The 534,495-nt window shown below is 44.2% G+C and overlaps 2 protein-coding genes and 1 pseudogene across 4 annotated transcripts in view; 1 reads left to right on the forward strand and 2 right to left on the reverse strand.

The window, feature by feature from the left end:
- LOC122907188 (translation initiation factor IF-2-like) overlaps nt 1-3,856 on the forward strand; it is a 5,635-nt gene extending 1,779 nt beyond the window's left edge. The window contains exon 3 of the transcript XR_006384699.1: nt 1,649-3,856. The gene's annotated coding sequence lies outside the window, so the exon portion shown is untranslated. The remainder of the gene's footprint in view (nt 1-1,648) is intronic.
- A 239,543-nt stretch (nt 3,857-243,399) lies between these two features.
- ABCC4 (ATP binding cassette subfamily C member 4) lies at nt 243,400-487,366 on the reverse strand. Of its 3 annotated transcripts, none has more exons than XM_044249963.1 (31): nt 487,220-487,366; nt 448,382-448,492; nt 447,698-447,818; nt 437,184-437,408; nt 418,227-418,316; nt 416,114-416,277; nt 414,873-414,998; nt 413,656-413,905; nt 404,383-404,484; nt 399,061-399,150; nt 397,720-397,911; nt 388,509-388,603; nt 388,198-388,284; nt 382,477-382,573; nt 379,017-379,226; nt 377,877-378,017; nt 377,459-377,496; nt 376,798-376,892; nt 374,872-375,018; nt 332,779-332,858; nt 303,771-303,921; nt 297,249-297,368; nt 295,935-296,045; nt 294,887-294,987; nt 293,587-293,778; nt 284,444-284,599; nt 274,009-274,098; nt 266,532-266,704; nt 265,973-266,078; nt 256,979-257,113; nt 243,400-245,159 (listed from the first exon to the last, which is right to left on the reverse strand). In XM_044249963.1, exons 1-31 carry the CDS (start codon nt 487,291-487,293, stop codon nt 245,052-245,054), a joined length of 3,978 nt encoding a protein of 1,325 aa, XP_044105898.1. In that variant the 5' UTR covers nt 487,294-487,366; the 3' UTR covers nt 243,400-245,051. The 3 variants fall into 3 exon arrangements, with proteins under 3 accessions (XP_044105898.1, XP_044105897.1, XP_044105899.1); XM_044249962.1 differs by lacking the exon at nt 487,220-487,366 and adding an exon at nt 453,885-454,069; XM_044249964.1 differs by lacking the exon at nt 487,220-487,366 and adding an exon at nt 452,904-452,963.
- A 17,565-nt stretch (nt 487,367-504,931) lies between these two features.
- LOC122907968 lies at nt 504,932-505,051 on the reverse strand (annotated as a pseudogene).
- Nucleotides 505,052-534,495: the final 29,444 nt, after the last annotated feature.

Raw genomic sequence — 534,495 nt, forward strand, 5'->3', positions numbered from 1 at the left:
AAAAACTGTTTGGGGCCATCAGATATATTTAAAAGTTAGGCTTGTTTTAGTACTCATTTTAAAAATAATGATGATTGCTTTCATTTTAGTTGCTGTGACATACAGAAATGTGAGCCAACAGTGGAATGTATAGGAGTCTGTATTTTTCTTACAGTATCTTACTTTGTATGTTTACATTTTATGTCCTTGTATTGCTGTTTTGCTGAAACAATTGGGCTGATTTCTGTAGAACCATTTTCCTTTACAAGCCCTATAAAGCCACCAGGTCATTCACAGACTCTGGGTGGAGTAACTTTAAAACACTAGCAGGTGTAATTACATAGACTAGAATATTAAATATACTGTTTTGTGATGATAAACTACAAAATTATCATCCCCGAGCTTTCAACCCAACTTGTATAGTAGGTTTGAGACAAAAATATTATACACTGTCATATGAAGAACATATGCGTAGGGATGCAAAATTTGAAAAACTGTTATTCACTAAACATTGTGGATAAAGTCGAATCTAATGAAAGTTATCTTAACATATACAGATAAGGACTGAGAAAAGGTATTTATATTGGTGAGTTAAACTATAATCTGCTCTTTGCAAATTTACATTAAAAAATCTATTGTAATAAATTATTACCATGGGGGGAAAAATGTTCATACATGGAACTGAAATGTGTGCTTATATGTTAGAACATCTTAGAGAAAGTAAAATACATAAGCTTCCTTGGATATAGTTTTATAAATCATGCAGTATTGCCTGTTTAGTGATATTAAGTGACCCAAATTTGAAAGTTTTTAAGTCCAAGAAGGCTGAACTGTAGAAAACAAAGGTGCTTTCCATACCTGAAAAGAAAATAGTTTCTGTGTGTTTGTTTGCCTAGTCACCAAATTAAATTTCACACATGTCAAAAGAGGAGAGATTTGGTTTTCAATTTCGGTTTTCAGAGGGTGAATAGCCTTGGCCTACGACCTTCCCAGCCAAGGCAGGGCCCTCGCAGTAAGCTGGAGTGAAAGGCAGGCAAGGCAGCACTGGTCGTATGAACCAGCCTTCACACCTTTCCTCTGAATCTGACTGAGCTTTTCACAAAGTTTTTATGCCATCTTCTCTCTTACGTGCCAAAATGTAAATTCAGTTTTAAAGTCCACAGATCGTATGCTCGAATTGAGATGAGGTTATATTTTTGTTCTTTTTTTTTAACCTAAAGATGAAAAATACCAACATATAGGAAATAGTGTGTGTGAGTGAAAAGTGAAGGTGAAATATACTGAATGAGAATTATAAGTTCAGCGGGCTTTATATGGTTTGCTCTTGAGTGGGATCAACCAAAGAAGCCTGTATCTTGAGCAGTAGAGGCGGCGTGGGCTCTGCATTTTCCTTGTGGCCGCTTCATACCCGCGATCACAAATCTGTCTCGCCAGAAACTGAGAGGCAAATTCTGTCCAAAAAAGTTTGTGAGTCTGTATAAATTCAGTTTCTATTTTCCCCCCTGAAGTCCTCCCCAGTCAATGGTCTTTTTTCTGTTCTAAAGCTTTCACTAGGAGGCAGCAATGAGGTTGTTGGGAAATTAAAACAAAACAAAACAAAACCAAAAAACAGCAAAACCTTGGCAGCACCAGACCGACTGGCTTTCTTTCTCTTTCTCTTCCATGAAAGAAGAGAGAATATCTTGTTCCCAAAGGAAGACAAGGGATCAGAATGAACTAAATCATTTTCCTCCATCCTTTCTGTCCCCACTCCCACACTGGATTTTCACAGAGCCGGCTCACCAACACATTTTCCTAGAACCACGGAGTTGGTGAACCACAGCGAAGAAAGTCCAGTAGTGGGGGGACCAAGAGGTGAGCAGAAGAAAGTGACTGAGCAGTAAAGGTGCCGCCTTTACTGGAAGTTAGAGATGAAGTCTTTGCACCTGGGAACATTAGCAGCCACAGTGGAAGAACTTTGTGGTTCTGGTCTGAAGCAAGTGTAATGAAAGAATTCATAAGGTTTCAGACCTGCATAAAAAGGTAATACAGCCTGTTTGTCCGGTTAAGGAAGAAATGAGCAAACTGTGACAAAAGCTACCTCATTTGGGCTCTTGTCACAGTCCTCAGGCTCCCTAGCTCTTGTCCCATCAGCCCCCCAACGGGGGCAAACCCCAAGTCTGGAGTCCACAGAAAGCCAAGGAGATGAAAGAGGCCTTGGATCAGGCACAGCAGGGGCCAACAGCCGCGCAAGTGGCCTTTCACTGGCTCCTGCTACATTTTCATCTTTTTGAGATGTCTGTCCCTTTCTTCTCACCGCTCCTGCCATACCTGGAAACTGGGACTAGACAAGTCAATTAGGGAGACACCTTTCCTCATCCTTAGCAGTGCTGCGGCAGGCTAGCATTTTCCAAAAGGAGCTTCAGCTAGATGACAGAGCAAGAAAAACAAAACCAAAACCAGCACACCCTCCCACTCCCCTGCACCCCGCCAAAAAACACCCAAGGGGGGGAAAAGACAATGCAAATAATCCAAGACAGACAACTTCACAAAGTATTGATTTCAGATCCCAAGACATTCTTCAAAGCAAAGAGAGAATTACCCCTCTAAGGACGAGAGCTTCTTGAAATATGAAGGAGACAGCGGGCTACAAACCCAGAAATGAATGAGGCCATTCAGGCAGACCCTGCGGCCTGTGTAATGAAATCTCGTCCCAACCCATTTGCAAGCGAGGAGACTGCCGTCAGGTGTGGTGGGGCTACTTGTAAACTTCATCACCCCAAGGGCTTTGGTTGTTTTCCAGAAGGAACAAAGCTGAGAGAGGGAGTACCCCTTAAGTGTTCCAGAGGCGTGGTGAAGAAGCCATGCTTCGGGCTTTCCAAACTCGCCGTCTTACTGTCCTCCCTTCCAACGTGCTCCCTGAGTGTTCCTGCCCCTGAGACTGTCTCCTGTCTAAGGATGGGTCTGCTTTCGAGCTCACTTTTTTAGGAGAGCTCTATAAGGTAAGACCTACCGACCGCCATTTGCAATTGCGGAACTGAGCCTCAGAGCAGATGAATCACCTGCCCAAAGTCCCACGACCCAACACAGAGGAATGGCCTTTGAATTAAGCCCATGTCCCTCACCACCAGCACCATCAATCTGAGACCCGGCGTGAGACTCAGCCCCCTCCTGGCACAGAATCCTAATTCCACCTCCTTCCTCAGACCTTCTGTGACTCCCTCCATGACCCACCGCCCCTCTGAGGGAGTGCCCAGTGGCATTTTCCCCAGGAAGACTTCCAAATCCACCTCAGAGGTCATCTCCCCAGGTGTCTTGCTGGCTCCTCTCGGCACAGATTGGGTCTCAGCTGCGATCCACCTTCCCCCCTCTTTGGGCTTCCCACCACAAGCACCCCTCAGTTGCCAGCCCAGAAAGACCCCTACCCTCTCTCTGACGGCCGGCTCAGGATTGCTATATGAGAGTCCCTACCAGTGACCTCTAATCTCAGTCTTTCTGTTCCTCAACACAAGAGATGTTCCTTGTCCATCCTACCTCTCTCCTTCCCTCTTTTCTTCCCTTATCCCTCTCGACCTGGCTTTTGTGAACTCCAAGTACACAAAGTTGGTATAATCGCAATTCCCACCAGATTTTTGACATGCTTGCCCGATTGCTCCCTCAATGGTCTGTTTGTTTTATAAGGTAACAATGAATCCACCACTCAAAATAAAATCTGCCTGTAAACCTATATCAAACCAAATGATCTCCCCAGTGAACTATGTACTTGCCTCCCCAAACCCAATGTAACGATTTTCATTCATTTGTTTTTTTAAATTTAGCTATATAGCTTTTCATTTATTTATATGTATCCTTTAAAATTCATCAATACGTATCCATTAAAAGAACATTTTAATTTTAATTTTTAATATAATATCTATTAATGAACTGTTTTCATTTAATCATATTGTATGGATTCAATAGTACTGGATATCATTGAGTTTATTCATCTTAGATGCAATATTCAATGATATAAATATACCACAGTGTATTTGCTTATACTCTCCTGTTGATGAGCATGCGGGTCGTTTCCGGTTTTTAACCATGGGAACAGGTTGCCAGAGGCATTCTTGTTCTTGTGTATTATACACATGCAAGAAATGTTACAGGCACAAAGCTGTGAAAATGGGAAATACCTGGTGCTGTACCCCTCTTCCAAGTGTGTCCCTTTGTGTTTGTTTGCCTTTGATTTTTTTTTCCTACGCATTCAGAGAAGTTGTCCTTTATATTTTGTCTAAAGTTCATGATTATTATCTATGGGCAGGTAGGTCTTATAGGAGCTCTTTCTCCATTTCCAGAATCCATCTGAAATTGAGATGAGGTTTGGTTCCCCCCCCCCATTAGGATACTCAATTTTCTAGAATCATTAATTGAAAAGACTGCTTTTCTATACTGCTCATTAGGGCCACGTTTGCCATCGGATGTGTGTCAGTTTCTGAGCTCTTTATTTTGCTTCATATTATTCACTTTTTCTATTTTTTCACAATATTGCACTATCCTAATTCTGGCAGAACAATTCTTCTCATCTTGTTCTTACTCAAAATTAACTTGTCTACTCTTGGCCTTTGCATTTCCATATAAATTTTAGAACAGATTGTTTGTTAGGTTCCAAATATTCTTTAAAAACCTCAAATTTTAAAATTATTTTTACTTTTAACTTAAGGTATAATTGGCATATAACATTGTATTAGTTTTAGGTGTACACTGTAATGGTTTGGTGTTTGTATGCATTATGAAATGATCACCACAATACATCTAATTTACATCTCTCATCATAAGTAATTGCAAAAACTTTTTTCTTTTGATGAGAACTTTTAAGATGTACTAAAACCCAAACATTTAAAAAATATTTTATTTATTTATTTGAGAGAGACAGAGAGAAAAAGAGCACCCATGGGGGAAAGGGCCAGTGGGGAGAGCAAACACACTCCCCCCTGAGCAGGGATCATGACCTGAGATGAAGGCAGATGCTTAGTCAACTAAGCCACCCGCCCAACCCAAACCAGCAAAAACATTTTTTAAAAGCCTTTTAGTTAAGATTGCTGTGATTCTTGGGGTTGATATAGGGAGAATGGACATCTTTACAATTTTAACACTTAGAATCCATGAGCCTAGATTCCTTCCCTTAAGTTTGTTCTTCTTTAATAGTCTATTATCTTAAAATTTTCTAGTAGAATTCTTATTCATCTATTATTCCTATGTTTTTAAAACTATTTTTGATGTTATTACAAATAGCACATTTTAAAGATATCTTTTTAAAAAGGTATCTTTTAAATGATTTCATATTCTATTGTTGGTATACAGAAATACCATAGATTTTTGTATATTGACTCTAAGCGGCAACCTTGTAAAACCATTTTTTAAAAAGATTTGATTTATTTATTTGACAGAGAGAGATCACAAGTAGGCAGAGCAGGAGGCAGAGAGAGAGGGAGAAGCAGACTCCCTACTGAGCAGAGAACTTGATGTGGGGCTCAATCCCAGGACCCTGAAATCGTGATCTGAGCTGAAGGCAGAAGCTTAACCCACTAGGCCACCTAGGTGCCCTGTAAAACCATTTTAAATTCAAGAAATTTATTTGTGGGTTCTTTTGGATTTTCTACCTACAAAATCATCATCTATAAATAATGAGAGTTTTCTTTCTTCCTTTCCAATCTTGTACACTTTATTTCCTTTTTCTTGTCTTATTGCACTGTCTACACTCCTCAGTTCATTGTTGAACAGAAGTTGTGATAGTGGGCATCTTCACGTTTTTCCTGACCCACATGTGCATGGCATAGTGAGGGGAGGGAGTCATGGTACTCTTTAGAGGTTTTGGCTGTCAGTGATCTACTTCAGTTCTGGTCCCACTGTCACCCAATCATACACCCAAACCATTTTCCTGGGATTCTACTTGGTTACGCTTTTCTGACTTAGACAGTTTGTTCAACCATCCAGTCTTTATCTCTAAAACAACAGCAAGCCCACCTGGTTGGGTCCATGAACTCTGCACACTGGAAGAATATCTCCACTGGTATAAATTCCTGCATCTTCCATTCCTCCATCAGCTTGGCGGAGGTATTCACCAAATATTGTTGCTCATCCCTGCGTGATTTTCTTGTTAGATCGTTTGCTCTGACCTGTCTGAATGCCACTTTGCTATCTTCACCTTGCATTAGGAGCTGTACCCTCTATGCCTGCACCATTAGGGGCTAGGTGGTGGGCCTGGTTTTCTCTAGTTTCTTGTACCCCCTATGGAGAAGGTCACTACTTGTCCCAGCCTCAGTGCTCGGTGTATTGAGGACAAGACAAGTCCTCCATTCACTCCACATGGTCCATGCCAAAATCAGGATGTTTGTTTCCCCGGCAGCATACTGTTCCCTTTCCTTCTTCTAGAAGCACAGCAAGATAATCCACAAGCAAGCAAATGACCTAAATCCTTCTAATTTTTGCAACTTCAGTGTACTAAGGAGGATACAAGGCAGCAATCCAGAAGCATTAGGGAATGATGGTTAGTCTGAGAGCAGTCTGCTCCTAATCATTCCAGCTGCCTGAGAAGTTGACTCATGACCTCAGTGCACTTATCGCCCCCCTGGTATTTGGAGAGCTGCATTGTATTGTAACGCTTTGTTTGTGCACTAAAGTGTTTCTATACACTAACTTCCTAGTTGACGTGTCCTTTTGTTCATAATCAGCCTCCAATTTCACATTCCAGCCAGTTGTCAGGAGTGGCCAGACGCTGCGATCATAGGCATGCCCGCAGCGTGGATTTCAAGGCACTTTAAAAACAGTATTTGACATTTATGCGTGTACATTGTCTCCTAGCAAATACATCTATTGCTGTCAAACAAAGCCTGGTATTTGATAAAATTTGTCTTTGTTTATTTACTTGAGGCAAAGGGCTCTTTCATTGTGTCCCAGGGCTTGCTTTTTAAGAAAATACTGCCTTTACTCTTTGGACCCAGGAGAGTGAGTTAGGAGGCTGGCAACAACCTGATAAGAAAGTCAGATCAGATTGATTCATTAATAATAATTTGGAGTTGCTTCTTTTATAAGCATAACGTCAAGAGGCTGCGTTCACTGCTCTCTGCTTTACATCTCTTCATGCCCAGCCCAACAGTTTTTTCAGTGCCCGCACCTCTTTTTTTTTTTTTTTAAAGATTTTATTTATTTATTTGACAGACAGAGATCACAAGTAGGCAGAGAGACAGGTGGAGGCAGGCTCCCCGCTGAGCAAAGAGCCCGATGTGGGCCTCAATACCAGGACCCTGAGACCATGACCTGAGCCAAAGGCAGAGGCTTAACCCACTGAGCCACCCAGACACCCCCAGTGCCTGCACCTCTTGATTTCAACTATTAACTTACTATGTATTTCCTGACTTCACTTTAAATATCCTAAGGGCAGAGACCGTATCTTACTGATCTTTGTATCTCAGTGCCTAATGAGGCCCTGGGCATTGAGTAGGCATGAAATAAATTGCTGAATGAATGAATTCATTCAATGAATGAATTCGCCCCCACGCTGAAGGTCTGTGCACACACCACCAAGGGGGGTTGAGGACCAAACCTTATGATTCAGGCACCGGATGACGAAGGTAATCTTGATCAGTTATTTAATTAATTAGTCTTAATGACGTCTAGAGGCATGCCGGAAATGAGGAGACCTTGGTAACGTCTCTGATCCCCCAGTAGAACTCCCTCATTCTTGCCTTCTGTAGCCGGAGGACTTGGTCATTATTAGAGTTCTTCATCTTACATTGCAACCAAGGACACATCTGTAACAAGGACACCAGCTTTTAGAGCGTTCAACTGGAGAAGGTATTTCACCTCTGGTTTTTTGAAGATCCCGGAAAATTTACAGCTGGATTAAATCACCATATAACTCTTCCACCCCCCCCATAAAATGAAGAAAATACTTAAAACACTTAAAGGTGATTGCAAATCTCACTGGTTACATGCTGAACACCACAAGCTTCTTCTGGGCTTTTGCCATGAATGATGGAGTGTTTACTCTGAAAGCCCAAGGCAGTGAACCCTCAGCCCTTTTTTCCAGTGTGTTAGACTCACAGGTGTGCCAAGATTTGCCTTTTTCCAAAAGCTGCCTTTGAGTCACAAAAGCTACATGTGAATCTTGGGAAGAGAGCAGGTCAAGGGGGACTTAAATATTTTGTTCTGAACTTCTGCTATGGGCTGAGTTTGTGACCCTCACCCCCAAATTCATATGTTGAAGACCTAACCCCCAGTGTGACTGTATTTGAAGGTGGGGCCTATACAGAAGTCCAAAAAAAGGTCACAAGGATGGGGCCCTGATCCAACAGGGGTGGTGTCCTTGGAAGAAGAGACAACAGTGACCGAGCTCACCCTGCGTGCACTCAGAAGAAAGGCCACGGAGGACAAAGCCACTGACTGCAAGCCAAGGAGAGAGAACCTGCTGGAATCTTGATCTCGGACTTTCTAGCCTCTAGAACTATTAAGAAAAAAAAATTATGTTGTTTAAGGCACTCAGTCTGAGGCATTTTATTATGACAACCTGAGCTGACTCAGGAACATTAGAACTGTATTGTTCGATATTTTACATCAAAAAATGTATTTTTGTATTTTTTTGTCACAATAGAAAGCTAATAAATATAACCCTCATCCTCTGACAACTTCACTCAACTTCACCCCAGAAATGAAATAAATCATTCTGGGGTAGATAACATCCTTCCTTATTTCCAAAGCATGATGGTTCCACATATAAGTACAGAATAGTTCAATGGCACAAACTATGAAAAATTGTTAATATTATCTTTGCTCGTAGACCAACGGTGGTCTGGGATTCCAAGTTGGGATTAGGGACCTCTATCCACAAGTCTGAGGCAGGGGTCTTTGAGACAGGATGGGTGACTCTGCACTGCTTGGGGTGATGATTCCAGAGGCAAAACTTGTGAGGGTGGGTGAGGAAAGTTACCTGGAGCATTCACACTGCTCTGCTTTTAAGGAATTACTGCAATTAAGTCTATGGGAGGTTGGGATGGCAGACTGAGGGTTAAGGGTATGAATCTTTCACTGTGTTCACTGTGTTGCCATAGAAATGGAAAGGACTGCTTCTCCCGCCCCCCGCCCCGCCCTGTGCTCAATGACGACAGACTTTATGGGAGATGACGGATTGAGGCAAATTCTCTGTTACTCCCTTGGGGAGAGAGAGGTGAAGAAGTAGTAACACAACCAGTGAATCTGGGCTTGTCTTAGTGTTTGGTTTGACCACAGAGCACAGCGGAATTGTTATAGTGGGACTTCTAAGAAACCTTGCAACTTTCACCTGGGTCTCTTGGTCTCTAGGAATCCTGAGCTTCCATGTGAAAATTCCAACTACCCTGAGACCCTCTATTTAGAGATATGCTTTCATAGGACAGTTTGACTCAAGCCTTCACTGCCGAGGTGATGACAGTGACGTTGTTTTGGATCCTCCAGAGTGGCTCATCCACCCACAGAATCCCACCCCGTGACCTTAGTCATGCCATATGCGACAGAAGAGTTGCCCAGCTGAGCCCTGCCCCTGCACCTGACCTACAGAATCGTGAAATATAATACAATGCCTGTATCACACCCCTTAGTTTAAGGAAAGCTTGTGATGCAGCAATAGAAAACCAGAACAGCCTTCATCTGGGACATCAAGGTCAAGGGTATAATAATGAACTAACCAAATCAATCTACTACTTTACAAGTGGCTTCTGTTGAGGATTCCTTCATTCTCTTGACCTGGAGAAGTCAGATGTAATCTATCAAGTGAAGGAGGAAAACAGAGGTGGTAAAGCCTGTAGGGGGAGACTTTCTCTCAGTGCAAAGGGAATGACTTAACAGCTGGAGAAATTCTGTATCTGACAGCCTCCTCCCCACCAATCTTACATTAAATACGGTTTTGCAGGGAGGATGGAGAAGTTAGGAGTTCCTATGCAGAGCTGAGACTACTCTGTTGTAATCTCATCTCATTCCCGGGAATGGGCCTTAATTTTCAAACCTGAAAACAAGTTAGTCTTTTTTTTTTTTTTTTTCAGTCCTTGCTCAGAAAATTAAGTTTTCTCTTCCAGATTTTCTGGGAATAGCCAGTCAACAATATACCCTTTACTCTCCACAAGAGAGAGACAAACTTTATGTGATCACATATGCCACTTTTCATCTGTACAATTATGTTGTTGTTGTTGTTGTTGTTGTTTTAAAGATTTTTATTTATTTGAGAGAAAGAGAGACACAGCGAAAGAGGGAGCACAAGCAGGGGGAGGGGGAGAGGGAGAAGCAGGCTTCTTGCTGAGCAGGGACCCTGATGCGCAGCTTGATCTCAGGACCCCAGGATCATGCCCTGAGCCAAAGGAGGACGCTTAATGACTGAGCCACCCAGGCACCCTAGGAAATTCTGTAAAAAACCAATGCATCAAATCTAGAGTATTAGAAGATCTCAGTTAAAAAGATAAATACAGGGACTCCAAATATTTAATATTCCTTGTTAATATTTGCCTGGTATTGGGGAGGTTCTAGGGTCCCAAAATGTAGTCCTTGCTTTAGAGATTATATTCAGGATTACATTTCTTTTTCCTTTTAGACTCTAAATTTGGGGTTTTATTATTTTGAAATAAATGTGAATAAATTATCTTCTTTGGTCTGAGAAAGTAATCTGTTACTTAATGAGAGCAAACTGCACATCTAACAATGATACTGTTGAAACAAAACAAAACTGAGTAGCAACAGAAGACCTCCCTAGAAGACACAAGAGATTTACTGAAAAATTAACATGTAACAAAGGACTTCGATGACCTTCATCTGGGGGTGGTTCCACCTCTTTTGCTTTAGCGATGAGCTTTTCACTTTCATCTCTTTGGGGGGATGTGTTGCTTAAGGAAAATATTAGTAATGTCTGCAAAGACAGATTAATAAATTCCATAGCCGACTGGACTCCTACTCAGCTTGATGAATCAGTGGTTTTGTGGTTTCTGACATCAGCAGAGCCCATCAATTAAAATACACACTGCAATGAATGAGTTTTTAATTATAAACACGCTGAATAGCACACTATCATGGAGAATAAACAATATGTATTAAAAGGCAGGTAGGAGCAGCACAACATAAGGAACAGTAAACCAGAAATCACACGCTCTGTGTTTGAGTTCCTTCTCTGCTTGGTTTCCAGCTAATTTTTGGAGCCTCGGTCTTATCATCTGCAAAATAGTCCCCCCGTCCTAACTCACTTGTGAAGTGAATTGAATAAAATGAGGCAATGCAGATGAGTGGTAAGTTGTTATTTTTCAGAAAAAAATCTGTTAACTGGGCAAGCCAAGGGTAGAGACAGAGGTGTGTCTCGTTTCCTGGAGAGTGCAGGCAAGATGGCTGCTCATTAGGTCTAGTGCAGAGACACCTCCAGAGCCCCTCAGAGGTTGAACTAGCTGGAACTGTTCATGCTATCTTCCCCCACAGGATGTTTTCCATGTTAAGGCACATTAGAAGGCTGGTTTACTCTGCCTCCTCTGTAAGCTCTTTGATGCTCAACACCCTTCTTCATCCCTCCCAGGACTCCGTCATCAGAGCAAGCATTCGTGTCGTACTGTACTTCTTTAAAGCTTCCTTATTAGGATATATTCACCACACAATTCACTCATTAAAAGTGTACAAGTCGATGTTTTTAGAGTAGGCCATTTTTATCACTAAAAGAAACGTCATTTAAAGGAAGGAAGGAAGAGAGAAAGAAAGAAAAGAAAAGAAGGCAAGAAGAGAGAAAGAAAGGAGGAAGGAAGGAAGGTTATATTCATTAGCAGGCAAACCGTGTTGTACCTCAGCTGCCTCATCCCCCCTGAGCCCCAACAGCCCCGAGCAACCACTAACCTGCCTTCTGTCTCTATAGATTTGCCCATTGTGGACATGTCACATAATCATGTAATATGTGGTCTTTTGCGGAGGACATCGTTCATTAAGCACCATGCTTTCAAGGTTCATCTATGTTGTAGCATATATCAATGGTTTATTCAGTTTTATTGTCGAATAATAGTCTTTTGTATGGCTGTACTCCATTTTATTTATCCATTGATCAGTTGATGGACATTGAGGTTGTCTCTATAATGTAGCTATTATGAATACCATTGTCATGAACATTTATATAGAAGTTGTTCTGTGAACATAGGCTTTTACTTTTCTTGTACATGCCCAGGAGTGGAATTATTAGTGATAAGGAAACTGTGTTTGACCTTCAGATGAACTCCTTGTCTCTAGAATGATAATGTAATAAGGGTCTGAGCTAACTGTTTAGCTATTTTCCAAAGCAACTGTACATCTGTAAATCCCTATTAGCAGCCTAAGGGTGCCAATTTTTCCACATCCTGGCCAACCCTTGTTATTATCTGTCTTTTTGGTTCCAGCCACCGTAGTTGGTAGAAATGGCATTTCCTGTGGTTTGATTTGCCTTTACTGGCTAGCTAATAGGTTTGAGTTTCTTTTTAATGCGTTTTGATCAATTATATATCATTTTTTGGAAAGATGTCTGTTCATATTCTTGTTCAATTTTAATTGGGCTGTCTTCTTAAATATTGAGTTGTAAGAGCTCTTTTTGAAATAGGGGAGTGTGAATCCTTCAACCTTGTTCTTTTTCAAGATTGTTTGGTTGTCTAGAGTTCTTTGTATTTAAATACTAATTTCAGGATCAGTTTGTTGATATCTACCAAAAAGTCCAGCTGGGATTTCTGTGTTTATTGTGTTGAATCTACATATCGATTTACAGAGTTTTACCATCTTATGTATTAAACCCTTGGGAACATGAGCATGGTATGCCTTTTCATTTATTAAGATCTTTGTTTCAACAGTGTTTTGTGTTTTTTAGTGCACAAGTGCAACTTGTTAAATTTATTCCCACATACTTTTTGGTTTATGATACTATTGTAAATTAAATTGCTTACTTAATTTTCAGATTGTGTGATAATCGTGTATAGAAATATGATTGGGGCGCCTGGGTGGCTCAGTGGGTTGAGCTCTGCCTTCGGCTCATATCATGATCTCAGGGTCCTGGGATCGAGCCCCGCATCAGGCTCTCGGCTCAGTGGAGAGCCTGTTACCCCTCTCTCTCTGCCTTCTTCTCTGCCTACTTGCGGTCTCTCTCTCTCTTTGTCATAAATAAATAAATAAATAAATTTTTAAAAAGAAAGCATGATTGATTTTTGTATATTGGTCTTATGTCCTGCAATCTTTCTAAAACTCATTTTTTAGTTCTGATATTTTTTGTGAATTCCTTAGAAGTATCAATATACAAGTTCATATGACCTTCAAATAGAGAAAGTTTCTTTCTTTCTAATTTGGATACCTCTAATTTTTTTTTAATGACTATATGTCCTGGGTAGGACCTCCAGGGTACTGCTGAACAAATCTAGAGTGTTTTTAATCTTTCACTGTTAAGTATAATCTTAGCTCTGAGGCATTTTATCAGGTTGAGGAAGTTTCTTTCTATTTGTAGTTTATTGAACCTTTTATTTTTTAAACATGAGGAGGTGTGGAATATTGTCAAATACTTTTTCTTCTCTATTGAGAGGATCAGATGCCTTTGTCCTTTCTTTTATTCACACAGAGTATGACATTGATGGTGGAACCTTTGCTTTCCTGGGATACATACCACTTTGTAATGATGAATAATCTTTTATATACGTTGCTGGGTTCAATTTCTTAGCATTTTATTGAGGAATTTTGTGTTTATATTCATAAGAGATACTGAACTATAGTTTCCTTTTCTGATGATATCTCTCTCTGGTTTTAATATTAGAGTAATATCAGCCTCACAGAACGAGTTGGAAAGTGTTTCCTCCTCTTCAATTTTTTGAAAGAGTTTGTGAAGAATTGGTATTAATTCTTTAAATGTTTGGTAGAAGTCTGCTGTGAGGCATCTAGGCCAGGGGCTTTTTTTCATGGGGAGTTTTAAGATTATTAGTTCACTCATTCTTGTTAAAGGTTCAACCCAGATTTTCTATTTCTTCCTAGATTTTGTCTTTCTAAGACTTCTTGTGTCTTTCTATTTTTTTTTCTTGTGTCTTTCTAATTTTTTTTTACATTTAATCTAATTTGTTGGCATACAGTTGTTTATAATATTCTCTTACAATCTTTTTAGACTTTATAATCCATTACTACGATTAGGCTGAAAGTCATGTTCCTCTTTTATAACTGATGTTAATAATTTTAGTCTTCTCTCTCTTTTTCTTGGTCAGTTTAGATAAAGTTTTGATAATTTTGTTGATCTTTTTAAAGAAACAACTTTTGATTTTGTTGATACTGTCAATTTCTATCCCGTATTTCACTAATTTCCATTCTAATCTATTGTTTTATTCCTTGTTGTTGCTTTAGGATTAGGTTGCTCTTGCTTTCTCTAGTATCTTAAGGTGGAAAGTTAGGTTACTGATTCGAGATTTTCCTTCTTTCTTAATACATGGTTTATGGCTATCCATTTCCCTCTAAACACTGCTTTAGCAGTAAGCCATACTTAGTTATATCCTGTTTATATTTAGTGCCTAATAAATTTTAGTGAATTGGTGGTTTCTTAAATAGGAATATATTATTGAGTTTATGCATGTTTGTGAATTCTCCAATTTTCTTTCAGTTAGTGATTTCTAATTTTACTCCATCGTGGTCTGAGAATATACTTTGTATGATTTCAATTCTTTTAAATCTACTGTAGAATATGTTTTGACCTAACATATGGTACGCTGGAGAATATTCCATATGCTCTTGAAAGGCGTATGCATTCTGGGGGCCTGGGAGCTCGGTCAGTTGAGCATCTGACTCTTGGTTTCAGCTCAGTCATGATCTCAGGGTCCTGAGATAGAGCCCCACCCCAGGGTTCATGCTCAGAGGTCTGCTCGAGGTTCTGTAACTCTCCCTTTCCATCTGTCCTTTGCCCCCACTATCTCTCTCTAAAATAAATAAATCTTCAAAAAAAAAAAAAAAAGGAAAGCATATGCATTCTCCTGTCATTGAGTGGAGTGTTGCATAGATGTCTGTTTGGTTTAGTTAATTTATGGTGTTTTTCAAGTCCTCTGTTTCCTCGTTGATTTTCTAGTTGTTCTACTGTTTATTGAGAGTGGGATATTATAGTTTCCAAATATTATTATTGAATTGTCTACCTTTTCCTTGAATTCGTTAAGTTTTTGCTTTACATATTTTGGGCTTTTGGGTTTAGGTACATATATATTTATAATTGATTTATCTTCCTGATTAACTCTTATCACTACCTAATGTCTATATTTCTATTAACCCTTTTTCCTTTTAAAAATATTTTGCCTGGGGTGCCTGGGTGGCTCAGTGAGTTAAAGCCTCTGCCTTCAGGTCAGGTCATGGTCTCAGGGTCCCAGGATTGAGCCCCAAATCAGGCTCTCTGCTCAGCAGGGAGCCTGCTTCCCCCTTTCTCTCTGCCTGCCTCTCTGCCTACTTCTGATCTCTCTCTCTCTTTTTGTCAAATAAATAAATAAAATCGTGAAAAAGAAATATTTTGCCTGATATTACTATAGCCACTCCAGCTTTCTTATGATTGTCATTTGCATAATGTATCTTTTTCATCACTTTTACTTTCTGCCTATTTGAATTTTCGGATTTGAAATGTCTCTATATACAAGATACACCTGGGTCTTGGTTTTTTACTTTTTTTTTTTAACCCAGTCTGACATCCTCTCTCTTTTGATTGTATTGTTTAACCAATTCAAATTCAATGTTATTAGGGATATACTTGGATTTATGTCCATCAGTTTGCTTTTTAATTTCTATGTCTCAAGTCTTTTTGTTCCTCTCTCTTTAACTATTTTCTTTTTGCACTAAGTGAATATTTTCTAGTCTAGTGTTTTAATTGCTTAAATTAATTGCCAGCTGGAATGGGGCTCAGAAAGGGTGGTATATATGTATAAACCTATTACTGCTATTGGGTGAATATTCAAGGATTTATTGTCAATGGGGAGGGAGATATTATTAGATAAAAGAGAAATAAGAGTAAGCACTGTTCCCATGGCTAGAAAGAATGTGGAGAGGAAATACAGACCTTATTATATGAGACAGGATATTCTGCTTAAAGATTAAAAATATTATGATTGAATATATCGAGAATTAACTTAAGAAGGAATATTTGTCTGTGAAAAGCTGACATATAATTTATAAAAGCTACAAGAGCCCAAATTATTAGTTGATGCAATTATTTTCTTAGAGCTAGTGTAATTTATCAATGTCCATGGAATTTTAAGGAATCTATGAGGATAATATTTCAAATTCAGGGGTAGATTCTAGATCTACTTCTGCCATTATTCCCTTCCTCATTTATTTACTCATTATGCTTAAAACACTTTTTTAACTGTGAGAAACTATGGGACTTTTCTTAGACAAACTATTTAAGTCCTTTTGTCATACGATAAAAGGATTGGATTCTGTAATATCTAAGGATATTTCTCCTACTCTAAAATCTCATGATTCTAAATGGTATAGTTGAAACAATCATTCCTTCATTATTCAGCAAATATTTATTGATCTACTAGGGGTGATCCATTGTTTTAGGAATGATGAGCAAAGTAGACATAACTGCTGCCTTCATGAAACCATCAGGCATTGAAAAAAGTAAGTCACAATTTTTCTAACTAACCCTGGTGGGACAGATGATCTTTCAAAGGTTTTCCTGAGGAAGTGGATTTGATGCTGGCATTTGAAGGATGAGTAAGAGTTAACAGAAAAGCACGGTTCAAAGGGCATGATATGAGAAGAAAGTTCTAGAAAGTGGTGAGAACATGTTCAAAGCCCAGGGACTAGAGAAAGCCTACGGGGTTTGAGGAACTCTTAAAAGTCAAGTATGTCAGAATTCAAGACAGGAAATGAATAGAAATGAGGCTGGAAGGAGAGGAAAAGAGATCACAGAGCCTTAAGTCAGCCACTTAAAGTGATTGGTCCTTCACCTGTGGACAGTAGCGGACTATCCAAGTGAAATCAGATGCATGTTAAAAAAGATGACTCTGTCTGTGAAGCACGGGGGAAACTGGAGGTCTCTGAGGTATCTGGATGGTCTGCTCTAGGGTGCGTGTGAGGATGGAATGAAGTGAATGGTTTGAAAGATACACAGAAAATTAAGTGTTTAATAGTTGCTAATAGACTGGATGGGGAAGCTAATTAAATGGCTAATAAATTAAAACTTAACTCTGTGTCTTAAATGATTTAATACAATTTACAAAGATGCTTACAACTTAGCCGGGCAAAATATATTTACATGCTTTCTAAAATGAAGACAAGGGAAAATAAGAATAATAAAAAGTTAATAGCCCAGAGGAAGATCAGTTCCTGAAATGAAACCCCTAAAGTCCTATTCCTTTAGAAATGGATCTCCAAAATAGATAAATATGTGGGCGTATTTATGATTATCTTGAGAAGTGAGAGGCAAGAAAATGTGTTTGTCTGAAGAGGTGATTTTTGATAATAGTATAGTGGGTGCTAATCTCAATTTGTATTCTTGGATGTGTGAGAAATACCACTCCTTTCTGTCTTCTGTAAATGAACTTGTTCTAGGTTTTCGGGCAGCCAGCATGATAGAACAGTTACTGCTAGTTGTTATGGGCATCCCTTCAAATTCCTGGGGTTTATGCAGTGTCATTTGACCCTTCAGTTCCACCGGTCCTCATGGTTCCCCTGCTGTGGCCAAGACTCAGGAATCTGAGTGAGAGACCTGAATGACAGTGAGGTCCCATCAGGGAAACAGAAACCACACCAGGTTTTTTCAAATACAAAGCACTTGATCTGGAATCTGTTACACAAGAGATGAAAAACTGAAAGAGCAAACAGGGATCACTGAGTAACAGAGATACTGACACAGGAAGCCATTGCCACCTGTAAGACTAGACAAATGAAAGGAATTTGGGGATTACCAGAATCTAGGAGTGCAGGACAGGTCCTGTGGGATTGGTTCTCGGACCCTGAGTAGGGGGTCCCACCTGTCTGCTGCTGGTATCTCTGAAATGGTGGGGCTTGTTCTGGTTGCATAAAAAGAAGATGGAAGCTGAAGCCAACTGCTGTTGCTGGGGTCATGCTGATGAGAACCCCCCCCCCCAAAAAAAAAACAAGGAGTATTTTTTTCCCTCCTTCCATCTTCCAATCTGCCTCAGAGCCTTCCTTTGGCAGAACATGGCAAGGAGGCCAGGTGACAAAGGAGTCTGGGAAAGGAAATTTACAAAGCTCTAGTTTCAGCATCACAGGTAGAATATAGAAAGGTAGATCAGAGTTGAGATGTGCCAGGTAAAGAACGGGCTCACTAGGGGAACACGTTCCAGGAAGCATTGCTACTCCAGACTCACAGGTCTCTCTCCTTCCTGGAGCTCACTCTCTCCCCCTAACCTGCAGGCATTCCTTTCTGTGTCTGCCTTTTAAGAGTCTTTCAAATCCTGCTCTGTCCTCCCCAGGAGCGTTCACAATAAATGTTGGTGTCCGATAGAATCCAAGCCCAAAATGATTAACAATCAAACGACTAGTTCTTCTTATCTTGAGGGCAGATCTTCCAGGAGGCAAGGGTAAATGTTTCCATTCTCTCCTTACAAAGAAAAGAAAAACAAGGAAAACAAAGAGGTTACCTTCCGTAAGAGAGCCGAACAGCCACCAGCGGCCACAGTCACCACGCAGTGTGACGTGGGCTGAGTCATGGCCCACAGTGATGTCCAAAACCTAATCCCTGGGACCTGTGGAGATGTGATTAAGGGGATTTGCAGATGTGATTAAGGTAAGGACTCGGAGGTGGGGAGGTTATCCTGGCTTCTCAGGGTGCGCCCAGTGTCATCCCAGCAGGAGGAAGCAGGAAGGTGGGAGTCAGAGAAGGACACGTGACCGTGACCGTAACCGCAAGAGCAGAAGCCGGAATGACATGGGGCCTCGAGTCAAGGAATGCGGGTGACCTCAGGAAGCTGGAAAAGTCCAGAAAGCAGACCCTTGCTTAGAGCCACAAAGGAATACAGCCCCACTGGCCCCACAGAGGGGAATCCTGTAAGAAAGACTCACTTCAGACCTCTGCCCCCCAGAACAGTAGGATGATAAAGTTGGGTGGTTGGTGGCAATTTGTCACAGCAGACATAGGAAACTCATGTGCCAACCACCTACTGTGGGGCTACAACTGAGCCTCGGGCTGGAATTTGTGCAAACACCAGTTATGTTTAATTCACTCAGCCACTTGATGAGGTGGAAGATGATCATTCTCATTTCACAGATGAGAAAAATGACTTAGAGAGAAAACGGATAGACCGTGTATCCCGCCTGATAGATGCGGCTGGCATGTGGAGACCTTGGGTGTGCCCCCCACCAAAGCCTGTAGGTCTGATCACCAGAGAACTGCTTTCTCCCTGGAACCCACAACTAGAACATCAGGAAGAAGTCCTCTTACATCCTTAAAGGACTATTAAAGGCAAACAGTTCTGCGTGTCTTTAGACATTTTTACATATTAGCGATTAAAGCAGCAAAATGCTAAACATCTTGGTTGAAATGGCACCTTGAAGTTTTATTGATGGTATTAATTTTTGAAGATCTCTCTTTTTTTCATTTCAATTCAATTAATTAACATATAACATATTATTTGTTTCAGGGAAACAGGTCTGTGATTCATCAGTCTTAACACAATTCACGGCACTCCCCATAGCACATACCCTCCCTAGTGTCCATCACCCAGCCACCCCTCCCTCCCATTCCACACCCCTCCAGCAACCCTTACTTTGTTTCATATGATTAGGAGTCTCTTAGGGTTTGTCTCCCTCTCTGGTTTTGTCTTATTTCATTTTTCCCCCTCTTTTCCCCTGCCTTGTTTCTCAAATTCCACATATCAGTGAGATCATGTGATAGTTGATTTTCTCTGATTGACTTGTTTCACTTAGCATAATACCCTCTAGTTCCATCCACGTCATTGCAAATGGAAGATCTCTTTGGAAAAAAAAAAAAAGGTGGCTGCAGGGGTACACTTTAAGCAGTATGGATTGATCTATAAACTCAAGAAAGTCAATAAACTCAAAAAAAGCAGAATCAGGCCTATAAACACAGGGCCTGTCAACTCTAATAAAGCAACTCCATTTTTATAGACTGACATCATACATATTTGGAATACAAGTCTATGTGGAATATTATTTCTTTAAAACTGATAGGAAATTGAAAGATTGCTATAAATCAGGAGATTGATAAAGATTTTTTGAGGATTATAGCCCTTAAAAAACTCTGTTTTAAGCCAAAAGCATGTGGGTATTTAGAAAACGTAGACAAAAAACAAGAAGAAAACAAGTATTAATTTCTTATAAGTGTATGTTCCAAAATTAATACAAGATGAAAGATTTTGAGATTTGTGACAGGAACGGGAATTTGCTTACTCCACAACATAGATGTACATAAAAAATATAGTTTCTTTATTTTGTTTAAAATCAGTCTCGTTTTCCTAATGAGCTCTCACCTCCTGGGATGCCTAAAACCATTTAGACATTTGCCTAAACTAGTAATTCAAACAATTTCTTTAAATAATGCTTGCTTTTCTGAGACAACTACATAATGTTCTCACTTCCTCTCCTTGTCTCTAGAACAGCATCTCGTTATACTGGGAAGCAGGGCTCATATGATCTTATAAAAGCCAAATGAAAGGCTTCTTGGATCTAGATAGTGTTTTTCTTCACTTGACCAAAAACTGGGGAAACACTTGAGAAAAGAGAAAAACAAAAGGCCAATATACATATGAAAAAGTCCTCAAAATCAGCAAGCAAACCTTTAGGACTACACCAAAATAAAAGCCTTTGTACAGTGAAGGAAACCATCAACAAAACAGGCAACCAACTGAATGGGAAAAGATATTTGCCAATGATATATCTAATATATAAAGAACTTATACAACTCAACACCAAAAAATCCCCCAAACAATCTGATTACAAAATGGGCAGAGGACCTGAATAGATATTTATCCAAAGAAGACACACAGACGGCCAACAGATGCATGAAATGGTTCTCGATTTCTCATCATCAGAGAAATGAAAATCTGAACTACAATGAGATATCACCTTACATGTGTCAGAATGACCAAATTAAAAAAGACAAAAATTAACAGCGTTAAAGAGGATGTGGAGAAAAAGGAATTCTTGACTGTTGGTAGGAATGCAAATTGGTGCAACCACTGTGGAAAATAGTATAGATGTTCCTCAAAAAATTAAAAAGGAAAATACCAGATGATCCCATAATTCTATTACCAGGTATTTACCCAGAGAATATGAAAGCACTAATTTGATTTGATATGTTTATTGCAGCATTATTTAAACCTGCCAAGATATGAAAGCCACCTAAGCGTTCATCCACAGACAAATGGATAAGGAAGATATGGTACACATACACACACACACACACACACACACACACTGGAATATTACACAACCATAATAAGAATGAAATTGTGCCATTTGTGACAACATAGATGGACCTAAGGGGTATCCTGTGTAGTGAACGAAGTCAGACAGAGAAAGGCAAATACCATATGATTTCACTCATAGGTGGAATTTAAAAATAAAACAAATGAATAAGCCAACAAAAAGCAGAATCAGGCCAAAAAACACAGAGAAAAAAGTTGATGGTCGCCAGGAGGGAGGAGGCGGGTAGGGCGAACAATGTGGGAAGGAGAATGGGAGATACACCCTCCCAATCACGGAACGAGTAAGTCACAGGGTTAAAAGGCACAGCACAGGGAATACAGTCAATGATATCGGAAAGGGTTGTATGGTGACAGATGGTAGCTACCTCGTGGCGAGCGTAGCACAATGCATAGAGAAGGTGAATCACTACGGTATACACCTGAAACTAATGTGAGATTTTGTGTCAACTATACGCAAATGAAAACATTTAGAAAAAAAAATGCTCAAAGTCACTCGCACTCAGGGAACTACACATTAAAAATGACACTGCGCACCTATGACAAATGCTGAAATGTAAAAGACTGATTGCTATGAAGTATTGGAGAAGACATGAAATTCTGGAATTTTCATTCATCCTGGTGGGAGATTAAATGAATTCAACCACTTCCAAATTTTTTGAAAGAATCCATTAAACTAAACATATAGGATTTTTTTTGCTTTTGGCTCTGCTTGGACTTTTGATTCTCATCTATGTTTACAATAATAATATCTACTCGTTAGGGACTGAATATTCCTGTCCCCCTGCCCCCTATCCCGGGGACCAGATTCATAGGTTGAAGTCCCAAGCTGCAATGAGCTGACATCTGGAGGGGTGTGCTATTGGTAGATAATTGGGTTTAGATGAAGTCATAAGGGTGAGGCCACATAACGGGATTAGTGCCCTTATAAGAAGAGGAACAGATAAGAGTTGACTCTCTCTGCCTTGTGTGAACAGAGCAAGAAGGTGTCCATCTACAAGCCACACGCAGAATCTGCTGGCGCTTTGGTCTTCAATTTCCCAGCCTCTGGAACTGTGAAAAATAATGTCTGTTAAGTCACCCAATTTACGGTATTTTTCTTTTATAGCAGCCCAAGCAGACTAATACACTATAATATCATATACTGATCTGTAAGGGGAATTCATCATAAACTCAGCTAAGCCATGCACACAAAAGGCCAGGCAAATCAAGGGTGAGGAGAAAGAATTTCTTCAAATGCTCAGCAGGATCCACCCCCCCCAAATTCTAAGGATTGTCCCACCTTCAGTTTTGAGCAACGGCTCTAAGCAGATTTTTGTAATTCTCAATGACTTTTCTCATGCACCAAAACTCAACATTTTCCCCAGTACTGCTGTTTTGACTCAGATAAGGATGATTTTCCTGCAATAAGAAGATAATTTCACTTATTAACGATCAACCAGACATTAAAATGTATTTCTGTTTATTTTAGGGCATGTATATTCTGCCCCTACCTCCTCTGCCTCTTCTTCCTTCTTCATTGAGAGCTACGTATTGAGATCTATGCCAAAAGCTGCCCCTGAATGAGCTGTTTTAATACTCACCACTACTCTAGGAAATATGTACTCTTTCATTTCACAGGGACCCCAGACTCTGAGGGTTTAGCAGAAAGTCTGAAAGCTGAGAAGAAAAGCCCGGTTCCTACGATTTACAGATGACTGCCCTGTGTTCGCCCAAAGTCTCCAAAGTTGGATGGTTAGCCACAGCCTTTGTTCTTTTCTGACTGTTTTGGTGGAACTGCTGACCAGGGTGTGGCCAGACAGGCAAGCAAATTGTCTTGGCACAAACCAACCAGTCCCTGGAGATGTCATCCTTCCTGCAAAACAACAGAAAACAAAAAATCATGAGCCAGGTGGCCTAAACAACAGACATTCATTTCTCCCAGTTCCAGAGGCTGGACACTGAAGATCAAAGTGCCAGAGATGTCTCCGCGAAGGTGGTCCTGGGTATTAGATAGGAAACCCCAGATGCGTGATTCAGAGCAAACGCACACAGGATCCCAGACAGGGAAGGTATCATTGTCCGTATTCACCATCGCACGGTGAACCTGACAGTTTTCTTTAGCTCAGCGCATGGCAGCCAGACTTTCTAACTTCAGAGACAAGGATACACTCTAAGCGCTGTGATGCCCGTAGATGGACAGTAAGACCATACATATGGGGAGTATGGACCCCGAGAGTGAGGGTTAGTAGGCACGGGACAGGGTGATCTCAGTCTCACATTCTGTTCACAAGGATCCCAGGAGGTTCACAGATGTCCCAAGGGTCAGCATGTGTAGGAGGGAGGGCTGCAGGTATGAACACTTGATTCAGGTGTTAACTCTCACAGCATGCTTAGTTCCATTTCTCCAGGCTCATTGAACTGTTGACTCTAGGGCACCTGGGTGGCTCAGTGGGTTAAGCATCTGCCTTCGGCTCAGATCGTGATCCTGGGGTCCTGGAGTGGAGCTCTGCATGGGGCTCCCTGCTCAGTGGGGAGTCTGCTTCTCTCTCTCTTTATGCCTGCTGCTCTGCCTACTTGTGTTCTCTCTGTGTGTCAAATAAATAAAATCCTAAAAAAAAAAAAAAAAAAGAACTATTGGGTCCATTACCAACAGCTTACCTGGGGAGAGTTTTAACCATTTGCAAGCTGAGCGGCTTGGTCCTGGAGCTGGCGGAATACTGGAGACGTAGCCCATGGTGAGACCAGTGGGCGAAGACGCTGAGCCCTGGCATTCAGGAACAGCACCCCTCGGCCTTTGCATTTCTGTTCCCCAGTAGCTGACCTGGAAATAATCCCCACCCACCCTACCTTCCCTAATGGCATCACTGGATTCCACTGGAATTCCACTGAATTCTTCTGGCCTAGATGACCCTCAAGAGTTTGGGCTATTGTTTCTCTCTCATATCTAATATAAAAACCTTCCTGGAGCGCCTGGGTGGCGCCATCGATTAAGCATCTGCCTTTGCCCCTCGCAGGACTCCTACTCAGTGGGGGGTTTGGCCTCCCCCTTCCTTTCCGCTCATGCTTGCTCTCTCTCCTCTCTCTCCCTTTCTCTCTCTCTCTATCCCAAATAAATAAAATCTTAAAAAAAAAAAACTCTTCCAACAGAAACCAAAGTAGATAGAATAGCACGTGGAGCTCATTGCCCAGTTTCTATAATTCCCAATGTTTTCCAGTTTTTTCATCTTAGTTGTTTCGCATCTCTTTTCTGCCATAGTATTTTCCAGCAAATCCAAGAGCTCACTTAGGCTCGCATGCAGAGCTGCAGGGTATCTCTTCATCAAGTCTGGGCTTTCTTTTTCTCCCAGTAGAACTACACCGTCTTAGCACAATCGACAAAATTAGCAAGTACTATTCAAATAGCCAGTCAATATTCATTTTTTGGGAATGGGTGATTTGCTCAAATTAGAATCCAAACAAGACCCGTGTGTCGCATATGATGGCTACGCCTCTCTAGTTTCTTTTTTCTTCCCGAACAGCATCCCTCCTTCTTGTTTTCATGGTGTTTATTTCTTGGGTGGTTTGTTTGAGAATGTGGGATGGGAGACAAGAACCAAGCAACTTTCTGAAATATCTGAGTTCTTTTCCCATTTTTAATTTTACATTTCATATCCTTAAATATCTGGTAAATAAAGTTACTTTGCCGCCCTATAATACTAATACATTATGATATATTAGTAATATTATATTAATAATAATATATTATAAATTATATTATATTAAATATATGTTATATTATATATAATCATATATAAATTATATATAAATACTAATATAATTATATATTATCTAATATAATACTAATATAGTATAATATAATTATATTATTATAATATAATATTATGTACTTTGCCACCAGGTAGCTATTTCAATGGGGCTTCAACTAGTATTGCTTTATTATTTTTGAGGCCCAATAACAGCTACTTGAAAGGGTTTTTTTTCCACATTATACAGCTCAGTGTTGGTAAGGTGATTTCAGTACGTTACCACATCTTGAGCTTATAACCTTTTTTTTTCAATCATCACACAGGTATTCAGATATTTTTTAAAACATTAATTATACAGTTTATTCATGTTATTCTTTACAGATCCAAATTCAATCCAAAATGACTCGATGTATCAGTTGTCACTGTTTTATGTATTTTTTAAAAAATTTGATAACACTGGATTCTCTCTCTAGATTGCTCAGAAGAAAGGTGATCTCAGATATACACACAGATCTAAAGATAGCCATCAGTGCTCCTGCTAAACCGATGGCATGTTTGGTATAGAGAGATTGGAATGTGCCTGGAGTTCCTTGTATACCGACATAGAACATGACCTTGTTCTGCAGAGACCAAGATCCTTACCCAGCGCCGCCATAAACATGTGACCTCATTCCGAAGTGGACTGTGTATGTCAACTCCCACGTTCAAAGCCAGAATCAATTTCTGATGCACATAGCATGTATGATTTTATTTCACTTGAGAAGTTTTTAGACCATGAACTTTTCCTTCTGGGAGACATAGTAACATTATCCAGGGAAGAAAACAAACCAACATAGCAACTGGGATGTTTGACTTCCACGCAATTAATTGGGTTTCATCAGGCACAGCATTATGGATCAAGTAAGTACGGCAGATACACTATGTGTGTGTTACCGGCAACACACGTGTGAAACACACCGGAGCATCCTCATTTGAGAAGGGGATCACAGCAAAGCAAGGACGTGCTCTTCTGAAGCTGACTTCTCTCTGGGGCTCTCCTCTACCCTCTCTCTGCTCGTGTGGGTACAGAGGCCTAACCCCCAGTGCTGTTGAAAGCTGATGGGCCCTCATTCAGATATGGGGTGGAAGCAGGGTTTAAGGAAGAAAGAGAAAATGGAAAGTTTATAAAGAAAAGATGAGGAGGGCCAAGAGAGACTATAGGTCATGAGAAAACCAGTGGGGACAAGGAACACGAGGCGTATCAAGTCCTATTAGCCTGGAACTGCATTCAGGAAGAGTCACTCAAAAGCTTATTAACCAAAGTTGGTTAGTTGGAAATGTTGGGTTTAATTAAAAGATAATCCTTGCTAAAATCATAGCAGACTTTTCTCTTTATCTTACTCTCCGATTTTAAAGTCTCACTGTATTTGTGAGCTCAGCTTTCCTTTATTCTTAAAAAAAAAAGGTCAAATAGTATTTTCATTGGTTATAAGGTTATTTTGTTTTGTAGATATCATTTTATAAATGTGACCGTGGCTTTTATAACAGCAACCTTTTGTTGCTGTTTTTCATATCAAATAATAAAAAAATTTAAATGGTGGCTTTTTATTATTTCATGTTGATTCATTCATCTCTGTGTTTTGTTAGACAGACGTACGTAGGTGCGCAGACCCTTAAAGATGCACAAATTCACCTTGCTCACTCTAAGCACCTGGCCTGGCACTATTTTTAAATACTTAGCTTATTATTTATACATAATCTCTTCTTGAGGTATATTCCATGACTTCTTCTTTATGCAAAAATTAGATAATAATTTCTATAAAGTCTAAGTTAAAATTAAACATTTTTAACTGAGCCACGACTGTACAGTTCAGTTTATGCATTCTTGAGCTATGCCTAAGCCAGTTTTCAATACTCTTGTGTTATGGAAGGATTAAATTATAGCTTTGCAGTAGATTAACTTTCTTTGTATTATTGTATTTATACATCTGGTTGGTCTATTACGCACTTTCTCCATACTATCTTATAAACTGATTAGGACATAATTCCTTTTCTATTGTATTCATAAGAGCCCACCATAGCATGGATTTAAAAAGCAAAATTAAATACCCAGTATCTCTGGCTTAGAAAATCACGGGTTCTCAATTGCTGTATTGTAATTCTGTCTATAGATCTACCTAACTACATTGAGCTTTAAAAAGAAAATGCAATTAAAGACACAGATTGCTGTGAACGAGGAATTTTATTCCACCAAAAGTAATGAGTAAATTTTCCCCAATCCTGACCCCAGGATGGGACATCTCCGAGATTTGCTATAGAAAGACTTAGGTGATGCTCTTATGTCTTAATACAATACATAATATATAAGAATGTTCCCAGATCAGTTGGCATTTCTTTTGGCTGGAAGAAGCTGAGCCTTTGTGTCCTAAAATTATAGGCACATAATCCTTGAATCTGCTGTGCGGCCAAAAAAAAAAAAAAAAAAAAACCAAGAAAGAAAAGAAAACAAAGGAGGAAAAAAAAATTCAAGCACACTCTTTTTGTTTACTGAACACTCAATACCCAATATGAAAGCAAAATGCTTAGTATTTTACTAAGGAATAAAATGTCATTCAAGTGATAATACCCTCCACAACTTAGCAGTTTCTGGCTTTCGTGTTTAAGAAAAACCGACTAGATGGACTGGTTAAATCCAACCAAAGGTCAAGGGCTTTGAAAGTTCTTCCTTATGATGTGGGGGATGGGCTGGCCCTGATGTGCCCCGTTGAGAGCGGCAGGTTGGGCAGAAAGAAACAGGCACTGGTGAAGGTGTGGGTGTGTCAGCATATATGCGTGGAAGTGGCCGGTGTGTTAAATCTGGTGGCATTTTCATTTGAAACAATGAGCCATGTTAGCTTAAGGTGTTTCTGGTGTCTCTCCCCGGGGTTCTCATAGTAGCCAGAGCTTCTTGCTCCTTTGTAATTTGATCCTTACTTGCCTCTCTGCCCGGGTCCTCTGTGAACTCCTTTCGGGCAGGGACCCAGTTCACAAGTTCACATGGCCCAGTCTGTACAGGTGGCTGGCCCAGGGCCAGGCACTTAGTAGGTGCTTATGAACTGTTGGCTGAAGCAAATGAGTGACTACAACAAGCTTCTTTTTTTGAAATTTTAATTCCATTAGCCAACATATAGTACAGCATTAGCTTTTGATGTAGTGTTCAATGAGTCATCGGTTGTGTACAACACCCAGTGCTCATCAATCACGTGCCCTCCTTAATGCTCATCACCCAGTTACCCCATCCCCGACCCACGATCTTCTTTGGAAATACTCTTTCACTCCTGTCTGAGAGCTCCATGCACCAAGCCTTTCACTGGGTCTAGCACATCGTAAATACTCGTAAGTTTGTTGCCCCATGGACTGAGACGAGCCTTCAGAAGCATTCCAATTTGTAGACTGGAAACTAAAAGTGACTGCTAACTTACATTAAACATGCTTTTTCTTTCTATGACTTTGGCTATTTAAATAATAATTGTTCCCAAGGCCTTTTAGAGCACCCACTTCCGTTCTTTGGGAGAACACGTAAATTTTAGGGTCCAAAATGTGGCTTCTATTAGCTCATATTGCTTTCCTTAGCTGCACTGAAAAGTCTAGAAAATTGTAATTGGTGTTGAGAGGTATAAAACGAGGCTTGCAGGTTTAGTAAGAAATCACCCACAGTATTTCATTTCATCTCTTCCTCTTCCTTCCTCTTTTGTCCCTCGTTTCCTTTTCGATAACCTCTCTTCCCACCCTATCTCTTGTCTGCCTTTGACTGCAGGAGCTTCTCTCCCTATGAAAATGTGCATTGGACCGTGACCTGTACAGTCCGTGGAATTGTTCTCAGGGTGAAAAACCTTCATGACTATTAGAAACAATTACCATTTCCATTTACAACCAGACCAAAGCTTTATGAGTGGCAGAGATGTAAATTTATTTTAGCCTTAAATCTAAAGTATGATTCTTGTGTATAGGAAACCAGGAGTAGGAGACCAGTGTGATTGGGAGATACATTTCAATTAATTCTTCCACCAACACCTTATCTCTTCTGCATCAGAACCTTTTATAGTGTTAAAATTAACAATTATGCAGCTGATGGTTGGCTAAACCCACCAGGGGACCTGGAGAGAGCCTCAGATAACACGACACATATAAATCATTCAGGAGGACAATTCATGAAAGAAAAGTTATCTGTGTTTGGGATGACATTGGAAGAACTAAATAGGAGTCAATTTGAAGAAGGGACATTTTGTCCCATTGTCCAGCTTGCCTTTTTCTTTTTTTTTTTTTCTTTTTCTAATTGTGTCATAATATACATTTTTAAAATTAATTATCCATTTGGTGGCAAGATAAAGGTCTCTTCTTGCGCTCAGGAAACAGTGGCCTCTGTGGTGAAAGATGATTTCACATGAGTAGCACTCGTCAAGAAAGCTGTTACCAGATAAGGTGGCAAGTCTTCTTTGAAGAAGCACAATGAAAGGTGACAGACAAGTCCATGTTTACCAAACTGAATAGAGAGGCCTGGAGATTTCAGCCTCCTGATCGGTTACATAAGCAGAGAGGACCAGGTCTGAAATGATGTTACACCGTCTCTGTGGTTACAGAGAGCACCAAGCAGTAAGCACTTAACAATATGACAACCTATGAAACTGGGTCCTAGAGAGCCCCAAGCACTGCTTTCGGGATCTCTCCCTGCAAATATTTGGCAAGTACCTCTAGAACTGGCTTCACGCTTAGACCTTCCTCACCCTAAAAGAGGTCGATTGCGGGGCTTTTAATCATGTTTATAATTAAAACATTATTATTTTTTTAAAGTAGCCCAGCACGGAGCCCAACATGGGGCTTGAACTCCTGATCCCGAGATCAAGACCTGAGCTGAGATCAAGAGTCAGATGCTTACCCGACTGAACCACCCAGAAGCCCCTAAAACATTTGATGATGCTTATGTATTGTTCTTGATGCAGGGAAAATAAATATGCACACATATATTCTGGAATAACCTGAAATTTAATAGGACCAATTGCCAGATACTACAATCTTGCGAGTGATCTGTTTTGTGTATTTATATTTTTATTTAAAATTTCTCTTTTTTGTATCATTTATCCCACTGATACTTTTAAAAAAATCATATCTGCATGGTCTTGATTCATCCCTCTCGGCTTCTGGTTTGGATTTTTAAATTTCACTCATCGTCAACAGAAATATTCAACCTGCCGTTTGCACATCTGGAATAGTAACGAGCCTCAAAGCTTTAATAACCACAGGGGTGACAAAACTGTCTTATAATTTTCATTTCCTTAAAGTAATTTATTCTTTTCCCCTCACTCCCACACCTTGCTACTAACATGCTGAAGAAATAAAAGTCATGAGAGGAGAAAAAAAAAGATATGGGTTTTTGACAAGGTTCAATAACTATGTCACAGTTTGGTGAACATTTTACTATTCATTATTCTTTAGTGAAGTATGAATCAGAGTTGCCTTAATATTTATTTGCATCCAAAATACCTGGATAAAATTTATTGTTTTGTTTTGGTAGTCCATTAAATTGTGCCTTAAAGTATTTATGATGACACACGATGTTTTTAATTATTTGCTCTGATGAGCATATCAATTATAATTTCATTCTGGTATTTAGTTCTTTGGGAAGACATAAATGTTTGTGATCAAATGTTAACAATCAATAATGGTGCAAAGATGTCATTGATTTGTTTAACACCCTCATTAAAGTGTGGAAAATAATGGTGAGGATATAGACATAACCATTCCAGAGCAAATGTCATGAAGACATGAACAGCGTCACATAGGAGAGGACTGACAGAAACAGAAGACAAATCCAGACTGTTCTATACCAGAAACTGTTCCTTCATCAGGCATTTTCGTGGAGAGAAACACCAAGATCAAGGTAAACATCAGAATCCACTCGTAATTTTTAGACACCCTGACATTTTCAGGTACTAAGAATAGGGCAGATAAGACAATATTTTGTAGGTAATAAAATATATTTGGCCCTCATTACATACATCGCACTCTGAGTCATTTGCTGCTGATGAATCCTTTTGTCATTCCTATAATTTCAAGGCTAAAAAACTAAGGACTGAAGGCTAAAAAGGCTTTAAAAGGCTTTAAAAAGGCTAAAAAACTAACTCTTTTTTCTCGAAAGGATAGTTGGACTGGGTAGAGACTGGCCAACTTCTCCCCTCTGTCCCAAAAGAGCTCTAGCACATGGGGCTTTTTCATTCCTACTCTATTCAAAGATGATAATTAAAATTAAAAAGAAACTAGACATAATGCACATATCATAAAATTCACGCATTTAGAGTGTGTATTTCTGTGGCTTTTGCGTATCCAGAAAGTTGTGTGGCCGCCATCAATATCTCATTCCAGAACGAGTTCTTCTGGCCAAACAAAAACAAAAACAAAAACAAAAACAAAACCCCTTACACCCTTACCCATTAATAGTTACTCTATACTTCCCCCAACTCCCAAGCTGCCAACCCCTCACCTTTTCTCTATCTTGGTAGATTTGCCTATTCTGGACATTTTACATACGTAGAATTCTAGGATATGTGGCTTTTTGCATCTGGCTTCCTTCGCACAGCACTATTCCCTGACACAGAGAAAAAAGATTTTTCTGCCCTCACGGAGGTCGTAGTATTGTAGGACAATCCAGCTGGGTTAATACACACCAATCACAGAATGGACAATGCATTTTCCTCTTGACCCTGTCTTCAGTTTCTTTGGTGTACGATGTATCAGTACAAAACAATGACCCCCATGATGCTGTTGCCGGGGTGACAAGGCCTGCAGAATTGGGATCCCCTTTATCTTCAACTCTACCTTCAACTTTATGCTCAGTTTTTACACTCAATTCTCTTTATTTCTGAGCCGAGGACCGAGAGACTATACAGACCCAGGGTGGACTCATGGATCACTTTCAAGCCGCCTTTCATACAAGGGCAGACTCTCCCTGCTTTTGCTTCCCTGTTCACCGTTTCATTCCACATCCACTCATTACGCTGCCGTATTGGGTACCATATTGGGTGCTGGACTCAAGATGCATCCTTGAGCATCCACTCAAGATGTTGCCATATTGGGTGCGGGACTAACCCACAGAAAAACGCAGCATCCTGGAGTGCCAGGCTTGTACGATGTGAAAGACGATATTCTGATTTGTCTGACCTAAAGCTGTCCCTTAAAAATCCACACAGCAGCCCCAAATCCTCCCTTACTGCCTTTAAAATGTTCTGTGAACATCTTTAACTCAAGTCAATAAAACCACTTTTTTACTCACACGCGTCGTAAAAATTTTCTGTAGGAGACTTGAAAGATAAACTCTACAGAAGACGGTGAGAATCACCCATAACCTCGGCAGGCAATAAGCTGATGTTGACAACTTACATTTACTTCTCTCTGTTTGGGGGCACCTATATTCTTTCAAATTCAATAAAAATGACTGAATACCTTTTATGGACAAGTGGGAAATAGGAAGTAGATAAGAACAAATCTCTTGGAGTTCATCAATGTTTGAAAATAAGGATCACCAGGGCGCCTGGGTGGTTCAGTTGGTTAAGCTGCTGACTCCTGATTTTGGCTCAGGTCATGATCTCTGGGTCATGAGATCAAACTCCCCGTTGTGCTCCGAGCTGAGTGTGGAACCTGCTTGGGATTCTCTTTCTTCTTCTGTCCCTCCTGCCACATGCTCTCCCTTTCTCCCTCTCAAAAAAAAAAAAAAAAAGAAGAAGAAGAAGAAGGAAAGAAAAAAAAAATAGTATTACCCCTCCCTCTGCCCAACGATAAACAAGTATATTTTCCCATTCCTTGGGATATTCAAAAAACATACTCACACCTGCATGTGAATGAGCCATTTCCAGACCGATTCATTTATGTTGTTTTCTATTTTTTAACCATTAAAAAGAATGCTATGTTAAAATCATGTTGGATAATCTTTTACATAAAAAAAGCATTCGTAATTAAATTCTGAGAACAGACCGTCAATGGCATTGCTAAATCAAAGGGTATTTTTGTTTATCTTTCAGCATATTTATGGATATTATTAAATTATCTCTAACCTATTATGCCAATTTATACTCATACTGGTTTTGACTAATAGTGTTCCTTTTTCAATCTCCTGGACAAAACTGACATTATAATTGTAAACATCCTTACCTACTTATATAGGCAAAATGTTATCTTTAATTATTGATAAAGTTGAACATTTTTATATGCTTATTGGCTACTTTTGTGCATATATTATGTATGATTTGACTATTCTTGTCTCTGCCTCTTTTTTTAGGTTGCAGTATTTGTTTTTTTGTTTTTTTTTTTTTTTTTTGCAGTATTTGTTTTTATTGGTTAATAAATGCTCTTTATATAACAAAATGATCTGTCAGATATTACATAATCTAGTCTTTGCGGGTTGGCTCAGTCAGTAGAGATGGTGACTCATGATCCAGCCTCCGCTGGATGTAGAGATTACAAAAACAAAATTTAGAATTAAAAAAAGAAAAAATATAGAAGTTTTAAATGTTTTCATAAACTACATTTATTAATATTTTTCTTCATAGTTTTCTGCCTTTGATTTCATGTTTGATTGTCCTTTTCCAATGTAAAGTAAAAAAAAAATTCATAATTTTTTTTCCAGTTGCTATGTTTTTAATATTTAAATCTTTACTCTATTTGCAATGTATTTTGTCATATGGAGATGTAGGCATTCAACTTTACTTTTTCTCTGATAACTCTCCAATTGCACATTTATTGAATAAATCTTCTTTTTGCAAGTGACTTAAAAAGTCTCCATGAAACACTAAGCTCCTACATACACTAGAACGCATTAGTACTTTCTTTCCTGGGTACACTGAAATTGTATGTATTTTGCTATTCTTGTCAACTGTTCCAGGAAAAGCCAGGCACAAATCTCACTGTGAAAAGAGAGTAAAATCTGCCTCTCCAGATTCTAATTTTCTCTATTTCTTCTTTGAAAAGAAAAAAATGTGACCACTTTTTGGCTTCTTCTGTGTAATGTCTGATACAGAGCCATGCTTCATCTATGTCTGTTGAGTACTTGAATGAGCAGACTCCCGGGAAAGCATCTGTGCACATGACATCACGGCGGTCAGAGGTGTGCACTGGGCAATCTTCAGAAGTCACACAGAGCCCAGCAGTGAGGTCGTGAGACCCGAGCACACAATCTGCTTCCCACAAGGCAATCACACAGCTCACTCTTAAGTTGTACTGTCTTCATCGAAACAATTCCCTTCATTCTTTGATCCCAATGTTCGTGACATTCCAGAACTTTTTTTTTCATCTTCGAGAAAAGTCCTAGCAGGAATATCTCCACTGCATGGCTTCAGACATCGTCTTATGGAACTTTTTTTTCTCTCTCGAGTCCAACTCAACTTCTTTTCTCCTTCCTGTCCTTTTTCTTCTATGTGCCGAGGGACTGGATCCCTTGAAAACTTTCTTTGCCATAAAAATGAAGTTTGACAAATTTTTAATAGGCTAAATTTTAAATTTTTGTCTAGTTATTATACCAAAAATGAACAATTTTCTGGGCCCCTGACAAATTTCCCAACTTTTGAGAAATTGGCTTCAGCTGCTACGGTGTGTGAAATAACATAGGCAGTCCTTAGCACAAATGTACTTCAAAAATAGGAGTCTCTTTTCAACCTTTCCTACGTGAAAATGCATCTTTTTCTCCCATGAGACCATATTCTCATTGGCAGAGATGATTTATTACCTGACTTTTAAAATCCAGTATCTAGCCCAGGGCCTGGTACAGAGTCAAACTTTAAAAAAGTATATGATGATTGAATAACTGAAAATTCAATAAATTTTTATGAAATTATTAGAAATTATTGTTCAATGAATAAACAATAAATGAATGATAGAATTAGAAAAGATAGTATCAGTCCCATTTTTTTCAACCCTAATTACTATTTTCAACAAAGTCCACTAATTCTGCTAGCCCACATTTCTGTCATTATGTTCCAGACTATTCATTTCTGTACCAAACTGCATATGCTTAATTCCATTCTCCTTCAGATTGATGCTTCAAAAGTTACCTTTCCTTTACTCCCAGTTCTATTACCATTTTCCAAGATGGAAATGCAATTCATTTCCATCAATGTGTGTGTGTGTGTGTGTGTCTGTGTCAGTGTGTGGGTGTTTGTGACTGTGTGTGCTTGCGTGTGTGTCTATGTGTCCTAAGCAAGACCTGACCTAGGGAAGGTGCTCAAGTAAGAGCTATTGAATTTGAAGTCTGATTCTTTTCTCCTCCCCAATCTTATTAATGATCCTGTATCTTCTGCACTTGAACTTAGGTATTAACAGCTACATTTAAATAGCTTCATTACCTTCATTTCTTATACTAGAGCTTACATTGTTGTCTTTCTAGTACTTAGACTTATCTCTAGTTTTTTCGACATAATTTTTATGTAATATTAACATTAAGATGGAGCATGCCTTTATTCTTATAAAAGTTATTCTTTTACCATATTTTGTGATTCCAAAAAGCTCTCAAAATTCTTCTGTCTTCTTAAAATAACTTGGGTGTTGTACTTCCTCCTGACCACAGGGGTGCTCTTTCCTGTATTCTTCCTTCTTCTGGGGCTCAGATGCAACTAGACCTGCTTCTTATCTTCTTTGGTCATTCCATTTATTGATGTCCTCCTCCCTTCTTCTCCCCTTCTCCCCCTTCTCCTCCTTTTAGCTTTGCTTTCTCTTTTTTTTCCTTTTTCCTTTCTGTTTTGGGACACTTCAAATAAAGCTCTCCCTTCGAAGGAAGTGTTTTGGTTTTCTTTTTTTTTTTTTAAGATTTTATTTATTTATTAGAGAGAGAACATGAGCACTGAGCAAGGGGAGGGGCAGAGGGAGAAGCAGACCCCCGGCTGAGCAGGGAGCCCCATGCAAGGCCAATCCAGAAACTCCAGGATCATGACCTGAGCGGAAGACAGACGCTTAACCGACTAAGCCACCCAGGTTCCCCCTAAGGAAGAGTTTTATATCTTATTCTCGATAATATTTAGGTAACTTCCATCTCTGTTTTTTTTTACTGGTTTCCAAAGGATCATTGTTTCACTTTCTCCCGTGTTCCTTCATGAAATCTCTTTTATTAACCTTTCCCCACTATGCCACGCCATCTGCATTCTCTTCTCCCGTTTCCCTCTCTCACACCCAGGAAACAGGCTTACGTTACCTGTTTGGGTTTTTCCTTGGGATTTTCGTTGTGGGCCCTTAGAACTAGTCCAGCAAACCTGCCTGGGCTTAGCAACAGACCTGTGTCTGTTTTTATTACAAAGAGGAGACACAGCCCCACAGCAAAGACTTGCTGGTGGAGGAATTTTGAATGTGTGGTTTTCTGTATCAACTTTAATCTTTTGCTGACTCTTCAGACCGAACTGAATCAAACAAAACCACAAGACAACAACAACAACAAAAACCTGACAATCTTTTTAACAGTAATTTTCTTGATCCATTCAATTTTATTTTGTATCTGTATTCCCTTGCTCCAAAGGTTTATTGTTTGTTTTTACTGAAATCCTTAATACAACCAAAATATCTTTCTATTGTGGTCACAATGCTTCCCATACCCAGAATTTTATTCTCCAAGAGACTGAATCGCATTCTGAATTACCAAGACTGTCTTCCCAAAGTACTTACCCGTTTCTCCTAATGCCGTATCCAAAGTAAATGCTTGTATTTTTTTCCTGGTAATATGAATCACCCATCAAACGCGTTGTTTTCTGGGATTTGAACCAAAAAGTTTCTTGCATCAAGAGAAACCTCAGTAAATTTTTGTTGGATGAATGGGTGAACCTTGATTTATGTCATGCCAGTTGTAATAATAATTAATATCTTCATCTCCATCAATATTACAACATTTTTACTGCAACAGTTAGCATTTACCTGCTTTGGGCCAAGAACATAAAACATGTCAGAGGTGTTATCTAGTCATAGTAGCTGTGTGTAACTTGGTTTTTCTTTAGAATTATTTAGATTTCAGGATCCCCTTCTATAGGATTGTAGATACTTTCCCCTTCTATAGGATTGTAGATACTTCAGGGTTCCCCTTTTCCTGAGGTCATTTCTAAATACTAAAGTTGTAATGGACACTGTTCTTAACCAATGTAACTCCCCCACCCTCCTTGTTAACAAAATACTGATCTAAGGGCAGCAGAGTGCCCAGCTTAGTCTCTGTTTCTCTGCATCCTCTACAGCTGGGGTAACTAATTGTGGCCAGTGAACATAAGAGGAAGTCAGCTGGAACTTTCTAGGAAAGCTTTTGCATCCACATGACCTGATGCTGGCACTACCTCTCTCCTCCTTGATCTCAGATGTGATGCCTGGAGCTATGGCATCTTGTGACCATGCCAGCCAGGCCCTAAGTCGCAAATACATTACTGAACTGTAGAACCAATTTGAGTATTCCTCTGTTTTCTGAACCCTGCCATTTTTTATTTTCTGTTCTAGTTTTTGCTGTGATGGTATTGGTGGTGGCAGCAAGGGTATCATGTGTTTTGGTGCCTCTCTGGGGTATGAGGATATTTGCAGAACTAGTCATAGCTCTGCTGGGCTATTGTAATGGTGGCTCCCATTTAGCCCCATAGGCATTCTTGCTCTGTGTAGACCCTTTCTGCATTGACTCTAGGCTTGGTCTCATGACTTGCATCTGCCAACAGGACATGAGCAAGCATAGTGCAAGTAGATGGTCAATACGCCATGTGTGTGGGCCTTGTCTGCTTGGAATGTTCCCAGCCATGATGGTCTGAGAATCCTGGCCCCAAAGAGAGGCCAATGGAAAAGAAGGGAGGCACTCATTCGACCCTCAGCAGAGCAACCAACCAATAGCGGGCACAAGCTGACGGCCATGCGAATGAGCCACCCTGGCTAGTCCGATCCAGGTGAGCCTCCCGCTGAACCACATAGAGCAGAAGACTTGCCTAACTGAGCCCAGGCAACCCACAGCATCATGAGAGATCATAAAATGCCTGTTGATGTAAGCACTAAGGTTTGGGATGGTTGGTTACATAGTAACAGAAAACAGGAAATGTTCCCTTCTTCCTAGATATGCCATGAGTTAAAGAACTGCGGTATCCTACAGACTAGCACAGCTGTAAAATTAGGAAAAGAGAAGTATTTGCTTTTGCATTTTTGCTGCAAGTCCTAGATATAATTTCTGTGTCTAGGGGAACACGAGAAGCCTGATACATTATGAACCAATTCAAAACACTACGTTTTCTATTTAATTCTACTTAGCATTTATATAGCGCTCATTATCACAGAAAAGAGGGGCTTTACGATGTTATTATTTAGCATTTATATAACACTTTTTGCTTTTAGCGTATATTATAAATTATTTTAATTTTTATATTTGCAAAGTACGTTAGGGTCATTTAAATTTTAAGATTATTTCATAACACTCTTTGTGAAAGAGAAAATTTATAAACAATATTGAGCACAATTTATATCTTCCCTGGGACTGTGCATACTTTGGCTATATAGAAAGCTGGGTGCAGGGGCACCTGGGTGGCTCAGTTGGTTAAGCGTCTGCCTTTGGCTCGAGTCATGATCCCAGGGTCTGGGATTGAGCCCCACATCGGACTCCCTGCTCAGCAGGGAGCCTGTTTCTCCCTCTCTCTCTGCCTGCCACTCTGCCTACTTGTGCTCTCTTTCTATCTCTTTGTCAAATAAGTAAATAAAATCTTAAAACAAAAAAAAAGAAAGAAAAAAGGAAGCTGGGTAGCAAGGAATAGAAGTAAGGAATAGAAATGTAGCATTGATACAACTGCAACAAAGGCCATACCAGAACAATCGGCATTGAAAAAATGAGTTCCAGCCAATTGATCCCTTCAAGCAATATTTGATACAAATATCCCAGAAGCCATAAATATCTTCATATAGCAATTCAAGTGGGAGGCATTGCACTGTGGTAGATCAGAGCAAGGCTCTGGAATGCCACAAAGAAGGTCTTCAACCTTTCTGATGATTAGCTTTTCATCCATAAAATGCATATCATTGGGTGACTGTGAGCATTAATTGAGCTCACATGAATAAAAACACTTTATGTAGGCCTGATCTGCTGAAAGTGCCTAAAAATTAGAGCTAGACCATTAAGATGGTATTAAGATTATTGCTAAGATCTTCTTACTTAGATCTTACTACTAAGATCTAATTACTCACTAAGATTATGTACTAATGGAGAATTCATTTCTTTATTGTCACAATGTTGTCTTGGCTTGAAGTTTGAAGAAATGTCTTAGCCCTTTCAGCTCAGCGCATGACCATGCCATCCAGGAACTTACCACTTCTCTTATACTCTCCGTAAATGATCACCGAGAGGGAGTCCGTCACAAGGTTTATGACTCCTGTGGTCCTCCTTGTCAGCTGGAGAGAGTGTCTGTTTCCCTCCTGCTAAAGCAGCTCTTCCTAGTGGAGGAGGGTGGGGGGGATGGGCTAGATGCGTGACGGGCATTAAGGAGGGCACATGATGTGATAAGCGCTGGGTATTATATCCAATTGATGAATTATTGAACTCTACATCTGAAACTAATGATGTACTATATATTGGCTAATTGAATTTAAATTAAAAAAATAAAGTGCACTCTTCTTTATTGTTATGAAAGGACATGTGGTTTAGGAATTCTCCACAGAGCTCAGAAGCAGAGGTCATCAGGTAGTTCTGGTGAATGGGGACTACCATGCTATTCCCTGGGAAGGATGGAGTTTTCTTACTTAATGGCAGGGGTACCCACACAATATCTCCCTCTTCTTAACAATGCCGTCAGTGACCTTGGCCATTAAGATTTCCTATTGCCCCAAGAGAGCATTTGGCTGGTGCCTTCCAGGGTTGAGGAGGACAATGGGGCCATGTTCCTTTGTTTCCCCCAAAAAGGAAGTTGAGGAATGTCTGCTAGAAGGCTAGTTATATCTTAGTGGCAGAGTTATAATTTGAACTCAGTCTTGTGTTCTAGAAATGCATGTTCTTTACAGAGCTGCAGAAAGAGTTTTCCTATATAGTCTTACAGTTTGAAATTATACCGTTATCTATATGCGTGCGTTACCAAATGATCAGTCTGATTCCTCAAACTTTCAACTCAATTTGCTTGGGCCCCAGAATTTAGGGGCTTGGTTTCCTAAGAGAAATTCCTATTTTCAGCTTGTTTTCACACAGAGCAAGGGAGATACCTGGGTTTTAAAACTGGTTTGTGCTTCTGAATGCTTTCACACTTAAAAAAAAAACAAAAAAAAAAACCAAAAAAACACAAAACTTCAAAACCAGAAGTTAAATAGAATGTCAAGGTAGAAACTATCATGCTATCTTTTTTTTTTTTCTTTTCTTTTTGAGATTGTTAACCAAGGGTAGACAATTTTCTAAAATTCATGTATACTTTCAAAAGAAAACATAAGGGGCACCTGGGGTGGCTCAGTCAGTTGGGCGGCGGCTGCCTTCGGCTCAGGTCATGATCCCAGGATCCTGGGATCGAACCCCACATTGCGTTCCCTGCTCAGCAGGGAGCCTGCTTCTCCCTCTCCCTCTGCTAGCTGCTCCCCCTGCTTGTGTTCTCTGTCAAAAAAATAAATTTTAAAAAAATTTTTTAAAAAATTAAAAAAAAAAGAAAACATAAAATACCGGGTCCACGCATCTGTTTCAGAAAGACTGGCCGTCTTTAGAAGGAACTTTTTTTTTTAGTTGCTCTCATAGTTCTGTCTGTTTTGAAATGTGTTGGCCCTGAAGAGCTGCGGAAACACTTAAGTTGAATAGTTTGTCGATTCTTATACAGGTAACAGGTAAAACCACCAACTTTTCTGAGGTATTCTCGAATTATTAGATTTACTCATTCTCAGGCATTTTCAAATCCCATTACTTAAGGATTTGGCCCTAGCATCCTTCTTATCTTAGTTCCCCCCTACAACACAAGCACGTTGGAGAAAAACCACGCAGGGGTAAAAGTGAACAAAAACATGAAACTTGAGCTGTGCTGTGGGCATAGATGTAAAATGTCAACAAAAGGCAACGGTCAAGCTTGCTGCTCCTGTCGTGCTTTCCTGTGGTTCTAAAGGCTGATTCCTGACCAAGTAGGACAGCAGAACCTGGATAACTTGGGGGATGTTCTTGTAAGAAGCCCATTAACCACAGTCACTGAAACACAATGAAAAGAGGAAGAGTTGGGGCACCTGGGCAGCTCAGTGGGTTAAAGCCTTTGCCTTCGGCTCAGGTCATGATCCCAGGGTCCTGGGATCGAGCCCCACATCGGGCTCCCTGCTCAAAGGGGAGCCTGCTTCCTCCTCTCTCTCTGCCTGCCTCTCTGTCTACTTGTGATCTCTGTCTGTCAAGTAAATAAATAAAATCTAAAAAAAAAGAAAAGAGGAAGAGTTGGAATTCATGAACCACTAATAAGAAATATTAAGAAGAAGAAAAGATGATAGGAAAAATGTTCAAAGTGAAAAAGAAATTGATACTTGAATATGATGCATACAAGAAGGGGGGGAAGAAAAAAAGCCCACAAAAGAGGTTCTTAAAGAAAAGTGAAAAAGTCCTGGAGATGAAATGTTATATAAATATCGTTAGTCAGTTACAATCAGCCACGGCAAAGCCACATGTTTTGTAATTGAAAGAACTGACAAAAGTGAAATGACCAGGTCAGCATTGGAAGAAGGGAACTGGGGGAAACAGTGCTTACTAACTGCACCAAAAAGAAAAAAAAAAGGAGGGAGCTGGTATTGAGGACAGCAACAAACTTTCCCTTGGCATTATGATGGCATTCAATAAGAGCTAATGATCATAAACAATTATAGCCAAATCCAACAAGAGGGAGAAAAAGAACCCACTGACATATGAGATCCAAAGAATGGAATTTGTGGCAGGTGGAGGAACACGGATCAAATTCTTCATAGCATTCTTACCAGGTCAGTCTGCTGGTAAACCCCTTAGTGCCCCCCCACTGCTTGCTGATGAACCCACCGCCTCAAGGCATCGGTCCTACAACATCTGGTTCTGCTTCAGTCTTCAGGAAAACCCTCCAAAGCAGTAGAACCTTGCTCAGAGCTCTTGCCTTCTCCTCTCCAGGATCTGCCCCTCCACCTCTAACTAATGTCCCCCCTTCATTTCAGCCTTTCTAGGTCATATATCAAATATACCGCAGATCCCCTTCTCCACTATTCATCTGTTCAGGAAATACTCACTGACCACCAACTATTACCTGGAACTTTTTCTAAGACTCTGGATATTGCAGCGAAATAACAGATAGAAATCCTGGTCCTTGGGGAGCATATTTCAGTGAGGGGTGGGGAAGGGACATGGCCAGTGAATAAATAAACAAGCAACAGAATATTTATAAAACCTCTCCCCGTCTCTCCTGTATTGGTTTCCCATGGCTACGGTAACAAATTACCAAGAACTCAGTGACATTGGACAACAGAGATGCGCTCTCTCATGGCTCTGGCTGGTCAGGCCCCACCTCCTCTGGAAGGCTCTGGGACAGAACCCTTCTGGATTCTTCCAGCTTCTGGTGGTGGCCCGCAGTCCTTGGGGCCACATCACCCCAGTCTCTGCCTTGGTGGGCACACGGCATGCTCATCTTGTCTGCGCGGGCCCCCTCCCCCTGCCCTGTCCTCTCTCTCAGGAAGCCACTTCTCCTTGGTTCTAGGGTCTTCTCTAAATGAAATCCAACATGATCTCATTTCAAGATCCTTAATTAACTCTACAAAGACTCTTTTCAGTAACCAAATAAGGTCCCTTTCCACATTCCAGGCATTTGTGTCCGTTATCTTTTAAGGGGCCATTGTTTTGGATGTAGCACACTCCCAGGTCCATGTAGATAAAATTTCTAATATGTTTTGAAATCACGCAACCCACTCATTTTGTTGTTTTATTTTTTGAAGAAAAAAAAAAAAAAAAAAAACCTTGGGCGCCTGGGTGGCTCAGTGGGTTAAGCCGCTGCCTTCGGCTCAGGTCATGATCTCAGGGTCCTGGGATCGAGTCCCGCATCGGGCTCTCTGCTCAGCAGGGAGCCTGCTTCCTCCTCTCTCTCTGCCTGCCTCTCTGTCTACTTGTGATTTCTCTCTGTCAAAATGAATAAATAAAATCTTAAAAAAAAAAAAAAAAAAAAAAACCTTGTATTTTGTATAATGGCCATCTTTGGGCTTGTTTTTTCTACCCTTTGCGGCTCCCACTGCAGCAGCTCCGTTGAAAGTAGATGGCAATTGCTTTTTGTCGTTCTCCACTGCTTTCCTTCTGGTCCAAACATGTGTTTTTGCGGTAGCCTCCTCTCTGTCCCCTCCCCACCTCGTGCACCCCACCCCTCCACAGGTGGGGCTCCTCCCAGCAGGAGCAGAGCCCTTCTAAAAGCAGACCAGAGCCTCTGTAGTTCTCTCTGACAAATGTCACCTGCTCAGAATGCTTTCCAGGATGATCCTAGCTAACATTCAATGTACAGTGATCAGTGTGATTACGTATTTGTGGAGTATAGGTTTCTTATCTGTCTCCCTGCCCTGCTCTGGGATGTAAGTGTTCTCTGAGCTCGCTCTTTCTTTCTTTCTTTCTTTTTTTTTTTGGAGGTTAAGATGGACCTCAGGCCTGTAGGATTTTAGGACGCCTGGGCGGCTCAATCAGTTAAGCGTCTGTCTTTGGCTCAGTTCTGGTTCTCCAGAACTGGAGAGAAGGAGCAAGGATGCTTCCAAGACAGTCTGGCAAAGGGTTTTTTGGATTCAAAGGACAACAGAAAATATGGATCATTTAATAGGGTTGAAACAGAAACGACAGTCAGATAAGTTAGGTAGGACACCAAGTTTGACCAAAAGCATTATTTTATTCTTGTTTTTGTTTGAGTCTAGACATGATTATGGAGTGACAATCTTGTCTTTAGATTTGATCTATCACGGTCACTAGACAAACTTGTCCTGTGAAATTGCTTATGTTTAATGGGGAACCCTCTGGCCTCACTGTGAGTGTCAGGCCCACTCATAATGATGCCGGGACCTAACTGGGCAGTTCTAGGCTTCCCCCCATTGGCGGGGCTTCTTTCCCCTTTCTGATTATGAGTTCTCCCCAGATGCTAGTAGTTCACTGTTACTCAATAACTAGTGATATGTGTTTATTTATTCAACTGACTTTTATTGAGCAATTTTTATGTTCTGGGAATATAATGATGGTCAAAGCAGACATGGAATCTTTTGGAAATTAGAGCCACAGTGGGTAGAAGAGAGATGGAAACACATTAATTAAAGAAAAAATGTATTTAATTACAAGCTGTGATAGCTATTATGAAGGAAAAGTGCAGAGTTGTCAGAAGGTATAACCACAGAGCTAACCTAGCCTATAGAGTCAGAAATTGATGTTTGAGCAGAAATTGAAAGCATAAGTGGGAATTAGCTGGGTGAAGAAGGTGGAGATGGATGGTGGGAAGGGTATTCTGGGTAGACTGAATATCATTTGCAAAGGCCCTGGGGCAGAGAGAATTTGGAGAAACCACAACAAGGTCCATCTGAAAGCTATTTCCAAGTTTTCTCTTGGATCAAACAATATTTGTCACAATATTCAGCATTCCAAATAATGAATTCAAAAACTCAATGGGCTGTTTAGAAGCCAGTTGGCTTTAGCAGAAGAAAGCTGCCATATAGTTTGTAAGAGTTGATGCCGTAACGGTTTATAAGAAGCAATGGTCTCATTATCTGGGAATTCGTCAAAATCTCACTGTTCTCATTTGAACCTAGAACGTTGGTGCTTTCACACTGAATGCTTGGTCGGTTCCATCTTCTCACCCCTCATTTCTTAATTACTTTCTTGTATTCTGTGTCTCTCATTAAATCCCTAGCCCCTCTGAGGATAAGGGTCTCTCCTATTCATCTTCACAGATCCCCTAGCACCTTGGTGTTTAGTGGATTTCACTGGTGTCACTAACATTTCTTGAGCCATATGCCCAGTGGTGTTCCACACGAGGATACAAAATCTAAAACAATGACTCTCCATCCTCAGGGAGTTTAGAGTTGCTGAAGGAGTCTGAGCCACCATTTTAAAACATAAAACATTTTTGGGCTACTTTAACAAATAACTCAACGTAAATTTCAACAGTCACTTCTCCTGCGATAAAATAATCTTTATACTTCAGAGGCTAAGAAGCTAATTTTAATACTATTTTCGTTTTTCCAAATAAAGTTGGAAGATTACAAGATGGTATTACGGTTGTTAAAATCAAATGACTTAATTGTGATCCCATTTATAATTGATGCTTTCACCTTGAGGTATTTGAAAATGAGGTGCAATTCCTTTTATCTTTCCAATGGCAGCCCCCTGTAATGCTTGTGGGAGCCCAAGATGGAGAATTAGGAGCTCTTCATTCGGCCCCTGACTCACCAGGTTACCCAACTTAACCTCACCATTTCCTCATCTGTAAAATGGGGATAATAGTACTTACCTCTCTCGCTGGGGTGTCATGAGTATTAATTAATGTTTGTCAAGTGCTTTGAGATCTTCAGATGAAAGGCCCCGTGGAAACCCAGTCTAAAGTCTTATTATTTAAAGCTCCTCACCTCCCACTTTCACTGAGCAGTGATTACCAATTATAGCCAACTCTAAGTGGCAGTAATGGTGCATTGAGACACGACAAGGCAAGTTTTATTGGTCCATTAGGACATGCCTATTTGGGTGAATTAGTTTTGTGAAGATGGTTACTATGCCAAGGACTTTTATTTTAGGCAGTTGTTGGTCTTAATAGTTGAGAGTTAAATATTAAGCCATTTGGAAAGGCTGGTTTCGTGTTTCAATTGGGAAGATAGGCCTTCGGGGACCGTTCCATTTACATCTAAAGAAGCTTAGGTATATAGTGGGGTAGAACTTCCCTCTCATAAAATGAAGTTATATTTATATGGAAGGCTGACTTCAGTTTCTGAGAAACCAGCTGAATAACGAAGACAATACTACCCACTTAATTAGGAAAGGAAGAAGTATCTCCCACACATAATTTTCTGGATTCCAATTTCAAAGGATTCATAACTTGTGAAAAAAATTAATTTTCTCATTAGAACCATATTTAATACATGGCAGCAAGTTAAATCAATTCTTGGTACCTTTTTTTTTTTTTTTTTTTAAGCTCTTTTGTGGATCTGTATTGATGACCCAGTATTTGAGAATTAGCGGTCTGGTGTTTGACTTCAGAAAGGGGGCACATTCTTACAGGTGATTGCCGGATCAAAATAACGTATGTTCTTTAAAGAATTAAAGCACCATTAATTTGTCTTGTTTCAGGTTTATTTGTTTTTTGATCTAAAAATGCTTAGCATATTCCTGGTTCAATAGTAACAGCTAATTTCTTCTTCAGGAAGCAGGGTATTAGCTAGATAAGGCTGGTTCAAATGCTATCTGAGTTGTGAACACGATGATCTTATCTAGACCTGAGATGACACACGCATATTTTCACGACCACAAGTTTCTTTTTAAAAACACACACACAAAAACAATTCCATAAAAGCCAGGATGCCTCAATTGTGGCAGAATCGTGTGTTTTTCATTTATCTACAAGGCAAGACAGAAAAGGACGAGGTAAAAGGATTTTACCAAGTTTTTTTTTTTTATGTAGAAAATAATAAACTGTCTTCCTATCATGTAGATCACAAGGTAACGTTTCATCATGAATTCATAGCGTGTTTATAAACACTAGATGATCTCATTTAGATTCATTCTTAATTCGCGATAATTTGAGTGAGAAGAGATGTAAAAACACCATTGTTCTTCCCGTGAAAACAGAGTTCCTTGAACAAATTCATTGTGTAAACAAGGGAAACACTTTCTTTACTTAAGAGTGAGGCCTAACGTTGTCTAGGGCCTGAGAAACCAGCTAGTGGCATTGTTGGCATACAAAGAACATGCCAATTATGACTGATTCTTATCTACCTATTAACAGACTTAGCAGTCACTCCTTAACACTTAGAGCCCATTATCCTCACCATAATTTTGCTGTTTGCTTACTAAAATACACACACACACACACACACACACACATCTTTTTTTTTTTTTAATTTATTTATTTTACAGAGATCACAAGTAGGCAGAGAGGCAGGCAGAGAGAGAGAGAGAGGAGGAAGCAGGCTCCCCGCTTGAGCAGAGAGCCCCATGCGAGGCTCGATTCCAGGACCCCGAGATCATGACCCGAGCCGAAGACAGAGGCTTCAAACCACTGAGCCACCCAGGTGCCCCCCCACACACATCTTTTAAAAAAAATCACAGATTTAAGTGATCTAATGAGTGTTCGTCTATGTCTATTTCACTATTTAAAAAAGCTTTCCTTTAAAAATCATGAAATTCCTGAAAATCACGTATTCACTCATTCAACAAACCACACCACTGAGAATGCCGTCACCCCTGAACTGGAAGGGGGAGGGGATAAAAGACTACTACAAAAAATTGTTGTGTAGTGTGACATAGGAGAAGAATCTTATTTATTCTGGTGAATTCTGGGGAGGACAGTAGAAAGGGTGCTACCAGACTTCATTTTTTTCTGGAAAAATGGTGTGGAGTTGTGGGAAGGACCTGGTAGGAGGCAGGAAGGAAGAGAGTGCAATCAAATGCAGGTGCAGCTGAAATGCCGAGAGGGCTCGGGTCAGACAGAGCCTGGCTCATGCCAACTAGGTTTGATCCCCAAGGTGACTGGATGTGGTTGGAGGGATTTAGCAGGGTGGTGTGTTCGGATGCAAGTTTAGAAAGTTCTCTCGGGTGGCCCTGCTCAGGGCCTTCCAGACCTGGCTCATCAGTGGAAGGACTAAATGACACAAAGTGAAGGCAAAAACACCATTTATTCTATTTGCTTTCGTCAGGTTAAACATTGAACATTAAAAGCAAAAGCATCGGGGCACCTGGGTGGCTCAGTGGGTTAAGGCCTCTGCCTTCCGCTCAGGTCATGATCTCAGGGTCCTGGGATCGAGCCCCGCATCGGGCTCTCTGCTCGGCAGGGAGCCTGCTTCCTCTCTCTCTCTCTCTGCCTACTTGTGATCTCTGTCTGTCAAATAAATAAATAAAAATCTAAAAAAAAAATTTTAAATCAAAAGCATTTGAAAAGATGAACTAGCCCCATTTTCTTTCACACCCTCAGTAACAAAAAAAGCAAACAAACAAAAAATTACTTCCACTTATGTTTATGTCTCCCTTTCTGTCTTTCATGAAATCCAAACAAATATGAATATGAATTCCTTTGTTCCCTTTCTTCGCCCAAGGGTAGAAGATTATAGTCACTATTCCGCACCTTGCTTTTGGTTATTGTTTTGGGGGAGGTTTGTTTTTAGGGTTTTTTGTTTTATCTTTGGTTTGTTTGTTTGTTTGTTTGAGATTTCATTTAGAAGGAGCAAGCTTGGGAATCTATATTTTTATAAGGCTCCTCACTAATGCTGATAATCAGAAACCACCAACCTATGGGATGGTTGAGAAGCATATCAGTTTGGAAGCAAGAAGCCAGGTTGGAAGCAGTGGGAATGGAAAGGAAGGTACACCTTCGGAGGTACATGGGATCCTTAGTATGGGAAATTCATACTGCATCAGGATAATATTTCAAAAATATTTGTCCTAGGTGTATTCTATTCCTAGCAAGTTGGGTTTCACAATTACAGCCTCAAACATGGGTCAAGGGGATGGTATTGCTAAGGGAAGGAGTTGGACATGGGGCAGGGAAACGTTGGCTAGGTGGAGAAGGTTCAGGCAGAGTGGAGCCTTGGCTGTATTCCCTCCAGGGTGGCAGAGGAGGGCCTGGGTTTGGTCCTGAGGGTGTCTCTTAGTAAACTATTGTATGGGGACAGAGAAGGCACCCCAGATTCTCCAGAAGCTTGTGGAACGGTACATATGTTGGCTGTTGGACCACCTGCAAGCTTCATATATAATTACTGCACTGGGGAGATGGGTCCCTGATCTTGAGGTCTCCCATGGGGATCACCCACAACAGAGACCAAAGGGTGTCACAGCCTTATCTTGAGACTGCCGCAGTACCCAGGGGGCTGAGATGGGTTCCTTGAGAGGAAAGGAGGGCTTTCCTGCCAATGGAATGGACATGGGGTTAGGAAAGGACCAGCACTGATAGATCCAAGCCCCCAGTTTACCTTGATGTACACACAGAGCTGCTATCTTGGATGGGAGGAGAGGGGAGGAGAGGAAATTTGGAAAAGTGAGCACCTACCCTCAGGAAACCAAGTTACCTTAAACAGATGCTTAAGTTAGTGGGTCCAGCTGAGTTTACTCGTATTGTCAACAATGAAGAGCAGATCAGTGATAGAGGGGGAAAAAAGAAGTGATTTTTTTTTCTTTGCACATCTAGCTAATATAAGTGCTTTTGCAATGCCCCTATGACACCATTCACATTTTTTATAGTACATGGGATTTCATACTTTCCCCAAGACCAGAGCATTCAAAGATGGCTAAGAAGAGAGTTTTGCCCAAGGCTGAGAAAAGTGCTAGGAAAATATGCAGGTCAAACAATAATTGAGTTGATTACAGGTACGTTTATTAGCCTTATTTTTTTGAAGGTGGGAATTAAGAAAGCTCTCACAGAGTTACAAGGGCAATTATATGGGACTAGTTCTGGAGCTCTGCTCGTGAACTTGGGCTTTCATTCCTTAAGACCATTCTACTCCTATGGATCATTTTGGCAGTGTCTTTAGTCTACTTTAGTATTTTACTATGAAAACTCAGAGGAAGTTAGTTCGTCAATGCAGCTTTCCTGGGTCCCTAAATTCTAGAGGCAATGAAAATTGGCATCAACGTGGCCTGCCTGGAGGATTTGCTGCATTGCCGATGACTGATGGTTGATTTTTTTTTTTTTTTATAAACATACAATGTATTTTTATCCCCAGGGGTATGGGTCTGTGAATTGCCAGGTTTACACACTTCACAGCACTCACCATAGCACATACCCTCCCCAATGTCCATAACCCCACCCCCCTCTCTCGACCCCCCTCCCCCCAGCAACCCTCAGTTTGTTTTGTGAGATTAAGAGTCACTTAGGTTTGTCTCCATCCCAATCCCAACTTGTTTCATTTATTCTTCTCTTACCCCCAAAACCATTTTTTAAACAAACTATGGACTACTCTCTTTGATTGGCCTATTAGAGAAGTCGTTGGCCCTTTAAGGGACAATCACTGCTGTCAACAAAGATAGGATTCTTTGGTAGAAAAAAATTGACCCCAGAGAAAATGTACCTTTCAGCATAGCTGGTTTCCTATATCCACTCTCTTCTTTTGAGTGTGAGAGCAATGGTTCCAGATCAAGGTCCGAAAACCCATTTACCTACCATTAAAAAAAAAAAAAAAAAATTTCAGCTCTGCATTGCCCCTAACCCCTGACAGCTCATTCTGTTAATTGAGGTACAAGAGATATTATGAAGAACAGACCCAAAAAACCCAAATTGTTCCTGCTCTAAAATGTTTAAGTGGTCCAGAATCTGTCAGTAGATGAGGTGTGCCACATAAAGAGTTTGAAATAAGTTATTTGATCACAAGGTTCATGTGGTTCAGGCAAATGGCTTAATTGTACAGTATTTTTTATTAGGTATAGTTGTTAGATTTTGCATTATATAATTTGGTTGCTGTTGCTCTTCAATAAAGACCTTTAATAGTAATATAAGCCATAAGTACACGGTGATGCTGACCTTGAACCATCAGATGTAAAGATTATTGAACCAATAAAACATGCCCCTAATTTCTCCTGTTACAGACGTTACTTTTTTAAGGAAAAATTATTCTAAGAAAAAATGGAAAAATAAAAACTATTTGAAGGAATATTCTTATTAGAGGACCAGTAATTCAGAGGAAAAGTAAGAGAGAGTTACCAATTAAAACACAAGTCAAGAATTTGCTACAGAGAAAAAAGATATTTAAAAAAGATGGCTGGGGGCGCCTTGGTGGCTCAGTGGGTTAAAGCCTCTGTCTTCGGCTCAGGTCATGGTCCCAGGATCCTGGGATTGAGTCCCACATCGGGCTCTCTGCTCAGCGGGGAGCCTGCTTCCTCCTCTCTCTCTGCCTGCCTCTCTGCCTATTTGTGATCTCTGTCTATGAAATAAATAAATTTAAAAAAATAGTTTAAAAAAATAAATAAATAAATAAAAAAGATGGACTGGATATTATTACATACAATTGTTGAATTTTAATGTCGCTCTTTACATATAGGTGCTTTTCGGTTCAGTTCTCTTTTGGAAAAATGTGTTTTGTTTCATAATTTCTCTCAGCCTGGGATCTCCTTCTACCTTCGCTTCAAACTTTCCTCCCGTTTCTCAAAAGCAAAGCTCTCACAGAGGCCAAGTTTGCATTTTCAATTTGTTTCCTGGTAAAAGAAAAACAAACAAAATTTTAGGTGTTTAAAATGAGTGAAAGTGGGGCGCCTGGGTGGTTCCGTCGGTTCAGCGTTTGCTTTCGGCTCAGGTGATGATCCCAGGGTCCTGGGATCAAGTCCACATGGGGATCCTTGCTCAACGGGGAGCCTGCTCTCCCTCTGCCTGCCGTTCCCTCTGCTTGTGTTCTAACAAGCAAATAAATAAAATCTTTTTTAAAAAAGATAGATAAAATAAGTAAAAGTTGCCCACACGCTCAGAAAATTGTCTGGGTACTAATTAGGGGAAATTTTACACAGGTAGCATTTCAGAGACTTCTCTTAGCTTGTGGGTTTTCCCGATGGATTCTTCCTTTTCAATCCACTTTCAGAATTCCTCCTATTTCAGGAGATAGGGGGAAGCTGAGCTCCTCATCAAAACAGTTTCCTCGGAGAGAAAATGGTGTTTGGGGAATCTCTGCTCCTGGGCGAGTTTCTACAAGTTGGGCAGAGCCCCCCCACCCTCCCATCATGCAAGGAAATGGACAGAGTACTTGCCCAACGTCTTTGGGGGAGCTGATACTATAAATGATAAATATTATAACTAATATTTATTGTCTATTATTTCCCAGATCTTTCGTGAGCGCTGGGGCAGTGAGCACAGAACGGTGCTTGTGAAGTCCACGTTCAATGAATAGAAAATCAGGCTTTAAGTCGGAAGTATCGACTCTCCCCTAATTTGGGGGAGGGGGGAGGAAATGTGGCTTCTTTTTTAAAACATAATTTCTAAGACGTCCGCATTTCCATCTTCTTCTCTAGCTCATGCGTGCAGCTGGGTGATCGTGGGAGAACTATTTATTTCCTTTGGGCTTTGGTTTCCTCATCGAAACTTAGGGAATTTGTTGGAACAGGCGATCTCCAAGGGGGCCTCAAACTCCTATAAATCAGAGTCACTGGACGGCTTGATGAAGCACATCCGGCTGGGCCCCCACCGGCAGTTCTCATTCTGATTCTAAGAGCATATGAAAGTCACCTTCATTTCTATCCAGGCCTTATTTAATTCACTATGAAGCGATAAGGCAGCTCCCCTCAGCCAAAACTTTCAGTCCGCCTCCTCCCCTATTTCTTCCCTCCTCTTGGCAGATCTGACGTCTTTGGGGAGAGGAGGGGGAGACCGTCTCCCTGGCGCAAGTCAGGCAGGGATGTTGGTGAGCGGTTGGGCTCCTGAAATTCTGGCCCGGTTGTTGAGTTTGTATATAAACTCACGGGTTGTCAGAGTCTATCTGAGGCCTCCCTATACAGATGTTTTGATATCTCTGTGGAGGAGGCCACCTCTGGAATGAATCTTTACCCATGCCACATGTGGTGAGAAATGAGTGAAATCGTTGTGATCGAGTCTATGTCCTCTGGCTTCTTGTTTTGTTCTGTGGTTTCTGTCCTCGCGTACATTTCCTGTACCCCGTCATCACCGCCTTGGTCAGCACCTGACACAAAAAGCCTTGGCTTTCCCCACAGGACACCCAGGGGAATCTTGAACTCTGAGAAAGTGGAAGTGGCTTGTTCTTGGTCTCCTGGATCAGGTCCCTCGGGCTGTCTTAGACTGTGGGTGAGGTGATAGCGGATGGGGTCTCCTCATGGCACCCCTACACCCAAAGCTGCCGTAGGTCCCCAGTCAGCCCACGGCTGGCTGCATTGTCACTCTCAATTTTATACTTTATCTTCCTAAATCTTCATCAGGGCATGTATCTACCAACCGCAGTATACATGATCCTGATTATCCTATTTCATCTCACTATGCTGCTTTTCAACAGGGAGGGACCATGGGATCCTGAGTTTGGAAATTATATATTTGGGTCATTTTCAACTATATCTGAGAGCACTACAGTGAAGAGGGTACTTTGGGGCTGCCAAGGATATTAAGAGAGCAGAGTGGACAGATCTCTCACTGAGCTCACCTCTGTCTGTCTTGGGTATTCAAGTTCTACATAGGCTTTTGTTTTTAAAAAGTTAAGTAGCCTTTAAAAACAGCAGTTTGAAAACAACTGCCACTAATTTGGTGTAAGATCTCATCGCACAGTTGGGAAACCAGACTCAGAAATTAGCCCAAGGTGACACAATTACAGCACAGTGGCCTCTACAAGTTCAGGTAATTTGCTCTTCCTAAGTCTGGCCTCCGGACCCAGGTTGTGTGACTAGCATTTATTTGCAGATTCTTTATTATTTCTTATTCACGTAGGATTCCCATAAAATGAACATTTTCGAGTGTCTGATCCAGGGGCATCTACTACACCTGCAATGTTGTGCAACCATCTCTTCTGTCTGGTTCCAGCATATTCTAATCACCCCAAAAGGAAACCCCGAGCCCGTTAATCACTTTGTTCCCATTCCCCTGCCCACCCCTGCCCCTGATGATCACAGATCTGCTTTCCATCTCTGTCATCTTCCCTGTTCTGGACATTTCATAAGACTGAAATCATACAATATGTGGATTCACTCACCAAACAGGGCTCACGGCAACATAGTGCTTTATGGACCAGCACTTTAGGATTGTTGATGGCTGAGTAATATCCCACTGTGTGGATCGCGCACACTTTTGTCTGTCGTAGTTTCTTTATTGTTATTTTCTCTTCGAAGACACCCTCTTCTCGTTCGTGGGGATATGTTGCCAGCAACCCTGCTCCCCTGGGAAGGAGACAAATAAAGGTAACAGCTAAATTACCACACTCAAGGCCTTGTCCTCAGTTGCCCAGTGGCGACTTCTGGTCCCTTTAGCATCCAGCTGGCACTGACCTTGAATCAGCGCTTGATCGCCCTGTGCCTCAATTCCCTCCACTAATGAGGGAGGGAAACGAGATGAGATGACTCCTCGTGACATTCTCCACAGGTAATAATGAGTTAACCCTCATTAAAGGCTTTGAGGTCCTCAGACTTGAGGCGCCATATGTCATATGTAAATACGAAGTAGCCATGTAATAAGCATCCACCAGGAGCTCGGTGGGTCTCTTCTAGCTCCCTTTTTATAAAATGACAAGCACTAGTGAACTTTCTCAGGCACGCTGTGTGTGCTCTTCCTCTTTGCTAGGCAGAGTGGGGTACCTTCAAGCGCCTCCAGCCCATCAGATGCTCATCAATCCTTGAAAGAACTGCAACATGTCGAAAGCTACCGAGCACCACCATTTGCTAAATGTAAGACATTCAGTTCTATAATCTCCTTCGAGCTTCACTGCGCCTCTTGGGATATAGATGTTATACAATTTGAATAGGAGACACGAGAGGCTCAGTGAAATTATGTGACTTGTGCAGAGTCCCAAATTTCAAAGCCAGGAACCGGTGGAAGTAGGACCCATTTCTAGTTGTGTGAAGCCTTTACGCTCTGCTTCATCCCCTGAGTTGACTGGTTCCTGTCCCGAGAAGGTCTGAACAGCCACGCTGGTCTGCAAAGCCTGGGAGAAAATTGTAGAACTGAATGGAAGAAACAAACTGTACTGAGTTGAAGAGGGTCCCTCCTTTCCCAAATTCACATCCAACTAGGACCTCAGAACATGACCTTATTTGGAAAAAAGGTCTTGGCAAATGTAATTAAGATGGGGCATACTGGTTTAGGTTGAGCCCTAAACCAAGTGGTTGGTTATTTGATGAGAGAAAGGAGAGAGGGATTCGTATACAGAGGCCCACAGAGGGAAGATGGCGGGTGATGTCAGGCAGAGACTGGAGTGGCGTAGCTATAAGCCAAGTGACACAGGAAGTTGCTGGCAATCGCTAGATATTAGGAACAGGCAAGCAATGATTCTTCTCTAGAGTCTTTCAGAGTCTTCTGCTGAAAACTTGATTTCAGACTCCCAGCCTGCAGAACCATGAGCCAGTAAGTTTCTAGTGTTTAAAGTCAAATTTATGGTAATGTTACAGCAGCTTTTGGAACCCAGGGTACAAACCTTTCTCCATGAGTTCATGTGTGGATTCTTTCAATGGACTATTAACCTCATGGAGTTATAATCGAATGAAAAGGTCCTCTGAACCAAATTGCCCAGATGGCCAAATTAATGGAAAATTGAAATTTTTTGGAAAAAAATTCATTGTACACGCATATCCTTTAGCTACACGGCTATGATGTTTTTTAGGAAATGTTGGTGTAGGGGTACCTGGGTGTCTCAGTTGGTGAAGCACCTGCTTTCCGCTCAGGTCATGATCTCAGGGTCCTGGGATGGAGTCCCACAATGGGCTCCATGCATGGCAGAGAATCTGCTTCTTCCTTTCCTTCTGCTGTTCTCTCTCTCTGTGTCAAATAAACAAATAAAACCTTTAAAAAGAGAGAGAGAGAGAGAATTGTTGACGTAAGCAGGAAAAAAAGAAAGGACTAAAATGACATATATTCATAACTAATGGTATTAAAGTGATAGGCTAGAAACAATAGATTTGTTTGGAGGGAAGTGAGAATTACTAGTGATGGAAACAGTCTATACAATTAAGGAGGAGAATGAGGTGGAAACAAAATACTCAAGGGATATATTGAAGAACAAGGAAATGTAAAAACTTGTCGGAACTTAATGTCTTGATTACTACATATTTATCAGGATGAGTTTCCTGGTTAATGAATCTGGAAATAGAAGGTGAACTGGATTTTTCCACTTTGGGACAATTTTATATAGATTAATTAAAGGCAAATATAATTCCTTTTCATAATATAGATTGGCTATGGGGACTTTTTGGCTGATCTGTACTTGTATTGCTTTTTATTAATGGCTTCATCCTACTCTTTACTGCTGAAGCCTATGGCTGGAAAAAAACCTAATTTCCAAGCTAAGGGTTGGGTAGCTGGCCATGATTTTCATTCGCCAGAGCAGAGGATGGTGACCTGAAGGTCTGATTTCTGTTCCAAATTCTCATCAACTAGTCTGTGGTCTCCAGTAAGACCCCAGTCTCCCCAAGTCCCAATTTTCTCTACGTGCATATGCTAAAATGCCCCTTCCAGGCAAATGAAGAAGCCAAGAATGATAAAGTTGTTACAGAACACATAAGGGTTGGAGTAGGGGCCAGACCAAAGGGTATGGGTGAATGTATTCTTCATTCTAAATGGAATTAAGGATTTAAGATGAAGTTTCGTGAAAGCCTAAGAATATCCAGCAAATGAATTCTTGCCATTAACTTGATACTCCATTTGCTGTTGTACATACAAGTCCAAAAGATGTATCACATCCCCGTGATAGCTACCCTATATTAGAAGAAACTGACGTGGGGTGCCTGGGTGGCTCAGTGGGTTAAAGCCTCTGCCTTCGGCTCAGGTCATGATCCCAGGGTCCTGGGATCAAGCCCCGAGTCAGGCTCTCTGCTCAGCAGGGAGCCTGCTTCCCTTCCTCTCTCTGCCTGCCTCTTTGCCTCCTTGTGATCTCTGTCTATCAAATAAAAAAGTAAAATCTTAAAAAAAAAAAAAAAGAAGAAGAAACTGGCATGGATAAAAATGACACTCTCAAGGAAACAGATTAATGCATTGATATGTTGTACCAAAACATCTGACCTAAAAAAAAAAAAACAAAAAAAAAAAACCCTGCAGTCCAAAAAAGTGAGAAAAGAACCAGACCCACCAAGCAAGAAAGGAGGTTATTATTATAACCTTCTGTGCATAGATACATGCATATAGAACTTCCAAAATGCCTTGCTTTTGGTAGATGCTCAAAAAAGATTGCTTGGATGAATAAATACTTGTCCCTTCATGATACCATTTCCCCCTCCTCTTCCATTTTCAGTTTGCTTTCATTTTGATTTCATTGGGTTTTGCTTTGTGTTGTGTTTTAGACTTAAGAGCAGCAACTTAAGAAATGGATTGCCCAAATACTTTCTTGCTCCTTCCTTGATAGTTCCAGACCCACCCATTCAGCCAAGCTTTTGAAGAACCACATGAAACTCTTCATTAACCATTCATGAGACTTCATTTTAAAAATAAAAGCATGTCTGTTCATCCCAAATGCAAACCAAGAAAAAAACCAACCAATTCAATTTTTCCTTTAGGCCAAACCAACACTGAAAATCATTTGCCAGGGCTACATTTTGGTCATATTGAAAGTTGAGGGGCACCTGGGTGGCTCAGTTGGTAGAATGTCCGACTCTTGGATTTTAGCACAGGTCGTGATCTTGGAGTCCTGGATCAAACCATGGGTCGGAATCCCTGCTGAGCAGGGAGTCTGCTTGTCTCCCCCTCTCCCTTCCCCTGCTCACGTGCTTGCTCTCTTTCTCTCTCAAATAAATAAATCTTAAAAAACAAACAAACAAACAAAAAAAAAACGTTGAGGAAGATGAAGTACAGGTTGCATTGGGGCCAGAAAGGACAAAGTTTCATTTTCTCTGCAGAACTGCTTTTATGGGAAACTCCTATAGCTGGAATTTCTTTAGCAATCGCACCTAACATAATTCTTGAATTGCATAGAAATGCTATCCTTTGTCCTTATGGACTCACAGTATCCTGGCAATCACAGGCCGTTCAGTGTAATGGAAAACAGAGTTTAGAGTTAGAATTTGGTAGGAGAACTAGAGCTTGTCATTTATCCTTTTTGTACCATTGTATCTTACACCTGTTGGAGTATTGTCATCATTGACAGTAGTTCTGTCCCTTTTCTGGACACAGTGACTATTCAGTCCATGAGAATGTTCATCATAATAATTACAAAAGGAGCTTTCAGATCTGTGGATGAAAGGCATGGGGTAAATACAGAGGCGTTGTGATTATCAATCATGATTGTTGTTATTATTACGATCGCTGGCTGTTATTATAGTTTTATTAGAACCTCTCAGGAGTAATGGCCATGCTGGTGATCTTGAAGTCTTTTAAGAACAGGATTCTTTGCTCCTTTATCAGTTTTAGTTGATCTAGATCTTCGTTTAATCTATTAAGGATTTAAGTTAATTGAATTATTGGAGCTCAGTGAAAATAGCTCCAGCACAGTTAGAGGGTAAATCATATCAGTTTTTGTGAACCAGATGAAAGATAACTTTCAAAAAAGAAGTGAAAAGTTCTATTTATGCTTTTCCTATCACTTGCTGGGACAGAACATTTTCACTCGTGGAAATCAAGCATATTATAAGGAGCATAATTTGGCAAAAATACATTGTTGATGGTTTATAGATGTTGATTCTAGGTTATCTATATTATATATATCCAATTCAATGAACCACTTTCATGGAAATTATCCATTTCTCCATGTTTCTGTATTTCCAGATTATTTATCACTCTACAGAATGATGGTTAATGTACAACTACTTTCTACCCTCAGTAATTCATAGTCTAGATGGACAGAAGACAAATAAGTCAACAATTCTAATACCCTGTGCTATGTACTATGATAGAAATATACATAGCACACTAATGGAATTCAGAGGAAAATCACCTAGACCATGGGGTGGGGTGCCCGGTGCAAGGAGATGGTGGGAATGGAAGAGGGAGAGGCAGAAGTTCACAGAGTAGATGGACCAACTAATGAAAGATGGGTAAAAGTTAGCTGGGGAAAGAAGAATGATAAATTTTATGATATATTTGGAGAAACTTGGTGTGTCTGGAGGATAAAGAGACTTTGGGGAAATGAAAGTGAAACTGATCAGCTGATATGGACCAGAACACAAGAGCTTTATATGTCACGCCAAGGAGTTTGGATTTTGTCTTAGAGGTAGTAACGATCCTTAAGCTATTTTAAGTGGAGGCTTAGAGAACATTGTTTGGGAAAGACCATCTCAAAAGCAAAGCATGGACCAAAGAGGGTGGGAATGGAGAGAGATTGAGAGATACATATAGAGATATTTGGGGGAGTAAAATCAATAGAACTTGGTGATTAATTGGAGATGGAAGTTGAGGGTAAGGGAAGACCTAAGATGACTAGCAGATTTTTGGCTTGTGTGATCCCAGGCATGATGGCGCCCCTCACTGAAATGGAGACTACCTGAGAAGGTGCAGGGTTCAGGGAAGATGAATCCTATTTTTTTAAACGTTGAGGTGGTAGTGTGGCAACTGATTTCTTGGTTCATTTCCTCCACTCACTGCAGTGAGGATGGTGGGAGAGAGGAAGGAGAGACAACTGTAGAAATCTTTACTAAGAAATAAAGATCATTTGATTCCTTTTTTTTTTTCCACTAAAAAGATTGTTATTCAAGGCTGAGTAGATACTGTTGTCCTGTCTCAAAGATTTATCTTGACAAGTAAGAGCTATGTCAACAAACTTGAATTGAGAAAAGGAAAGAAAAAGAATCAATACAAAAATTAAATTATACTGAGTTTCAAGATACAAATACAAGTGCTATAAGCCCTTAGAAACCCATGGTGGGTGGCAGTTTCTGAACTCAAGATGCCTGTCGTATGTGGCAGTATCATGGCAGGCTGTGAAAAGAATGATGGGAAACACAGGCTGCAAGTTTCAGCTCTGTCACTGACAATTTGCATGATTTAAAGTAAGGAAAGCTGGGGGCCCTTGGGTGGCTGGGTCAGTAAAGGGTCTGCCTTCAGCTCAGGTCATGATCTTGGGATCCTGGGATGGAGGCTGAGTAGGAATTCCTGCTCAGCAGGGAGTCTGCCTCTCTCTACCCCTCTGCCTCCTCCCCACCCCCATTCTGTTCTCTCTCTCTCTCTCAGATGAATAAATAAATAACATCTTTTAAAAAAAATTAAAAATAAGGCACACTAATAACCTTCTTCCATATCTATACTTAATAATTTTATAGCTTTTCCAAAATGCAAGCTTCTGTAAAAGTTAACAAGCACCTACAGCCTAAATTCAAATCCTGGCTTTACCACTTTCCAGCTACACAACTTGCACAAGTCATTTAACTTCTTGTATCGTAGTTTCCTCATCTGGGAAACTGACATCAAAAAAGTGATTACCTCATCAGATTGTTGTGAGAATTGAATCACTTAAATGTATATAAAGCTCTGAGCACAACACCTGGCACATTTTAAGTTTATGTAAGTGTTAACTGTGATTGTTACCATCATAAACCATTATCTCTTCTGAGGAGCCCACACTAATTGGCTGAGTATTTAAAAACTTAAGAAGGTAAAACAGCATTTTTTTTCAGTCAAAAAATAGTTGTAGCTTTTAAATGATTAGAAAAACATAATAAAATTTCACAAAAGACCAAGACGTAATTATTTGTGAAGTCTGTGCCTTACCCTAATATCAAACAGGGTTGCCTATGAATGTCTTGAGGGAAGAACGCAGACTTGAGGGGAAAATCTGTTACTGTCTAAAATGTATTTAAAAGAGAAATCTTTGGCAAAGTACCTGTGAAAAAATGGTGAGGGACCGGGACACATGTGAAGGTCTACTTCCTTAGAAGAATATCACAAAACATGGCTAAGGAAGAGAAATGGGAGTTTTGAAAGAGAAAATAAAGCCAAGGGAGAGATTTTCATTGGAGTTTTGGAGGCAAGGATTCCTTTCCTTAGATACCTAAAGGATTTAGGAAATGACACAAGCTTTGGAAGACAAAAATAAAAAATGAGTAGAAGGATCACTAATTCCTATATTATCCCTCTAACATTGTTTTATGAATCTTTGTATTAATTGCTAACAATCATGTGAGGTAGAGTAGTCCTTATTTAATACACAAGAAAACTTAAATTGTATAGATATGCAGAGTTGGTTTGAATGTTTAATGGTAATAACTTAGACATGACTTAATAAAAATGATAGAAGTGATTATGGGAGATTGAAAAGGTTTTTATTAAAGACTTTAATTTATTTGAAAGAGAGAGCATGAGCAGGGGGAGAGGGAGAGGGACAAGCAGACTTGGTGCTGAGCATGGAACCAGATGTGGGACTCTAGCCAAGGACCCTGAGATCATGAACTGAGCTGAAGTCAGAGGCTTAACTGACTGTGCCACTCAGGTGTCCTGAGAAGCAGAGTATTAATGAACAGTTGTGTAAGTATTTTCATAGTATAGTTAAGAAGGATAATGTACCTTTAAAATGCAGGCCCAGAAAATGTCTAACATATCCAGTCACCAGTTAGAATGTTTAAGAGTTGTTTTTATCTTCCCCCTCTACCTTGGGTGCCCTCTCCACCCCTATGTTTAAATCCATATAGTCATGCTCTGGGACAGTTACGAACTAAACATGGCAGGGATGGTTATTGGTGTCCCAAAATGTATGTTCTCCATCCAATAGGATAGAGTTGCACTGGAAAATGGCTGCCTTGCTGGGGACTACATTTCCCAGATGGCCTTGCAGGTAGATGGAGTCATATCACCAATTCTCACTAATGGCAGGTGAATGGAAATGATGTGTATCTCATTTTAGGATATTATTCTTCACCCACATGCCTGCTCCTTTCACTGAGCAGATGCCGATGACAAGGCCCTAGGGTTTGGTGGATTCACAGGTTGGAATAAGACCAGGTCCCTGAATTACTGTTTGGAGCAAAGTCATCAGAAACGCTCCCCTGGGTCTGTGTGTGAACAACAAATAAATTTGTGTCATGTTAAGACACTGATATTTTGGGGTTTATTTGTTTCAGCCATCAGAGTTCCTCCAAAGATAACAGTAAATATGATTTTCTTTTTAGTGATTATTTATTTTGCAAAAACATTTTTTTAAAGGGCCTATCACTGAATTTGTATTCTCAGCTGCTCTTGTGTATACTTGTGAAATCACTTGGCCTGGCAAGCTTAATTTGCTCATTTTCCAAAGATGAATGAAGATAAAATTGTGTCTATTAAAGTGCCTTCAAACTATGAAGGGCAGGAAATGTGAAATATTATTAAGATTACAATAGTGTTTCATACTTCTGTGACATCACACATGCTTTCCTTTTGGAATGCCCTTGTCCCCTATCTCTTTCTATTGCTCACACAACTGTATTCTTCAATTTCAAAAGTTCGAGTTGTCTTCTCATTGAATACTTTTTCAACACCACATAGTCTCCCTTTTCACTCCTTTTCTCTCTTTTTGTTCTAGCCAGTGGCTAACTGTTCCCTTCTCTTAAGCATTGTACACGTTATGATTAATGAACTCAACAAATACTTACTTATCATCTATTATGTGTCAGAAAGTATTCTAGGGTGGGATAGCAATGGATAAGGGAAACAAAGTCCTAGCGTTTGTAGTTTATAATCTAGTAGGAGAAGGTAGAGAATCAACCAGTAAATACATTAAAAAATTTTTTTGAGATAGGGACAAGTGCTGTGAAAAAGATATAGAAACAGTATGAGAGAATCACAGGGAGGAAGGGAGCTGCTTTCCACTGTGTGGTCTTAAATGGCCTTACCAAGAAGGGGATGTTTGGGTTGAGCAAAATTACCAGAAGGAAGGAGCTATGAAGAGCTCAGGGGAAGTGTTTCAGGCAAAAGGAGACATAAATGCAAAGATACATACACTTCATGGGCAAGGAACATGGAGATGAGGGTGTTCTAAGTAGAGAGCATGGGGTCAGTGGTCCAAAGCTGGGGTCAGAGAGGTAAGCAGAAACTGGTTCTTGGGGTTGTGAACTCTATGGGACTATGAACCATATGAACCATACCTTATAAGGTAAGCCATGGGAAGAGTATAGGTTTTATCCTGGTTCCAGTGGGAAGTCACTGTAGATTTTCAAGCAGAGGGAAGAGTAAGGTCATATACATTTGGGAATGGTTACTCCAGTTAGTGATAGGATGGTAGTGGGCAAGAGTGGAAAAGGTTAAGGGGCAAGTGCAAAAGCGTGAGAAAGAGATGATGTGGCCTTAGACCAAGGTGATACAGAGGGGACAGAGAACACTGACTGTCAACGTCATCAGTTAAACAAGCAAATCTTGACTCGGGCCCATCAGGCTGTGTGACTCTGGAGAAAGGGCTCGATGTTGAAGACTGTCCACATCTGTAATACCTATCTCAACAAGATGGTAAGTCTTAGAGAAGATAATTTATATGTGACCATTATATATTGTTGTTACAGACTGAATTGGGTCCCCCACCACCAACACCTCCGGTTCATATATTGAAGCCCTAATCCCCAGTGTGACTGTATTTGGAGATAGGCCTTTGTGGGGGTAACTAAAATTAAATGAGGTCATCAGGGTGGCACTCTAACACAAGAGGAATGGTGTCCTTATAAGAAGGAGCAGAAACACCAGAGTGTACTTGCTCTCGTTCTCCCTCTGCGAGAACACAGAGAAAAGACAATACAGGGCAAAGATCCCATCTGCAAGCTGAGGAGAAGTCTCGCCAAAAACCAATCTCACGGGCACCTTGATCTTGGACTTCCAGGAACCACAACTCTGGGAAAATAAATTTGCATGTGTAAGCCACTCAGTCTCTTGTATTTTGTTACTGTCCCCTGAATGGACTAATACAGTAATAATGATTTGTTCAGAAACCTTCTCCCACACAACCTTATGAGCTTCTTCAAGGATATCATGGTGTCTTTGCTCCACTGCACCCCCAAGAGCCCAGTTCATGGCTGCCAGCCACTAGGGCAGAGTGACTGACTCCATGTATCTGTTTGCTGTGGAAATTTCTGTCCATGTGGATTTCAATGTGGAATCCAAGCTTTAGATATTGCCATTTAGGCCCCAGCTTAAAAAATTTTTAAATTGCATTCTTTAAAAAATGAATTTAAAAAATTATAAAACTCTTAAAAGAAAACTTAGGCCTAAATCTTTGTGTCCTTGGATTAGCTATAACACATAAAACACAAATAACTAATATATATATTTTTATACCTCATTAAAATAGAAAACTTTTCTAATATGAAAGGATATGATCAAGAAAAGGAAACAACAATCCACAGAATGGAAGAAAATATTTGTAAATCATGTATCTGATAAGGGTCTAGCATCAAGGATACCTAAGGAACTCTTTCAACTCAACCAGAGAAAGAGAAATAATCTAGCTTAAAAATGGGCAAAGGATTTGAATGGCATGAATAGACATGTCTCCAAAGAAGAATGGCCAATAAACACATGCAAAAATAGTCAATATCGTTAGTCATTAAAGAAATACCAATCAAACCACAATTAGATACCACTTCATACCCACTAGAATAGCTATTTAAAAAGGGGGTGCCTGGGTGGCTCAGTCAGGTAAGCCTCTGCCTTCTGCTCAGGTGGTGATCCCTGGGGTCCTGGGATCAAGCCCCACATTAGGTTCCCTGCTCAGCTGGGAGCCTGCTTCTCCCTCTGCTCTGCTGTTACCCCTGCTGTGCTTTCTCTTGTGCTCTGACTCTCTCTCAAGTAAACAAATAAATTTTTTTAAAAAATTTAAAAAATTTTATTTATTTTTATTTAAAAATATTTAATTTATTTATTTGACAGAGAGAGATCACAGGTAAGCAGAGAGGCAGGCAGAGAGAGAGAGAAAGAGGGAAGCAGGCTCCCTGCTGAGCAGAGAGCCCGATGCGGGACTCGATCCCAGGACCCTGAGATCATGACCTGAGCCGAAGGCAGCAGCTTAACCCACTGAGCCACCCAGGCGCCCCTAAAAATTTTTAAAAAGAGACAACGATCAGTGTTAGCAAGCATGTGGTGACATTGGAGATCTAGAACATTCCTAGTGGGAATATAAATGGTGCAGCCGCTGTAGAAAATAATTTGGTGTTTCCTTAAAAAAAAAAAAAAAAATTGAAAATAGAATTGCCAAATCATCCAGTAAGACTACTTTTGGAGACATACCCAAAAGGATTGAAAGCAGGGTCTCAAGAAGATATTTATACACTCATGTTCATGGAAACATTATTCACAATAATCAAGAATTGGAAGCAATGCAAGTGTCCATTGACAGACAAATGGATAAACAAAACAAGTATATACATACAATGGAATATTCTTCCGTCTTATGAAGGAAGGAAATTCTGACAAATGTTATAACATGGATAAACCTTGAGATCATTATGTTGAGTGAATGAGTCAATCACAAAGAACAAATACTGTACAATTCCGTGTACATGAGGCACCTGGAACGATCAAATTCATAGAAATTGACAGCAGAGTGAGGGTTCCTAGGGGCGGGGCGAGAAGGCGAACACAGAAATTATTCAATGAGTACAGAGTTCAATTTTGCAAGAGGAAAGAGTTTTGAGATTGATTGCACAGCAATGTGAATGTATTTAATGTTACTGAACTGTACAACTTGATTTGGTACATTTTATTTTGTGTGTATTTTATCACCATTTAAAACAATTTAAAAGGTCCTTGACCATCTCATGCGTGCGTTCACACGTCACACAAACATGTCTACACACACACTTCCTCTCCCTTGATTTCATTCATCCTCATTGTGAGGCTCAGGGTCGTTCCAAGTGAAACAGAAATGTACTCACAAAATTAATCCAAATTTATTCGCAGGAGAAAGGCCAGACTTACCCTGCTTTAGATGACAGAAGGACCACGGTTAAAACTCTACAACTTTTGCACAGGCTATTTTGTCTTAAAACCCTGGACAGAAACTATCCTCCAGAAGCAGGATTTTCCTTCCCGGTAATGGATTGTCTTCGGCCTGTCTTTTGCTGTAATCAAAGTTCGACTCAATAGTAACAAATGGCTCTGAGTGTTCTGAGGCTCTACTTGACAGGCTATAATTAGAAACACTTTACTTGACCTTTTATAAGCCATGATCCCCCAACAAAATGCTGCCAAATCACATTTAAAAAATGCTCTCGCATCTTTTGTGAGTGCGGGCAAGATTACAGGATACTTTTATTTTAGAATAATTACACAGTGACCTTCAGAGTTATTTGCAAAGGTCATATTCTCTTCACATACCCTTGATTTCCTTTCAGTGTTTCCTTTTGTCCCACCAGACATAAATTTAGCGAAGGCAGAAGAAAGACAGAGAGTATTTTTTTTTTCCTGCGGATGAAAACTGAGGAAGATAGTTCAAAGTCCCCATAGGCGCGCAGAGGGCTGTGGGCTATGATAGGCTATTTTCTACCATTTAGCTCCTGCATTATCACTGCTCCTTTTTCTTCATTATTCCCCACTTATCACATGCAGCATCACTGCAGAGCCCAAATAGAGAGTTGTAATTACCCCGCTGCCACCTGATAGCGCCCCTTCTATCATCTTTATCTCACGAGGCCTTGCTGTTTCATCATTGGATAAGACTTGCCCATGGCAATGCCTGCGATAGTGCATCTCACAGATACATTTAACGTTTACTCATTTATCGCAGAAAAACGCTGAACCCGGGCCATTATGAGACGCACTTGCCAGTTTATTTGTTCCGGGAGGTTCCTGTTACTCCCTTCCGCAGCAGCCATTTTTCCCTTTTCTTCTCGGAAACACCCAGGCGGCAACTGGCTACGGAGATGAAATTTTAATGAAATCGTCCGGCGGACCGGAGCACCGAGCCTGCCTCTGGGTGCGGGTGGGTGCGTGGCCACGGGAGCGCACGCGGACACCCACGCGCCGGGCCGGGAGCTCGGGCAGCCGTCCAGCAGGTGCACCTGCCCAGGGCGGCGGGCCGCTAGGAAGGGGGCGCTGGGGGCGCGGGCAAAGTTGCTGTGTACACACATTTGCGGTAAATCGCCTTTGGTAAGGGGTTGGCCTGCCGTTGATTGTAAAACTCGGAGCCAACGTTGATTTCTAAAAAAATATATAGGTACATGGGATGGGTACCTCTTTGACAAATTCCTTGACCTTTTCCCCTGGGGAAATGTCCTTGGGGAATTGAGCCCAAGGGCAGGTTTCAAGAATAAGTAATGTGTGCACGCACACACACGCATGCACGCCCGTGTGCAGACACGCTCACGTGTACTCCCATTCTGGTTAGTGCAGTTAGAGGGATATGCTTATATACATATATTTATTTATTTATTTATTTATTTATTTTTTGATTTTTTTTTTTAAGATTTTATTCATTCACTTGACAGAGAGAGATCACAAGTAGGCAGAGAGGCAGGCAGAGAGAGAGAGGAGGAAGCAGGCTCCCTGCTGAGCAGAGAGCCCGATGCGGGACTCGATCCCAGGACCCTGAGATCATGACCTGAGCCGAAGGCAGCAGCTTAACCCACTGAGCCACCCAGGCGCCCCCATATATCTATTTAAATGGGATAATTTGCTCACCTGATGGCCACTGCCTTTAAAGTATGTTGGAAATTCACAAGAGTATTTTTAAAAATATTTTATTTCAATTCAATTCAATTAGGACATACAGTATTATTAGTTTCAGAGGTAGAATTTAGTGATTCATCAGTCCTGTATAACACCCAGTGTTCATTACATCAAGTGACCTTCTTAATGCCCACCACCCAATGGTCACCTCCCTCACCCACCTCCTCTCTAGCAACCTGTAGTTTCCTAGAGTTAAGTCCCTTAAGATTTGCCTTCTTTTCCATGTTCATCTTACTTTATTTTTCCTTCTCCTCCTCTATGTTCATCTGTTTTGTTTCGAAAGGGCAATTTTAAAAGATTATATTTATTTATATTTGTTAGAGAGAGAGTAGAAGCAGGGGAAGTGGGATGCAGAGGGAGAAGAAGGCCCCCCCAATCCCCACCCCTGCTGAGCAAGAGCTGGATGCAGGACTCCATCCCAGTACCCTGGAATCATGACCTGAGCCGAAGGCAGACCTTTAACTGAGCCAGCCAAGTCTCCCCCAAAGGGCATTTTTAACAGCTTTGTTGAAGTACAGTTGATGTACCAAAACAACAACAACAACAACAAAAAACAAACAAAAAACAAAACTCTGCATATTTAATACACAGTTTGATGAATTTAGACATGCACACACCTGTTAATACCACCACAATCGAGGTAATAATCATAGCTCCCGCCTCCCAAAGTTTCCTTGTGTCCCCCTTTTGTGTTGTTTGTGGGAAGAAAGCTTAATATGAGACCTACCGTCTTAACAAATTTGTAAGTGCTCAGCACGTCTGGTTAATTACAGGCACTACAACCCCGCAACTCTCCAGAACTCACTCCTCTTGCATAACTGAGACTCTCTACCCACTGAAACACAAAAGGTTCTTTTTCACTCTGGCAGAAAGGCCTATTAGGGAGAAAAAGAAATTTTAGGGTTAATTTTCATAACACTCTTATAAATATTGAGATTGGTAGTCGTGAGTCTAGTTAATATTAATTGACCTTAAATTAACAAGTGAGAAATGAAATGAGCAAAAAATAGTTAACATTCATTTTAACAATGGAAGTTTCATTTAAGTGGACTTTAAAAAACACTCAGTGAAAGTTCATTTTAATAAATAACAGCTTGAAAAATCTTCCTTTTGCTTGTCAGACAACATTGCAGACAACCCTGCCCATTATGGGAAAGGCAGATTTGTGTGTGTGGTTGGACATCGGTGAGAGAGAAAATGTGTTGCTCTCCATACTAACAAAAGGTGCACATTTCCCAAGGGTCGGATTTAAAATGTGGTTTCACAGATGTGGTTTTTAAAATTACATCCTTCATGAATATTTAATCTGGCTTGATTAATTTACTTTATGGGATGATCTATTTAAAACAACAAACAGTAATTCCTCTTAATAACCACTACCTGTCAGCTCACCATGAATGCCTTCGCACACACGCTGATAGCAAGGTATCTGGACACAATTTCCCAGCTTGTTGAAAAGCTCTTCTGTGCTCGTGTTTGATTTCTTTGAGATATCGAGATAAATTAGAATTGTGCCTTGCACTTCTGTAAAACCATTCTTTCACGGAGTAGTTCTGAAGGGAATAGGTGTGAGACAAGTTTGGGCTGTCCTTGAGAAATAAAACCCTACTGCAGAATGCATAGGGTTTTATTATTTAATTTAATTTTTTTTTTTAACTGTTTTTTGTGGACATAAGAGTTGGCTACATGGGGCACCTGGGTGGCTCAGTGGTTAAGCCTCTGCCTTCAGCTCAGGTCATGATCTCAGGGTCCTGGGATCAAGCCCGCAGCATTGGGCTCTCTGCTCATCAGGGAGCCTGCTTCCCCCCACCTCTCTCTGCCTGCCTCTCTGCCTACTTGTGGTCTCTCTCTCTGTGTCAAATAAATAAATAAAATCTTAAAAAAAAAAAAAAGAATTAGCTACGAATAAAGTTAAGGAGATGATCAGAGTTGGCCCTCTACGAAAAGAAGGGGCCCCAGGTTTTTAAAAAGGAAGAAAAATAATTGGATTCTGAGGCTCATCTAGAATAAGGATGAATTTTATTAAGTCCCATTTTCCTGGTATTTTACCCTTTATTTTTATTTTCTGTTTGAGGAACTTACTCTGTGTGTTTTTTAATTTACAATAACAATTTATAATTGTTCTGGGGAAAAAAAAAGACTTCAGATTATACGTCCTCAGTTCAAATACAGTTTAATCAATGAGAAGACCGTTTATTTATTTACTATGACTTCAAATGTATCCCCTGCAAAGAGTAGAAGAGCACAGTAAAACCTTCCAGAGGGCATCCAAAACATGACTGTAGGTTGCGATTTCTATTTCTGTCTTTCACCAAGCAGACTTAGAAATTGACACCAGGTCCTGGAGGACGGCCCCACCCTCATGTTGATGGTTTTCCATTGGCTCCAGGGGAAGAACAACTCAGTGCCTCCACCAATCGCCTGCGTGAGCCATGAAAGTTGTTCATCTCCTTTGACTAAATGCCTTGGCAATGGTGTCTGAGCACAGGTACATCATATAACCTCGCTTACCGATGTGGAGCCTTGAGCAAGTTACTCCCAATGCCTGTTCTGTCATCTGTAGAATAGGCACAATCACCCCACCTACCTTACAGGGAAGGCGACAGACTGAGTACATGCACTGAGGTACACACACAGTGAGTGCTGGGCCACTGATGACTCTTAGCTGTTTTCATCGGGTATTAAAATGGTGCCCTGGGTTGAAGGAGGAGTAAGTATTGGGCCAGTGGAGCCAATGGGCAAGACATTGCTCTGCCCTTAATCATTGTCTGGTGTCCATGGGTGAGGCGGGTTTTCCCGGAGCATACTTTATTTACTGAATGGCCAGGGTTGTTTGGCTCACGTTGAGTCACAGAAGCAAAGTCATAAGGTGATTAAGTCACGCATGGTTGTGCGTCTGACCAGTAAGAAGAACCTCCTGGAGGCCCATTTGTCCCGGGGAAGCAGAGTTTTGTTGCATAGTGTATATTTATACAGAGAAGGGAACATAGGCTTTTAGATAGTGAGAAGCCAGACCAACACCGGGTGTTAGCATCAGGAACCTGACTGCATGTTGGGTTTCAGATTCAACCAAAAAAGGTTATATTAAAATTAAAAGGTTTCTTTTTAATCTAAAACTTCCTCTAGAAAAGCTGTTTTCAGTGACTAAACAGAATCCTCTTTAGAATCATATGCTCTTTCTTTTTTTTACTGCCCGGGATGGCTATTGGACTCAGGGCAAGAGAATTCAGGCCTCAGGATGAAGTGTGTTATGGCCGTTGCCCAAAGATGAGGTAGGAGAGAAATTTCCCAAATACACGGGACTTCCTCCCAGAGTCAGGATAAAATCTAGGTGAAGCAACACCTGGCGTACTGACCAGCCAGATAGTTATGAACTCGCTACTCTAAGCTATGGCTTACAAATGAAATGCCTTTCAGATTTAATATATTTCTACAGTAACTTAAAAGACCTGTCCTTTTTCCTCATTGAATGCCATCAAAGATCACTTGGAGGGGATCTTAATTGGAGGTCTATAGGGTTTTGGAGAATCTGTGGATCTGAGAATTTCTGCCCCGTTTTGAGTCTTATGCTCATTTTTCTCTGAGACAGTACATGCTTTGGATCAGATTTTTCAAAAGCATTTGTGTCCCAAGAAGAGGTGAAGAACCAATCTTTTGCAACAAACTTTCCAGAAAAGGGAAGAACAGAAAATCCAAGAGGAGAAAGAAATCTGATAAAAGCGCATACAAAAGGAAAGGAAGAATGGGATACAGGTTTTCAGAGAGTGGAAAAGCCCGTGCAATCTCGTCTCTCCTTTTGTGCTACCTTGTCATACTCCTTCACTGGCCTTGGCCAAGCCCTTTGGCCATGATTCAGGAAGCCTAACGCTCGGGTGCTCACCCTGTTCTGGAGCGGCATGAAGAGGTTTCATGTAAACCCCCGCCCACTTGAGAAACAAGAGCCAGGTCATTAGTTTGAATTGGCCCGGATTTTTCTTTCTGTTTCAAAGAGCTATGATTTGTGTTACGTGCACTCTGACACAAAATGGCGTGTTGGGTCATGCATGTCTTAACTCCAGCTTTGTGGAGCTCCTGTGTGTCATCCCTCCTGACTACCTTTTACCACTTTGAATAAAAGTATAGGTGTTATTATGGCAGCTCCTAAAAGCAAGTCTATTGATCTATTAAAAGAAGCACTTTTAATTAAGCAATAATATGTGGTTGATTCAAGATGCCAAGTAGTAAATTTCTATGAATGACTGCCAGGGGAGAGCATTGCAGAAACTTATTTGAGTGATTTGCCAGATTTGAAAGCTCTTCTTCCAAGAAAACCTCTCTCCCTCACTGGAAAGCCAATATATCTGTAATTTTTACATTGCTATGTCTTAAGGACATCAAGGCTGAAATCAGCTGCATTTCAAAATGGATGATCTTATTTACCTTCTCCTGGGACCTCGCCTTACAGATAAGAGTTCGTGCTTCATTTAGAGAGTTATTTCTCTCTCGGGGAGCATTTGTCCCTGTTCCCATCCTGAACAGGGAAAAGGTTAATAAAAGAACAATTATCATAATTTTATGTTGATGCTATTTTAAAATTTCAAAATCCTACATGGTTCGAAGGTCAGAGGTGGAGGTGGGTATCAGATAAAGCTCGGGTCAAGTCTCAGAATCATTGGTTCTTCCCTCATTGCTGATCCTGTACTAGCCTGAGTGTCCCTGTCTATAAATTCAGTTTATTTAATGCCTTCCTGACAAGGCTTTTCTCAGTCATAGCTCCCTGCCTCATCTTGTCATCACCTCCCCAGCTGGTAGATTCTCCAGTCTCTCCAGCTATCCAGATTTCAGCCACACTGAAGCACCAGCTCAAACCTGCCTCCTTCACCAGGCTTCCCCCAAGACTTTCAGCCCACAGTGATTTTCGTTTCTTGCTGAACTTACTCATGGCACAGATCTGTCTCTGTTATGTATAGTTTTATGTCACCATTGTCCCACAAATGTTCTTTTTATGTTTTGAAGCAGATTGAAAACTCCCTGTGGGAGTCCATCTGGAATGTTTCCCAGCACAGTACTGTGTGGGAAACATAGTAGATGCTCACTAAATAATAGTGATAAGAGGAATAGCCACTTTATTTTCTTGATGTGATGATCTGACATTGTGAGTTGGAGAAAATTAGTGAGGCAGGTTTCAGCCTGTGCTTGGGAATTTCCTTCTATATTTGGTTTCCTGTCATGGCTTTTTAAAAAAGGAGAAAAAAAAGAGAAATCAAGATTATACTAAGGTTTAGACATATAGATAATTTAGTTGAATCACAACAGATTCCACTGGAACTGGATTCCAGATTCCACTGGAAAGGGGCTCCTGGGTGGCTCAGTGGGTTAAGCCTCTGCCTTCAGCTCAGGTCATGATCTCAGGGTCCTACAATCGAGCCCCAAGTCGGGCTCTCTGCTCAGCAGGGAGCCTGCTTCCCCCTCTCTCTCTGCCTGCCTCCCTGCCTACTTGTGATCTCTCTCGCTATCAAATAAATAAATAAAATCTTAAAAAAAAAAAAAGAACTGGAAAGGTTGCAAATAATTCAAGTAAGCACACAGGTGTCATACTGGGATGCTGCCATCTGTTAAAAATCAAACCTGTGTTGGGCACAGGGGTAATCAGTTTCATACATGCCTCTTGCCTTTCACCATTTCCCCACCCGTGAGGTGTATTATTATCTACATGTTACAGATGAAAAAATGAACAGAAGGATGTACCTGACTTGCCCATGATCACCTAGTTAAAACATCTTGATGTTGGGATTATAAATCGGGTATCTGACTTCAAGGTCCATGATTTTTTTTTACATTATTTATTTCCCTCCTAACTTTACTGAAGAGTAATTGGCAAATATATCTAATACGATACATGTTGAAAGTATACACTGTGATGTTTTAATATATATCATGGAATGATTACCAAGGTCAAGATAATGAACACATGCATCACTTCATGTGGTTAACTCTTTTAAATTGTGTGTGTGGTAAGCTTAAGATCTACTCTCAGCAACTTTCAAGTATACGATACTGAATAATAACTATGGTCGTGATGCTGTATATTAGATTCTCAGAACTTGTTCTCCTTATAACCAAAAGTCTGTAATTTGACCTGTATCTCCACAAACCCGACCCCCACAACCCCAGGCAAGCACCACTCTTTCTCTGTTTCTATGAAATTGGCTTCTTAAAAAATTATTATAGTTCCACACATAAGTGATATCATGCAGGACTTTTCTTTCTCTGTCTGGCTTATTTCATTTAGCATAATACCCTGTAGGTTCACTTATGTCATCACAAATGGCAAGATTTTCTTCTTTTTTATAATTGAATAATATTCCTCTGTGTGTGTGTGTGTGTATCACCTTTCTTTGTCCAGTCACCTGTGGAAATGATTTCTTGCTACTTCTTACAAAATACTCTATTATTGTTTACTTGATATGAGAGTCATATATATACATAAACATTTTTCCTAATGGTCAACACAAAATTAAGCACTACTGCCTTTATTCATTTATTCAGCAAATATTATCTGAGTATTTTCTAAGTCCCACGCTTGGCTTTCAGGATGGGGTGTTGAACAAGACCTTCCTTCCTAAAGTGTATATACTTTAGAAATCAGAGAGACACACACACAAAACAATGAGCTAAAATGTGATAAATGCTGTGAATGAAGGATGCAATGAGAGCCTAATTATGAAAATGATTACTGTCATCTGGGAGAGTACGTGAAGAGGTGGTAGAGAGGGAGGGTGGGAAATGGGCCAAGATATAGATCAAAACCAGACTGGGACAGAAGTTATATGCCACATAAAATTTTAGGATTATGTTCATAGGAAGGCACGTAGGTAATTAAGCATAGGAATGACATGGTTACATCTGTAATTGGGAAAAATAGCTGGAGGCAGTGAAGAAGGTGAACTGAAAGTGGAAGGTATGGAGGCAGATGCAATTAAGAGGTTACTGGAGTGGTCAGGCACAGAGATCACCAAAGGTGTTTGAGTCTGTCTGAGTATCTGAGTGTGTCACGGACAAGGTGGGGGGGGCAGGTGGGAGATGGATTCCAGAGCCATTTCGGTTAAGTTAGAGGATTTCTGCATAGGGCTGTACTTGAGGCTAAGGACAAAGGACCTTGGTTATTTTAGAGGTTTCTGGCTTCTGTGACATGTGGAGGGTCGTGCCCTTCAGTAAGATAAGATAGAAAATGTGTTTTGTTTTAGTTTGAGTTGGAAATGTGAATCAGGGGCTGTGAGAGAGGCAATGGCTGGAGAAATGAATTGGAAATCATTTCCAACGAGGTGGTATTCAAAAGTGTGGAAGTGGACAAAAGCATCTACCCTGGCTTTGATCATGGAACATTCCAATATGGAAGGCTAATTGGCCAAAGGTGGCCCTGGTTTGAGCAGAATGCATGAGTCTGCCATATTATTCCCAATTCCTTAAAGGACTAACTTCCAGTGGAGAAAGCCAGGTATATTTTCCCATCACGCTCTCGGTTGACTTTTCTTACAAGCTGTATGTTGCAGCCCAAGCAGCCTCAAACAGGTGGTCCAGTTTCAATTCTGAGCTGCTGCACAGTGAGGATCTAGACTTCAACAAAGGCAGGGAGAAGCAAGAGCTGATCCAGAAGTTTGCATTCCACCCAAGTCAGACCTAAAGCTCAGAGCTCAACTTCTAAGAATTAACCAACTTACTACATGTCAAGTTGTGAAGGCGGTTTAGCAGCAGTCCTTCTGGGCCATGGTTGAATCAGGGACCCACCATCAGGTTCTGGGTTTTAGGACAATTTCCTTTGGGTCGTCACCAGACAGAAAAGCCTGTGGCCACTTCAGGTACCTTGAAACCTGTTTTATATGCTTAGTAGATGGCATCTATGCAACTATGGCATCTCCCCAGCCTGTAGGTCATGCCTTCAAAGACGGTCTTTTCAAATATTAGGTATGGGTGAAGGTTGACTTACGCTAGCCCCAATAGCAGAGGTGGCTGGGCAGAGGCATTAGGAGACTAGACTTTCTAAATCCTGGCCCCATTAATTACTGTCTCTGGGTTTCAGGCAAATTGCTTACCTGCTCTGTGCCCACATTTGCCCTATATGAAATCGGGGCACCAAATGCACTTGATCCAGGCTTAAATCAGACAATCTGTGTGAAGTGCTTAGAATAATACCTATCACATTGTTCACACAATATTAGCTACCATTATTTTTTATACGAAGTTTGAATTGATTCACTGAGTAAAATAGCCAGGCATGCCGGGTTTTCAGAGTATTCTTTCTGTGGATTTCAAGATTTCTGTGACTCGGACCCCTGTCCACTGCCTTCAAAATTTCAGTACCGTGGCGCCCATAGGGCAAGTAGGACCTTGGCTAGTGAGGACTTTGAAATGACAGGTCATTGTACTCATTTTTCCAAAGCACTTTAGTTTGGCAATTCCTCTATCACTAAAAAAAGATTAACACTTGACATGATAAGAAAGTTAGGTCAACAAAAACCTTTGATCCAGGAGATAGGATAAGATAGAAAGTCACAGACTTCTATGGGCTGGACATATAGCAAGGCTGACTTCTAGGAAAATGCCTGCTGATGACTCAGTTTATCTGTAAAAGACAAATCTAGTGGAGACTAATCATGAAAGAAATGAATTAATAGTGTTAAAGATGAGATAGGAAGGAGGCATTAAAGGGAGAGATTGTCATGGTCAATAAGAATGAGGAAGAGAATGACCCCAGCCTGAGTAATCTCATCCCATCATTTGGTTGATGTGCTGCTGCTGATGGAAAAACATTGAAAAGCAAAGAAAAAGAAGTCAAAGGACAGACAAGTCTCCACCTGTCTGGCTTTCAGTCTTTCCTTGGCAAACGTGGGGGTTGAACAAAATGACCTCTGTGGCTTCTTCCTGCATTGTCATTGTATGATTGTACAGTTCCAGTGTAGAGAAAAAGAGAGAAATGAAGGACTGGAGTTACTGTATATGCACACACACACACACACAGCCACCTAATCATGCACAAACATCACCACTACTTAATATTTTCTCAATTATTAAATTTTAATTTCGTACCCTTTGTGTGTTGGGGACTGTTTAGCCCTGTTCTTTCTCAGCAGTTGTGATTTTAATCAGCTCAGAGCCGTAAACTAGGAGACCTTTCCCACACTTGCTCTTTTTGTCATTCTGTCTTTGTTTCAGAAGGGAAATCCTACAAATGAAATGAGCCCGTGTGCTTGTCTTTTTCCTAGCTCAGAGGCAGGAAGCATGGGAAGACCGGTTACCCTGCCATCAGCTTGGGGGAACCCACTCTATGGGAAGGCAGGATGGGGCTGTTAGTAAGAGGAGAAGAAAGCAAGCTCTATCCAAGGATTGAAGGGTTTAAAAAGGAAAGAAAACAGCACAGGGCATGGACCACTGGTCTGGTCTACAGCAGGGTCCTGGAGACAAGACCTGTATGTAATGCCATATTATAAGAGAGTCCTTTGCTAGCTTTAAAAATATCTTAGGAAAAATTACCTTGGACAGTTTTGAGAAACAACCACTTGCCAGAGACAGATGTTCTTGGACTTATTTTTGCTTTGTTTCATGTCAGACACATTCAGAAGTTTTAGCTTCACTTGGTCATGGATCAACCAGTTAAGCACTGGATGCTGGAAATGGTCCTTTCCTAGTTTTCTACTATTTTGAATGTGTTTGTTGCGTAAAGCTTTCCATTTCTTCTAAAAAGCTGAGGTAGATATGAGATAAATTATCTGTACACAGTAAGCCTCTCAAAAACTAAAAAGTCAGAGTATTAGTTTCCTATTGTTGCTGCAACACAGTGCCACAAAGGAGTGGCTTCAACAGTGGAAATCTATGATCTTACAAGTCTGGAGGTTCGAAGTTGGACTTGGGTCTCACTTGAGCTGATGTCAATGTCAGCAAGGCTGCCTTCCTTTCTGGAGACTTCACGGGAGAATTGGTTTCCACACCTTTCCCAGTTTCTGTTGGCTACCTGGATTCTCTGGCTTGTTCTTCCATACCCCCACCCTTCAAATCAGAAGCACTGCTTCTCAGACCACATCACTCTCTGCCCACAGCCAGGAAAATTCTCCAGTTTTAAGGTCTCATGCGATAAGATTGTGTCTCACGAATAACCCAGGGTGATCTCCCTATCTCAAGGCCTTTAAATGAATCACACCTGCAATGGATATTTCCAGGGGCAGGTGGGGCATTATGGTGAGTCTCTAACTAATGCAGAGTTGGGGATTTTTTTTGTTCAATGAGGCCCATGGGTTGTGAGATGCGCTGTACTAAGTTTCTACCTAGAATCCAAAATGTTGCTTCTTATAGTCATTCTCAATATATAGTACACCTATGTCATCATTCCTCCTTAAGTTATTATTTACCCTTGGGTTATACAGTTGGACAATTTTCATTTTCCTTGTGTGAACACATACATACATACACACACACAATATCACAATATAGGCTTCCCCAACTGAAGAGCACATTTTATTTATTTATTTATTTAATTAACATATAATGTATTATTTGCTTCAGGGATATAGGTCTGTGATTCATCAATCTTACACAGTTCACAGCACTCACCACAGCACATACCCTCCCCAGGGTCCATCACCCAGCCACCCTATCCCTCCCCCCATCCCCCTCCAGCAACCCTCAGTTTGTTTCCTGAGATTAAGAGTCTCTTATGGTTTGTGAAGAGCACATTTCTTATAATCCAACACAGTGTCCAAAAGTCTTTCCGCAAGAATTGTAACTGCTAAGATTGTTTGTTTTGCTTCTTAAATTCCACATGTGAGTGAAATCATATGACATTTGTCTTTCTTTGACTGACTGATTTCACTTAGCATTGTACTCTAGCTCCATCCATGTTGTTGCAAATGACAAAATTGCATTCTTCTTTATGGCTGAATAATATTCCATTGCGTGTGCTCGTGAATGCGTGCGTGCACATGTGTGTACCCCAACTTCTTTTATCTGCTCATCAGTCAATGAACATTGGGTTCTTCCCAAAATTTGGTTATTGTTGATAAGGATAGCCCTGGCTTTGGAGAGCACCAGGGATTGTGTGGAAGTGTTGAATCACTACAAGGTATACTTGAAACTAATATTACACTGTTTGCTAACCAACTGGAATTTAAATAAAAACTTTAAAAAAATACCCAAGAAGAAATACAAACAACTGGAAGTTAACAGCAGTCTGATTTATCGTTCACTGTTCTGTGTCCCATGATCTTGAACATAGTATGTACTTTAAAGAATTTACTTGAACAGTACAGTGGTTACTCTAGAGAAATTTGGTAGACATAAAGATCTCTCAAAATCTGGAAGACCTGGAAGGTAGAACAATTGATTGTCTTATACATAACCATCTGGGAAAAGGGCTTGGAATATGTCAATCCCAAATAGTTTCCTTGTATAATCCATATTTTTCTCTTAAAAATCTGTTAATAAAAAAAGTTTAACATGATATTCACAATCTTTCTATTTTCAAAATCAAAAAAATATATTTTTCATTGATAAAAATATCTATAAAGAAAATGTGCAACCACAAACTATTCCTTACTAAATTGCTAATGAACATTATATCTCTCTTTGCATACAGACTCAATTCTATGTACACAACACAATGCAGATTTTGCTTCTATTGTTAACTTCAAATAAAATGTTTTGGAGTTTTTTTTTATGTCAGTGAATATCAGATGGTCTTTAACTTATGGCGGTTCAACTTACAAGTTTTTGACGTGATGATGCTATAAGAGTGTTTGCTATACATTCAGTAGAAACCACTTTGAATTTTGATTTTGATCTTTCTTGAACTAGCGATATATGACACGATGTTCTCTCATGATGCTGTTTATTAGCACTTTATATTGCGTGTTTACAAAAGTGGTATTGATCTGTACTTTCCCTTTATAAAGCTGATTTTATCATTATTAGCTTCACAAAGAGAACTTAGAAACTGTCTTTTTTCATTTTCTGAAAAGCTTAATAAGGGCACCATGAAGATTTGAAATTATTCAACTCTGAAACAAGCGATTCCTAACACATTTTGGTGTGTAGGGAGGAAATAATTCTTTGGTATCTTCTATTTCTTCCACGTTTATTGATTTGTTTATTAGGGCTTGGGTCTCATTTTTGTTCATTTATGTTTTCATAGAAATCAATGTATTGGACACAAATTTAATAAATTTGCATGACTTTTTAAAAAGTATTTTGCCATAATTCTCCCATCTTGTCAGCGTCAGAAGTGATTCACCCATTCTTATTCCTAATTTGGTTATTTGTGTCTTTTCTCTATTATTTATCAGACTAGCTAGTGAGCTTTTTATTTATTCTCAGCTATCTGGAGATATTATTGACATATAATGCATAAAAATTTAAGGTTTACAATGTGATGATTAAATACATGTATATATTGTAAAAAGATGACCACAATGTTAGGTTACATAGCTAGTGATTTTTTTTTAAGATTTTTTTTATTTATTTGACAGAGAGAGGTCACACGTAGTCAGAGAGGCAGGCAGAGAGAGAGGAGGAAGCAGGCTCTCTGCTGAGTGGAGAGCCGATGGGGGGCTTGATCCCAGGACCCTGAGATCATGACCCGAGCCGAAGGCAGAAGCCTTAACCCACTGAGCCACCCAGGTGTCCCCATAGCTAGTGATTTATTAACCTTCTCTTTTTTTTCTAATATAAGTAATTATTTGACTTCTTGTATAAAAGATACAACATGATGATATCCAGTCAGATTTACACTGATGATTAGAAGGAGTCTTAGCAACTGGTTAGATTAGGAAACTAAACAATCCAAGACACTGGTTTGGCTCCAATGGCCCCACTGAGAAAGAAGGCACCAGAGTTCAGCTACTTTCTCCAAAAGACAAGTGTGTAAGGAAATGAGGATGTCTGGTTTGGAACAGAGTATGGAGTTGTAGCTGCTCATGGAATATACATACAAGATTCACTTAGAAATCTAATTTTTTTAACCTTTTTTCCCTCTGATTCTCTTCCTTGTCTCATCTCTTCATTTTCTCTGGCCATGCCATTCACCTTTTTCATGTATCGGTTGGAGCTACCAGAAAAGTTTGTAATCAGCTACTTTTTAGAATGCCTAGGTCCTGCTAAAACACATTCAACCTGAAGATTCTGTATAACTGGGGATGAAAGGGAGAACTTTTAACAAAATGCACAGTGGGTGGGTGTAAGAACAGGGAAACTGATTGTTTCTGCTGTGGGTTTTCATCATCTGTTCTGAAAGTCGGAAGGCAACCATCTACTTTTCATCTGGCCTCCAGGAGGCAGTGAGCCTCACTCCCAGGGCTAGTGTTAAAAGTAAAGGGGGTGAGAGACTGTGGACTCTGAGAAACAATCTGAGGGGTTTGAAGTGGCGGGGGGGGGGGGTGGGAGGTTGGGGTACCAGGTGGTGGGTATTATAGAGGGCACGGCTTGCATGGAGCACTGGGTGTGGTGAAAAAATAATGAATAATGTTTTTCTGAAAATAAATAAATTGAAAAAAAAAAAAGTAAAGGGGGTGACAAGTGGGAGTGGGGGGGGGCTCCCTGTGAGGGAGAAACCAGTAGTTACCACTTGAAAATATTGTGAGGTCACAAATACAATATCTCATCTAGTTCTTATACCAACTGAGCCACGTAGATATTGCCATGTTTGTGGATAAGAAAATGGGAATAACCTGTGTGATTAAGGGAGTCAAATAGGTAGCAGAACCGGAAGATGATCCCAAGTGCTGCTGACTTCGAAGTTTTTCCTTTTTTTTGTTGTGCTGTGTAGTCTTTCTCCTTGTGACCCAGAAAGGATGGGTGTCATCATTAGAGTCATGTAGATAAGGGCCACCAGCAGAGTCTCTGCAAATCCCATGGACTATTATCAATACCCTGTTGTTTGTTGTTGCTCAGATAAACTCAGCCTTATAAACATGACCCATGTGTGTGTGATTCAGAAATTGCAACTATCCCATAAGAATCTATAGACACAGGGAAATTGCTCGTGATGTCACTCCCCTTTGGCCACCAGTTTGCTTCACCACAAGCCAGATGGAAGGCCCTCTTCTCTCACACAGAACTGTCACATTTTATCATATAATCTTTGGTGCCATTGACTTTAATTCTCCCTAGAGTAGTGGCAACTAGTACTTCCTGTGCTGGATCTCCAGCATTTTGCATAATTTCTGGCCCATTTGTAACTTAGATATATTTGGATAGATTGACTATTTCTTTTACAGGTTCTAACGACTCTTTGGAATAAAATGGGAAAGTCTTAAATTTAGCTTTCTATTTCATGTATTCTATTAAAAAAATTACTGAAAGTAATCCTTTCACACTAGAGACATTTATGATCCTTTGTAAACAATAAACGATTAAGCAGAAATGCCATAATCACTTTTAATTTGATAAATCCAATCTGCAAAGGAAGACTAACTCAATATGACATGAACTCAAGTCTTGGCCAGCCTGAGACTATTTTCCATCCACATTGTTAGAGCAAATAAGGAATGACCAACCCAAAAGCTTCTACCAGTTTAGTAAGACCATAGGAAGCCTCAGACAGTGTAAGAGCTGTTGAGAGTTTTGTACTGCATTTGCATATCTGCAAGATCTGTGAATGATACCAAACTGATCATCTTTTCCCCCACGGCTATGAAATGCCATCTTCTCATATACTAATGTGCCACAGGTTTTTGCATCTCTTTCTGGACTTTCCATTGCTTTGCTTATTACTACTGATTACAGTAGCTTGAGTGTAGATGTTAAAATCTGGTAGGACTTGTCTCTCTCCCTTCTTCTTCTTTTAAACATTTTCTTCAGTATTTTTAAGTGTTTACTTTCTATATGATATTTTTAAAATCTTGCTGGCCCTTTAAGTGGAATTATGGCAACTTTATAGGTATTATGGATTAAGGAGGACGGTTTTATTTAGAATAATGACTCTTTCAGTGAACCCGTAGAAGGTGTGTCTTCCTGTGTTTTCAAAACTTCTTCACAATTCTCAGAAGAAATTCAAAGGATATCTATTTTACACACACATGCACACACTCACACATACATCCTTGAATTCACCTCATTTTATTGTAATTTTTCTCTTTATTCATTATTTTCCTTTAAAAGATTGTCAGTTCTTGAAGGGCAGCTCTTTCTTATTAGTAATTGTAACCCAGAACCATGGGCAGTGCTAACAGGCAGGGAATGCTCAAGAACTAAATGGGGGAAGTAACTACATTAATAAGGAAATGTCTTTGACCATTTAAGTGACTGACGGTGAATGTGAGGAGGTGGAGGATAGAGGCTCCTGGTCTCAAAATCAAATTAAGACAAGTGACACTTACTTCTCTATTTAAGTAAAAAAATTCAAAGGTACCAGAATGGACTCTCCATTAATATTCCCTTTTCTCTAAGGGACAGAAGCAAGAGAAGGGCTCTTTAGGATACAAATTCTTTATAGCAAAGGCACAGATTCTTAACAAAGTCCTCAGCTCTCTCCTCTTTTGTCTGTGGTGATCGAATAGGGATTCTGTGCTCAAACAGCTCTTTCAGGGAAAACATAAACACTCCAAAACTTAAACTGCACAGAGCTGCATTGAAATTAATGAAAGCTGGAGTTGTCGCTGTGCTCAGGATGCCTGGCTATTGTGGACAATACCTTCTCAAGCACCTTTGGCAGCCAGTCTCTTGCACAGAGCAGTCCGGGGAGTACCTCTGCCCTCTCAGCCATGGAGTCCATATCCTGGGGGGCCAGTGGGGTCAGTAGTGAGGGGGGCGAGAAGTGCCTGCAAGGGTTCTCCAAAAAGCGAAATCTCTTGAGTATCTGCCTTTGGAAGTGCTCGCTGCAGTAGAAGAGTGAACATTGACCCTTGGTCCTGCTGAGAAAAAAAAAAAAAAAACCAGAAGGGATGACCACTTATTCCAACTTGACCAAAGTGGGAACGGGTCCCTCCAGAGGTGTTGGGCTGACCATACCTGCATGAGGAGATTTTGCAGATACTTTGGATATTTGAAACCAGGTGTTGGTAAGTACATATATAGTTGTTCAGTCTCTTTAGTTTGTATATCAAGAAGCTGAGACCCAGAGAATCTGAATGACTCATTAGTACTTACCTAGGTAGTTAGAGACAGAGCTGGAATGAGAGCAAACAGCCCAATGTTCTTTCCATTCTGTTGCTCTGCCTCTATAGAATGCCAATCCACCTTCTATTTGAATACATTTTTAATTCAAAATTATTTGCTGTTAGACTAGGCAGAAATAAATCTGGGCTTCCAAGTTTTTACCATAAATCTACTTTTAGAAAAATTAGCACTTCCCTGGAATGTTTTTCAAAATGTGTTTTAACATACTTTTTCAGCTTCAAGTATTTTTGGTCAGGGTCAAGAGAGGTAGCAACTGTTGGTCAACGTTATCACTATCTGAGAGAAATTTAACTCTCACCTGGTGCTGAGCAAGGCATACAGTTAGAAAAATCACCACTTTGAACTTTCTTAAAAATCACAAAACATGTGAAAAAAAAAAGGTTTCTTTTTAGCACTTTGGATGGTTATAAAACATCTTTCCTCTCAACCACATGTATGAAAATTTTGACAAATTTAGGATAGTTTGGCAGTTCCTTTCGAAGCTATTAGTACGAGAATCATAGAAGATTTGATCGTGGGATCTAAAATCATATTGTAAAATGTTATGTAATGATCTTGTTTGCAACAAATCAGCTTCAGTTTGCCTTTCCCAAGTTGGAAATACTGAACTTAATAATGGATACAAATATAAAGGGCCGGTTTTGTATCAGTTTCATTTACACATTCAAGAACAATCTATTTGTGATTTAATTATGCAATTATTCACTTCAACGTGTCCAATTCTGTACTAAGGATAAGGATGAATAAAACAGACATGATCTCTACCTTCAGGAAGTTTAGAGTATGTAACCTTGAGAACTGTTACAAGAGAAAGGATTGTAATGCATGTTGGGAAAGTATGACAGGGACTGAGAAGACAGAGCCCTTTAAGACCTACAGGATGATAAGGAAACAGAGGATGAGACATAAGAGAGGGCGAAACAGGGGGAAAAGTGAAAACTGTGTTTCCTCTCTCTCTTTGAAGGGACTTCCATTTCCTCCCACCCAGGACTACGGCCAAGTTGTCTCTGCTGGAGGCAAACACGGATGGTCCTTCCATTCCCCCAGTCCATTCTGCTGCCTCTGGAAGGTGATGTTCAGTCCATCATGCCCTTCATGCTTCCAGCTCAGTGAATTTCGTTTCGTGGACCTCTTAGAGGCACCATGTTCTTTCTCCTCCCCTCTTCCTCCTCTTCCTGCTCCTTCTTCTTTCCTTCCTTCCTACTACAAATACAAGTAATAATTCACACAATGGGGTGAAGTGTTAACATGATTATTGAAAATGAAATTATGTAAAATTAGATTTAAAAATATAAATGATATTAAAAAGTATTTTTACCATCCATCACCTCTCACCCCTTTTCTGAGGTAATCTTTTCCCCTTCAGCGTAATACGCAATATGTATGAAAGTATATGCATGATGCAAATCTGTGCTATGAAGGACAAATAAACAAAATAAAAACAAAACAAAGATCAAATAAACAAAATAAACACCTGTGAAATCCATCATGCAACACAAGAAATGGACTTCTGACCATATTCCTCTTCCTTGTCCAGAGGCAATCACAAGTCTGAGTTTTGCATCATTCTCTTGTTTGTCTATATTGGTATGAGTCCATAAAGAATATGCTTTGGAATTTTTGTGGTGTTTGAGATTTGGATAGTGGTATCAAATTGTGTTATCTTCTCTACTTGGTTTTATCCTCACCATTATATTTCTAAGATTCCATTCATAGTTGCAGCTTATTCAACTTCCCTGTGGTATAGTAGCCCATCATGGGAATATATCCCAATTTGTTTTCTCTTCAATGAACATTGTATGTTCTCTCTCTTTTCATCCACTCACCTCTCTGTGTATAGGTTTTTCTATCCATTCCTCCAACCAAAATTTTTTAAAATTCTCCTTCAGCTTTATTGAGATACAATTGATGCACAACACCATGTTAAGTTTAAGGTTTACAGCATAATGACTTGATGTAGATGTATTGTGAAACGATTATCATGGTAAGTCTAGTAAACATCCCTTACCTCATTTAGTTACAAAACTATGGTTTTTTTCCATGTAATGAGAATATTTAGGATTTACTTTCTTATCAGCTTTGAAGTATACAATACAGAAAAAGAGATCAGATTTTGCGATTATCAGAGGTGTGGGGAAGAGGGTGGGGAACTGGATGAAGGTGGTCAGAGGAACTTCGACCTTAATTTTTTTAATATATATATAATTTTTATTTATCACCTTAATTATGAATAAGTACTGGGTATGTAATGTAAACATGATGGCTCCAGTTAATACTGTTATATTGTATACTCCTCCATCTATCTTTACAAACAAGGCTGCTATGAACATTCTTGCATATTTCTCCAGAAGCATATATTTCCTCTGCATATTTTTTCTTAGAGCATAAACTTAAGATTAGAACTGAGCCAGAAAGCACATGCCTGGTCAACCTTACAAAAATAATACTAACTCATTTTCCAAAAAGCTTTTTTGAATCTTTACAGTCTTTCACATCACTCCACTTCCTCGCCAATGTCAGGCATTGTCAACTCACTTATTTTTGCCAACCCAACAGTTATAAAATAGTATCTCATTGGGTTCTTAATTCGTATTTCCTTTATTACAAGTAAGGGTAAGTAGTTTTTTGTCCTTATTCAACATTTTAAAAGTTCTTTATATATTCCAGATATTAATTCCTTTTCCTGATAAATATGCTGCAAATAGTTGCCTTCCCCCTACTCTCTAGTTAGTGGCTTCTGTTTTCACTTTCTGTGTAATTAAGTAACCAGAACTTAATTTAAAAGTAACCCAATTTATAAATCTTTTTCTATTCTTTATGCTTTTCCTTTCTTTCAGAACAAATTATTCTGTTCCTTAAGGTCATAAAGGTATTTTATATTTTATTCTGAAAACATTAAAGTTTTATATTTTATGTCCAATCCATATAAAGTTGATTTTTGTGCATGGCACAAAAATATATATATTCATATATATATATTCATATATATGAAAACAAGATGGTACCACATCTTGTTTTCATATATATGAGGCTATATCTGGACTCTTTATTCAGTTGCATTGGTAATTTTTTCTATCTCTGTTCTTTTCGATTATGGACTTAATTGCTCTAATTTTATGATAAGTCTTGATAAGTCTGGTAGGGAAATCTTCCCTCACTCTTCTGCAGAAGTGTCTCAGTTGTTTTTGGCTCTTTATTATTCTGTATATATTTTAGAATCAGTTTGCCAAATTCCTCTAATAATTCTTTTGGAGTTTTGGTGGAGATTACTTTGAATTTATAGATTAACCTAAAGAGAATTGGTATCTTTATAATCTCAAATTCTTCCTATCCTTGAGTATAATTAATATATTTTACCATTTGTTTAGGTTTTATATATCTTTTAATAGATTTGTTTTATTTCTTATTATTGTAAATGATGTGGCATTTTAAAAAATTAGGCTTTCTAATTAGAGCTACTAAGTTATTAAAAGGCACTTAAAAATATTTGATCTTATATACAGCCCCTCTGTAAATGCTCTTATTCTAGCAATTTGTAGACTCTTTTGAGTTTTCTATATATACAATCATATCATTAGTGAATGAGAGTTTTATTTCTTCTCTTTCAGTCCTTTTTAACTTTTATTTTTCTTGTCTCACATCTCTGGTTAGGACCTCTAGTAAATGTTGAACATTGAGTTGAAATAGTGATAATACTTTCTTTGTATTTTTTTCCAATTTTAAAGCTGGTTTAAATATTTTGCCTTTATGAAAAATGTTCACAGTAGATTTTTAGTAGAGACCTCTTATAAGGGTCTCTTTGTAAGATATAGAAAGTTTTCTTATAAATCATATTTGACTAAGATTTTTTCCCCACCCTTTAGCATGAATAAACATTTGGTTATATTCAAAGCTATAATGGGAATAATTTCAATAATGAAATTTCTTTGTTAAAACAATTCCACACTTAGGGGTAAATTTAGTTTGTTCATGATATATTTTCACTGTGTAGGATTTTCATCTGTGTTTATAAGTGAGACAAGTTAGTGATTTTCATTTTTTATTCTCATCTTACCTAGTTTTTAATTTAAAGTTTACTAGCCTAACCAGATAAATTGGGCAATAGTTCCTCTTTCCCTTTCCCTGGAAAAATTGTCTAAAGGTGGAATGACCTGTTACTTGAAAGTCTGGTGAAACTCAATTCAAAAAAAATAATCTGGACTTGATGTTTCCTATGTGGGAAAAATTTTTAAGTTCCTATTCACATTCTTTAATAATTACAGGACAATTTGCACTTTCTAGTCTTCTTGAGTCAGATATTCTAAGTTACAATTCTGGAAGATGTATACAGTTACATCCAAGTTTTCAAATATGTTGATGAAATTATTCTTAGTGCTCTCTTATTTTCTTCGAAATGTCTTCTTTTATCTATACTTATGCCCCCTATTCAGTGCTAATATTTTTTATTTGTAACTTCTTTCTCTTTTCCTTGAATAAGTTTATCATAGGTCTGTTAATTTTATTAGTCTTTCCAAAGAACCAAATTTTGGCTTTTTTTTATCATGTTTGCATTAATATTTGCTATTACTTCTACTATATACTTTCTTCTACTTTGAGGAAGGATAATTTTACTGTTATTTTTCTAACTTAAGTTGGATTCTTATGCCTTTAATTCTCAACTTTTGTTCTTTCTAATACAAGCATTTAAAACTATACCTGATAGAAAACATATCTTTTCACCAGCACTATCTTTCCACAGACTAAAAGTGTGTGTGTCTTCTATGGCTACCATTTTATTCCTTAAGAAAAACGTTGTTTATGGGAGATTTTAAACTTATTAAAGAGTAGATAATGCAAGCACTAGTGAAAAGTAGATAATGAATTACTTGATCACTGATTTGCTGACCCCTACTCTAGACTAGAGGCTGCCAATAGCTGCAGGGAATATTTTGCTTGTGCCCAAGTGTATAGAGAAGAAGAAATTAGGAGCCAGATGGAAATAATTAAAGCAAAGTCTGGAAGGGAGATGGTCTATCCATTACCCTCCAACAGGAAAACCCAGGAATTGAAAACTACTGATGACCACCATTCCCTCTTAAGGCTATAGTTATACTCAGTAACAGAAAACTTGGGGTGCCCCCTCCTTGCAAAGCATTACAGTCGCTAAGGTTATAAACTGAAGTTCTTTCTTCTGAGAATGATGATGAAGATGACAACAATGGCAAAAAGTCAGAGAGACAGAACTGAAAAATCTCTCAGTGAGGATCCAAAGCATGAACAGAATCCCATTCCCCACTCGTTATTCCCCCAACTCTGTACATTTTTGTATTTTCTGTCATTGGTTAAAAAGTGTATTAATATACACAAAAAATTCTCTGATGAATGACATACTTCTTACACTTTTTCTCTACTCTGTTTTTCTTTTTTTTTAAAGATTTTATTTATTTATTTCACAGACAGAGATCACAAGTAGGCAGAGACGCAGGCAGAGAGAGAGAGGGAGAAGCAGGTTCCCCGCCGAGCAGAAAGCCCGATGTGGGCTCAATCCCAGGACCCTGGGATCATGACTTGAGCCAAAGGCAGAGGCTTTAACCCACTGAGCCACCCAGGCGCCCCGCCATTTTTCTTTTTAACCTCAACAGTATATCCTACCAATCACCCCACAGTGGTATATAGAAATGTCGTTTATTCCATTTTAATATCCAGCTATTAGGGCATGGTTTATTTGAACAGCCCATCATTGACAGACATTGGCCATCACAAACAGTCTGCTTATCACAGCATAGCCATTCTTGGTCCATGCTGCATACTTTACATGTATCATCCCATTTAATTCTTCTAGCTATCTTATAAGAAGAGGTTATGATCTCCCCTTTACAGGTGAAGAAACTGAGGTCTGCAGAGGTTAAACAATGTGCCAAGGGTCAAGTAACTGTAAGAACCAGAACAGGAATGCCTAACATCGTGACTATGCTCCTGGGCCTGCCTCCTTCTCCTGATTCAGGACCATGTTGCAGAGGAGACCAGGATCCTCCTTCTCTGATCCCCGCAAGCTTCATGGCACCAACTCACATTTTTTGGCAAATGGATCAAAACCCAGCTTTCTACCTCTTCCAGCTTCCAGCCCTCAGGAGGGAGTGGATCTGTTAAGCAGCTGCACAAGGTTTGGAAAGTTGCCCAGGATGCACACACCCCTCTCCCCTCCCCACACACATGAAGAGAGTTTTCCTGCCTCACCTGCATTCTCCCTGGGTCTCCAAGAACCGCCCTGCTTGAGAATCTCTCTCTGCCTGAGGCTGTGTTTCCCCGGGGCACCCTCTGGGGAGAGCAGAGGGGTGCATGGCTGAGCTAGCCTCTCCCTTTTGAAGTCAGGGGCCCACAGGACTTTCAAGGCTCTGCTGCCTCTCCCTTCTTGTGTCTATCCTGAAATGACCCGATGCCCCGCTAGCTAATCAGGGACAAAAGGATGAGTTTAGCACTGGAAGCTCTTCCCTGGCCCTGTAGGCTGGCCTGAGTGTGGGTAGAGCCAAGACATCAGAGAATATCAGTCCAGGGGGCCCCCAAAGTCCTGGCAGTTGTAAGGGGTCAAATGACAGCTGCATCTGGGTCCAGGTTACAAAGGCCAAGGCAGAAACTGTCCAGGACCTCAGCATGGCCTTTCCGGGAGGCTGCTGAGGCTGCCCATCTCTGTGCTCAAAGCAGGACTGTGCCTTATGGTACCAGGGAAAGAAACCATATGTCCATCCTAGGTGGTAACTCTTTGTAATAAGAGAGGTAGCAAGGAGGCTGGGAGAAGCTACGTATTTTGGAAGCACATGGTTGGCCTTAAACACTGGGTCAAACTGACATTGTATTTTTGAAACAAACAAAACAAGTGATAGCTTATATTCACCAAGGGCGTAGGCACCTACCTGCGGCCATTTAGTTAATTCTTATGATAATCCCGAAGACACAATTCCCGGTTTACAGCAGTGAAAATGGCAGCTCAAAGAGCTTAAGTGATTTGCCTGAGTTCCCAAAGTCAGTCAGCAGGGGAGTCCTGATTCAAACTTGGTTCCGCCAACTGCAGAGTCTAGGTACTTGGCCATGTTCCTACGCTGGGGTCTCTTCATTCAGTCACTCAAAAAATGTTTTTTCAATATCTACTCTGTACTAAACACATGTTATCATGGGAATATGATAGTCAATGAGACAGACATCCTCGCTTCTGTGGTATTTCTCTTCTAATAGAGGAAAAAAAATAAACAAGTGAATAAGTAAACAGATTACAGTTCACAGATTCTGATAAATGCTATGGCTCCCATCTAATATTTGAGATTGCTTTAAAATGAACTCTTTTTAAATATCTTCTAATCAACAGACAGGAAAGGGTCTACGTAAACTCTCTTTCCACTGCATTTGTCCATGCAATGTATAGTATTTTACCACTTAGCCAATTCTTCTAATCTGAGCTCCTCCCAGGTTGAACCCAAACCAGTTTCATTATTATGTGCATTTTTTAATATTCTGGATTCAGAGTTTCAAAGGATCTGAGTTTATACACTCTAACTCCGTGAAATGGTTAGAGGCATGTCCTCAAGAAAATTAAAATTATGTGCCAGGAGGAATGTTGGGAGGAACTACAGGAGGTTTTTCAGCAAGAGGGGATGGCTCTCTCCCACAGGACATAGCCATTTTCTCTCTTCCACGGTGGAACTGTGTGAAAATCTCTCACGAACAAAGACAGGATAGGAATGCAACCTATAATTTGAAAGACAAGTATATCAGATGAAAAGTGATCTAAACAGTATTATTATATTCTACTATTATCATTGTTCTTCCGTGTCATTGGAAGATTTAAATCAAGGCTATCTTTTGTTCTTTAGGTTCACAAATACCTAGGGGGGAGGGAGGGAGGTAATAGGTGTTAGCATTCCCATCATTTCCTAAACAGCATCTGAATTAAAAATATCTGCCCCCTCCTTGTCTGACAGGGACCTGGAGTTTAATTAGATTAACATCTCTAAATTGCCTTAGGTTTCCCAGAGATAGGCATTAGATAAACATAAGGTATTATTATTATTATTAGCATAGTGTCATTATGTTATTGTAATTGTGCGGGTTCTCCCATAAAGCTTCACAGGATGGGATCCTGCCCTGGACCATTATTCATCTAGGGCTCTGAGCCTAGGTGAAAGGCACACCCGTGCTGCCCTGTGTTAGCGTGGTCGTTGGGATTACAGGTAGTATGTACGATTATTGAACAAAGAGCCAGTATTCAAGCTTGTCACAACAATCGTTCAATTGTTTTTGATGTTTCCTATGTGATTACAATCGTGTGCTCTTCTTTATCTGTTTGATGGCTTGGGGCAAGACATCACTTGGGGCCAAGGAGAGACAGGCAGGGTCTCCTAGGATGCTGGAGTGTATCCCTGTTGGGCAAGAGCCCCAGCTTGGAGGGGACCGGGGGCAAGTCTCTCGACAGCCTCTGTCACCTAAGCCATTCTGGCCAAAACCAACTTTGAGGGGCTCCTCCGTCACATTTGCCACCTTTAAGAGCCACGGACGGCTGTTCTGGAAAAGATGAAGGTGGGATCCATTTGGAAAAGAGGAAGGAAGAAGAGATGGAGAGCCAAACAGCACACGGGAGAACCACTTTCCAAGATTTCAGTAGTCGATGCATCGCTAAATGGACCAGCTGGTAAAGGCGTAGGGTCTCTCTGAGGAGGGTATTAATAAATCCAACGATTGATGTTATCGGTGATGAAAATTGTAGTTTGAAGTTTGTGAGTTTGGGACCTGCTTTATTTTATCTTGCTGTGCTCTGACAATGTCACACTCAAAGGTCATTGTCATCCTGTTGCATTGTTTTTCCCCCAGGGACTTTTACTGTTATTCGTCCCCATGCTACTGTGGTGACAGATGTGGCCACAATTACTTACCTGAAATCCTTGCCCTTAAGGTCAGGATTCTTTTTCCTTCTCCTCCACGGAAGGGTCAATGTTTTGAAAACTTGAGAAACTAACTTCTAGATGTGAGGTGGTAGATCCCTGTATCTACTTCCCATCCCATAGTTCTTTGCAGGGCTCAATAGTATCACTTTTAAATGAAGGGAAAACCTCCTGACTGGTGCATCAGTGGTTCGTTGAAAATTTTCTGTCTATTTGGGCCTAAGACTAACGTGGCTCTGGGATTTACTAAACACGTTTGTAATGACAGCGTTACCCTTACTCTCTCTTACTATTTAATGAGTGGATCTTGGCGGCTGTTTCATGAGGGGGTGAGACTGTCCTAGAAGGGAAGTTATTCTGTTCTTGTGTGAGGAGCAGCCCCCACTGCTGGCTCTGCCTGGGGAAAGGCAAGGCTGTCCCAGGGTGCTGAGGAGACGGGAGGCAGGGTTGCGCACAGACACCGGTTTCAGAGGCAAAGGATTGAATAAATCAGCCACCGGGACTTGAACTGCTATTTCTCACAGAATTTGCAGGAGCATTTCATGTGTGACTACAGGGTGCAGCTGGCCTGGCCCCGGTTTTGTGCAGCTGAGTGCTTAGGCCGACACTTTATTATCAGAACAGAACAAATCTCGCCGATGCGCGTGGTATAAAGATTCCCGGGGAGTCTCGGCACCTCATTCTCCCGCCATTCTCTCCAGTTTTTCTGCTGTTGCACTCCGGATAATTGCAGTTTAATTGGGTGACATGAAATGAAAACTGTGTCCACATTATCCAGGATTATCTCTTTTTCCTGAAGCCTGCCACCGGTCGAAAGGGACCCATTTATCAGACCAAAGAGCTGCACTCGGCTGCTTTTACAAGCAGGGAAGAGTGTGGGAACAGGCTGGGAAAGAGAGAAAGGGAGCTGACAGCTAAGAAAAATTATTTCAGTTGTTTATCACGAGGAAACTTTATCTGATTCTTTACAAAATGATACGGAGGCCGGCGTGTCGAGCCATGAGTAATGAACATTGACCAAGTTGGCTTCCTCAACGGGTCGGACCCAGCACTGCCTCTCCTTTGTGTGGGCGCAGATCAACTTTAAAAGCCTCTTTCAAGCGGCATGAATGCACTTCATTTTACCAAAAAGAACTTTGTATTGATAGCTAGAAAAAAGGAAGGTTGTTTAAAAAGGAAGGGTAGACAATCGGGACAAAATGAGGAGCTTTTAGCTTCTATTATGAGCACGCCGTCCATTCTTCTCATTTGTTTATACATCTCCCCCCCCACCACTGTGCAATAATGTCTCTTTGCAGTTATATCCTTCCTCTTTTATACCATTCATATTGAAAAAGCCCTCACATCATGACCACGGTAATAAATACCATAGAAATGTGGGTATAATGTCAATTTGCATTCTGTGAGAAGATCAAGGTAAACCTGAGGGCCGGAGGAATATTCTGCTAATACTCATTCATCATTCTCCAGATCCAGGTAAAAGAAGGACCTTGTCACTACACTGCAAACCCCTTCTGTTGCTATTGCGTTTGTGTGAACATTTTAGCCTAATGCATCAATTGTTAAGTAGAAAGAGCAGTCTTTGAAATTGTCTATTGCACTCAAATCCCTAGCTGTACAAGGTCTGGGCAGGAGGCGTTCCTATTCAGAAGGAAATAGAAGGCTTTAGTTCAGTAAGCACAGTGTGGTTGAAGGTTACGGAGGATAGTGTACATTTTTTAAATGAAAGTATTCGAATGGGGGACCCTCATTGTCTCTGAAGGCAACAGTGAACATGAAGTCAGCGTCTGGCGAAACACTGTGATATGCAGCTCAGGTCCTTGTGTTTGGAGTTAGTCCTCAATGGCTGGTGGGCATCAGGATGCCCTACGTGCGTAAGGTGGAGAGTCTCTTATGTTACAGAAATAAACACTTCATCGCACCGCGAGATGTACGTTGTGTCATTGCGCACACGGACTGGGTATTCTCTGTAACGCCTGGTGTTCAATTTGGTATTGACCTTCAAAAATAAGGAGTGGCAAGACTGGAAGTTAATGTGAAAGGCCAAAATTAGAGATTCTACACATATTATGAATAGATGGTTCATTCTATTTATTGATTATTGAGGTCATATGTATACTGAGGTCATATAACTCAGCGACCTCTAGAACTCTGGGCTTCCTCTTCTCTCAAAACAGATGCCCAAGTGTCAGTAATACTCCCAAAGCAATGACTTCCTGTCGGATTTAGATGCTCTCTTTCTGTTTTCCATGTTGATCAGAGAGTATATAAGTTTGAAGAAGCAGGCCCTTGGAAGACAGCCGTAATTCCCCTAAGGCTATCTTTCTCTACTATCTTTAAAAAAAAATTATTAGATAAAGCTATCTTTTTATGCAATAATTTATAACATTGTTGAACAAGGGGTGTGATTCATAAAATTCCTATGATAATCTGTTATGCTTATTCTAGTCCACCCGCTTAAAGAACTTTAAACACAGATCTTTTTTTCTTGTGATTTGTTTCCCTTTCTCCTGCATCTGTGCTGTCTGTAATTAAATATATTCCCAAGGGCCTCTCTCTCCTTTCACCCATTTTTCTTTCCATTTGAATTATCATCTTTTTAATGTCTACTTTAAATAATGTGTGATTTATTCAGAAAGAAAAAGTCATATGTCAATTACATTTCATCAAAGGAAAAAAAATCACATTTAATTTTTGCAAAAAAGCATGAGCACAGACTAACTCCACGGAAATCTCCAAATCTTACCGTATGGAGAAAAAAAACTCGAATAAAATGAGATTTTGATACAGCTTCTCCCTGGGCTAAGAGGACCGATCCACCACATATTATTATCATCTTAATTTAAAATTCTAGTTTTAAATTCTGGCTCTTAAAAAGGATCTACTGGTCCATACGCCACATTTATAGCCATAACCCAAAGCAAGAAAATTTGACAAGGGGTTATTTTAAAAGGGCTCCTTCACTTCTTTCCAAATACCGAAGAAATCACCTCCCTTGACTTGTTTTTCCTCCTCTGGCACAAATGACAAATACACACACAGGCAGACAGAACTTCATGTCAGACTGATTTATAAAAGCCTGAAGATGAGTGTTGTGTGATGGGAAACCTATTTGTCAAATAGCCACGCCTACTTCTCTTGCCTTCCTGCCGGTCAGCACAGAAGACGTCTTGGATTAGGCTTATAACAAACACTGGAATGTTTTTCTTTATGTTAGATATCGGAACTCTGGATGTATGCGCAAATATACTCATCCTCTGGAAAAGAGGCAGGTACGGAAATTACAAAAAAGGAGGGAGATCACACAAAGACTGACTGCAGGGGTGCCATTACTGTCCATCAAGGCAGGGAAAAAAAAAAAAAATCACATACATTGGGAGCCCCGACCTGGATTCCATCCTTCTATATGCTACCACATGGGAAGGATATAGAAAAAGAAAAAAATGACTCATAACAAAGCAAGATATAACAGAGCAAAGCAGACAATTGAACAGACCCAGAGATTCTAGAAAACCCAAAGGCTGTGTGAGAGGGCCCTGCCTCTCTCCTACCCACTCACTCGTGTGTGGTTTTAGCCAAATACCAAGTGGATTTTTTCACTATTTTTAGGCAGTTCCCCATTTAAAGCTCAATTAGGAGTAGAATACAAAGATCATCTTTTGAATCTGGATAAGGAGACCCCCCCCAAAAAAAAAGCCGTATGTTTTCATGCAACTGCAAGGTAATTATCAAAGAAATCATTTGAGGGTCTAGGAAGTCACTCCAGATGGTCCCCTAGGGATATGGACCCATGTAGTGTTTCATTGAAATAAATCCAAGGGGACCCTTTAGAAGGACTGAAAATGAAACAAAAACCACGATCATGTTGACAGCTAACATTTACTGAATGCTTACTACGTTAAGAAAGCACTTTACCTGCCTTACCTCACAACAAACCCAAGTCATGGGTATTAGAAATTCAGGCATTGGGAGGTAAAATAATTTATCTAAGCTAACACAGTGTCACATGTTGGATTGTCTCTTCCTCAACCCCATCCCAGTCCCGCTAATTCATCTGTTGACCATCTAACCCCCAGTACCACAGAATGTAACATTATTAGGAAATCGAGTCTTTGCTGATGTAGTTAATGAAGATGACGTCATAACTGGAGTAAAGTAGGCCCTCACTCCCGTAAGACCATGTTCTTATAAAAGGGGGAAATTTGGACAGACACACACACACACGCGCACACACACACACACACACAAGAAAACAACATAGGAACATGAAGGCAGGGATGGGGCAACACCTGTACAAAGCAAGGAATGCTGAAAATTGCAAGCCACCAGAAGCTAGTGGAGAGACATGAACAGATCCCTCCTTCCCGCCCTCTGAGAAACCAATCCTACAGACAGCCTGATCTCAGACTTCCAGCCTCCAGACATGTGACACAATATATTTCTGTTTAAGCCACTCCGTTGTGGTATTTTGTTGTAGCAAACAAATGCACAGAATTGACAGTTGGTGGCATTGGAACTTAAACCCAGGTCCTCTGGCTCAGGTTGTAGGGCTGGGATCACTGTGCCCTATCACCGCTTCTCTGGAACCTTGCCTGCAATTCGGAGCTCCCTTGCTAAGTAAGCTCTAGTAAAAGCCCAGGGCATTTCTACATTAATCCCATGTGATACTTGTTCTCCAGAGCAAAGAAAGATTTCCCTATTATTATTTGAGATCATAGGATGTTAGATCGAGAAGGGACCTCAAAAACATATTCTAGGTCATGCCTGGGGGGTGCCTTAGGGCCGCCCACAATGTCAAAGGAGGAGAGCAGGCAGGCAACTTCCAGGACCCCCAGTCTTATTTCCCTGCAGTCTTGTGTTTTTCTACGCTTTGTCCTTGGGGCTTCCACATAGGATTCTGTTTGAATAAAGGGTTTGTAGCTTAACAGATGAAAACCACTGATCTAGTTCAAGTCCATGATTTTATTGATGAAGACATAGAGGTCCAAAAAGACTGCATGAAACTCTCAAGGATGTGAGTGAGCTTGGCAGAACTAACACTGGAAGTCACTTCCATTCTGCGAAAACTTACTGCTCATTATCATAGGGAAAAGAGTGGGTGTTCCCTGAAAATGGTGGATCCCGGGGGGGGGGTGTGGCTGACCTTGGAATCTGTCTGATTTGGGGGCTGGTCTTCAGCCACTTTAATAGAAAAAAAAAGAGCCTCGGTATGTACCTTGGTTCCCAGGAGAGAGCACCTGACACCATCCCTCATGACACAGAGAAAAATAGTAGCTCCGATACGGAAATTCATGCACAGGTTAAGATTCTAGACATTTCCCTGTTCATAGCCCAGATGGGAGCACTTTATATAATAAAGCTCTTACTGTCTGGCTACTAGTGGGCTCTCCTGGTATCTGAAAGTTGCTTTACGATTCATCTATCCCACAGAGTCAGGGAAAATTGGTAATACACAAATGATAACAAGAGGAAGAATAAATGATGTCTGGAGAAAGAGAACTTCGAGCCTAAGGTACCTGTATGTGACCCCGCCTTCTCTCAGAATCTGTTTACTTTTACTGGCTTACACGGGTTAAGAAAGTAGCTTTGGGAGGGGGACACACTTGAACCCCACATGTAGTTAGTGGTTAGACATATCAACACTGATGGTTTGGGAGAAGGAAATTGGGCAGAAGCTAGTTTCTGCGCAAGAGGAAGGAGAGGCACAGAATGAGCTGAATGAAGCAACAGGCTCTAAGAATTGAGGAGGGGTTGGAATTCCTATATGTGTGGCTGCCGTGAATTGACTGTTGTTCCTATGAACTGGGAGAATTGCTTCATTAAAGCCTTTCGTGCCTTGGGTCCAAGTTTCCACACTGTGGTCCCAACCCCCCTCCTAACCCTCCCTCTCTGCCCTCTCCCCTCATAGGAGACTGCTCAGCTGTCCCAGCATTACAAGATCAAGAACATCATCAGCCAAATGTGGAATCTTAAAGCAAATCAGCACCAAGATGGCAGCCTATGCTAACGGAGAAGATCCTCTATTGGCTTATGATAGAGAAAATAGCTGTTCCCCGAAAAGTCTCTTAAAATTCTAAGGTTAAAGTAGTGCTGCTGTGAGAGAGACTCTTTTTAATTGAGAATAGCAGAGAAGGAAGGGATGTTTGCTTTCTGACTTCACAAGATCCTTGCCGGCCAACATGAATTGGCAGGTGTCCCCTCTAAGAGGTGGTGGAATGCCAGCTCCGTTGGCACTGGGGCCAGAGCCGCTCAGCCAGGAGGGTCTGAATTCCAGCACAAGAGCCCCCGAGGTAGCAGGGGTGTTGCTTGGTCAAGGCCAGCAGAAGCCGAGCCCTGGTTTGGCAGAAAATAACTACACTGATTCAAGAAAACATGTAACATGCCTCTTGCAAATTAGTGGAAATGTTTGGAGGAGGGTGAACGCCAAGGAATTGGGTTCTCCCACATGTGCAGGTCAGGGTTTCGACCTTCCTGAATGTGGATATTCATGCTGAGATGACCATATTTTCCACGCAGAGGCCAGCAAAGCCTGGGCCACTTGGGGTACCCGTTGCTACTACTGTCCAGTGGGTATGATTACAGAACAATTTGCTCCTTAAATACTAGTTTTCAAGACCCCAGTGAGTAAAGTGAAATCCTAATTCCTTCTCTGCATGAAGTCTCTGCATTGCTGAAAATGAGTTCTGCCTTTGGCACACCAGCCAGCCACTAAATGTAAATGCTTACTCTCCTTTCTTCCCAAATACCATTGTGATGACAACAAAAAAGAACAAGAGGGAACAAGGGAACTCGAGGGAAACGGGAAAAGAAACATTAGACCAGAAAGAATGATGAATTTCCGGAAACAGGAAGCAGAAGTGAGACAGTGAGGGGCCACGGGAATAAGCAAAAAACACTGCACACTTGGGGCATCTCCTGCCCCTACTACTGCTGAACCAAGCTCCTTGCGGAGTAGAAGCAGGACGAGGCCAGGAAGTGGCCCCAGGTACCAGCCAGACTTACAACAGACGACCCTGGCTCTGAAAAGCACCAATGAGCAGCCTGAGTTGCTTTCCAGCCAATCAGGATAAGGGAATTTTCTCTATAAAAGCAGGCCCGGCCCCTCCGTTCTGGGAGGGCGGGGTAGGTGTATCCCATGATGGCGTTGGAGTTCCTTCAGCTGGAGCTCTAGCAGAACCCTCCCTGTGCCTTTGAGTTCTAGGTTCGAGGTCGCTCTTACCATTATCAGGGCCAAGAACCCGACTAGGGTAACAGAAAGAGTCGAGTGACGTTCTGGAGCTGGACAGTTGAATAGTTCCTGAAAGAGTGGTGGGCATGTGAGGCATGAACCAGAGGGGTGAGCCAGAAAGGGGCTCCAAGCACAAAGGTGGCGACAGACGGCAGGAGTGAGTGAAAAAATGATAGTCACAGAAGTGTTTTGCAGAAGGAATGGTTCTGGAACGTTTGCACAAATGCACCCTTCCTCCTCCATCTCCACTCCCCACGCATGTGGGGAGGACTTACAACTCGGATTAAAATCAGATGGTTGCTCTCTAAAGAAAACAATGCTTGGGGAGGTCTAGGAAACGGAGAGGAGCTGTGGATACCCAGAATTAAGACGCTTTGTTTTGGCATAATAGAGAGAGATTTCGCTCCCTCCCTGCCAAGACACCCTAAAGAGAGCCTGCCAGGCCACATACCCTAAAGGCACACACATTTCTTACAGTCAGTCTTTTCTTCTGGGGGGGAAGGGCTGGAGGGAGAACAGGAGTACTCACACCCAGAAGCTACCCAATCCAGGAGATGGGTAACATTCGTTGGTGGCTGGAGAAACATCAAAGTTCACTTCACTGTCTAGCAACCATCCAGTCAGAGGATGGCTTTTCTTCTGAGTCATTCCGGGAGAGCAGCTCGGCCATCATTAACCCATAGTGTCTGGGGTCTTTCCAGCCTGCAGAAAGAGGTAAAGAGGTCTTGGAGGAGACCTGCTTATGCTCTTAAAGCACTCACCCAAGATGGGCTCATGACCTTAGACTAAACCCGTAGCCATAAGCACACCTGGGAAATAAAGTCTCACCTGGAACCAGGAAGAAGCAGAGCAGATTTTGTTGGACAGACCCGTACAGCAAAGGACAACCAGACGATGAACAATAAACATTCAGTGTTACGGCACAAGACGGAACAAGACAGAAAAAAGACAACAATCAACCTCAGAACTGATTCAACAAATGTAAGAGACATGTCGGAAGTTCTATTTTTTTTTAAGGTTTTTGTTTATTTATTTGACAGAGAGAGATCACAAGTAGGCAGAAGAGCAGGCAGAGAGAGAGAGAGGAGGAGGAAGCAGGCTCCCTGCCAAGCAGAGAGCCCGATGCAGGACTCAATCCCAGGACCCTGAGATCATGACCTGAGCCAAAGGCAGATACTTAACCCACTGAGCCATCCAGGTGCCCTCGGAAGTTCTATTTAAAGTTTTGAAGAAACACTGCATCCATTTAACTAAAAAATTAGGCTGCTTGGTAAAAAAAAGAAAAGAAAAAGAACAGAAAAGAATCATTAAAGTGTGATGACTAAAATCCTAAATTCAGTAGATGGGTAGATGATAAATGTGGTTGTTGGTGTTTTGTTTTGTTTTGTTTTTTAATTTATGTATTTGACAGAGAGAGATCACAAGTAGGCAGAGAGGCAGGCAGAGAGAGAGAGAGGAGGAAGCAGGCTCCCCGCTGAGCAGAGAGCCCGATGCGGGACTCGATCCCAGTACCCCGAGATCATGACCTGAGCCGAAGGCAGCGGCTTAACCCACTGAGCCACCCAGGCGCCCGGTTTTGGTTTTTTTTTTTTTTAATTTAAATTCAAGTAGCCAACATATAGTACATCATTAGTTCCATAAGTAGTATTCTATAATTTATCAGTTGCGTGTAACACTCAGGGCTCATCATATCACGTGCCCTCCTTAATGCCCATCACGCCTACCCACTCCCCCTCCAACAACCCTCAGTTTGTTTCCTAGAGTTACGAGCCTCTCATGGTTTTTCTCCCTCTCTGATGACCTCCCATTCAGTTTTCCCTCCCTTCCCCTATGTTGGTTTTGAATTTGTCAAATAAACGAAAGGAAAAACGGGGCTTAATTATAATTAAATAACAGGATATAAAAGTCATGGAAGTTGGAGATACAGAGGCAGAAATGTGGAGGGGACAGGTAAGGGCTCAAATTTCCTCAGATCACATGATAGGAGGTCAAGCCATACAGACTGAAGCTAGTGGGTCAAACAAATAGAGGAATAAGTAGATCATTTTCATTGATAAAATTAACCAATAGAACTAAAAATAAATGTGACGTTGGGAGGGAATAGAGAAAGAGCAAGAAAGTAGTTCAAGTGAGTTCAAAGCTCTCAGCCACTTAGTACACCTTCAAGCTGACAAGTCAAGTAAGAAAAGAGGGCACAAAATATCTGGATATATGGAGGTAACTGCTGGGAGAAATATAAAAGAAATAGAAAATACATATATAATTTATATTTTATATAAATATAAAAGAAATATAAAAAATAAAAAAGAAGTACAAAAAAATACAAAAATATAAAAGCTTAAAGTGGTTGCCTTTAGCAGAGGGAACTAAACTACAAAGGGGGGAAGGGTTTGCTTTTCTCTTGTATCCTCAGATATTTTAAATTTCATTATCCTATTTTTTCTTGTATTAAATAAGTTTGGGAAGGACACAAGCCCCCAGGAGTGGCTGTGGTGAGTAGGGGTGAGGGTAGGAAATTTTAACTTCTCTTCCTTCTTTATTTAACCATATTGCATTTTTTACAGTAACAACCATTACTCAGTATTTAAACCCCTTATTAAAATGTTGACTATCACCATCCCCCATACTTCAGGGGGTTATGAGAGGAACAGGCCCCTCCCTACTATAAAGGGCAACAGGCACAAATCACAAAATCAAAATTGTGCAGTCGGGGTTCTGAATTTCACCATGAACCGCATCTATTTTTGTAAGAAACAGATTCTCGGAGGATGCTGGATCTAGCTTCCTATGGGCACACTTTACAACTTTAATTGATTCGTTGTGCCAATAAACCTCATTGCGTTATGACGCTGTTTAAAAAGCTCTCTAGAGGTGCACACTTTTCTTTTTGGGTGCTATCACCCAAGGACATTCGGTACAAAATTTTAAAAAATTTATATTTAAAGCACAAGATTCCTAATTTTTCAATACTGTTAACTCTTTAACAATTTATTTCAGGCTGTGATGTGTATGAGCAAAATCGAATGCCAGAGGGCTAGCTTTTATGGTTCTTGTTTTAATAATCGCATGGTAATGTTTTTTTATTAATACAGTTTTGTAACCCAAGCCGTGACTTTGACTGATTTAGTTTAATGACCATATAACTTCCACAGATATCAGGACCTACCTTAGGCCAGAAAAGACTGGAAGGTTCCGAAAGGAGAAACTGCAGGAAGCGAAAACCCATTCTGTTCACTTAACAGTGTTTCTCGCTTGATAGCAAATAAATATTATTTCTATATTATAGATGTCAGAAGTTGCGTGAGTGTTCACTTCACTACACGGGGAGTCCTCGGAGGACAATCCGGGGTGGGACCAGGGGGCTGCCGATCTCCCGTGCTGGCACTGTGAACCTTCGAGAAATATGTGTTGAATGAATATACATATATTTGAGTTAGTGGATGGATGAATAGATAGACTTAGGTAGACTTCAGTTTTCAGAGTCTCTCTCTGGTTCTTTTATAGAAACCCACACCACCTCTCTCCTATCATGGTCACGAGATTACCAAAGTGAAATCTGAAAAGTTTAAGGCCTCCAACAGCCAAGACTGACCCCTCCAGACTTACTTTCCAGTTTTGATCAAACGGAGCCATAGGGACTGGCTCACTTCCTCCGTGAGTGGCATTTATGCCAAATAGAGTTCATAGGCTAGACAGTCCATTCTTAAGTGGGTGAATTTATTTCAAAGTTTAGACTGTAAATAGGGCACCATGGAAACCATAAAAGTGAAGGTGCGGTGATTTACAGGAAGATACGTGTTTAAATCAGAATATCTCCTTGGGTGAAAACATATCACCACCCAAACAGATTTTATCAAGGGGCAGATTCAGAGGTAATGATGGGCTGACGTGTGAGAGATAAACCTGAATAATGGCTGGCCGATCTATTGAATTTGGACGTTCTGAGGATTTCCTTCCAGCAATTCCTTCTAGAACATGCCCCAAAGGGAAAAACTGCTCTCCCGGCATGATATCTGTGAACCTGTGCAGCTTTGCAATGAAGTCTTTAAGAGAGCAGTACTGAAATAAACTCAACTCTCCAGCCTGCTTTTCCCCCAACAGCATCACAGTCCTCTCCTGCTGGGGATGGAAATGGGAATTATTTATCCCAGGGCTCTGGAAAGCCACGACGGAACGGGAGACGCTTTCCCACGGATGCCCTGTCGTTTCTTCATTTGTGGGAGCCTCACACTTCTCACTGGGCTCCTTCTTTAGGTCTCCCATGAGGTCATGGCAACATGGGCCTTGCCAAGGGCCCCTTCCTTGGCTGGCCTACCATCACCTGGGAGCCCCTTGGGGATGTATCTCAGAGAGAAGTACTGGATCTGAAACAAGCGATTTCAGTTTTGTTATAGGGTTACGCCCCTTTCTCTCCCTCCCATCCCCCAGTTAATCTGCTAGGGGATTGGTGGCGGTTGGGGATCTGACAAGTTTACCTTGACACAAAGTCTCCTTGGCATGGCTCCAAATGATACAGGAGGCCACGCCCTTAAATATAATGTAGTCCAAGTGCTATTAAGCTAATTATAGCATTCATTATAGAACTATTTACAAGGCAAAGTCATGCAACGTAAAACATTAAAGCAGCCTAATTACACGACCATGGAGGGGAGAAGGCAGGCTATCCCTTATGAGGCCCTTGATTAATCAGCTGGCTCTGAGAATGGGTTAGTGGGTCCTATCCAGAGGAGCCCAAAGCTGGAAATGACCTTTTGGGGAGAAGACAGGTGTCTTGGGCTCTAGGGTCTTGCTAGTTCTTTACTTTCTCTTCATTTCGATGATGAGAAAATACGTATTGTTTTTTTCCTTGAAGCATGAGAGCCTTCACAGAGAAGCACTGCCCTTGTCAGTCACAGGTATCTCTCCAAATCAAGATGAAGGAAATCACTAAGGGTTCGCAAGTGTGATGGTATCTCTATGCATAGAGTAGATACCAATCTTGTTGTCCTTCAGCTTAACGGAAACGCCACCGGCTACATTGTGGTATTTCCTGAATGCTGCTTCCAAGGATTTGCAGGGTTTGTTTAGAAGGGTGAGGGCTCTGGTTGAACCTTCCCTCCTCTTCATGTTCCATATGACTCAGGACATGGCGTGTAGACTTTATCAATTCAATCCACTCACAGAGGGACTATTGTCTCCCTTGGTTTTTAAAGTGTTTCCGGTGTGTCTCCAATTCAGCATTCTCCTTCCTATTTTTGATCCCATTCCGTCATTCATCCAAAGGACAGCAACTCTATTCTTCGGATTGCTCGACCCAAAAATCAGAAGTCCTCCAGACTGCCCCTTTTATGCACATCCCACATCCAATTCCTCTAAAAGGCTGTTGGGTCTTCCTCCAGAAGATATCCAAAAATAGGTGGGTAAGTCACTTAATTTCTCAGAGCCTCTGTTTTCCCATCTGTAGTATGGGGATGTCCACTCCCAAAGATCTGTTGGAAAGATTAAATGACATAGAAATAAGGCAAAGTGTCAGGTAGCTGAGAAATGTTTCTTAAGCATTAACGTCACTGTTACTAGGCATACACGGCAACTCAAATTTTATTACCTGGGTCCTACTTCTGTGAAATGATGAAGGATTCAGAGGAATAGCAAGAAAGAGGCACCAATCAAGTATCAGGTAATGAAAGAAATGTCAATTTGGTAAAGGACCTGAAAATATATGCAATTCTATTAAAAGTTTGGAAACTATAATTAGTCAAGAGAAGTACATAGATACTCTTAAAAAGACAAATGAACAGAAATAATTGGCAACCGGGTATTAGCATGTTGAAGCCAGGAACTTTCATGGAAGAGGGGGAAAAAAAAAAAACTTAGACATTTGAACAAACTATTATATATATATATATATTTTTTAAATCCCAAATATGAATACCTTTCATATGTCTGTTTATGAGTTATTATTAGAAAATTCAACTTCTTCACCTTTTCTGGATTTTCCATGAAGAATACATGTAATTTCATAATCAGAAAAACATTCTTAAAAACCATTTGCTTTGATAGAAACATAATGGCAACCCCCTATTTTGTAGTTAACAGAGATTCTAATAAAAGAATAAAAAACTCTAGGTTTCACCTGGTTTGCATTTATTATGTTCAGATATGAAATTTTCAAAGGTTAAAGGCTGAGCCAGTTTCCACTCAAGAAAATCAAACCTTGATTTACTCATAATTGGAAAGTAAGTGAAAAATGTCAACATTTAGGGGCTAGTAATTTGCATTCTAAAAAAGTGAAACATATCCATACATATTCACGGTGTTCTATCAGTTTCCGGGGGGAGAGGGCTGTTTTTATAGTGTTTAGTTGTTTGGTTTCGGCTTGTTAAGTTATAATATTAAATGTGTTTATAAAAGTTTGGGGTATATAAAACTAATAAAAATGATCTTCAGTGTGGCTTTTCCCATAGGCTTGCCTTTGAAGTGCAGTACTGTGGTTTAAATAGTTTCAAGGCTATATTTATTCTATAATTTTAAAATATAAAAGTTAATAACTTAATAGTAGCATCTTGAACTATAATTTTAATTGTGAAACTGTTCTTCCTCTTGACCTCGCAGTTCAATATAGTTAGGGTTTGAAAATCAGACTGCAAAAAAGGGTAAATGCACCCAGATTTTATTCTCAGAATTTACTTTATGACACATGACTGTCATATCTTTTGGTCGTTGCCCTGAGAGGTATATTGGCAGCCTGAACTTGCTGGCAAATATCCCAGTGAACCAGCCAGCCTCGGTCCTGCGCATACACTATGTTGGGTGCTTGCAAATGTGTTGGGATGAGAGAAGAAATAAGCATTCTCAAAGTTTTTCTTTCAAAAAAATACTCATAGCACTCCCACTCTGTGCCTGGAGCTGTGCTGGCTCTTTCTATCCATGTTACCTCATTTAATTCCTGTGAATGTAAAATCCGGAAGTGAGGCGTGAAGGCCGCCATCTTCCATGGAGGGACAAAGGAAGTGGTAAGACCAGGACGGGAACCGCAATCATCTAAGTCTCCTGAACACCTTTCAAACTTGAGTGAAAATGAATTTAGAAAGAGGAGACGGTGTGGCCAAAATATAAGCCACATTCCAACAGAACACACAACGGAGTAGGATAGCCTACCGTTCTGAAGATAGCAAAGCAAAATAAAATGGAGGTCTCGCAGACTCATCTGTAGGGACGCCATGCCTTATTCCACGAGGCTGTGTGAGTCCCAGCCCTCTCGGTTGTCAGGGTTACCAGCAGGGCAACGAGACGACAGTATCAGGGAATGGAGTCCTCCTCTGTGGACAACGACTCACCCCCATTACAAGGCCCACCGCGGAGAAGGGAAGGGGCACATATCAGGCCCCAAAGCCTTGTGCACCCCCGTGGGTGGCAGGGAGGGCAGGGAGGCCCACCGCCTTGGTGTCCCAAGCATCCTGGTGAGTTCCTGAGCAAGATCTGGCTGGAGGGAGCAGAAAATGTAAGGGCCGTTGTTTGTTTTCAGGGTGTTAGAACCCATTCCATTCCCCTCTTTCTAACAGGAATCTTGGTGCTGCCACTTTCTTGGCAGAACTGTGATCCATAGAAAATGGCCTTATAGTTGATCACTAAATAAAAGATCGTGATGAGGTTCACGCTGTCCCTATTGTGAGGATATCGGTGAAGATATCGTCTATTACACTGCGCAGGAAACAGCTTTCCTAGGTAGAATTGTTTCTCCCTGGTCTTAGTATCCGAAATGGTTGGTTTTTGCTGTGGACACTGTGAGTTGTCCGCAGTCAGGATTAGAGCCAAATTTAGGGTCCCCATTAGAGAATGCACAGAATTTTAAAATAAGCGTTTTCATGTTAGCCTTATTCCTAGCTCCAATTTTTTTTTTTTTTAATTTCTTACCTAAACACGTTTTGTTACATTTTTGGAATAATCCCCCTTAACTTGCCTAGGAGGCCTCTGGAAACAGGGGAAGATAAAAGACACCCCCACCGAGGCATCCAGGCGACCAAGCTGCTGGTCAGAGAGAGTCCGTGGGAGGGAGTGGGGATGATCCCAGGATCTTGCCTTCCCTCACAGGTGTCCCCCCTAAAGGACCCTCTACAACTAAGCATCTGCATGTGGCTTTGTGAGCCCCTCATGGAAGGTGGAAGCTGCTGGGGGAACTTGAGAAATTACAGAGAGGCTGTAGAGGAAAGCTCCCACCTCGCTGTGACTGAGCCCCTGTGAATCTTGGCTCCCCGGTGCAGGAGCATGACCTCAGGGAAATGCCTTCCCCTCTGCTAGTGTCCACATTTCTAAAATAAGAACGTGGGGCACCTGGGTGGCTCAGTGGGTTGAGAACCGCTGGACTCTTGGTTTCAGCTCAGGTCATGGTCTCAGGGTCCCGAGATCCAGCCTCGAGTGCAGCTTTGTGCTCATCAGAGAGTCTGTTCCTTCTTCCTCTCCGTCTCCTCCTCCCTCCATTTGTGTACTCTTGCTTTCTCTCAAATAAATAAATCTAAAAATAAACAAACCAATAAAAATAAGATAAGAACAATAGCAGTGGAGAAAAATGAGATATTTATAAACTACTCACCCATTGCCTAGTTCATAGAAAGTAATAAGTATATGTTAACATTTATTTTTTATACCATCATCATCATTATCATCCCAGACAAGAAAAATTGTTTGCAGAGTCCTAATGACTTCGTGTGATGTATGTGCGCGCACACACAGATCTCAACTGTCTATTACAATAGAAAGATCATCTCTGGCCTCAAGGGTCTCACAGTGATTCGAGGAAACAGATAGGTGAACAGGTGCGCTCCCATCAAACAGGTATGAATGCATATCCTGGGAAAATTGTTAGGGACGAAAGCCTGAGGGAGCTGGGCTGGGAGTAATTTGCTGAGGCAGAAACAGAGGAGTCAGCTTACTTTTTCAGGTAAGATTTAATTAAAAGTGTGACCATTTACATATCTTTGAGACCTGCAAGGAGAGAACCAGTGAAGGGGGCCTTCCCACTAATTCTCCGCAAGGTCTGGCCCAGGTGAAAGAGGACCCCACTTCTTCCAGCAGCCTGCTACCCGATTCTCATTCCTAACAAATCCCAAAGATAGGAGAGGCTTGGCAGCCAGACAGAGAACCCCAGCCCAGCTAGCCTGGTTGTCTGCTCCCCAGCCTCCTGGGGGACATCTTTGTGACGGCACCCCTGAAGCTCCTTGAGAATAGAAAGCAATGAATATGTATTTTCTCGCATCAGGTGCACACCTTCCAGAACCTTCTTCCCATGCATCTTGTCATGGGAAGTAGGACCCTCCCCCCACTCGTTTCCTACCCCGTGTCCTCCAATCCTTCCCTCAAACACATACGTAAGTCACAACAAAATTACTGTACGGTGTCTCATCCCTGCTGCTCTCTCCATTGCATTAAAATAAGTAGACATTAGTTAGCTCATTCGTGACATGCTGGAGAAATTCTTCATCTATTGCTTAAAATCTAACTCTCAAGGGCATTTCTTCCTGTTTCATGATGCTCAGAAATAGAGAACCGTTCTCCACTTTCGTTTGCTGAAGAGCTCTTAGAATGTGGCCACACTGATTTTAACAAGACTTTGGAACCTGGAGTTCTTTGAAGAAAAAATTACTACTTGACACAAGATATTCTAAGTTTACCTAAAGTGGAGCAGTTTGAGATGTCTGATGAGTCTGTGTTTTACACACTTTCAAACATGTAAGGCATATACACACTTGTAACTGGACAGATGCTTCTAATGCTATCATTGGATTAGGGAGTTTGAATGGGAATTTAGAGAAAATGGCTGTAAGAATCCATCTTACCTAGGTGGTTTAAAAAATGTGAACTTTTGCTTCTTATATTTCCTAGAGAAACTTTACAATCTATGAAATTTAAAAAGTTGAGACCAAAATGGGCTAGAAAATACTGGAAGGAAACCAACAATTTAAAAGTCATTGGTAGGAAGATAATTAAGAGTATCATTATGCAGATATTGCAGTAAAAGAATATTTGCCTTGGTGACTCATAATAGCGTTAGGCATTTGAAATGAAACCAGTGAAATGTTATGTGATGAGAAAACAATTGATCTCAGTTTTTATGTACACATTCTCATTGCCTGGAGTTTCTTCTTGTTAAATAAAGTTCTTTACACTTTTTAAATAGTTTGCTAGGCAAAGTCTTCGATTAAAAGATTATTCCTATCACAAATGTAACAGGGCTCTATGGAATATTTCTATGCAATTTTATAATGATAATATAATACAGAATTTGTATTTATAATAACAAAATGTGATGATATATTTATAAATACATAAGAATCATAAGTGAATTTTTTATAACTGTTGGACTGTGTTAGACTTCTTAAACTGATTTATTGCAAACATGATTTTCTTCCTTTTTCTTATGGGTTTGAAGAGCTCTCTCAGTTTTTATTCTGTGTGACTCAACTCCATTTTTAGCAAGTTGCTATGTATTAGAGATCATAGAATTTTGTGGTTATGAAAGGACTTGGTCATTGTAACATGGGGACTGAGGTTGAGTTTGCATAAAGACTAGAAGCCAGATCTCTTTCTTTTAATAACTAAATTGCGCATATCCAAAATTCTTACCCATGGCTTTTTAAATGCTTATGGAAATCTCTATCATCAAACTGCTACAGAAAGCTAGGTGATATCCTAAAGGAGCAAAATAATATATCAGTGACAATTTGAGAAAAGACATGTTGCTTCTGCATTCTTATGGGTGTCTGTAAAAATACTACTGTAACAAAATTTGGAGTGATTTCCTGCAACTAGTGGCTAATAATTTATCAGAAATAACTTTTATAGAATATCTTTTTTCCATATTAAAAAAACAGTATAATTAACTTAAAGTTTGATTACGACCCCAGATCTCAACCCAGAGTTTAGCTGCCTCGAACACTAATGTATGACAGAATAGTGGAGCCTGATTAGCCAACATTTTTTGATGGAACAGACAAAAGAAATTGTTCTAGAAACTGGTTAAGTCTGATGGACCACACTTCTGTAGTCAAAGGAAATGGAAAAGTTAGGTTGTTTTTCTAAGCAATTTAAGCAAAAGTGATTGTGGATCAGGAGGAAAGAGGACACAAGAGAGAAGAGCAGAGTGCCGAGAGAAGGTAAAGTAATCTGAATGATTTATTCGACCATTCCTGGTGCTTTAGCTTTGGAAACCTGGCTCTAATATGGCAAATGGGCAGCATGTTAAATATCCTTTTGGACTCTCGGTCCATTTCAGTTTCTATCAAATTCCACAGCCTTCGGGGAAAGCCCATTCATTCAGAGGGTTCAACCAATCTATTCAATGGGCGCCATTATCCACGCCCATTCATTCTCGATTCATGACTGGGAGATACTCCATCAATATCCGCTCAGTATCCTTTCAGTTATGCAGTGTGAGCGATATCAGAAAATCGTTAAGCCAGGCACAGTTCATCTTAGACAATTTTCATAGCACTTCTTACTGTCTGTCTATTAACAGTAGAAGAGACATTGTTCTGGCCTGATCAGTGTATTGATCACAAGTGAATGCCCATTGTCTAACTCAGTGCCAGACGCATGAAAGGATCCTGATACATATTTGTTGAAGGAATGAAAAAATAACTATCTCACACACACACACTCACACACACACACTCACACACACACACCCGTTTCCTCATTCTCCTTCCTCTCAGTGCCTGACAGGCAGCAGCAGGGGACGGTGTCTGTTTGGGGACACATCTTTTGGGGTGAAGTTTAGACATGAAATTAGACCAGACACCCATCTTGGGCCCATTGTCCCTGGACCCCAAGTCTATGATGGCAGCTCTTTGCTCAGATGACTGAATTCATGTTCACTTCCTATGGGTGATAATGCTCTACTCTATTTCCCCTTCAGTCATGCCCACCATAATAACAGTGACTTAATTCAAGGCGGTACTGAGAAGCCACTCAGAACTAGCTGCTTTCTCTACTGAGTTCACAGAATGGTCGTTATTCTTCTGCACAACCGTCTTTGCCACTTCCATTGGAAACCCGTGAAGAAGACGTTGTTGTTGTTGTTTTACAGTTATGTTTTCATCAGGTACATAAACTCCTAACACAGTTCATGGTCTACCAGGAAATAATCTTAAGGAAGCATTTCCTGAAAGGTTATGAGGCACCTGGCATATCACTTCCACTCTCCAATCCAGGCAACGGTACTCCCAAGAAGATGTTAGGACCCTCATTTCCAGATTGGACAACTAAGACTCTGAAGGTTTAAGTAAGTTCCCCAGGGTCAAATAAATGTAAGAGCCAGGACTAGAATCCAGATACTCCAAACCCATACTAGAATTCCATACTAACTCCAAAGCTCCTGCTTTTCCCACTGCGAGGCACAGCCGTCCCCATAGCATGGATGCCTCCCTGCTGACTGTTTTTATGACATGGTACATCCTAGGTACTTAGAGAGCAAAGGAGCATTAAATGTAGTTGTCGTCAGAGAACCTGTATCTTGGCCATCATTGGCATGCTCTGTGATTGGACACTTAAGAAGTAGACCAATGCTTATGACAATATAAGGACTCAATAAATATTATACTGTTTCATGAAATCCTAATTAATTACTGGAGACAGCAGCTGTATCAGGAATCTGAGCATAATCAGATCTATCTGGATAGAATTATATTTTGATAAGGAAGCTGTGGGCCGTGGTTCAAATAGACCTCTATCTCAGGATGACTGTGGGGAGAAGCCAGCTCTGTGTTACTGTTATCATCACCACAGGGTTTCTTAATCGCAGCTGCTGAATGGAGATCACGATGGTGATTATGCGATGCAGTGGGAACATTGCCCCAAACCAATGATCCCACAAGTCCAAGGCTTTAATTTCATACCCCATCTTAAGATCTGATCATCATTTCCTGTATGGGGGAGTCAAACACTTGTTCTTTGCTTGCAACTTCTGTGAACGAGCATCCTTCATTGGGGAAGAAAAGAAACCTTAGAAATAGATGACTATCCAACTTTAACTTCAAGGCTTTTTATTGAGGAACAAGCACAAAAACCACAGACAAATTTGTACCCAGATGATGGCTCAATTCTCGTGACCTCTTTTTTTTTTTTTAAGATTTTATTTGTTTATTTGACACAGAGAGAATATAAGCAGGAGGAGCAGTAGGCAGAGGGAGAGGGTGAAGCAGGCTCCCTGCTGAGCAAGGAGCTGGATGTGGGACTCGATCCCAGAACCCTGGGATCACGACCTGAGCTAAAGGCAGATGCCCAACCAACTGAGCCACCCAGGTACCCCTCACATGACTTCTTTTAGAGGCAGAACTTTTAAACCAATCTTTAGTTTTAGAATAGTCCTAGACTTACAGAAAGGTTGCAGATAGAATACAAAGAATTCCCATCCACCCCTCACCCAGCTTCCTCTGATGTTAACCTCTTACGTTTCTGTGGTTCATTTGTGACAGCTATGGAAGCATTTTCCACCTGGTAACAAAAATCTGTGCAAATGATGGGCTAACACATGGCCAGTGACTGACAGAGCCTCTTCCAGGCAGTTTAAAAGAAAGGCAGAAAGGAAAGAGTTCAAAATAGGAGTGACTGGGGAGTGGACCAGGTGGGAAGGAAAGCCACAAAGCAAAGAAGCCAAGGGTAAGCAGCATTCAAGTTGACTGAAGAGCTGCACGGAAAAATGAACTCTTGACAGTGACCTCGCACTATACACACGAAGTCCACTCCGGCTGACTTTAGATACAAATGAAGAAAGAAAATAAAACTAAAAAATTGCTAGAAACTAGCCTAGAAGTTTCTCTATTTTGGAAAAGTACAGGTTATGTATGTATGTATGTATGTATGTATTTTAGAAAGAATACACAAGCAGGGGAGAGAGGGAGAGAGAGAGAGAATCCCAAGCGGGCTCCACACCAAATGCTGAGCACTGTGTAGGGCTCCATTTCAAACCCTAGAATCATGACCTAAGCCAAAATCAAGAGTCTCAGATGCTCAACCAACTGAGCCACCCAGGCACCCCAAGGTATAAATTTCTTAAATGAAACATTAAAAATATTAATAATTTGGACCTTGTTGAAATTAAGAACTATTGTTTATCTGAAGACACCAATTCTAAGAATGGAGAGGAAACATTCCCAGTTCATATATTTGACAGAAAACTTATATTCAGAATATACAGAGAGCTCTTGCAAATCTGTGAGGAAAAGGCAAGTCAAGTTTCTACAATATGGACAAAAGACTTCTGTAAGCATTACACAAAATAAAGAGAGCCACGTGGCTAAAATAAGCATCTCAATGCTCAATCTCATTATTCATCAAGGAAATAAAAATTAAAAACACAGCATGATACTCTATATATCTCCCCAGAATGACAAACTGTCTCGAAACTGAGAATTTGGAATGTGGAGCAACTGGAACTCCCATGCACTTCTGGGAGAAAATGTAAATTGTTATAATACTTCAGGAAACTGTTAGATTGTAACTCCTAAAGCTGGTTGTACACACAATCTATGATCCAGCAATCCCATGCCTAGGGATATGCGTAACAGAAATGTGCACGTGAGTATACAGAAAGAAAGCTATGTAAGGGGCATGCAACACAATTCCTAAAGTCAAAAATAAACTCAAATTGGAAATAAGCCAAGCTTTCATCAACAGTAAAATGCATGAATAAGTTGTGGTTTATTAGCACAATTAGTGAAAATAAACCACAGCTACATAGCATGATATGAATGAATCTCACAAACTTAGGGCTGAGGGAAAAAAAGTCAAACAGAAAAAAAGGATATCTTGTATGATTCCATTTACCTTAAGTAATGTGCAAGACCAATGTATTTTGGTGGTAGTAGCCAGAGTAGTGGGTGCTTTGGGCAAGTAATGACTGAGAGGACATGAGATTCTAGTAATACTCTATTTTTTTTATCTAATGGTTACTTGGGTGTTTTTACTTTGTACAAATCCATCAAGCTGGACACTCAAGATCTGTGTGCTTTTCTGTGTGTGTATTTGTAGAACCTGAATGCTAGGGTCAGAATATGATGATAATTTTAAACTTTTTTGATGTTTTAGAAATGATTGAAGCATTATTATATGATGTTCTCAGAAAGGATATTTTGATCAGAATTACAACCCAGCAAGGATAAAATGGAAGGAGGGGCTCATATTTGCATGAAAGCTGTAATTCCAGGGAGAAGACCATTTTAATCATTAATTAAACTATTCTTTATGCCTGGACAGTGACCACCAGCATCTCTTTGATGGACTACAATGAGTCTCTTAAGTAGTTCACAGGAGGTTTTCACCTGGCTTGCTAAGATTGTGATGGATATTTTAAAATTCACCTTACAGGGAAAAGTTGATTCATGCAATTTTCTGTTTGCCCATAATTTCAGGGTTCTGCAATTTATCTGAGAACTCAGAGAATTTGCAGAAATACAAGAAAACAGTAACCCAAATTGCAGTGTGCAATTTACTTGCCCATAGAAGTCTCTTTTTGTAAGACCATTTGCTTTTGCATTTCGGTTGGAGAGAATATGGACAACTGTTTCTTCTCAGAAATGTATAAAACAAGCCTCAAGAGGAGTTGGCAGTTTCCCAAGTAACTTACCTGTAGAATACACTCCTAATGGAAAAGCTCGCAAAACCACTTTTTAGAGTCCTACCCCCTGGGACTGTCTAGCCAATGTATTAAGCTTTATGGAAAAGGGTACAGGGCAATCAAGGCCGTAACAGCCTACGTGACAGTGAGAAAGGGGCTCTGGTGTGCTTGTGGTTGGAGAGGAAGGGCTGCTGCTTCCCTAACCGCCCACTCCAGAGCTCTGTGATAAATGCTTCATGTGGTCTCATCCCATGTGGAGCCCCCAAAATTCTTTCATCCTGGGTGTTAAATGGAAGAACAGATTGGGGCAGGGAGCAAGTCCCAGAAAACAGGGGTTAGTGCTTCTTCTTCGGCCCCGTTTTCCTGTAGGAAATGGCTCTTTTCTTCCAACCACCACGCCTATAGAAGGACCATGACGTTGAAGGCTTGAACGTTGCATAGGTACGTGGAGGGAGGCCCAGAAAGTTCTCTTCCCAGTTCCACAAGCAGCAGCAATCCCACCAAAGCCTTGGAGAACAGGAGTACTTCACAAGCCAGATTTTAAACATAAAAATTTGTCAGTTGTTATCTTCTCAAGAAACACATGTATACACATGCCTGTTGTCTACCATCATTGGAGTGATTCGTTTGCTATACACAGGGTTACCCCATGCCCTGAAGAGTTTGCAGCTATCTTTGGGGTGTGATTTGAACACTGAGAAGGGCATCCAGTCACAGTTCCAGAAATAACCCCCGTTAATGGTTTCTAGTGGGAAGGTTGGCTCCAGAGACCCTTCTCCAGGGGTAAGCGGGCTAGCCAGATGGAGGAGGTAGCACTTACTCATCACCACTACCTTCACCGTTAACACAAGGGATTGTCGCAGCTTAGCTCGCTGTCACTCAGCATGAGGAAGGACAGGCAACTCCTCCTGGAGCAGCGACAGACCCTGTAGGGGCACCAGAAACTGGAAAACCCTTGGGAAAACTATATAGGACAGAAGTCTCCTTAATGATGTTCTGTGGGCCGATTCCAGATATCCATTTTTTTTAAGATTTTTTTTTTTAAATTTGACAGACAGAGATCACAAGTAGGCAGAGAGGTGGGCAGAGACAGAGAGAGGGGGAAGCAGGCTCCCCACTGAGCAGAGAGCCCCATGTGGGGCTCAATCCCAGGACCTCGGGATCATGACCCGAGCCGAAGGCAGAGGCTTTAACCCACTGAGCCACCCAGGCGCCCCCAGATATCCATTTTAAGTCCATTGAGTAAAGAAGAAATAATCCTGAAATACACTCTTAAATGCTGAGTATGAAAAGGTAGAATCCATCATCTTTGTGTTTAATGCAAGTGAATTAGCCAGAAGCCTTTGGGATCTGTTCAAGCCTGGCAGGGCTGGGTCCCTGGCTAGTTTATAGGATTGTAGGGTGCCTCTGCTCTTCTGTTTTATGTTCCCAACCCCATCCAACAGAGATACACGTCTTGTGTCCGAAGCCCTTCAGCACCTTTATCCTATGACGCAAACATACAAATACGGTCCACTCCCTGTTCCGCATTTCCAGCCCACAGCCCGTCCCACCGGGCTCCTGCCATCAGCGTCCCAGCTCTTGGTGGAAGAGATAGGCTGCACAGAGGAAGACCAAGGGACTCTGGGCTTGACCCTATGGACACACTCGGGCACCCCATTTGCCCCGGACATAGTCATTAGCAGGTGGACACTCCTGAACGAAATTGAGGACCATTGCTGAATGCAACAAAGGACGCCAGCATTCCCGTCCACCCACATTTCATTTTTATTCTTCATCTCAGGCTGCCTTTGCCCGTCGGCCAGGAAGCTTCTGAGTTACCACTGATCTCCCTTCTGGGCCAACATCATGGCAGAGGGAGGCCAGAGTAGTTGAAAAACAATATAATTCTAAAAATGAAAAAAAAATCAAGGTCAGTAATACACATTTAAAAAACAAGCTAAAGCAGTCTTCTGTTACATAGCCTAGCTTGACAGCCCATTAATGTCAGTTTCTAAAAACAATGAAGGGGGGCACCTGCGTGGCTCAGTGGGTTAAAGCCTCTGCCTTTGGCTCAGGTCATGGTCTCAGGGTCCTGGGATAGAGACCCACATCAGGGAACCTGCTTCCCCCTCTCTCTCTGCATGCCTCTCTGCCTACTTGTGACCCCTCTCTCTCTGTGTGTCAAATAAAATTTAAAAATCTTTAAAAAAATTTTTTTAAATACATTTAAAAAATAAAAACAATGAAGGGCAAGATTGGATGAAGCCCATGGATTTTAAATATTTTCCACTTCAAGTTTTGTTTGGCTCTTATTTTGCCGACGGGTCAGCTGATACCGAAATAGGGTAGTGTGTAGACACTGTGGGCAAGTTAAAAAAAAAAAGTAATCTGTATTCATTGGTTCAAAAATGATTTCTGGACTCGCTCTTACAGGGCGGGTGCCCAGGGAGGGCCTGCCTTGGTGAGAGCTGCAGGTTCAGCCTCTGGTACAGTCTCCAGCATTTGGGGAGGTATTAAAATCCCTCCTGAAAAATTAGCGCTGCGCTAGGTGATGAAGTAGTAGGTGTTCTTGCAACGTTGAGTCTACAGGCAGAGAAATACTCTGAGCTAAATTTCCAGGCTTTTCCTCCAGGAAAGAATAAATAAATAAATACACAAATCATGAGGATAGGGAGTCTTGGATGCCAAAGTGCCACAGACCAGTGTTGTGCCTTCTGACCCTGTTGGTGAGAAGGGTCTGCTTTTCCCTTCTGAAAAGTAAGAGTGTGCTTGTGCAGATGAACCCAAAGAGCCCAGCTGAGCTGTTCTGACTGCAAGGAGGAAGGTGGGTCCCCAGGATATTCAGTGGCTTTCCCGCTGTCTGTAGCATCTGGACCGCTTCGCAGGATGGGGCTGATGGATGCGATGCGAGCCTGGGGGCCCACGCACACGTGTCCCCTGGCCAGGCCGTTCAGGGGCTGCGGGACTGCTGTCCCCGTGGCCTGAGGAAGCCCCTGGCAGGAAGGAGTTATGTAAGCGCTCTGCGGAAATGTTGCTGGGGTGAGATGTTTTCGTCCTCCTGCAGCTCCGCGTTGCTGGGCAGCCATGGGCTGGCTGTCCTGGCAGTTAACGTGGAGGACAAGTCCCAGACTGTCCACTTCAGCGGCAGCTGCGACTAGGAGGACCGTTTGCAGCCCCTGGGTCGCTGGAGCCAGCCCAGGGCTGTTCCGAAGGTGGGGGGAGGAATGCATTTCCCCACCTGCACTGTCTTCTCCGCAGCTTCCCTTTGCCGCTGCCCCTGGAGAGGAGGCCCCTGCAGAGACACAAAACACCAGCGAGGGGAGGGTGGCAAGGCCCCTGCTGTCCCCAAAAGGCAGTCTAGGAAGGGAGGAGACCCGTGCCTTGCCTCCCATTAGCATCAGATCACTCTAACCTAATTGAAAATAAAATAGAGTTTGCCATCCTTGTACCTCTGCCCGACAAATGCCCCATAAAGCTGCATATGCAAGGCAGATTCCAAAAGTGATGGCACTGTGCTTATTAGGAAGTCAGCCCTTAATTTTTCAGTGGAATGCTGTGTGTGCCCCATCGTCTGATGCCTAGCACCTCACTTCCAAAATTGAATTTTGTCCCAGCTTGCCAAACGAGCCCATTAGTGAGAGCATCAGGAAGTCCTGAAATCTCCTGGTTGCTGGAGAGGGTTCGTTAAACAAACAGAACAGATCAGGATGATGTCTGGATTTGATTCCTGGCAGGGATTTTTTACTGCTCAGTTTCCCCATTGGTGAAATTATGACCAACATCCCTCCAAAACCAAAGCAGGAACCTGTCACAGATGCAGCAGTTTCAGACGTGGTGTCTTTCCAGCCGTCGTGAAACCCATGAAGGGACACTGAATTTTCATCCAGACAAGAGTTAGGGCTAGCCATGTCATCACTCGGAGCCATCCCTTCGGTTCCCCTACAGGACTCATGGGCGATGGTTGCAGAAATATTCGAAAAGAGCCCCAGAATTAGAGCTAAACACACAGACGCACCCCTCACATCAGCACACGCACCACGGAGTGCTAAACCTATAGCAGAACAGACAAGGAACTGGAGACGTGGCAAAGCAAGAACCAGATCGAAAAATCTCCAGTTCAAGCTGAGCGTCACACGCCCAGGTCAGATGTGGAACAAAGGTTGGGTGAACTCACTTCCGTCCTGGAAGAAAGGAGTGTGACTTGAGTTGTTTTGTGTCACATTTAATGATACGTGATGCAGATTTCCACATGACACAACCCCTGTTTTGTTGTTGTTGTTGTAGGCTCCACACCCAGTGTGGAGCCCAGCGAGGGCTTGGACTCACGACCCTGAGATCAGAACCAGAAATCAAGAGTCGATGCTTAACGGACGGAGCCACCCAGGTGCCCCCAACTTTTAAGAAAAGACAGCCACAGTGCTAGTTTGGATAGCCATCGTCACAAATAAGGGGCAGGGAAGTCAGAAAATGTGGGCTCAAATTTATGGGCCAGTTCTGGAGTTCATCCACAGAACATCCTGCTGACTCCGGCCAGCGGGCTCCACGGCGTGTGTGGAAACAGCTCCGCCGAAACGACGCAACGGACCTTGACTTAACACTTCCCAAGACTTGAACACTGAAAAATTTGCCTGGCTCTTCCTATTCTTCTTTGTGACTGTCATCTGCTGTTTTACCACGTTTTGTTTTATGTATAGCCGACTTAACACACATCCAGATAGGTCCAGATGGAGGGACGCAGAGAAAAAGAAGAAAAGGAGGAGGGAAAGAGAGACAGAGACAGAGACAGAAAGAACAAGTCTTTTCTCTTTCTCCATTTTTGTTTTGATTTTTCTGGAAAGCCACCTTTCTTTTTTATAACAAATCTGCCTACTTCTATTCAGGGATGATTGGCACTAGAAATAAAAAGTTAAATGTCTTGCATAATTGGAGACGACTTCAAAAAATAATTTATACTTGTTCTAATGTCAGCGGCCACCAAAGAGAAAGGAGGATCATTTGCAAAAAAAAAAAAAAAGTCACAGGTCTAAGGCTTCTAACGGTGTTGAGCAGAGTGCACGTTCTGTGTGCTTTTCCCAGCGGGCGAGGAACCTTGTGAATGGTTGTGTTCAGAATATGCGGTTGCACTGTCAAGTTCAAGGGCAGGCAGACGGGAGTGGTGTTTGGAAAAGTGAAAGCAATCACTTGAAAATTATTTTGATCATTATATCAGAGTACCACTGCAGGGCAAACATGGTAGGGTCTAAGACTCATTTTATAATACATATAAGATGGCTCCCAACTTTGTGTATTTTCAAAATAATTCCTCTCTTTGCTCAGTAATTATTATTAAAGATTTAGTTATGAGAAGCCATCTTCCAACAGCAATGTCTGAGTCACTTCGATGGGCACGCCCTCTGATCTGTTTTCTCAGTGGGACAGTATGAAAAAGCAGAAACTAAACACGGTTAATATGTATGTTTCCCAAATCAGTGATTTTTATGATATTTGAATACTGGACTTTATAGGTTGGAAATAATACATATGCTACTTATTTTATACATGGCACTACAAAATTAGCCAGTCAGCATGCTTTGTAAAAAATGCGTAACATGAAACAGGAAGGCCTCTGGGACATGGGGCAGAAGTAGAAACAGACCCTGCCCTTTATACTCAATGTGAAAATATTTTATTTGTGCCGACAAAGCATTACTCAGAAGATGGTTTCAGAGCTGTCACATTTGAGATAAATCTCACATTTTGTCCCCACCTTGCATTTTCCCTCAAGGTGCAATAATGTAAGAACGAACGTCCAGAAAACATTATAGCTATTCAGAGTGGTCGTGAGATGAGGTCTTAGGAGTGACAACCGCTGGATTTTCCTTGATATGCCTGATTTTCTTCCCCAGTCTTAACAAATTATTATTCTGAAAACTTCACATTAGGAAAAGTTAACGGGCATGAAAAGTGTCACAAAAAGAGAACTTGGCCATTGACAGAAAGCGATCGAGAAGGTTCCTGGTGAGACAAGAACAGGGGAAGAGAGGGTCTTCTAGCTCTCTGAGCACATTTGTTGGTTCTCTGTACAGCAGCTAGTCTCCATCCCAGGCTACTGGGGATAAGGGCTCCTTGTTTCCGGGAAAGATGGCTGCCTTGAGCCCCATCCCTCCAAGCTCCGGTCAGGACCAACTTAGAGGTGGCCAAGCACCACGAACTCAGTGGACACTGGCTCACCAGGCAGACTAGCTTCCTTGTTTCTCCTCCAAAGACGACTTCTCTTGCAGCATCACATAGAGAACTGCTCTAAACTCCCAGCTCTGCTGCTCTACTGTCTCTCTTGCCATAGGACTATGTTCACATAGTGACCTGTGGTCACAATCCGGGTTCATAGCAACGACCGCTGGAGAAGACAGCTTGCTGCTTTGCCCACCTGAGGTGGCTGAAGTTTGGATGTCCGGGTGTATTTGCAGCAAGGGTTTGCGACAGTAGCTGCTCAGGTGTGCCCCGTCGTCTCCTGCATGTCCTGTGTGTCAGACCCCAAGAGCAGAAGGACAGAGAAGTTAGACCAGAAGTTTGTTTGATGTTAGGGCTCTTTGTTTACTTGCCGTTGCTGTTCTGTTTAAAACCCACAGGCAGAATTTATTTCATTAGTGGTGGGCGAATATGTTCTTCAAGTAGGTTTTTAATTTTCAGGTGATTTCTCAGACTTTGTATCAAATAAAATGAAGAATAAGCTTTAGAATACCTTTTAGTAGACCTAATTTCTGAATCATTAATGAATTTCTAAGTCATTAATGGACTGTTGCTATAAAAGGAGACAGGAAATCAAGAAGGCGTTCCTTGTTATTGATTTGCTGACTCCCGATGGTTGCTATAAAGTCTGCCTGTTATGTTCACCCATGCACATACACACTACGTGGGAAAGGTCAAGTTCTGTCATATGGCATTATACCTTCCGCCTTCAAAATGTTCCCTGATTCCTAGAAAGAGAAGAACGTACAACCCAGCTTCTGAAGCTTTGGGTCCAGCTGTCTGACTTTATTTCCCACTCAGTCTATGGATTGTAAATTGCAAAGAAAATTGGCAACACTGTTAAAAATTACAATGATTCTGTTACCGCAAAGATTCCTGACTTTGAGAAATAGTCTTTTGCGGAAGGGACAAAACAAAACAAAACAATAAAATCATTTTCTCGTCCAATCTACGCAGCCTTCGAATGTAATTGATACACCACTTACATTTCACCCAAAAATGCTCTACAAACAATTTATCTAAATGTGGCCCCTTCGTTTAATGCCATCTGCATCTTTTTAAATCACTCAGGAATACTCTCCAAGATAGTTAACCTCTGCTGTCCTGGCATTTTTCAATTATCGAGCTGAAGCCCAAGAACATATTTATAGAGTGTATGGTTATTACAGGGTTAAGGCAGAAAATGTCTGAAGAAAATCAGCTTAAATATGTTGTACAACAAAACATGTTATTGCGGGTATGGGAGTTAGGCTATGATAATGAATTTCAGACTCAAGTATTTTCTTTGATTGTCACAGAAATATGTGAGGAGCCTAGGGTTTGCATTCAGGGTTTGGCATGGAGTTGGTTGCATTTCATTACCAGAGGCTAATTGTCTGAAAACTGTATTCACATCCAGAAATCCTGATATGGCAAAAGAGGGTTGGGGGCGGGGGAGGGAGACTCCTGGGGACCCAGACGCACTCTGTGGGTGATTTCTTAAAAGAGGAAGGATTAATAGTAGCCATTGGTGTTTCAATACTTTTTGAAGGGGGGGGCTCAGATTATTTCGGGTCCCCAAATCAAACCCATTTGCAGTTAATTCCCTACCCGTGGACCCCTCGCTTCCAATGATCTCGATAGCCTTTTCCAGAAGGATACGGAGATCTCTCCGGAGGTCCATGAGCATTCTCTGTTAGATCATTAAGTATGTCGATAATGTTCAACAATCAAACCGGAAGAAAATACGCTATTAATCCACTCCTTCCCGAGTGTTTGTTAATTGTACTCATTCATCACCATAAGTCTGAGCACTGACTTATATATATATTTTTTTAAATTGGCCGAGATGCTGTGCCTTGGTTAAATACCCCACAGTACATGAACGCGACAAACCTAAGAGAAAGATGGGCATGTTGCCTGATAAAGAATTACAGTAGAAGTGAAAGGCTGACCTACAGTCAGGAAATGTTAATCATTTTTACACCAAAGAGAGTGTAACGTTTCTATAGGGAAATTACTTCAATCTGGTCAGTGCAAGGAGCAGTTTGTATAATCGGATTGCAAATAAGGTTTGATCACATTCCAGCTTAATCTACTCTCTGAGCACCATTTACGGCACTAAATCAAACCCAGGGAAGCTGCCGGCGTGGTTTTCCAGTCATTACACCCAAGGGGCAGGGACTCGGTAATAAACAGCAAATAAATTGAAGCGCTGAGTTGCCTGCTACAGGGCATTTCTAATTATCCTCTAGTTTAGCTGGAAATTGTCATGCTCTCATCACAGCCTATTTTAACTGCTGCTAAATAAGAGTGATACTTTTAGGCTGAATTAATTGAGAATATGAGGAAATGCAGATTGCGCCTCTGTTGCCCCCCCTCCCCCGCTTCTCCTCCCCCGCCAGCCCACCCCCCCATCCCTGCCCACTTATTGTAGGCATTTAAGAAGACCTGAGCAAACTGTTTCTTCTGCCTTCATCAGTGTCCCTCCACTTTGAAGGAATCAGAAATGTAATGTAACAACGGCACGCCTCGTTTATTTCAATTACAACCCTGAGGAGCCACCAGAAAGGACAGCACTAATAAAGATGACTTGGAAGTCCTCCCAAATGGGCTGGCAAAGTAACGATGGCGGGTTCTGTCCCCCGAGCTGCCGGGTTGCAAATGGAGTTACCGATCTATGGCCTCACAAGGCAGAATCGGCTTGGGTCAGAAGAGGTGACTCAGCTAGCGGGGTCCCGGGGTGGCCTCCTATCTACCTACTATGGACTCTCCCCGCTGTCCTGGGAGCAGGTTCAGTGAGGCTGCGGTCCCGATGATCTTAGCAGCTTGAGCAAGCTGCTCGGTGGGTTTTGAGCACCTTAAGAAATACCCACTTGGGTAAATTCTGTTGGGAGGTGAGCACTGGGAAGGGTTCGGATCCTATGATTCATTTGAAAGGTAAGGTATGGGGGCACCTGGGTGGCTCAGTGGGTTACAGTCTCTGCCTTCAGCTCAAGTCATGATCCCAGGGTCCTGGGATGGAACCCCGCATAGGGCTCTCTGCTCAGCAGGGAGCCTGCTTCCTGCCCTCTCTCTCTGCCTGCCTCTCTGCCTACTTGTGATCTCTGCCTGTCAAATAAATAAATAAAACCTTAAAAGAAAAAAAAAAGAAGAAAGGAAGAAAGGTAAGGCATGGAAGCCATGCTTTTTGCAAAATAATAAGAGATTTTGGAAATTTAAGATTTAAGAGAATCTCTCCTCCTTCAAGTTCAAAGACTGTGACTCTAAAGTAAGGCACATTGAAATGCTGTTCTTGGTTTCCAGGCAAACTTAGCAGTGCCTAGGCAGTCTTCCCAAGTGGGAATGGACTTATTATTCTTTCTGACTGAGCTTCTAAAGTGAGATGAGAATAGAGAACATGACCTCATGGGGAAAACAGAAGGTTCTAAGCTACTCGTTCTGCTTCTGGCTTCCGCTCTCCCAACAACTTCTGCCTATCTTCCTGCCGTTAAAGTGATTTTACCAGCTCCCCTGGGGATCTCAGGATTGAGGGTGAATAACGTCCTATATTCAGGAAACTCTCTGACTTCGTTTCATATCAGGCAGCACAGCTTACCCCTTCCAGCAGAGCAGAATACAGCCACCTGTGTGCGGGTGCTGTGGGGGGGTCGGGGTTCTCTCTCTGCCCTCAGACCAGCGAAACATGGGAACAGGAGGAAGTTCTCAACCACTAAGGCAGAGGTTTGCACAGCAGTCCCTGTGCAATCTAAAATGGTCTTCCACTCACAGATTTCAAAGCACCGTTCATCATGTTTGTATGCTTTCCAGAATGTGGACAGGCAAAGCATATAGGTATTTTATTATCTGATGCTTTTAACAGTAAAGATTTTCTCCATGATGCATTCATTGCAGCTGGTAAGAAAACAATGTGTCCTACAGCTTCTCTCTTTGGGGACTCGGAGGCACGATCATGACTCCTGGCCTCCCTGCCTCCTAGCCCCGCCCCCCACCAGCCCTGCAACAAAAGGTGAGTTGATTACTGGAGCGTTGTCACGATGGGGCACCAGTTAGGAGGGAGTCCTTGTTCTAAGTTCTTGTTCTTGAGGGTTGTCACGGAGGCCTTCGGCAGTACTAACAAAACTCCTGGTGACATGTGGGAGGGAAATAGAAGAATTCTCCCGGGGAAGCACAGAACTACCATATTTTAAGAAAGGCTGCAGAATTTGCAAGCCCACTGGTGGTATTAGGCAAGCTGACCTCAATTTAAGCAAATTAGGACCACCTGAACCTAGACAAAGAGGAAAAGTTCTACTCAACTAAAAAGTTTTTCTCCATAGAAAGGTTATCCACAGAATTTCTTTAAATAGGCACTTCCGTTGGTAGATCACCGTTACGTTGCCTGCTGCGGCCACACCACAGCCCAAGTCCCCTCGGACAGGTTTGTCGACTGGCTTTCCTTATCTCTAAAGTCCAGAGCTGAGAATGCTCACTTCACGGGGTTACTATGAGCAATAACATTTTTTTGATACCAATCAAAACCACAACAAGATACCACCTCACTCCCACCAGGATGGCTATTAACGAAGGACGTGGAAAAACCAAAACCTCCAAGCATTGCTGGCGGTGTAATTTGCAAGTGCTGTGAACAACCATTTGGTGGTTCCTCCGAAAACAAAACATAGAATTACCAGATGATCTGGCAATTCCACTCCTAAGTTCTCCAAAAGAACTGAAAGCAAAAGTTCAGGACAGATGGATACGTACACACCCATGTCCGTAGTAACATTATTCACAGTAACCAAAAGGAGGCAATTCAAATGTGTATCAGAGAATGCATGAACAAACAACATCGTCTACATGCACAGAGGAATATTATTCTGCCCGAAAGAGGAATGCAGGGCTTACTCATGCTACGACAGGAATGCACCTTGAGGACGTTATGCTAAGTGAACAAAGCCAGACACAAAAGGACGTGTGTTGTATGATTCCACTATGAGAGGTACCTAGAATGATCGAATTCACAGAGACAGAAAGTACGGTGCTGGTCACCAGGGGCTGCGGGGAGGAAGGGATGGGGAGTTACTGTTTTGTGGGTACAGAGTTTCTGAGTGGGATGATGAAAAAAATCTGGAAATGGATAGTGGTGATGGTTGCAAAGCATTGAGAATGTTCTCAACGCCACGAAATTGTACACTTAAAAGTGGTTATTAAAGGGCTGAATCTGGGACACCTGGGTGGCTCAGTAGGTTAAGCTTCTGCCTTCAGCTCAGGTCATGAATCCAGGGTCCTGGGATCGAGCCCCGCATCAGGCTCTCTGCTTGGTGGGGAGCCTGCTTCCTCCTCTCTCTCTGCCTGCTGCTCTTCCTACTTGTGATTTCTCTCTTGGTCAAGTAAATAAATAAAATCTTAAAAAAAAATAAAGGGCTGGGGCGCCTGGGTGGCTCAGTGGGTTAAGCCGCTGCCTTCGGCTCAGGTCATGATCTCAGGGTCCTGGGATCGAGTCCCGCATCAGGCTCTCTGCTCAGCAGGGAGTCTGCTTCCCTCTCTCTCTCTCTCTCTGCCTGCCTATCTACTTGTGATTTCTCTCTGTCAAATAAATAAAATCTTTAAAAAAAAAAATAATAAAGGGCTGAATCTTACATCTATTTTACCACAATAAAAAAGAACAAAAAGTGCTAAATCAATTTTTAAAATAACCTCTGGGACTGATGTTCCATATATGCTATTTGATTCTAAATCCTTTGACTTCTACAAAATAACGGCTTGCCCAAAGGTTCAAGACCTCCCCTTGGGACACGCATCTTGAGTGGATGTCACCCCTGGGGACACATCAGAACCTCCCGGGGCATTTTTTAAATATATTGCCTCCTGGGCCTCAGCCCTGAGGATGGCCCAAGAGAGGTATCATCTGTTTACCCCAGGGCACTGAGCCAGTATTTCCACCTTGCGCGTCTGTCGTCATGTACAAATGTGCAGAAGGATTGCCCAGGTGAAGTCCTCTTCTGTGATGGGCAGGGACAGGCCTTCAGCTGCCTGGGTGCTGGTGAGCCTCTGAGGGCTAACCTCGGAAAATAATACTGATGGAGTGTTTATAATCTACCCACTGAATGTTCTAGGAATCCCATTTACCAGAGGAAGAAACTGAGACTCAGAGAGACTAAGTCGCCGGCCCACGTTACTTGATACACGAGCACATGGGTTCACCTGAATTCAGGTCTGGGTCTGAGCCAAGGTCTTCTTTGGTTTTCCTGCCCCAGTCTTCCTGAGCTTTCTTGTCCCCTGGCCCGAGCACTTATGTCGGGGCAATATGGACTAGAACCAGATCGCAAATCCTGGCCAGGCCAGCGCGCAGCCTCCCCACTTCTCCCTTCCAAGGCCCGTGTGCTATTTCTCGTGTCTGGGTCACGGGAATAAGACTCCATCCTAAGCCAGTGCTACCCCACCCTGTTGCCCTTCCCTAAGATAACTAGAACTCGATCACCCTGGAAAGTGAACCTGCATGTCCCCAAGACGCCGTGAGCTCTAAACTCTCAGCTGTTTTCCCTGATACATCCCATCGGGCTCCCTTTACTGCCAGGTGGTCTAGAGAATATGTTTACTTACCTCTGGGTTAATGATCCTTTCTCCTTTGCTGACATCACACACAATTGCCATTCATTTAACCAAGTCTTAGTTGCATACTGTCCTGGAGCAGCCTGGACAAGGACGTGGCATTTCAGTCCGAGAATTTAGTCCAACATACTGCTTAGGGCAGGATGATAGATGTACCTCGCACAACTAACTCCACATCCACCCCGATTTCGTGCCGTCCTTTCCTGGAGGTCAATTTTATCTGATTTGGCAGAAACCCAGGAGGAAGTCTGCAAAAAGGTATGTTGTACCCCCGAACAGGAGAGAGCTAATAAGCCATCAAGATGAAACTCACCCACCCAACTCTCCCCGGCACGGAAGCATCTGTTGCAATGGCCATGCTCATTGGGCAATGGGCCCAAAACAGCCTTAGAAAAAGTCACCTTTGAGAGCTAAAGTTCCCAGGACACTTTTGTCTCAAGTACTTGACTGAAGCTCTACAAACTCTGGGTCTGACCAGGTCATTGCACCCTTGGACTGCTAGCTGAGTTCATGTTCTCATCCCCAGGTACGTGTTCAAGCCACAGCATTCACCAGAAGATGCTCTTGAGCTGCTCCAGAGGTCTGTCTCCTCAAGAACACAGACGGTGAACACAGTCTCCTGGGCTGAGCGGGGAATCATACAGCATCAGCATGAGTAATAATCTCACTTTTTACCTGGACATCCAGAGAACGTCTGTTGTGGGATCCATTGTGCCCCCACCAAAAGATGTGTTGAGGTCTGAACGTGGCTGGGGATGTGACTTCATTGGGAAATAGGGTCTGTGCAGAAGTCATCGAATTAAGATTTGGTCATTAGCATGACTGATGTCACCTAATGACACTTAGCCAATATGACTGGTATTTCCCCAAGAGGAGGAAAAGGCCACGTGAAGGCGGGGACACACAGGGACAAGGCCATGTGACCGTGGAGGCAGAGCTTGAGGGATGGGAAGTCAAGTCAAAGAATGCCAAGGACCGGCAGCCCCATCAGAAGCCAGAGGAGGCGAGGAGGGCTTCTGCCCCAACACTCAGAGAGAGTGTGGCCCGGGCTGCACGGTGCTTTGGGAATCTGGCCTCCAGAGCCGGGAAGGAATCATCTGTGTGGTTTGAAGGCCCTCCCAGGCTGGTGTGCCTGCTTGCAACAGCCCTAGCAAAGTGCTACCCTACCCTTTTCTTCAGAGTCCATTTGGTTTGGTATCTGCATTTAAAGTGTCTACATGTTGTCGATACGCTGTTCCATATTGTGCTCTTTCTTTTGGTTTTGAGGCAAATTAATTAACATGATACAGAGAGGGGAGAATACAGATGCTGAAGCCCTCACTTTAGCCCTCATATTCCTTTGTGCTCCATTATTGCACCAAATTATTTAATTGGGTCTCTCTGATTGTGCTCAGACACAGAAAAGAACACAGCCTATTGTGAGACGCCCTGCAACCATAATGCAATATCAAATTCAATTCCCATCCAAGGGCTCGCTGCTGAAAGCCTGTTCTGTAGCTGCAGATTAATGAAGATCTGCATTGAGCAAAGTGGTGGTCGTAGAGACATTATTTTCCTCCAATAGAAGGCCTATTCTCGAAGAACAATAAAAGCATAGAGAAGCGTTAGTCTGCTTACGGATAGAAATAAATCAAAATGAATAAGAGGGTTGATGGAAATAGTCTGAAAGCAGCAGAGTGCAATTCTGAAAATACTGTTTTTGTTTTCTGAGGACATTTTCCTTCCTCCCCCCTCACCGCCCCCCACGCCCAGACCCTTGTAAAATGCTGCTGGGTGCGGGATCAAAAGCTGCGGAGTGAAGGACAAATCTGAAAATTTAAAAGCCAGTTATAGATAATCAACATTTTATAAATGCAATCCAGGCCAGCTTTGCCATTTCTACTCACAATGGGGAGGCAGAGGGAGGGGGCTTTGGTGTAAATTTGGGTTGGGGGGGTAGGGAGGAGCCACACCCAAAGAGGGGACCATTGTAAGGATGGCCAGCCGTAGTGTGTGGATTTTAGCAATTACACACCAGGTGGGTTCTTGGTCCTTTTTGCTCCCTTTCTTCTTAAACAGTGGGGCTTTCTACTCGTCCCTTCTTCCCTCTATCCCAATATCCCCAAAGGCCTTTGCCTTGAGATGGCCCCTTCTCCCCTCCCTGCCCCCATCCTAATTTCCATAAAGAATTTCCCAACTTGATGCCATCAGCCTTCATTAATCTCCACCTGTTCCTAATTTCCTAAGATCCATATTACCCATACTGCACCTGTGGCACAGGTGTGTCTTACACCACATGCACCCGAGCCATCCAATATGGTAGCCACCGGCCACGTGTGGCTACTGAGCACCTGAAATGCAGCTAGTCCAAATTGAGATGTGCTGTGAGCATAAAATGCATACCGATTTCTAAGAGACAGTACACAAAATTGGGAACGAAATACCTCAATAATTTTTTAGAGTTGGATTACGTGTTGAAATGATACTTGGTTATACTGGGTCAAATAGAATATATTATCAAGATTAACGTCCCCTCTTTCATTTTACTTTTTTAAATGTATCTGCTAGAACATTTTAAATGGCGTAGGTGTTCCCCTATGGGCCTTGAATTCTATTTCTATTGGATAGCGCTACCATGTACAACTGAGGTTGTAGACCGTCTCTGGCCATCTAAAGTAGAGGCCATCTAAGCCAGGACTGGAAGTCCAAGGCACTGACCTTGGCATTCCAATAAGATATCCAGCTCTCCAAAGTCAAGTCCTGAGCATCCTTGCACTCACCTCTCCATGGCTCCTCCTCTTCCCCAGCCCAGCAAAGACTGCTTTTCCAGGCCAACCAAGTGGGCCCGACGTCACACTGCCCTGCACACCTGCTGCATCTCTTTCCTTCTTGGGAGGCATTCGCCCCTCGTCTGTCCTTTCCTGCCCAGCATGCTCTTGTGCTGTTCCATGGCCTCCTATCACTGATCTATCCGCAGCCAGTGCAGGTGATCGATTATGTTTAATGACTGATTACAGGCAGCCTTCCTCAGCACACTGTCTCTTTAGCAAAGGCAGAAGCCTCTGTGTTGGCTTAAGGCAAACGGAGCTCTGAGTGAATGCCCACATGCAGCAGGAAGCTGATGAGGGAGACCCAGTGTTAAACATGAAATGGGGGGGAAGCCCTGAAACCCCCCACTCTCCATTCTCCTCACGGTCTGTGCACTGAACGGAGGAGAACCTCCACAAAGGGCGCCTATGGGCACTCCTGCCGGCATCCGCTCTCTGACCAGATGCTGCTCTAGTGTGGGATTCTATCACCATTGCTCCCCACTGTCTTCTCTCTGTCCACTTGTCACAGTCACTATCGGTCTTTGAGACAAGTCCTGTCCACCTGGATGACCTCAGCCCTGGCTCATCTTCGTCTCCTGTCCTCCGCTTGCTTCCTCATAGGTGACATCATCCTCCTTGCTGAGAAGCCATCTTTCCAACACGTGGGCATTGTGCTGTTTCCCCATTGCAACTCCACAAACCCTCCCCTCCAAACGGTTTCCGATTCTCATGGTGTTACCACAAGGATAACCTTGACTCATGTGGCTTTGCTTCATCTCCAAGATTTTGACCTCAGGGCTTCCCCTTCGTCTCCACAATCTGGTACCTCTATCTTGTCTACCGAGTCCCCCCATCCCTCTCTCTTCTGCCAGAATGCCCGTTTTCCTTGGCTTTACCCCCAAGGCCTACCCTGTTGGACTTTCTGATTAGTCCCTGCAAGGGACTCCTTTTCACCCCCGAAACCTCCTTCACCTTTGACCTTCTGTTTGGCAGGTCTTATTTCCAGCCTGATGTTGTCCAGGCTGTTGAGGTTTTTAGATAAGACAATGTGATCTATATAATGTCACCTACCACTAATACTGCTATTAATACTTCTACTCTCATTTTTTATTGTATATACTTAAAGTGTACAACTTGGTGGTTTGATACATGTGCACGTTGTGAAATAATCATGACCGTTGGGCTGATTACCATCGCCATCACCTCACACAGTTGCCATTTGTCGTTTTATGAAATGAGGACGCAGGATTCACCCTCTGAGCAAATTTCAAGTACATAGTATGATGCCGTAACCAGTCGTCACCACGCTCTCCATCAGATTCCAGATCTGATGTACCTGGTTCATTCCTCTGTGTGACTGAAATTCTGTGCCCCCTGACCAACATTCCCCGCTCCTCCGCCACACAGCCCCTGGCGGCCATTATTCTGCTCTCTGCTTCTGTAAGTTTGACTATATAGATTCCACCTATAAATGGGATCATACTGTATTTGTCTTTCTGTGGCTGATTTATCTCACCATAATGTCCTCCAGGTCCATCCACATTGTCACGAATGGCAGGATCGCCTTCTTTTTCAAGGCTGAGTGCTATTCTGTTGTACATATGTGTCACACTTTCTATATCCATTCACCTTGGCTTGGTGGCTGACAACCCCTTTGAACTCTCCTTTTAATTAGCTTCCAATTACATTCCTATCCAAGGCATTTCTCTGATCTTAAAATTCACCTCACGATTCTTTCTGCATAAATTCACCTCTTGTGGAGGGCCTGGGTGGCTCAGTTGGGTAAGCAACTGCCTTCGCTCAGGTCACGATCCTAGAGTCCCAGGATCTAGTCCCACATCCGGCTCCCTGCTCGGCAGGGAACTTTTCCCTGCCTTCTCCCTTCTGCGTCTCCCTCTGACCTCTCCCCTCGCATGCTCTCTCCTCTCATTCTCTCTCTCAAATAAAGAAATAAAATCTTTAAAAAAATAATCACCTCTTGTAGAGGAAATCAAGACCACTCAATACTAAGTGTCTTAACTTCCCTCATCTCTACCTCTGTCTTTCTGTCCCCATCATCAGAAATGCTTCATTCACTCTCCTCTTTTCTGAGGAAGAAGTGCCCTTCCTCCCTTAGAACACGACACACCTCCTGCCACCTCCAGAGATTTTCTTTATCAACTTGGCATTCTCTTTTGCTTGCATCTCCAACCTCTGCCTTTTCCCTGCCTACTCTCCTCCTTTTCCCTGCCTACTCGAGTCCCAAAATCTTTTTTCCCGACACTTCCAACCTCTTTCAATTCTACTTCCACTGTGAAATATCTTTAAAAGGTATCTTATATTTGCAACTTTGCCACTGGGCTTTATCCCTCAAGACCATCTCATGAAGATTACCTCCTATTCAGATGACTAAGTCCTCATATTATCTATCTTCATGTTGCTCTATCCCCGGGCAGCCTTTGACATCACCGGCCTCTTACTCTTTCCTTCCTTGTTTTTAGGTTTTACCTATAGTACACTTTCCTGGGTCCCCCTTTAAGATTCTAAATTCCCTCCTACTAAAGATTTATATGACTCTGCTTTCTTTGCTCAACCCCTAAATCTGGGTGTCCCAAATTCTATGTGAAGCTCTCTACTTACACATTTACTCCTGTTATTCAACTGTCAACTTAGCATGGATAACTCCTACACACTCGTGCGTGCATGCACACACACACACACACACACAAACCCACACACTGATGAGATCTCACTCCCAATCTGTAGGCCTGATGGTGGCATGGCCCATGGCATGTCCCCCAAACTTTTGATGAAGAATCTGCATTCTCCAAATCTTCTCGTCCTTCTGACTTCCCATGTCTCTCTTCCAGCCACTGGTACTTGGAATCACAGAGTCCTCTTCCACTCCTGCTTTCACGTCCCATCCTACCCTGTTGATTCTGTCCCAGCGGTGTTCTCTCTGGGGCTATGTGCTTCCATTTTCGCAATGTCACTGACATTAACCTTAATAATGTCTTCCTTGGATTGATACCAAAGAGCACCAGAGCTGGCTTTGTATATATCCCATTGATCAAACACAATTTTGTATCAGGAAAGAGGTTTCTGAAGTAAAGAGTCAATCAACAGCAGCTTCACTCTAATCGACACATTTTTTTGTTCAGTCCATCAACGACAGTCTCACTGGAGTATCCATACTCCCCCAGCTAAAGGTCAAACAATTCCTAAACACCCCCATTTTGGGAAAATCACTAAACATCTTCACTCTTCTCCCAAATCCTGTATAAGACCAGGTATCAGTCATGAATGGATTTTCTCAAAAAAAGAAAAAAATTCACAATAAATATGAATCTCTCATGTGTTTCCTTGTATTTCTATCAGTTTCTGACTTACATGTTTGGATGTTGTATCATTTGATAGAAAAAAAGATTTAAGTTCATCTCATCTTTTGGTTGATTGTACTTATGCCATATGAAACATACTTCTTTGTTCCATTAAATGGTGACTTCAATTTGATCTCATATATTGTTACACTCTTTTATTTTTCTTCCTATTTGTCTATTATATATTTTTCACAAAATTTGCTTTTAAATTCTCTATTGTTTAGAAGATGCACTTTTTATAAATAAGGCAGTAAGTCTTAAATTCCCTTTCAAGTAACAGAGAAATTTAATTCTTCCATGTTTATTGTGATTTCTGATATATTTGGGCTTCCTTGTGCCATCTTATTTTATGTATTCTACTAAGTATGTTGTTGCTGTTGTTTTAATTTAAGTAATCTCTACACCCAACATGGGGCTTTAACTCAGGACCTTGAGGTCAAGAGTCACATGCTCCTCTACTAAGTATGTTTTATTGCTATATTTCCCCTTTTTCTGCTGCTCATTTTCTCATTTGATTGAGTTTTATTTTCTTATTGTTGTTTGTTTCTTTTTTCTGGCCCCCACAGTGGTTTGGAAGTTCTTGAGAGAGTAAGGGAAGGAGACTGACTTGGGGTTTTTATGGTAGTTTGGGGAAGGGGCAAGGGTTCCACATGTAATTTGAACTTCCTGCTAACACCAAAGGGGAGTGCACCCATACTGTCATATCAGCTTTTCCAGATGTGGGAAAGAGGGAAAGAAGAAGGAGTGAGGTTTAAAAGCTGCCAGCACTCAGACAAAACAGAGTCAGATTCTGTTACATTGGTGTTGCTCACTTTCTGGGCATATTCCTTGGGATCAAGGCACTTAATGCTATCACCAAACTCTAGCAAGGCTTAATTAACACTTACCTTCTCCTTTTCTCATCTACAGACCAAACTGTGTCTGACCAGGGAGTCTATAGCCTCCTTAGTATTCTTGCAAACTCCATCTCAGAACAGTTCCTTGGAAGTGAGTTCCAAGAGCCTGCATTTTTGCTGCTCTCCCACTCTTCTTCACTGCAGTGCCATTGTTCAAATGACTTGGCTCTAATTCTAGCATTTGTAACCAATCCTCAGTGCAGATGGTTACGTACTGTACAGGGATCCTCAGCAATCCCGGACGAGCCCTGACATGTATCAGGATGACTCAGTCCACAAACTTAGGAATGCAGCACATTGAATTTTATTTCTTCTATAAGCTTCATTTCTATTTTAAGTCTCCATTTCATGCAAGGGGTAGAAATCTAATTCCAGCCAACTGAGGTCTCATCCCCTTCTCAAGAGCTACCCTAAGCTCTCAGAGGCTTACATTGTACCCACCCATTGGGTTTTAATGACGTATGCTTCAATATACTGAGCAAAACGATTGTTAAAACATTATTTAGCATCCTTTATGTAATAACTAATATTCACCCATGCTTTCATATCATATGCATTCTTTCACTTAATATTCTTTTTCTAAAGATTTATTTAGTTATTTTAGAGAGGGAAGGAGAGAGAGATCTCAAGCAGTCTCCCTGCTGAGCACAGAGCCCCACAAGAGGCTTAATGACCCTAAGATCATGACCTGAATCAAAATCAGGAGTCAGATACTCAACTGGCTGAGCTACCCAGGTGCCCCTCTCTTAATCTTATTGATGTACATGGCTAGGAGGAATAGAATTTTGTCCCAAACATTTTATCACATTAAATGGAAACAACTTATTCTAAAGTGTTGTCCTTTTTCTTTGTATTTTGAAATTTCCAAACCAAATTTGCCATTCAATTAGTGAAATAATTTTATTCCATTAGGATGTAATGTCCATGTGATCAGGCTCATATCACCGTTGTGTCCCTGATGCCAAGCACATTGCCTGGAATGTAAGTGATCAATAAATAAATATTTCTAGAATAAATGGATATATTTCCTGGTTGTGGTATGGAGTCTTACTCATACACCTTCTGTTTTTCATTATTTATGATTTATTGTGCAACACTTCAAAATCACTTTTGGAATGAGATGGGAAACAGGAAGAAGGGAGAAGAGAAAACAATGGGAGGGGGGCAGTAGGGAATGGAAAGGTAATGTGAAAATGTTATCTAGGCAACTCCACTAGCTGACAACCTAACACTTCTCTTTTCTTCTCCCTCCTCCCTCCCCACAGACCTTTTTAGCTATACCTTTTTCTATTAGAGCATTTTCTAAAGAACCAATGCATTGAGTATTTGAGATACACAAAACAAATAACAAACAGATCCAGACAGAACAAGGGATTTATCTATCCACCCATAAATTATTAACTGGCCTACTATCACCAAGTGATACCAAAGTGATATTCAAAGGGAAATATATCATGAGGGGATCTGGAAATGAAGACCCTCCCGAGTGCTTACTTGGTGGGATAAATGTATAAGCAACATGGTGACAGATGTATGACTGGGGTGTAGAGAGCACATGAAAGGATGGTGACAAAGAGGTTAGGTGAGCTGAATCCTGAAATATTAGTAGGTGCTTGCCAAGAAGTGAAGGCTAAAGAGCTGTTAGGAAGAGAATTCTGGGGAAAATTATGTTTCTTCCCCCATTCTTCTAAAGCAAAGAATATTTGCAAATTTTAAACTCAAACTCAAGGCTGATTGCCTTAAAACAAGAACTACTTAAATTTAATTTAGTTTTGTGTTACCTAAAGGTGTACTTAGATTAGAGGAGACCAATTCATTCAGCCAACAGATTTGCTTCTGAAACACCATGTACACAAGACCCAAACATCCAGAGAAATGGTTTCCTTTTGGAAAATCTCTAGATTGTACTCCAAGTGCCTTGTATTCAACTAACAATGAGAAATATCCTTTTTAAAACAAAGTCATTAAAAGTTGGATCGTGCTACTATTGAAAAATATTCTTCATGAAGAAGTTGATTTCTTTGATATAATATTCATTTCCCTTAGGGAAACACCCTCAATCAATGAAAATATTTTTATAGCAAATAATCTATTGCTTTAAATTCATTTAAATTGATGTGATAATCTGTTTCAATTCCTGTGGCAAATTTCTATATGGAAAGAATTTTAATTAAAATAAAAGTAATATATGCATATGACTTAAAAAAAAATCCTAACAGTAGAAAGAGCTTCTAGTGGAAAAATAGCTCCTTCTCCAACCCTCTTCATCCCCAGCTACCTCCCAGAGTGATGGGGGATCACCGAATTCCTACTTTCAGTCCTTCTAGTGGTTACCTACATACCTGTAAGTGGTATACTTCACCCTCATTTCTTTACCTCTCAAGCAGATTTGGCTTCACTTAGACCCCTCATCTCCATGTTTTACTATCACCATATTTTACTTCTTCTATCTGTTTACCTTTGTAAATTAACAAATATGCTTCAACTTATACTTCTCATTCTGCCAACTGGAGATAGTACATCTTAACACTCAAGTTTGTAAGGTGAGAATATTAACTCCTCTGTCTTTCTCGCCTGCTCTCCTCCCCAACTATCACCTCATACCCAATTTCTGCTGACCGTACAGTGTTTTTCAAAATAAAAATTGCCAAAAACAAGGTCAATACATAAACAGTGTTCACCACAGATTCAAGTGTTGTGGTACGGTTGTATTTCCTTCTCTAGAGTACTGAAATGATTACCCTAATTCCATTGTTAAAATGGACTCATCTTTATTAAATTCCATCACTTACCGAAAAGTTTCCTACAATTTTGTTTGCTTTGGAACCACATCAGGCTTTGCAAAACTTTTCGATTTTCCACGAGATTCTCACTTGGCTCTTCCAGTTGAGAGAAGAATCACATGCATTCATACAGTATCCTTAATATCTTTCAAGCTTCTTACGCATTCTATTACTTGAAGTCAATTTCAGTAATTTTTTTAAATAATATCTACTGATTTTTTTTGCTAACCAGAAACCAATTGCTTCAAATTTGGGCCATCACTTTCTTATATTTTTTTTTCCTCCCATGAAGTTTTTACTGTCATTTTATCTCTTGAATTCTGTACCTTTAGTAAATCCTCAAGGTCTTCTAACATCGCAGTTTTTCCGCTGTCTGATGGAATCACTCCACTCCTTAGACCTTCCTCAGGAAACCCTTCATCCACTCGCATGAGCCTGGATTGGTTTATTTTCTAAACCCCTTGCATAACTGTCTTCCTGGCACTTCCCTTCTTTGCTTTTCTGGATTATTCTACAGTTCCCTGCACCTCCTCTTCCCTCTTTTGGGTTTACTCTCTCATTTTACTGGAGTATATCCTCAAATGATTCCCCAAAGAAAAGTGTATGACTAGTAAACTTCATGAGTTTTCATGGGTCTGAAAGTGTATTTATTTTGCTCTCCTCCTTGATGAGTACTCTGGCTAAATATAGAAATCCATTAAAATGCATTCTTTCTTTGAAGGCACTGCCCATTGCCTCTTAGCATCCAGATTGCTGATAAGTTTGATGCTACTTTAATTGTTGGTTTTTTATTAGTGGTCTATTTTTTTTCCTCAGTAGAACGTTTAAATATATGCTATTATTCTTGCCATCCTGCAATTCTATGATGATTGTCTGAGTGTGGGAATTCTTTCAAGCAACCTAGTTAGTACACAGTAGTCCCCTTCAATTTGAAGATTTGCACCCCTATTAGCTCTAGGAAAATTTCTATGTTTTGTTGTTATTATCGTTTTGCTAATTTTCTCATCTCCAATCTGTACTTCCTTTTTTGGGGGCACTCTTATTAACTGTATTTTGACTCATCTAAATTAGTGCTCTGGGGTGCCTGGGTGGTTCAGTGGGTTAAGCCTCTGCCTTCAGCTCAGGTCATGATCTCAGGGTCCTGGGATCAAGCCCCATATCGGGCTCTCTTCTCAGCAGGGAGCTGCTCCCCCCCACCCCCTGCCTGCCTCTCTACCTACTCAGGATCTTTCTCTGTCAAATAAATAAATAAAATCTTTTTTAAAAATAGTGCTCTATGTCCTTATTCTTTCTCTCCTATTCCTTGTTTCAGAATTTGTGTTTTACCTTTTTTCTTCAATTTTTTCATTCTTCAAATGTCTTTCAAACATCCAATCAGTATTTTCATTTCAACAACCAAAAGTTTAATTTTCAAGAGTTCTCCATTTCTTTTTATGACATATTGTTCAATTTTCTGAATGTATTTTCTTCTGATCAGTTTTTCTGTTGATATTTTGCTGGTTAAACTTCTTTCAAATATCTAGTGATTCTTGACTGACTTCATTTTTTAAAATGAGGTCCCAGGAAGATGTGTAGGAACTCAATGTGGATGGATAGTGTTGGTCAGCTGGGAGACTTCTTGAGTAAAGTGAATATATACCAATAATTAATTCCTTGTAAGTCACCCCTCTCACAACAGCCCTAGTAGAATTGCCTCATTCAGGTGTGATGTCTCCCCAAGATTCTACCAGGTTGCTTCCTTCTCTTCCTGCTATTGTGCCCTCCATATTTATTATGGACAGCAGCCGTCTCCATGTTACATCTCCATCAGTATTTTCCACTCACTCTCTTTCACCCAGAAATATCCTTCCCTCACGTAGGAACTCCATCAGTTTCTCTTCAGTGCATGGGATTACACTTTGAAAAAACGTCTTTACTTTCATTTTACTAGAATCTGGGAATGGGAAGAGAAATACATGAGCTAAGTTCAAAATCTACTACTAAAATTATCAAAAATTTTTACTGATGTGGGTCACCTGGGTGGTTCAGGCCACTGGGTCTCTGACTCTTGGTTTTGGCTCAGGTCCTGATCTCGTGATTGTGGGATTGAGCCCTGCATCAGGCTCTGTGCTCAGTGCAGAGTCTACTTCAGATTCTTGCTCCCTCTCATTCACTTTCTCTCTCTCTCTCTCAAATTAAAAAAAAAAATCTTAAAATTTTTTTTTCATGGATGCATATATTGGATGTGAAATGATTTCAAAAAGGAATTTGGGGTTCTTTTCATATTTGCTTCATTAGTTTCAGAGTATGTCAGTTAGAAATGTCTGACTATAAGTAACAAAAATCCAGATAACAGTAGCTTAAACAAGTAAAGGGCTATTTTTGTCTGTAAAAAAAAATTCGGGGAGTAGATAATTTAGGGTGTTCGCTCATCTTCTAAATGATGCTATGAGGAAAGGATTCTATGCCTTTTTATTTCACCCTCTCTAGGATGGTGGGTTTTGTCCTCATGCTTGTCACCTCAGGCAATGGCTCCTGCCATTCCAGATACCACATTAACATCTGAAGCAGGAAAAAACTAGACTTCTCACTCTTTCCCCCATCTTTCCCCCACTCACTTCTCATTGGACAAAACTGTGTCACATGGCCACTCTTATCTTCCTGGGACCTAGAAAATGGAAAACTATCCTTGATTGGTCATGTGATTCCAAACAAAATTGGAATTAACAAGGAAGCAAAGATAGATATCCAATAGATATTGAATAAGCAGCCCTTAGTGTCTAAAACAGAAAGCAAAATACAATTTCTTTTTAATTTTATTCTTTCTAAGATTTTATTCACTTGTTTGAAAGAGAGGGAGAGAGAGCAAGCACAAGTAGGGGACAGAAGCAGAGGGAGAGGGAGAAGCAGACTCCCACTGAGCAGGGAACAAGACGTGGCCTTAACCCCAGAACCCCAAGAGCATGACCTGAGCAAAGGCAGACCTTAATCAACTGAGCCACTGAGGCACCCTGTGATTTGTTTTTAAATAAAATTTTGGAAAAAAAACCCTGTACAATCAAATGCAAAAATACAAAATGTAAGTGATCACCATTAAAATTCTAAGAGTTCACATGCAAAAATATATTACACAATTTCAAGCATTTTTAAAGTTTTTCAGTCAAGTTTCTCATATTGTTGAAAACATCTGGTAGTCCAAAGTACAGTACGAATATTTGCAATTAACATGTATCAGGGTCACGATCAAATTGCATGATGGAGGGCACCTGGGCGGCTCAGTGGGTTAAGCCTCTGCCTTCGGCTCAGGTCATGATCTCAGGGTCCTGGGATCGAGCCCCGCGTCAGGCTCTCTGCTCAGCAAGGAGCCTGCTTCCCTCCCTCTCTCTGCTTGTCTCTCTGCCTACTTGTGATCTCTCTCTGTCAAGTAAATAAATAAAATCTTTAAAAAAAAATTGCATGATGGTCATTGGTCGATCATATTATTCTTCCACCTCTTTACAAGATCAAAATGAATATCTTCTATAAGAAATTAATTTTTTACAGAAAGTAATTTTCTGTTTGTCTTAATGCTTGCTTCCCCTTTCAGCCTGATACTCATTGTACAGGGTAGGATACCACCCCATGAATGCAGGGCTCCTGGCCATCAAAATTCTTTTTTAAAGGAAGTGAAGGTTAAAAGGAAACCCAGGACTTCTTGACTTACAAATGCCTGGCATGTTAAATATTTTTTATGTATTAATATATAAATGGCCATCTCAGCCAAGGTCTTATCTTTTGAAATATCTGCCACAATGGGTATGCCTAGGACTCCAAGGCCCTCTCCAGCAAGCTGCTTTTCCACTTAAAGAATTCTAGAGGGCATTTAATTTCAAAAGGGTTTTGCTGCATGTGATCTAAACCCAGAATAACAGTGGTGTACACAAAATAAAATTTTATTTCTCCAATATGAGAGAACTCCAGAGTTAGGAAGTCCAGGGCTAGTAAATCAGTTTTATAAAGTTGTCATGGTCCCAGGCTCCTTTTATGTACTGCTTTACTCAACCTGTTGCTTTCCCCCTGATGTCCAAAATGGCTGCTTGAGCTCCAGCCATTATAGCCACATTCCAGATCGCAGAAAGGAGTAAGAGACACTTTAAAAACACTTCTGGTAAGTGACACTTCCTATAAGCCATTGGCTCAACACATGACCACACTTAGATGCAAAGGAAGTGGGGAAATTTTTTCCTGATTCCATGTGGCCCATTAAAAAGCAGGTATTCCTTGTTCAAGGAAGAACACTGGGGGCAACAAGCCGTCTTTGTCACAATAGGAAAATGACCACTTAGCAAGGCTTTCTACGACTCTGTTACACATAATGTGCCAGGCCCTGTCCTGAGCGCTCAGCATACTCACTGATTCTCATAACACCTCTGAGAAGTAAGTGCTGCTATGTCTGCTTTACAGCTGACAAAATGAGATGTACAGAGATTCTTTTATTTGTCTGATACCTTGTACACAGCCTCACGCAGCACCTCTTACCCTGAAGTATTTAATTAAGGCTTTTTGGTGATCTTGACTGACAGTGAAAATGCCCAGGTTTATAAGAGGCTGATTTAAAACCCATTACTTTGGGTAATTATGTTTGCAAAGGGTTCTAAATTATTGATATTTATTTTCTAAGACTCTGTGCCAAGGAACAAGCATTACAAAGCTGGGTGCTAGAAGGAAGAGCCCTCATGATTAGACTTGTTGGCTAAATATCCCCCAAAGGACTGGAGTCTCCAGCTGGTGATTTAAATTCTGGCCCCAGGGCAGGGTCAGGGGGACAGCATGTCCCTACTTCGTGTGCTGTTGCACGGTGAGTGGTCTTTAAGACCTTGGGCAGTGGCTCTAGAACCAGGAAAGAGCCAGATGTGGAGTCGGGGGATCCCTAGGGACCACACATGCCAAGGGCATCTGGAGGAAGACTGGCTTGCAGTCATCTTTTTTACATCAGTGTTTTCCTGTTATTTCCTAGGTGGGGTGGGGTCCTTTAAAGTCCTGGAAATATAATATGACAAAGGGCCTTTCATCACGACAGCTGTCTGATCCAGAAACACAGGAGCAGAATCGCCATTCCCCAAAAGCACCATCATCTATGTTCATCCATTTTCTAATTGCCTTTTCCAAGGTTTCTGCTTGTTACAGCTTTCACGGTACACAATGATGACAGGTCGTGAAGCTTTTCAGATTATTTTGCAGTGAGTTTTTTAATATTTCATGTAAACCGTAGACTGTAACGTTTATGACCGTTTCCTCATCCTGCGCGACGCCTGCCAAATAAAATAGCAGGAAGGAAAAGTCTGTAAGATTTTTATGTGCGGACCCTTTCTGTATCTTTCCTTAAAATATATTTCCTCTCCTTGCAACAAAGGAACTTTCGCTGCAGGAAGCTCGGTGCTGTGTTATAACTTTCATATTACCCGGTCCACAGCCATTTTTCGTTGGCTGCATTGGTGTCTATCATTCATTGCAAGTTTACTTCATTCCCCTGGATTCATAGCCGATGCTCTGTGGACCATAAAATTTCAGCTGCAAAACCAGAACATCTCATTATTTCTGAAATATCAAGCTTGTATCTTCTTGATAAATAATTCCTACTAGTATAATGTATCAGACTAAAACATATTTTCTGAGGCCAGTGAGGTTAAAGCGGCAATCTCACCTTTTTTAATTTTTTTGCCCTGAAGACAGTGATTTCCATATATAGAGTGACCCCGGTTTGTGTTGAACATGAGGAATGAGGATGAAGCATGAAACGACATATATTGCTGTCAGAGATTTGAAATGAGGCCTGCTAACCTGTAGGCAGCCTTCCAAACTAATCAGCCCCTCGCAGTGCCAATGCATTCAGAGGGCTGCATACCTTAGCCAGCAACCGGCTGGGAAGTTCCCCCTTGCTTCCTTCTTCTCCCCCTCCTTTTTTTTTTTTTTTTTTTTTTAATCACAGCCATTGACAAACATGACATTTTAATGCAATTCTTCCTTCCTTCTCAGGACTCCACAGGCAGAAGGAGAGAAAGTATCCATCCCCAACCAGCTCTGGGACACACTGGTCTCATCTGGTTTCCCAGGTGCTGGAGGAGTGGGTGTGACTGTTGGGATTTGCTTCTGAATGCCCGTCAGTCATCGGGGCTTACCAGGTGATAACATTTTCACTCTTTCGGTTGACAACAGTCAACGCTCTGGAATTCAGCCACTGACTGAAGTTGGCTGCCCCGTCTAGCGCGAGAAAGTTGTTTAAAGGAAATCACGTCACCCCTCTAGGTTTTGTTTGTTGTTCATTACATGGTAGTAACACTGGGAAGGGGAAGAGGTTTTTTTTCTTTTTTTAAGTGAATAATTTGTTTTCTGCTTCCTGAAGTCCTCTCTTTTAGTGTCTGCTTCATAAATAAGGAAATCTGCCAGAGCCTTGCCAAAAAAAAAAAATCTGTGTCCCAGGTCTGCCACTGAATGATGGTAGAATTTACAATGTATTATTAATTTATTAAATCAATAAACTATTGATAATAATAGCAATATTAATATTTAAAATAGTAATAATACTATTAAAAATAAACTATTGATTTATTAAATTTATTTATTTACATGTGTTGATTTAACATATGTGTACATTCGATATATGTATGTAATGTACACACACGTCTACACATACATATATACAGGCACAACTCAGGTGACTTAAAATAAGTCATTTCAATGGTCAATTATTCCCCTATCTCTCTATTGGGGCTGCCCTTCTGGGAGCTGTTAACAATGCTGCGAAGCCCTGGGATTGTCTGCTCTGGTGAGCCGTGGGCCCTTGGTAGACCATGACTTACTTCAGGTAGTCTTTGCATCCGTATGTTCACCAACCCTTCTCCGAAGACTGAATCCGCAACATTCACACGTACAAGGGCTGTTTCCACACAGCCCACATAGTGGCTACCTTGATCCGTAAGGCTAGAGGTGCTGCCTGCAGGAAGCAGGGGCTAGAACCAGAGGACAATTACAACCAGCTGACAAAAACTTACTTTGACTTTAGACTCCTGGGGCCTCCGTGGAGTGAAGGTCACATCACATATATCCCTTAATAGAGCCAAAATGTCACGTGACCAAATCATCCAATAAGCATCCCCTTCTTGTAGCCAGAACCTAGGCAGCCATGTTTTCTTGACTGACTTTGTCATTGTACGTGTCAACAAAAATACAGCAGCTTGTTGAAGAGGAATTTAGATTATTACTTTGAGAAGCACTAGCGAAATACTCTTTAAGAAGTGCTAATGAAGAGACTTCTTCTAAGGGGAAAACTACATCATTAATGGCTGACTTCCAATTTGGATTAATAATGTTACTTTAAAATATGTGAGCATAAAACGTGGTATAACTTCCCGATGCTCACAGTCTCGTGATAAATCAAACATAAAAAATTTAAAATTCCAATTAGCAGCATGAAAGTACAGTGTCATTTTGCTGAAAATACTATCGCAAACTTATAATATGTCAGGTGGGCTGATAGCCACAATACAGACTCTTTTTTAAAGTCTGGCCTACCATGTGGTGTGTGAGAATTCAATTCTTCTACCATTTTTCTCTTTCTAAGCTATTTTTAGAGTACTTTTGGTTATCATTCAAAAGAAAACGGCAGACTAGGAGATTGTTACAGAGTGTGCCCAACAGCAATGAAGGAAATGGCAGAGGCAGCATTTTCAGCAAACAGTTTAGGCAGAATGTCATTCAACATAGGAATATATCCTTAAAAAAAAAAAAAAAAACACTGTTGGGGTACTGTGACAGAGTTCAGTATCAACACCTAGAAGTAAGTCAGAGCAAATCAAGCTTCAAAATAAAGTGGACGGGGCGCCTGGGTGGCTCAGTTGGTCAAGCGTCTGAGTTCTGCTCAGGTCATAATCTCTGGGTCCTGGATAGAGCCTGCAATGGCTCCCCGTTCAGATGGGAGTCGCTTCTCCCCCTCTCCTAACCACCCTCTCCCCGGCGCCAGGCCACAACCTCGGCCCCTCCCCCTCCCGCACTCTCCCTCTCAAATAAATAGATAAAAGTTCTAAAATAAATAAATAAATAAAGATGACAAGAGGACATCTTTTTCCTCTTAGGATTTAGGAATTTGTGAAATTTGGTGAAACATTTTTCTGAACAATAACTTTTCATATTTACCAGATGCTCAGACTTCTTGCCTTTTTTTAAAATTTTTTTTAATTTGAGAGTTAGAAACAAAGGTATCGCAAGAGAATATTTGAGTTGCCTCCTTTTATACCCACGAAGCCGCTTCCTTTCTAAATTGTGAAAAGCTCACTGCAAAGTGTCTCTCCTTTATTCAAACCGCCTCACAGGGGGTTGCCGACCCAGGGAGATTCGCCCCTGGGGTGTTAGGCAGTCACTTCGCCCACTGGAAGCTGTAGCAGTTTACTTCTTGCCCAGATTTGGGGTGATTTGACGTGAATGAGGTCCACATGCTGCCAAGGATTTCTACATTAACAGTTTTACACTCCCAGAGAACTGCTTGCCAGACGCTGCTCTCTGAATTGCCCCATATTCGTGGAAGTGGCTTTTGACTTTGACAGCCCTTCATTTGATTTGCTTGTCACTTGGGAAATTTTTGGTGGATGCTTTCAGTCACAATTTCTAACTCAAGTGTGCAAGTACAGGGTTTTCTTTTTTCTTCCCCACCCCCCCGTAGGGTTTTTTTACCCCTCTCCTGGAGCTTTACTGGTATTCTTCTAGAATTAATTCCACAAAGGATTAATCCCAAGGATCCACAATCACAGCCATAAAAGATGTGGAGTCTTTTTCTTATTAAGAAGTGTTATTTAAGAACATGATCCAATTGGCATTTTATTCTAACAAATTGAGTCATTGTATTAATAATCTAGAAGGCATGATGAGCATACAAGTAAACAACCAATTTATACATATTTACGATAACTGGGCGAACTTTGTAAAATTGTGTTCCTACAAAAAATGTGTTCAGCATTTTGCATATTTTAATTCTAATTCTACCCCCAAGAAAGATTTTTGTAAGTATTTTTAAGAAGAGAAAGCACACTCCAAAAGACAGCTTTGTTTGGTTTAGGATTTTTCTTAAGTTGCTGAGCCAAAATTCAAACTCAAGCCAGGTTCCCAGAGTGTTCCCCCTGAATCTGACAGAAAATGGATAATCAGCTCAGGGGATTCTGATGCTCTGACCAAAGGGGCAAATAGAAAGGTACAAATGGAAAAGAATGAACTATGTTGTGACTTTGCATTGATTTCTTCAACAAATATTTACTATACATATAGACTATCCTATAGAATATCCTAATCGCCGCAATTAAAGGAGAAATTTTTGCTGAACCACAAATCAAATCTTGGAAAATTTCAAAGCATTGATGTATATCGAACACAGAGAGGAGAGCTAAAACCCGTAAGAAGTTAACTACAAAATCCCGAAATATGGAAATTAAGAAACATACTTCGTAAAAGTCACAGCATAGGGAATATAAGTCGATAATACTGTAACAGTGTTGTTTGGTGATGGATGGTAGCTACACTTATGCGGAGCTATCCTTATGGAACTACATAGGGAGCTACCCTTATGGGGAACACATATGGCATATGGTAAATTCATGCTTTGTACCTGAAACCAAGGCAACATGTGTGTCAACTTAAATGAACAAAAATTTTAAAAATAAAAATAAATACATTTCAGTTGGATATTCAGGTGAATGTCCTAATCATTTCCTTTGCCCAATTTCTAATATTTCCATAGTCTGTTTTATTAACATCAATTCATGCAAGTTCTTTATATAGTCAGCATATTAATTATTTTGCCTTATACATATGTTGAAAATCATTTATCTCAGTGTCTGACTTTTCTTGTGACTTTTTGTCAGTTTAAAGTTCTAACTTCTATATAGTCAGCTTTGTCATATTTCTCTCATGATTTTTGTTTTCGTATCTTATTTAATAAATCCTGTTCTTTCTTGAGGTCATAAAATTATTTTTCTGCAGTTTAATATGTAACTTTTTTCAGAATCAGATTATTAATATGTCTGAGGTTTGGGGGTTTTTTTTGTTTTTTTTTTTAAAGATTTTATTTATTTATTTGACACTCAGAGATCACAAGTTGACAGAGAGGCAGCCAGAGAGAGGAAGGGAAGCAGGGTCCCTGCTGAGCAGAGAGAGAGATGCAGGGCTCGATCCCAGGACCCTGGGATCATGACCTGAGCCAAAAGCAGAGGCTTTAACCCACTGAGCCACTCAGGCGCCCCTGAGGTTTTTAATGTTTGGAGTGAAATAGGACCCAGAGTTTATGTTCTTTCATGTCGAAAACCAACTGTCTCAAGACGCCATTGTAAAGCCCTTCATTTACTTCTCTGCTTCCTTTCCACAGATTCATTTATCCAGGCTTACACTAACCTTTCCTCCTTTTAATTTCTAGAATTTTATAATAAGACTTAATAGCCAGTGGCATAAGTCTTGCCCTGTATCAGAATTGCCCCCGGTGTGGTGGTCAGATGTGGGGAAGAGGGAAAGTATTCTATAAGTTTAATGATTAATCTCAGACTTTTAAGAGGACTGGGACTCTGGGTTATGACCTTCACAAGTGTTTCTCGGCTTCCCCCCCGTCCCCACAAGTTAGACAAAAAGTGTAAAGGGTGGTGGAATGGGAGGAATGGCCTCCCTCAGCTGGGAGAAGGCTCTGGGAGAATCTTTTACTCTGAGAGTACAGCGGGCCCCCCTCATTCACAGGAGACACGTCCCAGACTCCCAGACATGCCTGAAACTGTAAATAACACCAAACCCTAGAGATGCTGTGTTTTTTCCCATACATACATTCCTATGCTTAAGTTTAATTTATCAGTTAGTCACAGTGAGGGATGAACAATAGCTAATAATAAAATAGAACAATTACAACAATATACTGAAAAAAAAAGTTATGTGAATATGGTCTCTTTCTATCTTATTGTACTATACTCGCCCTTCTTCTTGTGTTGAGGTTAAATGATAAAAATGCCTCCTGGAAGAGATGACGTGAGGTGACTGATACAGGATGGCAAAGTAGCATTAAGCTGTCATTGACCTTCTTTAGGTCTGAAGGAGGATGGTCTGGTACTGAACCAAGGTTGGGTGTGGGTAACAGCAACCAAGAAAAGCAAAACCACAAAGAAGGGGGAACTACTGTATTTTGCCACGATTACTCTTCCTCTCCCCTGCCAGAGCCATGAGATCTTTCTAGATCTTTACTGTAAGATATTGATAGAGTTCCTGGACGGAATAAAAATGTTTGCCACCCTCCACCCCCACCCTAAGATACAGCCCCAGGAATTTCTCATTCTCATACCAACCCACACTCAGCTTCCAGAAGTTTGCCAAAATTGTTTCAAGTGGAGAAATCACCAAAAATAAGACATGAAGGGACAAGGAGATGAAAAATAAAAAAGAGAATCTAAAGGATGAAGAAGGTAGATTTTAAAACTCCAACACACATCTAACCCAAGTTCTAGAAGGAAAAGAATTTTTAGAATTGAAGAAAGATATGAGTCTTTTCACTGAAAGAGCTCCCCATGGATTCCAAGGTAATCCCAATAACATGAGGGTTTAAATAATTAAAAGACATAAATAATTCTTTAAAGATATATGAGAGACCAGTCCCATCTTGAGAGAGACAAACTATAAGAGACTCTTAATCTCAGGAAACAAACTGAGGGTTGCTGGAGGGTGGGAGGGGGAGCGTTAGGGAGGTTGGGTTATGGACTTTGGGGAGGGTATGTGCTATAGTGAGTGCTGTGAATTGTGTAAGACTGATGATTCACAGACCTGTACCCTTGAAGCAAATAATGCATTATATTTTAATAAATAAAAAAATTTTAAAAATAATAATAAAATAAAGATATACAGGGGAAAAGGAATAGATAATACAAGCCAAAAAAGTAAGAAACATCAACAATTGGTGGAGACTGTAAGAAGACAATGGAACCAAGGAAAGTTTGAGTTAAGACTACCAAGAAATTTAAGATCAAAGAAGTCTAATGTGCACAAAATTTTAATCTGAAGCAAACAAAACATCAAGTGTTATAGAGCATGAGAAGAACCTTAGAACTGAGAAAATGCCATGAAATTTGCCAAGAAGTAGGTCATTTGTGATTTTAAAATCAGTCATTTCCATACAATGATAATGGCAGCAGGCATACTGTAGAATATGAAGGAAATGAGTAGAAAGAGATCTAAGAATTCTAATCATATATTATTGAGATCCTGGTAGTATAAGTATATCAACCTCTGCTCTGTTAATGTGAAAAAAAGTTGTTTCTTCTATGAATTTAGTTATCAACCTCTGCTCTGTTAATGTGAAAAAAAGTTGTTTCTTCTATGAATTTAGTAATACTTATGTATGTATATAGATCTCATCCTTTTCTGTATATAACCACTGAATTTAACTGAAGCGGAAAAAGGCAGAAGTGATAACGGAAACATTGCCCTGGAAATGAGGAGACTGGCCATCTAGTTCTGGTTTATCTGAGAGTGACACCCCAGGCAGGACCACATTGAGAGGAGGGAGAGAAGGGGAGTTTAGACTGAGTGGTTCACAGTTACCGGCAGAGGCACCTTGGCATGCTGCCAAATTTCAACTGATGTTAACATTGAACTTTGGTGACAATTTACATTTTGTACCATCTTTTACATGGCATGTTGTGCTGAATGGGCCATATGATGAAATAGAGAGTAGGGTTCCACTTACTGCCAAGTAACTGGTAAACACATGACATAACATCAAGCCACCAACAAAGAAAATCATGTGTTTTTTCAGTTTGTGAGAACACTGTCTCGTGCATTTCGAGGATATCTTGGTCAGGATGGGATATGGCTCTTTTCAGTCACTAACCCAGGAATGAAAGGGGACCATACGTATGGATCTCTTTACACACTCTCTAAGACACGAATACTCTGTAGCTGAAATTATGGTTAAATTACAACTAGTGCTGTCTTCTTTAGTATATTTAACTGACTCAATTCCCTTAAGTATAATAACCATAAGTCTGTATTTGAAAATGTGTTATGAACACAAAATGATGGCTTAATCATCACTGAGATCCCTTCCAGCCAGAATAGTCAATCATTTTAAGACAAGGTATACTAGTTTTGATGTCCATTAGAAACCAATCTATTTCAAGGAATGGAGACTGATCTTTGAAAACTTTTTTTTTTTACCTTGATGAATTTAGACCATCAAAAAAGTCTACCCCAAGAATAATTTTTGGCTCAGGATCAATGACATTTTCATTTGATCAAAAGCGAATTGTTTCTTTCCCCCACTTTTACTCTTGCCTTGTGTTTTTGTTCTTTGGAGACATGCCAGCACAGGTAAATAGCTATGTTAGATTACTAATATTACCACCCTGTTTGAGAAAATGGTTCGTTATTTGAAGAACACCTCACCAAAGATGTAGGCAAATTTAAACCTCAATGAGCTACCACTGCACCTCTTTTAGAATGACTAAAAATTTTAATGTATCATGCCAGAGTTCCCAATAATGTGGAGGAGGTGGGATTCTCACACAGTGCTGCTGAGAACATAAAATCGTGCAATCATTTAGGCAAACACTTAGAAAGTTTCTTAAAAAGTTAAACATATACTTATCATCTGTTGCAGCCATGCTGCTACTCCCAGGAATTTATGCAAGAGAGATAGAGGCGTATATCCTTAGAAAAAAATCATACCCCAATATTCAAGGCAAGGTTACTTATAATAATCAAAACTGGAAATGATCCAAATGTCCATCAGCAGGCAGAGGAGCAAATTGTGGAATACCTAAACAACAGGCTAATCCTCAGCTACCCAAAGAATGACTTTTTATACACGCTGCAACATGGAGAGTTATAATTTAATTATCCCAAGCAAAAGAAGCTGAATAAAAAGAATGCAAAGGGTATAATTCAATTTATGTAAAATTCTAGAACATGCAAACTAATACATAGTGACACAAAGCAGATCGGTGGTAGGGGGTCAGAGAGGGACAAAAGGGAGAATCTTTATTTATTTATGTTCTCAAATGGGAGGGACCAGAGTTGTTCATGGTATTCTTTTATGATCCTTGATGTAGAGGGAGAATGTTTAAAAGGCACAAGAAAATTTTGGGAATGGGGTGATGAATATGGTCACTATCTTGATGGCAACGATGGCTTTGCAAGTATATACAAAAGTCAAAATTCATCAAAATTATATACACTTTATTTTATGCATTTTTTTGTGTGCGCATTATACCTCTAAAGATCTGTTTAAAGAAAAAGAGGAGTGAAAACCTTGAGGCCTGTTACAATTAAATGGGTTGATACTGACATGCAGCGAAATCCTGAGTAAATGTTAGCTAGTATTATTATTATTATCAGCCAAATGGGGACCAGATCAGTTTCCCCCTCACTGGATCAAGGGTAGGACAGAGTGGGTCAGCGCAGGTAGAATGCCCGACCCCTGCACTAAGCTCTTTCCCAGGTGTTCTCAGGAGACGGGGGTGGGGGGGGTAGAGAGTGTCTGCTCTTACTATTATTATTTGCTTGTCATAATATTTAACAGCCCCTTTACCTTCCAGGAACTTTGATGAATATTAGCATGGTCTAGCTTCCCACTAGCCCCGGGAAGTAGGTCTAGATAGGCCAGACATTACCGTTAGGGGACCCTAGGGCTGCCGCTGACAATTTAGTTCCCCAGCTGTGGCCGCTCCTTATGATGAGAAGGGAGTTCTCCTCCTGTTGGAAGTACTTACTAAAGAGCTCCTGTGTCTGGGTGCCATGGAGTACTGACGGGTAGAGTCTCATTCCAGTCTTTAAGAAAATAGACTCAGGGCGCCTGGGTGGCTCAGTCGGTTAAGCATCTGTCTTGGGCTTAGGTCATGATCCCAGGTCCTGGGATGGAGCCCTGCATCAGGCTCCCTGCTCAGTGGGGAGCCTGCTTCTCCCTCTGCCCCTCCTCCTGGTGGCTTGCTTGCTCTCTCCCTCTCAACTAAATAAATACATAAATAATCCTAAAAAGAAAAAAAAAAGAAAGAAAAATGTAGCCTCACCACGATGGGGCATGCAGTTCGATATCAGTGACATTTACCAAGGTTTACCGCCGCCAGGCACAAGGTCACCCCCTTTGTAACCATTTCTCACTTAATCGACCCTACACGTAGGTATGATTACTATTATATGATTATTATTTTACAGGATGGGATTTTAAACCTTAAAAAGTTCCAAATCTTAATCCTAAAGTCCTTCTACTCGACACCCTGTCCATTGTCTCTTACCAGTTTCTTCCCTGTAAGAAGTTATCAGTTCAGGTTTCCAACCAATCAGAGCCTTGGAGAGAACTGTTTCAGAGCGTTTGTCTTTGAAAGGCTCTGGTGGGGAGAATGGAACCGTGTACAGCAGAGTCTCAGGGTGGTGGCCGAGCGTCTTTGGGCGGGATGGACAGAGCTTCGGAGAGGAAAGGGACAGGCTCTTCCCGGCGAGGACCCGGCTCCAGCTCCTGGGGAAGAGCCATCCCAGAGGCCTGTGGGGGTGGGTGGCAGTGCTGGGAGAAGGGGACACTCGGGTGGGCTGGGGACTATCACAGGCCCTTTTTGTGAGGGTCTGTTGCCAGTTAGCGATGGGTCTTCTGAGGGCCAGGGAAGAGAATAGCAGCAAATCCGGTCCAATTTCCTCTGTGCAAGGGGAGCTTGTGAGTTTTGTCTTTTGGCCCCACTCGGGTTAAATTTCAAACCCCTCAATGTCCTCACACCTTTAGGTGGTTCTGATCATTATGAAGTGTTCATTTCGGTTTATAACTTTTATTTATTACAACACGTTCATGTTTAGCATCTGATATAACCGAGGGGAAAATCCATGTGGTTAATCTCTCACAGAGGATTCTGGCAAACGTAGGTGCTCCAAGCCCTGACCAGGAAGTCAGAAGTGAAGCTCTGTGTGAGCAACACAATGGAAAGTCCGATTTCCAAACATGCACCTTGACAGGTTGAAAAATTGTTTAAAACAAAAGAATTCTGTGCTGGCTTAATGCTTCTCTTAACACGAGAAACTGCTCGCCTTGGAGAGTTGCAGTAACATCTTTTTGCCCACGTAAGTGAAGGCACCTTGTCTCAGTTCTCGGGTCTCATCTGCAGAATGGGACGGATTTCATCTCCAGCGCCTACTTTGCAGGGAAGTCATGAGGAACTAAGGAGATCGTGCCCATGGGAGTGCTTTAAAAAATAAGAAATAAGGGGTGCCTGGGTAGCTCATTGGGTTAAGCCTCTGTCTTCGGCTCAGGTCATGATCCCAGGGTCCTGGGATCAAGCCCCACATCAGGCTCTCTGCTCAGAGAGGAGCCTGCTTCCCTCTCTCTCTGCCTGCCTCTCTGCCTACTTGTGATCTCTCTCTGTCAAATAAATAAATAAAGTCTTCTTAAAAAATAATAAATAAGATAGAAAAATAACATGGCATTCTTGCTGACGTGAAGAACGATGGTAAAAATGATCTCATCTTTTGTTTCAAGGGGAACAATTTGCCTTACATCCTATCTGCTGCAGGAATACTGACCATCATCATTGGAGCACGATTTCTTCCCTTTAATGCTTTTAGCTTTGATTTAAACATGATCTTGAGGGGCGGTGGGTTACGCAGCTGTCTTCAGCTCAGGTCATGATTTCGGGGTCCTGGAATCGAGCCCCACCTTGGGCTCCCAACTCAGCAGGGAGTCTGGTTCTCCCTCCCCCTCTGCCCCCTCCCCCTCCTCCTCCCTATCTCCTCCTCTCTCTCCCCTTGCTCATGCACACTCTTTCAAACAAATAAGCAAAATCTTAAAAAAAACAAAAACATAATCTTGAGCAGCTGGTCAGATTTAATTTTATCGTAACCGTTTATATCTCTGCAAGGATGAAATGCGGACGGGACTTAACCATTCCACTTTCCTTTCTGAACTCTGGGGAATCATGAGTAAGAGGAGAAGATGGCATGAAGCCCAATGTCATCAGAATCTAGATTTTAATTTAGGTGACTTGATGCATAGAGTAAAATCTTCAAAAAAACTTATTCTTGGTAGGGCTCTGTTTTCTCTCTCAGTTACAGCAAGAGAGTAGGTGTGATGTTCCAAATTTCTAAAAATTCTAGCCTTTCATCACAGTAATTTGCCAGGTAATAATCACAACACCTATCAAAGAACGTTTTCTTCCCTCCATTTGCAAACAGGGAAGCAGGTAAGGGGAGCCAAGTGATTTGCCCGAAGTTCACAGAGAACTATCAGGTGCCAAAGCCAAGTCTCTGTCTTTTGGTTTCTCTGGAGGGTAGAATGAGTCCACCATGTCCGCCCGGATGGCTTAACCTATAGCAAGTCCGTGGTGTCTGTCAAGCCATAGCTCTCACCCACGCATATTAGACTCCCCACGCTTTTTAAAAAATACAAAACCGTAGTGACATGCCACCCACACGCATTAAGATGGCTAAACAAAGAAACAGAAAATGACAAGTGTTGGCGAAAACGTGGAGAAATCGGATCCCTCGTGCCCTGTGGGTGGGAAGACAACATGGAGCAGCTTCTACGGAACACAGTACGGTGGCTCTTCCCCAGCAAAATTAAGCTGGGAGTTCCCGGAATTCCACTTTGAGCTATGGAAACAGAAGGGGTGAGAGCAGGGAGTCAGAGAGCTAAGCGTTCATCCGTGTTTACTGCAGCGTATTCACCGTGTCCAAAAGGTGGGAGTAACCTAAGAGTCCATCAGCAGACAAGTGGATAAACGAATCGTGCTCCATCCACACGACTGAACAGCACTCAGCCTTCAAAGCAAAGGGACACCTGCTGACACCTGCTACAGCATGGGGGGAACCTTGGGAACATGACGAGAAATGAAACAAGCCAGACACAAAAGGATGGAGACTATTCGATTCTACTGATATGAGGCACCAGGGGAGCCAAATGCCCAGAGACAGCCCAGGGGCCAGGCAGAGAGGTGAAAGAGACATTACTGCTTAACGGGAAGCGAGCCTCAGTTTTGCAAGGTGAGTTTTTGGAAATGCGCGTGCTTGTGACTGCCCAGCCACGGGAATGTACTTAAAGCCTCTGAACTGAACTCTTAAAAATGGCCAATGTGGTCGATTTTCTTTTATGTGTATTTTATCACAATTCAAACTTTTTTTTTTTTTTTTTTTTTTTTTTAAGACTAATGCCAGGGCCGGACTCCCGGAATCAGACTGTCTGATGGTGGGGTCAGGACTCTGGCCTCGTGCAAAACCTCACTTTCGGCTGCACAGTGAGTCCTGAGAAGTTTCGCTCTAGAACCCCAGGTCTCCGCCACGACCGAATGCCTTGGAAACCCTCATCCTTGAGACCAAAATGGCATTGGCTAGTTTAAGCCAAAATAAAAACCCAAATCACTGGCGTCGCCTCCTGCGCATATTCTCTTGAGCGTATTCTTGGAGAAAAGAAAAAAGCTTCTGTCTTGGGTTTGCCGACAAGAAAGAGTCTTCTGTGAGCTTATTCTCTTCTGAAACAAACCTCACTCTGAATTCTCTGACCCAGAGAAAGAAGCTGTGGTATCTGCAGAAAGCAAACGGATCCCCGGCTCCAATCAAGGGAAGAATGCCTGGGGAGTCAGAAGAACATTCCGGTGTTGTATAAATTTCTGGTGAGGTTTCAGCCTGCAGCATTGTCCTGAATTCTATGCAAAACACCAGGGATGCTGGTGAATTGGGAGGTGACTCGGATAATCACGGGCCTCGGGCCTTACTGCGATGATGAAGTTAGAAAAAAAAAAAAAAAAGAATAGGTTTACAGTCAGGAAGAGAGGAAATGAAGGAAGAGGGGGTTTATGGAGTGTGCCAGAAGACGGAGGAGAGAGCATGTTGCAGAGCCCTAAAAGAACGATGCTACACTCTAAAGCCATTAAGTGTGCGTTCCCTTCTGCAAAGATGTGGCAAGGAATCTGGTTTAGATCTGGGGGAGGGAAGGACCGATGAGGACCTGTCGACCCTTAAAGTCTTTTATCTTTGTTACCAGTGTGGGAGCTGTGTGTCTCATTCTCATTCTGGTTACTACTATCGTCACCCCAGTGAGCTGGTGTCTTGTTTGGGTCATTACCATCCCAGAGAATTTTCTGCTCTGATGGGAATGTTCCAGGGGTGTATGGGAGCTGATTTTTATTGGCTGGGCGGAGTGGGTTGTTTTATTTTCGGGAATTTTATGAGCTGGTTGTTAAGCATCATCATGATTTAAAAATTGAATTCCATAAATATATTAAGTATTATCTGAAAAATAAAGGTAATAAATACCCCAAACTCATTATCCCTTAATTATTTCGCTCTTATGTATACACTGAGGTTTGCACTATCCAGTATGGCATCCACCAGCCATACAGGCCCATGGAGTGCTTGAAACTGACTACTGTGACTGAAGGAGGGAGTTTAACGTCTTATGTAAGTTAAATTAATTTATATTTAAATAGCCACGTGTGGCTAGTAATGGAGTGTGCCAGGCCTGGGGGGTTTGCACAAAGCTACCTATCCCATTGACGACTGTTGGAAGAGCATTTATTTCAGTTGCTAAATGAATATCTTTCTCTTTCATGTCAATGAATTTGGTTTGTATTGTCGTTGGGATCTGACCTCAAGTTATTTGGGGGGAGCAGTGGTGAAGGGAGTGGCAGACAGCGAGGGAGACAGAAAATTCCTTCTCAATTGAATTCTTGGTGCTTTGGGAGTTTGCATGCTAATGCCAGCAGGAAATGGTTTAGCCTGCCGTCCTGCTGTCCCATGAGCCAACACACAGCATGGCTGCCTGGTCCAGAGCTGACGTGAGATGCCTGGTGACACGGGCAGGCATTTCTGGGGTTTCCTTAAACTTTAGGAACAATGGCAGCCTCCTCAGATGCACAGGGGACTCCATCCGGGATCCCCTATTCCAAAACCACCAGCTTGACTCTGTTTGCAAGGAAGTGAGCAGGGCTCTGGCTGCCTAAGGTCAAGTCCGGTCAAGGTCAGCCGTCTGGGAAAGGGTAGGACAATTAACACCTGAAGGTACTGCTTCAGATGTGCTCATCCTCTGTCCCAGGCCCATTTCCCCCCCAGGTAGCTAGCTCCCTGCTTTAATTTCCCTGCAGGTTTCAGAAAGGATGCATTAAATTATCATCACTAGCTGTTTTGTGAGCAGCCTTTTGTGGCCAATAATGAGTGTAATGAGAGAAAAGAAAAAGGAAAAATGGGGTGATTGAAGCTCACCAGGCTGCTTTTGCTGAGCTGTTTGTAAAGCAACACAGACAGACAATCGGGGTCCTTTTTTGCCCATTAATTTGTATCTGTGTTTTCATTTGTCGCTGAAAGGTGAGCCTGTTTATTAGGCATCTGCTAGACAACAGAGACCCTTTTACTTAACCTAAGGTGGGAGCACAGAGCCCGTGAGTCACGTGACTCTGCCTTCTGCTGCATTGCCTTTGCAATCTTGTTTCTAAATGAGTCAGCTCAGTGCGCCCTGCGATGTGATTAAAGGAAAACTACAGCTGGGACTCTTCCCATTAAACCTTTGACATCCTAATAAAGCTGCCCCTCCTTCCTAGCCCCAGAGCTGTGGGTCCTTTGTGCTCATCTGGACCACGGAAACAGCCCCTAATGTCTTCCTAAAAAGGCAGTGATCTAATCTTAATACTCCCATGGTCTAAAATCTTCAGTGGTTCCCCCACTATCTGTGAGCAGCTAACAAGGGCCTTTGTGGGGCTGACTTCACATAACTGTGTCATTAGATGGTAAGGTCTCTGAGAGCAGGGAACCTGTATCTTGCTCAGCTTTTTTTTTTTTTTGTAAGATTTTATTTATTTGTGCAAAAGAGGGGTGGGGGTGGGGAGCAGAGGCAGAGGGACAAGCGGACTCCATGGGGAGCTCCATGGGGGGCTCGATCCCAAGACCCTGAGACCAAGAGTCAGAACTCAACTGATGTAGCCACCCAGGCACCTCTCTTGATCAGCTTTTTTTTTTTTTTTTAAGATTTTATTTATTTATTTGACAGAGAGAGAAAGAGATCACAAGTAGGCAGAGAGGCAGGCACAGGGGAAGCAGGCTCCCCGCTGAGCAGAGTGTCTGATCCCAGGACGCTGAGATCAGGACCTGAGCCAAAGGCAGAGGTTCAACCCACTGAGCCACCCAGGCGCCCCTCTTGCTCAGCTTTTTAGTCCGAAGAGCTTGTAGCAAAGAGCCTTGTCCTTAAGAGCTGCATGAGTCTGTTGGGCTGGACGGAATCGAAAGCAAGCAAATAAACACAAACCAGAAATTCCAATCTTTTCATGAGGTGCTGTTACTTGGATATGCAGACTTTAAAAAAAAAAAAAAAAAAAAAGTTGGTACTTTTTCCTAGAGGAATCATTTTCAATTTTTTTCTAATAGCAAAAACCTTATACATTTCTGATGCCTGCTGTCAAAAGTTCTATGTCAGAAATTCTCTATACTGGCCCAGCCCGTGCCCGGGTTCCCGAGGCCGATCGGAGACCACGCTGAGGACAGCCGGAGAGCTTCCGCTGTGAAAACACTCCGAGTAAGGAAGAGACCTGGGCGGGAAGTTAGACGACCCGCCTCTGTGCCTGTTTTGCATTTACTGCCTGGAAGAACTGGCTGTAAGAGCTTAGACAAGCTCTGTGTTTCTCTGTTGAGAAATGGAAATGGGGCTGAATGGTCACCAGTGCTTCTCAGCTCTCATGTATCGTCCATGATTTTAAAGGGTGCTGTACATTTTCCAAGGACATGAGACCCTGCATCCACTTCTTTCCATTTTGGGGCCTGTGAATCTTACATATTAAAGGCTTTAATTTAGCACAAATTCTATCAGGGTTCATTCAAGAGACACCTGCCCATTGCCGAAGCCGTAGACTTGAAGAGCGCACCTGGGTTATTGCTGACTCCGCTAACTTCCAGGGGACACCTGCTCTTTGTCCGGGGCGTTCAAGCCCCTCTGTGGAATGATACTAAGGAAGTTGCTCAGACAAACCTCCTGTCCATCCTTTTTCCACCCCAAAATACAATCCAATGCTAACTGTATTTGGAAGGCAGCTATGCTCACCACTATACCACCAATGCATTAACTCTATTTTGGGGTTAATTCTGAAGAATATGTGTTCTTGCTCCCGCAGCAGACTCTGTGGTTCATCGCCGGGCCCCCTCTTTAGAAATAACACATGCAACCCCCTGTCTCTGGGAGGATCGGCGGCTGAGGACCTACAGCAGCAGCCATCACTGCAGAGCCCCCAGGGTCCCCGGGGACTCACCACAACCAAGGTTGTGTCTAGAATTAAACATGGAGACAAATCCTTTGTTACCACCCCCCAGTGAGAGGTGGGGGTGAATCCCACCATCCAGCCACCTGGACTAAACCATCACAACCTCCACGGCCCACAATGATTTCCGGAACCTACTTCTCTTGCCTCCTGTCACCATTGCTTACGAAGCACCTAGGCTAGACTGGGTGCCATATAAATTCCTAGCAAAGGGACCGGAGAGTAAATGGCCCTAAATCAGCAGGGCTGCCTTGAGGCCACAGACTCTCCATCTCCTTCTCCTTTTTTTTTCCTCCTACAGTTTCACAGTTCTCAAAATGTCAACAACTGAAGACTAGAAAAATGCCTAGAAATAAAAGTAAAACTTAAAAGTGATGCTGTCTTTCCACTCGGTTATTTTCCCCATAGTTTCCAGGATGCATATTGGGTCCTCGTGTGATGGAAAATGCATGTAAGACATAAGTTTTGCGTCTTACATTGAGGGAGAGATGGTAAGAAAATAAGTCTTTGAAGAGTGGCTGAAGCTTCACCTTCTGGGGCCCCCAGCGCCTGGGGTAACGCGGGACCTCAAAACTGGGAAGTTGGGTGGGGTTGGGGAGTGGAAGGCTCAGCACACCTGGGAAAGTGCGTCTGTCCCAAGAGCTAACTCCAAAGTAGCAATTTCCACAGTTTCGGATGATGACTGTCGCTGTCCTGGCTGCTCCCATCCTGCCTATGACCTCTGGTGAAAGTTATTTTAGTATGAATCCTGAGCTGGGGTTTCTGCCTTGGTTGGAGGCTAGTTCTTGGTTCAGAGATGATCAGAATTCATGTCAGCCATGCCCACACTTCCCTCGGTGACACAAGCAGGGCAAACATGGGGCAGAATTCAGGGTGGTTCCCCACAGCTAAGGGGCCGTGGGCTCCTTCTCTCTGAGCACCCTCTTGTTCAAGGATGTTGAGTTTCCATAACGGGCATCAAGAGTTATGACTCCCAGAAACCCTGCGATAACGGGATGCTTTTGCAGGCATCCTGAGATTCCAGAAAGTGTGTCTCCCCCTAAACACCTTTGAAAAGACACAAGCTCACTGGAGCTCCAAGGTAGGGTTTTCCAGTCCTCCCTCTGTGACCTCTCTGGGTGTACCTCAATTTACCCCCCCCCAAAAAAAAAGTTCTATGTAGGTTTCAAAGCTAAGGTGACTTTTATTCCCTTGAATTTTTATAAATACACATATATCCAATAAAGCAATCCAGGGAAGGTATGGCCTGATAGATCAAACACGTAACCGATGTCATGGGCTCTCTGTCCTCTCCTCTGCTCTCCTTAACCCCTTAATCCTAGTTTTCTAGAACACAAAGGAAGAGGCTGGAAACAGGTTTTGGGGGTGGGAGAATCAAATGCCTAGGAGAGGACCACAGGTGTTTTTCTCCAGAATAAGGAGCGTTGATCAAACCAGGCCAATCCCTGGGTGGGAAGAAGTGTTGCCACTTCTTTGCAGAATCCTTGACATGTACCCATACACACCTGGGCTCTGGGGTAACTGCAGGCTTTCTTGGAGAACAAAGGACTACCTTTCAAGGCTGTGTATGCTCCACATGGCCTTCCTGCTCGGAGAAAGGTCCCAACAAGCAGCTGGGCACCACCTGGGAGCTCGTGGAAAATCTCAGCTGCCACTCCCGCGCCCTCATTAAAGATCTGCATTTTTCACATGTGCCCTCATTGAATCTTTGGCACATCAAGGTCTGAAAACTGCAGGCATGTAGGCTCCCTCCTTACCAGTGTTAAAGGATCTTAACAGCCCGCAGGACCTCCCACTATTGCCTGTATTTTCTGCCCTCCATGCGGGGTGAGGCACCCGTCCCCAGGGTTCCATACTGATGCCTGGGTCGCGCGATCTCACTGCATCCCATACTGGTTTACAGTGGTCTGTCTCTGCCAGGACTCTGCCAAGACCCTGGACTAGGGATATGGTGCAGCAGAGTGACGAGAGTGGACTCTGGAGCTAGCCATCTGGGGTCATGTCCCAGCTCTGCCACTAACTAGTTGTGCCGCGTTGGACAAGTTACTTAACCTCTCTGTGCATCAGTTTCACCATCTGTTAAGAAGGAATCATTGGAGGTCTCTACTTAATGAGATCATTGTGAAGATGAAATTAGTTGGTAAGCCACATATGCTATGATATTGACTGATAAAATGCATTAGTGTTTGGGTTTTGTCTTATTAGATCAAGCAAACCCAGTACGTCTGTGATGTCTGTAAGCTTTGCATTTTTAGCCCTAGGTAATCAGTGGGGAAGAGGTCTGGGGAGGTTCCCTTGCCTAAGACCTCACAATAAATTCAAAGTTGTGGCAGGACCAGAACTAGAACTCTTTTTGGCTGATCATTTGTGCAGGATTAATATCTTAATATTGCTGCTGTTAAATCTGTCCAATGGGAGCACAGTGAATTTTTAAGTGGGCTTCTAGGGGCGCCTGGTGGTTCAGTCATTTAAATATCCACCTTCTGCTCAGGTCATGATCTTAGGGTCCTGGGATGTAGCCCCGGGTTGGGCTCCCTGCTCAGAGGAAAATCTGCTTGTTTTTGTTTTTGTTTTTGTTTTTTTAAGTAAGCTCCATGCCCAAAGTGAGGCTTGAACTCACAACCCTGAGATCAAGAATCCCATGTTCTACCCAACTGAGCCAGCCAGGCACCCCAAGTCATAAAAACTTGTACCCTATGTTTCTTGCCAGAGACCAGTGACATTACCTGCACTCTTGAAGAGTAATGGGTCACCCCATCTTATCACCCAGAAGACTCTTCTGCCATCCCAAATTCCATCCCAATTTTATGGCGTTTGGCATACAAAATCCTTAGGATACACGAGCTAACTTGATGATTATTTATTAAAATACTGGGAATTTTTTTAAAAAATACACCATAGACTGATAAAAACTGCCCTTTCTAAATATTCATAGGGTGTATTTTCAATATTGCAAAGAAAATTCTCATAGCACTATGACCAAAATAACCCAGACCTCCTTATTAATTTATTTGCCTTAAAATCATTTTCGTTCTGAGTATGAAAATGAACACCCATATAGTACAACAGTAGTAAATACTTTGTTTTGTTTTTAACTGAAAGGGAAAAAAATGAATTTTAATTTGAATACTAAACCATCCAGAATATCTAGCTGAAAACATGTTTTTATTATTTGCATTCTTAGGTCTGGCTTGTTACGCTTTTAGCATATCTACTGATATCACTCACAATATTTTTTCATTTCATATATTAATATTTAATATTCTTTAAACATTGTTCAACCTTAATGGTTGTCTAATTTCTGTTTTTCATCCACAGAGAAGCTATTAATTTATGAGCATATAGGGCAGTAAGTAATAATTTGCATGAATGCCCTGACTAGATATGCTTCCCTAGGCCGCCCAGAGCATAGACTCTGGAAGGAGTGATACCATCTATTGGCCAAGCTCCAATGAACATTGCTTTACAAGAAGACGAAAAAAAAAAGTTTTTTAATCCATAAAGAAGTCTGCTAAGTGAAAAATCAACAGAGATGACAGGACCAGTTTGTTTCTATTCCTTTCTTCCTTTTGTGTGTGCTCCGCGGTTTTCTGTCGGGAGAGATTTCTGCAAATGGCAAAGCGGAAAGGAGCCAGAGCGCTTTGAAGAACTGGAGACCAGCTCACCTTTCTCTGTGTCCAGAACCTCGTCTCCCCCCACCCACCGTTACTCTGTGGCCGAGCTCCGTGTCCACGTGCCACAGCTGAGCTCACCCAAAATAACGTCAGCTGGGTCAAAAAATCCACTGAGGAGTCAGTCCAACCAGCATTTTACCTCTATCTAGATGTCTGAAATCTACTCCACGCCCCTTCCCACTGGTAAAGATACTGTGCCTTGTGTAGATTTGAAAAATGGTTTGGGTCAGCACAGTAGTGCCCGTGTTAGATGTTAATCTTGCATTTGGAGGAACAATTGCACAGTCAGAGGTGAGAGAACACTTTATATTTGAAAAGGAATTAGTTTAATTGCCCTCAAAGCAATTTCAATACTTCCCTGCTCCCAAAAGGTGTGGGGTTCTTTCTTTCCCCTTGGGCGAGGAAGTCAACGATGAAGTCAATCACTGTTCCCATAAATCCTGGCCACGGAATTACCCTCCCTAGTGCTAATGCATTCTAGAGTTACCTTTCCTAAAATCTGGGATTTATAGCCACCTCGGGACAGACGCCACACTGGCACCCTGAGGTAGATAATTAAGGCAGTTACCCAGACAATTTAGAACAGACGAAATAATTTTTCCTCAATTATGTGCGTATTACTGTTTGTCTTTCCTTTTCAAGTAGCTATGTGATTGTTATAATTCTCTTTTTTTCATTTTTTTCCCCATGTTGAACAAGCCTTATAGGTAACAGTAGAAGCTTAATATGGTTTAAAATTAGTGCCCATGCTAATAAAAGCTCATCTCAGAATCCAGTATTTTGACATTCCAAAAGCATATTTAGCAGAAACAACAATTTTCCCAGCCATTCAGGGAAGTTAAACTACCTTTCCCAGTGCTGGGGAAAGTCAAGACGCCGAGCTTTACGCCAGGCTCTGGAAAGTCATGACGGCACTTCAATTCTCTTTTGCTGAATTTATGTAATGGCTAGACTTTCTGGATGTGTTTCTCCTTATCAAAATACTGAAACAAAATTAGGACAAATTAGTACACAAAATAAGTGCTTAAATTCGAAGCATACATTTTTAGGGTCACATTATTTTGGACGGGGGGGAGATGATTTCTGTTGTTTAATTGTTTTTGACTAGAATTTTTATGCACCAAAAAAGCATATTTGGATATAAATTTATCCATAGATGAACGGTATTCTGCTGAATATTCGGTAAACTGTAATGCTACTTCCTCTATCCATTGTCCGTTTATTAATAGAAGAGTTCTGCCACTTGCCATTATGTAACAGAAATAGCTTAGTTTAAGACTTATTAAAGATTTAGGGCTCTATTATTGAAACCATTATTATTAGCATATGATAATAATTTGGGATAATTTATATAAACAATGTTTTACTTTTCCTATAAATTATAAACATTTAAAGTAGCTTCTCTTATATCACGAGCTTTGAATGCGACTCAAGCTGCCCTTACGACGCTTAGCCAGCAAGAGAAGCCACGGGACTAAAGGGACTGCCTTTGAAATAAGCTCATTTGTCACTGTTTTCACTCAGGATGGTAGCATCTGAGGCTTTGCTTCTTAAGGGTAGGGGTTATCAGGCAGAGTCATGACATACCACAGAGTTGAGGTCAGTGTTGTTGTTAAATAATAACAAACATCTGTAAAGGTTTTTTTTTCTGGGTTTTTGGGGGATGTGGGGGGATAAAGGGAGGGTGCTGGTCATCAAAGCAGAAGCCAGACCAGTCCATAATAGCTTCACTGTCTCTCTCCAACAGCCTGAAAGGGCTGTCTTGAACGGCATCCCTGCTAAGTGCCCAGGGACTTGCAAAGGGTACAAGGAATGACACGGAGCCTGCAGGCAAGGTCACCCTGTCACAGGCCAGAGAGCCAGGCCTCGGGGGGAGGGGGTGCGGTCAGTGGTCGGGGCTCCTGCTTATGGCTGTGTTGGCTGCGTGGCCTGATTTCAAAATTACCTCCGTGTTCTTTTCATTTTACTGATGGATAACATTTTAATAAGGAAGAAGCCCAAGACAGATGAAAAGAAACAAATAGTGTATCTACACTGTGCTATGATAAAGAGGCCATGGACATTTCTCTTGGTCCCGAAGGCAACAAAATAATCTAAATTGAGTTTTTAACTATTCTGAGTATTAATAAAAACCCATGAGAACAATAAATTCTGTGTGCTATTTTAGCAATTAAATATAAATTATCTGTGCTTATTTTCCAATAGTATTTGCCACATGCCTTATTAACATTACCTGGAGAGGGAAGGTCTAAAAGAAAGAAACAATCAAGATTCCTTTTACAGGGGCACCTGGGTGGCTCAGTTGGTTGGGCTTCTGCCTTCAGCTTGGGTCGTGATCCCCGGGTTCCTGGAATGGAGCCCCAAGCAGGGCATCCTGCTCAAGGGGAGCCTGCTTCTCCCTCTCCTACCCACTTGTGTGTTCTCTCTTGCTATCTCTGTCTCTCTCTCTCTCTCAAATAAATAAATAATTTTTTTAAAAGATTCCTTTTATGGGGTGCCTGGGTGGCTCAGTGGATTAAAGCCTCTGCCTTTGGCTCAGGTCATGATCCCTGGGTCCTGAGATCGAGCCCCACATCTGGCTCTCTGCTCAGTAGGGAGCCTGCTTCCTCCTCTCTGTCTGCCTCTCTGCCTACTTGTGATCTCTGTCAAATAAATATAATCTAAAAAAAAAAAAGACTCCTTTTATAAAATAAAGATCAACATTTTAAAATGTTGGCTAGTGTATGTATTTTAGTACTTCTTTAGTACTAAAATAGTACTTCTTTAGTACTTCTTTAGTATCTCATTAAGTGACAGGTTTGGGTTTGGTTTTGTTTTGGGTTTTTTTTTTTTTCCTTTTGAGATATTAAAACTGGTTAACTATGACAAATGCTTTTATAAAAAGTAGGTCAGGGAAAATGCTGTGGCTCTATTTGGCAATTTCAACTTCTGGATGCCCGTCAAGAAGCATAAGCAAGAACTGTCCTCCAGGTACAAGTGCAAAACTGTTCAAGGATCCCAATCTAGGGCACCTGGGTGGAATTAGAATCAAGATCCCTGATTCCATGGGGTCAGCCTAGTTCCTCTGCAGGTTTCCAAAAAATCAGACTTGCCAATTGTGGTAAGAAACAAAGTAACAAGTCAGAAGTATAAGTAAGAAGTAAGTAACAAAGTAACTCTATGCAGTTATTTGTATAGGAGTTACTTTGTTACTTACTTCTTACTTATACTTCTGACTTGTTACTTTGTAACAAGTGTCAAGCATGTTATCTGCATTAAGGCATTTGCTCCTCAGAGCAGTATTATTAATATTTCCATTCTTTTACATAAAGAAACTTGTCCAAGATCATACAGATGGGAAAAGGCAGAGCTGAAATTCAAACTTGGACTCTCTGGCATCAGCCCGTTTGCTTCTAATGGAGGCATCCCATTCTGTCTGGTTCAGCAGCCCAGGTAACTTAAGGTCAGTGGCTGACAAATCATCGTCATGGGCCAAGTACAGCCTACTGCTCATTTTTGCATGGCCAAGAGCTAAGAACTTTTTACATTAAAAAAAAAAAATTTTTTTTTTTAACCAAAAGGAGTATAAGACTCTGTGTTGTGTCAACATTACCTGGTATGTAAGTTTCAGTGTCCATAAAGCTTTATTGGAACACAAGCCTCTTCCATTCCTTTATACATTATTGAAAGGTGCTTTTGCACTGAAATGACAGAATTGAGTAGTTGCAAGAGAAACTATATGGCCCACAAAGCCAAAAATATTTACTGTTTGTTCTTTTAAGACAAAATTTGCCTGAAGTCAACAACTGAGCCCATAAGGAGGGAGGCAGAAACAACATGGGAGTTTGTCAGAATAAGTCAGATCAGAAATTGGGACACCAAGTTCATCAGTCTACCTCAAACACAGATGTAGAGGTTGCCAGTTAAAGCTTTGTCGAAAGTTGGTCTGTTGGAGTGTTCCAGGGCATTCTGGAATTCCAGAATCCTCCACAGCAGTTTCTTTCTTACAAGAAGGATAAGAAATGATACGTTGAGGATGGGACAAAATGGTGAGTAGGTGAGTTCATGTAATGCTTTTTTTTTTTTTAAAAGATTTTATTTATTTATTTATTTATTTGACAGAGAGAGATCACAAGTAGGCAGAGAGGCAGGCAGAGAGAGAGGGGGAAGCAGGCTCCCTACTTAGCAGAGAGCCCGATGTGGGGCTCGATCCCAGGACCCTGAGATCATGACCTGAGCCAAAAGCAGAGGCTTTAACTCACTGAGCCACCCAGGCGCCCCCATGTAATGCTTTTAATTACTTAATAAAATTCATTTTTATAATAAACCCAGTTTCAGAGGGGGAGAAAATAACCCACCAAGGTCATTGCAATAACATTCCTACCTGATGATGGTTCAAGGCAGGATGGTGTTCTCTGGAAAAGTTAAGATTTCTAAATCAAATTCTTTTAAAAACAGAATAAAACTCTCAAAATGAACAAGAGTGTTCCATGATTAAATGTTTTCTTAGCAGTAATAAAACTTCACTAAGTTGTACTTACTGAAAATAAAATCAGACTAGTTTACTTTTTTTGATCAAACAGCTTTTTGAACGAAGCTAATTATTTTCAGATATAATATTTCGAATTAATTAAATATTGGCTCAAAGGCACCAAATGTTAAAAAAAATAGATATCCATATGGGGCACCTGGGTGGCTCAGTGGGTTAAAGCCTCTGCCTTTGGCTCAGGTCATGATCTCAGGGTCCTGGGATGGAGCCCCGCATTGGGCTCTCTGCTCAGCAGGGAACCTGCTTCCTCCTCTTTCTGCCTGCCTCTCTGCCTATTGTGATCTCTGTCTGTCAAATAAATAAATAAAATCTAAAAAACAAACAAACAAACAAACAAAATAGATATCCATGCCTTTTTTTGGAACTAAGAATGAATAAAACCATTTATTCTCTAATATATTTCAAATACTTGCTCTGGATAATGGTTGCACTATTATTTCACATAATCTCTATATAATGGATTTGTTCAGTAGAGAGGAACTGGAAGCTAACTTATACCCAATCAGAATTAGTGATTTTTAAACGTTTCCGCAACCAATGGTACATCCATCACCCAAAGGAAATGGCATGTTTCAGGAAATGTCTATGTGGACCTGGATTTTATAGCTCAGAATTGAGATGTGCAGAAGAGCAAATAAAGGAGGAGAGTAAGTATTCCACACTGTTCCACTAACATTTGTCGATTCCTTCGCTCTGATCGCCACGCTCTCCGTTAGATTCTGGAGCTACAAGGATGACAGGGACGCTTTTGTCCCCCTTACCTGGACTCTCAACTCCACTTTTCACACCTTTTCTACCTCTCTACTTCTGGAGAGGTTTTTCTCCACTGTTCCCATTAAGCTATTCCACCATTTCTGTAGTCTCTCCCTCTGACGGTCTTACCTTCCCAGGAGGATTTTTAGGGCATCATCTAGACATCCTACCTGGTCTCTGGATAGAAATGTGCATCCTGTCAACATAGCAGCCTGCCAGACAGTTACCTGTTGCCACAATAATGCTATGCAGCAAACAATCATAACACTTCACTAGATTATAACAATATGCATTTATTCAGCTTCTGAGTCTCTCAGGTTCCATTGCTCTGACCACACTCAGCTGGAGCTGGACTGCCGGAAGGTGCGTAAATTTGCTGGTTTGGTCTGGGCTCACTTATATGTGCAGAGGTCAACTGGCTGTTGGCCAATCCAAGGTGGCCAAGTTCATCAACCTGCAGGCTAGCCAACAGGTAGGTCCTTCTCATGGACATGACACAGGGCAAGAGTAAGCAAGTCAAATCCTGCAAAGTGTCTTTCACGTACATATGTCATATGTTAGCCCTAAGCTCAGGACAGACTGCGTAATTTGCAATCCTAACGCAAAAAGAAAATGTAAGAATTTCAAATCAGCAACTCTAGAGCATTAAACTAAGTGCCAGCACCTTCTAACTAAATGGTAAGTCACATGTGCATGAAACCAGCCCAGCCTCTTGGTAAAAAGAAGAGGATCATCTTTGGGCACCTGTCATGGGTCAGAAAATTACTCACAACCAGCCCTGCTCTCCAAAAGCGGCAGCAGAAATTAAGACCCTTAAAAACTAACGTTAGAAAAGGGGGCCCACAAATTCTACCTATTGATTTCAATTTTATTTTTCTAGAAGCTTCTAAGAATCACTTAATTTCAATACCCAGACGTTCACTTCGAGGCTGGAGCTTCGCAGTCAGCCAGGGCCAGGCCACAAAGCAGCAGTACTTCCCGGCTTGTCATAATTAATTTCTTGGCAGTCATTGCCAAGGGAGAGAAAAGCTACTGAGAATGAGAGAGGCATACAGTCTCCCCAGTTAGCACGAACACACAGTTCAGAGGTGACTTCAGGAAGCCTGAGTCGAGCCCGGCTTCCCCACGCTCCATGTAACTTACTAACCTTAAGCAATGAGACAGCCTCAAGAGTGAGAAAGGAATTTAAATGAACAATGGGAAGTCATCTTTCCTAAGTACTTGCAATTAGCGGCGACCCTCAGAATTTCACGATACGAAAATGGACATTTTGAGAAACCCGGCTTTATAGCACTCAGCACTTTAGTAATCAGAGGAAGTTCCCTTAAGCTTGTGGTGATATATGAAGTGAGCAGTTGGCCTTTTCACCTCTTATTGCTGTCATCAGATTTCTTCCCTTTAAAAAGTTCTCAGTAATTTAAAAAAAAAAAAAAAAGCATAACCAGCAGCACAATCAGAACCTGAGTGATTTCTTCTTGATTCTGCAAATTACATTAATGACATAATAACTTTAATATAAAAACCATGGCTGTCAGATGCTCACATCACCCAATCAATGGAAACAAATCATTTTCTCTTATGTTTAATGATTCTCTCGAGGAGTAAATCTAAGAAAACAGAACAGTCAATCAATGAGGAGGTTGCATACATTGTCTCTCATCAGTAGAATTGAAAACAAAGGTTTCCTTTATTGTGTGAATTTCAACTAGCGGAAATCAATGTTTGCACACAGAGGGAGGGGGATCTATGGGGTGGACATTAAGATCTGACTTTGGTATTGTAAAGTCCCAGCAGAACAATTATTGCAGACCATGGCTTTTTGTGACTGTCCCAATACGCTGCAAATCAAGGCTCACTTAGCCGTTTCGGGAAAACTTACTCTGTAAACCATGCCATGTACAATAGGATGCTTTGAGAGTCTACGGTCCTGCCCTAACTTTGTCATGTGTTGGGTTTTGGGAAACAGAGATGTCCTTCTAGATAAGGGCAAGCAGTGCCATTGAAGACATGATGTTTGCAAAACACAGACCCATGTGTCCCACATGGGACCACACAGACCCACTGCAGAGCTGTGCAAAGCTTCTTTGAACTTGGAGCTGCCCAAAAAGAGCATGAAATGGAACCATTGAGTTAGCTCTGGCTGCTTGTTTTAGATGCAGCTTTGGCACAAATGTTGTAATGTCACCTGCTGTGTTGCCACCAACTTAGGGGAGGTCAGAAGAGCAAGACAGGAAAAGACAGAAGCAGGAACATCTTAAATACGAGGTCACATCCCATGTTAACTCCTTAAAAACATGGAATTCCTTCCTAACTTCCTCTTCACTTTAAGCTCAGTTTCAGCTTCTAACGTGTCCTTATGACTATTTAGGGTATGAGGACCAAGCCCAAAACTCTGTCCTAACTTTTTCCATTTGTGGTATCATTGATTTTTTGCCATTCCTTCAATCCCCTGTCACTCTGAGATAAAACTTTCATTGCCTCCGTGCTGGTTTCCAGGTCCCAGCTCCCCCTACACCACACACCACTTACCACAGCCAGGGTCATCCTGAAGCACAGCCACCCATATCCCGTTTCTCCCTCAAACATCCCAGAATGCTCCCATGATCAACTGTTCAATTTTCCACATCGCTGCTGCCCTTTTCCTCTTTCCAGTCCCCAGGGGAGCCTGGATTGAGGGTCAGGAGCTCAGCTTTGCATTTTTAGGGATTTGATTTTTATCAGATCACCCCGGGGGTTTTTCACACCAACCAAGCTCCTGAGACTGAGTTGTAGCCAAAATAAGTTTCAAGGAACACACGATCACTTGATAGCTAGAACATGTCACCAGCTGCTCAGTGTTTTCTTTCAAAAGAACAAGAAGGACTCTGGGTGGTCAGAGAGGAGAGCATGAGGAGCTGATCAATCTTCCTGAACAACGTAGTCATGTGATGATAGCTAGCATCTGTCAGGAAGTATTTATCGCGTGTGTACCAATTGTCAAGTTCCAGGCCCTTGGGGGTTCATCAGTGAATCAAAATGACAAAAAAAAAAAAAATTATTTGTAGAGCTTATATCCTATGGGAAAGCAGTAAACTCTAGAAATAACAGATGAAAAGCAAACATGTATAGAGCACTTACTGTGTGATTGGTTCTGTTTTAAAGGACTCATTTATTTCTCTTGACATTCCAATTAGCAGATACTATTATTATCCCAAGTTCCCAGAGAAGGGCACTGACATACTCAAGGTCACATGTCTGACAAGGGGTTAAATCCTATCCATCCTCTACAACTTTTCTATTTCCTTCTACCTTATGGGAATATATTTGTAGGATAAAATCCTAGAAGTAAAGCTGTTGGATCAAAGAGTAAGTGCATTTGAAATCTTGGTTGGTAAGTTCAAATTGCTTTCCACAGGGGTGGTACCAGTTTACAATTTATAATATGAGAGCGCTTTTCTCCATGTGCCTTTACAGCATTGCAAACAATGCTGTTATCAAGCTGATAGATGAAGAGTGGCAACTCATCTAGTGTTTTAACTTCCAACTCCTTAATTGTGAGACTGACCATTTCTTTCTGTGTTAATTGGCCACATGTGCATGTGTTTATGTGAGTGAACTGCCTGTTCTTGACCTTTGCCCATTTTCTTTTGGGTTATTCTTTTTTTATTAACACATATGAACTCTTTATACATTAATGAAATTAATCCTTTGTTGTTGATGTTCCTAATAATTGCCCCAGTTTTCTACTTGTCTTTTGCCTTTAAGATTTTTTTCTATGTGAACATTTAACATATTGCTCATTTTTTCATTTTACAGTTTCTGTTTTTACTGATTTGCTTGCTGAGAATTCCAAAGACCCTTTCTCTGCATCAGGGTACAATGAACTAAAAATCTCAATTTACATTTCCAAGAGAATTTTATTCCAACTGAATTGAATATTTTGACTTCCAAAATAACACTATTTCAAAAATACCATTCATGATATATCTGTGGTCAAGTAGGATGAATGACAATGGTTTGGTAGATTCACAGTTGATTAAAATATTTTATTCTATTAACATTAATTGGGATCAATACAGCCTAAAAGAAGATGCTACCTAGTGGCATAACACTAGTCTCTGTGTTTAGTCCCATTCTGTTTGGCATTTTGATTAAATATTTGAATTAGAATAAAACGGATATCCTTGCTAGATTTAGTAATGGCACAAAGTTGGATGGATGTTAATATACCAGATGTCAGATACATATTCAAATTGATTTTGACAGCTCGGAACAATCAGCAAAACTAATAAGATGAAATTTAATAGGGAAAAATGTAAAGTTCTGCAATGAGGTTAAAAAAAAATGTTGGACCAATTATAAGATGAGAGACACCTGAGCCATTGGCAATTCAAATAAAATTGTTTAGGGGGTTTCATTTAATGAAAATTGCAATACTGGCCAATAGACAGAATTGCCAGAAGAGCTAATGAGATCTTGAATTATGTTAATAGAAATACTTCACCCAGAATAAAAACAGTAATAGCCCCAGATGTATGTTTTGCTGGTGTGCCCGTGCTCAGAGAACTATTTCAATTCCGAGTGTCATATTTGAAGAGATACATTGAAAAAATGAAGTTCCTCCAAGAACAGAAACCATATCATTGGGATATTTAAGCCAGAAAAAGAAATCTGTTAGTGGGGAACAAATAATCATCTTTAGATATTTAAAGGACTGTGATGTGAAGGCATGATTATACTTACCCTATGTAATCAGAGAGAGAGGGACTGAGACAGTGCAGTCATAGAAAGGGAAACTCCTCCTCTGTTTAAGAAAGTTTTCTACTCTTCAGAGATGTCCACAAATTGAATGATCGCCTGATGAGAGAGTGAGCTTTACATCGTCACGGATATTCAAGTGAGGTTCAGGGGCATCGTAAGAGAAGTCAAGCACTGGCTGAGATCAGACACAAAATCACAGGGAATCTGTTATGTATAGTTTTAAAAGGGCCAGGTTTGCAGCTCCAGTGTTAGCCCTATAATAATGTCACTTTCAATTAGTAGCATCCCATTAAGCATTATTGAATTGGAAAGAGAACAGGGTTTCAAGCTCTCTCTCTCTCTCTTTAAAAAAAAAAAAAAGATTTGTTTATTTATTTGAGAGAGAGAGCACGTGCGTGCACGCTCGTGAGAGGTGGGAGGGGCAGAGGACAAGAATCCTTCAAGCAGACTCCCTGATGAGTGCAGAGCCCCCATGGTGCTCCATTCCACAACCCATGAGATCATGGTCTGACACCCAAGTGTCCGACACTTAACCAACTAAGCCACCCAGGTGCCCCCAAGCTCTCTTATATGTGCTGCAGCCAATAATATGTGGCACCCTTGGAAGTATGTCTTGCTAAAGAACATATATCGTGTCAACTTCTGGTCCAATGCTCTTTAAAACCTCCTCCAATGTGGGGCACCTGGGTGGCTCAGTCATTAAGCATCTGCCTTCAGCTCAGATCTTGATCCCAGGGTCCTAGAATCGAGTCCCACATCGGCCTCCCTGCTCAGTGGGGAGCCTGCTTCTCCCTCTCCCTCTGTCCCTGCTTGTGTGCTCTCTGTTTCTCTCTCTCTCCATCTCAAATAAGTAAATAAAATCTTAAAAAAAAAAAAAGTTCTTCCAATTCTGGGGGCACCTGGGTGGTGTCGTTGGTTGAGTACTGGACTCTCGGTTTGGACTCAGGTCATGGTCTCATGGTGGTGAGATCTGGCTCCGCGCTCAGTGTGGAACCTGCTTGAGATTCTCTCTGCTCCTCCCACTCGTGCTCTCCCTCTCTCTATAGTAAGTAAATAAATCTTTTAAAAAAGTAACTTTGATTCTGGAAAATCAAAGATTGTGCATCCGGGACAGCAGGTGTAGCTTCGGTTAGAAGAAGGTGGTGGAAGACAGTTGGAAGAGGTTTAGGAAAGAAGTAGCTGCACCTGAAGGGAGGAGCGCTTGGCCACAAGCAAGTTCTCGAGATGGGAAGGTGTCCACAGGGTTAGTAAACAAATGATCTAAGGTGGAGATGGAAAGTGGAGCTCGGTCACATGAAAGAAAGCAAGTAACCAACTTTTGGAAGCAGAGTTCAATGAAACCAATACCCTTCATGCTCTTGACCCAGCCTGTTTTTGCCCAGGCCATCCCCTATCCTACCCTGCCCACAGCAGACTGCTGGCACCTGTCTGAGCACCTGGAGCCCTCTCTTTACTTGTGTGGTCCCCTCTGCCTGGAATTCTCTCCCTTCCTTCTTCATGGCAATCCCCTAGACCTTCCTCCAGACAGAGCTCTCACATCACCTCCTCCATGAAGTCCCCCCAGGTGCTCCAAGCAGAGGTAGGCACCTCCTTCTCTGTGTTCTAAAAACTCTTTCCAGGGCACTTGGGTGGCTCATTTGGTTAAGCAACTGCCTTCTGCTCAGGTCATGATCCTGGAGTCCCAGGAGTGAGTCCTGCATCGGGCTCCTGCTCAGCAGGAAGTCTGCTTCTCCCTCTGACCCTCCCCCTTCTCATGCTCACTCGCTCTCTCTCTCTCTCTCTTTCTCTCTCTTGCATATTCTCTCTCTCTCTCTCAAATAAATAAAATCCTTAAAAAAAAAAAAACCTCCTTCCACATAAGGATTACATTAGTAATTAATTATCAGCACGTAATTATTCTCACTATGTCCGAGTGTTGCACTAGACCTTGAGCCCCTCAGAGCTAGAGATGATGATCTGCTGATGTTTCACCTTGTGCCAGGTACATATTTGTGGCTCAATAGGAATATGATGAATGAATAAAGGAATGAATCAATGAGTGAAAGACCAGCAGCCCAGCTGAGGCCAGGCTATGGACGCCAATATTCTGTTCCTTTCGTCCGCCATGAAGAGGAGCGAGCCCCTTGTAGCAGATGACTATCCCCAGGTATGAAGACTGAAATATTTCCAGAATAGAAAGCAAGACACATTGTTCTACATGAGTCTCCAATTTTCCTGAAATCCTCTAGAGACTCTAACATAGTTTTGCCCAATAAATATAATTGTTCACACTATCCAGGTACGTATCGCACAGATGAGCAACCACAGATACGGATATGTGAATGAAGACCCATTTCCTCAAGTGCAAATTGATTTTCCTCAGTCCAGATGCCTACTGTGCCCCCCACCCCAACACTGACTTTATTTCTTCCTGAGACATCTTCTGTCTTCTGCTCAGTCTGGTCAGATCAGCGGTTGATTCGAATGGGATGACTGCCACCCCGCCCCATACTGGTCACCAGTTTTGACTTCACTCATCTGCTCAGTTCCTTCCAGCTCTGTCGCTCACTGTGCCACTACCCTCATTGCTGTTGACTTTCCCAGCCAGAAACGACTATCTGGGAAAGGTACTCTTCACATCTGCCTGCGGAAGGCTCCAGTCCTACCCCTGGAAACGCCGTTTCTGTCTCCAGGCATCTTTTCAGATATTTCCTGGCTTATAAGGAAATATTCTTCCCTTTCCCTATTTAAATATTTTTGAATCCTTCCAACAACAGCCTGTCTAAATGAGGCCAGTGCTTACTTAGCACCTATCAATATGCCATCCCCTGTACATAGACCTAAAGGCACCGGGATGAATGAGGTACATACAGTCCTGTGTCCCCATTACTCCAGCTCACATGGCTGCCCTGACCCCCAACCCAGGCTTAGCATGACCTGCTTCCCTAATACTGAATTACCCCAGATTTCTTGATACTGTTACTTTCCCCTAAGATACTTCAAGCTCAGCTTCTTGGAAACCTACCACAGCAACTGGATACATGCTAAATTTATAGTAGGCATGATAAATATTTGCCACCTGAGTTGGAGGGGGTGGGTTTTCAAGGGTTGACATGACTCATCCTAGGACAAAACTTCCAGATCATTTGGTTTTCTTGGATTGGACACGGGATGGGAAATTTTACTCTTTCTACTGTGATTTTCTCACTAGAGAAAATAACTAAATTTTCAGAATTTAAGACAGGAATTAAAATCATCTCATTTGGGAGATATTTTTCCATGTTATAATCCGGTTGGCCCTCTTTCTTTGCCAGAAAATTGGGATTCTGTGACATTTTTAGGCTACGGTTCCTGGTTTCTTTTTCCTTCTTTGTGCCTGGGTTCAGTCTTACATAGGGTCGGTTTTGATGTCAAGAAGTAGAAAGACATGAGTCAGACAAGCTGGACCCATAATTCAGAATCACATTTTCTATAGCGAAAGACATGTGCCATCAGCTAACGGTAAAGTCTTTCCCTTTCTGTACACCTGAATCTTATCATCTGAAAGGCACTTCTCTTCTCAAAGGAAGAAAAAAAAAATAAACTAAAATATAAGCCACCATTAGGAGTATAAAAAAAGATTGCAGATAGCTGGAAAACGGATTACGCCGTGCACCAGGATGAAATAACCCCAGCACCAAAAGCCAGGGCTGCCGAGGATCAATTACCACTGAGCCCAGTAATGATCTTCCTACATCAAAAGCCCTTTCAAGACACAGCCACATACCTGCCCGGCAAAGACTCTTGAACCAGAGGATAATGTAATCATCAATACTATATCCTTTCTCTTTTGTGAGCACTTTAGAGAAAGCCCGGTGGAGTAGTGACTCCAGTATTAAGTGTCATTTTAAACAATACCTTGAAACCATCATGCAATCTTACTCCTGACATGCGGAGTATTTGCTGCCACGGTGGGTCCACCTGGTACGTCTGGTCGCTTAATGGAATAAATCCGTGATTTCCTTTCCACTTGCTTTCTCGCTTCTCCGGCCAGGCCTGGCCGAGTAAGTTGCAAATCAGTTGAACTTACCCCTCTTTTCTGTTTTGTTTCGGGATCTGGTATTTGTTTGTGCTTTATCTTCCCCTACCTCTTCATAAAAAGAGTAAACCAGTCCGCCTGCGAGCGTATTGACTGTGCTAAGAATGTGGGATTGTGTTGCAAAGGAGCTCAGGCCTGCAATGTTATCACTCAGCAGGACTGGGTCCCATCAGAAGGCACATGGTGTGCCATGACGTAGCTGGTCTTCGACCACAAAAGCAGACTTTTCTCTGTGAATTAGACAAAGCACACAAAAGGCAACAATAGCTAGCATAAACACCATTTAATACTATTCACAGGCCATTGAAGAGATGGGCGTTGACGGAGAATTACTGCAAAGGCAGCACATTGTGGGCAGATAAGAGGGAGCCTAGCGAACGGGAAACATCATTGGAGCCGGCTGACAGTCACCATATAAGGGCGGGATTGTGGGGCTGGCATTTACCCCAAGGGTCTTTACAGTCAGAAAAATAAAGAGAAATTAAAGCATAAGGAATCCTCTTTGTGGGCACTTAAAGCCCATGAAGCAGCACAAGAAGCTAGACAATTGTCTTTTCAAAACTCGTCTGTGCTTTAGATAATTATGAGAAGAAAACATTTGGGGTGTGCTCGCTTATCGGATTCGATATCACCCGTGGGGGAGACTCATCTGTAAAAACAGATGAAATTTTCACAGCGAGAGGAACCTCCGTAGAAACTTTTGCCTCAGTTTAAAACAGGGAGAGCTAGGTGCGCCTGGATTAGTCGGGCAGGTTGCTGTTTCTGGAACCCTCTGTTGGCTCTGTGAAGTGTCTGGGGCAGGGTAGTCTTGTTTTTCACCAGGTACCTAAAGAAAACTAAAATTAAATAATTTCCCAAATCAAATAAACCCTTAGAAATACCTTTAAAATATTGATCCCTCTGTCTAAAAGAAATTTACTTATACAGATATTTTTAAGTAGGAATTTAAAGTACTTTAAGTAAATCCATAATGATAATCATTCTTTGGTGCATACTGAGCTTTTCTTCTTCTATTTTATTATTATTATTATTATTATTATTTTTAAGCATAACGGGTATACCAAATATAGTGAGGAAGATTAGTGATGAAAGCACAAACAGATTTTAGAAGGGCCCTTGGAATGTTCTGGAACGTCATTTTACTGGAGACGAAATGAGAGCCAGGGAGTTAAGTGACCAGCCAGAGTCACGTAACTAGTAATAGCCGCCCGGGTAGATGTCAGGTCTCCCTGATTCCCTGTTCCGCTCTTTTGAATATAGAAATTTTTTTTGAATACAGAATTCCTTCCCGTGTAAAATAAACTTTTTGGTCATTTCTTTAGCCGCTAAATCTTGGACAGGTTCGCCTCACCTCTCTGCACCTCGCTCTCACTGTCCGGGCATGCTAGTTAGCCTGCGGCCTAGAGGGATGAGATGGGCTCCAGTGTGACTTACTCCAGTAGCGACCTGGAGTAAGCCTGGATGGCCGTTTTGTTCTTTTCTTCTCTTTTGTTTATAAAACAGCCAAGAGGGCTTTGAAGACCCCAGCCTCATGGCATCCTGGGGCCATCAGAGAACATCCGGGTCGTCCTGACAGGTGAGAGTCTGCAGTCCAAAGGGGCTAGATCAGCCCGAGGCACACACTGACGACCGGTTCTCAGCTCTTCTAACTGCAAACCACAGTTCTCTTTCTGACACTACTTGATGTCTCTTAAGACCTTAAAAAATACTCTGTAAGAACAGTGACTCTGCCCGGTGTCACAGACTGGGTTGGTAGAAGCTGACTATGTACATTAAATTCTTTTGTTTAGAGCAATGGCTCTCAAATGTTAGCACGAATTAAAGAAAAAGAGAGAGAAGGGAGGTCTTTCCCAACATATTCTAACTCCATAGGTTTCCTGCGGGACCCAGGAAACCATATTTTTTTAAAAAGCACACGGTCCTACCCAGGTGATTTGCAGGCAGGTTGTCCAAAGACCACACTTGGAGAAAAATTACCTGGAAGTATACACTCCTTCCTTCCTCCCCACTCCATCTTCTGGAGGATCCCCATTTAGTTTTCCTTTTTTTTTTTAAAGTATTTTTATTTCTTTATTTTTGTGAGAAAGAGAGAGAGCGAGCTAATGGGGGGGTCAGGGCAGAGAGAGAAGCAGGCTTCCCACTGAGCAGGGAGCCCCATGCAGGACTCGAACCCAGGACCCTGGGGTCCTGACTTGAGCCAAAGGCAGATGCTTAAACAACTGAGACACTCAGGCACGCCACCTCCCCCCCGCCCCCATTTAGTTTTCTCACCTGTACTCTAGTTCCACTGTTTCCTGTTCATTTGGTCTGCTACCAGTGATGTTAGCGAATGGAATTCTTTTATATCAATTAAAAATAACTAGCAAAAGCTAGTTCTGCGGGAGCTGATCCAGTTAGCGGTCTCCAAGCCCCAAATTCTGATTCTGACTCTAGCCAACCATTTGCCAATGGAAGCACAACAGATAAGCAATGGAGGGGGTGACAGATCATCGCGGGGACCTCAACACAGACCGAGAAGCTCGCCGAAACACACGCTCCACTCAGCGGTGGGTCTATCCACATCAGACGTGCGTTTATTCACCCGTTGACCATCTGTGTCAAGAACTGTGGTTGTGGAAAAGGGAGACTTACCTAAATAAGCCGCAGTCCTACCCTCAGGCAGACTGTGATCTAAAAGGGAAAGGAAAGCATATACACACTTGACCTTGAGTAAAAGGCGCCTTGTCTGACCCACGATCGTATGCATCATAGAGTTCAGCTGCTGGTTTCTATTTTCTTTCTCCTGAAGTTGCTTAAAGTAACACAGGGATCAGATAATGAGAGAAAAGCCAGAGCAAAGACGATAAAGCGGAAGAGGCCATCTGCTGGCAGTTTTCTTCCTGTCCGCATCTTCACCATCCCTATTTTTGTTTGCTTGACTCCTCTGTCCATCCTGAAGCCTCCGAGTTCACACATCTTTTCTCTCTCACTTCAGCCCCATCCGGAAAGGTATACCAGGCAAGCGTTCTGTGCGGGGCGCTGGGCACGGCCCCAGTAATGGAAAAGGAATAAAAATGGGACCTCTGCAATCAAGCAGGCAGGGAATACCCTTTCCAGAGCCATTTGTGAATGTTTCCTCTCCATCCCACACCGGATCAGGTCTTTCCACGTAATGACGTCGCGTCATCTGCACCACACGCCTAAGAGCACGATTACCCCATTTACCAGCAAGATAGCAAGGCTTGGGGAGACCTAGTAACTCTCCACGCTTTACACAACCGGAAAGGGCTAGAGAAGAGACAGAAGCCCTGTTTGATTCTCAAGTTCTCAGTCTTCACTTGCCTGAAATATGAACCCAAACATTAGGTGCATTCACTCCATGCCTGGTCTGGAACTCACTGAGATTATGCTAATGAGGTATCATGAGTTCTGCAGTGACAGCCCGTTAATGAATAACAAGGCAGTGTTCTCAGCCGGAGGCAATTCTGAGACCCTCACCCACCCTGGGATATTCGTCAACTTTTGGAGCCATTTTGGAGCAGAGAATGCTTGGGCAGGGAGGGGACAATGAGCCTGGAGAGGTGCCCGCCAGCCTGTGTGCTAGACACAGGGTATGCCTTTCTCCCACTGGAAAAGGGGCAGAAACGGAGAGGAGAGTGGGCAGGGGCCATGGTGACCCAGAGACCATCCTAATGAGGACAAGCCTGAGAGCAGGAACCATCAGGGCATACATGCAGAAAAAATGGGCAAGACACTGCAGAAGAGGAATCCACTTGCTTTGGCCAGTTAGCGGGGTGAAGAAGAGGGAGGGGGTCCTGGCCCGGGTTTAGAGTTAGGGGGCACTGAGAGATGCTGAAGTGGGAGAGAAAAAATTCTCGGGATGGGTGAGCCGGTTACTCAGGATGTGTCTTTTTCCTTACTCTCTTCCTTTGGAAACCTCATCACTGTTTATCATCTCTTCACCATGCCTGAATGCAGTGGGTAGTTCTTGCCCTTTCTTTTCTCCCAGGGTCCTGTCCCCCACCTCCTCAGGATGGTTATGCCCATGCCTCCAGCTGAGAAATGCAATAATGGAGTGATTGGAGCACTGACCACTATGCGCTATCAGGCTGGCCCCAGGTAGGGTGCTTGTGGTCCCCCCACACCGTCCAGAGCCCCAGTCGGCCCACATGTTAAATGAGCAAATGCGCATTAAATGAGATATTAGAGAAAGCATGGCTGTGACCAAAAAGTCAGTTAATCCTAAGTTTTGGTGAGGATGGCAAGAAACTGGAATGCTCATACATTGTCTGTGGAAATGCAAGATGGTAGAAACACTTTGGAAAACCGTTTGACAATTTCATAAAAAGTTACACATAGATGTGTCATATGACCCAAGAATTCCACCCCTAGGTATCCTCCCTAGAGAAATGAAAACATACGTCCCTACCAAGACTTATAGAAGAATGCTCACAGCAACAATATTCATAGCAGCCAGAATATGACAACAACATTAACTATCCACTAGCTGGTGAGTGAGGTGTGTTCAAACAGTGACGTATCACACAGCAATGAAAAGAAATCGTACTGATACATGCTGCAACGTTGATGAACTTCAATACTATTATACTACATAAAAGAAACCAAATGTGAAAGACTGCATATAGTTCTGGTTACCTTTGTATGAAATTTCCCAAAAAGGAAAATCCATCAAGAAAATACAGATCAGTGGTTGCGGGGCGCCTGTGTGCCTCAGTGGGTTTAGCATCAGACTCTTGATTTCGGCTCAGGTCATGATCTCAGGGTCATGGGATCAAGTCCTGAATTGGGCTCCACGCTCAGCCTGTGATCTGCTTAAAATTCTCTGTCTCCCTCTCCCTCTGCCCTCTTGCGCACACATGCTCTTTCTCTCTCTAAAAAAATAACAATAATAGTATAAGGGCCTATTTAACCAGAACAGCTCCATCCTGACCCTGCCCCCCACCCCCTCAGGGAACTTACTTAAAAACAAGTCCCCGAAACCAGTCCCACATAACAAAGCCCAAATACAAGGGTGGGTCAGGCCAGGCTGAGGTATCCAATCAGTGAGGGGGCATACTGTCTCCTAGCCACCAAGGTGGATGGGCCCCACCCTTTGGGTGCCCTCTGGGCGCCCATTCTGACCAAGGTGATAGGCTAGTTCAAATATCTACTATAGGGTAAATTGTAATTCAATTGGTCACCTATGTGTGACCTAGCAGGACTGTGCAGCTTTCTCGGTGTTACAATCTCATTGGTCACCTGTGCGTGGCCAGGCCCAACCACATGGCCTTTGCCCTTAAAAGCTAATCTGTAAGGCAGAGAGAGGTCGCCTTTTTGCAAAAGACTTCCTTGGCCGGTCAGTTTGATTCTCGATGCCTGGCGCAAAATAAAGCTTTGCTTGACCTTAGCTTTGTATCAGTCTCACTCCTTTGACCATGGACCCAACAATAGAAAATAGATCAGTGGTTGCCTGTGGCTTGGGGGATGGGGGTGAGAGCAGGGAGTGAACACCCTAGGGGGTCTTTATGGAGTGATGGGAATATTCTATAACTGGTTTGTAGTGATGTTTACACAGCCCTGCTTTGCCAAAAATCATTGATTGTATACTCACGATGGGTGAACTTTATAATATGAAAATTATATTTATTTTTAAAAATGACCAGAGACAGTTATCTTTGTATAATGCTCATTCTAGATGCTTCACTGTTAATAGTATCACTCCCTATCGAAAATAGACAAGATATCCCTAGAAATTGGACATAAAACCTACTTTTTGAGAGGAACACATTTAAGAATCAGGAGACAATGGTCTTGTCCAAGGAGGCTGAGAGACAATCAGGTGTGACCCAGAGGCATGATTGCAGCGCTACATCCAAAACTATAATCTCATCGTTTCTGGTTTATACATCAGTCTGTCATGAGTTTGGTTTTACATGACTCAATTTCACTCTACTTGTCTGACTCTGGGTTCCCTGGTGAGATTTATCTGGCTTTGCCAAAAAAATATTTCTCAAAAGCTTCATAAACCTCAGCTCAGTTCTTGCTTAAGCCATTACAATTTCTCAATAACTGGCAAAAACTAATAAAGCTCAATTAGACTTTAAAACATACCATTACACCCAGAATTTTGAAATGTTCAAAGTTATAGATAATGACAGACAATAGAATTGATTCTTCCTGTCTCTATTTTTGTCATTATAATGTGAGAGGCCATTAAAACCTTAAATCAAAAATTATCCTGCCTCAGAAACTTTGAAATCAACTAATTTAATATAATTATATTCACAGAACAGAAAGTTTGCCACCCATCCCCCCCCACTGCCGCCCTGGTGTATATTAGACATTTAGGGTTTTGTCCGTGGATCAAATTACCCTAACTTCGATTACAAATCATTATAGCATTATACAATTAGCACTGACGGACCAGTTGATAGAACTGGAACTTTCCCCGTTATCTGAGTCTTGCAACAGCCAGTGGCCCTGGAAAAGAGGATGTTTGCCGGCCTGCCCCCCCCCCCCCCCCCCCCCCCCCCCCCCCCCCCCGGCCCTGTGCTGAGGAAGGAGGAAGGAAGTTGCAAGCCAAGTAAGCAAGGCAAAAGAGCCAGGCACTCGCTCCTTTGGGGAGTTCATCTGACAGCGGGCTCCAGATGGGCAGAACTGGCAGCTTTCTTGCGGCCCGTGTGAACTGCATGATCTCATGCCTTTCCGAGCCCGGGACAGAACTGAGGGGCTCTATTCACACTGCACCTGCCCCCTAAGCAATCGCATTGATTTCTGCTCCCAGAAACCCTCAATAAGTGTCACTATTTCACTGGGTTTGCTGCCCCGTTTATCACCCGGAAAGAAGGGTCTAGCTTCTTGTGTCTATGTGATGGAACTTTCTCTTTATTTTCCAGTGTATTTATTTTTGTAAGAGACTTCAGAGACCAGAAACCCACACACAGCCTTTGGTTCTGGATCTGCAAGAAATGACACAACATAGTATTTCATTATTTCTTTAAAAGATGATGTGTGATGAGTCTGCTTCTGTCCACTGACTCATAGTAAATTTCTCATAACCAAAAGAAGCGTGTCAGAGGGAAAGCATTCAAATTTCACTTTCTCCTCTATGCTTTAATGAAATTTTTCTTTTCTTTTTTTTTTTTTCCTTTGGTAGTTTTAGTTGGTTAACCATAGCAGATGGTCATCATAACCCACAGAACCAGAGAAATGAAAGGGACTTGGTAAGATCAGTTTACCCTTGACTCGATGAGGTTCAGACCTTCCCTGAAAAATAATGTTTTATTCCCTCTGCAAAGGTCTCTAATGAAAGAAGCTTCCCAAAACTCATGTCATATACTACTTCAAGATTGATACTCAGCTATCCCCGTGCCCCACTGAAGGTGGATTTATTCTGTGGTTCTGGAAGTAGGATCTCCCTTTGGCCGCTGCCTCTGATGGAACATTCACCCTTCTGAGTACCGTCAGCATGTCTCTTTGTGGCAAAGCAATTCGTCCCTTTGAATAATTATTCTCTGATTATTATAAAATAATTATATTATATTATTTATATATTTATATAAATATATATTATATAAATTTATAATTATACTATATAATTATATTATAAATAATTATATTATAAAATGACAGGATTTAAGAACTGAAAGCCACATTATTGACTATTACGTCCAACTTTCCTGTTTGTAGGAACCTATCTACATCCTTTCAATGGCTCTAGCCCCTACTTAACTAGTCCCTGAGATGGAGAGTTCATTCCACAAGAGGATGACAGTTGGCCATGAGGCAGCCTCTATTGTCAAAAAGTCAGTAAATTAAAATGTCCCTTGAGCAAAATTTGCCTCCCAGTGACTTCCACTGGGTTCCACTGGTCTTTCTAGAAAGAGACAGAACAAACAGGATCCTCTTTGTCATAGACTTTCAGATAGTTGACTGTACTGACGGCACCATCCCTTTGCCCGTCACCAACATTCTGATGACACACACTGCCCCCCTTTGCTCCAGATCACAGGTCCAGATTCCACTTTAGCTGTGGTCCTCGTTTGCATTTACATTGCAATAAAACAACATTAATACTAAAATCACAGTGAAAATGCTATATATGTAACCTAAGTGCATGGACAGTAAAGAATAAATATGTTAACTAAAGGGGGAAAAAAATCTCCACTTGATAGTAGAAATTCTACAGTGTTTTACATTAGCTAACTCCAAAATGGAATATGCTCCAAATAACCCTTTGAGATGCAGGAAGAAAACTATAACCGATATTTCTTCATCTAAAATACAAGAAGGAGACTAAGTCCTGCTGAGCTTCATTACCTGGAGCAGGACATGTGTAAATTTACAAATAAACATGCATAGGTTGGGGATACATGCTCAGATTTCCTTAATTACAGGGATGCACTTTCAAAAGTGTCTGGGGACCTGTGGTTTAAACTATATTTGTGATCTATTAATCCATTAATGTTAGTTATAAATTTCTGTAAGGAGAGTAGGATATTAGTGTCCTAAAATGTAAGAGAGACCTTTTACAACATAGTCCATGAACGAGACAACCAAAAAGGAAGTCAAAAATCTATTTTAATGTGTTTTAAATTGCATCAGCTGTTTTAATAACCAAATCAAATAGATACAGTTTGTCCAAAGCTTTCCAAAATAGGGCAAGTGGAAACAAAACCTCCTTACAGAAACAGAAATGATCAAAGGTATATTCTAATACCCATTCGATCCACTTAGAAAGCACTTTCCTATTGAGTTAACTTTCTTATTTTAATGTTGTTGTTGCTATTATAAAAGTTACCTGAGTCAAGATAATATTTTTTTCTTAGAGATTGTTGGTGATGATTACTCAGGGACCACTTCTCTTTTTTGGAGCAGTGGGGCATAAAGCAGAGATAGTGTGTGTTCTGTTCAGGTAAGCACTTCATAAATCAGGACAGTACAAATCTATGCTATGGGCTCTTTCTGTAATCCTGAATCAAGTGCTAATGTTTTAGATCTTTCTCTCTCTTTAAAATGGGGGTCGTGGCAAAGAGTCGTGAAGAAACATCTGGTTTAAGAGAAGAAAGCAACAGAAAACAAAAACTCAGGAAGTAAGGAAGGTGAACTTAAAAAGTCTGAGATAGAGACACGAGTCACGTATAGTTACTTGAGAAAGATTTCTACTCTCAATCTGCCGGTGATATTTCCACACCGCAGTGTCAGTAATATCGTAGCAAATCATCCTCAAAATGGGGCCTTTTGCTGTAATATGAAGGAAAAAGAAACACTTGAGAAGCACATTATTTATGCAGTGAATTTGCAGCACGTCTTAAAGAAGAGGAGGGGCGCTCACACACGCGTGCGTGCACACACACACACACACACACAGTAACGCAAAGTACCCAAAGCACTGAATCCCTCTAGGTCCGTTTTGCTATGATTTTTACAAGACAAGCTGTTGTCATTAAAGCTGATGAGTCATGGGTGATAATTGTCCCTATTGAAAATGTACTTTAATAAATGGTCAGGAACTTCCTTTCTGGGTGGGATTCCATGAACCACGGTGCTTCTCTCTGCATCTCAGTGGGGATGGAAGCAGAGAAGCAGGGCCACAGACAAAGCAGAATCCCAAGGATGCTAATGTGCTCAAGAGGGTTAGGCAGCTTGGCCATCTTCCTTTTCACCCATTCTTCTCAAAGTCCGAGCCACAAACACTGCCCAGCGCCAGGGCACCTGCCGCCCGGAAATTCTCTGACGAAGCTGCCTGATTTGAATCCTAACTAGAAAAACCAAAGACTTCAGCTCAGACTCCAGGGGAAGATGAATAACATAAGTGGCCTTCTCCCCTGGAAAAAAAAAATCTAATTATATGTGTATAGATTTTTTTAAAGGTTGGCACTGAATACTAGAAATGCATTAAAATCATATTTACTCGCAATAGGAAAACTGAAAGGGAAATGGTATTCTGAGACAAAGGGCCAACTCTGAAATCAGGAGATGGCAACAGTTACAAAATGCAGGCGTGTGAGGAAAGTGTATCTGTAAGGTGCTGACAGCGTCTCTCTCATCCGCTGTGTGGGGAGAGGGGCTCAGAGGCTAAGAACCATCACCCTTTACCTGTTCTCTTCTGAGCATCCTCTCAATGAGGAGACTCTCTTTTTTCACCTTGACCTTCATAAAAAATCTTTTTTGAACATGAGGGGTTTATTGTTGTTAGTGATGGTTATAGATTTGCTATACTAAAGAATAGCAAATATATAATTTATACTAAAGAATTCAACTGTTGCTAATACATTGGCATTACTAAAACTACCATAAAGAACGTTCCAGGGTGGCAATATTGCATAGTGCTAAGAACATGAACCTTGGACTCTGAAAGGCCTGGATTTGAGTCCTCAGTCCATTACTACCAACCTCATGGCCTCAGCAAGCTACACCTCAGCCTCAACACCGCACCCACATGATGGGATTATAATACCTATAACTCAAATTCAGTCTAAAGGGAGATCTGAATTACAGGTGCAGATGTGGGTGTGAATCACAGAAGTTCTCAGTAAACAGTCGTTATTGGTGTTGTCATAAATTCATAGCTATTGTTAAACACTCAGGTTAAGATGGTAAGGGAAATGTCTTATCTTCAAACTAGAATGGATTTCTGCTTCTCAACTCTGAACAAATGTATTCTATTTATTCTACCAAACTCCAAACTGGGCGCATGCTTTTGCTTGTAAATATTTATCATATTATAATCTTTTGGAGAATTTAAAAAGGAAAAGTAATCTTTCAAATAATATCCAGGGTGACATTATAATCACATCTTGCTTTTAGCATCCCCTCTGGCCCCATATGGGTCCATTACCCTGATTTTCAAAATGTGGGACAAAATGAATGAACTGGTATCCACAGGAGTTTCTCCTGTTCTCATTCAAACTGTAAGTCTATTTACATAATTTTTTAGAATTATGACCAGAGAAAAATAGTTACTGATCCAGGTCAAATCAATGCAGTCCCAGAAAGGTCCTCAAATTTACATATTAAAGGCATAATATCAAGAAGACGTTTTGCAGTTGTCTAGCTGGCTCAGTTGGTTAAGCATATGCCTTTGGCCCAGGTCATGATCCCAGAGTGTTGGGATCGAATCCCACATCGGGCCCCCTGCTTATTGGGGAGCCAGCTTCTCCCTCTCCCAATCCCCCTGCTTATGCTCTTTCTCTCTGTGTCAAATAAATAAATAAGATCTTTTATAAAAGAGAGAGAATATTTTTGCCACAAACTCTAAAAACAAGGTTGTGCATCCTCCACATCTTAGTATACTATTAATTTAGACCTCCCAGTTTAGAACACTTAGACTCACGTCTACTAAGGCAGGCAGTAAAGGCTCATTAAGCATAAAAAGGAGTCCTGAAGATGTGCAATTGTTATCGCATGATGCAGAAGTAAAACTCTTCATACCTATATTTTTAAGAACTGGTTTTGCTGGGTCACGAATTTCACCAAAACCTGGCAGCTTTAAACAACAAATATATACAATCTCACAGTTCCTGGGAGCACAAGTCTGGGAACAGCTTACTAGGTGATTCTGTTTCAGGGATCACCTCTCTTGCGGTTATAGTCTAGCTGTTGAACGGGGCTGCTGTCTCATCTGAAGGCTCAACTGGGAGAAGATCTAGGTCCAAACTCACTCACTCATGGGGCAGTTGGTGGGCCTCAGGTCCTCATTAGCTGTTACTGGGGACTTTATGGGCCTCTCCATAGGTTGCTTGAAGGTCTTCATGACTTGGCAGCTGGCTTCTCCAGCTCTTTGCAGGGTTAAGACATGGCAACTTGTTTCCCCCAGAGCAAGTGAAGAGAGAGAGAGAGAGAGAGAGAGAGAGAATGGGCCCTCCCTCTGAAGCCACAGTCTTTTATAACCCAATTTAGGAAGTGGCTAATCACCACCTCTCTGTATCCTATTGATCTCATGGACAGTTCTGTACAGTGTGGGAAAGGCTGACACAAAAACATGAAGACCAGGGGGTGGGATTACGGCCATCTTGGGGGTTGGCCACAATACCCAGAGCCGTTAGCAGCAGAATGGGCTCTTCTCTGACTTAAAGTTATGAGTTTTCTCTGGCTGAAGGAGGACAGATGGGCCTCATGGTTGTAGGAGGGCCTCGGTTAGAGCAAAATCAAATGAAAGACTTATTCCCAGGCACTCAAATGTGAGGCCATTCCTGAAGGTTCATATTGTGGTTATGTTTCTATAGAGAAAACATGTTTTTCCTGTGGCTTCTCTGCATGAGATGAAAAGAGTCCTGTTTGGAAAGGTTTTTTTTCATTCCAAGTCTTTTCTACTTGGAATGAGGAAGGCGTCAGGGGAAAGTGATTTGGAAAATTCTACTTTCATGTGTAGTTACTGCAGTATCCCCAAATGTTAGCCCCTAGTCAGGGGCTAACTTTTCAAGAAAACTAACTTGGATTCACAGGATTCCAAGGCTGCAAGATACCTAGAGCCATGTGTTTGCTTCGTGCGTGATAGAAGGGGTACCCTGGTTAGTAACTGCCTTCCCAAGGGGCCACTGAGGCAGAGACAGACTTCTGAATGGAACTCTTAGAAGGATAGTATTTATAGTAATTTTTTTTTAGCCAGGAGGAGCTCAGAACAGGATTTTGCCAACATACCACACAGCCTTATTTTAATTTATTCAGTAGACACCTAGGGAGGACTGTCTGTGTAAAGGAAAGAAGAAATAAAGATAGAAATTGGTTCTTGTCTTCAAGGAATCCATCTCCTCGAAGCGGGGAGGGAGGGGCAAAGCTGAAGCATAATGTCAGAGCAATGTGATAAGAAGACAGAGCCCAAGCATACCTCTGTAGCCGTTGGAACTGACCATGTCTGGAAGGTGACCAGTTGTCCTTTACTGAGTATGTGAGTGGTAGGGGCTGTGTAAGGTGCCTTAGGCTAGGCTCATTCACTTACTGGGTTACTGCTTCTACTGTCCAGATTCCTTAGTCAGGTAATGAATTTGTAGACAGGGTCTAGCTAGGGAATGCAGCCAGCCCTGAGAATACTGGTTTTTCACCATAACTTAAACATTTGAGGCCTGGACCATAAATGGTACTTAAAATCAGATCTGAGAGTTCTCAAACTTGGGCTATACCTGTCTTTTCCTTCTTTAGGCAGGTAATTCATATCTAGCACGTGTCAGAGACTGGGCTAGAGACTGAAGACAGAGCAGTAAATAACCCACGTGTGTCCCCAACCAGGTTTTATGAAACTCATAGCCTACTCCTCCCCTTCATTCTACAGAAATGGTGACTACCCCCTTTTGCATCACTGGTAGCTTTATTTTGTCATTCTTGCTGACAAGATTGTGCCTACTGCCACAAGGACGTTCAGGCTTCAGAAGTTAGTCTAAAGATCGCTGGCTTCTACAGGTGAAGAAAAATCATGAACATATTTGGTGTTATCGAATCGGTGTTATCATTTCCTTAGAGAAACCCATTTTGGAGTTTGTTTCCTCAATAACAAGTGTACAGAAGACCTTAGTCAACCTAGCAGTACCCCCAGAATGGACTTTCCTTTCCAGGGTTTGTGACAAGGATGCTTTCTTCTGTGAGTCATAAGAAACTAATACCAGAAGGAGAGCTTGGGTCACCTACGGGAAGTAATCGCTACTCGTTTGTGTGTGGTTCATTGGAACACTGAGGTTTCCCAGGACTAGCTTGTTAATGGTTGAACGAGCTAAGCGCCAATCAGGAGCAAACCATTTGTTTTCCATGAATGCTTCCACTTCTTGTGACCTGGAGCCTTCCCCTCAAATCCCATCTCTTTAGGGAGAATTCGGGGACAATGGATTAATGGCATTAATATTTTCCTCTTCACCTCCTGGAGAGCGCGCATTTTTCAGGAGAAGGTGACATCAGTGTGAAGCTCACCCTTCTTAAGCTTTCAGAAACATGTCTCCTTATTTAAAGATTAGATTATCCTTCTGCCATTGTTTTCCATTAGATTTTGTTTCCTTTCTCCTTTTTGGGGAAGGCCAGCTCACTATTTTTAAAAGGTGATGGACCATGTCAGGATTTAGAAAGTGAAAGGAAAGAGATTGGTTTGGATTTTCTCACTCTCTTTGTGTGCTCTGAAGCTCAATAAACTTCCAATGGTGACTGCAGGTATAGGGGGAGAGGAAAGCTTTTGTATCCTTAGAAAACCTAGGTTTCAGTTGGATTATAGAGGTAGTCAAGAGATAGGGGAAAAAAAGTTCAAACAGCACTTTGACTACTTTCCATGTCAATGGAAATGTATCAGTCATATTCCATTGCTATAAGAATCAGCATGGTTAAGTATTGATAAAAAAATTTTTAAAGGGCACAATACAAGTTATCAAAAAATTGGATGAGTTTGTTGTAATGAAGACAGGACTGTAGGTCGTTTATATTCAAGTTTATGGATTTTTCTGAATACTGAATAAATTGTCAAAATGGCACTAAAACTCGATGTAAAAGAATCAGTCCAAACTTAATCTGTTTGATACATCTTTCTGTGATTTTTTTTTTGAAGACTCTAAGCAAAAATGTTAAGCTCATTCCAGCTCTGCTACGTAGATTCACTGGGATTTGACTATATTCATTTATTGTGTGGGTCTAATGTCACCTTTCTTTAGAGCAATTTACAAAATACCGCAGCACAGGGCGTATCTAAAGCAAACGGTAAAACCGAGAGGTGCAAATCTTATTGCAGGCTTACAGAGAAAGGAGGGAAATTTTTAGTCTATGCTTAAAATCTGAAACTCAGCATTAGTCGTCAGTCGGTTTTCATCCCGCCCCCCCCAGTTTCTCCACCCAGTAAATGCTGGCTACGGGAGCAGAGGTACCTGTGGCCACTCACAGGTTAAAATACTAACTGATTAAAATTTTTCCAATTTTCACCATGTGCCTCCTGGGAGACACTGGGGATTTCTGTGAGGGGCAAGACTCAGAGAGTTAGTGAACTTGAATTCACAGCCAGCCAAGGCACTCATTTACCTCCTTCATACAGCTGTTTCACACTCCTCATTTCTGAGTCCTAGCCTCGAGATCTCTTTCTGCTCCCAGTGTTGTGCATTACCAGCAATGACTGAGAAAAAAAAAATAATTATGTGTGTGAGGGATTAAAGACAGTACCCCGACCCAAAGTTAAGGAATGACAGAATGAGGCACGACGCTATCACTTTTTTGTTGTGACTACTCTCTGATTTGGAGAAATAAACGCTGTGTAAGCATTATCGGATAGCCAGTGTCTCCCGTCACTCTTTCTCTTCACGTCTTTTGATTTGTGTCCACATATGTATAAAGGGAGGATAAATTAATTAACTGTGCATAATTACCGAATTCTCCAAACACACGCAGACTTTACCCAGTGGAAGTCAAAGGAAGCTGTACATTGCACGTAGTTGGGTGTAGATGGTAGATAGCCATCATCTGTTGTAAATCTATTCCCACAGCAGGATTAAGTGATTCAAATTCAAATGATGCCTCCATAATATGTTGTCTAATGTGAGGGAAGCATTGTAAATTTCCTCATTGCAAAAATAGAGTAACGCTTTCCATACCGAGTATTTTTCAGAACTATACTAACTACAAGCTGCGGTTAGATATCAAAAGATAATGACTTTAGAGAATACAGGCTTTAATGACTTTGCATTTTTGTGATTGGGTTCCTTTGTTATTTGGCTAGAGGTATTAATTTAATTAAATGTACAAGAGGACTTCCTCCCAATACCCGGAGAAGACTATTTGCATTTTTAAAAATTATCATAGCTTGTTATGTCATTGCAGCCAGTGGGGCTCGCTGGATGCCTATGACATTACCCCCAGTCTTCCTCTCTCTGCAGCCTCTCTCACGTTAATTCGGTTTCCCTTCGAAGTTTTCCAGTGTATTGCATTCTATAGCTCACATCTTCTTGTAAGAAGCAAGTTTGTTGGCTCATTAATACAAAACTTACAGAGAAGGTTCACTACCTATTGATCTAATTAAATGTTTTTGAGTCAGGACAACAATAATAATGGGATTAATTATTGTAATTTGTGTAGCTGTCGTAGATACATAAATAGGTAATCTTTATTTTTCAATATCGCCAGTGGAAAATGATTTCAGACATTAGGACCTGGGAGAGCCGGGAGCTACAGCTGCTGAGTGAGTGCCCCTCCCACGGTTCTGGCCAGCAGCCCCGACATCCTTGCACAAAGTAATCACAGATCACAGCATTTAATCACTGAAAACAAGCACTCCAGAGGACAGCAGTGTCAATATCCCACTCTCTCATTATCTGTTTGGATTGCACATCCACACTGTCAGATAAACAGAGTGGAAAATTAAGATTAAAAATATGGTAATTTCATTTCAGGCAGCAGGCACCACTCACTGCCCCTATTATGCTATTGATTACCTCTGAATTCAATTTTTCTTTCAATGCAAACTTTAATCTGTTTGCTACCCAGCAATTCAACTCCCCAAGGGCTATTTGAGAGTAAGTAACCATTTAATCTGATGCTAACTGAAAAATCACCGTCCTTAATGAATTGTGTAAATCATTCAGCTCTAAAGCACCTTTGACTTCTATTTCATTTTTTATTTTCTACTCAATATAGGAAAGGATCGGCGTGTGAATAATTACAAAGTAGCAAGTATTTTTACATAGAGCAAATATGATAAAAACCCTATTATAGTGGGGCATGTGTAATGAACAGTACTTTTTAATTTCAAAATAGCTATTCATTAAAAAAGAATGGAAGATTAAAAAGAGAGGCTCAAAGCTCAAGGTAAAAGTTGATAGACATTGTAATTACATGGTTAATTTCAAAGATTTATATGCTGTTATGATTTAAAAGGAATTTTTATGACCTGACATTTTCATTTGAGAAGATTTTTTATTTAAAATTAATCTTCGAGCTCCTATTCTTAATTATTTCTTGGCAAGCGATAAATGAGAATACAAAAAAAAAAATGCCCTATATCAAATTTTAAACAGAATAAATGCATGCGAATTTTCGAACAGCAATAAAGTGGTTTTTACTTCTTTGAATTGCTTTACATTGAAATCCTCGGTTGGAGGAATTTGTGGGAGAGAGCTGGAAATTATTGGCATTTAAGGGAGCAGCAATCTTATTGCAATGCAGCTTTTATGACATTTCAAAATATCAAATTGGAGAGACGGTTTCACTCGGGCGATTTGATTGTCTTTCAAGTTGGCGTTTCGAGTTTTCAACAGGTCTCTTTCCCCGCTCGTCCCAGACCCCGAGGGCTCCCAGGGGAGGGGGTGGAGGGCGCGGACAGCTGGGGCTCGCCCCCCGACCCCCCACCCCGCGCGGGCCGCAGCAGGAGACCCGCCGCCCGAGCCCCGCAAGCGCCCGCGCCGGGTGGCAGCTCGGCCTGCTCTGCGGGCGCCCGGCCCGGCTGCGCGGCCGAGGCTGGGGCGCCGGGCGGCCGGGCGCTCTGTCATTTGGCCGCTCGCTGCAGGCGGATGACACAGCGCTTCCCCATGGCAGCCCCACAAAGTGTAGGGCCGCGGGGACAGCACGGCGTGGCGCCCAATTCCCCGGCCTAAGGGGAAGGTGGCGCCCGGGGCCGAGCGCCGGCCACGGGGGCTCGCAGCCCCCCGCACCCCTGCCTCTGCGGGCTCGCGGCAGGGGCGCCCTTCACACCCTCGGCCTCCCGCAGGCGATCTCAGCTGCCCGCGGGCCCGGGCCCGAAGTTTGGGGCCGACAGCGAACAGGCAGCTCCTTTTCTTCGCTCCCCTTGGTGCTTCCAGGCTCCACGGGGGCAGGGGGCTTTGCAGGCCCCCGAGGCCCCATCCTCACCTCCACCCTCGTGCCTCTGCTGGATTTGGGCCCGGTCCCTGGCTCCCCCTTCCGTCCTCCCCCAGCACCGCGGGGGGCTCTCGCGGTGGCGTGGGGGGGGGGTCCCCGAGCGCCCTGGGGGCTACGGAAAGGGGGCCGCCGTCTGGGAGCAGAAGCGAGATGGGAGCGGGTTTAAATCGTCGAGTCCCAGGAGGAGCGAGGCGGCCCCCTCCCCAGGCGAAAAGGGGGGGGACCCCGGCGGAGCGCCCGAGCCGGGGCGCGGAACTCCTGGGCGCGCGAGGAGGGGTGGGGCGGCGCGGGCTGCGCGCGGCTCGCTCCGGTCCCAGCACCAGGCAGGGGCTGTGCTCGTCTCGCCGGCGTGGCCCGCTCCACCTCCCCTCTGCCTCGCACCGAGCCGGCGGCTGCGGCGGCCGTCGCGTGTGCCCCGGGCGGCCGGATACCCGGGCGGGCTCTCCCTAAGCCCAAGCGCCCGCGGGCGCCCGCCCGGCGGCCGGGCACTCGGGCGTCGTCCAAGCCCCGCGCGGCGGCTCTGCCCCGGGACGCTCCTCGGCGACGATTTCACTTTCCCGGGGGAGGATGGGCGGGGGACGAGAGGGGGAGAAGAGAAAGGAAACCGAGAGCGCCTAAGCCAGGAAATCCCTTCGGCCCCGTCGGAGCTACCCTTTTGCTCGCTCTCCGGGTAACTTAAGAGTCTGCACGAAGCCGGGGGCTCGGGGAGGCGTCCCGGCGTGGAATGTGCAGAAGTCAGTCGTGCCGGCCGAACACCGAGGTCGAAATTCTATCCCGCACCCAGCCCCGGCTCTGAAATCCTGAACTCGTGCTGATGGGTGTGATTTCAGGTCAGCCGCGCTTCTGAGAAGGCGGGAAGGCAGACTATGGCTCGGCGCGACTCACCTCTCCAAGCTCGAGCAAGGGCCTTTTTAGCCCACAGCACGGTCAGGGCCCAGATGGAAACGGTCCGTTCCGTGGATTCCACTCGCTCCGAGCTGTAACCACTCTGTAGGCTTACTTTCTCTTTGCTTGTTTTTTAAAACAACATTAGCAAAGACTCATTTCATTCATTAGCTACTTAGTATCAGACAACGTGCTAGGCAGAAGCCCAGTTCATGCAGTTTTTAAAAGCACTTTATTTGTTGAAAGCAAAACAATACTTAATGTATTTTAAATACATGCATTTCTTCTCCAGCTGGCTGTAATAACTTCCTTAGAACTCATCTGAACTCTGCTGGCCATGATGGTGTGAAGACAGTGAATTCTACAAATTACCAACTACTAGGTACTGGCCTGGAGATGAATGCTGACCTTTTAAATGTATTTAAAATTGTTATCCCTAATAGATCATAACGCAGAGATTTCTGATGGGGCTTTATGGAGAGAGTATTTAGACTACACATTGATTCCTATTTTGCACACCTACAATTTAGGAAAAAGTTTTCTTCTGTTTGCTTTTGCCAGCATCCCAAAGGCCCGAGATCTCAAATGTGTTTATGAAGCAGCACATTTTTCAATTTTAAAATACTGAATCATGCACAAACCTCAAAGGGAAAAGAAAAGAAAAACCATCGTTTGTTCTGATCGGTGATCTAAAAATGCCTGAGCCAATTTATTTTTTAGCTGTTGATTTTTAAAGGAACCCTTTCACTGAGAGGAATGTCAAGAAGCTGAGCCATTAGATTTGCCTTTTCTCAATCTGAAAATGCATGCAAAGCAGCAACATTTGTAAACGCAGACCTATGACGATATATGTAAATGAAATGCTTAATCAATGCAAAACTCCTTTAAAATATTAAGTCTGAAGTGTCATATAATATGGCGAAAAGGCAGGTTTGTGTTCTTCAGTCTCTCTGGTGTCTAGTGAATTTATAATGGTCTTATTATACTAAAGATATGCTATTAGCACTGAAAACTGAGAATTTCCCATCATCGTTCCATATTTTCTTTGTTTTTTGAAGTTACGTCTTATTGTTTAAATGATCATTTCTTCTGGTTTGAATATTGGGAGGCAATTGGTGGAAGAGGTTGGTATGATGCGTATAAAGCTTTATTCCCTTGCTGGTGTCATCCCCCCTCCTCTGTCCCTAAAGTATATGTCAAAAACAACCAAGTACATGAGTTACATTTAACATGCAAATATCACTTTCCCTTGATTTTTAAAATCTAACAATGGGAAGTAAGAAGTGGCATTAAGGAGGTATCACTTTACAGTAACAGTATAACTGTTAGAGTTAATTGGGAAAACAAACCCAAATGATTCTCCTAGTGAAACACGGTTGAATCAAAAGATGGTCTAACTGACAACCACCTGGACCAGGTCTCCATTGAGAAAGGACTATGTCATTAACCAGAGGAAGGAGGGAGTCCATCTGGAGGAGATGAGGGTCATTCCAGAAACCCTACAGAGGGAATCAAATACACTGAAACTCCCAAGGGCAGGGGACCAAGCAGCTTGCTGAATGCTCATTTGTAGAGAACAGTTATTCTGCACTGAGAACATCAAGAGAAAATTAAATAACCAACCTGTTCGTCATTAGCCTAGATAAGGGAGATCACTCGACTTTTTGCAAGGAAGTGGGGGAAATCCATGGAAAAACATATGTTAAAGGTATGGATGTAAATTACAGAAATGTTCAAAACTGGATGAAAAGAGTAGGAAGGAATAAAGACATCAGGGGTTGGGAAGCATTTATTCATTTACTTGTTCAACAAATGTTTATTGAGCACCTACTAGCTCCAGGCACTGATCAAGCTCTGGGGTTACAGACCCTTCCCAAACAGAGCTTACACTACATTCACCTAAATTAATGCCTACCATTAGTGCATTGCAAGGAAAGAGAAAAAACATTCTTATTTTGTTACTGGGTATTAATTCTATGCTTTGCTTTGGACTGTACTGTCTCTTTGGTCAACGGAATCAACAAAATTCCAAATAGAGTTTTTCCCATTGACTCATTGACTCATTCAAGTTCAGTTCAGAAAGGCTGTCTGACCTCATCAACTTTCACAAAGGGAGAGGAAAATTAACATTTCAAGCACCTACACCTGTTCTGGGGGTATTAGAAACATTAGCCCATTTAATCCACAAAATGACACCCAAGGCTATTATTATCACCTTCTCACAGAGGAGCAAACTGAGGCTCAAAGATGTTAAATTTCTTACACATGCCATGCAGCAAGTCAGTGGGAGAAGTTGATTTTGAATCTAAGTCAGTCCTCCCAAGCCTGTCCTCCTCCAGCAGGAGAATCCATCGAGCTGAGTGAAGTCACCTTAGAAGCTGCAAGTGTTTCAGAAATGTCCCTAACTCTTGGTTTATTTTAAAATAGCAATTCTTACAGTGATATGTAACAAGACATGGCTATCATTTCATTATTGTTAGTGAACACCTTAAGCACCTTCCTCTCGTGTGATTTTTTTTTTAAATTTTCGCTTGAATTAATGGTGTAGAAACAGGGCCAAAATTATGGTTTATCCTTTTATCTACAGATATCTATCACCGAGGTCCCCATCCTGAGGTAGTCTGTTCCCAACCCTTTATGTCCTCGGGCTCATCCCTCTGACCCAGGCTCTCCCTGCGTCATTCTGCTGTGGTCAAACTGGGGTTTCTTCTCAGGAAGGCACTCCAAGCGAAAAAGAACTCCATTAGAATGAAAGCAGCAGAGTCATGTCAGTTTCCAACTAATTTTGCACCAATGTACAACCCCACAGGTACTAACTAAATCTTCTTTATAATCACTTTCTTATAATCACTCTCAGAATCGTTCGGCATTATCTGAATGTCAAGAAGCATCCTTGGGACAGGAGGGATCTCTGCACTTTAATTACCAGACTCTAGAAAAATACAAATGAATCCCAGAAACCTGGGTGGATGTGGCTGCTGCCGGAAGTTTCCTCACCGCGCCGTGATTGGTGGAACCGTGCGTGACGTCACAGTCGTGAGCCAATACACGCTGAGCTTCTTAAAACGTCATTGTTTCCCTCTTTGGAGAAGTTGGAATCAACTCTATGGGCAGAATCCACGGTGGCGGCTTGCAGTTCTGTAGAGCGAACAGTTTGTTAAAGAGAATCGTGGTGTCCGGTAGATCCGCTGAGAGGAAGGCAGGCACAATTTGCAGGATTCACCTAAGTGTGGAAGGCGTTAAAGACTTCAAAATCAATTTTCAAATGTTTCTTTTCTTTTCTGAAGTTTTCTTGCCAATGACGCCTCCTTCCTGCGTTCCTGCTGCAGGGGGGCTGTATCCTCCGTGAAGGTGACTTTGTACCTTCACTCTGTGCGCGCTTCCAAAACCCCTGTGGTCCCTTTTCAACCTCCCCCTGAAGCTAGGGGTTTTCTGTCAGCCTAACAGTGTTTTCACGGAAGCCCTTCATTTGTGCTGTGTTTTTGCAATTTCCAAAGTGCTTCTGCAAAGGTTCTTTCGTGTTGGTCTTCTGGGTTTTTTTCGATTTGCAAAAGCAGACGAGGCACCTCAGCTTCAGAGAGATGCCCGGACTCGTCCACGACGAGACAGCTCGGGAGTGCTGGAGTCCGATGCCGGCTGTCTTCCCACTCAGCACCCTGCCTCTGCAAGGAAACCAGTTTGGGTCCCACATGGAGCTGTCAGATTTTCCACCTAAAAGTTCCCAGATCTGCTCAGACATATAAATGATAGCATTATCGAGCTTTATTAACAGAACGAAGAAGTTCAACACTCCGTTTCCCATGAGACCTTTTAAAGCGACCTTTAATTTTTCAAGTCTTTTTTTTTTTTTTTTTGGACCAGATGGCACTGACTGTGCCCGACGGAACCGTGTTTATTTTCAGTCAGCTTAGACTCCTGCTTCCAGTCCGTAGAATATTTCAGGTTCAGGTTCAAAAGCTGCTTAGCTGTCTAGCCATTGGTCGATTGGTCAGTGGAGGTGAGTGAATTATGCTAAAATAGTGCTGGCTTGGCTGAATTTTAAGGAGTTATTCACAGGAACGAAATGTTTGGAGCTAGCATTCTACTAGGCATATGGATCTGATGCTAGATTCTGATGTTTTTTCCAGTTACTTAAGGAGATTCTCTCTCTCTCTCTTTTTTTTCTTTTCCTAAATATGCATCCTTAGATGGTCTGTCTCCGTCAGTTGAAGACATTTGCAGGATATTCTACATTCCTGCCATAAGATGATGGATACTGCTGATCCTGGGTCCAGCCACATCTGTAGCATCTCGGCCTCCACCCGGGGTGTTAAACAGATTATTTTTCTATCACTCTCGCCCATACTGAATACGCTGAATGCTGTATCTCTAAACTAGCTAGCCCACTCTCACAGCCTGAGTCTCCATTATCGGCAGCCACAGCATGCATATTTCTATTTAGTTTCCAGTCCTTAGGGAATCCTCTCTCTGTGCCCTTCCCGAGTAACAAAATCTTTGGATTTTCCCTTTTCTGTTACATCTCCTGAAATACTCATCTTCGAATGTGTATTCAGAATGGTTACAGATAGCCTTCCCACAACAGCAACATGCCCCTGCCTGCTTTGAATTCTGGCACACGGCGACAATGCAATCATTTTATGCATGCCTGCCTGTGTCTTCTGGCTGCTTTCAGTCCCGGTGCATGTCTTGCTGCAGTTTCCAGAAGCACAGTGGTTCCCAAGCTGTTCTAAAATGTGCACCCTTCTTCATCACCAATCTTCGCCTGTTTGCTTTGGATGTGCAGTTCTACACCAGTCTCTTGGTTAAGGCACTAGTGAACTATCCCTAAACTGCCAATATCGGGACACTTCTATAAAACTATGGCATGCAAAACAGCATGTTGATATGTGTACGCTGAACCCTCTTGTATAGACAATAACAGAGGCGCTAAAAGGCCACTGAGAATTCTGGCTTGAGTGTCGCAGGTGTGCAGGAGACAGACTGGCTTTCCTACAAACGACACACTTCATCGCAAGGGCCAATTCGGCTTTGGAGGAATGAAACACAGGAGGGAGGACCTGCTCTCTGCACCCAAAATGCCCCTGGAATGGCACATCTTCTCTTCACAATTGAATCTGCAAGATGACAACTTTATTCTGGTGTTGTTCAAAAATAACTGATCTTTATTCCTATTTATGTTTTTCAGACTACCATAAAATTGCTAGAGGCATATGTATGATGTGCTCTGTGTATCCCAACGATTTGGTCCTTTGAAAGAGAGCAGTTGCCAAGGCAGGGACCTGGGATATGATTTTGTTTACTTTCTGGATACATTTTCTTAGGAACAAACAAGTCCTTTTCCAGCTAGGATTTACCCAAGAGAAAGCGTGACTAAGAGCATCTCGAGCACAAGACGCTTTCTCTGACTGAAGAGTCAAAGCAGCCTTGCCTTTCCCCAGGAGCAAGCTCACTCAAGTAGCCACACTTATCGATACTCTTAATTAGGGATAATTTGCACTTCAACTTGGGAAAGAAGGATGTCACAGCCCCTGACGAATCTTTATCAGGATTCCCATTTTAGAGGCAGAGCAAAGGAGGCACAAGATTAAGTGATTTGTCAAAGGTTGCGATAATTCCTTCCACTGGTGCTTCCACAGTAGCTGGTATCTTAGGGACAGAGATGTGCTCCCCCAGAGCTACTAGCAGGAGAGAGCAAAAAGAAGAGATTGGTGGAAACACAGCTGAAACCTGAGGCTTATGGTGGAGAGGAATAGCCAGGAAAGCTTGATATAAGAAGAAAGAGATCTGGGTAGAGCCTGCCTTTAACTGGACAATGGGATCAGTGAGTAACCAACCATCCATGCTTACTCGCAGAAAAAGAGTAACAGAAATAGTCATCCAATGATTGAATATGTTTTTACCAAGGGACTGCTTTGTAAATGGCATGGTTCCAGGCATCCTGTAGCAACGTATGAAGAAATAGTAAATTAATCTTCTAGGAGTTTTCCATATAATCAGGGAAACGGGGCATATAAGCATAACAAAATGCACCCAATCATGATGTCCCAGTACTAGAGTAAGTACTGGGGCACAGTAGATGCTCAGTAAGTGTTTGTCAAACTAATAGTTCTTCATTCCCTATCAAGCCCAAACTCACACTCTGCCCAAGTGGTTATGCATGGGATTTGACTGTGTTTATGTAGTAGGTTTTAGGGAAATCACGCTGAAATTGGTTTTAGAGTAAGTTTTTAAAAAAATGTTTAACCTTCAATTTTCAAGAACTTCTGACTTTCAAAACAGTTCCAAATACAGTAAATCAATTCCTGTGTATCACCTTCATTTTTAAAATTTTTTTTCAGGTTTCAAGTTTCAAATTCTAGGTAGTTGAGGTTCCTGGGTGGCTCAGTTGGCTAAGTGTCTGACTCTTGATTTCAGCTCAGGTCATGATCTTAGGGTTGTGAGATAGAGCCCCTTGGGGGGCTTTGTACTAGGGGTGGAGCCTGCTGAAGATTCCCTCTCTCCCTCGCCATCTGACCCTCCCCCTCCCTCTCTTAAAAAAAAAATTCTAGTTAACATATTGTGTAATATTGGTTTCAGGAGTAAAATTTAATGATTCATCACTTATGTATAACACTGTACTCATCACAAGTGGCCTCCTTATGCCCATCCCCCATCTAGCCCACCTCCCACCCACCTCCCTCCATCAACCCTCAATTTGTTCTGTATAGTTAAAAGTCTCTTGTGATTTGCCTCCCTCTCTCTCTTTTCTTCTCCCCCCTTGGTTCATCTATTTTGTTTCTTAAAGTCCACATATGTGTGAAACCATATGGTGTTTGTCTTTATCTGACTTACTTTGCTTAGCATTATACTGTCTAGCTCTATCCATGTCCTTGCAAATAGCAAGATTTCATTCTTTTTTATGGCTGACTAATATCCTATTGTATATATTCATTCATCTTCTTCAAATGTTAACATCTTACATAACCACAGAATAATTCATTATTAAAGCCAGAAAGTTAACCTGGTTACAAGACTATTCACTGGTCTTCAAGACTTCACCGACTATCCCATGAACAGCTATTGTCTGACCCAGGTGTTATCTGTATTAAGTTGTCCAGTGTCCTTACTCACTCGTAACCTGAATCTGTTCTTCAATCTTTCTTTGCCTTTCATGACTTTTGGAGACTACTGCCCCGTTATTTTATAGACTATCCCTCAGTTTGAATCTGTATGACATATCCTCTTGATTAGATTTAGGTTGTGTCTTTTGGGGCAAGAATTCCGCTGTTGTGCCCTTCCCAAGAGCATGAGGTCATTCTGTCTTATTCTGGGCAATGTTCATTTTCCTCATTGGGTCCTGGCGATATCTGACAGTTTCTCCACTGAAAGGTTACTATTTTCCCTTCATAATGAAGGAGTTTCCTATGGGAAGATATGTAGAGATTGTGCAAATACTCTGCTTCACATGATACTTTTGCCCATTAATTGTGATGATCTCCCCGTGATTCTTGCCTGCAACAATTATTACTGTGATATTTGCCAAATGGTAACTATCTCCTTCCACCATTCCTCTCACTTTTATTAATCAGAATTCTACTTTAAGGAAGAGCTGTTTCTTATCGCATTCACTTATTTACTGAACTGTTTTTTCAAGAAAGAAGAGGATTTCATGAAGGCAGGGTGCTCGGCTCTAACACAGCAAGCACTGGGTGAACAGTGATCACCAGGTTGAGTGAGACAAAGAACAGAAGCTGGGCCATGGTCAGAAGTATCATTGTCTGAGAGTAGAAAACAGGTTCTGAGAAAACAGGAACACAGTCAAAGGGCTAGTCAAAGAAGGGCATCTCAGGTACAATTGGTGGCTGGCGATGAGATACAAGGTATCTAAAGACAGGTAATGGCAGAAAGATGAGTTAGTTCGCAAAAGGAGAAAAAGATAATTCTGTCGACCTTAATGACAAATCAGTGCAAAAAGAGCGGTAGCCACTTCCAATGGTGACTGGAGAGGTAGAAAGTGCTGGGGATTTGTAGGAAAATGCAAGGAACCCTCCTTGAGTTGGGATGAGCTCCACCTGTAAGCATCCATAAGATGTCCAGGAGCCTGAGAAATGGAGTGGAAGCAGCCAGTGCTGGAGGGCAGGGCATTCCCAAACCTGAGAATCTGGGGATAAGCTGGCTCTTTATGCTTGATGCTACCTCAACCAGAGGGAGTCATGCTGCCTTAACCAGGTAATGTCAGGCAGAAACAGAGTGTTCCTGAGAGTATTTAGCTGTTACATAATGGTCTGCATTCTTTCTAAAGAAGAAAGGAAACATTCAGGGTCCACAGTGATACCCTATCCCCACCCCGTGAGCCTACTAACTTGTGGAAGTCTACTCGGCGTTTGCAGTTCTCCTCAGCAGTGAGCAGTGAACACACTGAGCCACTGGGAGAACCTGAGGTTTTCCTTACGCCATCTTCTCTGCCAGCCTCCCCCCCCAAGAAGTCTGGTTTGAGCACCCCCTCATATCTTGTGTAGCCCTCCAAGTACCTCCACAAGGTCAGTTCTAGTCCCCCTATTTAAGTATGTTTGAAATACACCTTTGGGGACAATGGAATTTGATCAACTCAAACTCCTTTCTGTTCTTTCTTTGGTTAATGAGGGCCGAGGTCATCTCTGTAAATCCTGTCCTGAGCCTTGTAGAGCCATCAGACCATTTGCCCATTTTCACCACCGGCCCTTATAGGGTCACTGAGCCTGTCTGACAGGCAGAGGTAGCCTAGAGTGGCCCCTCTCTCTTTGCTCTAACCCTCAGGTGAGGGCTGGCTCTTGCCACAGGGCAGTGGAGATCCCATCTTTCAAATTGGTAGGGCAGCAGCAAGGAGATACTCCAGGAGAAACTGAGGAAAACCTCCCAAATTCCTTCGTGCAGACACAGAGCATTGCATCACTGGCTGCACTTCCATGTGGCCTGCAAGGGCCACGAGGGTCAGGGCCTTGGCCTGAAACCTGCAGCAGAAGAGAGAGGGGCAACCCCCAACCATCACTGCATGGAGCTCCCAGTTTTTCAGAGACTGAATTTTCCTTTTCCTGTGGAGAGAAGCTTCAGCTTCAGATATGTGTTCACACCTCAGCTCCGCCAAAGTCATCTGTTCCATGCCTCTGTCTCCTCAACAACCAAAATGGTGCCTGAGTGCCATTCAATGAATGGCAGTTATGATTAATATCATTGGTGAAACCAGTTGTCCCATGGCCTATTCTGATGCATCTCGCCTTGTAGTTCAGAAATCTGGGGGGTTTTTTTCCCCCATGATTACTCAGATTGCTTTTTTTGCACCACTGCCATCCACTTTAATTCTCTCATTCTCGGGAAATTGGATAATGTCTATTGGTCAGAGCATTATGCATATGGGTAAAGATTACTAAGACATCATCCATTTGAAATGTCATAATATTATACTTAAGTATCAGTGGATAAAAACCAAAGCAAAGTTCAATAAACCAAAACTACTGTTTGCAACAGACAAGTGAAACTGTTCTTGACTATAGGTTTCTCTATTCATTTAACCCTTAACGAATTCGCTCCCCTCCCCCAGTGCCTGGGAGAACTATCCTGGATGGCCACACCACAGTCCGTATTTTGTTTCTTTATTTTTTTACAAGGGTAGTTTAGTTTCCATTATTTGTGATAGTTCTTAATAGCATATATTATCCAAATAATGATGGCCTAGTATTATGAGCCCTTAGTGAAGATCACTGTTATTAAGTCTTGCTGAGAAGTGGGGCATGACTGCCAAACTTTTTTATAAGAATTACAGGGTTCCTGGGCTCAAAGCAAGGTATGGTTTCAAGACAAACACAGGAGACTGTTAAAGCCAATGGAGGCTGGAGGCAGCTCTGGGGAAGGAACTTAGTGGACGGAAAGTATTGTTCGAGGGCTGGGTGCCAAGAATCTCATAGAATTTCTGTGAAAGGAGCACTTGCATTAATTATTAGCTTCTTCCTTTAAACTAAGGGTAAAATGTCTTTGCCTAATCCAAATGTATGCCTATATTGAATAACGAATGTGTGGCGCTGTGTGTGTGTGTGTGTGTGTGTTTCCTCAAATTACACATGGACGATCAGAACAAAGTTGGAAAGTCAGAGGCACTGTGCCTAAGAACATTCACCAATAAGCAGTACTTTCAAAAGCCCAAACATGTTTGGAGTTTGGAATCCTGCCCTGAATATTTTTTAGGATTCTACTGAAATATCCTCTTGGTTGGTAAGTTTCTCATACAGCCTAGTGAAGGAATTTATAGGCATGGTTTTTAGGCCAGTTAATATCCAGAATGGCTCTGGGTATAAAGTGGCATGAGCTCATCTCTACTTTCTCCCTGTGAGAATAATCAGTGGTGATGTGCTCTTGCCTCGCTTCTGAACATGTGCTTGTGAAGCCCTTAGAGAGCAATGACTTATGCCAGGCAGGTAGAAAATGATATAGTTTTTATTACTTTATTACATGTGAATCTCCCAGTGTGTGGCAAGGTGATTAAAAGTTTCTACAGCCTGATTTATTTTCATACCAATTTGCAAGTCTGCCTTAGCATTTCTACATTCCTTATAATTTGGGTATTTATGACCCACTTTACAAGGCACTTGTGTAATAGGATATCAAACTTGAAAGTGGTATTGTATATACAGAAACTCTATTAATAAAAATTACTAAGTAGTGTTATTTGTTTATAGTAAAAGGAGCCTCATTTATACACAAGATGGAAGATTCCTCTATGCACAGTGATTTAAGTAGCAACTTGGAGTTTCGTTTTTCTGGTTTAGCTATCTGAGAGGCTAAGTTCTACAAAATTCCTTGGCCAAACTTAACTCTTAGCCTGTCCCTTCCAATACAGGTATTTTTTTATTTTCACACATGGAAGAGTCTCTTTATGATTTTTACAAATCATGCATGAAGATAGGTTTTAAATCACTGCCCTGTGGAACGTTGAGCTGGTCAAGGTGAGCATTGTGTTGGCCATACCATATGCTACTGCATCCCTCCCTCCATTGATGAAACCAGTGGAATCAACTGAGTCTAGATTGCCCCTCTCATGGTGTATCTCAAACCATTTTTATCATCCCTCTCAGACCCCAAATTCTGTGAAATAACTGGAACTTAAAGAGATTTCCTCACTTGACTCTATCCACAAGCAATTGAAATTGCCATCTTGACCTTGATCCCATTTCCACTGCAGAAATCAAATTAGCAAGAAGGGCTGAGTGGGTCCTACTGCAGTCATCAGAGTGACCAGCAACAGCTACAGGTGGGGTGGTGAAACTCAGAGACAGTGGTTTAGTGCAGCTTTTCATCTTCTCCTCCCTTAAGTCCTCTTCACAAAGAAGGATCTAAAATGGTGGTTCTCAAAGTTTAGCTCTCAGACCAGCAGGATCAAGACTATGTGTTAGAAATATCAAGAGTCAGATCCTACCCCAGACCGACAGAATTAAAATCCCTGGGGTTGGGTCCCCCACCCCTCAAATCTGCAATTCAGATTCACCCTGAAGTTGGAGAACGACTGAATGAAAGAAACACCCCTGTGCATGGCAGCAAGAAGCAAATCTATCAATTGTTTCAGCCTTTTCTGATGGCTTGTCTTTTTAAGGGTGCCTGCCACCAAAATTTCTCTTTAACTACCAACTGGCCCTAAGTCCAAACACAAAGACCCTAACATTGAAGAATTCAGATGAGATTTTATTTGTCCATGTTTTCTTCTGATGCTCAGCTACATTCTGCCTAATTCCAATCCGGGGTAAATTCCGCTTGACCTGTTCCCATTTTTTGAGTTTAAATTTTATAGAAATCTTTACCCAACCCAGCCTTTTTTTCTGCTCAATTAAACACTCACCCACTACTCCTCTGACTAATCCAACTCATTTTCCATCCTCACAGGAAATGAACAAAATTAAGTTAAAGAAAAAAGTGACAGGACTATGTCAAAGACCACATACATGGTACACACTACAATCTAACTATCTGATATATTTATCTGTTTTCCCATGGAATTTCTTATCATCCTGCAAGTGCTTTTGCATGTTTATGTGTAATGTATAAAAACCAAGTATTTAGTCATTATATGGTTCAGCCTTGATCAGAGCATTAGGGTTATCCAAGAAGACAAAGAATCTTATAAATTAGTATCATAATCCCATTTCTCAGATCAGGAAACAGAGGCACAGAAAGGTTTGTTTGGATATAAACATTAAGCAAAATCCTTGTTGGTTTGTTTGAAATGAAAACCTCTTTAAGTCAAATTTCCAATTCAAATACATTATAATCAAGTAAGTGATAATAGAGACGCTATCTCTTGTATTTGTGAATAAAATTCAGATTATTCACAGGCACAGTGTGAAATTTGAATGTAACTGCTACTATCAGCAGCATTTACTAAGCAACTAGATAGGATAGGGCACTTACCTTTAGTCTATGAGAGTGACAAAGGAAGTAAGAGCTTTAATCTCGGATCTGGAAAAGGCTAGAGGAAATGGGGACAAAAGAAAATTATATAAGTGAAAACACACACACACACACACACAAAAGTGATATGCAAATAAATACAAATTTACATGAAAGAGAAAGAGTGCTCACTATATATTCTGTATCTTTCCCGCGTTCCCAGCCTCTCCTACAGTTAGATAGTTAGGATTTGTTCTAACTGACTATGTGCAATGGCTAAGATGGTTCAGACCTGGGTTTGCTCCTCCATTCCTTTCTTCCCCTTCTATGGCAACCTTGGAGGCCATGTTTTTCACATGGTATAACTTTAAAATAAGGAGGGAGGACTGCCCAACACACCTAAGGGCTGACCTGAGAGAGAAATAAAGTATGATTGTATTAAGACTTTGAGAGTTGGGATTTGTCTGTTGCAGCACCCCATGTTAATAACCCTAATTCAACCTGGAAATATAAAGCCATGCTGTGCACCTGTGCCTACCCTCGGGTTCACTCTTCCCTCATCAGGAATGCCCTCTACCTACTCCCTGTCCATGTAACTGAATCCTAATCTTCTATGACCTAAGTCACAATGCCAAGTCATTGATTCATTAGACAAATATTATTGCACGCCTAGTATGTGTCAGGTATGCATTCATTCCTGAGAATTCAACTAAGACAGACACACCCAGGCCCTGATTTCACAGAGTTTATACTACAGCAGGGAAGAAAAGAAAATCTAACAAGGGACTCTAATCCAATCTCCAAACAGACGCAATTTCTTCCTCCTCTGAGCTTTGGGAGATTCTCATACACACTTAGCCCTTTCTACCCTCCATGACTGTTGTTATTAGTAACATTGTCTCCCTTGCCTGCCAAGTGGTAAGTACTTTGATGGTAGATAATTTATTTATCTATGAGTCTTCCCCAACTTTATGTACATGGGACACTCTCTGTAAATAATTACTGATGACATATAGAGAGGGATATGTTACATGTGTGAAAGCAATTGCTAGAATTATTTTTGAGAATTGAAACTTAGAGGGGGTGTGTCTAGGAAGGCTTTATGGTGACTTTTCAGGATCATCTCACTGAGATCGAAGAATTGATAATTAGCATTTTCTTCCTATGTGCCTGGCACATAGGAAGCACTTCATACGCACATTAAATGAATGAACTGAATGAGTGGGTTATCCACTTTCTTATTGATCAATGGCTCTCCTGATTGAATGAATTCCTACCCTAAGGTATCTTCGGTAATTGAATGAGACATGCCATGCATTTTTGTGGCAAATAAAGACATTTCCGAGCCCACAGAGCAGCCAGGATATTTATTTTTTCTTTTTAACATCTTGAAAAATCAATAGACTTACACCAGTTCTGAGCATTTAAACCAACTCAAATGTAATTTTCTTTATAAAGGAAAATGCAATTGGCGAGGTTAAGAAGCCTCTTTTTTAAAGTTTGGTGAACTTATATAAATTATGAATTGGTGATCTTCTTAGGATTCTGCTAACCTAAAATAATTTCAGGTTTGAAAGAAAGTGTATAGACTTTCACAGTAATTTAATGAATTTAATTTCCCAAAGCTTCTACATTTCATAAAAAGCATAACAAAGACGAAAAGAAAGTGAGGTGATCACGTTTTTATACTAAATTTAATTCCACTTTAGGAAAAGAGTTTGCTAAAATATTCTATCAAAAATTATAAAAGTAGTATTAAAAAATTATATTTTTACATTGTTTCCCACCATCCTCACTTTTTTCTGTGGAGGTCCACCAAGGACATGCCATCATTTTGTATCTGTCATATTTTTTTATATTCTTTTTTGTTATAATTGTTCTAGTCACTATGTGATATTCTAAGTCAAGTTCTTAACCACTACCTAGTAATATCACTTGGGAATATTAGTTAAATAGTCATTTTGTATGCCCTGATTTTATATTTCTAAGGTCTCTTCTTTTTGCTTTTGAAACATTATTTACTTTGCATCTTAGCTTCCTATAAGTATTGATTAAATTATTAAGATTAGATTTGTCCTCAAATAGAAATAAAGAGATTACCCTTACTCTATAATAATACTATTCTGGTAAATATAAAATAGAAACTCCTGGTTTTGTTTTTTTTTTAAGTGTCAGAAGCAGCACAAAGTTAACTCAGCATAATGAAGCAAATGTAATTCACATTAAAGAGAAGTACATAGTAATAGAAGTAACATATGCTAATGACTTACACGTTTTAATTAATGGAGTTGTTTATCGGGCTTCAGACAGCCAGGCAGGAGTCTCTCCTATTATTTTTGGAGGCATACAATCTTGCAAATTCAAAGTTGTTATGTATGGAACAAATCCAGTGAGCTCCATGTAATTCAAAGGAGCCTTTCCAAGCCTGAAGATTCATTTTAATTGTAGATACTAGTAAATGTATATTTTTACCCAGGTCCTTGTTGACCAGGTCTTGTATGTTGCCTGATTTTTACATCACCATTGAAATTGAGACTCATTGTGTTAATTTGGGTCATTCTCAATGATGGGACGTGAATTAGAACTATCCTGAGTGAATGTGTAGATAATAAGTCAGATCTTTCAAAATCCTTATTTCAATTAATGAAGGAATCTCATTGTTTTTCTTCCTACCAAGTTCTGTTGAAGTGAAGGCTTATTCGAGGCCTATCGAACTCAACTAAACTCCGATGACTTCAGTTCAAATCAATATAAAGTATGAAGAATGAAGGGATGGGTAAGAAACCTGGATGGCCAAACTCGGGCACTTCAGTTTAGTAGAGCAGATCCCAGAATCCCAAAATCTTAAAGCTGGAAGGGGTCTTAAGCACTACCTGGTTGTGGGACTTCTGGCCGGGCCAATGGGAGGCCATGGTAAAGTAATGGCCCACGGTCATGGTCACCAGCTAATAACTCAGCTCGAAGCACAGTCTGAGACCTACTCCAGCCAAGCGGTCTTTCTCCCAGCAGACTTCCTCCTTTGATATCTTTAGTGAAATCTGTTTGTGTGAAATCACCCTGTTTTCCAGACTCTCTGCTAATAGACCATGGTGAACAGGGGCACATCCGCTCACTGAAAGAGAGGGCAGCCATGAAAGAGAATACTTACGAAGGTTGCGTAGTAACACAGGAAAGTCACAGAAGGAAACGATAAAAACAGCAGGGGTAAAGCTGTGTGTATAGTAGAATGACAAGAGTAAAAGCCCTTCAATAGAAAATAAAGGAGGAAAAAAACTGAATGTGTCCTGTGTTTATATTTGAATGGTAGGACTAAAAGAAATAGTTTCCCTTACTCCCAATTTCCAATACTTCCAAGTTCCTTTATAAGTATGTCCTATTTTATCTTTTTAGGGTTTATTTATTTATTGGAGAGACAGAGTGTGGAGTAGGAGAGGCAGAGGGAGACAGAGAGAGAGAGCAAGCCTTCACACAAGCAGCCTTCACACGGAGAGCAGAGCCTTAACCAGGGCTTGATCCAACGACCCCGAGATCATGACCTGAGTCCAAATCAAGAGTAAGACACCCAACTATGGTGCCACCCAGGCACCCCAAACACATCCTGTTTCAGAGTGGAAAAGTGAGAACTGTTGTTCTCTGTGTGAAGATAGCTAAGGCGAAGTCCTTTCGCAGTGGGTCGAACGATGTTATCTGAAGAGGATAAACAGTGAAACACAGCGTGCAAGCCATCCACTCAAGAAGTTGAAGCGAGAGCACTAGTAGCTGTCCTCTGGCCTTTCCTTGCACCAGGAGGCCCAGGCCCAAGCCCAGGAGGCAGGAGAACCCTCCCCACCCATGCTTAGCTGGAGCCCTCAGAGAGGCATATGTAACAGGAGCAGTAGAGAGCATTTGTCCCAGAGAAGACAAATCCAGAACGAGACTCCTTTCCAAGCACCAGGGAGCAGACTTGAGCAACACACTGGAAGGCTCATGACCCTGAAATGTGAGGGCCTCATTGAAATGGGGAAATCCTGGGTTTCCTCACAAGGTTCCGTTACTCATTTAAATTGTGATTATGAACCATCCTGATACACGGCAACTTTCACAGCCCCTCTGCTTACCCTAAATCCAGGACACCTTTCCTTCCACCAGGCCTTTCAGCCACTTCTAAATCCCCTCACGTGTTGGAGTCCCAATGGCCTTTCAGTTGGCTGACTTGCTCTCCCAGAGGAGGCTGCTAACATTTCTTTTCTAACAACGTGATGGAGGCATAGTTCACAAGAAATGAACGGCTCTTTTTTAAGATACGTGCACTTTCAAGGGTTTTAACAAATGTATAGACCCATGAAATCCCAACAACTAATAGGACAGTAACATTTCCATCGTCCCCAAAATTTCTTTGTGCCTCTTTGTTTTCCATCCCTCTGCCCTCTGCCCCACCCCCCAACCTCACACACCCCTCCTCCCTTCCCTGGGCGGTGGTTCTATATCCTGACTATACAGCAAATTCACTTGGAGAACTTTTTAGAAATGATTGATTCCCGGTTCTCCCCTGAACCATTCAAGCCAGATTCTCTTGGGGTGAGGGGTTGTCTAGCCTTTTTTGAAAGCTCCTCAGGCAATTGGTTTGTGCAGCCTGGGTTCTAGAACTGTGGAATCCTTTACCAAACCTGTGGGTTCTGTGCTGGATGCCATTTTCCTTGGAAGTACTCTGTAGTAGGTCAGTTCTATTAAATTATCAGAAAATACCCTCAAATCTTCCACTATCAAAGCCTAATTTCTGTTTTCTACTTGCCCACCGAGTCTTTGGAAACTGTGACACGAGTGACTTTGATTATCAGCTCATTGGCTTATCAATTTAAGTTCTGTATGTAGGAATGAATGAATAATGAATGAGTGAGCTTTTTCTAGAGATCTGCCCACTTTCTCTGGCTCTTTAAGTCAGCCATCACCAAGGTGCTTCCAGAAGAGAGAGGTTTGTGGGGGTTTTTTGTTGTTTTTTGCTTTTAATAGGTTCTACGCTGGCCCATGCATGGCTTGAACTCGCGACACTAAGCTGAGATCAAGAGTCAGGTGCTTAACCAACTGAGCCACCCAGGCGCCCCAAGAGAGATCTCGTAGACTTTTATCTGTAGAAAGTTACATATCAGAACTGCATCACCAAAACCTTCACACAGAAAGACAAAATGAAAGACATCATTTCCATCAAAGGAACATGGCATCAATTGTAATGTTTCTTCTGTATATTAAGAAAGACATCTTATTTTCTTCTTTCACGTAATTAGAAGTGGCTGGGTGGATTCCATCTGATTTTTTTTTTCTTTAAAAAAAAAAAAACTGCCTAAGGATTAAAAGCAAGCATGGAAAAATTTATCTCCAAAGTAAATATTCAGGAGAGTTGTGGCACCTTAGTATTTGCTCCTTTGAACACAGTAATTAAGGAATTTAGATACCTATGTTGATATACTTCAAATGTTCATTTGGAATATCTTATTCTGTGTTCTGTATTTGTCAGGGCAGTTCCCATGTGCTTTTGACTATGACTCTACTGGGATCTCTTGAACTTGACATGTCGTTATGTGGTGTCTCACCTGACACACTTGGGCTGAGAAATTCCCGGTTTTTGGGTTTGTCTGCAAAAAAACTTATTACATATAATGTTTTTTGTTTGCTCTTTTGTCTTAGAAAACAGTCTGCTTGCATATTTTCCATAGAGAACCATGGGCTACTCAAGGCTGTTCTTCAGCTTTTATCTGCATCATCTACACACTTTAGGAAGACACAGGAAGAGAAATTTGGTTCAGTTGCCAAGTAATCTCTGAGGTTTTTCCAAACTGAAGTCTCTTTTGCAGAATCCTATTCAACTGATAGTAATAAGCGAGACTCAAAATCAGATGCCTGAGCTTGGGTCTTGTCAGATAGAAGAGTTCCTAAGGGGGTCCGGACGTCTGCGGAATACGAAAAGCTCCTGAATAAAGAATGTCGTGGGTCTGTTCTCTGCCTGGATGCACAGAAAAATGGACCGAGGATCCTGCGTGGTAATCATAAACCTTACTCCCCAGTGCAATTTGAGTAGATTCCTAAAAACAATAGCTCCCTAGGGCACTTGTTTTGGAAAGAATCGTGCAACTTCATTTTTTCCCAGGAAGGATTCAGCGGGGACATTTTTTTTTTTTTTTTTTTTAATTTCCCCTCTGGATGTGCCGAGAGGGCAGTCCTCACCTGTCCACATGGTTGGGAAGAGGAGTTCCAGAAAGTACAAGTGGAGGCTTGCCAAGAGAGTCTGCCTGATAACTCAGTCCTCTGATGCCCCATGGCTGGAGGGTGTGGCCCGAAGAGAAGGGAACACGTAATCATTTTCCATTTAGTCACATGATAAGTACAGTTCCCACAGTCAGTTGGGTTGTAGAGCCAGTGCAGAACTGATTGGAACGCCACATAGTTGATCTGATTTAGTTATTGAGAAGGCCAAATTCAAGGGAAACTGACACTTCAGAACCCAGTGATTTTGGCCACATCTGTTGCTGAAGGAGATGTCTCTGAAGGTCCCAAAGGACTGTCAGGGCATCAGACTTGAAGTTCAGAGAAGTCACAGGGCAACTGGACAAATCAAGGTAGGACAGTCGTACTTGATCAGAAATGATAGATATTTCTCCACTTTATTTCACTTTAAAGAGGGTGAGCCAACATCTATTACTCACTCATCTTGGGGGAAGCATATTGCTTACAGAGAATAATAAATATTTATAAAATGTGTCTTTGCCTTAGGGGAATTCACAGTCTCAATGAAAGATACACCATCAGCTGACTGATGGAGCTTGAATAAGTAACAAAACATACGGCAGAAAGATCTTTCTTTGGGAGTCTTGAAAGGAGGCTAAGCGTCCATGGAGAACAGGCATCAGTGTCCTCATTCCCCCGTGAAGCCAGCTATTGGGTGTGGTGAATGGATGAAGGGAATCGAGTCTCACAGGTTGAAAACAGAAGCCAGAATAATGGCACAGGGTAGTACTTACTCTATGTTTGCCAAATAATCATCATCCCAAACCACTGCTATAGGACTCTTTCAGCAAGCGTCAAAATACCCACTTACATGTATTTAAACAGAAAAAGGGGGGATGGGAAATTTATTAATGTTCCTGAAAAACTCAGAGTTGCACACAGGCTTTGCTGGACACAGGTACTCCTAATACCCAGATTGCAGTCCGTCTCTCATTTCTTAATGTTGAATAAGACTCTTATTAACATCAGCTGGGTATTCTGTAACATAAATTCTTAGAGCTGGAAGAGCCTTTGAGAATACTTGGCAACCACTCCAAATTCCTCTAAGGGTGTTGCTCTAAGGAGTATAAGCTAAGCATGGCTCACCGAATCCACGGTGGGTCATGTTCCCTTTCCCAGACCCATCAATGTGAGTAGGAGAGATGAAATGTCTTGATTGGCTGGGCATGTTTATATGTTACCGCCAGCCCTTATCAGGTTGGGTATGCATGGAAAATATGAAAATATGGTCTCTATCCAGAAGACAAGGTAATGGATGTGAGTCCAGAATAGAAAATAAACCTCCACTATAAATACCATGTCTTGTGTATTTATTAAGTGCTAGGAGTTGTACAAAGAGCTTTAGAAATGGTAAAACATTTGATCTACTTAACAATCCCACGAAGGTGGGAGGAAAGTCAAAATACTTAGTCACCTGTGAATCAGAACAAATGTGGGAAGGCCCCTACAGACTCAGAGCAAGATCCCAGAGGCCTGTCCTACACCAGGCATTGACCCCTTATTTACTGGGTCAGGAGGAATTCTGGAGAAGGGAGGTCTCATGGGTGAGACCAGGACAGCTGGGTGACAGGGGGAAGTAGGGAGGGCATGAGGCAGAGAACCCTACTAGCTGTTCGAGAAGTATTTCACTATTTTCTAACAGCTGGCATGGTCATATTAATGCACACCAAATAGCTGATAGTTGGTAGTCATAGATTTAGGGAGTATCTCTAGTTTACAGATGAGGAAGTTGTATCTCACGGAAGTTAAGTAGCTTGCTCAAAATCACATTAGTAAACTGTAGGACTGAAATTCAAAACCAGATCTATATGATAGTAAATCCCAGGCCCTACAAAGAATTAGAATAATTCAGAGATATTTCATATATTATAATAAGTGCCCATATATACCCATATCTTACCTTTGAGTGAGAAAAAGGAGCTTACCCCAAAAGTGGCCCCATGTAGCCCCAATGTGCCAGAGTAGCTTTTGTCAGTAATCCCAAAGCTCCACCTTCCCACCACTCACTCTGTCACCAGGACCACTATTCCATTCAACGCTACTGGATCATCTAAATGTTCAGTGTCTGGTTCTGGGGATAACAAGACATAAAATTAATGGCATAAGCACTGGCTATTTCTTATATCATTTCATGTACCACCTTAGTTTTGCTGCAAAAATCCAAAGGAAAGAAAATGTTTTATCAGAAAAGTTGAAAGTTCTTTGAGCATATTTTAGCATTTGTAACTTTTTTTCTTAAAGATTTTATTTATTTATTTATTTATTTGAGAGAGGGTGTGAGAGCAAGCATGAGTCAGAGGCAGAGGGAGAGAGAGAAGCAGACTCCCCATTGAGCAGAGAACCGGATGTGGGGCTCCATCCCAGGACCCTGAGATCATGACCTGAGCCGAAGGCAGATGTTTAACCGACTGAGCCACCCAGGCACCCCCGCATTTGCAACTTAATAAAAGTTGCTTCTGGAATGTAAGCCACTCCTAGCCCTCACACCACATCATAAATTTCTCCACAAGTATAATTATTAGAAAATATACTGTTAATCTTTCTGCAGCTTGAGAAGGATTTCATTTCTTCCTCCAACACTATGGTAGTCACCAAAAAGTCATGGATGAGCAAAATAATGTCCTTAGATTATAATTGTGTAGTGGAAACAAGGACCAAAAAAAAAAAAAAGGCGGGAAGTTATTAGTCTTACAAAATGTGAAAGATTTTACATGATGGTCTTTGAAATCATATTGCTTGGATTAGAATTCTAGTTCCACTACTTGCTGGTTATATGAACTTGGGCCTGGCATTAAATAACCTGAGGTTTGATTTCCTAATCTAAGATATGGGGTGATAATAGTATCACCCTAATATGGCCATTCTGAGAATTCATGAAACAATCCGTGTAAAGCACTTAGCACAGTATCTGATATATTTTATATCAAGTGCTCTGAGAATAATCATAAAATAGGGAATGTGAAGAAGACCAGAGAATTGGTGAAGGCTTCCTGGAAGAAATATTGCATGAATGAATTTTGAAGGTTAAATAAGAATTGAATAGATAAAGAAGGAGGCACAGCACTAAGGTAAGAAGTGTTAGGTAAGTAGCATCAATAAAGTAAGGTAAGGAGTGTGAATATAAGAAGACAACATACATGCTGTTACCAAGATGTTGTCTAGGAGGAAGGGGGTGATGACAGAGAGAGACACACGATGACATGACATACAGGGCCTGTGTGATATGTTTTATACCCACACCTGGGTCTATAGCAGTGCCTTGCACAATGCTTATGTATGAATGAGTGAGCAAATGAATGAAAGAATGAATGAAAATCTATCTTACCTTTCCAAAGCTGTGAGGGTGTGGTGGTGGTGGAGAAAATCTTTGCTGCCAGCTCACCCACCTATGATAAAAAAGGCAGATTCTACAAGGATGCTGGGATTGGGCCATCCCAGGACAGTGAGGCCAAGAGAATGGTGACAAAGGAAAGCTGTCACAACCACATGGCTGGTGCAGGGAAGGAGGTAGTGTCTGTGCCCAGTGGGAGCTGGAGTGGGAAAGAAGAGCTATAGTCATGGAAGGACACTGGTACGCCCAGACATGCTTCCTGAAGAAGGTAGGGAAAAGGAAGCTATACCTCCATTTTCCACTTTTCTGGCCCATCAGTCTCCTGATGATGTCTCTCATTGGTCAAACCAACTGAAGGTAAGCCCTTGCAGCAGCCCAAGTGTGTTTCTTTCCAAGTAAGACAGAGAGGAAGAACAATCAATGAAGATGAAAGTGTCAAATGGGAAATCACCACCACAGATATCAAAATCATTAACAAATCTTAAGATGTGGTTGATCTACTGTGAAGGCTGCCTGCTCACTGTGACTTTATTTATTTTTTTAAAGATTTTATTTATTTATTTGACAGAGAAATAGAGAGAGAACACAAGTAGGCACATAGGCAGGTAGATGGAGAGGGAGAAGCAGGCTCTCTGCCGGGCAGGGAGCTTGATGTGGGGCTTGCCTGGATAATAACCAGAGCCAAAGGCAGCTGCTTATCTGACTGAGCCACCCAGGAGTCCCTCCCTGTGACTTTAATTCCAACTGACTTGAATCCACATTTTAAAATATCATAACATGAGACTGGACCACTTTATTTCACCATACAGAAAAATAAACTCAAAATGGATTAAAAACCTAAATGTGAGACCTGAAACTATAAAAATCCATGAAAAGAGCACAGGCAGTCATTTTTTCTGACACCAGTCATAGTAACATTTTTCTAAATATGTCTCTTGAGGTCAAGAGAAATAAAAGAAAAAAATAAACTCTTGGAACTACATCAAAATACAAAGTTTCTGCATAGCAAAGGAAACGATCAAAACTAAAAGGCAGCCTACTGAATGGGAGAAGAAAAAAGACATCTCTGATAAAGGGTTAGTATCCAAAATATATAAAGAACTGATACAACTCAACACCCCAAAACCAAATAATCCAATTAAAAATGGGCAGACGACATGAATAGACATCTCTCCAAAGAAGACACATAGATGGCCAACAGACACATTATATGATGCTCAATATCACTCATCATCAGGGGAATGCAAATCAAAACTAAATTGCGATATTACATCCCATTTGTCAGAATGACTAAAATCAACAAGACAAGAAACAGCAAGTGTTGTTAAGGATGTGAAGAAAAAGGAGCCCTCCTGCACTGCTGCTGGGATACAAATTAGCACAGCCACTATGGAAAACACTATGGAGTTTCCTCAGAGTTAAAAATAGAACTACCCTACAATCCAGTAATTGCCCTACTGGGTATTTACCAAAAAATATAAAAAGACTAATTCAAAGGGATACATGCATCCCTATATTTATTGCAGCATTATTTCTAATTGTCAAAATATGGAAGCAAGCCAAGTGTCCATCATCTGTCCATACATACAGATGTGTATATATATATATATATATATATATCCATTCATTATCCATATATATATATATATATATATATATATATATATATAGGCATATTATTCAGCCATAAATAAGAATGAAATCTTGCCATTGACAACAACATAGGTGAACCTAGAGGGTATAATGCTAAGTGAAATCAGCCAGTCAGAGAAAGACAAATGCCATACGATCTCACTCATATATGTGGAATTTAAGAAATAAAACAAGCAAGCAGAAGAAAAAGAGAGAGAGAGACAAACAAGCCAAGAAATAGACTTCTAACTCTAGAGAACAAACTGATGGTTATCAGAGGAGAGATGGGTAGGGGGATGGTTGAAATAGGGGATAGGGATTAAAGAGTACACTTATCATGATGAAAAAATAATAAATTAAATTAAAAATATCATGACATAATGATATATCAAAGACAAGAATCATAAAAGCTATCATGAAGAAAAGACAAATTACTTACAGAGTAAAAACAATTAAAGTGGATTTCTTACCAAGACTAGGTGCCAGGAGACAATGATGAAGTAGTATTTCCTAAATGATAAAGGGAAGTAATTGCCATATATAATTTTATACCCAGATAAATTATCATCAACACTGGTGGAGGTGGAGATGTCAGGGGAGAGAGAGGATGGGCAAAACTGTCTCTTATCCCAGATCTACAGTAACTAAAATGTTTACTATCTGCCTAAGTCTATTTTATCTACTGCACCAAAATACTACAGATTGGGTGGCTTAAACAGGTTCATTTCTCACAGTTCAGAATGTTGGGAAGCCCAAGCTCAATATGCCTGCTGAGGGGCACCTGGTTGGCTTGGTCGGTAGGGCTTGCAGCTCTTGGTCTTGGGGTCATGAGTTCAAGCCCCACATTGGGTGTGGAGATTACTTCAAAAAGTTCTTTAAATAAAAATTTTAAAAGACACTAATATGGCAGCTGATTCGGTTCCTGATGAGGACCCTCTTCCTTGCTCGGAGGTGGTCCTTGCCCTGCCCAATTCTCACACAGCCAGAAGACAAAGGAAGTTCCCTGGTCTCTTCTATAGGGACACTAATCCCATCATGAGGACTCCTCAAGGCCAAGGGCCTGGCCTCCTGATAGCCTCACATTGGGAGTTAGCGCTTTAACACATGAATTCTGGAGGGACACAAACAGTCCATAATACTACCCCTGCATCTTCAATAAAACAATGTAAATGAAACACTTTACAAGAAGAAAAATATATCCAAGATGAAGGAGTGACGCCAGAAACAATGGTAAGCCCAGAAACTGGGTAATGTACACTGATAAAAGTTAGCAAATATGGATTGATAAAGCTAACCGATTCCTGCAGGATAAAAATACGCATTGAATTGCATTGTGTTTTTCAAAAGGTAGAACTTCTAATAAAACAATAATAAAAGGAGTCTGTATTCTACATCGAGCAGACGCTAAATTTTAGTTGGCCATGGCCCGATATTTTTCGTGGCTGCTATAATTTCTTATAGCCTCAGAATTTATAGAAGGACCAGGTGATTTTTTTTAAAGATTTTATTTTTATTTATTTATTTGATAGAGAGAGATCACAAGTAGGTAGAGAGGCAGGCAGAGAGAGAGAGGTGGAAGCAGGCTCCCTGCCAAGCAGAGAGCCCGAAGCGGGACTCGATCCCAGGATCCTGAGATCATGACCTTAGCTGAAGGCAGAGGTTCAACTCACTGAGCCACCCAGGCACCCATAACCAGGAGATTTTTAAACAAACCTTTTACTTTAACATAGTTTCAGACTTACAGAAAAGTTGCACAGACCCAGCTCCCCCTATTTTAATATCTCACCTTCTTATAGTATACTTATTACAACTAAGGAACCAACATTTTTTTCCTAATGTCCCTTTCCTGTTCCAGGACCATCCAGGACACCCCATTACACTGAGTTACTAAGCACAGCCCACACTCAGGGACTGGAGAGTTAAGCTAAGAGGAAATATCAACATCAATTATTTGGAATTCTGCTGTATAGTGTATTTACCTTTTCTCCCTATTTACTGAATTATTCAATGTCTCTTTCCTACTCGTGTGGGCTCCTGGATATTTATTTTGTACTTTGGATTAGAATCCAACATTTCTTTTTTTACTCAGATTGTTCCAGGCTTGGCCACTGCCAGCTGTCTCAGGCTGTATCCCTTTGACAGAGCCCCACTGTTCTGTTTTTGAGCACCTTCCTTCCTTCCTGCTATTTTCAGATGCTCCGGGCTTATGGTGCAGACTCTCTGCTCTGGCCCTAGGATCAGCCATGTCTCCACAGAGCCTCGTCTCTTTATCATGACCAGCCTTCAAACAACCCAAGTACCAAATGAAAATTAAACTCCTGGGATCAGAAGCTCATCATTTCTAACTCCTCCTCTAGCCCACAGAGCTCTGGCCTTTCAGAAAATGTAGTGCTGGTGAGCTAGCCCATGACTAGCACCACTGACCAAATGGTGTTGACCTGAGCAGCTTTTAAAAAAAGGCCAAGGGGACACCTGGGTGGCTCAGTGGGTTAAAGCCTCTGCCTTCAGCTCAGGTCATGATCCCAGGGTCCTGGGATGGAGCCCCTCATCAGGCTCTCTGCTCAGCAGAGAGCCTGCTTCCCCCTCTCTCTCTGCCTGCCTCTCTGCCTACTTGTGATCTCTGTCTGTCAAATAAATAAATAAAATCTTAAAAAAAAAAAAAAAAAGGCCAAGATGCCTGGGCCAGGCAGTTGGGGATTCCAATTCAGGCGATCTGAGATAATGTTCAGACCCTCTACGTTCCATAGGTGATGGTGATGAGCAAACAGGGCTGCAGACAACATACAGATTGTCAGCTTTAGATTATTTAACTTTTGATAATCCAACATTTGCTGAGCAACTACTGTGGGTTACATGCATGATCTTATTTAATCACCACAAAACCCTAGAAATTAAGGTTATCATCCCGTGTTAACCAAGGCTGAGTTATTTGTTCAAGGTCACAGAACAGGGGCATCCACACTGAAAGAGTTTTAACTGAAGTCACAGCCTGTGCCCAATTCTCCGCCATCTTGTTTCCCACTTGAAAGCACTTCTGTCGAGTGGCTTGTAAGGGTAAGCAGCACTTCCTGCCCGTGGTTGGCCAGGCCCTGGAAACAGGTTATTTTCCCTCATTTGATGGCCACTTACCCTTTTCCACAGCAGCTGAAATAATACACTGTGTTCAATTGAATGGCCAAATCAAATTATTCTGGACTTTGATAAATTTGCTATTAAAGGCTATTTAGTGGAAAGGAAGGAGAGCTAAAACAAGAGGGAATGGAGAGAGGAATTTGACTTAATGACCTCCTAATAGCGAGGCAATATTTGAAGCCCTTCATCATGACTGAAGTTACAGAATAATGATGTGGACTTTAAGCTTTTTAAACCAATTCCCTAAAAGGCACCACATTTGGGAATCAACTAATTATACAGCTTCTCATCTTCCAGGTGGAGATCCTTGACAAAAACATGGACGAGCCAGAGAAAGAGCCAGAGATTGTGTGCATTCGTTTTCTATTACCACGTAACAAATTACCACTAACTTGAGTGGCTCCAAACCACACTCATTTATGAGCTCATGGCTGTGTAGGTCAAAGGTGTGGGGTGACAGCATGAATAAAAGTGTTGGCCAGGCTGACTTCTCATCTGGAGACTCTAGGGAAGTTCTGCTTCCCAACTCATTCCAATTGTTGGCAGAATCCAGTCCCTTGCGTCGTTGGACCCACGACCCTGTTTCCTTGCTATCAGCAGGGGCTGCCCAGCAATGTGATGGAGGTGGCCCCCACATCACGTCACTTGGCTCCGCCATCCCCCATGTTGGCTAGTCCCTGTCACCCTTCCGTTTGCTCTGACTTTTCTTTTCTGACTTCCAGACCCGGAAGCCAGGTCTGTTAATATCCCTATCTTAAAATCAACCGATTTGGGACTAATTAATCTGCAAAATCCCTTCACAGCAATACCTAGATTGGTGTTTTCATTGACTAACTAGGAAAATATGTGTTTATACCAGGGGCCCGAGAATTTGGGGAACATCTTAGAATTCTGCCTACCCCAGAAAAAGAGAGAAGAGGAGGAGAGACAGAATCACGAAGCAAAACCATCTTGTTTTCCTCTCTCTCTCTCTGTTTGCTGTCTTTATTCATAGTAGTTCTATATTTCTTTCCCTTTTCTCTCAATCTCTCCCCTAAGGAAAATGTTCCCTGCATTGAGTGTTACATTGTAGGTAAAACTGAATTGGAAAATTGAAATGCCCTGAAATGTATCCAGTCCGACCAGTGGGGATTTCCCTGTTCCTAAAGATGGACAATGGAAGAGGAGAGGTGGCTACCTGCCCCTTCGCCCTCCCTTCAAGGAATCCCAGTGAAGCCTGGGAAAAGACCCAGCCTACCAACCAACCAACATGGCCGGGAGAGTGCCACATCTACTGGATGGGGATCCCCCAGTGTTCCTTTAGGTTTGGATCTGAGGAGGTCGTGGACAGACAATTTGTGCGGGGTGAAGGCTGGGACCAGCTTTCTCCACTCCAGGACATCATGGCTCCCACTAAGCCTACGGTTTCTACTTCATACTGGTTCTGATGTGTACAATATACTGTTGGACTCTTCAGAAGAAGGGAACAACAAAAAAAAAAAAGGTGAGGGGTGCCTGGGTGGCTCATTGGTTAAGCATCTGCCTTTGGCTCAGGTCATAAACCAAGGGCCCTGGGATCCAGCCCCGGGGTTGCGCTCCTTTGCTCAGTGGAGACCCTGCTTCTCCGTCTCCCTCTGCCTGCTGTTCCCCCTGCTTGTGCTCTCTTACCCTCTCTCTCTCTGACAAATAAATAAGTAAACGCTTTAAAAAAATAAAATTTAAATATAAAAAAATAGATTCCTTGCTGTTATTTATATGGTCCTCAAAGTATGCCCACCACCCCCCACCCCAGCCCACCCCCGGCCTCTGCTTGTTACTAGACAATAACTTTTTGAATTCCTACCCCTGTATCAGGAGAAATCCCTACCAGAAAATTGAACAGTGCTAGTTTGAGACCATGGAGGGCCGCATGTATTGCTTCTCAAATCTTCAGAATGACTTGGGGGAGACCCTCCGCGGACCAAGTGATTCAGAATTCCTTGGGGGAGGGAGATTGCACTGTCACAAACTCTTTCCCCAGATTTCGCTTACACATGCTAATGTTTGAAGTCAACTGATCCAGAGTTTAGAAAAAATTCCGTAAAATAATGAATGTGGATCTGCTTGGTAGTAATATTCTCCTCATTTTAAAAAAATCTATACAAATATATGTCTTCTAAAATGTATTTAAAACACATACATAAGACCAATATAAGTATATTTATATAACGGTTATTATTAAATTCGGGTAATCTACCTTTTAAAATGGCACAACACACCTGGGGGGACCAGAAAGTCCGGTCACCTGACGCACACGCTCGCTGATTCACTGCGCATGCTCCCTTCAATCAGTAGCCGCCTGTTAGGAAGCCAATGGTCTCCGCACAGGTGTGCGAGGATTCAACGCTCGTTCTGTGTTAGCACGTTTGTCCCACTCAGCTTTTCTCATAGTTGTAGCTGAGCGATGGCAGTTTTAACAAAAAGCCGATCTTTTCAACAAGAAGTTGAACCGTTCCGAGTGAGGATAAATTATTTCAGCCTCCAGATCCTGAAAAAACTGGAAGGTGAGCTCTCCAAGATGAAATAATTAATGATTTTTGGAGCAGCCATTGCAAAGATACCCAAATATTGCAAAACATGCAATTTGTGTTCTCCTTCCCTTTGCTACAACACCCTCTGTGCTCCAACAAAAACAACATAAATGAATAGACTTGATGTTGCACCTGATACGAAGTTCTGACTCAGCCCCATTGTTCCACATGTTAATACCTGATAAAGAGACATAAAGTAGAGTTCATTAAAAGTCTATTCAGTATAATATAATACAAAGTATAAGCTGAAAGACGTTGATTTTATTCTTTACATAGTTTGTCATATAGTTGTTCAGTTATGTAAAGCTGTGTTTGTAGAAGTTATTGTCTGTGATAATGCATATTAAAGGCATATGAATTATCGATAATAAAAAGACAATTCAATGAAAATTGAGCCAAAGAGGAGAGCCTGAAAGGCTTAGTTGGTTAAACGTCCAACTCTTAATCTCAGCTCAGGTCTTGATTCATGGGTGGTGAGTTCAAGCCCCATGTCCGGTTCCACACTGTGCATGGTGCCTACTTAAAAAAAAAAAAAAAAAAAAATGGGCAAAAGATTTGCAGGGATCTCTCACGGAAGAAATAAATAGATGCAAAGGTGTTCAACAACACTAGCCAGAGAAGACATGCAAATTAACCAAACGAGACACTAGCACACCCCCATTAGAATGGCTATTTTTTTTTTAAATGGACCTTACTACAGGCTAGATCTCAGGTCTAGACTTGTATTTTTTAAAAAACCGGACATTACTAGGTGTTGGTGAGGCTGTGGAGACGATGGAATTCTCATTCGTTGCTTAACATGACAGAACTTTATTCTCTTACAGATCTGGAGGCCAGAAGTCCAAAATCAAGGTGGCAGACAGGGTGGTTTTTTCTGTGGCGGTTCTGACACAGAGCCTTTTTCTTGGGGCGGCTCAGCGCCGGCCTCCCTTTCGCCCCAGCGCCGGGGGGGACTGCGCCGGCGGAGAACCCCCTGCGCGCGATGCAGGAGAAGGCCTCGCGCAGCCCTGACCTCCCCGTGGGAACGCGCCCGCGTGGGAATCTTCCCTCTTCCAGCTTCGGTGGCTATCAGCATTTGTTGCTTATGGTGCATCTCTCTGGGCTCTCCTCCAGGGGTCTACTCCAAACTCCCTCGACCTCTTCCTCATGCAGGTGACTCCAGAGTGTAGCCAGATTTGTGAACCGTGAGCTCTGGCCAAGCCAAAACAGCTATAAGACGCTGCCACTCATTGGGGGAGGTGTGGATGGATACCAAGAAGGTAACCACAATGCCAGCTACCAGCACAGTTTTGGGGGCACTGCCGTGTCCTGTTGATGGGCCAAATGCCTCTGCAGGAGCGCCACCTTGAATTCGGGACCGCTTTTTTATTTTATTTTATTTTACTTATTTGACAGAAAGATCACAAGTGGCGGGGGGGGCGGGAGCAGGCTCCCCACTGAGCAGAGAGTTCCATGCGGGGCTCGATCCCAACACCCTGGGATCATGACCTGAGCCGAAGGCAGAGACTTAACCCACTGAGCCACCCAGGCTCCCCTTTATTTTTTTTTCTTTTTAATTTAAATTCAATTAGCCCACACATAGTACATGATTAGTTTCAGATGCAGTGTTCAACAGTTCATCAGTTGCTCATCCTATCACGTGCCCTCCTTCAGGAACACTTCAAAATAATTTTTAATGAGTCCCATCCCCCCGACCCCAATACATTTGAAGAAGAAAAAAAAGAAAAAAAAAGCACTACCTGTTTTCTGGCCATTCCATGTGGTTCCGTTTCCAGGTAATGCTTGGTGAGCATATGCATCTAGGGATTATCTCTCAAAAGTGTCCCGTGGCCTTTGTCCATTGAATGGGAACCCCTATATTCGTATGCCAGATGTCCGCTTGCCTACGCCTCCTGCAGGGAGGGATAGGGGACCTGAGGGCTCCCCTCCCCCCCAACACACGTTCTGCGGGGAAGGCAGCTGGGGAGCCCCCGTGCAGCGCGCAGGCGCGGACTGCCTCTCGGGGAACCAGCTGGGCATCCTCGCACCGGCTCTGTGGGCAGGAGCCGACCCCTTTCAACTCTACCCAAGCCTGCCTGCCTATTGCATACGCGCTTCATTCTTTCTTTTCCTGTGACCAGGGAGCTAAGAGGGCAGATTCCTCAAGAAACATCCGAGAACAGCCCATCCCCAGTGCGCCCCTGATCGCAGGGCGGCGACTCCCGTGCGTCGACCACAGCCTTTTTCTTGGGGCGGCTCAGCGCCGGCCTCCCTTTCGCCCCAGCGCCGGGGGGACTGCGCCGGCGGAGGACCCCCTGCGCGCGATGCGGGAGAAGGCCTCGCGCAGCCCTGGACCTCCCCGTGGGAACGCGCCCGCGGTCGCCCTGCCTGGGGGCCCGCGCCGCGCCCCTCCCCGCCCCCGGGGCCCGGAGGCGCGGCTTGTGATCGCGTTCCAGGGAGCAGGCGGGCTCCCGGGCCGGGCCGGCGGAGGCCGGGCGCCTGTGATCTGCGGCCAGGGAGCGCGCGCGCCGAGTGTCCCCCGGGCGCCCGCCTCTGATCGCCCGCCAAGCGCGGCTCCGGGCCCGCGCTCGGTGCTCCCGGCGGGGGTGGCTCCGGGCAAAGGGACGGGGGAACCCGGCTCGGCCGGGGACCTTGATGCGTTGCGGCTGCTCCTTGGCCTCGTGCGCCCGCCTGCCGCCACGACGTTGGCCAGGTCCAGGGAGGGCACCCCCGCTCGCCTCAACACCTTCGCAGCAGGGATCCCTCCTGTCCACTCACCGGACAGAGCCACGGGCACAGCCCACCCCCAGCCACAGGACCAGGCCCTCCGCCGCTCATCACGTGCGCGAGAACAGAGGAAAAGGTGGATTCGGGCCGCCTTGCGGGCAGCAGGGCCTCTGCTTTGCTGAGCAAGGGTCTGGCCAGAGAGAACCCGCTCATGGTATTTTTGCTGAATACAGGGTGGTTATTAGAACAGGTGTGAATCGTTTAGCAAGAAAGAAACATTTCTTCCAGAAACGGGTCCCTGTGCAATCTCAAAGCAGACAAAAGCCCCACATTAGCATCGGTTGTGCAAAGCCACCTGTTCAAATAACTCCGGCAAATAGAGCAGAACAGCCTTGGAAGAAGAAAAGAACACAAAGCAGAGCAAATACTTGAAAACAAGTCCTAGGGTTAAGCTTCATCAGAGTCACAGGGAGGAATGGGGAGAGGTGCTGCCGGCTTGTAACCCACACTGGCAGGACCTATTTTTAGCAGCCTATTTGAATCCATTCGATATTGAGATAGCCATTTTCCGAGCCTTGTCAAAGTACAAATGCAGGAGGAAAATCCGCCTGCCCTAACCCAGCGCGAGTTTATGTTCGGGAATCCTGATTTCAGGCCATGGGCGAGCAGATGGGAAGTTGTTACCACACAGCAGCTAGGCGCTGGAGAGACTGTGTCTCTGGTTGTTGTTACTGTCTGCTTAGGTCCCAGGAAAACAAAAACACGATTTCGTCAGCATTAATTTTCAACATTTTTGAAATGTTATTTTTACATTTGTTTTGTGGCGTAAGAGAAAAGCGGGGGAAGGAGTGGAACACGGCAGGGAAAGGAGCCAAGAGAAACTTGACTTGGGGAGAGTGGGTGGGAGATCAAAGGTGGTGGTGGCGGAGCTGGGGGAGGACCAGGGCCCCGCACGGTGGGAACAGAGCCCATTGATGCAATGGGAACACGGGCAAACAAGGGGCCAGAACCAGCCCTAGATCAGGGCGGGAGGCCAGTCTCCCTGGGATGAGGTGTCTTAGAGCCAAAGGGCACAGCTCTCCAGAGCTGCTGCATTCAGGCGCTCGGTCCACGGTGTGGTCCAGGAGCCAGCGGCCTCAGCATCACCTGGAAGCTTGTGCAATGCAGGCTCTCCGCCCTGCCCTCTGATCTATAGCACATCAGCAAGATTCCCAAGTGGATTTTATGCACATTAAAGATCCAGCAGTACCAGGGCGCCTGGGTGGCTCAATGGGGTTAAGCCTCTGCCTTCGGCTCATGTCATGATCTCAGGGTCCTGTGATCAAGCCCGGCGTCGGATTCTCTGCTCAGCAAGGAGCCTGCTTCCCCCCATCCCTGCCTCTCTGCCTACTTGTGATCTCTCTCTCTCTCTCTCTCTGTCAAATAAGTAAATAAAATCTTAAAAAAAAAAAAAAAAATCCAGCAGTACTGATCTAGACCACTCAAGGCAGCCAGGATGCCGAACGGGCTGCCCGAATGGCCCCAGCCCACCTGCAGGATGGATCTGTTGCCTGACTCCATCCTCAAACGGGCGACGACATCAGGCAGCATTGATGGTATGAGTCGTCCTGGGCCTGGGAGGGCCTACCGGCTGGGGTTGACGGTAGACAGGATGGCCTGTGTCGTCCATGCTGTCCTTACTTGTGCAGCTGAGGTTTTAGCAGGTGTGGGCTGTGGGTATTGGCCAGCTCTCCCCACACTTCCACATTTCAGCCCAGAACCCAGAGAACCCAAGAATTCTAAATGTGAATCAGGCCTTCCAGGTGATTCTGAAGGATTTCCAAGATGGGAGGATAAAACATATATTAGTGAACATTGTGTTAGCTTCACTTTAGCTAAACCTATTTAGACATATGATATGTGGGCCTGCCAGTAGTAGATACTTTTTCCATCAAAGCAGAGAAAAAAACAGAAATTATTGGCATAAATAGCACACTTAGTACATAAAAACACGTCTCCAATCAGTGATCGCAAAGTATAAACTACATCTGAATTATTTCATGTTGAGATGTGGGTGACGGTTGTTTGCCGTAAGCAAGGATCAGCTTGTTCAACAATACTCCGTATGAAAGCCATTCATTCTCTCAACTGACACTGATTATTCTTCTCCTATGGTCCAGATGCCGTGTTTAGCCAGGCTCCGATAAAAGAGAACTCATTGACCTTGAACACTCCCTTGGCACCTTAAGGAGAACTCTCTCTTTACTAAGGCAGCCTGGTTCTTCAAGTTCCTTCTCCCCAAAATGATGAACTCCAAGTCAAATCCTCCAAGATCCTCGCACCAACTATGTCCCAAAGTGAATATGAAGGAAAATTTGGCTTAATAGGTAAGACGGGCTGGTGGCTGGTGGTCACATTTATACCTCTGGCTATAGACAGTGAAGCCAAATTCACTAATTGCCTGTGTGTTATGCAGTATGTTGGCAATTTCCTTATTATGTTTGATATCTTGCAATATGATTGTTAAAATATCTTTATTGATAAGATTTCTGTGTTGTTTACTAAGGATGATTTCTTCCCTTCCAGAAGGCTCCCAAATACCACTTCCTCCAAATCAGGTGTGGTATCTACTACTTCTTCCATTAGGGAGAAAGCAGTAGGGTAAACTCACTCATCTAAAGTTTTAGTGACTTCATGTTTTAATCCCTTCATAAGAATGCAGTATCTTATTTTTTAAAAGTCAAGAGCACAAGGTATCCGTAGGAATGCATCACCAGTGATGGCCCTTCAAGCATCAGTGAGAAACATATTCTATGTAGAGGATTTTCCCAGGACTCCTTAAGTCACAGTAACATGGGCGGGCATCTGGTCTACCTCCTCAAAAACCAAGCTTTGAAGAGAGGCTCCTGGCACTGAGGAAATCAACATAGTGATATCTTGCTCAGGTAGAGGTAACTATTGCTGGTTTCAATACAGAACTGATTCTCAGATAGGCTGTATTATCTCCATCCAAAGGCCAGGAAATTCTTTAAGCTCTAGTCATGTTCTATTTAGCAGGAGAGGGAACAGAGGTGAGAAAGCAAGGAAGAGAACCCAGAGTTACCGACAGATGGCTAACCTGTTCTCCTCCCTGGGTAGCATGGGTCCAGCAGCAGTCCTTGTGGCTGAGCTGATGTGATGATACAGTCTTCCTACTCAACCATTCCCCAGGAGCCCACCTGCTTGAGAAGGACTTGAAAGTCTAAATTCCACCCAAACAAGTCATTGTCTTAGATTGCTAGTTGTCATCTGCATTTCTGCCCCTGCACTTGGAAATCAAAAGCTCCAACATTACTACAAAATGGGGAAACACTAAGTTTCTCGGAAAATTTTGCCTAAAATTTCTTTTTGCCTGATAATTTGATTTTAGAGGTCTCCCGACGCCCCCCCCCCCAAGACATGTGGTAGCAAATTTAGACCCATTGTGTAATTTCAAAGCCAGCATTTCAGTAAAAACCAGATGTGATATACATTATTGTCCTTCTTGGATGGCGTATGGACAAAGTAGGTCGTGTTCATCACTACTAACTTGGTTTTCTTCTTAACCCTTCCACAGTGACATTTAGGTCTTTATTTAAAAAGATTTCCAAGTTTTAGAAATAAATGATTATCTGACCTAAAATTGTGGTTCAAAAATTGTTTTTGAATGCAAAGCCTCACTAAGCCCAGTGTTCATGTGGCCTGGACTTTTAATGGGAATAACATTGGAATTTTCAAACTGGCCAGATAGTGCAAGAGAATAGGAACACTGGAATGATATGTAGACCATGATAAAAACTTTTCTAAGGAAGCGTACAGCTCATGAGCTAATGGAGTATCTGATGTAAAGGTATTGAAGTTAGAGCATTTGTGTGAACAGGTAAGACATTCTTCATAAATAAAATATAAACTCACTATTCTAACTGAAAGAGGCAATATGACTTCTCTTTATAATTTCTTGACCTTAGCATTAACTCATGCTTGTTGTAGGTAATTTGGAAAGTGAAAATAAAGAAGAAAAATAAAAAAATCAGTGATAATCAAATCTCTTAGAAATAACTATTGTTAACATTTTTATTACTAAATTTCAGAGCCTTAAAGATATGAATGTGCTTTACAAGATGTTTAAAAATTAGATGATTTTTCTCATTTAATATTATAAAAGGAGTATTTTTGGAAATTATCTTTGGAAAGACTATTTTGTTGGCCTCCTAATACTTTATTGCATGAATATACCAAATTTGGACCTCTTCTGGAATATAGCTTATTTCCATTTTTGATATTACAAGTAATATTGCAACAAATATATTTGAATATGGGTTTTTTTCATTAGAATTCATACTTCTATCTTTGAAGTTGATGTCTAGAAATTTTTGAGCCAAAATACAGGAACGTTTTAAGGACCTTAGCGTGTGTTACTATGTGACATTTCAGAAAGTTTGCAATTTACATCTCCACCAGCATTTTTGAAAACGCTCGGTTTGTTATGTCCTTGACACAAGTAAGTACTACCTCTTTTAACTTTGGCAAATTGGAGACCATAATGCACCCTCATTATTTTCACTACATTCACCGTAAAATAGCAAGGAAGAAAAACTAGAAAATTCTAGAAAAACTAGAAATATTTAGTAAAAGAAATCAAATTTCAGTAGAACTGTAAAGTGACCAGAGATGTTCATCTGTTTTGTAGAATCAGACATTTCCTATTTCTCAGCACTCTTTCAGATTGCCAAGGTGAACTTTCTTGAAACTGGTTTCCTATCTGGAGGAAAGGAATTCTAGAACAAATATCCTTGGCTCACCTGCTTGTATATTTACAGGTAGCATCAACATAGCAATGATGCTTTCTTCTAAAGTTCACTGGTGCCAGAACCAGATGGGTTAAACCAAATCTTTAAGAAAATGAATGAAAAAGGGGCGCCTGGGTGGCTCAGTGGGTTAAGCCTCTGCCTTCAGCTCTGGTCATGATCCCGGGGTGCTGGGATGGAGCCCCACATCGGGCTCTCTGCTCAGCGGGGGGCCCGCTTCCTCCTCTCTCTCTGGCTGTCTCTCTGCCTACTTATGATCTCTCTCTCTGTCCAATAAATAAATAAAATCTTAAAAAAAAAAAAAGAAAATGAATGAAAAAAAGTTCATCTATTTTCAGATTAGGAAAATGCACAGCAGGATAAGCTTGATGGGTATAACTCCAGATAGGAATGTCTTATGTATCACGGGCAAGAACGAGAGCCTTCTGGTGGAGATGAACTGACTCCAGAACACAGAGTTTGGAATCATCCACGCGGTTTTTGTTGAAGGGCAACAAACAGCACTTGGTGTTTCAATTGTCCGTAGACACCCAGGCAACCACTTCTAACCCCAGTTCTGTTCTTGACAAAACCTTCGCTCAGAACATGGGGGACCCCCCAGATGGCTGCTCCCTCCAAAAACGGAGTAAAAAACAGTCCTGGAGATCTGGCCCATAGTGATTCTGCATTTGACATTGTCATGGCCTTAGAAGATCACATAAGGCTGGCCTTGCCTGCGTGGAAAATAAATCCATTAGCAGGAGGCACCATGAGTCTACCTGCTCCCTGGTGAAGAGCATTTGCTTCCAGCTAGATGGGAAGCCTGCAGCATGGAGGGAGCCACACCAGCCCTACTCACAGAACTAGAATTGTCTGATGATCTCTACAGACCACAGGGAGTCAGCTCTGGCTTTGCCGAATATGGGTCTTCATTGTGGCTGAGCTGTGGCACTTTTTCTTTTCTTCTTTTTTTTTTTTAAACTGATGTCTACATCAAAGTTGCAGTCAGAGTACAATGAACTCCAGTGCGTCTCTCATCCAGGTTTGCTCATTTAACATGTTTAACTACATTTGCTTTCTCTCTTTATAGATAAGATAGGTAGGCAGAAAAATTGTTTCTGATCCCGGATGATATATGATATGATATGACATATGTGATATGACATCATATATAATACAATATAATATATAACATATATATATAACATAATCCTTTTTATTGAACTATTTGAGTGAGTTATAAACACCATAACCCTTCCCTGCTAGATACATCAGTGTGTATTTCTTGAGAATAAGGACATTCTCTTACATAACAGGATTTGAGAAATTTAATATTGATACGACTCTATTATCTACTATACAATTCTCATTCCTGTGTTACCAATTGTCTCAGTATTGATTTTTTTTTTTTAAATCCCAGGATCCTAGGAGCCTGGGATCATGTCCTGAGCCAAAGGCAGACACTTAATGACTGAGCCACCCAGGGGCCCCTGTCATTAGCATTTTTAAAGAGTACAGGCCAAAGGTTCCCGACTGGATCAGTCAGTGGAGCACATGGCTCTTGATCTAGGGGTTCTGAGCTCAAGCTCCACGTTGTGCATCAGATTACTACAAAATAAAACACGTTTTTTTGTTTTTTGTTTTGTTTTGTTTTGTTTTTAGAAGAGTACACGTCAGTGGTTTTGTAGAATGCCCTCAATTTGGGTTTGTCTGTTGACTTGAGATTATGCTTTTTTTTCCCCCTTAGTGGAAAGGCAGAAGTACCCCAGAAATGGTATGATGTCATTGCTTCGCACATCAAGGGGCAAGGGTGTCAGGTGGTCCTTTACTGGTGACCCGTGGTCACTTGGTTAGGGCGGGGTCTGCCAGAGTTTTCCACTTTAAAGATACAATTCTTCCCTTATGAACTAATTAGTCTGAAAAGATACTTTCAGTCTGTGCAAATACCCTGTCCTGTCCCTCTGCCTCCCAAAACCCATTCACCCTATATCCATTTAGCAGCCTCTGTTGGATGTTGTCTGAATTATTTTTGACACGATGACTGCCATGTGGTACTTCTTCCGTCACTCCTTCCACGAGTACTAGTTGATATTTTACTGCAAAAGAAAAAACAAAACAAACTTTCCCTTTTATCAATCACCTATCTTATTAGAATCAGTATGGATTCATGGATTTTTTTTAAAAAAACCCATGTGCTCTAAAATTGAAATATAAAAAATCCTCCATCCTCTGTTGATGGTTTCTTTCTTACAGCACTCTTAACGTGATATAAACTCTGCCTCAAAGAGACTCGTTTTTAATTTTTGTCTAGTAGTTTGCAAAATTTAATTTAAAAAATGTTTTGCACGTAATGCCCTCCAAAATTAAATATGATTAACTTTTGGATCAAACACTGTTTTTGGAATACCCAAAGCTTCCATCTATTGGGATGGATAATTGCGAGTTGGCTAGTCTTATGAGCATGGCTGCTGAAAGACAGAATTTAGTCAAAACCATCCAATGTAAGCTTTCTGCAAAACATTCTTATTGTATCTAAGTCTTGATCTTGGTTCTTCTTGAAGAATCTTACCATCCCAATGTTGACCCCCAAGGCAAGTTAGATGGGCCCAGAGTATACATGGAGGTCTTATAGGGCTGAGGCAAGTTATTCCTTTTATTAATGTTATTTTTAAGTTCTAAAATCAAATAAACATATGTTTCTCTCTGTTTTTCAACACACACTGCTGTTTTAGTTTTTAGGAGGGAAAATGAGGTTATTTTCCTTAGAACATTAGATTTAAAAAGTACAAGTTCACTTAATCCATATTCTTTCTGTTTTCCAAGGGAAATCAACAGCTCACACATAAAACCTTAAGTTCCTCAGAGGATTTTTTTTTTTCCTTCAGAGGATTTTTAAAGTGGCCTGGTGTGTTCTCAGGGACCTTCCCCAAGACCATGCTTTAGATTCAAGAATATAGCGGATATAAACACATACACAGTATTGTTTTGTTTTTTTGGTATCTTTTTAGACTAAGGGGAAAAAAACTCTTAATTTCGAGCAGGAATTTCATTATTTTTAACTTTTTAATGTTATGGAGTATTGCAAATGCAGAGTAGAGACTTTTGAAAGCCTATGAGGTTGAAGTTTAAGCATAAATATGAAATAATTTTTGCTTGATATGGTAACAATTAATGAAGAGGCTAGTATTTATTGAGACCTAATTACATATTTAGCACTACCCTAAAGCAGTGCTTCTCAATTATCTGGGATTAAGAATCAGTTTAATTACTTTTTTAAGATTTTATTTATTTGGGCGCCTGGGTGGCTCAGTAGGTTAAAGCCTCTGTCTTCGGCTCGGGTCATGGTCCCGGGGTCCTGGGATCGAGCCCCGCATTGGGCTTTCTGCTCGGCAGGGAACCTGCTACCTCCTCTCTCTCTCCTGCCTGCCTCTGTCTACTTGTGATCTCTCTCTGTCGAATAAATAAATAAAATCTTTTTTTTTTTGTACCAATGCCTTTATTCAAATTTGGCAAACATCAGGGAAAAGGTAATTAGTACTGTATACCTCACATATCAGAAATATGAACAAGATGCCAATACATCAGTTACTTCTGAATGTTGTCTCTGATGGTATGTCTATTTCAAGGAGATATATACATATATATGTATATACATATACATTATATATATTTATACACACACACTACACATTGCACAAAACACTTTTTTTAAAAAAAGATTTGATTTATTTGTTAGAGAGTGAGTGCACGTGAGAGAGAGCACAGCCTGGTAGGGGAGAGGTAGAGGGAGAAGCAGACTCCCCACTGAGCAGGGGCTGGACGTGGGGTTCAGTCGATCCCAGAACCCTGGGATCATGACCTCAGCCGAAGGCAGACACTTAACCGACTGAGTCACCCAGGTGCCCCTATTTAATTATTTTAAACTTTCAGTCCACTGCAAATTAACGCAGATTCCACCACTTACGGCGAGAACGTAGCTCAGGCTACATGCTCCTCACCATACAAGGTCAACACTCAAATTCCTCTCTAGCCTGCTGGACAAGATTCCACCAATCCAGAGTTCGGATGTCATGGCAATGTCAAATAGTTGCAGACGGTTCGTGGACTGGCACTAGTTCACAGACCGTACACTGTGTCACAGTCACATTTAAACTTTGCCAGAGCCCTCTGAGCAAAGCACCATTCTGATCTCAATCTTACAAAGGATTGATGTGTAGTGCTCTTCCTGACCATAAGATCTCACGGTTAGCAAGTGATAGATCTCCTGTCCACAGCCAGAGCCAATGCGCAGAAGGAGCCAGTATTTGAACCTAGAAGACTGTCTCCAGAACTTGTGCTTGTTTCCTTTTAACTCTATGCGTAGTAAGAACAGTTTGGCAGAGACCATCAGATGAGGAGCTCCTCAAACATATCTTCCATGGTCTACAGACCCACCTTCATCCACACCCATCTTGCTCTCTTCTCTTGGTGGAAAAGGGGGACCCTCTTCTTGTCCAAGGTCAATGATGCAATCCCGTCTCTTTGGGGGCTCTTGGCCCTGTGATCATCCCAACCAAAGCAACTATGCAAGGGCAGGAAATAGATTCACTTTACAGATCAGATGAAGCAACTGAAGTTGAAAAAGATTGAGAAACCTGTGCATGGAAGGAGGGCTACGTGGCTAGAGGGTGACATATCCCATTTTTGTTGAGGATGGTGCTAGTTTATTGCTCAGGCACCTTAGCTGGTTGACACTTTCCTTTCAGTCAGAACTGTCCCACTTTGGATGGTACATTCTCCTGGTCACCCATTTTACTAGCAAGTGGCAGAGACAGAATTGGCAGGCAGATCTGTGGGACTGACTCCAAACCAGGGCTTTCTGCCCAGGCAGGCTACATCTTAAAATGTCAGAATTATAAAGTTTAAAAGGAAGATTTCTTCCGGAGCACCTGGGTGGTTTAGTTGGTTAAGCGTCTGACTCTTGGTTTCAGCTCCAGTCATGATCTCGGGGCCATGAGACTGAATCCTATGCTGGGTTCTGCGGCCAGTATGGAATCTGCTTGTCCCTCTCTCTCTGTTCCTCCCCTCTGCTCACACTCTCTCAAGTAAATAAAATCTCAAAAAAAAAAAAAAAAAAAGGAGCATTTCTTCTGTCATTATTCATTTCAGCAACCATTTATTGAGCACCCCCTTTGTAACACTTTGCTGTAAGATGTAATTAAAAAACAAAGAGGGCACCGCTCAAGTCTTTAGAAGCTCTTGGTTGAGTGAGGAAACAGGTCACCTACACGTACTTCTAGTTAGGCTAGGCTACAGAATTTACAGGGCCCAGTGCAAGATGACAAAGCGAGGTCCTTTGATTAAAAATTAAGTGTTTCGGGATGCCTGGGTGGCTCAGTTGGTTGGACGACTGCCTTCGGCTCAGGGCGTGATCCTGGAGTCCCGGGATCGAGTCCCGCATCAGGCTCCCAGCTCCATGGGGAGTCTGCTTCGCTCTCTGACCTTCTCCTCGCTCGTGCTCTCTCTCACTGTCTCTCTCTCTCAAATAAATAAATAAAATCTTAAAAAAAAAATTAAGTGTTTCAAGATGGCAGCAAAGGACATCAAGCCAAGTTTAGGCTTGGCAACAAAGGACATCAAGCTCAGTTTAACGCATGGGTTGGTCGGGTATTACAGAAATACATAGATAGGAGCAACCCAGGAAAAGGTTGATCCTAAAATGGTCTCCTAGAAGGGATGAAAACTGGGCTGACCCTAGAGAATGGGCCTATGTGCCCTACATGGATGCTCTCCTCTATTTTTTAGACCAGGGCATTGAGAACAACCATTTGGTCAGTACTTTTGACTTAAATGTCAATCACCAAGGGTCTTCTGCCAGCACACCCTTGTCATCTCCTTCCAGAGCTGTGACACACCAGGTGGACACAGAGATACTCTGCCCAAATGCCCCTTCAAGGACATTGCTCCAGCTGCCGGAAGTGCTGCTAGTAGGCAATGTCCAGCCACCAGCCCTTCTGGGAGCATCCCATATAAAATAGCCAATCAAGGCAGGGGTATCTTTAAAGGCCTGGACATCAGCCCATAGCAGGACACTCTGATGGGCTATGTGAGTTCCAGGAACCCCAGTAGGGTCCGCTAAGGTCACCCAGCCGGCATTCCAGCTTCATCCAGCTTTTCCCTCTGCCCTATCCTGTTTCTTCCCTCGTGATTCTACAAGCACTGATCTCAAGGGCACCCCTAATAAACATTCCCAACACGCCACCTTGGAGTCTGTGTTCCAGAGAACCGAAATGCAACAGGTATCGAAAATGATTCTAATACTTGGTGGTGGGGGTTTTGCTTGAAAATTATTGGTTATATATATAATATTGTCTCTAAATCCTCCAAATAGAACACAAAATGGAATTACTTTGTGTGTGAATATGGTTAACCTTTGTTTAAAATACTGAATTTGAGGGGTACCTGGGTGACTCAGTCAGTTAAACGTCCAAGTCTTGATTTCAGCTCAGGTCATGACCTCAGGGTTGTGGTATCAAGCAGCACGGCAGGGGCGAGGATACCCCACTTCATCAACGAGGAGTCTGCTTGAGATTTTCTTTTCCTCTTCCTCTCCTACTCCCTGATCCCCATCCCCTGGGCTCACACTCTCTCTAAAAAAAAATCTTTTAAAAAATATTCAATTTGATGTGTCTGTTAGCCATTTGTAAGTCTACTTTGGAGAAGTGTCTGTTCATGTCTTCTGCCCATTTTTTGACGTGATTATCTGTTTTTTGAGTGTTGAGTGAGGAGTTCTTTATAATCAGTGTGGAGATTCCTTAAGAAATTAAAAATAGACTCTATGACTCTGCAATTGCACTACTGGGTATTTACCCCAAAGATACAGATGTAGTGAAAAGAAGGGCCATATGTACCCCAATGTTCATAGCAGCAATGGTCACAATTGCCAAACTGTGGAAAGAGCCAAAATACCATTCAACAGATGAATGGATAAAGACGATATGGTCCATATATAAAATGGACCATTATACCTCCATCAGAAAGAATGAATACCCAACTTTTGTATCAACATGGATGGGACTGGAGGAGATTGTGCTGAGTGAAGTAAGTCAAGCAGAGAGATTCAATTATCATATGGTTTCACCTACTTGTGAAGCATAAAGGAATAACCTGGAGGACATTAGAAGAAAAGTGAATTGGGGGAAATTGGAGGGGGAGATGAACCATGAGAGACTGTGGACTCAGAAACAAACTGAGGGTTTTGGAGGGGAGGGGGCTAAGGGGTCAGGTGAGCCTGGTGGTGGGTATTAAGGAGGGCACATATTGCATGGAGCACTGGGTGTGGTGCATAAACAATGAATCTTGGAACACTGAAAAAATAAAATTGAAAAAATTAAAATTTTAAAAAGAAAAAAATAGTCAACTTGATAAGGATCAACATACCCATTAAAATGCCTGCTTTGTGGAAGCAAATCCATGAATTTTTTGCAATTCTTAAGGAACTCTAGAACCATTTTCAGTCTGTACTAGTGGAATGATGTCATTTATAACTTTCTAAGAATATAATTTCCTTGTACTGACACACTCAATTTTCAATCAAAGATCTTTTGAGAATTCAATCAGTTGATCACTAAATGGGGTTAACCATTAACATGGTTTTTAGGAGTTTTCTTTTAGTTTGAACTTTCTTAGTTTTCTTCATTCCAAGTGAAATTTGACCAAAATTTCCTTTTGGTCAAAATATAATTCAACCATTCCCAGAACTACATTAGAGAAACTACAAACTTTTTTTCCCCTTGAGATGTGGTACCCAGAATGTCATAAATTATCTTGAGTAAAAATGTTATCTTGAAAACACTCCAAAACAGAATTGTGGAAAGTGACTTCACATTCAGGAGCTAAATTTAACACATTTCAAGACAGTATTCTAAACATCACTAAACTTTTCGGAATTAGGTAAGAAACAAATAGATGCATAATCTCTGGTCAGACCCTCTATAAGAAAAACAGATTTTCCTCAGCTCACACAGGAACAAGGTAGTCACCTGATAAGTTAACCAATGACTAACCAAACTATCACAATACTTAACAAGTCTAATTCACTGCATTGAATTGACTTAAACTGTTTCTTCACAAGGCAGCAACCAATTATGGTATTAGGAGGAAACTTCTGGAGGTGATGGGTAAGTTTATGGTATAGATTGTGGTGATGATTTAAGAAGCATAGGCTGATCTAAACTTATCAAGTTGTACATATTAAATATGTAGCTTTTTGTATGCCCATGTACCTTAGTAAAGTGGTTAAAAAGGATCCCAGAAAGATCTTACAGTTCCTTTTGATAAGTCGGATTTATCTTATTAATTGACCAGAGGGAATACAGACCTGGACCTCTCATGTACCAAGAGCTTCAAGTGAGGCCATTGGCTAGGGGTCACAGGATGAGGCTTCCACAAGTTCATATTTTAAGAACTCAGCACAGGTAACTTCCCAGATGCAGGTTGGTCACTGAATTTAAATGAGATTCTAAAAGAAATACAAGGCTGAGAATATTTTTCCTGAATTGCAAAAAGGGACATGTAACAGAAAATAAAGGAACACAATACTGACCTAACCATTGCCCAATTAAAAAAAAAAAAAAGAAAAAAGAAAAAAAAAAACCACTTTAATATCCTAGAAACTTCCTTTTTGTTTCTCCCAATTACCAACACCTTCCACCTCCCCAAAGTGAACCAAGTGAACACTACAGTTTCAAGACCTTTGGAACTTTGCATAAACAGAGTCATCATTAACCTTTGGGGGCAGATTTAAGTTTTTAAGATTCACCTGTGTTGTCAATGTGGTGTAACTGCTTCCATTAGTGTGGAGTATTTTATCACATCGTGCATTTTCCTCCTGCTGGTGATGAGCTTTTGGATTATTTCCAGTTTGGGACTCCTAGGAATTATGTTTCTAGAAACATCTTCTATCTTTTGGAGCCCATGTATACATTTGGAGTAGAGTTAATGGATCATAAGGTGTGCAGCTTGAGTAAATGCCGTCAAAGTGTTTTTCCAAAGTTGTTTATTCGATGTACTCTTTTTTACACACACAGCAGTGCATGAGAATTCCCATAGCCCCAGCGGTGCTTGATGGGTTTCCTTTTTTTTTTTCTTTTTAAGATTTTATTTATGTATTTGACAGAGAGAGATCACAAGTAGGCAGCGAGCAGAGGGGGGTGGGAAGCAGGCTCCCTGCTGAGCAGAGAGCCCGATGCGGGGCTCGATCCCAGGACCCTGAGACCATGACCTAAGCAAAGGCAGAGGTTTTAACCCACTGAGCCACCCAGGTGCCCCGATGGGTTGCTTTTTCTTTGTAGCATGCTAGCGGATGTCCAGTGCTAGCTGGACATGGCTTTAATTTGCATTTCCCTGGTCACTGATAAGAGTAAGACATTTCTAGCTATCAGTCACTCGGATATTCTCTTTTGCGAGGTACATTTTTGGGTCTCTAGTTCATTCCTCTAACTGGGCTTTCTGTGCTTTTCTTTTTCTTTCTTTCTTTTCCTGTGTTTTTCTTAATGATCTCTTAGTTCTTTATGTTCTGTGGTCCTGGTTCTCAGATTTTAGAATCAGAAGCACCCAAAGGGTTTGTTAAGACACAGATTCCGGGTCCACACCACCAGTTTCTCATTCAGTACATCTGGGATTTGCATTTCTGACAAATTCCCAGGTGAGGCTGACTGCGGGTCCGGGGACCAACCTTTGAGAACCAACGTTCTACAGTGTTTTAGTACAGCAGCAATAAATGTTTCCTGTTAGTTCAGGGCTAAGTCACCTTCCAAAAAAACAAAACAAAGCCCTCAACAACTTAATACTTGTTCAAGCCTAGGGCAGAAGCTAATACTCTATCCCTTCCTGGAAGGGATGCAACCAGCTGCTGTTTCAACCTGTCTGAAACCCACCTGGCTACTTAGAATATTTGATACATCTAGTTAGCCAAGAGAACCAGTTGATAATGAAGACATTTTTTGATCTCTGGAAAACTCGTTGGCTTTCAACAGCAAGGACGTGAGTCAGTAATCTCTCTAAGAACAAAACACAGACCCCGGAATGGAGATGAAAACTGTCATTTATTTCAAATGAATTTTGTTTCATTAGAAAAAAAAAAATGCTATGACATTAAAACAGAAATAAAATAGAAACATTTTTTTTTAAACTGCCTTTCACCTCTAGAGACCAAAAAAGCGCATACACGTTTCCAGTATTTCCGCTGTGTTAACAAACCTCATTATCATCATTGTTGTCCTTCAGTCTCCTGAAATACTACCCACGACTACGGAACGACTTACTGACTTGCTGAACTAGACGTTCACCTTATCATTTCTAAATACGAGGGGTCCAACAGCGACTGCACTCAGTGTATCTTGCGTAGTTTGCTGGGTGTGCTTTTTAAGGCTTGATGGTATGAAACATCTGTTTCTCTCTTTGAAGAGTGCCCAGATCCGCTGTATGAGGGCATATCGATGAATACAGGCGACTCGACGGTGGTCACGCCTTCACCTGGAGGTCATGAGCATCTACTTAGAACCGCAACCGTAAAACCTTTAGCAACCTGAACTCACGCACCGGAGCCACCATCCAGAAGAACGAAAAGACCCATGGTTCAAATAAAGTGCAGCAGGCCTGGAGAGTAGAGCAGTCTGCAGAGTCGCTCATCAGAAAGACCAAACGAAGCACTAATAGTGGTCAGAAGGAGAATAACCTGGGCAGCCCCTGGGTGCACCCCGAGAACACACTGCACAGTCATTGCCATCTTTGCCGAAGAGGTTTGGGCTTCCTCACCAAGTCAGGAAAGCCTACGTGTGCAGCATAGCAGGGATGGCAAGAAAGGCTAAATCAAAAAGGCTTTTAGTCAACAGACTAAAGGGGGCAGTGAGCCAGAAATCCAGATAAGACGACTGCTCTGTGGTCCAGAATTATAGCTAGTGGTTGGGTCTTTTCGGAAAATGTCACCACGCTGAGCCCTGGGGCAGAAGTGGTGCCCGTGGTGGAGGTGCGCACATCCAGAAGGTGACCGAGGGTCACATGTGTGTCCTTTGTGATCAAGTCACCCATGGTGAAGAGGCATGATGTTCTCTTCCTTGTCTTTCAGCATGTGTCATTAAACACCGCCCTCCTGTGTGTCAAGCATATATCCTTTTTGGGGGGGTCACTCTAATGTCCCTTCAAGTGTATTTTCAGTTTTTCCTATTAGTTGTATCTGTACGATTTCAACCAGAGGCCTCTGGGAAGAAATAATGGATCCCCGTGATGTTAAAGGAAGTGGCCAAACAAAATGGCAACTTCACACAGTCTTCAAGTAAATAGAATCCCTGATATCACTGGAAAGTAATATGTAATTTGGGAGGGCAGTAAAAAAAGAAAAAGAAAAGTCTGTGACAACTTTGTCTTATACCTAACAAAATGAGGTTTGGCTCTGACGTCTCTTTAAGGCACCAGACCTGGTTAACAGCTTTTACTGGTGTCCTGCACCTGTGATTTGGATAAGAAAAAACAAATAAACAAACAAACTATAATATATAAATAAAAAAATAGTACATCATCCTGCTCGAGCTTGAAATCACCCAGTGAAGTCGGAGGAAAACTCCAAACATCTTGTATGTGTAAAATATTTTTTGCTAGTGTAAAAAGTACAATATATAGTTACGCAGTGCAGAAACTATACAAAAATGCCTTTGGAACAGACTTGATGTTGGGGTAGGATCACAGCGCTGTCTCAAAAATAGTGAAGGCTGAGGGCTGTCCATTGGAAGCATTCATAATCACGTGGTCTCTGTGAGTAATATCTGGGTAATTCCTTTTGAAATACTCCTAGAAAAAAAAGAAGAAGAATGACAGGTGTAAAAAGAACATGTTTAAAAGTTTCCAAGTCCTCCTCCCCAAGGCGATGCATGTCTATGCCCACGTCTTCACATGAAGGGCATCCCACCGCTGGTGGAGGTATAATTAAAAAACAAAAAAACAAACCAAAACAAAACACCAAAAACCAAAACAGGGACTTGTTCCCTTCAATGAAGGAAGCAGCCGATTAAACTCCTCAGCGGATCTGGGCTTAATGCCAGACAACCTGTAGCTCCCCTTTTGCTTCTGATCATTCTGATTCACAGATACGTTTTATCACTACATTAAATTGATAAAGCAAAATCATTTTACTGACACAAAGCCTGAAGATAAATTAAAAACAGGGTGACAAAGAGGCCAGGGAATCTAGTGTCGGTACGAGGGTTTCTCATTTTCACACATAGAATGAGCACAATAGATTTGGATGTTAATATCAGGTTGTAATCCCTATATTTTATAAACTCTGATTGACAAGCATTGAAACGCTGGCGTATACGTATGAAATATCCCGGCGTTTAATTTGCGCGGCAAAGCAGTTACCGGGCCCTATAGAAATGTGATCTGTGGATAGCGGGCGACAATAAGGAAAAGAGAAGCAAGAGCTTTAACAATGACTCAACCAAGCAACTTCTCTAAAATGTAAGATGATACCGAATAATAGGACAGTTCTTTGCCAAGCCTTTGAGTTCTTGAATTCTACCAATTTCTAGCTGAACTAGAAGAGATACAGGTTTTCTGATAAATGTATAATCAGAACATAAAGGGAATGAAATGCTGTCAAGTTTCTCTGTTCCGCAATCATCAGTTTTTAGGAGCTGTATCCTATCTCAGTTCCTTGACAGGTGCGCATGACAAAATGGAATAATGTCAAGACTTGTGAGCGCTTATCTCAAAATGGGTTTGGGTGAAAAAGGACTTCAAATGTAATTTTTTTTCCCCCCAAAGAAGAATGTGAAAAGTTTTGTTTGAGTCTTTAAAACAGAAAATGTACCATCTATCTGAAGGTTAACACGTGTTCTGATCTGGATCTCTTAGTCGCAGGATCCTGGATCTGTCTTACAAAACCAGGCTCCGAACACATTTGTGGGTGCTGTCAACAAAGTTATCATGGCAGATAATGGGCTGCCCATACAAAAAAGAAAATTGCTGGGACACCTACCTGCAGATTAAGTGTACTTTCTTTCTCTCTTGCTGCTTGCATACTTGCTACTCCAAAAATAACATTACCTTTGAAATATTATATATTAAAATGTCACTTAAGGAGAAAAAGGACTTCTCCAAGAATGTTTGGACTGCACTGGGTGAAATCGGAGGCTATTTCGATTATCATGCAAGTATTTCAAAATAACACCTTTGGGGCAGTGATTTTTTATCTTTTTTTGGCAAATGCAAAGCAGCTCATATTTTGTACAGTGATCTATGTCTGTACTCCGAAACGGCTATTTCTTTTTTTTTTTTTTTTTAAAGATTTTATTTATTTATTTGACAGAGAGAGACCACAAGTAGGCAGAGAGGCAGGCAGAGAGAGAGAGAGAGAGGAGGAAGCAGGCTTCCTGCCGAGCAGAGAGCCCGATGTGGGACTCGATCCCAGGACCCTGAGATCATGACCTGAGCCGAAGGCAGCGGCTTAACCCACTGAGCCACCCAGGCGCCCCCGAAACGGCTATTTCTTGTTGAAACTCAAATCAGCCAATAAGAGAAAAATACACCCTCATTTTCTGCTGTTTGACGGTCCTCTCCCAAGTAAGCAGATGCCTTTCCCCATAACCCGCTCAACGTCATTTAATGCGCAGAAAACGTCATTATTAGCAAGGCTTCGTTGAAACAGTCTTAGCCTCGTGGTCTGAAAAACCTGAAACTGAACCCTGAAAGCAGAGTTTCCTGTGTCGTTAAATCCTTGACTCGACCTTCATTTCCTCCTGTGTTGCTGTGTTTGGGAGCACACTTCGATGACAGCGGTGACAGGGAAAGATCGTCTCCCCCAGGGGGGCGATGGAGGCAGCTGGAGGAAGGGGCCCCCGGCCGCAGGCTGAGCCCGGGATGGGGAGGCCCATGTCCACGGTTTCTCCCTGGGACTCACTGCTGATCCTGGGAAAAAAAAAAAATCGCTCCTGCCCTCTCCGTAGGGGCTGCCTCACCTGCGCAGTGAGACAGCGACTTACCTCCCAGGGACTAATTACCGGCTACCAACGGCTGATGAAAGACACGCCACGGTTAAGTGGCGGGTGTGATGACGAGGCCGCTCTGAGAGGGGCCCCCCCAACCCCCTGGTCCGTGGAAGAGAGCAGCAGCACCACCCTCGAGTGAGGAAAACAAAACAGCTGGGACGCCTCCAGTTCGGGGAACAGAGTCACCGGGGCGGCAGAGAGGTGTGAAAAATGACACGAGGCGCAACCCTGACGCTGGCTGCCCCGTTCTGGCTCAGTTTCTCCATTTGTCCAAAGGGGCAGTACCAATGCCAGCTCCAAAGAGTTGGGATGCATCAAGGCAACGATGCCCTTAAGAGCTCGGAGGCAGGACAGGAGGACGGCAAGACCAGGGAGGACTGGGTTTCTTGTCCCTTCTCCCCTCCTTCTCTTGGGTTTGGGTCATTACAGTCCCTCGGACGGAGGCTGAGACAAAGTGTGTCACTGAGTGTGTGACTCCCACGGGTCAATGAAGCAAGAACCTCGGAATCAGATCCCACTAAAAGCAATAGAGCGAAAAAAGCTTCCCTGGGTGCGGAGGAAGGCCAGCAACGGAGCTTTACTGCCGTCGCCTCCAGAAAGCTTCAGTTCAGCTCAGTTCTGGCTCCGGACCCTTCGTCCATTCTCATGACACTGCCCAGGCCTGGCTCCGGGCCAGGACCTCTCCAACTCGTCTTCACACCAGGTCTAACTCCGGGGTACACGCTGGCAGGCGTGTCAGCAAGGTTCAAGAGTACTGGAGAGGGGCACCTGGGTGGCTCAGTGGGTTAAACCTCTGCCTTCAGCTCAGGTCATGATCTCAGGGTCCTGGGATCGAGTCCTGCATCGGGCTCCCTGCTGGGCGGGGAGCCTGCTTCCCCCTCTCTCTCTGTTGCTCCCCCTGCTTGTGTTCTCTCTCCTTCTCTCACTCTCTGTCAAATAAATGAATTCTTTAAGAAAAAAAAAAAAAGTACTGGAGAGCCACAGAAGACCTCTGTAACGATCATGGAAGTGGACACCCCCTCCCCTTATCCTCTCAGAAATCACCCCAGGCAGCAAGGGTGCTGCCAGACGAGAAAGCAGCCCATCTCTGATGAACTCAGGAGTCCTCGGAAATCCCAAATGGCAAGATATCGGATGGGCTACCATATGCCGCTGGATCCAGTGGGGTTAGATAAGCCAGAACTGGGAGAGCTACGGGAGAGCTCGGCCATCGTGGGAAAGCACAGGTTTCCAACTAACTGGTGACTTCTAAGGCATGTCAGCGAGGAACCAACCAGAATCACCATCTCTGCCTGAAGCACGCACAGTGATAAGCCCTCAGAGAAGAGAAATACAGAAACACAAGTGACTGCCCATCTCTGCAGGCTAGGGAGGACAGGCTAAGTGAACACGCATTTTCAATTTCTCTCTCTTGCTCACACACACACACACACACACACACTCACACACATATTCTTTCTCTGAGTCATTAAGAGTTCCTATGTTAAGGAGAGAATTCCCCTTAGTCTGAGACAGTGCCCTAGTCAGCACTACCCTAAATATATGGTCCAGGAAAAACTCAATTCCAAGGTGAGTAGTCATAATAACAACAACAAAAAAAGTATTAGTACACGATCTATAAAATACACCCCAAAAAAGTGAGGAAAAGGAAAAAGATAAACATACGGCAAACAAACAAACCGCCCCACCCAAACAACGAACAGATGAAAATTATACAAAATAGACAATGCAATACATTCAAAGCAAACATAGAACAATCAATCTGAGGACAACAGAAGTTTGGGAGTTTGGAAATATGGCACAGCAACACAGAATGATGAACCAGGAGTTGCCTTGGGCCAGAAGTGAAGGGAAGGAGACTAAAAGAATCACAGGGGGCGCCTGGGTGGCTCAGTGGGTTAAAGCCTCTGCCTTCAGCTCAGGTCATGATCCCAGGGTCCTGGGATCGAGCCCTGCATTGGGCTCTCTGTTCAGCCGGAAGCCTGCCTCCTCCTCTCTCTTTCTCCCTGCCTGCCTCTCTGCCTAATAGTGATCTCTGTCAAATAAATAAATAAAATCTTAAAAAAAAAATCACAGAAATGACAATGGTAGAGATATAGCCCAAAGTGACTGAGCCATGGCTGGAAACAAACAGGATGAGACATGGAGGACAGGATTGAGAAAGCAAGCATAATTAGGAATTTATAAAGAATTAAAAGGATCAAGGAGAAAATAGCTTTATAACACAAAGGCCAGATAAAACACACAAACGACAGATACTTAAAAAGAGGAAACTCCAACCAAAAATAAAACAAACAAACCAAAAACAAAACAAATACTTCAAAGCTATCATTCAGGTAACCTCCAGAAGTAAAAGACTTTGAGCTAGGGACCTGAAGAGTACAGAATACCCCAGGAAAAACTACGTGCCTTCCTAATAAAGAAAGAGTCCTTCAGGCATCCAGGAAAGAAGATCGAGTTACTTCTAACTTGGCCTTGGACGTCTCCCTATGAATAAACAATGTCAGGGCAAAGTTTACAGCATACTAAGTGAAATAAAGTGTGACCCAAGCATTTTATAACCAGAACATTTAAATTAGAGACGCAGCAAATACTTCATACACGTGGTAAAGTCAGGGATTCTAATTCCAATGAGCCCTCCTTTAAGATGGTACAGAGCAATGTTTTCCAATCCCTTTATTTTTACTGTCACCACAATTGTATGTACTTTCCATATTACACTGAAACTCAGTAGGAATCAACACCTATGCTGAAGGAACTTCCAAGAAGTATTTACTATTATACTGTTCTTTTTCTTCCATTCCATTCTTTGGGATCTCATATTTTAAGACAAGCTAGTGATTACTGACTAAATAGATTTCACAGCCCCACAAATGGATCTCACAACCCCACGTCTGAAAGACAAAATGCTAGAGGACAGACTTTAGCCAAGTAAGAGATGGAGAAAGTAGCATTTAAAACAAGCAAGTAAGTAAAATAAGGGGGTTTAAGTATTTTTTCAAAGATTTTATTTGACAGAGAGCAACAAAGTGAGAGAGCTGACACAAGCAGAGGGAATGGGAGAAGGAGAAGTGGCCTTCCTGCTGAGCAGGGAGCCTGATGCAGGGCTCTATTCCAGAACCCTGAGATCATAACCAGCACTCAAGGCAGATGCTTAATGACTGAGCCGCCCATGCATCCAGGGCTTAAGTATTTTTAAAGATTTGAAGGTAAATAGTAGAATAGAAGGGAAGCTATTTAGACAACTAAAATCTGGTAGAGAGGGGGAAGAGATGTTGTCATTGTTCACAATGGGGAATCAATAATAATAAAGTGTTCCTAGAAGAAGTGTAAAGTACAGACATAAAACAATGAGCAAAGAAAAAAAACATAGAGGTGCCTGGCTGGCTCAGTCAATTAGAGCCTGCAACTCCTGAAGATCACACATTGTGTGATCTCAGGATCACACATTCCAGCCCCATGTTGGGTGGAGATTACTCAAAAATTAAACAACAACAAAAAAAAACTAAAAAAGAAATACATACTAATTGAAAAGTTTTAAAAGAGAACACTAAAAGCTGAAAACCTAACATAAGATAAAATATACCTGTAATCTCAATAAATGTAAATGGACTAAATTCATCTGTTAAAAGGCAGGGGGCTTAGACTGAATCTCAGAGCTAAACTGAACCACATGCCATTTGCAGGAGATATATTTATAATCTGATACTAAAAGACAAAGACCTATGAGAACATTGAAAACAAAGTGAAAAGCAACTCAACTGCAATTTTGAAACAGCCCAAATTCAGGGTCAGGTGCATTTCTAAGAAAGAAAAACACTTTTAAATAGTAGAAAATATAGTTCATAGCAAAAACCCAGGTCATGAATATATGTAGACTAAAATATCATAGCATCAAAATTACCAAAAAATGTTGGTAATTATCCAAATTACCAAAAAATAAGAAGAATTAAAAGGTGGAAACCTCTTTATGAGACTAACCTTATGTGACCTCCCTAAGTTACATCAAATGGACCAAATAAGGGCAGAGAAGACCTACCTAAACAATACAATTAGTAAGGCGAATCTAATTAAACGTTATCAAATGCTACACCTTAAACAGACAACAGCCCATCTTTTCATATGCCCAAAGAACATTCACCAAAATTGCCATACATTAGAACACAAAAAAGTATTACAAAACACTGGTTTTGGGTGGAAACAGCACAGACAACTTTGTGATCACAAGGCAATGAAAGCCAATGTTGATGGGGAAAACAGAAAACAGAAAAAACCAACCTCCATCACAAGGAAGTTTTAAAGACCTCTTTCTCAAATAATTCTTGGACCAAAGTGAGAACTAAAACCAAAATTGTAGATTTATATATAAAAACTTTTCTATGACAAAAGCACTATATTTCAGGACCTATCACATATAGCCAGAACAGTATTCAGAGAAAAGTTCACAGTCTTAAAATATCTGTATGAATGAGTAAGAAAGAATGAAAACAAATGCAGTCAAGAAACCACAACAGTATAAAGCACAGAAGGAAGGAATTAAAGGATATAAAAGCAGTAAGTGATGAATTGTAACACAAAATAAAAGAATCGGTTAAGTAAATCTGTGAGTGTATTCTCTGGAGGAAAAAAAAAAAAACAGAAAACAATGAACTTAACTAGAAGGAAAAATGGGGAGAAAGGAGCAGAGAAAGCATAAATACTAGGCAGCCATTAAAAAGAATGAGATAAAATGTGTAAGCCTGACGATTCACAGACCTGTACCCCTGGGGCAAATAATACATTGTATGTTAATAAAAATAATCCATAAAAATAAACAAATAAAAAGAATGAGATAACTACATGCATCTATATAATTGGAGAGAGTAAATGAAAAAGTAAAACATGGCAGTCACTGGTGCTTCAAACACAGAAAGGCTGGCTATGCACAAGTTTGTGTTCACACAACGGGACGGTCCCAAGTGGTGCCAAAGGTCCCTCCTGAGGGTGGAGCCAAGTCACGACAGGAGGGGGCAGAGGATTTACATTTTATTTATAAACTAGAACAACTCTTTTTAAAAACAGCTAGGTTTCTGAATTCTGTGGCACTAGCTTGTATCATCTGTGGAAAAACAAAAACCCTATTATTAAAAATAAATTTTAACCATTAAAGAGTCCCTAAAGCTACCTAGAAGAACTTTGGGTACTTCTTTTGTTATTATAGAGAGATAAGGGTTCCATCAACAGCTTTGAAGAAACCAATCCTCCTCTGATCGTTGAGAGATAAGTCTCTTCTATTTGTAAAATGCTCTGTATTCTTCAAAGCAGGTAAGTATACACCATCTCATCTGGTCCTTGTAGTAAGAGCACGATGAGTGGGGCAGTGCTGTCACCCCAGCACAGCAAATAAGGACCCCGAGAGGCTCAGGGACCTCAGAAGACATACAGGACCATGGGGCTGCTAAGCATTTCTTCCATCTGTTCCAACTGGTCCAGGCTTATAGGGCGTAGGATATCAGGATTTCCTGACTTTGGGGCTGTATCTGGTGATTTCACAAATGGATAAAACGGCACCTGTTACACACTGGGAACAAAAAACTCCGAACAACCTTAATTAGGTCTGTTTCACCATGAAAGAGAATGAAAGACGGGCATTCACCCTTGGTTATGGGCTGAACTGTGTCCCCTCAAAATTTCTATGTTGAAATCTTAACTCTTCAACACGTCAGAATGGGACTGGTATGTGGACATAGGGTCAATTAAGTTAAAATGAGGTCACATGGGTGGGTCCTAATCTATTCTGACTGGTACCTGTATGAGAGGTGGTTAGGACACAGACACACTCAGAGGGAAGACCATGTTAAGACAAAGGGAGAAGATGGCCACCTACAAGCCAATGAGAGATATTTCAGAGACCAACCCCGAGACACCTTGTTTCAAAATTCCAGATTCCAGAACTGTGAGAAATACATTTCTGTTGCTTTAAGACACTAATGCACCTTTCAGCTTAATGTACCTAAAAAATACTTTCTCTACTATTTCATGGCTCATTTATGAGGGTCAATCAGAGAATGATTAAGCCTGCCTACACCAATATTTTCAGAAAAATAACTATGTCAAGAAAACATGACTTGGAAGTCCCTTTTCCTAGATGCTGAGTTTTCTTGTCAAAGGAATGAACTCCAGTCTCTTAGGAGTGGAAAGCTTGTTGACTTACGCTAATCTGCCTGTTGTTACCATTCTCTGCGATGCACTGATATTCGATGCTCACACATTTAAAAAGCTGACCATCTGACCACCTGTTCTAAGAAGACCAAGCATATGCAGAAGTAATGTCAAGAAGATACTCAAATGGAGTAAGAACTGGGGCATGTATGTCCTTACATCTCTCCAGAGACTGGATCTGAGCCAGTGGCAGTACTGAAATCCCACGGGGATGTTCTGCCTTTAGGAGAACCTGGCTTCACATTGGACACCTCATAAGAAAAGAAGCAGGGTTTTGAAACGTAACACATGGACTGGAGTAGCTCTCTGCCTCACCCAGCAATTCGCCCTCTGCTCTCCACTGACCAGCTCTGTGGCCCTAGGTGAGTCCTTGATCCACTCTCCTCATCCATGAACTGAGATTTAGGATAAGAAAGAACCGCCATGAGGATGAAGTGAAATCATACATGTGAGAGCCGTGTAAGATAAATGATCAAGAAGGGCCCAAACATGAGACTGCAAGCTGGTTCAGCCATTCTGGAAAACAGTATGGAGGTTCCTCAAAGGTGAGAATAGAGCTATCCTACGACCCAGCAATTGCTCTACTATGTATTTACCCCAAGGATACAAATGCAGTGATCTGAAGGGGCACATGCTCCCAAATGTTCATAGTATGATGCCCACAATAGCCAATCGATGGAAAGAGCCCTGATGTCCATTGACAGCTGAGTAAATAAAGAAGATGTAGTGTGTGTGTGTGTGTGTGTGTGTGTGTACACACACACACACACAATGGAATATTATTCAGACATCAAAAAGGGGGGAATCTTGCCATTTGCAATGACATGCATGGAACTAGATCTCACTCATACGTGGAATTTGAGAAATGAAACAGAAGATCATAGAAGGGAGGGAAAAATAAAAACAAGACAAAATCAGAGAGGAAGGTAAATCGTAAGAGACTCTTAACCATAGGAAACAAACTGAGCTTTGCCGGAAGGGAGAACAGTGGGGGATTGGGTAACTGGGTAATACACTATATGTTAATTAATTCAATTTAAATTTAAAAAATATAACAGAGCAAGAAATACACACAGATAACTACCCAAATGTAACACCATCAATATTGTTAAATGAGGTGTATGATTACTGGACTAGGTACCACAAGATTTCTAACTCTGCTACCTATGAACATTTCTGTACGTACCTTACACTTGCACTAAAACATGTTAAAAGGACAGATTTCTACTTCTGTGTCTGCTACAAACTAGAGTTCACGTAAGTTAGGGCTATCTTCCTTATAAGGGGCCTTAGTTTCCTCATTTGTAAAACGAGGGTGTTCAAATATATACTGTCTTATGTTATCTGGAACTATCTGTGATTTATTTCTCATTACTCAACGTCTTGATAATATACAGTGATAACACATTTTTAAGATGGAGGCTTTGACATGTAGGTGGGGACCCATCTGTTTGATGTGAACTGCCTGAGGTCAAAGAACAAAGGGGTTTGTGAGATTCCTGGCTGTTTCATGAGTAGATGATACAGGGGATCCCCAGTGACTGACTGGCTGGGTATTAGGAGGGAAGGGCTCCCTGGGAGACACTGGATGAAAACACTCTGCATTTCAGGCATAAAAGCAACACAGGGCTCCAAGTGTAGCGTCTCTCCCTTCACATACAATGTAGGTATTTATGAAAAGTTCAGGGTACAGATTTCCTTGTCCCTGACCCTCGGTTTGAACTCTGAATCTCCTAGTTATTCAGCCAGCTGTGTGAATTCAAGCAATGTCCTTCCCCTCCCGAGATCTTAGCCTCTTAAATCAGCACCGGGAAGAGGCAAGCTCTAGCAGGCTACAGGGCATGGCGTGTGACATCTAAGCCTAAGCCTCATCCTGCGGCTCCAGAGGCTCAGCACATAGACGGAAAATCTCTGCTCTTCTCAGTTCAGGGGTATATACCAGAGATGACTAAGGCACATCTCTGACACGTGAGTTCCCAACACAGTACTGTGCACACATACATACATTTACTGAATAGTTTTTGAGGACGAAAGCAGAATTCAAAGGAATCCCTTACAAATAATGGAAGCACAGCTCTTCGTTTCTAAAGAGGGGTGAGATGAAGCAGGGACAGAAGAGAATTCAAGCTGTGTTTTAGATAAATCTCTTATACGCAAGTACTATTAAATCCTAGGACAGATTTCCTCCACATACTTAAGATATTACACAAGAAATTTCTCCCCACAGTGAAAATCTGGGAAGTGCAAAAAAAAAAAAAGATAAAAAGAAAAATGTATCCATAATTAAAATGCCCCAGATGAAGACTTCTAATGGGAAACCTCAGAAGACTGTTGGTTCCATGCATCTCAAATGGCAAGAACACCTGATTTTCCTTTCTTTCTTCCATGTTTCTATCAATCCAATTCCCACCTTGTATCAGAAAGTTACAAGTGATGCCAGCCATTAGCTTAAGTCCCTGAAAGCAGCCCTCAGTTTTCACATCACACCTGTACAATGAGATGCTTCAATACTGTTATTAGAAAGATACCAGATAATCCGAATGTTCACTGAGCACCTTTTTCTCACCAAACACAGTGCTTGGTACTTTCACACCCATCATCTCTATAAAAATGCTCTGTAAACCTTCAAGCACCACTCAGACTACAGCATTAAGACAGTACAGATTCTTGATCATTCCAACAGCGAATTCATCATCCACAAGGCAGAAGAAGCACAGGTTTTGGAACGAGGTCTGATTCTAAACAACCAAGAATCAGGGAGGAACCTGGGCAGGAAGTACCTGTATCATGTAGTTTTCTTTACAAATCATGAAACAGAAAAGCCACCTATACATAGCTGGATTTTTCTAGAACTGGCTCTTTCTAGACTAGACCGAAAATATCCCATATTTCTTTTTCCCCAAACTCTTCCAAATTTCCTGGATGTGCCTTGACCACATCTGCATGTCAGAGGTGGGCAGCCGCTAGATTGAAATGTAACCGGTCTGCAAAACACGGACATTCTGTGCCACAGGAGAATCTGTAACCCCAGAATCGAACATGGGAAATCTTTAGAATCTGGTCTCTCTCTGCAGGCGGGCACAGGGGCCCGTGCACCTGAGCAGCCCACAGTGCACAGAACAGGCCCACGTGCCCATGCACCCGAGCGCCCCCACGTGCCCGCGCACCTGAGCATCCCCACCTGCCGGCACAGGTAACCCTGCACACCTGTGGCTCCCCTCTCCCCCACCGATTCTGCCGATTCTCAGCAGACCTGACTTCAACCTGGGACATGTTGTTAAGACCCAGTCATGAAGCGTTGTCTCTGAAGGCTTATAATTGAAAAGGGCACAGGGTGCTTGTTACGGCACCCCTGGAGCCAGATTGCGAGGGTGAACGGCTGCGATGAACTTTAATTACCACTCCTTGCGGCGGGCTCACCTGTTTTGCTGTTTCAGTGAGGGCAGCAGCTTCTGCCTTGCCCAGCTGCTGTACCATCTTGTGAAACAGGCTTTCTTCATTCTGCAGCAAAACATAGGGTTCATCATACTCCTTCAGTCTTCCTGAATCCAAAACCTGTTAATCAGCAGAAAGAAACCCATTAGCGCACAATGTTTTGCAGTCACCTATTATAACTCAGACAATATTTCGGAAAGGGGCAGGCGAAGGAGAATAGGGAACATCCATTTGGGTGGTAGGCCTGGCTGGTGTTTAAATGGTTTGATAACCCTGTTTTACTAGGCAGACAAAGGCCTGGCCCGACCTTTTATTATTATAATGTTATAGGAAAGGAAGAAAATGAAAGTTTTAGACTGTGATTATGGGCACTCAGCAGTCCTGTGGCATTTTCTATTCCGCCAAAGGCATTTGGGGTTGTTATTAGTTAGTGCATTTAGCTCTCAGACTCTGAGCTTTGAGGGCCATTTATACATACATTCAGACCTGGGAAATTTCTTGATTTAAGAAAATCAAAGTCAATTTATCTAAAAACTAGGGTGACGTCATCCAGACCAGACGGCAGTGACCTGACGGCAGATTCACTGCCGAGCAGCCTTGACAGCATCTGAGCAGTAACTGGAAAAGAAGACAGTGCTTCTGGAATTTCTTCAGGGTCCTGGAATAGGGCAGCCGTAAGAGGGGACAAAATACCCCCATCGGCGAGAATAAGGGGCATCCTGAAGTTGGCTTTCGTTGGAGCTTCTTATTCTAGGAGCGAAAGACCGGCTCAAAGATCTGCCACCTAAGCAGCTTTTAGCCTAATTGCTCCGCATAGAAGAAATCTCTAGAAATCCAATTTTCTCTCTGGATAAGACTAAAGAAGTAATTAAGAAACTGAGCTCCAAATTCCAGCGATCATGGCCCGCACAGTCCACCGGGGCAGCCCAATCTCAATTACAGAAGATCTGAGTATTGTTTTCACAGTTATCTTCCCGCTTCCTTTTCTCTCTTTCTTCCGAGGGCCGGCCTTTCAGCCACTTTACTGCTCATTAATATGTCCACTAATTGGAAACTGAAAGGGAGAGGAAGGGGCTCTTAACTCTCCATTTCTACTTATTAGTAGCTCTGGTTAATGGTCAGGGAGGGGAGGGAAGAAAGAGGCTGAGACAATTGGCCCCAAATGATGTACCTAGGAAAACAGTCCTGATGCTAAGTGGTACTTCGTTCTTCATTTCGGTGGTATTTAGAGTAAATTTATCTTAAGGGGATTCGGCAGGAACTCCAAGCAGGACGTGGGCTGTTTGTCCACATCTAGGGACTGCAGTTAATTCCGTCCCGTGGTATTTAATCAGAAACATGTATTAAGTCTCATAAAGGGCATTTTCCTGTTAATCTTTTGTTTACTTCTGTGAATCACTGCTAAGGGCAGCTTTCTCAAAAGAGTTCAAGAATAATTGAATCTGTCACATCCACATAATAATTAAAATGTCCTATAATTTGGCATGCCAATTCAGATGCCCCGAATGTGTAATTTTACTTAAGCATAGCATTAGAGAGCATAACCACTCCTCCTGATGTTGAAGAAGAGAAAAAGCCATTGTAAAATACAGGTTTCTCTCGTGCTTGAAGACTAAGTAAATAAGTGAATCAAATTACTTCATACAATGAAGAACTTTATATTCTTGCAAAAGCAACGACTTTAAAAAAAAAGATTCAGACTTGGCAGAAAATGAGTTCTCCAACTATAAAGACTTCACCTAATTTTTAACGGAATAAAAGTATTACTGATATTTGTCCTTGTCCAACTTCCTACTCTATTCACATTTGAGTGAATAGTAAATTTTCCATTTCCTCTCATATCGTCTGAAAACACACAAATGCCACGGAGATGACTAGTTCCCAGACTTGACCAGTATCTGAAAAGGCAGAGCCAGAAAAAAAAATTCGTGCTTTCAAAAAAGCAAGAGGATTAACAATATCAATTACCAAAAGGCTATTTGGGTCAAAATACTTTGAGCCTCATAAATAGTAAATATAAAAGCAATGTAACAAAGAATGACTACCTTAAGATGAAAAAAAACAAACAAACCCAAAAACCCATCCCATAACTAAAATAGTGATCTTTTGAATTTGAAAAGGATAAAAACAGCTGTGGCTTGAACACTCATTGTATCACATGCTTTAGAGACATCATTGTTAAATCTCAAGGTAGACAAGGTACTTAATTCCATTCCTTGCCCTTCCTTCCTTCCATCCACCCACTTATCATTCCTTTCTTCTTACCTTCCACTCTCCCATCCATCGTCCATCCATCCATCTATCCACCCAAGAAATACTGACACCCAATACCAAAAGCACTGTTCTAGGAACAGGGAATTCCAAGATGAGCGAGATACATTCTGTCCAGAAACCCACAGGCAGAGATAAAGACTGAGGCGCTAATGTGTTGAGTCATTTGGCTCAGGCTACAAAATCAAAAAGATAGCGGAGGTGGGATTCAAACCCAGAATCCCTATTCTTTCCCAGAGAAAGACACTTGGATTATTTATTATCAGAAAGCAAAATAAGGGAGATGAGAATTTTAACATTCAATTTTCTAAGATACCATTCCTTATGGATAGTATCATATATTAACATTTTATAATTTAGGAAAATATGCCTATAAACGTAAACATTTCCCCCGCTTTCCACTGCATTTTTATTATGCTCAGGGCTCAAATTATTTACTGTGTCCCTGACAGATACTCACAGAAAAAGAAAACCAATTTTATTAAACTTTTAGGACGAATAAAGCGCAAGTAACACATGCCAAAAACACATTTGAGGAAAATAAGTAAACTTTCATTAATTCCTGAATTTATTCAGCAAACACCTCTTGCATACTTAACTGCATTCATGTCATTATGAGTTATGCTATGCGGGAGGCCAAAGATATATAAGTCACAACCCCTGATTTTCTGGAATCTATACTGAGAGAAAGAGAAAAAAGTCCTCAAATGTCAATAAAGGCAAGAAGAAGGAAAAAAAAAAGCACAACAAGGGGGGAGTTTGATAGCAGAAGAGATGACTTCTGGCCACGGGTTCTGAGGACAAGCTTCAAGATGGAGAAAAGCGTACGAAACCGAGCCTGAAAGAAGGGGGAGGCTTGGACATGCAGCAGTGGGGTGGGGGGGGTGGGGGTGGAGAGGGGTCATTCCAGACACGGAGAACACGGGTCGAGAGGTCTGGAGTTGAGCCTGTCAGCTCCTTAAGGGCAGGAGGCCATGGTTTTGCTTTCCGCCGTTGCATCTCCACACCGCGGCATCGTCCTTGGTATGTAGGACATGCAAGATACATGCGGACTCCGAGTGAAATACAAAGAAACTAAATATGGGGCATGACGGCGTGACCGCCCAGTAGCGTAGCTGAGAGGGCTCTGGGGTGTGGCTGGCACTGGGACTAAGGTGATGGGATCCGGGGATGACGGGACCAGGGACAGAGACTCAGAGGGCCAGGTACCTGAGGTTGCTGAGTGGGCAAGAGGGAGAGGCACCTGAGGGACAGACAGACCAGGGTTGAGGACGGAGGCTTGAAACTCATTTATCTCACACATCGGAAAAAAGAGAAACGAGAGAAGGGGCGGTCGGAGAGGAGGGAGCACTGGCAGAAACAAGAGTGTGGAGCCACCAAGACTCAGGTCTACAGAGCCCCCCCTTGGGGGTGCAGATGGACAAAAGTCCAGGAACGGAATTGTGCCCGCTTCGCCTTTCCCTTTACTGGTTTGCGCAAAGATTCCAGGTCTTTCAGAGTAAGGAAACACAAAGCAGCTCCAGACTTTCTTTATGTACAGAAAAACAGGCTGAATTTTGAGATTTTATTTTTAACATCTTTTCTATCTGGAAGAAAGCCTCCTGTGATCTCCCCAGGTGCCCCCAACCCTCCTATAGCCCGAGTTAAAGCACAGCTCCGAGCGCGTGTGCGAGCAATCCCACCGCGCCAGCATTTTTCCAGGAACGCCAACCTCAAATCACTCCAACTCTCTAGCAGGCGAAGGGAAACACTTTGTATTGGATGAGTCAGTCAGTTACCTAAACTCAATGAAGATGTGCTTATCAGGCCTGTGTATCCACAGATATTCCAGCTACCTGTCCTAGATATAAAAATTAAGTGGACCCATTGCAAAATAATCTCACCATATTTAAACAGAGGGATGCCATCAGCGACAGCGGGGTGGCTGCAGGGAGAGATGGGGCCGGGGCGGGGTGGGTGGGTGGTGGGCAGTACGGGACAGGGTAGAAGAGAAACCTGACGACAGCAAAGAGATGCCTGGGACAGTTTTCAACAAGGCAACGAGCAACTCAGGGAGATCCCACTTAGCAGCCAGCGGAGTGGGAAGGTCAGAGTCTAGGACCTCTGCATTCACTGGCTTGCATTGAAGGGGCTGAGGGATGGTAAGTTTCCCAGCCATGGAAGCTGGGTCCCTCCCTGGTGAGACAGATCCCTGTAATCTTCTCTGCGATAAGACACTGTGGGGAGTATTACTCAGAATCCTTTCTTAGGTCTTGGAATGGTCAATCACTGTCATCCGGGGAAGCGAAGGCCAGGTCACAGTGGGGGAGCTGCTCCCCCCTAATTCTCGCCATTGCTTGTAAGCACCCGCCTCCTCCCCACAAGGATTTTGTCTCCCAGATTGTGCTTTCGACCTTCCGAGTCATTATTTTTCTCTCTGAAAACCTGGATTCGAGTATTTAAGGAGCTGTTCTCTTCCGGAATGTTCTAACTGCGGCTGCGTACGGAGGCTCCCTGAAGCGAAAGTTCCAGAAAGGTGAAAAACGGGATTTAATTTAAACTCCAGGTAGCTCTGCTGTGCTTCTGTGCTTTTCCAGGTGGGTATGTTACAACAGTGTCAGGTTTGATTTCTCTGGGAAAAACTCTACTCCACAGGGGCAGGAGTTCAGGAAGAAAGGTAAAGACCGTAAGACCATAGCATGGCCTGTGAATGGAAGAGGAGGACTCTGGGCTTCTCAGCCCCAGCCATCGCTCTGCAGAACGCCCGGACTCCTGACAGTGAAGATGCTGAACCCAGACGGCAGGCAGCAATGGTGGGCAGTGGACGCCCCCTTTGCTCCCGCTGCCGGGGGGAGTCCGGGGATGCTATCTGGACTTCGGGGACGCGGGGACCAGAGGAAAAAGCTGTTGCCCTGGCTGAAGAGAAGACAGGTCACCAGTAACCAGCTAATCCTCCAGCAACAGGGAAGAAGCCGTCTTTAACGCAGAACCAGTGGTGAGTATTAGGAGAAAGAGGATTTCTAATTTGTCTGTCTTGCTCCACTGTTTTGTGGCAACTGAGCAAATGAGGAAGATTAAATTAGCTGTCATGACGACTACATCATGTTTAATAAAGTTAAAATTGAGAGAACATCTTTGTAAAATAGAATTGTAAGCCTAACACATTAATGGCGCTTAATGAACCAAAACTGGGCAAATCCCTTTGGAGAGCCAACACATAAACAAAGCTATTAATTAGGTCACAGTTGTTTCCCAACAAGTCTTTTGTTTGATTTACTGACAGTAAACAAAACCATATCCATATGTCTTTGTGCAGAAGTATTCACCAGTGCGACAAAATGTAATTATGACACCGCGAGTGCGGACAATTACACGACTTTACGATGACAGGGCTGTTGCTTATGCCCTTCCTTAGCATCCGTCACCTCCCCGGTCGCTCCCCGAGGCCGGCCACCCTCCACCCCTCTCCTGAGCAGTGGGCCTTGCGGCTGATGAACGCATCTTTATGTCCCTAAAGCGTTCAGAATAACAGAACAGACCATCGCTTGCTTTTTGGAAAGGAAATGGGTATTTCTAAAGCCAGCAAGAAAAAAAGAATTGCTCCCCAAATCAAAGGTTCGAGAAAAGAACACGAATCATGGTGTTTTGCTGGACCGGAAGCCAATGGGAATATCAGATGCTCTAGAATAAAATAGAAGGTTTCCACCTGGAGTGGACCCAGCACAGAGGACTGCTCCCCATCGAGGAAGCTAGGGAACGCATGCCACCGGGGTTCCCTGAGGTCCCCTCCTGCCGTTCCTGTCAAAGGAGTCAGCAGTCAAAACCAGCTCTGACCGCGATGGGAGCTAGTGGCCGAGTCACCTCTCCTGGTGGGAGCGGCAGCCCCATGGAAACAGGCAGAGGCCACCATGGAAAATTAGGCCTTTCAGGCACAGGTCACAGGCTCTAAAGAGAACCCTGCACTTCCCATCTCCAAACCGACTTGTCCCTCGGTCTCGCCAGCTCCCCCGGATCTCAGGCCCCTTCCCTCATGTTCCAGGCTCAACCCAGCACATGGTCCTTCATCGGCCGCCCACCCAGCCATCTCAGCAACGCAAGGCATCAGCAATGCCTTAGCCTGAGCCGCCATCATCCAGTCCAACTGAAAGGCGACTGACAGGTTACCTATGCGGTTTTAACTCCCTCTTTAAGGAATGAGGGAGAGCAGAGTGAGGCCAGGCTGGAAAGGAAGGGAGGAACTGTAAATTGCTTTGCAAAACCCTATTTAAGGCTGTGGACAAAGACACTGACCGAGAGAGAAAAATCTGAGGTTCTCGAAACTTACCGGGAGATACTGGTAGGAGAGCATTCCACAAATGGGCATGTTTTGAGAACAGCAATAAAGCTGACTGGTTAAGGGGATACAGAAAAGTTCTCACCTGTGGGTCAGGCACTGATGGGTAGGGTTTAGGAACGACCAGCAAACAAATGTGCCAGGTTCTGTCCTTTGCTGTTTCCCTAACTGATCACGCATTCCAAGGCCACAATACTCCAAGTAAGTCTGAGTCTGAGGCGACACGAAGGAGCTGCTGCCATCCCTGTCGTCAGACCAAACCCCAAAACTAACTCTATGTGGTAGATTTAGGAGCAAGGGCTTTTTTTGGACAGGCCCCCAAATGAACTGGAGATCAAGCCAGCTTCCTGCCGCCCCCAAGGCCTGATAAACTGTGGCAAACAGGGAAACGTCACGGCGTCACTCATTTATTGTGGAGGAAGGTCGCTTCCGGGGACAGCCTGTAACATCCGACGCCGAGAGACGAGAACAACGTGACAGGAAACAAACAGAAATGACAGGTTATTTTTCCAGTTCCCATTCAAGAACACAAAACGGAGGACTAAGGATGCTTGATGCTAAATGTTTCCGGAATCTGCCGCCATCGTGGACCACCACAGCTGGGGTGATCTGCTTCCTCCCGTGACATTCTAGTCCAGACCGGCCACACTGCTTGAAAACCAAAGCATCCTTTTGGTTGGGAATGCCCAACTCTTGTTGTCTGCCTCGTCAGAGCTCATTCTATACATGTCCGGGTCTGGGGAGTGCCAAGGTTGAAGGCACTGCTTCACTGTGGAGAGTCTGGGGTGTTCTCAGTGCCCCGCTCCCACCCCCATCCCGTCTGGTAATGCACAGGAAGCAGGCTGGGAGGCAATATTCCAGAAACTGCCCCCAAAAGTCCAAAGAGATAGCTCCATTTTCACCGGACGTAAGGAAGCTTGGATATTACTAATTGTTTATTACTAATTATTAACCTATGTAGTCCGGACCATCAAAATCACTGGTTAGCCCCATCTGTTGCCTCTCATGCACTGTATAGGCCTTCTTTATCGATTTCTGTCCTCATCACTAATCAAAGAATCACTGTAGTGTCTGGTGACAATGGGCAGAAAGTCAGCCTGTTGCCACAGGTGGAGAGGCAGCCTGAAAATAACTCGCATTCCTTGGGCTCATTTGCATACAAAGGCTTTGCCTTTGAGGGATGGCTTTCTTATCTTATAAAGCCACGTCCTAGGATTTACTGAACCTGAGCAAGCAACAGAGGGAAAGGAGACAGAAGAAAAAAAGAGAGGAAGCTAGAGACAAAAGGGAGGGATGGAGGGAAAAAGGAAAGAAAAATAAGTAAGGAAAGCCCGAATTACTAAGAAAGAAAAAGCTAATCAAGGACTAGAGACCAAAGCTTGGATCTTCTCACGTGTGTGGTCGCCCGATCCACTGTGTGGCAGATTTGCTGGTTGGTCACCTAGCCTCTCGGGCCCAGAGGTACCTTTCTTCCTACACTCTCACGTAAGAGGCTGGGGCTGGGTTTTTGCAAATCCCATGTCAGAGACCTTGGTCAGTGGGTGTGCTGTTGGGTTCCACCAGCAGGGAGAACTGGGGCGCCCTGACAGTGGGACACGGAGCCAAAGGTCTCCCTGGCTCATGCCACCCTGCAGCATCGCCTGGGACCTGGTGCCAGCCCCCATCTTCTATTAGAACACACACTGAGAACGAGCCTCTTGGTGCACCTCACAGCCGTGACCTGCAGCTGGGCAGTGGCTCTCCTTGGAGGTCTGAGCACAGGAGTCCTTAGGGACTCTCCTCTGAGTTCGTAGGTCCAGAAATCTGACCTGAGGCTCAGTAGCTGCTTCCTAAAATTATTAACCCCGTGTTTCCCTTCCACGTTCTCAGCCATCCAATTCCTATGTTAAATCCCCTACATTAAATCCTTTCTGTTGAAATACATTGTGTGTCTGACCGGGGCCTCTCTTCTCAGACTCCCCTCTGATGCCACATCATGTGAACATCCCAACAGCCGAAAAATCCTGCAACTTACCCAACAACCAACGGGCAGCCTAAATGAAGGCTAATTTTTTGATTAGGAGAATCCAAAATACTGAAACAACTGTGACACAGTGAAAATGACTATTTTACTCACTGTAAGAGGAGGCCAGATTTTGGATTTGAAGTATTTCCATGGCTGACCATCATACAGAAAAAGGACAATTCAAAAAACTTTTAATATGGAAATAAGAAATTATTATTTAATTTTATATTGTGAAGGTACAGTTAAGTATTTAAGTTATTGTCAGGGATGAGCAGAAAAATGAACGGAAAACGAACTTATTGGAGGTTTCTATCAGGTTGTACACGGATGGTTAAGTTGAAAAACTGAACATTAATGGAAACACCTTGAATGCCACAGGTGAGAGTCTTACCATGATCTTGTCGCTGTCAATAATGGTGTTCAACCTGTGGGCAATGGTTAACACGGTGCACTGGGCAAATTTCTCACGGATTTTTTTTTGTATTAATTCGTCAGTTCTGGAACAAAAGGAATTGGATTTATTTCAGTAGATGGGGAAAAGCAGACTTAAGACTTAAAACGATCATATGACATTTTCATAATGTTTTAAAAAAATCATAGACATGATCTTGTTGAAAAAACTGAATATCAAAATATCTATTTAGAAATGTCCTATTTTGCATATAATGACATAAAATATTCTTCCCTCCAATTGCTTGAAACTTTCAGGAGTTGAATTTAGGCAACTAGCTCTGTTAGGATGCCTTCCAAAACCATTCACACTGTATCACTCATTTTGGCTTCTCCCTCTGTTTTCTAGAATTAATGTTATCAAGAGGTGTCTTGGGAGAAAAGAGAGCGCTCAGAAACATTTCTCAGCATCATGAAATGTTTCTCACCGACCGCATTTAAAAATTGAATTCCAGGGTCCTCAGTTACCATTACCATTACCATGGACCTCAGTTCTGTACCTTGGATCCACGTTTGCTGTCGCTTCGTCAATGATCAATATCCGGTTTCTCCTGAGGATGGCCCTGGCGAGGCACACCAGTTGTCTCTGTCCAACACTGAAGTTCGATCCTGATTCTGCTAATTCTGTGTCCAGTTTGCCAGGAAGTTCTTCAATGGCTTCTTTAAGCTGTACCTGTGGATGCAGAAAGAATGACCTCTTCCTAAACGATCTCCTATTAAAGCAGACAAGCCCACTGGACATGAGAGCTCTGAAGTCCTCAGGACGTCATGTATCTTACATGCCTAGTCACGTGATGGGGGGGAATTACTGCCAATCACTGTTTACTGAAAAAGACGGTTGCATCAACTCAGGACAGAATGATTCTGACCTAGGAGCACATGCTTAATGGGAGTCTAGACTCTTGCGTTGCCATCAGTAGGCACCGTCTGTTCACACATGAAGAGATATACAGTATGCTGAATAAAGCTATTCTCAAGGTAACATAGGGAATAATTAAAAATGTCCCCCCTTAATTTTTAGAGAAAAGGTATCTGTAGGAATTTATAAGGATAAAAGGCACAACAGGGGTTCCCTGGGGGCAGAGGGTTAGCCGTAAATAAATGAGAGAGAATCGGGGGTGGGGGATAGAAATGTTCTAAAACTAGATTGTTACGATGACTACAAATTTACCAAAAACCACTGAGTCACACTTACAGTGAGGAAATTTTCTGATATATAAAATGATACCAATCAAGTTGGTGATAAGAAATCACCCCTGCCACGTGATGTCCACCAGGAACCCCTCTCTCAGGATTAAGTACGGAAATTTCTCAAAACATGAAGCTATTTCTCTCAGTGTAGTCTAAACACTAAAAACATTAAATGGATCAGTATGGTTGAGTCAAGTTTCCCAGAATACGTTTTTGTATGGGAGTTGGTACACTAAAGGGAGAAGAAAAAATTTAATTGTTACAGGAAGTATGCTTCTCTAAAGATATAATCTTGTCAGCACTTTACCATTTTGGAAGGTTTTAAAGTTAAAAAAAAATAAATAAATTCACAAATTCAAACAATGGCAAACCACACCTCATATATTAGCAAACCTGGAACCTATTTTGGGGATGGGCTCTTTCCCAAATTTAATACACCCTGCTAGACCAGTCAAGTGAATTTACTTTAATCTCATAAAGGATTTCCAGTGAATGAAAACTCATGGAAACAGGGCACAACATCACATCTTACTTCCCCCAGACTCTGAGTTTAGATAGTGTTTATATTAATCTACCTTCATACAATTTTAAGTTCCAAAAACAATAAGCTGTTCAACACTGAAGATAATCCGAAACCAGGCTGAGTGGTAGAGCTCAGCTTCATGCCTATTTGGGGAAATTTTATAAGAACCAAACTCACGCTATCCTTGAGGGTTAAAGAATAGAGAGTAAATACACTTGGAATTAAGAGAACCAAGAGATTGTTGGGTGATGGCCAAAAAGCAGGCACATGGAACTGCAACATCAAATGACGAAACCCAAAGGTGCGTGAGCAATGTTTTTACAGCCCCCTAAATGCTGAAGCACTTCTGTGAATGTGATTTTTGTGCTTAAGACCAAAGTCCAATCCCCAGGAATGGGAATCTGCGTTGGGATAAACACAGTGTTGGTACTCAGCATTCGCATGAAAGCTATATAATCTAAAGTGTAAGATGAGGATGGTGGGGGCCAGTCCGTGCACTGGCAAGTATGAAATGAGAGATTTGGCTTAGCCAACCCCCTCCACTACAAGAAGCGCCCACAAGTGATTCTTCTTATGAAAAGATACCTTGATCTACACCCCAGGGGATGGAACCCATTGAGGCTTTGACCAGCTCTTCCTTCCCAGTTGACTTTGATAACACCTAAGCCAATACGTCTTTCTTAAGACTGGACATCCTGATGTTGGAAGAGATAACCTCATGCTCGCCCCCTGACTCACATGACAGCTCACTAGCCTGGTTTTTAATCTTCCTTTGGGTTGCCCATAGCTGCCTGATAAATAATAAACAGGTTTTCCAGAAAACACAGTTTTCTGAGATTGTCTTCAATGACAAATCAGGGCTGATTATGAGAATGATATGAACATGAAAGCCGTCTGTAGTGTTTTCATTCACTCATTCTATCTATAATGAAGTACTGGAACCAAGAAAAGATGAGAGAGGCAGAAGGCAGTAAGCAAGAGTTACACCGAGGGAATGTGAACACCTGTGACCAGCATAATATTACCTCTGGGTCTTGAGTGAGATAAGGATTATGTAGGAGAAGTCCTTATTCTTATACCACATATAGTTAGGTATCTATGGGTGAATTGTAACTTATAATGAAAATTTCTGCAACTGACTTTCCAGCAGGGTCAGCACAGCACAGACTACAGAAGAGAGGAAGCAGACGTGGTCATGTAAGAACCAGGTGAAGGGTGCATGTGTGTGGGTCATACTATTGTTTCTGTTTTCTTGTTATCTGAAAATTTTTAAATACAAAATTGGGACCCGGAAGCCAGACAGCCTGGGCATGAGTACTGCCTGCGTCTGCCCACTGGGCAAGTTCTTTACTTTCTCTATCGTAGTTTCCTGACCTGTAAATAAGACTGTAATGATTTTAAAGGCGCCTACCACCTAACATTGTTGGAATATAAAATGAGTCAGGATGTGCAGAGTTTTCAATACTGTCTGATACAAAGAGATCAATAGATACTTTCTGTCTCATAATGCGGTCAGTTAAATTCCCTTCGTGTTCGGCTTTATTTTTCTTCTTTGCACGCATCGGTATGGAGACTTGATTACATATCCATTGGCTTATGTTCCATCTACTCCATGAGAATTTTAGCTCCGAGAGGGGATAGTCTCTTTTGATGACTGTAAGAGTCCCAGAATCTACAAGAATGCCTCTCTAAAGAGCTCCCCCTGGGTATTTATTGGATGCATAATGAACCCAAAAGTGCACTTCATTTTGTGACATATTTACTCCTATAAAAATCAGGAAACAAATCCATGTAATTTATACAAGATACCATTTTCTTCTTATTAAATGTCACTGTAAAAGAAATGAGTTCCTCACAACAGCTACGTAGCTTCAAGATATCCTAACATCATACTTTAAAGTGTATAAAGGCATTTAAAAAATAATTAAGGAGGGGCGCCTGGGTGGCTCAGTCGGTTGAGCAACTGCCTTTAGCTCAGGTCATGATCCTGGAGTCCTGGGATCAAGTCCCACATCCAGCTCCCTGCTCAGCAGGGGGTCTGCTTCTTCCTCTGCCCCTCCCCCTGCTCACACTCTCATTCTCTCTCTCTCTTTCTCTCTCAAATAAAAAACAAAAAGCTTTGAAAAATAATTTAAGGGGTGCCTGGGTGGCTCAGTGGGTTAAAGTCTCTGCCTTTGGCTCAGGTCATGATCCCCGGGTCCTGGGATCGAGTCCCACATCAGGCTCTCTGCTCACCAGGGAGCCTGCTTCCTCCTCTCTCTCTGCCTGCCTCTCTGCCTACTTGTGATCTGTCCCTCTGTCAAATAAATAAATAAAATCTTTAAAAAAAAATTTAAGGAAAAAAAGTTCAAATAATGCTATTCAAAAATACTTATCTCCTCCATACAGAATCCTTCAGATTATTTTTAACCTTAGGAAAATAATAAACTACAGCAAAACTGAAAATAATGAACTGAATTCATATGACAGCCATTTGCATCATTGTAAACCTCGTCAGGTCAACCTGCTATGGGTACGGAATGGACCAGGTGCCAGCCCCCATCACAGGAGGCTAACACGGATGCCACACCCTCTCCACATGTTGTGGAACTTTCTTATTTGTCAAAGAGAAAGGCTGCTGCAGGCTGGAGAGAGAAGAGAGTCTGAAATGCAATCAACAGGTGGGTAGGAGCTTTTCCTAGAACTAAGCCAACAGTAAATGAAGGGAAGGGAGAGCTCATTTACCAAAATACGCAGCCTCAGGAGAAATGGAAATGCACATATCACAAAAGAAGAGTTGCTTTACACCCCCCAAGGGTACAGTGCTGATGCTCGGAGTTCTTGGGCTTGGTTTCCTATATATTGAGAAAGACCCGTATTCTAATAGAGACACCATCAGCGGTGAACATAACCGGACAATTCCTCCATGTTCTAACATGACGTACCCCACTCTTTTTTTTTTTTTTTTAAATATTTTGTTTATTTATTTGACAGACAGAGATCACAAGTGGGCAGAGAGGCAGGCAGAGAGAGAGGAGGAAGCAGGCTCCCTGCTGAGCAGAGAGCCCGATGCGGGACTCGATCCCAGGACCCTGGAATCATGACCTGAGCTGAAAGCAGAGGCTTTAACCCACTGAGCCACCCAGGCGCCCCGGACGTACCCCACTCTTAATCGCACATCCCAGTATTAAAGGTGTTCGTTGTCGTTGTGGCTTTTTAAAGGAGTATCATACTGCTAAGTTTTATATGTTATACTCTTTTAGCCCCTTGACTAATAAACTGCTTCATTTCTAGGCATTATTTGTATTTAAATATTGCTGCTGCTTTGTAGGTACCCCAAAGGCCGCCAATTTTCTAGTGAACTTTCTTTGGTTTGTGACTATTTTTCAATACATGAAAAAAGAGGTCAGATGAGATGGGCAGTGGGCACAGGACTGCCGCCCTTCTGACCTTCTGGCTCATCGAGGAGGAGGAGGAGGAGGAGGAGGAGGAAACACAACCAAAAGGCCTTAAAAATAAAAAATCTTTTTAACTGGACTTCCTAATCAGAAGACAGTTGTGCTCTCTTACTGGCTCTCAAGCCAACCCGATGAGTTGTTTCCTGTCTGGCATCATTTGTAAAGCAGCTGACCCCATGGCTAGCCCACCTTGAAGGGAGGTCCGAAGACACGGGTCTCCTACCCTCTACTGGAGAGCAGGGCTGCTTCTGACGCACTCGGGTGCGGACGGCAGGGGAAGAAGCAAGCTGTGGAGATGGTGGGTAGACTGAGTATGAGAGATCGAGAAGAACCTGAATGGCATTAGATTGACTCCTCTGTATGGTGTCTTTCTGGACAAACTTGCATCTCTTCTAGCTGGAGCACAATTTTCGGGAAGGAAGTCTCTTCGTCCACAGTCCAAAGATCTGGAGATTCTAAGGACTCGAGGTGAAGGGTCCCTGATCTATTACAGAATGAACCTCCCTGAAAGAGGGTCATGGAACCCAGGTAAACACTGTGCCAAGTGTGTGGGACTTCACCTGCCAGGAGTACGCTCCAGAAGATAAAAGTAATAGAGAACACCAGAGAAAATCTGGAGAATTCAAGAAAGCCAAAGGTGGAGGATGACTTATTGCTTTATTATTCCCCAACTAAGCAATGTTCATGTTTTGGTGCTTTATTAGGGACACCTATCTGTGTATGACTAAAACAGCTGGAATCATACTGTAAATAAAATGAGATATTCCTATTTTAAGAAAATCTACCAAATCTTTTGTGGAAAAACATACACGTCATGAAGAAATCATTTCTAGAGAAACACAACTGTGGGATGAATTCTCACTCTAAGAAGTATCACTGAAGCAATGAGGTCAATTCCAGAAGCAACACACGAAAACCACTCACTTCACTTTGTGAAACAGTCATGCTTATTTCTATTCAAGAAAGTTCCTAATGTAGTTGAAAATAAAGGTAGATCTTACTATAACCACTTCCATTGTATCATTTTTAGAATTCTGAGAAGTTATTAATTTTTATTTTAATTTTGGCAGAAGAAAGATATTTAAGATGAAATATAAGTTATGATAAAGGGGCACCTGGGTGGCTCAGCGGGTTAATGTCTCTGCCTTTGGTTTGGGTCATGATCCCAGGGTCCTGGGATAGAGCCCCGAGTCAGGCTCTCTGCTCGACAGGGAGCTTGCTTCCCTTCACTGTCTCTCTGCCTGCCTCTCTGCCTACTTGTGATCCATCTGTCAAATAAATAAGTAAAATCTTAAAAAAAATAAGTTATGATCGATAGTTTTTATAGGATTTGTCTCCTAATTAACATTTCTTCATGGTCCTGGAACAGTGTGTTTCTAGAGTAGTTTTACTATCTGAGAATCTATCAGGAGAGAACTCAAGCTCTGAAGCAAACAGAAAAATAATTTACCAGTAATTCCTGTTTTATTAAGGTGTGTCACAATTGCACCATCAAATTTGTCATACAAGTTCAAAAGCATTAATGTTCATCCTATTTTTCCTTAGGTTTGATGGCTAACTGTTCTGCCCACCTCTGCCCTTCCAGAATTTCACCAGAAAAGACCCACCAACTTAAATGAAATCAGAGATCCCCTGCTTTCAAGTAGGAAGGAGGTGAAGTAATCGGCCCAATTTAGGCAAATAAAATCCCTACGGTTACTGGAAAGCGGGGCGGGTGTGTAAAGACTCAGCACCGACATGCCTTCAGAAACCAGAACGACCGGCAGCCGGCAGGAAACTGTCGGGCCTCCAACTCGGCCTGCTCACAAAGCTCATCTATAAACTGGAAGAGCTCAGCTTTCCCTGGAAGGGTGACACTCAATGACAAACACATTAATGCAGAACAACAACACCGTGAGCCATCAGTCACGGGCTGTGTGCAACTGTTTTTAAAGAAATAAGCCATGTGGTCTCCAAATGAAGAGATCAAGTACTTAGTACCTAGTTATTAAGTGCTTTTTTAAAAGCCAAAGACTGAGCTAGGTGCTTCGAGGGTTTAAAAGACTGCCTAAGGTTTAGAAGTCGGACATGGTTTCTGCCACCCAGGAGCTTAGAGTCAATTTGCAGAATTAGGACAAGGACATAAAACAATTAGTATCAAAACATACTAAACCAACAGCATCCTAACAGCCTGAATCCTTCCCATGCAAGGGCAAGGAAATTCAAAGGAGTGGTCCAAATGGAAACACTATACAAATAATAGAAAATCCTCTAGAAATGAATAGATCAGCATGAAAACTTAGCAAAAGTTCCAGGGTTCTGTTCTTTCTACGTACTTAGTGCATTAAAATTACATTTGCCAAAAGTAACTGTTACACATTCTGTTTAACTTTAATAAACACTTTCCTATAAACCCTCAAAGCATTTTATTAGTATGATCTCATTTACCTTTCCCGTCAATAATGAAAAACTCTTACTGTCTTCATTTAGTGGACGTTCCACAAGAACAGAGAAATAAAATGAATGTTGCAGTTTAACCGGTCATTGAAAGTTGGACCCATAAATACAATGTCCAGGTTAGTGCTTTGCTAAAGACAAGTAAGATAATATATCCAGTGGCTTTGGATTCCAGGAAGAAAATTGCAATGAAAACATGAGACATTTTACTTTTGGTTTTCATCATCATCAGTACACACATTCTAAGTGTATCCAAATCATCAACGCTCTCCTGGAGGGTGAACAAAGTGAGTCAAACCAATCCGTTCCCATTAATTACTCACAATGTTCTACAGGTACAGACATACAAACCGATGGTAACAAGTTTCATAATTCCATTTTATAAATTACCTCTGTTAAGGCATTCCACAGTTCCTCATCCGTATGCTCATTAAAGGGATCCAGATTCTTCCTCATTGTTCCAGTGAATAAAACAGGTTCCTAAATACCCCAGAAGAGTGGATGTTGTTATTATAGGCTCTTGTCATTTTATTTCAATGCTACATTCCAGAATTAAAATATAAAACCAAAATTCACCATAATCATTAATAATACAGTTGCAAATGTGTGTTCAGACAAACCAGTATCTCTATTAATTTTCTATTATACGAAGTGGGACCCAAAATATCTTCCGGACCCCTGAATGCTAACAAAAGAAACTGCTGAAATGTGTCGTTTTAAGAAGAAACTGAAGAGAAAGGATGATCTGGTTTTTAAAAATGCCTTCCTAGCAGTATCTGCTTACACAGGAAATACACGGATAGGATTATTTCAGGAATGTTACATCAAGAGCGCTCGTTAAGTTTATCGTCACTCCTGGTGCGACTCCAGAACATAGTAAGAGTATGTTCTGTTGACGGTTGTGACTCCAAGCAAAACTGGGCAATATGTTCCCACGTGCACTGATGAAGAAGCCAAGATGTTCCCTCCACAGGTGGAGCTGTCTTCTGGGATGGGGAATCTCTCCCAACGCAGGAACAGGACGCCCTGTTCTCTTGTCCTAAGAGAATGCAGACAAATGGGCCCAGTGGCGCCTCTGTGCGTCAAGAGATGCCTCTGCTTTTGGACCAGCTTATCCCCACATTATCTTGTCTGTGCATCGGGATTACACGCCTCACAGAACCTCATCATTACCTGCAAGGGCAGGATAACCTGAAACCCATTGTGGCGTGTGTACTAAGAAAATTATTTTAATTTAAATAGCTCTTTCCTATTCATGTGCATGAGGAGGAGCCACAATTAAGTCACTCTTGCAATATATGCCTCCTTCTGGGTTTCAGGAGAGAACCCGGTTCATGCAAGCGTATGTAGGCCACATACGTTTTCTTCTGGATGACTCTGATAACCCAGGCCAAAAGAATATAGGCAGCAGGGAAGAGCCCAACTGGGTATTTTCAGGGAAGGGGGCAGAACAATGAGATGCACAGATGTGGGAACGGGAGGCGATGGGACTCTTCCATAGGCATTCAAGAACGGCTCAAGGGAATCACCTGCCTCAAATCTCGCCTGACCGAAACATGTCTGCCTCAAGGCAAAATCCAAATATTAAAAGACATTTTAAAAAGGACACTTTGTTTTTACAAAGTTGACTAAGTGTCCCATATACCCCAAGAGCAATGAAAAATCACTGGTCATATGATGTTTCAAAATGATTCCTGACCTGAAAGACCCCAAGATGCCAGGTCAAAGTCTTCCTTAAAACTACCAAGTTTAGGACCAAAGACTAAACCCCACCATCTAAGCAATGGTAAGAGTTCTCCATCAGGGAGATAACAATCATTGTCTTCGGTATTTGAAAGTCTTTGTTCTACTTGAGAAGTTCTTCAGATTCTATTTTGTCTTACTCTTCATAATGATCAATTCCAACAAGAGTTCAACAAGCTAGGCGTTTCCCCTCCTCCATCTGATTCCTGGAAGGATGCCAAAGGGAGGAAGGCTGTTACCCATCCTCCTACCACCAAGGCTCTAAACCATGGCCAGTATCTGCTCGGGGGCCCAAACTCTGAGGACTGGGATTTGGGGAGGTAAAGAGGCTGAAAGAGAACAGATTAAGGAATCAGCTTCAACACCAAAGAAGGAGGAGGAGGTCTCTTGGCTTCTACTAACCACAAGCCTGTCCGGATGTACAGAACCCAAATACGTCTGCCTTCAGGGGCTTTCATAAAGCAAACTCATGTCCAGTAAGAGGTCTACGATAAAAGGTCTGCCTGGTTTCCAAAGTACACTCTGCAGAGGCATTACCAAAGCTAATCTACAAAAAAACTGCCTTGTGTTTAAAAGACAGAATTTCCTTCCTTTGTTAAATGCTGGAAGGGCCCGGGATTCCCAGCTTTGAAAGTCATGGTTTTGATGGTTTTAGAGAACGGGCATGGGAGCACACCTTTAAAATGCGATCACCTCGCTCACCACCAGGAAGGGCTCTCTCATCACCTCCCTCACCAAAGGTCTGGAAAGGGATGACTCTCTCCAAAGACTGGGGGGCTAGTGGGATTCTTTGCAGAAAGCTGCAGCTGCTTTATGCTGAGCTTGAAACAGACTCCTCGGGTACCTGCAGGCCGTAGGGAGGTTGTGCTCACGTCAGCCAGCGAGTCACCGAGGCCAGAAAAAGAAAAAGGTTCAGTTTAACCCTTTCCTACTGCCACTTAAAACTCTACTGTCAGTCTGACGGGATATGGTAGACGATTACTCATGTTTACTTAGCAGTCATCAGAAGAAAAGAGTTTAGTGGATTCGAATTATTTTTCTTTGTCATGACATGCCAAATATGTATTTCAAAATGAGTACAATTTCAGTCAAAACTTGAATAAAGGGAATGATTTATTAGAACATTAACTGATTGAAGCCGTATTTTTTTTTTAAACCAGCAGGCAATTTGTTAACAATGTCTGTTTTAATATGCCAATGTGTTTTATGCACGGTGTTCATTTTGGTTTCTATTCATTCTACTTTCATCCACTTGCCAAATAAGAAACCACTATATTATCTTCAAAAGGTAATAAAAGTGCTCACAGGAGACACATACTGCAGAAGCAGATAAGGGTCAAATTAATTATCATTTCTGATAGATACTATTATTTAAAGTACCCACCTCCAAGCAATGAAGTTAATAAACGAATCTTATAAATAAATGTTGTAAAAATGTTTACAGGCAGAACATTTCAGTGTCGAGCTTTACGGCCGGACACACACCCTTCATGTAAACACAGAATACAGACTAAATATATTAGCCTAAGTATATTTTTTTTCCGAAGGTACACAATTAAACCTCATTTAATAAGAGGTGGCTGGCATGGCTGAGTTAGGAAAACAAATACTCTTGTTCTGTATCATCTTTTAAATAGAACCTGAGCTTCCAATCTGTTTTTCATCAGCTTAAAGTTGACTTTTTTTTTTTTAATCCTCTGTGCCATATTCAGTAATGTTCTCCTTTGTTACCAACATAACACAAGTTCCTATCGGCCATGTGACCCAAAAACGGCCCTTCTGAGTCAATGCATTTAGTGGAGTAAATTGATAATCCCTTGACACAACTGTAAGACAGAACCACAGTCCGACCGGGCCTTTTGTATACGCTACTAGAAGACAGACCGGCTGTTATCCTAAAAAGAAACCCTACCCACTAACCTTCCAAAGCTTAAAATGACCCTGGTCAAAGACAAAAAAAAAAACCCAAAAACCAAAAAAACAAACAAACAAAAAAACGTACAAGTGGTTACAAACCAGGCAGATAAAGCACAACACTTTACCGTACCCTCGTCATATCAGGCCCCAACTAGGAAGCGGCCCGCGACTAAAATCTTCTGGACTGGCTGCTGGTCCCCTACGTCCTACCAGCTACATTTTCATTTCTAACTGGAGGACCTTTACGAAGGGCAGCGCGTATCCCTGTTCGGAGAATGAGAGTCACCTGAAGGAGCTTTAAATCTTGCTTTCCTTTTTTTTTTTTTAATCCTGTAGCCTCTAAATGAACCGATCATCATCCATATTCAGAAGAAAAGAACATTGTTTGCCAACAAAGGAAAAAGAATTTAAGTCCTGTAAAGTCCTCTCTGAACACAAAAAGGTCAGGAGCTCCGGGAAGCAGTTCCCCGGGCTTTAATGAAGACTTCAGTGTCAGAAACAAAAGGCTGACTGCATTAGGCTACAATCCAGTTGTATTTCTTTACTAGTAACAGCATACCTACCTCTTCTCTTGCAGAGTTTTGTTCCCAACAAGGGAAAAAAAAAAAAAAGAGAGAGAGAGAGAGAGGAAAGAAAACCAGGTAAGAATAAAGAAGTCTTAAAGAGACAGCTCTGGTGAACCTTTTCCACCTACGGAAGATAACCCAGGGAATGGAAATACCAAAGAAGCAGAGTGGATGGTTTAAAAAATACCTCGCTTTTGCTTTGATTCTCAAGAAGTCTATTAAATGTAAAAAATGAATCTGTTTAATCATGATAAAGAGGATAGCTGTTGATCTGTGCCAGCCCTTGGGGTGCAATCATAAATAATGAATTTGCATGGCATCACTTTTCAACTGAAAACATTTTCTTGGTGCCAAAAGGAAAGGAAGGGGCCTTAGATGTAGAGGACCCATCCAAAAGTTTTGAAATCCATTTTTCCAGATCCTTGCAGATAAGCAAGCTCATCCCTAAATACAATCTCATCTTGCTGATCTCTGTGGGGAACGTGTTTAACTATTTCAGGTCGTGAGCACAAAGGGAAGCGTCTATTTCGGCGACCTGTTCTGTTTGGAAGTTCAGAAAGTGTTTCAACTTTATTTTTTTTATTTTTTTATGTTTTTTGCTCACCCTTGCAATTATACGAGTGGCGGAGTACATTCGTCAGAATACAGGTTTCGTTTCTGAACGTACCCTACAGGACTGGCCCCTGACCTTCCCGCCACGTGTCGCCACTCCCCTGCTGCTTGTTCTGACGTCGGTCCTGGCTGTGATCGCCTCTCTCCCAGGTCTGATCTCTCACCGCGCAGTCAAGGGCGACCAGGATGAGCCTGGCAGAGTGGGACCGCCTTGGAAGCTCACGGCTGCAGCCAGGTTCACGGCAAGCCTGGAGCTAGGGAATGACGCAGGCCTATCTCCGCGAAAGTGGGAACACAAACAAACAAACAAAAAACCCCTGAAAACAAAAACAAAACCCCTCCATTCTCCTTTGCAGAGACTGCTCCAAACTTCGCTGGTTCCCTAAATCAGGGTGTTGAGACACAAGGACACTGCTTCCTATTGATTTGGAGGGGACAGAAGGATGCAAGCTGTCTGCTATGCTGTAGACAAATAACTTTAAGGGCCGAGACCACCAGACCTTCCCACCTCCGCAGTCAGACCCCGTACAGGAGGACGGGCTCTCAGGTCTAACAAGGTACGATTTCGAGTACCTACTCCTGAGGCTCACCCATGACCTATAAATGAATTAACCCCTTTTCCTAAATCGATTTTCTTTCAGTGCTGAGTGTGCTTCAAATCTTCAGCCAAAGTCACAAGTGTTTCAGCCTTTCAAAACCACAACCATCCAAATGGGAAAAACTGCACCAGAAGTATCTTCTGACTTTGCTCTCTATTGGTTCTCCTTCATCATGGTTTCTGGAATCCTTTTGGAGTGGGGTAGAAAACAATAGGAGAGATATCGGAGATCGTCCAGTTCAAAAAAGAAAAACAAAAAAAAAAACCCTATACGTATTTAAGTCAGACAGCCCTGAGCTCGGATTCTACTGCTCCGAATCTACTGGACTCAGGGTATGTCATTAACCAGCCCTATCAGCTTTCTTTTCCTTCCTGGAAAGCAGGGAGAAGCCAGCGGGACTGCTGTGAGAACTGGGGCCACCCGGGAGGCTCCAGGCCTGGGACTCCTACGTCGCAGGAGCCCGGCCAGGCAGGGGACCGTGAGGGAACGTGCTTTCTCAAACTGCCGGTGCGGCCCATGGGTCAAGAAAGCCGTTTTGTGCTTCGTGACCATCATTCTGTCTTTTATACGGAAGAGCACAGAATGGACATAACAGAAACCAGAGTGCGGAGCACTAGGGGTGACGGTGTGGGGGGGAATGCGTGTTTTGGCACGTGTGTGTGCACACGTGGGCGCACAGGACCGTGAGACAGCAGGGCTGCTGTGGACGTAGGTCCCCGGGGCTCTGGCCCCCAGCACAGTGGGCAGCTGCCCGGGATGCGGAGGGGGGACTCCCCCTAAAGTAAACATGAACCCCGGCGCAGCCGCTTGCTGTTACGTGGGTTCGGCTCCCGGTGCCTCCATTTGTAAATGGGTCCAACAATAGGGGGAACCACAGAACCGTGAGGAGGAAGTTGGGGGACAGGAAGGAGAGAAGCTAAAACACGCGAAGGTTTCCGCAAATGTCACGCGCTAGGAATACGTGTGACATTTGTCCGGGATGACAACTGGCACCAGAGCGACAGAAATGAGAGCGACAGCCTCCAGGGGAGGTAGGAAATAGCCAGGATGTGGGGAGAGCGGAGAAAACAGGGTCTTCATGGGGGGGGGCTGCACAGTATTCTCGGGGTACAGAGCAGTGGTCAGGAAAGAAGGCAGGTGGGCGAGGAGCCAGAAGACTAAAGAAAACAAGTGATACTTCTCTTGTTCCTAGTGAGAAAAATGTTGGGACAGGTTTTCTGTTCTGTGTTACCCTAAAATTCACATTGAGCTCACTTGTTTTGTTTCACCATTTAAATTTCTAGAAACAAGCTGGTTTATGTGATAAGCAAGAGATGTAAAGGAAATCACCAAGGACCACAAAAACATAAATGGAAATTGAAAAGCATCTGTTCCTGCTTTTACTTAAGTAACAGTAATACAGGAAAGGCTAGTGCCCTGACCCTTAATTGATACTAGTCACTACTTACGAAGCATTCCTGAGAGCAGGGCCACACACATTTTCTCATCCCGTTACATCTTCAGGACACATCAGTGAGGCAGTAATTACTAGACCTGGTTTAAGGACAAGGACGGTGGAGCTTGGCGGCCAAGTGACGTCATCAAGGTCACTCGGAATAAAAACGTGGGTCGTGTTGACCCTTGAAGATTCTATCCCAGGCTCCCTCCTGCGAGATTTCCTGGGACCCTTTACACATTTTGCACAGTCTCTCTAGATTCGCTTTCATCAACCAACATCGCGCCTTAGAGACAGCAAGTGAGAAAAGAAAGATTCTGTGTTTACAATGGTTGGCGATCACTATCTACATGGATACAAAGCTTAGTACTGTTTTGTAAGCACGGTCTCTGGATGTGCGCGCACCCCAAGCAAGCTCAGAAGTAGGGTGGGAAGTCATGGAAGAAAACCAAAACCTGGTGATGTCAAGGTGTATTTAGTCTTTGCTCAGATGTGCTTCCAAAACATTAGTGGCAGAGCCAAGAATCATCTAACGTTATTTCTTTATTTATACAGTCCTTTTATGTACACAAGCATACAACCATTTCTTATTAAGAAGCATTAAAAATAATGTGGGACATGTTCCTCGATCCTTTCATCCAAGGACATGAAAGTACTTCACGGACACACCCTTCGCTTCTGCTAACTAATCTCATTTGGCCCATTTCAGAGATGGGTACAACCAAAATATAAAACTTGGGAATTTCAACTCATTTATTTTCTACTGCAATCACTAAGTCATGAATTTACTAGCCAGAGGGAATTGTTAAATACAGGGACTGAATGTGCTGAAAATGTCTTTCCATTTTTCCTGAAAAGGGAGAGGTTTAAAAAAATTTTTTTTTTTAGGAATGCCTAGGTGGCTCAGTCGGTTGGGCACCTGCCTTCGGCTCAAGTCATGATCCCAGGGGCCTGGGATCAAGCCCCACATCAGGCTCCTTGCTCAGTGGGAAGCCTGCTTCTCCCTCTGCCTGCCTCTCTCCTTCTTTCTGGCAAAATAAATAAAAATCTTTTAAAAATTAAAAATAAAAATTTTTTTAGAATGGACAAAATAAGTGAAGGGGATTAAAAGGTGAACTGCCTGTCCTGTGCTGAACATTTCATTATGTATATAAATACGGAATAACTGGGAGGTACACCCGTATCTCATACAATTACTGTATGTCAATCTTCAATTAAAAAAGAAGAGAAAGAAAAGCACAGAAGCATAAGGATGGAAGAGCTAGGAAAGATTTTTTCAAATTGTGGTAAAATACATATAATACTAAATTTACCACCTTAATCATTTTTAAGTGACCAGTTCAGGATATTTAAATATATTCGCATTGTTGCGTAGCTATCCCCCCTGCCATCTCCAGGCCTCTTTTTATTATTCCAAACTGAAACTCTGTACCCATTGAACACTAACTCTCCATCCCTCCCTCCAGCCCCTGGCAGACACCACTCTACTTCCTGTCTCCACCAAACGGACTCCTTAGGTAGTTCATATAAGCAGAATCATATGGTATTTGTCCTTTCGTGATGGGCTTATTTCACGAAACATAATGTCCGCGAGGTTCATCTCTGCTGTAGCTCATGTCACAATTTCCCTCCCTTTGAAGGCTGAACAGTAACAGTTCACTGTGTGAACACACCACACTTTGTTCATCCATTCACCTACCTAAGGACATGCAGACTGCTTCCACACTTTGGATCTTGAGAAGACTACTACTATGAACATGGGTGTACAAGTATCTCTTAGAATTTCTGCTTTGGATTATTTTGGGTGTATATCCAGAAGTGGAACTGCTAGCGGGATATGATAATTCCATATGATCGTTCATATGTGACTTTATTATTTTTCATTTTCTGAGAAAACTCCATTTGGGTTTCCTCAGGGGCTGCATTTTATACTCCCACAAGCAATAAAAAAGGGTTCAAATTTTTCCACAACCTTGCCAGCACTTGGTGTTTTATGTTGTGTTGTTTTCTTTTCTTTTAAGATTTATTTATTTATTTATTTGACACAGAGAGAGAGAGAGAGAGAGATACAGTGAGACGGGGAAGACAAGCGGGGGAGTGGGAGAGGGAGAACCAGGCTCCCCACCGAGCGGGGAGCCCAATGTGGGGCTCAACCCCAGGACCCCAGGAAGGTAACCCGAGCCAAAAGCAGACGCCCAATGATAAGTCACCCAGGTGCCCCTGTTTTGTCATCTAAAGTATTCTCTATACCCAACATGGGATTCAAACTCACAACTCTGACATTAAGAGTCACATGCTCTACTGCCTGAACCAGCCAGATGCCCTAGTCTTGTCCGTTTTATTGAGAGTAGTGACTCTAACGGGGGGGTGGGGAGGCATCTCATTGTGGTTCTGAAAGGAGTATCTTGATTTTGATTGTGAAGTTACTTAGAATAATAATTCCAATTATTTCAGAGGCCCGTGGTAGGCAGCAACAGCTTTACTCAATCTTAAGATGAAAGTCCACATTCTCCTCCATTCTGGGTGCTGTATTCTATATGCTTTCTAATAACCAGGCACGCACAAGCTCTTTATATCCACATGCCAAGAAGCACATCTGCATGGCTTTGTCTCATTCCCTGTGTTTCTCAAGTGTGTGTGTGTGTGTGTGTGTGTGTGTGTATGAGAAAGAGAGAGAGAGAGGGAGAGAGAGTGTTTCTCAGCTTCTTTTGATAGGCAGATGATTGTAGAGTATAACAAAGCCCCAAATTAAAACAAAAACAAAACAAAAATCAGCTAAGTCTGGAGTTGAGTATGTGTAACTGCCAAAGCAGAGGGCAGAACAAAGACCGGACCCCAGGGTTGCGGGCCTCAGGCCACTGGGCACAAGGCCTACACTGCCCTTAGCTATATACTTGGAGGACAGCATTTACTCAATACATAATTTCTGCATTTTTATTGAAACTGAATGGGCCAACCACAAGGAATGACAGGAGCTTGGACTGTGTGTAATTCAATCTCTGGAAGGTTTCCTGAAAGTCACAATTCTATTAAGAAGCAGAATAAGAGAGCGCCTGGGTGGCTCAGTCCGTTAAGCAACTGCCTCTGGTTCGGGTCATGATCCCAGAGTCGTGGGATCGAGTCTCGCATCAGGCTCCCTGCTCAGCAGGGAGTCTGCTTCTCTCTCTGACCTTGCCCCTCTCATGCTCTCTCTCATTCTCTCTCTCTCTCTCTCTCAAATAAATAAATAAATAAATAAGTTAAAAAAAAAAAAAGAAGAAGAAGAAGCAGAATAAGAAAACAGAATCAGGTCGGAACCACTCCACACGCACGAAGCCAGGCTTCACAATGGCTCTGGGCGACGGTGCTAGGAGCTGTCTCATGAGGGAAAGAAACCTGAGGTGCAGAGAGACGGCCCCCCGTATCCTGTGCTCTTCTCACTATTCTCTACTGCCTCCTGGTCACAGTTCATTTACTAGTGGCCAATTCGAAGTCTCCCCAAAGCATCTCCACACACAGTGGTGCCCCAAGCCCAGCAGTTTCACGTCTCGCCCTCCATGGAAACAATGACCTTTGAAAAGTCAGCTTTATCTCCTACAGCAAAATTGTATCACTAAAACACTTAAAACTCATGTTTCCCTATAGTGGCCTCTCAGGGGCTAAACAAATCATTTGTGGTTTCCTTTTCAGAATTAGGTGTTTATCAGTGGATAAAACTGTGGTACCTGGGGAAGTCTTGAGTCCAGAAATTTCTCTGGTAAGCTATTAAACCTCACACACAAACACACACACACACACACACACATACACACACAACCCAGTATCAGATAAAAATACTTGCTGTTAAAAATATACCCTATTGGGGCAAAAGGATTAACCCTTCATTTTTTCTTTAAAAAAGGCAGTAAAATTAGAAGCAATTAAACTTAAGTTCCCTTACAAAAAGAACACGAGAAATGCCCTGACTTGTATACCTGAGGTATGATGGACATTTTCTTCCTTAAATCGTGAAGTCCAATTTCAGTTGTCAAGATCTTATCAATCCAAATTTTACCTTCCGGTTCTGACAATCTAAAAAGGGCCGAGATGAGGGAACTTTTTCCAGCTCCTGTTCTTCCCACAATGCCGACCTGTAAAGAGATCCAGGAAGGATTAAGCGTAACAATATGCCACATACCTAGGAGACACTAGAGTTGTTGAAGATGGATTAAGGAAGTTCTATATTGAATTTGCTAAGAAAGAGTGTCTCAACTTTGGCACTGTTGACATTCTGGGCTAGATAATTCGTCATCGTAGAGAGCCGTCCTGTACCTTGCAAAATGTGTAACACCATTCCTGCTCTCGGCCTAGCAGATACCAGAAGCACCCCCCAAACTGTGGAAACCAAAAATGTCCCTTGTGTCTGGGGGCCGGGGGCGGGAAGAGGCAGGCACTGTCCTTGGGTGAGATCCATTTAGTCTAAACAAAAGTTAAAAATAATACCATCAGGGGCGCCTGGGTGGCTCAGTGGGTTAAGCTGCTGCCTTCGGCTCAGGTCATGATCTCAGGGTCCTGGGATCGAGTCCCACATTGGGCTCCCTGCCGAGCAGAAAGCCTGCTTCCCTCTCTCCCTTTCTCTCTGCCTGCCTCTCCGTCTACTTGTGGTCTCTCTCTCTGTCAAATAAATAAATAAAATCTTTAAAAAAAATAATAATAATACCATCAGGGGCACCTGGGTGGCTCAGTGGGTTAGGGCCTCTGCCTTCAGCCTCCCGTCATGGTCCTGGGGTCCTAAGATCGAGACCCACATCAGGCTCTCTGCTCAGCAAGGAGCCTGCCTCCCCTCCCTCTCTCTGCCTGCCTCCCTACCTACTTGTGATCTCTGTCAAGTAAATAAATAAAATCTTTTAAAAAATAATAATAATACCATCAGCCTACCAGCAGTGAAAAACCAATTTCCTCAGCAGCTAGTAAGTCGGTTTTAAAATCAGCATTATTCCCAGTGTCTGTGTATTTTGAACCCTGAGAATTTCTTGGAGAATTTTATACAGATATCAATAAGTGAAAAGCGCTATACATAAACAAGTAATCATTTTCTCAGAATTCTACCACCTAAGAGGAATTATTCTTCGGGAGAACAACCAACACATTTCTGGCTATTACATTCTGTCTTGGAAGGAAACACCTTAAAATTTTAAAATCTAAGTCTCAGGGTTCTAAAAAACAGTAGCCGGTAGCTGAAATACCCCTAATGAGTTCATCGTCATCATCAACAACACCACCACAAATAACATTTGCTTTTTATAGGGGGCCTTTCATCTGAGCAGTTCAAAAGGCATTTTGCAAAGTAATTAATACTCACAATTACCCCCTTGGGAAAGATACGTGTCCAGTATCAGTCTGGTTATTAGAACCGAAGCAGAGAGAAATTAAATGCGGTGACAAGATCAAAGCGCCAATATAAAGCAGGTAAAATGCCGGTCAGGAACGAAACTGTATTATATAAAATTGGTTTTTAGTTGTGAGCATTTAAACCTGTATGCAGAAACTGACCTTTTTTTTTTTTTTTTTTTTTTTTTTTTAAAAACAGCAATGAGCTTGCCCAACACCTAGCTACAAATTCCATGGTGGGAGCTTCCCAAGAGATGGTGTCATCCCAACTAGCTATCTGGAATCAATGACGGCTGTAAGACATGCTTTGGAGCACTTGTAAATTCAGTACATTTTTAAAACTCACAGCTTTCAACAGAGAAGAACTTTCCGAGCACTGATTCTACGCTGGGAACTTTGCATATCATCTCAATGGAATACTTTCAAAGCTTTAAAGTTTCACGTGTGTAACTACTGAAGACCTTTCAAAAAAGACCCTACCTTTACAGGGATAAATGTAAGGGAAGTGGCTTTGGCTAATTTTATCATCTGTTTATCATCATTTCACAATGGGTCATTTTCTGCCCATGAGTAGGTCCAAATGCGTGCGCGCGCGCGCATACACACACACACACACACACACACACACACACACATATATCTGCTGGGTTTCTCAATGTACATCGAGGTAAAGTTCTTCTCAAATGTGTATCAAGACATATCACAACACAGGCACAAATTGTGTCTCTGAGAATGTGTGGATGTTCCCAGGCTTTCCTCACTCCAACTAAAACCAACCCATCTGTGCAAACTAGAACGTCTGCAGACTTTTCATAAAGGGCTGCGATATGGCAGGGGGCACGGAGGCTGCCCTCAACCACAGGACTGTGATCTCCAAACTCAACTGAGAATAAACACCAAAAGGCAATTCAAAAAAACCAGGTTCTAGCTATCCCTCTCTCCTGTTCAGTCATCCAAACGGTAGCCCGTGTCATTTGCACTGCACCAGTGGGCTTTACCAACTTCCCCTGGAGAATATCGCCACGATCAGTAAGTTTACACACTCAAAACCAAACAGATACTTCAAGATACTCTCATTTATGCTGATTTACAATTAACCCTATACATTTTCCCAAAGAGGCTGAAGGTTTCTGGAAAAAAAAAAAAGAGAGAGAGAGAGATGTCTTTTTTTTCCCCCCTCAATTTGAAAATTTGTATTGGCGTGTTGTACGTTGAGACATTTCTATCTGATCTCAATAGGTCAAACTCAACATGATTAAGAGCCAATTTCCCTTTCAACAAAACAGTTGCTTTTTCTAACTCCCCCATCTTAATCCTGTAACTTCTTTTCTAGGCTTGTGGGCTCAACATGTTCACCCTACTTCCAGCTTCCTCTGCACCCAGGACGGCACCAACCCCTAAAGATTCTACCTCTGCAAGCTTTCCTGACTCAGTCCATCACCAGAGCGCAAGGCTGCATGGCATCTGAAAACACAAAACCAACTCTTCTTAATTATAATCAGTGCAAATGAATGTAAAAAGTCAATAGCTGTTAGTCATAACCCCAGCATTTTGATTTAAAACCATTCTACAGATGATAGATTTTCTTTCTGGACCTATGTGTGTGTGTGCTTAAAGATACAAGCTCACAGACTTAAACAAAATGAGATTAATATGAACCAACTGTAGTAAACTGTTTGCACTTAATATTTCAACAGAATATTTTAATAGCCACATAATATTAGATTTTATGTGATCATTTATTTAACAGACCCCCCTATTTGTGGCTATTTCAGCTGTGTCCAATATTTTGCTATTATAAATAACTGTGTTAAATATCCTTGAAGCTAAATCTTCACAAACAACTCTAATTACTTCCTTAAGATAAATTCTTAGGGGCGCCTGGGTGGCTCAGTGGGTTAAATCCTCTGCCTTCAGCTCTGGTCATGATCTCAGGGTCCTGGGATCGAGCCCCACATTGGGCTTTCTGCCCAGGAGGGAGCCTGCTTCCTTTCCTCTCTCTGACTGCCTCTCTGCCTACCTGTGATCTCTGTCTGTCTAATAAATAAATAAAATCTTTAAAAAAAAAAAAAGATAAATCCTTAGATGTGGAATTGCTGAAAAACAGGTATAAACATTTTCAAAAAGTAATGCCAAGCTACCCTCTAGAAATAGGATAGCAGTTTTGACTCCCACCTGCTTCTCTGCATGTTCACAAGCTTGGGGTTATAACAGCGCTTTATTTTTATTTATTTTTAGAGATAGTGTGAGTGAGTGTGGACGTGAGCAGTGGGGGAGGGGCAGAGAGAGAGAGAGAAAATCTTAAGCAGGCTCCATGCCCAGCACAGAGCTTCGATCTCAGGACCCTGAGGATCCTGACCGCTCTGAGCCGGAATCAAAAGCAGGATGTTTAACTGACTGAGCCACCCAGGCACCCCTATAACTTTGCTTTAATTGACATCAGTTTGATTCCAACATGTGGACTCACTTTCCCCATTATATCTTGGTAGCAGTACACAGTAGCTACTGGCTTCCTACCTCCTGCCTCTTCCCACCATGGTCCACATGCACTCACTTCTTGGACCATGTTTCTGCAGAACAGCTCTGTGCCCACCCAGGAAGTCCCTTCTAGGAAAGCACCTCAACTGACTCTGCATCCTTAAATTGCTGGGAGTCAGCTCTCTCGGGATTCCTAGGAAGTGGCAAGTGTTACATGTGCAAGCGCTGTGCCACGTCACCTGGGGCTCGATCCTTCATTTGCAGGGGGACAGCATCGTGCCTTTGCTGATGCTGGTCCCAGCACCCCGAAGGCTCTTTCCATGCATTTCCACCTGCTGAGATCCTGCCCATGTGTCACCAAGTCCATTTCAAATGCCTAAGTCCTTGCAAATACTCTTCCTGCCCCCGCATGTAGCCTTCCCCCATGCCACAGAGGCAGGTCACCTTTTTCTAAACTTTGATAAAAACTGTGGCCACCTTCTAACTTATCTAATAGCCAATTTTATACGACTTTCCTTGTTCTCCTAGATGGCAGGCTCTGTCGTGGATTCACCTTTGCACACTTTTTATTATTATATGTGGCATCCTGTATGGAACTGAGGTGGTTGAAGTCAGGACAGACTAATTTATAGAAAACCTGTTGCCACACTATTGGGGTCTAGGATAGGGGGCCAGGGAAGACAGACATGGCCAATGGATCCTATCACCATAGAAACTAATGCAAACGGCAGAGGACAGCTTCTGCACTGGAAGTGGTTATGACCAGATCATGCCCCAAGGCAATGACAGCTACGGTTGTCCGAACATCTGTCTGGCAACAGCCTTGAAGCTGGGAGGGTCTCCTCCTGTTGGAAGTGTACAACCCTAGATGACCTACCACTTTCATTTTGCAGAAGGTCAGAGGGAGGCTTAATAACACTAATGAGCCTGCCTGGAAGAACAGAGCCAGGAAGGGGCAGAATGGGACACAAAACCAGGTCTGCTCAACGCTTGCCCAATCCACCAGTGGCCCCCTTACACCTGGAAGGCCTGGTAGCTCATTACATCCCTGTGGGGACAGGACAGGTGTGGCTGGGATCAAGCAACCGGCCTCTCCTGATCCTACCACCTGACATTCAAGGCGTCTACTGTGGAGGATGGGACAGAAGGCCTGACATTTCTCAGCAAAAAGGATACCGGTGGTCGGCGGGTACCTACAGTCAGACTGAGGAGAAGGTACAAGGTGCCCGGGAAACAGGCCACACAGACCTATGGCCCTGGCTTGTGCCGTGAGATGAATTTTCCATCCCAGCAGGTGGTAAAAGGGTCTCAGACATATTGCTACACTTGGTGGTCAGTGACTCCAGGCCCAAGCAGGGCCGAGCCTGATACAATACTGATGGACCCTGTAGGGTGGTACTGGGGAAAGGCCGTAGAGCAGGAGGAATGCTGTCTTTGATGCAGACAGACTCCACCAAAAGACAAATCGATGCATAAACTTAGAGTCATAGAGAATGAAATTATAATGGAAATCCACAACTGGCAGAATATAAAAGTAAATAAATCTATAAGGTGGGGGCAGAGAACTTTCTAGAGCATCATGATCAGTTACAGGGGTTGGGATAATTCATGAGCCCAATTTCAAATTGTCAAAGGACACTTCTTGGAAATCACTAGTTACAGTCATTGTGGGAGAGAAGACATTTTGGCAGGGCAGGGGCTCAGAGACAAGACGACCCGGTGGCCCGAGAGTCAGCATTTCCAAGATACTCCCAAGTGACGCAGGTACCACAGACTGGGCCGCAAGGAATCAGAAAGTCAGCAGGGGAAGTGAGACGGACTGGAGGGAGGTGAGGGGTTTCTGAGAAGATATTATGTAAAAGAGGAGAAAATGTAGGAAACTAATACTTTTGCACATTATAGCAAGGTCTGGTACACATCTGTAAAAATGTATTATCCAAGTAATAGCTCTGAGCAAGAAAAAAAATAACAAACCAAAATCAATCTACCTCTAGAGCTGGAAAATGCTTTAAAATGGCCCAGTACTCTTTAAAATGATCAAATCAACCACAAAATCATCTAAATGAAAAATGCAGCCAGTGTTTAGAATCTAACCAGGAAGCCTAGGGTGCTATTTACCTCATTTTGGTTCTTTATTTTTACTTGTTATTTCTTCCATGAATTAGAAACCTGCTTAGTACTTATTACGTTTTCCTGTTTACTATCACTTCGAGGAATCTGGACAGCAGAGGAAAATGCTGGAAGAGAATAAAGCCCCATCTCTCCTGTGTTGGCCCATTCCCACTCTGATGACCCTGCAATAGTCTGTCCCAGTCAAATACAGCAGAGGACGGGAACGGTGATGTCCCTGAATAATAGGGCTGGGGCTAGGTGGAGAGGAGATAAAACCGGCAGTGACGTCACTTCATGATTCCGCAGCCTGGATATAATCGCTAATTACTTAAACCAAGCGGAAGGGGACACTGTCCATAGGCCAAGACACAAACCAAACGATACCATTGTTATTACAACTATCTCCAAATTCAATGCCCCCAACACTGTATAATCTCAGATAATCCTACAATTTGGGGAGGGAAGCATTTACGATGGAAAAGTACACACCTGTTACATTTCTAAGTTGTACCACAGTTTCTCGGGTGATTCCATGTACGGCTTCAAGGGAGATTTAAGATGCGTGCAAATTAACAGAATTCTGTCTAGCACTGGCATCCTGATGGACACACAGTCTGCGAGGAAGCAAGATCCCTGACTGCACTCGGAGGGACAGAACCAGCTACGGAGTACGGTCTCGGGACCCGGCCGCCCTCACTGCCCTCCGGGTCTACACATGGGGCTGGAAATCACGAGCAGCTGGCATCTGTCCCGTGACGCACTAAAGCTGCTCCCTGGGTATCATTTGAGTAGTAAGTTGAACATTTATTCTTTCATATCACAAGGGTATCCTCATTACATTACAGCCACCGTCCACTAAATGGGTCTAGGAGAAAGAGCTGGCAGGTCTCTAAGTATTTAATGCATCTGGGAAATGGGCTGTTTCTGGGAGCTGTCTGGAATGCATGTATGTTTTTGTGACAGGCTGGTTTCCCCCGTGTATTACCCACTCACCACCCCTGCTGGCAGACCACGTGCCCAGCACGTCACTTTGGGGGGACCGAAGACAAAAAGCAGCAGCCTCTGGGTGCCGTGAGATCCAGAGCCCAAACCACAAAGCTTGCTGCGAGCACTACCTTTTACTTTCTCATTTTCAATACTTTTTTTTAATTGTGGTAAAATGCACGAACCAAAAAACGTCCCAACCTAGGTGTCCCAACACCTCGGGGGTGTGGTTCAGTGGTGTTAAGTTACAGTCACGGTGTCGTGCCAACACGCTCCAAAATGCCTGTCGCCCTTTGAGACTCAAAATCGGTGCTCATTAACTACCAACTCCGCCTTCACCTCTCCCCCGGCCCCTGGCGATCACCATCCTACTATTGGTCTCTACTGGATCTGAGCAGGTCAGCAACCTCGTGTAAGTGGGATTAGACAGTATTTGTCCTGCTTTGTCCTCAAGATTATTTCATTGAGCGTAACGTCCTCGAGGACCTTCCACGGGTCAGCAGTCGCCTCCTCCTAAGGCTGGATAATATTCCATGGTAGGGATGTACTACATCTGCTTATCCATTCCTACACTGATGAACCGCTTGGGCTGCTTCCATTTTTGGCACTCATAATGCCGCCATAAACACAGGCGTACAGTAGATGTGGTTGTTTAAAGATATGTAAGATGCTGTGGGAGAATTAAGGGTCTCACAAAGGCAGATGCATCAGAGCTAACTGGAAATGAGCCGGCTTTCACCAGCCAGACCACAGAAGGGCAGGGTCTCTTGAGGGGGAGGGACAATGTGCGCATCCTGGGGACAGGGAGAGCGGAAGGCTTTGGAGAAGCTACAAAAGAAATACCCATGTGGGGGTGTGGGGGGTTGGCATGCTAGGAATTACGGCTGGAGGGCGCCTGGGTGACTCAGTCAGGTAAGCATCTGCCTTCGGCTCAAGTCATGATCTCAGGGTCCTGGGCTCGAGCCCCACATCAGGCTCCCTGCGCAGTGGGGAGTCTGCCTCTCTCTCTGCCTGTCCACCCCCTGCCCCGGCTAGTACTATCTCTCTCTCTCTGAAATAAATTTTAAAAAGAATTTAAGGAATTGAGGCTGGAGAGGTAGGTGGGGAAAGAGCTTCCTCCAGTCTCATCTGTTCTGGTTCCACAGATTCTTCAAGGGCCTGCCCTGGTGTGGGTCGAGGGACCCAGGTCCCACTGCTGCCGGACAAAGACACCAGCAAGTGCAGGTCACAAACCTCTTAGCGGTCTCCTGCGTGAATCAGCCCCTGCTCCCTTGGGTTTCCTTTCACCAACTTTGGGCCCTTTTCTGCCTCCCGCTGGGGGCTCTGGCTCAAGTCCTGACTGGGTCACAGATTCCAACCTCTTCTCTGGTGGCTGAAGCCGGCCGTGCAGCTCCAGCTCAAGTGGACCTGGGGCCTCGCTATGGTTCCGCCCTCCGCGTGCCCAGCCTGGGAGCTATCAGGGGGCCCCGTAAGGATCAGATCTGTGTTTCCGAAAGAAGCAGTCCACAGGTGGGAGACAGGGGAATACGGGTTATGGAAGGGCAAGTCTCTGGAAAGGGACAGGGACGTGGTGCTGTAATAGAGGCTGCCATGGTGGAGGAAGAGAGGGATTTGAGAAATCCTAAGAAATAAGAATAGGTAGGAGATAGGGCGCCTGGGTGGCTCAGTGGGTTAAGCCGCTGCCTTCGGCTCAGGTCATGATCTCAGGGTCCTGGGATCGAGTCCCGCATCAGGTTCTCTGCTCAGCAGGGAGCCTGCTTCCCTCTCTCTCTCTCTGCCTGCCTCTCCATCTACTTGTGATTTCTCTCTGTCAAATAAATAAATAAAATCTTTTAAAAAAAAAAAGAATAGGTAGGAGATAGAGATTGAAAACGTTAGTGATGAGGAGCGAGGGTCAACTACCAGGTCTCAGGTATGAATAATTAGAGTGTCCGGGGTCAGCCCACCAAGCGCCATAAGGGAGCTCACGATACGAGAACAGTCTGGCATCCCCATTCCATGGCTAATTTCCAGGACTCCCCAATAGTCTTGCCCAACCAAAATTATATCCACAGAGGCACTAGGTGCCCCCTCCCCCCCTCCCCCCCTGACATGGTCACCAAGAAGCCAACAAGCAGATGCAGTGTTAAAGCTTCTGTGGAAATCTTAAAGAGGCAAGATGGTTTAAACAAACCTTTTCCTTTGATTTAATGAGTGCTGTCAGGTGCTTCAAAACCAGAGGCCCATCTAAACTGTAGGAGAAGCTAACGTTATCAAAGACGATCGTGCCGTCTTGGGGCCAGTTGGGCGGAGGGCGGTTCTGGTACTCCCAAGGGGCTTCTTTCTCAAGGTCTGTGTACTCCATCACCCTTTCCACTGAAATCATCTGAAAGACAAAGGACACCACATGGCTTAGGAACGGAGCTCTCACAAGTGTTCAGAGATTATAAATGAACTGTTGATCTTTTATACCAGCTGGCTAGGGACATCTCAGGTCTCGATATTCCCAAAGGACAGGAGGACGAGTCTGATGAGGAAACTTTGATGACTTACAAACCTGTGTACCGTCTCGTAACACTTTCCCTGAGGTCTACTTCCTTCAGCACTACATTAAAACTAAAAGAACTACAGAATTAGAGATTCTTAGAGGATGCTGGAGATTTTATTTTATTTTTCCACTTTTTTTTTTTTAATTTTGTTTTTTCTGAACAAAGAGTACAAGGATTTTATCAAAGAAAGGGATACTTGTGGCCAACGATCCGGAATCTGGCCACAGAACAGCCACCTGTGCTGGGGAGCTGAACTGGCTGTCATCCAGTCTCATTTTAATGATGAGTCACTTTCTCCTCTCTCAGAAGAGCACACAGGAAAGATTCCTTGTTCATTGTTTTTCTCTTGATGAGAAGGCGCTAATACCCAAGGAGGAGATAATTTATTTACTGACTGAGGCCTCCTAACCAACCATCCCGACACCTTTGACTAGCGCACTCCAAGAAGCAGCTTATTCTACCAGAAAAAAAGGGACGCCAGCAAATTCAGGTGCACAACACGTACAAGAATAAATGCTAAAGCGGGGGAGGGGACGCGCAAGGGGAGACAGATATTAAACAAACAACCTCAAAACACTGAATTCTTCTTTTATCAGGAATGAGGAATTACCCATTAAGAAACAAAAATAAACAGGCCTCTAAGACATTAGCTTCTATCCTCTCCAGGGTTTCAGAAACTCCCTCCCACAGAGAGAGAGACATTTATTACATTTGAAGACAGTTTGCGGCGGATGTAAAACCTGCTGACATAGCACACAGAAGACTGAGAAAAAGATGTATATATTTTATTTTACATTAACCTTAAACAGATGGAAGAGGGATCTAAAAAACTTGGTTAGCTACGATGTAAAAATAACAGTTTTAATATTTTACATAAGAAGCGCTTTTATGCCATTGAATGGCGGAGAGACTTGAAAAGGCTCAGAACGTTCAGATAAACATTACCATATTCTCCACTTCGGCGCTCTGCCGGACGCACCACTGGAACATCCCCATGAGGGTGAGGGCGTAGGACAACGCCAGGCCAACCTGCCCAGCATCTACAGCTGAAAGAGGAAAAAAAAGCGGGAATTAAAATTAGTTCCGCACAGGTCCTTCTGTCAGCTCACCAACAAGATTCCTCTCTCATGTTTAAGTACTTTGTCTATCACGATAGCAACAGTTCTACTTTTACTACCTGATGACTGAGACTACAGTAAAATAGAAAAGTCACAATTAATTAAGAAAGGCTATTAATGAGCTTATTAATCCCAACAGGATTGACACACTCTTGACGGTATGCCAGCGGTGAGAAATAATGGCATTATTGAGACCCCCAGCATGACGGTTTCAAGAATCCCGGTTCCAAATTTCACTTTCTACGGCCAATGCAACCGCAGTTGGAAACCGCTAAAAACAAGGCACTGGGTTCTAAGAGCCAAGGCTTTTAAATCTAAGCCATTGCGCTCCCTGTCCCATTATTAAGTATTGTGAGTCAGCGTTGTTACGGTGGAATTGTTAGGGATAGTGAGTGTGTGCCACACACGCCAACACCTGCTCTTCGGGTACCCACCTGGCAGGGAGGAGAGCGTTCTTTCCTGCTTAGGATCTTTCTCAACCTCGAGTACCAGGCAGGGGTGAACAAGAGAGCTGAATAACCCTAACGTGAAAACCTAAAGCCCTTAAGTGGACAAAATGCCTAAGAGAAAACTTGGTTTTCCCCTCACAGCAACCAGACACCACACCAGGAATGTACAGAAAATTAGCTACTACACCGGCACGGTCCTCAACCTGTCTGAAGACAGAAGGATCTCATCGGGATCCAAATGACCACTCTGTGCGGACCATGCTGCTGGATCACACCCGACCCGACACACGGCAAAGGCTTCTATGCGATTCATTAGAACTAAACAGTAATGGCATTGGACAAGGTGGCAAGAATTTAATTTAATAACTGTAAACGCAGCTATAAATTGTAGTCATACCACAAATAGCTCTTCCCATCTGTACTCACTCGTTGCCAGAATCAAGGACCCGAAGGCAACAATAATGACAAAGATGGCGCAGATGGCATCCAGACGCACGGCAAACCATCGGGACGTTGTCAGGAACAAGAACCATGCCTCTGGGTTTGGAGAAGCATCATAAGTGAAAGGAAGAAGGAGAAAAAACCAGATTCACTGCTCTGAATGAGGGAGAGCATTTTGCAAGGGTGAGCTCCAGGAGATTTTTACACAACACGGACAGCAAAGTTCCACACGTGAGGAACCAGAAGGTTCCAGAAAGCTAAGTTCTGACACAAGACGATGTACGGTCCAAGCAGGAATTGGTACAGTGGCTTTGTGGGAAGCAATGCACTGAAAAACTCAACCCAGAGATTATAAACAGAAACAGGATTAATAAAAAATACATGGATAAATGGGCTCATCAGTACGTTTGTCACAGCACCAGAACTCAGCGTGAAGCTTGTCCTCATACCTGGTTTACTGTTCCTGGTTCCCTGGTAGCAGAGAGCACAGCTCCCACTTTGTTTCCAGCACCTTCCATACTTACTAGAGGGCCCTGCACACAGTATTTATTCCTTAGGATCTGGTATCTCAGGGATCACTTTAATAAAAGTACCTACTTGCAGCCTTCAAAATGCCATCTTATCTTCAAAATACAATAAAGATTGGAAAGATGGGCCAGGATTTTATAAACTTAGAGGAAACTCTGACATTTTTAATAGCAAAAAACCTCACAGATGCAAAATAATACATATCAATTGGTAGCAAATCTGATCATCAGGAAACTGATTTCCTCAGCAAATCCTGTCACCCCGCAGGCTCTGAAAATAAGAACTGGCAAATTACAGTCTATGGGCCAAGAATGGCCCACAACCTGTTGTTGTAAATAAAATTTTATTTAAACACAGCCATAGCCATTTGCTTAGGGACTATCTTTGCCCGTGTTCCTGTTACAATAGCGATGTTGAAGAGCTATAATAGACAATGAAGTACAAAAAGTTGAAAACATTTACTATCCAGGTTCTTACCAAAAAATTGACTGACCCCTGCCCTAAAAGGACAGAAAGCCACAGGGCATGGTAACGGAAGGACAATGCAAGGCCCTCAGAGGGGGGTGGGGTGAGGGGAAGCAGTGGTGTCCCAGGGGAATGGGGACACACACAGGAGATTCTGAGGAACCGTGGCCTGAGGAGAGGACGAACACATGCTGAGGAAGGCTGAGGGTCTGGACCAGGGGGAGACTGAGAGAGAGGAACTGACCACCAAGTACAAGAGAGGGAGCCCATCCCATTCTCTGAAACCATTTCCAGTAACTTACAGACCTGAATGCAAATCCTGGTGAGCGTCGAACAGTTCCTGGAACCTCTCCTCAGCTTTATACGCCCGGATGGTCCAGAGTCCCTGGAGAGAGGACGACAAGTGGGAGAACACCGGACTCCGTGCTGGGGAAGCAGAGACAGAAAGTCGGTGAGGCCGGATGTGGGGAAACCGGCTGCCTCCCGTGCTCTGTGGCTACCTGAACCCCCAAACCCAGAGCTCTGCCACGACGGCTGCCTGGGGAAGACTGGACGGTGCCGCCTCCTGGAGACGAACAAACACGTCAACCCTCAAACTCCTGGTCACGCCATTGCATTAAAGACCTGAAAAGCAACTTTCGTTTCGAACCGATCTTTGACCAAATTCAAGTCCTTGCTAGATTTGAATAACTGAATTCCTTCTTTGCTAACTCATTTGTCAAGGTCTTCTTCAGACCTGGCCCCTCCCCATAACACTTCCCTGACAGCCCTCTGGGAGGAAATTCTGTCTAGTAATTTTTTTTTTTTTGAATTTAAATTTTTTTTTCCAATTTATTTATTTTCAGAAAAACAGTATTCATTATTTTTTCACCACACCCAGTGCTCCATGCAAGCTGTGCCCTCTATAATACCCACCACCTGGTACCCCAACCTCCCACCCCCCCGCCACTTCAAACCCCTCAGATTGTTTTTCAGAGTCCATAGTCTCTCATGGTTCATCACCCCTTCCAATTTACCCAAAAGCACATACCCTCCCCAATGTCCATAACCCTACCCCCCTTCTCCCAACCCCCCTCCCCCCAGCAACCCACAGTTTGTTTCGTGAGATTAAGAGTCACTTATGGTTTGTCTGTCTAGTAATTTTTGAGTCACCAACGTTCTTACATTTAATTCCGCTACAGTACTCACCGCACCGAATTATGAACGCCTGTCTGTGCGCCCATGTCCACTACTGGACTATTAACGTAAGGGCCGGGATAAGTCAGCACATCCCTGAAACTGTGACAGGTGAGGGATGTGTGAAGGGACTGGTCAGGCTGCCATTCTCCCTGCTTTCCCAGATATCTCCCTGTGTCTGCTCCTGCGCCAAGAGTCTCTTTCTGGAATAACAGAGAACCTGGGTATTGTACTGCCCTTGTGCCCACAGGGCCTGGGCGGCCATGGTGCCTATGAAGAGTCTTGACTTTGGGTTGGGGGTGTCTGCCCTGATGGACACCTGGTGTTCAGAGGTCACCATGGGACACTAACATTGATCACTCTTGCAGAACCTGACCGTGGCCTTAGTGGCCACTCTCTTCTGAGTAACTTCATGTGGGTTTGAGGCCTGATGTCATCCGACTAGTCGTTCATTGCCCTGCCACCCTCTCTAGGAGCACTGTATGTGGACACCAGGTGTGGTCCCTGCCTCTCAGGGAAGACGTGGGCTGCAGGCTGGCGGGCACCAGGAATGAGGCCATGACTAGCTATTGTCAGGGGCAGGGCTGCGAGCCTGGGGCCTCTCTCTGGGACGAGTAACACCTTGTGCCTTATCGGCAGGTAACACTAACTTACCACTTCGTTACCTGTGCACATCCTAGAGGACAGCCTTAGTAAAATCCCAGGCCAATCAAAGATCACTTATCTCATGGGAGGCTGCAGAGGTTTTATGAAATGACGGGGAGAAACAACTGAGGGGAAAACGCAAACTTATTTGGGAGCCTGACTGCTGAGCCTGGCATCCGGATGTGTCTCTGTGTGAGCTCAGTCAACGCCTCTGTGCACGTGGCACTGCAGGTATGGGCAGGAGGGGGGAGGGTGCTGGGTACAGATGCAGGACCGCCTCTGACAGCTTAGTGACCACGGCTCCTCAAGCAAGGAAAGAGCAGGCTTCTTCGTGAGACACTGGGGTTTAGAGAAGATGGGACGTGCTGGGCTGTGGACCTCTTTGCTGACTGGGATAGTAACAGATAAGGGCCCTTGCCTGGGATGCTGTTTTTTTTTTTTTTAAAGATTTTATTTATTTATTTGACAGAGAGAAATCACAAGTAGATGGAGAGGCAGACAGAGAGAGAGAAGGAAGCAGGCTCCCTGCTGAGCAGAGAGCCCGATGCGGGACTTGATCCCAGGACCCTGAGATCATGACCTGAGCCGAAGGCAGCAGCTTAACCCACTGAGCCACCCAGGCGCCCCTGGGATGCTGTTTTAAGGAAAAAAACCTTCTCTGAACCGGGGCATGAGCTAACATCTCCCCTTGTATCTACTTTAGGCAAAAGAGCCTTAAGTGAACTCAACGGTGGTTTGGACCATCCTGTTGTGGGTTTCTGACCTAGGATCCACACCACCCTCTCTCTTCCTTATACCAAGGAACCTTTGGCCTTCGAGTATTTTAACTTCCGTTAAATCTGTACTTTTAAGACAGTAATATGAACATAAGGGGCCAAGCCCATGTTCTAAATAAGAAAGGCTGGAAATTCTGAACAGGCCTTTTCTGGCACTCCCTAGCAAATCCCCAGAACAAAGTGAGGAAATAGGGCACTCAGGAGAGCTCCAGGCCTACCAAGAAAAGTACCAAAAGTCCAGCTCCAGAAAGCACAGAGAACTCACTAGAACCATGTCCTCATTTCCTGAACAAATGTTGGGACATACACAGTTTTAGCACAGACATTTGTGAGGAGGGAGAGGTGGCCTTTCTCTCAAGCAGAGTCCTTAAACGAAATGCTTCCCCACCGGCCATCCCCACTGGCCTCCCTCATCAGGAGATCAAGGCTGTGGTTGATTTTTCTCTGGAAAGGTTTCAGGACAGGGTCGACTTCAGAAATCAGGGGCCATCCCGGCCTTGAACACCAGGGAACCCAGAGACCACAGCACCAACTTTACCTTAGAACCGAGTTACAAGTGGTACAGCAGGGTTCTCGACCCGGGAAAAGCGATCCTGTTTCTTTCACACCCCACTTAGGACAGAGTGGGATGCCAGGTTGAGTGAACTGGAGAGTTTGCAATGAAAATTAACCAGCTCCACAGAGGGAGAGTGCTAAGGCTCTGGTACATTCCCTTGCCCAACAGAACACCTTTCTCCCCACAGCGACTGAGCCGGCTCTCCCGAAGCAGAGTTCTACGACACCCGTGGCGTTAGATAAATGCAACCCGGCCTTTCACGAGGCTGATGACTGCGCGTCCCATGACCCTGAGGACTCTCTGGGACACAGCCTACAAGGACTGCAAACCCTCCCCAGGAGGGAGAGGGCAGGAAGCTGCCTCAAGGACCTGGCCTCCAGCCCGGCTGTAGGTTGGGTGAAGCCTGCTGGCTGTTCTTAACTTCCTCATGTTCAAGGTTCTAGCACCTTTCCACATGGCCAAGAAGCACTTTACAACCATCAACACAAACAACCCTCACGAGCGCCCCAGAGGGCAGGTGCTATGATATCCTTGACAGAAGGCAAAGTACAAAGTAGGCAGAGGGATTAAGAACATTGGCCACCCCCAGTGGTAGAGGTGGGGGTCGGACCCAGCTCTCATTCCTGAAGCTGCTCTTCTTCAACACTGCCACAGGGTCTCAGAGGGACAATAATCAGGTTAAATCAAGATGCTAAATGCATTTTTCTCCAGACTTTGTAGTTCAAGTTTAGAAAACCCCAAGAATCGTACTTAGTGCATATCCAGTAGCCTACCCTTTACTATAGGTCTTATCAGGCACCTTCGGTTGAACAAAGCCCCTGGAAATCCAGCATGAGAACTAACAGCAGCGGACTTGGGCAGCTACGGTCTGAAACCTGGGACAGGTTAGCCCTCCCCGGCGAGGCCCACGGCAGACATTGCTGGTGGATCACAGTACCCTTACACACGGAACTGGGATGCGGCTTCCTAACTCAGGCATGGCCAAACAATGAGAGCTGGCTAGAAAGACGCAAGCAAGTGGATCCTGGTTTTACGCAGGTAGCCTAGGGCTACCAGGCTCACTTTTGCAAAAACAGGAAACCATTACAATCGGCTACAAATGAACCATACAAATGAACCATTCAAGTGGTTTCAGTTGTGGGCCGGAGGTTTCAGAGGCAGCGAGGCAGCACGGTCTGAAAGTCATCTGCGAATGTCAGCTGTCCTTTCAAAGCCGGCGGAGGAAGCCGATTTATGGCCCGTAGCCAGAGCAATCAGGTATCCACCTTTTAGCCTCCTTTTTGCTGGTGGATCCAGCAGTGGCCACAAGAAATACTATCACTTACCTCTTCGAGAAAACAAAAGAATTGTTATTTATGGCACAACCCGCAACCCAGATAGAAGACAACAAATGGTTCTAATCAAATGGCCGCCAACATTTGGTCCTCTGGGTGTGCGAAGGAAGGAATATGTGTCCTTAAAGTTGGGGGTGTGGGAATAGTCCGCATTATTTCCAAATATCCTACAGGGTCCATGCTAACGTTCTCAAAACCTCCAGATCAAGCTCTGGGCAAATCCTATACTGTTCCTTGAAGAAGGCTCAGGGGATCCCCTTCTTATTCCAGACACCCTGTCTGAATAAACCCAAGACCTCCTTCGGAACAAGTCTGATGTTGACAGACTCCATGTCACGAGTGGCCTCCAATCATAAATGTCTGAACCTTGTTGTTTACACGGAAGATTGGGTGGAGCTCATTATTTATTCCTTCTGCCGTTTCCACGTCCCGCCACGGTAGCATCGCCACGGTAGCATCGCCTCAGCCTGCTGGCCCGCACATCTGGACAACACTGCCCCACCACCCCAAGGAAACCCCTTACAAAACCACACCTCACAGCTTAGCTGGTTCTCCGAGGACTAAAAAATTTGTCTACAGCTTTTATGAAATCAATGCCCATTACCCTTTATGCAAATACTTATGATAAATCCCTCTCAAAAATTTATTATTGGGGCACCTGGGTGGCTCAGTGGGTTAAAGCCTCTGCATTCGGCTCAGGTCATGATCTCAGGGTCCTGGGATTGAGACCTGCATCGGGCTCTCTGTTCGGCGGGGAGCCTGCTTCCCCCTCTCTCTCTGCCTGCCGCTCTGCCTACTTGTGATCTCTCTCTGTCAAATAAATAAATGAAATCTTGAAAAAAAAATATTATTAACCAGGGCCATTAAGCGTCCAACTCGAATTCCGCACAGGTCATGGTCTCAGGGTCATGAGATCGAGCCCCACGTCAGGCTCCACACTCAGTGTGGAGCTTGCCTGGGATTCTGTCTTTCTCTCTGCCCCTCTGCTGCCCTGCACATGCTCTAAAGCAAAACGAAATTTATTAAAAAATAAACACGCATACATCATAACAACAACAACAAAATAACCACTTTATGCTGACGAACTAGTATTTTTCCACTTGGTGGATCCAAGAACCATGAGACCCAATGCTTCTCTTTTTAGCTTGACTTTCAGAAAGATCAGTTGGTATTAACACGCAGTAACTATCCATAGTTGAATTTTCTTTCTTTCTTTTTTTTTTTTTTAAAGATTTTATTTATTTATTTGACAGAGAGAAATCACAAGTAGGCAGAGAGGCAAGCAGAGAGAGAGGGGGAAGCAGGCTCCCTGCTGAGCAGAGAGCCCGATGCGGGACTCGATCCCAGGACTCTGAGATCATGACCTGAGCCGAAGGCAGCGGCTTAACCCACTGAGCCACCCAGGCGCCCCCATAGTTGAATTTTCTGATACAAACATCTTCCTTCTTCATATTTAGGACTTTATTCCCCTTTTTTGGTAAATATACCAACCGACTCTCCTTATGATTTTTTAAAAAATAGTGAAATATGTTTGTGCATGAATGCGATAAGCTCTGAATTACTTCATCCTCTGTGATTAGCTGTGTTTTCCCATTATTCCAAAACTAGGAAGTTGAATAGAGAACAAAATGAATGCATACTGAGCAGAACCCTCTCCTGTGCCCTCCCAAGGGAATTATATTCAGGATCCATTTATAGGTACAGCCTAAGGAGAGGGGGGAAAACTTCAAAGTGTGGCATGACAGGAAATACCAGTGATAATAAAGAGTATGTGAAAATAACAGTGCTTATCTTTTCAAGGCATTTAACAACCGCAACTTTTTTGCCATTTTTTGAGTCTGTGATAGTAATATATTTTTCAAATGTATCACTTCTGACATATGACACCTTCTTCTCCTTTGCCTAATCTTTCCCTTTGTCATTTCTAGAACCTTCAGGGGAAGAAAAATTCCCTATTTTCGCTCTGTGTTAGTTCCAGCGTGAAATATTTCTTTAAAAACATCTCTTGAGTGCCTGCTCCATGTCTGGAAGTACATCGTAACCGAGAGAGAAACGGTCCCTATCTTCACGGAGCTCACAGACCAGTGGAGCTTTATTGCACAGACATCCTTGTCTTGTCCCTTCCTGGTGTTCCTGCAAAGCTGCACCTGATGGGCCACCAGTTCCACTGGCCCTAAGCGCCACACTGACTCACAGTGGACAGCATGTTCGATGATTTAATACTAACTTGGAGGGAAAAATCTGGAAGGTAGAGTCTGCACGGTTTTAGGGGTCCCCTTAATTACGGTGTAAGGGAAGTGAGCCCGTATCGCCATCCCAACCTGAGAGCCTCTGTACTCACTTGTAGATTCCAGGCGTTTGACATCTCTCGACGTTTCTAAGAAATACCGCCGAAGAACAAAGAAAAGGATGCCAAGGGGGATCAGAGGAATTGCGATCCACGGAATGACAGCCACCGCCACGCCCACCACACCAAGAACTTGTAGAAATGTCTGAAACAGGGAAAACAGAGACAGAGGCCTTCTTAGGAAGAATTCACTTCAAACATGGACTTTAATGGGTTGTTTTGTTAGGATTCAAAGACCTGTTGGAATGGAAGGGAATGTTCTCCCATCAAAGAAATAACAGAATATTATAGGTGGTCCTGAGGATATTATCTACTTGCGATGTGCCAAACATGGTAAGAGCTTTCTAGATACGAGTTCTCCTAACATGCTCAGGAGGCCTAGGAAAGTGGCCTTACAATCTTCCCTATTTAACAAATGGAAAGTTGGAGACTCAGAGAAGCAGGACTTGAATCCCAAACTATCATGAGTCAGTAGATACCGTCAGGGAAATCAGCGAGTGGGACTCACCGATGAGGAACCCCTAAGACTCAACTACACGTGTGGGGATAAAGAAATGGCTCATTACAAATCCAGTGGGAAAATGCAAGTGCGTTTTTAATTAAAGTATGGTTGACACGCAGGGTTACCTCAGTTTCATGTGACAACACAGCGATGTTCTCACCCTGTGCTTAGGTTGTGCTCACGTGTGTGGCTCCCATCTGCCCTACCATTGGAAGTGGGGATTCCCCTTTCTTGGTTTTCTATCCACAATTACCATTTACTGAGTGTTCACTGTGTACCGGGCTACCCGTTATGTATTTCACATGTGTTAACTTCTTTAATCCGCAGAATAGCCCTACGGAATACTGGCACTATCTCATTTTACAGACGGAGACTGAAGCACAGAGAGAGGAAAAGTGACTTGATCAAGACTGCAAAGCCTGAGTCACCAGAGACAGGGAGCCGACATCATTAGCCGTCCTGATCTATTTAAGCCAGCCCTAGACATAATGCAACTTTTCATTGTTCGGGAATACAGTCTTGACTTATTTGAGCCCCCTAATTTGTCCTTCATTTTTCCTCTAAAGAACTTACTTGAGGAATCTTAGAGTTCACCAGGATGCCTAATAAAGAAAGAAGAGGAATACAAGGCAACCCATTTTTGGTATTTCATAGAAATCTGATGAAGAGTTTTGATAATAAGGAAACACAGATCTTAAAATTTGTTTTTAACGTTTTATCATCCACGCCAACAGACACGTGAAAAAGTGCTTGACATTGCTAATCATGAGGGAGATGCAAGTCAAGATCCATGGTGAGATACCACCTTCTACCCCTCAGAATGGCTAGTATCAAAAACACAGGAATTTACAAGTATTGGTGAGGATGTGGAGAAAAGGGAACGCTCATGCATCACGGGTAGGAATGCAAATTGGTGCAGCCGCCGTGGAAAACGGAACGCAGGTTCCTCAAAACTGGAAATACCATGGGACCCAGCAACTCCACGAACTGGGTATTTACCCACAGAAAAGGAAAACACTAATTTGAAAACGTATGTGCCCTCACTATATTTATCACTGTATTATTTCCAAGAGCCAAGATAGGGAAGCAGCCTGTGTCCCTCAGGAGCTGAATGAATAAACCAGAATGAGGTCTGCCAGTTGTGACAACAGGGATGAATGGAGAGGGTATTCTGCTAAGCAAAAGAATGTCAGAAACATACACTATATGATTCCGCTTCTATGTGGACTCTAAAAAGGAAGCACACAAAAAGCAGAAACAGACCCATAAATACAGAGAAATGATGGTTGCCAGAGGGAAAGCGGGTGGAGATAGGCAAAATGGGGCAAGGGAAGTAGGAGACATAGGCTTCCAGTTATGGAATCAATGGGTCACAGGGTCAAAAGTTACGGCATAGGGAATAGGGTCAATGGTACTGTCGTGGGGGTGTATGGTGGCAGATGGGAGCCACACACGTGAGCACAGCCTAAGCACAGGGTGAGAACATTGCTGTGTTGTCACAAGAAACTGAGGTAACCCTGCGTGTCAACCATACTTTAATTAAAAAAGGCCAGCACGGCCATCACATTTTTATAGGCCAGGCTATCCCATTTCTGAAAAAGATTTCGAATGAGAATATGACCAAAAAATTGGTTTTACTGCCAAAACAACCATAAATATTGTCATCTGGATATTTAAATTTTCTATCATTAGGGTAAATATTTATAATCTTTATTTCACAGGCTAATGGCGGCCACAAGAGCCGGCACCATGGGTCGGGTGTGAGCGCACACAAGGCGCTGAGTGGAGTTCTGGGAACGCTCGATGGTGACCTCAATTCTGGGAGATGATTTTATCCCGGGAGATGATTTTACCTTGGGAAATGATATTGGTGAAAAAGACCAGGAAGCCTAGAGACCCAAGTCACTGCATGAGGAGGATGGAAGTGTCCATCTTTGTCAGGAAAAGTGGGACATCATGGGGCACGACTTCAGGTGAGAGGAATGCAAGGGACACTTTGCGTCTGCTGGCCAGGACACCAGAGTCGTTGAGTGGTGGGGACAGGCACGTTCGCATGGCATGGGCCGAGGGCTCCAGAGTTTGTGAACTCAGATGGACACAAACCCAGAACCCAGCGCACCAGCCAGAGAGGGCTGTGGAAACACAGGGAAGAATCCACGAACACATTTTAGAAGGTTCCTTGACTGATGAAAGAATTTCGCAGGCTGGTTTAACAAACAGAAGGCGCGGCTTTGCACAGTAGTGCTCACAGCCGATGGACATGCCGGCCCAAGAGCGAGCCGCATCGCGACGGTTGACCTAGGTCGTTCTGTGGCCTCTCAGAAAGCGCGAGCTGGGGCAGCAGGCCTGGGGCGCATCTCCGAGGAAAGGATTAGCAGGGTAATGCCTGACAGAGACACAGGTTATCATCTCACAGCTATTTCCAGTCAGTTTTCTCCGAGGGGCCTCACAACCAGCTCCTGAATGAGAAAAGTAGGAGCTGCCATTTCCATTTACAGATAAGGGATGTGAAAGCTGGGAGGTTAAGTGGTCGTCCCAAGATCTCCTGGGATGTTGCCGTGTTACGGAGAAAGCCAGGAGGAGTCCCTGTGCAGGGAATCCTGCAAGCAGCCAGAGCAAGGAGGAAGGAGGAAACTTCCAGAACTATGAATGTGCGGACGGGAGCCCCGGGGAGAAGCAAACTGCATTATTTTGAGGTAGACTCAGGTGTTTTTATGGTTTCTGCCAGTCTCTCCTGTGGTATCCATACAAAACCCAAAGCAAAGAGGCATGGAATTCTGAAGGAACCAAGTCCCATCATAAAGGAGCGAACAGGGCTGTCTGGGTCTCTCTACTTTCATACCTACACCTGGCCAGTTTCTGACAGCTACTGGATTAGCTGATGCATTCCACCCTCCTACAATAATGAGAAAGACAAGCTTCTTCCTTCATGCTCATGAGGTCCTTCTAGCTCCTTCTATGTCTGGTCTTAAGTAATCACTAGGTTTGCCACTATCAGTTGTCAGAAAAAAAAATCCGAGATGTCGTTAATCATAAAAATATAAAAATTGACAATTTTGGGGGTGCCTGGGTGGCTCAGTGGGTTAAGCATCTGCCTTCAACTGAGGTCTTGGTCCCAGGGTCCTAGAATGGAGTCCCAAGTCAGGCGCCCAGCTCTACAGGGAGTCTGCTTCTCCATCTCCCTCTCCCTCTGCCTCCATCCCTCCCCCTGCTCAAGCTCACACGCTCTCTCTCTCTCAAATAGATAAAAATCTAAAAAAAAATACAGTTTTTTATGGGGCACCTGGGTGGCTCAGTGGGTTAAGCCTCTGCCTTCTGCTCAGGTCATGATCTCAGGGTCCTGGGATCGAGCCCCGCATTGGGCTCTCTGCTCAGCAGAAAGCCTGCTTCTCCCTCTCTCTCTCTCTCTGCCTGCCTCTCTGCCTACTTGTGATCTCTGACTGTCAAATAAATAAATAAAATTAAAAAAAAATTTTTTTTAATGTACATTTTTTTCCAGGAGACTAGTATCATTTGATTGAACAACTATTCACCAGTTTCAGTTATCTGGCTCTCCCTAGGGAGGGGTCCTTTTATGGCTAACCCAGCCTAGCGTATTACCTGGACAGCAGAAGGAAGCTCAAAACACAGGGCTGTGCCAGAATGGCTCTCCTTTTTTGGGTAGCCATTAAAGACCATGAACTGCTACTCTTAGCAACTCCCAAGTTAGGTTAGGCCTTTCAGATTTGATGCCCCCGAATTCCAAAGCAATTCCAAAAGGGTTTCGGTAAAAGTTTTATTTCTTCTTGTGGGTCATGCTTTAGCCAGCCTCACAGTGAATTAGGTGTTATACTATATGTAAACACATAATGTATAGGTTTACATTTATACATATTTATGTACAGACGTATGTTTATCTTCTACAGCCAGCATTTTTTTTTTTTCACTAATCTCTATGTCCAACGTAGGGCTCGAAATCAAAACCCTGCAATGAAGTCTCATGCTTTACCGAGGGAACTAGCCAGGCACCTCCAGCAGGCAAACTCTTTATGAAGTTGGCAAAGGGCAAAAACAGTATCCGAGCAAAAAAGGTATTTTTTTGAAGAGACTGTCTTTTTTCCACTGTATATTTTTTCCTGTTTTGTCGAAGATTAATTGACCATAGAGTTGAGGGTCCATATCAGGGCTCTCTACTCTGTTCCACTGGTCTATGTGTCTGTTTTTATGCCAGTACCATGCTGTCTTGGTGATCACAGCTTTGTAATAAAGCTTGAAATCAGGTAAGGTGATGCCGCCAGCTTTATTTTTGTTTTTCAACATTTCCTTAGCGATTCGGGGTCTCTTCTGATTCCATACAAATTTTAGGATTATTTGCTCCAGCTCTTTGAAGAATGCCAGTGGAGTTTTGATCGGAATGGCATTAAAAGTATAGATTGCTCTAGGCAGTATAGACATTTTAACAATGTTTATTCTTCCGATCCAAGAGCATGGAATGGTCTTCCATCTTTTTGTGTCTTCTTCAATTTCTTTCATGAGTGTTCTATAGTTCCTCAAGTATAGATCCTTTACCTCAATAGCATGGAGGACAAGGGGCGTTAGAGAGGAGTAGGGAATTTGGGTAAATTGGAAGGGGAGGTGAACCATGAGAGACTATGGACTCTGAAAAACAGTCTGAGGGGTTTGAAGTGGCGGGGGGGGTGGGAGGTTGGGGTACCAGGTGGTGGGTATTATAGAGGGCACAGCTTGCATGGAGCACTGGGTGTGGTGAAAAAATAATGAATACTGTTTTTCTGAAAATAAATAAATTGGGAAAAAAAAGTAAAAAAAAAAAAAAAAAGGTATTTTTCCGAAGGGGGAAACAGAAGATTCTGGTGGAAAACAAACCCTTATCCCTTCCTTAAAGCCGATCTCATTTCTTTCTTCCATAGTCTCAGGAATTCCAAGGAGCCCAAAGGGAGACACTCAGTTCCTTCCATCTGATTGGATTCCAAGCCCATTTGCTGACCTATGTCCTCAGCCAGTGCGTCTGTACTTCTGATCTTGATAAGGCACAAAGAGACAATGATCTTTACACAGCAAGAAACACATTGACCCAGAAGCTCCTGAGCCAAGCCTTGCTGCCCAAGACCTAAGAATAACCTTTATTTTGATAACCTTGCATCCCAACTGGAACATACCAGTTAGGAATTTGATCTCAAATCTAGGAACCCACAGGTAAAAATACAAACAATTCTTGAATGTCGTTCACTTGAGAGGACATGTGACTTTTTGTACTTCAGAGTAATTCTGTAGCATACAGAGAAGGTCAGCCTAGGCCTGGAGGGGAGCTACATTAGCCTGGCACTGTGCCGTCTGACAGGGTCGACGACCAGCCCTCATGAACAGGAACAGGAGAGGAAACCCACTTCACCATTTCGTCTTCACTGGGATACCCCACCAACATAAAAGGCTGGGGAGAGGTAGTAGGAATTCAGTGTATAGAAAGTGCCTAGCAGCCCAAACTTAACATCCTAAGTACCATTATTATTACCCTTCTGTGTGCTCTGGAAGCCAGGAGGCAGACGAGGAGAGATGCTTTGTTAACACTTATGGGCCCAAAGAATCTTAAAAATATCATGAAAGTTCCTGAGACATAGCTCCCTTTAGCCACTGGAACAACTTGGTGCTACCCAGGGACACATCAGAGCAGATGTGACTGTTCCCTGCAGGTGGTGATAAGGTCACCTATACCAACGAAACCATGGCGTTTCTTCGGCTGTCATATCTGAGGTCTATTTTGTGTGACTATGCACGTTTGAAATGTGATGACCAATAAACCTCATATGGACTACATTGTTCAGTCCTCTCCATTTTCACCCCACCTGGAGGCCTCCCAAAGAGAACCTCAGGATAACGAAAGGAACTCAACATTTTTTGAGATTTTTTTTCTTTTCTTGTTGCGTATTCTTTTTCTGCTTCAAGCCTCGCTTCTTAGTGAAGACTTCCCACCCTGAAATTACTCAGCACATCTAGGAGCGTAAGGAAAAAGGTAGAGAACCTCCAAATCAACAAAACCAAACCAAACGCCAGATTATTCAATATGGCCAAAGGAAGAGACCAGCTTGGCATTTTCTACTTCATGCATCGTGAGCCGGTGTCAGTATCAAGGGAAATACAAAAGCCAGATTTTGTGCACTAGCAAATTCCAGGAAATTAAGCGGTGGCCACTGCAGGTTGGCCTTCTTGCACAACTACGCTGGTTCAGATGCCGGGAGGACCCTGTCCCCGTCCCCTGTGGAATGGACGCCTAATGAGCCTCTCTTTCTCAGAAAAGAAGCTGCCCTATGAGTGGCTGCTCTTTCTGATTAAACCACCTGGGCATCTAAATAAACTGGTAATGCAGTTTACAAAAGCAATAAAGAAAAAAAATTCTAACTGCTTTGATTGAAAAACTGCCCAGTTACAAATCTTGAGAAAAATGGCATTACTTTATTGCTAGTGCTGATGGCAAATTTTCTCATAGCACTGAAGAAAATCTCTGTACCTACTTAACAACCAAAGAAAAGGGGCGCCTGGGTGGCTCAGTCATTAAGCCTCTGCCTTCAGCTAAGCTCACGATCCCAGGGTCCTGGGATCAAGCCCAGGATCGGGCTCCTTGCTCAGCGGGAAGCCTGATTCTTCCTCTCCCACTCCCCCTGCCTGTGTTCCCTCTCTTGCTATCTCTCTGTCAAATAAATATATCAAATCTTTATTTTTAAAAAAAAAAAAAGAAGAAGAAGAAGAAGAAAGAAAGAAAGGTGTGGTGCAACTGTCCTACTCCGCCCAATACCAACAATGGGTAACATTCCACGAGGCTTGCCTTGCATCCAAGCTCGGCAGTGTTTCACACGCTCTCTGTCATTTCATCCACAGGTTCAACGGGAGCAGAGGGATTATCCCCTCCACCCACCAAGAAGGAAGCTGATGCTCGGAGAGGTTTAGGGATTTGCCCAAAGCTACAAAATTCAGAGTCATTGTGCCCCTTAGGCTGTTCTTAGAATCTCTACATGATACTGCATCCCATATAAAGATGCATACCTTAAAAATACCTAAACACACTCCTGTTTTATGTTTTTCCTTTCTTTTGCATTTTCCAGTTTTGTGGGGTTTCCTGCGGTTGTATCAAGTTTCCCCCGTGAAGCGCTCAGTCCTAGATTCCCAGCTCCTAGGGAAGAGTGTACTCGGCTCACAGAGCATGGCTGATCATTAAAAAGGTCCTAAAATACACTGTCTAATAGAACACACAAACACATGCTGATTTAAGCAATATTGTTCGATAAGAAAAAAAAATTTCATAAGATGAGATGTAAGCCCAGAAAGCAAAGAGATTTGGGGGAAGTAGGGGAAGAGCCAATTTAACTGAAATAAATACACAAAACCCAAAAGCACAAAATGAGACTATTCTACGTGCTTCGAATTTGTATTGGGTTGGTGGTGAACACAGTTTCCCCACAACGCGTCTTCTTCTAAAATTACCACTGTATCCCTAACCTTACAGATTGTAATGTATTTCTTTTCATAAGCACAAGTAATAAATAAAAAACTGGTTGGTCTGTTTGGCATTTAACTACCAACTGCTTATAGCCCTGTAGGAATTCCTAGGTATCTACCCACAATTTACTTTAAACTTAATTCCACGGGATTCTGTTCCTGCTAGTCTTTGTGAAGCTTGTGCCAAGGAACATGTTTCCTATAAACAGCAGTAAAAATGTATTCTTCTTATTTTATGCAAATAACTATGTCATCCATACTTCTGGCTCACCCCATTCTTATTTGAACTCTTGCTTGCTCTCCGACTTCTATTAGGCACAAAGTGAAATGTGTATTTAATCAGGGGGCCACTTAGTGTGTAGACAGTACTTTTATTATCTGTTTACAGTATTAAAAAATAAAATCGGGATCATTAAGATTGCAAACACCTCAAAGGAATTTCAAAGCTTTGAATTCTGCTGTCAGTCAGACTCTTACGAATTCTGTTCCAAGTTCTGATAAGTACAAATCGTCCAGATTGCCTTAAACGATTACTGATTTTGCAGAAGATAGGCCTGACGTGCAATAAACAAAGCAAGATTCACTTCTTGGCAAGAAAACGTGGCAAGATTTTCTTCTGATTTAAAGAGAAGAAAAAAAAAAGCGATGCCTAGTTTTTAATCAGAAGCTGTTTACTGATGTGGGTGTAGGTGTAGGAGAGATTCTTCTACCTATTTATTCTGGAAACATATGAGATTAAAAAAAATAAGCTTTCAATGAAATGACGATCACACAGATTGTGCTGCTGGCTAATACGATATGTTTGTGGAGGCTGTAAAATTTTGAACAGGCTAAACGAAACTCCAAGTATTAGGAACTAAAATGCAATTCCCATCACCTCCTCATAACTCATCAATGACCAGATATATAAAAGCAAAGGGACAAATATGGAAGGCTCTTAAATATAAGCTCCTAACCCTTAACACCGACCTTTGGTTCCTATTAAGGCTGCAGGTGTAGGGGACATACTTATATAGGGATTCTGCTGGTCTCGGGGAGTTCAGAAATCAACTCTGGTTCCCAGAGCCCTCCTTTGTCACTTGTCTCTTCTGACTCAATCAGCTCTGTTAAATCAGAACTTTATGGAACACTGATATGTCTTATTTGTATGATGACAACGATACAATCTCTCTTTAAGAGTAAACTATTCTAAACTTGTCATTTCCTTGAGATACACTAGTCACTGTTCTCACCCTCCATTTGTTGGTCTTGGATCTTTTTACGTCCACTCCAGCTCTTAATCCCGAGTCATAGCTAACTCCCCTGAAAAGTGGATGGGTGCTGTTAGGCTTACAATTTTTAAAAAAAGATTTTATTTATTTATTTGACAGAGAGAAAGAGAGAGACCACAGGCAGGCAGAGCAGCAGGCAGAGGGACAGGGAGAAGCAGGCTTTCCAATGAGCAGAGAGCTGGACGTGGGGATTGAAACCAGGACCCTGGGATCATGATCTGAGCTGAAGGCAGCCGCTGAACTGACTGAGTCTCCCAGGTGACCCAGGCTTACAATTTATTAACCAACACAATATAAATAAAGCATTAGGGAAACATAGTGCACTTCTTCCCTTTTTCTTGCTTTCTTTTTTTTTTAACCTTCAGCATATTTCCTTTGTCAATAGCTTCTTTTCTATCTTTTCTTACAGCTTATTTTGAAATTCAAGGACGGAGCCCATTTATACGCTACTTTTAAAAGACGCACCTTAAAAATAAAGGTGGGAAGAAAAGGTTGGAAAAGGGTATCCTATGAAAACACTAACCCAAAGAAAACTGAAGTATTTATCTATACCACACAAACAGAAACATTTATGTAGGATGCATTCCTAGAAATAAAGCAAAACATTTCAAAAGAATAATTGGTCAATTTATCCATTTTTTATATACACACACACACACACACCCCAACACACACACACCCCTAAATCTATATACACAGATCCAAAATATATAAAGCAAAACCTGACCGAACCCTGGAGAAACAGACAAATCCATAACCATAGTGGGGGATTTTAACCAAGTTATTATCTCAATATTTGATAGAATAAGCACATAAAAATTAAAAATACAGATGTGAAAACATGAACAAACTTGATCTGATTGAGATACAACACTGCAGCCAATAACTATACAATACACCCTTTTCAGCTAAACATAAACTGGGCTATAAAGCAAACACCAACAAACTTTAAGCGCCAGAAATTATACAGAATATATTTTGAACTAAGTGGATTTAACAACAACAACCAAAAAATCCATTACCTAAATATAGCCAGAAAGTCACTAAATAATTGGATATTCGGTAATACACCTCCCTGACATCTGGTTCAAAGAAATTATAATAAAATTAGAAAATACATTGATACAAAAGAAAGTAAAAATCTGCTAATATTAAAATTCGAGGTCTGCAACTAAAGCTGTATTTAGGGATAAATTTCTACCTTTATTTATTTTTTTTTAAAGAAGGGCTACAGGTGATACATAGGAAATCTTTATCTTTCTCTTATATTTGCTGTGAACTTAAAGCTCTTCTAAAAAAAAAAATACAGCCGCATTAAAGGGGGAAAAAAAGGAAAGGCTAAAAGTCACGGGTTTAAAATGGGCAGGGGCACCTAGGTGGCTCAGTCGCTAAACATCTGGTCTTTGGCTCGGATCATGATCCCAGGGTCCTGGGATCAAGCCCCACATCAGGTCTCCTTGCTCAGTGGGAGGCCTGCTTCTCCCTCTACCACACCCCCTGCTTGTGTTCCCTCTCTTGCTGTCTTTCTCTTTGTCAAATAAATAAATAAAATTTTTAAAATAAATAAATAGAAAAACAACAGCATATTAAACTGAAGCATACAGAAGAATAAAAGAGAAAACTAGACATTAATGAGAAGAAAACTAACTTCCAAGGAGAAAACCAACAAACCCAAAGCTTGACTCTTTAAAAGCACCAATGAAATTAATGAACCCTCACCAAGACTGATCAAGGGAAAAAAAAAAAAAAAAAAGAGGGGAAAACTACCATTATCATGAGTTAAAAGGGGATAACACAGCACTTGTACTGATAAATTTTTAAAAGAATTTTTTCAGGTGCTCCACGCCCAGCATGGAGCTCAACACGGTGCCTGAACTCACGACCCCAAGATCAAGACGTGAGCTGAGATCAAGAGTCCAATGTTCAACAGAGTCACCCAGGCACCCCCCAAATTACAAAGTTTTAATGCAAAGGAAAAATTTCTTGAAAAATGATGTACCAAGACTGACAGAAGAAGAAAGAGAAAATCTGAATAATTCCATATCAATTAAAAAATTTGAATGCATAAACTTCCCATGGAAGTTTTAGGCCCAGATATCCTCCCAAGTAGATTGTGCAAAAATATTATACCAACTTCTTCCAGAGAATTTGGTCCACCTCCATCACGATATAAAAACCACACAACAAATTCAAAGTAGTGATACATGAATAAAATGAGACAAGATGGGGTGCCTGTGGCTCAGTCAGCTAAGCAACTGCCTTCAGCTCCAGTCATGATCCCGGAGTCCTGGGATTGAGTCCCGATTCAGGCTCCCTGCTCGGCAGGGAGTCTGCTTCTCCCTCTGACACTCTTTCCTCTCATGCTCTCTCTCTCTCAAATAAATAAATATATATTTTTAAATGTGACAAGATGACCAAGTGGAGTTTATACCAGGAATGTGAGGTTAATTTAACATGTAAATATCAATCGGTATAATGTATCATGTTAAAAGAGGAAAGGCGAATAATCATATATCTGAAGAAATGTAGAAAAAATATTTGTTGAAATTCAACATCTATTCTTAAAAAAAAAAAAAAGGTAAAAATCCTCACCAAATGAGGAATTTAAAAAAAAAAACAAAAAAAACTCTTAAAATCTGGTAACAGATTTCTACCTCCAAATTGTAGTTAACATCAGTCTTAAGGGAAAACTATTAAAAGATTTTTGCTTTAAGATTATGAGATGATCTTATCTCATCATTTCTATTCAACAATGTGCTGAAGCTCTAGCTGTCCATCCACAGTATTAAGTTAAGAAAAGGCAAAACTAGTCATATATTTTAAATGAAGAGGTAAAATTACAATTATGAACAGCTGACATGATTGTATAAGTAGAAAATTCTACAGAAAACAAAACAAACACCAACTCCAGGAAATGCAAAATGAGCTCACAAGTTCAATGACACAATGCCAATATACATAAATCAACTGTATTTCTGTACACTAGGAACAAGCAATTGGAAGGTGGTATTAAAAACAATCCCATAAGTAGAATTAAAATACAACAAATACTTAGGAATAAATTTAACCAAGAGTGCAAAATTTTTTAAACATGAAACTATACAACATGCCTAAAAAAAAAAAGACTTGTAAAAGAGGAGAGATAAGCCATATTCGTAACGGAAAGATTTCATATAGCTAAAATCTACAGCTAAAAGGAAATATCAAAGTCCTAGCAGGCTTCTATTAAAAAAACCAAACTGAAAGGCTTCTAAAATTTATATACTCTAGTAAAGGATCTAGAATGATCAAAACAATCTGGACAAAGCAGTACAAAGTTACTAAATTTCAGGTCTTACTAAAAAGTACAATAAGGACAACTGCAGTGTGGGTATAAGGACAGATACACAGATCAGTGGAACAAAATAAAGAGACATAGACTTGATCAGAGTCCAAGGATTTTTACGCAAGGTGCCAAGTCAGTTAAATACATAAAAGTCTTTTCAGCAGATAGGAATAAAATAACTGGGGAGAATCAAACAGAAATGAACCTCAGTCCATACACAAAAATTAATCCAAGGTACCTCAATATTTAAAAAGTGAGAAAGAGGAAAGTTTCTTCACACCCCCTTAAAGATACAAAAAGATTTCTTAGGATAAGCACGCACACACACACACACACACACACACACGGACTACAACCAAGGGGAAAGGAAAATGTGACCTCAACAAAATTAGAACTGCTCTTCATTAACAATATAAAGAGGCAAACCATAGACTGTACGAAAAGTAGTCCAAAAAAGGCCTAGATTAGAGTATTTTTAAAAAACAAATGTTAAGAAATGTACATAAGGGCACCTGGGTGACTTAGTGGGTTAAGGGTCCAACTCTTGACTTCAGCTCAGGTCACGATCTCAGGGTTGAGGGAGGGAGTTGCGTGAAGGGCTGCACTCTGGGTGTGGACCCTGCTTAAGATTTTCTTTCTCTCCCTCTTCCTCTGCCCCTCCCCACCACCCCGGGAATCTCATGAGTGCTCTCTCTCTCTCTCTCAATAAATAAATAAATAAATTCCTATAAATCAACAAGAAAAAGAATTTCTTAAAGTTTAAAAAATCAGCAAGAGATCTGAACCAATATATCACAAAAGAAGATAGCTGAGTGGCCAACAAGCATGCATGAAAAGGAGCTCTGCGTCATTCCTTAATCATCAGGGAAGTACAAATTAAAACCACAAAGAGACTAATCTCCAGTAGAAAGGCCAAAACCAAAAAGGCTGATAATACTATTGCAAAGGTGTTGAACAGCCTGAACCGTCCCATATAGCTGGCGAGTCTATAAAATGTTGCAACTATTTTCAAAAACCTTCATGGTAATTTTTTTTAATGTTAGTACACACGGACCTTATGACCTAGCCTTCCTAGGTGTTCGACCTAAAATCAAGGAAAACACATGTCCACGGCAACACTTGTGTTGGAAGATTCATTGTTTAAAAACTGTCAACAACCCAAATGTTCGTCAACTGGGGAATCAACAGATGGTGAGATCTTCATTCAATGGACAATCACTCAAGGAAAAGAAAAATGAATCATGCGACATGCAACAGGGATTTTGCAAAAAGATGCTGAAAAAAAGGTGGCAGCCACAGAAAAACACGTACTATACTGATTCCGTTTATATGTACGTAGCCTGAAAATAAGAATACTGATTCCCTGTCAGGGGAAATCCAGGAGAGTTGGGAGTGGCGAAGTCTGGGAATTAACTACAAGGGGTAAGAGAGACATTCTGAAGTGATGGGAAAGGTTCCACATCTTATTTCAGATAGTCTGTCACAGGGAGGCACACAATCATCAAAACTCCTCAAACAGGGGTGCCTGGGTGGTTCAGCTGGTTGAGCAACTGCCTTGGGCTTGGGTCATGATCCTGGGAGATCGAGTCCTGCATAGTGGTGGAGGTGGGGTGGGGGGTGCCTACTCAGTGGGGAGTCTGCTTCTCCCTCTGACTCTCCCCCCTTTCATGCTCTCTCTCTCTCCAATAAATAAAATCTTAAAAAAAAAAAAACTCCTTGAACTATTAAAAAATATTCTATTGTGTATAAACAATACCTCAGTAAAAATATCAACAGACTAAAAAAAAAGAGATGATGACAAGGAATTCCTTTCCCATTCCTTTGTCATGCTCAGGCAGGCTTTGGCAGCATGTGAATACACAGCCATAATGTCACACGGTGATTTCCTGGGGAGCCCTGTGGGGAGGGAAGGGGAAGGCCCAGGCAAGGGCTACTGGTAAGCAGCCTGCGCGCCTCAGACAAAAAATGGCTGCTGTGCCGCGTCCGGTGCGCCTCAGACAAAAAATGGCCGCTGTGCCGCGTCCGGCGTATCTGCCGTGGAGCCCTGGCCCTCAGCTTCAAGGCCAGAGATGTTCTTATCTCCTTCGTGACTCAATGCAAATGCCGATCAGAGAACACCAAATCAATGAACCCACAGAAAGGGCTCCAAGAAACAAGTGAGTCATGAAACTCGCCAGCAAAGACAATACAGACGACCATGAATCATGTTCCACAGCAGACTGGAGAGAGAGACCCGTACAGAAAACAGCGAGGGCAAGACTTTCACTACAACTGAGGCCAGTTCTCCAGCCCACCCCTTTCCTCTTCCTCTCATCCTGAAAACCCACAAAGTAGCTGGAACTGAAGGACCGTGATCAAGAACAGCATACGGAGACTCTCGAGGTCGTCAAACTCAGCAAATATTTCGCCACTTGCCTCCCCCAAGCAACAACTGCCCATTTAGCCATCCCTAAGGGATGCAAGATGGCCCGGCGAGAGCCCCGGGAGTGAGTGCCCACCCTTCTGCAACGGACATCACCCAACAATGCCGCCAAGTTCTACGCTCTGCGCAATACCACCACGCGGGATGAAAATTAGATCCTTATTTTTTTTTTCTTTAGGTCTTAATTAGTTTTTTCGTAAACTACAAACATTATCATTGGAGCACACATGCCGGGACAGACAAATTGGACGCTCGTTGCCAGCCTGGGAGGGTCCCCGGGGATTAACAGCCAGGATGCTGATGCTGATGTTGATGCTTCTCTAATTGGGCTAAGCATCAGGCTGGGGAAATACCGACCGGCTCATCTTCCTTTAAAAAACAAGACAGGTGAAGGAATCACATGAGTGGGCTTGTGTGAATTCTATCATCCTGATCTCAGAAACCTAAAGGTCAAGTGCTTGCAGATATTTCCAGTAAACCAGATCACCAGAGTTCTCCCTTCTCTTAGCAAGGAAACCCACTTCAGCCTGGCAGTATGCATGAATCCTTCCTGATCTCCGGGACTGGCCGTTTCCTGGAATTTTCCATCCTTGCCGTGGCTCCAGCTAAACGGCTTTTTGTTGATTTTTTTAAAAGCATGAAGGCACTGTGGGTTCCGTGCAAATGGAAGGGTTTACTTTTAAAGAGTCGGTAAAACAGAGATCTTCCAAATGAGGGCAAGGCAGCCTAACGAACCATCTCCTTTGTCCAGTGGGGACTTCAGGGCGGGAGCGGGGAATGGGGTCAACACCCCATAGAAATCGCAAAACGACGACGTCATTGTTCGGTGAAAGAGGCTGGAATGCTTTCTACACACTTTCCCTGACATCTCTACACAAAGCCATGCAAGGGTCAGCGGTACTGAGACAAGGAAAGGCAGTTCCACTGTTTTGCGTCTATAAAAGCAAGTGACCCAACCTATTGTGCCCAAGTCTTAGGCTGGCTTTGTTCTCAATATCCAGATGCGGCAGCTTTTTCTTCCGCGCTCCCCCTCTGGAAAGAAATGGCTGCCGACACCTCCTTCACATTTTCTTTTTTTCTGGGGCATTTTCACTTCATAAAGCTGCAGTCAATGTGTTTTGTGTGTGGTGAGGAGGGAATGACACGTTCCGTGGTGGTCCCCACCACTGCCTGCATTGGTGGCTCAAGTGGCCTCGGGATTAGCCCTTTGTGCTCCATGAAAGGATATGAAAAGTCAGTTATTTAAGCTCAGTCAAGCTGTTGATTTTTTTTTTTTTTTCTTTTCTTGGATGAGGGGTGTGTGGGGAAGAAAGGTTTTGCAATTCAGTTTTCCTCAATCAATCACAGCATTTTGCTGAGGGCAGCTGTGTGCAAGTTCACATGCTCAAGAAGCCTCACTTTTTTTTTTTTTTTTTTTAAGTTAAAATGCTTAAGTCAAACTTCCGGCTTCTTACCTTCCTTTTGAATTGTTTTGCTGGTAGAGAGACTTTTTGGAGGTTATCGCTGCTTCAGGTCATGAATTCTAAATAACCAAGTGTCCTTACTCAGATATTATCAGGGCACGGGGAGGGGTGTGGGGGGGAGGCCTTCCAGAAACTGCCTTAAGTTTGCTAATATGAAATAGGTAGGGTCCCATAGTCCCTTTTGGATTAACACGTGAGTCTACGTGTAAAAATAGCCACTAAAATCTTCAGGGAGCTCGAACTTGGAATGTCTGTGATCCAGGCCCGTGTGGTGACATTCACGGACCCCACAACCCTGTGACAATTCCTCTGACGCTGCATAATGCCATTACCGAACTCCTTCTCCTACTTAAAAAGATTGGCAGTGCTTTAAAAGAACTACCCATTATTTAGTGCTTAAGTATACTTAGATGTTATGCTCGGACGTTTATTAAAACGATTTCATTCTGTCTTCACAACAACCCTTGTGAACTAATACCACTGGCTCTATCTTACAGATCAGAAATGTGTGGGTGTCTGAGGGCAGGGACAGGAAGAGGCAGAGCTAGGCTCAAACGTGGAAAGGCAGGCTGGGGTGGGGATGGGGGTTCCCACTGCACCCACTCCACATTTTTTTTTTTAAAGATTTTATTTATTTATTTGACAGAGAGAGCTCACAAGTAGGCAGAGAGGCAGGCAGAGAGAGAGAGGAGGAAGCAGGCCCCCTGCTGAGCAGAGAGCCCGACGCGGGACTCGATCCCAGGACCCTGAGATCATGACCTGAGCCGAAGGCAGCGGCTGAACCCACTGAGCCACCCAGGCACCCAAGAAACGTGTGGGTGTCTGAGGGCAGGGACAGGAAGAGGCAGAGCTAGGGTCAAACGTGGAAAGGCAGGCTGGGGTGGGGATGGGGGTTCCCACTGCACCCACTCCACATTTTTAAGCTGTTTACATTATAAATGATACCCATTAACATATAATCGTGTTTACGGCAGCACATTCAACCCTCACACCACTAGAACAGAAGCTTTTCCTAGAGAGCCAAGAGCAATGACAAAAAACATCTGCAGGGTTCCTCCACCCTCACGTACAAATCACATGACACAGATACATAAATTTGGTTTTTTAGGCTGCCTTCCTTCTTCTTCTGGAATCGTGAGTGGTCCTGACTTGGCCATCAACTAGAATTTGGCTGGGCAAGGGGGCAACATCCACAGTAGCTACCGGAGCTGGGGGACACAATGGCATACAGACTCATGACCACCCCCTACTGGGATATGGCCTTGGAAGGACATAGTTGGGGCAGGGACAACTCTTCCCGCAGTGTGGACACACTAATCAGAAACAAGTGTTTTCACCAGCCACGCTTAGCATCACTACCTACATGTCCCAAACAGAGATTGGCCAAACCAGCGCCTCTTCCTGTCCCCTATGTTGGCAAAACTCCCCAGCATCACGGTGTCTTCTCCGTCTCTGTGACTTTCCACCAATACTCAAATCCAAATCCCTGAGCCGGACACGCGGGTCCCCCAGTCATCTGCCTCCTCTGTACCTGTCCATCTTCATCTTCTCTGATGCCAGATCTCAAACTTCACATTCTGGCATCCCTGCGAACTTCCAGATCTCCTTGGCTTCCTGTCCTTGGTGTCTGCCACTCCCCACACGAGGCTCATGGATCACCAGGATGTCACCGTCCACTTTCCCGGGGAGGGTTACAGAGATGCCTTAAGGGCTACAATTTGAACTAAGAGTCAGCCAATTCGGAAATAAATAATACAAAGTCTTAGAGTTTTGGTTTAATTTAAAAGCATGTACAGATCTGGCATGGGAGTGTCTCGCAGTCTTTCTTACATCGATCACCCCGTAATGCAGCACCCAGGACTCCCGAGACACCTGTGACGTTCTTAACACAGAATCCTCCTGTATTTCTCCAAGGCCCCCCCAACCCCCTCTGCCCCACTGATGGGCTGTCTTATCCATACTTAGAAAAAAAATTTTTTTTTTTTTTAGTGAAGCCTTTACTAAGTCTTTCCAAAGCACTCCACTCACCACACCTGCTCTATGAGTTCACACAGCACCTACGGTCATTATAAAAGAGCAACAAGGGCAAGGAGCAGGAACACGTGCAGGAAGAATCAGGGCAGACTCCGGGGGAAAGACAGTAAGGCCAAAGAAGGCAGCAGAGAGCACGGGCACCCCAGAGCCTGCCCGCCACTAAATCGTTTACAGCAGGGATGGAGAGCCCGACAAAGTGCAGGGGTAGGAGAAAATGCAGGAACGGCTTCAACACCAAGAACGGGTGCTGACTCTGCCACCCGATCTAGAGCACTTGTGAGTGAAGGAATGAAAAAACAAGGGAAGGCTAATATTTACCTCGGGAGGGTCAAGGGCAGGTTGAGAGTCAATATCTTAACTTCCGGCGACACTCAGTGCATATTTCACTGACTTCACCCTTAATTCTCCTGAAGGCGACAGATGGCCTCACAGACTGCGTCAGATCATGAAACACAGTGGCCGCAAGAAGAGAGAGAAATCTGAAGCATTAAGATCCCTTATAGAGGGGCACCTGGGTGGCTCAGTGGGTTAAAGCCTCTGCTTTCGGCTCGGGTCATGGTCCCAGGGTCCTGGGATCGAGCCCCGCATCGGGCTCTCTGCTCAGCAGGGAGCCTGCTTCCCTTTCTCTCTCTGCCTGCCTCTCTGCCTACTTGTGATCTATCTGTCAAATAAATAAATAAAATCTTTAAAAAAAAAAAAAAAAAAGATCCTTTATAGAAGCAGCCAAGGTCACAATGCTCGGGGCAGCCACCGTGCTGGGCAGCACAAACCACACTACTCATCTTGATTTTCAGTAAAATCCACCAAATGGGAATAACGTTTTCCAAGAAGAAAGAGGCACCACACATTCTTGTTTCCCTTAAAATGACGCGGTGAGCTGCCACTTAACCTCCTCAAAGACCTTGGCTGGGGCCGACAGTTCATAGGTTCAAATCTAAACTCCTCAGACAAGTTTTCGAGATTATCTTCAAATGCAGACCATGCTTCACATAGAACCCTACATAAAACCCTCTGTTCCGGCCACACACATTATTTTCCCGGCCTTACCCAGTTTACGATGTGCAGCAAGCTACTTGGTTTGAAAGGGTTACGTATCAATGATGTAATGGCTCCTTCACGGGGCATTTGTGTTTATGCCTCTATATGTGTGTACACACACACACACACACACACACACACACGTATATAAAAACACTCACAGGCTCTGTTGTCTGAACTCAAGCACATCAGACTCCTATCTTCACAGAAAAGAATAGTAATGCCTCCATTATAAAATCTTAACTTTTTTTTAAAAAAAGATTTTATTTATGTGAGAGAGTGAGCGAGAGAGAGAGAGAGCGCACGAGCAGGGGGAGTGGGAGGGGGAGAAGCAGGCTCCCTTGCTGAGCAGGGACCCCAATGTGGGGCTCCATCCCAGGACCCTGGGCTCATGACCTGAGCCGAAGGCAGACGCTTAGCTAACTGAGCCACCCAGGTGCCCTTAAAATTTATTTTATTGATACTTTTTCCTAGTACTCAAAATTTAAACTGCTACTTGGACATTTGTTTTAATTAAACCATGAAGTGTTTATTTTTGTTATACGAATGATAGAGCTATTTTATGCAGTTTATATATTATTTCCAGTGCTTAAGTTTAACAATTTAACTTTTAACTTTACTATATTGGTGTCCCTGTGTGTAAGAATTGCATTTCTAATCACCAGTGCAGTATAGAACTGGCTGTTGTTCATGGGTTTAAAGCCAAGTTTCTATTTTTCAACAAAACTTCAAGAAACGTTCATTTGTTCGTATCCCAATTATTTGCCCTTGTTTACATGACAGTACTACAGAGCTGTACATATCACACCCCAAACGTGTCAAAATATGCGTAAATGTGGTACCATCCACCTCCTAGTGCGCATGCCTAAAAAAGTCACAATTTCTCCTGTACTTCTCCTGAAATCAGGCTTATGGTAAGATAAGGAATAAAGTTCTAAAGTTCTTGGTCTCAACTTTACAACCAGCACACATTTCAAAGGCACTTATGGAGAAGAAAACCGATTTGTCCACCTTTAATTCTAAAGGGGAGGAAAAAAAGGCTAGTACCACAACTGCAAAAGGTTTCAATCTCAGATACCATGGGGCTGTGTTATACGAGCACTTCTCCGACCTGCCGGGGAGGAGACAGAGGCATGAGATGACAAATAATTTAATTATCATTAGAGATTCTACCTGGAATTTCCCTCAGTGAGAATACTCTGTTGAGATGGAAACACAGAAAGGGGCACCCTGTTTCTCCCTCATAAGCAGAAATGAGTATAACTCAAAAATATACACATAAGGGGCACCTGGGTGGCTCAGTGGGTTAAGCCTCTGCCTTCGGCTCAGGTCATGATCTCAGGGTCCTGGGATCGAGCCTGCTTCCTCCTCTCTCTGCCTGCCTCTCTGCCTGCTTGTGATCTCTGTCTGTCAATTAAATAAAATCTTTAAAAAAAAAAAAATATATATATATATATACAAATAAAAGCTTCAAACTGATCATTTCCTTCCTAGCTGTGTGACCCTGGACAAATTATGACCTTATGTATTACAAGTCTCCTTTCCCTCATCTGTGAGACAAACACAGTAACTGCAGGTACCTCCCGAGTTGCCAGAAGGAGATTCTACAAAGAAAAGATTTGAAACGAGGCTTGGCACCCACGGGGAAGTCACTCAGTGTCAGCTAGGATGACGGTCACCGCCCGCTAATGCGGACTATCATTCACCTTCCGTGTGACTTCAGATCTCCTGGCTGAGAGCCACTCCCTGTGTTTAGAAAACAAGAAATCCTAAAAGAGAAAAACTGAGAAAATTCAGCTTTGCAAAAAAAAAATCCTACATCATCCTTATTTTTTCACGTTACTCAGCTGGGGGCAACCCAGTGCGCGAGAGCCACTGCTGGAAACGGTTAGGTTGTTGGAAGGATGAGAGGTCCGCGCTGACCGCAGAGACGCGCCTTCCTGTCCCGGGACGGGCAACACGGCGCTCTCGTCTTTAAGGACTGAAACACCACGTACAGATCGGGCTCGGTTTCCGAAGCTGCGCTGTGGGGGAAGGGAGGCCGCCGTAGAGCCCGGAGCCTAGCCTTGAAGGGACTATGCTTATACTGAGGACTTAAAACATTTAAAATTCTTTCAGCCCTACGATCCATGTCAAGTATACATTTTTTGCCATCTGAAATGTGAGCATGATCCTCCTCTGTTTAAAAGATTCCATTGGGGACGCCTGGGTGGCTCAGGGGGTTAAGCCACTGCCTTCGGCTCAGGTCATGATCTCAGGGTCCTGGGATCAAGTCCCATGTCCGGCTTCCTCTTCAGCAAGGAGCCTGCTTCTGCCTCTGCCTGCTGTTTTCCCTGTTTGTGCTCGCTCTCTTGTTCTCTCTGACAAATAAGTGAATAAAATCTTTAAAAAATACAAAATACATAAATTCCTGGTAGCCAATGCCTGGTTCTACACCCAAATCCTAGGAAAAGCACCTGGCACATAGGAAGTGCTCAGTAAGTTCTCGCCTGACTGGAAATGAGGTGGACATGGCCTTGGCATAGGGCACAGGGATGGTTTTATTGCAGAATAGTGTGCCCAAGGAAAGTTTCACTAACGGGAAGAGAGACCTCTGCCGATCCTTGAAGAAGGAAGAGGGGGTCCCTTGGGGATCGGGCCAAAGGGGGGTGTGGAACACGGAGAAGAGCCTCAGTGGTCCGCCCAGCAGGCACGCCAAGTTCCTTTCCAGGAGCTGTAAATAGATTAAATTTAAGGGCTGGGAAATCTGAATTTTACTCTCTTGGCCTGAGCTCCTTTGTAATACATATCACTGGTAAACAAAACACAACAAACCATTTAGACATCTATTCTAGGATAGGGCTGCCGTGGTGAGGAAAGGGTGTGAGTCCCGGTTCCCCCCGTGGGGACAGCCAGTCCGGTAGGAAGATGGAATCTGCCTGTCCCTTTAATGGTCCCAGCCTTCCAGGACAGACTAGAGTCTCTGGTTCAGAGTAGAAAACAAGTTAAGTTCGAACGAGCATAAGCAAAGAGACTGGCACTTGAACCCGAAGAACAAAGGTATCTGCTGATCTCAGAGGATCATGGGCAGGTTAATCTATGCACCGCCGTATTCATGAGGCAAAGACGGAAGAAACAAAGAAATAATAAAAGGTGGGTCTCTTCTATAATTATGAAATGTTAAATAAACGATCTAAGCTCTCACTGAGAGGAATGAGAAGGAGTCCACTGCAGAAAAGGGTATGGAATGAACGCTTTAAAAAGTAATAAAAATTATTAAAATGACCAAGTATCCTTTAAGGCTTGCCAGATACACCAAGGATGAACAGAATCGTTAGAAGCTGAATTCACTTGGCCCCGACTTTATTCTTGAAAACAAAGCTAAGCTCCTTGCCTCCCAGGACTTCCTCTGGGGCACTCTGCAAAATTAGTGTCCCATACTTGGCAAGTGATGAATTTCTGGGGACGGGGGGGGCTAGAGGAGAGCCATGAGGGCGTCCAACTCACCACAGTCTCTCAGAACCTCGACTCTAAGCCCTGGTTATCAGCGGGATTTCGGGGGGAGATATACCACCCCCCACAATGCCCCCGAAACACAAGCTATAAAACCCAAACCACCCAGGGACACACTGAGCAAACTCCTCCAAAGAACAAGTTGCTCTTACCCAACTGCTTGCTCTCAAGCCAACTGCCTCCACTCTGACTCTTGGCCTCTGCAGCCTGGACTCCTCCTACCCGAAACCTGCGCCGGCTGCTCACCGGACCCCCATCGTCACATCCAACCGACAGCTGTCACAGCTGTCTGCATCCTCACCTCTGCTCTGCCTTTCACACACCTGTCCTCCTTTGCTTTTGCAGCCCCGACTCCCCTCCCGTCTTCCTTGCTGTTCTTTCCAGGTCTCTCCTGCTTGCCTTCTCTTCCCTCTGCTTTCTCTTTCAGTATCAAGACTTCTTTAAAGTTCTGGATCTTGGCCCCTAAAAATGCTTCACTCTCTCTGGGCAATCTTATCCATCTTCCCACCATCAATGGCCACCTGTTCCGGGAAGAAGATGCAGGCTCTATGCTCACGCCGGGTCTCTCCAACACCAGGGCTTGCACTCCCAACCGCCCGTAGGATGCCTCCATCGGGAAGTCCCAGAATGTGCTCAAGCTGAGAGAACTAAAAATGGCAGACGGGGACAAGAAAGCAGACTTCTCTCCCACTAGAGCCTCAGCCGTTCTCCCATACAGGCTCCCTCCTCTTATAATGTCACACGGTATGATCACGGCTGACCTTCTGTCTCTCCCAAGAGAGTGGGCCTCAAGGACGACTGGGAATTAAATGTCATTTGACTCCACAACCAAGTCCAGCAGGGTGCCTAAAAGACACAGCATTTGGTCAAACGAAAGAAGACAAAGTCTCCATCTCCCATCCCTCATCCCAGCACACGGTGGGAGTTTAATAAAAGATGGGGTGGGAAAAGCAACACAGAGACATGTTATCGGAATAAGAAACGCTGGTAAAACTACAAGCCTGCACACTGTAGGTACATTATAAAAACAATGTCTTCCTTTTGGGAGAAATTTCAGGATTTTCCATGATATTTTTAGTTGCAAATGTATTCACAAAACAACAGATCGGCACAGATAGGAGAAAGATACCAGCGTAATTAAAATTAATCATTAAAATTCATTTTAACCATCCCTCAAAACTTAAATGTTATTAAAACATTACAAATATTACATCTGCATGGTACCTTTATTAATTACACCAATCGTTGCTTCAAGAAAATTAAAAGATGAGATTTAGGCTGCTGGGATTTGGGCTACGGTAGTAGGAAGTCAGCCACACACTTAAAAATGTGAATTTTAATTACTGTGTCTACATTTCTGTTTGTTTCTTTGTTTGCCCAAATACATCATGTTTTTGAGGGCCAAAGTCTTATTCAACAATGGGAAGATTCCCTTCCCATCATTGGTGTCTCGTGTCTGAGGCCCAGAGGAAAAGCATGATACTATTTGTATTCCCATCCCTATTTTCATAGAGAAATTTAGTTCTAACACGTGAAGAGCGAGATCCCAGCTTGATAGATGACTCGGTTTTAAAACTATGGTTAACACCTGATGCTGTTCCGATTTTTGTGAAAGCAAATAAACAAAACGTGTCTGAACATCACTGATAAGACAAAGGTGCACCGCCAGCCACTGGCTACTTATCTGATAAGCCCAGGGCAACCCTGAGGTAACCTGCAGACTGTTGTTATTCTGTACTGTATAAATTATTTATTTCCGAGGATATATTCCGAAATTTCCCTCCCTTCTGGCTCAGCCTTCCAAAAACGCCTCGCTGGTCAAAAATCGATCTCTCTTCATTCACTACTTGCTCCGCACCTGGGTGAGCACCGGTTCCCAAAACCCACATGTGAGCTCCACTGCTCTGTGGGATTTCTCACTCTCACTCAGGACAACAGAAAATACGAGACACATTTTCAAAATCTGCCGTGTCATAGTCTCCCATGAGCAGGATTAGGAATAGCTAATGATCCAAAAACAACACAAAACAACAACCAAAAAAGCCATAAATATTTAGGCACAAACAAATCTCTTGTTGAAGTTCAAGGGACAGAGTTAGGTAAACACCCTCTACCAGGCCAGCATACCTGGCCAGAATGTTCTCATCCCAATCATTTAGTCGACAAATAATCAAATCTTTCCCTGATTTCTGACTCGTTTCTACAGGGTATTACCACCTCCAGGAATCATGGCTCCGATGGAAGGTTCTGATCTCAGGTCTCTCCTCAAATTTCTCAGCATCAGACTCAATCAGAAAAACAATTAAGTTCTAACCCAATGGTTCACGTTTCTGAATCTTACTTGCAAAACCATCACCGTCTTACAGAAAAAGCAATCAAACGTGCATAATCTGGATTAAAAAGTTCACATGGATAAATGTAATCACATTATTTCTATATCTATTTGATTTTCACTGTCCCCAAAACGCATGACCACAGGCATCTCTTTAGTAAGGAAAAACAAAACAAACAAACAAATCAAACATGTCAGCCTTAATTTGAATATTCTGATAAGTGGAAAATGTAACCCTCCCCCCCTTCATGAAGGTCTCTAAGCTTTGGATTTCGGTTTGCATTCCATTTGTTTCTATAGGAATCCTGCCAAGTTCTTTCTGGCTCAAGAACGCTAAACGTAAAGGATGTGTAGATTGGGAAGGACCACATCTGCTCATGGTCACGCCAAAGGTAACTTCATGACAAGGGAATCCCCGGTCCTTTTTAAAACCCAACTGTTTCAATTAAACTCACCTGTTCCATTTGAAAGACGCAAGTTCTGGGAGCTTCTCTGAGCACAGGAGTTGCTGCTGGAGTCAGAATGCTCTTACCCAAAGACTCGGACGTGAGACAGTATGTTGGGCCCCCCCCCCACCAAATCAGCAGCAGGTTTCGCTGTTGACATCAGAAACCGAGGCAACAAGGAACGGTTCTACTAGCTCGATACGGAATGGGGCCGACACAACCCTTGAGGGGAGCTCAGGAGCCGGACGCAAGGTCTGAAAACCATTCCCGTCTCGGATCCCCGTGTATTGGGGAAGGTGCTCCTGTTCACACACGTAACATTCATGATACCCGTATGTTTTCCCGGACTCGTTAAAACTCTTAAATGTATTAGAGGACTGAATCCAAGTGGGTAAAATTTCTTATAAAAAACTAACCCCCACCCCCACCCCCAATAAAAAGGCAAAGAAAACCCAGATCTGCTTAAGCAAAGCCATGAGGTGAGTCAAGCTGATTGTCATTTTGACCTTGCTTTGCTTTAATTCAGGAGCCTATTTAGAAATGTAACAAGCAACCCTCTTCATTCGGCTCAGCTAGCAGAGCTAATAGGCTTCTAATTAATTTCCAGAAGATTGCTGTTATAACTAACAGGTTTTAAACATTTGGTTGATTGGGGAAAATGAATTGAATATAATGTATTTGATTTGGAAAATTAGTTTTCATTCTATGTGCTTACCATAATAGTGTTTATTTTAAGTTTACATGATTCCATTAAGAGTCCCAGAACACCACCGGGTTGTTTTTAGCCTTAACAGGGTCCTATCCAACTTTAAAAAAAAAAAAAAAAAAATCAATTTACATTTTGATTTTTGTCGTCCTTTATTTGAGGGCAGGTCAAATTCATTTTTGTGGCTTTAATAAAAATCTTCATTCTAATATAGCCAAGAGGACTAAACACTTCAAAATGATCCCAGTGATACGTCCGTCAAAAGCCTGCTCGTTGCACGCAAATCCTCCGGGGAAAGGCTTCTACACACCAAGTAAGATGAACCAGTTACGGCATTGTTTATGAAGTTTCCCTTGATTCCTCCTGACAACCATTTAAACAACGACTGTTGGGAAGTGTCCCTCAAAGAACCAACAACAATAGCAAGGATCAGAGCTTTTCTATGTAGCTAATACTATTTTTAAAAGGAGAAAATATTTCTTCCTGGAGGGATTATGAGAAGCCTTATTAAAGACACCTGCAAACAAAACAAGTGACAATAGATCTTTATCATAATTGATAACTGAGTTATCCTTGAGACAAAACTCCTTTCTTGGAGACAATAACTTCGAGATTGACTTCGGCCATTACAGTCAAGACATCAGCTAATTGGGACTACCGGTCGTAAGTCTCACCAAGATTAAGTGAGCAGGTAATAAAAAGGCCCTTGTCTCTCAGTGAAAGAGAAGTACAGAGAGCCTAGAATTTTCTCTCCTCGGGCAGCTGAGGATGTTTTAGAATGAATTCAGGCAGTGTCTATCCCTGTGTCTCCATCCATCATGCAAAAGTAGGTAGGTAGATTCTGATTAGGAGGGCTGACCATGTGCCGAGCCCACAGTGGGCCAGCCAGCTTTGGAAACTCAACCTCTGCCTAACTTGCACTTGGCAAGAAAAAGAACCTTCCCACAAGTCTTCTCAATGTCATTAACCATCACCGGGAAAATGCGATCCTGTTTTAGCAAAGAATTCCTTCTTGCGGACAAATTATATAGCAAAACCCAGCAGGACATGTTTAAAAATTAAGTTCGCAGAAGAGGGACAGAAAAGCAGAGATCTTTGCAATAAAAGCACTCTGCCTCCGAGTCTCCATTTGGTTCATGTTGGTAACAGTGCACGCCTTCACCCGGGGGCCACACTGTCTGCTGTCACATACTCACGGCTGCATTTCTGAGTGACTCACAGAAATGCCTGTGGTCATTTCAGGCTTATTAGTGAGTTTTATAACATAGCTAATTTTCCAAATTAAGTAATTCTGGCTCTTTTTATAACAACGGCTCCAGAAAAGTCCCTAAGTTTTGACTTGAACTACATCTGAGCACTGAACAAAAGTGGGGGAGGGTGGGGAGTAACCATCAGGATGAGGCCATGATTGCGGACCCCAGTGGCAGCATTTCGACATCCTGGCCTTACAAGGTGTTCGTGATTACTCAGGGGGAGTGAAACAACAATTCAAGAAGTGTCAGCAACAGCAGCGGTGAGCTTAGAATATGTGCAGCTGTTGATGAATGCGTGTCATTTAAAAAAGAAAAAAAAAGCCCACTTGGAAATGAAGAAGAAAGGCCCCCAGCCTGAATCGCTGAAAAGGAGACAGAATTAAACAGCAGGAAAATCATCCCACGTGTGCAGCAATACTGAGTGAGCAGATGAGGCATGAGATGACCCAATATCCTTCCGCAGAACTTCAAGTTCACAGACAAAACAAATGCTATATGGAAGGTACTTGTGGGATTGCTGGGTTTCTCTCTCTCTCTCTCTCTCTCTCTCTCTCTCTCTCTCACACACACACACACACACACACACCCCTTAAGACTTAGAGCCATCAACGTGTGAAAGAAAAGCTGCCTAGAAAAACAAAAAAGACATTTTCAGAGATGACTTTGATCCTGTACTCAAATTATTGGCTTAAATGTACTTGCCTCTAAAGGCTTTGTATCTGCAGTAACCGCTCCCTATTGTCCTTGCTAACAAAGTATTATTTTCACCTTATTATTACTAATCTTTTCTTTGTTAGCAACCCCGCCTGGTTTTATCCCCCCAAATGGCGCAGTAAATATTTGTCCTTTGTGGTAATACAATGCATAATTTAGTTAATCTGAGCTATCTTTCCGTGAGAGGTGATTGTTTCTATATTATGAAATGTGCTCAGGGTAAAGGGACGTTTGTGCCAGATACCTGGCGGGCAGATAGAGAAGCACTTACCAAGCATGTAGCTGCTTCGAACCAACCTTGACAAGACTGTGTAGCCACTCCTACACATGAGGTATTACTCATGTTAACTTAGTCTCCGAATCAGAACCACACCTTTCTCTTACAAACACGGCCTTTAACTAAGATAACATGACATCGTCAGGCCGAGAGGCCCACCCTCGGCCCCCATGGGAAGGACTTGAAAGAACAGGAACTACAGTTTTCCACTCGAGAACTTGGCATCACTGTGACCTTACCTGGAAGAAATCTAGAAACGTCAGGGGTAGCAAGTCATCCATGTGCCCAATGTCTTTGGAGAAACGATTTAAAATTCTTCCTGCAAGAACAGGATATGAGAAATTACTCATTTCCCCAGATAGGCCCTTTAAGAGAAACAGTTCACGGACAAATCAAAACAATATTTTAAATGCATATGTATTTAATCTATTACACATTCATACTTAAAAATAAGCCCATGTCAGTGGTAAAGAAAAAGAAAATGGGATGATACCTAAAGAGAAACAAAAATACCAACAAAGGCTGGTGGGCAGGGAGCTCACATTCGGTCCTGATTTTTAATAAAACAGAAGGGGGAAAGACATCTTCTGGCAAAATCAGGAAGGGTTGGTGGATTTTAGAATGTTCTCTCCTTTCCTGTGCCTTCTCAGCTGCCCACCTGCCCAGAGGCTGAGTTGGTAAACAAACAAATACAAAATGCATAAATTGATCACAATTGCTATACGAATTTTGCTTTGGTTATCAGAATTTTACTATGTGGTACTTATTAAATAAATGTAATTATAACCTCTCTACCTCCCTCCCCCCACCCAGGATGGTTCAGGGAACCTCCCATTTTTTTTTTTTTTTAAGATTTTATTTATTTATTTGACAGAGATCACAAGTAGGCAGAGAGGCAGGCAGAGAGAGAGGGGGAAGCAGGCTCCCTGCTGAGCAGAGCGCCTGATGCAGGGCTCTATCCCAGGATCCTGGGATCATGACCTGAGCTGAAGGCAGAGGCTTTAACCCACTGAGCCACCCAGGCGCCCCGGAACCTCCCATTTTGAAAAATTTTGGAATCCTCCCATTCCCGAGTTGAGAGTTTACAACTGGGGTGATTAAGTCGCTATCTTCTGAGGTACAAGCGAGTGTGACAAACAGACTCATTCTTAAAAATCCAACACAACCAGAGGAATGCAGGCAGAAAACAGAAATACGACTTAATGATGAAAGATCATTTGGTGGGGTGCCTGGGTGGCTCCGTCAGTTAGGTGTCAACCTTCGGCTCAGGTCATGAGATCAAGACCTACATGGAGTCCCTGCTCAGCAGGGAGCTTGCTTCTCCCTCACCCTCTGCCCCTCCCCCACTGTTGCTCCTGCATGTGCTGCACACTCAATCACTCTCAAATAAATAAAATCTTTTATAAAAAATCAGGTTGTAATGAGCACTGGTTATTCTGTAAGACTGATCCATCACGGGGCACCTGGGTGGCTCAGTCAGTTTCAGCTCAGGTCATGATCCCAGAGTCTAAGATTGAGCCCCCTTGGGGCTCCCTGCTCAGAGGGGAGCCTGCTTCTCCCGCTCCCTCTGCCCTTCCCTGGCTTATGCCTCTCTCTCTCAAATAAATAAAGAAAAAACTTAAAAAAAAAAAACACGCAAAAACAAAAACTGATGAATCACAGACCTATACCCCTAAAACAAATAATACATGTTAATTTTTAAAAAGAAAGATCATTTATTACTCCTTGTATCTCCCTCCTCAGAATCCATGAGAACAGTATATCCTAAAGGCTTCAGGATTGGAAAGTGAGAACAGATCTATAATAAATATCTAGTCTTTTAAAAGACAGAATTCACAGAAACTGAAGTTACACACACACAGTTTATTTTGGTGCACACAACTCTGGAGAAATGTGTTTGTCTCGGCCCCTGAACTTCTTCTGTAATGGAAGCTTCTGGAAGCCAGCCTGTAGGTAAGATATGGGTCCTCTACATACTCTTCCCAATGTCTGTCAGAAGTGACTTCCCCCTGGGGCCCTCCATACCAAGCAACGACTGGGCCACGACTGGGCCATGACTGGACCACGACCGGCCCATGAAAGGCCAGCGGCAAGGAGCTGAGCTATTGCCAGATGCGCAGGGTCACCCGGGGTGAAGAGCTGGAGCGACTGGAAGCTTCCGCGCTTGGCCAGGCCACAGCTTGACAACCTGGGCCTCCAGGTCTCTGACTCAGTTCAGGAGACACAGACTCCAGAACCGGTCTTCTTACAGTGACACTTTTGGCAGGCCGGGCGACAGCTTCTCGGAGACTCTAACAATACCTCCTTGAGAGGGTGATTCTGAGGATTACCTGGGCTCATGCATGAGAAAGAACCTAGTCACAGCGCCAGGCACGGTAAAACAAAACAGCAAGGTGAGCTAACCACTGTGGCCCACAGGACCCGAAGCCGGTCTCTCGGGAAAGCCCGGCCACCAGCACCCTCAGAAGGTCAACCCTGAGAACGCACATTCGAGAGCTTTCGGCTGGAGCTTGAGATCTGCATTTCTACCAGGCTCCCAGGTGATGTCCGCTGCTACGACATCACCTGGGACACCAAATGATGACCACACTTCGAGGGGCCAAAGGTTAGGTGATCATTTAATCAGTCGTGCTTTAGAAACATGAAAATCAGTCGGGCAACTTCCCACATATTCTTAACGGATTTTGTGAACTACCTGGCTATTTTTGACCTTCCCGAAGTATCAATATCAAAATGAGGAAAAAATACATTTAAAACTGTTAAAAGACGGTCGCCTGGTGGCTGAGTCAGTTAACTGCCTTCCAGCTCCCTTCTCTGTGGGAAGACTGCTTCTCCCTCTGCCTCTCTGTCTCTCATGAATAAATAAATAAATATTTTTTTTAAAAAAGATGTTAAAAGACATAGTTTAAACACTTATTCTTTCTTCAATGAAAAAGCCCAACTTTTCAACATAGTCAGGATTCAGAGCACTGTAGAATATAGCTCAGCTTAAATAACACAGAAACCAATATTCAAGTTTTGGGTTTTGGGTTTTTTTTTTTAAGGATTTTATTTATTATTTGAGAGAGAGAGAGAGAGAGAGAAAGCATGAGAGGAGAGAGGTCAGCGGGAGAAGCAAACTCCCTGTCAAGCAGGGAGCCTGATGTGGGACTCGATCCCAGGACTCCAGGATCATGACCTGAGCTGAAGGCAGTCGCTTAACTAATCAACTGATCCACCCAGGCGCCCCCCCCCTTTTTTTTAAAGGTGAAAAGGCTACACAGAGATGAATGATACATGATAACCACCCCTTTTACCTTCCTCCAGATGTAGATCCGGAGAGACCCACGATTGGCAAAGAGCAAAACACAAACAAAAAGAGAAAAAAAAAACAAAAACACACAAAAAAATGAGAAAAACCATCTCCCCACACGGCCACTACAGTAACTGAGCTGGACGTCAAAGACAGTCAAAAACCTAAACTCTCCTTCAGCAAGAGGCAGAGTATAGACAATGTGACATTAGGAGAGTCAATAAGTTACTTCTTCGCTTCAAGAAACAGCTAAAGGGACGAATTTCAAGTTCACGGCCTCGTTATCAACTTTTCTCAAAGGCCCTCAAATCAAATCCATGATGATTTCCCATCACACACACGCCATGCCTCTTCATCTAAACGGCATTTGGCCCTGCTGGATCGACCCCCGGGACGTAGAGGGAAGGGGGATTCACCATGAACAGGGGGAGCCCAACTCATTTCCAGACTATTCTGTTAGGCAGGGCTTTCCAACACTAAACCGAATCTTGCCTGCCTAGAACAGGCAACCCTGTGCTTATCCTGCTTTTATAACCACACGGAGTGAATCTAATTCCTCTTGACACGACAGCCCATCAAATGCTTGAAGAAAGTTAATCACATCCTTCCCAGACTGCTCACATGCCGTTAGCCCTTGGTGCCTCAATTATCCCTCCTGAGGCACAGCGTCCCATCTTGGCCACTGCCTCCCGCCCAGACTCAGGTGGCCGGTCTCAGTGAATGCCTTGTGTCTGGGATTCAAGTCAACAGCCCACGCCTCGTCTGATAACCTCGGGGTAGAGTCGCAACACCATCACCCCTTCTCCTGCACAGGACAGATAACCGATCATGAGACCGACCACGACAGTCAGCAACAGTGGCCAGATCACGTTTTAGACTCACACGGAATGAAAACCCACACTGCAAGGGTAGATTTCAGGGACCAACTGGGCGATGTATACAACTTTAAGAACGTGTTCCTTATGACCCAGAAATTGTAGGGATGTATGCATCAAAGATCTTCAGTGTGGGTTATTTGGCAAGTGAGATGGAGGAACCCGAACATTTAGTCTGAAATAAAGTCTATAATGTATTGTGTGCAATTTTAATTGTTTTTTATCAATGCTTTTTTCTAGAGTGCCTATGTATTACTTTTGTAAGAAAGTAAAGCTGGGGGGGTCAACTGGGATGGCTCAGTTGGTTAAGCCTCCAATTTTGGCTCAGATCATGATCTCAGGGTCCTAGGATCAAGCCCCGTGTCTGGTTCCATGCTCCACAGGTGGTCTACTTGAGGATTCTCTCCCTCTGCCCACCCCCTGCTTGTGTGCTCACTCATACTCTCTCTCAAATAAATAAAATCTTAAGAAGAGAAAGAAAGAAAGAAAGGAAGGAAGGAAGGAAAGAAAGAAAGAGAAGGAAAGAAAGACAGACAAACGTGGGGAAAGGAATAAGGCTGGGAACAAAGGGGAGGCACGGAGAGAGACAGAGAGACCTCATTTTGGAGTCCACACCACCAGAGAACCAACCAGGGTCTCCTAACTGTTCTGTACACAAGACAGGGTTCCAGGAAAGAGGTTATCAAACTTCTGGTCAAAATACAAATCTGTAAGCGATCTTACTTTAAGAACAGGGTCTACAGTCTGAGCTGGAGTCAATCACCTGTCAGTAGAATTCTGACAAATCTCTCATCCGGAGGATTCCTCCACTTCCTTAAAATAAACTATAACATGAAACTTGGAAGCTCCCACGTCTAGTGTAGAGCCTATGCTTTTTCTTTTTTAAACAAAAAAGGAGGTATGTTTACATACCATCAAATATTGAAGTATATTTTTATTGAGGCATATACTTTGTATCTTGTAATATTCACCCCATTTCAAGTGGTATAACCATCACCAAAAATCAGTGTTAGGACATTTTAGTTCCCCCAGTAAGATGCCTCATGTCGTTTACAGTGACTTCCTGTTCCCACTCTTAGTTAGCCTCAGGCAACCACTAATCTACTTTCTTTGCTCTTTTGGGGAGATTTCATTAAAAAAGAATCAAATGGCATGTGGTCTCTCATGTCTGAATTCTTTCATTTAGTCCAGCATTTCCGAGGTCCATCTATGCAACAGTGTATCAGTAATTCCCTCCTTCCGAGTGCCATTCTTTAGCACAGAAGTGGTCTTCAACAGCAGCCCCATCAGCCCTATCAGGCCACAACACACCTGACTGGAAGGGTGAAAGTAGATGTGTTTCATCAACTCTTGGATATTAGGAACTTCTTTTTACATGCTCATGTTTAGCCTCATGGAACGTTCTAGAACCTAATTCTTTTGCTATGAATGCGCCACTGGTTTGACAGCCCTGCAAAGTCAGAAGCCAGGAATGCTAAGTCTGGGCCAGGTTGTGAGGGTGGTGGAGTGTGGAAGGGAGGACAAGCGAAATAATCACTGTCCTAGTGATAAGTAGGATCTCGATCCAAGCAGTAGAGGAGACAGTCTCTCCAAAAGGGCAGAGAGGACGGACCTGTACCTTACAGGGACAATGCAACATGATGAGGAAAATCTGACTGAAAGGAAAGGATGTTCAGTGGGTGCCAGAGATGGTCGCCAGGCTGAAAAATCACAATGTAGGCATGAGGGAGATAGGATAAGCATGGAGTTTCTGCGTCATTCTACACAAACCAGTTCAGCGTAAGGACAGGAGCTATGCAAGCTTGGGAGTTCCCCGTGTCCATCACCTTCGCCATCAGAACAGGTCATCAACATGGTAGCTGCTCAAAGAATGGCATGAAATAGAGCAGCAGGAATTAGGAAACCATCAGTGGGAAACCAGCAAGGTTCTTGTCTTCCTCTGACACTCAGCAGCAACTGGTCTGTGGGTAACTCATTTGAGGCCCACTTAGACAAAATCTCTTGTCTGTAAAGAGGAGACAATCATATTTGCTTCTCCTACATCACAGGATCAAAGATCGTGAGGCTAAAAGAGACAGTGCTTAGGACGGCACCCTCTAAGCTGTGAGATGGCACACCTGTGGGGGGTGTTGTGTGCATTCTCATCAGGGATGGTAGAGCTTTAAAGGACCATGCAAGGTCATGAGGTCTAGTCCTTTCCAAACCTTGTCAAGAGTCTGTGATTCTGCAGAGGTGCCTTGAGGAGGAAGTAGAAGCATCTTCTCTCAGCATCAAAGGTCACCCCACCCTTCTCGCCTGAGCTGCCAGTTCCCTCCATCAACGCTCTCCCAGAACACGCTCCCTCATGTTCCTCTGGACATTCAGACAGCGGTGGCCTTTGAAGAGAGGGTTCTGAAGCTAACAGAAATGTTCAGATCCCTGAAGATCAAGCTCCTGGTGCTAAAGAGGAGGACCCACGGTCAGCTTTGCTCAAGATAATGCAGTAATATTTCCTAAGAGGCAGGTGTTACGGCCAAGCCATCCTGGCATTTCCACACATCAGAAAAAGGAGACATGAGAAAGTCTACTTTTTTTCTCAGGCTAGAACCATCAGCCATTTTTCAGTTTTTCTGGCTCTCTTCGTAAACTCTGCTCACTGTCCTTCCTGAGACTTCCTGTGCGCTTATACACACCAAATCTTATGTCCATTCCTAATCTCCCAGGGCTTCCTTGGGCACGTACATGGCTATCGTATAAAACACCTGAGGCTCGACACATCTAAACTGAACAGAAGCCTTCAAGGTTGGCCCACAAATGCCCACGTCCAACTTTTTCAACTTTTCCTTAGACCTCTGCCCCAACACCCAGCATGGAAACCTGTAAATCATTCTGACTGATCTTTACCTCACATAAATTACTAGCAGGACTTCACTGCTCACTTACAATAATTTCATGGACATCCTTGATTCGTTATCTGTCAAATCCAACCCATCGGAACAGCAATGAGAAGGGACAGAAAAGAGGTCCCTACCTGGACCATCCATCACTCCTGGCTCCATGTTTGTTCTCATGAGGGCCTTCTCGCTCTCTCATTCGCTTGCCAAGAAGGCCCACCATCCAGGCCCATCCACCCAGATTTCTCAGCCCTTTCTCCTCCATGAGACTCTTGCTGACAAATGTAGCTCCCAAGCATGTGCCACTCACTTGACCTTCTCTATTTTGATCAGACAGGCTCGGGAGACCTGTGATGTCCCCTCAGGACCCCACCACAGGCCTGGCCACAACTAACAGACCAAAGGAGCCCAGAGTGGCCAGGCCTCTGACTAGCAGCCAAGTCATTCAGATTACTGCTCTCAAGAACTACAAGGTCACAGGGTAGCAGGAAAGTGGAACACATTCCCCACCCAAGCTGAGGGACCCAGCTATACGCAGGCACCCCAGGACAGAGAACCCAGCTCCAGCTTCTGGAAAGGGGGTCTCTGCTTTTGGTTCCATGGGATGCCCACTTCCCTTCAACCAAACGTTTCACATCTGAATAACTCAGGTAGATCCCATTTTTCACCCCAAACGTCCTGATAGAACTATCGCCACAGATCCAACAGGAGACTCGCTTATCAAAATTAGGGACATGACAGATTTTGTCCAGTGAAATAGACAAATTACTGATTACCTTGTAGGTAACAAAGCTTATTTTTTCTTGTAATCATTCTGGCAGAATCTTTTTCTTGTGAACTACAGATTTGTGTTTTTAAATAAAAGAGACAGAGCATAAATACATCTTTTCTTGATAACCCAGAACTAGCATTCAGAGCATCCCTGGTTTGACTGAAACATGGCAGGGTCTTCTGGGGCTACCGGAGAGGCTTTCCCACACCCCGACCTACCAGTTTTCTAATACTGTGCTTCCAGCCAACACACCTCGCCGTTGTGCAGAGCCTGCCTCTGATCTCCTCTTTTACGTTTACTGATGAGGACTGTGGAAACCCTGCAATCAAGCAGGGCCTAAAATAACACTCAACCTGCTCTCAGCAAAGACATAAGCAGCTTTTGTGGTCTCAGGCACAGGTTTTCTGACACTTTATTTGATGAGAGACTATTTCTGCTTGCCTCCAGATTCTCCCCAAGGTCTGGGTATATTCTCAGCATATCTCATAAACCCATTCAGGGGTTTAACTACTCTTTAAGTATACCAGTCCTATGTTCACAACTGGCTTGTACACCCTTTGTAAGCCAGAACCACATTTAACACACAACCTACATAATAAAATGCCAAGTGCCTAGTGGGTACACAAACTGGATTTGCTAATAAAAAACCATAAACCCAGCGGCTTTCCAACTTTTTTTTAAAGATGATCATGTTCCTTCTGTCTTTTTTTTTTTTTTTAAGATTTTATTTATTTATTTGACAGACAGAGGTCGCAAGGATGCAGAGAGGCAGGCAGAGGTGCGGGGCGGGGAAGCAGGCTCTCCGCTGAGCAGGACCCTGAGATCACGTCATGACCCAAGCCGAAGGCAGAGGCTTAGCCCACTGAACCACCCAGGCGCCCCCATGTTCCTTCTGTCTCAAGAACCCAGAAGATAGGGAGGCCTGAGTGGCTCAGTCGGTTAAGCTACTGCCTTCAGCCCAGGTCATGATCCCAGAGTTCTGGGATCAAGTCCCACATCGGGCTCCTTGCTCAGCAGGGAGCCTGCTTCTTTCTCCGCCTCTGCCTGCCTCTCTGTCTGCTTGTACGCTCGCTCTCGCTCTCTCTCTCTCACAAATAAATAAATAAAATCTTTAAAAAAAAAAAAAAAAGAACCTAGAAAATAACCTTGTCACCATTGCAATCGTAATTACTGCCCTTTTAAATTCCTTTCCTTGAGGCACCCAGGTAGCTCCATGGGTTAAGTGTGTGCCCTTGGCTCAGGTCATGATCCCAGGGTCCTGGGATTGAGCCCCGCATCGGGCTCTACACTTGGAAGGGGTGGTCTGCTTCTCCCTCTCCTTCTGCCTTTCCACCTGATTACACTCTCTCTTTCTCTAATTAATAAATAAAATCTTTAAAGACAAATAAATAAATACATCCCTTTCCTTACTTCCAAGAGCCAAAGACCACTTGTCTTTTTCTCTTCACACACATTAAATTTCCATACAGGCATCATCAGGACTGGGGGGTCTAGTTTATCCCCTGCTGTCTCCCCGGGGCCTGAACAATGCCTAGCACATCGAAAGTGCTCCAGCACATTCTGAATGAGTAGATAAAAACAAGCCCTTCTGCCGGAAGTAACAAATGGTTCGTTTCCAAATTGCAGTCTCTATTTCTGGTGCTTGATATTTCACAGTTCTATTTGGCAGTGTTTTCCCAACTAGGGAAATTTGTGTTGCGACATGAAGTGTCTGTTCTGTCACCCTGTCACTCTCCAAGCGCTGTTGTTGGACCAATTTGTCTGCGCTCCTTCAGAGGCTGTCTGAAATGTCCACGTGCAGACCGGGAGTGCTGGGTACAGCAATGTCCAGAGGCCCGCGCGATGGCAGGAAAGTCCCAGAAAGTAAGGGAACGGGGCGTTTCAGAGGTGAGAGAGCCAAGAGGCCAGCAGTGGCCAGGGCTGGGTGCGTGGCCTCAAGGGGCGGGTGTGGAGCAGACCCGGATCCTGTGCGGATGAGGAAGCCAGCAGAGGAGAGCAAGTACAGGCAGACGAGAGGGTAGATGCAAGGTGCAGATTCTAATGGGACAGGTCGCCAGATATGGAGGGAAAGCTCTGGCCCATCGTGGCCTGGGCTTACAGAATTCCTCTGAAGCTAGGAAATCCCCCTAAGAACTCAAAGGTAAAACACACAAGAGACCATTTAATTTCAGCGGTCATCTTCCGAAGGTGACCGCATACCATTTTCTTAAGGCGCTGGATTTGGCATCCAGGCCTAAGACGGTGACATTAACCACACACTGAGGGTAAAAGCCTACTGTCCCCTACAGACAGCCCTTCAAAGGGCCCTTGTTCCTCGTCATAGCAAATATGGGATCCATGCACCTATGGGGATTGGTTTTTTTCTGCCCACCCTGACTACTTGCTTACATGCCAAGAGAAGTTGAACGGAGTCAGGTATAGGGGGCAGGTCTGAAGCATGACTCCTGCTCACTCCAGTGGCAGCAGCGGGAAGATTCAAGGAAAGTGACAGCTATACAAACCTAAGAAGTACGACCAGGGGTGGCCCAGGATTCCACTAGGGATCCCGGGGTCTCTTCTAGCAATATGAAAAATTTCCCAGAATCATCACACTGTGCTACCGAAGTCCAGAGGTCACTTGCCTCTTCATATAATTAAGACATTAAAAATAGGAATTCCAGGAGAAGATATTTGCAAACAATGTATCAGATAAATGGCTAGTATCCAAAATCTATAAAGAGCTTAGTAAACTCAACACCCAAAGACCATCTCACACCAGTCAGAATGGCTAAAATTAACAAGTCAGGAAATGACAGATGCTGGCGAGGATGCAGAGAAAGGGGAACCCTCCTACACTGTTGGTGGGAATGCAAGCTGGTGCAGCCACTCTGGAAAACAGCATGGAGGTTCCGCAAAAAGTTGAAAATAGAACCACCCTACGACCCAGCAATTGCACTACTGGGTATTTACCCTAAAGATACAAACGTAGTGATCCGAAGGGGCACGTGCACCCGAATGTTTACAGCAGCAATGTCCACAATAACCCAACTATGGAAAGAAACTAGATGTCCATCAACAGATGAATGGATAAAGAAGATGTGGTGTGTATATATATATATACATACACACACAATGGAATACTACGCAGCCATCAAAAGAAATAAAATCTTGCCATTTGCAACGATGTGAATGGAACTAGAAGGTATTAGGCTTAGTGAAATAAATCAATCCGAGAAAGACAATTATCATATGATCTCCCTGATATGAGGAAGTGGAGATGCATCGTAGGGGGGCTGGGAGGTAGGAAAAGAATAAATGAAACAAGATGGGATCAGGAGGGAGACAAATCATAAGAGACTGAATCTCACAAAACAAACTGAGGGTTGCCAGGGAAAGGAGGGTAGGCAGAGGGTGCTGGGGTTATAGACATTGGGGAGGGTATGTGCTATGGTGAGTGCTGTGAAGTGTGTAAACCTGGCGATTCACAGACCTGTACCCCTGAGGCTAATAATACATTATATGTTTATAAAAAATTTAAAAATTATAAAAACAAATAGGAATTCTATGATCCCAGGGTCCTGGAATCAAGCCCGGCATCAGGCTCTCTGCTCAGCAGGGAGCCTGCTTTCCCCACCCCCCCGCCCCGCCTGTCTCTCTGCCTACTTGTGAGCTCTGTGTGTCAAATAAATAAGTAAAATATTTTTTAAAAAATAGGAATCTCAAAGTTCTATTACGTCACTTGACAGATGGGAGGGTTCAAAAGGATGCGTGTGCTGTTTGTCTAATTAGATAGTGCTCATTTCTCCTCCCCCTGGGATGATCCTGGACTGTCCCAACACAATGACTTGTAAAAACCCCAGTGTCTTTGAGACCAAGGGCGATCTGCTTTCTAGCCACATCTTCAAGTCTCCCTTCCTCCCGGCTACCACCTCCTCTCACTCTGTACCTCTACCACCTGGTAGCCCATCAGGAAAAGCCTCTTCAGCCTCTACGCAGGGGGCTTGCCATTTAAATTTAAAACCCAACTGCTTGGTGTCTCTTCGGGCATTTTCTAACCTAATGTTGGTGGCAGGTTAAGACAGCACATGGAAGGGAATACAGCACCTACAAGACAAAGAATGCCGTGCACGCACGCACACACACATGTGGCATGGAGCGCACACTCAGCCACAGTCAGTGGGAGTAACACACGAGGTAAGGCACAGTTGGCTGGACTCGTTTCCATGGCAGAGACATGGCCCAAGAACTTGGAAGGAGGGCAGAGAATGGGCTGATGGAAAATGGAGTCTGTCCAGGTTCGAGGAATGACATGTGTGAGGACTAAGACGTGGGAATGTCGAAAGGATGACAAATGTTTGCCTACTGGATGGAAGGAGCATGACCTCAGGTGTGCTGAGACAGGTGTGTGCTTCAGTGCGTGGACGGAAAAAGCCAAGTGTTGGGGGAACTCCAGGGAAAATTCCCTGTGGTCAGAAAGAGGTCCACACGCTCTCTCCCATCACGCCTGTTCAAAGCCATTCTCTTGTACGGAGAAGCACTGAGGGCAGCACCCACCCACCTCCACCCGTCACCCCAGGCTGGCCAAAGCCTGAGGAGCGCTCCAGAAGATGTCCTGGGACCCATTCTATTAAGACTGTATGTGCGCAAACTCCCCCCAACGACTACCCACCCCATCCTTGAGCTACACCTCAGAGATGTAGGCAGGAGTTCCTGTGGTTGTTTTGGTTCACTGATGCTTGGTTTCTAGAATACCACCACCTACCACCACCATAGGAGAACCCAGTAAATGCCAGGAGCTATTAAGCACACGGTACACATCATCTCAAAACTATAGGCCAGACAGAGTCTGTATTTTACAGATGGAGCAGCTGTGGCTTAGAGACAGGAAGAAATTAACTCAAGGACACTTGGCTGTAAAGTAGCCAAGCCAGGACTCATGCCCAGTGTGATGGGGAGTCAGAAAGTTCCTTAGCACCAGATCGACGGTATGGAGCTTCTTTACCGGACACAATTTGAAAGCTCTATTAATCTCTATTGATAAGGAGGAACCAATTAAATTATAGGCAGGGCTGGTATCAAGGGCTATGGCCAGACCAGGCTCATTCTGACTGGCTAACGCCTGCCCCACGGGATCCTAAATCCTTTGAATATCACACCTGATTAAGAGTTCCAGGAATTGTCTTAGCTACCCATAATTAAGGTAAAACATTTAAAATAACTCCACCTTGAAATTCAATTACACAAGTTACTGTAAGCTGAAGGCAGAGACTAACAAGTGGGCAAATCAGCAAGAGAATAAAGGAGCACACGGCTTTAATAAAATGTATATCACTGATTGGGAAAGTCCAGGGGCTTGAGATCCAGCTCACCCTAGGCCATGATCTGTTGTGTGACCTGGGGCCAAGTTCAATGGTGACTGCTGAGAAGTACCTTAGGAGATTAACCTTGAAGGTTGCCCCACGATCACCCCAGGAAACCATTTTGTTACAGTAGCCAGATATGCGTTGCCATGATAAGTCAGTAAGTGATCATTATTACTTTACATTTCCTGGGTTTTACAAAGAAAAACGTTGGAAAATTAGACCAGGCTAATTCCATGACCCCAGACCTCACACGTCTATCACACAGGACTACGTGTGGCCTCACGGCTCACACACGGTCAGGGATGTGCAAACCCTTGGACAAGAAGAGGTCAGAAAATCTCTAAGACAGTGGGTCGGAAACACAGCAGGCCCAATGAACACTGTGGAGCCTTTCCACTGGGAAATGCCCACACCACAGATTTGCCTGAGTTCAAGAGATCCCTAAAGCAGGAACCAGAGTGAATGGCATGGCCACGGAGTTCAGAGGCCCGGCTAGGAACCTCCGACTCGAGAACAGGAAACCACCAATCACTTGACTTCTCTTGCCCTGGGAATGCACCACCCCGTCTCCAAGGATTCTTCTCTTGGCGCACTGCACCCCAACGTCTTCCAAGGCTTTGCGCACCGACACTCTTGCCAATCCGGGAGGAACGAGCACCTAAAACGTGGCGCCGTCTTCACCTGGGGGATTTGCTCCCACACAGGTGGTGGTAGCCACATCTGTTCGGGATGCCTTCACCTAAGCAAAGAAGTCCCGCTTCCACACCAACAAGCATGAGCCCCAGTCACTGAGAAAACCCCAATGGGAAATTACCACGCGGCGCGCAAAATCAATTCTTATACGTAATGCTCAAAAATAGGACAACAAAACGTCTGGGGTGAGAACGTGACTAAACTTGAAGACAATGGGCCCTCCCACTACCCACCCTATGTAAAGTAACCAAAGGTGTGCTGGAGACAGATCAACCAACACCCAAATCTGCTCTCCAGCGCATCATTTTAATATCCGGGAACCGCCAACAGATGTTACACAAAACTGGCTGAGCTGTGTTCAAGGTAAATGGACCTTTGTTTTAAAGAAGAAGAAAAAAAAAAATAGCAAAGCAAGAAAGAAAAAGAACACGATTTAAAAAGAGGGGGGAAAGGGACACCTGGGTGGCTCGGTCCCTTACGCATCTCGACTCTTGATCTCAGCTCAGGTCTTGATCTCAGGGTTGTGAGTTCAAGCCCCTCGTTGAACCTACTTGAAAAACACACAAACAAAGAAGGGGGAAAAGGGAGATCATTTTCGACAATGTTTTTACTTTTTTTTTTTTTTTTAAAGATTTTATTTATTTATTTGACAGAGAGAGATCACAAGTAGGCAGAGAGGCAGGCAGAGAGAGAGGAGGAAGCAGGCTCCCTGCTGAGCAGAGAGCCCGATGCGGGACTCGATCCCAGGACCCTGAGATCATGACCTGAGCCGAAGGCAGCGGCTTAACCCACTGAGCCACCCAGGCGCCCTGTTTTTACTTTTTTGTAAAAATTCAGATAAAAGTTGGCAGAACTGGAAATAAGGCTCGAAGTGTTGTAAATCTAATTGTTGGCCGGTTTAAAAAATGCTACCTCTTCGCCAAGCCGCTGCCTATTTTGCACACAGAATCACAATCTAGTCAAATACCTCCCACTCCTTTCCAGTTCGGCTTCTATCCTGTGTGCACACTGGTATAAACCAGTCATCTGTTTTCTAAAACCAATAACCAGTTCCCCACCCAGTCCTCGGTCTCCTTGATTGTTTCTGTGGCATCTCACATTCTAATAACCCTCTTTTTGAAACGGGCATGTATGCTGGGATGATTTTCTTTTTAAATGTATTCCATGTTATTTGTTTTTCTTAAGATTTTATTGATTTATTTGACAGGGAGAGAGCGAGCGTGCGCACAGGCAGGCAGAGCGGCCTGCAGAGGGCGAGGGAAAAGCAGACTCCCCACCGAGCGGGGAGCCCGATGCAGGACTCAATCCCAGGATCCTGAGATCATGACCTGAGCCACAGACAGACCCTGAACTGACTGAGCCATCCAGACGCCCCTAGAATTTTTTCTTTTTAATATCCATCTCTTTCCATCCTGCTACCCTGCTTGTTCCCGAAATACAACAGACTTCCCTCATAATTTGAGGGTCTCACCTCTCAGAACTCTCTCCCCCAAACAATGGTCACCGCACCCCATCTCGTGCTGTTGGCCACTCTCCAAGGACAGAGAGGCCCCAAGCAGAACCTACCCCTGCTGCCTTTTCTCTCCCTTTCCTCTTCACTGCCTCAATGCATACAGCTGGGGGGCTCCTCCCCGGGACAGCTCGTGTGTGTACACGGGACACATGGCGTACCTGTGAGCTGAGGAAGCCCACACCTTCCTTAACGTGTTCGACATAGTCCAATAGGTAACTTAAAAAGAACTTTAACATAAAAGAAAAGCTTCACAGACATATGCTCTAAGTCAGGGCTTCCAAAACACTTTGGTATACTAAAGGAAAAATTAAAAGCCAGACTCTGTTTGGGTTTCCAACACTCAAGGAACATTCCATGAGCTGTGAGCAGGCACAGGGGTCGGCCCATCAGCAGCAAGGGGCGTGAAGGACAGAGGGCACTGCCTTCTTCAGCGCCCTGGGTTTTGTAATATCAAATAACTTAATCAGAACACAAACTGTTCTTAGATTTCTGCAGAGGTAATTAAATAACAATTCAATGCCAATTAATCACAGTCAAATAAGAGTCTGTCAGAGAAGAATTCTATACACATAGGAGGCTATTTAATGGTCAAATACTTGGCACGATCTTAGTTAAACAATGATTCATTAAACCCCCTTCGCCACACAATGGCCAGGCTGAGCCAGAAGTGAAAGCACCGAAACTCTTTTGTTTGCCCATAAAAAGACATCAGCCTTCCGTGGGTGCGTGATATTCCTTCCTTCCTCCCTTAGCAGACTGATCCTGCATGATTCCGATGGGCTCAGCGAGAATTCAGACCAGGCACGCGGACCTGGGAGCCCTTGGTTCCCAGCACAGCAGCGAGGTCCCTCTTTTCTTCCACAAGAGCAAAAAGGAGACCGTGGACCACACCTACGGAAAGGGTTTATTCGCTCCCCACAGGGAAAAGAACAGCAGACTCAGAACCCACCTTCCAGCCCCAAGGAAAGGCCAGCTAGGGCCATCTGGCCAGCAGCAGGCGGCTGCCCACTAGAAAAAGCCCTGATCCGCGCAATTTGTCTGGCCAGCAAAAACCCGTTTAACATTTTTGGTTTCCTGCACCCCCTCCCTTATCAACTTGGCTCCCTTAAATTAAACATCCCTTTATAACACAACTGCCCGTGAAAACCCAGAGGTCGCTGTTAAGTTTCGCTGATAATTCCCAAAGACTTTTCATCACACTTCTCGGAGGGACTCTATTACCTTCCAGCAAGTTCATTTCTTGCTAAGGAGACTATCAAGGAAAATGACATGAGTCTGGATGCTGGTTTTTGCCGACACAAGCATTACACATGCTCCCATAGTTTCACTAATGCTATTTTTAAAATGCATGATTTCTGCCCTTCATTGTTGATTCCGATCTGAATTAGAGATCGCCGAGTTGGCTGAAAATGGGCTTTATGGGGTTATATTGCGGATACTGTTGACGATTCTACTCATCTCCTCGGAGAGAAGTTCCCTAGTCTGGCTTTGTTAAATGCTTGGGTCATCGCTAGTTTCACCAAGCATTTAAAAAAAGTTCTAAGAAATAAAATTAATTGCATTTCTCTTTTTTTCAGAATAAAAGATGTACTACTTAATATTTTTAATGTTTCATGCAAAACAAAACGTTTTGAAGTGAATATCATTCACCTCTCCCTGCCACCACTGGATTTATTACCATGAATCAAAGCTAAATATACGTGACAAGGTTTTCATGAAAAAGTCAAGAAACTTTATGGAAAACTTATGAGTATAATAGATTACAACTTTGCTCATAAATTGGGCAATTGGAAACAAAGATCCACTTTGACGGGATCTTGTTGGATGTAAAATATCAAATTCATATGCAGACTTTCACAGTGAATGTAGGATACACTGCACATTGTTTCAAAAAATATATTAACTATAGGGGCCCCTGGGTGGCTCAGTGGGTTAAGCCTCTGCCTTCAGCTCAGGTCATGATCTCGGGGTCCTGGGTTCGAGCCCCTCATTCGGTCTCTGCTCAGCGGGGAACCTGCTTCCTCCTCTCTCTGCCTATCTCTCTGCCTACTTGTGATCTCTCTCTCTCTGTCAAATAAATAAATAAAATATTTTTTAAAAAACATATTAACTATTAACCAGAGTACACAGTCTTAACACAGCAGCAAAAAAAATAAAGCACTGAGAACCTGACTTTAATTATGAACGTTAGACCTATTTTTGTGATCCCTCAGACACGAAACCCAGCATCTGATTTAAGCTGCTCTGATACCGGGTACAATGATAACAGCCTTACATGTGTCTATTTCTCAGTTCAACTGTGACACAGAACGATTTTGAGAGGGGAGGGAAGTCACACTGCGTCTGTACATAAACCTACCATAGCAAAACAAATTTTCCTGCAAATATAAGCAGTTTTACAGTCTATCAAAGTGGTGCCAAAAAGTAGATTTATTCCCATTAAGTGCTGACAGGAATGAAACATTTCAGCAGTAAATAAAGTACATCGTAACCCCGTCGTCCAATCAATGAAGTCATTAAAAATAGACTGCATTCTTCAAGGAAATGGTGAGTTTAGGGGGAAGGGGGGGGATCCTCGGTCGCAACAGAGGCTGTCTCTCCAACACGGCAGTCACTGATCTGGACCCTCTCTCCTCCATGTGCCTACAAAGAAATGTCTATGAGTTCCTTATCTTTCTTCCTGTGTGTTTAGGCATGTGAACTGCCACATGGCGTTTCCAGCTTTCCGACAGGCATCCCATAAATACAAATAAGAAAATATGCCCTGCTTTTTTTTTTCTTCTTCTTCCTCTTCTAGGCCCCAAACTGACAGAATATTATCACTTTTGTAGACTCCTGCAAATCGGCACCGTCGCATTGGGCAGAAATGTGCTGAGATTATAATATCCATTTATCTAAACTGCCAGCATGTAACAAAATTCAGGTAGGGTGCTTGCCACCTAAATTAATTTACTACTTGAAAAAGACTTCTTATGCCAAGCCTGTCAAAAGGAAAACAGGAAAGGAGTTAAGAAACTGTAAATAAATCTAAACACGGTTTGCGTTTGATCTAATTTTCAAGTGTAGGATTAAGAAGGAGGAAGCGTGCCAAGAAAAGACGACAGGAGGAGACTAGCAACAAAGCAGCCTGCACACAGAGCCCAGAAGCCACATCAGGGACCCTCAGGAGCCTGCCGCCCTACGGCTCCAGGGGGCCTGGCCCCTGCCACCACCAAAGGCTGCTGCTGAAAGCCACCTCCTGTGTTTCACCCAAGAAGAGAAAGGGTGCGAGCCCCTCACATTCACTGGGATGGCCACTAGTCACAACACACACAAAAAAGAGAAAACAAGAAGTGTCGGCGAGGATGTGGAGAAATCAGAACCCTGGTGTGTGGCTGGCGGGAACAAAAAAATGAAGGACCAAAAAAAAAAGAAAGAAAAGAAAATGATGGACATAAGCGCAAAAGGACAGGAGGCGGGGTCTTAAACGAATGCTCATCTACCCGTGATGGTGGCATTACGCACAATCACCAAAAGATGGAAGCATCCCAAGAAGCCACTGATGGATGAATAAAGACCAAATCACACACACGTGCGCACACGCGCACACACACCCACACCCGCATGCACAGAGGAATATTACTTCAGGAGCGCTGGGTGGTTCAGTCAGTTAAACGTCTGCCTTTGGCTCAGGTCGTGATTCCAGGGTCCTGGGATCGAGCCCGGGTGCCTGGCTCTGCACTCAGTAGGGAATCTGCTTCTCCCTCTGCCTTTCTTCTGGCTCCTGCTCTCTCTCAAATAAATAAATGGAATCTTTAAAAAAATAAATAAATAACATGAATATTATTCAGCCTCAAAGAAGGAAATTATGACACAGATGAATCTTGAAGGTATCCTGTTCAGTGGAATGAGCCAGTCAGGACAGAAGGTGTATGACTCCAGTTATCTGAGGTTCCGAGGATAATCTCAAGAACAGATGGTAGAATTGGGAGCTGTCACAGGCAGGCGGGTGCGGACGGGCAGGTACTGCTGAATGGGGACAGAGCTGCCGTTGGGGAAGGTGAGAACGTTCTGGAGCTGGCTGGTGGCGATGGGTACCCAGCAATGTGAATGTGTTCAATGGCCCTGAGTGAACACTTAAAAATGGTCAATTTAATGTGCACTTTATCACTTCTTAAAATTGAAAAAAAAAAAAAAAAAAAAGGGAAGGATTCAAAGTTCATGGCTATGCTTCCTTAGAATCCATCCTCCGTGTCACACTCGTCCACTCCTGGTGACCCGATGTGCCTGGGTCAGGGATGAGGCGCCTATGGTGGCAGCCACCTCTGTTAAGGGCCTGAGGAGGAACAGAGAGACGGGTACACTCACGGGGACCAGGAGGTGCCTCGTCCCCCCACCCCGGACCCCAACCCAGGAGAACTTGATCCCCTGGAGAATGAGGAGAGCGGGTTGGAAGTGAGCGAGGGGAGAGGCTGCCTGCTGGCGGCAGACAGAGCTGCAGAACAGTCACACACGTCACCCGCCCACCGCACGCTGAACAAAAGGAGAGAACGTGGACCGTGTTAACATTTTAGTCTGCAAAGCATGGCTTGACCTTTAGAAAAGGCTGTAGCAATTTACCTTCCTCCAAAAATATTTTACGCAATCAATATTCTGGACGCCCCCGCCTGGTCCACTCCCCAACCCCTTGAAAAAACTTCCACGGTAAGATGCCAAAAAAATCAACTCTCATCAGAATTCAGCCCCCCTGGATGACGCGGCTAAGTCAACAGGCGGCTTCATTCCAACCCTGCCGCTCTCTACGTTTCCGGTCAAGGGCAGCCCCCACAACCGTCCTAGGACCTCAGCTGGGCAGCAACAGCCATAGGCGTGATTAGGAGCCTCTGAAAAGCGCTAATGGCCCCTGCCCTTTGTGAGTTTTATAGCCTCGGAACAGGACGCTAAGGGGAAACACCAAGGTAAAACAAAAATGAGTCTAAACGGAACAGAACAGGGAAGACCGTCTATTCTCTGCACTTCTGGGCACGTGACTCTTGCAATGAAAAGCAAAGACGAATATATCATGGGATCAAGAAAGGAGGAGGAGGACTAGCCTGGACATTTAAAGAAGGAAAATATCACAGAGTTATCTAGAAAAGAGTACCTAGGAACACATATTGAGGGAAGAGTGATCCTTGGGGCGTCTGGGTGGCTCAGTGGGTTAAGCCTCTGCCCTTGGCTTGGGTCATGCTCTCAGGGTCCCTGCCTCCCCCCTGCCTGCCTCTCTGCTCACTTGTGATCTCTCTCTGTCAAATAGATAAATAAAATCTTTAAAAAAAAAGAGTGATCCTGAGAATCATGTAAATGATGGAAAAGAGCCTTGAAGCTGAGTGGGCAGGAAGAGGAAAGGACCCTCCAGGCCAATGGAGACCTGGAGAGGGCCTCACGAGGATTGCTCCCCGGACCTTTGGGGCCTCCCTTTCAGAACAAAGGAATTGGTCTGGGGAGGTGTAACCTTCAGGGCAGGGTGGGGTACAGGACCTAAGTGACTAGCCGGGGGTAGACTCCCGTCCCCAGAGGTTCACTTCATGGAAAACAGCACATTGCATCGGTTTTCATGCACATTCTTAAAAGGCAGTAAGTTAAAATCATTAGCTAATTTGTTTTCTATCACAGTAAGAAAATTTGCTAAATATGTTCTCCCTTAGGCAGCAACGGTTTGAAAACTCTGAATAAGCCCGAGTGCCAGTTAACTCGAGACGAGATCAAGGAACTCCCCAGTCACTCATATTGTTCCCTCACACTCAGCACCCACCACCAACACCGGCGAGATTCTGAATGTTAGGCCGTTTTAAATGGTTTCTACGTTGCTCATAGGACCCAAAGAAACAGGGAACAATCATGTCAGAATCAAAAATAGTGAAATGGGGAACACAGAAATTCTAATTTCACAAACCCTACCACGTTCTTTTTTCCCCAGAACCTGACATTTTGGGGATCATGTAAAATCCCAGGAAGAGCCTATAGTTTTCAAAGAGAAGAATCCAAATGTCACTAGCATTCTAAACACTAACGTTTAGAAAGAGAAAATATTTTGACAATTCTATTCAATTCAGCTTTTCATTTTTTAGGCATAGCAGCCATCCACACTGAGCATGTGTAACAGCAGAAAGGGGCACAGCAGACAGCGGCCTGAGGCCACTAGTTACGTCATGGACATAAAGAACAAAAACTATGTTCGGGTTTTTTTTAAAGATTTATTTTAGAAAGAGAGGGCAAGCACATGCAGACTCTGCACTGAGCACGGAGCCCAACACAGGGCTCGATCCCATGACCCTGAGATGGTGACCTGAGCCGAAATCAAGAATTGGAGCCTTACCCAACTGTACCACCCAGGCGCCCTGATATAAACTTTGTTTAAAAAAAAAAAAATACCCCATTAGTTTTCAGAATTGAAAGATTTTTGAACATTAGGTCACAAAAGTAGCTTCTATTTTAGTTAAATAATCAACTTGTGTTTTAAAATACATTTTGCCAGGGCTCCTGGGTGGCTCAGTGGGTTAAGGCCTCTGCCTTCGGCTCAGGTCAAGATCCCAGGGTCCTGCGATCGAGCCCTGCATCAGGCTCTCTGCTCAGCAGGGAGCCTGCTTCCCCCTCCACCCCGCCCCGCCTGCCTCTCTATCTACTTGCGATCTCTGTCAAATAAATAAAATTAAAAAAAAAAAAAAAAAGAAATACATTTTGCCAAAATCAAAAACGATGGATTTTTAGATGTTGGTATATCATGGGGCGCCTGGCTGGCTCAGTCAGTTGAACGAGCAACTCCTGATCTTGGGGTTGTGAGTTCGAGGCCCATGTCAGGTGTAGGCTACTTCAGAACAAAATCTTTAAATATATATGGACAAGTATATGTCAGCATATTGTGATTTTTCAGATGCAATTTAGTGCAAAATTCATTAAGTGGAAAAATGATTCTCTGATTTTATAGTAAGACTTTTCTTATTGAAAAAGGAGAGCTCTAATTAAAAAACAAAAAAGGCTGGGTAACCATGGTTTGGGCAGACGGTAGCATTTCCGAGGGTACGGCCAGCAAGAATTGGCAGCATCGGGAGTCTGAGCCAAAGTCACTGATTATAAGGCCGATTCCTCAGAGGAGAGAGCCAGCCCCTCACCGAAGGCAAAAGGTTCCTCTCCAAATACACTAACTTGGAGAAGACAGAGAATTCTGTAGGCCTCGGTGCTAAATTCACCTACCCTGAGTGAAAGTCCTTCCGACTGTCAAACCTCAGGGTGGTCGATACGCCAGGGAGAAAAGAAAGGATGGAAAATCACACACCCGGAGATGCAGTGAGTCACGGGGAGTGCCCAGGAGTAAGGCTGCCAGGTGCCCGACCTGCGAACACCTCCCCAGGTCAGCACCATCCGACAGCAGAACTGCACGAGACTACTGCAGAAAGGGCTCCTGAGGTAGGACGGAAAGCACCACATACTTCTGGAAAGACGAAACTGAGAGCTGGGCCAGGGGTGAGCGAGAGGAGAGTTGGGGTTCAACTCCGCGTGGCTGGCTCTGCAGAGAACACCGCAGGCATCACGCAGGATTGGCATGAACGTGGGCAAGACTTTCCTTCCAAAGCGGGCCCTTCACACACCCACCCACCCTGCCCTCCCCCGACTCCTGCCCCCCCCACCCCCAGAGAAGAAGCAAGGAACCAGCCTGCTGGTTAACCAAAGATTCGATAAACCAAATCCCTGATCCTTGAAACATTCAGGTAAGAACTTTATCAAAGAAGGCCATGGGGAGTTTGAGACCTTCCTGCTCAGAGCACAAGAATGCCGCCACACGGTCCCACCTGAGGCTGAGTCTCCACCGGGCCTCGATGGCTCAAGATGCTTCCTCTTTCAAAGACATTAGTCACAGCGGCACTAACGTGTCACCACAAAAGATCGTGCTATTTTCCATGTAGATGGCAGTTAGTACGGACTTCTAAAATCTAGAAAATGAGACCCATGCTTTTAATGGCAGTCTTTAAAAATCCTATATAATAGAATTAACACTATTCGAAGAAAAAGGAGAGCAGTAATTTATTCCCATGTTTTAGAGGAAGAACAGAAACTTCAACAGTAAGATGGGGAGATACAAGAGCCCAGAGGCATCCCAGAGAGCGGACTGGAATTCCCGGGCTGGAGGAGGGCCGCAGGCAAACAATCCCATGCTCCGCGGAGGAGAGAGGAAGCGCCCCCAGTTTGGACGGGTTCTTCACCTGGTTCTTCGGGCCCGGTCTGAAACATTCCTCCAAACATGATGTGGCTGGTAACCACTCTGACTCAGTTCTTTTAATATAAATCATTCTAGGGACTGGCCCAAAGTGCTGGGAAGAGTTCATAAGACACAGGTCTTTGATCTTTGTGGCTTTGCCATGTATGTTTTTAAAATTTCTGGAATGCACCCAGGGAGGCAAACTGCTTGACAGAAAACACTATAAATATCCGAATAAATAAATACATACAAACATCTGGAACCCTGATTAAGCACTATAGTTTTCTTCTTTTGCTTTTTTCAAGGACGGGGGTGGGGGGGCGGGTAGAGGACAACCACCCCTGAACGGCATTTTTATTTTTATGAAAAAATGTCCTATTCTTTCCTCGTGATAAACCCCCTTTGACACGAAGACAATGTGTACAAAGCTGCCATCTGTAAGTCCGGAGGAAAAGGGAGCTGCTGGTGTCCTGTAGTTACCTCCCCACAAAGACGCCACATAAAGGCCATTCTAGAACCAAGATGTTACTGCAACTCACTTTTTAAATAACGCATGGTCGAGGAGTATCTGTGATGTGGGAGTCATTAGTTCTACGACAAAAATAACTCTGGACGCCAGGTTAACCTGTTCTGGAGCAAACTCCGCGTGCACAAGGACCGACACTCTCACACATAGAGCAGAAAAAGTTAGTTTCTGCCTCTTAATGAGGCACGATGAACAGTAATTAACGGTGAGAAGACACGTTATACTCAACACAATCAAATTAAAACCCCCAAGAAATCAAACCGGCCACAGACCCTGTGCTTCAAGTGTGAACCAGGACTCAGATAGTAACAGAAATGGCGGCAGGTTAAAATACCTTCGAGAAAAATCCTGGGAGTATCTTGTCCTACGCCGTCATGAGGTCCCCTGATGAGACAGAGCTTTGGCAAGCACAGAAAGACAAGAAGGCATCTGACCAGGAGAAACACTTCTCATAGCTCTAGAAAGGGGGTTAAAAAACTCCACCCACGCTGCTTGATCCCCCGCTGGCCTGGGGCTGCTGGACCCCGAGATCACTCCTGCCCACGCTCACTGCACACCAGCCAGGAGGGCCCGGGTCACCCCCAGCCCCCCCCCACCTCGCATTTCCACGTCTGGATGACTCCAACTCCCTCTCTAGCCGGTTCCTCCAGAGACGCCACACACCGGCCCCTCCTCAAAGCTACTCAGGCCTCCTCGGACACCCGCACGGTCCCCGGGGCCCCCTTCTCCGCGATGCCACCCACAGCCATGCTAACATGGCGACTAACGCGGTGTCTAGCAGAAGACACACAGGGTTTGGGGATGCTCAACCTATGATTCAGGGCTCAGTGAGTGTTTCTCCACAGACGGACGGAAGGGTGAGCGCGTGTGCTCAGAAAGCCGCCTCTTCAGCATTTGCCTTGTTGGGAAACGAGAGAGACTGGGACTGTGAGAAGGGAGGCCAACGCGGAGACAAGCAGGCACCGACTGTCCAATGGAACAATGAAAGGGGCCTCCAAGGGCCAGCTGTCCATAAACGGTGGGGGTGGGGGGAATAACCATTGGTCAAATTCAAGACAAGAAGGATGGTTCAAGCTTGTTCCTGTGGCAGCTGCAGCCCAGGAACTTGGCCCCGGCACAAAAGCATGAGGGCAACCTGTGTTGGGGGGTTGGGGGTGGTCAGGAATCCTTCCAGCTCCTGGAGCCCCCCACCAGGCCTGGCGGGGGCAGTGAGCTCCATGAAATAACTCGCCCATTCAGACAGTTCTAGTGGGCCTCCACCTTGAGGCAGGCCCCATCTACAGCAACGGTCTATGCTCAACAGATAAAAGAACTCATCCAGTTCTGCAATCTAAATCCCTTCTTTGCAGCTTCCAGATACTTACCGGGCCAGCTTCATCCTGAATTGCATTTCCCCCCTCACTGTATACCCACACAACTCCCCATCGTGGTAGCCGCTTGAGAGGAAAAGGTTTCTGCGCCGAGCAGCTGACAGGTTAATCACATCGATACCAACCCCCGCTTCCCTAAGTGTCATGGAGCTCCCTGGTAAGAGGCTGGCAGCAAGCCAGAGGGAAAAGTTTTCATGGACTTCAGGCTGACCTCCTGACCTTTAGTACCCATTCTGATCTGTTCTGTGACCCGCCACTGGATTCTGATTCTGAGTGTTTCCTCAACTATCTCCCCACCCCCACTTCTCCTCGCTCCACTCAAAAAGCCCCACTTCCTCAGCCCTGCTTCAGGTTCTCCCTCCCAAGTGTCTCCTTAGCAGGACGTTCACTGCTAGAACTCTAACACGCCATCACTAGACCAGCACGCTCCCCCCAGCCCGCCTCCTGGACACACCCACTCCTTTCGATATTTCCCCAACTGTGGGGAGGGATGGTCTTTGTTCTCCAGGTACCCTTAGAGGACAGACCCGTCCATGGATCTTCCACAGCCTCTAGATGAGAAGCACCACAGACCATCTAATGGTCTAATATAGACTGCCCATGGGATTTGCCTGGTGTATAAAACCCAATATGGAATTAAAATGTCTTTCCTGCACAGGTAAGCAAAATGAACAGCAAACCGTCTCAGTAATCCAGGCTACCAAAGGCTGCGCCAGGATGTTGTCCCTGAAGGACCAATATGCCTTTCTCTTTGTGGGCAGTTTAAAAAGATGCATATCGAATAATGGCCTTTCACACATTCGTTAAACATCCAGGAACGAAGGAGAGTAGAAATTTCTATGTAAGGGGGAAAAGGCTGGACTGAGGGTTTGAAATCTCTACGGAAATCATTTAACTTTGAAGAAAAAAATCAGAAATTCTCTACGGGCAGGATCTGGTGTCTGCCCATTGTTCCTGGTAAAACCCAGCTAACACAATTGCAGAATATTCTCGGCCTACCATTTATGGATTTCCATGGCTAATTTCTGCATGCTACTTCTTCTCCCCTTTTCCCTCCAAATGCAAATTCTGCCCACCATTCCCATCCCTCTCGGGTTACGTGTGCTATTGTAACCTACACGAACAAATATTCATCTCCTAAGAACTATACTGCACAAGTTTTTCATGCATATTAGAGGAAAATCAGGCTTCCGCAAGACATCAAAGTCCTTTCAGACCATGACCTTACGGTGTTCCTTACCAGCATTCGACACTCGCCTGCATTAAATAACACCTGTATAGGCTTGTAACGAAGAAAACTCACTGCCGGATCCCAGCTCCCCGACGGGCACCCACTCCATGGGCCGCAGACAGAAAGGCAAGCGGCTCGTCGCTGAAAGGTTTCCTTCGAGCTGAACAGAGCCACTAGTCACAAATCTGAAATTGCTAGTATTTTCATCAGAAAGGAGGAAGAGAGCTTTAATTCACCAAGACGCTACGATGTGGAGGCAGCAGGCGGCTCAAGGCTGAACGGGTCGAGCCGTCGAAAGCGTGAGAGGTCATCGAGACAGGAATGGAGGAGAGAGCCCAGGGGAGCGATTTTCTTTCCTCGGATCAAAACACAGTGTTCCTTACCCTCGGACTTTCCAGGTCAGTTTGCTTTTCACCTAGGTCTCTCACTTTGTCTCTCGAGCATTTTGTCTGGATCCGTGCTTTACCAGCCAGTTGCTTTTGCCTGGCATGTGTCCTCAAAACTCCACAACAGAAACAAGAAGGTACAAAAGTTGAAGAACACCAGACGCCTCCAGAAATGCAAAATGAAGACAGAACACAGGATACCATGACTATAAAGCCCCCTATTACCACCTCTCCTGACGAAAGTGCCTATTTATACAGGGTGCTGATGGGGGGGGTGGTTCTAATGACATTTTTGATATGTTTGAGCCAGTATTTGAAAAGAACCTTACAGGCAGGGGCAGGAGTAAAGAGACCACAACCTTGTGTTACTTGAACCCAAGCAAGGTGAAGCTGGACCATTCGGCCCAGGGAGCCAGCCTCGCCCACAACAGCAAATGGTGCTTTAATGCAGGAAACCTATTCCCGCATTTCTGAGTTTTTCAAAAGACTATCAAAACATAAAGGACACTGGAAGCAGATTCTCCCAGAAGGAGAGGAAATAGTGATGCATCGACATTATACACCCAAGTTGACGACAACAATAAAAATCCGAAAGATGGATAAAATTAGGATTAGATCCCGTCCTTACACTATTTGAAATAAAGCGAATGAGCGCCCTAAACGTATCTCACTATAAAACACTGACCTCGTGAAGGGGTAAGACTTCCTAGACACTATTTTCCTGCGAATTTCCAAATATCACTGAAGTTTGGTGGAGAACAACTAAGAAAGCAAAACTCTACGTTATTGAGAAAGATTTAAGACAGAGGCAGCAAGACACGAGGAAGAATTTTTTTTGCCTTTCTCGTTACCATGATTTGTGAATGGAGGAGCTTAAGTATCTAAAAAGCGATCTACATACCAAAGCCTGAATGAATCAATAAAATGTATCTGTAAGTAGGATTCACAGGGGCTGATACATCCGGGGCTCCAGGCTGTTAACCTAAGTTCTAAGCCCACGACAAGTGTGGTACTGCACCACAAAGCTTAGCAGGACGGTTTGTCTGAAAATATCCAACAGGAGAATTTACCCAGTCTTCTATTACACCCCACACCCCAAGCTTCTTTTTATCTATAGGACCACTGGATGGGATTCCTACAATATCGAAGACATTTTGCTCTGGTTCTCTCTGTAGGAAACTTCCCAGAACTCCATTCTATCCACCCCATGAGCCAAGACCTCCAACCATATTATTCCCCCATTCAAAGTCAAGATGAGCCCTACTAAACACTGAACTGCATTTCCAACACAGCCTATGTAAAGGTACTTCTGTCTTCGTGATTGCACACGTTTTGGAATGGTGAGCAGTACTCCTAATATGATAGGATTTAAGAACTACTACTCTTTCTCTCTGAGTCCTTTTTAAGTTATTTTAAAAAGCTCATACCAAGTGCTGTGTTGTTTTCACTCCCCTTTGAGGACCCGAATGGCAAGGAAGGGCCTACTACAATTCCATGATCCCAAGTTGTGTCTTATAAAACCAAATACTATAAAATGTCAGAGCTAACATTTTCCTAAAACATGATCAGCTATAAAATTAGCAAAACGTGAAGGTTGTGACAGAAATGAAGCGGACTGTCGTGGAAATATCTGCACTCCCATTTCATTACAGCCTTATTCTCAACAAAGTCTACAAACAACCTAAGCGTTCCTCAAAGGGTGAATGTATGATGATGTCACACACACACACACACACACACACCCTACTACTACTCAGAACAGAAAGAAATCGTGCATTTTCAGCCACATTCACGGACCTTGAGGACATCCTGCTAAGTGAGATAAGCCAGACAGAGAAAGACAAACTCTGTGTGACATCTCTTAGATGTGGAATCTGAAAACACTGAACTCATACAAGCAGGGAGTAAAATGGTAGGTGGGTGTGGGGGGCCCGGGGGTGGGGCATGATCTAGGCGTTCACACTTGTAAGTCCTAGAGACCTAATACACGGGACGGTGATCACAGACAACAAAGGGTGTTATAAACAGTAAACCTGCTCAGAGACTCGACCTTAATTGTTCATGACACAAGAATAACCATGTGACGTAATAGTGGGGTTGGCTAACACCACCACACCAATCACACTGCAATATAAATATATCGACGAGATGTACGCTGTATGCCTTAAACTCAGGCATTGTTGGATGCCAGACGGGTCACAAAAACAGACAAACAAATAAACAAAACCATCATAAAGTCATGAGAAGGTACTAGTTGAAAGTCTCTAAAAAATGCAGGGCCATGAGAAGGGGTTAAAGTGATCATCTGGTTTTCAGAAACAGACACTTTCCGAACATCCACCCCCTCTTCCCCCATCTTGGGACTAATTCACTTTCAAATGCTAAATCCCCCTGAAAATGGATAAAAGCAAGAAAGAGCATATAAAAGCTGAATCAACAGAATGAGGAAGGTAAAGACCGCAAATTTTAAAGTATTTCTTACTCTCGTATTTATAACTCAAATTAGAATTTATACACACACACACACACACACCCCATGACTGCAAATACAACGATTGCATACACCTCATAACATGTGTATTACATGCTGGACTGTCCAGGACATGCAAATTTTCTGAAATTTTAAAAATATTTCTGATCAGCTTGATGTCCACATCCATTTCACAGGAACTAATACGCAAGACAATTGCACCTTGACCTGGAGAGCTACCATTATTGTGTAAAATATTATAATGCATAGGGAATGGATGACACGGCTTCAGAAAATGCCCACGGAGAATTCAGAACACAGTCTCTGGTTCTCTTATGCAAAATTCCCAGCACACTGGTGTATGGAGATGTTTAATAAATATTTAGTTATAATCTGTATGCAGATTATAATCTGTGGGCTGATTAATCATTTGGAGCAATCACCTGCTTAATTTTCAATTACAGGCATCGGAACTCTCCATTCCCACATAATAACCGATGAGGACAATAACAACAGGAGTGAACAAGGAGGCGAGGACGAACGCGCATCTGCTACGTACAAGCTCTAGAGGCTGAAGAGTGCGGACTTCTCGTTGCCTTGTTGCTTCTGAAGATGAAACGAGACAATGGAAGTGACAGGATTTTGAGAGGCTGAAACTGTCAAATAAATTTACGATGTTGCTATAAAATGCCAACACATAGGAAGTGTTCCAGAGGTAGCCTACTTCGGGCTGATCCTCAATTTGATAAGCCACGGGGTAATAAACGCCAACACACAACACCTCTTCCGTGGAAAGGAGGCTCATAAAAACCCTCTGAGTCTTGACAACCCTGTTGTGGCTTTCCATGCCATCAAACTGTTTCTAAGTGACTTCTGCAAGACCACAGAACCATGGACTTTCGGAGTTGAGGGCCCTCTCAGACATTATGAGGCTGAATAAAGATGAAGACTCAGAACTAGTTAGGCGCTTGCCGCCTAACCACTAACAGAACTAACTACAGACAGGTGTTCAACCGGTTAACTCTTCTATCTGCACTTGGGTCTCTGCACCAAAACCATGCATCTCTTCATATGCCTCAATGCTATTAAAGTCAGCCAGTAAATTACAGCATTTAAATGGCCAGTTTATTAATGCTAATTGGACAGTATATATAGAAGAGCTGTATTTGTTCTGCGGGCTTATGATTCCTTTAAATGTTTTAAAAATATAATCTACAGTTCGTAAGAACGACCCCGGAATCTCATTTTCTTCCCCAGCTGCTTTAACCATATTGTGTGCAAGAAGTTTTGAGGTATCAGAATGTCCATCTGATAGAAATGCAGAAGGACTGCCTGGAATTAACTGGAGTGAACAAACCACAAAACGTCTCTAAAAACATCCCATGAATAAAATTTGAAGGCTTGACAATCTAAAACTGCCTTAGGTCAACTTTAACTTTCAGTTGTGAAATTTGTCATTTTTCATGCTTTTTGAAAAAGGTGAATACAAAGAAGTTCTACATTTTGACCCGTTAGAGCATTTTCAAAAATAGTAAGTTCTGCTATTCCCAAGAAGTATACGCACTTCCCTGGAAAGATTCCCATGTTCCATTTAAATAGAACTTATTTTATAAATTTCAAACTGTCTTTCCTTAATTATACAATAGACTTCTGTAATAAACTTCAGCCATATCATTTTTAAACAAAAAGTAAACCAGATGTTTGGTACTTATATGCAAAATTGAGCTCTCATTGTGAAACCAAATTAAATTAAAATGAACTCTGGAATGAAGCTAAGCCCCCAGTGAAAAACAACAAACACACACACACACAAAAAAACGATGTTGTTTTGTGGCTTGTTAGTTTTGGTCATTTACCTGTTTTTCCTTGCATTTGAGAAAACACACACCCCATTCCCCATCCCCACTGTTTTGTCAAAATTAGCAGATGCATTTGGATTTTGTTTTTAAAAAAAAAGCCACCTCTAAAATGTCAACATGTCAAACAGTCAAAAGTTAATCGATGTCAACTATATGGTAGGCATTGTTTCCAATGCTTTACATATATTAAATCTCTTAATTCTCACATTAAAAAGTTTGGGTCTACCACCCTCTTACCATCCCCACTGTACAGACAGAGTTGAAGCAGAAAGAGGTGAAGTCATGCAGCCAAGGTTTGTTGGTGGCAGAGCTAAGATTCGTATTCAGGGAGGCTGCCTCCAAAGTCTTTACCACGGAGCCCAAATTATACTCTGGCTCAAAACCACTATTAGGAAAGACAAGAGAACTGTTCAAATGGGTGTCCTTAAAAATGAAAGGTCACTCTATTTGCTGGTTGATTTTCAAATGTTAAGTTTCACATCTCTTTAATAGAATCTAACAATATGAACCTTATTCTGGTGTGACGCTCTAACTAAAAAGAAGTCTCTCTCTCTCTCTCTCTCACACACACACACACACACACACACACACGCCACCCCAACCTTCGCCAATGCTACTTAAGACAACTGTGCTTCGGTCAAAAGGACCTTGATGTAGGGACATAAGAATTCAGGGAAGAGAAAAGATGGGCTATTTAAAAAAAAAAAAAAAAAACATGTTTATTCACATGTAGAGGATACTCATTCTGCCACCTAAAATGTCACACCGTCCTCTGATCTAGGGAAGATTTAGTTAACGTTGATAGAGTAGGAACAAAGACAAGACGGCATACCTTGTGTGAAAGAAGACGCGAGTGGTCAGAACATTTGGCATCAAGGATTAAAGCTTCTTGATTCAATTTTTAGAATTTCCTAACGTATGATGAATCTCTTCAACTGGGCTAAAGACTTGACAATTCGTTAATAAACAGCAGCTTATCTGATGGTACGATAAATCACTGTCTGGATGACACAGGTGTTGCCTTTTAAAAGTACTCTGGCTATTTTTGTCAACAACTATTTATTTAATCTTGAAGTCAAGGAAGAAGAACAATTTTCTAGTTAACACTGATGACTCATCATCTGGAAATGTGCGTTTATTTTCCTTTCCTACACGGGACTATGTCAAGACCGACGTTTAGAAGTTAGCACCGTTAACGAATACTTCCGTCCACCGCAGAGCTTACAGGTGGAACTCCTTCAACTACATTTGACTCCTGTTCGTTTTTATGCTAAGAGGGAGAATAGAGAGAAGATTAATATCAGCATGAGATATAATTTCAAGCTATTTCTGCCATTTTATTCTCCAAAAAGCTAAAATAATGAATTTATAGTTCCCCCAAAGGAAATAAATTTAATGAGCCCCGGCCATTCTGACACTAACAGAAAGAGGAAAAATTCTACAAGAAAGGACTATCTACAAAAACGCGACCACTTCCTTCTTCATCTACTTTTAAATATTTAACGGTAACAAAAAAAGTTAATCCATGATTCTTACATCTCAAAGCATCGCTGTGATCTAGACATATGGAATTACATGTGTGAGAATATATATGTCAGGACAAACACAAACACTGCAAGATCCGTTTGCATACTTCATGCATAACAAAACGTAGGTGCTCACTACATTGTACGCCCGAAACAAACATTAACACTGTGCAAACCACACCAGAATTAAAAATTTTTTTCTAATTTCAATGTTTTTCTTACCACTCTCGAAACTTCTATACTTTCTGACTACACGCCTCAAACTGAGTTAAGAATACTTCCAGAAACCTCCACTTAAAATTTAGAGACCAATAAAATCATTAACCAGTTATTGATTTCAATATCCTAAAAATCAGGGACGTAAGCTGAAAATCAACCAGAGCAGACACACTGGTTTCTACCGATGTATTAACAACGCCTGGCTCTAGAGTATTCTTTCTACCAACAGCCGATCTGGAGGCAGGATGTTCCCACCATGAGAGCACAACTGTATTTGGAATAATGTCTGGATAAAGATTTTTAAACACATAACAAGTCTAAAATAGACTTTCCAGGTGTTCAAGAGGTTGAAACATTTCCCCATGTGATACAATCTATTAAAATGCAAATGCAAAAAAGAAATGAAAGGAAAATATTTCCAGAACAGAGAACTTGATTTTCTGATAGCTTTCCACTTAACCACAGTGTTTTAATAAACTTCCATTCAAAGTGTTCTTTGAAGCCTGTTGCCTTTTTTTTTCTAGAAGTTAAAGCGTTTCCACCTAAAGGAGGGGGAAATTTCTGAAAGGTTGATCCTGGTTACTAAGAATGAAAAGAACAGTGGGCAGATCATGGATGATTTCATGACAATATTGTCAGGGAGAAAGCTGCCATTGCTTACGCTCTATCCTCTGGCAAAGCAACTGTAACACACTTTGGGGGCGCCTGGGTGTCTCAGTCTGTTAACCCTCTGCCTTCAGCTCAGTCATGATCCCAAGTTCCTAGGATTGAGTCCTGTATCAGGCTCCCTGCTCAGCAGGGAGTCTGCTTCCGCTCCCTCTGCTTCTACCCCTGCTTGTTCTCTCTCTCTGTAAAATAAAGATTAAAAAAAAAAACAAAAAAAAAGCATCAGTAAGCAGGTTCTAAAAGCCCAGGAGAAGTGTGTATGGATACTTATTCAAGGCTAACTTGCTTCTTTCTCATGCACTTTCCAGAGATGAGCTCTAAGCACCTAGATGGTTCCTGATGGGTCAGGAGAGTATTGGAGTAGCTTCAAAAGTCTGGTTAAAAGCCAGGCGGGGTTTGCTGTAAGCTTAGAGGTTATTATCTTAAGTCAATCACTTACTTTTGTTTCCTAAATTCCCCTCTCTCTCTCTCTCCAACTGGTGTGATTTTCATTTTGAAACAATTGGTCTTGAAGTTCCAGGAAAACAGTTTTTGGAAATTTTATGAACTCAAGGCCAACGACTTAGGTAACTGATTATGAAAAAGAAATATAGCACAGGGCCAGGTGTGTAAGTGTGTCTTGTGTGTACATGTGAATCAAGATTATCTGGACTACAAGTGTATTCAGTCTTGGAATTGGTATCTTCCCTACATGGAATCATCAAATACTGACACTGGATAGTTTTTTTGGTTGGGAGAGGGTGGCAGGGAGTTGGTTGTTTTAGAAATAATCCATTGTCTGCAAATATTTAAGTTTGCAAATGCCTTTAAAAATAGAAACTTTTTGTTCCAATGCTTGGGACCACAACTTACAACCAGGAGAGGACTAAGAAATGCTTGAGGAGTGAAAAACTCTTCCCTCTTTTCACCTGTGAAACCTGAGGCAGAAAGTGACGGGCACAGCTACCCCAAAGCTACGTTTCAACAGAATGGGGTCTTCCCCACATCAAAATCTGCATCTCAACTCCCTATTCATAGTTCAAAATGTCTATTGAGGTTTTAAGATGCATGAAGTAAAACTATCAGGTACCAAATATTGAAGCGCCTACATCTGTCTTCAGTGCACAGCCAAACCCCCAGGAAATACATTAGGCGTTTGGCAATTTCATTTCCTGGACTGGTAGATAACAGTAGAAGCTGGAACCTTTGTACGGTGCCTTCCATGAACCACACAACGAACCATGTATAGGTCTTCACTTCGTGCCATCACATACCAGAAACATGGTCCACCATAAATAATCTATTACAAATTCTACTTCAGAAAATAAATAGGGAAGTGTTCAATTTAATGTCAACACCGAATGTAAAGACAAAAAGGCTCTAATTCTATTTCGACACTCTATAGTTGCATTGTTCTCAAAGGGCGTGGCACAGGGAGATGCAAATTCACTCCTGAAACCATCCCTTCTATCCCGCCTTCTTCCATCCAGCCAACAAATACTAATCGGCTACAAAGTGTCCAATCCTGGGTTCAGAGGCTTTTGCAATAACATAATAGACGGGCTCTATGAGGACTGTGGCCCCAAGGCTAAGAGAAGAGACAGGCAGTCAACATGTAATTACTTAAATTACAATTTAACCATAATTGGGACAAGTACTATAAAGATGTGATTTAAAACAACCAAATTTTAAAACTTTATGTGAAATATAATGTCACAGGTTCGTTGCTGTAAACATCTGGGTTTTTTTCTTTTCTTTTTTTCCATTTTCTTCACATCAAAATAAATGATAATGTTTAAAGGAAGGGGGCTCAGTGGGTTAAAGCCTCCACCTTCGGCTCTGGTCATGATCCCGGGGTCCCGGGATCAAGCCTGCTCCCCAGCCCCCGCCTGCCTCTCTGCCTACTTGTGATCTCTGTCAAATAAATAAATAAAATCTTTAAAAAATAAACAAATAAAAATTAAAAAATAAAGGAAAGGGGCCAGGGAGCAAATGATGAGAAGATGAAGATTTCCGTTATAAAATGAAAATCAAAGTTCAGTAGAGCTACAAAGTCAAACTGTGGACAGGGACAACTGACCGTAGACCAAAACATATAGAACTTCGATCCCGCAAATTTCCATCCACTCTCACCACATGTCAGAGCACGGTGCTTTTATATATATTTATCAATATTTATTTGGGTTGAAACCAGCCCAGAAATACTACTCCAAATTCTCTTGAATGGTTGCACAAAAGTGATAAACTATGTCATAAAGATACTTTGATGTGTTTTCTGTCACAAAGAACTACAACGTTGAAGTAATCATCGGCCTATGATTTTGGGGGAGGTGGTTAAATAATAGTATTTGAATTACTTTAAATCACACACCCCAGAGGGTAATGCCAGAGCACTAAGCACACTAACACGAGAAACTGGAATACACTAGTGAGGTCCTGAGTACCAAAATCTGCCAAGCTCCAAATTGGCTGAACACCGAGGCAACACAAATACAAAACTAATGAAAACAGGGGAGTTGGGGGAGTCTTACCATCATAGCTACAAATATTAGAGTGAAGTGAAGAACTTCTATATTATGATATATATGTCACTTAATGGGGACTCTCCTGGGAAATAAAAGAACACAAGTAAAATAACATACTTAACAAATTCCTGAGATATTACGGGATTCCCACTGTGAACAAGGCACAGGTTTCCCAAATCTTATCTTTCTGCCATTTTATTGGGCAACCACAAACAGTGCTTTCTCTGTTGCCAAGCTGTCAGTATTTCCATGTACAATGATTGTGGAGGGGAAAAAAAAAAAAACGGGACTAAAGACTACATTCTAATAGATTAAAAATATATATCAAAATGGTGCAATATTTACCAACTCTGAACAAGAGCTATAATAATCATCTTTATAGAGATTACTGACAAAATAACAATAGTAATCAAATATATGTAACTATGTAACTATTTAAACCCCTAACAAAGGCTTTTATGGTACTATTAGCAGTAAACAAGCAACTCCCATAAAATATGACTTAATATCACCCTGATAAAGAGTTTAAGTACATATAACTATTGTTATGTGAAAAAACATTATTTTTAATATGTGACAAGCCGACAGGACTTAATTACCACACCTACTTCAAAACTATTAGCTGTTTCATTCAAACCTGAAAAAACAATATTTATACGGCTATTGAGAATCATTATGATTGATGCAATCTTTTGTGTCATTCCCTTTAGAGTCACTTGCATTTGTTATTATTAACAAGGAAAAAAAGAAAAGGGAAATGTGTGTTTCTGTTTTGCAACAAAGGCTTTCAGATGATGACTAACTTCTTCCTTTGAACACGAAAAGCCTCTTTAACTAATGTACATATAAATATGTTCTTTACAATGTGCACCAAGCAAGGAAGGGGGGGGCGGGGGCAAGCCTGTAGGACTTAAGCCAGAATTAAAAGCAACCTAGGCAAGATGAGTACAAGAAAGCTGTCAGGATAGATGTTATTCTTACTCTCAATTTCTTCCAGCTCATCTGCTCTCAAGGAAGAAAAACCATAGTTTCTTTTAGCCATATCCACAACAGATCTCACTTGAAAGGAAACGCAGCCAGTGATCTGGCATGAATGGGCACATTACCAATTTTCCGGCATCACTACTGAATATTTATGTTGGTGACGAATGATGACACCGGTGAAATATTTTAACACGAAGCCTTGCCTTGTAAATCGTCTCAATGCTGTGTCAAAACAACACCTACCATAAATCAGAGGTTTTAGGACCAGTATTTCTTGTTCTAACATGCTACCTGCTCAGCAGAATCACTTGTGTGAACAGGCATAGATTAATGTGTGCTAAGCACAGCCATCTTCCCTCCTAACTTATAGAGCTATAATTTAACAGGCCTATTATCGTCAAGGTAATTTTGACAGTGCTGAAATATTATACTTGTTAAAAATATGCATTTAGCACGAACTCCAGTGGCCATTTGAACGGAATAAACAGAGAGGTATCCCTACAATTATCTTGCTTCTCCGCTGATGACTCTTTTTCGAGCAAGGCAGCACCATGTTGACAAGTGATTTTATAAAGACTCCGGCCAGACAGTTCTTCTGATAGGACAAGAACCTCGCCACGCGGCTCTCGGGTCACTTTTCACTTCTCCTCGAGTTATTTAGTGGCAGCTTGTAGTGGATGCTAAAGTGTCCCTTTCCAGGTTCAAGAAACAGAACAATGGTTCAACCCTCCACCACTCACCTCCCCCCAACGCTCAACTCCTACCCATGCATACCCCCAAATTGAGGATGGCTCAGATTTGTGAAGGCATCTCCAGAGGCTCATTTCCGACCCAAATTAGAAATCTTAATCCTTTGGGTAATTCTAGACTTTGGATTAAGAGGAGACACAAATAGGTGTCTCACAAGTCACGTTCCATACATTTCCTGGGCACAAGCACCTTCCACCAGGAGAATGAAAGTGAGAGAAGAAGAAATTACTCTATTTTTTTTTTTCCTTTTATACTACGTTAGCCCTAACTTAATCTGTAAAGGAAGGGGATATATGTGGGCGCTCTTCTCCGGCTGGAGACCTAAATAAGAGAACTCACACGCCGCTGTAAAAAAATCGGTCCTGTGACACGAACGCGCTGGCCACAGCCTAGTGTTAACTTTGCACTTCCCCGAGAGAATAAACAAACACCAACATTACGGCGGCTCCCTTCCTTAAAGCCAAATTAACAAACGGGATGCAAACAAACAAATATTTATCTGGAATCCATTACAGTTGATGCACTCAGCCAAGTATCGTCGCCGTTTCCAGGCACGAGGAAAGAGGACAACTCTCCATCTCGTCTCCAAAATGAAGGGTGAAACTCTAGAGACTGAGCAAGAATAGGACATCTCTACAGACTCTGCTGGCACGGAAGGAAACTGAAGGAGCTGGTCCTAGTTCTCCCTAAACTCATGTCCTACAAGCGACCATAGTCTTACCCTTAGGAATTAAAATATATCCAGTCAAGATGTCAGCAGCCGCCTATTCCAGTTACGAGGCAAGAAGGTGTCAGTTAAGAAATCCAAGCGACCCTGTTGGAAATGTCGGATATTCTGGGACAACACTGTAATTCATCCATCATTATGTCTCAAACATAAAGACCCACAGCAATGGCTTTAAAATTCTGTATCAACAGTACAAAATACAGACTCAACCTAGAAGAAATGGAATTTCTAAGCTTTAAATTTAAAAAGATAAAAATCAAATAAGATAAAATAAAATATAAAATAAAACAGGTTTTTGCAATCAGGTGCCCATATTATATCCCTGAAATACTGTAGATCATGCTGCCCTCTTGTGCCAGGCATAAAAAATAAAACCAACTCAGGCCGTCCAAGGAAAACATGGTTTACACTGCATACAGGAATTCTCTCTTAATGTCTGAATGATCCTCCTTTTGACCTGGGATTTGTATTACCTGTGTCTTAGATCTGACAGAATGGAGATGGCGGAAGACAGATGTTGATCAGGGAAGAGACAGGTGCAGCCCACAGCACGGGGACACAGATCCCATCCACAAAGCCACACCTCAACTCCAGGTGCAAGCAGAAAGTGCTAGAAATGCTGGGACAGCTGAGAACGCACAGCTCTTTCATACACAAACACATCAACATTACCAAAATCCACAGAGGAGGAAACGGTTGTTTAAAAAAAAAAAAAAGGAAGAGAAAAAGAAGAAAACTGGCTTTTGGCCTTCTGAGAAGATACACTAGCTGACTCAAATTTTACCCAAACAGCTTAAGATCGATTGGTTTATGAAAAATCAGTGGGTAATAAGATAGTGCATTATAGAAGCAAATAAGGTATATAAACTTCAAGCGAGCACATATAGGTTCAAAATGGAGAGAAACTGGTCGTGGAAGTGGAGAGATGGAAACTTGTCAAAAATTAGAGCTCTGAAGGGACAGACGCCTGGGTGGCTCAGTGGGTGAAGCCTCTGACTTCGGCTCAGGTCATGATCCCAGGGTCCTGGGATCGAGCCCCGCATTGGGCTCTCTGCTCAGTGGGGCACCTTCCTCCCCCTCCCTCTCTGCCTCCATCTCTGCCTGCCTCTCTGCCTACCTGTGATCTCTGTCTGTCAAATAAATTAAAAAATCTTTAAAAAAAAATCATATAAAAAAAAATTAGAGCTCGGAAGTGGTGAGTTTGAAGGATCTCCCACGGATGAACACGATGGGAGGGACAATGAGAAGGGAGACAGCACATCTCGGGTGGGAGCACCCGTGAACAAAGGGAAAAAGACATTTCCACAATCCGGATCAGGGTCACTGAGAATATTCCAGAACAGGTGGAACTGAAAGTGACCCTGGAAGGCAACTCCAGCAGGACACCAGCAAATCCAGGCGAGGCTATGGTGCCGGCAGCCCGTCACCACCCCCAGGCTCGCTGGCTGAAAACTACCCCCGGGGGAAAGTCCTTCCTATATCTTCTCTTTTCCAAACTCCAGGACACTCTCAAGACCATGAGATGGACTGACTTCTTCCTGAGAGGGTGCTCTGAATGACAAAGTACTGAGAAGAGAACGAGGTGCTTCCCGATCTCTCCATGCTGCTCAGAGGACACTGTAACTGGGGGGTGGGGGTGGGGGGTGGGGGGCCCATGACATCACACGAGCACTTGTATCCCTTTCACGTGGAGACTTAAAGGAACTTAACAATTGAGCCCCACCACCCCTCAACTCTAGAGGGGAATTGTTTTTTAATATTATATAACCATTAAAGCACATACCATCAACGATGTCTACTACGAACCATAATTCAAGCCTTTGGCTTGTTCTTCCCCTTAGATTAAAAACTACAAAAATTTTAACCCAATGGTAAAGTCTACCACTTAAGATATTTTTGATTTAAAAAAATTTTTTTTTTACTCTACCACCAAAAAGAATAAATAATTCAGGGCCCCTTAACGTTCCGGGCCCACAAGGCCTATCTTTGGAGTCTTTCCTTGGGCTTCTGTTTTCTCGAAGGAATGAGGACCGGCTAACAGATATTGGGGGTGGGGGGCGAGGAGAGGCAAGGTTAAGAGCGATGTGCCACTCTAAGATGAGCTACCCTGAAGATTGAAACTCAGTCCCAAATCCTTGAATAATATATAAATCAGCATGAGGAAAAGCCCGCAGGTCTTGAACGGGAAGAGCCCGGTTAACCGTGGCCACGAGAATTCAGAGGCTGTGATAACGGAGATGCAGCCCCACTTAACGCTCCGAACTTTATGACTGTAGCTCTCAAAGTAACTGGCAAAGTGGAGCGGCCTCCTGGTGTCCAATTCGTGAGTCCCCGTCTGACGGCAGCCGCACCAAGACTGCTCTCTCGTGGGGGCCTCTGCGGGTCATGGTGTCTGTGCTCTGCGAGGGGCCCGGACTAAACAAACATGCAGAATGAACCGCAGAGAACGCTTTCCTGGAACAGTCTTATTTAACTCTCATGACAGCCTCGTGAAGCACGAAGCTCAGCTCAGAAATTGCAACCCACCACTTCGTCACTGTAGCTAAGATACCGTACGCACTGACTCTCCGAGGTGTGTGAATGTACTGATCTGCTTTATTCCCACAATATCTTTTTTTCTTTAAGATTTTATTTATTTGTAAGATAGAGAGTGCACACATGCAAGCGGGGGGAGCGGCAGGCAGAGGGAGAAGCAGGCTCCCCACCGAGCAGGGAGCCCGACGTGGGACTTGATCCCAGGACCCCAGGATCAAGACCTGAGCCGAAGGCAGGTGCTTAATCGACTGAGCCACCCAGGTGTCCCTTAGTCCCACGGTATCTTGCTAAGGGAGTGGAAGTACACAGCATCCCCATTTCACAGGTAAGAACGCCGAGGCACAGAGAGATTAAGTAACTAGCCCGTGAGGACTAACAGAACCACAACCAGCTCTTACAGTTAGTGGCTGGCCCCAAGTCTGAACCCACGCAGCTGGCTCCACAGTCCACACTGATCACTGCAACATTCTGCTTTGAGATTCGCCCGCCCAGCAGCATCGACACGCTTCGGCCGGGTCACACAGCTACTGAACAGCCAGCCCACCTCCCTGCCTGGACAAGCCCTGTCAACTGTCCCCTGAAGAAACAAAGCCGCGCTGGGCCTGAACAGAGGGAACACGTGTGGAGGGACTGACTCTTCACAGGAAGCCAGGTCAGGGGGCTGCCTTCAGAAGCAAGACAAGTCAAGGGCCTCGGGCTGGAGGGTCAACCATTAAGGCACTTCCAGGTGCGCTCATGTCAAGGACCTCACTGCTGCCGATCTATGTGCAAAGTGAACGCTCATTTGTTTTTCACAAACACTGGGACAGAAGCTTCTAGACCCCCCAGAGTCAGATTTTGTCCGGCAGGAAGCAAACTGTCAGTGGAGCTTTTTGTAGAAAAGGAATCAACACACAAAGCCATTTCTTCCAAGCCTCTCCTCCGTTTCCAGATGCTGAAATGTGGCCAGACACTAAATGTGTCAACAAGGCAGACTGACTGAGGAACTTGGGTGTCTGACTTACCTATTGGGTTTCTATCAAAGAACAACACCGGAGCTCTCAGAATGGACTCGAACATTTTGTTGTGCAGAGTTTGCGAAGAATGAACGAGGACGTAGAATACCAAAAGAGATCTCGCTATGCCAAAAAGGACGGTAGCCACCGTTAAACCTGAAAGAAAGAAACATTGCTCAGAGAACATCTCCTTTCTTCAGCGATGCCAAAGCACGATCGGCAGTTTAGAAAGATATTGAGTATTTTATTCCATAAAACACCATGGATTCTGTAAGAGTTCAATGCATTTGTAAGATACGTTTGTAAAGAACATAATTTCTTACTCTCTCATTAAAGTGTAACTATATGTAAGAAAAAAAAATCAGGTGTAAACCACAATTTCGTGCTAGGCTTTCCTAATTCAATTACAAGTTCTATTAAAAACTCAGAAGAAAGAGAGAGAATTATAAAAACTAGTCGATCTGCCCTTCTCCACATTTCGAGTTTTACTATTTACACGTCTCATAATCTAAAACTGCGGTATGTTCGGACGCCGGCATGTGAATTTCAGCAAATGATGTCCCCTCTCTTTGTAGCAAATACCCAGGTGGCTTCTAAAGAATATGAAAATACCATATTAAGTGACAAGTAGAAAATCTCTCAACTGAACCGCAAGAAAATACAAATTCTGGGTTCGTGTGAAATCGTCTCAGTGAGTAATAATCTCTCCCCCCAAGTGTTTTATACAAAAACAAGAGGCATCTTTAAATGAACAAAATCATTTAAATTATGGATTTTATTACAGACACAAATGAGTATCTATCTCCTGAACTCCCAACACTAAACAGACGGGGGTAATTTTTGAGAAAAATACCCCATCAAGTGCACTTTTCCCCTCCAGCGGACACTTCACTGCTGTTTACACCCTCAGAGCTGCTCAAATGCCTCAACTCTGTCCACAGATGTTTTCCCCGTTTTCCTGGGCACACCCCACCCCCCAGCGCCCATCCCACTTGAATGTGCAGTAAACCGTTCCTTCCTCCCTCCGGGCCCCTCATGCCCCACCAACGTGGAAGGTAAACGGCTCATGTGCTCAGGGTTTCTTAGCGAGTGCTCAACGAAATAAATACCAAATCTCAGTGAGTAGGTTTTCACAAAGATCACTCGCTCTATCTTTGCAGAAAGCTTGTACGAGCGTTTCCGGTGAGAATATTTAAAATTTTAGATGAGGCTTTTCATTAAAAAGTATGTGATGCCACCTATATTCTAAGCACTCTTGTGAAAACAGAGTGCTGTGTTAATATTAGTCTGGCAAGCCAAATGTTAAATTAATCACACAGTTGGGGACGCGATAACATTGTGATCTCAAGGTAAGAAAGAGAAGGAATCCTAATTCCCAGACACAGGATTTTTCCCTGCTTAGCTTCTCTCTTAAGTAATTAGTGAAGCCCAAGAGAAGAGCAGTGTGGGGTTGGGAGCTTTGCATACCTGCGAGGGAATAATGCTTTTATGTGGGGGAACCTTGCTGCCAGAGGATTTCATCCAAGTTCAATAAAAGCCAGGGGTTTATTCAGACAGAATTGGAACAATCCGAACCACAGGGTGGGGATCCGTTTCTAATCCCCTTGCCCATCCAAATAATGATATAAGATTTAGCTAAAGCAACCCATTAGAATAGACAATAGCCACAAATTTCCAGTGGCTGATTTTCTGAATGCTCAATCCTGGTTTAACTTCCAAAATCCAGTACAGAGCAAATTAAGAGTCTTCATTCAACCTCTTTCTTCTAGTAGATTTTAAAAATAATTATTCTAATTAATTCACAGAGTAAATGCGACTCAGACTCTTAATCTGTTAAGACATTACTGAATTACTCCTGGAAGCCCTAGTTACTCACACAGGCTCATTGTAAGCACCTCAGACTCCCGGATAATAAACCGAATGATTAAACTTTACCTGAATAAATTCCTAAGTACCAGGCAAGATCGACCTTCTCAGTGACATTTTCTGTTCCATTTACCGTGACATTCAGGGCACTTTGTTCATTTGCCCTGTGGGAAACAGGGGGGAAAAAAAATATTCAACTAGAGATGGAATTCAGATAAGTACAAAAAGAAACCAAAAAAGTTAGCCTGAATTTGGAGGACATGATTTATGCTAGAAAAGCGTGCCTTGCCCCGGGTACATCTACCTTATAAAAATTTAACTTTCAGGGGCGCCTGGGTGGCTCAGTCATTAAGCCTCTGCCTTCGGCTCAGGTCATGATCCCAGGGTCCTGGGATCGAGCCCCACATCGGGCTCCCTGGTCTGCGGGAAGCCTGCTTCTCCCTCTCCCACTCCCCCCGCTTGTGTTCCCTCTCTCGCTGTGTATCTCTCTGTCAAATAAATGCATAAAAGCTTTAAAAAAAAAAAAAAAAAAACTTTCAGTTCTCAAAACTGTCTGAGGATCCTTCATGGGGAGAGAGACTATGGGAGGGCCATACTCCACCAGCAAGAACTTTAGTTTTCTTTCTCTTTGGGGAATCTAAGGGAGGCTCAATGAGCCCACTTCCGCCCGACTCTGTGGGAAGGAGGCTGCCTGACTGTGGCCCCGAGCAGGAGACTGGAAGCAACTCACCAGTAGGAGAGCCACCAGTCCTGAAGAACGTAGGTGACCTAGAACAGGGAGGCAAAAAGATCACGCCACTTAGCACCGCAACACTCTCCCTCACCCAAAGGGACCGTCAAAAGGCCCTGGAAAACGGACACGGTTCTTCCAGCTCTGGTCTACGTCAAGCCCAACACCCCAAGTAACACCACGGCAAGTGAGTGGACGTTACATTTTAAAATCTTTAGAAGACATTCTTTTTTTTAAAAAACCCCTAGAAGCTTTCTGCCATGTCTACTATCACCAGGAAGTCAACTACTCTGTCCCCCAAGATACCCCGTTTCAGGGCAAATCCAAGTGGACTGCAAAATACAGTAATGAGAGTAAAGATAGAGAGCGTAAGTGGGACCAGGCTGAGGCCACAAACAAAGTAAATGCCCGCGTTTACCTGAGCTGCAACGTTTAACAGAATGAGGAACACAATGAGCAGCCAGTGAGCGCCGGCCGCTAGGTAATTCTTGTAGGCCTTAAAACCGACTTTTCCCTCTGAACGACTCTCCTCGGACACAGCAGCTGGTATGTTCTCGTTCTGAGAAGGGAAAGGGGGGGATAAAAGGCAGTAACAGAAAAAATTTTGTATAATGTACCCCCAAACTTCAGAAGCTCCACAGTGCGCCCCGTTGGCAAAGCCGGGAGCAGAGCGGCCCGTCTTCCACGCAGGGAGGGGCGCCACACAGGGCACGTCCTCAGGAGAAGGGTGTACAAGGATCTCGCCAAACTATCTGTGCAGTCATGGTGGGACCCACCCACCCCACTTGTAGGGATCTATGGGCAAAGAGGAAATGCTGTTTGGATGAGGTCATTCACTTCGCTGAAAGGGGAACGTTAGGACTTCCAGCACAGGCACGAAGTACCCGATTCACGTATAAACGCAGAAGCTTATTCCACACTAATACACAAGATGCTGTGGAGCTAACCTATCACCACAGACTACTGGCGTCCCTCAGGAAACGCAAAAGATCACAGGAGCTCAAACTATGAGCCAAATACAGAAAACAGTTCAAACAGCAAGAGGAACGGGCATCAGGATACTGGGGAGAGAGCGTGGTCTTTGGTTCCTAAATTTCAGAGAGTGAGTCGTCCCCAGGACTCGTCTGCCTCCTTACCAGGATCATCCAGGCTCCTACAACTGGACTGTGCAGGCTTGGATACTGAGGACCACCTAAGCATATTTTTAAGGGAGAAGCAGGGCATTTCCGTGTGGCTGTGCAGAGAACAAAGAATGTCCTATAGGTTCACAGAAGCCAAGGATGTCCTTAGGTGTGTCTGTAGCCCTCTGTGGCCTCAGAGATGGCTGAGATGTGGTTCTGGAACTTGAAGCCCCCCGACATTCTCCATCCAACACCCAAAGGAGAGCCCTGATCAGGCCTGCTCCCTTCATCGCATTTTAATTCTACCAAGTCCGTGGAATAAGGCCTTGGAACTGTAGGATCCACTTTGGGACCAAGGAAGGGGTCATGCGCGGAGAATGAAGACACGTGACGACGCCGAGAGCCGACAGGACCAGGGCCGCGGCGAGAGAACTCACCGTCTGGACCTCCTGCACGCCGTCTTTGAGCGAGGGTCTGGACGACTGCTGGGACCAAACGGAAGACTCAGAGAAGCTCCGAGTCCTCAGGACGGGAGATCCTGGAGCAGGACTCTGGTCAGCCTCCTCGTTCTCCGTCTTTAAAAGGGAGCCGAAATCCACCCCAGATTTCAGAAACTCCGTGTAAGTCCCCTTCTGTACCATCTTGCCCTAAAATAAAAATAAGAGAATTTTATAGGAGTTCACGTGCCTTTGATAAAACTCACCTAACGCTAATCAAAAAAAGTTAATTGGTCTTAAATTACCATTTTCATAACAGAATTACCCTTAGGCCTGGAATTCTGGCTGACACATGGGGTGCGACTCGACGGGGCACAGAACCGAGCATTCTGTTCTCTGTCAAACCCCGTGGTAGGTGCCCTGGAACCTCGCGTTAGGGATGGGGGTCACGAACTACCACAGGCATTTCAAGAAGTAAAAAGTACAGATACAGATATTGGTGGAAACACCAGAACAGTTTTTTTAGACGACATAGAAATGGAGGCAAGTGTCATGTATTTAAAAGAACAAGGTCAAGCCAGGGAGGGAATTCCAGGGAAGAACAAAGCTTGACACTATGTGGTCACCTGTGCATGGCCAGAGTCCCCCATCGACTCTCTGCTGGCCATGGCCACCGTATCACATGCCACACTGAGACCGGACACATGGGAGGTCGTCTTGACAGCTACCCACAAACTCAGAAAGCTCCCAACTGAGAATTCAATACTCCACCTGCTAAAGTCGTTAACACAGGCGACCATCTGACTGGGGTGACTCTGATGCCTTGGTGGGAGGGGGCGGTTTCTGTGGTCACGAGCCAACCAAACCCTAAGCCAGAGTCAACACACTCAAACGCATGAAAATTAAGCTTGGGAAGCACCAACCACAAGCAGCCAACTAGGCTTTCTGAAATCAAGCAACTCCTTTAAGCTCCAACAAATCAAATAATTTTCCTGAAACCCACGTGACACATGACTACACAGCTCCCTTCCTTACCAAGTCACGGGAAATAATGCGCAGGTGTCTTCTGTGGGTTCTCAACCCCAGGAAAGAATACGCAGCGGTTCTACTCAGTGGCAGACAAAATCCTGGGCAAAATCTCAGGGTGCCACACAGAGCAAAGGAGGAAAGGCTCAGGGGACGGCAGGCCAGGGCAAGGGAGGCAGCCTGGGACCCCGGCTGGTACCCTGCCCATCCCGTGCCCTGACGTGGACCACTGAGAAAGAAACACAACGAAGCTTTTGGGAACCAGTCTGATCCTGGAGAATTAAAAAATTATTCATGACATAGTGTGTGTCTTGTTCCATTTGGGAGGCAAAATTCATATGCCTTGTTTAATGAAATTACCACTTCTGACTCAGGAAATACAGGTGCACAAGGAAACGACTAGGGGTCTAGAGGGAGACGGCAACTCGGTCAGCAGCCCCACACCCGCCATTTCCCGGGGGACGCGAGGACAGCCAGCACTGCTCGGCGGCTAGAGAGGGACCAGATGAACATTAGGAAGGGATCCAAGTCATCCGGTGGACGAGTACTGAAACCGGCAGTGCGGGCCTCAAAAACTAGCAGTGAGGGGACTGGCTGACCAGCTTGTTCTCCTGCCCCTGGTTCTGTCCTCAATAGTCCCGCCCACTCTGGGGTTCTACCAGACTCTCTTCTGCCCTCTGTACACGAGACAAAGTGTCTCCAGATCAGGCAGTCAGAGCTTCCTAGTCCCGGAGGGTCGCAGAAGGGCCGACACGGGGAACTGCTTCAAAAGAGGCAGTTTCTGCGCTCTTGCCCTCCTCCACAGAGCAGGACCTGGTTTGAGGAAGCAAGGCTCTGACCAAGGGCCCGAGGCAGCAGACCAGAGTTAATAACCGAGGGCTGAGGCTCTCAGGCAAACACGCCAAGGAATGAAACATCAAACCACCACCAAGGTCGGAAAATTCTTACTCATTTCCATCGCCCCCTCCAACCCCATGCTGGCTGTTGGGGGTTGAATGGTGCCCCCCGCCCAAGAAAATACATTTGAGGCCCAAATAGGATACCTACGGATGGGACCTAATTTAGAAACAGATCTTTGTAGATGGGATGACGCTGGGGTCATGCTGGAGTAGGGTGGACCCCAAAGCCAATATGGCGGATGGAGGAGGAGGAGTTCGGACGCAGCGACCACCGCGTGACTACAGAGCTATAGACCATAGGGCCGTCACTACAAGCCAAGAACAGCAAGGACAGCCGGCGAACACCAGAAGCTGGGAGAGGTAATGAAGGATTCTCCACGGGAGCCTTCAGGGAAAGCAGGACACTGCCGGGGCCTCGGTTCTGGACTGGTAGCCTTCAGAAGGGTGAAGGGGATACCCTTCTGGAGATGAAGCCCCCCACTTTGTGGTGCCTTATGATGGCCGCTCTTGACGCTGACACGCCGCCTGAGCCCACGCATCCGTCTTCTGAACTTTACGGAGACCTCTGCTTCTGCTGTTGGCCCTCCAGCAAACGTCAAGAGGCATCTTTGCAAGCCATGCCTCAGACCGTATCCCTCCTCTGCTGTGGACTGCCCAGTGGCTTCCAACCCACTACCAGGCCAGCAGCCCACTGCTCCAAGCCCGCCTCCCTCACACTCCCCATAGCCTCTGCCTCAGGCATGGCTCCCTGGCCATTCCCCCAGCAGGCCAGGTCAGGTCCTTCCTTAGAGCCCCGCAGCTGGTCCCCCTGCCTCAGCTGCCTCTCCCCTAGGTGACTACCTGGCCGGCACCTTTGTGTCACTCAGGTCCCCTGAGGCACCGCATCCCCAGCGAGGCAGTCATGAGATCAGCCGCCCCTCACCCAACTCCTTCCTTGCATCTCTCCCCATACGGATGGAAGCTCCGTGATGGCGGGGACTGGCCTGACTTATTACTGCACAGACTCTCCCAGTACTGGGCACGCGCAAAGCCCTGTGCTGGGAGACCAGCACCTGACGAGACCCTGGAGAGCACGTCTCCACCAGGGGGGCCTCAGCGTTCCAGCCACGCCCGCCACCGATGGCGGACACTCTCTGAATACACGGCAGGTGGCAAAGAGACACAACCGTGTCTTAGTAGCTCGAATTTCCAAAAAAATACAATTTAACTTACGTCGTAGAATAGGAAAACAGAACCTCTCAATAAAATAGCATCATTATCCTCAACGATTTAGCCAGAATGGCTATAATTTATAACTCGGAGGTAGCAGTTTTATCTGCTGGAGTGTAACAGGGCTCGGAATGCGATAGTTCCATTTCTGCATGTCTTTGGATTCATGCTCAAAAGGCATGAGTATGAGCTCTGGGGAGAGCGGGACACAGAAGTGAGGAAGGAGAGGGCGTTTCGCACAAACCCAAGAGGAGACCTGCTGGGAGGTCTCACCTTCAACACACCTGAGTGCTAGCAAGCTCCACCGACTTCTAGAAATTACTTACATCTTTCAATATCAGAATCTGACTTGCAGCTTTTAGGTACTGCAACTGGTGAGTCACTAAGATTGTGATCTTCTCGTGCAAGGTTTGACAAATACACCTATAAATGTAAAAGGTACAGTATGCAGAAACCGCGTTAATGGGGGTGCTCCAAACGGGAAAACACACATTCTGAAAACACAATGACACAAAGACAGCACAGGAGTCAAAGATCTGTGGCATAAGCACCAGCTCAAATACAAATCAAATACAAATAAATGTCAATCAATGAACCCAACCAGGTCCCCACATCTATCAGCAGCAAACGTGAGTCTAGCTCTGCTAAGAGATTCTAAAAAGCAGTCCAGTGAAGGAGCCACCAAGTGCTAAGGGTACTCCCCCCCGCAAACTAAAACTCAACAATTATTTATATATTTCATGATGGAAAACGATTGAGCAATACTGAGATTCCAAACCTGACTAAGCGAAAATACGAGTTATTTCATCCCTGTATAGGAATGGGAGAAGGAGGGATCTATGTCATACAAAAATGTTTCCTTTTTTGTCTCCTAGGTGATTAGGACTTGTGATGTATATATATATATATACCAGCCGAAAGAAAATCCTAACTCCTCAGTAACCTGCACCAAAGTGCATTTTCTTCTTCTTCTGAGATTTTTTTCTGCGGGATAGAGAGCGAGAGCAAGAGAGGGAGAATCCCTACGCAGACTCCCTGCCAAGGGCAGAGCCTGCTGCAGGCCTCGAACCCAGAACTGGGCATCATGTCCTGAGCCGAAAGCAAATGCTTACCAGACTGAGCCACCCAAGCACCTTCAAAGTGCATTTTCTAGACACTTCTTCCCAGATACTATTAGAAGACAAACGCTGGCATGGCCTTACTTAGTATCTACAATGTCCCCACGGTCCCATCCTGGGAGCACATCGCCTTTCATTAGGACTGAAAACCTGCCCAAAAGGAGTATGAAAGAAGAGAATGCAAATGGCCCAAATCGTAGTGGAAATCATCCCATGGCTCAAAGGACACGCCAGTTCTCTCAGTATTCAGGTGTTTTTCTACAGTAACCCCTCAAACTGCTCATTTTAAATGTAGACCCCTAGAAGCGCCACTCCACCAGGGTCTGCACCCTCTCCAGCTAAGTGGGTGGCCCAGGTGGGGGCCCCCTGACCACAGGCGGGGCCCCAGGGACAGGCCCTGGGCCCCCGAACCCTTGCAGAGAAAATCTCAGCAATGTGGGCCACTCTACTTGCGCGTGTAGGTCAGATGGAGAGTTCTAGAAGCACCCAGACTGAAGTTCAAAGCCTGACAAGGTCAGGGAGCTACCAGACCTCTATGAACCTCGGTTCCTTCATCTCAAAATACGGCTGCTGACAACGCACAGGGCATGTTGTGGGAAGAGCACTGTTCCGCTCGGTGAACGGTCTGCTCACCCTCTTCCGTAACCACAAAGGGCCCTTTGCTTTGGACTCAGGACAGCAAAGTCCTATGGGGACACTTCCGAGACTGGGCCTGAGATCAGAAGACCCCAGGCTGTAAACACAAATACCATTACCCCATTCTTTGTGTCCAGAAGCACTGTATCCCTTTTGAGGGATCCCGGTGTGGCTTTCCATCCTAAGTTTGCTGACCAAGCAAACCCCTCTTCCAGCTTAGCACTAAAGCATTTAATGGAATTGTTTCTCCTTAATTCAAAATTCCATGCTGGCAGTCCCTGACGGGGTATTAACCGAATCTGATGGGTCTCTATGTCCAAGCTGGGCTCCTGCGAAAGTTTTACAATATTTTCCTCCTAACACCCACCACAGAGAAAGGAATATAATTACGATGAAGCCATTAGGTGATGGCTTTACATTTTTTCTAAATTATGTTTTTGGTCTTTATTTTTTTTTAATTTTTTTCAATTTATTTATTTTCAGAAAAACAGTATTCATTATTTTTTCACCACACCCAGTGCTCCATGCAATCCGTGCCCTCTATAATATGCTTTTTAATCAACATCCCCAGGAAAATACTCTATTTGCCAAATTTTTAAGAGTAAAAAATCCCAAGTCATGCCATTAAAAAAAAGAGAGAGAGCGATTCAGTATGAAGTTATTGAAGGGCGGTGTTAAGAGGGGCCATGTGCTGAGGTAGAGGGGTACCAGAAAGAGAGTCACTACCCTCCTTCACTCCGTCGACAGAGGTGAGCTGCCAGCCACTGATCTAAGCGAAGAGGACACAGCCACAGGACAAGAAAACAGAGCGCCCTGCACAGTGCGGAGGGAGGCACATTCAACAAATACAGAAAACGTACTCTCAGGGAGGGATGTGTGCCATGAAGACAAAGCAAGGTGACGGCTGCGATCTGGAAGGTAAGGGACACAGGGACAGTGAGACTATCTGGATGGAGCATCCCTGCAGGGAGGTACAACAGGGGCGGCATCTCCTGGGACAGAAACCACCTGCGCCCAGTGCCTTCGTGCATTCACCATGGAGTGGGTGGACCGGAGTGGGGGGGGGGGGGGACGACTCACCAGGGACCAAGTAAAGGACACTACAGGCTGGGAGAAGACACAAGGGCACATGGTAGATGTGTGCGAACAGGGGATGGGGCAGATGGCAAAGGACCTTGGTCAGCATTTGAGGCCAGCGGAACGGCACCTGCACGTGAAGGCCTGGGACAACAAAGGCGAACAGAGCAGGGACAGCATGGGGCGATCCCATCAGGACAGACTCAAAGAACTGATTATGCAGGACAGGGGGGTGGGGGGAGCTTTCTAAAATACGACAAGCTCCACCACTAGAACAGCTTAGACCAAAACCCGTTCACCTAAGGGCCTCTGAACCCCCCCTCCCCACCACATGTGACAGGACCCACGTCAATGTTTACAACGTACCGTCATGAAACTCGCAAACCTTAATGACCTTGGATATATATATTCACGACCGAAGTAAACCCTTAATGGAGAGTAGAAGTGTAATTCATTCACTTTTAATACAAAACACTTCACATTACTGAGCTCAACACAACCGCCATCTTTCATAGCATATTGTTTGGTCCAATTTTCTAGCTCGTTGAGAACATTCTCCAGCTGCTGCTGAGTGATTTCCTCAATTGCATTCGTGCTCCCTGCCCTACGTTTCCCCAAAGAATGTGGTTCTGATTAGCAAACAACAATTTTAACAAGCTCGCTTCTATCAAGTGTATATCCAAAGCCATTAAACACGAAAGGTGTGGGAGGACTTTATATAAATACTTCCCACGTTCAAAGAAGAATTTGGGGGAGCTTCTGTGATCAGCACACTGATCCCCGCAAAGGAGAACGCCTTCTTCTCTCCTCCCAAGTGACACAAACGCAATGGCCAGTGGAATGTGTTCTCGGAGTGAGGGGGAGCTGGTGTGGACCCACCCAGGATGGGGTGACACACAATCGTGACCTCAGGGTGAGGCTCCAGGGGGAGGGAGGCTGGGCTGTTCCGCACACCCCCGAGGGTGTGGGGCAGGGAGTCTCTGTCACAGCGCTGGGCCCTGTCACTGAATTCAGTCACAAGCCACAGGGCACCTCCCTGAGGGAAAATTCATCAAGCTGGGACCAGAACGGGAAGGGAAGGAGGGGTCAGCTCAGAGAGCTGGAGGCCACAGCAAGTGTCAGGGCTTGCCTCTCCGCGTTCTGATCGATTCACTACTGCCATAAGTTTTTTCTTTAAATTGTGGTAAAATCTGTATAACAGTTACCGTTTCAACCACTTTTAAGTCTGTATTCTCAGTGGTGGCAGTGTGGACACTCGCCCTGCTGTGCAACCGTAACCACCATTCCCCTCCAGAACTTGCCGTCATCCCGGATCTAAGCATTTCATACATTCGCATTCAGCGGGGAGGAACGGGGTAGCATGTTAGGAACCTCTCTGAGGAGACACTGAGCCCCAGGCTCCTTGCATCCGGAATTCAGAGCTGCCCCACACAGCTAACTCTGCTAAAATCTCTTTACTTGGCTACTGAGGACTTTAAATGAATTGTGTCTCCCCACCCCACAACCCCAAAATTCACATGTTGATGCCTTAACCCACTGTACTTTAGAATTTAGTGACAGGACATCTTTTTTTTTTTTTTTCTTTTAGTGACAGGACATCTAAAGAGGCAATTAAATTTTAAAAATGAGGCTTTGATGGTGCGCCTTTACCCAATCTGACCTGCATCCTTAGAAGAGATTAGGATATCAGGAGATGGGGCATCCGGATGGCTCAGTCGGTTAAGCACCTGACTCTCGATTTCAGCTCAGGTCAGTCTTGGGGGTCATGAGACTGAGCCCCACTTTGGGTTCCGGGCCCAGTGGGGAGTCTGCTTGAGATTTCCTCCCTCTGCCTCTCCCCTAAATCATACGTACACATGGTCTCTCCCAAATAAATAAATCTTTAAAAAAAAAAAGGGGGGTGTCCTAAGGAGAAAGCCACGAGGGGTGCACAGGCACAGAGGGGAGACCATGTGAGGACAGAGCTTGAAGGTGGCCATCAGCCAGCCAGGGAGAGAGGTCTCAGGCCAACACCCTCGTCTAGACATTCAGCCTCCAGGCTTGGGAGAAATTGTCTTTCTCTGGCTTTAGTCCTCCGTTGTAAATGGAGATGTTTTGGGCAACATGATTTGCAAGAACATCTACCTCGGTGCACACATCAGGGCTTCAGGAAGTGCATGCAAAGCGCTCACTGGCTTCGACGAGGTGAACGACAGTAAGGTAAGTGCAGTAGACACAGAGGCCATCTGAGCAAGAGCAAGCTCACGATGCTTCCAAGTAGGGCAGCGTAGACTCCACGTAGACGGGCCACGTGTTAGCTTACGCTCTGTGCAGAAAAGGTTCAGAGCTGTTCTGCTTCAGTCGGGTGGTGACGAACCAAGAGCCATCAAAACCAAACTCCAGAGACACAAAGTGAGAGTCAGGAGGGGAGCTCGATTCTAGATATCTGGTTTCAAGTTCAAGTTAACCCTGTGGGGGTCTTACGTAGTGATTCTAGTAAGAACCCGGGAGCCACACTGTGATATGGAATAAGACATTTTTTTAAACGCTAGGCTTCACCGGGGGTTTCCTGACCTACAGGGTCATTAGCACAAACCAGCGAGGCCACTCCACAGGAGCACGACACGGGCATTTCTAAGGTGCCACTGGCAAAAATGATGAAGGAAAAGAACCGGGAGCCAAGGGTCATGTTCCCGAGTCCCGGTCTTCGATACAAAAAGTGCACATCTGCTTTCTTAGCCCATCAACAGTGTCTTGGTTATCAAAGGTAAGCAGCAAGGGGACAACTGCCATCCAATTCTTTTTTTTTTTTTTTTGAAGACCTTATTTATTTGACAAACAGAAATCACAAGTAGGCAGAGAAGCAGGCAGAGAGAGGAGAAAGCAGGCTCCCTGCTGAGCAGAGAGCCCAATGCAGGACTCGATCCCAGGACCCTGAGATCATGACCTAAGCTGAAGGCAGAGGCTTAACCCACTGAGCCACCCAGGTGCCCCCACTTCTTCACCCCCTAAGGCCTGTCCTCCACTCCCGCCACACACAGCGAGCACCATCTGGGCCTTCCTTTTATTTTCTAAAGATTTCTCTGAAATGGATCTTCCACGGAAGGAAGGGAGAAGAAGGAGGGACACCACAGCAGAACAAGCGAGTCTTCAAAGCACCGCGGCTTCCCTAAGCCCTCTTCCCCAAACTCTACGGGATGGCTCAAAAGCAGCAACGACAAACACGGACCAACTCACAGTTCGAACAAGTGCCGGCCAACTTCTGCGTCCACTGCACTGAGAGGATCGTCCAGGAGGTAGATGTCTGCGTCCTGATACACTGCTCTAGAAAACAGAAGAGGACGTGGGCCAGGAGAACACTCCAGGCTCCCGGGATCCCGTCTCCCAGTCGTGGTGGCCTTCAACAATCTGGGGCGTGTTCACGCCAAGAGCCCATGAAATAGTGAGGCGCGCCCCATCCCCCCCACCCCCACCCCCCGCAGCAGGTGGTCTCAAGTCGGCCACCCCGGGAGCAGCGCACAGAACACATGCAACAAAACTGTGGGTACCTGGCGAGGTTCACCCGGGCCTTCTGCCCCCCGCTCAGCGTGGCTCCCCGATCACCTATCACGGTTAAATCTCCGTCCTCCAAAAGCTGCAAATCCTGCATGGAGACAGAAGGGGAAAAAAAAAAAGATTTACAACGTGTTCTCCAGTCACCAGAGATGTTCGGCACGGGGCTTCATACATGTATGTGATCGACAGCAAAAGGTCGACTTCGAAGTGACTAAATGGTAACCTTGAACCTTTCCAGAAAAAACTCGGGGCTTTTTGCTTCTGTTTTGCAGCTTTTCCCACCGTGTTCGTGCATTTCACCATCTTACCTGATGTTTACTGAACACCGACTACATGTCTGGCATTGTTCAGGGCGCGATGAATTTGGTAGTAAGAACACAAAATCCCCAGAGTTTCCATGGAGGGAGACTGACAACATGAACAATTAGCATGAGCGCAAGTCCTAAGTACTAAAAAGAAAAAATAAGCCTGCCTGGGGGACAGAGGGACAGGGACAAAGTCCTACATGGGGGTCAGGAAGGGATCTGAGCCGAGGGGCTTTCGCAAACACACGAGGGCGTCTGTGAGGACCCGGAAGCTGTGCCACGTGCAGGAGCCAGCAAGAGCCAAGGGCACAGGGCAGACAGGTGCCCAGTGGGTGCAAGAACGAGCAGGGAGGCCAACCGAGCGGAAGAGGGTGAGTAAAGAATGAGGAGGGGCGCTCGGTGGCTCAGTGGGTTAAGCCTCTGCCTTTGGCTCAGGTCATGATTCCAGCGTCCTGGGAACGAGATCCACGTTGGGCTCCCTGCTCAGCGGAGAGCCTGCTTCCCCCTCTCCCTCTCCTGCCTCTCTGCCTACTTGTGCTATCTTTCTGTCAGATAAACCAATCAATCAATCAATCTTTAAAAAAAAAAAAAGAATGTGGAGAGCCGGGCCCCTGGGTGGCTCAGAGGGTTGAACATCTGCCTTCAACTCATGATCCAAGGGTCCTGGGATCGAGCCCGTATCAGGCTCCCTGCTCCCCAGAAAGCCCGCTTCTCCCTTTCCCACTCTCCCTGCTTGTGTTCCCTCCCTCGCTGTGTCTCTCTCTATCAAATAAATAAATAAAATCTTTTTTAAAAAATGGGGAGAGCAAGCGCAGAGATAAGAAGGCAGGGCCATGGGGAGGACCACCTGACCCGGTCTCAGTTTTTCAGGAATCCCTCTTGCTTCGTCGTGGAACACAGATGGGAGGGGGCACAGGGTGAAGCCGGGCCCACATGAGGACGGGCCTGTATTGCTGGAGGTTGAGACGAGACAGTGGCTAGAACCAGAGCGGGCGCAGCAGACGTGGAGAGCAGTGGGCACGTTTCCGAGAAAATTCAAAGCAGAGCTGGGGAGACCTGCTGATGAGTGGGTGCGGGCTGTGGCGGTGGCACAGGAATGACGCCCTGTCCTCCACGGAGAAAGGGGATGAACAGCCCCACCGTTTACGGAGCTGGAGGGGGCAGTGGAGGCCAGCCGAGATGCCCACTGGGGACACCAGGCTGCGGCCAGACGTGCGCATCTGGACGTCGGTGCTGGGGCTTCTGGTCACAGCCGGCAGCCACCCATGGCCTGAGGAGCCCTGGGACTCAGTTTCTCAAAGAATAAATTTATCTCAACCAGCCAGTGTGCTGATCTCCGCCTCAGCCTCTCGCCCTCGCAGAAAGGTGAACACCTGACCCTTGTCTTCACACTGAAGGCGCGGTGACAGAGCGACAGATGAGAATCATTCAAGAAACAAGAGCAGAAAGAACAGTCTGGCAGGAAAAACAGAAGGGAAGTCACAGCGTGTTCGAGGGACACTGATCCTATCAGTAAACTAAGGAGACGCTCGTTCCAGGCAAGGCAGGTGAAACTCAAAGCCACAGACAATGAGCTTGGACGTGAAGACCTGGCAACCTATCAGGTTCTACCCGAAGCTCTCGGGCTCCTGGCGGAGACAAGCAGAGTTCGGGGGAGGGTGTTGGTTACCGACCACACCTCTCAAGTGTCGCCCGAGAACACACAGCGACACCTTTCTACACGGGAGACCCACTGCTTGGCCTCCACTTTGACCAATCTGAGGAGAAAGCACATTGGAATGTCCATGACAAGCAACTCCTCTGACCTCCTTACGGCCTCTTTTTCCTCTTTGACAAAATGTGGAGACAAAAATGGCCATGCTCCAGGCTGCCGTGACAATCAGACACGGGGACAAACACCTTCTCTATGTGGGAAAAGGACACATATCCACTGTAACCTGTTAGTGACAGATACATGTTTTCTGATCAAACCAACCATGGGACCTCGTTCAGTGTGAATCACAACACGCAGAGCACACCCCCTACAAGGAGCTGGAAAAGAGAGTGCGGAACCCCCATCCTCACCCACCCTGAGAGCCCACAAAGGTACTCAGAACTCCCCATGCGCTCGGAGGCTCCCTGGATGCCAATAAACGAAAGACAGCAATTGCTCAATCGTGAAAATTCATGACTTCACGTCACGTCTTTGCTGAGCTCAGACATCAACACCATCTATCTCTTGCTTTTGGTTTCCGTGCAGAACGACGGGCCATCGGGAAGTAGGCTCCCCGCCTTCCGCCACCCACCCACCCCCACACGGTTTACTTGGCCTCGATTCACTGCTGACAGTCCAGGGAAAGCGTTCTTCATTTTTAAGCCTTGATTTTCTGTGGCTTTCTTGTCCTTCCAAAAACAGCACCAGGTTGCACCAAAGCAATCTCGGCCGTTCTCTGCAGGAGGCCCTTCAAATGTACCTGGCGTGTAGCACAGTCAGGGAATAAGGAATGAACTCTCTGAGCCCAGGAGTAAGACTTGGGAGTGTGATGCTGACTTTGCAATGTATTTACGGACAAGCCTCAGAGAGAAAAAATATTTCGAAGAGCATAAGGTAAAAATCAGAGCCAGGCTGATTTCCTAACCACAGGTGTCTGGTTTGGCGAAAGGGAAGAGCCTGAGTTGGGCATCTATTTCCAGTCTCTCCAGTGAGCAGAAGGTGTTCCCACCTTAGTTACATCTACCCAAGTATGCTGACATTTACCCAAGTATGCTGTCTCTAATGGTTCTCACTAACAGCAGACTAGAGGAAAAGCCAAGAAATGGCTTTGCTCTTTTGATGTCACCAAGCCAGAAACCTACCGAGGTCTGGTGATGGTGGAGACTTCAGCAGAAATACGACTGAACAAATGTTGATGGTTTATGATAGTCCGTTACGAGGCCTGGGGGCCAAGGAGGGCTGGATCCCAGAGTCAAACGGCAGAAATTCTAGGCCCAGATCATAACTTTTCTTCCATGACTGGCCCTCTTATCATGGCCTGTCAGAACCTCCCCCGTCCTTCCAGAGCCAGCTCAAATACTCTCTTCCATGCAACCATCCCTGAATTTCCCAAATCAGAAGTCATCCCTCTTTCACTGGATTCCCATGGTATTTCTCATGAAGGGCCCACCTTATCTCTGCCTCATCACCTGTACACATGTGCACAGCTTCTCTCCCCAGCTCCTTGATGGTAAGACTTAGGCACGAAGCCTGGTACACCTGGACACCCAGTAACGATGATTCCCAACTCTTCACAAGCTGCAAAGTATTGGCCCATTTCACAGGTGAGGAAACTGAGCCCAGGTTACATCATGGTCTAAGGGCCGTCAGCTGTTAACATGGGATGGGGAATCTGAACCAAGCTCCTATGAATGTGTAGTAGCCTTTGATTCTTCCTTCCTTATCATGCTGCCCCAAGGGGTCGCTGAAAAGTACATTTAAAAGTGTATTTAAAATTTTATTTTATTTTATTTATTTTTTTTTAAAGATTTTATTTATTTATTTGACAGAGAGAGATCACAAGTAGACAGAGAGGCAGGCAGAGAGAGGAGGAAGCAGGCTCCCCGCTGAGCAGAGAGCCCGATGCGGGACTCGATCCCAGGACCCTGAGATCATGACCCGAGCCGAAGGCAGCGGCTCAACCCACTGAGCCACCCTTAAAATATCAAAATTAGTGAAGACTTGATGACCTCTACTTCTGCACACACAAACTTATTCTCCCTATTTCGTTGAGCCTCCTATGCCCCTTTTGTACTCACTGATTTCCTAGTAGGTCATAGGTGAGTAACAGTTTTCCCCATTGAGAGAGAAAAAAATGAAGATAAAACCATAATTATTCTACAACCGTCAAGGTTATCGGAAAAGAAAATGTCCAAGTTGGCAGAAATGGAGCAAATATGAAAAGAAACTATAAGCTTGTGAGCACCCGAGAGAGGCTTATAAACTCAAATGATCTATGTGGGAAAATATTAAACCTGAATTTATCAATGCTATACCTTCAAATATGTATTGCCTAAAAATGCTAAAATGTCTTCAAGTGGAAAAAGAGAATATGCAAATGTCACAAGATCCATCGCTTATGTCAGAACAGTATTTTTACTGGGGACTTAGGTAATGAACTAAGTTAGAGCACCCAGACAAAGGGTGGGTCTAGACTCAAACGCCTTTTTTCTAACGTGTCACATATTATGGATGTGATTCTACCCAAAACTGGCTACTCTTAGAGTTAAGAGCTAGTATCTCTTCCATGTGAGTCTAACATGTACAAAATGCTTGTGATGCCCCTAGAAATCAGGTGCTGTAGGATCCTTATTGCCTTTCATCCTAAGAAACACCTCATTGGGATGATCATCTCCATTCCCAGCGGAAGAAACTGAAGCTTTGTAAGGTTCAACGAACCCAAATCGCACAGCTGGTAAGCAGAGAGACTGGGGTGCAGCCCACAGCTGTCTGCTCCGGGGCCTTGGCATTCAACCAGCGGGTTTCTAGAGAAAAGGGCTATAATATAATAGCCACCATTTATCAAAACCCTGGCATGTCTGCATTTTACAGGTACTGCCCACCATCTTGACGATAGTCCCATACCTCCCCCACTGAATCAGAAAGGAAACAGACACCCCAAGTTAATGCCCAAGATACCCAAAGGCCAGAGCTTTCCCACTGTGTATGCAATCTCTGTATCTACAACATCATTCCAGAAAGCCTGTATCCTCTGTGGTCATCTCATGTACATACACTGACACTAAAATTCCAAGAGGAGATGAGCAAAGGATCTCCTAACTCAGCAGGTGGTGTTCTGGATTCTTAAAGCCTTTACCAACCCTAAACAGAGTCACAGAGGGCATTTCAGGACGGTGGCAAAACCTCTTGGAAATCTTCTGGCCCAATGTCCACATTTGCAGTAGGCAGCAAGGACGTAGGCAGCAAAGACGCAGGCAGGTTAATGGGACGTTCCACAGTGACAACGCCGGGGACAGGACTCCACTCTCAACGACATCAGCACCCTGGCCTCCTTTTCTGCCGAGGAGGGAAGGAGAACAAGAGGCCCAGACTCCACGTCCCCACGCCATGCAGCAGCTGAACACAAACCTGCCCTGTAGGACGCCCTTCCCACCAGGGTGTGTGCCCATCCACGGCGCCCCAGAACACAGCCCACACACGGGTCCAGCTGTCCTGCGTGGTTTTGGCAAAAGCATCAGTCCCTGCAGAAAACCCTGAACGGCAGCCACCCATCCCAACATCTGCTTTTCTGCAGAGACGTTCAAATCCGGGAGAACAGAAAGGGCTGAGCGATCACCAGAAACGCAAGGTCATGCAGAGAAACAGCCCCAGCCCTGGCCTAAGTGCTCTGAGCATTGAGAGCTGAACTTGATGAAAGTCAAGAGAAAACGCCTGAGCGCTGTTTATTGCATACGCTGCATTCCACCTCCTTCAATTACCCAACTTTTTTTAACATTAAAAAAAAAAAAATCACAAGGACCCCTAGGTGGCTCCGTTAGTCACGCATCTGCCTTTGGCTCAGGTCAGGATCCCAGGGTCCTGGAATGGAGCCCCGTGCTGGGCTCCCTGCTCAGTGGGGAGCCTGCTTCGCCCTCTGCCTCTGCTGCTCGTGCAGTCTCTCTTTCCCTCTTGCCCTCGAATCAATAAAATCTTTAAAAAAAAAAAAATCACACACATATAATCTATTCATTATTTTTAAAGTGACATCTATTCAAGCTACAAATAAATTTAATTCCCCTTTTTTCAGGAATGCCCCCCTAGCCTCTTAGGCAATCGAATATAATCTATCTTGTCATGTTAGAGGTCAATGTCAAACATATCATTTGCAACTGGCTCAGTGTGGGGAGGCAAAAGTTTAGCTTTCTGTTGTATGTGAAAATGCTCTTCCTGATGTGGGGACACGTGTATCTGTCTGAATGTTACTGGCCATATAGACTGTCAGTACTTACCATTTACTCTTAGAAATTCTTCCTCCTGGGACGCCTGGGGGGCTCAGTGGTTAAGCGACTGCCTTCGGCTCAGGTCATGCTTCTCCCTCTGGCCCTCCCCCTCTCATACTCTCTCTCCTATAAATAAACTCTTAAAAAAAAAAAAATCCTTCCTCCTAGGCACACACAACCACCCGCATTCAAAGGGCCATGACAAGGACCAGGGTTCCCAGATGGCTTACGAACGGGAAAGGCAGAGGTGTAAGCATGAGAAGGAAAACCTCAGCTACTGGTACCCAGTTAGGGTTGGACCCTTCCCAAGTGGGCGACACAGAGCTATGGGAACCACACGCTGGCCTCTTTGGCCACGCCCCTGCTCGTGGTACAACACGCGAACTCCACAATGAGTCGATCATGTGGTCTGCCTCAGGACTTCTTCCCCCTTTTAAAGGGATTGTTGCTACTCCGTGGGAATGCCTGTTCAATGCTCAATGCTCAAACTGAAGGTCCTCGAAACAAGCTCTGGATTTTTTGTTTTTTTTTTTTTTTTAGATTTTATTTATCTATTTGAGAGAGAGAGAGGGACCGAGAGAGAGAGAAAGCCCATGAGCAGAGTGGGGAAGATGGGGAGAAGCAGGCCCCCCACTGAGCAGGGAGCCCGACATGGGGCTCGATCCCAGGACCCTGAGATCATGACCTGAGCTGAAGGCAGACGCTTAATGGACTGTGCCACCCAGTTCCGGACTGTAACTGCCAAATCCCTCCCGTGTTCTTGCACACGCAACACTGTCCTGGAGCAGGACTTCTGATGGCCTGCCATGGCCCACCTGCCTCGGTCTCTGGCCTCGAGCTTCTCACCAGTGCCACGCTGGTCTCCGCCTCCATTACCCAATGCTAAAAGCTCTTCCTTACACGCTTGCTCAGCTGGGAGGCATCGTGGCCCCGTGGAAAAGCACAGAATCTAGGGGCAGGCCAAAACCGAACCTGAGCCGCAAAGGTTTAGGTGACTTGTTTCATCTCTCCAAGCCTCAGCTTCAGCAACTACAAAATGAGGACGGTGCCATCAAAGGTCCTGGTCAAAGACCAAAAACTCATACACCTGTGTGTATACGTGGCGGGGGGGGGGGGGGGGGGGGGGGAGGCAGAAAAATGATCGGCACACGGACTCGGAAAATATGGGGATTATTACTACTGTTTTACATTTGTTCTCTCTCTTCCTTCGTGGCATTTGCCATTTTGAAAAAAACCCAGCCCATTGCTGCTAACTTGATGTCATTCCTGAAGCCACACCATCTCTCATTAACAATGACCCAGGGGAAGGAAACAGAAGCCCATTAAACAAGCAATTATGTTTTGTCCCATCATAAAATGCTACTCATCTGATAAAATCTAGGATGTTCAAGCCACTGTTCAAGCAAAATTACTATTTCCTCACAAGGCTGGCTTGGAGCCTTCAATGCCCTCCCTTGAAAAGTCTGTCCCAGCCTTTTCCACAGAGCATAAAAGAACAGTCGGATGTCCAGACCGCATTGAACAGACCCCGGGGCGAGCCCTTTAACGCTATTATCCAGTGAATTTTATGACCCAAAGGAAGTCACACAGTATTTATCAGTATGTGGGGTTTTTTCCCTTTTTTTTTTTTTTTTTGCTAAATTATATTCTCCGATCAGATAAGTTCGTTTTCCACATGCATTCATCCATTTGACCGAAATCCCAAACACAATTAAACAATTCATCTTGTCATTTTCTGCAAAACAATGTCATTTCTGCAAACAATCTCTCCCCTTGTGAAAGGACGTAGTACTCCAAAGAAATTTAAAGCATTTCCTTTTCTTTAAATAATAAATCACACGTGAAAAATCAAGCAGAGAGGAGACCTATGGACCAAAAGGGACCCAGAAGATGGATGAAGCAAGTGCGAAGCATAGACCTTACATGGAGTCCGATTCAGACCAACAGCTGACAAGATCCCCTCGCGAGGTAATTAGCAAAATGGAAACCTGACCAGAACGCTGATAATATTAAGGAATTGGGGCCATTTTTCAAGGACGATAACATGGTTTCTTTTCAAAGGCGTTCTTACCTTTCAGAGAACTAAGGAACTATGTGCAGATGAACTATATGAGGTCTAGGTTCTGCATCAGAATTTGGGGTGTGGATGGGGCTGGCCAGAGAGCAGGGGCACCAGGGCGGACAGACCCCCCCCACCCCCAGCAGAGCATGGCTGAAGCTGGGGGATGGGTACACAACGGGTCATTACACGACTCTGACTTGCCAATTTTTTTTTTAACTGTCCCTTTAAAAAGTTGAAAGTGAGTAAAACTCGGGCACCGGTGTGGCTCCGTCGGTTAAGAGGCCAGCTCTTGATTTCGGCTCCGGACGTGATCTCAGGGTCACAGGATCAAGCCTCACGTCGGGCTCTGCGCTCAGCGTGGGGTCTGCTTGACATTCTCCCTCTTCCTCTACCCCTCCCCTCACTCACACTCTCCAAATAAATAAAGTCTTTTTTTTTTTTTTTTTTTAAAGGGAATAAAGGGGCGTCTGGGTGGCTCATTGAGTTGAGCCTCTACCTTCGGCTCGGGTCATGATCTCAGGGTCCTGGGATTGAGTCCCAAGTTGGGCTCTCTGCTCAGCAGAAAGCCTGCTTCCCCCTCTCTCTCTGCCTGCCTCTCTGCCTACTTGTGATCTCTGTCAAATAAATAAATAAAATCTTAAAAAAAAAAAAAAAAGAATAAAACACAACCAAAAAAAGCACCCAGTGAATGTTGTCATCACATCAGGATTAAAACAGGAGTGTACACGTGCAGAGGAATACAGGGCAGTTGCCCACAAGACCAGCTTGAAGCGTTAAATGACGTCCAGAGATCTTCCAAACATAAAAAAGGAACTAAGCCCTGTCCTTTACACCAACACTATTACCATCCGACGCTCCAGTGACAGGTAACCGCGGAGTCCTTACCTTTCTCAAAGCGCAGGCCTTTATCACTTTCTCGTATCGTTCCTTCTCATATTTCTTCCCAAATAAAATGTTACTCCTCACAGTTCCCGAAAACACCCAGGGCTGCTGAGAAACGTAGGCGATCCTTCCATGCACGCTGACCAGCCCCCGGCTCCGGGGCAGCTCGCCGAGGACGGTGCTCAACAGCGACGACTGAAACAGACGGCAAACGAGTCCCTGTCGGCAGCAGCACCCGGCACAGAGCTGGCCACCGCCATCCCCAGCCTGCCCCGGCCCCGGGCCTTTGAGACCCCTCAGAGCTCCTTCCCTTTCAATACAATACAGGACAGCCCTGGAAGGTGCAATCAAAAATTTCAAAGCCCACAAGAGTGAGTATCAGCCTGCTCTGCCCAGGGGCATCTCCCCCAGATGAAAGGGTTTACTTGGGACTGAGAATGTTGGCCAATCGAGGAGAAGGCTGGCGTGCTCTGCACTGCGTAAGTCCGATCCGGGCTTTGTAAGCACGGAGGGGGCCCTGCACCCAGGCCTCCCTTATTGAAAAGACACTTGGTTTCTGGAAGGCTATGTGTAAACCCTCTATCCCACGCAGCAGAAACTCTGAAGTGAGTCAGGCTGGCAGAGAGAAAATCCATCTGCAATAATTATCCCATCATTCATATATTCTACACTTAACTTCCCCTATTTTTGTTTCCGATGCATGAGGCTAAGTGCGGCATGCGCACTTCCTTGAAGTCTTTCACAACACGCGGACATGGTATGTCTGTGCCTACTACTATCAGAATGCTCCGAACGCTGAACTGAAAAATTCCTTTGGCCCATCTGTCTTGCCCCAGGACCTGGTTGCTTCTAGAGGGCAAATGAGTCTGAGCCTTCTCACATGTGTATCTTTTGCTCCCAGCACAGCGCCATGCACACGGCAATACAATTACCACCTGTGCGGTGATGTGACAAGGGAGAGTCATCTAAGGAAATGTTTAAAGCTTTCCAGAAGGGCCTTTACAACCTCCAGGTTTCCTACAGGTCCTGCTCTGACAAAAGTAAGTCCCATTTTCTTGGCTGTTCTATCTCAAATAGCAGTCACATGAAGAATCTGCTTCACTGAGATATCCAGACAAGCATTTTCAAACTGTGTGACTTGATGCACCAGGAAAAACACAACACACACTGAGCAGCTTGATTTGCTGTGTAACCTTCTTGCAAAGCTGAGGCTCCATGGAACCCCTTTTGAGAAACACATTCTAGATAGACCCAATTCAAAACTGTGTGACACAAAGCGTAACCTCAAGAATTTAATATGGGATGTGGCATGGCAGTGAGCTGTCACAAGGCATTATGACTTACCTTTCCTGCTCCCACAGGTCCGATCACTGCTAACAATTCCCCCGGCCTCACAGTAAAGGAAAGGTCTTGTAGGGTTGGCGTTTCTGATGTCTTCGGAATGAAGTTTAAAAAAAGACACTCATTTGAATAAAGTAACACAAATTACCTCAAGAAGAAAATAAAATCATAGCCACTCATACGTGAACATAACCCACATCTCTATCTTTCCTATCTGAAGATTCTGTGTCCCAGGAGTGCTTTTCACTCAACTCTTTCTCTGGGGTTTAGCTGCCTTTTGAAGACCTCTTTTTTGAAGATCTTTTGAAGATCTCTTATCATTTGGGTATGAACCCTGTTCTCAACACCCACAGAATTTAAATGGTAGGTATTTCCTCGACATGAAGTTTTCTTAGTACATGGTAACATGAAAAGAAAATAACAGAACATTCAGTAGAGGAGGGGGTTTTGGGTCACAATTTTAATATTTTATTTAAATTCAATTTCATATACATACGGTATATTATTAGTGTCAGAGGAAGAGATCAGTGATTCACCAGCTGAATGTAACACCCAGTGCTCGTCTCCTCACGTGCCCTCCTTAACGCCCATCACCCAGTTGCCCCATCCCCCCCACCTCCCCTCCAGCAGCCCTCAGTTTCCTGTAGTTAAGAGTGTCTTATGCTTTGCTTCCCTGTTTGTATCTTTTATCTTTTTTTCTTTCCTTCCCCTATGTTCATCTGTTTTGTTACTTAAATTCCACATGAGTGAAATCACATAATTGTCTTTCTCTGACTTATTTTGCTTAGCATAATACCCTCTCTAGCTCCATCTACGTTGTTGCAAATGGCGAGGTTTCAGTCTTTTTGATGGCTAATAATATCCCATTGTGTGCGTGTGTTGTGTGTGTATAAGTATGTGTGTATATATAGCTCACATCTTCTTTATCCGTTCATCTGTCGATGGACATCTGGGCTCTTTCCATAGTTTGGCTACTGTGGACATTGCTGCTATAAACATTGGGGTGCACGTGTCCCTTCGAAGCACTGTGTTTGTATCCTTTAGATAAACACCTACTAGTGCAATTGCTGAGTCATAAGACAGCTCTATTTTTAACTTCTTGAGGAACCCACACTGCTTTCCAAAGTGGCTACACCAGCTTGCATTCCCGAGGGCAGTGGGAGAAGGTTCCCCTTTCCCCCCATCCTCAACAACATCTGTTGTTTCCTGAATTGTTAATTTGAGTCAGTCTGACCAGCGTGAGGTAGTATCTCATGGTGGTTTTGATGCGTATTTAGTATAGGCGGTTTTTAAAATTTTACATTATGACCCTTGGTTTTAATCTTCTATTCCATTAGCCTCCACAAGGTGGCAGCATAAGTACATGGCATGCAGGGGGCCCTTGGCTGGTAAGTAATTTGAAAGCTCCAATAACCTCCCCACCCTCCTTTGATAAGGAAGGAATCTCAGTAATGCTCACAGAAGCCAAGAAGGTACTTTACATTATAAGGTCACTCTGGGCACCAAGACTCCTGCCAACGATGGCCAAGGTTGTAATCACAGCTCAAATTTAACACCAACAAAAACAACGCCTAAATGAGAATGGAATTGTGGGCCACAGGGATATAAAGTCCGACTTTTCTAAAGGTAGCATGTCTTTATTACCTGTCCTAAACAGGGACAGCAAAGCACTTCTCCTGTTAAGGACACGAGGAGGTATGCACGACAGCACAGAACCCAACACAAGGAAAAAGGATAAAGCAAAGATCATGCTAATCAGAGGTTGTATTCCTGAACATTCTATAAATTCTAAGATAAAGGGGTGCCTGCGTGGCTTAGTCAGTGAAGCATCTGCTTTCAGCTCACGTCATGATGTCAGGGTCCTGGGATCAAGCCCCACATCAGCCTCACTGCTCAGCGGGGCATTTGCTTCTCCCTCTCTCTCAAATAAATAAAAATCTTTTTAAAAAAATCTAAGTTAAAGAGACATTGGGTTAAGAAAATTCTAAGAGCCCATGTTGGGCGCCTGGGTGGCTCAGTGGGTTAAGCCGCTGCCTTCGGCTCGGGTCGTGATCTCAGGGTCCTGGGATCGAGTCCCGCATCGGGCTCTCTGCTCAGCGGGGAGCCTGCTTCCTCCTCTCTCTGCCTGCCTGCCTCTCTGCCTGCTTGTGATCTCTGTCTGTCAAATAAATAAATAAAATCTTAAAAAAAAAAAAAAAGAAAAAAAGAAAATTCTAAGAGCCCATGTTAAAAAAAAAAAAAAAGAAAAAAGTTCAGTTTTACAGTTCTGCATTCAATCTGTTAAGGGGTCAAATTAGATTCGCTTCCATAGAGAACTTCCAAATATCAGAAAATCACTTGCTGAGTGAAGGGTGTATTGAATAAGGGAGTTTAGCAGAGCATGGTAAAAACTGAAATGAGGTTTCCTTTTCAAGCAATACTTGGATTTACCTATCTTTGAAGCAAAAGGTCAAGGGTACGAAGAAGGACAGTTCAAATTGAGACTACAGTAGTAGTAGGGGCCAACTACGAGAATGTTTGTCCAAACCCAGAAAAAGATGGATAGGAACTGCTTAAGGTGAAATTTAAGAAGGTGCTACTATTTGGGGATAATCCTGACTGTGGGCTTTGCTCGCCCTGTTATGATCCCCACCTACCTTCCCATGAGATCCTTCTGTGGGTACTGACTAGGCACAGCCCCATGGCTGGGGATCTAGCGCAGGTATCAGGATCCCAAGCCCTTTGGGAAGGCCGCTAGTAAAGGACTCGTGTTCTGCAGACACAGGTGAGGAAACGGCCTCCCTTATCACAGGAAACTGACCAAGAGCTGATCCAAGGCAACGCCACCTCCGGCATTCTAGAAAAGGATTCTTCAAAAACAAAGGGCAGAAGCTGCTCTTCAGAACAATCCCGGCAAGTACAACCACCCAGGACGGCGGTAGGAAGAATCCAACCCACGGAGACGCGAAAGCAGTGGAGATTGGGCAGCGGAGCTAACCTTCCACAAACACGTGCAGACCGGGACGTTCCGGGCCTGACCTTCAGGACCCCTCCCTGCTTCCTGGGTGGCTACATGCAGTTACAAAAATGCCCGAGAGACTAAAAGCACAGCAGGAGAAATAAAAGGTCTGGATCATTTTCAAAATGAAAAAAACTTCTCCGGAAAGAACTGAACGGATTACAAAATGGGTACGGACTAAAACAGTGATAATTACACTCCATCGCCAAAGGAAAACCAGCCTCAGAGTTTATGAGAATTCTAGAACTATTAAGAAGCTGGATGTCCATATGTAGAAACGTTTAAGCTTCTCCACTCCTTTCCTCATGTCTCATAACTAATTCGTTCCAATTTTGCTACATTTGACTCCAGTTACGACTACAAACCAGCCGTCACAAGCCCACACCGGCTTCCTGCTCCCCGCACCCCAGAATTTCTTGCGGGGCTGGACAGGATTCACTTCCCTGGGGGGACTTCAGGATCAGGCGCTGCTAGAGCGTGACCAGCAGGGGGCAGCATCTGCCAGTTGAGGGCCGCTCTGGCATCACTATGCGATGCCCCCTCACGGTGCCAGTCACCTGCTGGGCCCTGGGGAGGCAGCCCTGAGCCACACAGATGAATCACCCCTGCCCTGTGGCAGCTTGCAGGCTCCCACCGGACCATGCACTTCAAAGCTGACAGACTGAAACCAAGTACATTCGTTTCATGAATGAACCCCCGTGGGTGAGACCTTTGCCCAGTTACCCACCCGGCCGTCTGGCGCAGCTGCTCAGAACGTCCACGCCCTTCCGCTGCCCAGCCCAGCAAGCGCCGCGTTTGGCCTCAGCTTCCCTCCCAAACCCCCAAGGTCTGTGCCCCTCCCTCACCCAAGACTCTCGCCTCTGTGGCCTAATCATACAGGCCGTCATCACTCCCAGCGTGAGGCACGATCCTTGCACGGATGCAGCCAAGACACCAGAATGGGGTGTCCACTGCTACAAGACAAGCCGTGGGAAAAAAAAGTCAAGAACATGTTTGTAAGTACTAGAGAAGCAAACAGAACTGCTCACTTAACAGGGCTGCAGGGTTTGGCATGGAAGCAGTTTGGTAATGAGTCACCTCCCACGGGAGGTGGTCACGACCTCAGTGCTTTCTAACTCAGGGGCATTCGCAGACGGAAACTTCAGCGGTGCTTTCTAGAAGGGCTCAAGGTGTATCACAAGGAGAACTCTCCGGCAGGAGGCAATCTGCCACACTAACAAAAAAACAGTCCGGTGCGTTAACAGCTGGTGTGAGCGTCCACGTGCGACCGTGCCTGACGTGGCCCTCTGCATTTGGAGACACAGGAGGCTGGCACCCACAGCCCCCCCCCACCGCTGCATCCCCTCTGCGGGGCCCACAGAGCAGGCCCTCCCTCCACCGCCCCCACTCCTGCTGGCTGCCAGGCTCCTGAGCTGTGCTTCAGATGGGTGACCCTCTGGCAGAGGCCACCTCCTCCCGGCATCCCTCCCGCCTTCGCTCATCTCTGGGTTGCCTCACACACCACCCTTTGCCCTCTTTGCTCCTTTGTTCTTTCTCTGCTTAGGTGATGAACTCCCTTTCTCATGGTGTGAGCTCTGTTTTCCTGACTAACCCAGACTCTGACGGGAGAATGCACAAAGAAGACCACAGAAGCAGGCCAGGAAAGCGGTTCAGCTGTGGACAAGGGAGGCCGCACGGGGCCTGCAAGGCTGAGAAGGCGAGCACAGTCTCTCCTGTTTTTCTCATTTGCCTCAATGTCATAAAAAAGCCAAGTGTCAGAAAACCCTCATGACCTCACTTATTCTATCTGTCAGCTTGCCACGGAGTGAAACCCTTAAGCTGGAAATCATCGGCATTGACTAGTCCCACCTGCTCCCTCCTCCCTGACCTTGGCTGCCACCAAAGCAGCTGGAAAACTTCCAGAAGCTGAGCACAGGGGAGCCATCGCCCTACCCCACAGCAACGACGTCAACATAAAAAACATACACTGATTCCCCAAAGTCTCTCCTCCATAAGAGTATGTATCTTAGTTAATCTGTGTGTACTGTATCATTCTTCTGTTCAATCCTGTAAATTCTAACATCGCCAACTTACGTACTCATTCCGAAAAAATGTGGTAATACATGGAAAGTTCTCTTAAAGATAGGGAACAACACATCAAATGCCTTTAACTGATTTTATACTTTATCAGTTGCAAACCTTATTCCTGATTTTGAGCTTTTTTATAACACACTTTCAAGCAAATGCGGCCGGTCACATTTTATACGGTGAGAGAAAAATCTCAAAATTCACATCCACGTGACCAGTCATCCTACAGCAGCTGTGATCTCATGAGGGGTGATACGTACCTTATCCCAAAAGGCAGTGACGTCCTGCACGTGCACTATGGTTTTACCATCTGATGGCAGCTGAGGGGTGCGCTGTGAGATCTCGTCAAGCAACAGAAAGTTCTGCAGAAGAAGGAAAAAGGCGGGCTGAGCTGTGGGAACGAGACACACACGAGAGTAATTGCTTCCCTGGGAATCTGCCGTGGAGCATTTTACACAGCCCGTCTACCCCTTCACCAACTGTATCTGAAGGCTTGGCAGCAATCACGACACAGGATACATCAGGTAATTGTATAATAGAACGCATAGACAGAAATAAAGAGTTCACAAAGTTATCTCCGTAACCCTCCCAACAAGGGTCCTGAACCTTCCCTGAAAAGAAAATACAGCTCCAAACAGTGAACACATTTAGAACCCGGACATTTGCGTTTTACTTCTGTGTTACCAACAATAAACAGGGGAGTTGGTAGAAAATGATTCCATAAATATTGACCTAATCCCACCATGTGCCAAGCACCACGCCAGAGGCTGGGAACACAAAGATGAAGGCCAGCGTCGCCCCCCACCCACTCCCCAACCACCTTCAGGAATCCGGTTGGCCCCAAAGGACAGGCTGGGAACACGAGGCCAGGGGCAGCGACTCCGGATGAAAAACCGGGCTCTGCCCATTTATTTGTGGTGACCTTTCCCTGGGCACTTAGGTTCATGCTCTCCCTGTACATGTCCAAATCAGTGTATCATTTGTCATTAACTATCCTTTGTCATCATTCTTTTTTATTTTTCTAATCTGAGACAGAGAGCATGTATGGATGTGCAGGGAGCGGGGAGGAAGAGGAAGAAGTAGACTCCCCATTGAGCAGGGAGCCTGATTTGGGGCTCAATCCCAGGACCCCAAGATGATGACCTGAGCCGAAGGCAGACGCTTAACCCACTGAGCCACCCAGGTGCCCTGCCCCCATCATCATTCTTTTAAAAAAAAAAAAAAGAGAGAGAGAGAGAGAAAGAAAGAAAAGCTCCTAACAAGTTTCTATCTCTTATAAAAAAAAATATTTTATAAGCATTTCTCATTATCCCTCAACTCTTCTCCTTAGTAAATACCCTGGACAGCAGAAACAGCCACATCTTCCACTCCCTTCCCTTTTCCCCACAAGTTAGCAGCTCAAGGCTGCAGTCGGACTGAATTAAATGAAGCCCTGGGCGGGGCAGGGGCGCCTGGGTGGCTCAGCGGGTTAAAGCCTCTGCCTTCAGTTCAGGTCGTGATCTCAGGGTCCTGGGATCCAGCCCCGCAGGACTCTCTGCTCAGCAGGGAGCCTGCTTCCCTTCCCCTCTCTCTGCCTGCCTCTCTGCCTATTTGTGATCTGTCAAATAAATAAATAAAATCTTTAAATGAAGCCCTGCTAACTGTTACAAATGTAACATAATCACATACAGGAAAACTCCTTGTTCTGCAAAAGCTAGACAAAATTCAAGAAGAGTGCATTGGCACAGAAACGGGATAAACAACCAAAGCCACCCCTACCCCCAAATCACTGAACGTGTGGCAGAGACTGGTAACGGCCCTCATGGCTGCACCCGTGCTCCTATAGAAACAAAGCCCTAGTTTTCAGCTGGCACATGGCAGCTTGGAAAAGGGACCCTCCTTCCCAGCCTCCCAGGGAGCAGTGTGTAGCCACGTGATTCAGTACAGACCAGTGGAAAGTGACAATGTCTGAGAACCCTTTTTCTGCCCAGTGGCTTCGAAGTTGCCAGCTTAGTCAAGGCCCCACAGAGTGAAATAATAAAAAAGTCAGCATCTGCAGGGGCGCCTGGATGGCTCAGTCGGTTAAGCGTCTGCCCTCGGCTCAGGTCATGATCCCAGGGTCCTGTAGTCAAGCCCCATGTTAGGCTTCCTGCTCAGAGGGAAGCCTGCTTCTCCCTCTCCCACTGCCTCTCTGCCTGCTTGTGCACACGCTCTCTCTCTCTAATAAATAAATTAAAATCTTAAAATAATAATAATAATAAAAGAAAGCATCTGGGTCTCTGACACCACAGAATAAAATGCCAGCCACGGAACTTCTTAGAGGGTGAACTCTGTCCTCCCCGAAAAGATGTGGTAAAGTTATAAACCCGATTACCTCAAATTTTGACTTTATTTAGAAATGGGGTCATTGCAGATGTGACTAAGGTGTGATCGTGGCGGAGCAGAACTTTAGAGGGAGTTCTAAATCCAGTGCGACTGGTGTCCTTAGAAGAAGACAAAGAGGGGCACCCGGCGGGCTCAGTCAGTAGAGTGTGCAGCTCTTGATCTCGGGGCTGTGAAGGTGAGCCCCACGTTGGGTCCAGAGATTACTTAAAAATAAAATCTTGAAGGGGCGCCTGCATGGCTCAGTGGGTTAAAGCCTCTCTCTGCGGCTTGGGTCATGATCTCAGGGTCCTGGGATCGAGCCCCACATTGGGCTCCCTGCTCAACAGGGAGCCTGCTTCCCCTTTTCTCTCTGCCTACTTATGATCACTCTCTCTCTGTCAAATAAATAAATTTTTAAAAATAAATAAATAAAATCTTAAGTCAGAAGAAGATGCAGAGACACACAGGCAGAAAGCATCAGCTGTCTGATGAAGACAGAGATCAGAGTGACGGGACAGCAAGCAGAGGAACGTCAAGGTCTGCCCACAACCACCGGAAGCCGGACAACGTGAGGAAGACTTCTCCCTTGTAGGTTTCAGAGGGATGGTGACCCTGAGGGCAGCTGAATTTCAGGCTTCTGGCCTCCAGAACTGTGAAACCACAAATTTCTGTTGCTCTGATCCACCCAGTTTCCAGAAACTTTGTCCCAGGACCCCTAGGAAACTGACACACAACCTTAGGAAGATTTGTGCAAAAGAGAAAAATCACGTACCCTGTGTACGCAGCTTACACAAGAGTACTCTAGGACCCACGGGGCAAACCTAACCCTAACCAACGTGGGAAGCTGCTGAGGTAAGCCCGTGAAACCATTTTAGGGAAACAGCACATAAGTCACCTGCTCCTCCAAAAATCGTCAACATGCTTGAAGTCATTAAAATCTTGTTTACCATTCACAAAGCTACATATCAGGTACCACATTCTACTTGGCGAGAACCAGTAAAGCTGACCATGCCAAGTCTCTTCGGTGCAGGAAAACACGCTCCCACACATTTCTCGAAGAGCCGGCCAGCAGGAGGCAGGGTCTGCTTGCCCAGTCCCCACTCGTCCGGGGTCCGGGCTCGCTGGGAACCTGGCAACCTGCCCCACGCCTGTGCTGAGCAGGGCAGCAGAACAGACAGGTGATGGATGAAGGCTCCCCCCTGCAGGCTTGAAAACCAGCCTGACCCAAACTCTCTCTCCCACCGCCTCTCCCTTCGTCACCCAGGGAGCGACGCTTGCCTGTGGTTGTGCCACAATTCCGCTCCCTCCCAATTCTTCATTCCTCTTGAAACAATGTTACTTTGGAATCTCACCAGCAATTATTTACGATACTCACACAGTTTTTGGCTGCCCCCCTGTACCTCCCAGTTCCTTCCCCTGCAGCCCCAACTGCACCAAACTTACCCCAAACCCCACCCCCTGCTGATCCCACTGAAACACTGAGGAGGCCCACCAGGCTTAAAACCCTTCAGCGACCCATGAGCACCTAAGTCAGCACTCTCCCAGAGGCCTTGACCTTGATACCCTCGAGTACTAAACCAGCCCAGCCTTCTCAGCCCATCTCAGGCTCACAATGGCCCCAGCTGGCACTGCCCACCTTACTTCTGAGTGCCCAAAGGGGACAGCAAGTCATGGCGACGGGAGAAAACAATGCCATTCATGCACTTACAAAGAGCCCCAGCTCCAACATTAGTACTGAGCCTCGCAAAGGGTCCGCACATCAACAGACAGCCCCTAAGATACAAACAGACCATGTGACCAGTTCCAGTGGGTCTAACCGCTAACTACATCGCTACGGTCTTAAGCAGCATAAGTTAACAAGGCAACAAGCAGAAGGTTACAGATATTATAAATCTTGTCGAGACAGAAGAGAATTCCAATTTTATAGCATAAGCATATTACCAAGGTATAAAATTCAATATTCAGCAGGTGCGTATTAGAATAGCAATCCCTCTCCCACCTTCAAGAGAAGAAAAATCTTGAGAAAGTAAATCTATTGAGCATTTGTCCAGAAATAATAGGTCTGAGTGGAGAAAGAAGTCACAGTTTCCCAGCAGTTAAACAAGACTCCATTCAACACATGAACGCCTTGTACAGGGGCCAGCAGCGCTGGGCAGATTTTTCTCCAGGACTCAGGCTGATGAGAACGCGGACTTTAAATTGCCATTAACAGCCATGAAGCCCATACCCGGAACAGGTCATGCGGGAAAGTGTCAGACGTCAGAACTCAAGCCAGAAAGATTGACTTCGGAGCGGCTGGTGGGCAGAAAGCCTAAGCAGCTTTATGAACAATATCACCTCCAAGACACACTTTACTGGATGTAGACGTCGTCGAGACTCCCAGTGCTTTGAAGTGAAGACAAGATCTTTTATAATCCTATTGGACCCGTTCAATGTCACTAAGAGAAAAATAGAAGGAACATCTTGGGCCTCTAACCTCATAACAAATCCCTCATTTTCAGTACGTGGGAAAAAGGAAATGGAAAAGTGTGGGTAGAAAAGACAACAGTGTACTCTACAGCCCACCTGAGGCCTTGCCCCAGGGCTGCGGACCATAGCGCCAGCCTGAAGGGGCAAAAGTCTACTGGGTTTAGCTCCTGCAACTGCCAAATGCGACAGTCCCCGGAACCGTGCTGGGGGGCCCGCCCAGCCCACCGAGTCCGGGCTGTCAGAGACAGTCAGAGTTCCCGTGTGCCCCTCAAGCTTCTGACCCCACGAGTCAGACCTCGCCCAGTCCTGATCCCCCAGTGAGCAGACTCCGCACACCTTTGCTTCCTCCCCTGCTGCCATGGTTACCTCTCCCTGCATGTTAACACATCTAAGTGACAGGCAGGGAAAGGAAGAAGAGTGAACACCGGATCCATTCATTCTGTTTGGCACCTATTACCTCTGTCAGGTACCCAAAGTCAAGACATGTTCCTGGAGGGCTCTCCCATCAGGCCCTGTCTACAGCAGCCCAACCCAAACCACATCACTCTCTCTTGGACTGCATTAGCTTCTCGAAGCACCTTCCGGCTCTGCCCTGGGTCCCCACCCCCATATCCTCTGCTCCAGTCCCCAGGCTACAGCCAGAGTGAGCTTCGTGGTACCTGGAGGCTGCCATTGCCCCGGCTGAGGCCACCAGCGCTCTGTTCTGCAGCCTCCAACACTTCTGCTTCCTCAGACACGCAGATCTCCCTTCTGGTGCCAAGCCCTCTTTAGGAGCTCTTGCCACCTAACCACCATACCCCAAAAATGTAAACTTTCAGCCTCCTACCTACCCCTACTCCCTGCCCCTCCCCCAACCCCTGCAAACCTCCAATACAGGTCACTCTCCAGGTCACTCCTTCAGCCTTCCCAGGAAGCTTACCTCCAAAATTACAGCAGCCTGTCTGAAGAGAACCTCCGACTTTCCCTTTAAAAGACGGATGACGCAAAGCACACATGAACAGTGAGGGTCATCGTTTGCGTACCTATGAGCCTCCACTTAATGATACATAAGTACCAAGCAGGAAGGACCTCTGCGCACTATCATCAAATACATGCAGCTGGCACAGCCCCAGGCCTAGGGCAGGTGCTCAGTTATCCTGTGGAGTGACTCGATGAATTTCAAATGTGCCCCCAAAAGGTCCAGCATAAACCAAGACCAGTGTTAGTTTCTCCTCCCAACTGACTTTAGTCTTGCCGTGACGTGACGGCCCCAACTCCCTGAAAACCTTCTGCAAGGTCCCATTCGTGCTACACTATTTTATGCACCACATGATCCATCAGAGAATGAAAGTTAGCGCTTCCCACGAAAACCACACTCAGTTGCTGGATATCCGCAGAATGTCAGAGACGTGGCAGAACTGCACACTTCCTACAGTGGCGCGTTTTCGGAGCGTGAGCCATCCGTGAGGTGCACAAAGACGAACACGGCCCCGCAGCCACTCCTCAGAAGTCTAGAGTTCACTGAGGAGACGACCTCCACAAACAGATGGCTTCCAGACACGCAGTAAGTGAACCCAGAGTCACATCTGGGGAGATCCGACGGGTGTGGCAGTTAATTTTCTGTGTCAACTTGGCTAAGACAGAGTCCCCAGACATTTGCGCAAACACATCTGGATGTTACAGTGAAAGTACTTTTACAGATGAGACTAACTTTAAATAAAGCAAATTATTCTCCACCGTGGTGGGTGGGCCTCACTCAATCAGTTGAAGACCTCAAGAAGAAAGAAAAGACTAACCTCCAAAGAGAAGGGAATTCTGTCTGCAGACCGCCTTCTGACTCAAGAAGCACTTTAAAGCCACATGGTTTTGGGGCGCCTGGGTGGCTCAGTGGGTTAAAGCCGCTACCTTCGGCTCAGGTCATGATCCCAGGGTCCTGAGATTGAGCCCCGCATCGGGCTCTCTGCTCAGCAGGGAGCCTGCTTCCCCCTCGCTCTCTGCCTGCCTCTCTGCCTACTTGTACTGTCTGTCTGTCTGTCAAATAAATAAATAAATAAATCTTTAAAAAAAAAAAATTAAAGCCACATGGTTTTAATCTTCCTTTATTTCACAATGGCCAAACTAATGCTACTGACCAAGTAAGACTGGTGTTTCCATCTGCAAGGCCCAAGAGCCCAGCCCAGGAGCTGGGCCAGCAGAGTCTACCTTGACTATGTCCTACTCAGATCCATCAAGTCCACAGGTGCACACACAGAAAAGGGGAGACGCAGATCTATGCGTGCTCTAGCTAAAGACCCTTTCCGAGGTCCACTGTCCCAGGAATGCCCACTCCAGTCTGCTTCCTCACTGCGTTTCTCTGGCTTCCAGTACAGCCTGGGTCCCCTCACACCTCTGCTGGTCCCAATCCTCCCCTATAACTGCTGCTTCAGTCAATGCAGTATTTTTCTGACGTCCATAACGGGCCCAGCATGGGCCATGAACTATGCACAAGAACGATCAGATACAGTCTGCTGTCCAGGGCCTTAGTATAGTCCTGGGGACAGAGTCACCCACTTGACCTGCTACTGAGCAGTGGGGGCACCGGCCCTGCACATAAATAGGGAAGCCTGAGATCAGCATAAAAAGAAGTCCTGTGGGTATTTCCCTAAATCAACAGAAGAAAAGGCAACCGACTGGGATGAACAGTGGGGGGGGGGGAGCGGCAAAGACCCCCTCCCCCATGCACATGAATGTGGCCTATCACCGACACAAGCACCCACCCCCTCCAACCACCAACACTAGAGTGGAGGGTTGGGCACCGGGAAACACAGAGTGCAGCCGATAGAGCCTTAAACGCAGAGTTTACAATCTGGATTCTGCAGGAACCGCTGGGGGCCTCTTCAGAATGAGACTTGATGAAAACCACACGGAAGGAAATACTCCACATGCCAGAAGGCACTGGGAAGGCAACTGTAGGCAACGGTCTGTAGGCAGGGTCTGGGGAAACTTCCCACGTGCCTGCTGGCTCACCTCCTGCAGGAGGCCCTCCTTACCCATCCAGTGGGGAGGCCAAGCACTGAGGTCTGGAGGCAAGGAGCTCGGGGGCCCAGACCATAGCAGGCACCAGCCACAGGGGCGACAACTGCAAAATTACAGCAAAACTCACAGCCCACTCACAGCAGGTGTCTGGAGAAGTTTGATGTACACTTAGAACATCGCCGCGGCCCAAGTTATGTTCGTGCTCTTTCAAGATGCAAAAGTTACAAAGAAGAAATGTTCTTGAGGGGCGCCTGGGGGGCTCAGGTGGTTAAGCATCTGCCTTCGGGCTCAGGTCATGATGCCAGGGGCCTGAGATCGAGTCCTGCAACAGGCTCCCTGCTCAGAGGGGAGTCTGCTTCTCTTTGTCCCAAATAAATAATTTTTTTTTAAAAATCTTTAATAAAATAAATAAGTTTTATTGAAATGCATGGGTCAGCACTTAAAAGTTGCTGGAAGGCCCTGTCGGAAAGAACGGGAAACTTAGGGACCAGAATGGACCCCGTAAGACTGATCTCTCTTCTGGGTAATATTTTTTTATAGGAAGGAAACTTCATCAGAAGAAAATCTCAGCTTTTATGACAAAACTATTCTTAAAAAGGGGAGAGGAGGGGAGGGAAGGGGAGGAAAGGAAATCAAGCCCAGAGCCATTAAGCCTCACTAGAGATGTATTACGACATAGCCAGCACTGTGGAGGAACAGGAAAACCGGATTTATTTGTAAAGCCCAGGTACTCAAGATCATGCCCTGGCCCTGCTCACAGAGCTAATTTATCTCCATGTTCGACCTTTTCACAAACACTGAGCACCTACCATGTGTGGGGCCACATCTTAGTGATGTATGTTATTTGCCCTGAGCCATGCAGGGACAGCTAATTTGGAAAAGGAGGTAGTGGGTATGGGGCGGGCGGGGGGTGGGGGGGAGGACAGATTTGGAAGCCCTTCCCAGAAATGGGCTGAGACCGGCAGAAAGTGAAAGGAGATCCACAGGCATTCTCAGAAACCACACGCCCGGCATCTGCAGAGGAAGGAACCCACCTTTCACCAGGAAGAAGTACGTGCAGCAGAGGCCATTCCCCTTCCCAAGGAGCAGGGCCCTTCTGCAAGCTCTCTCTTCCTCTGCCCAGAAAGGACTCCTCTTCCAGCCCCTCCCCAGACTGCCACCAGTCGCCACCCAGTCACTGGAGAAGGCCCAAGGGATGAGATCTGCTTGTGCATTTCCTCCTGCTTCAGACGTTTCCCTCACCCTGCTGTTACCCGCTGTAACCCCCGAGCCCTAGGCTGGTGCTGTTTCTCCTGCCGCCCGCCGATGAGCAGCAAATTCGTTACCTGTGGTGCCCGCCACCTGGGGCGACAGGGAGGGGAATACAGGCCACATTCCGGGACAACTGCTGGCTTCGATGGCGAGACAGTTAAATTTCACCTAACTGCAACACGATGACACCAAATTCAAAGCAGGCCTTCTGCTTAAATCCATTTATGACTTGTAAAGGTTGTTTGTTGGGGCACCTGGGTGGCTCAGTCCGTTAAGCGTCTGCCTTCGGCTCTGGTCATGATCCCAGGGTCCTGGGATGGAGCCCCGCGTCGGGCTCCCTGCTTGGCCGGCTCCCTGCTTGTCCCTCTGCCCCTCCCCCCAACGTGTGCTCTCTCACTTTCTCTCTCAAACTAATAAATAGAAGTCTTTAAAACAATACCAAAAAAAATAGATAAAAAGGTCGTTTGTCACCAGACCTTGATCCTTTGGATGCTGATGACCGCCTCGGACACCTTCTCAATGGCCGCGGGGAAGAAGAGGGTGACGGTCAACCGCACAGCGCCATACAGCGACACAGCCACGAACACATGGCTCGCTGTGATCACGTTGCCAAGGAGCACATAGGTGGTGAAAGTCACGAAAATGATGATTTTGCTTGCAACGAAAAATGATGCCAAATTCATTCCTCTGAGGTAGGAACTGCTCAGAATCTTGGAAATTTCCTTCCTGGAAAAGAGAGTTTACAAGGAAGCATCAACATCCAAGTCGTGGACTCAAGTGCCTTTTGCATGTGGCCCCTTTCCAGGGAGGGGACCGGGATTAAGACAAACTGTTCCTCGCGTTATGGAAATAATCCTACAGCACATGGCCCGGGACCGACCCCAACAAGAGGACCACCGAGTCATCACCACGTCGCTCATCTGAATAAACGGAGGCTTCATGTCACGTGTTAATATCCTGGGTCGGTCGGACCAGGTATGAACATTCAGTCAACAAGCGCGCGTCCATGCCTGTACTGTGCCAGGCTTCTTGCTGACGGCGGACAGACACGTGGTCTGTCTCCTTTAGGAGCTTAGGAACTCAGAGGAGAAGAGAATAAGCAACCCAAAGATACGTGCATGAGACAGGCGAGTGCATCCAAAGCAGAAGGAGACAAAGGTACAAAGTAGACGGTAGAGACATGCGCTGATGCAGACATACCGTGTGCGGAAGGGCCAAACTCCCCAAATATTGACATCAAAGACTAAAAACAATTCCACAGACCTAAAGCAAAACAAGGTGTAACAGTATTTCCATGGCTCTGTTTCTCTGTTTGGCATGAATAACACTGATGTACAAAGTCTGGCCCAGTCTGTACAAACTTCCCACTTGTGCTACATTAACATAAAAACATAAACTACAGCTTCCATGTAAATGTCATACTTGCAAATGCTACCAGCATTGCTCATTTAGGATTTAGAGACTTAAGAAACATCTGGAATTTCATTTTTGTAGTAGAAGCAGCACAGGCACTCTCCTTCCTTTAAGACAGTAAATGGAAAGGCAGGTGAATGTGGTTTACAGCGCAAGGCGGGGTGGACGGCGTTGGGAGTTCACATTCTAAAGGTTAAACACCCGAAGACCCCTCAAATATTTCCGTGGAGGCAGGAGACACAAAGTACAAAAACAGGCTCTGACAGACACAAAAACTTACCGTCTCAAGTGCGTGATAAGGTCTGCAAATGACTTCTCCCAAGCATACATTTTTATTATTCTTATGCCAGTTATAACCTCATTCATGGTCCTGATCCTGACGTCTGTGAAGGCTGCGGTCTTACTCCTAAGGGGACAGACATGAGAGATGAGCCACATCCCCACTTTCCTTATCAGCAGCAGCCACAGCCCGAGAACCAGGGATCCAACGATGCCCTACAACGCCTTTGCTCAGACAACTCAGGCAGCTCCTACTCAAAACACAGATGGAGAAAGACTTCAATGAGGAAGTCCACAAAGTCCATCCCAATTCAAGAAGTAATTTGGAGAATTTGCAGTAGGAGCTAAGGAAGGCACAGGAAAGAGAGTCAGATACAAACTGTCAGCTCCAGGAGGTCACGGTTGGGTAGAGGAGGCAGAAAGGCCCCGGGATCGAACAATAATACCATTGGCTGCAGTGTAAAAAGTGGGAACAAAGTGCCAGAGCACAGAGAAAAAGGGGGCTGTCAATTCTACTGGGCAAAGGAGAGAACAGGAGAAGCTTCTGAGTTCTAGGAGCGCCGCAATGGGGCCCCAAGCACACAGAACATTTCTCCCTGGCAAAGAGAGTGAAGTCAGTTCCCCACCGAGAAAACACCGTGAGCAGAGACACAGCAGAGAGAACTGGCCACACTTCACATGGCATTAACATTGCACACCTGACCACCTTGACGGGGACCCACTTCTAACCCTCTGGGACCATCACCTTCTCTACCACATACACTGCTAGGACTGTGGGACATTGTCAGACACAAATCGGGGTGGACCTGGCCCTTGGAGAGCTTGTAATTTAATGGACACATTGAATTAAAAACAAGACACACGCCTGCACACCTGAAAACAAGCATCACGAAAACAGACACGGCCAGACCCGGGTCTTGAAAGAGACATTTAAATTGTACTCATATTTGATATTTGTTTAAATAATGTCATCGTATATAAATTCCGCTGGAAGACAATACTTAGGAGGGACAGTGCCTGAAAAGCTATCCAGGAGGAGACGGCGGATGCCTTCGCCCTTCCGGCTTCAAGACTGACCCTCAGCTGAAGGCTGGAACCTTCCCTGGGCGAAGCCTGCTCAGTGTGCAGTCAACAGAAGGAAGAGATCAGTGAAGCCTTTTTGTTTATGATCGGAAGCACAGGGCAAGCCATGGATATGGACAAACACACATGCCCTGTTTTTTAAACCAGTGCTTCTCTTACCGGAATGATGAAAACAACTTCCCGATGCAGCTTTGCAAGGGCAGAAGGATGATGAGGACTGCGATTCCAGCAAGACAGGATATTCCGATTTCCATCCAGAGCAAGGCAGTCACTGCGATCGCCTGCAGTGGCCCTGCCCACAGAAAGTGCAAGAATATTGTCACCTTAAAAGAAAAAAAGGCAATTCTTAGGACAACATGAGCACAAAACCAGGAAGGACCCAGTACAGAAGCCATCTGCTCTGAGAGGACAGACAGGAACCTACACAGAAATGATCACAGGGGGCTTTAAACTCACTGGAGCAAAAATCCAAGTACCCAGATGAAGCTGTTCCAAAACACCACAAAGCAGGCTTCAGGGACACCCAGGGAGAACCGGACTAGACCAAAGCATCGGAAGAAAGATCTCAATTCTATCTGCCCCCTGCGTGGGCTCAGGGTTCCCCCAAACTTCCTCCCCCGGGCTCCCCAGTACCTTGCAAAAGCCTGTATTATGGAACCTGCCATACTCTCGAGTAATTACTTGTATATTTACCTCCCTGATAGGCTGTGGCTTCTCCAGGGAGGAAACTAAGTCTTATTCATCCCTGAAACTAAGATTCGTTCATGTTTGATGAATGAATAATTAGAAGTGGTATAGAGCAATACATCTCAGACCAGTAGCTACACTGCCCTGGATAGTATGGTATATTCACAAGGTAAGTACAAATGGACTGTGGCAGGGTAGAAAAGAATAGATCATTTATGCCTAGGGATTACCCATTGGGCATTTTTTTTTTAATCAAAGTCTTTCTGGGGCACCTAGGTAGCTCGGCTGGTTGAGCGTCTGACTCTTGGTTTCAGCTCAGGTCATGATGTCAGGGTCATGGGATCAAGCCCCACATCGGGCTCTGCACTCAGCATGGAGTCTGCTTGTCCCTCTCCCTCTGCTTCTCCCCCCTGCTCATGCTCCTGTGCTCTCTCTCACAAGCTCGCTCTTTCTCTCAAATAAATAAATAAAATCTTTTTTAAAAAGCGGGGCACATGGGTAGGTCAGGCGGTTAAGCATCTGACTCTTGATTTTGGTTCAGGTCATGATCTCAGGAGCATGAGAGATGGAGCCCCACATCGGGCTCTGCGCTCAGCAAGGGGCCTGCTTGAGATTCTCTCTCTCCCTCTCACTCTGCCTCTCCCTCCGCTCATGCCATCTCCCTAAAATAAATAAGTAAATAAAATCTTTTGTGGGGAGGGCACTTTCTATGTAGCGGGCACTGTTGGGGTCACAGAACAATCCCTGCCCACCAGGAGGTCATCCTATGGAGGAGAAAGGTCATGATAGGGAGGAGGAGAAAGGAGCCAGGCAGCAGCACCAACCAAGTGTGCTCAGAAGGGCCACTCCTGAAGGACTATGGGACATTTCCCCCGGCTAGGTAAGAACACTGCTGTCTGCGTATATATGACTGAAGTACGCTGTAAACACATTCCGAAAACAAAACTCTTCTCTACCGAACAACACATGTTATTATGAGTTGAACACAGAAGAAGTGAGAATTGGATAGAAAGTATCCTCATCTCAGGGCGCCTGGGGGGCTCAGTGCGTTAACTGTCTGCCTTCAGTTCAGGTCACGTTCCGGAGTCCTGGGATTGGCCCCCGCGTCGGGCTCCGCGAAACAAGGAGCCTGCTTCTCCCTCTCCCTCTGCAGCCCACTCTGCCCACTTGTGCACATTCTCTCTCTCTCTCTCTCTCACTCTCTCTAATAAATATCTAAAATCTTTTAAAAAATAGGGCACCTGGGTGGCTCAGTAGGTTAAGCCTCTGCCTTCAGCTCAGGTCATGATCTCAGGGTCCTGGGATCAAGCCCCTCATCAGGAATCTCGGCTCAGCAGGGAGCCTGCTTTCCCCCCTGCCCCTCTGCCTACTTGTGATCTATCTCTCTCTGTCAAATAAATAAAATCTTTAAATAAATAAATAAATAAATAAAAATTTTAAAAATAAGATTTTTTTAAAAAAAGTATCCTCATCTTCTGTCCTCAAAAGCAGTCTGGCCTACACCAACAACTGGCACCTGAAATTCCAAGTAGTTAAACCAAGGAAGAAGGTGGGAATGCAGAAGGCTTCCTGGGGGGCAGCTGACCTGGTCGAACTTGTTCACATCGTTGGACAGCAGATTGACGATCTGGCCGGTGGTCGTCTTCCCCATGGCCACGTTACTGAGGCGAAGCGCCTGAAACAGAAGAGGGGAACGGAGACTTACGTTGCTGCAGGGACATCAAGCCACACTTGGGAAAAGAGCGAAGTGGAGTGTGTTCTGACGGGACCTTGCGTGATGTCAGGAGAGCGAGGTGTCCCGCGAGAGCGGGGCTCTGGGGACCCGCGTTCAGCCTTCCTCCCCTCCACGGGGCGGCAGCCGCATCCCACAAGAAACAAAGGGAGCAAGAGAGGCACAAAGCAATTCTCTAGCCCCGGTTTTTGATGAATTTGGACACACTGAAAGTATAAAAAGATAATATACTCGGGTGTCAACTCACGTAATTTTGAGCCACACTCTATGAGTGGAGAGGCCGTCTATGGACAAAAGCTAGGGGACGGACTATATCTGGAATCAGTCTTTATTTCTACGTGTGATGTCATGCAAACACTCTGGGTCTGAAGTTTCCTGTGTGAATGGAAATAACCCCAGGCACTACCGAGACGGAGCTCAGGGTTCCTAGGAGTGGGACACCTGTCATCCACCAGGAGCAGAACACTAGGTGACTGAGGAGTGCTGTTTCCCTTTTAGAAAGGGGACAAGATAAGAACAAGCAGCTGTAACTCAAGTGGGACCTGGACAAGTGGGATAGCAGCACAGGGAGCTGGGGACAGTTTCCACAGAGTAGCATTGTGGGCAGGACAGACCGTGCATGATGAAGAGGAGAAACCCTATGGGAAGAAGGAAAGAGCACTGTGGCCAGAAGGAACAGCACGCAGAGCCAGGGAAGGGACACACAGAAGCAGTTAAACCACGAACACCTGAAATCTGGCTGGAAAGGTAGAATGAAAGTGGCTCATGTCTGGAAAACAAAATGAAACAATAAACGTCTTTTTTACATTTGAGTGAGAAACTCAACTTTAGGAAGACTGAACTGTAGAAGTGACTGGCCAGGAGATGCTCCGAAGAAGGGGAGACGAGGGATGCCTCGTGATGTAGTCCAGGTGGAAGGTAACAGGACGTGCACTAGGACTGCGGGGTGGGAAAAGAAGGGCCAGACGCCCATGAAGACACTCTGAAAAGTACGAAGTGCACACAAGTGTAAATAAATCAGTCACAAAAAAAGAAAAATACAACCCTCTCCCGACTAGGGAGAAAAAAAGAAAGAAACGTCCCTCCAGGAAAAGAAAGAAACTTTAGTGTGCCTTCATTACTGAAAGCTATTCTGAAAATATTCTTAAAGCCAAGTTTACATACAAATACAGGTGAATCCCGCATGCAGAAAATGCACTGTCGAAGTAGATATCTGATAACGAATTGGACCCATGACAATAAGACAGAATGGCACACAAAACTGATTCTAAAACTGATCATTTTCAAAAAACAAAAACAAAACCTCAAGACAACGGCATCCATCTCTTCTCGTCACTCACAGACGGTCCCTGCTGCTGGCAGTGAGAACCAGAGGGTAAGATGGCACAGGTGACAATCTGTACAAAGGGCCACTCTCGGTGGACCATCGAGACACCTTGTCATTCGGTCACAGCTGAGACTGAGGACAGAAAGGGTGACTCTGGAAGAAACGCTCACCTAGGTTAACAGCAGCACAGCCGCCAACACCGAAATGAATCATCTGGCAAAAGAAAATCAGGCATACTCTAGCTAGGCCAAAAAAACAAAAAAAACCCATGGGGTGTCATTCTTGTTATTAATGAGGAAGACAGAGCTTACAAGTCAACTGTCAGACTTCTGCTTCCAACCAGGAAAAAAGAGTCAGCACTGGACTGGCCCTCAACTGTTAAGAATGTAAAGCTGGACCAAAGAGACGAAGCAGCTGTTCCGGCACTGGCCACCAGGCGGCACAAGACCAGAAGCCTTCAGAGCCCTATATCTCACCTGGCTTTCTGCCCAGGCACACTTTTGGACCAAGTAGAACAGCAGTTTCACTGAACCAAGGAGGAAGAGCTACCTGTTCCAAGTTGCAAAAATGTCCGGAATTTGCAAGCCCAAGTGGAAGAAGGGAAGGTCCCAAAAGTTTTCACAGGGAGTTAGCAAGGGGGTTTAGCACCTACTGCGGGCTCAAGAGAGATTCCAGAGGTCATGTGAGGGGACACAGAGTTCCCACTCAACAAGAATAAAGAGATCTTCACAAACACCTCAGACACTCTATTTAAACACCAGGAGGGCCATGACTTAGTAATAAAGATCATACTCTAGAGTAAGAGCCATGCCCCTTAAGACCGAGTTTAAGATGGAAATATCTGCCATAGACAGATACACAGACACATAGAATAGGAAGGTAGGTAGTAACATAGGTAGACAGATCTGTTCCTGACAGGACCAATCTGCCAGGAATTGTTCATAAGAACAAAACGCAATACAATTTAGTCAAAACCCCCTATAATATTAACCCTCATAACATCCAACACAGTAAACAATTATTAAACATACAAAGAAGAAAATGTGACCCATGATCAAAGACAGAGAATAGAGGCAATAAAAGTAGACCCTAAGATGATCTAGATTTTGGAATTAGTAGATGAGAACTATAAAATCATTATATAAATATGTCCAAGGAGTTAAAGAAAGATATGGTTATAACAACTGAACTGGAATGAGTAATTTTAGGAGAACAATGAACACTACCAAAAGGAACCAAATGGAAATTCTAGAACTTAAAAGTACAATATGAAAAATCCACTAGATAACTTTAGAAGCAGAAAAATTCCATTGATCTGTTCCCAGATTCATCAAGTCTTTTAGATTACAATCTGAATAACAAGAGAGAGAGAGAGAAATTGAAGGGGGAAAAAAAGAGCATAAGGGTTCAGTGGGACAATAACTAGGACTGAAACACACATGAAAGTGGATTCCTGGAAGAAAACGACAAAATAGGGAAGAAAAAAATATGTGAAGAAATAATGTCTGAAATTTTTCCAAGGCTGGTAGAAAATATTAAATTACATACTGAAGAATCTTAGCAAACACCAGGAAATATCAAAACAAAGACTTTTCCTAGGGCACATCAGACTCAGACTGAAAAAAAAAACAAAAAACCGAGAAAAACAACACTTTACACATAAAGGAACAATACAATTGAGGGCTGACATCAGAAACCATAGAAACAAGACAGTGGAACATCTAGCGAGAGTTAAGAGAAAAGAAAGAATAACTGAATTCTATAACCAACACAAATGTGCTTCAAATGACGATGTTGAATTTAAGACATCTTCAGATATACAAAGTCTGAGAATTTATCACCAAACTAAACTTTAAGATATTATAAAAGAAATTCTTCAGGGGCACCTGGGTGCCTCAATTGTTTAAGCATCTGCCTTCAGCTCACGTCAGGACCCAGGGGTCCTGGGGTCAAGTCCCACATCAGGTTCCCTGCTCCACGGGGAACCTGCTTCTCCCTCTCCTCTCTCCCTCTGCCCCCACCCCTGTGCTCGCTCACTCTCTCTCAAATAAATAAAGTCTTTTAAAAAAATTAATTTCATTCAGTCAAAAGGATCTGGTACCAGATGAAAACTCAAGATGTACAATAAGGAATAAGGAGAAACCAAAATGACAAATATGTAGCTAAACATAAAAGATTACAAATTTCCTTTTAATCTATTTGAAAGACAAATGGCTGCATATTGCAAAAAATGGTCACACTGCATGGTGTAGATGAGAATGATTACGAGACCACAATGCATGAGGAAGGGTAATAGAATTTTACGCTTGTACATTTCTTACATTTTTGTGTAAAATAGTCCAATACTAAGATTAAACAGACTATAGTAAGTTAAGATGCCTATCTGGATCTCTAAGTCAACACTAAAAACACACAAAGAGATACTGCTAAAAATCCAATAATGGAATCAAAATGGAATACTAAAAAATTTCTGATAAACCCCAAAAAAAGTCAGGAAGACAGAAAAAAAAAAAAACAGATGAAACAAATAGAAAATAAATAGCAAAGTGAAAAGCTGAAGCCCAATCACATCAGTATTTACACCAAATGTATTACATTAATATTATAAGCCAGAGACTGTCACAAAGAATTAATAAAAAACCCAAACTGCAGTATAAGGAAGACAGATTTTAAATCCACTGACAGATTGAAAGTGAACAGATAAAAAAAGATATGCCACACAAACAATAGGTACAATGAATGTGGTGTGGCTCTATTAACATCAGACAATACAGACCTTGAGACGAGGAACATTACCAAAGATTAAGACAGACATTTCATACTAATAAGGTCATTTCACCACTCCTAAAAGTGTACGGATCAAATTATAAAGTTTCAACATACATGAGACAAAAACAGTACAAATGAAGGGCCCCTGGGTGGCTCAGTGGGTTAAGGCCTCTGCCTTCTGCTCAGGTCATGATCCCAGGGTGCTGGGATCGAGCCCCGCATCGGGCTCTCTGCTCAGCAGGGAGCCTGCTTCCTTTCCTCTCTCTGCCTGCCTCTCTGCCTGCTTGTGGTCTCTGTCTGTCAAATAAATACATAAAATCTTTAAAAAAAAAAAAAAACACAGAACAATAGAGAAAAATCAGAAAAGACCACAATCATAGATTTCAACATCCCTCTCTCAGTAATTGATGAAAGTATAAAAAAAAAAAATCATCAGGATATAGAAGATGTGGACAACACTAGTAACTACCTTAATCAGACATTTATGGAACACCATGTCCAACAGTTGCAGGACAGACTTCTCAAGTACACACTGAATATTTCTCAACACTGACCCTATATGCTGGGGCCATAAAATAAATCTCAATAAACTTCTAAACATAAAAATGTTACACAGAATGTTCTCTAGTGACAGAAGAATTCAATTGGAAATCACTATGATAGCTCTCAAAACTCCAAATATGTGAGAATTAAAAACATAACTTCTAAACAGCCACATGGCAAAGACGACCTCCTAAGAGAAATCAGAAATATTTTTAAATAAATGAGAATAGACCATATATCACAATTTGTAGGATACAGGTAACCAAGTCTTATCAGAAACTTCTGGCTTTAAATGTTTGACATTAGAAAGAAAGAGAAGAATAAAATTGATGATCTAAGTCTACCTAAGATCAAGACCAAAGAAACAGAAACGCGCGCGCGCACACACACACACACACACACACACAAACAAGCATGTTCACACCTACAGAAGAGCCTCTAGTAAAATCAATTACGTGTCGGTTGCCCCCAGGATCTGTCAGCTCATTTGAGTGCACAGAGGCTGTCATATTCATCTACATCAGCAAAATTATAGAAACAGCTGCCCTTTATTGAGCACCTATTACAACCCAGACAACTGATTAAGAAACAACCTTACAAAGCAAGAATTACTCCTATTTTGCAGATGAGAAAAGAAGCTGAACATATTCATGCCTGACAGAGAACATTGGGTACTTTTTTTTTTTTAAATGAAGCAAAATTACCACTCTTCATTAATGTAGAAAATTAAAGTTTGGTTCTAATAAATTATGTATGTTACAGTTGAAAAACAGTTCACGTTGGATATAGAGAAAAAATGCACATATTAAAGCAATGTTTTGGTTTCACATTTCCTTAAGTTGACAGGGTGTAAAAGAATACTGTTTAGTTAAATTTGTTTTCCTTGTAAGAGCACAATAGTTCTACCATGAGAGCAAAAAAGAAACAGAAACTGGAAGCAATTATTTGCACTGTATATACCAGACCCAGGATTAGTATCTTTGCTAAATCAAGAAGTCTTACATATCAAGAATTATAAAAGTCTACTATTTTATATATATGTGTGTGTGTGTGTGTATAAAAATATATACATATATGTATATATATACATATATATATATAATTATAAAAGCCTACTACTATCAAAGAGTGGCAGATAACAGGTGCAGGAAACTCACTGAGGTAATCACAAATGACCACTGAAAATTTTCCAATACTGAAATTCGTTATGACTCAGAAATAATGACAAAGTGTTCTTTTTCGTCTAGAAACTGGTGAACGTAGCAAAGACAGAAAGTTGCAAGAGCCGGTCTTGGCAAGGGTGGGGACCATCTCAGTTTCCCAGAGACTATAAATAGTTGCCAGCTCTTTGGAAGGAAATCTAGCATTCAAAAGCCTTGCAGGGCACCTTGATGGTGCAGTCCATTGAGCGACCAACTCTTGGCTTCAGTTAAGGTCATGAGGTCACGAGATGGAGCCCTATGTCGGGCTCCACGCTGAGCATGATTCTCTCTACCTCTCCCTCTCCCCCTGCTCACTCTCTGAAATAAATAAGATCACCCAAAAAAAAAAGAAAGAAAGAAAAAAGCCTTGGGGCACCTGGGTGGCTCAGTCATTAGGCATCTGCCTTCTGCTCAGGTCATGAACCCAGAGTCCTGGGATAGAGTCCTGGGATCGAGTCCCGCATCAGGCTCCCTGCTCCGCGGGAGGCCTGCTTCTCCCTCCTGCACACCCATGGTTGTGTTCTCTCTCTCTCTCTCTCTCTCTCTCTGTGTCAAATAAATACACAAAATCTTAAAAATAAATAAATAATTAAATAATTAAATAATTAAAAAAAATAAGGCCTTGAAATGTATATACCCTGAGAAATTAAGGATGTCTCCAAAGGTTTCACTTTGGTCATGTTCACTGTATTGACATCTGTTAATATAAAAAAACTGGGAAGCAATCGAAATACCTAATTATGGGTTATACTGGAGTCCACATGGCCATTAAAACCAACATTGCCAACTGTGGAATGCAAACTCAGTCAGCATTGGCATCCATTTATAGGGGGCTCCTTCTCTGGGCGGGCATCAAAATACATCTAGAGTTACAGGACAACTCTATAATCTGGACCAGAAGAATGAATTTAATCAGTTTTTTAAAAATAAGTAATATTTGTCATTCATTTGAAAAATACACTGTTTTCTTCTTTCTCAATTATTTTAATCAGTACAAGGGAAACACAAAACCCAAGTATGGACACATACCATCACTTCTCCAACAGTCCTTAAAAACAGAAACAGTTCTTCCACATCCAAATGATGCCGATTCCTTATCACCAACGTGCCTCAGACCCAATGTCAAGGACCCTGGGTGTGTGTGGAGGACACTACTCCCAGAGACAGCCCCAAACGGCCATGCCTTTGGAATTTCACACCCCTCCTTTCCCTTGCTATCAAGCTATCCCTCTCACCAGCACCTACTCCTGTTTCCAAACTAGGACAGCTTCATAACATTTTTTTTTAAGATTTTATTTATTTATTTGACAGACAGAGAACACAAATAGGCAGAGGGGCAGGCAGAGAGAGAGAGAGAGAGAGAGGGAAGCAGGCTCCCTGCCGAGCAGAGAGCCCGATGCGGGACTCGATCCCAGGACCCTGAGATCATGACCTGAGCTGAAGGCAGAGGCTTTAACCCACTGAGCCACCCAGGCTCCCCTCATAACATTTTAAGTAAAATCACATCAAGGAGGCTCGGAGGAAGAACCTAAAGGATTTTCAGAACTAAAAACCAAGTACTTGGGTCACCTCTTTGGTATTTTTGGTTTCCTTCCTGGTTCATGGCCCTGACCCAGAGCTGAGTCTGTCAGATAAGGTGGTTTCCAGGTACACTGGGTATGACTGCAACAGGCTCGTAGGAAAAGTACACTTAGCTCACCCAAAGCAGAAAATTGCCTATATTTTTTCAATATTGTTGCCTAGAGTTGCTTAGTAATGCTGCCACATCTTCTTTCATGACTGCATAACCTGAAACCATTAATTTTTGTTTTTGAAGGAGGACACAGGGAGCACCTAATATCTCCATACCCATAAATATAATGGGTGACATCGCCATGAAGTTAATCAGAGCCCCTCTATGCTTCTGTAGAAGAAAAGAGATTCAAGGAAATGAAAACCAAAGTGCATACAAAATCAACAACCTCTCTATAATTGGACAGTTCCATTGTCTTCTTTCTTTTTTTTTTTGTTTTTGTTTTTTGTTTTCCATGACTGGCCTCTAAGCCAGCACACCTGTACAGAAAGTTCTCTGCAAGCTTTGGCATGGCCCTCCTGGGGCTACCATCAGCCTTCTTTTAGGTTCATCAGCCACCTTTTCTTTACCATTTTACCGCTGTGATCTATTGTGGGTTAAGAGGCCAGAGGGACACATACAGACTTAACGCGTTCTGAGCAGAAGGGCCACAATGTGGACCCCAAGAACGACCAGGGCGTCTGTGATATTTGCTCTGAGGTCAGACTGACTCCACATTCCCTGACCTCATCACCTCTAGCCTCCATGAGTCCCTGAATGTGTGAGGCCATACGAGGGTAGTCACGTTCACAGTGAGGTCACATCCCTAAATAACGAAAGACACCCCCTAACCCAGGCCCTCCCATCACTAATTTCTTGTTTTGAAAGACAAGCACCATGTGACTGGTCTCCCACACAAGAGAGGGGAAGAGATAGGACAACACAGCCCAGCTGGGGCAAAGGTGAGTTGCGGGGTTGGGGGGGGGGGAGTGGCCCTTCAGTGGAAGAAGTAATAATACAGTGAACATGGAAAACCCAATGACAAGGAGACAAAGGACAGCAAACACACACACACACACACACACACACACACAATTACAGGAGAGACTATCTTAATGAGAAAAATAAAGATGAAGTATATCCCCAACAGAAGAAAAAAAACTATCATCAACTTTTTAAAAATATCATGTAATGTGTTTTTTTTCTAAAAATTATAAAACATTTAAAAATGTTGAGTATAAACTATCTTCCCAGAAATGGCAGGCTGTCATAAAAATCTAGATATGAGGCCACACGCCAAGTCTTTTATAACATCTATATTTACTTAGAACTCTTTTGTCTCGAAAGAAGTTTCTAAAGTTTAGTTGTGTGCTTTCCTTCATACAGAGACTACGAAAGGGAAGCAAAACACCCTCCACAGAGTCAACCACTGTGCATAATTTTACTGTCAAAAATGACTGTGTCAGGGTGCCTGGGAGGCTCAGTCATTAAGCCTCTGCCTTTGGCTCAGGTCATGATCCCAGGGTCCTGGGATCGAGCCCCACATCAGGCTCCCTGCTCAGCGGGAAGCCTGCTTCTCCCTCTCTCACTCCCTCTGCTTGTGTTCCCTCTCTCGCTGTGTCTCTCCCTGTCAAATAAATAAATAAAATCTTTAAAAAAAAAAAAAAAGAGGGACGCCTGGGTGGCGCAGTTGGTTAAACGACTGCCTCCGGCTCAGGGCGTGATCCTGGAGTCCCGGGATCGAGTCCCACATCAGGCTCCCAGCTCCATGGGGAGTCTGCTTCGCTCTCTGACCTTCTCCTCGCTCATTCTCTCTCTCACTGTCTCTCTCTCTCAAATAAATAAAATAAAAATCTTTAAAAAAAAAAAAGAGAGAGAGAGCGTTTTACAAATGTGCATAACGTTTTTTCCTAATGTTTTATATTTTTCAAAGCACGGAACTGAAGGAAGCTGGATATGCAGCACACGTACAGGAACAGTGCACCCCTTCAGTGCACCGCTTCGCGCTATCACACAAGTTGTAAAATTACTCATTCCCTTGTAAATACCGAGCTTGAAGCCTTCAGAAAACCAGTAAATCCGTACAGAAATTAAAAAAAAAAAAAAATTGATAAAGGAGATGCTGTTCAACTCGTCATTTTCACAACATTCGTTTTTAGAACCAAACTAATTAAAAAGCAGCAACGCCTTAACATCGATCATCAGTCCCTACGAAGGACTAAGAGCAAAGGGCAGAGACCGGGGAGGAAACCGCCCTGAGCCATCGCAGTCTCCACCGAACGCCACTGTCCCACACCCCACGCTCTCCTGTCACTAGTGCAGTGTAACCAGTAGCAGCTGGGGACCAACGGCTGTCGAGTCACAGAGATCCAAACAAAGAAAATAACCCGGTCAGTTCAGCTAATGGGTCCCAGAGGGAGGAGACGAGGACTTCAAAACATAACTAACCCCACCACGGCTGCGGGCTCTGCGCAGGGACCCAGAGAGGGGGTACCGTCCTGTCTGGAGATGCCCTCCTCTTCCTCCACAAGTGACTGAAAGCTGGAGGCCACTGTTAGGGCGAGGGCGAACTCTCATTTTTTTCAATGAAAACTGAGCAAAGGTATGACCTGCACCCATCTGAAAAAACGAGGTCAACCTTGAAGACACTGTGCCAAGTGAGAGAAAAGGCAGGCACCCAAGGGCAAAGCCTGTGTGATTCCACTCACAGGAGGCACCTAAGCAGGCAGTTTCCTGGAGACAGGAAGTAGGATGGGGGTGGCCCGGGGTGGGGGGGGAGGGCACGAGGAACTGGTGTAATGGGGACAGAGTTTCAGCTTTACAAGAGGGAGAGTTCTGGAGATGCATGGGGGTGACGGCTGCACAACGATGTGGACGTACTGAAGGCCACCGAGCTGGGACACGCAGAAATGGTAAACGGGGTCAATTTAAGTTACGTGTATTTTACCATAATTAAAAATTCATTGATTTAGGGGCACCTGGGTGGCTCAGTGGGTTAAGCGTCTGCCTTTGACTCAGGTCGTGATCTCAGGGTCCTGGGATGGAGCCCCGGGTCAAGCACCCTGCTCAGCGGGGAGTCTGTGTCTCCCTCTCCTTCCACACCTACTCCCCCCCACCCCGCCGCTAGATGCTCATGCTCTGGCTCACACACTCTCTCCCTCTCTCTCTCAAATGAACAAATAAAAAAATCTTACAAAAATAAAAATTCATTGGGGTGCCTGGGTGGCTCAGTGGGTTAAGCCTCTGCCTTCAGCTCAGGTCATGATCTCAGGGTCCTGGGATCGAGCCCCGTAATGGGCTCTCCACTCAGCAGGGAGCCTGTTTCCTCCTCTCTCTCTGCCTGCCTCTCCGCCTACTTGTGATCTCTGTCTGTCAAATAAATCAACAAAATCTTTGAAAAAATTTAAATTAAAAAATATACATTCATTAATTAAAAAAATAAATAAACAGAATGAGGGGCGCCTAGCTGGCTCCATCAGGGGAGTAGGTGACTGCTGATCTCCGGATTGTGAGTGCAAGTAATCAAGTAGAGATAACTTAAAAATTTTAAAAAGAAATTAAAAATTCTTTTTAAAATAAACAAATAAATATATAAACAAAATGATCACCTTGGGCGGGGACAGGAAATAGCCACCAACCAAAAAAATTCTACAACTAAAGAAATACCTTCAAATAACAAAGAAACAAAAACATCTCCAGACTAACATAAAAATTTAAAAATTAAACTAATTGGATCCCGAAAGTTAAGTGTCTGTCGTGTTTTCAGCACAAATCCTGGGTTAAGGAATGCAGACAGCCGTGCTGTGTGCTGTGTGTTCACTGTCTCAGAAGGCTCCACACCCTCCACCGCCCTGCCCACTGTCCCCTTCACCGTCCCTAGCACAGTGACTCCCCAGTTGTCCTGCAGATAAGAATCCCTGGGACACAGATTAAATATACAGATTTCCAGGCTTCTCTTCACTCTGGGGGAGCAGGTCTTGGATTAAATCCAGGATCTGGGTTTGTATTAAGCACAACAATGACTCATAACAGAATCCAGTGACCCGCAGCCTAGCATATGACCTGTCCCTTGCTCTGCTCAGCAAAGAAGCCGAGCGGGTCCACGCTCCGGTGGAGGGCCACCCTGCCCTGTCGTGTACATGGAGCTCCCCGCTGCAAGGCCCACAAACACTCGGCGAGGAAAGGCCACGAGCAGACAGCTGCTGTCTGCCGGCCCCAGCCCCACCTCTGCCACGAGCAAGTACAGAACTAGACAAAACCATGTGTCCGGGCACCGGTAACAGGCAGTGCAAGACAGAGCCCTGGGAGCAGGGACACTCAAGAGGTCAACGTGACCGCTGTCGTGGCTCTTGGCCAGCAGCTCGTCTTCCAGCTGTGGCAGGGAACTGGATGGAGCCCACGCGGGACAGCAGCTCCCACGGAGGTGAGGAGGCAGGAGGTGAGGCTGGGCTCGGCCGAAGCAGCTGGCATCTCCGAGGATGGATGAAAGGGTCCCCAATGTCCCAGGGCAGGGAAGGGATGCTGCTGCCAAGGCCTTAGCTGAGGGATGGGCTAAAATGGCCCAGGTCAGCAGAGGTTGAGGCTCACCAGAGAGCTGGCACGAGGAGCAGAACACAGAGCCCTGAGGTCAAGTTAGGGCACTGGAGTTCTTGCCCGGCTAGAGCGGAGAAACCTTATTAATAAGCGATCAACAAGGCTGGAATACAGCTGAGACACCAGGAAGACCACACCTGAGAAGGAAAGACCACTCTGTGGAGCAGGGATTCTCAGCTGGGCCAGTGCTGCCCCTACCTCCCAGGGGACATCTGGCACTGTCTGGAGACATTTACTGGCTGGTACAACTGAAAGACGCTACTGGCATCGAGTGGGTCGAGGCCACAGTTGCTGTTCAACATCCCACAATGCATGGGGTCCCCTCCATCCCCCAGCCCCCCAAAAAGAATTACACAGCCCTAAATGCTGGCAGGACAAAGGCTGAGAATCTCTTCTCTAGAACTGATCTGCTCTAGACTCAACCCAGAAAAGATTACTACCAAGGCCTAACAAGGTCCCACCAAGGGCACAGAGCTTGAAGGCTGAAACCTACCAACTTGAAGCTTAGAGAAAATAACCTTAGAATTCCCAAAAGTGTAAGTTAACAAAGCATAAATCAAGCCTACGCCAAGTTATAAGAGATCAGCTGGTGAGTGACCTATTAATGTAAAATGCAATATTCCTCAAGAGACTATCAGAAGGCAGATCTGCAATGCAGCATTCAAAATGCCCAATAAATTTTAAGTCTGAGACACGCAAAAAGAACCAAAAAAAAAAAAAAAAAAACCCACAGGAAAATCTAAACCATGACAAGAAAGAAAGCAGTCTTCATAATAAAAAGCAAGTCCCCCAACTATATAAATAAGAATTAAAAAAACAAGTTTGACACAGACACTGGTTTTTTTTTTTTAATTTTATGTTCAAAGAGTTGAAGGGAGATATGTTCAAAGAATTAAAGAGAAATATGAGTAAACAGATCCTTGGCAGAAAAACACAAACTGTAAAAAAGAGCAAAGTGAACATTCTATCATTGAAAAATACAAAACTAGGGAGGAAAAACGCACTAGCTGGTCTTAGTAACAGTCTGAAGATAAGAGAAAAGGGAGTCAGGCTGATTAAAAGAAAACTATCCAATCTGAATAGAGAGAAAAAAATTGAATAAAATTTAGGGGGTAAAAAAAAAGGGGAACTACGAGATACTTTCAGATGTTCTAACATATATGTAATAAGAATCCAAGAAAGAGGAAGAAAGGAATGGATCAGAAGATAATATTGTAAAAGATATAATGGCCAAACATTTCCCAAGCTTTTAGAGAAAGAATAAATTAAAGATCAAAAAGTTCAACAAACCCGAAGAGACATAATAAATACAAGGGAAATCACACCTAGGGTTCACTATCAATTTCTGAAATTTTACAGTTTCTTTAAAAAGAAAATTTTAAAAAGAAAAATGTCTTTAAATCTGCCAGAGATAACACACAGGAAGACAAAGGCACAAATGAGAGTGAAGTCTTATCAAAAACAAGGAAGGGGAGGGTTGGGGTGGCTGGGTGATGGACACTGGGGAGGGTATGTGCTATGGGGATTGTTGTGAATTGTGTAAGACTGATGACTCACAGACCTGCACCCCTGAAACAAATACTACGTTATAGGTATTAATAAGAAAAAATATATATATATCAGGTCAAAAACAAACAAACCTGAACCAAGGTTATCTAACACAGGCATTTTCTCCGTACTACGTGTCGTGTTTATTCCACAAGACACATCACAGCCTTGTTGGACTCAGGAACACCAGACAAGCACCTTAGCATTCTGGGTGGGGCCATTTAAAACAGCAAAATCACCAACAAGAAGCAAAGAAGAACAGAAAACAGGCCCTACAAATAAACAGCCCATGAGGGGCGCCTGGGTGGCTCAGTGGGTTAAGCCTCTGCCTTCGGCTCAGGCCATGATCTCAGGGTCCTAGGATCGAGCCCTGTATGGGCTCTCTGCTTAGCAGGGAGCCTGCTTCTTCCTCTCTCTCTTCCTGCTTCTCTGCCTACTTGTGATCTCTGTCAAATAAATAAATAAAATCTTTTTAAAAAAAAAAAAAAAGCCCGTGAAAAGAATACTTTGTTTACAGTAGGACAGCTGAAACAAGGAGGCAACCCCAGCTAGGAATATGCGTATCAGAGGATACAAAATTTTAGTGACATCGTGTGTGCCCATGAATGACTGTGAAGGAGTTCCAGGCCTTGATTTTGGGGTTACAAATAAATTCCACAAGCAGGCAATCTGCAAACACAGAATCTGTGAATAATGAGGGTTTCCTGTACATAAATTCTTGCCAAGACAGATCCAAAAGAGAGGATAAAAGGAAACTCAGATGTTGGGAGAAAGTCACTCATCTTCAAGTTCAACCAAAGAAAGACAAGTACTCTCAAAAACTATCCTGTGGGTAATTCTAAAGAGAGTGAAGATGAGATTTTAGCCAGAATAAAAAGGATGGTCAAAATGATCCGTTCTGCAAGGAAGAACTGCACCAAGGAACAAGGACAGAGAACGTGTCCATGAGCTCGGAAGCAGACAGCTCCGGCTTTCCCTGGCGTTCAGAGCAACCAGCCATCAAGGTTCATTATGGAACTGGCACAGTTCTTCAAACTGGACACAGAGTCAGGAAACCCAGGGCCCATCAGGCTGAAGATCTTAAGGAAAAACCTCTGTGTCGAATGCATTTAGTAATACAAGAAAATCTCTGTACCATCCTGATTACAGAGAAGGCCATCCTGTGCGCCCAGGACTAGAGACCTAGAACATTCAGGCTCACGCGCACCCAAGCCTAAAGCCAAGGTCAAGTTGGCAACTGCGAGATCCGTTTCCACTAGCGATGGGGCTGAAGCTGCCATCCTCCCCCAGTCTGGCCCTGCCTGCTCTGCTCAAAGCAGCCCCTTGAGATTTGAAGCTGGACATGTCCTGCTTCTTCTGTGGCCTGGACAAGAACAAAGACAGGACAGAAGCCACTAGTCCCACTGCAGAGGTGACAGTAACCCATGCTGGGAATATAACCCAAGACAGGCAGTGACTTCCTTAAAATGAGCAAGTGTAATGTTCAAAACATCACTACGGTGAGGAACCTGTGTTCTTCATGTCAATCTGTTGACTTTCCAAAAGACACAGCCTGTGTTGCATAATCTCTTTATTTGGTAAAAAGTTCAAAAAAAAAAAAAAATGTCCTATAGATTTGAGGAAACTAAACAGACTCCCACAGGCCGTATCAAGAAACCACCAAAGAATCACCAATCCAAGCAAAACGCCAGAGTTCATCCAAACCCCTCTTCATTTAGTCCTCACGTTTCGCAGAAAAACCAATGACCAAGTGGGTAAGTAACATGACGCCGCCACTGTGGGAAAGGGTAGGGCGGTTCCTCAAAATTTACCATCTAGTCCGGCCATTGCACTTTGGGAAAATGTCCCCAGAAAGAGCTGAAAATATGGACTTGAAGAGGGATCTGCCCTTCCATGTTCACAGCAGCTGTACTCACAATCACCGAAAAGTGGAGGCAAATCTCCCGAATGCCCACTCACAGAGGAATGGGCCCCGTCCATACAGTGGGACGGTCATCGGCCTCAAGAAGGAGTTCAATTCTGATACAGGCGACAACAGGGATAAAGCTTGAAAACATGAGGCTCCGTGATGTGAGCCAGACACAAAAGAAGAAATACTGCATGAATCCACTTATATGAGGTACCTAGAAAAAGGAGACAAATTCAGGGACAGGAAGTAACGCGGGGATGGCGGTGGGGGTAGGGGCCAGGGAGTTCAGTATCTAGCGTGCACAGAGTCTCAGTCCGGGGAGACCAGAAAGTTCTGGAGATGAATGGTGAGATAGTGGTGACAGCCACACAACGGTCTGAATTTACTTAAATGTCACCGAAAGGTCCCCTTAAAGAGTTAAAAGGGTAAATGTTAGGTTATGCGTATTTTACCACCATCAGTCTAACAATAAGTAAATAAATAAATGCTCCGGGCACCTCACTAGCTCAGTTGGTGGAGCGGGCAACGCCCGACCACAGGGTTGCAAGTTGAGGCCCCACATTGGGTGCAGAGCTTCCTTAAAAAATAAAAATCTTCAAAAGAAAAAGAAAAAAGCTCAAAAGCCAAGTGCAATTTTACCAAAGCGGGGCAAAGGTAAACAAGTCGTAAGTCATTTTCTTGTAGGCTACATCCCACGACATCTTGCAATATTACGCATTTCTACTACGAACCCAGCACCATTCCAGTGACTACACCCGACCCAGTGCTCTCCCAGAACCGGGGATCAGGAGGCAGGGCCCCAGCCTAAGGCGTGAATGTTCGGAGGGGCCTCTCAGAGCTTCTGCCCTGAAGAGTCAGCCCACCTGCGGTGAAGAAGTGTCCTATTTCGTCCCCAGCAGGATTCTAGACACAAGGCAGTGCCTGAGGAGACCGGTGTTTCCCACGTTCCTGGCATTTCAGGTTACGCCTATGGTCTGACCCGAGCCAAGTCTTTGTAAGGGGACAATTCTTTCAGGCTAATCAAGCCAGCAAATTAACACCTTGGGAGATGTTTACATGCAGCCAATGTGCCAGATCGGATCAGATTTCCCAAAGGCGAGTTCTAAAACCTTAGTGGGGAGAGGAAGAAAAACAGGTGAACTATCACCACCTCACCTGGGCAGGAAAGAGCTTTGTGGGACTGAACCATCCCCCAAACCTGGCTCCCACGATTAAGGTTCTCACAGTAGAGTCCTAGTGAAATTTCCTATTTATTTATGGGAGCGAAGCATGATCTAGCTAATTTATAGAGAAATCAGACCCGTTTCCTAAACGGTAGAAAGGGACTACAACAGAATAAGCACGAGGAGGAGAAGGACGGCAACGAAGACGCCTTGACTGGGGCGGACAGGCAGCGCTAACCATTTCACATCACACAGGAGGCCCCTGAAGGTCCATGTCACAGCCTCCACAGACAGTGAGAAGCCTCCGGCACGCCCACAATTCCCAGATTAACAGGACTCTGCTCAGAGGAAGAGCTGGAGGAGACATCTTGCGTTTTGCTAAGAAAAGTAGTCCTAAGAAACAGAAGCTCTAGATATGCAGCAACTAGGTCAAAGAAGCAATAATTTAAATTTAAATTGTTTGACTTGAACTTCCAATAAGGATTTTTTTTTTTAAAATAAGAATTGCATATATTGAGCACTGTCTGGCTCAGTCAGAAAAGCATGGGACTCTCGATCTCGGGGTCTTAAATTTGAGCCCACATTGGGTGTAAAGATTACCCAAAAACTAATTAATTAATTAACCGATTGATTAAAAAGTATTGTATATAGTTAAGTCATATTTTGACAGATATACATTGAAAAATGAGTACTACAGCCAAGCTAATATATCCATCACTCTCCAAGCGTATCCTTCTGTGTGTATGGCAGGAATGCTTAAAATCGAACTCTCCTAGTAAATTTCAAGTATACAATAGAGTTAAAACGGAGTGTTTTTGTTTTTAAAGCAAACGGCCCAAAATAGAGAGCTATCCAGTTGTCACTTCTTCTGTCTAGGGCAACTCCTTGGTAAAGACACCTGAAACCCTCACTCCCTCCGTGACACCTCAGACCAGGGTGAACTATGGGAGAATTTTATGGCATTTCTCAATAAAAAATGCTGAACACATCAAACCGGGTCTTGTTATTGAAACAGCTACAAGGTATACTAAAGGAGAAGAAAACAGTGCCTAAAATAATAACTGAAATGGAAAGCAACATAAAGGACAACATAAGTTCTCTCTAAAATTACTAAAAACAGTGTAAAATTTTAAGTTTCATCCCAAACATCAACTATTTTCTTTAATACTATTAAAAACAACCGGGACACCTGGGTGGCTCAGTGGGTTAAGTGTCTGCCTTTGGCTCGGGTCATGATCTCAGGATCCTGGGATCGAGCCCCACATCGGGCTCCCTGCTCAGCAGGGAGTCTGCTTCTCCCTCTCCCTCTATCCTTCCCACCCCTCACCCCCCACTCATTCTCTCCCCCTAAATAAATAAAATCTTAAAAAAAAAAAAAAACCATAACCACAGAACAGTGAATGTGTCTGACATGGATTCTATATTTTCCTTTAATTAACACAATTACATTGAACATGGTTAAATGCTTCGTTTAAAAAAAATACAATTATTCCTTTTCTCAAATACAATCTGTTCTCTGAGATTTAATTTTACAGATCCAATTTCACAGACGGTCCCTTGTAAAATACAATTTTGATGTAAACGGAAGTTTTAATGAACAACAACAAAATTTCCATAAATACAACTCAGAGATTTAGGCATGACGACACTGGAAATTTCTCATGCCTAAATCAATTTGATCTTATTTTTGATACTTATTTTTTCATTAGATTTCATTACCTGTAGAGTATTTTGCAACAGCCTGTGGCCAAATGTGATCAAAGGCAGGGGTTGTGATCTATCACAATAGATCAAATGTGATCTATTGATCACAATAGAAAACTTCCATCATGTATCGGTAAAGTTCACTTAAAGGGAAAAAAAAAACATTCCCCTGCTATAAATAACAAGCTTCTCTGGTAAGGTATAAATGATTCCGGGGGGCACCTGGGTGGCTCAGTCAGTCAAGAGTGTGACTCTTGATTATGACTCAGGTGCACGACCTCAGGGTCCATCCGGAGACTGACCCTGCGAGGGCTCCGCATCTAGTTCCGTGCTGGGCGTGGAGCCTGCCTAAGAGTCTCTCTCCCCCTGTGCCCCTCCCCCGCTGAAATAAATACATAAAAACAGAGATCCTTTTTACAAAACTTTTAATCTACGAACTTTCCCAAAATGCTCTTGATACTTGGGGTGAGGCAGGCGTTCTGACACAAAGTGACACTTACCTTCCGATAAATCATGTGACACATGGCGATGCGCAGCCTCATGCCTGCGCACTGAACGTGGTAGAAGTACAGATGGTGCAGTATGGCCAGGATAAGCGTGCAGACAGTCAGAACCGTGGCGTAGATATAGGCTTCGTGCAAAGCCACAGCCTTAGTAGGATCATGGTTTTCAAAATAATTAATAATTTTCCCCAAAAATATGGGCTGGATTACTTTGGTGCCTTCCTAAAAGGAAAGGAGAAAGCTGTAATTAGAAATACAGGTCCTACCAGTTTTTCTGAAGGTAGCTTTGCGTTTATGACAAGCATGTTAAAAAGGCATTTTAACAAAGTGCTACATTCATCACTAATCCCCAAAGAAAACACAACTCTTCTTTTAGGTAAGACAACCAGATAATAGTTTAATCTTAAGCCAAAATTCTAAGTGCAAAAGCTTTAAAGCTTTAGTTTGCTGTGCTTGGGGTCACTGTGGGTGCTTGATGAATATTGCAACCTCTGTTTCGAACGCTTGGCCCAAGATGAATAAGGAAAAATGGCAAAAGAAAGGTGTGGCGTGTGCTCGCTCAGAGGTGGGCAGCCCAGCTCACAGCCTCCCTGCTGGGTCTCTGCCATCAACATCCCAGCCCGAAGCAAAGTCACGAATGGCTCGCTCACGGGAGGTAGGCTCTTACAACCTCCTTTCTGCATTAGAAGGGCTCAGGGGGAATGGAGACACTGGTGCAAACATGGATCTGAGCCCAACCCCAAATTCCACGTGTCAGTAGATCAAAAGAACGGAGTCCAGCCTCCAACGTGGGTTGGAGTAAGGAAACAGGACCAGGCTCAGGAGGCTCCCAGGCTCTCAGCCACAGGGGGCTCTGCTTTCAAAGATATCTACCCCTAGAAGTTGAGCACTGCTGCCTTGGAGTCAAAAATGAAGCTCAGCAGAAGGCAAGCTCAAAATAATGCCATCCATGGTTCGCCGTAAGCCATACATTGCAGGTGTTGGTTTTAAAGAATTTTAACAGGAACTCTTCCCTTCCCCAAAGCAAAAAATTAAAATCCTACACCATTGAGTTAAGGAAACACTGGGGCTTACCTACCTCCCAAATTAAGAAGTAAGGAAAGCAAATTTTTTTTTTCCCTAAAACGAAAGGCAAAGAAACATCAACCCTTGCCCTTGCGTGCCAGATGGTCTCTCTACCCCACAATCTACATCCGCTCTTGTCAGGTACCATCAAAGGACGCCAAACACTCAGTGCAAATACATGTCACCCAAAGTAAACACACAGACCTTCCGCCACACTTCAACTAATGCCAAAAGTCTGGAAATCTTTCAAGAACTTCACTTTGAAACAAACATCTCCTCATAGGCAACCTGTTCTTATTAACGCAGACGTGGCAACCAACCAACAGGTTCGCTTCTGGTGGCTCTCCTCCGTCTGTCCGGAGGAACCCACAGCGCAGAAGGGCAAGGGAACCCTGAAAAGCCAAACCCGAGACGCAGCTAACATCCATTTTCTCCTCAACCAACCAGTGCCCCTTCAGGATATTGACAGAAAGCGGTTCCCGTCCCTGAGATGGGTGTGACATTATGAACCCCAATACCACACGCATGCACACACCCACTGGCAACCTTCACCATCAGCCTCGCCTTTCAGGAGGTCATGGCCCTTTTGTACTAGAAGGAAACGCTGCTCATGGAAGACAATCAGATCTCAAGAACACAAAGGCTCACTGTTGCGTGTCCAGCAGGCCCCATCTTTCGTCCCAAGAAGCACTGAGTTTATGAAAGCAACCCGAATACAGCGTCCTGGGATCGAGTCCTGCATCGGGCTCCTTGCTCAGCAGGGAGCCTGCTTCTCCCTCTGCCTCTGCCTGCCTGTACTCACTCTCTCTGACAAACAAATAAATAGAATCTTTTTTTAAAGATTTTTTTAAAAATCTTAAAAAAAAAAAAAAAAGAACACAAAATAAAGACAGGGCATTACCGCCCAAACACCAGGATTTTTCTGCTGACAGTACTTAATAATCCATCAATCAGACACACTCACTAAAGAGTAATGCCAGCTCGAGACCCCCACCTCCCCACTCATCTGTCCATTCTTGATCCTTACCCTCAACTATGAAGAAATAAAACCAGGAAAATATGTATTATTAAGCTTGAAAGTAACCATATTAAAACTTTCTGGAGAGCAGGAGTGAGGTCAAAAACTACTTGAGCAAATACGCTCACCTTTGACAGTCATCCCTGCCTGGTGAAGATTCTTCCCACAAACCAGCTGAGAATACAGTCTTTATTATTCCTTCACAAGATTTCTTCTTGATTGTAAAACCCTAAGAGTTTTGTTTTTTGTTTTTTTTTTTAAGATTTTATTCATTTAGTCTACAGAGAGAGAGAGATCACAAGTAGGCAGAGAGAAAAGGGAAAGCAGACTCCCCGCCGAGCAGAAAGTCCGACGCGGGGCTCGATCCCAGGACCCCGAGATCATAACCCGAGCCACAGGCAGTGGCTCAACCCACTGAGCCACCCAGGCACCCCAACCATAAGGGGTTTTTAGAAGAGCCCGATATGATACCACAACACGTCCTGGTTTAAGGTCCTACCAGAGTTTCAGAGTCTCTGAAGCAGGTACTTCTTAATGGAGCATTGGGCACTCAGCTCCCTGAAACACCAGATGTCTGAACCCTACTCTTGCTTCTTATTAGGGTAACTTATTACACGGCTAGATGCCACAACTTGCCCCATGTAGTGGAAACATTTCTTACCCAACCCCACCACGCCTGATCCAGGAGAAAAGAAAACAAGCAGAGGAAACAGAAAGAAGCTATCAGACAAAGAGAAAATGATGGAGTCAAACCTAACAGCCAAAAGGTCGGCCTGTTTAGAACAGTCCCTCCCGACTTCCTGCTTTCTCCCATAAAAGAGCGTTGGGCAGAATGGCCTACGGTTTGGCCAGAGCTTGCTTGTCCCAGAATGCAACGGGTTGCCATTCCTGAATAAATCCGTTTTTGCTGGTAATGGAAGTGGGAAGTTCTATATGTAAGGTTAACAGGGGAAAAGCAGTGAATGAACAGAGGAAGGATGAGAACCCCCACATTCTGCGACCGTCCAGTCAATTAACAGCTCTCGAGCAACGATCGCAAACAGCACTCCTCCCATCCCCACACGAGAAAGACCAGCAGACAGGAGGTACCTGACCAGCAAGGCCCACCAGCAGACCTACCAAATCAATCGGCAAAGGAGAAGGGAAGGGGGAAAAAACGGAGTCAGACCCACGTTCTAGATCTACCCACTAATTTAAGGTTCCAGAAGAACATGTTCCATGACACAGGGCCTAAGGTATGGGCCATGTCCTGACCATGGGAATCTCTCCAGGACAAACAACTTGGAGTCGAGTATTTAATTTGAAAAAATAAATAAAATTATAGTGAGAGAGAATGGAAAGGAACCCAGACAACCACTGCCAACCAAATGCACCTGATCTGGATATGGATTCAAACTGCAAGGGGAAAAAAGAAAAGAAAAGAGAAAAGAAAGGAAGGTGAACTAGATACTGACGGTTTCTGGGATCAGTGTTAATACTTATGCATAATAATAGCTTTAGATTATATAGGGAAAAGAGTCCGTTTAAAGACACATACTAAAATACAGATGTGGGGGCGCCTGGGTGGCTCAGTTGTTAAGCATCTGCCTTTGGCTCAGGTCATGATTCCTAGGTCCTGGGATCGAGCCCCGCATCAGGCTCCTTGCTCAGCAGGAAGCCTGCTTCTCTCTCTCCCACTCCCCCTGCTTGTGTTCCCTCTCTGTGTGTGTCTCTATCAAACATATAAATAAAATCTTTAAAAAAATAAAATAAAATGACATACAGATAAAATGATGTGGCACTTAAGAACTGCTTGACAATACTCTTGGGAAGCATGAGAGTGAGTGGGGTACAGAAGGGTCAAGACGGGTCATGGGCTGATACCCACTGAGGCTGGCTTAGGGGGACAGGCAAGCTTAATCCGCAGGGGAGGAAGAGCCATTTTCCCTCAACCCTTCTGAGCTATGGGCTGAGAACCTCTGTAATAAAAGACAAATTCACAGGAGAGAAACAAACACAAGTTTATCAACAGGTGTGCCTCTGGCTCCGGAGAGCCCCAGGAAAACGGAGTAACCCCCAGGGCCAGAGCCACCGCCATGGGGGTGTTTAACCCGAAAAGCATGGAAAACGGGGAAGGCTGACTGAGCTCTCTGCTGACAGGACTCTCTTGTGATTCAGAGCCACTGCCATCTGCCTGGCACAGGGAAACATTCTTACAAACATAGGTCTCCTTTATAAAATTAACTGTCCCTTACAGAAGGGTAAAGGGACAACACCCCTTGGTTCTGCTCCGTTTTCAGAATTTCTGTGACTGATGCTTCTCAAAACAAATCTGCTCAGGGGCACCTGGCTGGCTCCGTTGGTGGAACATGAGACTCTTGGCCTCAGGGTTGTGAGTTCGGGCCCCACACTGGGCAGGGAGCCCAGTTTAAAAAAAAAAAAAAAACTTGTTTAATAAGCACAAAATAATCTGTAGCCCAAAGTAGCATATTCTGGGATGGCATACTCTGCTGTCCTTCCTCATATTCTAGGTTTGTATTTTTAAGTGTTCCTAAAACGTGACAGGGGCAGTGGGGGACACACCGTGCGTGTGAACACGTACGAAGCAGTGGACACTGTAGCACAGAACCGTTGTCAGAGAAAAAACACCTCCTCTCAGCTCTCTGCCCACCGTGGGCGGCAGCCCTGGCAAAAGGAGTCAGGGCAGAAGGCAACAGGCTCTCGTCGGGCAGTGGGAACACTTTGCTTCAGAAACCAGGCTGGTGACTTGCACGTCCCATGACCTAAGTCCACCCGTGCCCTCCTGTGCCGCCGAATCGTTATCCTTGGAAATTCCTGCCTGGTGTACCTCCGAGGGATCCAGAGACAGGTAAATGGGATGCACGAGCCCCCGGTGTCGGAACACCAGCTCCGCAGTCCGTACAAACCAAGCTCACGCTCACTATAGGCGAGTCCCAAGATGAGGCCCAGTCCACTCTTCAGGCAGAGGCCGGTTTTGCACACGGCTTGGAAAACGCACCGCTCCCCGACAGGCAACCATGGGAGAACAGGAGCTCTTGAGAAAGTTGCTCATAAAGCCAACTTTTCTAAGGAGTTGCCATAAGTTTTTTTTTTTTTTTTTAAAGATTTATTTATCTATTTATTTGACAGACAGAGATCACAAGTAGGCAGAGAGGCAGGCAGACAGAGAGAGGAGGAAGCAGGCTCCCTGCTGAGCAGAGAGCCCGATGTGGGGCTCGATCCCAGGACCCTGGGATCATGACCTGAGCTGAAGGCAGAGGCTTAACCCACTGAGCCACCCAGGCACCCCTGTTTTTGTTTTTTTAATTTAGCCATTTTGAATGGTTAAATGCAACCAGCAGCCACTCCTCAGCCCTCTGGGTTAGAGAGAGGGGAAGGGAATTTGGAACCGAGTAGGGACGTAAATGCACGAAGGTCTGGGACAACACTCAAGCAATCAGCCTTGAGGAGAAGCACAAATGACATGGGGCAGGGGGTGGAGACACGACTCAAAAGGATTTGGTTTACTTCTTGCCCAGCAGCTGAGTTCCAGCCTGCAGATGAAGACAAACCTTTGCCTCCCTGCAGCCTCTACCTGGACCAGAAACCATTGGCAAAAGTGGCCCCAGACAAAGGCCAAGTCACTGTCATAGAGAAGGGTCCAGGCTGTGTGGGGAGGGAGTCTCTGCTGCTGTCTGCCCAGGAAAGAGCCTTCAGGCGCCTCCTCCCCACCCCCACGGCTCTGGGCAGGAGGACCCTCGTTCTGTCCCCAAGGAGATGCACACAGGGGCCGGGCGCCCAGGGAGCCTGCCGGCTGCTCCAGCCCCGTTCATGCCCGCCCACAGGAACGCCCCTGCATTCAGCATCGGCTCAGAGCTTGTTTTTGCGAGCCACACAGGCGTTCAGTTCTCACAGGACGGAGATGTTCACTCCTTTGAAATCCAACCTTCAAAGCCTCGCCCCCGCCTGCATCGCCCTGCCTCTCCCCACTGGCGGCTGCCAGGAGCGCCCTGGGAAGGCCCTGCCCATGCGTTGCTTGGGAACACTCCGGTGCTTACAAACCACGGATAATCCGCAAGCTGCAAGCTTTTGAGAAAATCCTACTGCTGAGTTTAGATCTTCCACTACCTAAAATACGAAGGCCAACAAGCAGCAGGAAAGATCACAAAATGGGAAACTGCTTTGTTAAATCAACTACTACACTAGCCCGCAACCCATGAAATGCAGAAACTACCTTGAACCACTGAAAACCCAGAACGGCACCTCAGAGTGATTCTGAACTGCAACAGAGCCGTACCAGCTCCGGCGTACAAAATCATTTCTCATGTCTCCAAAACAGCATTGTGCCAACAGGCGAGTCTAGAAAAACCAGAGTAATTTTGTTGGATTTCAGACTTCTTTTGCTGCCAGAAAAAATTCAAGGTTTAGGGGCACTTGGGTGGTTCAGTCTGTTAAGTGTCTGCCTTCAGCTCAGGTCGTGATCCTAGGGTCCTGGGATCGAGTCCCACATGGGGCTCCCTGCTTCTCCCTCTCCCACTCCCCCTGCTTATGTTCCCTCTTTCGCTGTGTCTCTCTTTGTCAAATAAATAAATTAAATATTTTTTTAAAAAATTTTTTAATTAAAAAACAAATTCAAGGTTTACTTCTGTTTGCACTCTCACACCGTGGGCTACCAGAGTGCCGGCCACCGAGACGCAGAGCCCTGGTATCCTCTCAAAGACACAATGGGGGGACGCCTGGGTGGCTCAGTGGGTTAAAGCCTCTGCCTTCAGCTCAGGTCATGATCTCAGGGTCCTGGGATCGGGCCCTGCATCGGGCTCTCTGCTCAGCGGGGAGCCTGCTTCCTCCTGTCTCTTTGGCTGCCTCTCTGCCTACTTGTGATCTCTGTCTGTCAAATAAATAAATCTTTTTTAAAAATAAATAAATAAATAAAGACACAATGGGAACACCCAGCACAGCCACCATCTCATTTTCTAGTGGAAACCACCAAGATACTGACTGCGTCACAGCACAAAGCGGTGAGTGTGATCCGGGTAGGAGTCCAGCATCCCCACACCGGGTGTGTGTGCCCTCCACCCTGCTGGGTTCCACCCCAGACTGTCACTGTGCGGCCCCAGGCCAGCAGCACGCCCTGCGTCTGGGGGATCGCCCACACACCGGTGACCTGGGGTCCTCATCCTTACCCAGCAAGTGCAAACCCACGCAAGACCTGCAGCCACCATCTCTCCTCGGGGAGCCTGGGGCACCTGCAAGTCACAACAGATCCTCTGCCTGGATCACTGGAGTCCCACCAGAGGCCCCGGGCTTCCTGCTGGTCGGTCTCCAGGAGCTCATGGAGAACGGGGTCTTCCGCACATGGGGGGCTGTGTACGAACTCGGGCACCAGGGCGGCCCCATCCGCATCCACAAAGGGACGGTCAAGAGTAGAAGGTGGCCTTCTGAAGTCTCCGGGCCCATCTAACGATGCCACGGGTGTCCACCCTAGCCACCTCCAGCGGCCGGGAGACACCGACACCGGAGCTCTGCCCAAATTTACTGTCCCCGGTCTGACTTCCTGCCAGGGAGTTCTTAGCATCCTACGTTCATGCGCGAGCCAAGTTCAAGATGCACGTGTCGGAGACCCTGCAGTCTGAGCTCTCGGCAAGCCTTCCTGCCACCGGGTGAGCTACCAGTCGTGGACGCGGTCAGGCTCGTGGTCTAGAGTCGGAGACCCGCGGCCCAATCGCGGCTCTGTCCTCCGTGCTCTGTGGGACCCCGGGCACTGCCTAGAACGACCTGGCACTACGCAGCCTCGTTCCTCCAGTGCAGATAAAAGCGATACTCACCCTCTCGTCTGAGCCGCCCAAAGGAATGAAAGTATTACCACATGTAGATCTTTTTTTTTTTTTTTACGATTTTTTAAAGTTATTTATTTGACAGAGAGAGAGAGAGAGCAAGCATAAGCCCAAGCAGGGGGAGAGGAAGAGGGAGAAGCAGACTCCCTGCTGAGCAGGAAGGACTATGCGGGGCTCGAGCCCAGGACCCTGCAATCATGACCTAAGCCGAAGGCAGATGCTTGACCTGTGGAGTCAGCCGGGTGCCCCCTTGCAGCAGTTTCTGAGATTTCTCAAGTACTCGTTACTACACTACCACTATTACTACAGCCCTACACCACTGCCAGTACTGCCGTGGCCCCTGCCGCCGCCACCAGGAGAACGAGCCCCTGCCGAAATTGCTACTAATAGTGCTATTACCACTGGTAGGAACTACTACTGTTGTTGCCGTGACTGCAGAATACGAGCCTCTGCAGCCGCCAGCAACACCACCACCGAGTATGTCTCGACGGCCTCTGCAGCTGGCAGTAGTAGTCATACTGCACGAAGTAGAGGGTATATACACGGAGTGCAGTGCAGTGTAATACACGTAGGTAGCGGCCCACAACAGCGAGGAAACCCAGAAGCTCAGTCCAAACACGGCCAATAAGGGCCACCCTTTGAGAGCCGCCACCTTCAGCTTCTTCAGCCCTGGGCAGCAAACAGAAAGGAGAGAACCAGAGGCCGCAGAGGCAGGCCTGCTCCGGATACGATCCAGCACCAGACTCCAAGGACACAGGCCCCCGCCCACGCCCAAGCAGACACGGGACATGGGCCCCAGGCATGTGCCCAGGCTCCGAGGCCGCGCGACTCCACGGCACTCTGCTCTGGAAGGTCAGCAGCCACATCTCCTCGGAAATGTCCCACCCACCGGCCACAATAAACCCGAGCTTGTCACCCTGTGCATTTTGAATGGAGACCTATAGTGACGGCATAGAAACACCATCACTGGGACATCAGTACCCAGATCAAAGCCAGGCTGGGACAGTTTCAGGGTGTCCTGTCCCCTCTCCCACCCCCACCCCCGACCCCAGACAGTCCCGCTGCTTTGCGTCTCCACCTGGCCCGTCACAAGCCACGGCAGATCTAGGTGCTGCTCGGTGTCCCAGGTATTCGCCCCCACCCTCTGGCCAACCCCCTTTGTCACCCAGGGCAACTTCAGTCTCCCAGAACCACCCGTCCCCTGTCGGCTAACAGACTGGCTGGCTGCAGTTACACAGGGCAGGGATCCCACACCTCCCCACCGCTCTTCCGTACAACAGAGCCTTTAACCAGACAAACCAGCCCACCCACCTCACGCCCAACAAAACACACTTAGGACAACTCACCGCCCTTCTCCACCTAAAACCACCTTTTCACGGCAACCGCAACTGCCGCCCCTACCACTCTCCGACACTCACAGGCCCATCGACGTCCCTAGGGCAGGATGACAGGGCGACAGAGAGCGGGGCCCGCCAGGTGGAGCGGAGGCACCCTTCCAGCAGCCCACAGCCCAGACCAGGAGGCGCTCACGGCTCTCACTGGCGCTATGCCCGGGAGAACACGATTTTACTGGATAAGCCTGACGGAGAGGCCCATCGGGCTAATGGAGTCACCGACCTCCTGGCTTTTTGCCTTTGATTTTCCATTCCAGATCACTCCTAGAGCAGCTGCCGTGCCACGCTACCAAAGCTCCCCCTTCCAAGCAGCGATCCACGCCAATAGTCAGCGACAGGAAACCAGAATAGGGTGGGGCCCGAAGCCTCCAGAATTCATGGAGGCAGAGCTCCACCGAGGGGGCTTTGGCTCAGAGCACGTGTCCAGCTGGAAAGGAGGCAGCCCAGAGAACAAGGCACCCTTGAGAGCTCTGGCCAGCTCCAGCCTAGACACAGGGCCCGGGTTTCTGATCCCCTGGAAGGGGAAACACAAGAAAACCTGCTCGGGGAAAGCATTTATCAGATTTGGCCTGGTCAAGTTCACTGTAATTTGCTAAACACCTAATAAACTGTTTCATGTTATTCTGGGCTCTGACCCAAATTCACTTCCTCCAAATCAGAGGGCACATATTCCTTGAGGTTGGGGAGTCTTCTCTGGGTCAAGGGTCACTCTTTTTTTTTTAAAAAGACTTTATTAATTTCTTTGACGGAGAGGGATACAGTGAGAGAGGGGACACAAGCAGGGCCAGTGGGAGAGGGAGAAGCAGGCTCCCCGCTGAGCAGAGAACCAGATGCGGGGCTCGATCCCCAGAACCCTGAGATCATGACCTGAGCCGAAGGCAGAGGCTTAACCATCTGAGCCAGCCAGGCAAGGATCTCTCTTAGCATTTATAACATCTACTGAGAGCCAACAGCATCCTAACAGGGCATAAAACTTCTGGGCCCCATCCTCCTACAATACAACCTTTGAATTCGTTAAAAGAAAAATAGTAATGCCTCCCACCCCCTGAGTATCCCCCCATTCTGAAGATGAGCACAACGGCTGAGCCACGGGCATCACATTGCCTAGATGTGCGCTCTCCTCAGACACTGAAGTCACTTGCCTCTGTCCCCTAGTGTGCCGCCCCCCTCTGTGCCCACCCACACGAGGAAAACAACACATGGGCCCATGAAAGCTTCTACCTCAATGAGCGTAAAAACTCCCAGAACTGCATAGGATTTCCAGTAACACTTTATGATGGCTTTCGTTAAAGAAGGCTTCCGTGCGTCTTTCTCAGCTCTGGAAACTTCTTTATCCCAGCACCTGCGAGGAGAAAAACCAAGGGCGATGAGAAACAGCTCGTCTAACCAGAAGGCAGAACAGGGGAGGCGGCTGACGGGCCCCCGGGGGCTGCCTCCCTTGCCCTGGATAACTGTTTGCAGGCCTCCACCCCCACCATGAAAGCCGCGTGGGGCGGAATCTGAAACACCAGGAAAACATGCCTTGAGGGGAAAAGTTCCAGTCTCAGGAAACAAGTTGCGGCCAAGCGTGGCTGGACTAACGGCGCCAGGCGCAGGCCAGGAAGTCAGACAGGCGCACAGGCGGCCTCCTCCGGCGAGACCGTCTCCGGGGACAGAGCCTGGCATCCAGGGCCTTTGAGGCTGGCAAGCTCCACGCCACAAAAGCACAGGAAAGACAGGTCATCCCCAAAGCCACCAAAGGAGGCTAAGTCCAGTGACAGCCTAGGGGGAGGGCAGGGCACAACAGGAGGGAAGGAGGCTCCAGAAGGGCCTAGGGGAAGGCAGAAACCGTCTCAAACCGTGAGACACACACTTAGAAGAAATTCTCACTCCTCCGTACCCTTCTCCTTCCCGCCTGGGGCTTACCCTTGCAACTCCTCTCCCAGATGCTTCGAGCGATCTTCTGGAAGCACCGAATACATGTCATCTTCCTCTAACCTCCGTTTGTGCCCAATTTTAAACAAGGGGTTCAGCCACCTATGAAGAATTAAGACAAATTAGGCATCTGTCTAATTAGAATCCCACCTTCATGGGGTTTCCAAAAAAAGTCTATAAAACAAAACAGCCTATGATTTCACTTCTGTGTAGAATCTAAAAACACTGGAAACAGACCCATAAATACAGAAAACAAATGATGTTGTTGGAGGGGTGGGGGAAGGGAGTGTGCAACATAGAGGGTTCGGGGGGTCAGGCTTCCAGTTATGGAGCACGAGTAAGTCACAGGGAGGAAAGGCACAGCACAGGGAATCGAGTCAGCGGTGTTGTGATTGTGGTGTGTGGTGGCAGACGGCAGCCACACCTGGGGCGAGCACAGCACAACCCACGGAGTCGACAAAGGGCAATATGGCACAGCTGAAATGAATGTGACATCGTGGGACAACTACATTTCAGTTTTTTGAAGGTCTACATTAGAGATATCGGGAGGGAATGAATACGTGCTTACACATATGCGTGCGTACACACACACACACACACACACAGCTCTACCCACTGAGAAGTCCCAGGAGCAGGGACATACCAGAAGTAAAAAGTATACCCTATAACCCAGCAATTGAACTACTGGTATTTACCCCAAAGATACAGATGTAGTGAAAAGAAGGGCCATCGGTACCCCAATGTTCACAGCAGCAATGGCCACGAGAGCCAAACTGTGGAAGGAGCCGAGACGCCCTCCAACAGATGAATGGATAAAGAGGATGTGGTCCATATACACAATGGAATATTCCTCAGCCATCAGAAGGGATGGATACCCAGCTTTTCCATCAACAGGGACGGGACTGGAGGAGATTATGCTGAGTGAGATAAGTCAAGCAGAGGGAGTCAATTATCATATGGTTTCACTTACTTGTGGAGCATAAGGAATAACATGGAGGACATTAGGAGAAGGAAAGGAAAAGTGAGTTGGGGGAAATCGGAGAGGGAGACAAACCATGACAGACTGTGGACTCTGAGAAACAAACTGAGTTTTGGAGGGGTGGGGGTGGGGGGATGGTTGGCCGAGGGATGCGTATCAAGAGGAAGGCTCATATTGCGTGGAGCATGGGGTGCTCTACGCAAACAATGAATCTTGGAACAGGACATCAAAAACTAATGATGTACTGTATGGTGACTAACATAACACGATAAAAAATAATATAGGAGCGCCTGCGTGGCTCAGTGGGTTAAGCCTCTGCCTTCAGCTCAGGTCATGATCTCAGGGTCCTGGGATCGAGCCCCGCATCGGGCTCCCTGCTCAGCAGGAAGCCTGCTTCTCCCTCTCCCATGCCCCCTGCTTGTGTTCCCTCTCTCACTGTCTCTCTCTGTGTCAAATAAATAAATAAATAAAATCTTTTAAAGGCAGAAGCCCAGATCCCGGCGTGTGTGCGTGCATGCTTGTGCTCCCAGCACCTGGCCCATGCGGGCCCCAGGCACGCTCCAGGCACGCCCTGCACCCTGTAGGACCCGTAGGTAATAGACCTTCTCTTTTCTAAAGTTCCCTAAAGGCCGTTGCTGAGACTCAACTTGCAAACCCAGGAAACCGCAAGGGCTGGTCTGGCCACGGGCATAGCTGCTAGAACGAAACGCCTACAAGGGCCTGGTGCAAAGTGCCCCCAGGGGCGGGCAGGGTCCAAGTCATTCCTAGAGACAGCGCCTCTTCCACAGGCTGACACCAACACAGGACGGGCAGAGAGAAGTACAAGACGGGCCTGGAACATCGCACACCATAAAACAAGGAAGCACTCTGGGAATCACAAGGATGTGCCCGAAGGCCAGAGGAGACAGCTCGAAGGGCTCTTCCAGCATCAAATAAATAAATAGCAATGAGTCACACCATTAAGGAACAGAGGAATCCTGAATCCTTACTGCTACATAAACGGGAGGGACAGCAAATTCTAGAATGCAAATACAGAAGGAACCGCGGAATTGGGGAATGACTGATGAAGTTAAAACTCATGGGTCAACGCGTGATGTGCACCACGGTATTTATATAATTTCAATGAGCTCTACAAGTTACTAATTATGAAAAGCAAACAACGGTACCAGAGATCTACAGAGCCCTACACAGATGGATTATATGTTCCAGAAATGACAATAATGAATGCAGAGACACCCCAGCAGTAAACAGCATCTCACTGATGTTGCCAGTAAGGACAGTCCAGAGGCCAGATGACAACCCCGGGAAAGTAGACTCCTTCCTATTTCTCTTATTCAGGGCCTTATCCCTAGCACAATACCGAACACCAGCAATGAAGGGCAGCTCAGGAATGTTTTGCTGTTGTAACAATGAATTCCATGAATCACAAAGAAAGCAAAGAGAAACTGAGCTTCAGGTTTTGCTATGGTAGCTTGGTGCCTCTGAAGAACCCCAGTCCAGGAGGTGAAGGCTGGGCTCTCGCCGCAGCAACGGTACTGGGGACCCCACGGTCCCCGACCGCTCCCCGCTCCAAGGTCAGGTGCTCCACAACTGCCGGTCAGCCAACACCTCTGCGTCTCAGTTTCCTTCCCAGACAAAAGCATCAATCCGTGCGAGCTTTCCCACCAAACAGGTCTGAACCGTACCGGGTGGTTTTCCCTGTGGAAAATGCTGAGGCAGTCAGCCGTGGGATGCACCCAGATGATAACACCCTGCCCTGAAATTCTGCTGGCAGAGGACAAGATGCTCATCACTGGAGAAAAGGAAATCAAAACCCCAGTGAGACAGAGCCTCACACACAGGAGCACGGCCACTATCAAAAAAGAAAAAAAAATAAAATAAAAAGAAATACGTAACAAGTTTGGCGAGGATGTGGCAGAGCCCTTGCCTGCGGCCACTGGGAAATGCAAAATGGTGCCACCGCCAAGGACAGACGTCACGATTCCACGTACTCGAGGTCCTTGGTCTAATACAGACAGCAAGCAGAACTGCGGTCGCCAGGGGCTGGGCGGCGAGGGGCAACGGGGATTCCGTGCTTAATGAAACACTGATGCAAGATGAAAAGGGTCCCGGAGACGGGCTGCGTAACAACGTGAGCGAGCTCACCACCCCCACTGTGCACTTCTAAATGGTTAAGATGGTAAACCATATGTTATCGGTATTTTACCACCATTTTTTAGAAGTTAATGAGAAAAAAAATTCTGCCAGATGTGCTGTAGGTGAACCTCGACTGTGCCAACTTTCTCATTGTATGACCTTGAACTAGCCATAGGACCCCTCAGTACTGACCTCCGGCAAACAGGGAGGCCACCACGTGAGGCTGCTCTGGTCCCTACAAAGACCCACCAAATACCAGCCTTGACGATGACAAAGCTCTTAGGAAATCACGTCACATTAGAGCCCCTTAAAAAGGCTCTAATAACTTAGATGAAGTCACTCAATTAAGAAAACTTCTTTTACCCCAGCTCTTGATTTAAAGAGCCTCCCCACCCCCTTCAGTGCCCGAATCCCAGGCTGAGCGCCACAGACACCAACAAGGGGCTTTCTTTTTTTCTGACGGTTTTCTTTTCCATCCGATGGCGAGCCTACTTTGTGCTACCAGCTAGGTAAGGACCTGGACGTGTAGACCTGAGTCAAAGACCTCTGACTCCCAATGTACCCCCAGGGATACTCAGTCAACAATTCCAGACCGCCTCCGAATGAGCCATCTTGCAACTCAGCTCTGCCCCAAGGCCCTTCCCTTCCCTCCCAGCTTCCTGGCTCTCCTTCCTGCCTCCTGCAGAGCCCTGAACTCAGCAGGGGCATTTCCTCCAGTCCCAGACTGCCGGACTGTCAGCCCCTAGGGGCAACGACGACTCACATACCACTTGCCACTTGCATGACCAAACACAGAGCCTGGCTCGTCACAGAGCCTGGGCACAGGTGCACGGGAAGGCAGCCAGGGCAAGAATCCACGGGTTAAAAGGTCGGAACAGCCCCCCTGCAGGTGAGCTATCCTCAGAACGGGTCACTCCCCCAGCTCACTCTGCTCCCTCCATCCCCCCTCCAAGCTGCGGACTCTGCAGAGGCTTCTGACCTCCACTTTGGAGCTTCCAGGGCTCACTGGCTGGCCTTCCTGTCTTCCTCCTCTCCTACAGCTGACCCAACACCTCTCCGTCCTCGTGCTCCTCGTCTCCACACATCTCCCCACACCATCACCAACCCGAGATCACACAACCATCACGCATGGATTTCCGTCCTAATTCCCTTCTGTAAAAAAAAAAATCTTACACACAATTCAGTACCCGTAAGAAGAATCACGAGTAAGCCGCTGCTCCTGCAGACCCGCTCCCAAGACTGGGAAGGGATTAAAGCACCACCGGCTGGAACTAGCAAGGACGACACAAGCAGTGGGTGATGCCCTGTGAAGTCATTAGAGCGAGCCCGGCCAGCGCTAGCCACACGAACCAACCATCCCCAAGATCCCCTTCTGAGCCCGAGAGTGCCTGGTGCTACCTCTTCCCTGATCATCTGGCCAACGGGCTGGTTCACTGAAACAGACACTTGTTTCCAAACTGTTGAACCACATCTCCCATAAAGGAGGGCACTTTGTCCCCATAAAGGAAGCTCTTCCTTCCAAGCCACCACCTACAGTCTGGCCCCTGGCCCCAGCCCTCCCTCCTAGCTCTCCCCAAAGCTCTCTACAACTCCCGCCTTTGACTGGCAAACTGCCCTGTGCCCTCAGCTCTGCCCTCTAAGCAGAGCCCTGGCCGGCCCCTGGGGACACAGCTTCCTCGCAGCCTCGCGATGGCCCTGCAGTTTCCCTACTCCATTTTCTAGCCCCATGCCCTGCCTGTGCCCCCTAGCTGTCTACACCCCCCACACCTGCTATTACTGCTATATCAGACACATTCTGTCACTCTGTCACTCCTTGGGACTTCAGCAGAGCACGTTCCCCCCACCAACTCCTTGCATCATTCTAAGTGATGTTCACACTGAACACAAAGAGCACCCCAAACCGCAGCCGCTCACATTCTTGATCCTTCTGGAACCTTCCTGCCCCTCAATCGTCTTTTTTTTTTTTTAAAGATTTTATTTATTTATTTGATAGAGAGAGACACAGCGAGAGGGAACACAAGCAGGGGGAGTGGGAGAGGGAGAAGCAGGCTTCCCAATGAACAGGGAGCCCGATGTGGGGCTCAAACCCAGGACTCTGGGATCATGACCTGAGCCGAAGGCAGATGCTCAATGACTGAGCCACCCAGGCACCCCTGCCTCTCACTCCTCTTATGAACACATCAAGGATCTGCGGGGGTCACCAATGGCTGTGATCGCTCACCTGCCATCCCTGTACTCACTCTGCAAGCCAACGACTGGAGGGCAGCCTCGTGCTTTCCTTAGGGGACAGCTGTCCATCCCCGGCCTTCCAATACCACCCAACTGCTGACGGCCAGGCCCCTCCCGCCAGCCCCCAGACTCCTACAGCAAAGCACCTACTTGTCTGCCGGATGCCAAGAGGCAGCCCCTCTGACTCCCACAGCGGAACTCCCGACTTCCCTGCCGAACCGGTCTTGCCCCGCTCTGTAAGTGTCAGCCTCAAAGAGCCCACCGCTCAGACTGGAAACCCAGTCGTCCCCGGATGCCTCCCCTCCCCTCAGCCAACCCATCAACTCAACCCACCAGCTCGTCCCCCCGTGGACCTGCTGACCCCACCCGCCTGTCTCAGTGAACCACAGCGGCTCACTGGCCCGCCCGCTCGCACTCTCGGTTTCCAGGTCCTTCCACAGAAAAGCCAGAACGACTTCTTAAAAACACAGGGCCATGTGATTCCCGTGCAGCAGAATGATGCCCGACCTCCTCACGGGGTCACGTGTGCCCGGGGCCCTCCGGGCTCACCGGCCGCATCTCCCACCCGGGCCCCCCCAGCTCAGTGTTCCGCCTGCGGTGGTCCCAAGTCCCTGCTTGCCACTCCCTTTCCTGAGAACAAACACTCTTCCCCATTGGCTCCCACGATGGCACCTTTTTTTTTTTTTTTTTTTGCATTTCTCATTTTTATTTGACAGCAAAAGTTGCTCTTGCTGTACAGATTTTAAAAAACCAAAGTGCCTTTAGGAAACGTGAAGAAAAGTTGGGGGAGGGGCCACGACGTCACGGGGGGGGGGGCAGCAGGGGCCAACTCATTTCCACTCCTGCCCTCTTCTCCTCCAGGTCCCAAACTCCCGGTCACCCCCACAGCAAGGCCCAGGCTACCTGCTCTTCAAAAACCAAACACACCCTGATTCCCCACTTTGTTTCCCTCTTCTTTCTTTACCCCTTTACTACAATTTATATGTTCAGAGAAAAAAAATCCACTTTTTCTGTCTCTCTCCCTTCTAGAACAAGAGCTCCATGAGGGCAGGACACGGTCTTTCTAGGGTGTTCCCGTGCCTGGCCCAGAGTGGGTCAGTCTGAGGGAGTGAATGCACGGCTCTCCCCTGGGTGAGAAGCGGGGACAGAGGACACTCAGACACCCCTCTGTGAGCTCTTGCATGAAAGGGGAATGTGCAGGTCAGCCGAGGTCAGTAAATCATTCTTCAAGTGCCCAAGCCCCAATTAAATAAGTCATTTATTGTTCAAAGGATGCATTTTAAAGCACTCTTAGCTGTGGCTAATTATTAGTCATTGGGTTAATTTTCCCTGGAGATTCTGCCCGCCTGTCACTGGGGGCTCCAAGGCAGAGCTGGGGAGACAAGGGGTGAAGGGAAGCGGAGTTCTCAGGGTCAAGGAGACCAAGAGCAGGGCCTGGGGTGAGGGACAAAAGAAAGGCACACGGATCTCACGGTCAGACCCACACTAACTCATTGGAACCCCTTTCCCCTAAAAGCAGGAGTTCTTAAGCTTGGCACTGCCGACCTTGGGCTGGACACATCTTAGGTACGGGGCCTGTCCTATGTACTCTAGGATGGCCAGCAGCACCCCCAGATTCTACCATCAAGATGCCCGTAGCATCTCCTCTTCCCAAGTTGCGACAACCAAAAAAGTCTCCAGACATGGCCTGAGTGGCAAAAACCCTTGGGTCAGAACCATTGTCCTGAGCCTTTTCTCTTTCTAGAATGGCTCAGTGGGTTAAGCCTCTGCCTTCGGCTCAGGTCATGATCCCAGGATCCTGGGATCGAGCCCCACATAGGGCTCTCTGCTCAGCAGGGAGCCTGCTTCCCCCTCTCTCTCTGCCTGCTTCTCTGCCTACTTGTGATTTCTCTATCAAATAAATAAAGAAAATTTAAAAAAAAAAAAAAAAGAAAAGCCACTTCCCTTCAAATGTTGGCCCAGTCACCACAGTCCCCGAGCCACCAAAACAAGGATAAGGGTACAAACCCATTTCTCTGTTTGTTAGCCCAATTCCTCTCCAGGAGCTCACAGCCCAGGTCCAGCAAGTAAGGGATTTATGTTGAAGACTGACAATAGGACATGACAAGGGCGATCATGAGCTCTGCAGAAGATCAACTTCTTGGCTTTTTTCAGGTCACTCACCAGTGACTGATCCCCTCTCCAGCATAGAGTCTCAAAGTGGGCTCCCCAGACCGGCAGCATCAGCATCTCTGCTGGAAATGCAGACCTTCGGGTCCCATCACAGACCCCTGAGTCAGAAGCTCTGGAGTGGGGCCAGCCCTCTGTACCCTACCAACTCCCGCAGGTGATGCAGACACAGGCTCAAGTTGGAGACTGTGCCATACAGTGCGCCTGGCATGACCATCATGAGACTCTCATCTGGGACTTACACCAAGAGTCCCAACCCTGACCAAATATCAAAATCCCAATCTCAACCTGGAGAGTTTTAAAACCAAGACCAACAGATGGCAAACCCCATCCAAAGGCTGAATCAGAGTAAGCCAAGATAGAACCCTACTGGTTGGCCTTTTCCAAAGGTCCCCCAAGCCTGGCCAGTTCTGGTCATTGACCAGATCCAGGAACCATTTGCACCATGAAGAGTGGAAAGCTTGGACAGCTGAAGGACCTCAAGGGAGGTCTGGGAGGCTTACCAGGAAGAGAGTAAAATTCAAAATTTTACTCAAAAAGCGTTTGAGTAAAATTCAGGAGAATCATTTGGAGGAGACCAGGTGAGAAAGAGGAGTTTTTCAGAAAAACAAAACCAGACTCTTGATTTTACCGCAGGTAGGGATCTCAGGGTCCTGGAATCCAGCTCTGCATCAGCCTCCTGGGGTCAAGCCCGTGTCAGGCTCTGAATTCAGTGTAGAGTCTGTTTGTCCTTCTCCCTCTGCTCCCATACACATATACAAATACACACACACACACACACACACACACACGTACACTCTCTCTCTCTCTCTCTAATAAATAAAATCTAAAAAAAGCTTTTAAAAAGTACCAGATTTTAACATATTTCAAAGGCAATTATCAAAACTCTATGGCCCATAGCAGTACCTTCCTGGTTGGAGCAGTTGGTTAAGCATCTCGGCTTCAGGTCAGGCTCAGGTTGTGATCTCAGGGTTGTGGAATCCAGCCCCACATCAGGCTCTATGCTCAGCTCAGTGTGGGGTCTACTTGAGATTCTCTCTCTCTCCCTCTCCCACTCATGCTCTTGCTCTTTCTCTAAAATAAATAAGTCTTAAAAATTAAAAATTTGGGGCGCCTGGCTGGCTCAGTGGGTTAAGCCGCAGCCTTCAACTCAGGTCATGATCCCAGGGTCCTGGGATCGAGTCCCACATCGGGTTCTCTGCTCAGCAGGGAGCCTGCTTCCTCCTCTCTCTCTCTGCCTGCCTCTCTGCCTACATGTAATCTCTCTCTGTCAAATAAATAAACAAAATCTTAAAAAAAAAATTAAAAATTTTTAAAAACTCTATGGCCCACAGCAAACTTTATACTCATCAGTAAAAAGCTGAAAACTTAACCTCTAAGATATCTGAACAAGACAAGGATGCCCACTCTCATGACTCATATTCAACATAGTAGTGTTGGAAATCCTAGCCAGAGCAGTCAGGCAAGAAAAAGAAATAAAAGGCATCGAAACTGGAAAGGAAGAAGTAAAACTTTCACTATTTGCAGATGACATGACACTATATACAGAAAACCTTGGAGACTCCACCAAAACCCTATTCAAATAAATGAATTCAGTAAAGTTTCAGGATACAAAGTTAATATACACAAATCTGCCGTTTCTGTCCATGAACAACAAAGAGAAAGAAATTAAGAAAACTATCCCATTTACAACTGCAGCAAAAAGAATAATCTATCTAGGAAAAAAATTTAACCAAGGAGGTGAAAAACCTGCATTCTGAAAACTGTACGACACTGATGCGTGATGACATGAATAAATGGAAGGATACTTTGTGTTCATGAATTAAAAGAATCTTGTTAAAACATCCATACTACGTAAAAAAAAAAAGAAAAAAATCCATACTATAACAGTAATCTACAAATTTAATGCAATCCCTATCAAAATTCTAATGCTGTTTTTCACAGAAATAGAATAAGTAATTACAAAATCTGTATGGAAACACAAAAGACCCCAAATTGGGGCACCTGGGGGGCTCAGTCAGTTAAGCATCTGTTAAGTATCAGTTAAGCTCAGGTCAGGACCTCGGCCGGGGTCATCCTGGGATCAAGTCCCACATCAGTCTCCCTGCTCAGTGGGGAACCTGCTTCTCCCTCTCCCCATGCCTGCTGCCCCTGCTATGCGCGCACACACACACACACACACACACACTCTGTCAAATAAAATATTTTTTAAATAGAAAATTAATGTTTTTTAAAAAGACCCCAAATAACCAAAGTAATCTCAAGAAAGAAGAACAAAGCTGGTGGCATCACTCTCCTGAATTTCAAAATGTATTACAAAGCTAATCAAAACAACATGGTATTGGCATAAAAACAGAGACATAGATCAATGGAACAGAATAGAGAGCCCAGAAATAAACCCACATATATAAGGTCAATTAATTTATGACAAAGGAGACAAGACTATACAATGGGGAGAGGATGGGCTCTTCAATAAATGGGTGTTGGGAAACTGGACTGCCAAATGCAAAAGAATGAAACTGGACCACTATCTTACACCATACACAAGAATTCACTCCAAATGGATCAAAGACTTGACCATCGTTTGGTATTAACTTAGGTGAGGGAAGGGAGGCCATGAAACGATAAAACCCCTAGAGGAAAACCAAGGTAGAAAGATCCTTGATGTTGGTGTTGGCAATATTTTGGATTTGACACCAAAAGCAGAGGCACAAAAGCAAAAACAAATAAGTGGGACTCTATCCAACTTCCCTTTGCTCCCTCCTTGTGCAACAATATGAATGGACAGACCTAGAAGGTACGATGCTAAATGAAGTAAGTCAGACAGAGAAAGATAAATACTGCATGATTTCACTTATATGTGGAATCTAAAACACAGACAGAACAAAACAGACTCGGCTTTGGAAAACAAGCTGGTTGTTGCCCGAGTGAAGGGAGTGAGGGGATGGGCAAAACAGGGGAAGGGGATAAAAAGAGAAACGTCCAAGTACAAACCAGGCCCGACGCTGCTTAGCTTCTGAGATTAGACAAGATGGGGCGTGTTCAGGGTGATGGGATCGAGACAAACCATAAGAGACAAAACAAACTGAGGGTTGCTGGGGGGCGGAGGGTAGGGAGAGGGTGGTTGGGTTATGGACATTGGGAAGGGTATTATGTGCTATGGTGAGTGCTGTGAAGTGTGTAAACCTGGCAATTCACAGACCTGTACCCCGGGGGCTAATAATATATTATATGTTAATCAAAAAATAATTTAAAAAAAAAAAAGAGGGAGAAACTTCCAGCTATAAAATAAGACACAGAGATGCAAGGCATACCTAGGAGATAGAGTAACACGTAATGACCATAACAAATGGTAGCTAGACTTATCTTGGTGACTTGGATAAGCCTTAGTCACCTGGATCACTTCCTAACATATATCAATACTGAATCACTGTGTTGTATATCTGAAATTAATATCTCAACTACACTTCAATAAAGAGAAAACTAAAAAGCTCCTGCACAGCAAAGGAAATCACCAAAGAAACAAAAAGTCAGCTTGCTGAATGAGAGAAAGCATTTGCAAATCTGTATCTGATGCGGGGTTAACCACCACGTATGTAAAGAGCTCACACCACTCAACAGGAAAAAAACAACATGATCAAAAAATGAGCAGAGGATCTGAATAGACATTTTTCTGTCGAAGACATACGAACGACCAGTCAGTACACGGAAAGATGCTCAACATCATTACTCTTCAGGGAAATGCAAATCAGAGCCACGGTGAGGGACGTGGCCTCACACCTGTTAACACGGCTTTTATCAACAAGACAAGAAGTTACAAGGGCCAGAGAGATCATGTGGAGAAAAGGGAACCCTCGTCCACGGCTGGCAGGGAGGTAGACGGGCAGAGCGACTACAGAAAAAGAAGATCCTCAAGAATCACCACACGGTCCAGCAGTCCCAGTTCGGGTAATGTACCCAAAGGAAACAAAATCATGATCTCAAAGAGATACCCATACTCCTGTGTTCACCCCAGTATTCACAGCAGGGGTGTGTGTGACCGCATATAGACACACACCGTGAAATACTATCTGGCCTTTAAATAAAGGAAATCCTGTTATTTGTGACAACACGGATGAGCGTGGAGGGCATTACACTACAAGAAGGAAATCAGAGAGAGACAGACGAACACCACATGGTCTCACCAGTATGCAGAATCTTAAACAAGACGTCTTCGTCATCTAAACCTAAGACAAGGGTGGTTGCCAGGGGCAGGAGGGCGGGGTGGAGGGGGAGTAGGGAGAGACAGGTAAAAGGATCCAGACGTCCAGCTGTGGAACGACTAAAGTCTGGGGCTCCGACGTGTAATGTGGTGACTGCAGCTGATAACATTCTACCTTACCACGGACATCGGCTGGGAGAGAACTTGAATGTTCTCACCAAACAAAAGGGGGGGGGGCAGATTTGAGGTGATGATGGAGGAGTTCATTACACAAATGGTGGGGGAATCCTCTTAAAACGTGTACATATATCAAAGCGTCACACTGTTCTCTTGAAATACCTTACCATTTTGTCAGTTATGCCTCAAACCTGGGCCAAAAGGAAAAAAAAAAAAAAGATAACGACTTTGGCTGGTATGTACACTCTTCCTGGACTTCATCCTGGTTGCTCTAAATCCCTGGAATTTTATAAATGAATATTTTTTATTTATTTATTTGACAGAGAGAGATCATAAGTAGGCAGAGGGGCAGGCAGAGAGACAGAGAGGAGGAAGCAGGCTCCTTGCCGAGCAGAGAGCCCGATGCGGGGCTCGATCCCAGGACCCTGAGATCATGACCTGAGCCGAAGGCAGAGGCTTAAGCCACTGAGCCACCCAGGCACCCCAATCCCTGGAATTTTATAAGTAACTAGAGATGGGGCCCTGATGGTTTATGGTAACCAAGATGACTCACAGCAGTTCCAGGTTGAGTTTATGCTAACAAATGACTCAGGACGGGGGTTCCAGGGACAAGCCATATGACTGATCAGAGCGTTGGGCCAGTGAGTGATAGGGCACCGGGCCAGCCTCTGCGGGAGGCTGGGGATTGATTCCACTGGTGATGCCTGCATGAGAAAAACACAACAGAAACTCTGGACACCAGAGCCTGGGGGAACGTTCCTGGTTGGCAATACTCTGACTATTGTCACACAATGAAGTACCAGGAGGGTGATACCCTGTGATGCCACAGGGATAAGACACGGAAGCTTCAAATCTGGGACCCTCCCAGACCTCACCACCTTCCCTTTGGTTCCAATCTGTCTCTGTTGGAATAAATCTGTAATTGTCAAGACCGCACTTTCCCGAGTTGTAGGGGTTCAGGCAAATTACTGAACCTGAGAGGGCTGTGGGAACCCTTGACTTTGCAGCCAGCTGGGTCAGTATAGAGGGTGGCCTGGGGACCCCCAAACTTGCAACTGCCATCTGAAGAGAGGCCAGTCTTACAGAGGGCTGTACCCTTCACCTGTGCGGTTTGGATGAACTCCAGGTAGTTGGGGCCAGAACTTTCTAGCTCTTGCTAGAGCTCCAGACTGATGCTCACATCTCAAGACACCACCTCCTCAGTTTGGCCTTGAGATCAGCTCGCCACTGGCTGCCCTGCTCTGACCGCCCCCTTTCCGCCATGGTCTCCCTCTGCTCACCCAAGCTAATACCAAACAGTAGTCCCAAACCAGGCACCCTCCAGCCTGTCACTGTCACTATGAAGACTCCCATCAGCACTGACTCAAAAGACCAGAAAGGTCTTAAAAGCCCTCTCCCCTTGCCTTGTGACCACATGCTCTAAGTCTAGGACAAAGTTCTCATGTAAGCGGGCATGAAAGCACCGGACACGTTCATGAACGGTAAACCCAGACCGCCCCCTCACCGGGGTTCTGTGTCCGAGGACCTGGGGCAGAGACGGAGAATCTACATTGCGGAACTTGCTCATGGGTTTCGTTTGGAGTTGCATGGCAAATTAATTGTTTCCACGTAAGACGGACACACGAAGGAGGACGGTCAATGATCCTTTGATCACAGGGGGTTAGAGAACATACGCTGCAAATCTGGTACAGCCTGTAAACCTCAGAGGGAAACCCTGGCCCGAAGATGTCAAGGTCAGTTACATAATTGAACTAGGACCTGGTCTGAAGAAACCCGGAAAGGGTAGATCCAAGAGCCCTTCCTCCCCAGAGAACAAGCTGTGCCTGGGGAAGGGGCAGGGAAGCAGGGATTCCCCACATGGCCCAACAGACCAGCTACTGAACGAGGACACACGAGTCCTAGCCCCCGGTGTCCCCGCACGACCCCCACCCATGTCGCCACCGATCACTGGCTCGGAAGTGGAACAGGGATAAGGCTCCAAACAGCTGTGGGACGGGACAGCAGCAAAACACATGAGGAACAAGGCCTCTCAGTAGAGGGAAGGGGAGTCCCTCGGCTTTACCACGCCACCAGGAAGAAAGTAGGATTCAAGTCAGGGGCACCTGTGAGGAGAAAACTTGGTCCTCCCTCACTGGTTAAGGGGTCGCTCAAAAAACAGCCAACACGCTCAGGAAACCCAATAGTAAATCATGCTGGGAGGCCATCAGCCTTGCTGGGAATCACAGTGACAACAAAGTGAAGGTATTATGCCAGTCACAATTTATATACATACATTATGTGTGTTATGTATACATATGTATATACATGTGTTATGTTATGTATATATGTACATAACTTGTGTGTATATGGGGGTTTTCATTCCAATATGAGCTGACCTATGAGCTAACAGACACATTTACAAGATTTTAAGATCTCAAACTGATCCAATTTTTCTCTAAAACAGCTCAGGAAGGGCCCCCTGTCGGCTAAGCGTCCAACTCTTGGTTTCAGCTCAGGTCATGATCTCGGGGTCACGGGGTCAGGCTCCACGCTCAGTGGGGATTTGGCCTGAGATCCCCTCTCTCCCTTGGCCCCTTCACTGAGCTTAAGTGCGCTCTCTCAAATAAATAAAATCTAAACAACAACAACAACAAAAGGGATGCCTGGGTGGCTCAGATGGTTAAGTGTCTGCCTTCGGCTCAGGCCATGATCCCAGGGTCCTGGGATCGAGTCCCGCATGGGGCTCCTTGTTCAGCAGAAAGCCTGCTTCTCCCTCTCCCTCTGCCTGCAGCTCACCCTGCTTATGCGCACGCGCACACACTCTATGTCAAATAAATAAAATCTTTTTAAAAATAAATAAATAAACACTGCATTTTAAAAACAGATTGTGAAACCATCAAAGTAGGCACACTCATTAAAAATACGATCAAGCAGGGTGCTTGGCTGACTCGGCCAGTAGAGCATATACGACTCTGATCCTGGGGTTGTGAGTTCGAGCCCCCACATTGGTTTAGAGATCACTTAAAACCTTTTAAAAAGTACAACAAAAGAACTCTATACCTACTGAGGGGTGCCTGGGTGGCTCAGTGGGTTAAGGCATCTGCCTTCAGCTCAGGTCATGATCTCAGGGTCCCGGGATAGAGCCTGGCATTGGGCTCTCTGCTCAGCAGGGAGCCTGCTTCCCCCTCCCCCTCTGCCTGCCTCTCTGCCTACTTGTGATCTCTCTCTCTGTGTCAAATAAATAAATAAAATTTTTATAAAAAAAGAACTATATACCTATTGAGATTTAAAAGAAATACCATAGAGAGTTTGAAGGCAACTTTTAGTTCTTTTTGAGGGAAGGGAAGGGTTTGTGATTAGGACAGGATATGGGGAAGCTGGCAAAATCTTTTTTTTTTTTTAAGACTTTATTTATCCGACAGAGAGAGAGAGCACAAGCAGGGGGAACAGCAGTGAGAGAGAGAGAAGCAGGCTCCCCGCTGAGCAGAGAGCCTGATGTGGGGCTCGATCCCAGGACCCTGAGATCATGACCTGAGCTGAAGGCAGAGGTTTCACCCATGGAGCCACCCACGCACCCCAGAAGCTGGCAAAATCTTATTCTAGAACTTGAGTGGTAGTTACAAGGGGGTTAACCCCATAACAATTCTCTAATCTAGGTCTCTATTTTGTAGAATATTCTGTGCCTGTTTTATAAAATAAAGGTTAAAAGCCATGGCTGGGGCGACTGGGTGGCTCGGTGGGTTAAAGCCTCTGCCTTTGGCCCAGGTCATGGTCCCAGGGTCCTGGGATCGAGCCCCGCATCAGGCTCTCTGCTCAGCAGGGAGCCTGCTTCCCTTCCTCTCTCTGCCTGCCTCTCTGCCTACTTGTGATCTCTGTCTGTCAAATAAAAAAAAATCTTAAAAAAAAAAAAAAGTGGCATTAAGTGAGAAGTACAATGGACAAGGGTAAATTATATATAATCACATATTGACCACTTTCTAGAAATATTTGCAAAAATCACCTAATAAATGTATACAGTGACCTAATAACAAAAGTAGGGATTTTGCTACCCTTCGTCAAGGAAAAAAAAAATTGCCTTAGGCTGCTAGGGCTGCCATAACAAAATACCACAGACAAGATGATTTAAACAGCAGAAATTTACTTTCTCACAGTTCTGGAGGCTAGAAGTCCAAGACCAAGGTGTTGGCAGGGTTAGTTTCCTCTGAAGCCTCTCTCCTCAGCTTGCCGATGGCCACCTCCTTTGTCCTTATGTGGCCTTTCCTCTGTACACGTGCCCCCTGCCCTGGTCTATCTGTGTGCGCACAAACTTTCTTTTCTTCTAAGGACACCTAGGAGACTGGGTTAGGGCCCATCCAGATGTCTTCATTTCAATCATCTCTTTAAAAGCCCTTACTCCAAATGGAGCAAGTACAAAGCACTGGAGTTCCAACATGAGTTTTGGCGACACACAATTCAGACCAAAACACTATCATTCACCCATCAGAGTTAGCCAGGGGGAAGAAAAAAAATGGACACAAACACCCAAGACAGGAAGAACAGAGTTGAGGCAAGACTGGCCATGAGCTAAAAAACGCCAACACCCCTACGTGTGTCCATAGGGTTCATTACACTGTTCCTCCACTGCTGTATATGCTGCTCATTATCCATCATAAAAGGGAAGGAAGGATGGAAGAGGGAGGAAGAGAAACGGGAGGAAAACCCACATTTGTGTAGGTCTTAGTAGCGGGGTACCTTCTCCATGAAAGTGAGTCATCCAACAATTAAATAGGTGCCATTTATGGTTAAGAACAACATATTTTTCCTCTTATCAGTAGTAAGTATACTTTGTAAATAATTTGATTGGGGCGTCTGGGTGGCTGAGTTGGTTCGGCACTGGAGTCTTGACTTCGGCTCAGGTCACGATCTCAGGGTCGTGGGATGCAGCCCCGCGTCAGGCTCCACGCTCAGCAGGGAGTCTGCTTGAGATGCTCTCTCCCTCTGCCCCTCCCCACCCTCATGTGTCCATACGTGCTTTACAAGAAAGAAAGAAGATGCATTAATCAACTGACACAGTGATTTAAGGAAAAGCACTAGAAAAGGAGCAGTGGAAGGAAAGATGGGCCTCTACTGACCACTGAACCACACCATAGCTTGGCTCACCTAATTCCATCTTTGGCCCATTTGTGAGTCTGACCCTCCCTCCTCTCCTTATCCCAGGCACAGGGTTTGACCCTATTTCCTAGCCCCACCCCCACCCCCTTACAGTTAGGTGAGACCATGTGGCACTGGAGAGGAAGGGAACCATATGGCACTGTAGAGCTCACAGGTAGGGCTCAGGCCTTCAAACCCTGTCCACAACTCTCCACACTCTCCCCCTTCCCACTCTCCCAACCTCCACGAGGCAGCAACCCAGCCTCAACCCACAGGAGCCGGGCCTAGGTCCATGCACACACATCACCTGGGGTGTGTTAAAATGCAAATTTGGATTCACCCAGTCTGGGGGCAGGGCCTGAGACTCTGCATTTCTCCCAGGCACCCGGTGATGGCCAGGGGACTGGTGTGCAGACCACAGTTCCAGCAACAAGGCTCTAGGGAGGGTCTCCCAGCGGGGAGGTTCTCCTTCCCAAGGCCTCAGACAAGGTGATCAAATCATGAGCGGGGGAAGATGCAGCAGAAAGACCCAACCAGAAATAGCCAGCTGGCCTGGCTCTTGACCCTTATCATAGATCAGCTCGGACCTATGATTAACCCCGGTCTTGCAGCACAGCTTGGGATGTGTGGCGACAGCTGCAGACAGATGACACTAGCGTGTGCAATGTCATAGAAGCTGGCTGGCTTCTATCAACAACGGAATCTGCCACCCTGAGTCAGAGGACAGGGCTGTCAACAGTGCCATCTATGAAGGCAGCCGCTGCGACTGCACGGAAACCACAGAGACTGGCCTGGGGGCAAAGGACCAGAAGGTCACGCAGCCTCCAGCGGCCACACTGCTCTTGCTCTGACAACGGAAGCCCAGGCAGAGCCTGTTTACTCACAGACGCGGTGATCAACAGAGGGTTTGTCTATAAAGCCTCCGCCAATGTTTGTATCACCTGATCCCCTGGCAGCCCAGTGTTTATAAACATGCAGGGATCACCGTGCTTGTCCAAAACCTGCAGGAAGCAGAAGAGAACCTGGCAGTAACCCCCAAGGACACTTTGAGTCAGTCCGCTCTGGTTTGCCGGGGGACTTTCTCAGGTTTAATTTCAAGCTTAGTTAACTTGAGGTTCCTTCTCTATTTACATAACAGACCGCGGACCTGAGAGAGGCAGAGCACGGAGCACGGGGCTGGCTCTCCCGTGAACCTGTGGCCTTGATCACAATCAGTCTAAAGCCTGGAAAACAGGCGGCAGAGCTAAGGAGCTCCCACCCACCCAAGAGGTTGAAGAAGCCATCTGAATCTGAATTCCCAAGGAATCTAGATAACAGACCTGTACTCAGAGTGCAGGCTGGTTCACCTCCGGGGCATGCTGAGGTAACTTCCTTCGGGGAGATGCTCTTAGGGTTCCGCCGAGAATGATGTTGGGGGCACTTCAGGTATCTGCGGTGAAATGTACTTACCACGTTTTCCACGTTCATGAGCCCTAGACAGACCTTTCACAGGCAGGGAAAACAGCACTTCCCAGCCTAGCCTTTCTTGAAATGACCACAGATTTCGTTAAGCAAACACGAGGTCTAGAGCAGTCCTCTCTACTCTGAGTGGTCAAGAAGCCCCACGGGGCCCTAGGAGGTTTTTACCTTTTTCTGTTTCTTCCAAAGTGCCTAGAATAATGAAAAGTGTATGCTAGGCAAAGCTAAACACCTTCTAGGGGCGCCTAGGGGGCTCAGTCGGTTAAGGTTAATCTGCCTTCAGGTCAGGTCATGATCCCGGGGGTCCTGGGGTCAAGTCCTGAGTCCCAGGTCCTTGTGCAGAGGGGAGCCTGCTTCTCCCTCTCTCTCTGCCCCTCCCCCTGCTTGTGTGCTCACTCACTCTCTCTCAAATAAAATCTTAAAAAAAAAAAACACCTAAACACCTACTTAGCACAGAAATAACACACATACACCAAACATGTCACCTTATTTTATGTCTTCAAGGCAGACAAAGAAAACCCATGTTTAACCCAAAAAGTTTAGGAAGAAGCATCTACCACCATCCACTTTCTCCCTTACTCAAAAGCAATTTATTCGAAAGAAGTTCCCTTATTTAAACTCCCCCCAAACTTCCAAACCTCTTTTTATTTTCCCCTAAGTCTCCAAATAGCACATGGTGTTACGGTTTTTAAACCAGTTCTTTCCTGGTGACTCAGCTTTGATGATCTCTAAGACTTCAGTCGAGCACCATGGACCTTCTCGCTCCTCTCCATGCCCCTTCCAGAGGACTCCAGGGTTCTTTTGCATTTTTTTTTTCTTTAAGATTTTTTATTTGAGAGAGAGAGAGTGAGTTCAGGGGGAGGGGGCAGAAGAGGAGGAAAGAGGAGAGAGAGTATCTCAAACAGACTCCACACTGAGTGCAAGTTCTGTCCCAGGGCTCACTCTCAAAACCCTGAACCAAAACCACGAATCAGACGCTTCACCGACTGAGCCATCCCGGCAACCCCGGGTCTTCTTCACAAGCCTGCGTCAGCTATTATTTCTGCCCAATCTCCCTTCTCTGACCTGACCATCAGATTTCTCTCTAGGTCATCATACAACAGAGCAATATAACATTTAAGGCTCCACTGGAACACGCTGATGGAGATTTCAGGCCCCTGCCTGGTTGTCATACAATCCAAAAAAAATTAAAACATATATTTTTAATATATATTTTAATAATATATATTTATATTTATATATTTATATAAATATATTTTTATATTACATTTATATAATTATATATTATATATTATATAACATATATATTTATATAATTATATTTAAAATATATTTAATTTTATATATATTTTATATCCATAAAATAATATATATTTTAAATATATATATTTGAGGGGGCAAATGGTATGAGGGGCGGAGGGGGAAGGCAGGTGGTCGCACACCTATGTTTTGTACTCCAAGAAAACACAATTAAAGTGGCTGTGCCTGGGTTTTCATTTCCTTTTTTTCATGTCACCACCCTAGATTCTTAGGGGAAAAGGCACAGGGTTAACAAGCACTGATCTGACTTCCTATTATCCACGACTTAATAACGGAGGCTGCATCAAGTCCACAAACAAAAGCCACAAGGCTCTCCCAGCCCCAAGGCAGAAGGGAAGGTGTGATGGAAAACTCCCCAGGGCTCCAGCGGGCTCTGAACCTGGAACCACGCCTCCACAGCAAACCGGTCCTTCTTCGGGACCATCCCCCTCCCACCCCCCTTCTAGGCAACTGTTCAGAGCTCTGAGCGGGGCACTCCAGACCTGGAATATGGGATTGGCCAGCCACATTCTGACAAGCAAAAACAACGGAACCAGAAAACAGAAGCCCAGCGTACCCTCTCTTACACACAATACAGAGAACAGCTGTCCCGAACGATGACACCAACTTAAAATGTAAGAACCTCTCTACCTAGTATTCAGCGTTAAGGGGGAGAAGCCAATTAGAAGCCATAGACTTTTCTCTTTGGGCAATACTATGTCAATGGGACAGATTTTCGGAAAATTCCAGCTAAACCAGTTCATTCTTTGAAGCATTAGGTCAATTACAAACATACCAACCCTAGCTGCAGATTCAGAAAGAACAAAAACAGCCTTTGAAAAGCCTCTTACATGGTCTATTAAAGGGTTTATTCAGTAGGAAGTAGAAGACGGAAAGCTCCACAGGGAATCTCGGGACATGCTAAAATTGCTTTCTTAATAATCTTAGGCGCTTCTCCCGCTTTGAAAAATGTTTCCTGTGACCGCAAAAACTCAGAGGTGGGGGGAGAAAAAGAGCGACCGAAAACAACACAAATGGGTGTAGCAGAAAGCGCGGGGTACCGCATGTAGACATACTCCGCAAATGGGCTGTCACCCCTGGCTCCCATCTGTCCCGCCTCCCCAGCCCCATACCCACCCCAGGGATACGGATTCCGCTTCCAGGCAAATCCGATTCTCTCTACAAGCTCCTGTGCTCCTCTTCCCTCCGCAAAGGTGTCCCGAACTTCATCAGAACAAAGAGGAGGGAACACAGACCACCCCCCTCCCACACCTCCTGCAAGAGTCTGGAAGAGTGCGGCCCCAACGTGTAACCCAGAAGCAGAGGAAACACCACCCTCTCTTTCCCTCCAAAGAGACCAGAGTCAAACGGCATCTTCCCCCCTCACTCATCCCCAAGGTAGCAGCCCTCACATGCTCTCGAAGCACAGAATGCATACATGCCTTTATTCATTTTTTTTTTAATGCAACCCACAACTTTTGTTTTAGAGATTTTATTTATTTATTTGACAGAGAGAGAGAGGGCACAAGCAGGAGGAGCAGCAGTGGGAGAGGGAGAAGCAGGCTCCCCGCTGAGCAGGGGTCCAATGTAGGACTTGATCCCAGGACCCTGAGATCATGACCCTGAGCCACCCAGGCGTCCCTCACTTTTTTTTTTTTTTTATTAACCAGATTCTCAGCAACAGGATTGGAGTAAACAGGAATTCTGACAGTTACTAATTCAGATGAGGTCCTAAGTGCTGGTCCACCACGTGCCAAGCCCTTTCCTGGACTGTTGCCCACAGATGGCCTCTCCCATGGAGCTCACAGGAAGGAAAGCAGGGACAACCGCCCGAAGACAGGTCCAGAGCGATGACAACGATCAGAGCGAAAATGAAAGAGAGACGCGGCTGAGGCTGGCGGCGGTTACTCTAGCTGGGGGTGAGGGAGGCTCTCAGAGGAGGCCGGGCGTGGACCGAGACCCAGGTCAGCATGTCCCCAGAAAAAGAACAGCGAGTGAGAAGCCCTGAGGTCTACGGCACGCACAGAAAAATCCTGAAATACTAAGCATGTGCCGCTAATGGAGCGGGATAATAAAAGAATGTCCCGTAGAAGGGAGTGAATCGGGGAGTGAATCGGAGAGGGAGCCGGGCTCCGGGACTTCTTCCGTCTACCCAGTTACTACTGGCACGTTCCATGGACAAAGACAGAAACTGGCTGCGACTGGATGTGGCCCCAGGGCACACATTGTTTGTTCCTCAGCCAGGACAGTCACCGGGGGATGCCGCCTGCCAGGCTCCACCAGCTCAGCAGCCCCCAAGCGCTGGGCCCCACGCAGGGCCACTCAGAGGTGAAGGTCTGTGTCATCTCAGGGGACTTCCAGCCCTTCCTCCTTCCCCAGGACTTCCCCGGTTCCCAGACGGGCGCACCACAAGCCCCGGGCCATGGCCCCCTGGCCAGCTCGCTCTCCCTGCCTCCCACGGCCGAGAAGCTGAGTGCTGGGCCACGGTGTCTTCACTGGCTGGACTCCGACGCATCCCGGGAGACCCGGCCAGCGCCATGAACTGGCCCGCCCGTCTCCGTCCACACTCCCACCGCCCGGTGGGACCCGCCTGGTCTGCGAGGGGCCAGCTCCAGGGCCGCACGCTCTCCCGGGAGCTTTCACCGTGCGCATTCTCACCGACGAAGCGCAGGCGGCAGGTGGTGCTCCCAGGTGGGGGCGGATCCTGGGTTTTCACTAGCCATCACTCCCGGCACAAGTGGAGCAAACGTCTGGCCTCACCCTGACCACACTTGCTGCCCAAGTTCCACGGCGCGGTGAAGGGTATAGTTTAGGGAATACAAACTTCAGCTCACTTAGAGCGATATTATTTATCATCCAACCTAAGACACTCCTAGGAGTAAAACGAGGGGCCATTAATAATTACAACAGGGTAAGGGGCAAACCGAGAGTTAGAAGCACAAGGCACAGGTGCAAAGAAAAATTTAAAACAAGACTGGCAACAGCTCTAGGACCTCAGGCAATCAAAAAAAGAAAAACAAAAATTGACAATTTATTTATTTATTTGAGAAAGAGCACAAGTGGGAGGGGCAGAGGGAGAGGGAGAGACTCTCAAGCAGAGACCCCCTCTGAGCGAGGAACCCGAGGCAGGGCTCGATCTCAAGACCCTGAGTCAAAACCAAGACTGGATGCTTAACCCACTGCACCACCCAGGTACCCCTCAAAAATTTTATTCTTGGGGCATCTAGGTGGCTCAGGTCATGATCTTGGGGTCCTGGGATCGAGCCCTGCATCGGACTCTCTGCTCAGCAGGGAGCCTGCTTCCCCCTCTCTCTCTGCCTGCTGCTCTGCCTACTTGTGACTTCTCTGTCAAATAAATAAATAAAATCTTAAAAAAAAAAAATTTATTCTTGATTGGATTTCCTTTAAATCGAGGTAGGATTTCTTTTCCTTTAGTGGGGGGGAGCGGAAGGGGGAAGGCTACCACACCAAACCATTTCCTTCCAAAATAAAAAGATGCAAGAACACCACAGAGAACAGTGGCCTATCTGGAGACCCAGATATAGACAGGGGCGCCTGGATGGCTCAGTGGGTTAAGCCGCTGCCTTCGTCTCAGGTCATGATCTCAGGGTCCTGGGATCGAGTCCCGCATCGGGCTCTCTGCTCAGCGGGGAACCTGCTTCCTTCTCTCTCTCTCTGCCTGCCTCTCTGCCTACTTGTGATCTCTCTCTGTCAAATAAATAAATAAAATCTTTAAAAAAAAAAAAGATCATGAGATCAAGCCCCACATTGGGCTCAGCGGGGAGTCTGTCTGGGATTCTCCTTCTCTCCCTCTGCTTCTCCCCTCACCCCCGGACACACACATATACTCTCTCTCTCAAATAAATAAAATGGGAAGGGGCACCTGGGCAACTCGGTCGGTTGGTACCTGCCTTTCATTCAGGTCATGATCCCAGGGTCCCGGGATTGAGCCCCGCGACAGGCTCTCCACTCACCAAGGAGTCTGCTTCTCCTTCTTCCCCCTCTACCTGCCTGTGATTTTTTTCTCTCTCAAACATTTTTTTTTTTTTAATGGAGAATCCAGATAGAACACAAACCCTTCTCTCTATAGTCTAACCTAAAGCTTAAATCCATCAGGGGCCAGGGGCCACCTAAGAAGTAAAGACTTGGGGGCACCTGGGTGGCTCAATGGGTTAGAGCCTCTGCCTTTAGCTTGGGTTATAATCCGGTCCATGAACAGGGTCCTGGGATCAAGTCCCGCATCGGACTCTCTGCTCAGCTGGGAGCCTGCTTTCCCCTCCTCTCTCTCTGCCTGCCTCTCTGCCTACTTGTGATCTCTGTCAAATAAATAAATAAACAAATCTATAAAAATTAAAAAAAAAAAAAAGAAGTAAAGACTAGGGCTGAATAGAGACACCAGACCACTAATATAAGAAAAAGAAGCCATCTGTAACACATCAGGCTTCTGGAGGTACACCTCTTTTGGGATTTGAGAAGAGGGAAGAACTTTTTTTTTTTTTAAGATTTTATTTATTTATTTGACAGAGAGAGAGATCCCAAGTAGGCAGAGAGGCAGAGAAAGAAGGGGAAGCAGGCTCCCTACTGAGCAGAGAGCCCTATGCGGGGCTCGATCCCAGAACCGCAAGATCATGACCTGAGCCGAAGGCAGAGGCCTAACCCACTGAGCCACCCAGGCGCCCCAAGGGAAGAACTTTTGCACAAACTAAAACACAATGCAGTTTAACAAGCAGCACCTCTTCTAAGAAGCCTTTCTTCCCTGGATCACGCCAGCTCCTCAGGCTCAGCCCACACGCCCACTGGTAACTCTCCCTCCTCTGCTTCCAGGGACCTCTGCTCAGAACTTCCAACATCTGAAGCTGGGGATCAAACAGCCCCATCCCCTCCATTTACGAAGTTGTGCTGCTGTGGGCGCAAAACATACCCTGTGCACCCCAGTATCCTCAGCTGGAGGCAAAGGGGCGCGCTGGGCAAAGCGTGTACAAACGTCACCATGTCAACAGTACCACCGTACCTCGTGTGACAGGAGTGTACACAGTAAGGCAGGAAACTGTTCACAAAAGGCCTGGAGCGATCAGAATGGCTGTGCCCAAGATGAGGGGGGCCACTGCCTGCAGGGAGGGAGCTGAGAGAAGACGGGGGGGGCGGGGAGCCCACCCAACACGCAACCCCTATCTTCACAAACCCCCAGACCCCATCACAGATAGATTTTTGTGGAATCTAGTAAATGGGACTGACTTGGGTTGCGGGGGAGAACCAGGAAACGGGGCTGACTTGGGGGGTCAAGTGGGGGAACCCAGAAGGTTCAAGAGAACATAGCAGGTAAAGCATGAGGTGGGAGGAAGGAAGCACAGCACTGGCTGGTAATGTGGAATGGGACCTTCAGCCACCAGCAGCGCCCCAGGAGCCACAGGGAGGAGTCAGCACACCAGGATTCCTTGGGGAGGGGGGTCCCCACCCTGGAAGAACATGCTAGCCTCACCCGTGCTTACGTTCTCCCCCCAGCACCAGACGGTCAGCCCTTCCGCACACAGGGTGCCACATCCGTGCTCACGGTTACCTCTTCCTTGAAATTCCTGCCAGGAATCCCTTGTGAGAGAGAGGAAACCGCTAATGGCTTTGAACCAGACCTTCTCCTGTCTGACCCAGGGCTGGCTTAACCCCACCTGCCTCTGGCTGATCTCAAGTTCGCCAGTCAGGGTTCAACCCGCCTGCCACAGCCCTCACGCACCTCCCACACCACCGTCCCCACAGCCTGACCCACGAAGGAGGAGCCGTGCCTTCACTTTGTTCCGCCCTCAACAGAAACGCCAATTCCCAGAACTCAAAGGCGCCGAAATTCCCTCCTCCGGAGCGGAGCGTGTGTGAGTCGGCTGCTCTGTGGGACTCCTTCCTGCTGCACCCCATCCTTCCTGGAAGCCGTCTTAGAAACTGTGCCTCCCCCTTACAGGAAAGGAATCCCTTCCTCCTGGGGAGCCGTGTCCACGAAGCAGCCTTAAGGAATTCCAAGACTTGGGCTTACTTTCTGAGCAGCTCCTAGCATAGATGACCAAAGAGCGACAGAGTGAGAGAAGAGACAGAGAGGGAGGAAGGGATCCTAATTGGCTTACTCAGGGGGACAAATTCTCTTTAAAAGATCTCTCTAAAGAAAAAAAAAAAAAAACTGGATTACGTCCACGCAAAAGGGGAAAAGCAGAGAGGATTCCGAGCATGCTGAGAAGGACGGTCCCCTCTTTTTCTCAGCTGTTAATACCGGACACACTAAGGACTTGCATGGGGCTTTCACAGAAGCAAACTAACTTGGTTAATTTCCATGCGGATGTAAAAGACAAAGTTCGGAGCACGAGCCTTAAAGAACCTAACGTACGTGGGGCGGTCCCTCCCCCCGGGTGCAGTCCTGGCTCCCAGGAACGGACACCAGCCTGCGTGATCCAGTTTCAAGAGGGACAACGACACCTGAACTCCCGGCCCGCCCGTCCAGGAGAGAAGCTCATTCTACTACCGAGTCAAGTCCTCTGAAGGGTTTTTAAGGGCATTGCCTCCGAGACTGAAAAGTTCTGGGGACTTTTACCCTGAATTTGACTCAAAATTTGAGGCAGCAGGTCCATAACCAGCAGGTCGAGAGAAGGTCGTGAGGTCAAAGTACTTAGTGAATTCAGTGTAATAGAGGTCAAATGACCACGATACAAAGCAGCTCTGACCAGTGACTGCGAGGGACGCTGGCTCCAACTAGGACCTCCCAGGACACGCAGGGAGCCTCAGATGGGGGGGGGGGGGAATACATTACAAAATACACAGACAGGGTGACTTCAGTAACAAAATTGAGCCTCTCGCGGTTCTGCAGGGATGGAGTCCAAGAGCAAGGCAGAAATAAAGCAGGTGCCAGATGCTCACTTGGGTGGTTTTGGCCACGTTGCTCTACTATGGAACGGTTTTCTAGGAACCTTCTGGAGAATACAGCGACCACCACCTTATAATTTCCCAAGTGCTTCTGGACAGTGACCCCATTCTCAGTACAAATTACATTTCCCTTTGTTGCTTTTTTTTTTTTTTAAACAAATCTTAATTTCTGCAGCAGTTACTAATAGGTCACCTCTCCATGGGACATGGAGATGACACACCACGCCACTTCCACATTCCCTCCCTGCTGCCCTGCCCTGCTTCGTTCCAAGTGGGGAAGAAAAGTAAGTGTATAGCATTTTATCCATTTATTATATTTAAAACACAAGTTTTAGAATACACCGAGATTAGGGTGCCTGGGTGACTCAATCGTTAAGCATCTGCTTTTGACTCAGGTCATGAGCCACATCAGGCTCCCTGCTCGGTAGAAAGTCTGCTTCTCCCTCTCCGACTCCCCCTGCTTGTGTTCCCTCTCTCATCATCTCTAATAAATAAATAAAATCTTCTTCAAAAACTAACTAATTAAAATGGAGTCAGGAGGGGCACCAGGGTGGCTCACTCAGCCAAGCGTCTGACTTCAGCTCGGGTTATGATCCCAGGATCCTGGGATCGAGACCCCTCCATTCAGCCTCCTCCCTGAGCAGGGAACCTGCTTCTCCCTCTGCCTGCTGTTCCCCCTGCTTGTGCTCTCTTGTTTTCTCTGTCAAATAAATAAGATCTTTGAGGCGCCTGGCTGGCTCAGTGGGTTAAGACTCTGCCTTTGGCCTAGGTCATGATCTCAGGGTCCTAGGACTGAGCTCCGCATCGGGCTCTCTGCTCAGTAGGAAGCCTGCTTCCCCCTCTCTCTCTGCCTGCCTCTCTACCTACTTGTGATCTTTCTCTCTGTCAAATAAATTAATTTTTTTTAAAAGATCTTTTAAAAAAGGGGGGAGGGGATTTCCTCTTCTTTGCACTTCATACTTGCCTACAGTTTTGCTACAGCTTGAATGTCCCCGCCTGCAATTTTCTGCTATTCCGATATAAATTCATTCTTGCTTGTAACACAACTGACAGTTTTATTTTTAAAGTCAACATTCCATAATGCCCAGCTTGCTCCTGTTTAAGGCAGAGGCCTGCATTTCCAAATTAGAGAAACTCTGATCAGGAAGGCTAAAGTCATAACTTACAATCACTGTGTAAGCCTGCTAAATTCAAGATGCTCGGTTAGGCACCAGAATAAAGGTACTAAAGACACTTGTTCCTGCCCTCAATGAGTTAACAACTTAGCTTTAAAAGTCACAAATGAGGGGCGCCTCAGTGGCTCAGTGGGTTAAGCCTCTACCTTCAGCCCAGGACCTGATCTCAGGGTTCTGGGATAGAGCCCCGCTTCGGGCTCTCTGCTCAGTAGAGACTGTGCTTCCCCCTCTCCCTGCCTGCCTCTCTGCCTGCTTGTGATCTCTCTGTCAAATAAATAAAATCTTTAAAAAAAAAAGTCACAAATGCAGGGCACTTGGGTGGCTGTCAGTTAAGCATCTGCCTTCAGCTCAGGTTGTGATCCCAGGGTTCTGGCATGGGCCCCATGTCAGGGTCTCTGCTCATCGGAGAATCTGCTTCTCCCTCTCCCTCTGTGCGTGCTCTTGCTTGCGTGCTCTCTCAAATAAATAAATAAGTCTTAAAAAAAAAAAAAAAAAAAAGGAAAGATCCCACAAGAGCCAGGCTGTGCTCATTAAGAGGAAATCGTGCTAATTCCTTTCTCTGCAGGATTTCAGACTGACTGCCAAGTACATAAGGTACCTCTGGACTCCCATAAGACATGACCTCCCCCCACACCTGTAGCAAGTTCATCTTCGATCCAGTGCTCACGAGTGGATCAGCCACAACCTGCAGGACAGTTCCAAGACCTGTCCTTTCTGGCATTACTTTCAACCGACAGCAATGGATGCTGGACCCTGAGACCAACAAAATGAACTCTGCGTGGGGACAAACCCCACCGACTGTGATGTCAGTTGTCCATGTGTCCAACACAGCCCAGCGGTATATACTGCTCACCATACCCAAGTGTTCTCGCCAGCCCAGGCTTCTTCCTGGAGCCCCTGACACACGATCAATGCGTACCCCACCTCTCTACTTAAACGTGTGGAAGGCATCTCAAGCTGAATATGGTCAAATCCGAACTCCTGGTCTTCTCCAACCCACTCCTCCTGCAGGCGTCAGCAGCTCACTGAATGGGGACTCCATCCTTCCGGGGGCTCAGGCTGAACCCAGAGGCAACCTTGCCTGTCTCTTCCACAATTATTAGGTAGTTAGATAGTTAGGTATTAGATATTAGATAGATTAGATATTAGCTAGTTCCACAATCTAATATCCAAGATGCCCAGCTCTACCTTCGAATAAGCTCTTTCCTGAACCCAACTACTCACCACCGCCACTCCCATCACCCTCCTGGTCAAAGCTACCTCTTGCCTGAACCACTGTGAAATCTCCCACAGGTCTCCCTGCTTCTGCCCATGGATTTTAATCTATTCTTAATATATCCCAAACATTTGGAATGGGGTGGGGGGCGGGGCAAACATTTTCTGTAAAGAACTAGATCATAAATATTTTAGACGATGCAGGTCATACAGTCTCTGTACCAAACAACTCAACTCCGCTGTTGTAGCCCACGGACAATATATAAAGGAATGAGCACAACCACGTTCCAATAAAACTTTATTTACATAAAACAGACAGTAGGCTGGATTTGACCTGCGGTCACATTTGGCCAACTGCTGCTTTAGAACATTACCCCAACACAGCAAGCACTCAAAAATAGTTGTTAAACTGTCAGATTAGTTACTTCAAACACTGCCACTGGCCAGAATAAACCTAGAATAGTAGTTAAATTCTAGATGCCACAGTAATATAAAGATGTTGATAAACCAAAGCATATTCAGTTCAAGCAGATGGAAAAGGGTCCGAAAACCCTGTCATTTAAAGGCAACCTAAGAACTGGAGACAATTATCTGAAAGATTTATTGGATCCATATTTTTTTTAATTTTTTTAAGATTTTATTTATTTATTTGACAGAGAGACACAGGAAAGAAGGAACACAAGCAGAGGGAGTGGGAAAGGGAGAAGCAGGCTTCCCACCCAGCAGGGAGCCTGATGTGGGGCTCAATCCCAGGACCCTAGGATCACAACCTGAGCCTAAGGCAGACAGTTAACAACCGAGCCATCCAGGTGCCCCCCCCCAAAAAAAAGATTTAATAGAACCATGAGGGGGGTCAGAAGGCCAGAAGGGCAGCATGTGGAAGGGGGAGTCAACGCTGTGTGTTGACAGAAAAAAAAAAAAGAGAGAGAGATACAGATGGGCAGAAACTGCCCAAAAAGAAAACTGGCTTGTAACAGCCGTCTTCTATCATTCCAGAATGAAGATTAGTAAGAGCAGCAAATTTCCCCACTGAACGATGTCCAGAAGGGATTCCTGCATTGAGTATGATCTAAGATCTCTCCCATCCAACCCTATAACTCCAGGACCCTGGAAGTAGGGCAGATACCAGCTAGCCTGGGGAAGGAGAGCACACAGGAACTAGCCCCATGAAGAGGATGGCCCAGAAGTGGCCACAGAACCAGTGAAAGGAATTAGGAGCTAACGCCAGAAGGACTAGAGGTGCTCACGGAGGCCAGGACTGGGGAGAAGAGATAAGGACAAAAGCTGGCAAGGGTGAAACGGGGAGAAGTGTGATCCTGGATGACAGTGAAATGGGGAGGAGTGTGATCCTGGATGACAGTGAAACGGGGAGGAGTGTGATCCTGGATGACAGCATCAAAATCACCAGGTGGGGGGGAGGGGCGTCCACACCACCTGACCGCTGTTCTCAGGACGTGCCAGCCTTTCCAGAATCCCGTGCCCTACACATGCCCACCTTGCCGATAAAACGTGAGTGTCAAGGACGTAGGTAGCTGCCAAGCCAGGAACACAAAAACCAGCCACAAATAACTCCTTTCCAGCTGAATTAAGAGGACTTGGAGAGGACCCAAGAACTGAGCCACAAGATACAGAAAGACCAGGTACTGAGTAAGTGTGTGGGGCGGCTCCCCACCCCCAGCAACCCAGAAAGGACTACAAAGGAGACTTCCGGTGTGGTTTTTTTGGTTTTTTAACTAAGTCACTAAGATTAGGGGCTTGTTTTGCTCAGAAGCTGACACCAGTGACAGAATTAAGAAGACTGGACTGTGTGAGCGCTTGGAGAACAGGAACGTTATTTTTATGGATTTGAATGCAGGAACACAAAAGGCCCTCAAATGTTGGCCCAAAGAATTACCTAAACTACAAGCTGGACCAGTACCCTTGGCCTCCCACTGTGCTCTCAACCAGAAATGGACTTTAAGGGCTGAAAGAGAGCCCTGAAACTTGGTTCCCAAAGCTCAGTGTGAGTCTCCCAGAACCCTGTTAAAAAAAATTGACTCAGGCTGCCAACTCCCCCGCAAACCCCCCAATAGGTTCCTACCGGTAAGGCATGAGACTCCGAAATTTACATTCATCCTCTAACTGGGAAATAAACTCTGGCAATTTACAAACAAAACTGTTAGTTTACAAATGCTAAGTAACAGAGGAAGGTGGCCTGGTTTCCTTTTACTATTTATTCACTATTTTGGTAAACCAACAGTGTTTGGTTCATTTAATCCTCTCAATAATCCTAGGAGATGGGGATCCTGATTATTCCCATCTCACAGATGAGGAAACTTGCCTTTGGTCGGGTAAGCAGTAGAGTTCAGATCTATACGCAGGCACTTCAGCTCCAAGGCAGGGGGACGCTGCTCCACGGTATCTCCTGGATTAGGGCTCAGGGCTGTACACATGGGCCTCTGGCAAGGGTACGGGCATCCAGCCTGCTTTCCCCCATTCGCTCCCACACCCTGGCAAACAGCCCAGTAAGGGGTTCACCCAGAGGCAGGCGCCCCTCATCAGTCGGGACAGCAGTCCGGCTCCGGTAGTTACCAGATCTGCCTCACCTCTTCAGAAAAGTCCAGAGGTGAGAGAGATGATGGAAGACGAGACGCAAAGGGCAGGTCCTGAAGGATTCTGAGTGCCACCCTTAAGACCTGCTCTTGAAAGCCGTTGGGAGGTATGAGAGGTTTTTAAACAGGAGGACGGCATGGATCTTAGGGGAAAGACTGGTGGGGGGAACCCATTGGGAGGAACCCATTGGGAGGAGGAAAAGCCAAGGAGGCTGGAACAGAGGAGAGGGACACATGCTCCAGGAGGATGCGCACCTCTGTGCCTTTCCTTCCCTTCGGCTCTCACACACTCACATTCTGGAAGCGCCTGCCGAATGAAGGACTCCAAGGGCATGTCTCAAGTTCAGCTGATGGGATCTGAGGTCAGCAACATCAGCAGGAACAGACAGGTTGGTGCCTTACAAACCCGATGGCCAACAACACACGTGGCAGATCAGGCGACGGCATGATGGAGAGAGGGTGGAACCTTCTCGTGTGAGCGTCTGAGAAGGGCGTGGTCACTCCCGGACATGAGCTGTAAATGTCTGCTGGGGGTTACCTGTCACAGCCAGGCAGACAGGAGCCTGAGCACTTGGGCCGCTGCATGGGCTGAGGACATGGGCACCACACCAACTGGCACACTGCGGACCTCCCCCCGCCCACCGAGCTGTGCTGTCGCTGACAAGTGCCCCAACCTCTCTGGACATGCACTGCCTTACAGGACTGAGGACTGCCTGAGACACTGAAACAGCGAGCAAACGAGGCTGAGCCCCAGGAACCGTTCAGCAGGTGTTAGTGATGATCAGTACTGCTGTCTCAGTGGACCCAGCCCCGAGGGCTAACCACCTTCGCCCTAAGTGCCCAGCAGGAACTGAAATGCAGATCCTCAAAATACCTTCCCAGAAGGAAGGACCCTCATCTGCATTTTTAATCATGTCTTGGAAAATACTGCTGAAATAGGTAAACACGAGTTTGTTTCGTTTTAAAGATTTTATTTATTTGAGAGAGATACCGAGGGGGGAGGGGGGAGAGGGAGAGCAGACTCCCCACTGAGTAGGGAGCCTCCCCCAAGCAGGACTTGATCCCAGGACCCTGAGATCACGACATGAGCTGAAGGCAGATGCCCAACCACCTGAGTCACCCAGGCATCCCGATAAACATGAGATTTAACTTCTAAAAAATATTTAATCCTGCCCTCTATCTTACATTTTTAGTTATCTCACACTATGTACATAATACAAAGAGATCTTAGAAGGATTAATCTTGAAATGGCTCAATCTTTGGGGTCACCGGCTGGCTTAGTCAGTAGAACATGTGACTCTTGATCTTGGGGTTGTGGTTCAAGCCCTATGTTGGGTGTAGAGATTACTTAAAAATATTTAAAAACTAAAAATAGGGCACCTGCTCCCCTGCTTGTGTGCAGGCGCTCTGTCAAATAAAACCTTAAAAAAAAAAAAAAACCTGAAAATAAAAAAATAAAAAATGGATCAATCTTGAAATGGATCTAAAACTTAACATTCCAGTCTTTAGGGACCCTGGCCATAACAACCTGAGGCCTTAGCTCTGGACTAGGAGACTTTACATTAACAATCATCCCCAGTCTCCCAATTTCAAGGCTCAATCATTCTCTTACAGGTAGCCACAGGGAATTTGCAGGGCCAAAGAGAAGAGGTGAACGCATTCCAAAGCCCTGTCCTTCCCACTGCAGTGCTGGCAACCACCTTTACACAATTCATCAGCACAGAAACACAGAAAACATTTGCAGGGGCTTCAGATTCACAAAGAAAAGAAACCCAGAGACATTCTCGTGTTAGGGGACAGGGTTTGCTGTCCCCACTGAGAACTGACAGGCAAGATTTCGGATAAAGGCCCATAGGGCGCATGACCTCACTGGGTTCCTCACCCCACAGAGCAGGAAAAGCCTGGGAGATACAAGAGGGAGAGGGGATCCCCTGGAGAACTCAAAAAAGGAAATTATCTACTTAATACACCTGAATGAATATGAGTTGAGTTAACTCTACTCACACAGAGCAGATGCAGAACTGTATAAAAACAAACAGAAAAAATCAAATAGAAATTAAAGGAGATGAACTTATATTCTGTTACTCGATTTATTTCATTGCAGAGGCTTAGTAAATTTCAGTACACCTTCGGGGTGTTCCACATCTTGCTTGGGTTTGGAATTATTGTATAAATTGGCCAAAAACTCATCAAACTAAATGCTAAAGAAAGGGGAACAGGGTGAGGCCAAACACAGAGCCCTGAAAAACTAAGCCAGCCTCCTTGTACAAAATGTGTATGTCTGATTGTTAATGAACAACAGGAGATTAACATTAGAAGTTATTCTGGGAAGGGGCACCTGGGTTGCTCAGTCAGCCCGACTTGGTTCAGGCTACGGTGGTGACCTCAGAGTCACGGCATCCAGTCTGGGCAGAGTCTGCTTGTCCCTCACCCTCTGCTTCTCCCCTACTCCCATGCTCTCTCCCAAATAAATAAATAAACAAAATCTTTAAAAATAATAAGAAGAACAAATAAAAGGCATTCTAGGGGCAGCTGGCTGTCACTAAAACTTGCAACTCTTGATCTAAGGATTGTAAATTCGAGGCCCATGTTGGGCATAGAGATTACTTAAAAAATTATAATCTCATGGGGACCCTGGGTGGCACCATCCGTTAAGCACCTGACTTCAGCTCAGGTCAAGGTCTCAGGCTCTTGGGATCCAAGCCCCGTGTCAGACTATGAGATGCTGAGTGGGAAGTCTGCTTCTCTCTCCTCTTCCTCTCCCCCCAACCCTGCTTGGGCACAGGCACACACTCTGGCTCTTTCTCAAATAAAATAAAATAAAATATTTTTTAAAAAGCATTCTTAAAAAGGTGCAAAACCCCAGTTTAAAATGAAACATCTCAAGTAAATAATTGAAACATCGCCAAAAAATAAATAAATGACAAAACCAAACCTCTTAGATTGGAAGTCTCCAATCTGACACCAGTGGCAGTCAGATTGGAGACTTAAAAGCACTGGCTTTCCAAAGTGACAGTTCACAGACTGAACCAGTGGCAGGGGAGTGAGAACACAGCCACCCTCAGGTGGCCTGCATGCGTGTGGCCCACAGCCTTCTCTAGGGACGGGTCCTGAGCGGCTAACCACGGGGCGAGGGAAGACAGGGAAACCAGGAGCACATCTCCAGGGAGCTGCGCACCAGGGGAGCAGGACACGTCCAGGGCATCTCAGGGGAAAGGACAATCTAGTACCAGCTGGATAAGCCTACACCACTTGTTTCCAATAACAGGAAAGAGGAAGAATCAGTCAATAAACCATGATGAGAAAATGGGCTGTTTTGTTTAAAAAAAAAAAAAAAAAAAGAGGCCTAATACCAAATACAAAAGGAAATTCTAGTGGACTTTGTATAAGAAAATGCTTACGGAGATTTAGAGGATGCTGGAATCTAAAAAAGATGTATTACAGAAGCAACAGGAAAAACCAGAAAGAAGAGCTCAATAATCTAGAAATTTAAAACCTCTGATCTAGGGGCACCTAGCTGGCTAAGTCAGTAGTGTGTAACTCTTGATCTTGAGGTTGTAAGTCTGAGCCCCCATTGGACGAAGAGATTAAAAATAATTTTAGGGGCGCCTGAGTGGCTCAGTGGGTTAAGCCTCTGCCTCAGGCTCAGGTCAGGATCCCAAGGTCCTGGGATCGAGCCCCGAATCAGGTTCTCTGCTCAGCAAGGAGCCCGCTTCCCCCTCTCTCTGCCTGCCGCTCTGCCTACTTATGATCTCTCTGTCAAATAAATAAATAAAATCTTTTAAAAATAATAAGTCTTAAAATCTTTTTAAAAATTCCTTAAGAAAAAAAAACTTCTGATCTAAATTAAGAGTCAAATGAAAATCTCAAAAAATAAGCACTATTACAAGTTTTTTCAAACATATAAAGACCTCACAGGAAAAAAGTCCAATACACAATTCAAAGGTACAAAATCAAATTCAAATTAAAACCCTGATATTATTCTTAATCCATGACTTAGAAAAAAAAGTAATTCAGGTCCTTAAAGTTGACAATGAGGTATACATGCAAACCACTGAGGGTCAGTTGGTCCAAAATTAGAAAATAAAATTTTGCCTTTCACCAGTCACTCCACTTCTGGCTACAGAGAATAAGGAAAAATGCACCAAAATATTCGGGCATGGATATGCATTACATCATAATTAGAAATAAACAGTATTCAACAAAAGGGAAGTAAATTATAATTGTTAAATACTACGTTTTGAGGATTTAATGCTATGAATAAATGTTAGCCATAAAAAATTAAGAAGGGAAAATAAATAATTAATTAATTAAGAAGGGATCAGGATTCAAAACTATTTGGGAGGGGAAGAATAACTTTTTGGTTTTACAGAAAAGGCGTGTGTGTGTTTTGTGAGTTTTAGGGGGAAGACTAAGAAACCAATACATCAGCAGGTTTACCTGGCTTAACAGAAATAAGTCATCCATATTCCTTTCTTTTTCTGTAGCTTTAAATATTTTACAAAAAAAAAAAAAATAGAAAATAAATAAATATTATACATATTCTTTTGAAAAATACACAACACGGACACCTCCCTGGCTGTCCGTCAAGTGTGTAAGTCTTGGTGGTGAGCTCAAGCACGACATTGGACATGGAGCATACTTAAAAAATAAACCAAAATTCTGCAACGATTACCAACACCCATTATGTACAGCTCCTCCTAAACCCAAGTTCAAGCTTTGCTGTCGAAATACCAAAACCCCACTAAGGCCATGTGTGTAGAACTCCGTAAAGCTCCTTACTGGCAGCATGTGAGTAGAGGGCCATCAGTTCACAAGTTCAGAAAGCAGATGAAATTTGAGAAGAAAAGTGAACATCCAATGAGAAGATGAAAACTCGGTTTTCCCTGCAAGGTGGGCCTTGTCTCCAGGCAGCACTTCCTGCCCGGACTCATTTCAACTTTCTCGCCTACATCCGGGTACACGTGGAAATCACCAAGGCGGCCTCAGACTTTCAAATCTCTAGACATGCAGAAGGTCAACAGATACAGGACGGTAATCATGGTCACCAGCTAACCTCAAAAGACTTACCCCTTTTTTAAAACTATAAAACTGGAATAACAATGCCAGTGGGGGTAGAGGCTTAAGGCACTGAGCCAGGCTCAACCTTCCATCAGAATCACCTGGAGCACAGGCTTAAACCCCACCCCCACCGCAAGTTTCTACATAATTTACAGAACTGGTCTGGAATGGGTGCCAGAGAACTTGCATTTCTAACAAGCGCCTGGGTGATGGTGATGCCACCGAAGATGTGAGGGCCATGCTTAGAGGACAGCCTCCCTCAAGCCGCCCTTAGACAGACATCCTCAAGCATGATGGGTTTCACGTCCACCAGCTCATCTCCAACAGCAATGACTTTAAGAAAAATCAGGCCTAAAACAAAGAAAGAAAGAAAAAGAAAAAATCCATCCTACCAGCAACAAAGGCATGTCTGGAATAGCCTTCTCCGTGCATTTAAGAACAAGGGTCCCAACAGCAGAGGCTCAGTCCAGCAGGTACAAACACAGGGCTCAGGGGCCAGACGGCCTGATTGGGGATCCTGCTCTACCAAGACACAGCTGGATGATCCCAGGCCATCAGGTGCAAGACAGAGGTCAGAGATCCTTCCCCCGAAGTGGGAAGCTGGAAACAGCGCCTACCAGAGTCATCAATCTGAGTCCTCACCGGCCCATTTTCATGCACACACCTTGTGAAAAACCCATAAACAGAAAGTGCTCCCAGAGTTCCTTGCCCTGCCTGAAGTTAAGGAGATGTTTGCCTACTTCATTACTATTTATGATAACCACACCCAAATTCCTTCTTCTACCCAAATTCTTCTTTCCTTAAGAGAGGCGCCAAAGGGCCAAGAGAGGTCCCCACACACGGAATACGCCACCATCAAAACAAGCCTAAGACAGTGCTCACCCCCTTGGTATCTCCTAGGCTTTCCCATAAAAAAAGTTAAAATATTAGAATATGGGAACGATTAAAGCCTGAGGGCTAGTTTAGGGTCAAGAAACAGAAGATCTAATTACCAGCCCAAGCCCAATTAGAGCCCACAGGTTCGGGCCCACCTAGTTCATGGTCCCAGCTACCACACGGAAAACCGGCCTCCTGCGTCACCTCTCTGAGCCGTTTTTCACCTGCGTCCTCTCCCAGCTCGGGGACCCTCCAGTGATTTTTGGGTGATAGGACTCCTGGACGGGACCACCCGCATGAAGAAGCTTAGACATCCGGAGACGACCCCACAGGCTTCAAGGACCCCATCTCCGGAGCTGGTCCTCAAAGGTGGAAATGGAAATAATTGTAAAAGGGAAAGCGGCTGTGCCAAAAACGTACTCCAGCTGTGGTTATGTGTGTCCCAGACAAACGCTAACCGTGTTCGAGAACAGTGTTCCCATTCATGAAATAAAGTGAAACGAAACCTGCCCCCACGAGATCCCAGGACACACGGTGTGAGCCGCACGCGGACAAAGGGAGACAGACAGCAGGACGTGGTCACGCACACAGGAGCCGGTGGAGTGTGCAGCTCCGTGTCACGTAGGGCATATCAGTACATCGGAGGAGCTGGGGACGCCGTGGGGGATGGCAACGGTCCAGAGCACTAGTTAGACCTCGGTTTAGATAAAGGAGGCTGTTCAGGAGCTGCTTGCTTAGGAAGGAAAAGGTGCAGCTCGGGTTTATGAGAAGGGCGAATCCCGGCGCGGTGCGGGGCAAGGCGGCTGCGGCTGGAGGCGGGGGGATCCAGGCGGTGCTCCCTCTGGGCAGGACTTCTCTCCGGGCAGCCTCGGATCTCCCCCTCCCCAACCCCTGCTGCGGCGGCGGCTGCCGCGGCCGCTCCGGCTCCTCCTCCTCTTCCCCGTCCTCCTCCCAGACCCGGGAGGCTGGCGAGGCCGCCGACGCCCAGACAGGGGGCCCCTGGGAGCCCCGCGCCACCAGGTCCCCGGCTCCCCTCCCCAGCCCGGCTCCCGCCCGCCCGGCGCGCCAGGGCGCAGGCGGGGGACCGCGCGGCCGGCGCGGGGTGGCTCCACCCGCGGCCAGAAGCCGCGCGGCGCCGGCGGCCGGCGCTCCCCCGCCCCGACGCTCCCCCCTCCGGCCCCCGAAGGCGCCGGCGGCGGCGGGCAGGCGCGTGGCGGCGGCGGCGGGGGGATGCGGCCGCTCGGGCGGGGCGCTCACCAGAAGAACACGCGCGAGCAGAGGTTGGCGTTCTGCAGCGGGTTGGGCTTCACGTCCGGGTACACGGGCAGCATCTCGCCGCCGGGGTCGCGCCGCTCCGGGAGGCGCCGGCGGGGATGCTGGAGCTCCGGCGGCCGCGCCGGTCCCCTGGGCGGGAGCCCGAGAACCCGCCGCTTCCGGGAGCGGAGCGCCGGCGGCCCGCCCCGTTCCCGCCCCCGGGGCCGCGCGGCGGCGGCTGCGGCTGCTGCTACCGCTGCTGAAGCCGCCGCCGGGAGCCGGGAGTGCAGGCGGCGGGACCGGGCGGCGGTGCTGCCGGTCCCCCGTGCGGCGCCGGGCGAGGCCGCCCGCAGCGTCCGATGGAGGCGGGTAGGCCGAGGCGGCGGCCCGCAGGCGCCCACGTGCTCTCACCGGGCGGCGAACTTTGCAGAAGTTGGCGCTCCGGATCCCGGCGCCCGGCAGAGGGGGCGGAGGGGAGGCGCCGACCCTGCCCACCCCGCGGCTCGGCGACGCCCCCTGGGCTGCGGCTTGCGGAGCACATGGGGGAGCCGCCGCGCGGCTTTAGCCTTCTGGGCTTGCTGCCCTCATCAGGACCAAACAAGGTGCTGTGGGAGGTTCTCCAACGTGAGAGTCAAACCTGTGACCTCGGCCAAGAGCAGGATTTAGCACAGATTAAACTGGTGGCGCTCCGAGACCTAAAGAAGGGTGGCAGGATTGCAAGAACAACTGACTTGGGAAGATGAGCGCACGCCGTCGCTGGCCGCAGGCGGTTTGCCGCTCACAGGTTGCACGGCGCCGAGGAGCACCTGTCGGCTTTTTACTGCCCACTGGGGAAGGGGCTATGCAGAGAAGAGAGCCGGCTTTATGATTCCTTTCATCGTGGCCTCAGAGCCTAGCAGAGTAGAAGTGGCCATCAGAGCCTGCCTTACTGAACACCGGGATGTGCACTGCCGGGACCTTACTTCACTTCCGACTCCCAACAAGGCCAGTGTCAAGGAGGTGTTATGACCCCTGTTTTCCAGATGGGAGAGATAAGGCTTAAGGACAAATCTTTTGCACCGTCCTAGAGTCATTAATGATGAAACCCGGCCGGGACTCAGAGTGCAACCTGGTCTGTCCCTCTGGTGATGGTCAGTGTGTGAGGAAAGTGCCAGGGGGGATGAATGAATGATTGCAGGGCTTCTAATGAACAAAATCTCGGACTCCCGCTCGACGACTTCAGTTGTTCTGTGGCCCTCATTGCCAGTGTTCAGCAACTTCTCTCCCCTCCAACCCTAAATGAAGAAAAAAAACAAGGTTACATGGTATTTATAGCAAGATCACTTTCTTTTTAAGATTTTGAGAGACAGCAAGCACAGGCAGGGTGAAGGGCAGAGGGAGAAGCAGACTCCCCGCTGAGCAGAGAGCCCCTAGCAGGACTCATCCAAGGACTCCAGGATCGTGACCTGAGCCAAAGGCAGCCGCTTAACCGACTGAGCCACCCAGGTGCCCACAAAATCACTTTTTAAAATATATTAGGTGAATTCTACCCCCCAGGGGTGATTCAAGCTCACCACAAGAGATCAAGAGTCACACGCTCTCCGGACTGAGCCAGCCAGGTGCCCCAAGATCATTTTATTTTTTGGTAATTTCCCATTTACAGTGGCTAAAATGGTGTTATGGATCTTGAAGGCTTTTTGGTTACCTGAGGTGGAATAGGTAAAAGGAATTAAGAGTCCACTCACCATGATGAGTACGGAGTAATGGACAGAATTGTTGAATCCTTATACTGTAGGCCTGGAACTAGTATAACACCATGTGGGGCGCCTGGGTGCCTCGGGCGGTTAAGCATCTGAATTCTCTCAGGTCATGATCCCAGAGTTTTGGGATGGAGTCCCCCCTCGGGCTCCCTGCTCATTCGGGAGTCTGCTTCTCCCACCCCCTGCTCACGCATACACGCTCTCGCTCTCACTCTCTCTTTCCCTCAGGAACCAGATAATCCAAAGGCCCATGTTTCCACAAATTAAAAAAAAAAAAAAAAGGCATTTGGGCGCCTGGGTGGCCCAGTCATTAAGCGTCTGCAGTCGGCTTAGGTCATGATCTCAGGGTCCTGGGATTGAGGCCCACATCCGGTTCCCTGCTCCTCGGGAAGCCTGCCTTGCCCTCTCCCACTCCCCCGGCTTGTCTCCCCCAATTTCTGTGTGTCTCTCTGTGTCAAATAAATAAATAAACAATCTTTTAAAGAAATGGCTTTTTAGTTTCAGTTATGCAAGATGAACAAGTTCTGGAAAACTGAGAGAGCAATGTGACTATCGTTGGCAATACTATGTTGTACACCTGAAATCGGCTGAGAGCGTCAATCTTGGGTGTTCTCAAGAAAACAAGGAAGGTGGGTAAGCTGTGAAGTGATGGGTATACTGATTGGCTTGGTTCAAGGACCTCACACTGTGTGTGCCTAACGAGTCATCAGGTTGTACGGCTTAGAGATACAATTTTTGATTGTCAGTTATACCTCAGTAAAGCGGGGGGGGGGGGCGATGGCTTTTAAAGAAAGCTTTACTGTCTTCAAACATTTTTTATAAGTCAAATGTGTAAGAATGGCCAAATGTTGATAATTTTTAATTGACAGGTGATGGGGGTTTATTATGCTATTTCCTTGATATTTCATGTATGTTTCAGAATTTCTGTTACACAAAGGAAGACTATTAGGTCTGAATATTGTAAGAACACTATGAGTATTCAGTTACTGCTTTTCCGTGTGAGAGTTCTCAGATAATGCAATCTATAAATCTAAACCATCAGCCCTCCCCTGATTACAGTTCTCTTTGAAACTCCGTGAATTTTCCAGCCCTGAAAATGCTCAGCCACCAAGTCTAGTCAAAGATAAAGACCCTGGGGCACCTGGGGCACACTGTCGGTTACGCCTCCGGCTCTTGCTTTCAGCTCAAGCCCTGAGATCAGGGTTGTGAGATCGAGCCCCAAAGCGGGCTCCACACTCAATGTGATGTCAGCTTGAGATTCCCTTTCTTTCTGCCCCTTCCTTCTCATTCTCTCTCTCTAAAATAAACAAATAAATCTTTTTTAAAAGGTTGGGGGGCACCTGAGTGGCTCTGTCTTTTAAGCGTCTGTCTTCAGCTCAGGTTATGATCCCATGGTCCTGGGATCCAGCCCCATGTTGGTCTCCCTACTCAGTGGGGAAGAGTGGGGAAGTCCACCTCTCCCTCTCCGTCGGCCTTCCCCCTGCTCATGTTCTCTCAAATAAATAAATAAAAGTCTAAAAAAAAAGAAGAAGAAGAAGAAGAAAACCTCTCACTAAAGTTAGAAGCCTAATGACTTCCCTTGTCACCCTGTCCCAGGCCACTCTCTCCAGCCCCTGCAAGTCTCAGAATGACAGCAGGCTCCAAACTGCCAAAAATACCCTGTCCCTTTACCTTCTACTGAGTTTTGTTTTTCGGTTTTTTTTTTTTTTAAACTAAGATCTTTTGAAACCTTTTACCATTATTTCCTGTCAGGGAGCTAATACGGTATTTAGAAGGTTGACTGAGAACCAGTGTTGAATTGTAGAGAGAAGATTAGATTTGGAGCCAGGGGACCAAGGATCTAGACTTTTCACTCGTTACTTAAACTTCCTGACCCTTATTTTTCTCAGATCTAAAACAGGAATCAAAATTCTCCAGGCTTCCTACTTCCTACAGAGTTACTGTGAGTCTCATAACTCATAAGTGTACTTCATGAAACAGAAGACAGCATGCAAATAAAAGGGGGTTTTTTGGGCGCATGGGTAGCTCAGTCCACTAAGCGTCTGTCTTCGGCTCATGATCTCGGAGCTCTAGTTCTGGGATGGAGTCCCACATGGAGCTCCCTGCTCAGCGGGGAGTTTGCTTCTCCCTCCGACCCTCCCCCATCTCATACTCTCTCTCAAATAAATACATAAATTTTTTTTTAATTTTTTGTTTCATTCTTTCAACAAATGCCTTTGGCTCAATGAATGCCTTTCGGTATATGACAGGCATAGGCACAGAGTTTGCAAAGCTTGACCTGCATATGTTCGTTGATCTTAAATAAACAGTTCAGTACTATAAAGAGGCAGTAAAGTTGGAGAGGAAGCGGAGCAGTTGAAAACCTCACACGTTGCTGGTGGGGATAGAAAAATGTACAACTGCAAAATGACATTACCCAGGAATTGCACTCCTCGTAGCCATGGGTTTGGAACCATCCCAAGAGGACCCCCCACCACCACCACCGCAGCCGTGTAATCTGAAATTGGCTGCTGTACTTAAAGGGCAGGGACAGACTCAAGAAAGAGGCAGGTCATTCCAGCTGGAAGGCAGCAGTGGTCGCATGTGAAGAGAACTTACCTACAAGGCTTGTCTTGGGGGGACAGCAAGACAAAAGCAACCCCACACCCACCAGGCAAATCTTTTTTTTTTTTTTTTAAGATTTTATTTATTTGAAAGAGAGCAAGCATGAGGAGGGAAGGTCAGAGGGAGAAGCAGACTCCCTGCTAGGCATGGAGCCTGATGCGGGACTGGATCCCAGGACTCCAGGACTATGACCTGAGCTAAAAGCAGTCGTTCAACCAACTGAGCCACCCAGGCACATACACACCCCCCCCACCAGGCAAATCTTAACTAGCTTCACTCACATAGAACAAACAAGTTCTCTCAACACCACATCATTACATCAGGGCTACGTCCTCGGGGCAGCCTCTGGCAGATTTTCAGTGTTCAAAAAGCAAGTGGAAAAAAGCAAGCAGAGCCCACGTTCCAAGGACAAAGAAGTGGGTGAGCAGACTCCGACTGCTGGGGCGCAGCTCAGGTCTTTTCAATGACGTACCCCAACACTCCCTACCCAAGATAAATGAAAACATGTGTCTCAAAACTTAAAATACAAAACCAAAAACTTAAATACAAATATCCTAAGCAGCACTATTCATAAAATCCAAAAAATACATGTTGGGGTGGGGGGGGAGTGAGAACCAAATGCCCATCAACTCACCAACCGAGGAGCGGATAAATAAAATGTGATCTTACACACAATGGAATATTATTTAAGGAAGGACACGGATGCATGCTGTAACACAGAAATTATAACATTATATTAGATTAATTATATGTTATGTTAACATATAACAATTATAACATTGAAAATCTTACGCTGAGTGAGTGGAGTCCGTCATTGACTACTGAGGAGAGATAGTGAGCATCTAGAGGGAGACTCCGTCTCCTCCTACTTGGTGATTTATTCCCAAACCTCAGAGACATAATGCGAATTTGTGCTTTTACAAACTATAAATTACTAGATGGTCCTTGGGATCCCTCTCAAATACCCAAAGCGTCGTGTAAAATCTGGAGTAGGTAGACGCGCTAATAATACAATACTAAAATGGCCCAGCTGGGCGGCACCTGGGCGGGTCAGACGGTGAAGCGTCTGCCTTCTGCTCAGGTCATGATCTCCAGCGTCCTGGGATCAAGCCCCACATAGGGCTCCTGGCTCAGCAGGGAGTCTGCTTCTCCCCCCTCCTATGCCTCTCCCCTTGCTCATGCTCTTTCTGTATCTTTCTATTTCAAATGCACAAATAAAATCTTTTTTTTTTTTTTTAATTTGTCAGAGAGAGAGGGGGAGAGAGCGAGCACAGGCAGACAGAGAGGCAGGCAGAGGCAGAGGGAGAAGCAGGCTCCCCTCCGAGCAAGGAGCCCGATGTAGGACTCGATCCCAGGACGCTGGGATCATGACCTGAGCCGAAGGCAGCTGCTTAACCAACTGAGCCACCCAGGCGTCCCAAAATCTTTTAAATAAAAAGTAAAATGGCCCAGCTGAGAAAGAGCTGCTCTTGAAACATTTTTCTCCCAAGAAATATGGGACAACCGGCATCCGCCCTTTAAACATACCCCAGTGGGCATACACAGCAGGGCACAACTGCTCCATGGGTCCCCCTTCTAGTAAGTTGCCACCTCCATATCCTCAGGGGTGGACACCCCAAATCAAATTTAGCCAGTCATAACACGCTATGGTCATGGCCAAAGGGATGGGCCCAGAGACAAGTTCATGGCCCAAACCAGTCAACCGGCTTTTTCTCTTGAGATTTTTTTCCCCTCCTGGAGCTAGAAAGAGAAAACCTCACTTTCCTTTTCTGATCAGGGAGTTAGAAAGATACGACCCGTAACTACTGGTAGCCATGTCTCCCACATACGTGGAGAGGCCTGAAAGAATAAAGCAGGTATCCATGGGAAGGTCACACAGTCAACAATTATTTAGTAAACACCGACTGTGTGCCAAAAAGTGGTGTTCCAGGAAGTAGGGATACCTAAGAGAAAGATGAGTTTAAAAAAAAAGAAGAAGAAGAAGAAGAAGAAAGAAAGTAAGAAGAGTAATATGAAGGATAGTTTTGGTACTGTCGCATCTTTGGGGTTCCTGAAGCTGATAGGATCCTTAGTGCCGTAACAAGAGCTATCACTCTCCACCATAGTCTCTGTCACATCTCCAGGTCAAAGACAGCTTTTTCTGCTTAAAGATCTTTTTCTGGCTACAGTTGCACATTGGGCCCACTTGTAAGGCAAACCAGGACCCTGTAATCGACCCCCAAATGATGGGGACCAGGTAGATGAATGCTCCAGCCTCCTTGTCTGACAGCTGAAATATTGTGTCCCCTTGCTGTCTAGCAGGATGGAGCCCAGCTGTAAGCCCGGGTGTGCCTGCTTAGACACCCCTGGCTGGCCTCCTCCTTTCTCTGTCTCACTTCTCCATTCCCTACCAATGTTTTTCTGGGATCACCTCCAAAATAAACTACACCCACTCAAGTCTTCACCTCAGGTGTGCTACGGTGAGAACCCAAACGAAGACACCGTAACTCCTGGGTTGTCCAACAGAACAGCACTCTTCCCACGAGGATTCTGAAGACTTAAAATGCACGTCATCCAAATGGAAATGTGTTGTACGTGTAAAAAAAATAAACACTTTCAAAGACAATACAAACAAATATTTACCGTCTCCTTTACGACTTCTTACATTTGTTACATACTGAAATGATAATGATATAGTTTTGAATGTAAGTGTTGTCCAGAACCGACAACCAAGAAAAAATTCTTGAGGTGTCTTTGGTGCAAAAAGGTGATTTTATGAAAGCACGGGCCCAGGACCCAGGGCAGAAAGAGCTGCACTGGAGGGACACCTGGGTAGTTCAGTCAGTTCAGCCTCTGCCTTCAGGTTGGGTCATGATCCCAGGGTCCTGGGCAGCAGGAAGCCTGCTTCTCCCTCTCCTGTTCCCCTTGTTTGTTCTCTCAGACACACACCAGCTCACGCTCTCTCTCTGTCAAATAGATAAATAAAATCTTCCCCCAAAATAGAGAGTTGCTCTTGGAGCAATTAATTTTGTACTATGGGTTTGAAGGAAGTAGACCCTCAGGATGCTGGCGGCCTTGCTATTATCAAGCTAAGTTTGGTTTTCCCTCTAGCGAGTCATTAACAGTACGGCAGCTGGAAGTGTCCTGGAAGAATAGCACCCATACCCCCACCCAGGAGTGAGGAGGCGGGAGAGTCGGGGTGTCAGCTTGTGTGTTGTCTGCCGCTGGCCTTCCGCTTCCTCATCAGTAGTATTTTGGACACACTGATTTAAAAATATCTTGCTAATACTGGTTTCAATTTCTCTCGTTCTTTTTACTTTTTTTTTTTAAGATTTTATTTATTTGAGAGAGAGAGCGCGCACAGTAAAAGTGAAGAGCACAGCGGGGGTGGGGCAGAGGGAGAAGCAGACTCCCCGCTGAGCAAGGAGCCCAGTGCAATGTGGGATCCATCCCAGGACTCTGGGATCATGACCTGAGCCAAAGGCAGACGCTTGACTGCTGAGCCACCCAGGCGCCCCTCCTCTTTACCTTTTTAAAGTGACAACTATAACACTTAAAATCTCAGATGTGGCTCACTGTGTATTTCTGCGGACAGCGCTGCTGTCACCAACGGATAGGCTCTACCACCACTCACTGCTGTCCTACTTAGAAAGCAAATGAATAAGATCGGTGCTGTTTTACAAATGACCTTGAAAGTGCTCTACTTTGTAAAAAGAAGGCATCCTTAGGTTTCAGAACTTTTTAAAAAAATTTTATGTATTGGGGCGCCTGGGTGGCTCAGTAGGTTAAAGCCTCTGCCTTCGGCTCAGGTCATGATCCCAGGGTCCTGGGATCGAGCCCCACCTCTGGCTCTCTGCTCAGTGGAGAGCCTGCTTCCTCCTCTCTCTCTGCCTGCCTCTCTGCCTACTTCTGATCTCTATCTGTCAAATAAATGAATAAAATCTTTTTTAAAAAAATTATTTATTTGACAGAGAGAGTGAAAGAGAACACAAGTGAGGAGTGGGGAGGGAAAAGGAGACTCCCCTCCAAGCAGAGAGCCGGATGCGGGACTCGAGCCCAGGACCCTGGGATCATGACCTGAGCCGAAGCCAGACCCTTAACCCACTGAGCTACCCAGGCACCCAGAACTTTCTTAAGAGTAATGAAATACTTGGGGCACGTGGATGGTTCACCCCTGCTCCCCCCATCCCTGCTCAGCGAAGAGTCTGCTTCTCCCTCTGCCCCCCCACACTTATGTTCTCTTTCACTTCCTCTCTCTTCCCTTCAAATAAATAAATAAAATCTTAAAAAATAATATAAATATAAATATATCCATGTATCTGCTCTCACCTATCAAACCACCACAGATTTTTAAAAAGGAAATACCCCATTTGGTGGCACTTCAGTGGCTTAGTTGGTTTAATGTTGGACTCTTGGTTTCAGCTGGGAGTCATGATCTCAGGGTCCTGAGATCTAGCCCCACCTAGGCTCCGTGTTCGGAGTGGTCTGCTTGAGATTCTCGTTCCCTCTGCCTCTGCCCTCCCCCCTAAAAAAAAAAATCTTTAAAATCAGTCAATCATCTATCATCAATCAATCATGAATCACTTTAAATGAGTGCAAACCTACTGTACATCAGATACCCTTCAAAGTACTGAGGGTCAAGTGTAGAAGATAAGACAGTAAACAGTAAGGTAGCAAGTAAGTTAATGAATGAGCAAGATAATTTCAGGTTTGATGAAGACTAGGAAGGAAAATCAGCAGCGAACGAGAGTGATTGGAGATGGCCGGCGAGCTGATTTACATTGGGCAGTTAGGAACACTGCTCAAAGGACAGACTTGAGCTGAAACATGAAAGCCAAGGAACCAGGCTTGTGTAAATCTGAGAGCAAAATACCAAAAATCCGAAATTAAAATTAAAAATCTACGTCATTACATGGTATAACGTAGGGAGAGAAAGCAGCTTTAGACAAAGACGAGAGAGAGAACTCTTCTCCGATCCTTAAGAGAAGGGAGGACACACAGCAAACCACCCCTCCCAAGAATGGGGAGGCGGACAGGCCTGGGTACCCAGGCTCCTCTGGCCGGAAGGGGCAGGGAAGGGACCTGAACAGTAGCTGATTAACTGCTGGAGGCTCAGCGTGAGCAAGCCTGAAAGTTAAAAAGTCCAGGGGAGGGGCGCCTGGGTGGCTCAGTGAGTTAAGCCTCTGCCTTCGGCTCAGGTCATGATCCCAGGGGCCTGGGATCGAGTCCTGCATCGGGCTCTCTGCTCAGCAAGGGAGCCTGCTTCTCCTCATCTCTCTCTCTCTGCCTACTTGTGATCTCTCTCTCTGTCAAGTAAATAAATAAAATCTTTAAAAAAAAAAAAAGAAAAAGTCCTGGGGACCCAGTCATGGAGGGAACCCCACAATATTGTGAGATTTCCTTCATTTGACCAGGTCCCTACAGTTCACAGCAGAGAGAAATCCCCTCGGGCTTCCCGCCGGGGTGAAGGGGAAAGGAACCATTTTTCAGAATGCTCAAATCTTAACAAGGCCTTGCCTCTAGAAGAAACAAAGGTAAGAATTACACCCAGCTTCTCAGAAACCACGCAAAGAGAGTGGAGTGCCAATGTTAAGTGCTGAGAGAGACAAAGCACCAACCTCTGTGCCCTGTGAAATGGTCTTTTAGGAGCAAAGGTGAAATAAAGACATTCTCAGACAAACAAAAAGGGAAGCATTTTGTTGCTGGTAGACCTGCCTTGCAAAAACAAAACAAACAAAAAATAATGTTAAAGGACATTCTCTCGAGAGAAGGAAAATCATGGAGGTCAGAAACTCAGATCTACATAAAGGAAGAGCCTGGAAGGAGTAAGTGAAGGGGCAGTTATGCAAGGGACAGATAACTGGTATATCGCAAGCTCTGCACAGAGGGCCACAGTGGAAGCAGATCTTACAAGAGGCGCGTCTGAAGAGCAGTGGTAAAAGCAACAGAGAAGTGGCCAGGGATCCTCGCAGACAGGATGTTGCCCTCTGCTCCCCGTTTTTCCGCTTTCACTTCTCGCCCATGGTAATCACATGCTACACCTCATTGATGGACTTGGGATCAGCCATGTCTTTGACTTGAATATTGATTCATTTTCACAGCACTTGTTGACTCAACTATAGATTCTGTATTCCTATCAGCTGACTATGCCTGAGCCCTGGTGAGTGAGATGATTTTTTCTTTTTCTTTTTTGTTTCCTACTTCCTAAAGTGGATTTCACTACATTCTTCCTGGTAATGGTTATTTTACCACTGACCACAGTCAGCAAGAAGGAGGAAACAAGATTAAACTTGCAGCTGGGGATAAGAAGCCAGTGAAAAGGGACAGCTGGCCTTTAGCCCAAGGCTGGTAGCTTTGCTAAGAAAGCCTGGTATGCCACCTTTTCAGATAAGCTGGTTTGTAAGGACACATGTAACCTACATCAGGTGTCTCAGCCAAGTTCAGAATCAAACCATGTGGTACGGTTTGCTGGTACCCAGGAAGAGATGCTGCTCTCTAAACTGAGACCAAATTCTAGCCCAGAAGTTACTACCTGTTTCACCAACTGGGGTGTACGTGTGCAATTTTTCATTCTTCAACAGCCAGACTGCTTAAGTCTTCACTTGTCAACCGAAACAGCAAGACTGGCTCCTTCTAGCCTCTATCTGCGTGTGCTATGGGACCTCTAACTTTACTCTGCTACCCTCAAAGCATTTTTTATTTCTTGTTTCTTTTTAAAGATTGATTGATTGATTGATTTGAGAGACAGAGAGCACACACATGAGCAGGAAAGGGAGAAGGAAAGAATCTCAAGCAGACTCCCTGTGGAGTGCAGAATTCAGTGCAGGGCTTGAGCTCATGACCTTGAGACCATGACCTGCGCCGAAACCAAGAGTAGGATGCTCAACCGACTGAGCTTCTCAGGCGCCCCCTAAAACCACCTTTCTTATTTGAAATTTATACTTTGGTCCAGTGACCGAATGTCAAACATTGCCATCCATCCCTGCCTACCAACTTGCTCAGTTGCTATAAAACAATCATTTCTGCACTATAAATGAAAACACTTGTTTGCAGATCGATTTGAGTGTTTTATTATATTTTCCTGCAATGTTTAAAATAAGTAAATGGCAGATGGAGAAAATTAATATGCTAACATTAACTAGCAATAAAGCAATTAAGGCAAAGACAGAGAAATCATGAAGTGGGCCAAGGGTGGTGCCTCTTCGGTCTGCTTTGGATACATATTGGAAGTGCGCTGGTGGAGCATATGTTTCATTCTCAAGGGTGAGAATTTTTTTTAAATCTTAGAAATACTTATCGCATCTTTATTCGTAATTGCCCAAAGTTGAAAGCAACCAAGATGTCCTTCAGTAAGCGAACGGAGAAACAAACTGTGGTACCTCCAGCCAATAGAATATGATTTAACACTGAAAAGAAGTGAGCTAGCGAGCCATGAAATGACATGGAGGAAGCTTAAATGCACGTAAGTGAAAGATGCCAGTTTGCAAAGGCTCCGGACTGCATGGGTCTCACTGTATGACATTCTCAGGGAGGTAAAATTATGGAGACAGTAAAAGTATCAGTGGTTGGCAGAGCGTGTACGTTGGGGGGGAGGGGCGTGAATAGGCGGGGCACAGGGAAAAGGCTCCGTACAACACCATAGTGGTGGAGACGTCATTACACAGTCGTTGAAGCCCGTACAATGCACAACACCAAGAGTGAACCCTAAAGTCAACTAGAGACTTTGAGTGACCGTGCTGTGTCAGTGTGCGTTCCTCCTGTGACTAATGCACCACTCTAGGACAGGATGCGGGTTGGGGGAGCTCTGTATGTGTAAGGGGGGCCGTATAGGAAATCTCTGTACCTGCCCCTCAAAAAAAGAAAGAAAAAGAAAAAAGTCTATGAAATACTGGTAAAATATTAGTGAATATTAGTTCACTAATTATTAGTGAATAAATTTAGAAAAATTATTAGTGAATAAAAGGTCAAGTGTAATAATAGAACAGGAAATGGAGAGATGTTTTTTTTCCCCAGGTTCTTGGGATCCAGCCCCATGTCGGGCTCCCTTGCTCAGCGGGGAGTCTGCTTCTCCCTCTTCTCCGTTTGTGCTCTCTCGCTATCTCTGTCTCTCTCTCTTAAATAAAGTTATAGATTGATATTCCATATTAATAAAATATTCAATGATCCCCTAGAGAAATTCACAGGCTTATACATCATCTGATAGAGATACAACTTTCTTTGACGCAAGTAGAAATTAGAAAGCCAGACATAGTGTTTGTCCTGTCAATTTTTGAAAAATCATTTATGAAACAACGCCAAAGTTATCATCATCATCTTCTTTACAACCCTTGCCAATTACATCACGGGATCCATTTTTTTCTCCATTAAAAAAATTTTTTCGGTTTTTTAAAGGTGGCTTTAGTTAAACTAAGAGACATAGAATTTGGAGAAATACATTTATAAGATTAATTTGCATTGTCTATTATTAATGTTCAATCATTCTGGATATTCAGATCTACTGTAGGACATTCAGGGATATAAAAAAGCTGAAGTACTTTCTATACATGAAGAAATTTTGGAATTCCTTTTTTGTTTCCTGAGGGGAGACTTCCCTTCCTCGTCTTTGGTTGCCCTTTCAGTTGCACTCTGGGAGAAGCTGTACGTATAAAAGTAGCAAGTTGCATCTAAATGAAGTTCTAGGGACACCAGGGTGGCTCAGTAGGTTAAGCGTCTGCCTTCAGCTCAGGTCCTGATCCCAGAGTCCTGGGATCGAGCCCCGCCCACATCAGGCTCCCCAGTCAGGGGAGAACCTGCTTCTCGCTTTCCCCCTGCCTGCTGCTCCCCCTGCTTGTGCTCTCTCTCTCTCCCTCTGTGTCAAACAAATAAATAAAATCTTTAATTTAATAAAATGATGAGGAATGCATGGGTTCCTATTTGTAATGCACTTAAAATAATGCCTCAAACATAGTAAAAAACATATAAGTTTTTTATGTAACTTGGAATAAAATAAATATATAAATAATATATTTGTTATATGGGAGGAAAATGAAACTGTTATCTGTAGAGTCACACTTTCGGGTTAAAGCTTTTACTATAATCTGAGCAACAAAAATGAAGTGCATTATGTTTCAATATTAAAACAAAAAATGTTGGGGCGTCTGGGTGGCTCAGTGGGTTAAGCCTCTGCCTTTGGCTCAGGTCATGATCTCAGGGTCCTGGGATCGAGCCCCGCATCGGGCTCTTTGCTTAGCCGGGAGCCTGCTTCCCTCTCTCTGCCTGCCTCTCTGCCTACTTGTGATCTATTTCTCTCTCTCAGTCTCTCTCTCTCTCTGTCAAATAAATAAATAAATAAATAAATCTTTAAAAACAAAAAATGTTAATTTTAATGGGCATTATTCTAAAATACATTGTTGATGCCCTTCTAAAGGTGTGTGAGACAGAATGACAAAGGTTATTTTTTATTCTTATTTTTTTAAAGATTTATTTATTTATTTTAGAGAGCAGGGGGAGGGGCAGAGGGAGAGGGAGAGCCAGTCCCCAAGCAGACTCCACACAGGAGCCTGACTGCGATCTCAGTCTCACGACCCTGAGATCATGACTAGAGCTGAAACCAAGAGTCTGTCACTTAAGCGATGGAGTCACCCAGGCGCCCCAACAAATGCTCTTATTTGGAATCATTAGAAGCATGCATTATTATGCCATTTGGTACAGTACTATTAAGGCCTAATGAAACACAGGTGTAGGGTTTTATGGGTTTACTTACACATATTTAATAAAAGCCATTTAACTCTTTAAAGTTGCATTCCTGTTTTTCTCATATTTTTATTTCTTCTCCCTTTGCTAATAATATTTCACTTCTCACTATTTTTAAGGTAAGATTTACTAGGCTTTAAGTAAGGATCTGAGGATCTCTGCTAGGAATAATTATCAGCTCGGGCAGATAATTTTGGCAATTTAGATGCTTCTTGGTCTCAGTTGTCTTCTTTGTGACTGAAATTGTCTGAAGAAGGACGCCTGGGTGGCTCAGTTGAAGGTCCAACTCTTGATTTTGGCTCAAGTCATTATCTCAGCCCTGCGGGCTCTGGGCTCAGAAGAGAGTCTGTTCCTCTCCCTTTGCTTCTCCCCCTGCCCCCCTGCACACGTGTTCTCTTTCTTTCTCAAATAAATAAATAAAACTTTTTTAAAAAGAAAGAAAGAAATTGCCTGAGGAATGACAGCTGGAAAAGTGAATGTCATTGTAATGTGCTTTGGTTTCCTAATAGCTTCATGAATGTTCCCAAACAATTTGTGAAAGTTTCCTATTCTTTAAATACAAACAATTTCAAGAATACTAAAAAATCCACAACATTTTACTCTAAAAAATGTACATATATCCCAAGCGGATTAGATAAAATGATGACATTTGCCTAGATTTACTTAAGAATGTTTGTTAAAGAAATAAGATGGGAACAACCCAAAAAACTAATGGAGGGAAGGCAAAGACTGAGCTGTGAGGCCCTCCGACATTTCCAGGCAGAGAACCCACCCAAGGAGACTGAAGGGGACAAAGATGTGGTCACGAACATGAGGACTGTGTTTCTAGAAGGAAAGGCTGGAACGCATGCTTTTGAGATGCTAGTAAGTTGAGGACAGAGGAGTAATGATGAGATTGGGCAAGGTGGGGCTTTTTGGAAAATTAAAGCAGCACTTCAAAGAGAAGGAGACAGAAACCCCACACAAATGTGTTGAGAGAATGGCATGTGAAGGTGTGGAGACCGTGATTATACACAACTCCTTTGAGAAACTCTGCTGTGAGGAGGAACAGAAAAGGAATAATTACAGGCGTGGAGTCCTTGAGAACATATTCATCGGCAATGTGGACAATAAGATGATGTCGTAGATGCTGTCCGCACCTGCCCAGCAGCCCTGGGCCTGTCCCAGTTCGCAGGACCCTGACTTCCTGCAGCCATGGCCTAGGACTTTCTCTGTCACCCGAGTCAGCTCTGCCCAAGCAGGAGGCAAGCCAGGAGTCCCAGGGAATTAACATCTCCCTCTGCCGCCTTCTCCAGAAGCCTCCAATCCATGCACTGACAAGAGCTGGTGTACAATGTTAGCCTTAAAAACAAAACTGTGAGTTCTCTCACCAGCGAAGATGAGTTTATTTGGGACTAGCAGAAAAGTTGCAATCCAGCACAAGCAAGCTACAGCAAAGCCACAGGCAAGTCCCCAAAACAAAGGAGAAGACAGTCTTTTTTTTTTTTTTTTTTTTGTGATACAGAGAGAGAGATCACAGGTAGGCAAAGCAGCAAGCAGAGGGATAGGGGGAAGCAGACTCCCTGCTGAGTGAGAACCTAATGCGGGGCTTGATTTAGGACCCTGAGATCATGACACGAGCCCAAGGCAGAGGTGGCAGAGCCACCCAGGTGCCCCAGGAGACAGTCTTTTAAAGAGGAAAACAGGAGGCTGAGAAGGCCTGATACAAAGGAAAAGTCCATGAGGATGCCTGGGGGGCTCAGTGGGTTAAGGGGCCGCCTTCCGCTTAGGCCATCATCCCCAAGTCCGGGTATGGAGCCCGCAGCTGGGCTCCTTACTCAGCGAAGAGCCTGCTTCTCCCTCTGCCTGCAGCTCTCGCTGCTTGTGCTCACTCTCTCCCTCTCTGAAACAAATACATTTAAAAAAAAAAAAAAAAAGGAAAACCCATTAGTGTGAATTGGGAGTTCCATACAGGGGCTTCTGATTGGCTGTGCTGCGACTGCGTCCCATTGGCTCGGCTGTTGTCAGGGGAGGAGGAAAGCCTTCCTTCCTCCTGCAGCAGGAGCAAAGGTGGTCTCTCCCTGTTGGGTCTCTCCCTGTTGGGTCGGCCATTGACAAGGAGCGAGAGGGCAAGGGCACTCCAGGCGACAGCCTCCCAACTCCATTCTAAACAAGATTTCCTTTGATTAATTTTCACATTTCTCCCTTTTAATCAAAATCTTTCCTTGAAAGACTCTTTAGTGAATAGTCAAGTTCTTTATATTTAGTGGTTTTGTCCCTTAGTGACTAAAAAGACCTTTCCTGGTTTTCCTATCTTACGGCAGGAGGAAAGTGCAGAGGTGCTGTAAATTACTTAAGGCCATGTTTGAGTAACCAGGAGGGTGAGGAAAGAGAAAAATCTTAGGAACTTTCCATCTAAAAATCTGTATCTTCTCAAGACCGTAAGTGTTGGGGATCACCTCAGTGTTGAGTCAACATCACCTTCAAGAGCACATTGCCTTTCTTTTCTTTCTTTTTTTTTTTTAATTTATTTATTGGACAGAGATCACAAGTAGGCAGAGAGACGGGCAGAGAGCACGGGAAGCAGGCTCCCCGCTTTGCAGAGAGCCCAACGTGGGGCTCAATCCCAGGACCCAGAGATCATGACCCAAGCAGAAGGCAGCGGCTTAACCCACTGAACCACCCAGGCACCCCACATTGCTTTACTTCTTTAAAACAAGTTTGACAGGCAATAAAATACAAAACTTAAATTATGATACATAAAAACAGAAGATGTAGCATAATTCCAAATTGGGTAATGGTTCTAAACTAGGTTCTAAACTAAGTCTGAAAGTGGCCAACTGAAATATGTATTGGCACTTACTCTGACACGGGAGAAAGGTTCTCCTTGCGAAGGCAAACCATAGTCACGTATCTGTCCTGGAAGTCTCTGTGTAAAGCAGGTGTGAAAGCAAAATAGCGAGTATTGCAAGCACACACTGAAGGAGATAACCAAGTCCTTCTAGGAAGGAACAGTGCAGGTACAAATATAAAGCAGAGGTTGATGAATATTTTGCAGAGGGCAGAATGTCTTAAAATTCCAAAGACGTCTTAAAACACCATTGCTATCTCAAAATGAGTGTTTGGAACGAAATATGTTATTGCTAATAAGCTAGTAGGGTTGCAAATTCAGAGACCATGCATTTGGATAAGAATTCAAAGTCAGTTACTAGTTGGGATGAGGGGCGCCTGGGTGGCTCAGTCGGTTGAGCGTCCAACTCTTGATTTTGGCTCAGGCTTCATCTCATGGGATGTGAGATTGAGTTCTGAGTTGGGCTCTGCACTCAGCGTGGCATTTGCCTAAGATTGCCCCTTTCCCTGCTCCCCTCCCCTGCTGCTTGCACACACACTCTCTCTCTCTCTAAAAATAAGTGAATAAAATATTTTTAAAAAACAGTTCAGGGTGCCTGATTGGCTCAGTTGGTTAAGCAGCTGCCTTCAGCTCAGCTCAGGTGTTGATCCCGGGGTCCTGGGACCAAGCCGTGCATGGGGCTCCCTGCTCAGTGGGGAGTCTGCTTCTCCCTCTCCCCTCTGCTCATGTTCTCTCTCTCACTATCTCTCTCTCTCAAATAAACAAACAAAACATTTTTTTAAAAAATAGTTCAGATGAAAGAAGACTTTTGTGAATTCTGGACCTTCTTACCTTCAGAAAAAGCAATGAAAAATTAATTTGTCTTAGGATCATGAGGAGGCTGTTTCCAATTAGTAATAATCGCGCCTCGGATAAACCTCATTGGCTACAATACTGCCACTGCACAAAGCTAAGAGGAGGCTGTTTCCAAAAGGCCATAATCAAAAGATTTTCCCCTTTCACAAGGGCTTGGGAAATGCAGACAGAGGCATTGTCTTCCCACGAGAGAAAGAGAGAAACAACAGCAAGAAAAAAGTATACAGTCCTGGTCTGAACATCTTGGGGAAGGGTCTTGTCAGATGTCATCTGCTTCAGTTCTGGTAAATCTTTGCTTTCAGGACACCAGAAGGCGTGCGGGTTCAGTCAGGATTAGGTGCTTTCTTTAGAGGTGTTTTGTGATTTCAAGAGTCTCTACCCTGGAGTTCGGCAGCATAAGGGTTGGTTACCAGTTCCTGAAAAAGGACCCTTCCAGTGAGGTTGACGAGTTTCTCTGGAGGTATTTCTTCTAACAGTTGCAAGGTACAATGCTTAAGGTCATCTGTCTCCCAGGTGTGCACTGTGAAGACTGCTCTCCCAAGGTATAGCTACATTTAATAGAAGCAATTAGACCTTTACACTATTGAAATATATCTCCTTTATCAACTTAAGTCAAAAGAAGCAGGGGCCAAGTATACTGGACATTCCATGGCTATCTCAGTGGATGAGAGTTTATGCGTTCCCAAGGGGTAGGTCTGAGATCTAGAAGGACCAATGACAACGGTTTAGGCCAACATATTTGACAGTCTACAAACTTTGCCCGTTTAATGGGGCCATTAGTGTGTTTGATTAACCCTGAGGATTGAGGACGATATGCACATTGAAGGTGGTGTAAAACCAGCCAAACAGCACAAACTTGGTGAAGCATGTGACCAATGAAATGGGCTCTCTGATCACTATGAAGTTTGAGAGGGATTCTTCGAGTAGGGATAATGTTTTCTAACAGAAGTGGCATTGAGTCTCTGTAAGAGAAAGCTTTGGTCCAGTGAGAAAACATACAAACAATGGACTAAGACAAATTTATCCATGAAAGGGGGAAGTTGTATGAAATCCAAACTGTTTATATGGACACTTTCCCGTGGATTATACTTTGGGCAGGTGGGACAAGAAAGGTCGGCACTTTTCGTGACCTTATTAATATTTTCCCACCAACATTGGTTCATGGATGCCAATAGACCAATAGTTTAATGCATGTACAGTGTTAATTAGTGCTGATTTTGGAATTTCTGGTGGGAACAGATTGTTATTTGATCCAACCAGAGTTTCCTTTTTAGAGACCAACAGTTATCAGATTTCCAATATTGCTTTTCCCACCCTGGGGCCAATTGTTGGATATCTCACCAACTTTTCCAAAACTATCATTTGGGAGAACATCCTCCAGACCAGGACAGAGGTCTGGCTATTGATTTCCTTGAGGGCAGAGCTCTGGGCAGAAATATCAGTGAAATGGTTTCCTTTGGCCTCCAGGATGTTGAGTCTGGAATGCCCAGGGCCCTTAATAACAGCCAGAGCAGCCAGCAAAAGTGTGGCATCTGACATAAATTGTGGACATAGGAACCATTTTTTTAAAAAGATTTTATTTATTTGACAGACAGAGATCACAAGTAGGCAGAGAGAGAGAGAGAGAAGGAAGCAGGCTCCCCGCCAAGCAGAGAGCCCGATGCGGGGCTCGATCCCAGGACCCTGGAATCTTGACCCAAGCCAAAAGGCAGAGGCCTTAAGCCACTGAACCACCCAGGCGCCCCCACAGGAACCATTTTTAATGTTTTCCCCTCTATGGTAAGAAAACCTCATTGTTTCTATAATATTCCAAAGTCATGAGCTACCCCGAGGGCGTATCAACCGTCTGTATAAATGTCTACAGTTTTACCCTCAGCTAAGGTACAAGCACATCATTCCACCTCCTGGGCTGAAGTAGCCAAATGTAAAAGTGGTGTTTGAATGACTCCAAAAGGAGTTGCAATAACTTCGCCATTCTACTACTGGCCATGATCACTTTTTTTTTTTTTTTTTTTTTTTGAGAGTGAGAGAAAGAGAAAGAGAGTGAGAACTGGGGCAGAGGGAGAGGAAGAATTTTAAGAAGGCTCCACAGTGGGCACAACACCCAACAGCAGGCTCGATCTCACAATCCTGAGATCATGACCTGAGCCAAAATCAAGAGTCAGATGCTTAACTGACCGAGCCACCCAGGTGCCCCTACCATTTTCATCCTTCGAGAACCATCAGTAACCCACGAAAAATCTATATTTAGTAGAGGTTTCCATAAACTGTCACAGGGATTCAGAAGGTAACCTGTCAGCATGAGGGGTTCACTTGGATCCAAATGTAGTCCTTGTTCTGAAATCAGATGCCTTAAGTAGTGAACCTGAGTTTGAGCAAACTGTAATTTTATTTTGAAAACTTTATATCCTATTAAGCCCCAAAGGTTTTTCTTTTTAAGATTTTATTTATTTATTTGAGAGAGAGAGCACAGGCAAGTGAAGGGAGGGCAGTGGCAGAGGGGAAGCAGACTTCCCACTGAGCAGGGCGCCCCAAGTGGGGCTGATCCCAGGACCCTGAGATCATGACCTGAGCTGAAGGCAGACACTTAACCGACTGAGCCACCCAGGCACCCCAAGGCCAAAAGTTTTAACAGGTGGATGCTGTCTCCGGTGAGGTTTGAGAAGGAGAGCAGAGAAGCAAATCATCTATGTATTTTAACAATGTAGAGCTTGCCAAAAACTTGCTATCATTCCAATCAGCTTTTAAGGTGTGTGTAAAGAAGGACTCTCTATGAAACCCTAGGGTATTACTATCCAGGTGTATTTCTGTTCTTCCCAAAGGAAAGCAAAAACATTGGCTGTCTTTATCAGCTGAAACACAAAAAATGCACTGTATAAATCACGAAATCTTGCTTTCAGTGGAATTGAATGTCAGTAGAACATGGGGCTTAGGAACAACAGACTGTTAAGGGTTAATAAGGTTATTTATGGCTCAGAGGTTGTGGACAAACCTCCAATCTCAGCCATTGGGTTTTCTCAGAGGTTAAAAAAAGGAATATTACAGGGACTATTGTAGGGAGAATGCAGCCCCGAGTTTTGTAATCTTCTCTCTTGGGCTCGGGCCTTGAAAAGCTTATTTGTAGAGTTTTGCTCAATTATGGGAAGAGGTTTTGAGGACCTGTTTGAATTTAGATGGGAGGCACGATGGGGATTTTGCCATTTTCAGTTGAAGATGCTGTCCGTAATGAAGACGGCTGCTGGTCCCATAGGAACCAACGACCCGTGTTCTTCAGACCCCGCTATAGAGCCATCAAAAAATGGAACAAATAAAAGATGGCAAGGGGCCATTTAATTTACCTAGTTGGCTATTTTGATAATTATGGTCAAATTTTTACATTATTCCCCTTTTAGGGAGAAAGAAAAGTCCAGCATGTTTCTTTTCTAAGAAATCTTGGCCTAATAAATGAATAGAGGCAGAGGAACTACAAGGATAAGAGCGTGTATCCCTCAAAGGGCCCCCACAAAAGGGAATAGGTTCAGACAGAAACCTGCTGAGGTTTGAGCCCCCACACGGGAGCTATTTGAGTACTGAAAGAAGGGGTAGCTCTCTGAGAGTGGGGTAAGGCACCAAGCGTGTAGCTAGAGCTTCTAGTCCTAATCTGGAGGGGATTTTTGGGGTCCGGTAAGAGGGGAGGATTGGGAAAAGGCTCTGTAGCTCCTCGGATACCCTGACACTGAGAATTAGAAAAACTAACTAGAAAGCTGAAGGTGTCCAGGGTGCTAAAATTTGTAACAATCTTTTTTTCCAATGCCCTGGATCTTTCCAGTAACGGCAGAAACTGGATGGTTCCTTTCATTTAGATGCGAGGGAGTTGGTTTGCCAAATTAACTACATGTGAAGTTAACAGTCTCCCATTCCCATCCTGCTCCTTCTAACTAAAGGAGAAAGAGCTGGGTAGAGCTTATTAATAAACAGAGTTAAATGTTGCCTTCTTCTCAAAAGAAGAACAGAGCTTTCTGGGGCTTTTTGTTTTGTTTTAGATTTTATTTATTTTTTATTTATTTATTGAGAGAGAGAGAGAGACTGCAGGCTAGCAGAGGGAGGAGCAGGGGGGAGGCGAGAGAGAATCCCAAACAGACTCCACTCCAGGGGTGTGGGACTCAATCCCACAACCCTGAGATCATGACCTGAACCCAAATGGAGAGTCAGACACCCAGGCGCCCTAAGATCAGAACTTTGTTAAAAGACGATTTGAAGTTGATTGTAATTGTTAAGTAGGGCTTCATCAGGCTTCTGTGTTCCAGCCTGAATTTTCTTCAAAACAACAGGCTTAGGAAAACTACTGTAATTGCCCACTGGAGATTTCCAGTAAGTGTTCTAGCATCTTGCCAAAAGTTAGGTGTCTGTGTCTCTAAACCCCTTTCAGGATCTTCTCTTTAGATTAGCTTTATCCAGTGTTTGGCCCGAGCCTCACCAACAAGCATGTGAGCTAATTGATATGAATCTTGAGAAACCAGTTGCTAAATTTGAACAAGTCCGCTAAATTCTTCAGCAAACTAATGAGGGCCCTCAGTTACTTTAGGAAACTCTCCAACTACGGCTCCTAATTTGGTCTTAGTCCGGGGAACATAACAAATGTGGGGTTTAGTTAGATCCTCAGAAAGCTTAACTTCAAAGAGGCAGGTTTCAATGGGCAAAGGGAAGGATGCCTGGGTGGCTCAGTTAGTTAAGTGTCTGACCTCGGCTCAGGTCATGATCCTGGGGTCCCAGGGTCCCAGGATCCAGTCCCGCATTGGGCTCCTTGCTCAGTGGGGAGCCTGCCCCCTTCCCCCTGCGGGTACTCCCTCTCTCTCTGACAAAAAAATAAATACAATCTTTAAAAAAAAATAGACAAAGGAGAGGGGGACAAAGGGGAGAGGTACAGAGGCAAATGGAACTTCAGAAGAGAGAACAGAGGAAAATGGCAGGAACAGGCCCAGCACAAAGTGGCTGCAGAGGAATGGTCGGGGGGAGAGCAGAGGCCTCAGAGGACAGTTTGACTCCTTCCAACTGTGTGTCTCAGTTAACTTGGAAATAATGTTTGCGAAGGCTTTTTTTTTTCTTTTTTTTTTTTTTGCAAAGAGACAAATTTAGAATCCTGAAAACATTTGGAAGACCCAAAGCACCATTTAAAATAGGCATCCCCGGAGTACCTGGGTGTCTCAGTTGGTTGAGCGGCTGCCTTTGGCTCAGGTCATGATCCTGGGTTCCTGGAATCCAGCCCCAAATCTGTCTCCTTGCTCAGAGGAGGGCCTACTTCTTCTTCTCCTTCTGCCTATCGCTCGCTTGGTGTTCTCTCTCTCACTATGTCTCTCTGTGTGTCAAATAAATAAAATAAAATAAAATAAGTATCCCAGCCTTTCCCCCTAGAAGTTGCAGCATTCCAATTTAGAGTAAAACAAGTTCAAGATCAAAAATTTCCCCATACTGACCATTGAAGTTCTAATTTATTTCTTGTTAAGTCAGTCTATTTAGTTATAAATGTGCATGTGGATGGACATAGTTTTTAAACATAAAACCAACAGGTTCTGGGGTGAGCTCCAAGTATTTTGACAACTGGGATCCCATCTCCTAGAGGCTTTTCTCTGGAGTAAGGAGGAACATTCTTATATAGCACAATTTCAACAGCAACAGCCTGGCTCCAGAAGGAATCAGACCAAAGTCCTGTACTGACCCAGTACAAATAGTCCAGCCCCTAACAAGAGTGAAGCAAAAGGCTAGCACCACCCCAAAAGCACCATCTGATCCCACAAAAAGAGTTGAATCAAAGGCCAACACATTTCAAGCTGGCACAGTTCCAGCAGGAACAATCTGATTGCAAAAGGGGTTCAGGACAAAGAACAAACAAATAATATCTGTGGAAAAAAACCCAAAACAGATTTCACATAAATTTTAATAAGCTCAGGGGCGCCTGGGTGGCTCAGCTGGTTGAGCCTCTGCCTTGGGCTCAGGTCATGATCTCAGGGTCCTGGGATCGAGTCCTGCTTGGGGCGCACTGCTTGGCGAGGAACCTGCTTCTTCCTCTCCCTCTGTCCCTCCCCCCTGCTTGTACGCGCACGCGCGCTCTCTCTGACATACGTACATACATGCATGAAATTGCCCAACCCAAGAACACACACGTAAAGTATATCTGAACTTCAAGGGCTAAAACCGGCACACACACCGCATAATTCCCTATAGCAGAATAAATTCTTGGTCAGAATTAGATACTTCTGTCACACTTAAATGAAAACAATAGCTTTTATTGACCTACCTAACAGCAGCATTTGCTGAATATATATACTTACTACTCTATTTACATGTAAAATGTAAACGAACCTTCAGGAGATAAGGAGAAAAGAACGCTGTTGGTTCAATTTTCAGCCTTTAAAAAAATAAGCTCTATAAAACCCATCTGAATATAAGTCAAGATTTAGATGAAGAAAATAAATGCATTCAGAAATGTAACCAAGTGTGGTGTAAACAGAAAAGAGACTATTATTCAGCCTTAAAAAGGAAGGGGATCCTGACACGTGCAGCAACGCGGATGAGCCTTGAAGTCTGTGGTATTGTGATTTATAATTAGAAATATCTATTTGGGAGGCGCCTAAGTGGCTCAGTTGGTTAAGCATCAGCCTTCGGCTCCAGTCATGATCCCAGGGTGGTAGGATAGAGCCCAGCATCAGGCTCCCTCCTTGGTGGGAAGCTTGCTTCTCCCTTTCTCTCTGTTGTTCCCCCTGCTTATGCTCCCTCACACTCTCTGTCAAGTAAATTTAAAAAAAAAAAAAAACAACTTAAAAAAAAAAGACTTTATTTCTTTATTTGAGGTCAGGAGGACAAGCACAAGCACACACGGGGAGTCACAGGCGAAGCGGGAAGCGGGCTCCCCCCTGAGCAAGGAGCCCAAGGTGGGGCTCCAACGACCCAAGCCAAGGGCAACTGCTTAACTGACTGAGCCCCCCAGGTGCCCCTAAGCAGACCTTCTGGAGTTGTTTTCCTAGCAAGCCCCTTTCCCTCACACCTGAGTGCGTGTTAATGAGGTGGCTTTTGGAAAGCCCCTAAGGATGGGCGCTGGTTGTCAGGGAAACCAAACACTGGTTAGAGGGTGGGTGCTTTCGCTCCCATCCACCACCTGGCGGATGCGACAGGGGCTGGAGGTTGACTTCCACCACCAATGGCCAGTGACTTAATCAATCATGCCTATGAATTAAGCCTCCATAAAAAACAACAGCAATTAAAAAAAACAAAAAACAAAAAGCCCTACCTGAAGGAGTTTGGGGAGCCTCTGGGTGGGTGGACATGTGGACGAGCTGACCAGGTAGCGCACCTGGAGAGGGCTTGGCTGTTCCATGGTTCTTCCTCCAAACCCTTCTCCGCCCATCTCTCTCCCACCTGGCTGCTCCTGAGATGTCTCCTTTTTTTTTTTTTTAAGATTTTATTTATTTATTAGAGAGAGAGCAGGAGCCAGGGGAGGGGCAGAGGAAGAAGCAAGTTCCTCGCTGAGCAGGGAGCCCGATGGGGATCAGGGGCAGGTGCTCAACCCCAGGACCCCGGGATCATGACCTGAGCCGAAGGCAGCCGCTTAACCAACGGAGCCACCCAGATGCTCCTAGTTGTCTCCTTTTTGTAAGAAATGGGTATTTTGGTTACTGAACTGTCTTTCTCTGTTCTGTCAGCCACTCTAGAAGATTACCAAACCCACGCAAGGGGTTCTGGGGACCCCGATTTACAGCCAGTGGGTCAGAAAGCCCACTGCCAAGCAGGACTCTCCATTGGCTTCTGAAGTGGGTGGTGGGGAGGGTCAGTCTGGTGTCCCTGAGCCCTTAACCTGTGGGGTCTGAGACTAATTCCAGGTAGATAGTGTCAGAATAGAGTGAAGTTGTAGGGCACCCAGCTGGTGTCCAGACCCTCAGAAAATTGGTTGGCGTGGGGAGGAAACCCAAACATTGGTGGCCAGAAATGTTGGAGGCACAAAGACAGATATGGTGATTTCAGTCAGATGAGGTACCTAGAGAAGTCAGATTCATACAGACAGAAATTAGAATGGTGGCTGCCACAGCTACAGGACCGTGGGGTTAGGGAGAAGTGGCAGGAGATGAGGAGTTACTGCGAAATGGGGACAGAGTTACTGCTGGGGAAGATGAGAAAGTTCTGGAGACCCATGGTGGTGATGGGTGCACCACAATGTGAATGAGCTTAATGCCACAGGACAGTACACTTAAAAGTGGTTAAAAGGATAAATTTTATGTTATGTATATTTTATCACATAGGGGAGAAAAAGAATCCTTTTTCTTCTGCACTTCTAGGTTCTCTAGCTGGGGCCTCGAAATTTCAACTGATAAAGATAGATTAACAGGAGAGGAACAATTTGTTCATAGGTGTGGCACAGAAATCCAGTGATAAGTCACTCAAGGGGGTCATTAGAGTAAATATATGGAGAAAGCTAATGGAAGAGAAGATAAACCTGTCCCAAGGTTTGTTTACAGACCCGGCTTGATGCCCACTTTCTATCTTCCTCATGGATTGAACCCTTCCCAGGAAGAGGATTTGTGACAGACCTCATTTCTCAGACGTCTCTGTTTTGCACTCACCCTAGAAGGAGCCCTCTGCCCTTTCCCGTGTGAACAGACAAATTTGATTGGATGAGAGCTGCCTGGAGGGTTAATCAGATTAAAACAGCTCCTGCCAACAAGCCCACAAAAATTTCTAGACTTAGAAACTCCAGTGACCACCCTACCCTCTCGGGAAGCTTTGTACTTTCGCTCAATAAACTTGGCTTTGCTGCCCACACCTCTGTCTGGTCTACACCCCTTCCTTCTTCAAAGCAGCATGACCAAGAACCTCGGGCACTAAAGAAAAAAAAGTCCAGCAACCAAGATTGAGGTGACGGGGAACAGGGCACATCTCTGCCCAGCCCTGCCTTCCAGCAGCCCCTTCCTGCCTTCTGGGCCAGCCCCACTGTTCCCCGGCTGCTGAGGGGAAGCTGGAGCTCGGTAGCCCATCCATAAAGTGCAGAATTAGAGAGACTTGGGTTCTGGAGAGGCTGTGTCACCGAGTCACTTAAAACGGGCTCTGCCCTGAGAAGGAGGGAGGCCTGATCCTCTGCCTCTGGGGCTACATTCGAGGCTGGGGCAGCCACTGCACAGAGATTTTGAAGGAAGACTTCTCCTTGAAGTGAAGTTGTCCTCCCCCAAGGAGGCCTGGACCCAGAGCACAGTGTAAAAGCCACCGGCATTGACGACGTAGCCTCACAATCCCGACCACGCCACCTGATACTGGCCAGTTTCGCAAGGGCTGGGTCGTAATGTTCTAGAGTCCGGGGCCTCTGGGTCCAGACCCCGCCCTCCCTCCTTCCTCCACAGCAGAGACTCGAAGCCACTCGAAAGAGGAAAAGTCTTGTTAAATTTTATTCCCGAGACATGGGCCTACGACTTCCATAACAATCCGTGTGGTTCTAAACTGAGCGATCAAGGTTCCATAAATCATGCGTAAGACTGGAAGGCCTATTTGCTATACAATTACAGAGTTCAGAGACTCCGGTTACCTGACTATTTTTCTGTACAAGGGAGATAATTTCAAGTTAAACAGTCTTTCTTCCAGAACAATGGAACCTATTCATAGACCTAAGGAGCCAGCCTTGCTCTGTGGGGCCAAGCCTCCATCCGAAACCAATGACCACACACGTCAGTAATCTGGAAGGAAATTTAGGGGAAATAGGAATCCTTTAAATCACATAGACAGACAGACATAGGGTCTGTCTAAAAGAAATTTCTGTGAAGAAATTCAAAGGGCTGAAGGAACAAATGTGATTAAAGATAAGACAAAACAGAAGGACTAAAAGGGCGTTGGCACCTCGGTGTAGAAAGGCAAAAACCTATGCTAAGATCATTAAAGTAGTTCAGTGCCAGCAAAGTCATGAGATACAAGGCACTTGCATTCTGGACGCCAAAGCATGAAGGAATTTAGAATGGGACAAAGGCAGCGACTCTTGAAGACACGTTCTTCAAAAAACAGCGTTGAGGTAACAAGCCAACTATCTGAGAAAGAAATTTCAATAAAAATTTACATCAAACATGTATATATGATTCAAAGATTTTAAATATTTAAGAAATGAATCTATAAAAGTCCTAGAAATAAACATAGGTGATTTCTTTCTAATAATCTTGGCTTAGAGAAGACTTTTGTAAGAAGGCATAAACCCGGCCATCTTGAGAACAAGAGTGTTCCTTCCAGTGGATTCGGTAGAAATAAAAGTTGGCTGCACCGGGAAAGGAAGGGGAAAATTGTCTCTACCGGCACCATCTTCAGCTGGACTATTAATTAAATTTACATGAGGCAGATTAGCAGGGGAACAGAAGTTTTATTATGTGCACACAGAGGCCCAATAACCAAACAAAGACATAAAAAAGTGACCAAAACAGGCAGTTTTTTAATACTTTTTAGACAGAAAGACACAATCTGTGAGAAATTGATAGGATGAGAAAACTGGACTTTGGGAGATCCGTTAGTAAGGAAATGTAAACATAATTTTGCTGGGGTAGTAAATTAGGAAAAAGTAATAAGGATTGTCTACACAGCCTTCTCGGCTCTAAAATTTCCCATTTTTTAAAAAAAATAAAAAAATAAAATTTCCCATTTTTGGTGATAAGGATGTCTCTTGACCTGCTGGCACAGCCACGGTACCTTTCACACAGGAGATTTATCTCCTGCTGGGAGAGAAGTTGGTTCTCAGGAGGGTCTGAATGTCCTTGCGCAGCCTCTTAAGTAACTTTTATTTAAAATCATCAATATCCCTGGGGTGCCTGGGTGGCTCAGTCGGTTAAGCGTCTGCTTTCAGCTCTGGTCATGATCTCAGGATCCTAGGATTGAACTCCACATCAGGCTCTCTGCTCAGCAGGGAGTCTGCTTCTCCCTCTCTCGCCTTCCTCCTCCGCCCCTGGTACTGTCTCTCACTTTCTCTTTCAGAAAAATGAAATCTTAAGTAATAATAATAAATCATTTGGTTTTATGATTTGCCTATAAAATAAAATTTTAAAACAAATCATCAATATCAGGGTGCCAGGATGGCTCAGTTGGTTAAATATCTGAATCTGGTTCATGTTATAATTTTGGGGTCCTGGTACTGTGCCTCGCCTCAGGCCGTACCCCCTCTGCACCCCTACCCCACTCCTACTCTCTCAAATAAGTAAATAAAATCTTTTTTTTTTTAAGATTTTATTTACTTATTTGACAGAGAGAGAGAGAGATCACAAGTAGGCAGAGAGGCAGGCAGAGAAAGAGGGGGAAGCAGGCTCCCCACCGAGCAGAGGGCCCAACACGGGGCTCGATCCCAGGACCCTGGGATCATGACCTGAGCCAAAGGCAGAGGCTTAACCCACTGAGCCACCCAGGCGCCCCAGTAAATAAAATCTTCTAAATCAATCAATCAATCAATAAAAAATAATCAGTATGCCAAACTAGTACATTTTGAGGCAGTCTGCCCTTGGCCCCAACAAGGGCAAAGATCACATAAAGAAAAATCAAAATGTAAATGACAAGCCAGGAAACAATAATGGCAGGACATACAGGACACGTAAAAGGGGTTGTTTCTTTAACTTACAATGATAGCATATGAAGCAGAATGTAAAATACCAGCAACCCGATTGAACATTTAACAAAAGATCCAGAAGGCCCTTCATAGGGGGAAAAAGATAAACTGCTTATGAACCGGAGAAAAGATGCTCAACCTTGCTCATAATTAGGGAAATACAAATTAGAACGACAACAAGATACAATTTTTCACCTCACAGAATACATAAGATTAAAAAAAGGTATTTGTGTAACAATGACTGTGGTGCAGAAATAAGCACCTTTAGAAATCTTGGTGAAAGTATTTTGTTAGGGATTTACTTATTAATTAATTAAATTTAAAAGACTTTATTTTGTTAGGGATTTACTTATTAATTAATTAAATTTAAAAGATTTTATTTATTTGAGAGAGAGTACAAGAGAACACAAGCAGGAGGAGTGGCAGAACCAGGGAGAAGTGGGCTCCACACTGACCAAGGAACCTGATGCAGGGCTCCATTCTAGAACCCCGGGATCGTGACCTGAGCTGAAGGCAGATGCTTAACCAACTGAGCCACCCAGGCATCCCTAAAAAGGGATGAATGGTTTTGTTCTGTTTGTTGGTTGGTTGGTTGGTTGGTTGGCTGGTTTCCGGTTTTTTGTTTTTGTCGATGATGAAAGTTTTTGAAAAAAAATCTATCAAAATGTTAAGGGTCATGTGTTTCAACACAACTTTGTCCTTCAGGAACACATCCTAAAGATGTAGTCACCTATGTGTGTTAGTAGCTCTGAAGAAAGATGTTATCACAAATTGGTTGTCACGGTGTAGACTGAAAACAACACATGTGCTCCTCAGGGGAGAACGGGTTAAATTAACACGGGACATTAACCCAGTGCAATACTAGGGAAACAAGAAGTTTGAGGTGAATCTCTGTGTGCTGACACAGAAGGCAGTCCGAAACACATCACGAAATGAGAAAAGCCAGAGGGAGGATAGTATTTCCATGTGTGCTATTTGTGGAAAACTAGAGCCACTAGTATATATCACCCACGCATGCATCTGAACAAAGGACCTCACTACACGTAACAGTTGTTGCCTCTGGAGAGGGTGGCTAGGGGCTAGGATGCGGGAACACTTACCTTTCCTTAATAGGTGTTGCTGTTGTTGTTGTTGTTGTTGAATGCACTCAGAATATCTGAAGTGAGCAATCTCTTTAATTTAGAAAGGATTGGCCACATGCTTTTCTGTAACCATCTTGTAGCCACTATCCAAATGAAAAATATTTTGAGGGCCCCTGGGAGGCTCAGTCAGTGAAGCATCTGTCTTTGGCTCAGATCATGGTCCCAGGGTCCTGGGATCGAGCCCTCCCTGCTCAGCGGGGGGCCTGCTTCTCCCTCTCCCTCTGATCCTCCCTTCCACTCATGCACGCTCTCTCTCTCTCTCAAATAAATAAATAAATCTTTAAAAAAGTATTTTGATCATGACTTAATAGAAATGTGTGCGTTGATGGGGTCTGGGATGAGTGAGGAGTGGGGTGGGACAAAGGAATTTGGAACAGCTATTTTGTTGTAAAATATATAGATAACCAGACATCTACTACAGACACCAGATGACTCGTTCTAATCCGTCCAGTTTATCTGCAGCCCACAATATGTGATATATAATATCTTCATTTTTATTCAGATCTTATTTTTTTAAGATTTGTTTAAAGATTTTTATTGATTTATTTGACATAGAGAGATGACAAGCAAGCAGAAAGGCAGGCAGAGAGAGAGAGGAGGAAGCAGGCTCCCTGCTGAGCAGAGAGCCCGATGTGGGGCTCGATCCCAGGACCCTGGGATCATGACCTGAGCCAAAGGCAGAGGCTTTAACCCACTGAGCCACCCAGGCGCCCTATTCAGATCTTATTTTAGAGATAAATATATTTTGCATGATATGACCATGCTTTGTTTTAGTTAATATTACCTGACATATAATTAATGTTCCTGTTTTTTTCCCTTTCAACTTAATGGGTCCTTAGGTCTTTGTAAACGGTAAAGGTCTGGCTTTTGTTAGTCATCCAACATGACAATTTCTTCTTTTTCTTTTTTTTTCTAAAGATGATTTATTTATTTATTTGGCAGAGAGAGAGAAATCACAAGTAGGCATAAGTAGGCAGAGAGGCAGGCAGATAGAGAGGGAGAAGCAGGCTCCCTGTTGAGCAGAGAGTCTGATGTGGGGCTCGATCCTAGGACCCTGGGGTCATGACCTGAGTCGAAGGCAGAGGCTTAACCCACTGAGCCACCCAGGCGCCCCTGACATGACAATTTCTTTCTCTTATTTGGTAAAATCAACTTGAATTTCTATGATAACTGATGTATGTGGACTTATTTCAACCATCTTATTTTTTACTATATTTTCAACATTTTCCATGATGAGCCCATATTCCTTTTAAAGTAGAAAAAAATTGGGAAGCAAATTAAAATAAATTTCATTTAAATCATAAAACTGATGAGGGTGGTGATGAAAAACACCATTCTCACTGGCCATCCTTGCTTTCATCCTGTCCAAAGATGATTGCACTAAAGACCTCTAGAGTGTGTTTGCCCTCTAGCCAGTCGTTAGAGTAGTGAGGTTTCCTTTTATGTCCACACATGGCGCTGTCCCCACCTGGCCCTTGATTCCTCAGGGTGTGGGAGGAAAGGGGAGGGTTAAGTGTTGGAGTGAGCCTCCCCAACACTCAGGGCCCTTATCCTGCTATTGAGTCTCCTAGGATATCAGCAGGATATGGCCCCAAGGTTTTTCCTCTCCTGGTTTCCCCAAACAGAAAATGCCATCCTTTGTCTAGACAGGACTTTGATGGATGGTGGATACAACCATTTTAAAACTTCATCTGAATTTGATGAAAACGTCCTGCAGCCACTTAAAATTTAATTTGTGGAGGTAATGTTTGTTCACTCTTGGTTCCGAGCCTAGATGCAATTTGGCCTCGGATACCTTTTAAAGTGCTTAGTCTGAATTTAATTTCGAAGTGCCCTTTATTTTTTGTTAAGTTCTTGGCGCTGTTTGCAATGCTTTTCCATGTTGGTCTGTGTCTTTGTTTAATAGAGTTTAAAACATTTTTTTTCTAACATAGTATAATGCTTCCCCAACTTTTAAAAGCTAGGCTACCCTGTAATACAAAAAAAATGTCAAAATTTTTTTCAAATAAATTAAGCCCAAGACCTAACAATAAACTGAAGGAAAGGGCAGCAACAGCTGTATTGTTTTAGAATGAGACATAGGTCTATCCAGGATGTTTTAAAATCTAATTATTGGGGAGCTAGGAATAGGGTAGCTGGGTTACAGACATTGGGGAGGGTATGTGTTATGGTGAGTGCTGTGAAATGTGTAAGCCTGATCATTCACAGACTTGTACCCCTGGGGCAAATAATACATTATACGTTAATTTTTAAAATCTAATTAAGTTTCGGACAAGTCCAGCCACATAATTTGTAGAGCTCAGTGCAAAGTGAAAACGTGAATTCATTGTTCAAAAAGTAAGACTCCCCAAATGACAACAAGAGAGCATTACACCAATCTCAGGATTCTCCAAACATGGGACCCTGAGCTAATGCATAAGTCACATGCCCACAGAGCCAGCCTTGGCTCTGGATGTTTCTGGTGTGTCCTACCCGAGATTAGATCACTGACCTTGCCTCTTGGTCACAAGAAGGCTGCAAAACCTCCAAACATTACATCTTATCACACTATTGCAGGATTTGTTTTCCTTCCATGACCATGGTTCTTGGTCACACCTCCTGGAAGAATCAAGAGGCAGACCAGACAAGGGATGGGCAGCAAAGCATGGTTTACTGAGCGGTAGTAAAGCAAAGCTTACTGAGTGACAGTCCAAAGCTCCCAGAGGGAGGAGACCTGAAAGGGTTGCCACCAGTTTTTAAGTCTAAGGGTTTTTATGGGCTTCGTTGGCAGGCTGTTTTAATCTGATTAACCTCCACGCACCCATCGTCCAGTTAGGTTTTAGTCATCCGTCTATCACGTGGGAAAGAGTGGGGGGCTCCTTCCAGGCTGGGTGTAAAACTCTTTTAAGAGTGGTTTCCTCTGAGGGCAGGGGCTTCTTGTCCCTGCCTGCTTTCTTCCAACTATCCTTCAACACCAATATGTAGAAGAAAAGGAAAGGAAAAAGCCCACTATCTCTGATTGATGTCTCTTTTTAAAAATAATTGTTAAAAAGTTTCCTCAAGGGACACTTGGGTGGTTCTGTCAGTTAAGCATCTGCCTTCAGCTCTGGTCATGATCCTGGGGTCCTGGAATCGAGTCCCACATCGGGCTCCCTGCTCAGTGAGGAGCCTGCTTCTCCCTCTCCCTCTGCTGCTGTTCTCTCCACTTGTTCTCGCTCTCTTTCTGTTTTTGACAAATAAATAAAATAGTTTTTAAAAAGTTTCCTCAAAATTGCCCCCTGTAACCGACTTATCTCTACATCACATTGGGTAAGACTGGATCACACGTCCCTTCCTAAGCCAGTAACTGACCAGGGAATAGAATTCCTGAAAGGCTTGAGATTCATTTCCGGAGGTCGTTGGATGCCCCTGTTCTAAACAGGCCTGCGGAGCATTCTGGTATACGGATACCAGAACAGAACTGGAGCTGGGCCTGCAGGGCACAAGGGTGACCCCTCCCCCAAATTGCCTTCTCACCTGCCCCCTTGGCCAGGCACCTGCTCGAGCTCTGACAACTGGACTCACCTGCACAGGATTTTGACTCGGGAACTAACAACGCAAACAGGCAGTTTAGGTGGAATCCATTCTTGCCCAGGTGGTGTTACCAGCGCAGTTTCCAGGTGCGGAGGTAACAGCTCTAATGGGGTCCAACATCCCGGAACGTGGGAGGGGCCGTGTCTGTGCCGGCTGGCAGGAACAAGGGCAGCTCTACAAGCCCAGTTATCTACAAGCCTACAAATTGTTTACAAGCCCAGGGTCTGTTCTGAAAACAAAAGTTCCACAGTGGTCGAAGACAAGCTTTTCCTATTTCATAATAAAGCCGAGTTCCAGTAATCACATCGATTGCTCAGCGAAGATGTGGTAGCGCTGTCCTCCATATGGGCTACCTGGGGATGGGATGAATCTGTCTACGTGCCGGAGTTTGGATGAATTTGGGCAGCGTGTTATAGTCTATGCAGCCTGAAGATAACGTACGACTACTAGAACAGAGTAGAGATCTCTACTGACCGCTGCCGCTCGCAGCCGAGTGTTTCAGCCCGCATCCTCAGGCCATCCTGACTGGACTTCCTAATGAATAAGGGACAGGCAGGGCTAAGTAGGGAGGGATGGATAGGGGGCTCTGGGATCAGGCTTACAGAAATCCCCAAAATGTGGAGGTATAAGGAAACCAGAGATCAGAGAACACACCGGAGCTCCCTGCCCTAAGTGTCTGAGAGGGGAAACCTTATAGGACAGTCTCTTGTGGTCAACAGAAAATAACCAGACCCTAAAAAGAAGTAAGGCATTGAAGATGTTATCACTAGTCCTTACTCAAGGACGCTGCTGGTAGAGAAGTCAAAAAGATTTAAGTTCCCTGATTAGCTTTCTATAAAAGACCAACCCTAAGAAACCTCAGTGACAACCCTTTGGGGACCCCTCTCACTCCTGAGAGCTTTTCTTCTGGATCCTTGCTTAATAAAACTCTATCTAGCTTTACCCACTCTCCTTTGTTCTCACGATTCATTCTTCGACCCCGTGAGACAAAAATCTAGCTCTCGTGCTTCACTGACATACCCATACCCATGAAGAAATACCCACGTGGAAAAGCCACATGAGCCTCTAGAAGGCTAAGGACATCTTTAAGCCTTCAGGTGCCTACCGGTGATTATGGGATGGACTCTGATTAGAAGGACAAGGATGCCTGCCTTGCACTCCTTCAAAATCCAGTTCATTCAGCAGAGCTCTGTCCCTTGTGGGCCACGACATAGAAACATGACCATGAGGCATTTGCTTTGTTTGAACGTGCCTGGCTCTCACACAGAGGAAGCCTAACATCTTCCTCTACTTGCTTTTGCTAATTTTCCCAACAAAGAAATGATTCCACACGACAAGGAAATGTTTATCTTGAAAATCTCAGTTAAAATCTCAGTCTCAAGACTTTAGGAGAATAATTTTGTAATAGCTACAAGCCACCTAGATCTTATACGAAAGAAATAGTATCCTGACACATGAATCACACCGTTCCAAAGACTTCAGTCTGTCGTCACGAATAAATAGGCACTTTTTATTACGTATAGTAATTGTAAAGCTCCGTAGATCAGTGCCTTGCCTGGTTGTACCGTTTACACAGATTGTCTGGGAATCTGGTCCAACTGTTCATTCTGAAGTCATAGGTCTGGTTGGTGCCTGAGAATCTGCATTTGTTGCCATCTCCCAGGTGATGTTATTGCTGCTGGTTTGTGGGCTGTACAGGGTACAGAGCTCTAATCAAGCTTTAAAGATTTTATTTGTTTATTTTAGAGAGAGAGAAAGAGTGAGCGAGCAGAGGGAGAGGGAGATAATTTCCAGCAGACTGCCCGGAGAGCAGAGCTTGATCCCACAACCCCGACATCGTGACCTGAGCCAAAAACCAACAGTCAAGTCCTCAACTAACTGAACCACCCAGGCGCCCCAAGTGCTTTAATCAATCTTTCCTCATTATTTCAAGTGAGCTTTTAAAAACTCTCCAAAAATGTTTTCCTCTTACTATGAGGACGTCTTATTCTGTTTAGAATATATTAAATAAACATTTTGGTCTCTGTAGTTCTCCGTCTCTTTCTGAAGATGGACAGTAGTTACTAGCACAGGAATCTGGAAACTTTATCTGATACAGAAAACCTTTGTGTACTTGAGCTCCAGAAATCAGGCCAGGGGCCAGCGTTTGTAAAGCTGGCTGAGGTTTCCATAGCAGCTTCAGGGTTTTGCCACTTGTGCTGCTAGGTGGGATAGGAAAACTTCAGAATAAATAAACTTTCCAGGTGGCTTCTGTTCTTGTTTGGTTCCTCGGCTCCAGCTGGTGGGACGCCACTGGCGGGCATCCATGCCGTGCCCACAAGCTCCCAGAGCACCAAGGTGGACACGAAAGCCCTTTGTGGGCTGAAGCCCGTTTGACAGCTTCTGAACTCTTCCCTATTATATGCATGTTGTTCTAGTAGAGGATTCCTCTTCCCCTTCAACAATTTCTGATGGGATCTTCTGCATCCTCGAACAGCTTCTGAGGTCGTCGGGGCCTGTTGTCTGATCTTGTGTGTCACACGCTCATCTGTGTAATCGCTCTTGTCTTCTTGAGCACCGATGGGAATGGCTGATGTTGGAAACTTCCGTATTACTGGAAGGCAAGGCGCCTTCACGTGACAGTCGGAGGCCATTTTTGTGTCCCCGTCATGCCTTTGGAATGTGGTTGCCCTCCCTCCTTTACCTCTTGGCATGGAAGAAATAGGAGGCCACACAAAGTACAAATAGGAACGAGAGAATGGGATTCCTGACTTTTTAGTTTGAAGGGGGCTGGTCCTGGCATAGACAGTGGGGTTTGGGAGAACGGCCGACCAAATCCTCCTCCACGGGATGGAAATGAAAACTCAGGCTGGAGGGGAGCCAAGGCTTGGGAACTCAAGGCAGAGAGTTGGAGATCCCTGTCACCCACTGTCACCACCTCCAAAGCTCCACGGAGAGGGCAGGGGGAGGGGGTGGGCACCAGACAACCCCTGCAGGTATGGCTCCAACTTTGTCTCCTCGTAGGAGCAGGGTGGGCCGTCAGCTCTGCACAGCACGTTCCCATGTCTTTAGCCTGTGTGAAGAGTAAATCATTTCCAACCAGGGGTCTGGTAAAATCAGGGGAGGGGAGGCAGCAGTCTTACAGTGATCCGTGAGCCAGGGTAAGACAGCAAGAGAGAAGATGAAGCACGAATTGTCTATTCGGGGAGACCTAGTTAGTGCATTCCTTTGAAATCCCATAGCAGACCTGATTTTTAAAACAATCAATTTTAATTTAATTTAATTTAATGTTGTTTTTAGAGAGGGAGAGAGGTGGGGGAGGTGCAGGGAGGAGAGGAAGAGAGAGAATCTTAAGCAGGTTCCATGCTCAGCCCAGAGCCTGACATGGGGCTCGAGCTCTCAATCCTGAGATCATGACCTGAGCCGAGATCAAGAGTCAGACGCTTAACCGACTGAGCCACCCAGGCGTCCCCAAACAAAATAAACTTTAAAGAACACCTGCCCTGGAAAGCTGAAACAAGACTTTGCTAAAGTTGAAAGGACAACAATAGAAGATTAATTAATTCTTCTTAAATCTAGATCATCTGATTTATAATTAGGTTAGATCTATAATCTATTCTTTGTCCTCCACATTATACACAGAGACACTGTTTCCATATTGAAGATGCTATCTTAGCCCATAGCCTAGGAGCTCACCCAGTTCTCTATGCACCCTAATGTCTAAGCCCCTCCCCTCAATTTAACTAATATCCAATCTTCTTCCTCAAAGGGAAGATATGGGTTACCACTCATTTCAGGAGACATCACAAAACAAAACAAAAAATAAAAATAAGCACAAAATATTATATTAATACTTTCTCTATATAGGGCCTTCTGGTATAAGGGAAGGAATGGGTCTCTTTCTTTTTATGAGGATTGCCTTATGCGATAACGAAGGAAACAGTCATTAAAGTGAGGTAGTCCCTTAATATTCTATTTTTTTTAAGATTTTATTTATTTATTTGACAGACAGAGATCACAAGTAGGCAGAGAGGCTGGCAGAGAGAGAGGAGGAAGCAGGCTCCCTGCTGAGCAGAGAGCCAGAGGTAGGGCTTGATCCCAAGACCTGGGATCATGACCTGAGCCGAAGGCAGAGGCTTTAACCCACTGAGCCACCCAGGTGGTCCATTCCCTTAATATTCTAATAGGGCCATGGTGTAATGGGACGGGAAGAAATAAGACCCTCTTCTGCCCCTAAACTGGGATGTGACATTTCTTAGAGACCTAGGTGTAAAGGAGCAACACTGGGTTAGTTAAGGAAATTATTTTTTTCTTAAATATAAGTATAGTCTGCATCGTTTCCTTGAGGAGTGGTATCTACCGTTGGAAACTTTTGTTTTACCTCTTGATGGAAGTTAGGTGAGTTTTATAGACCTTCTTGTTCTATCAGATCAAAGACTTAAAGAAGAAGACACTCACAGACCTCTCAGGGGTGGGATTCTGGAAGGAAATCCATCGTCCTGGAGACCCATACTCCCATTAGACCCAGAAGCCACCAATATCAGAGCATTTGCTCTTTCAGACACCCCTATGCTACCGACTCATGGCCTGAAGAAGTTCCCATCAGCCCAGACCAAGTGGTTTAGACTGGAGACTTGTACAACTAGCTAGGGGAGTGGAAATTGATTTAGATGATGTTGAGCTGTCTCTATTGGGGTGTTGGGTAGAGAGTTAAAGAAGAGAGGTGCAGAAGGGCCCCCCATAAAAAAAAAAAACAAGGATAAGGGGACAATGTTGGCATGGGGAGTGCCCGCTGAAAGACCTTTGGTGAAGGGCCAAATTCAGGGTTTTCCATTTTATACTCTGGGAAAAGACAAGTTGTCAAAAACTTCAGGCATTCCTCTCCTGCACTGAAATACTTTTTGAATTTATTCCAACTCTCGAGTTCACTAAATTAGAAGGTCCCTGCCTAGTGTAGTGTTGCAGTTTCAGGGAGGCTGAGAGGACAAGATGGTGACATGGGAAGGGAAAAATAGTGTCCCTCCTCTACCAACTGACCTGCGGGGAAGAGAGCCTCAGTCTTTCAAGTGAACTGTGACTCAGAAACTCCAAGCCTGGACCAGCAGTTCCGTGAGGGGTGACAAGCAGGGAGGTGAAGGGAAAATTCCACACAGTATCAGGGGACTCTCCTTAGTACGCAACTCAAGAAGTCTGGGAAGAATGAATCAGTTGTTCATTACTACATAACAGACCGCCCCCAAGACATCGGTAGTTTAATTTTTATTTTATTTTTTTATTTGTCAGAGAGAGAGAACTACTACAAGCAGGGGGAGCAGCAGGCAAAGGGAGAAGCAGGCTCCCTGCTGAGGAAGGAACCTGGTGCAGGACTTAATCCTAAGACCCTGACGTCATGACCTGAGCCAAAGGCAGAGGCTTAACCCACTGAGCCACTCAGGCGCCCCTCATATCGGTAGTTTAAAATAGTTAATTAGGGGTGCCTGGGTGACTCAGTCAGTCAAGTGTCCAACTCTTTTTTTTTTTTTTTTAGATTCTATTTATTCATTTGAGAGAGACAGAGATGAGAGAAACAGAGAGAGCACAAGCATGGGGTGAAGAGGGAAGGGGAGAAGCAGAGTCCCCACTGAGGAGGGATCCTGATATGGGGCTACATCCCAGGACCGTGGGATCATGACCTGAACCAAAGGCAGACACTCAAACATCTGAGCCACCCAGGCACCCCTAGTACCCAAATCCTGATTTCAACATAGGTCACGATCTCAGGGTCATGAGATCAAGGCCCACATCAGATTCCACGCTCAGCAGGAGCCTGCTTGAGATTCTCTCTCCCTCTCCGTCTGACCTTTTCATGCTTGCATGCGTGCAAGTACTTTCTCTCTCTCAATAAAAATAAAAACAAAAACAAAATAACTGTTTGTTTAGTACCGTTGTGATGGTTGGTTAGGCAGCTTTGTTGCTGGCCTCACGTGGGCTCACCCATATGCCGGCAGATAGCTGGGAGCTCGGCAGGCCCCAGGTGTCCAACATGGCCTCCCGTACCCTGTAGCCTGAGCCGGCCAGGGCGGTTGGAAGAGCTGGATGGCCAGGTTCCTCTCTCCACATGGATCATCTCAGGCTACCTCACAGGATAGGGCTCAGGGACGGATTGAGCTGAGGTCTTCTAAAGGATTAGAAGGAGGTAGTGAGCAGGTCAAAGGCGGAGAGGCTCATAAGAGGGAGGGACATGATTTATAAGAGGGAAGAACATATGAAAGACGCTGTCAGGCAGGAGGAAGTAGTATGCTTTCTAGAAAAAAAGAAAAAAGAATAAAGTTAGTTTGGTTACTGCACGAGATACCAGAAAAGAGAGAGTGGGTGTCCCATCACAGTTCAAGGAGCTAAGGATCTTCTTTTTTAATCTTCAGATTAAGAAAAATGGGAAACCACAGAGAGCTTTTAAGCATGATCTGATTTGCTCTTCTTAAGAAGGAACCTAGTTGGGGCATGTGGCTGTCTCAGTCAGTAGAGCATGTGATGCTTGATCCTAGGATCATGAGTTCAAGCTCCACATCGTGGGTAGAGTTTACTCAAAAAAAGAAAAAGAAAAGAGCAAGGTTAGATACGTGAGATATTGCAAGGGAACGAGAAGCAGGGTCTCTAAATCTTGGCACTATTGACATTCTGGACTAGACAGTTCTTTCTGGTGGGGGTCTCATACTGTACACAGCAGGATATTTAGCAGCGATCTGACCTCCTCACCAGTAGCGCCCCAGCCCCAAGGTATGCCAACCAAAAATGTGTCCCGACTTTGCCAGATGTCCCTGGAGGGCCAAATCGCTGCCAGCTGAGAACCACAGGGAGTGAATGCAGGGCTCGTGTGGCCACTATTACTGCGATCCAGGAGAGAAGTACTCATCGCTGGGACTTGGGTGGTAGGGGTGGGGGTGGGATAGGCAGCTGGGATTTGAGAAACAAGAAAACCAACCCAGACTGTCTGGGTGGATGGACCCATTCCCAGGTCCAGTCCTCAACCTGGCTCTCTGCCCTGCTCCTTCAACACTCCGACATGCTCTGGCCAAAGAATCTAGTCTTGTTTATGTTGGGAAATACTCACGGTCAGATGGTAGAGAGAAAGCATGGGCAATACAGAGTTGCTTTGCACCCCTTTAGTTTGGGGATGTCATGCTCACGGAGGGCTTAAGTCTCCTGGAGGAACTGATTGAAGATCAGCAATTCAGGGTATTTTCGGGCTTGTTTTTCAATGAGGTTTGGAGAGCAGAGCCCGAGAAGTGATGACAGTGGAGAGAAGATTCTGGAATGCAATTGCAGAGGTCACCTGCACACCTTACCGGTGACGGCTGCAATGACTCTCGTCTAGCCATCATCCCACACCATTCCGCAGAGGCCAGCTTGTTCTTTTTTTTATTATGAGTGCCCTCCTTCGCCTTGGTTTTTACACAAAAACTAATGATTCTCTATCCTTTGCCTGCCTGCAAAGAAGTGTTATGAGGATTGTGAGTTCCCAACCCTAAAACACTTGGAATTCATTCACTAAAAGATCCTGCCCTTATTTCTCTACCTATAGAGTGTGGTTTTCTGTAAGAGAGGAAAGGTTGTGTTTTCTCCTCCTACGAAGGAAAAAATAGATACCAAAATCCCTTTCAAATCAAAGTTTTGTTCTTGAGTCAAAGGCACCTCCTGAGCTTCTAGCCAAGTCCAATGAAAAGGCTTTGTGAGGTTATCTAAAGCTATCAGGTTCATAAAGGTCATGTCTCATTCATGCCGAGCTTGAGAAGCGTGTCCTTTCTTTGCTTCTGACAAGTGGGGGAAATTGAATGCAAAATGCTGGTTGCATTTCTCCCCCAGTATCAGTCAGTAGTCCGTTGCATGCGGGCGATTTGACTCTGGAATTGGTATCATTAAACCCATGGCAGGGCAATCATATCGAAATGCAGAGAACAATATGAAAAACCGAAAACCGATTCTTCTCTGCAGGGTCAGGAGGCCAGCACCTTTTCATCGACCTCCAATTTCTCTTCTGGACAAAGGTGACCATGAAGCATCACCACCAGGAACCCAGCCGGCAGCTGGGACTCAGTCCTACCCCTTCTCACTGAGAAGGGAATGCGGGGCTCTTTTTTAAAGTAAATTCGCATTAGTCAATGTGGAAAAGATGGCAGAAATTAGAAAATCACCACATAGCAAATCACAACAATCATCAGTGCTGGCAAAAATAAGTGCTAACACTAGCAGGCACAATCATGATCAGAAATAGGATATTTACATAGTCTCAGAGGGTATCCGCACAAGACTCTTACTAAGCTCCATGGGAAAACAGTAAATTTACGGTGGAGAGAGCTTTGATCCAGGTGGTATCATGAGTACTGAAAGCTATCTAGATCATCCTGAAATTATCTCTATCTCCCAATAGGATTTCAACTTGAGGGGCTCCTGGGTGGCTCAGTCAGTTGAGTGTCTGACCTCAGCTCAAGTCATGATCCTGGAGTCCTGGGATCGAGTCCCACACCAGGCTCTCTGTTCAGCAGGGAGTCTGCTTCTCCCTCTGGCCCCCGTGTTTTCTCTCTCTCAAATAAATAAATAAAATCTTTTTAAAAGGGGGGGGTGGATTTCAACTTGACTGGTCCCAGGGGTGCCCAGCTGACACATTGCTTGGAGCTAAGATTAGGGTCTGAATGGCTGGCCTCAGGAAAGTAGGCTGCCCTCCCCAGTGTGGGTGGGCATCACGCAATCCTTTAAATGTCTGCCTAGAACAAAAGACAGGAAGGAGGGATTCACTCCTTTTCCCCTGCCTCACCACTTGAGTGGACATCTCATCTCATCTTCCCATGCCCTCCGACTGGGATTTGTGCCATTGGCTCCCTGGTTCTCAGGCCTTCAGACTTAGACAGAATTACACCCTTTCCTGGGTCTCCAGCTTGCAGAAGTGGGACTTCCCAGTCTCCATAATCATGTAAGACAATTCCTCATAATAAACGCCCTGTTATAGGTGTGTATATATCCTCTTGGCTCTGCTTCTCTGGAGAACCCTGACTAACACATGGCAGAGGAGAAGAACACAACACATTTCTATAGCATTCCCGCCAAAATTGCATTACCTGGATTTAATTACAAGAAGATATTTGATAAGCCCACAAGTCACCAATGACATTCTTGTTGCAAAATTCAATAGTCATTTCTCATTCTAGGTTTTGCTCAACCTACCAGCGTCACATAGTTTTGTGGAACATCTATGTTTGGATCACCTTTTTCTCTTGCTTCGTATGGCATAGCTCTCTTTTGGTTCTTCTCCTACTTTAATCACCTCTTCTGATTTCGTTTATCTTCTTACCCATGAACTTCTCTTTCTCTCATCTGTGCTGACCCCCAAGGTGATCTCATCCACTCCCGTGACTTTGCAACTGCAGAAAGGCCAGAGGTTACATGCTCATTCCAGCCAGCAGGGACTCAAAAGGGAAGAGGGGCATCTGGTTGGCTCACGAGGTGGGCATGCGACTCTTGATCTTGGGGTTGAGAGTTCCAGCCCCATGTTGGGTGTAAGGATTGCAAATAAATAAGTAAGTAAATAAACACACTTTTTTAAAAAGTTCTGTTATCGTGGAATGAGAGAACAAACATTAAGAAACAACTTCTGCTGGTGGCAAATCTTATCACACTCCCAGTTTAGCCAAGATAGAAGTCAGATACAACTAGAGTAAAAAGAGTGGATTATTATAAGGTTAATCAGATGGTAACTCTAAATACAGCTGCTAATCTAGATAACAGTTTTTCCCTGGAGAAAATCAGCTTAGCACCTGCTACTGGATATGGTTGTACTGAGCTATTTCATTCTTGTACCCCAACAAGCAGAGAACACCAAGGCAGTTGGCTTTTATCTTCAAGAGCATATAGTATGCCTTCATAATGCCACTATAGGATGACATAAATTTCTGGCATCATGACACAACTTACTTAGCAGGGACTTATCATCTCACTGTTACACAGAGGATCCGTCTGGCCCACGACATTAAGAACATCATGCTGATTGGACCTGCAGAGCAGGAAGTAGTGGGCTTTGCACTGAATGGTTCTATTTGGGAGAGGTCAACGACTAGGACATAATGACAGCCACACTGAAGGACAGAACCAAATGAGTTGATGGGGAAATCCTCCTCGTGGGCAAAAATTTGAGTGGTACATACATATCATTACCCACTTTGTCTGGAAAGCTTGGCCTGAGAAAGATAAAAGACAAAGTCTCTGTCATTTCCCTTCATCCCTCCCTCCCTCCCTCCCTCCCTCCTTCCTTCCCTTCCTTCTGTGCTTTTTCCTTCCTCTTTCTTTCTTTTTAACCTATTTATCTTGTCTAGCTATCCATCATGGCTAGACTTTTAGCTAGGTGGCGGGAATTCATGGTTGGAAGAACAAGTATAGGGAAGAGATACATGGGTGGAGGGATGGACCTTGGGCGCAGTCCCTCAGTAAGATGATATTTTTATCCCATGGGAAGTCTCCCCTGGAAGTCCTTCGCTGCTGAAGACGTTTGCTATTGGGGTAGCCCCACTCCAGGACAGATCTTTGCCTGGCCTCTTCAAGACTTGCTCAGTGAGTTCACGAACAAAGTGGCAGAGCTGCTAGAGGTGGAAGCTATGTCTGGACTCAGTAACGCAGACTTCATCTCACCAGGCTGGGCTTGCTGCTGTGACTACTGAGTGTCCAGCTTGCCCGCAGTGGCAGCAACCAGCCCTGACCCCTCAGCGTGATACCATACGAAGGGTGTGCAAAGCCGCCCCAGCCGCCTCCTGGCATGTTGGCCCTTGGACCTTTCTATCATCGCGAGAGCAGCAATTTGGCCATGCATGTCCTGGATTTGGATTTGATTTCCCTGTGCACCGTACTTCTGCCAGCCCCACCACCAGTGAGATTTACTGAATACCTTGTTCAAAGTCATGCATTACATTCCACAGTTGATCCTGATCAAGAAACTCACTGATGGCAAAGGCAGTAATGCAATGACCTGACAATGCCCTTTGGATCCACTGGTCTTACCATACACTCCATCCCCAGTTTGCAGCTGGACTTAAAGAATATGTCCTCAGCTGGGCAACACCTGACCCAGTTCTGTTGCACTGAGCACTGGCTTGCAACTCCTCTGTCAGTTTCACAACATCAGGTCTAACTGGCCCAGGTCCTAAATTCTTTCTTTCTTCCAGCTTCATCCTGCTGTCACCCAGACATTTTTTTCACCTAGTGGTTTTGCTTCCCCTTGGAAGGAGGACCTTCATCTATATACTACCTCCGCCAACCCCCAACCCACTGTGCTGAGAAACTGCTGCTGTGTCTAGCCTTCAGAATTACGAGAAAACAAATTTTATATATGAATAGTGGACACACAACACCCAGGTTTGGTACTTTCTTATGGGGAAGCTAAAATAGCCAGAGTCATTCATTCATTTCTGAAATATGTATTGAGCACCACATACCACCAATCACTCCCAAAGACACTGAGGATATGGAAGTTAAAAGGACAGAGAGGATCCTTGCTCATATGAAGTTTCTAGCCTAGTAGAGGAAGACAGATATAAACAAGTAAACAATAACTTCGGATAATGGGCAGTGCTATGAAATGAATATAAGTAGGACAGAGTCCTTATAAGGATACCAGTCATTGAATTTAGGGCCCGTCATAATTAAATGTGACCGCCTCTTAACTTGATGACATCTGCAAAGACCCTGTTTCCAAATAAATGTTGCACTCACAGGTGAGGAGATTGGTGTTTGAACTTCACTCTACCTTTTGGGAATCACAATTCAAACCACAACAGGTCAGGACTGGGAAAGGATGGAATCTTTGTAGCAATGAAAAGTCTCAAGACCCAAATTAGGAGCTATGATACACAGTCCAACTGCAGATTAGCAACCCAGTTCTAACAGCTTTTGCAAACAACCAATCCAGTGTGAACTAATGGGTTTTCACTGTCAAAATGGATATCTTCTAATTGGCACTCTGGATGCTAGAAATGGACCCTCATTGGTGAATCAGAGGTATTTAAGATATGTGGATAGACTAAAATAATTTGGACAGCGTCATATAAACCTTACATGAGCAGGTTGTATGTAAGACTTTGAAAGAATTTTCCCTCTCTTCTTGCCAATGGATCCCGAGACATGGTTCTGAAATGGTCCCGTGTGTCCAGCCATGATTTCAGAGAATTTTGATTGTCAGTGGGTTAACTAATTCTTGTCTTTAAATTGCTGTCATCTGTCTCAATTCAACCTTAAAGCTGAGGGGTAATCCCAGTACATACGAGGACAGAGAGCTGAGCTTCACAGAGCTTATAGAACTGGTTAGGTGAACTGTTTTTATGCTTGTTTGCTCATAAATGGTTTGCCTAATAAGCGACATTACTTGTGGCAGAAGCCCATCTGTAATCAGCAATCATTAAGATTTAGTAGAAGGTTGTGAGGGGAGGGGTTGACCTTCCTCTACATTTTAACTTGTGGCCACTACACAGACGGAGTCAGAAATTCCAGGAATGAGGCCGCTCCAGCAAAATCTACTCTGTGTTTCTCTTTGAAAACCCAAAGGTAAGGATGACTTAGCAAAAACATTTTGATAAAGAGGAGGGGTTTCCCCCCTCCCCCCCGGGAATGGTGACCAGGATTTATTGATTTTTACTGCGTTTATAGCCACTGTCAGACGTGCGGCTCTGGGGCACTAAGCTCAGTCACAACATTATGCAACCATCACCACGACACTTCTCCCGAATTTCTTCTTCTCCCCAAACTGGAACTCCGCATCCACCGAACACTAACTTCTGTTCTCCCCTCCCTGGCCCTCTGGCAACCGCCCTTCCCCCCTCGATTTGAGAGATGTCCCCTGGGGAATCTGAACAGCCACATGTGGAGCCTTTCTTTCAAAATTTTAGCTCTGGTCACCCCACCTTTTTCATTTTGTTCCCTCAATCCAAGGGATTTAATCTGCTTCCTGCCATTATTAATCTCGGGGCTACCTTGGCGTCCCCATTTGGCGTTCAGGTTCCCGCTGTCTAGGTCATCAGTTCTCTGTATTTTTCCGTATTAAGTCCCTCTGTTTAATATACGAGGATGGTCTCTGTTTTCCCAACTAGCTCCTGACTTCGACAAACTGAGAACAAAGGCGTCAGTAGGGAAGGAGAGGAGAGAGAGGAAGGCGGGGGGGGGTGGGTATTTAATTGGAACCACTGACACCCTCTTCCACTCCACCCTGAACCTGGCAGAAGCAAATTTAAAACAAGTAGATAAGGGGTGCCTGGGTGACTCCGTCA

Source organism: Neovison vison, chromosome 5, assembly GCF_020171115.1.
Source record: "Neovison vison isolate M4711 chromosome 5, ASM_NN_V1, whole genome shotgun sequence".
Taxonomy (NCBI): Eukaryota; Metazoa; Chordata; class Mammalia; order Carnivora; family Mustelidae; genus Neogale; species Neogale vison.

Coding starts and splice junctions, on each gene's coding strand:
- ABCC4 (XM_044249962.1), bottom strand. CDS start 454,054: ATGGGTTGGCTGAGGGGAGGGGAGGCATCCGGGGACGACTGGGTTTCC. Junction 332,859..374,871: donor CTTTGATAGAAACCCAATAG/GTAAGTCAGACA, acceptor CTGTTCTTGCAG/GAAGAATTTTAAATCGTTTC. Junction 266,705..274,008: donor TGTGGAATGCCTTAACAGAG/GTAATTTATAAA, acceptor CTGCATCCACAG/GTACAGCTTAAAGAAGCCAT.